At 43.2% G+C, this 576,716-nt stretch overlaps 8 protein-coding genes, 1 non-coding gene and 3 pseudogenes across 26 annotated transcripts in view; 7 read left to right on the plus strand and 5 right to left on the minus strand.

Moving 5' to 3' along the window:
* The first annotated feature begins 16,537 nt into the window (after positions 1-16,537).
* BID (BH3 interacting domain death agonist) lies at positions 16,538-54,581 on the plus strand. 4 transcript variants are annotated; one of them, XM_055315401.1, is made up of 7 exons: positions 16,542-16,675; positions 28,264-28,453; positions 43,696-43,771; positions 46,468-46,678; positions 49,651-49,790; positions 51,971-52,183; positions 53,155-54,581. In XM_055315401.1, the coding sequence occupies exons 3-7, from the start codon at positions 43,760-43,762 to the stop codon at positions 53,164-53,166; spliced, it is 588 nt and encodes a 195-aa protein (XP_055171376.1). In that variant the 5' UTR covers positions 16,542-16,675; positions 28,264-28,453; positions 43,696-43,759; the 3' UTR covers positions 53,167-54,581. The 4 variants fall into 4 exon arrangements, with proteins under 4 accessions (XP_055171375.1, XP_055171376.1, XP_055171377.1 ...); XM_055315400.1 differs by lacking the exon at positions 28,264-28,453 and having other exon boundaries at positions 16,538-16,675; XM_055315402.1 differs by lacking the exons at positions 16,542-16,675; positions 28,264-28,453 and adding an exon at positions 17,212-17,387.
* Positions 54,582-59,749: 5,168 nt separating this feature from the next.
* BCL2L13 (BCL2 like 13) lies at positions 59,750-145,736 on the minus strand. 8 transcript variants are annotated; one of them, XM_055315386.1, is made up of 7 exons: positions 145,600-145,736; positions 132,671-132,836; positions 112,863-112,952; positions 107,941-108,097; positions 103,754-103,847; positions 96,717-96,860; positions 59,750-62,116 (listed from the first exon to the last, which is right to left on the minus strand). In XM_055315386.1, exons 2-7 carry the CDS (start codon positions 132,786-132,788, stop codon positions 61,298-61,300), a joined length of 1,422 nt encoding a protein of 473 aa, XP_055171361.1. In that variant the 5' UTR covers positions 132,789-132,836; positions 145,600-145,736; the 3' UTR covers positions 59,750-61,297. The 8 variants fall into 8 exon arrangements, with proteins under 8 accessions (XP_055171361.1, XP_055171358.1, XP_055171359.1 ...); XM_055315383.1 differs by lacking the exon at positions 145,600-145,736 and adding an exon at positions 142,207-142,324; XM_055315384.1 differs by lacking the exon at positions 145,600-145,736 and adding an exon at positions 142,207-142,322 and having other exon boundaries at positions 103,754-103,823.
* On the plus strand, positions 119,574-119,749 carry LOC129503381 (40S ribosomal protein S29-like; annotated as a pseudogene).
* Positions 145,737-145,917: 181 nt separating the features above from the next.
* On the plus strand, positions 145,918-180,227 carry ATP6V1E1 (ATPase H+ transporting V1 subunit E1). Of its 2 annotated transcripts, XM_055315397.1 has the most exons (12): positions 145,918-145,935; positions 151,748-151,807; positions 153,530-153,703; positions 160,301-160,366; positions 165,841-165,950; positions 166,404-166,470; positions 172,039-172,128; positions 173,034-173,102; positions 175,357-175,451; positions 178,041-178,128; positions 178,363-178,463; positions 179,632-179,706. In XM_055315397.1, exons 1-11 carry the CDS (start codon positions 145,933-145,935, stop codon positions 178,420-178,422), a joined length of 882 nt encoding a protein of 293 aa, XP_055171372.1. In that variant the 5' UTR covers positions 145,918-145,932; the 3' UTR covers positions 178,423-178,463; positions 179,632-179,706. The 2 variants fall into 2 exon arrangements, with proteins under 2 accessions (XP_055171372.1, XP_055171371.1); XM_055315396.1 differs by lacking the exon at positions 178,363-178,463 and having other exon boundaries at positions 179,632-180,227.
* Positions 180,228-180,354: 127 nt separating this feature from the next.
* On the minus strand, positions 180,355-204,969 carry SLC25A18 (solute carrier family 25 member 18). 4 transcript variants are annotated; one of them, XM_055315394.1, is made up of 12 exons: positions 204,449-204,969; positions 197,987-198,144; positions 197,704-197,839; positions 191,847-191,971; positions 190,513-190,668; positions 190,239-190,294; positions 189,007-189,097; positions 185,955-186,073; positions 183,848-184,007; positions 182,921-183,075; positions 182,293-182,368; positions 180,355-181,888 (listed from the first exon to the last, which is right to left on the minus strand). In XM_055315394.1, exons 4-12 carry the CDS (start codon positions 191,864-191,866, stop codon positions 181,747-181,749), a joined length of 975 nt encoding a protein of 324 aa, XP_055171369.1. In that variant the 5' UTR covers positions 191,867-191,971; positions 197,704-197,839; positions 197,987-198,144; positions 204,449-204,969; the 3' UTR covers positions 180,355-181,746. The 4 variants fall into 4 exon arrangements, with proteins under 4 accessions (XP_055171369.1, XP_055171368.1, XP_055171367.1 ...); XM_055315393.1 differs by having other exon boundaries at positions 183,848-184,010; positions 197,987-198,118; positions 204,449-204,967; XM_055315392.1 differs by having other exon boundaries at positions 183,848-184,010; positions 204,449-204,967.
* Positions 204,970-207,644: 2,675 nt separating this feature from the next.
* On the minus strand, positions 207,645-377,202 carry LOC129503466 (chromatin remodeling regulator CECR2). 3 transcript variants are annotated; one of them, XM_055315568.1, is made up of 19 exons: positions 377,022-377,202; positions 273,793-273,887; positions 251,411-251,594; positions 250,077-250,216; positions 248,988-249,092; positions 246,535-246,584; positions 245,630-245,790; positions 241,295-241,378; positions 233,840-233,993; positions 229,216-229,345; positions 228,646-228,683; positions 228,466-228,557; positions 227,902-228,028; positions 225,385-225,773; positions 224,477-224,605; positions 223,598-224,279; positions 215,559-216,981; positions 213,465-213,576; positions 207,645-212,635 (listed from the first exon to the last, which is right to left on the minus strand). In XM_055315568.1, exons 1-19 carry the CDS (start codon positions 377,145-377,147, stop codon positions 212,630-212,632), a joined length of 4,227 nt encoding a protein of 1,408 aa, XP_055171543.1. In that variant the 5' UTR covers positions 377,148-377,202; the 3' UTR covers positions 207,645-212,629. The 3 variants fall into 3 exon arrangements, with proteins under 3 accessions (XP_055171543.1, XP_055171541.1, XP_055171542.1); XM_055315566.1 differs by having other exon boundaries at positions 223,433-224,279; XM_055315567.1 differs by lacking the exon at positions 241,295-241,378 and having other exon boundaries at positions 223,433-224,279.
* A 32,942-nt stretch (positions 377,203-410,144) lies between these two features.
* LOC129503519 (U2 spliceosomal RNA) lies at positions 410,145-410,331 on the minus strand. The gene has a single exon (XR_008663191.1). It is a non-coding gene; the product is annotated as a U2 spliceosomal RNA (small nuclear RNA).
* A 69,431-nt stretch (positions 410,332-479,762) lies between these two features.
* Positions 479,763-513,477, plus strand: ADA2 (adenosine deaminase 2). Of its 2 annotated transcripts, XM_055315342.1 has the most exons (10): positions 479,763-479,840; positions 482,815-483,144; positions 484,997-485,222; positions 486,819-487,029; positions 498,471-498,598; positions 500,501-500,591; positions 501,905-502,013; positions 505,829-505,986; positions 506,766-506,968; positions 507,208-508,672. In XM_055315342.1, exons 2-10 carry the CDS (start codon positions 482,823-482,825, stop codon positions 507,305-507,307), a joined length of 1,548 nt encoding a protein of 515 aa, XP_055171317.1. In that variant the 5' UTR covers positions 479,763-479,840; positions 482,815-482,822; the 3' UTR covers positions 507,308-508,672. The 2 variants fall into 2 exon arrangements, with proteins under 2 accessions (XP_055171317.1, XP_055171318.1); XM_055315343.1 differs by lacking the exons at positions 506,766-506,968; positions 507,208-508,672 and adding an exon at positions 513,422-513,477.
* A 130-nt stretch (positions 513,478-513,607) lies between these two features.
* Positions 513,608-514,108, plus strand: LOC129503362 (nucleoside diphosphate kinase A-like; annotated as a pseudogene).
* Positions 514,109-531,025: 16,917 nt separating this feature from the next.
* HDHD5 (haloacid dehalogenase like hydrolase domain containing 5) lies at positions 531,026-550,421 on the plus strand. Its single transcript, XM_055315513.1, has 8 exons — positions 531,026-531,227; positions 538,933-539,136; positions 540,295-540,407; positions 541,683-541,776; positions 543,095-543,128; positions 544,804-544,978; positions 549,186-549,374; positions 549,555-550,421. Exons 1-8 carry the CDS (start codon positions 531,216-531,218, stop codon positions 549,886-549,888), a joined length of 1,155 nt encoding a protein of 384 aa, XP_055171488.1. The 5' UTR covers positions 531,026-531,215; the 3' UTR covers positions 549,889-550,421.
* Positions 547,119-547,395, minus strand: LOC129503438 (protein PET100 homolog, mitochondrial-like; annotated as a pseudogene).
* A 24,084-nt stretch (positions 550,422-574,505) lies between the features above and the next one.
* Positions 574,506-576,716, plus strand: part of TMEM121B (transmembrane protein 121B) — a 3,668-nt gene continuing 1,457 nt past the window's right edge. Inside the window, exon 1 of the mRNA XM_055315555.1 lies at positions 574,506-576,716. This exon is cut by the window's right edge and continues 1,457 nt beyond it. Coding sequence (XP_055171530.1) covers positions 574,506-576,275 — 1,770 coding nt within the window. The 3' untranslated portion in view covers positions 576,276-576,716.

The following is a 576,716-nucleotide window of genomic DNA, read 5'->3' on the forward strand; positions in this document are numbered from 1 at the left end:
GGGTGGGGGAGAGCCAGGGCCTCTCCCAGAGGCATCTGGCAGCCTGGCCCCCATGCCCACCCTGCCTGGGGAGTATGCACATTCTGCCCCTATCTGGGCAGGAGTTGGAGAGCTGGGGCTCCCGGCTGGCACAGTGGGCAGCGTAAAACTCTTGATCTCCAAGTTGTAAGTTCAAGCCCCATGTTGGGTGTAGGGATTACTTATAAATAAAATCTTTAAAAAAAGAAAAAATAGAAGAGTTGGAAGCCAGTGAAGTGGCTTAGCGCTTAAGACAGGCGGAAGCAACAGAACAGTGTCGGCCCCCTCAGACCTCCTGCCCCAAGCGCCGTTCTTACTTCTTCCTGGAGAGGAATTCTCGAAAGACCTAGGGGAAGAACAGAGAGACACAAGCACTCTCCGTGGATTGGCCATGATAGCAGGAAGAAGGGACAGCTGCATGCTCCTGTCCAGCAGGCTAGTGGCCGAGAGAGACACTGACAAGCCCCCCTCCAGCTGAGCTAGGGACGGTGCCCTGAATCTGGCCACCAAGGAGTGCTCACACTAAACAGATGTGTTTTGGCCTTCACCTGCTGGGAACTGACCTTGGCTTTGAGAGCTAGGCCCCAAGTTCAGCCACACAGCAAACCTTGTCTGCAGTGCACCCTCTGAGCAGTGCTATGGATATGCTCAGTGCCATGGATTTGGATGGGTCCACTGTTTGGTTTTTTAAGATTTTTTTTTTATTACTATTCATTTGACACAGAGATACAGAGAAAGAGAGCACGAGCAGGGGAGAGGGAGAAGCAGACTCCCTGAGGAACAGAGAGCCTGATTCAGGGTTTGATCCCAGGACCCTGACATCATGACCTGAGCTGAAAGCAGAGGCTTAACCTGCAGAGCCACCCAGGCAGCCCTGGATAGGTCCACTGCTGAAACGTTTCCCATCCCTTTTTCCCTCCAAACCAATAGAGTGCCCCCCACCCCCTCCCTTTTCCCTTCTGCTCTTTCAAGGACCATCCCAGGTGTCTGACCCCCTTCTCTCCCCCACCTCCAGCCAAGAGAAGTTTCTTTATTGGAGGCCACTTGGCTGCATGAAATGAGTACTGGCTCAGCTTGGCCACTACCTGGCTGGCTGACCTTGGACATGGCTCCCCAAACCTGTTTTCTACCCTTGAAAGGAGAAAGTAACATTCACTCTCTGACCTGTAAAGTGGTTGTGGGGCTGAAAAGAGATCAGAGACGTTGAGTGCTCTGAGTCGTGGGGTCACTCTGCCTGTCTCTCCGTGGCTGCTGGGTCACACGGTCACACGCTAGTCACCAGAGCCACGCACAGGCAGAGGCTAAACCCAGACCCAGGAGGCAGAGGAGCAGCTCTTGCCCTTGCGCCTGTGACAGGAACAGGCAACTGCTGCTCAGGAAATCAGTGATGACACCCAAAGCTCAGTGCAGTGTCGTAGGAAAGGAAGTCACAGGGTTGGTTGGATGGAGGGAAATCCAACGGAAGAATAAAGAGCCAGAAACTTCATGTGATGTGAGGCAGGTGTCTCCTTGCCTTCATGATTCAAACCCAGGCCCGGCTCTGGTGTGTATGAAGCCATGAGTCACCACCCTCTCCTCAAGGAATGCAGAATTCTTTTTTTTTTTAATATTTTATTTATTCATGAGTGACACACAGAGAGAGAGAGGCAGAAGGAGAAGCAGGCTCCATGCAGGGAGCCGGACATGGGACTTAATCCCAGGACTCCAGGATCAGGCCCTGGGCTGAAGGTGGCACTAAACCGCTGAGCCACCTGGGCTGCCCAGGAACACAGAATTCCACATACAGCCACATGGCATCCTTAACCTGTGTGTCTCTAAGCAAAATTCCCCTCTGACAAACTGCCATGTAAAACATGCAACCCAGTCATGGCCAGGTCCCTGCCCCCGGGCCACCCCAGGATCCCCCACGCCTCACTGTGGCCTGGTACAATTTAGCCAACACCCAGTATTCCTGGATTTTCTAGCCCCTTGGGCCTAGGGAGGCAGCCCCTAGAAAGCCACTCTGCTAGAATTCCCTGAATGGAACTGACTCGATAGAAAGTTCCAAGGGAAAGGCTGCTGAAGTGATACTGGAAATCCCAGACTTTCTTAGCCCAGTGCAGACACTGAGTCAAAGCTGGACCAGAGCCCACATCTCCCAGCATCCCCCAGACCACACCTGCTCACACATACCAGGCAGGGCAGGAAAAACACCAGATGTCATCCAGCTCTGACAGCTCACTGTGTGTAGTCACAGGTATGAACATCAACTGTGGCCCATGGGCCCTGGGCCTGGAGACAGCCTTCTTTCCCCCTTGCCTCCAGCAGGTGTTTGGTTTCCTCTCCCTAGACCCTCCTGCCTTTCTTTTCTTTTTTTTTTTTAAGATTTTATTTATTCATTCATGAGAGACACAGAGAGGCAGAGACACAGGCAGAGGGAGAAGCAGGCTCCATGCAGGGAGCCCAATGTGGGACTCGATCCCGGGTCTCCAGGATCATGCCCTGCGCGGAAGGCAGCCGCTAAACCGCTGAGCCACCTGGGCCGCCCCCCCTCCTGCCTTTCAAACCCCCGTGTCTTTCCTGGCCCAGAGCCTAGACTCTGTGTTGGTGGGAAAGCTCTTGGATGCTTTCCTTCCCAGGCGTCTTGTCCTGGCTCCTGGCCCTGTGTACATACTTCCGAGGAGCGGGGAGTCATACCTCCATGTGAACCGCTGTTCCTGCCCCCTGCACTTCAGCTCCCCTTGGGCCTCTCACACTGGTCTCTCTAACAGCAGTGTAACCCAATGTTTGTTCCCGTGTGTTGGTCCAGGGCCCACCCAAGATGGGAAGCCCTTGGCCTGGCACTTCTTTGGGATCCCACAGTGGAGTCCTGAGTCGGCACAGAGTGGAAGCTCTGAGGTACTTACTCAGGTCTGAAGGGTTCTGAGGTATCAGGAGACAAGCCGTGGTGTTCTTCTACCCTCTGTTAGCCTGGCTGTTGGTTTTGAAAGCTTTGGACGGCTCATGTCCCCCCAGCCTCGACTCCTATTTCAGAGTGAGTGGTTAGGGATAACTAGATATGTGCATGCTACTCTGTGCAGGGCCAGGTCCCCATCTTCCCTGCCACACTAGAAGCTACACATTCATACCCCTTTCCCACTCTAGATCTCTGTTGTCACATTCTGTTCCTAAGGATGGAAAGAGCCTTGACTTCATGAATTTGGAGTCAGCTGGGTGCATCACAGCTGTTGGCTTTCATGAACATTGCAGACTTGTGGAAACTCTGAGCCTAAGATGGGCACATCTGGAGAGGTTGGGTGTGGGGGTGCTTGTGGGAAGTGGTCACCAGAAGGTAGAGCGTAAGCCCATCTGCCACCTGGAGCCCCCATCCCATGTGGGCTTATCTCTGGGGGAAGTCAGAGGCTTGGCCTCCTGCAGTTTGAAGGAACAAGATGCCATCAAAGCAGGAGCAAGAAACGACTTAGCCAACATACACATATACAATATACCAGGTACCTGGGACCAAATGCAACCGGGCAGCCACAGGCCTGTGCTCTCAGAGCTCAGTTGACAAGGCTCAGGGCACTGGCCTGCTACCTTCTTCATCCTTTCAGTCTCCCAGGGCCAGGCACCCATGGCCCCCTGAGAGCCCAGAGGCAATACTGAGCACACGGGAAATTAGAGGCACCTGGAGAAGTTCATTACAGATTCCGGGCCTGGGGGATGCAAGCAACTAAGGCACTGATAGGGAGGGGCCATGGAGGCAGCTGGGGATGTGACAAGGGAGGGAAGGGGGTAGGGGTATGAGTAGGCAGTCCCTCTCCTCGCCTTCCTTCCCCTTTGTGCCCCTTCAGGAGCCCCAGCTATCAAGCTCCTGCTCCCCGAACCACCTCCCTGCACCTTGGCCTTGATTCCCAGCCAATCACCTGCAGCTGCACAGAGATGCTCGGGAGCCTCTGCAAGGACACCAAGGAATAAGTGCAATGGCAACCGTTTACTGAGAACTCACTACTGTGCCAGACACCAGCCCAAGACTTTTCTATATCCCATATACTTAAAATACAGCTTTGAGGCAGGTATTTTCATTTTCCTTTATAGATAAAAAATAGGTAATTAGGAAGCTTGCTCTGGGGCCTGAGCTCAGGGAGAGCCACTAGCCAACTTTCTTGGGGTGGCCACTAGTCCCCCTGCTTTCAACCCGGGAATGCTAACACCTTCACACTTAGGTTTCTGTGTGTCCTGAGAGCTTTCCTTGCTCATTCTGACTTTATACCTGATCCCCTTCCTTTCCGTTACATAAGTAGGGATTAGGGCACCAAGCCGGTACCACTCACTGTGTGTAGAGGCAGTATTACCCCTTTTCTTGATGAGCCTCAGAGCAATCAGGTTATCTAGGGCTGCAGAGCTGGGGAGGAACAGAGCTGAGAGAACAAGCTGCAAAGGCTGCACTCTAAACCCCGGGGGGTAAAGGCCTGCTGACCTCCCTCCGGCCAGCCACCCTGGGTGGCCTGCCCTGACCCCTCCAGTCCACAGGGCCCCTCTTCCCTCCAAATGCCCCAGCGCCCCTGGTTCGAGGCACACGCTGCATCAACGCATCCACCTGTTCTGAGCGCTCACTGCTGAGCCCTGTGTCTGTGCAAAGTGTGCTACTGAGCTAAGCTGGTGGCCCCTTCCAACTCCCCAGCGTGGCCTCTCCCTTTCTTCTCCCCAGCACTCTCCTTCCTGACTTTCCGTCAAAACCTGTCCTCTAGGATGCCTCAGATACTCTCTTACATTTTTACAAAGAATAAAAATACATGGGGCGCCTGGCTGGCTCTGCGGGTAGAACATTCGACTCTTGATCTGGGGGTCATGAGTTCAAGGCCTCACACTGGGTGTAGAGATGACTTAAAAAGAAAATCTTTGGAGCACCTGGATGGCTCAGCCAGTTGAGAAGCCGACCGGTTTCAGCTCAGGTCACCATCTCAGGGTTGTAAATTGGGCTCCACACTCCGTTGGGGAGTCTGCTGAAGGATCCTCATTCTCCCTCTCCCTCTGCCCCTCCCCTACTCATGCTCTCTCTCAAATAAATAAGTCTTTACAAAATAATTTTAAAATCTTTAAAACAAAGAAGAAAAAAACAACACATGAATGTGAAAACAACCTTGAAAAAGAAGCATAGGGGGATTGCCTGAACTGTAGTATGACCTACTTTGAAGCCATAACAATGAAAACCATGTGGTATGCCTGGAAGGACAAGCAGACTGATGGTGCCCCAGAAGGAGCAATCAGAGGGACCATGGAAACTCAGGTCATGATTAAGGAGGCCCCATAAATCTACAGGAAAGATGAATTGTTTTACAAGTGGTGTTTGGAAAGAAACTTGGCTCACCCTATAGAGAAAATGAAAACAGTCTCCTTTGTAACACTACATATAAATGTGGACTTGAGGTGAATTAAAGACCAAAATTCACAAAAAAACCCTGCAAATTTATAGACTAGAAAAAATGTAGGAGAAATCTTTAACCTATAGAGAAAGGACTTCTTTCCCCCCAGTTTTGTTTTTTAAGATTTTATTCATCCATTCTTGAGAGACACAGAGAGAGAGAGAGAGAGAGAGAGAGAGACAGGCAGAGGGAGAAGCAGGCTCCCTGCAGGGAGCCCGATGCGGGACTCGATCTGTGACCCCCGGGGTCACGCACGCCCTGAGCCGAAGGCAGGTGCTCAACTGCTGAGCCTCCTAGGCGGCCCAGGTTTGTAGGTTTTGACTCCCTCGCGCCCATTATCATGGTACCAGCCACATAATTGGTCCCAAGAAACACTTGCCCACCATTTGGGAGAAATTTATGGGTAAAGATACCCTTTTCGTGCTATTCCTTTGTTCTCTACTCCTAGGTGACCTTCGGTGAAGGCCCCAGCTCTCTGTTAATGTTCCCAGTACTTTCTGTTCAACCTAGAAAGAGCCAGTGAGTTGTCTCCCACACAAACCAGCCATGCAGTGCAGGTTTTACTTCTAAGAGCTTGTTGTCTTTGAAGTGTGATTTGAGAGGCTAAGCGCTTCTCCCTCCCTTCACTGGTGCCCAAGATGTAACCGAGAGATTCATTCACCTGCACTCACTATGTCACGTTCCCGATACCCTTTTTAGAGGCTCTTCCCTGAGCAGCAAAGAACACTGCTACAGGAAATCGAAGGACTCCTCCAGGAAGCTTTGAGACCTTTGAGACCCAAGAATCTGCCTCCATGCCTGCCCTGCTTCAGCATCAGCTGCTTTTAGCACTGTGGCTTTCAAACATTTTATTTTTTTTAAAGATTTTATTTATTTATTTATTTATTTATTTATTTATTTATTTATTTATTTATTAATGAGAGACACAGAGAGAGAGGCAGCGACACAGGCAGAGGGAGAAGCAGGCTCCATGCAGGGAGCCTGATGTGGGACTGGATCCCAGCATTCTGGGATCACGTCCTGGGCCAAAGGCAGGCGCTCATCCACTGAGCCACCCAGGTGCCCCTTAAATTGGATTGTTTATGAGTGTTTGTTTTTTTGTGTTTTGGGGGGGTTTTGCTATTGAGTTGTATGAGTTCTTTATATATTTTGGATATTAACCCCTTATCAGGGATCCCTGGGTGGCGCAGCGGTTTGGCACCTGCCTTTGGCCCAGGGCGCGATCCTGGAGACCCGGGATCGAATCCCACGTCGGGCTCCCGGTGCATGGAGCCTGCTTCTCCCTCTGCCTATGTCTCTGCCTCTCTCTCTCTCTCTGTGTGTGACTATCATAAAAAATAATAAAAAAAAATAACCCCTTATCAGATATAAGATTTGCAATTATTCTCTCTCTGTAGGTCACCTTTTCATTTTGTTGATGATTTCCTTTGCTGTGCAGAAGATTTTCAGTGTGATGGAGTCCCACTTGCATGGTTTTGTTTGTTTGTTTTTTTTTGTTTTTTTTGTTTTTTTGCTTTTGTTGCCTTTATTTTTGGTGTCAGATACAAAAAGTCATTGCCAGGATCAACGTGAAGGAGCTTACTCTATATGTTTTCTTCCAGGAATTTTATGATATCAAGTCTTACATTCAAGTCTTTAAATCCACTTTTAGTCGACTTTTGTGCATGGGCTGATAGGGGTGTATTTTCATTCTCTTGCATGTGGAAATCCAGTTTTCCCTATACTTCATATTCCCTGCACTTTTTATTATCTTTTTCTCATTGAGTATTCTTGGCTCCTTTGTTGAAAATCAATTGATTACATGTGTGTGCATTTATTTCTGGGCTCACTATTCTATTCCACTGATGTATGTGTATTTATGCAAGTACCACATGGTTTTGATCACTAGAGATTTGTCATATAGTTTGAAATCAGAAAGCATGATAACTCTAGCTTTGCTCTTCTTTCTCAGGATTGCTTTGGCTATTCGGGGTCTTTTGTGGTTCCATACAAATTTTAGGATTGTTTTTTCTATTTCTACAAAAGATGCCATTTTTGATAGAGATTTTGATTGAGATTTGATAGAATTTTGATAGCAATTGCATTAAATTTGTAGATTGCTTTGGGTAGCATGGCCATTTTAACAAAACTGATTTTTCTAATCCATGACCATAGAATAACTTTCCATTTATTCGGAATGTGCTTTCTTTCAATGTTCTATAGTTTTCAGTATATAGATCTTCTACCTCCTTGGTTAAATTTATTTCTAAGTATTTTATCCAATATTTTTACATTCTCAAAATGTAAAAAATAAAACCACAAATTTATAAAATAGAATAAAGGAGAATATCTTTGTGAGCTGTGGAGAAAAGGCATTTTTGAGTTATGCTTCAAAAGCACAGACTATAAAAGGACGAAATGGATGAATCTGAGAAGTGTGCTTAATGCAGGATATGTGGACAGAGTTAACAGACCAAGAACAGATTGGAAGAAGATATTTATAATGTCTAAAACCAGTAAAGGGCCTAGCATCTAGAATATCTGAGGAACTCCTGCAAACTAATAAGAAAAGACCAAGGGACACCTGGTTGAGTGTCTGGCTTCGGCACAGGGCATGATCCCAGTCTGGGGATCGAGTCCCACGTTGGGCTCCCTGCAAGGAGCCTGCTTCTCCCTCTGCCTGTGTCTCTGCCTCTCTCTCTGGGTCTCTCATGAATAAATAAATAAATTCTTAAAAAGAAAAGAAAAGGAAAAGACCCATGGGGATATGTGGGCAAAGGCGCTAAACAGGTAAATTACCAAGGAGCATGACCAGACAATGGTGTGTGCTCCCGTGCTCTGATCACATTTGCTCTTTCTGGGCACACGCTCTGTATTTTCTGGCTTCTTCCTCTGTAGCGATGTTGACATCATGACACAGGCACTCTCATAGGGGATATGAGTGGGAAGGCTGTGTGGCCTCTGCTCTGAGCCAGTTAGGAGTGAGCTCTGCACTCTATGCCTCTGCATCTTTGCCACTACAAGTGAAGAATTTGTGACAGTAGGGACCCTAGATGGAAAGCCGCTTGGATCCTAGCATCACCTTTTTGCACCAAAGGTGTCTCAAGAATTTTTTCTTGGTTGTGGGCTCTGGACCTCACCCTACCAAACCTCACCTATATTCCAAAACTGCATCAGTGGGATACAGGCTCCTGTCCACTTCTCCTCTCACAGGCATTCTTTGCTCTGGAGCTCCCTACTGGGATGGCTGTGACCTTCTCAGATCTGCTCCAACGTCTGTCCAGTTCTTTCTCCCCTGTTTCCTTTTACAGGGCTCAGGCCTGCATTGTGATCTGAAGGTTTTCCCTGTCAAAGCTGGCTTCTTCCTCTCTCTCTCTCTCACAGACATTTTCTCCCTTGAAAAAAGTCTTGCTGCCCGGTTTTAGTGTCTGCTCACTAGAAGATACAAATTGATACTTCTATCCTGAACAAGGATGCTCAGACTCACTGCTTATCATGGAAATGGAAAAACAAAATAACAATGAGATATTATTTTGCATCTATTAGGCTGGCAAAATTAGCAACCTAGATCATGCTAGGTGTTGGTGAGGATGGAGGGATACAAGAGCAACAGACCCTGCTGGTGGGAATGCAGAGTGGGCGCTGCTGGGGAGAGTGACCTCTAGTACTTGGTCAAGTTACCCTTGCACCCACCCTCTGACCAGTAGTTCTGTTCCCAGGTAGCTCTCTAAAAAATACTCTCATCCATAGATACCTGGGTGGCTCAACTATTGAGCATCTGCCTTGGCCTCAGGGTGTGATCCTGGAGCCCCGGGGATTGAGTCCCACGTCGGGCTCCCTGCATGGAGCCTGCTTCTCCCTCTGCCTGTGTCTCTGCCTCTCTCTTTGTGTCTCTCATGAATAAATAAATAAAATATTAAAAAAATTTCATTTATGCTCATAGGGACCATAGTTGAGGATGTTCCTTTGAGTGTTATTTGTCATGGCAGCAAGTTGGAAGCAATCTGGAGTTTTCATATATGGGGGAGCAGATGGGCAAAGTGCAGGGGCGCACAGTGGAGCACGCTGTGGCACTTAGAAGTGACACACATAGCAACACAGAGGAATCCTGAAAATACAGTACTGAGTGAAGAAAAAAATAAAATGAGATCTCTCATAATATGTACAAAACAAGAATATACTTTTTTATGAGACTTTATACAAACAAATGTTTATGATACATATATCACAAAGGCTGCCTCTGAGAGGCAGGTGAAGGGGAAAGGGGAAAAAGAGAGAAGAAATAAATGAGAAACAAGACAGGAGATGGACTGATGATGACTGTGTACTAAGAATAAGGCAGCATGATTTATCCAGGGCAGTGCACTTGAGACTTTTAAAAAAGAAACATAAAAGAAAAATATTCTTTATAAATTTAAATTTAAATTCAACTTAATTAACATATACTGTATTAGTAGTTTCAGGGGTAGAATTTTTTTTTTCAGGGGTAGAATTTAATGATTCTTCAGGTGCATATAACACCAAGTGCTCATCCCATCCTCTCCTTAATGACTGTCACCCAATTACACCACCCTCCCACCCCCTACCCCTCCAGCAACCCTCAGTTTGTTTCCTAGAGTTCAGAGTCTCTTATGGTTTGTTTCCCTCTCAGCTTCCATCTTATTTTATTTTTCCTTCCCTTCCTCTATGTTTATCTGTTTTGTTTCTTAAATTCCACATATGAGTGAAATCACATGGTATTTGTTTTTCAAGCTTACATAGTTAGCATGTCATTAGCTAGAGATCTGCTTTTTTTTTTTAAGATTTTATTTATTTATTCATGAGAGACACAGAGAGAGAGAGAAAGAGAGAGGCAGAGACACAGGCAGAGACACAGGTAGAGGGAGAAGCAGGCTCTATGCAGGGAGCCCGACATGAGACTCAATCCCAAGACCCCAGGACCCCAGGCTCTGAGCCAAAGGCAAGCCACTCAACCACTGAGCCACCCAGGTGTCCCAAGTCTTCCTCTCTGATTCCACAGGAGTTGGGGGCAGATGTTATTTTGCTATTTGGTTCATCTTCCTCAAACCAATTTTCAACCCCAAGTTATCTTAACACAAGAACACCTTGAGGATCTGGATGTGATAGCCAGTAACTTCAATTTTCCAGACTCAGCTTTAAAAATGAAACAGTGTAAATGGGGCTCTGAACAGAGCTGTCAGCAAGCCACTCCCTACCAGGGTTGTGACCACACACAGGCTTGTGTGGGTATCTGAAGCTGGAGGGGCCCAGGGCTGGGCTCAGTTTTCTGGTGAGCCTGGATCTGGATGTATGATCTGGCCCAGGGCTAGAGCCTAGAAAGGTCAGGTCATAACAGGAATTAAGGGAGGCCCAATGCCACTCTGCCAGTTGATTGTCACCTAGTCTGTCAGAAATAGACAGTGAGGAGGGACTTAAGGAACACAGGCCTGAGAACGGTAAGCTTTGCCATTGACCTTGGAGCAAGATAATAACATAGTTTTGGATACAGGTGAGGTCTGGAGCCCAGAGCCAAGAAAGAATTCTTGAGATGTCTTTGGTGCAAAAAAGGTGGTTTTATTAAAGTCCAGGGACAGGACCTGTGGACAGGAAGAGCTGCTGCCCTGGGGTGATGAGTGGCTGATTATATACCTGGGAGTCAGGAGTAAGGAAAAAGGGAGATTTTCAAAAGAATTTCATATGCTAAAGAGGACCTACAAGGTATGAGAGGCTTTTTTTTAAAATTTTGTATTTATTTATTCATGAGAGACATAGATGAAGAGAGAGGCAGAGACACAGGCAGAGGGAGAAGCAGGCTCCACGCAGGGAGCCCGATGTGGGACTCGATCCCGGGTCTCTAGGATCACGGGCTGAAGGCGGCGCTAAACCACTGAGCCACCTGGGCTTCCCAATGTGAGAACCTTTGCCATTGTCAAATTAAGGTTGTTAATACCTATAGTGAGGTATCAAGACAGTTGGGAGCTTCCTGGAGGAACTTTACACTCCGCCTTCCCCCAAGTATCTGTCAATGGGTTGCATATTATAAGGACATTTAATTGTATCTCCATTTCCTTCTGGAAGTTAGGTCTTGGATAAGAATTCTTTTCCCTTGTAAATCACCAAGACATTTGTAAACCGAGGGAGCCTCCTGTCTTGTAGGGCTGTGATCTATATAAGTTGACCATTTGTTTTTCCTTCCCTTAGCTCTAGGGCAGCCAGGAGTGCCTGAGGAAGGTCCCAAGACCCCACCTGGGAGTGGTTGTGGGGTGTCAGCTGGCCTCCCGCTCCCTCATCAGTAAGACAGGTGTGATCCCTTCCCAGGACCAGAAGAGGAAGGTCACCTGGTAAGGAAACCAGGCAGTAAAAGAGAAAGAAACCCAGCCCCTTCTGCCTGGGTACAGGTAACTCATAGCTGAAGGAGGGTGTACGAGTTTGCTTAGGGCCACCGTGGCTAGGTACCGCGGGCCTGGGGGCTTGGACAGCGGAAACCGACTTTCTCATGATTCTGGAGGCCAGACATCTAAGAGCAAGGTAATGGCTGGGTTGGTTCTTTGGAGCCCTCCCTTGGCTTGTAGACGGCTGCCTGCTGTGTCCCGGGGTCTCCATGTGGTCCTTCCTCTGTGGTGTCTGCGTCCTAATTTCTTCCCTTAAGGATCTCAGTCATACTGATGGGGGAGCAGAAGGCCAGCTGAGGATGAGACACAAACTGACACCCTGCAACCTTCCCTGCCCCCCCATCCTGGGTGTGATGTGTGTGACACCCCAGGAGGCTCTCAACATCTACATGGAAATGCCTTGCTAGAGGGAAAAACTACCTTAACTCTACAATGGCCAGGCCTCCAGTATTCTGTGAATCTCTTTTGACATCTGAAAATCCTTTTGAAACTTGCCTTTTCCTTACTCCACCTCCCCACCCCCACCCCTACCCCCCCAAGTATATAATCAGTCTCCCCTTACCATCCTGGGGCAGCAGCTCTTCCTGCCCACCGTCTGTCGTACCCCCGCCCCCCCCCCGCCCCGGCTTTAAGAAAACCACCATTTTGCACCAGTCATCTCAAGGATTCTGTCGTGGTCGTGGGCTCCGGACCTCACCCCCCCTCAACCCTCACCTAGATTCCAAAACTGCATCAGTATTGGATTAGGGCCTACACCAGTGGCCTCGGTGAGCCCTACCTACCTTTTTATTTTTTTATTTTTATTTCTTAAAGATTGTATTTATTTATCCAGGAGATACACACACACACAGGCAGAGGAAGAAGCAGGCTCCATTCAGGAAGCCTGATGTGGGACTCGAACCGGATCCCAGGGTCACGCCCTGGGCCAAAGGCAGCCGCTCAATGCTAGGCCACCCGGGGGTCCCCACATCTACCTTTGTAAATAGAGTATATCTCCAAAACACTCACATTCTGAGGGACTGGGAGGTTAGAGCTTCAACCTACGAAATTGAGGAGGACACAGTGCAGCCAATAACAATGGCTTTCAGAAAGAGTCATATTCAAACAGCATTGCTTCAGGATGTCTTTGAAAACACCACCCTCTTTCTGGGGCAATAAAGGGAACTCAGAAGGGGGGCTGTTTTTTCACAGGAGGTGCTGGCAGCAGAAGCAGCAGTGAGAAGCCTCAGGGAAAATGAAACTGAGATCAATGCCCTTTCAGCCCAAACCTCACTGGGTGTTGTGTTGGGGGCTTTTTGTTTTGTTTTGTTTTAGATTTTATTTATTTATTTATTTATTTATTTATTTATTTGAGAGAAAAAGAGGGGGGGAGCGCATGCGCAGGAGGAGGGGGAGAGGGCTAGGAGGGGGAGGGAGAAGCAGGCTCCCCACAGGGCAGGAGGCTGGACTCAGAGGGGGCTCCATCCCTTGGGGCTCTATCCCAGAGGCAAGGAATTTATTTGGGTACTGCATGGCCTAGATCCCACCCTGCAGGACAAAGGCAGTGGCCCCCACAGTGTTCAGGGTGAGATCTGGGCTCCTCACCCAGCTGCTCCTAGCCTCCCCCTTTGGCCCCGCACCTGCCATACTCCAGCTACATCCGGCTCCCCCTGCGCAGGCTGGTCCACCTGCAGCAGAGGCTTCCCCAGGCCACAGTGCTCTTCCTCCTCTTGTCACATCTTCTCTCTTTTTTTGACCTTCAGGCATCAAATTACCCAGTTCATGAGCCCCCATCTCTCTCTTGCCCTCCTAATGCCCTGTTTAGTCTTTTGCACAGCACCTAACACCACCTGATGTTTTTCTCGTCAACAGTTATTCCATCCGTGGAGCACCTGTGACTACCAACAACCGTTTTCAGGACCAAGGCAAGAGCATGAATAAAACAAGTCCGTGGCCTCCTTGTGGAGATTATTTCCTAGCAAGGGGAGACAGTCCAACTCAAAGGAATAATTACATACTATGTCAGGTTGTGATAGGTGCTGTGGAGGAAATGCAGCACCAGGAAAAGCATGGGGGCTGAGGCAGAATAATAAGGGGAAGGCGGTCAGATTCAAGGTAAAAGAGCGTGCAGCTCATATAGAACTTTGTAGGCCATTGCAAAGGCCTTGGGAAACCACAGAGGATTTTAAAGAGTGGAGTGACACCATCTGACCTTTCATAAAAGAAGGAATAATATTGCAATAGCCTGCTGGGAGGCTATTGCAAGGACAGAGGGAAATGGTAGCAGGACCAGGGCACTGGGGGTGCAGGGGTGAGCCGAAGGGGGTTGGTGGAACTGCTGGCATGCTCGCACATTGCTGGTGGAAGTGCAAGATGGGACAGCCACTTTGAAAAACTGGCTGTTAGTAATAAAGTTGAACACTCCTCACCCTGTGACCCAGCAGTGCCACTCCTAGGTATTATCCTCAGTAGAAGTGAAAACAAGTAGACACAAAAAGATCTGTAAGAGGGCAGCCTGGGTGGCTCAGTGGTTTAGCGCCGCCTTCAGCCCGGGGTGCGATCCTGGAGACCCGGGATCAAGTCCCACGTTGGGCTTCCGGTGCATGGAGCCTGCTTCTCCCTCTGCCTGTGTCTCTGCCTCTCTCTGTGTCTCTCATGAATAAATAAATAAAATCTTTTTTAAAAAAAAGTTTTGTAAGAGAATGTTCGTAGCAGCGTCGCCGTGATCACCATGTTTGGGGATGCACGGAACGGTGAGCGGACGCGCGCCTTCTGGAGACAGGAACACGGGAGTGCTGCCCAGAGCCGAAGAACATTTCACAGCACAGGGGGCCATGCTTGTGAAGATGACCAGGGGCATGGAAAGAATGAAATCCTGTTTAGAGTCCTGTTTAGGGAGGGAGAGAAGTATGTCATCCATTATTCAAAGATTAGCAATCAGAAGCTGTGAGGGTAACAGGAGAGCTGAGTGGTGTTAGATAGAAGGATCACTAGTTATTTGCAATCAGTTAGAAATGAAACAACTCCTGATGAGGTTTGAGCCTGGGAATTGCTTCTTGGGGAGCATGATGGAGGCCTGGCTGGTCCACATACAGCACAAGAAACACATTTAATTAATAGTCCTAGAAATGTGCTCATGGTGCTAACGTATGAGTGCCAGAAGCGACAGAGCCTAGGTGGGCCAGCCTCCGCTGCCCACAGGAAGAGCACTGTCCTGGGTGCCGCACAGCTTATGCCTGCCCTGACTCCAGCAGTTACTGCAGCATCTTCCTTGGCAGGGAGACAATGTCCGGCTAGGACTACCCAGGTGTCATCTGTTCCTGATCTCAGGTATCCTACGCCCCCTTCATAGAGGTCAACATTGGAAGAAATATATTTGCTAGAATGAACCTGTTCTTGCTCAAAATTTCTATTGTCCCCTTTGACACCTCCTTCAGAGCCAAGTTAAACTGCATACAAAAAAAACAGAAATTTCATTTATGTATTTATTATTATTTTTAGAAATTTCATTTAAAATTAGGTGCAAGATAAGGTTGGCCACTCTTGAAGTGGAAATTGGTGTGCTCCATCCATTCTTTATAGAATTGTGAAATTAGGGCCGCCTGGGTAGCTCAGCAGTTTAGCGCCTTCCTTCAGCCCAGAGCATGGTCCTGGAGACCCCAGATTGAGTCCCACATTCGGCTCCCTGCATGGAGCCTGCTCCTCTGCCTGTGTCTCTGACCTCTCCTGCTTTGGCTGCTGGAAAAGAAACCTCAACCCCATTAAAAAATGTTACTTGCTACTTACATCTTAATCACTTGGGTATGCAGCTCTGATGAAGACATCAACTTGAAACAGCAGATAAAGCTGCCTAAATTTAACAAACCATTCCATTGTGTGATTTTCATTATTACAGTTTTTAGTTACAGTAAAAGTAAGGCTGCAGTCCTTTCAGAAAAAGAAAACAAAAAAAATGAAAAGTAAAAAATAAAATAAATCACTGTGATTTTTATTATTTTAATGTAACATTGTGATGATTCTTGGTTGTATTTCCTTCCAGTCTTTTTCTTTAAAATCGCTTCTAGGGACGCCTGGGTGGCTCAGCGGTTGGGCGTCTGCCTTCCACCCAGGGCGCGACCCTGGAGTCCGGGGATCGAGTCCCGCATCGGGCTCCCCGCAGGGAGCCTGCTTCTCCCTCTGCCTGTGTCTCTGCCCCTCTGTGTTTCTCATGAATAAACAAACAAACAAATAAATAAGTAAATAAAATCTCTAAAAACATAAAATCGCTTCTATTCAGTGGTCAAGTGTAGCCACTTCCACGGTCCCGTGTGTGTTCATGGTGTGCAGGAAGCTGACTTCGTGCTCGTGTCCCGCCTGCGCAGTCAGAGCGCTCCTCCGCGGCTGCTGGAAGGCTGCGGGGGGCTCCCGGCGCCGCCGCGCTGCCCCAGAGCGGAGCACGGGGAGCCCCGCCCGGCCGCCGCACCACCCTCCGCGACGGCTCCCTCCGCGGCCTGAGGGTGGGAGTCCACCGTATCAGCGGCGGAGGCGCCGGGCGGAGTCCGCGCCCGCAGTCCGCTCCCGGGGCGGGGTCCCGGCAGCCCGCGTTCCAGGTAGGCGGGGCGGGGCGAGGCCGGGGGCGGGGCGAGGCCGGCCTGGCGGGCGGGGGCGGGGCCGGAGCCGGGGGCGGGGCGAGGCGGGCCTGGCGGGCGGGGGCGGGGCCGGAGCCGGGGGCGGGGCCGGCCTGGCGGGCGGGGGCGGGGGGCCGGAGCCGGAGCCGGGGGCGGGGGCGGGGCGGGGCCGGCCTGGCGGGCGGGAAACAGAGGAAGTGGGCGAGCGGCGGCTGCGTCCTCGGCTCGCCCCGGGACTGTGCCCGCCTGGCCCCGCGCCCGGCTCGCCGCCCTGCACCCCGCCGCGGGTCTCGCCTGCCGCCGCGGCTGCTGGGTGGTGAGTAGCCGCCTGCGCTGGGCCGCAGGTTCCGGAGCCCCCGCCTGCCGCGCGGTGCTCGCCGCCGGCGGACCCCCCCTCCCGAAACGGTCGCCCGGGACTGGGCGGAGGCGCGGCGCCGGGTCCCGCCCGCCCGGAGCGCCCGAGCCCCCGCGGCCTCTCACCCGCCCGCCGCCCGCCGCCCGCCGCCCGCCGCCCGCCGGGGCCGCTCCTCGGGCCCTCGCGGCACAGACGCCGCCGGAAGGGCTCCCCCGCGCGGGCGGGCACACGGGGTCCCCGGCGGGCAGGATTCCCTCCCGCGTCCGCAGCGGCCGTCCCCTGGGGGCCGGAGAAGCGCCTGCCCCGGCGAGTCTTCGGAAGTGGCGGGGGCGGGGGCGGGGCGGGGGTGGGGGCGGGGGCGGCGCGGGGGTGGGGGCGGGGCGGCGCGGGGGCGGGGGCGGCGCGGGGCGGGGCGACGACCTCAGACCTCAGACGCCCCCCGCCTGCAGCCCGTGCCCTGGCGCCGCGACACCAGCGGCTGCCGGGCCGACCTCTGACAGGAGAAAACCGACGGGAAGGGACGAGTCCGAGGCACACACCTCACCTGTGCAGCGCCGGATCCGGAAACTACGCCCAGACGCAGACCTTGGCCTCCGGCTTGGGGCACCCTCCCCGCTTACCCCTGCCCCGGGTCCAGGAGCTCGTTACACGCTTCTACCGGCCGGTGGGAGAAGTCAGTCTGTTGAGTGACTTCCTGACCGCACCGCACCGCACCGCTGCCCACGGGACCCTGGGAGAGCCCTAACACCCTCCGTTAGCGAGCGGCTGGGCTGGCAGGGGTTTTGCTGGGGTGCTGCAGGGGCAGGGTGAGCTTGAGGAGCGCAGCTGAGGCTTCTGGGATCGCACGGACCTGGAAAGGGTCGAGGGGCAGGGCGGGAACCTGTGCCCCCACCTTTCCAGGCAACCCTCTGATTCCACTGCCAAGCCTGCAGATCTTCTCTGTGTACAGTACCTCGCTTGGTGGCACTTCAGCTGGTCTCTCTGTGGAAGACAGCTGGGGAAGCTGCCTGCCCAGGGATGCGGTTTGTGCACCTTCCATCTCCACCCATCTGAGGCGCATGGCAGGCTGAGTTGGGGAAGGCTCCCCTGGGCGGGCCTTGCTCTGTACCATCTTGAGACCTTGAACCAGGGCCCTGAGAGTCCACTGGGAGTCATCAGTGACTGTTCCTGGACGATAACCTGATTTTGTAGCTAGAAGGAAAGTGGAGAGGGAGGGACTTCTGGTTTTAAGAGTTTAGGTGGGCAGAGCTCTAGTCAAGCATTGTTGGGTAGAGGACCACTGTCAGCCTTTCATTGCTGCTGTGCATGTGTGTGATCTGTCCCTCCTGCCCGGGGAAGGAGGAGGTCCCGGGTCAGGCCTTGTGCAGCACTTCAGAGGCACGGTGCAGAGGCAGCCTTCTCATGGGCCAGAGTACTGAGGTGCCCAGTGGCCTTGTTATGCTGGACACAGGGCGGTGTGGTTCCAGAGGGGAAGGGTGCTGTCTTGTGGGAGTGGAGGCTCGCAATTGCCATTCATCGGGACGTGGGCCTTCGTAGTGTGTGCTGCAGAGAGCTTCAGGATCATGGGGTGGGTTGCTGCTAGTTCTGTCTGAAGAGGTTAGGCTATCTTAAGTGGACTCCGAAGGATGAATAGGATCTTGCCAATCGGTTAAGATGGGAAAGTGTACACAGGACAGTGCAGGAATGCTGGGGTCAGGGGTGCCTAGATGGGAAAGAGGTATCTCTAGGTGGGAAGGGGCACTGCATGCCCTGCTCTGAGGCCTTGCCTGGGGAAGTCCACAGCCTTAGCCAACCTGGGGAGACTGGTTGGAGGAACTGCAGGTTTCACTCATTGACAACTGAGACTGGCCTGCCAGGAGCTCCGAGGCCATACAGAGGAGCAGGACACTGGATGATGGAGTCTTCCAGGGGCAGGAGTCTTGGCTTGTAGCAGGGCAATGAGTCACATCAAGGTGTTCTCTTTTTCCGTAGTGCAAGGGACCGTGTGTTCCTTAGTGGTAGTACCTGGGATGCTAGCTCTGGATTCGCAGCTCCTGAGAAGACTCTAGAGTGTGGCCATTGGAAGTACTTTCTGCAGTTGTACTTTGGTGACCATGACCATTTGTCAGTCTGGGGCTAAGGAGGGCAGGGCCAGCCTGGATGCCCCCTGAGGCCAGCAACCCACTCTACTGGGCCTCCTTGTGTGTAGGATCCGATTAGCAGCATCTTGGCTGCCACACCCGGCTGGCCACACCCTGGGCCATACATATCCTTGCCCAGAGCCACTGACTGGTCTGAAAAAGACAGCTAATTGAGAATGGTGGTAACCTGCAGAGCTCACTGTGGGCCAGATGCCCACATAAGAACTCTATGTATAGTAGTTAGCTCATTTGGACATCACAGAAATCAGAAGCAAGGTTATCATCCCTGTTCTTCAGATGGGGAAACTGAGGTTTGGAGTGATTAAGTAACTTGCCCAGGGTCACAACTGATGGAGTCAGACCCCCAAGTCCCAGCTCTAAGTGTTATATTGCACTAGCTGGATCTCCAGGCTGCTCACTAGCCCATTTCCCAAATTCAGCCCATCTACCTCTGCACCTCGACACCGGTTAGACGTGAAGGGGTGAGGAGCAGAGAGGATGACTGTGGTCTTTCTGTGGACTCTCTCCTTCCCTTGCAGGCAGCTGGTGATGTGTGTGGGACTGGCTGAAGCTTCAGGGAGCAGTGCCCTGGACCCTCTGGGTGGGATTCTGGCTGGCAGGTTCCCCAGCCTCCCATCCCTGGGGCTCAATCCTTTCTGTGCCTTCCCCTCCTCTTCCCTTCCTGTCCGCAGAGGTCAAAATGGGGAAGTTTCAAATGAAAGACAAACTCAGTCTGGATGAACCATAAAACAACCATCGATTCTTGGTTGGCTTTGTGTCCAGGGCCCTGGAAGCCATGAACTTAGAAAATGAGGAAGTTTTTTTTTTTTAAGATTTATTTATTTATTCATTCATTCATTCATGAGAGACAGAGAGAGAGGCAGAGACGCAGGCAGAGGGAGAAGCAGGCTCCATTTAGGGAGCCCGACATGGGACTCGATCCCGGATCTCCAGGATCAAGCCCTGGGCCGAAGGTAGGTGCCAAACCGCTGAGCCACCCAGGGATCCCAGGAAGTGTTTTTTTTAAACTGCCCTCTCCTCTAGTAATCCTGTCCGGCTTGCTATTGGGTGTTGCAGGGGATGCCAGGAGGTGGGTTTTTATGACCCCCTCTGAGTTGTAGGCCAGGTTTGAAAGGGGACTGGTTGCTTTTAGGCACAACAGCTGGCTGGACCTGGACTGGACCGTGTGGCCTGGCCGAGTCCGGCCTAGCGGAAGGGTGTGGGCTGAACAGCAGTGGGGCTGCGCCGTCTGAAGAGAAGCCTTCTGGGTCCAGGGTGTCAGGAGCACTGTGGAGATCTGGGCTTCTGCCTGGGCTGAATAGGGTCCCCAAGCCCGCCCTTAGTCAGTTCCTGCCATGCTGACTCGTGGGGCAGGTCTGCATTCCTCTGCTGACATGCTTGACGAAGCGCCTTTTGTCACAGTGAGGAGAGTGAGTACGGTGGCCTGGGTGGAGGGCACGCCAGTCTTGAGAGCTCCAGATAGCGTAGTGGGGGGGTCTGAGCTTTTTTCTGAGGCCAGCAGTGATGTTGCTGTTTTTCTGTTCGTGGGCATCTGTGCATCTGTAGTTGGTTTAATTTGACCAATTGTCTCACTTTAATTCTCAGCCAAAGTGTGCAGTTGTGCAGATGTGAAACATCAGTGGTGAGGTGTTCCTCATGTGTATGCCCACATCTAGCCATGTGTTCGGGCAGTCCGGGCCTGGGCTGTGTCCCAGGGGCTCCCGCCTGGATCTCCATGCCCTTGTGTGCACCCCCTGCCCTCCATCCCTGCCAAACCACAGCGAAGGGTAAGAATCCCACGAGGCAGAGAGTGTCCCTTTTTGCACGTAGGAGCAGTGAGGTCCCATGGCAGGCTGAGCGCCAGCTGTGCTCCCCTATATCTGTCCCCCTTCAGAGAGTCCCTCTGTGCCCTGGGAGTGCTGCTGGGCCCCAGGGACTTAGGGGCTTTTCGGCGTCTCCATTTGTCTTTCCAGGGAGAGCCAGCTGGAGTCTAGGGGACTAGTGTTCAGTTAGGGCTTGGAGTACAGGAGCGGAGGAGGAGGTTGTCACTGTCGCTGGGGGTGAGGTGGGGCAGGGTCCGGTGTGGGGGTGACACCAGATCGCCTCGGGTGGGAGTAAGTGCCGAATTGCTCTGCGGGCCCTGTGAGCCTCAAGCAGGCTTGAGGCCTGCATGTGGGAGGAGGCCAGCCGCCGAGCCCAGCACCCACAGCCCCTCGGCATTAGCGTGGCTGTCGCGCTGGGAGGCGCTTGCACCAGCCAGCAGCTCCTTGGAGATCGACAGGAGGAGGCCATCTTTGGGGAATTCTGAGCTTTAATTTTTTTTTTTTAAGATTTTATTTATTTATCAGAGAGAGAGAGAGCAGGAGTAGGGGGAACAGCAGAGGCAGAGGGAGGAGCAGGCTCCCCACTGAGCAGGGAGCCCCACACGGGACTTGATCTCAGGACCCCCGGATCGTGACGTGAGCTAAAGGCAGCCACGTAATGGGCTGAGCCACCCGGGTGCCCATAGGTGCTAACTTCTGGTGAGGGAGGGCACTGTGTTTGGGACTGGCCTCCCACCTTCCGGGCCCAGCCACCTTGTATGTGTGGTAGCAGGGGTTGGTGGGGAGGGGACAGAGGACCAAGGCCGGGCCCAGCAGCCCCTGGGGACCCTAGCATCAAGGCAGGCCCTGCTATGGATGAGGAGGTAAAGGGCCCTTGACTGGAACCTCTTCAGAACTTTCCAGCAGATATTTCCTCACCCTGTCTTGGAGGGTGTAGGGTTGGCAGGCTGGCAGACCCCTGGACTGGGCAACAGCACAGCATTGAGGGGAATGCCTCTCTAGCCCACCATGCTTCCTTTGCCCCCACCCCGAGTTCCCACCATGAGACCAGATGGCCCCCAGGCGTTCATCACGTCTTGAAAGCTCCATTTCTCCCTGGGGTACCTCCTAGGATCCTTGGCAGTATCCTACCTCCCAGACTCTTTCCTGGCTGCCTGGGGGGCTAAGTACAGGGCCCTTGTTGGTCACAACATCTCATTGGGATGGTGCTTAACAGTGTGTAAAGTGATTGCACTGACTGCATTGACTGCATTTTCACACCCTGCACCCTTCCAAATGTAAGTTATTGCCCCTTTGCCTAGAGGAGGAAACAACCTGCTAGAACTCGGGAGGCTTGTGGCTTACCCACGGGAGCCCCTGATGTGCATACCTGTGGCCATCCTGTCCTCTTGCTCCATTCAGTTACCCCGCCGGCCAGCTCTGGCTCGGCCCCAGGGTGGCATGATCTGGGGTCTGACGGGGCCTTGGTAACAACTCTTTTCTTCTCCATGACTAAGCTCTAAGAGAAAGGCAGTTAGGGCTGTTGAGGGGAGAGGCTGTAGGACAGAGGCCAGCCTGGACATTTTGGAGCAGCCTCTGGGGGTGCCTATCTTGCTCCACCCATTGTGCACAGATCTTTCTGAGGCCCAGGGCCTAGGTGGGGGAGGGCAAGCAGGAGGCTCAAGGATGGAGGCCTCTGGTGTCCAGGATGGTGGGCTGTGACAGACCCGAGTAGAACAGTGGACCTGTGTGATGGAATGGTCTAAGTTACCTGGCAGAGAGCCTCCTGCCTTTTTATAACATCCTTCCTCAGGTTGCCTTTTGTTTTTTTAAAACCACTTTATTGAGATATTTCACATAACCTAAAATTCACCCGTTTATTTTTTTTTAAGATTTTATTTATTATTCATGAGAGACACAGAGAGAGGCAGATGTGGTACTCGATCCCAGGACCCCGGGACCACGCCCCGAGCCAAAGGCAGATGCTCAACTGCTAAGCCATCCAGGAGTCCCAAATTCACCACTTTATTTATTTATTATTTTTTAAAGATTTTATTTATTTATTCATGAGAGACAGAGAGAGAGAGAGAGAAACAGAGACACAGGTAGAGGGAGAAGCAGGCTCCCTGCGGGGAGCCTGATATGGGACTCAGTATCAGGACCCAGGATCACACCCTGAACCAAAGGCAGACGCTCAACCACTGAGCCACCCAGGCGTCCCATATTTCTACTTTTAAAAAAAATAATTCTGGGTGATGCTGCTATGAACATTCACGATACAAGTTCTTCTGTGGGCGTATGTTTTTATTTCTCTTAGATATGTGCCTAGGAGCAGAATTGCTAGGTCATTTGGTAACCATGTGGAATTGTTTGAGGAACTGCTAAACTTTCCCAGAGAAGCTGCTTCATTTTACATTCCCACCAGTGATGTGTGAGGGGGTCCAGTGTCTCCACATCCTTGCTAATGCTTGCTATTATCCATCTTTTTTAGTCTAGCCATCCCTGTGGCTTTATTGTGGTTTTGATTAGTATTTTTGTAATGGCTAATCATGTTGAGTGTTTTTTCATGTGCTTATTGGCTATTTGTGTGTCTTCTCTGGATCCCATTCAAATCTTTTGCCCAATTTTTAATTAGGTTGTTTTTTCTTTTCTTTCTTTCTTTCTTTCTTTCTTTCTTTCTTTCTTTCTTTCTTTCTTTCTTTCTTTCAAGATTTTACTTACTTATTTGAAAGAGAGAACGGGGTGTGCCTGGGTGGCTCAGTTGGTTAAGTATTTGCCTTTGGCTCAAGTCATGATCCTGGGGTGCTGGGATTGAGCCCCGTGTCAGGGTGTCAGGTTCCCTGTTCAGTAGGGAGACTGCTTTTCTCCCTCTGCCCCCTCCCGCCCCCACTCATGCAGTCTTTCTCTCGCTTTCTTTCTCTCTATCTCAAATAAATAAATAATCTTTAAAAAAAAGAGAGAGCACAAATGAGTTGGAGGAGGGGAGCAGAGGGAGAAGGAGAAGTAGACTAATCCAAGTGCTGGCATTGTCCAGAAAAATTTATCAAGTTTATTTATAATTGCTATAAAGTTGAACTGCTGAGATGTGTTCACTGAAACATTTTGACTTGCATTAATGCTTCGTGTCCCCACATTTAAAAATTCATATACAAATGAAAATGGAGAAACTGCCAGTACCCTATTTTTCCACTTGCAGTCATAAACTTAGGTACCTATTGACCCCAGGAAAAGAGAATTTTTTTTTTCAAATAATGAAATGTTTCCTATCATAGTGGATGGTTACAGACGTTCTCCACATATGCGGCGAGCTAGCTGCATGTCTTCTGCCAAATTGTGACACATTTAGCACGGATAGCAGACAGGTTGGCGTCTTTGAAGAGGCCCACCAGGTAGCCCTTGGCTGCTTCCTGCAGAGCACCAGTAGCTGCACTCTGGAAGCGCAGATGTTTTGAAGTCCTGAATAATTTCTCACACCAGATGCTGGAAAGGAGGTTTATGGGTCAGAAGTTCAGGGGACTTCTGATAACATCTGACCTCTCGGGGTGCCACGGTACCAGGCCTTAACAGGAGGCTTCTTCACCCCTCTAGTCGAGGGTGTACTCTTGTGAGCAGCTTTTGTAGCCAGTTGCTCCCTGGTGCTCTCCTACCGGTGGGTTTGCGCGCAGTCTGCTCTGTAAGAGAGGCCTGCTCACCTACCCCCGCCTTTTCCTTCAGCTGGAGTTCTGGGAGCTAGAGGCGGTGCTGGTGTTGACGAGTATCTGTGGTGCAGCAGGGAACACCTCCTTTTTTTCTTTTTTTTACGATTTTATTTTTATTTAATTTTTAAGATTTTATTTATTCATGAGAGACACAGAGAGAGAGAGAGAGGCAGGCTCCATGCAGGGCGCCTGACGTGGGACTCGATCCCGGGTCTCCAGGATCAGGCCCTGGGCTGAAGGTGGCACTAAACCACTGAGCCACCCGGGCTGCCCCGATTTTATTTTTCAGTAGTCTCTATACCTAACATGGGGCTTGAATTTTTATAACCCTGAGATCAAGAGTTGCATGCTCTACCAACTGAGCCAGCCAGGTGCCCTGAGAGTTAATTTTCAAGAAGTCCAGTTTATTTGATTTTTTTTCTTGTATCACTTTTTTTTGGCGTCATTTCTAAGAAATTGCCTCACCCAAATCATGAAGTTTTATTCCTGTGTTCTAAGAATTGTATAGTTTTAGTTCTTGCATTAATTCTATGATCTGTGTTGAGTTAATTTTTGTATATGACGTGAGGTAGGGGCTTGTGGATATCCCAGCCGGCCTGAACCATTTGTTGAAAAGACTACTTTTTACCTTCCCCCTTTGTCAAGGAGCTGTCAACCATAAACATTAGCCTGTATTTATGGACTGTCATTATTCTATTGATCTTATATTTCCATATGAATCATGGGAACCATCTGTAACTTTTTGCAAAGAAAGCCAGCTGGGAGTTGGAGAGGAATTGCGTTGAATCTGTAGGTCAATTTTGGGGAGTATCACCATCTTAACCATAATTCTCCCAGTTTGTAAGCATCACATGGCTTCTCATTTATTTATTTTTTTAAGATTTTATTTATTTATTCATTAGAGACAGAAAGAGGCAGAGACACAAGCAGGCTCCTCACAGGGAGCCCGATGTAGGATTCTGGGATCATGCCCTGAGCCAAGGGCAGACGCTCAACCTCCTGAGCCACCCAGGAGTCCCATGGCTTCTCATTTAGTTAGATCTTTACTTTCAACAGTATTTCTAGCTTTCAGTGTACAAATCTTATGCTACTTTTGTTACCTGTATTCCTAAGTGCTCTCTTTTTCTTGATGCTGTTATAAAGGTGATTATTTTAATTTCGTTTTTGGGTTGTTTATCGCTAGTGTAGAGAAGTACAAATAGATCTTAACAATACTTATGTCCTGCAACCTTGCTGAATTCACTTCCTAGTTCCAGTAGTTTTTTTTTTTATTGGATTCCTTGGGCTTTTCTGTATGTGAGATCATGTCAACTCAGTATGTTTTCAAGCTTCTCAGTTGATTCCAGTGTGGCCAGGGTTGAAGAGCCATGGGTTAGATCAGTGGTTCCCATGCCTTTGATAGGGAAGGGGGAGGGAACAGAGTCAGAGCACTTGAATTTCTAAGGACTTTTCCTCTGTGTTGTGGAGAAGAAGCTTAAGTAACCTACAACCTGGGATAATATTAAATTGAGTTAATGGATAATCGTTATTTACCTAGATAATTTTAAAATAAGGCAGAATCCTGAAACATTGATTATTGGGTATAATCTTAAGGTTTTTTTTTTTTTTTTTGAATGCTTTATCTTTGGCTAGTAATGGATGTGAGGAGGTATAAAAGGGGTGTGTGTGAGCAGGGGGGCGAGAGAAGTGGTGTTACACGCTGGGTTCAGGAGCTGCGCAAGTCTGCTAAAGCGCTCATGTGTGACAGCTCTCAACTGCTAGTTCTCTGGGGAGCACAAGTCAATTACTTTGGTTAAAAATGATACTTAATATGGATGCCAGAGAAAAAGTTTGTTTATATGCTTTTCTTTTTCAAGCAAAAGTGTTATTTTTTTTTCCCTCAAAATAGTATTTCTGAAACTTCTTGGTCTCTGGACTCTTTTACACATAAAAATTATCAAGGACCCCCAAAAGTTTTTGATTAAGTGAGTTTTATCCATTATATTTTCTGTGTTTGAAATAAAAACTGAGAAACCTATTTATTTATTTCTAAAGATTTTATTAGAGAGAGAGAGAGAGAAAGAGAGCCTGGGCAGGGGGCAGAGGGAGAGGGAGAGGGAGATGCAGACTCACTGTGAGCAGGGAGCCTGATGCTAGGCTGTCCCCAGGACCCTGGGGTCATGACCTGAGCTGAAGGCAGATGCTCAACCAGCTGAGCCACCCAGGCACCCCAGAACTGAGAAACTTTTAAAGTATTTGTTGATTCATTTGAAAAGGTCAATGCTCATTGCTTGTTAACATGAATTTTTATAAATACTATATTTTATAAAAACACCACTTTTTGTGACAACAGCACTGTTTCATGTTTCTGCAAATCTGTTAAATGACTGAATCTGAAAAGAAACTATGATATATGTCATAGCTTTGGCAAAGTTTGCTTATTTTGATGGTCTTGCTTTCTTGGTTTTTTTTTTTTTTTCTTTCTTGGTTTACTCACTGATGCCTTTCTGTCAAAATGAAACATTATTCTTTACTTTCGGTGTAATTCAACTGGATGGCAGAGATTCTATAAAACAATAATTTTTGATACTTTATTAAATTATTGCTTAAAGGGAAAAAAACCCATAAAGAACAAAGGCTCATCATTTATGAAAGAACTAAGGTTTTGGGGCGGCCCCGATGGCTTAGCGGTTTGGTGCCGCCTTCAGCCCAGGGTGTGATCCTGGAGGCCGGGGATCGAGTCCCACGTCGGGCTCCCTGCATGGAGCCTGCTTCTCCCTCTGCCTGTGTGTGTGTGAAGAATAAATAAAATCTTAAAAAAAAAAAAAAAAGAACTAAGGTTTTGTTAGTTTTATTAATAGAGAGCCAGCTCTGTTTCTCAGGAGCCCCATGATCCTATTTTAAATGCCTGGTGGCCTCTGAAAACACTTTTGATGTCGCCTTCCAAAAATTGGACCCTAAATGCAGAGATTTTTTTCAGAATATCTGTTATGCTAAAACAGCCATTGAGATTTCTCAGAGTGCCCCTGGAAAATCACAAAGGTCATTCACCTTATAAAAAGAGAAATGCTATAAAATTAATTAGATTTGTTTAAAGTGCCACTCTTGTGAGGGCTGCGTGAAAAGAATAGCTGTCAGATCAGAAGAGGTGCTCACTTGGGCTTTCCTTGGTTACGTTTGTGCAGATAAAATGTTAATGAATGAAAATATATTTCATAAAATGTTTGCTTTCTGGGAATGCCTTTCTGTCCATAATGTTTTTATTCTTAGGGGAAAGTGATGAAATCTGCTATGAAATAGTTACATATTATACCCCAAAAGAGAATTTGTCTGTCCTCCATTCTTTTTTTTTTTTTAAGATTTTATTTATTTATGCATGATGGACACACAGAGAGAGAGAGAGGCAGGGACACAGGCAGAGGGAGGAGCAGGCTCCATGTAGGTAGCCCCACGTGGGACTCATCCCAGGACTCCAGGATCACACCCCAGGCCAAAGGCAGGCGCTAAACCGCTGAGCCACCCAGGGATCCCCTCTCCTCCATTCTTATATTATCAGTTGGAGAAATTCATTAATCACAACCAGTAAGTGTCTGCCACCCGTAGATGATTGTGAGGCGGGCGGGGGTTGTGTATATGTGTGTTGTGTATCTCCAACAAAGGACAGAATCAGAGCCTTGTGAAAAAGGATGATGCCAGGTACCTTAAACTAGCAATACTTTAACACACAGGCTTTTGAGCTAATGTTGTTTTGGCTAACAACTTTCCTACTACACCAGTGGGCGGAGTCAGGATTTTCAGGGCATTTCTTCCTCTAGGTGAACTGCTGGCCTCAACCACTGCAGAACAGGATGTCTGTCGGATTACGACACACCAGTGCGGGGAACCTGTGCTGTGGTGACTTGCTAGGAATATTGTGAATGTTTTCATAACCATTTTTTTTCTTTCTAAAGATTTTCTTTGAGAGAGAGAGAGAAAGAGAGCACCAGCGCATGAGCAGGGGGAGGGGCAGAGGGAGAAGCAAGCCCCTCCTGTGAGCAAGAAGCCCAACAAGGGGCCCCATCCCAGGACCCAGGACCATGACCCAAGCCGAAGGCAGTCGCCTACCCGCTGAACCACCCGCCCCTCGTTTCCATTTTCTAGGTACAGGCAGAAACTCTCCTTCTTAAACTGTCTATAGTCTGTAACAGTTTAGTAGATTCTGCTTTGGGAAACTGAAATGAAAAAGTTTATTTTATTTTAATTAATTAATTAATTAATTAATTAATTAATTTATTTATTTATTTTTAAGATTTTATTTATTTATTCATGAGAGACCTAGAGAGAGAGGTAGAGACACAGGCAGAGGGAGAAGCAGGCTCCATGCAGGGAGCCTGACATGGGACTCGATCCTGGGACCCCAGGATCATGCCCTGGCCCGAAGGCAGGCGCTAAACCACTGAGCCACCCAGGGATCCCAAATTTTATTTTTATTTTTTTAAGATTTTTAAAATTTATTTACTTATGAGGGACAGAGAGATAGAGATAGAGAGACACAGGCAGAGGGAGAAGCAGGCTCCACGCAGGGAGCCCAACATGGGACCCGATCCCGGGTCTCTGGGATCATGCCCTAGGCTGAAGGCGGCACTAAACCGCTGAGCCACCAGGGCTGCCCCTGAAATGAAACATTTTAAAATGATACCTAGTTTTCTGCTGCCCTCCTGCTCCACCTCCCCCACCTGCCCCTACACCCTGCCCTGGAATTCCTGTGAAGTCTCCCAAAATTGTGTGCTGCTATTCGCATAGGTTCACTAAGAAGAATCTGTTCATTTATTTTATTTTTTTTAAAAGATTTCATTTATTCATTTGACAGAGACAGAGCACACAAGTAGAGGCAGGGGCAGAGGGAGAGGGAGAAGCACACTCCCCACTGAGCAGGGAGCCTGATGCAGGACTCGATCCCAGGACCCTGGGATCACAACCTGAGCTGAAGGCAGACGCTCAACCACTGAGCCACCCAGGCGCCCCAGAATCTGTCCGTTTAAAAAAATCTGTGGCAGGGTTCCTGGCGGGCTCAATCAGTACAGCATGCGACTCTTGGTCTCAGGGTTGTGAGTTCGAGCCCCACACTCGAACTCACACTCTACACCCAGGTGTAGAGATGACTTAAAAGTAAAATCTTTAGAAAAATTATAGTAAAACAGATACAATATAAAATTGACCATTTGAACCATTTTAAGTGTACAGTTCAGTGGGATTAATAAGAACTAATAATTTTCTAAAACAGGAATAATTCCTCATCTAAGTGGAACTGTGCAGTGTAGTGTACAACCATCACCAGCGCCCATGTCCAGAATTTTTTCATCTTTCCAGCTGAAATTCCGTACCCCTTGAACAGTGGCTCCCCATTTCCTCCCTCCCCCCCCCCCCGCCTCAGCCCTTGGCAACCACCAGTCTACTTTCTGCCTGAGAAGCTGACTACTCTAGGCACCTTATATACGTGAAATTATATAGTATCTCCCCGTTTGTAGCTGGCTTATTTTGCTTATTTCATGTAATGTCCTCAAGGTTCATACATGTTGTATCATGTGTCAGAATGTTCTTTCCTTTGGGAAAAAAAAAAGAATGTTCTTTCTTTTTGAAGCTGAATACTGTACCATCATATGGATAAAACCATGCTTTGTTTATCCATCCACCCATCTATGGACACTTGCTTAGCTTTTGTAAATCCTGCTGCTGTTCGTATCGGTGTACATATATCTGTTTGAATCCCTGCTTTCACTTCTTTTGTGTATATGCCCAGAAGCAGAGTAATAGAATATTGTATGAATTAAATCATATGGTAATTTTGTGTATGATTTGTTGAGTAACTGTTACCAAACTCAGACTTGTCTGTGCACCTGATACACAGTAATCCAATGTCTGAGGTTTTGAAGCAAAGGAAGGGCAATTATTATTATCAGAAGGGCACTCCAGAAAATCAGGGGATCATTCCCAAGGCTGTGTGGCACTATTGAGCCTAGGGATAGCATATATATTTGAGTGGAGGTTAAGGGGTTTCTTGAAACCTTAAGGGCATGGGTCTCAAAACAATCTGGAGGTGAGCAATCTTCTGAAGAGTGAGGCAGTATTTGGGACTTGGTACATCAAGACAGAGGTTAACATCTGGTCCCCATTAGGTTTCTACAATCCATGAGTAAACAGGGTGTAGGGATAAAAAGGTAAAGTTAATAACTGATCATGCATGAAACATAACTAGGGAACATAACAAAGTGGAGCTGAGTTAATAAAGCAATTAATACAACTATAGTTCTGCTTATGCTTTCAAAACAGGTCCAGGAACCAAGCGTTTGGCCTCAAAACTGCCATACTGTACTTTTTTTAAAACCAGGATATAATTGGACAAACTGATAAGCTTAACCAGGGCCTTACTTGGAATGTCATATTTCTGTATGATGCTCATGGAATCCGCTATGACAAACCACTTTTCACTCTATGGAGCCAGTGCCTTCAAAGCCCTTCCAGGAACCCTGCCTGGCCCCTGGCTTCTAGGGCCCTAGCTTACAGGGTGTTAGGAAGGTCACTTCCTGCCAGGCCAGGGAATTTAAGATACTTGGTGGGCCTGAATAAGAGAGGCAAGAGACTGAGTCTACACATGGACATAGCCAGACCGTATGTAATAGCAGAACCCACAACCTGCAGCAGCCTGCCCAGGAAACTAACCCCTCCTTACGTGGTAGCTAGTTCAGGAAGGCAGCCTGCTAGAAATCAGACGTCTGTCTCTGGTGACAATCCAGAAAGCTAAAAATAACTTCTCTAACAATTGGCCCCTAATGGCCCTCATTAATAACTGGTTTCCTACTGTTTGTCCTTGCTTCCAACTTAGGACCATCCAGAAAAGGCCAAATATGCACCCCTAACCAATCACTTTAGGGTCTGCTGCCAGCCTCCAGTTGGGGCACACCTGAAGCCCCCTCCTTTTCTTCCCTGTAAGTCTTTGCACTCCTCTGCCTGCCTTTGAGAGTCTGCCAAATGCAAGTGTCTGGATAAACAGCCTTTGTTCCCAGTCGGTTGGGCTTCCTTTCTTTCCACAGGGGGATTCAGTCACATTGAAAGGAACTGCCTGTGAAACCTGCTGCAGTTGCTGAGGCTTGGTTTCCTGCCCTCAGGATCACAAATCAGGTGTTTAAAAGTCCCACCCGAGGGCACCCCCGGTGGCCCAGCGGTTTAGCGCTGCCTTCAGCCTGGGGTGTGATCCTGGGGGCCGGGATTGAGTCCCGAGTCGGGCTCCCTGCATGGAGCCTGCTTCTCCCTCTGCCTGTGTCTTTGCCTCTCTCTCTCTCTGTGTCTCTCATGAATAAATAAAATCTTAAAAAAAAAAAAAAGTTCCGGGATCCCTGGGTGGCGCAGCGGTTTGGCGCCTGCCTTTGGCCCAGGGCATGATTCTGGAGACCCGGGATCGAATCCCACATCGGCTCCCGGTGCATGGAGCCTGCTTCTCCCTCTGCCTGTGTCTCTGCCTCTCTCTCTCTCTGTGTGACTATCATAAAAAAAAAAAAAAAAAAAAAAAAAAGTTCCTCCCGAGATTACTCACAAAAGTCTCGGTTAAAAGTTGATTTTGTGGCCTTAACAATTCAATATTTTGTGCTTTATATTTGTGTAAAAGAAACTTATGGAGGTTTAACTGGTCAGTGAACACTCTTGCTTCACTGATGTAAATTAAATTATCAGGCGTGTGGAATGAGACCAGCCCTTACTTATGTCAAAGAACAATCTTTGAGATTATTATTATAGGCAGGAGGACTGTCAGGAAAAATCATGACTTTGAAATGGGAAATAAAACCAACCTGAAGTTCTGACTAGTGCCCCCTTTTAGGTTTTCTTTGTTTTCTATTGTCTTTGAGTTATCCTATGTCTTTGTAAGTTGCAGAAAACTGATATAATGCAAATGGTTGTTCATAGAAATGCAAATGAACTGTCCAGTGGAATACCTTGTGGATATTTAGTTTTGGGTCCATTTGTAAATTAATTTCAGCTTTCCCACTGCCTGTGGCTGGATCGTTGATTCCTTTGAGTGGTTTTAACATTTTACTGTTTCCTCCATTAAATGGGTTAAATAAGCTTTTTTTTTATTTTAAAGATTTTATTTATTTATTCATAGAGACAGAGACACAGGCAGAGGAAGAAGCAGGCTCCATGCAGAGAGCCCGATGTGGAACTCGATCCAGGGTCTCCTGGATCACGCCCTGGGCTGCAGGCGGTGCTAAACCGCTGTGCCACTGGGGCTGCCCAAATAAACTCTTTAATATGTGTTCATTTAAGAAGGAAAAGAATAAGGAAATCAGCCTTTTTCAAACTCAGCATTTTTCTGAGGAGGACACCAAGGCCCAGAAAAGTGAACTCCCTTCCCTGCCCCTATCTTTTTCAGATAGCACTTTCTCTTCTGAATCTCCAGTCTGGATCAGAAAAAAAAGTATGTCCATTTTCGTAGATATACAGCTGACCTTTGAACAACATGGGTTTGAACTGTGCTGGTCCACTTAGATGTGGATTTTTTCCATACATAAATTTAGGCATTGATGAATACAGTGCAGTACTGTAAGCGTATCTTCCGGATTTTTTTTAAAGATTTTGTTTATTTATTCATGAGAGACACAGAGAGAGAGAGAGGTAGAGCGAGAAGCAGGCTCCATGCAGGGAGCCCAATGTGGGACTCGATCCCGGGTCTCCAGGATCAGGCCCTGGGCTGAAGGCAGCGCTAAACCGCTGAGCCACCCGAGCTGCCCCCTGCTTTTTTTTTTTTTTTTTAGGATTTTATTTATTTATTTGACAGAGCATGAGCAGGGGGAGCTGGAAAGGGAGAAGCAGGCTCTCCACTGAGCAGGGAGCCTGATTTGGGGCTCCATCCCAGGACCCTGGGATCATGACCTGAACTGAAGGCAGACGCCTGACAGACTTGAGCCACCCAGGTGCCCTCCTGATGATTTTCTTGATGACATTTCCTTTTTTCTAGCTTACTTTAATTTAAAATTTTTAAAATTTATTTTATTATTTTTTTAAAGATTTTATTTATTGATCGATGAGAGACACACAGAGAGAGGCAGAGGCAGAGACATAGGCAGAGGGAGAAGCAGGCTCTCTGCAAGGAGCCCGACGTGGAACTTGATCCCAGGACCCCAGGATCACAACCTGAGCCAAAGGCAGACTCTCAACAACTGAGCCACCCAGATGGCCCAATTTTAAAATTTTTTAAAAAGTTAGATTTAGGGCAGCCCCGGTGGCGCGGCGGTTTAGTGCTGCCTGCAGCCCTGGGTGTGATCTTGGAGACCCGGGATCGAGTTCCGCATCGGGCTCCCTGCATGGAGCCTGCTTCTCCTCTGCCTGTGTCTCTGCCTCTCTCTGTGTGTGTGTCTCTCATGGGTAAATAAATAAAATCTTTAAAAAATAAATTTTTTTAAAAGTTAGATTTAAAAATTGTTTTTTTTATTGGAGTTCGATTTGCCAACACATATAACACCCAGTGCTCATCCCATCAAGTGTCCCTCTCGGTGCCTGTCACCCAAGTCACCCCATCTCCCCTCCCACCTCCCCTTCCACTACCCCTTGTTCATTTCCCAGAGTTAGGAGTCTCTCATGTTCTGTCACCCTCTGATATTTCCCACTCAGTTCCCCTCCTCTCCCCTATAATCTCTTTCAGTATTTTTAATATTCCCTGAATGAATGAGACCATATAATGTTTGTCCTCCGATTTACTTACTTCACTCAGCATAATACTCTCCAGCTCCATCCACGTCGAAGGAAATGGTGGGTATTCAGCCTTTCTGATGGCTGAGTAATATCCCATTGTATATGTAGACCACATCTTTATCCATTCATCTGTCAATGTAAAGGTTAGATTTATTCATTTTAGAGAGAGTGACAATGGGGTAAGAAACAGAGGGAGAGGAGAGAGAGAATTCCAAGCAGGATCCACACTCAGTACGGAACCCGATGTGGGGCTAGATCTCACAACCCTGAGATCATGACCTGAGCTGAAATCAAGAGTTGGACACTTAACCGACTGAGCCACTCAGGTGCCCCTCTAGCTTACTTTTTTATAGGAATACAATATATCATACATATAATAGGCAAAGTATGTGTTAATCAACTGTTTATGTTACCAGTAAGGCTTCTGGTCAGCATTAGGCTATTAGTAGTTCAGTTTTGGGGGAGTTAAAAAGTTATATGTGGATTTTTGACTGCATAGGCATCAGTACCCCTAATCCCCACGGTGTTCAAGGGACAACTGTATATAGAAGACCTAGTTCTATCTATAAAAATGGATATAAATATATCTTATACATATATATTTAGCTATAAAAAGATACAGCTATAAAATATAAATAGATTTAGATCTAGTGAAAATAAAGGAAAACCTCACTCATGTAGAGTCAGGAGGCCAGCAGGGGGCACTCCAGGTGCAACCCTAGTAGGAAGAGAGGTATATGAAGGTCCATGCTTACTGTCCTGCCCCAGCAGGAGGGCGGATGAGAGGACAAGTGAACCCAGCCAGTGAGAGGCTGTCATAACTTAGACACAGAGAAGCCCCCAGTTTACTACAGTGGATTTTTTGTTTATAATGGCCCTTTCCCCTCCAAGCGTTCTTCTTGCAGAGGGCTTGTCTATGGTTTGCCTTAGCGGTTTAATTTTTTTAAGGTGAACATCTCACATGCACAGTTGACCTTAGAACAACATGGGGGTAGAGGTGCCAGCTCCCGCACTTCCAGCACTCCCCCATCAGAAACCTACATATAACTTTTGACTCCCCAGAAACTTAGCTGCTAATAGCCTACCATTGACTGGAAGCCTTCCTGATAACAGTTAGCTTGGGCATCTCTGTAGCTGTTGAGGTGTTCCCTGCTCTCATTGGGCAGCCTCAGGCCTTAGCCTCAATTCTGAAATTTGAGGAGAAGTGCTGTCTTTACAGGGATGTCATGAAGAACAGAGAGAAGGCTGCAAGCAGAGGTGACCCTGGCACTGTGGCTGGTGTATTTGGATGTCGTTGGTACATGGTGGTTGCTGGCATCCTGTGAGGAGTAATGATATTTGCCTTCCCTGCACCTCAGAGGCCTAGACTGATCAGGGTTGGGGAGAGAGGGTCTCCCAGGAATCAGCTGTGCAGAATGTCAAGTCCCAGGTTGCACCCATCACAGACACCTGAGACACCTGTCTCAGGGCTGGTGAAACCCTGGCTGTGAACATGCTAGGTAACTGGAAAGCCTTGTCCAGAGGGAAGGCAGTGGCTTACGGCTTCCCCTTCTCATCTACCTAGCCATTTTCCCACTGGATCTTAGAAGTGAGAGGACATCAGTTCTTGGCTACTTTGAGTTTTCCTTCTTACTGGCAACTCTGGATAGGAATTGGGGTTCAGGGGTGGAGTCATTGTTGACACAGAGTCTTTGAGGTTTTCAGTGGCTCTTCACTCCTGTATGCCGACAGCTGACAGGTGACTTACTGACTTTCTTCTTACGTAACAAAGCAATGAAGCCAGAGGTAAACCAGATGCAAGCAGATACTCTGCCCTGGAGGTTTTTGCATCCCCTGAGGCCCTGCTCAGATGAGTGTGGGACTGCAGCCCCCTTTCCTAAAGACCTCCATTGGGCCACACTTCCCCAGGGTACTATGGTAGTGACCCCAAGGACTGTGTGACCTGGGCACAGCCCAGCTAAGCCACAGTCACTGTTGGCTCTGATCACCATGAGGCCTGTGCACGCGCTGAATTTTTACATCTATTATCTCTGATTCTGGACTTAGTAGGAAAAACACCACATCGTGGTATTCATTGTAATCCTGTTTTTAATGGTGAAAAAATTGAAACTGTCAGTGTCAAGTAATAGGGCTTTAATTGTATTTTGGTGTATATGTACGGGAGAACAGGGTTTTCAATCTCAACACTGTTAACACATTGGGCTAGATAATTCTCTGTTCTGGGGCCTGCCCTGTTGCTCTGTAGGATGTTGAGCAGCAATCCCATTGGATGCCAGGAGCACACTCCCGAGATAAACCAAAAATGCCTCCAGACATTGCACATGTTCCTTGGGGAGTGAAGTCATCCCTGGATGAGGACAAACCACTGCAAAACAAAACATTTTTTTGAAAAATACCTATTGAAGCAGAAATGTGATCACAGTTCGAAAGTAGAAGACAGAGTCTACCTGAAGATGTAGGTGTATGCATTGTTAACCTTAAAATAAAACTGCCAGTTATTTTTACCAGCAAAAATAGGTCTAATCAGCAATAGCAAAAAATTGCAATTTGGGACAAGCTAGCCAAGCCAAAGCCATAGACAAGTCCCTAGAACAAAAGAGAGGAACACTCTTACAGAGGAAAGGAAGAAGTTGGGAGGGCTGTTATAAACAAAATTTCATTGGATTAGACTGGGAATTTGAAGGATAGTGGCTTTTCATTGGCTGAGCTGTGACCGGCTCTCATTGGCTGGTGGGTACGGGCCTGCCTTCTTCCCTGGGAGGTAGTCAGGGGTGTGTGGCAGCAAGGTGGGTCTGCCCTTTGCAGCTGACAGGTGGCAGGGTGTGGGCACTGGCCCCCTGCTGGCCTCCTAACTCCATTCTAACCAAGGTTTCCTTTTATTAATGTTCCCATTTTCCCCTTTTGATCAAGATCTCTTTTTGAAAGCATTGCTGATCAAGAGTCAGGTTTTCCACATGTAGTGGTTTTGTTCCTCAGTATGGAGAAGGACCTTCGCTGGTTGTCATGTCCTACTTGGGAGGGAAAGTGCATAGCAGTTGGAAACCACGTAAGGCTACATTTGGTAACTAGGAGGGTTAGGACGGAGACCTCTTTGGCATTTCCCACCTCTAGTCTCTATCAAATTGTGAGCATTGGAGATCATCTTGAAGCACTGAACCAGCATCATGCTATTGGATACGTTGTTTTTAGAGAGTCTTCTGGACAACAAATTACAAAACTTAAAATAATTATATTTTAATTTCTGTTTTGAGGAAGTAACATGAATTCCAAATTGTATGACAGTTCTAAGCCAGGACTCCACCTCTGAAAATAGCCAGCTGAAATATTTATTGGCACTCAATTCTGACATCTGGGAGAAAGGTTCTTTCTGCAGAACAGCAAAACTTAAGTGAGGTTTTAAAATAGTACTGTTATATCTCAAAACAACTGTTTGGGGCCAAATGTCTTATTGATAATCTAGCCTCTGAAGTTGCAAATTCAGAGACCTTTAATTTGGGTAAGAGTCCAGAGTCTGTTAATAGTATAGATGAGAGAAGGCTTTTGTGAATTGTGAATCTTCTTGACCCTCCAGAAAAAGTGAGTGAGAAATGAGTCACAGAATCATGATGAGGTTGTTTCCAAAAGGCCATAATCAAAAGAAGAGGTTCCCCATTTCGCAAGGGCTTGGGAAATGCAAACATGAGAAGACAGAGAAGCTGTAGTGAGATAAAGGCATACAAGCTTGCTCCAGACATCACGGAAAGCTGTCTCCTCCCTGTGTTGACTGCTTCAATTCCAGGAGACCTTTCCTTCAGGTCAGCAGATGGTGTGCAGGTCCAGCCATGGTCTGGTGCTTTCTTTAGATGTGTCTTGTGAATCCAGGCATCTTTCCCCTAGAGTTTGATGGCATAAGAGTTGGTTAGCAGTCTCTGATAAGGTCAAGTCTTTCTGGAGGTGTCTTTTCCAATAGATAAAATCTCCCTGTTGCAAGATGTGATGCTTAAGGCTGTCCTCTCCTGGGAGCTCAGTGTGAGAAGATCGCTCTACCAACTTTAATACAGGCATTTAGGCCTTTACAATTTTGAAGTATATCTCCTTTTATCAACTGTGGGTTAGAGGAGGCAGGGGCCAAGTGCACTGGATGTGCTGTGAGTATCTCAAAGGGTGATAGTCCATGATTACCCATAAGGTAGATCTGAGATTTGGGAGGACTGGTGGCAGTGCTTTCAGCCAGGGCATTTGGAAGATCTTGCCAGCTGAGTCCTAATACTACTGTTAGTGTATTTGACTAACCCTGAGGATTCAGGAAGGTATGGATAATGAAAGTGTAAAACCAGTCAAACAGCACAGACTTGTCAAAGCACTTGATCAGTAAAATAGGTTCCCTGTTCACTTAAGTTTGAGAAGGCTCCTCAGATAAGGATAATCCATCTTTCTTTCTTTCTTTCTTTCTTTCTTTCTTTCTTTCTTTCTTTCTTTCTTTCTTTCTCTTTCTTTCTTTCTTTCTTTCTTTCTTTCTTTTCTTTCTTTCTTTCTTTCTTTCTTTCTTTCTTTCTTTTTTCTTTTCTTTTCTTTTCTTTCTTTTCTTTTCTTTCTTTCAGATTTATTTTATTTATTTGAGAGAGAAAGAGCACAAGCAGACGGAGGCCTGACCTCACGACCCTGATGAGACCATGACCTGAGCCGAAACCAAGAATCAGACACTTAACTGGCTGAGCCCCCCAGGCGCCCCAAGGATAATCTTTTCTAACTGAATTTTAGCCACAGGAGAAGTGTTTGCCATTGTAAAAGGGAAAGCTTTGGTCACAAGCCGTGACTGGAACATTTATTTATATCCATGAGATGGGGAAACTATATAAAGTCCATTTGTCTGAACAGCTTTCCCTGGATTGTACTTGGGACAGATGGGACCAGGGCAGTGGGCAGTTTTCTGCGGCCTTTATTAGTGCTTCGCCGTCAGTACTGGTTCACGAATGTTGTCCTTTTGTCAGTAGACCAACGGTTTAATGAATGTACGGTGGTAAATAGCAGAAATTTTAGAATTTCTGGTAGGGCTGGATTGTTCTTTCATCCAAACTGGAGTTCTTTTTTTATCAAGCCATCTAATAATTATTACATTCACAATATTGTTTTTTCCTCTCTGGGTCAATTGGGTATCTGTGGTCAATTTTTTGAAATTTGCATTTGTGAGGATATCCTTGTGGAACACGACAGAGATTTGACTACTGGTTTCCTTGAGAGTATGGTTTTTGTTTTTGTTTTTTTGTGAAACTGTCAGCCAGGTGGTTTCCTTTGAATTCTATGGAGTGGAGTCTGGGAGTTGAGCCCAGGAACCTTAATAGCTGGAACAGCCAGTAAAAGCATGGCATCTAATAAATTGTGGACATAGGAGTCTTTTAAAATTGTATCTCCATTGGAGATAAGGACACTTCGTGGTTTTCATAATATTTCAAAGTCATGAGCTGCTCCAGAAGCCTATGGATAATTGCTGTAAATGTTTGCAGGTTTATACCCTTGGCTAAAGTGCAAGCTTCAGTAAGGGCGTGTAGCTCATCGTGCTGGGCTGACACGGCTGGGGGTAACAGTGCTGCTCAGTGACTTCAGGATTTGCAGTAACGCAGCCAGCATGGTATTTAGCATTTTCCTCTTTATCAACAGAGACACTGGGAATAGTGCATAGATCTGGAGTTCTTTTACTCCAGATCACTGGATCTTTTACTCTATGATCACTGCATAGATCAATTATGGTGAAGAAAAATCTGCTTTCAGTAGAAATGGATCTCAGTAGCATATGGGAGTTAGGGACAACAGAGTGCCGTGGGATACCAATGTTATTTATTGCTCTGAGGTCCTGGACAGACTTCCCTCCTTGGCCGCTGGGTTTTCTCACAGGTAAAACAGGGATATTCCCGGGTCTAGGCTTGAGGCTGGTAATCTTCAGTTACGGGCTTAATGCCTTGAAGTGCTCCGGTGTCCTTGTTTATATGGTGTTGATTAATGCTGAGCAAGGTTTTGAGGAATCTCTTTGAATCTTGATGAGAGGTACACTGTAGATTCTGCTAATTATCAACTGAAGATTTTGCTCATAAGGAGGAAAGTAACTGATTCGATAGATAGGAGTAAATATAAATAAATGATCAATGTCTCCAGACTCGGCTATAGCGCCATCGGAGAAGGAACATCTAATTTTTTAAAATTAAAAAAAAAGATGTCAAAGGATCATCTAATTTTTCTGGCTGGCTGTTTTGATTACTATTGCCAAATTTTAGAATTACTTACTCCTTTGGGGAGAAAGAAATTCCAGTCTGGTACTTTTCTAAAAAAATCGCAGCCCAGCAAGTGAAGAAGGGTGGAAGGAGAAAAGGTTGTGTATCTCTGAAAGGGTCCAGACAAAGGAAATAGGTTCAGAAACAGGAACCTGTGGAGGCTTATGAGAGACCCTGCCTGTCGGAAAAAGTGTTCCTGTACTCGGCGGTAGAGGCTGTGGGGTTGAGCACCGAGAGTAGAGCTCTCTTAGTGTGGACACAAGGATGTTAATTCCTGGTCCAGAGAGTGGTTTCTCCAAGCCAGTTAAGAGGGAGGATTGGGAAGAGCCCCTGTGGCTCCCTGGAGCCTCATTTTTGGGAAACAGGATCCCAGAAAGTCTGGCTTTGGGGCTAAAGCCCTTGGAGAGCTTGAGTTTGTAAGAGTCTTTTTTCTAGTGGCCTGACTCTTTGCAACAAGAGCAGAAATGATGTTTTGGGTTTGTTTAGAAACTGCATTTGCTGATGTTGCAAAGTGAGAATTTTAGCAGTCTTCCTTTGAGGTGACTGACCTGGATGTGAGCCAGTGGCTCTGGCAAATTAACTGAATCTGGAGCAGATGTAGTTTCCCATTCCATCTTAGTCCTTTTTAACTCAAAGAGAAAAACCAGCCCATTAACAAACAGAATTTTTTTTTTTAACCGAATTAAATGCTGCCCTGGTAGATTCACATCAAAAGAAGACCAGAACTTTCTTTAAAAACCTTGTAGAGTTGATTGTCATGGTTATGGACAGGTTCATCAGGCCTTCTGTGCAAGCCTAAATTTTGCTCCAGTCAACAGCTTAGGAGAAGCTACTGGAATTTCTCGTGAACATGTCCAATGAGTGTTTGTTTAGCACATTGCAAGTTAGGGCAAAACCACAGTAATTCACAAAGCAAAGGAGAGGACTGCTGGGGGAAGCTGGGAGGCTGCTGAAAGCAAAAAACCCATTTTTAAGGAGGAAAGCAGGAGTCTGAGTATATTGGCCTCTCACTGGTGACTCGTGCTAGCCTCTCGTTGGCTGCGTTGTTGCTGCACCAGAGGAAAGCCTTCCTTCTGCTGTGGTACTAGGTGGTAAAGTCGGGCCTTGCAGGCACTGTCTCTCCCTGTTGGGTCTGACATTCATGGGGAGTTGGTTGGCTCCTGCTGGCCTTGACTCCATTCTAACCAAGGTTTCCTTTTATTTTCACAGTATCAGAATCTGGAGAAAATCAATTAAATGTTTGTGTGAATTCTCCCCCCCCCCCAATTTTACAGAGATTTATTTGAGAGAGAGCGAGTGGGCATGGGCATGCATGGGGGCAGAGACGAAGGGAGAGAACCTTCCAGGGGACTCTGCTGCATGCAGAGCTGGCCACAGGGCTCCTTCTTTGGACCCTGAGATCGTGACCTGAGCAGAAACCAGGAGTGGGACACTTGACTGACTGAGCCACCTGGGTGCCCCACATGCGAATTATTTCTTGAGAGAATGAGGTGGAGGCCAGGGTTGTGTTCACTGCACCTCTGGATTGGCATCAAACAACGTATCGACATGGTTTGGCTTCATGGTTTGGCCTATTTTCCTGAGGGACGTTTCTGGTTTGTTCTTGTCCTGATTCTGATCATTGCTCCAGCTCTTGCCTCGTGCCCCATGGAGGGCCTGTAGACCACCCATAATGCAGTGTTCTTGCTGGTTCCCTGTCTGTCTAAATACCCGTGAATGAGTCCTTTGCTCTGGGCCCCCTTTCCCCTCACTCAGCCAGGAGCAGGGTGGGGGCTCTTCCAGATTCCCAGCATGAGGGTGGGGGTGCAGCCTCTAGCTTCGCATGACCTGACGGCTGACAGGAGCACCCGAGACAGAGAGATGGGCAGATCTGAGAGTAACTGTGTCCCAGAGATGTGCGTGGCTGCTTAGTGGCAGAAGGCCTGTCTTCCATTGGTGCTGGTCTTGTTCTAGCTTCCTTTTCACGTGCATGTGGGGGCCTCACCCTTGCTTCCTACAGAGGAGTGCCTTGTCTATTCTTGTTTTTTTTTTTTTTTTTTAAATCTCTTCTGTGTTTAAGAACCAAGATAAAATTGCCAGATTTGGCTATTTTTACCCTACAAAGTGTTTGTTTCATTTGGTTCAACCTAATATTGTGTGTAAACACACATACACAGGCAAATACATTTTAAGATAGGATTGTAGAAACCATTGTTCAGTCTGTTTTGGATATCTCTCTGTACTGATGCAAGCGTAGCTCTCATCCTTTTCATGTAATGTATGTTCCACTTCATGGGCATAATCTTTTTGACCTCAATCCCCAGTTGCCTTTTGTTGGTTAGTTGTTTATGATGGGTTATTTAGTTTGGAATACCTGCCATAAAGGAGCTTTAATCTTTTGTGTAATTGTCAAATATATAGTCTCTTTCCTTCTTTTTTCTTTCTCTCTTGGCCACCAAATGGTAAGAAAACATCTTGTTTTCAAAGCTTCTTTTTCTTTATATACATTTGATAAGAGCTCTTACTGTATGAACGCCATTGAAACCATGTGGCCTGGGGAGAGAACTGGCCTGTCTAGCTGTCTCTTACTCCCCAAACCTTATTCTCTCATCCCCTTAAGTCAGGATCAACACAGTGCACAGAGCACAGTGCACCTACTTCTCAGCAGAGTTGTGTGGAACAAAAGAGTTAATGTGAATGCTCTGAGGATAGTTGCGTGCTGAAGGAAGGGTTGTATAGTGCTTGTATTAGTGGTCGTAGTAATAAAATAGTCCTTGAAAACTTCTCGGTGTACTTTATTGGCTAACTTTCTTCTCCTTCTTCTTCCTCTCCTTCTTCTTCTTAAGATTATATTTATTTGAGAGAAAGCGCAGTGGAGGGTGGGAAAGGGCAGAGGGAAACCCAAGCAGACGTGGCATTGAGCCTGAGCCTACTTGGGACTCCATCTCACGACCCTGAGATCACAACCTGAGCCGAAACCAAGAGTCAGATGCTTAACCAACCATGCCACCCAGGCGCCCCAGCTAACTTTATTCTTGTAGGAAATGCACTAATATAAGTATTCGCTTCAAAATAATTCATAAGCTAGACTGCCCTGTTTGCCTCATCAGTGAGGTCTTGTGACCAGGAGCTGCAGGTGGGAGGGCTGAACTCTGAGGTTGAGGACTGACCCTTGGAGCAATCAGTGCCTTGGCAAGTGTCTATAATGAGGAAAACCCCAAAGTGTGCTCACTCAGTTGCTGCCAGGTTCCATGCAGAGAAGGGAGCAGCCTGGGTGAGTGTGGTTGGGCTGGGTGGGGTGTGGCTTGTCTGCCGTGGCTGGAGACTGCCTTTGAGCCCGGCCCAGGATGGCTCCCTTCTTTTCTGAAGGTTCTGGAGGGGTTATCTCTGCAGGGAACAGCTGCCTACCCTGTGTGTCTGTGTGTCCTTTTCCAGGCCGCTGACTTGGGACGTCCACAGAGCCAGAAGCAAGTCAGAGCCCTGCAAGGCTGCCTGTGCCATGGAGTCTAAGGTCAGCCCTTGGGCTTCTTCTGGAGGAATGCTTTGGGAGGGGAGTGAGGGTGACTGGGACCAGCTTGTCCTTTGTGTGTGTGCTGTCAGTGTGGACCCAGCTGACCCCTCCTGTGGCAGTGCTGCAGAGAGGAACCTCACATTCACAACTTACTGGAGCACAGTAAAGAAAAGAAAACAAAGACCTATCTTGTCTCCTTGGCTTCTTCCTTCCACCTTGTGCCTGGTCGTGCACTGGAAGGGCAAGGCAACTTTCTGATTCAGAACCATTTAGAAGCTTTAGAGTTCTTTGGGGCGATCACCCTGAGGTCTTATAGGTCACTGCCCTGGCTTCAACAGGATGATACCTAAATTGCCTTCTCTGTATTTACCTTTTAACTAGTTGGAAGAGAAAATTATAGCATATCATGTTAAAAGCTCTTTATTCATCTTCTTATAATAGAGTCTTTCTGCTTCCTTTCTTTGCCAACTTCTGTAGAGGCCTCCAACACTAGGGGCTCTTCTGTGTCCACACTGTGTGCATCAACCTTTTCTCACCGGCCATTGTGGGAGGTATCTGCAGAAAATCTAAGGATTTGGTGGTTAGTAAACTTGGCCCACAGTTTCTGAATCCCTAAACATAGCAACATCTGGCACCTGGAAGGTTCTTAATGTGTAGTTGAATATTCTCCTGAAGGGTGGGAACCATGTGGTTTTCAGCTTGGTGGCTAGAGGGCCTGAGACATGGTGGGCTCAGCAGAGATGGTAACTGCTTGGCCAAAAGACTTCAGCAGCTTCTCGTGTCCTAATGAAGGTCTGCTCTCTGTATCCAAACTTCCCTTCTGTTTGGTGCCGTTTAACCCTGCCCATTCTTGTCTTCTACATGTAATTATTAACATTTCCCTTAGTTTTTCTTGTAGAGCAAGTCTACTGCTATACTGTGGTTTATCATTCATTCATTCATTCATTCATTCTTTCAAGTAGGTTCCACACCCAGTGTGGAGCGCAACACTGAGCTTGAACTCATGACCCTGAGATCAAGATTTGAGCTGAGATCAAGAGTAGGACACTTAATGGACTGAGTCAGCCAGCCGCTTAGCCAATTGAGCCACCCAGTAGCCCCTTGATCATTTCTCTTAACATACTTTTTTCTGTGATTTAAAAGGATAAATAGCTGTTAAGTCCTTGCATCTTCTGAAACATCCAACTTTTATCACTAGAAGATCAAAAAGGGTCATAGTTGGGCACTTGGGTGGCACAGTCAGTTGAGCATCCAACTTAGCTCAAGTCGTAAGATCCAGCCTTGTGTTGGGCTCTGTGCTCAGCAGGGAGTCTCCTTGAGATTCTCTCCCTCTCCCTCTACCCCTCCTACTTGTGCTTCCTCTCTCACAAATAAATAAATCTTTTTTTTTCAAGGGTCACAATTTTATATTTGGTTTGTCACAAGCTCTGTCTGTCCTTGAAATTCAATACTATCAACTCCTGAGCCTACTTTCTGATACATAGTTTAGTCTGGTCTGTCCAGACTCATCTAACAGTGTCTGTCCAACTGGTACTGAACATTTGAGTGTGTGGTAATTTAGCCCACACCCCTACCCCAGCCCTCCTTTCTTCTCTTCTAGCCAGGACATCTTATTAAGGTAGAAATGAAAGATGTTCTTGAGTTTCTAAGCTGTCTTATGCCACCTGGCCTCACCATACAGGAATCATAAGTATTTGATACAGTAGAGTGTTTATGTGATATTTTCCCCCTTTTAAGAAATAATTCCGGAAAAGGAATGGCTGAATAACAATAACAATACATAAGCTCTGTGTTTTATGCATTTCATTTATTTAAAACAATTTGTCCTTTAAAAACCATCCTAAAAGTTTCCTGAAATTTTTTAATGAAAAATATTAAGGACTTAGAAGACAGAAATAAATGTGACCAGCACCTTCATCATCTTCTACTAAGCTGCTCTTACAGTTGAGTAGGTATGTTTTACATTTGTCTGGGCAGATCTCAGTATATCCCTAGTCTTGTGGATGATTCCCCCTTTCATTCTAGGTCTCTGATGGCTCCGCCCCTGGTACAAGTACTCACCTTTGTTTGCCAAGAACACTGTCCCAAATTCAGTCAGTACCCCAGAAATGTCCCTCCTGGCTCCAGAGTAGAGATGCTGAACTGAGTGGTGCTGGTGGATGGAGAGGTCGCGAGTGGAGATGGCCAGCCCCTCACGTTGGAGCAGGAGCCATCCTTCTATATTTGGACTGTAGTGAAAGGGCATATCCTCCTGAAGCAAACCAGCCTGCCCAAAGTCAGGTGTTATCTGTGGTCACTACTGCCCAGTATTTATGGGAAATCTAGTTGCACAATAGCATCTTGGCTGACAAAGGAGATTATGAAAAAGAGCTTCTGACTGCTGGATGCATAGGTGGTAGGGGGACTGAAGTTGCTGAAAAATACACGGGAGTTAGCAAAAGCATGTCGGTGTAAGGATGGCATCTAAATGATATTTGCCAACTTCCCTGAAGCAGCCTTTGGAACTTCCTCCTCCAAAAGCAAGGCATTGCAAATGTGGCATCTGCCTACTGGGTCCTCTTGTCTCCACAGGGTCATTCAGACATCTTGGGCCATGAGACTGTTTCAGGCCCAGCTGCCCCCAGCTCAGCTGCAGGCAGGGCCTCTGGCCCTGGACCAGGTTCCCTCACATTTCCCTGACTCCCTTTTTCTCTTAGGTGAGCAATGGCTCAGGCCCCCAGGATGAGCGTATCACCAATTTGCTAGTGTTTGGCTTCCTCCAAAACTGCTCCAACTATAACTTCCACGAAGAGTTGGAGCTGTTGGGCCGAGAACTGCCCGTGCCAGCTTACCTGAAGGAGGACCACGACGATGAGCTACAGACAGATGGCAACCGGTGCAGCTACTTCCTGGATGGTGGGGCGAGAGGTAGGCATGTGGTGCGGCCTCCTCTGCCCCAGATATGGGCTTTGCTGTCTCCAGGAACATCGAGGGAACCAAAGTCCTGGAGGGGACCTTCGGGCTCAGTCTCCGCTTCCCTGGGTTCAATCCACTGTGGATATTTGTGTCATACGGTGGTTTGGTCTGTACCTGAGGACTCCGGGGGAGCAGGCCCGCCCGAGTTTCCAGTCAGTTGAAATCCACTGTTTATGATGATTCTTTGTACAGTACCTTATGCTTTTACTTTCCTATGTATTGTGCTGTGATTATCTACAACACACCTAGGGTATTGAAGTGTTCTGAACCTAATTTCCAGGTGAGGACACTGAATGGGTAAATGACGAACCCCAGATCAAACAACTGCAGGGCACGGTCGAGCCAGAACTTGGAGCCAGGCCTCTCTTCTTGAGCTGGGCTCCGGTGTCCTCCCAGGATCAGTTCTCCCAGCATATCATGGTTTCCAAGATTGCCTCACCTTTTCTCACCCTCCTCCCTGTGCTACCCCTTCCAACTTCCCATTCTACTCCTCTTTGCCATTGGTGCAGCCTCCACAGATGGAGGCCATCCTGAGCCGAAGGCTGGTGAATCAGGACTGAGAAGCATGTGAGGATCAGCTCCCCCTAGATCTGGGCACATTGGAATTCCATGAGGAACACAGTCTTTGGGCCCGACTCCAGCTGTCTGAACCAGCATGTTCTAGGGTGGAAAACTCCCGAGTGTTTATGAACTATATGCCCTAGTTAAAATCACTGAGGATCTAGACGAAGCCCTCCCAGCCTAGCAGTGAGCTGAGTGCAGTCCTGCCTCCTGCCACCCAGAAATCTCCTGGCCTAGGAGATTGCTCTCCCCTCCAGTGGCCATAGGGGAGACCAACAGCTAATCTAGCCTTGGGACCTCCAACTCTATCCTAAATCGGATGGATGGGGATGTGGCAGGAGTTCCCTACCAGCCAGGGTGTGCCAAACATCTGTGCTTTAGAATCCAGCCATCGTATCTTCCGGGTGTTACTAAACTTGAGTGAGAGCAACTAGTCACCTTTGGGAAGAGTTAGAGAGGGGATGAGGGGGAGGAATGACTTGGCTGTTAGAAGCTGCAGGGGTAACTACAAGCAGAGGCTGCCCCCTGGGCTGTCCTTTGCTCTTCTACACTGTTATTTGCTCTTAGGCTGCAAAACCTGGCTTGACTCAAATGGCATTTGCAAAAGTGATTATGGAGCTATACGCTTAACCTCACCTGTGGTAGAAAAGTGGCATGTGGATTAAGTACCTGACAGGATTTGGCAGCAAAAGGCAAAATAGAGGCTGTGTACACCACAGTGTCGCTGGTGAATTCATTTCCTCATCTGGCCGCTGATTCAGTCTGCCAGGATTCCTGAAGTTGCTGGAACAGAGTGGAAAAGCTTAGATCGGTGAGGCGGAGTCAGGACAGTGGGAGCTGTGTGGGCAGCGTGCCTACGCCGAGGACTCAGGAAAACCTTGGTGGCTGTGACTGCAGTTGAGCTGGCCTGTGGAGGAAGGGGTGCATCTCAGCTCTTTGGAAACTGGGAAGAGGGAATGGCCACAGCTTAAGCAAACACTTGCAACTGGGAAAACTGGGGCCTGTTAAAGGTGCTGTGAATAAAGTTGGGTTCGGAAGGAATAGTGCAAGTTAAGGCCCAAAGTGCTCTGAGGCTCCATTGCAGCTTGTCCCTCCAGCAGGTGCGAGCCCATGAGGGAGTAGAGAAGTTACATCATAGCCAGACTCTGGGTCGTGGTTAGGACCGCAGTGGGGCAGGTGAAACACTGAGGGCACAGAATTTAAGGAGGCACTTGCTGCAGAGGCACAGCTGTACACCTGACCCCCTCAGAGCCTCCTCAACTCTCACAACCCAGTGCCTCACTTGCCCAGAGTGTATGGAGAATGAGGAAGGGCCTGGAGGGTGGTGAGAGGGCGGCTCGGAGGTTGCTGTAGTGATCCAGAGGAGAGCTGATGGGGAACCCACACCCAGGTGGTGGCACTGGTGACGTAGGACAAACAGTTGTGTCTGCACCTTGAGACAGTTGCTTGAGGATAACTGCAAGCACTGGGGACATTGAGATTTCTGTCCTGGGTAATTAAGAAGCCAGAGGGAAGGTGCAAACACAGAAGAAATACACAATTTAACGGGAGAAAAAACAACAGCTGACATTTATTGAGTGCTTACCAGGAGCTACATGCAGGATCCATTCATTAATTTGTGCAGTTGTTCTTGAGCACCTCCTGTGTGCCTTGCATTGTTTCCAGTGCCACGTATTTGACATTAAACAAAACATTTAAAAATCAGGAAGCTTACCTTCTGGCAAGGGAGTCAGACAAAGAACACAGGTAAGGCGAATGGCTTAGTCGCAAGTGTTGAGGAAGGAGGAGGGAGGGTGGGGGGGGGCAGTGCATGTAGGGGTGTTGGTCTCGGACAGAGTGGCACTCGAGTAGACCGAAACAAGTGAGAGGAGGAGCCGAGCTCTGGTGGACTGGCGGACGTGTGGCTCTAACCCGGTCTGACTGCAGAGGTGCCGCACTAACAGCTCCTGAGGCCCACACCTGTTCCATGATGGGGTCTAGAACTGGTGGCCCCGAGGGTTGCCATCAGGTTCATGCCACAGCCGCCCATAGTCCCGGGCGCCCTGGCATCACCGTTCATTTCACAGACTCATGTTGACCCTGTGTGCAGGGAGAGGCCTGCTCCCCCAGTCTTCTGCTCACTTAGACCCTTCCTGGCCCCAGCACTTTGCCCCTGCTCCCCTGAGCGGCAGGGCCCAAGTCCTCATGCTGCAGCTCTAGTAGAACGGAGCATGAGCCCACTGTGGAGAGCTGTGGAGACGAGCTGGCTCTGGTCCACAGCAGAAGCCCTTTCTTCTTCTGGCACGAGGTGGAGTGGGAGGAGGGCTCATGTGGGAGCGTTGTCTGAATCTGCTGTGTCTCTGTGCCCCTGTCTGAACGTTTAGATTCCGAAAGTCAAGAAGAAATCATCCAGGATATCGCCAGGCAGCTCGCCCAAATAGGGGACAGGATGGATCACAGCATCCACCCAGGACTGGTGAATAACCTGGCAATGCAGTTTATGAATGTGAACCTATCGGAAGAAGTAAGTGAGAAAGTCCACCACTGCCTTTTCTGGGTTAGTCAGGAAGTGCGAGAACTTTTTCAGTGGTCGGGTTTTTAAAATATTTTAATTACAGTGTAGTTAACATAGTCTTAATAAGTTCCAGGTGTACAATCTAGTGATTTAGTGGTTGTACACAGGACTCTGCTCATCACAGTAAGTCACCTAATCCCCGTCACCTGTTTCATCCCCACCACCCCCGACTCCCCTCTGGTAACCAGCAGTTTGTTCTCTGTAGTAAGAGTCTGTGTTTTGTGTTCTTTTTTTCCCCTTTGTTTATATGGCTTCTTAAATTCCACATGAGTGAAATCACATGGTATTTGTCTTTCTGTGGCTGGCTTATTTCGCTTAGCATAGAACCCTGTAGCTCCATGCATGTTGTTGGAAACGGCAAGGTTTCAAATGGCTGAGTGACACTCCATTGTATAGATAGACCATATCTTCTTTATCTGTTCATCACTTGGTGGACACACGGCTGTTTCCATAGTAGATAATGCTGCTATAAACATAGGGGTGCATATATCCCTTATATTCTTGAGGTAAATATCCAGTAGTGCAGTTACTAGGTTGTATGGTAGTTCTTCTTAAAATTTTTTGAGGAACCTCTATATTTTCCAGAGCAGCTGCATCACTTTGCATTCCCACCAGCAGTGCACAAAGGTTCCTTTTTCTCCACCTTGCCAACACCTGTTGTTTCCTGTTGCTGATTTTAGCCATTCTTACAGGTGTGAGATGATATCTCATTGTGGCTTTGATTTGCATTTTCCTGATGATGAGCATTTTTTCATGTGTCAGTTGGGCATCTGAACGTCTTTTTGGAGAAATGTCTATTCATGTCCTCTGCTCATTTTTTAATTGGATTGTTCGTTTTTTAGGGTTATGTAAGTTCTTTATATATTTTGGATACTGACCCTTTCTCAGGTATCTCATTTGCAAATATCTTCTCCCATTCCATAGGTTGTCTTTTAGTTTCCAGTTGTTAATTAAACCATCGAGTTCTGTCCTCTCTCTCTTCTCAGACAGATGTATGTCCAGTGTGGTGACTTAGTTCATGACTGCCTAAAAAGAATTGGAAATAGAATCATAGTATGGTTAATTGTCTTTCAGAAGAATTACTTAAAACTTGAGATTTAAGAAACCCAAACCTCAAGTCAGAGTCAAGATTTTGAGTATATAAAGCCTCCAAAAAGATTAACAATGTTATGACTCTTCCAGAAATAACTTATTCTTTCTTCAGTTTTAGAGAGTTGAATAAAAATGTGAGTAGAGAATGTCAAGTCACCCTCATGTGACAAAGAAAAGCGACATTTTATTTAGCCTGCTACTCTTAACTTCATGGTTATAATCAATATACAGATACTAACAGAGCTTCTACCCCTTGCTGGGCACCATAAGGGTACTCTGTCCTTCCTTTAGAAACTTAGTGGGACAGAGAGCTGCCCCCAGGCTGTCAAGTCTGAGTCTACAGGAGTTCAGAGGAGACAATGGTTCTATCCTTTTGACTACCTGCTGAAAATGCAAATGCCCCTCACCACATAGAAATATATTCATCCTCCAGGGTTCAGCCAGGTCAGCTTCCTGCCTGCTAGTAGGTGTATCCCTGCTCCAGGGATCACTCTCTGTCTGTTGTTCTCCAGTAGCTGTTGTAGATGTGGTCATGGTCTGCCTCAGGACGTCTCGCACAGTGTTAACTGAATTTTGCATCTGAGTTGAGGAGCTTGAAGGTCCTTCCAGGTCTGGTGGTCTATGGGGAGCTTCTCCCATGTAGGCAAGAAGGTGACATTTACCCCCTTCATCCCCCTCCCTGGAGCTGCGTCTAAGATATCTTGGGCAGTTAACTGTCCTTGACTTTAAGTACCTGAGAGGCAGGAAAGGACTCAGACTTCTTTGGTTCCATGTCTAATGTGAATACACATGCTCAATAAAGATGTGTTTGCTGAATTAGTGTTCAACGGTAGGGAGTGAGTGAGCTCAGTCTCCCCTTTCCACTGTTTCTCAAAATTAACTTTCTCATTCCCTCCTCCAACCTCCTCAACTGGTTAATAAGTTCTTCTGTGTGAAATGAAAGCATGCGTCTTTCTACTTAACAGTGGACGGCTGTTTTCCTTTCAGAGGACAGTAGCATAGTACAGTCCCATGTGACCCTGTTTTTACCCATGTAGGACAGAAGGAAGCATCTCGCTGCTGCGCTGGAGCAGGCCATGCAGACTTATCCTAAGGACATGGAAAAGGAGAAGACCATGCTGATGTTGGCCATGCTGTTGGCCAAAAAGGTGGCCGATCACACCCCATCCTTGCTCCGTGACGTCTTTCACACAACAGTGAACTTTATTAGCCAGAACCTGCTCACCTATGTGAGGAACTTAGTCAGAAATGTAAGAACCAGTGATGTCAGCTCCTTGGTGTCTCACTAAATCCTCTTGATCTCTGCCTCCTCCCTCTAAGGTCTGGAAACCAGCAGAACTCTCTGCTGCAGGGCTTCTTTCATCCTTTCTCCCTGTGCTTCTGGTGACCAAACCACAGGAAAGGCTATTAGGGACCCTCCTGCTCAGGTAGAAAGGCTAGGTTTTGTCTCTGTGGGAGACTTGTGTGGTAGAAAGTGATAATGAGCACCTAATGCCCTTTTGAGCTCCGTCAACATTATTTTTTTTCATCAACATTATTTTTAAGACATTACTATCAGAGCATACTTCGTACTATATGAATACAAATCTTGAATCAAGTATTAAATCAAGAAATGTTAGAAGAGGGTAAGCTTGAACAAGTTCCTGGACAGCTTTCATCAACAACCATGTAAGATAAGAGGGGAATAAATGGGCAAGATGTCAGTGTAATCTGCTTACCAAATACTGAAGGGATGAGGGGTGCCTGGGTGGCTCAGTTGGTTAAATGTCTGCCTTTGGCTCATGTCATGTTCCTAGGGTCCTGGGATCCAGCCCCGAGTTGGACTCCCTGCTCAGCAGAGGAGCCTGCTTTTCCATCTGCCCCTACTTATGTGCGCGCTTTCTTTTTTTTTTTTTTATTTTTTATTTATTTATTTTTTTTTATGTGCGCGCTTTCTCTCTCTCAAATAAATAAATAAATAAATAAATAAATAAATAAATAAATAAATAAATTCTTAAAAAATATATACGGAGGGGTGAAATAATCTTCATTTCCTCAGACCCACTAAGATGCTTCTTGTCACCATAAGTGACTCGATAGATGTGAATATCCAGATCTCAGCACCATGAAAGCCTATGTTTTTGTACAAACTCCAGCTTTACTTCTAGTGATTGTGGCACCAGAGTCCTTAAGGAGTGAATTAGACTGGTTAATTCTGACTATTTTTCTTTTCTTGCTGTAGGAGATGGATTGAGTGGACACCTCTGCAAAAGCACAACTGGTTAAAACTTGATATGGTGACGACAGTACACCTGCCTCCAGCGGAGATGGAGCCATGGCCACTTAAAGTTTTTAGAGAAAATAGGCATGAGATAATAGCTATTTATTTCTTACTATTTTAAAGATGTTGTTTAAAGCAGGTGATCCATTTAGAAATCTTTACATATAACATACTTGAATGAAAATGTCAGCTTGCACGTATCTGAATGAGTTTTATAACCATCTTCTAAATCCAAATCCACTACACATTGTGCCTTTAAGTTATTTCAGCTGTATGGGTCTTCACTTGAAAATTAAAGAACAGATTGTAAGGCAGAAGAAAAAAACAAAATATTTTTTTTGTTTAAAAAATACCCCAGCTTTACTGTTTATTAAAATGTAATCTTGGGGCAGGCCTTCCAGCAGGCAAGATTGTGTTTGAGGAGAGAGCAAGTGCTGGAGACAGATGCACATACCCTCACAGATGAAAATTTCCTCTCAAGATAGGGAACATCATAATACTAAGGAAGTAATAGTCTTCCCATTTAAAAACCAAACAGTACAAGAGGTTCTGGACTAAAGTTCTGTACTCAAACAATGGGAAAATCAGGCCTCAAAATGTCATTATTTTTTTTCAACTTGATTTCTTTTTTATTTGAGTCAAGAAGGGCCTTAGGCAATTCAAAGGTCTGGAAGTGATTTAAGGCTCCAAGTCAATTGCAGTTTCCAAAATCAGGTAACTCAATGCACCGTTTTTTTCCAAGAAGTCAGAACTTTGATAAAAATGTTAGACTGATGAACATACATCCCGTGGGAAAATACCTGTTAATAATCTTATATATTCATTTTCCTCCCATATCCCTCAACTGATCCTTGCCCAAGAAGCTACATCTGAAGAAAACAGGCTTCTAGGCATAAAAGGTAAAAGAACAGTTAGACTTAAAAATTCAACAGTTGAGGTGATTCCCTTTCTTAGAGACACAGAATGGGAGTAAAAACACAAGTCAGTCACTTAGGAAGCGCCCAAATAAACCAGAGAGAGCTTACACTTAGAAACAGTGCAACACTGGTCTGTTCCCGGCAGTAAGCATTTCCTAGGATTCTGTTAAAACTATGGTGGCGGATGCTGGATCCCTATCACACACGGTGCTGTTCCACTTTGCAGGAGCAGTTGCTCCTGTGAATATGAGTGTGAACAAGAGTAATTCGGTACTAGGAAATACTGTTTTGTTGTCAGAAATACTTTTCTGTTCCATGAGGGTTTAATCAGAAAGGAAAAATGACTGCATAGCTCAGCATTACATACATAACACCCTAGGGCTGTGTCTCAGCCTGAGCATCTGCAGTATGTTGAGAATACTAAAGGCTGGGAAGGCCACCATTTGGAAATAAATCTTCCAGTGACTCAACTGTTATGTTTCAGAGTGAAATTTTTTTTTGGAGGAGTCATAGTACAGTGGAAACAAATTGAATCACACAATCACACATACATACATAGTCATCCACACACGTATCAAAATGTTTAGATTCTCACTAGGGAGAGATGTTTTCTTCCAAAAGGAACAGTTGAAGTACAGATAGTCAACTCTAGTGGAAAGAAAAGGGCGCTAAACAAATCATCCCAGACTATCTCTTATAATACTTTTCACAGCATCCTCGCCTGCCATTGTTTTGCTTAAATTAACACAATAGACCACCATTTTAATGCAATTTATACACAAGTTTTGGTGTGAATTTTTTCCAGGCCAAGTTAGATCTTCCCAGCCATAAAGCAAAATGATCACCTCTTGTCCCCAAGCCAGCATTATGAAGAGTCCACTGTATCAAAAGCAAGTGTTCCAGTCTTGGGTAAATCCCAGCCACATATCCTGGAAGTTGGTGGATTTTACACTGGGAACATAATCCTTATGAATAGAATTGAAAAATTTTAATTCATTTTTAATTTAAGTACAGGATGTGCCTCATCCTATTTTTTTTTTAAATATTTGAACTAAGCGATGGAAACTCTTTAAAGAGAAACAGTTTTCTTCTCCAGGAGATGCTTGTCATATCTGAAAGTCAGGTAGACTATGCAGTCTCTTCAGGTCACATCATTCCTGATCTCACCACTCAAGGTCCAGCACTAACTGCAGAGATGCTCAGGGCTGCTGAAAGAGTTACAGCACCACAGCCTGCTTTCTTTTTCCCCCCAACAATTTCATTGTCGCCTGGGAACCTGAATATGGAGTGTCCTTTGGATGTTATGATCATGTTTTCTGAACCTGAAGGCAAAGCAAAAGAGTGTATTCTTAAGACCACAAGGTTATCTGAAATAGTCCTTCTGAAGTCAAGGGCATAAGATTACCGTATGAATAGAAAGAGGAGTCCATCAGTTATCTTCAAATCTCACTTTATTTTATCCCCCAAGGTGTTCTCTCCCAACATGCTTCTAACAGTACAATTCATAGATTTGAATTTGGTTTCTTTCCCCTGATGAAGAGTAGACTGGCCAAAAGGCAGATTAACAGGAGGGGAAAGGAGCCAAAATAGCCCACATAAATAAATTGACCAAATCAAGCTGTTATTGAGGAGAGCTAATGGAAATTCTTACAGAAAAAGGAAATACGTGCACGTAAGTGAAATGTTTATGTTAAGAAAATTACCATTTAATTCCAGTAATTTAGAGGAGAAGAGAGCATTAGAACCAATACTAAGTTGAACTCCGTCAAGGAACAAGGTAGGAAGAGGCACTTTTAATGTGAAGGAAAAGAGAAACGAAAGAGTAGGATAGCAGGGAAAACAAAGGTCTAGGAAAAAAATAATTCTATCTTTTCCTTTGGTGCTGGCCAAGGACCAAAGCTATGTCATACGATTGTCTCACTAGGAACCAGGAACCAAGTTATTCCAGACTCTGTAACAGGAAAGATTGTACTTCAACTTCCTTTTATTCCTGGAACAAACTTAGTAAAATGTTGAGACTTTTGTTCATAATAATACACTGATTAACCAATTTCTCCTAGGGGCGCAAAGAACGCACTGAGCAAGATTACTGTGAAGTCTCCCCTAAGAAGGTGAGGAGGGGGCAAGGATCACGTTAGGCCAGTTGCTACTTTTTTAACATATTACAAGGCCTTCCAAATATCCCTGAGAACGTTTCCAACCTGAGCTTACAGTTGGAGCAGCCGCCTGGCTAGAGCTATTGCAGTGTAAACATAAACGTGTGGAGGACCCCAATGGTTTTAATTCACAGGAACATGGCAGGCCAGGCAGAGGCTAACTAGTCTTGTGTAAATAAAGGGAAGACAGGATGGATTGATATTTTAGTGACATGACCATTTCCACTCTATGGAGCTGGATATATGAGATAACTAAGAAATAGTGGCTAAATTTTAAGAAATGGGTGTTCTATAGCCAAGGCTACTATGAACTACATTCCCCAGTATACTGAAGGTTTTTCACTGGAAAGTCCCCTCGTGTCAGCTTCTGAGCAAGATGTGCCTATGGTGGTGCCTGGCCAACTCTCCTAGGTCGGTGACCTCTTGGGTGCTGAGAGGCCAAACAACCCCTAGAGGCATCCCCCACCTACAACTCATGGCATAGGGGAAAAGGAAAATAAGAACAGATGACAGGAGAGAAAGTGTCAAGGTGTTGCCTTCAAATCATTCGGAGGTTCCTGTGTCAGACTGCTTCACCCTTGTCTATAAGCAAAAATACTTATCTGACACATTAACTGAAAGATGTGTACCAGCAGTAACTGCTAATTTTTTAGCCATAAGGCATCTCAATTCAATATTGAAGGGGAAAACATCTGGTATAATTAGAAGCTGAGAATAACCCTGGACATAATCTTCATTCTTGTTTCTGTAGAACATGCAAGACTAGTAACTTAAGACTAGACCACATGGAACCGTTGTAGAAATCAAGAAAAATCTCCCTTTCAGTTCGGTGAGCTTGGCTGCCCTCCTGCAGTATACAATTGGCACAACCAGTTATAGGGAGCCTACCAATCCTGCTTGGCAGGGTCACAAAAAATGGTAAAAACTGAAAAAAAAGCACTAGACTTGGAGTCAGAAAAAATTCCCGACCTTGCTTTGGCCTCTCCTGTGCTAGAAGACCTTTGAAAAGTCATTAAGCTCTGAGTAGGTTTCCTCACTCTGTAAACTGGGGATAAGGAATATGAATAAGAATTACAACCGTGATGGCATACAAGAACCGTCCCTGGCAAGCTACATGTTCAACTATGTACTTGTTAAGGTTATATAGTGACCCATACTTTATAAGGAAAAGGATACCCTCATAGAAAAAATATGCACCCTAAACTCAAATCAGTGCCACAGCTGAACCTCCTCAGTGATGAATGGTGTAACAGGAGGTTATCACTAATAGCAGATCTCATTCCTTCAGAGAAGAAACATTTTTCTGGTACTGTGTTGCTGATGCTTTAGATGACATTCAGTAGCACCCCCTTATCCTTGCTAGTGGATGTCTGAAACTGCAGATGATAACCCTATACTATATATGATTTTTCCTATTAGTATATCCCTGTGGTAAAGTTTAATTTATAAATTAGGTACAATAGAGATTAACAACAATAAAATAGAACAATTATACTGTAATGAGTCTCTCCCTCAGAATGTCCTCCTATACTAATAATACTCACCTTGTCATGACATGAGATAAGGTGGCTATGCAATGAAATGGAGGGAGGTGGAGGACCAGGCATTGTGACCAGGCATTAGGCTACTAATGACCTTTTGAGGGTACATCAGAAAGAGGAGCATCTGCTTCTGGACTGTGGTGGACCGCAGGTAACAACTGCAGGAGGCGACACTGCAGACAAGGGGCCTGCTGTCATGCTGGTGAGGAAACTGCTTCAGAGGCCAGAGCTGTTTCTATAAAGTAACCAAATAGTCTACAGGCTCTCTATGAAATACGATCACCACCTCAAGTTCTTTGAAAGATAAATCTGTAAAAATGACCTCAGAAATTAAAAGAAAAGACAAAATCTTACCTATAATACCTTTTATTTCTATGAAGCATCTCTTAAAATAATTTCAAAATTCTGTGGGCCGTGTCCATGTCATACCTTCAGGGAGAAATGTGTTCTCTAGCCAAGGGATCACTTTTGTATTATTATCGGAGGGAATTAGCACAAAGGCTGCAGATATTAATTTCCACAAGAAATGAATGGTAGCTATGGTTCAAAAGACCCTTCCTCTGGGCTCCCTGCTCACTCTCCCAGAACAATGAGGGGGAGCAGCTGCATCTAACAGAGGAGATGGTACAGAGACGCGGGCGAGGGGAGGTGTCGAAAATGCCTTTGCATGGTCCATGCATGAACCAGATGGCCAACTGTTGCTTTCTGATTCCTAGAAAGCTTTCTAGAAGACAGTGATGATCACCAGAGGCCCCTGTAAGGCACGCTGTAGATACTGATTTCTTGGGGCCTAGAGTGATTATTTTAACAGGATAAAAAAGCACTTTTTAATTTTAGGTATTTTTCTCAAGAAATCTTCACTGGCTTTTGGACAAGTTTTCAGAAGTCATTACATTCAATAAAGCAATTAATAAGTGTTCTAGAGGACTTACACAAACTTGTCCCCAATAGTTCAAAGAATGAGGAATGATAAACGGTATGTTCTTAATTCCACATTTGAGCTCCATAAGCAAGTTGGATTTATTCTGAATCTGCCTTTTACCTTAGATTCAGAAGTAATATAAGTTAGAAGGGGCGGAAGAAATGGTCTGCTGCCAGCCCCACCAAAAAGGAGGGGGGTGGGAGGTTGAGAAATAAATTTTAATAGCCAAAAGGAGGAGCTGCTGTAAGAAGCAGTCCTTATCAGGGTATTCCCTTCCATTGCCAGAGGCAGATGGTAAGGAAGTGGAGGAATGGGGACACTGACACATCCTATTACTCAGGAACTAACAATTCTCTCTAGAGAAAGCCAATAGAAAAGAATATTAACCATTACCCTGCGAGATCCAATTGGCCAGATCACTTTGGGTTCATGTTAAATAGATGGGAAGATAAACGGGCATGTGGCAACATCCTATTGTACTCTTTGGATCTTTCCTTTTGTGGAGAACACAGACCCAAATATCCTAAGCCACAGATCGCCTTTTAGTAGCTCTGAAATAAAACTGGTTTCTATTTGTACTTAAATGCATGTAGCTAATGGGTTTGAGGATCCAGAGATTACAAGTGAACACTGGAAGGAAAATAAAAGAAAAAAAAAATCAAGGTAACTCATCAGTTTTCTTTTACCTTACACAAACAGGAAAGTAGCAATTAGAACACAGAGTAACCCCAGTGTCAGAGCCAACTGTCAGAGACCAAGGAGGAAAACAATCTTTACTACATTAATCCCATTTCCCCCACCTCACCTCTAGCTATCCTAATCAAAGTGCACCAAAACCCTTTAAATATCACTCCCTAAGACACTAAAACTCAGAACATAAAGATACACTGCATGATGAAGCTGACCAAACACATTTTAGACCTTTCCTCGACCAACTTTTAAATAGTATTGCTTTAGGGAGAACATTTCATTTTTAAAAATAAATTGAAAAATAAAAATAAAAAAAAATAAAACATCAAGTTTTGGTGATCAGGATAGCAAAGTAATTTTATTACAAATTTCAGGATCTAAAAAGTAATTTGTTACATTTACTAAGATCTGAGATGACCTGTGTCAAGCATGTGTGTCCCACACAGTGACACACTGATCCTCAGGCATGAGAAGACACACTCCCACCCCCTCTTAGGGATGGGATCGGCCAGATGAAAGAAAGTTATTCTGATTCTCAACTAGCACTTACTGATTAGAGTTATTTTGGTTTATCACTCTGGCATTTGGACTGTAAAGAGTTCGGGAAGAAATCTTATTCCTGAACTCTGAAAGCCGCACTAGAATCTCGAGGGTAGTCTCAAGAAATTCAAGCTTCTCTTTTCCTACTTTTTATTTCAATGGTATTTGGAAGACTTTCTGTATTTAATAGGAGTTATGATTCAATTGGTCTGTAAGCCCAAGTATGAAAATCCTTATCACATGGCAAGAGACTGCAGAAAAGCTAGTTGACTAGTAAGAAGACTGAGGCCAGATTACAGATAGTGACCATCCAGCAACAGATGCTGCCAGCAAGTCACCATAAGCTCAGTAGCGTGGCCATTACACAAAAGGGCCAGAAGAGACCGCAACAGGCCATCTAAGTCATCCCCCTGCTTGACAATGAGACAAACCCCTGCTCCCTAGCAGTTACTTGCCCTTGCATTCACAGGCAGGGAACCCTAGGCCTTCTTTTCTATTTATGTTTTTAAAGATGACTGAAGGCAACATCTTTACAAGGTGGAGCTGTAGGAAGCATGAGGGACTTAGTGGACACAGAGAAAGCACTCTCCCACATGACTTTACAAAGAACCTGGGGGTGAAGAGGAGCAATCAGTACCTGAGAGGCAGATGAGACAGAAGGGGAGCACCCTCACACTACGGGCCTGAGAAGGTGGGCAAGAAAAAAAGAGCCACAGAGGAATGGCTGTGAAACACAGCATATTCATCAGGAAAGATGAAATCCCAAGGGCAGGAACAACTCAGTAGCTGAGGAGCCTGCAGCTAAGCCCTCTTGCCTGGGACTTTCTGTCCTAGGTTCTCCTAAGTTAACCCTTTCCCTTCTAAAGCTGGGGCTCTCCACAGGAACAATTTTGCCCCCAGGGGACATTTGGCAATGTCAGGAGACATTTCTGGTCGTCACAACTGAGGGCAGGGTGCTACTGCTATCTAGTGGGTAGAGGCCAGGGATGTTGCTGACCAACCTATAGTGCACAGGACAACCTCCTACAACAAAGAATTAATCATGATGTCATTAATGCCAAGGCTGAGAAACCCTGTTCTAGAAGGAGTACTTTACGTGCAGGATTCCGAATTTGGCATTAGCCAAGGCCCTTGGAACTTACAATCAGACAAACATGGATGCCCTCTACCTGAAGCCCTATCATGTGGATCAATGTACTGCCTTATTAAGCAGAAGCCCCCCATTATCCAAGATTGTTCCACAAATGTCCAAATCAGCTGTTGGTGATTCAAATTCAGTCAGTACAGCTAAAATCTTCCATTTTCCATCTTTTTTGTCTTCTTCTTTTGAAAAATCTGCTATTTCTTTCTTAGAGCCAGTGCTACTCCAACTGCCACTGCCAGGATGGCAATGGCAGCAGCCCCTCCAAACAGCAGTATAGACTTGCCCTCAAACAGTGGGATGGCCTTCTCTTCTCCAGCAGGGGAGGGGACTTCCCGAAGACCCTCTCTCCTCACATGTATCTCCTCTTCACTCAGCAGTGTTTCTGTGGGTTCCAGCATGGGGATCACTTCCTCTTCCAGCTGAACAGATTCAACCGTTGCTGCTTTTGTTTTCATCAAGTTCTCTTCTTCACCAAGTTCCACCAACAAAGTCGTAGCAGGGCTGACTTTCTCCACTGTCATCTCTTCTATGTCAGGCTCCCTCATCTCCAGAAAGGAAGTGGCAGTGATATGCGGAAGCAAGGGAGCTGGTGCTTCGGGGAGTGCCTCCCGCAGCTCCTTGGCTGGCAAGACAACAGATGCCACAGCAGCCTCCTCCACACCTTCAGGAATTTCTTCTTTCTCCACATGCACAATGTCAGAATTAGAAGAGTTGTTCTCACTTTTCTCTCCAGCCCCGTTGCTATCTAAGCTTTTGACTTCTTCAGGATCCATTGCAATCTGCTGCCAGGACTCAGGACCTAGGGACACAGGGAGGCTTTCTGTATGCCAACTCTGGCTGGCAGACAGTGAAACAGGTAAGCTCTCCGACTGCCAAGAAGTGGTCACAGTAGGAGACTCTGGGGGACTGACTTGTCCAGAGTTGTCACTGGGCAGGATATAAATGTCATTGCTATCCTCTGCAATGACTCCAGGATATTCTTCGTCCTCTGACTCAAGGTTAAAGACAGTGCCCTAGAAAAGGAAGAGGAGAGTCAATACAAAGAATAGAAACCACATTTAAAACAAATATAAATCTGAGGGTGCCTGGGTGGCTCAGTCAGTTGAGCATCTGACTCTTGGTTTCAGCTCAGGTAGTCATCACCGGGCTATGGGATCCAGCCCTGTGTCAGGCTCCAAGCTCGGCACAGAATCTGCTTGAGGTTCTCTCTCTCCCTCTCCCTCTGCCCCTCCTGCTTGCACACACTCTCTTTCTCTAAAATAAATAAATAAATAAATAATTTAAAAAATAACTAAAGTAAAATAAATATAAATCTGGAAAAAAAAAAATTCTCTCCTAGGGCAGCCCGAGTGGCTCAACGGTTTACTGCTGCCTTCGGCCCAGGGCGTGATCCTGGAGACCCGGGATCGAGTCCCACATTGGGCTCCCTGCATGGAGCCTGCTTCTCCCTCTGCCTGTGTCTGCCTCTCTCTCTGTGTGTCTCTCATGAATAAATAAATAGAATCTTTAAAAAAAAAAATTCTCTCCTAAACTGAAGTTCTAGGACTAAATACATTGTTTAAGCCTACCTAGTTTCTGGATTGAATGCATTTACTTGTAGACCACTGCAGAGGAAGAGTTTTTATCAATCCATTCCTCTAACCAGTTTCCTTGAAACTAAAACACCAAAATTTGATTTCTGTATTTAACTCAATGTATTTATATTTGATGCAATAATTAATGCAAAGCAGCAGGGAAAACAGAGGCTCTCAAGGAATTTATCACTTAGTAGGGCAATGCTATCCCACAGTTCAAGTACTAGTAAGGGTTCAGATGGGGAGAAGTGGACTTCTTTCAGTGAAGGTTGTAGCAGGCAAGCAGATGACAGAACTACTTGGAGAAACCAGCGTTTATACTAGGTTTCTGAAGGATGGGTCAGATTCCATGGGGAAAGCCATGCAGGAGACACAGCACCAGCAAAAGAACAGAAATATAAAAGAGGGAAAGAGTAACTCAGTTTAAGCAGTGCACAGTGTACATGAAGAATAGAAAGTTCAGTTGGGGAAAGGACCGACCCTGGAAAACCTGACAGAAAGCTAAGAAATATGGACTTTATTCAATAGGAAATGGTTAGTCCATGAAATCTTGCAGCTGCACAATGACAGTCACAGCTCCACTTTAAAATTACTTGAGGGACGCCTGAGTCGCTCAGTGGTTGAGCAGCTACCTTTGGCTCAAGTCATGATCCCTGGGGTCCTGGGATCGAGTCCCACATCAGGCTCCCTTCAAGCAGCCTGCTTCTCCCTCTGCCTATGTCTCTGCCTCTCTGTGTCTCTCATGATTAAATAAATAAAATCTTTAAAGAAATAAAAAATAAATAAAATAAAATTACTTGAGAGTAGTAGCCTGAGGGATGCCAGAAATGCAGGACTCTTCTTTCTTTACACCAAAGTAATAAAAATAAATAATGGCAGTCTTCATTTTCACATTTAGCAGTTTAGTTCAATAGGATCCAGCAGGTGTTTATTGCTTATTAGGTACCAAGTCAGGCACCAGCGTTTTATAACTTTATAACTTATAACGTTATAACTTCCTTATGGAAGAATGAGAGGAGACTCAATTTTTGTTCTTAAAAACTCACTGCCTAGATGTGAAGACTGACATATGAATAACTAATTAATTTCCATGTGATACAGAAAGCTTTAAGACAGATATACACACAGGACAGTATGGGACCCCAGAGGTTACAGTGTGATCAGGAAGGCAGGAAGAGGAGTGGCGCCTGGCTGGCTGGGTCAGTAGAGCATGTGACACTTGATCCTGAAGTCATGAGTTCAAGCCCCATACTGGGTGTGGAGCCTACTTTAGAAAAAGTATTTTCAAAAGGTGGGGGTGAGGGGCAGAACCTTGTAATGTTCACAGGGACCTACTGAAAGTTTTACAAAAAATCTGGATGACTTTCAGAAATGCTTCAGAGAATCTGAATAGGATTCTGTAAAGCAAATTAATTCCTATTTTCTTTTGTAATTATAGCTGCTATTTGTATGAAGTAGAATAACTATTCTTCAATCAAGACCAAAAACTTTGGGTTTTTTTTTTAAGATTTTTATTTATTTGTTCATGAGACACACACACACACACACACACACACACACACACACACACACACACACAGCGGCAGAGGCACAGGCAGAGGGAGAAGCAGGCTCCATGCAGGAGCCTGACGTGGGACTCGATCCCAGGTCTCCAGGATCACGCCCTGGGCTGCAGGCGGCGCTAAACTGCTGTGCCACCAGGGCTGCCCAAGACCAAAAACTTTCTGTACACATTAAGACTCTAATATAAATCAATAGTCCCTCTATCAACCCCACATACAAGGAAACCAGAAAAACAACTAAACAAATAACATGATCATAATGTCAACATTCTAACTGCCCCACATTCTACCTCAACCCTTCTTCAAGCTCCTAAAGAAGTCCCAGAGGTCATCAGGGATAGTCCATGAGTGAATATAAGCAGGCAACATAGTATAGTGATTAAAAATACAGTATTTGTAGGAAAAGAAAAACTGGTTTAAATCCTAGCTCCAGAGTAAATCTGAATGCTTTGCTTAACTATACAAACTTCAATTTCTTCATAAATGGAAGATGACTGGCAAGATTGTTATATAAAATTTAGATAGTTTTTATAGTGCTTAGCATAGCTCCTAGTACCTAATAAGCAATCAATAAATTATGCTGTGTTTTCATTATCACTGTTTTTGTTGCCATGGTTTTTTGGCTATTGTTTTTGGTGGTGTGGTGGTGGAACAAAGAGCTCTAAAATACCACAATACTCTAAAATACCACCTAGACTAAAAATATTTTTTTTCCTCTAAAGATTTTATTTATCTATCCATGAGAGACATACACACACAGAGAGAGAGAGAGGCAGAGACACAGACAGAGGGAGAAGCAGGTTCCATGCAGGGAGCCCGATGTGGGTCTCTCATGTTTTCAAAACAAAACAAAACAAAACAAAAAAGCTTGTTGCATCATGTATCACACTCGTCCCCCAATTCCGCTTTATGATAAAGCGCAAAGGTTTTAGAAAGTACATGATCTGGTCAATGCTTACCATCATATGACATAACTTTCAGCACTGGCTACTCTTTAGACTCTTGGTTCCTATCCTGCTAAACTTATTTCAGTTTTTCTGTTCCTTGAGTTCACCATTCTCTTCCTCACTTTCATGATTTCAAATATGCTGTGCCTGGATGGCTCAGCGGTTGAGCATCTGCCTTTGGCTCAGGGTGTGATCCTGGATTCCCGGGTTTGAGTCCCACATCAGGCTCCTTGCGTGGAGCCTGCTTCTCCCTCTGCCTGTGTCTCTGACTGTGTGTGTCTCTCATGAATAAATAAATACAATCTTTAAAAATAAAAAATAAATAAAAATTCTATTGTCTTTTTATTATTGAACTGTTAACACTTTTATCTTTTATTCTTAAACAAGACTACTACATATTTGGATATTAAAATAGATTGTTTAGGGGCAAGAATGCTTGTAAAAAGGGTTAGGCTAAAGGAAACAGGGGGTAAAGTACTAAAGTAACCAGTAGTCTATGCTAGCTAATAATCTTATTTTTAAATTTATTTTATTTTTAAAAATATTTTATTTATTTTGAGAAAGCATGAGAAAGCATGCACGTGCAAGAGCAAATGGGATGGGGAAGGGCAGAAGAAGAGGGAGAGAGAGAATCTTAAGCAGACTCCATGCCCAGTGTGCACAACGTGGGGCTTGATCTCACAACCCTAAGATCATGACCTGATCCGAAATCAAGAATTGGATGCTAGGGGATCCCTGGATGGCTCAGCAGTTTGGCCCCTGCCTTCGGCCCAGGGCGTGATCCTGGAGTCCCGGGATGGAGTCTCACATCGGGCTCCCTGCATGGAACCTGCTTCTCCCTCTGCTTGTGTCTCTGCCTTTCTCTCTCTGTCTCTCATGAATAAATAAATAAAATCTTAAAAAAAAAAAAAAGAAAAGAAAAGAAAAAAGAATCAGATGCTCAACTGACTGAGCCATCCAGGCGCCCCTTATTTATTTTTAAAACGATCTGCCATTAATACCATTCTTCATTGGATTCCTCTCCCAGGCTTCAACTTCGCCCAAGTGAGACCTTCACAGCTATAGTATTATGTGATTTCATCTCTTTTAAACTCTCTTATTTTCATCAGTTACAATGATAATGTAAAACCACTCAACAGTTCTGGGACTTGATCAATAACGCATGATAACAGAATCCCTTCACAAACAAACGCAGCACATAAAGACTGTATACCCATCAATAGAAGTCATTAGTTACAGACAGCTAGAAGATAATGCTTGTCCTACTGAAAAATACGAACTACAGATACCACTTCTACACCATTTCTCTATCTTACCCTTTGTAAGTTTTTATTTTAGCTAGCATCATCATCATCCTCTCCATTTAATAATGATGTACTAGGGGATCCCTGGGTGGCGCAGCGGTTTGGCGTCTGCCTTTGGCCCAGGGCGCGATCCTGGAGACCCGGGATTGAATCCCACGTCGGGCTCCCAGTGCATGGAGCCTGCTTCTCTCTCTGCCTATGTCTCTGCCTCTCTCTCTCTCTCTCTGTGACTATCATAAAATAAAAAATAAATAAAAATTAAAAAATTAAAAAAAAATAATGAAGTACTAAAAACATCTCAAAATATTTATTCTTACTGTATCTTAATATACCAAAATATGTTTTCCCTTCCTCTTAACATTTTCTGTTATTACTCTAATTATAAGCAATCATTATCTTTTACCAAAACTAATACAAAACACTCCTGTCTCCTTGATGTTATAATCCAATTTGGAGACAAAAGTTTCACTAGTCAGCTAAGTCAAAAACCTGGGGGTCCTACTTGATTTCTTCTATTCCTGACAGCAGTTTGCTTTTTTTTGTTGTTGTTGTTTTTTAAGATTTTATTCATTTATTCATGACAGAGAGAGAGAGAGAGAGGCAGAGACACAGGCAGAGGGAGAAGCAGGCTCCATGCAAGGAGCCCAAGGCAGGATTCCATCCCGGATTTCCGAGATCAGGCCCTGGGCTGAAGGCGGTGCCAAACGGCTGAGCTACTCCGGCTGACCATCAATTTGCTTCTTATTGCTGGGAACTGTGCTACTTGGATGCCAGTGATAAAACACAAATCCCTAATCCCCAAAGGGTTTAAAATATAGTTTAAAACCTAGTAAAGGAGGGGTGCCCAAGCTGGTGTGGTCAATGGAGCATGTGACTCTTGATTTTGGGGTTAAGTTCAAGCTCCACATTGGGCGTAGAGATTACTTAAAAATAGGATCTTTAGGGCAGCCCCGGTGGCGCAGCAGTTTAGCGCCGCCTGCAGCCCAGGGTGTGATCCTGGAGACCCGGGATCGAGTCCCACGTCAGGCTTCCTGCATGGAGCCTGCTTCTCCCTCTGCCTGTGTCTTTGCCTCTCTCTCTGTGTGTGTGTCTCTAAGAATAAATAAATCTTTTTTTTTTTTTTTAAAGAAAGGAGCTTTAAAAAATAAATAAATAATAAAACCTAGTGAAGGAGACAAATATGGAGTACTCTAGGAGCATGAAGAATAGAAACTTATTTGGGGACTCATGGAAAGCTTCTTAGAAGAGAGCAAAAGGGGTGCCTGGCTGGCTCATCAGTGGAGCATGCAACTCTTGATCTCAGGGCTGTGAGTTCAAGCCCCACGATGAGTGTAAAGATTACATAAAATAAAATAAATAGGGCAGCCCTGGTGGCTCAGCGGTTTAGTGCCGCCTTCAGCCTAGGGTGTGATACTGGAGACCCAGGATCGAGTCCCACATCAGGCTCCCTGCATGGAGCCTGCTTCTCCCTCTGCCTCTGCCTCTGCCTGTGTGTGTGTGTGTGTGTGTCTCATGATTAAATAAATAAAATCTTAAAAAAAGAGAGAGAACAAGAGAGTTGGATCTTAAAGAATAAGAATTAAAAGACCAAAGAGATGAGAAAGATGCTCCATGGAGCAGAAAAGCAAAAACAAAAGCATGACACCAAAAAATATCACAGTATATTCAGGCCAATACTAGCTCTTCAGTATTCCAAAGCATAAGATGAAGAGTAAAAAAAAAAAAAAAAAAAAAATGAAGTTTGGGTGCCTGGCTGGCTCAGCTAAAAGAGCAGCTACTCTTGATCTTGGCATCATGAGTTTGAGCCCCATGGATGTAGAGATTACTAGAAAAAAATTAAATAAATTTCCTGTGAAGTTGTATTTACCTCTTTGCCAGCACACAATTCCAATTAGTCATGCAAATCCTCTAACATTTCTTACAAAGAGACTTCTCTTTGCCACATAATTTATATACTCAAAGGTTTCTGTTTATTAAATCATCTCTTCAAGGAGTTCCATTTCCCCATTTGAAAACTAGAAAGAGGGCAGCCCGGGTGGCTCAGCAGTTTAGCGCCGCCTTCAGCCCTGGCCTGACCCTGGAGACCTGGGATGGAGTCCCACGTGGGGCTCCCTGCATGGACCCTGCTTCTGCCTCTGCTTCTGCCTCTGCCTCTCTGTGTGTCTCTCTCATGAATAAATAAATAAATTCTTAAAAAAATAAATAAAATTAAAATTAAAAAAATTCTTAAACTAGAAAGAAAGGCTCATATAAGGAATAATTTTACAAGTAGGGAAAAAAGATAGTAAAGTAGTAACAGTAATAGTATAAAGTAGCATGAGGTTCATAATTGTCCTTTATTGACTTGACTTTTAGTACATTTGTCTTATTTATCTGCTTTCTTAAAATCTCCAAATAAGAAACTAAATATGGCTCATCAGCCTCAATTCTCTACTCTCAAGCCCTGCAAAGTAGCTAAAAAAGAAGGGTAATGAGGCCTTGCTGAAGCTTAAATGTTAATGCATGGAAAACAAACTATCAATGTCTTTCTGAACGTAAAACAAGTATATGTTTCTACCTGATTAAAGGGGAATATTTTCCCCACACTCTTGCTGAGTTTGACAAAGATCTTGGTTTTACTGAAAAATGAGTTCAACTTTCCCTCACCCTCAGTATGCCAACTCTTAGACAACATCACTAACTTAGAAGAGATGATCAGAACAGAATAGATGAAGCTAAGGTAGCAGCATCCAGCCATTAGAGAAAGGCTCAGTTTAATTTTTATAAAATAGAGTAAGTAGTGCTACATTTGAAATCTATTTCTAATTATCCTACTCCTGGAGCGCCTAGGTGGCTCAGTTGGTTAAGTATCTGCCTTCAGCTCAGGTCATGATGCGGGGTCCTGGGATTGAGCCTCACTTCGGACTCCCTGCTTCTCCCTCCCCCTCTGCCCTTCCCCCTTGCTTGTGCTCACTTTGTCAAATGAATAAATAAAATCTTTTTTTTAACAAATAAAATCTTAAAAAAATACCAAAAAACCCATCTGACTCCTTCAGTCACATGGTATTTAGAATAATATATTATTTCTTCTTGGGCACATTAAATGTTTTCCCAGGAAACCAAATATAAATTTTTTTTTAAAAAGAGGTAAGGCCAATCTTTCCTTCCTTTTTAAAATTTATTTAAATTCAATTTAATTAACATATAGTATATTATTTATTTCACAGGTAGAATTTAGTGATTCATTAGATGCATATAATACCCAGTGCTGGGGATCCCCGGGTGGCTCAGCGGTTCAGCCTTCGACCCAGAGCATGATCCTGGAGTCCCGGGATGGAATCCCACATCGGGCTCCTTGTATGGAGCCTGTTTCTTCCTCTGCCTGTGTCTCTGCCTCTCTCTCTCTCTCTCTCTCTCTCTCATGAATTAAAAAAAAAAAAAAAAAAAAAAAACTTTACTACCCAGTGCTCATTACATCAAGTGCCCATCACCCAGTTACTCCATCCCCACCCCATTCCCTCCAGCAACTTTTTTTTTTTTTAAAGATTTAATTTATTTATTTCAGAGAGAGAGAGAACACAAGCGGGGGGGAGCAGCAGAGGAAGAGGGAGCAGACTCTCTGCTGAGCAGGGAGCCTGACTCGGGGCTTGATCCCAGGAGCCTGAGATCATGACCTGAGCCGAAGGCAGAAGGGGTTTCACTGACTGAGCCACCCAGGCAATCCCTCAGTTTGTGTTCTATAGTTAAGAGTATCTTATGGTTTGTCTCCCTCTCTGTTTTTGTCTTATTTTATTTTTCCCTCTCTTCCCCTAAGTTCACCTGTTGTTGTTTTTTTAAAGATTTTATTTATTTATTTATGCATGAGAGACACACACAGAGAGAGGCAGAGACATAGAGGGAGAAGCAGGCTCCATGCAGGGAGCCCGATGTGGGACTCGATCCCGGAACTCCAGGATCATACCCTGGGCCGAAAGCAGACGCTTAACCGCTGAGCCACTCAGGGATCCCAAGTTCATCTGTTTTATTTCTTAAGTTTCATATATGAGTGAAATCATATATTTGTCTTTCTCTAATTTATTCTGCTTAGCAAAATACCCTCTAGCTCCATCCATGTGGTTGTAAATGGTAAGATTTCATTCTTTTTCAAGGCTGAGTAATATCCCATTGTGTGTGCGCACACCCACACATATGTCCCACATCTTCTTATCTATTCATCTGTCAATGGACATCTGGGTTCTTTCCATATTTTGGTCATTGTGGATATTGCTGCTATAAACATTGGGGTGCATGTGCTCCTTTGGATCACTATGTTTGTATCCTTTGTATAAATATCTAGTAGGGGATTTATTGCTGGGTCATCTTTCTTTTCTTTTCTTTTTTTTAAGATTTTATTTATTTATTCATGAGAGACGCAGAGAGAGACAGAGACACAGGCAGAGAGAGAAGCAGGCTCCATGCAGGGAGCCCGACATGGGACTTGATCCCGGGATTCCAGGATCACGCCCTGAGCCAAAGGCAGACACTCAACCGGTGAGCCACCCAGGCGTCCCTCATCTTTCCTTTCTACTTCTACAGGCATTAGTCCAAATTTGTGTTAATCACAAAATAGGTGCCCCACATAAGAGGCAAGACTTACGCTTGGCAAGGTTGCTCACTGTTCCCTACCCTGTACTAAATCCCGAAGCCTTGTCTTTTCATTCATGTAGATAATGGTGCTAACATTTTGAGAAGCAGAAAACGTTTCACAAATATAACCAAAGATGTAAGACTTTCCCTTAAAAACCGTGCATTCATACAAAGCATACATACCATTTTAGGGGAAATTTTACATTCCCTGAAACTTATCCATGGTTCCCAGCTAGAGACTCCTCATCTGGCTCTATCTGGGTCTGGCTTAAATTCTAACCCCTCTGGACTGAACCCATTCCCCCTCTCTTATTTTCCCCTAATTCACAGCTCTGAGTCCAAGCTACACAAAATACTGTGATTATACATTTTGTACCATACTTCTAATTTTTTTCCCCAAGTATTAGTCATTCCCCAACTAGATTATAAACACTTCAAGGGAAGAAAACATGCTTTAAACTTCTTTGCTATCCCCCTTGTAATGCCTGAACAGTGATGCTCAGCAAGTGTTTGACTAACAAGAAAACGGGTCCCATCTTTGGATATAAAAGAAGCACTGAACATTGGCTATTTTGATTTTCTCAGGCACTTACAGGTACAGTTCTTTATTCATTTCTAGATTTCTTTTTTTTTTTTTTATTTTTTTAAAGTAATTTTTTTTTAATTTTTATTTATTTATGATAGTCACACAGAGAGAGAGAGAGGCAGAGACACAGGCAGAGGGAGAAGCAGGCTCCATGCACCAGGAGCCCGACGTGGGATTCGATCCTGGGTCTCCAGGATCGTGCCCTGGGCCAAAGGCAGGCGCTAAACCGCTGCGCCACCCAGGGATCCCCCATTTCTAGATTTCTAAGCATGACTGTACCTCAGTGTTTGTTGTCCAACATCACATACTGCTGGTGCTGAAGAGAATTCAAACTCCCCTTCTGATTCAAGTTACCATGTTCTAGCTACCCAGAATGCCCTCCTCCTCAATTTTGCCCTTCTGAATCCTTCTAATTACTTTTTTAAAAAATATTTTTATTTATTCATGAGAGACACACACAGAGAGAGAGGCAGAGACACAAGGCAGAGGGAGAAGCAGGTTCCATGCAGGGAGCCCGACATGGGACTCAATCCCGGGTCCCCAGGTCACGCCCTGAGCTGAAGGCAACAGTAAACCACTGAGCCACCCGGGCTGCCCTTTCTCATTTCTTTTAAACTCTTAAATGAGGGGATCCCTGGGTGGCTCAACAGTTTAGGCCTGGCCTTCGGCCCAGGGCGTGATCCTGGAGTCCTGGGATCGACTGTATGGAGCCTGCTTCTCCCTCTGCCTATGTCTCTGCTTGCACTCGCTCGCTCTCTCGCTCGCTCTCTCTCTCTCTCTCTGTGTCTCTCATGCATAAATAAACAAAACCTTAAAAAAAAAGCCTCTTAAATGATTTATCTGCTCTCTTTGTTCATAAAATATATAGTAAATTCTGTGTATGTCTTATATCACTAATTCTAAGTTCCTAGAGATTAAAGATATTTTTTTAAGATTTATTTATTTATTTATGATAGACATGGGGGGGGCAGAGACACAGGCACAGGGAGAAGCAGGAACTAAACCGCTGAGCCACCCGGGGATCCCCAAGATATGTTTTTATAATATCTTCATTGTACTTTATTTTTTCTCAGCCCCATGCTATATGCCTTAGATTCCCACACATATTATATTAATAGAATTATATATAATTAAAATATTAATATATTATATAATCAATTATTCTGTTAATTATATTAACAGATTAATATTAATTTGGAGGAACTTGGACAAGCTGATCCACTTCATGAATCTGGGGTCTTTTCCACTGAGAAAAGCTGTCATTTCTTTTTGTGTGTGTGAATGCTGCCTTGGAATCACAAAGATGGAAAAAGACATGTACCATAACCTGCTGTTCTAGACCTGCAGGCCTCTCTGAAGAGGAAACACATCTGTTAGCCAACTTTTTCTACTATACACAAAGAAAGTGGAGGTCTGAGCAGGAGCAAACAGGTTCAGGACTGCTTTTTTTTTTTTTTTTTTAATAACCAAGACTCAGTTAAGGATAAATCAGAAATGGCTCAAACACAAAAGATTTGGAACATAACAAATAAAGTCCTGCTATTCTGAGTCATTGCCACTCTAAATTACCTAGGGTGGATCCTACAATTCGTCCAACAAACGCTTAGCTGCTTTCACACTTAAAAAAAAAATTTATTCTATTTATTCATGAGAGACACACACAGAGAGAGGAAGAGACACAGGCAGAGGGAGAAGTAGGCTCCATGCAGGGAGCCCTTGTGGGACTTGATCCCAGATCTCCAGGATCACACCCTGGGCCGAAGGCGGTGCTAAACCACTGAGCCACCTGGGCTGCCCTCTTTCACACTTCTTAAAGATGAGACTATACTTCCTTCCCGAAGCATTTCCTGATTAAGCTCTACAACCATCATTTTCTTTCTTGGAATTCTACAACACCCACTTAAAAAATCTGTACTTCACTATGGCTTTCTTGATACTTATTTTGAACAATTAAATACTTGGCTTCTCTATGTTTACAGTTGTGTTTAACTAGTAAACATATAATCAGCAAACTAATAAAATTTAAGAATTTTAAGATTAAAATCTCTGTTTCAAGGCATCTATAATCTAGTTGGGGAGATTAGGTAACAGAGCAGCCCTCAAGCTTTGCTGTCCAATTAGATACACCTGTGAAAGTTTTAAGACTTCCTTATGCTGGAACACCTGGGTGGCTCAATCAGTTAAGCATTTGCCTTTGGCTCAGGTCATGATCCTAGGGTCCTGGAATCGAGCCCCACAGCGGGGTCTCTGGTGAGGAGCCTGCTTCTCCGTCTCCTGCGGCCTGGGGCTCCACCAGCTTGTGCTCTCTCTCTCTCTCTCATTCTCTGTCAAATAAGTAAATAAAATCTTAAAAAACAACAACAAAGACTTCTTATGCTAAAGTTACAACCCATAACAATCAAATTAGAATCTTTGAAGGTGGAACCCAGGTATTGTATCTTGCTAAAGATCGGTATAACAGCTGTAATCAATTTGGCTTCCTCACTATCCTACCCAAAGCCCAAACATACTCTAGCACAATGAAAAGGAAGAGGTAAAATAATTAAGACTACTGAGGGATGCCTGGATGGCTCAGTGGTTGAGCGTCTGCCTTAGGCTCAGGGTGTGGTCCTGGAGTCCCAGGATTGAGTCCCTCAAGGAGCTTGCTTCTCCCTCTGCCTAAATTTGTGCCTCTCTGTGTGTCTCTCGTGAACTACAAAAAAAAAAAAAAAAAAGACTACTGAGTGACTGTAAGGACATTCTGAGTTTGCTGATTCCTGATGAACCACCAATAACAGAGAATGACAGTAGGCCACAAGAATGAAAATAGCTACTCAGGGAACCATTTCTGTAACCTTGTTGAAAGAGTATACCTGGAAGTCCATGAGTAAGGAAGACCCAGTCACCAAAACCAGACCAATAATTAAATTAAAATTTCCTGTTGTATTTACCTACCTCTTTGCCAGAACACAATTCTAATTAGTCATGTAAATTCTCTAACACCTTCTTTTTTTTTAAAAGATTTTTTTAATTTTTATTTATTTATGATAGTCACACACAGAGAGAGAGAGAGGCAGAGACACAGGCAGAGGGAGAAGCAGGCTCCATGCACCGGGAGCCCGACGTGGGATTTGATCCAGGGTCTCCAGGATCACGCCCTGGGCCAAAGGCAGGCGCCAAACCGCTGCGCCACCCAGGGATCCCTCTAGCACCTTCTTACAAGGGACTTCTCTTTGCCACATCATTTATATACTCAAAAGTTTACCTGTTTATTAAATCATCTCTTCAAGGAGCTTCACTGTGAAAAGAGAAATAAAGGCTCATATAAAGGATAATTATACAAGGAGGGGGAAAAGGTAGTGAAGAGCAATGATAGCATAAAGCAGCATGAAGTACATAATTGTCCATTATTGACTCTACTTTAGCACCCTTGTTTTATTTGCTTTCTCAAAATCTCCAAATAAGAAACTAAATGTGGCTCAGCAACTTTATAATCTTTTATCTTCAAATCTTGCAAAGTAGGTAAAAAGAAGGGTAATGAGGTATTGCTTAAGATTATATCCATATATTTTTTCATTATTGAAACTCAACATTTAAAAATTGGATTCTTTTTGCTAAGCTGGAAAGAGTGTTTACAGAAGTATGCCATTGAATGAATCAATCACAGTCTATGACCCCAAGAAGCAAGTAAGACTACCTTATTTTCTCAAAGAAACTGCATTTGAGTTATGCGAAATAGTCAAAGAATATCAGTTACTCCAATATGACTAACTTAAAACTGTGTTAGCCTTCCATGAACATTTTCAAATTTTCTAAAAAAACTCAAAAAGCCACCCCCACCTTCCAACATTAAGAGATAAGGAAGGTAATCTCTCATGTTGTTTATTCTTAGTCTTAGAATCACATCTGCTTTCATTCTGTTCACACTCTACAAGTTCTGTAATCTGTTTCCATACAGATGCTAAGACGCACAGTACAGCTGGATTCACAGAGCTGCCTTACAATTACAGAGCTCTTCAAACAGAAGGGTTATCCAAGGGTCAGAGCAGTCTCAAGTGCTCACTGATAAGAATTCTTGACAAGTTACTTATCTGTACTTCTAAAAACAGAAACTCATAGCAAGAACTGATTAAAAAAGCAAAAACAAAAATTAAAGAATCATAAAAGGCAAAAATTTTAATCCTTAGAAAGGAATTCTTAGTTGCTTTTTCTTTAGGGATGTAAGCCAAAACAAATCAATGGAAATTTCAAAAATTCCATCGTGAAGAAATAAGGAAAAAAAAACAAGTAGAATTTAGGGTAAAATGACATTTTGCTTTTTTTTTTTTTTTTAAGAATTTACTTATTCATGAGAGACAGAGAGAGAGAGGGGCAGAGGCACAGGCAGAGGGAGAAGCAGACCCCATGCAGGGAGCCCAATCCCGGAACCCTGGGATCAGGCCCTGAGCCAAAGGCAGACGCTCTACTGCTGAGCCACCCAGGCATCCCAACATTTTGCTCTATTTTTAACAGCTTAAAGCTAACAAGAGTTAAGAACACTCTTTGTTCCCTTGATCAATGAGTTTGTCAAATTACAACTTTAGAATAATATACTCCCCAGAAGTCAATTCAGATGTAATTGCTTTTTTCCCTGTCATGGCCTTCCCCACCTTACAACTTCTTTCTTACTTGGAATGTGACACTTTAATGAAGATTCACCAAAATATTTGTGCTCTTATGTAAAAAGCATTAAAGAAAGAATAGATGACCACTTAGACTTTCACTCCTGGGACAATTCATATAAAGCAAAAATATAAAATTAGAGGCCTCTCTCTTAACAATTATTGTTATTAGTGAAGAGTAGGCTTTCACTAAAAGATAAAGAGATTTTCTGGATGATACTTTAGGTAAAATTTAGCACATTAGGGGGAGGAACATCTACGAGTAGTGTTAGAGCCAGTCTAGCAATCTAAAATCATTGTTAGCACAAAATATTTATATTGTTGGAAATATCTTTTTTTTTTTATTTACGATAGTCATACAGAGAGAGAGAGAGACAGAGAGAGAGAGGCAGAGACACAGGCAGAGGGAGAAGCAGGCTCCATGCACCGGGAGCCTGACGTGGGATTCGATCCCGGGTCTCCAGGATCGCACCCTGGGCCAAAGGCAGGCGCCAAACCGCTGCGCCACCCAGGGATCCCTAGAAATATTTTTTTAGTCTCACTGATAAACACAACGAGGGACACCTGGGTGGCTCAGTGGTTGAGCATCTGCCTTCAGCTCAGGGTGTAATCATGGTCAGGGGATCGAGTCCCATATCAGGCTCCCTGCAAGGAGCCTGCTTCTCCCTTTACTTCTCTGTGTCTCTCATGAATAAATAAATAAAATCTTAAAAAAAAAAAAAAAACACAAAGGAGTAACTTGAAGTCACTCCTTTGAAGGGTTCAAAAACATAAAACCAACTATCAGAGTTTAATATGCACAAAGAACCAGAGAGCTAGATCTTTCTTTGAAAACAAAAAGAAAACAGAGGAAGCCCAGAGAGATTAAGTAACTTGCCCCAACGTGTCTTAGCCTGAGAACTCCATGTTGGTAACAATGGATAAACCAAATGTGCACCAAGTGGCCTTCTCAGCATTTTACTGATATGAACCTAGTTAAATCTTATTATTATCGGTAATAAGCCGTATTATTATTATTTCCATTTTACAGATCAGGAAACAGAATCAACCAAAGAGGGCAACTGTTCAGTCACTGAACTGGATTTAAGCTCAGGCAGTTTACCTCCAGGGACCAGGCTTTTATCAACTATGTTACACTAACTCTTAGGTTGAAGTCTCCAGATTGCCATATAGAGGTTTTCCCCTGAGTTTACAGCAAGAAATAAATAGAAAAGGTTATTCTTGTTGTTTTCTTCAAGCAAGTACACGAAGACATGCATGAAGCCCTTCCAAATAAAAAGGGAGAGAGAGAGAGAGAAGAAACTGAAATATGGAGATAAGGGGAGTATCTTTAAATAAATGTAAGATAAAATACAAATGTACTTTGGTTTTGGTGGTAGAACAAAATAAAAACAGCTTGCAGATCATTAAAAGAACCTTTTCAAAAATGTGCAGTACTGCTCTATTCTGCTTGTATTGACTGCATTTTGCTTCCCAAAAAGGGGGTTCACATCAGTTACAATTATTCCACCACTTAAAGCAGTATTTTATCTTCAGGCTCATGGCTGCTGACAAACTGAGCTCCTTTCCAGCTGAAGATGCTTTGGCAGAACTCCAAAGACCATATTTATTCCCTGGTAAGCTCACCTTAGGGGACTCACCTCCCCTAAGATGTACCAACAAACCTTTATTATTTCTTCTCAGCCTTTATACGATATCTATCTCTCAAGTATTCATTTTAAAAAATAAAAACAGATAACTGCTCTTCTACATTCAGTCAAGCATATGCCTCTCAGATCACTATTAACCTAAAATGAGAAAATCCAAAGTAGGAAAGATATCCTACAGAATTTTCCACCAATTATGACAACCAAGACCCACAAAAAATATACTTTGGAATACAGTGCAGTGAATATTCACATTTGCATATAAAACATACAGGTTTCATGAAACAGTACTTAACCTCATTACACTAAAATTATTTCAGTTACAAAACCCACTTAGTGATTTTAGATCACAAACTATGTCACCTCCCAGAGTATAAAAATTCTGTTCTAACAAATTCTTACCTTAAAGTTCCCAAAAGATAACCTTCAAATATCCTTGATTATAAACAAAAACATTTTTTGTGGCTTTCTATTCTTAAAATATAAATGAGAAGTTTTAAGTCAGAGAAAAAAGACAAAAACTAATTTTACTCAAAGTACTTAAATATTAAACATTATGGTAGACATCAGATGACATTTTCACCAATAATCTTGTATGTAATTTAAAACTCAATGTTTCATAGTAAGTATTTAATGTAGTACATGACATAGGAGAAAATAAAATTTAAGCCTTACCACGGTACTTGTGCTGCCCTTTTCAGGAGTCAGATTTACTTCTAATGTAGCAACATAATCCCAGGAAGTGAAAGACAGTGAAAAGAGGAGGGAGGGAACCAGGATGAGTCAGGGAGAATCATAATAGGACAACTAGGCTGTGCCCTAAGTGCGCTGCAGGGCAATTAAAAGACTCAAAGCACAAAGGAATCTTCAGACTCAGGAAGAGGAAAAAAAAAAAACACACTCTTAAAGACATATCTGAAAACCTGACATTTAAATATTTTCACAAAACACTGTTCTATCATTATTTTTTGAGATGGCTATTCTTCCTGTTTTGTAATTGATAAAACTGAGGCTCAGAGAAGCTAAATGAATTCTCCCCAAAACACAAAGCTTATATTTGGTAGAGCTGAGGCCACAAATTGCCCTTGTGATTTCCAGTCCTTGCAAACTCACCACTCTGCGGCAGAGTAAAAAATAAGGTGAAAAGAGAAAATAGACAAAAGCCCTATCTTCTAATTCTAATTCTAATGCCAACATAAACAAAAATAAATTCAGTTTTAGCTCTGAAAATCAGCTAATTGCTAATTACAGTTAAGATGTGTGTTCCTAATTGAATTTATTTCTAATTGCACCTCAAATAATCACTCCTTTCATCTTCTGACTACACTTGAACATACCTACCTGACAGCACATAACATGCTACACATGATTATTTACATTTTACAATTATATCTCCTCAGCCAGTTCTGAGCTCAAGAGTAGGGCCTGAATTTTTTTTTTTAATATTTTATTTATTGGGACGCCTGGGTGGCTCAACGATTGGGTGTCTGCCTTCGGCTCAGGGTGTGATCCTGGAGTCCTGGGATTGAGTCCCACATCAGGCTCCCTGCATGGAGCCTGCTTCTCCCTCTGCCTGGGTCTCTGCCTCTCTTTCTGTGTCTCTCATGAATAAGTAAATAAAATCTTTCTTTTTTTTTTTTTAAGATTTTATTTATTTATTCATGAGAGACACAGAGAGAGGCAGAAACATAGGCAGAGGGAGAAGAGGCAGGCTCCATGCAAGGAGCCTGATATGGGACTCAATCTTGGGAATCCAGGATCAGGCCCTGAGCCGAAGACAGACACTCAACCACTGAGCCACCCAGGTGTCTCTAGGGCCTGGATTTTATTCAACTTTTGTATACTTAAAATCTAGAATGGTGCCTACCATAACATATGCAATCAAACAAGGTTTACTGCACAGTAAAAATTAATCTCTGAAGGGCTTAAACAGCATTACAGAAATTAATCTTCACAAACTCCTTATAAAATGGGCACTCAATGATTTCCTTAGAAACTAGAGTTTATAAATAATATGAAGAATATTCAAGAAAATGATTCATCTAAGGCCATACATTTAGACAGAAATAAACACCTCTAAGCCATTCTCCTCCTCGAGGAAAACCAAGAGAAAGAACATGAGTTGGTGATGTGTATGAGCACTGCTCCACAGAACAGGAGCCCCAGCCTCTATATTCCATATAGATATTTCAAAGGAATTATACAAATGTATTTCACCCTCACATGATGGTAAGTCTCAGTAATAAGAAATGATTAGAGACGACTGAGCATCTTTCACATCTAAGGTACAAAAATTGTAACCATAGGACTTATGAGCCTGAAGAATCATGTCCATGGATAAAGTAACTAAAAACAAAATGAGATAAATCCTTGTCAAGTGTCAGCTTTGAGGTCATTTTAACTTGTGGTTTGGGAAGCATGTAAGAAGCCTCCAAGTTGCCACTGCACCCTAACAACCACGAGTAAAGCTGAACAAACAGAAATCAGTAACTTCTCTTAGATCTGTAAGAGAAGTGAGGTCATTGGGTAAACTGCGGCCCCCGGGACCAGACTGACTGACAGGCAATACAGAGGATTACAACTTTACTAGAATACAAAATCAAAAGAGGCAACCACCCAGGAATCAGCACTCAGGTAGGAGAACCGGAAGTGATGGATCGCTGGAGTTTGGTAAGGACAAAACCGAGAGAGAAAACTTCGGAGGGACTTCTGGTTCTGATTCCACGTGTAAGGAGCTTGAAGTTGCCACTTCACCCTAACAAGTAAGAAGCTGAACTAACTGAAAAATCCACAACTATTTTAGAATCTGTAAGATAGGTGATGGCATGGGGCAAACTGCTGCCCTCAGGACTGAGAGACAGACAGGCAGACATGGGGAGTCACAGCTTATCAGTGTGGGGACGAGCGCTGAGGGAGGGAGACCTAAACCCAAGTGATGAACTATGGAGGCTCAGTATGGCCAATATGGAGTTTTTAACTCTAGGATACCCCATCATGAAAGACCCCTAAAATTTTGTGAGATTTACCTCCAGGAGCTCAACCCAGAGCTCTCAAAAAATACCAGAGGAAAAGCCCCTCGTGCTTCTGGAAAGGCGAGGAAAATAAACCATTCTGAAATACATCAGGGCACTCACTGTTTTTCTTAACAAGGACTGCCCTCCAGAGAAACTAATCAGAGCCTAACCAACACAGGGGTTGAGAAATACCCAGCTCAGCTTACACTAGCCATCTCACTCCACCTAACAGGAGAAGGAAAAACTGAGAAACACGTATGAAGTTCACAGTGCAGAGGCCATAGGCTCCGTAAAAAGAGTGACCTAATCATAGGGCTATACAATCTTCCTCTTTCCCCCAAGGCTTCTTCTTCTTTTAAAAGATTTTATTTTATTCATTTGCAAGAGAGAGAACACAAGCAGGGGAAGCAGCAGAGGGAGAAGCAGACTCCTCGCTGAGCATGGAACCCAACACAGGGCTCAATCCCAGGATCCTGGCAGATACTGAGCCAAAGGCAGATACTTAATTGACTGAGCCACCAGGGCACACCCCCTCCCAACATGGCTTCTTTATAGCAGCTCCTTTTACCCAGTACACCATGTCCAGCTATCAAGAAGAAATTACAAGGCATATCTAAAGGCAAAAAACACAGTTTGAAGAGATGGAGCAAAAGCATCAGAACCAGACATTGAAGATGTTGAAATTATCACACCAAGAATTTTTTTTTAAGATTTTATTTATTTATTCATGAGAGACACACAGAGAGAGGCAGAGACATAGACTGGGGAAGAAGCAGGCTTCCAGAAGGGAGCCTGATATGGGACTCGATCCCAGGACCCCGGGATCACGCCCAGAGCCAAAGGCAGATGTTCAACTGCTGAGCCACCCAGGCGTCCCTATCACACAAAGAATTTAAAGCAATTATGATTAATAAGCTAAGGACTCCTATGGGTAAAGTAGAGAGCAGGCTGGAATAGATGTGCAACGTAAGCAGAGAGATACAAATACTAAGAAAGAACCATGAGATCAAAAAGATCTATAACAGAAATGAAGAATACCTATGATGGACTTATTATTAGACTAGATATGGATAAGGGAAGAATCTCTGAGCTTGAGTAGATCTCAATAGAAACATCCAAAACTGGGCAGCCCGGTGGCTCAGCGATTTAGCGCCACCTTCAGCCCAGGGCGTGATCCTGGAGACCAGGGATCGAATCCCACGTCAGGCTCCCGGTGCATGGAGCATGCTTCTCCCTCTGCCTGTGTCTCTGCCTCTCTCTCTCTCCCCCTCTCTGTGTGTGTGTGTGTGTCTCTCACGAATAAATAAATAAAATTTTTAAAAAATTATAAAAGAAGCATCCAAAATTGAAAAGTAAAGACAACAAAAACAGGAAAAAAAGAACAGGCTATCCAAGGACTGCAGAACAACTACAGAAAGTGTAACATACACGTAATTGGAATACAGAAAGGAAAAGAAAGAAAGGAACACGAGAAATATTTAAAACAATAATGAATGAGAGCAGGGCACCTGGGTGGCTCAGTGGTTGAGCATCTGCCTTCAGCTCAGGTTGTGATCCTGGGTCCTGGGATCGACTCCCGCATTGAGCTCCCTGCATGGAGCCTGCTTCTCCCTCTGTCTGTCTGTCTCTCTCGCTCTCTCTCTCATGAATAAATAAATAAAATCTTAAAAAAAAATGACTGAGAGCTTCCTCAAATTAATGTCAGACACCAAACACAGTTTCAGGAAGCTCAGAGAACATCAAGTAGAATAAATGTGAAAAAAACAAAAAAAACAAAACCCTATACCTAGGCATATCATTTTCAAACTACAAAAAAAGTAGAGATAAAAAAAATCTTAAGCCAGAGTTAAAAGCATCTTACCAACTAAAGAACAAAGATAAGAATTATATTGAACTTTTCCTCAGAAACCATGCAAGCAAGAACAGAGTGAACTAAAATATTTAAAGTGTTGAGAAAAAAAATCCCCACCAATTTAGACTTCTGTGCATGTGAAATTATCCCTCAAAAATGAAGGACAAGCAAAAATCTCAGACAAGCAAAAACTGAGGAAATGTGTTATTAGTAGACTTGCCTTGCAAGCAATGTTAAAAGAGTCTCAGAGTCTCACTAGAGAAGGAAAACAGTATGTCAGAAACTTGGATCTCCATTAAGAAAGGAAGAGCATCAGAGGGATAAGTGAAAGTAAAATAAAAATGTTTATTTTTCTTATTCTTAATTGATACCTCATAACAGGTTGTTCAAAAAGATAATAGCAACTCAATTATGTATGCTTACATATATAGCATATATATGCACATACATACGCATGCTTATATAAGTGAAATAAGTGACAGCATTGACACAGAGATGAGAGAGAGGAATTAAGATTATTTTGTTATGATAAGGTACTCACATTACTCATGAAGCAGCACAGTGTTATTTGAAAGTGAACTTGGATTAGTTGTAAATGTATATTGCAAACTCTGGGGCAAGCACTAAAAAAAGTAAAAAGAAAAATGTAATGGATATGTTAAGAAAGGAAAGAATATGGAATCATATCACATGCTTAATTAAAACCACAAAAGGCAGAAAAAGAGTGGAAGAGTGGAAAACACTTTTAACGAATATGATAGATATTAATCCAATTATCAATAATCACTTTGGCCATCAATAATCTAAATGTACCAATTAAAAGACAGAACTTGTCAGACTGGATGAAAAAACAAGACCCAACAAGTGTTGTCTATAAGAAACTCTAAATATAAAGGGGTGCCTGGCTGGCTCAGTAGGTAGAGTATGCAACTCTTGATTTCAGGGTTTTAAGCTTGAGCACCACATTGGGTGGAGAGATTACTTAAAAAATAAAATCTTAAAAAAAAATGTGAGACTACCTCTATCTATTAATTTAAACCAAGCAGACTTCAGAGTAAGAAAAGTTATCAGGAACAAAGAGGCACATTCCATAATGATAAAGGGGTTAAACATCCAAAAAGACATAATAATCTTTAATGTGCATACAACTAACAACAGAGTGTTAAATTATAGGAGACAAAAACTGATAGAAATGCAAGGAGAAATGAATGAATCCACTATTATAACTAGAGACTTCAACACTCTTCCATTAGAAATGGATCCAACAGGCAGAAAGTCACTAATGACATAGTTAAATTCAACAATACCATCAATTAATTGGATACAACGGGCATCTATAAACTACCTCATCCAATAATAGCAGAATACACATTCCTCCCAAGCTCACATGGAATACTCACCGAGACCACATTCTGGGACATTCCAAAATACTTGGTTATTAAATTAAATAGTCTGAATAATATCTGGGTCAAATAATATCTGGGTCAATAATATCTCAAGAGAAATTTTAGAATATTTTGAACTAAATGAAAATGAAAACACAACTTACAGGCAGCCCCGGTGGCTCACCGGTTTAGTGCCGCCTTCAGCCCAGGGTGTGATCCTGGGGACCCGGGATCAAGTCCCACATCAGGCTCCCTGAATGGAGCCTGCTTCTCCCTCTGCCTGCATCTCTGTTTCTCTGTGTGTGTGTGTCTCTCATGAATAAATAAATAAAATTAAAAAAAAAAAAAAAGAAAACACAACTTACTAAACTTTGTATCAGGCAGTAAAAGCAATGCTTAGAGGGAAATTTATAGCATTAAGTATTAAATGCATATAGTAGAAAAGAAAGATCTTTTTTTTTTTTTTTTTAAGATTTTATTGGGCAGCCTGGGTGGCTCAGTGGTTTAGCGCTGCCTTCAGCTTGGGGTGTGATCCTGGAGACCCAGGATCGAGTCCCACGTCAGGCTCCCTGCATGGAGCCTGCTTCTCCCTCTGCCTGTGTCTCTGTCTGTCTCTCTCTCCTCTCTGTGTTTCTCATGAATAAATAAAGATTTTATGCAGGGAGCCCGACGTGGGACTCGATCCTGGGTCTCCAGGATCACACCCCAGGCTGAAGGTGGCACTACACCGGTGAGCCATCTGGGGTGCCCAAAAAAGAACGATCTAAAAACAATCATCTAAACTTCCAACTTAGGAAACTTGAAAAGGAAGAGGCAATAGAATCCAAAGTAAACAGAAGAAAAGAAAAATAACAGAAATCAATTAAATTGAATATAGGAAATCAACAGAGAAAATCAATAAGCCCAAAAGCTGATTTTTTGAGAAGATCAATAAATTCAATAGGAAAAAAGAGAAAACACAAATTATTAACATCAAAAATGAAAGATGGGACATCACTATAGATCCCATGGACTTTAAAAGGATAATAAAGGAATATTGTACTCCATAATCACAAATTTGAAAACCTAGATGAGATGGATCCATTCTATAAAAACATAATCTACCAAAACTCAGACAAGAAAAAATAGACAAACTGAATAAGCCTATATCTATTAAAGAAATTGAATCAATAATCAATAACCTTCTAAAATAGAAAGCACAGAAATGCCTGGGTGGCTCAGTATCTGACTCTTGATCTCAGCTCAAGGCTTGATCTCAGGGTCATGAGTTCAAGCCCCACAGAAAAACAAAGAAAAAAACAGAAAGTACAGAAAACACCAGGTTCAAGACATGTTCACAGGTGAATTACATCAAACTTAAGAAAGAAATTGTAGTAATTCTTTATAATCTCTTTCATTTGTTTTTTTTAAATATTTTATTTATTTATTCATGAGATACACACAGAGAGAGGCAGAGACATAGGCAGAGGGAGAAACAGGCTCCAGGCAGGGAGTCCAACATAGGACTCCATCTCGGGACTCCAGGATCATGCCCTGAGTCAAAGGCAGATGCTCAACTGCTGAGCCACTCAGGCGTCCCTGCTTTTCAACATTGTACTGCAAGTCCTAGCTAATGCAGTAAGACAAGGAAATAAAATGTATACAGACTGGGAAGGAATTGTTAAAAAAAAAAAAAAAAAAAAAAAAGACAGCAGGTCCCAAACAGATTCACCTGAGCTAAACTCATGTCACCAACCAAGACTTAATACTTAACCTAACTGCAATTTCAACCTCCTTTAAGAAGGAATGTGATCTTAACCAGTCAGTCTGGAATTTCCTAGTCAGTACTGGTAAGGTAATTAACCAACAGATTCCTTCCATTGCCCTAAAAAAAGGTGACCTAGCCTGAAATAATCCTTTCTTTTGTTTATGACTTCCTTGTCCCACCTCCTTTCTATCTTTAAAAACTTTTCTTTTTCTGCGGCTCTTTGGAGCTCCTTTCTATTTGCTAGATGGGATGCTGCATGATTCATGAATCACTGAATAAAGCCAATTAGATCATTAAATTTAATTTAATCTTTGAATTTTTGTTATTTTACAAAAGAAATAAAATTGTCTTGTTCACAAATGACACAATCATCTATGTAATGAAAATCCAAAAGAATCCACAAAAATAACCTAAAACTAATAAGCAATGATAGCAAGATTCCAGAATACAAGGTTAATATACAAAAGTCAATCGCTTTCCTATATATTAGCAATGAACAAGTGGAACTTGAAATTAAATATAACAAAATGGGTACAAGATTTACATGAGAGAAACTATAAAACTCCAATAAAAGAAATAAAAAACTGAATAGAGATATTCCATGTCATGGATATAAAGATTCAATATGGTTAAGATGTCAGTTCTTCCCAACTTCATCTATGATTCAATGCAATCCCAATTAAACTCTCAGCAAATATTGACAAACTAATTCTAAAGTTTATATGGAGGGACTCCTGGATGGCTCAGCGGTTGAGCATCTGCCTTCAGCTCAGGACATGCTCCCAAGGTTCCGGGATTGAGCCCCACGTTGGAGTCCTGAATGGAGCCTGCTTCTCCTCCCTCTGCCTATGTCTCTGCCTCTATGTCTCTCATGAATAAATAAATATTTTTTAAAATAAATAAATAAATAAAGTTTATATGGAGAAGCAAAAGACCAAGAATAACCAACACAATATGAAGAACAGAGTTGGAGCACTGACACCATCTAACTTCAAGACTTTATAAAGCTAGAGTAATCAAGACAGCATGGTATTGGTGAAAGAACAGACAAATAGATCAGTGGAACAGAATAGAGAGCCCAGAAACAGACCCACTTAAACACAGTCAACTGATTCTTGAGAAAGGAGCAAACAATGGATAAAAAAGTTTTTTCAAACAATGATGCTGGGACATTTGGACATGCACAAAAACTAATCTAGACACAGACCTTACACCCTTTACATAAATTAACAGATTTTTTTTTCAGATTTTTTTTTTTAAGATTTTATTTATTCATGAGAAACAGAGAGAGAGAGATAGAGGCAGAGACACAGGCAGAGGGAGAAGCAGGCTCCATGCAGGGAGCCCGATGTGGGACTCGATCCCGGGTCTCCAGGATCAGGCCCTGGGCTGAAGGCAGCGCTAAACCGCTGGGCCAGCCGGGCTGCCCTGGATCACAGATTTTTTTTTTTTAAGATTTATTTATTTATTTATTTATGATAGACATATATAGAGAGAGACAGAGAGAGAGAGGCAGAGACACAGGAGGAGAGAGAAGCAGGCTCCATGCCAGGAGCCCGACGTGGGACTCGATCCTGGGACTCCAGATCGCTCCCTGGGCCAAAGGCAGGCGCTAAACCGCTGAGCCACCTAGGGATCCCCTGGATCACAGATCTTAATGTAAAACACAAAACTATAAAACTCCCAGGAAATAATATAGGAGAAAACCTAGATGAGCTTGGCCTTGGTGATGACTTTTTAGATACAACACTAAAACACAGTCAATGAAATAAATGGCTCAGAAGCTGGACTTTATTAAGATTAAAAATGTCAGTCTATGACAATGTTGAAAGAATGTAAGCCACTGACTGGGAGAAAACAATTTCAAAAGACACATCTGAGGGGCACCTGGAGTGGCTCAGTCGGTTAAGCATCTGCCTTCAGCTAACCAGTCAGTTAAGCATCTGCCTTCAGCTAACGTTATGATCCCGGGATCCTAGGATCAAGCCTCACATTGGTCCCCCTGTTCAGTGTAGAGCCTGCTTCTCCCTCTCCCTCTTCTTGTCCCCTCTGCTCTCTCTCTCTGACTCAAATAAATAAAATCTTAAAAAAAAAAAAAGACACACCTGATAAAGATTATCCAAAATATACAAAGAACTATTTAATAAGAAATCAACCTGATTTTAAAAATGGGCCAAACACCTTAGCCAATACCTCACCAAAGATGTACAGGGACACCTGGGTGGCTCAGTGGTGGAGCCTCTGCCTTTGGCTCAGGGCATGATCCTGGGATTCTGGGATCGAGTCCCGCATCGGGCTCCCTGCATGGAGCCTGCTTCTCTCTCTGCCTGTGTCTCTGCCTCTCTCTCTGTGTCTCTCATGAATAAATAAAATCTTTTAAAAAAACAAAAACCTACAAATGGCAAATTAGCATATGAAAAGAAGCTCCACATCATATGTCATCAGAGAAATGCAAATTAAAACAATGATGTGAACTGGTGCAGCCACTCTTGTGAACTGGTGCAGCCACTCTGGAAAACTGTGTGGAGGTTCCTCAAAGAGTTAAAAAATAGACCTGCCCTATGACCCAGCAATTGCACTGTTGGGGATTTATCCCAAAGATACAGATGCAATGAAACGCCAGGACACCTGCACCCCGATGTTCATAGTAGCAATGTCCACAATAACCAAACTGTGGAAGGAGCCTCAGTGTCCATCGAAAGATGAATGGATAAAGAAGATGTGGTTTATGTATACAATGGAATATTACTCAGCCATTAGAAACGACAAATACCCACCATTTGCTTCAACGTGGATGGAACTGGAGTGTATTATGCTTAGTGAAATGAGTCAATGGGAGAAGGACAAACATTATATGTTCTCATTCATTTGGGGAATATAAATAATAGTGAAAGGGAATAGAAGGGAAGGGAGAAGAAATGTGTGGGAAATATCAGAAAGGGAGACAGAACATGAAGACTCCTAACTCTGGGAAATGAACTTGGCGTGGTGGAAGGGGAGGAGGGCAGGGGGTGTGGGGGTGAATGGGTGACGGGCACTGAGGGGGGCACTTGACGGGATGAGCACTGGGTGTTATTCTGTATGTTGGCAAATTGAGAACACCAATAAAAAATAAATTTATTATAAAAAAATAAAAAATAAAACAATGAGATACCACTACACATCTAGTAAAATGGCCAAAATCTAACACCAACAACACCAAATGCTGGTGAGGCTATGAAGGAAAAAGAATACTCATTCACTGCCAGTGAGAATGCAAAATGATACAGCTTGGTAGTTTCTTACAAAACTAAACATACTGGGACGCCTGTGTGGGCTCAGCAGTTTAGCACCTGCCTTGGGCCCAGGGCGTGATCCTGGAGACCTGGGATCAAGTCCCACATCGGGCTCCCTGCATGGAGCCTGCTTCTCCCTCTGCCTGTCTCTCTCTCTCTCTCTCTCTCTCTCCCCCCCCCCGTCTCTCATGAATAAATAAATAAAATCCTAAAAAAAAAAAAAAAACTAAAACTAAACATACTTTTACCAGACTGCACTCCTTGGTATTTACACAAAGAAGTTTAAAGCTCATGTCCACACAAAAACCTGCACACAGATGATTGTATCAGCTTTATTATAATCGTCAAAACTTGGAAGCAATGAGATCTCCCTTCAGCAGGTGAATGGGTAAATAAATGGTGATACATCGAGACAAAGGAGTGCTAAAAATCCAGGACTAAAAAGAGATGACCTATCACAAGCCATAAAATCAAGACATAAAAAGAGGAAATTAAGTGAAAGAAGCCAGTCTGAAAAGGCTATATATCACATGGTCCCAACTATATAACATTCTGGAAAAGGAAAAATGATGGAGACAATAAAAAAAATCAGTGGTTGTCAGAGGTAAGGTAGAAGAACGGTCAAATAAGTGGAACACAAGATTTCTATAAAAGTGAAACTACTCCGTATAATACTATAGTGGTGAATATAGGTCATCATAAATTTGTCCAAATTACAGAATATACACCAAGAGTAAACTGTAATTTAAACCATGGTCTTGGGGATCCCTGGGTGGCGCAGTGGTTTGGCGCCTGCCTTTGGCCCAGGGCACGATCCTGGAAACCTGGGATCGAGTCCCACGTCGGGCTCCCGGTGCATGGAGCCTGCTTCTCCCTCTGCCTGTGTCTCTGCCTCTCTCTCTCTCTCTCTGTGTGACTATCATAAATAAATAAAAATTAAAAAAAAGAAATTAAAAAAAAGATAAAATAAATAAAATAAAAATAAATAAATAAATAAACCATGGTCTTTGGGTAACAATGATGCATCCACAGAAGTTCATCAGTTGTAACAAATGTACCTACCACTCTGGTAGGAGATGCTGTTAATGGGGAAGGCTACGCATATGTGCAGGCAGGTAGTATATGAGAAATCTCTGTATCTTCCTTCGTTATTTCTAGGAAAATAAAACTGCTCTACAGTCTATTAAAAAAAAAATTCACACCAGTCACATTACTTATAAGCCTCAATAAAGTGCTCTTCTCAATCCAGTACAATGGAATAATCATCTCAAATATACTAAGACAAAAATGATAACTGAACATTTATAAATCATAGAAAAAACAAAACTATCTGCAGAAATCCAAAAGGCATTTATGCCAGCCATTTCTTTTTATAATTCAGAGAACAAAATATTATTTTCCTCTCTGCATCTGTATGCCCAGAGCCTTCATCCAACAGAGTATAGCTGCCATCACCTCCTCCTGCCTTTTGGTTTTCAAAACTAGTTCCAGTTTGACAGCTGAGCAGTTTGTTTTATCCTGACGTTGTGTTCAAGTGGCTGAAGACAAACACATTACCCATGGAAATCATACTTAGACTTTATACAACAGATATGCAACATCATGTAGCCAAATTTTAAGACCTGTCAACAATGTTTAACACAAAGTACCTTAAAGATGATTCATGTTGACACTTTGTATCAGAAGATATATTTTCACCAATTAGTCAAAAAAGCAATCTCTTGGTTTTAAACACATGAAAAACTGTGTACTTAGACCTAAAAATGTGAAATACAGATTGGGCATTCAAAGTTAGAGATTAAAAACACATTAAAATCTTAAAAATTGGGCAGCCCCAGTGGCTCAGCGGTTTAGCGTCACCTTCAGCCCAGGGCGTGATCCTGGAGACCCAGGATCAAGTCCCACATTGGGCTCCCTACATGGAGCCTGCTTCTTCCTCTGCCTGTGTCTCTGCTCCCCGCCCCTCCCTGAGTCTCTCATGAATAAATAAATAAAATCTTAAAAAAAATAAAATAAAATCTTAAAAATACTAACAAGCTAATTATTCCTATCATTGTTCTTCTCTTTAGCACATACATTTCAGTTGAATAAAACAGATTCTTTCTCTGTAACAAATTATAATAACCAACAAACTTAATATGTACTATATTATAATAAAACTGAAAATCAAGAAGGGAATGAATTACATTCCCTGTATTTTATTTACATTCCCTGTATTTTAATTCTTCCCTTGTTATAAAGCACCATGCAGGTGAGGAAGATTCCTGGGTGGAGCTACCATGAATAGCAACAGTGGCAATGAAAATGACAATGAGGAAAATCGGAGGCTGGTTCATGTACCTTCCTCACCCTCCATCTACAATGGAGACATGGAGGAGATTCTTTTGAATGCACAACATGAATCAGGACAGAGAAGTTCAAGGGGAAGTCCTTAGTGTGACAGTCCTTCCCCATAAAAAGATAGGCAGGTTATATGTTTAATGTAGAAATGCACAGCAGCACAGACCATAACTCTCAGTCACAAGTTAGAAAAGAAAAGAAAGAAGTTGATGCTTTAAAGGAAAGTATAGACTGCATGTCTGACTGGTCCAGCAGGCCTGAAACCATCCACCAGGGTTTCCACTTCAGTTTCCATTCTGTTTCTTGAATATGAGGAAAAAGGAAACCAGGTGGAAAGGAAATTTCTTTTCCCCCAAACACCATCAACAGATTATAATTTGGGCAACAATGCTATTGTCTACTTTTAGTGACACCAGATTTAGAACTGCATAATTCATGGTATAAATCTTACTTTTGCAATATAATACCACGTCTTTCTTAAAACAAAATCAGGGAGCATCTGGGTGGCTCAGTTGGTAAGGCATCTGACTCTTGATTTCAGTTCAGGCCATAATCTCCACATCATGGGATCCAGCCCTGCATCGGACTCTGAGCTCAGCACAGAGTCAGCTTGTGAATCTCTCCCTTTCCCTCTACCCCTCCTGCCGTGCACGTGCATGCTCGCTCTCTCTCTAATAAATAAATAAATCTTAAAAACAAAAAGAACATAAACAAAAAGAACAAGGGGCACCTGGGTGGCTCATTCAGTTAAGCCTCCAACTCTTGGGATGCCTGGGTGGCTAAGTGGTTCAGCATCTGCCTTTGACTCAGGGCATGATCCTAGGGTCCTGGGATCAAGTCCCAATTCCGGCTCCCTACCAGGAAGCCTGCTTCTCCCTCTACCTATGTCTCTGCCTCTTTCTGTGTGTCTCTCATGAATAAATAAATAAAATCTTATAAAAAAGAAAGCCTCCAACTCTTGATTTCAGTTCAAGCCCCATGGGGGCTTTATGCTGGGCGTAGAAGAGACTGCTTGGGATTCTCTCTCTCCCTCTCCCCCTGCCCCTTACCCGCTCTCCCTCTCAGTCTCTAAAAAAAAAAAAAGGATAATAAATAAATAAAATAAAGTTAAAAAAAATGAAATCATATTAGCAAATGATATAAAGGCTCTGTTACTTTGTTTTGTTTTTCAAGACAAAGGAAAGCTTCCCTAAGTTTGAATTTATAGTTATTAAAAAAAAAAAAAGAAAAGAGGAGTACTTTGCTAACTCAGTAGAGCATACAACTCTTGATGTTGGGGCCATAAGCTCAGGCCCACGTTGGGGCTAGAGCTTACTTAAAAATACAAAAACAAAAACAAAGGACACATGAACACACAAATATGCCAGGCTATAAAAAACTATTTTAAGCCAAAAACTAGAAAGAAATTAAGAAATAATAACCAAAGTTAAAAGGGAGATACAACTTCATACATTGTAAAGATTAAAAGAGAGAGAAAAAAAAAGATTAAAAGAGAGGTTTTTTGGTTTGTTTGTTTTGTTTTTTTTTTGTTTTTTTTTGTTTTTAAAGAAAGGCAGTCTGGGAGCACCTGGGTTAAGTATCTGCCTTTGGCTCAGGTAGTCCTGGGATCGAGCCCTGAGTCAGGCTCTCTGTTCAGTGGAGTCTGCTTCTCCCTCTGCCCTTCCCCTCAGCTCATGCTCTGTCTCTCAAATAAATAAATAAATCTTTTAAAAAAAAGAAAAAGAAGAAAGGCAGATTGCCACATGCAGCACCTCATCTGGATCTGTCTGGAGTCTTAGAAGCTTGACTACCCTATGTTCTTCTATAAATGGACCAACAGAGCCTGTCTTGAGGTTGTAGCAGGGAAGTAAAACTACTCCTAAACCTTTGATGGAAGAACAGTCCTCCTCTATCAGGGAAGGTTGTCCTCTTTGACCAAAGTTGTCCTCAAGAAGAATGCACATGGAGTGCTGAAGGAGAAAGGATACCTGCTGGCCAGCCAGATCAGTCAAATCAAACCTGGCAATCAGTAGGGTGACAGCTGTCATAGCCAGATCACCTTCATATCCAAAAGAGAGGATACTTTTGAGACACTTAGAAATCTGAATGCTAACAGGATATCTAAGGATATGAAATCATTTTTAATTTTTTTGATGTAATAATGGTAGTGTGATTAAAAATAAAGAAAACCGGGCAGCCTGGGTGGCTCAGCAGTTTAGCACCGCCTTCGGCCCAGAGCATGATCCTGGAGACCCAGGATCGAGTCCCGCATTGGGCTCCCTGCATGGAGCCTGCTTCTCCTTCTGCCTGTGTCTCTGTCTCTCTCTCTCCTTTCTGTATATTCTCATGAATAAATAAAATCTTAAAAAAAAATAAAAATAAGAATTAAAAAAAATAAAAATAATGAAAACCTTTATTTTTTAGTGATACATAACTGAAAAAAAATTTTTTTTTTTTTTTACTTTTAAGTAGGTTCCATGCCCAGTGTAGAGGCTGATGAGGGGCCTGGACCCCTAAACCTGAGATCAACAACACCCAGGCCAAGATCAAGAGTCAGATGCTAAAAAAAAAAAAAAAAAGGAGTAAGATGCTCAAGCAACTGAGCCACTGACACACTCCTGAATTTTTTTTTTTTAAGATTTTTATTTATTTATTCATGAGAGACACACAGAGAGAGAGGCAGAGACACAGGCAGAGGGAGAAGCAGGCTCGATGCAGGGAGCCCGACATGGGACTCAATCCTGGGACTCCAGAATCTCGCTCTGGTCCGAAGGCAGGTGTTAAACCACTGAGCCACCCAGGGATTCCCCTGAATTTTTTTTTTAAATTCCAGTATACTAAGTGTTATATTAGGTTTAATTCCAGTATAATGTTACATTAGTTTAAGGTGTACAATATAGCGACTCAATTTTATATGGTACTCAGTGTTCATAAATTTATTCTTAATCTTCTTTACTTATTTTGCTCATCCCTCCATTTACCTTCCCTACTTACTGAAATATTTTTAAATATTTTATTTATGTATTTGAGAGAGAGAGAGAGAGAGAAATAGCGAGAGAGGGACGCCTGGGTGGCTCAGCAGTTGAGTGTCTGCCTTCGGCTCAGGGTGTGATCCTGGGATCTAGTCCCCCATTGGTCTCCCTGCATGGAGCCTGCTTCTCCCTCTGCCTATATCTCTGCCTCTCTCTCTGCCTCTCTCTCTGGTCTCTCATGAATAAATAAATAAAATCTTAAAAAATAAAGAAAATAAATAAATAAATAGCGAGAGAGAGCACGAGCAGGGTGGGGCAGAGGGAAAGGGAGAAGGAGACTCTGCTGAGCACGGAGCCCAATGAGGGGCTCGATCTCAGGACCCTGGGATCATGACCCAAGCTGAGGGCAGATCCCCAACCAACTGAGCCACCTGGGCACCCCTATACTGAAATTTTTATACATAAAATTGTATGATACCTGAATTTTGCTTCAAAATAATATTAAAAAGAGACATTACTAGGGTGTGAATAAAGCATAACTGGCAATGAGTCAGTAACTGTTGGGGCTAAGTGATAAGTCATTATAACTTTAAAACATTTTTATAAATCTAAGCCTATTACGAAGTAATCTTATTTTGGGATCCCTGGGTGGCTCAGTGGTTTAGTACCTGTCTTTGGCCCAGGGTGTGATCCTGGAGACCCGGGATTGAGTCCCACATCGGGCTCCCTGCATGGAGCCTGCTTCTCCCTCTGCCTGTGTCTCTGCCTCTCTCTGTGTCTCTCATGAATAAATAAATAAAATCTTTAAAAAAAAAAAAAAGTAATCTTATTTTCATAAATGATTTTAAAAATTAAGAAGTCTGATAATATTAAGTATTAGAGAAGATGAAGAACAAAAATTTTTATTTTTATTTATTTATTTTTAAATATTTTATTTATTTGAGAGACAGAGTGAGTGAGAGAGAGAGTGCATGAGCAGAGGCAGAGGCAGAGGGAAAAACAGGCTCCCACTGAGCAGGGAGCTTGATATAGGGCTCGATCCTAGGACCCTAGGACCATAACCTGAGCTGAAGGCAGACATTTAATGGACTGAGCCACCCAGGCACCCCCCAAAATTTTTATATTTTTATATACTGCTGACAGAGTATAAGTTGGAAGACCACTTTGCAAAACACCTTGGCATTATCTTGTGAACTGAACACATCTATACCCTTGGACTCAGAAGTTCTACTCCCAAGTATATCACCAGAGAACAGCAATGTCTATAAGAGCAAAAAGGTGAAAATGTCTACTGATATGATTATAGAGAAATAAGTTGTTACATATTTACACAATCGAATACCAAACACCAACCAATATATCAACCCAGATCATGTATTTTCAATGCCGATCATTTTGAGAGGGAGAATAGTTTGGTGAGATAGGGGAAATCTTATAATCACTTGTGGCCCACCCTTCAAACAGCACCAGTTACGTACATAAATAGACTTCTATCTGCAGTATTAAAATTTCATGGGGGAGGAAGGAGATGATTAGGATAAAAATGTCTAAAAAGGATCCTAAAAAATAAACAGGATTCCTAAGGGAGTGATATAAAAAAAAATTTGAGAAACAATGACCAAGGAGAGTCTCAAGAATAAACAACATTGAGTGGAAAAAAAAAAAAGTTTAGAAGAATACACAGTATATTATTCACATAGAGCTCAAAACATATAAAATAATGTATTGTCTTGAGATACATATATATGTATGATTAAACTACAATAAAAAACCAAAACCCAAAACAGGAGTTATACTTGTGAAGTATGTAAGACCATGCTGAAATGTAGAAAGGGCATATGAAAAGATTCAAAAGTATTGGCTCTGTTCTTTTCTTCAACTGGAATGGCAAATATATAGGCATTCATTTTATTATTCCTTATCCTTTAATTATTTAAATATTTTTTGTTAGTACAAAATATTTCATAATTAGAACTTCTTAAAAGAACTATTTAAAAACACCTATCAATTTGCTGTAAGTAAAATCTTAATAGTGAAACCATATGAATAGTCTTGCCACTGATCATGCAATCAATGTTAGATAATATTAAATAATATTCATATTAAACCTATGTTGCTAAAAACAACCACAATGAGAAGCTTAACCTTTTTTTAAAGAAAAAAAAATATACATAACAGCTCATACCCAGCCACCTTGTTGAATGATGTACTCTGCTGCATAATCCTCTAGATATGTTACACCAAACTGTAGCAATGCACTCAGAGGCTCTTGACCACGTCTTGTCAACTCCAAAAGCATTTGTTGTAGCAAAACCAGAGGCACCAAAATCTTCAATGCAAAGATGAGAGAGTAAAACACAAACTGCAATTCTTATCATTCATTTTATGTGTTCAACTACTAGAAAATTATGACTTGGATGCAACATTATGGAATCTCATTTTTATTGTAATAAAGGAATAAAATACTGACCCTTAACTATAATGTCTGTGAATAATATATGTAGATTTTATATCATAGGGTGGGAGAAATAATTATTTTATGAAAATAATTGGCTCGTGTATATGAAACATGTATAGAAAATTCACTGAAGTTTTTTTTTTTTTTGAAGTGTTATTTATAATAGGGAAAGACTAGAAACAACTCACCAGGGACTGGTTAAACAAATTTTGGCAAAATATCATGTAGTTGTTAAAAAGAATTAGATTGTTTACTGCCCAATCACCAAGACTTATTTTCAGTGAGGAAAGTGACAGGACAGTGTATATAAAAATGGTAGTATTTGTGTTTAAAATACACATACACACACACACATTTGTATACTCATATAGTATCTCTGGAAAAATATACAAGATACTGGTAATAGTGGTAGCCTAAGAAGAGAACAAAGTAATTGGCAATTGGGTGGGAAAAAATTTTCAATGTATACTTTTTTGTACTTACTGCATTTTGTATCATGTGCTTTTACTATCTATTTGAAAATAAGAACTTTCAGGGACACCTGGGTGGTTCAGTAGTTGAGCATCTGCCTTTGGCTCAGGTTATGATGCCAGGGTCCTGGGATCGAGTCCTGCATCGGGCTCCCAGAAGGGAGTCTGCTTCTCCCTCTGCCTATGTCTCTCTCTCTCTCTGTGGCTCATGAAAATATATAAAATCTTAAAAAAAAAAAAAAAAAGAAAGAAAAGAAGAACTTTCAAAATTATCAGCTTTTATCTTATAAAACTTTTATATCTTTTATCTTATAAAAGTCACCAAAACCTAAATGGGGGGGGGGGTGGCGCCGGGGTGGCGCCTGGGTGGCTCAGTCGGTTAAGCATCTGCCTTCATCTCTGGTCATGATCTCAGGGTCCTGGGATCCAGCCCCAGGTTGGGCTTCCTGCTCAGCAGGGAGTCTGCTCCTCCCCTTGCTTGTGCTCTATCTTTCCCTCAAATAAGTAAATAAATAAAATATAAAAACAAAACAAAACCTAAGGAGGTATTATTATCATTCTTAATAACCTTGTGGCTCAATATTTAAAAACTGTCAAAATTTATGACAGGGACACCTGAGAGTCCTTTGCCTTCCAGAAACAACTGCACATTGAAAAGAACTAACCATCTGCATGCAATCTCTTTAGTCTAAAACATCAAGAGGTCTCCACATGCCTGGAAAAGGAAATGAAAACAATTCCAATTCCTTGTTACTGCCAAGGTAATAACTGAAGGATTACAAAATATTTGTGCAGGAGAGGACAAACAAAAAAGATAATGAGTTTAGAGTCTTACTAATATTATTGGCTTGTAAGTAAAAGCAGTCCTTAGGGAATCTGTATCAAAGTCTGAAAGAAAGAATGCAACAAACACGTATCTTCCATTTTTGATATTATAAAAGAACTCCAGTCCAAAACGTTCTCAAAAACAAACAAACAAACAAAAAAATGTTCTCAACACTAACAGAGGGGTCTAGGCCTATAGAGAATATATTAGGCTTTCTTCATAATTAGAAAACCTGTCATACTATTAAAAACCAAAAAATCAAAAAAAAAAATCAAAAACAAAAAACCCTACCCCCAAAACATATTGTTCATCTACCCTCAGTATTCTTTCCTAGCAGGGGAGTAAGGTACAGCTTGTTGGTCAGTCCCGCTGACTCATATCACAGTAATTTCAAAGGCTTAATTTCAAAACATTCTAATTTCCCATATTAATTTACTAATATGCAATATTTTAAAGTTATTCATGTTTAGCTCTATTACCTCTTAGGGAAATGAGTTGCAAACAGTTTTTTACTTGCTATCTAAAATAATACTTATTTTTATTTGTTCCAAATTTATCTCCTTCATGTATCAAGAAGTAGATGCCCGGGGCACCTGGGTGGCTCAGTGATTGAGCATCTGTTTTGCACTCAGGGCAAGTGATCCCAGTGTGTTTTTTTTTTTTTTTTTTTTTTGAAAAGATCCCAGTGTTCTGATATTGAGTCCCACATCAGCTGCCCCGTGGGGAGCCTGCTTCTCCCTGGGCCTCTCTTTGTGTCTGTCATGAATACATAAATAAAATCTAAAAAAAAAAAAAAAAAAAGTAGATGCCATAGTTTTACTATATAATCATCTAGAGATAAATCTGTAATCCTCTTTCACTACTGTCTTAGAGTCTTTAATCATATTCCATCTCATTCACTATTTTCTTAGGCTGAAATTTACTAATCTTTTACCCTGTTCTTCATATGGCAATTCCTTTACTGCTTTGATCATGTAAGTTACCCCTTCCCAGATCTTCTCCATCTCAATTGTTATCTTTCTTGAAATGTAGTAACCAGAGTGCAGAAATTTCATTTTACAGAACTAACAAATTCTAATTGTAATATTCTTGGTGATATGTGTTCTGTCTCTTTTACTTATTTGACATTTATCTTCAGGGACCTCTATGATGACATCCAGGCCCACTATCTTTTTTTTTTTTTAAGATTTTATTTATTTATTCACGATAGTCACACAGAGAGAGAGAGAGAGGCAGAGACACAGGGAGAGGGAGAAGCAGGCTCCATGCAGGGAGCCCGATGTGGGATTCAATCCCGGGTCTCCAGGATCGCGCCCCAGGCCAAAGGCAGGCGCCAAACCACTGCGCCACCCAGGGATCCCCTGGGCCCACTATCTTTTAAGTATAATTTAGACTGTCTATATAGTTAAACCCTTTGCCCTCTAATTTTTGTGATCACACATGAAACTTTGTAAGTTATTTCTAAAACTGATTCCATCAATTTGGCAGTGTACTGTCCACAAGAATTTATCACCTTACACCAGATATTTTTTTTGTACTCCCCCTGCGCCAGTACTAGAAAAAAAAAAAAGATGCTTAAAAAAAAAAAACCAAACAAGACAAAAAATTGGATCCCCAAGCATTCATTCCTAGAAGGTCCTCACTATTCATACTCCTAAGACTAAAAAGCAACCAGTCTTACTCTTTGAATTCCTCTCTGTAAGTCATTTCTTTACTGGATAATAGTAATCCCCACAACACATATAAATTACTTTTCTCTCCCACAACTTTTGTAAAGGAATGCTAAGTAATTTTGAGTAAGTATTCAAAAAGGAATACCTCCATTCATTGTCTCCCCATATTTACTATGTGGCACCTTCTTCCACTAAGTTAGTCTTAGCACTATTATCCTATTATTAAAGAATGTATGAACTTGCTTGGTACAAAAATAAAGAATATTAACTTATAGCTCCGAGGATCTCTTCTCCAGTAGAATAGATATCTATGATGACAAAATACATATTTTGATCTATCACTTTACTATTTAGTAACTGTTTTATAACTTAACAATTGTAGTAAATATCATATCCCACAAATTTTATCTTTATTCATTGATTGGGTTTGAATGTTTGAGCATTATTTACTTCAAAATAAAATTTAAGACACAACCAGGCATTATTTATCACCCAGTGCTATGCAACAAGAAATATGGAACATTACCAATTAAGTATTCTTGCCAAAAAGATCAAACTTGAATATGATTAGGCTTCTAGATCTACCTGCCAATGGAAAGAAAATATAGATACAGAGGAATATGACTGCAGTGATGCAGTCAATAAAATCCAGAAAGCAGGAAATTTTGGTACATATTTAAATTATTTTTCTAGGTATATACATTCCTACATTTAGACATGGACTTTTTTTTTGGACTTCTCTCTTTAAATTATTTTTCTAGGGATATACATTCCTACATTTAGACATGGACTTTTTTTTTGGACTTCTATGATAAGTAAGGATCATACTATTAATGTTTGTGACCAGCTTTTTTCAAAACCTCAGTTCTTTTGATTTGATTTGATTTGATTTGAGTATTCTAGGGGCACCTGGGTGGCACAGTGGTTGAGTGTCTGCTTTTGGCTCAGGTTGTGATCCTGGAGTCCTGGGATCGAGTCCCACATCAGGCTTCCTGAAGGGAGCCTGCTTCTCCTTCTGCCTATGTCTCTGCCTCTCTCCGTGTATCTCTCATGAATAAGTAAATAAAATATTTTTTTAAAAAGAGTATTCTACTAAGACACTTTCAGAATCCCTATACAGATAAACTGATACTCAGTTTATCCCTAATGTGGCATGCTCTGTGGACATTTTTTTTTCCTCTTCTCTCGGATGCGTGTTTCATTAGAGCCTTATTTACCTACCAGACAGTCATATTCTTTTCAGCCCTAGAGAACTTAGTAAGAGAGGAATATTGGATTCAGCAGAGCAAGTAATATTCTGAATGGCATGCCGCATTTATGTGAGGTAATTATTCAAGCCACAGCCTTGGCCCTTGGTTCAGATAAGGGACTAAAATGAAGCAAAGAATGGAAAAATCAGATGAGTGAAGAGAGATAATGAAATCTGGGGTTTATTCAGATTTTTTTTCCTTTAGGACGACCCTAGCTAGGATCGTGGGGAGGAGAACATACATAAAATAAGGGAAGAAGGCTAGTAATATTAGGTACCTAAACATGTTGTTTGATATCCTAAGAAATACATCATATCCAAGCTCATTTTTATTTATAAAATAAATATATTTCAATATCTAAATAAGGGTGTTTTTTTTTTATTCCAAGAAAGGAAATGAAACAATTTTATTTTTTTAAAGATTTTATTTATTTATTCATGAGAGACACACAGAGAGAGGCAGAGACATAGGCAGAGGGAGAAGCAGGCTCCATGCAGGGAGCCCCGTGGGGACTCGATCCCGGGACTCCAGGATCACATCCTAGGCCGAGGCAGGCTCAACTGCTGAGCCACCCAGGCGTCCCGAAACAAACTTTTTAAATAACTTATTTGCAGCTAAATAACACAGTAAAACCCCATAACGGTGACTACTTTGTTTTTTTTTTTTACCTGTCTAAAGAATTAGATTTATTTAAATGAAACGAAAATGTAGTTTAAGGCAGCAGCTTATTCTTTTTCTTACTTAAATATTTTATTTAAATTCAATTTGTCAATATATAGAATAGTGACTATTTTGGAACAAGTTCTCATCTGTTAAATCTAATGTAATAGCCACTGTTTACTGAGTGCTTACTATGGTGCCACACAATGTGCTAAATAAGCATTTAACCTATATTATGTCATTTAAATCTAGTTAAATATATGAAGTTAGAATTATTAGATCCATTTCACATATGTGAAAATGAAGATTTAGAGGGTCACCTGGCTGGCTCAGTTGGAAGGTTGTGCAACTTTTGATCTCAGGGTCATGAGTTAGAACCCCATGTTGGGTGTAGAGATTACTAAATAAACAAAACTTAAAAAAAAATTAAGATTCAGAGAGCTTAACAAACTGTCCAAAGATATGATTCTAGTCTGTGGCAAAGCTGATATTTGAAACAAGTGCAATTACAAAGCCTATGATGCTTATTATTAAGCTATAATGCTTCCAAAGCCTGTATTATATAGTGATTAAAAACAATATATGTCAATTAGGTACGTAAAGTCACATGGTCTATCTCATACTATTAACAGAATTCTAAGTAGAAGTCAAGCGGTGGTGGGATGGGTTAAATAGGTGATGGGGATTAAGGAGTGCACTTGTTATGATGAGTACTGAGTGATGTATGGAATTGTTGGATGAAATTAAAACTTAAATTCAGAGCAGAGGTGCCTATTTATAAAAATAATTCTGGGGTGCCTGGGTGGCTCAGTCAGTTAAGGGTCTGTCTTCAGCTCAGGTCATGATCCCAGGATCCTGGGATGGAGCCCCACGTCAGACTCCTTGCTCACAGGGAGTCTGCTTCTTCCTTTGCCTCTACAGGCTGTGCTCTCACAGGGAGTCTGCCTCTCCCTCTGCCTCTATGGGCTGTGCTCACCTTTTCTCTGTGCATCAAATAAGTAAATAAAATCTTTAAAAAAATAATAATTCTCCTGAATTTTCTCATCCCTAGCACAAGATCACTAAGAGCCACACTTCTTCCTCAAATTGAGCTGAGCCTTCCTGTACTGCATTCCCTTACACTTTCCACCTTTTCAAGTTGATAAGTGGATAATACAGTCTGAGATCACGGATAAACAGTATGATACAGTGGAAAAAAAACTAAAGCTGGAATCAGAAGACCTGAGTTCTCAGCTCTAGTGTTGGTTCCAACATTTCCTAGTCAGGAACATCTAGTGTTGGTTCCAACATTTCCTAGTCCAGGACAATTGACTTAACTTTTTTCTCACTTGATCTAACTAAATAACAAAACAAAAGCTATAAAATCCATTCTGTCTTCTGCAAAGGATGGTTGTAATGATCCAATGAGATGTGACATGAGATACCTTGTAAACTATAAAAGACAAATGGTATTCACTTATTTAAGAGAACCAGAACAACAACATAAAAAAAAAAAAAAAAAAGAGAGAGAGAGAAAAAAACAGAAGAAGCAGTCTCCCAAATGAAGCTCTTATTCTTTTTCACCCCAAGACATACACACAGGGTAGCAAACAACCATTTGGAGGTAAATGTCATGTCTAATACAGAGAAGTGAAGAAATGATGGAGAATTCAGAACAGAAAAGGAAGGAAGAATGGCATACTATGGGACACATATTTCTGGGCCATCCATAATCTCACATCATTAATCAAAAAACCACTTTAAAAAAACATCCACTTAACACAATTGGAGTTATGCATTAAATAATGAGCTCTAATAGTTTTTTCTTACATGATGTTAGCAATTTCTCCTGCACTTTAATCAACACACTAAAATCTTGTAAGAGAAAATATAATTTGGTTAATACCTTATTCCAGCCGCTGGCATGAACTGTGGTCTCCAGAGTACATTCCCGATATGCTTGATATGTCACTGGCCTGTAGAGATTTTTTTTTAAGAGTCTGGGTCACAAAGAAGGAAAATTCTAAATTTCCAGATGAATAAAAATACAGTAACTATTCTTTTTTTTTTTTACAGTAACTATTCTGTGTTGAACTTTTTTGCTAAAGTACCAAAGAATATTCAGTATATTGATTTGTATGAGATGTGGCTTTTAACATTTGGTATGCATTTACTTCAAGCACTCCCTATAGGCTGAGAGGCATGCTATCAGCTTGGGAAAGCAGTTAATAACATAACAATAATGAAAATAATGCTTTTAAAATAAACTTAAAGTATTTGAAACTTATCCAATAGGATTTCCATGTTGCAGATAAACACACACTTGGGTTATTAAAAAAGATTAGTTAACAAAAATGATCTCTTTATTAAAAGCACAATTTTAACTTTCTTAAAAGGCAAAAAATTTAAAACACTTAAAACTTAAAGAAACATGTCACCAAAAGACCTCTTAAACTGAAGATCTAAGGAGTTGGGCTAAAATAAGGCCAGTAAACGGAGCTCTATGTTTAACTTGGAGTCTTATGACATAAAATCCTGGAGGGCAGAGATAAGCTTTTCTGATTATTTCCAACTAAGTTCTAGTCACACCCAAAACTAAAAAACCACTGAGTGATGACAACAACACTCACTAATTTATTGAAGGATTTTGGGTACTACGTATAAGACTTGGTTTCATGTCTTAACAACAAATACTTAGTAGCATATGAAAGCATCAATAGCCTGAATATCAGATTTAATAAAACTTATCCCTCACTTTTGTGGGCAAACTCTTAACATATATGTAAAAAAGGGGGAGGAGTCTTGCTTTTATAGGATTTTAAAATCCATTCCAAAGGCATTTTCTGCTCTGACTTGGGTCTGTGATCTCTTCAGCCTATGAATATTTATTTAATATGGAGGATAGCTACCACTTATTGGTGGCCTATTGTTCAGTTTTATATTTTTATATATTTATACTTTATATCACATACTATCATTTTACACATTAGGAAATTGAAGCTCAGAAAAGCTAAGAGTTTGGGACGCCTAGGTGGCTCAGTGGTTGAGTGCCTGCCTTTGGCCCAGGGCATGATCCTGGAGTCCCGGGATCGAGTTCCACATCGGGCTCCCTGCATGGAGCCTGCTTCTCTCTCTGCCTATGTCTCTGCCTCTCTCTCTGTGTCTCTCATGAATAAATAAAAAAAAGAAAAGAAAAGCTAAGAAGCTATCCCAAATCTACATAGCTGGCAACCAGCAATGCAGGAATTCATAACCAACTAGATCTGGGTCCACAGGCCACACTACTCCTATTTTATTTTATTTTATTTTTTTTACTTCTCCTATTTTAAATTAGGATTCTGTAACATATCACAATAATGTCTCGATGCCACATGCGGCTAGTGATCATCTGAAATGTGGCTAGTGATATGCTGAAAGTAGACATACACACTAGATTTCTAAGACTTAGTAAGGAAAAAAGAATGCAAAATAGCTCATTAATATTTTCATACTGAGGACCTGTTAAAACTATAATATTCTGAATATATTGGGCCGAATAAAACATATTAAAAATTTTAACTTTTAATGTGGTTGTTAGAAGATTTTAAATTGCATATACATGACTTGTATTTCATCTCTTGCGTAGTGGTAGTCTACATACTTCAGGAACCAGTTCTGATGACACACATTATCCTTCTTTTACAGAAGTCAATGTAAAATCAATACCACAGTGATGCAGAAAGGAGGTAAGGTATGTGGGATGACCTTTTTTTATAAGATGTTATATACTAACTTCCTGATATTACATTACCATTAAAGTAAGCTTAGAATTTTTTAGAAGTCATGGGCTCAATAGGAGAAGGTAGTCATAAAACTTGAATTTCAGATACTACACAGTCTACCTATCCATATCCTCCCTCAGGTTTACTTGTGTCTATCAGTCCCTTCACTTCCTCTCCTGAAATGTGTGATGCTGCTGTGGGTCACAGTAGTCCTTACTGGTAGTTTGTCTATCAGGCTAAAGTACTTTAGCATCTTTCAGAATGAAACATGATTTGAATCATTATATGTACACACATACATGTACATAAAAGATCCAGCAGACTAACACATTCAAAGGAAATCTAATACACAGAAAAGCGTAGGAGAAAAATCAACCCTATCTAATGAGCTACCTGAACATAGCAAAGAAGAAAAAGGGGCAGGGGGAGCTTCTTCACACTGCTAGTGCTTGGCTATGAAGAGTTCAGGATTATTTTACCACTTAAACAAAACTGTTGGAAGGAGTAGGTGGTATTTTCCACCTTACAAACTATTCCTATCAACCTGTATAATACTTCTAGTTCACCATCAGTTACTTATTTCTAAGGTATTAGTGACAGAGCTTATTAACAACATTCAAATGTAGATTACTGTGAAAAAAATTTATTCATAGAGAAGCCTGACTGTGATATACAATCAGAGGTACCAATTTAAAAAATAATTTTGTCAGGAATGCCTGGCTGGCTTAGTCAGTGGAATACAGGACTCTTGATCTCAGGGTTAAAAGTTCAAGCTCTGCGCTGGGTATAGAAATTACTTAAAAATTAAACCTTTAAATAAATAAATAAAAAATTTAAAAAAGAAATAATTATCTCAGCATTGAGGGTCTAGGAGGAAAAAAACCACCAAGTAGTCACCCGACTATAGATTTTTAAATATAATTTACTTTTCAGTGAAAAGATATCAATTTTTCCTATAAATTACTAAAAGGATGCCCAAAAACACCTAATAACCTAAATGATACTGTTCTTCAGAGAGCTTATAATATCCCAGTAAAGTTAAAATTAATAGATGGGGAAATTCAGATATCAAATGAAATGGTTTGCTTAAAACCACAAATAGTTTGTACCAAAATTGGAAACAGAATATTTGGTTTCTACTTCTCAGTTATTTTACTTCCAGTCCCAATAGCTCTTACAAGTTTTTTTTCTTTTGGCAAAACAGTAGGTTTCTTCAAATCTTAATGGAACATCATTAAAATATATATATATATATATATATATATGAAAATATAGCTTTTCTGATGCAAGAAGCATGGCACCCACTCATCCTGTCCCTCACCATCTCGGGTCCCCTATGCTTCACAGAACACTAAAAACCACTGCTGTACATCCAAATTTCCTATTTAAGCTTTATTTTTAGACACTCGTAATCTCTTCAGATTCATTTAAACTTTCCTATGTATACAGTTAAGAAAGTCCAAATACGATTTTCATTTCAGTATCCTATACATAATTTGGATTTTTATATTTGCTAATGTCACCAGGACACATAGAAACAAACCAAATTCTCCTTAAACTCAAACTTCTTCCCTCTAACAAACGGTTACATATGATATGAAAGTAAGGAATTACCTGTACCTACACCAGTAATTTGGCATCTGACCCTTTAAAGTGAAGAAAACAGTCTTCATGCTGTTTTAGATGTCATTCTTCATTAAAACAAATTTTTTTCTAATTCATACCAATTCCTTAATGATTCTAAGTAAAGATTTAGAGGAAAAAAATTTTTATGATTTACATTAAATGACTTGGTTCTATTTTAATGTGCTTTCACTTCGAGCTTCTTGCCTTTAGCTTGAACAGTCAAAACCATAGTTAGTAGAGAAGGTCCCACTATACGAATGTGGCAGCAATTCCAGACAGATGTGCAATCACAAAGTTTAGCAACATGTGAGATACCTAAAATGCTGACATGATGTTAACTGCACATTGCAATGCATAAAACCATAACCATTATATTTATGTTGGCCCCTAGACAGAATGATAGTAAAAAGTGGTCAGAACAAGTGAAATAGCTCCTATTTACATTTACAAAGCAGTGAAAACAGCTGCTGAAACCAAAGAGTTCAACAAGTAAACAGAAATGATCAAATCCATGTCGGAACTGTTAAATCACCACTTTGATGTAAAAGCTGTCACTCAAATACAAACAAAAAGCAAAGAAAGAAAAAGTAAAGTGAGAAGTGACATCGTTCACCTAAAACAAAGCCTTAATCAGCCCAGTGCTGCAAGAGAAATCCAGAGACTACTTAAAGAATCATGCTCCCACTCAGCAATGGTAGTAACTCACTGGCTGAGGAGCATTTGCAATGCCTTTTGCAGAGGCTCTTTCAGTTCCTGTGATACTTTTTCTCCAAGATGAGCCAAGCAGTCTTCCACTGAGCTTTCTGGGTTGGCAGGGCTGAACACAGGAGAAGTATGACGGTCAAAGCCTGTGCTGGTGAAAGCTGAAGATAGGGTAAAAGAAAAACCTATTTTAATAAATAATATCAAGAATTGTGCTACAGGGACACTTGGCTGCCTCAGTTGGAAGAACATGGGATCTTGATCTCAGGGTCATGATTTCAAACCCCACACTGGGAGTATAGAGATTACCGGGGGAAAAAACTTAAAATTTTTGGGGAAAAAAGTTGTGCTATTAAAACTCAGGGGATCGGGATGCTTGAGTGGCTCAGTGGTTGAGCAGCTGCCCTTGATTCAGGGCATGATCCCAGTCTGGGGGTCAAATCCCACATCGGGTTCGCTGTGGGAAGCCTGCTTCTCCCTCAGCCTATATCTCTGTCTCTCTCTGTATCTCTCATGAATATATAAAATCTTTAGGAAAAAAAAGGTATTTAAAAAAAACTCAGGGGATTAAGACATCTACTATTATAACCAACATTTATAAGCCACTTAAAAAGGTAAGACATTCATTATGAGATATTAATCTTTCCTGGAACACAATGCTTAATAGGTCCTAGTTTAGAGATTTTTTTTTTTTTTAAAGAAAGATTTTTATGGAAAACCTTAGTTTTAGGAGAACGAAAAGACAAAACTGACATGCTAAAATATACAAGCCAAGGGGCGCCTGGGTCGCTCAGTCGATTAAGTATCCAACTCTTTTTTTTTTTTTTCTAAGAATCCAACTCTTGATTTTGGCTTAGGTTATGATCTCAGGGTCATGGGATAGAGCCTGTGGGTGTCAGGCTCCATGATCAATGTGGAATCTCTGTCTCCCTCTGCCCCTCCCCCCACTTACATGTGCTCTTGCTCTTGTTCTCTCTCTCACACAAATAAACTAAATCTTTGGACGCCTGGGTGCTAAGTGATTGAGGATATGCCTTTGGCTCAGGGCGTGATCCTTGGTCCAGGGATCAAGTCCCACATCGGGCTGCCCACAAGGAGCCTGCTTCTCCTTCTGCCTATGTCTCTGCCTCTCTCTGTGTGTCTCTCATGAATAAATAAATCTTTAAAAAAAATAATAAAATAAAAAATAAATTAAATCTTTAAAAAAAATACACAGGGACACATGGGTAGTTCAGCTGGTTGGGTGTCTGCCTTCAGTTCAGGTCATGATCCCAGGGTCCTGGGATCAAGCCCTGCAAGGGGCTCCCTGCTCAGTGAGGAGTCTACTTCTCCCTCCTCCTCTGCCCCTCCTCCCCACTTGTGCTCACTGCTGTCTCTCCCTCAAAAATATTTTTTAAAAAATACACAAGCAAGGGCTCAGTGGTTGAAGAACTACCTTCCGCTCAGGTCGTGATCCAGGGGTCCAGGGATCAAGTCCCACATCGGGCTTCCCACAGGGAGCCAGCTTCTCCCTCAGCCTGTGTCTCTGCCTCTCTCTCTGTATCTCTCATGAATAAATAAAATCTTTAAAAAAAAAAAAGAAATAAAAAATGATAAAAAAATAAAATACACAAGCCAATTTAGTATGTTACTACATACCAATTTCATGCAAGAATGATATATGGAAAGCAACTCTTGGCTCTATTATCCCACTCTTAGTATTTTTTTTTTTAAGATTTCATTTTTACCTTTATAGATATGGCACTTCTTCAACCAGATTCTAATCAGCTTATTCCATCTGACAGGATGAGTCAATTACTTTCATTCCCTTTTTTATTTTTATTTATTTATTTTTTTTAATTTACGATAGTCATACAGAGAGAGAGAGAGGCAGAGACACAGGCAGAGGGAGAAGCAGGCTCCATGCACCGGGAGCCCGACGTGGAATTCGATCCCAGGTCTCCAGGATCGCGCCCTGGGCCAAAGGCAGGCGCCAAACCACTGCGCCACCCAGGGTTCCCTCATTCCCTTTTTTTAAAAGCTTTTTATTAAGTTCCCCTCACCCCCCCTTGTGCTCTCTCTCAAATAAAATCTTAAACAAAAATAAAAGTTTTTCATTTTAATTCCAATATAGGTAACATAGTATTACATTAATTTTAGGTATACAACACATGATTCAACAATTCCATAATTCAATCCCTTTTTATCTTTTTTTTTAAAGATTTTATTTATTTGAGAGAGAGAGCAAGCAGGTACATGAGCAAGTGGAGGGACAAAGGAAGAGGGAGAAACAGACTCCTTGCTCAGCGGGGAGCCTGATGTGGGACTCAATCCCAGGACCCCAGGATCATGACCTGAGCTGAAGGCAGATGCTTAACTGAGCCACCCAAGCGCCCCTCTTTAAAATGAACTTTCAGGGATCCCTGGGTGACGCAGCGGTTTGGCGCCTGCCTTTGGCCCAGGGCGCGATCCTGGAGACCCGGGATCGAATCCCACGTCGGGCTCCCGGTGCATGGAGCCTGCTTCTCCCTCTGCCTGTGTCTCTGCCTCTCTCTCTCTATCTCTCGTGAATAAATAAATCTTTAAAATGAACTTTCAGGGACACCTGGGTGGCTCAGTGGTTGAGCATCTGCCTTTGGCCCAGGGCACGATCCTAGAGTCCTGGGATCGAGTCCCACATTGGGCTCCCTGCATGGAGCCTGCTTCTCTCCCTCTGCCTGTGTCTCTGCCTCTCTCTCTGTGTTTCTCATGAATAAATAAGTAAAATATTTTTTTAAAAAATGAACTTTCAAACTTAATATTCCTGTACATGGATAAAATTTAAAACTATGAAGGTGATACAAGTATACAAGTTGTCTATGAAAGAGGCAACCACAGCTTCTCTCCTCAGCTCAAACTACAGCTTCTCATCTGCTTCCTTACTCCATGTTATAGTGCCATACACTAACTGGGAGAAAAACAGGCAGAGTCATCATTGTTCCAAGGTACAAGTGAGATGTAGGGCACAGAATCCTAGTAAAGCAAGCAGCTAGCACCCACCCAAGAGTTACTAATAACGTCCATAATGTATTCACTGCATTAATCTAAAGTTTGCACCTAGAAGGCTACAAATTTTACTGAAGTGTGTATTTCTTTATAAAGTATTTTCCTCCAAGAAAGATGCAAATGGCTACAAAGTTCACAATAATTTTGTGAGCAAACTTGAGAGCATCCATTTTAATAATCAGTTTAAGATAATACGGGGGTTTAATAAGTGATTGCATGTGATGCTTTGTTGCTTTTTTTTCATTTCTGCCTTCTGCTCATTTTACTATGTATAAGCACTGTTATCAAAAGTGGACAAAGGTTGCGGTGACTGAGTGGCTCAGTCAGTTTAGTGTCTGCCTTTAGCTCAGGTCATGATCCTGAGGTTCAAAGACTGAGTCCCCCATTGGGCTCCTTGCTCAGGGAGGAGTCTGCTTCTCCTTCTCCCTCTGCCTCTGCTTGTACTTTCTCTCTCTCTCTGACAAATAAATAAAACCTTAAAAAAAGAAAAAAAAATATTCTCAGCATTATACATAACAGTCAAAAAGTAGAAACAACCTGAATGTCCATCAACTTTGTTTATCCATTTGAATGGATAAACAAAATATGGTATATTCACACTGGATTATTCTTTCACTGTAAAATGGAATCAAGTACTGACACATGTTACCACATGGATGATCCTTGAAAACACCATGCTGAGTGAAATAAGCCAACCAGCAAAGACCACACAGTGTATGATTCCACTTACATACATATCCATAAAGGCAAACACAGAGACAGAAAGTTAGATTAGTGGCTGCCATGAACAGGGATGAGGACAAGGGTGGTAAGAGCAGAAATGGGAAGTGACTGCTAACACGTACAGCATCTCTTCTTGGGATGTTAAAAATGTTCTAAATGTCGATTGTGGTGACGATTACACAATTCTGTGAATATACCAAAAACCACTCAAATGTATACTTTATTTTTTTTTATAGATTTTTGTTTTTATTTATTCATGAAAGACACACAGAGAGAGGCAGAGACACAGGCAGAGGGAGCAGCAGCTCCATGCAGGGAGCCCGATGTGGGACTCAATCCCAGGACTCCAGGATCACACCCTGAGCCAAAGGCAGACGCTCAACCACTGAGCCACCCAGGTGTCCCTCAACTGTACACTTTAAATGGGTAAATGTGCGAAATACATCTTGATATAAAGCTGTACAAGAAAAACATTGGGCAAGATATTCAATATAATTAATTATGGAAAGCAAAATAAGGAAAACCCAAATGCTCCCTGCAATTATAAGGGAATGATTGAATAAATATTCATTCAATATATGGAATTTCATGAAGCTAATAGAATGATAACTGTTTTTTTAAGTACTTATTTTATTATTGTTTTTTTTTTTAAGTAAGCTCTACACCCAACATGGGGCTTCAACTCACGACCCTGAGATCAAGAGTCAAATGCTCTACCAACTGAGTCAGCCAGGCACAGAGAATGATAACTGTGTTTAAGGTTTATGGTGTAATATTAAGTATAAAAGACATGCCTACAAAGTTCCATGTGTATTACTCTTACAGCTATCCATAGCATACATACATGCAAAAATGGAAGCACTTAGTTACAGTTCCCCTTTAATGTGAATATTAATTTTTAAAAATACCAATATAAATTAAACAACATGAAATGGAAACTACCTTAACATGATTGCTTAGTCTATTAACACCAGGAAAAGACCATCAGGTATAGTCTGGAAACATTTATAAACCTATCCTTCAGGAAAGAGAAAGGATACCTTGTGGTTGCACCCTTATAATCCTATACCAATAAAGCTACATAATGTTGAAAAAGCTCTACTGTAAATACCAAACCAACAGTAAACCACATCAAACTCTAAGTCTACTAATTAACCAGAAAAATAAGAATAAACAGACCTTCAGAAATTTCTTTGTCCAGGGATTCTAGCTCTTCTTCAATTTCGGTTTTAACTTTTAATAAGACTTCTTGATCCAGGGGTTGTGAAGCTATGAGGGAGAGAGAAGCCATTAGAATATGGGTAGCATTTTACCTATCTAAGTCAGAAAATGCAAATCAAAACTCATTACCAAGTCTACTGGGCTCGGAGATGTTTAAAGATGAGGAAGCTGAGATTGGGTAGGTTAGACCACCACGAGAGAGGAGCTATGAACTCAACTTAGGTCAGTCTGAATATAAAATCATTAATCCAGGGGCACCTGGGTGGCTCAGTTGGTTAAGTGTCTGTCTTCAGCTCAGGTCATGGAATCAAGATCCCAGGGTCCTGGGATCGAGCCTCCAGTCCAGCTCCCTGTTCAGCAGGGAGCCTATTTCTCCCTCTCTCTCTCTGCCCCTCTGCTTGTGCTTTCTCTGACTCTCAAATAAATAAATAAAATCTTTAAAAAACAAATCATTAACCAGTCCTCCTCATTTTCTGTTTGGGAAACTAGGAAGGAAATATCTGAAACGTTTTTGGTGTAATAATAGTAAAAGAACCCATGGGGACGCCTGGTTGGCTCAGTGGTTTGAGCATCTGCCTTTGGCTCAGGTCGTGATTTCAAAGTTCTGGGATCGAGTTCCATATCGAGCCCCCAGCAGGAAGCCTCCTTCTCTTCTCTCTGCCTGTGTCTCTGCCCCTCTCTACATCTCTCATAAACAAATAGAAAATCTTAAAAAAAAAAGAACCATAAGAAGTTGTCTCAGTGATAATGTCTTCGAAAATTGATATTCAAGGTCCCTTATCTACACAACTTCATGTAAACTGCAGCTCAAGAGGAGGCCTGTTATCCTCAAAAGACATATTCTCTAAATTAAGAGAACTATAAGAGCTGGCCACAAGCTATTATCATGTAGTAAAAAGGTCTTGGCCTGTGGCATAGAACAGAGAACAAAGGGGAAGAACTCTGAAGGAGAAAATGAGACAAGATGCTTTAAAATCTACTAATTTCTCCTGCCACCAATATTTGGAGCAGAACCTCAACATTTCATCTAAAACACTGAATCCAAATAGGACACCCCATACCTCTCACATTCAGAATATTTCCAGTGCTGTTTCAATTATTTATTATCACTGTTTTGTACCATTGACAAGTTTTTCTTTATTTTTTAAAGATTTTATTTATTTATTCATGAGAGACACACACAGAGAGAGAGAGAGAGAGAGAGAGAGGCAGAGACACGCAGAGGGAGGAAGCTGGCTCCACGCAGGGAGCCCGATGTAGTCCTCGATCCCAGGACTCCAAGATCACACCATGGGCAAAAGCAGATGCTCAACCACTGAGCGACCCAGGGATCCCTCATTGACAAGTTTTAGAAAGAGATGGATCTACCATTTACGTTTTCATTTTTTACAAGCCAATAAATGCTGAATTAAAAGATGACCGTATTAATTTAGACCAAAAAATTTGATTTTTTTTAAGGATTTTATTTTTAAATAATCTACATCCAACGCGGGGCTCAAATTCACAACCCCAAGATAGAGTCCCTGTTCTACTGACTGAGCCAGCCATGCTCCCCTAAACCAAGAAAGTTGGTCCCTCTGGCTTTAAAATAGCTTTGAAAAACAAAAGTTGAACGTTCCAACATTTCACAGATTTTCTGATTAGTTTTCAAATTTAAAGTTGATAATAAATAAATAAATAAAGTTGATAAAAATAATTTTCCTTTAGGTAATATAAAATACTTTCCTTCCAAAATAAAGCTTAAAATATTTTTTTGTAAAAAAAATAAAGTTCCTTAGGTATTTCTAGTTGAAGTATAATACAAAGGATCTCTTCAATGTCATTATTAATATATTCCCTTAATGACATTTCACTAATCATTTCTGCCTATTTCAATACCTTAGATGAAATTATGTACATAAAAACTTTAAAACATTACAAAAAACACAATCTATTATGCAAAGTTTGAAGATAATGTATCCTAGGAATAAGGTGATCTTCATAAATTTTCCTAAGCATAAAATCTATCTTTTTTTTTTTAAAGATTATAGTTATTGGGATCCCTGGGTGGCGCAGTGGTTTGGCGCCTGTCTTTGGCCCGGGGCGCGATCCTGGAGACCCGGGATCGAATCCCACGTCGGGCTCCCGGTGCATGGAGCCTGCTTCTCCCTCTGCCTGTGTCTCTGCCTCTCTCTCTCTCTCTCTCTCTCTGTGACTGTCATAAATAAATAAAAAATTTAAAAAAAAAAGATTATAGTTATTTATTCATGAGAGACACAGAGAGAAAGAGGCAGAGATGCAGGCAGAGGGAGAAGTGGGCTCCATGCAGGGAGCCCAATGCAAGACTCAATCCCTGGACCAGGGATCACGTCCTGAGCCAAAGGCAGACGCTCAACCATTAAGCCACCCAGGTGTCCCAAAAGTCTATCTTTAAAAGACAGGCTCCCCCTAATTTTTTTAATTGTGGTAAAATACATGTAATATAGATTTTCCATCTTAACTATTTTTAAGTGTGCACTTCAGCTGTACTACTTACATTCATAATGTTGTGCTACCATCATCGCCATCCATTTCTAGAACTTTCTTACGTCCTTTTTTAAGGATTTAATTAATTAATTAATTTGAGAGAGAGAATGAGCACAGGGGGTGGGACACAGGGAGAGGGAGAGAATCCTCAGGCAGACTCCCCACTAAACATGGAGCCTGACATAGGGCTCAATCCTAGGACCCTAAGATCATGACTTGAACCAAAATCAAGAGTCAGGTGCTTGCCAACTGAGCCACTCAGGCATTCCAAGAACTTTCTACATCTTGAAGAACTGAAACTCTAAACCCATTAAACAAGAAATCCCCATTTCTTCCTTCCCCTCCCCCACCCCGACCTAGCTCCTGGCAAACTCTATTCTATCTTCTTTCTCTCCAATTTGACTACTCTATGTACATTTTTAAAAAAGATTTTATATATTCATGAGAGATGCAGAGAGAGAGGCAGAGACACAGGCAGAGGGAGACCCAGGATCGAGTCCCATGTCAGGCTCCCTGCATGGAGCCTGCTTCTCCCTCTGCCTGTGTCTCTGCCTCTCTCTCTCTCTCTCTCTCTCTCTCTCTCTCTCTCTGTCTTTCATGAATGGATAAAATAAATTTTTTTAAAAAATAAATAAACAAATAAATAGATAAAATAATCTCTTTCACCCAAAAACGTAAGAATTTTGACCAATCATTGAATTACACTGAATGAAAGTGTTTTTAAGAGAAAACCTTCTTGGGCACCTGGGTGGCTCAGTGGTTGAGCATCTGCCTTTGGCTCAGGATGCAATACCGGGGTCCTGGGATCAAGTTCCAAATCAGGCTCCCTGCAGAGAGCCTACTTCTCCTTCTGCCTATATCTCTGCCTCTCTCTGGGTCTTTCATGAGTAAATAAATAAAATCTTAAAAAAAAAAAAAAAGCAGGTGGGGGGGAAGCGAGACGCCTGGGTGGCTCATCGGTTGGGCTCATCAGTTGGGCTCATCGGTCTTTGGCTCTGGGCATGATCCTGGGATCCAGGATTGAGTCCTACATCGGGCTCCTTGCAGGGAGCCTGCTTCTCCCTCTGCCTAAGTCTCTACCTCTCTTTCTCTCTGTGCCTCTCATGAATAAATAAAATCTTTAAAAAACATTTAAAATTTAAAATAAATAAATAAATAAACAAACAAATAAATAAATAAATAAATAGGAGGAAGCCCTTCTTTTACCTGCTGATAGTCCTTCAATCACACTTCCAAGACAACTCAGAGTAGGGTAAAAAGAGGAGGCTGAAAGTTTTGGTCAGCATTTTGAGTTCCATAAAAACATTTCAAACTTTGGGATTCCTGGGTGGCTCAGCGGTTTAGCACCTGCCTTTGGCCCAGGGTGTGATCCTGGAATCCCAGGATCCAGTCCCACATCAGGCTCCCTGCATGGAGCCTGCTCTGTCTCTGCCTCTCTCTTTCTGTGTGTCCCTCATGAATGAATAAATAAATAAAAATCTTTAAAAAAAAATTTCAAACTTAACATCTGCTGGTTTGTTTTTGACTTGCCCTTAATCAAAAATACAGGGGCACTTAAACATTTGAGACTCTTAATTAGAATACAATCTGTTGAATCTTTTTTAAAAAATATTTTATTTATTTATTCATGAGAGACACACAGAGAGAGGCAGAGACATAGGCAGAGGGAGAAGCAGGCTCCATGTGGGAAGCCTGATGTGGAACTCAATTCCAGGACCCCAGGATCATGCCCTGAGTCAAAGGCAGATGCTCAACCACTGAGCCACCCAGGCATCCCAAATCTTTTTTTTTTTTTAAGGTTTTATTTATTGATTCATGAGAGAGAGAAAGAGAGAGAGGCAGAGGGAGAAGCAGGCTCTATGCAGGGAGCCCGACGTGGGACTTGATCCCGGTCTCCAGGATCACGCCCTGGGCTGAAGGCGGCGTTAAACCGCTGGGGCACCCAGGGCTCCCCATCAAATCTTTTCTCTTATAATGATTTATTTATTTATTTACTTACTTACTTAGTTAAGGGGGAGGGGCGAAGGGAAAGGGAGAATCTCAAGCGACTCCCTGCTGAGCATAGAGCCCCACACAAGGCTCACTCCATCTCACAACCCTGAGATCATGACCTGAACTGAAATCAAGAGTCAGCTGCTTAATCAACTTAGCCACCCAGGTGCCCTGAATCTGTTTTTTAGTCTGACGTGAGAGATAATTCCTCCATTTCTCTGCATTCTAGATTTTATCCTCAGAAGCAAGCTGGATCATCAGAGAAGTACGTACATGTAATGTAGGTCCCCATACAATGTTAACTAATTGTTTTAACTGGGCTGCATTTTGATGTCATTTCTTTAGCTTTAATCCAGAATCATATTAAGAGACAATGTTTTGAAAGCTATTTATGGTGACGGAATTGTGATAGAGAATATTATAAAAGAGGAATGTTAAGAATAAGACCTCAACTATTATCCTCCATGCTTATTTTTGAGAGTTTTAGTCAATGCCTGAATCAATTTTAGATTTGGGAAGATTACAAAAAAAAAAAAAAAGAGTTGGGAAGATCTGTAAAATAAAGGCCATCCAGTTCCTCATTATATGAAGAACATGGGACTTAAAGAAGTTGAAATGACTTGCCCAGGCTCAAATAAATCCTATAAAAACAAAATTAGAAAGTAGATCTTCTCGGGGAATCTGGCTGGCTCAGTCCATTGACTCTTGATCTTATGAGTTGTGAGTCTGAGCCCCACACTGAGTGTAGAGATTACTTAAAAATCTTTAAGAAATTAGATCTTCTGGACACCTGGGTGGGCTCAGTGGTTGAGCATCTGCCTTTGGCTCAGGGTGTGATTCCTGGAGTCCTGGGATCGAGTCCCGCATCAGGCTTCCTGCAGGTAGCCTGCTTCTCCCTCTGCCTCTGTCTCTGCCTCTCTCTCTGTTTCTCTCAGGAATAAATAAATAAAATCTTAAAAAAAAAATTAGATCTTCTGAAAAGTAAAATTATTACTGAATTCTAAAACATGATAATCTTTTATATACAGTGAAAAATAATGAATACATGAATGTTTTATCTGCCATTGGTCTCTATTTGGAAAAATCTACATACCTAAAACATATGCATACCTACATACCCAATCACACCACCACCAATACTACCACCATGCCACAAAGTAAACAAAAATAATGTCTTGGTTACCATATGCCTTACCCGCCTGATTAAAGAAAAGCAGCTGATTAAAGGAGTGTCTATTCTCATGAGACTAATGTGATGCTGATTACACACGACAAGTTGTCATACTTGATAATAAGCCATGTGGAAAACCTAAACCAGAAAAAGTCTACTGCTGTCAGGACACAAAAGGCTATTTATTTAGCTAACCAATGACCTAGACAGATTCAGTGATTTCCATTTAATCAATGCCCCCACCCCAGACTTGCAAAAGCAAAAAGCTACGCAGTAGCACCACGCAGCATAAATCCCCCACTATAAACCCAGAGAAAAATATTTCAAAGATAAACAGACTTTAGCACACCAAATCCCATCCACTTCAGTGTCAAATCAAGAGTCAAGTGAGTCAGCAATCATCATATTCCAGCCCTGAAATACACACAGGGCTTTCAAAGTGAGTGTCAGATCAACAAGTTCAGAATAGTTCTATGGGCAGAGCAAAATACTTCCTACATCTATGGGTCTCCAAACTGAATGCACATTAAAATTACTGAGCAAATATATTAAAAATACAGATTCCCAAGCCCCATCATGAAGCATCTAGTTTAATAGGTAGGTCTAGAGTAGGGCTCCATGATTTTATTTTGGGGGGATTTTTTTTTAAGATTAAAAAAATTATTTTTAAGTAATCTCTATACCCAAACATGGGGCAGGACCGTACAAAGATCAAGTCGCATTCTCTACTGACTGAGATTGCCAGGTGCGCCCATGATCTTTTTTAAATAGCATTCAGGCAATTAGTCTTGACAAATACTGCTCTAGAAAACCCAAATAATTATAATCAAATTAAAAACACCTACTAAACAAAAAGACAATATGGTTCCATTATTTACTCAATAGCAAAAACAAGTACCCCAAATGATACCATAGTAGACAGATGTTTAAAGGTAAAAAAAAGGTAAAAAAAAAAAGGTAAAAAAATGAGGCCTTTTGCCTCATTGCATCTGAGACAGCAAAGCAAGATGGGTCACCAGCAGCTCTACTGGAGCCATCCCAGGAAATTCGGCCAGGGTTCTTCTTCTTGCCATATCTGCTCAAACCTGTGAGGTCTGATCTGGAAATCCGGCCTCAATATGTGCCCCAGTATTTCCAACAGTACACAAAGGATAGAGGCTTCACTAAGCTGGATTAAGTGAACTTCCTTGAATAGGTCATCTAAGAGACCTACTTTAACTGCAGAAATCTAACATCTGTACCTCATGCTAACTCATTGTTCATAAAAATACTTCAACTATGAATGTTTAAAAAACAAAAGTACAAAACAGCCAATCACAATGGTAGTTTTCAGGTTGCAGTGTTCCCACTCCCCAACATATCCTGCACAATGGAAGACAGATTTGAGACAGGACAGATTCGAAGGAGAAGAATGCAGGGAAATTTCATCATGCACCCACTCAAAATCTGGTTTCAGGATCAAATATCTGTTCCTGATAGAAAAGCTGAGAAAGAATGAAACAGTACATATCTCTAGAAATAATGAACCCTGAATCAAAATCTGGGATGGGGTTATGAGAATCTGTCTTAAAAAGTTGGTTTGAGATGGCACTATCCTCCAAACTGGGTCTACAGATTCAATCAATGCAACCCCTATCAAAATTCCAACTGTAGGGTATCTGGCTGGCTCAGGCCATGGTCTTGATCTTAGGGTCTTAAGTTCAAACCCCACTAAGGGTGAAGAGATTACTTAAAATAATTATCTTTAGGGCAGCCCCGGTGGTGCAGCGGTTTAGCGCCGACCTGCAGCCCGGGTGTGATCCTGGAGACCCGGGATCGAGTCCCACATCGGTCTCAGCTGCATGGAGCCTGCTTCTCCCTCTGCCTGTGTCTCTGCCTCTCTCTCTCTCTCTCTCTCTCTCTCTCTCTCTCTCTCTCTCTGTGTCTCTATGAATAAATAAATAAAATCTTTTTTAAAAAAAAAAGAATTATCTTTAAAAAAAATTCCAACTGCCCTTTTTCCAGAAATGGATAAGATAACCCTAAAATTCATATAGAATTGCAAGAGACACAAAATAAAGCAATTTTGAAAAAGAAGAACCAAGTAGGAGGACTCAAACTTTACAATTTCAAAACTTACTACAAATCTGTGATAATCGGGTGTCTGCGTGGCTCAGTCAGTTGAGTGTCTGCCTTTGGCTCCAGTCATGATGTCACTGGGATCGAGTCCCACATCAGGCTTCCTGCTCAGCGAAGGAGCCTGCTTCTCCCTCTTCCTCTGTCTCTCCCCCTTGCTCGTGCTCTCTCTCTCAAATAAATAAAATATTTAAAAACAAAAGCCATAATAATCAAGATTAATAAAAACAGGGGATCCCTGGGTGGCGCAGCGGTTTGGCGCCTGCCTTTGGCCCAGGGCACGATCCTGGAGTCCCGGGATCGAATCCCACGTCGGGCTCCCGGTGCATGGAGCCTGCTTCTCCCTCTGCCTATGTCTCTGCCTCTCTCTCTCTCTCTCTGTGTGACTATCATAAAATAAAAAATAAAATAAAATAAAATAAAATAAAATAAAATAAATAAAATAAAATAAAATAAAATAAAATAAAATAAAATAAAATAAAATAATAAAATAAATAAAATAAAATAAAATAAAATAAAATAAAATAAAATAAAATAAAATAAAATAAAAAATAAATAAAATAAAATAAATAAAATAAAATAAATAAAATTAAATAAAAAAATAAAATATTAAATAAAATAAAATAAAATAAGTGAAATGAAATAAAATAAAATAAAATAAAATAAAATTTAAAAACCTTAAAAAAAAGATAAAAGCAGACAGGCAGAACAATGGGATCTAATTGAGAGGCCAGAAATAAATCTGTATTTTTTTTTAAGATTTTATTTATTCATGAGAGACAGAGAGAGAGAGGCAGAGACATAGGCAGAGGGAGAAGCAGACTCCCTGCAGGGAACTTGATGCAGGACTCGATCCCAGGACCCCAGGATCACACCCTGGGCCGAAGGCAGACGCTCAACTGCTGAGCCACCCAGGTGTCCTAAATCCGTATATTTAAGGTCAATTGATTTTTGAGAAGGGAACCAAGACCATTCAATGGGAAAATGAAGAAATTTTTAGCTTAGCAAATGGTGTGGGAAAATTGGATATTCCCATGCAAATTAACACCCCTATATGCCTACTTCATAGTATATACAAAAATTAATTCAAAATGGCCAAAGATCTCAATTTTTTTAAAAAATTTTTAATAAGATTTTATTTATTTATTCATGAGAGATACAGAGAGAGAGGCAGAGACACAGGCCGAGAGAAGCAGGCTTCCTGCAGGGGTCCTGATGTGGGACTCGATCCCAGAACTCCAGGATCACCCCCTAAGCCAAAGGTAGATGCTCAACCTCTGAGCCATCCAGGCGTCCCAAGGATTTTTATTTTTTTAACATAAGCTCTACACCCAACAAAGGACTTGAACCCCCCAGTCCCAAGGTCAAGAGTTGCACACTCCACTGACCAAGCCAGCCAAGCACTCCTATTAAAGATGTAAATTTAAAAGCTAAAACTATAAAACTTTGAAAGAAACATAGGTGAAAATGAGCATGACTCTGGATTAAGTAATGGTTTCTTAGATATGACACCAAAAACATAAGAACTCCAAGAAAACACAGATAAATCAGGCTTCATAAAAATTAAAAACATCTGTATATCAAGTACACTATCAATACAAACTACAGAAGGGAAAAGAATACCTGAAATCGTGTATCTGATAAAAGTCTGGTATCTAAAATATATAAAGAATTCTTACAGCTCAACAGAAAGACAAATAACCCAATCAAAATAAAGAGCAAAGGATAAGAACAGACATTTTTCCAAAGATATATAAATGACCAATAAGCACTTGAAAAGGTGTTCAACATCATTAACCTTTAGGGAAATACAAAATAAAACCACAATGAAATACCATCACATACCTGCTAGACTAGCTATAATCAAAAACAGCAATGATAGCAAATTTGCCAAAGATACAGAGAAACTGGAACCCCCATACCTGGCTGGTGGAAATGCAAAATGATACAACCACTGTAGAAGACAGCTTGGTAGTTTGTTACAAAACTAAACATACTCTTACCATATAATCTAGCATATGAATTCTTGAGGTCAGGGTCATGAGTTCAAGCTCCATGTTGGGCACAGAGATTACTTTAAAAGAAAAGGAATGAAATCCTGATACATGCTACAGCATAGATGAACCCTAAAGACATTATGCTAAATGAAATAAGTCAGACCCAAAAGAACAAATATTGTTTGATTCCACTCAAATGAAGTGCCTAGAATAGTTAAATTCATAGAGACAGAAAGTAGAATAGTGGCTGCCTGGGGCTGGAGGGAAAAGAGGAACATGGGGAGTGACCATTTTATGGTTGAGTGAATAACAAACCAGGAGCACAGCTACATGTATTTGATAGTCACATTACTAACAGATGAACTTACTCTCCTTTATAACCTAAGAAAGAAATGTCTTATTAGTAAATCTGTATTAATTACTTCAGCATCAAGCTGCTCTATATTAATAAACGCAAAACTGTGCATAACAGAAGTTGTTTGACATCAAGTATGCAAGTGAGCAAGACTTCTACCAGTCAGAATATATAATCCAGAACAGGGACTATATTCAGCACAAACTAAAAATGTCTGGAAGAGTTAGCTAGTTTGGGAAAAGGTTAAACTATTTATGGAAAAGTCTATAGCCAGTACATAACTTAGGAAAAAATGAAAAACATGCAATGTAACAATAATCTTGTGTCATGAATCTCCCTTAACCTATCCTTTTCATGCTTCCTGCTTCAGGAACTTGAAACCAAACCCTGCCCATATTATACCAATGGATGCTACCAAAGGTCCTATTTAAAGACGGTATGAGAATAAGGTCTACATCACATTTTTAGATAACAAATAGCATAGGAAAGCAGCAAAGAAAGCAGTAAGAACCTTTTATTTTCTTTAAAAATTTTATTTATTTATTCATGAGAGACACAGAGAGAGGCAAAGACACAGGCAGAGGGAGATGCAGGCTCCATGAAGGGAGCCTGATGTGGGACTTGATCCCGGAACCCTGGGATCATGACCTGAGCCAAAGACTGATGCTCAAAACCACTGAGTCACCCAGGTGCCCATAGAACCTAGTTTTTTACCTCTAAGAAGTTAGGCTTTCTTTTTAAATGCCACAGCCTAGAAGGAACAAAAGTCACACCTCTCCTATTTCGTTGGCTAGAACTAGTCACATGGTACAGCCTAAATGCAATTTCCCCATGCTCCAGACAAGGAGATAAGAATTTGTTATTAGGGGATGCCTGGGTGGCTCAGTGGTTAAGTGTCTGCCTTTGGCTCAGACCGTGATCCTGGAGTCCTGGGATCAAGTCCCACATCAGGCTCCCTGCATGGGAGCTTGCTTCTCCCTCTGCCTATGTCTCTGCCTCTCTCTCTGTGTCTCTCATGAATAAATACATAAAATCTTAAAAAAAAAAAGAATTTGATATTAATGAACATTACTATAATCACTATGACAGGAGTCTACCATTCTAGAGCAACTCAGTATGAGGAATAAGGATGTTTAAAATATGACAGTAGGGGCATCTGGGTGGCTCAGTCATTTAAGTGTCCAACTCCTGATTTCAGCTCAGGTCATGATCTCAGGGTCGTGAAATTGAGCCTTGTGTCAGCTCCATGCTGGGCATGGAGCCTGCTTAAGAGTCTCTCTCTCTCCCTGTCCTCCTTAGCTTTCACGTTCTCTCTATATATAAAAAACAAAATAAAACAAAATACAAAATCGTAAAAGACATAAGATACAATGGGTAATGGGACCAGATCATAGAAACCAATGAAAGTTTTGTAAAGTAGCCTTGCTTAGGGAAGGGAATAAGCAATATAAGAGGCAACATCAGGAAGTTCAATATGCTGTAGCATGCAAACTGCATGATGGGGAAGATATAAAGCAAAGGAGAAAAATTAGGAGACACTTGCAATAATTTAGGCAGGACCTATAGGATAATGGGAGAATTGTCACAAAATCAGGACAGTTGGGAACAGCTGACAAAGAGAAAGGGCAGGAGGGGCTCCTGGCTGGCTCAGTCAGCAAAGCATGCGACTCTTGATCTCAGGGTTTGAGTTCAAGTCCCAAGTTGGGTGTAGAGATTATTAAAAAAAAGGAAAAAAAAAAGAAAGAAATAAAAAGGGTAGGAAGCAGAGAAAAGAGCTAAAGAATGACTTCTACATTTCAGACCTGGGTAGCAGGTGGTATTATGAACAAATTATTGTAAAAATAGGGGCTGGCTTAGAGGGGAAAATAAAAACTGGAATTCTAGACCTGGGTGTATAATATCACACTAGTCACTAATCACATGAAGCTTTTTAAATTTAAATAAAAATTCAATAAAATTAAAAATTCATGGATGCCTGGGTGGCTCAGTTGGTTGAGCATCTGCTTTTGGCTCAGGTCATGATCCCAGGGTTCTGGAGTCGAGTCCTGCATCAAGCTCCCAGCAGGGAACCTGCTTCTTCCTCTGCCTATGTCTCTGCCTCTCTCTGTGCCTCTCATGAATAAGTAAATAAAATCTTAAAAAAAAAAAAAAAAGACTGATGGAACACCCTAAATGTCCTACAGCAGACTACAGATACTTATTTATTTACTGACATGGACAGATGTTCAAATATGTTAATTTTTTAAATGTTACCAAATGTATCACCTCATTTTTACAAACCATAAATTCAAATTTATGTTTCTATATAAATAGAAAAAAGTTAACATTTCATAATTTTAAATTACTTGATTATAGAATTTTTCTTTTTTTTACATTTCTAAATACTATCACATATATTAAAAACATTAAAAAATTATTAAAGAACAAAGTGACAAGAAGACAGACTAACAGCATTTAGTTTTGTGCATAAATGGATTGCACTCCTTGATAATAAGAAGAAAAATAAAGTTCCCCACACTGATATTAGGTGTCAGCAAACTATAACCCTTAGGTCACAACTGCGTGATTTCTATGGCCCACAAGCCAAGAACGATTTTCATATTTTTTAAATGATTGAAAAAAAATAAAAAGATTAATATTTTGTGACATAAAAATTACAGGAAATTCAGTACCCATAAATAAAACATAACTGAGGGAGCCCTGGGTGGCGCAGCGGTTTAGCGCCTGCCTTTGGCCTAGGGTGTGATCCTGGAGACCCAGGATCGAGTCCCATGTCGGGCTCCCGGTGCATGGAGCCTGCTTCTCCCTCTGCCTGTGTCTCTGCCTCTCTCTCTCTCTGTGTGTGACTATCATAAATAAATTAAAAAAAAAAAAAAGTAAAAAAAAAAAAAGTAACTGAAATACAGCCACACTCACTCATTCATGTATTATGTATGGCTACTTTGTGCTACACTGACAGAAACGGGTTACAACAGAGTGTGTACGGTATCGTCACAGCTCCATCATCGCAGCTCCACTGTTGCGTAGTGCTGTGTACCACAGTGACACAATTACAACCACATGGCAATGCCACCCATATTGCCATACCACTATTTTTATTTGCCCATCATGTCAAATCAAGAAAAAAAAAGGTGGACTTTGTTCTTTTAAGGCAAAATGGAATATACATTAGTTATCAAATTAGATGGCAAAGTATTGTACTTATTAAGCAATGACATTAGAGCTATGCTAGAAGGACATAATATCCGGATATTACCAGACTCATCAGAGTATTCCCAAGTCACAGGAAGGCAAGTCAGAAAAAATAGAAAATTTAAAATGGAACTTTTCATCATAGAATTTCTTCATAAAAAAAAAAATGAAAATGAGGCTGCAACCAAAGTAAGTTTCTATGTGGTTCAGCTGTTAGTCAAGCAAGGAAAGTCATTTACTGATGTCAAGTTAATTAAACTCTGTTCAGCTAAAGCAGCTAAAGGTATGTGTCATAAAAAATAAGTTTAAGATTATTAGTCCTTTGGAAAAAAAAAGATTATTAGTCTTTTGGAAAGAACACCTGCTCAATGAGTTGAGGACAATGGGAACAACATCAATAGTCAATTGAACTACAAGGCAAACAATTCTGAGTGGTTTTCTTCGGCTCTTGATAAACTGACAGTTGTCTAAACTGCTCAGCTGCTGTTTATTCAAGAGTCCATATCAAGTTTGAAGTGACTAAATAATTGGCATGCCTAACACAATAATTATGGGTGAGAATATTTTTTTTAAAAATGAGAAAACAGGGACACCTGGGTGGCTCAGCAGTTGAGCGGCTGCCTTTGGCTCAGGGCGTGATCCCGGAGTCTTGGGATCGAGTCCCACGTCAGGCTCCCTACAGGGAGCCTGCTTCTCCCTCTGCTTGAGTCTCTGCCTCCCTCTCTCTCTCTCTCTGTGTGTGTGTGTGTGTGTGCCTCTCATGAATAAATAGATAAAATCTTTTAAAAAAATGTTTCTTAATAACGAAATCTAGGGATGCCTGGGTGGCTCAGTGGTTGAGCATCCGTCTGCCTTTGGCTCAGGTTGTGATCCTGGAGTCCAGGGATCAAGTCTCGCGTCGGGCTCCCTGCAGGGAGCCTGCTTCTTCCTCTGCCTATGTCTCTGCCCCTCTGTGTCTCTCATGAATAAATAAATAAAATCTGTAAAAATATATATACATAAAATAAATCTAAAATTACAAGGCCTACAGCTTGCTAACCCTGCCATGGACAATGTTCCTGGGAGTTAATGACTACATTCTCCTTATTGGGTTTCCAGGTAAAGAAGGCTGTCCTACCCAGGAGATACACTGACTCCTGGTTCCATACCCCAGAGCAAGTATTGTTCCCTGAAAATGGAATTCATGTCCCACAAATAACAATCAGTAACCTATCCTGAACTTTAGCAACCACAGCCAATGAGATGTCACAAGCCTATAGCACATCAGCAGATATGTCTAAATGCCCTTCGTGGGTTATATTGGGTAAAAGACTGACCGTGGACTACATTCTGGCAGAACAAGGAGGAGTATGTATGGTTGCCAACACCTCCTATTGAGTTAGAATACTTCTATTGATTAGGTAGAACAATTCCTACCTGCTAAGGAAAGGAAACTAAGGGGCAGCCCGGGTGGCTCAGCGGTTTAGCATCGCTTTCAGCCCAGGGCCTGATCCTGGAGGCCCGGGATCAAGTCCCACATTGGGCTTCTCCGCATGGAGCCTGATTCTCCCTCTGCCTGTGTCTCTGCCCTTCTTTCCCTGTGTGTCTCTCATGAATAAATAAATAAAATCTTTTAAAAATAAAAAAGAAAGGAAACTAAGTGGTTATCTGAAAATAACTACTAGTCCCCTCTGAGACTTACTCACTTGGCTAAATCTGAGATCCTGAGGTGGACGGCTGAGATCAAACACTGCACAATGGCTTCATCCTGAGAAATGGGATTCTGTTTATAATCGCCTTAATCAAGTGTTATACAAGACAAACTGAATGGCTCTCAATGAATGTCACTGCATCTCATTTTGAAGGGTAGACTGTTGCAAGCAATGGCCTGCAATGAATCTCAAGCCTCCCCATATGTCCTTGCTGGCTGTGATGAACTCTAGGCCTACCTGTCCTCTGACTCTAAGCCACTGTTATAACTAGTAATGAAGGCAGTTAGGATGTCAAAATGACCACAAAGTGACTGCTCACTCTTTCAAACAGGGTCACTGGTTTACTACAAAAGGTGCTAAGCCCTTAGTACTGGGATCCTCAGCTGTAGTACAGCCCACGACATAAAATGCCATCAAGTAGGCTCATCATATTACCCATGGTAGTTGGAGGTAGAGTGAACCAGTGCTATCATCTAACACTCCTGGTGTTTCCGAGGCTAGAGTAGTAACATATTATCTTGCTCTAATCCACTGAGTCTTGTTATGTGCAGTTTTGACATCTGTGGAGTTCTAGGAGGCTGAAGTATAAAAACTACATGTGTTTGAGGGGTGCCTGGGTGGCTCAGGTGGCTGAGCCTCCGACTCCTGGTTTTGGCTCAGGTTGTGCTCTCAGGGTCCTGGGATCAAGCCCCTAGTTGGGCTCCATGCTTAGCAAGAGTCTGCTTGTCCCTCTCCCTCTCCCTCTACCCCTCCCCACATTCACTTGTGCATATGTGTACTCAGTCTCTCTCTCAAATAAATGAATAAATAAAAACCACACATTTTTCATAAAATTAATTCCTGGAATCTTCCTCCCAAAGCAAAATACTGGCCCAAATACAATTCCTACCTCAGGTGTACTAACCATTTATGCATTAATTACTATCAGTACAACTACCTGGCTGGTTGGACTCCCTGTATGTCTATTATGGTATATGTCCACTGAGTCTAAATACCCAAGTCTTCAGTTGCAAGCGAGCGAGCAGAAGGCAGTTTGGTCGCAAGAGTGGAGCAATGCCTAAATCAAAGGAACTTGTTTCTTCAAGCTCTTCTGGCAGCGATTCTGACAGTGAGGTTAACAAAAAGTTAAAGAGGAAAAAGCAAGCTACGCCAGAGAAACCTGTGAAGAAGCAAAAGACTGGAGAAACTTCAAGAGCCCTGTCATCCTCTAAGCAGAGCAGCAGCAGCAGAGATGATAACATGTTTCAGATTGGGAAAATGAGGTACATCAGTGTTCGGGACTTTAAAGGGAAAGTCTTAATTGATACTCGAGAATATTGAATGGATCCAGAAGGTGAAAAGAAACCTGGAAGAAAAGGTATTTCTTTAAATCCTGAGCAATGGAGCCAGCTGAAGGGACAGATTTCTGACATTGATGATGCAGTAAGAAAACTAAAATCAGAGCCATATAAAATCTGTACTGTTCTAGTTGTTTTAATCTGTCTTTTTACATTGGCTTTTGTTTTCTAAACGTTGTTTTCCAAGCTATTGTATATTTGAATTGCAGAACAATTTGTAAGATGAATACTTTCTTTTATGTGCATTATTAAAAGTGTTCTGAGTGAAGCCAATTGTCAACTTGATTAAGGAGGATTGCTTTGTGCCCGCCACCTAGTGTAAAATAAAATCAAGCAATACAATCTTAAATAAATAAATAAATAAATAAATAAATAAATAAATAAATAAATAAATGCCCAAGTCTTAAAACAATGTAATCCAGCACTTTCAGAAGTTACAACGAGGGCACCTGGATGGCTCAGTGGTTGAGCATCTGCCTTTAGCTCAGTGCATGATCCTGGGGGTCCTGGAATCAAGTCCCGCATTGAGCTCCCTGTTCAGCAGGAAGTCTGCTTCTCCTCTCCCTCTGCCTGTTGCTCCCCCTGCTTGTGCTCTCTGTCAAATAAATAAAATCTTTAAAAAAAAATTAATGAAATAAATCATAAATGATTATAACTATGTAAAAACTATGTATATTGATAAAGATTAAAGAATAAGAAAGATGGGGTGCCTGCGTGGCTCAGTCAGTTGAGCATCTAGCCCTTGATTTTGACTCAAGTCATGATCCTGGGGTCATGGCCTCAAGCCCTGCATTTGGCTCCGCACTCATCAGAGTCTACTTCTCTCCCTCTGCCCTTCCCCCCACTCACACTCTTTCTCTCTAAAATACATGAATAATTCTTTTTTTGTTTTTAAAGATTTTATTCACTTATTCATGAGAGACACAGACAGAGAGGGGCAGAGACAGGCAGAGAGAGAAGCAGGCTCCACGCAGGGAACCTAACGTGGGACTCAAACCTGGGACCCCAGGATCATGTCCTGGGCCAAAAGCAGACACGCTCAACTGCTGAGCCACCCAGGCATTCCTAAATGAATAATTTAAAAAAAAAAAAAAAGGGTAAAATAGTTGCTCTCTGAGTTTGGTTATAAATTATAAATTAAATAACTGGTATCACATTTTCTTTTAGTAGTCTTTAAAAGTTATATTGATGTAATTTTATTAAAATAGTAACCTCCTTTGGGGTACTTAAAATATGATTCAGTATTTAAAGACAAAACACACCAGGAGGTGCCTGGTGGTTCAATTGGTTAAGTATCCAACTCTCAATTTCCACTCAGGTCATGATCTCAGGATCCCATCTTGGAGCTTGCTCAAGATTCTCTTTCCCTCTTCTTCTGCCCCTGCCCTCCCAACCCACACCGTATGCATGTGCTGTCTCTCAAAAAAAACCAAAAAACCAGAACACATCAGGTAGTCACATTTAAGAATTTATTTTTTTAATTAAAAAAAAAGTTGGGGGGGTGGACCTGGGTTTCTCAGTCGATTAAGCATCAGCCTTTGGCTTAGGTCCTGATCCCAGGGTCCTAGGATGAAACCCTGCAACAAGCTTCCTGCTCAGCAAGGAGTCTGCTTCTCTGTCTCCATCTCTTTCTCTCTGCTCTCTCTCTCTCTCTCTCAAATAAAGAAATCTTTTTAAAAAATAGGGAAAAAAGAAAAAAAATTTTTTTAGATTTAATATATTTATTTGACAGAGAGAGAGCACAAGCAGGCAGAGTGGCAGGCAGATGGAGGAGAAGCAGGCTCCCCAAGGAGCAGGGAGCCCAATGTGGGGCTCAATCCCAAGACTCTGGGATCATGACCTGAGCTGAAGGCAGATGCTTAACCGACTGAGCCATCCAAGTGCCCCACATTTAAGTATTTAAATTAGGAATATGAAGACATCTTTTGTCATCCCTACTGTTAGAATGGCTACTAGATTCCATCATTTATGAATTCTTAACTCTACCCTTTTTTGAACTAGAATGGAAGCAAATAGATTAGAACTACCTCCATAGCTGCAGTAGAAATCAATTGATAAGAATATTTATCATGGGAGGCACCTACATGGCTCAGCTGGTTAAGTGTCTGCCTTCAGCTCGGGTCATGATCCCCAGATCCTGGGACTGAGCCCCACATAGGGCTCCCTGCTCAGCAGAGGAGTCTGCTTCTCCCTCTTCCTATGCTCCCACTGTGTTCCCTCTCTCGCTCACTTTCTCTCTCAAATAAATAAAATCTTTTAAAAAACTTATGATGCTATTACATCTTAACAAATAAGATAAATTTAGACTCCAGTAACTGTTTTAACCTTCATTTGGTAAACTATTTACAGAAAAATATATACAACTTCACAATACAAAAAATTATGCTAAAAACTCTTAAGTCTATCAGATACAGGGTGTCTACATGGCTCAGTCAGTTAAGGTTGGACTCTTGATTTTGGCCCAGGTCATGATCTCAGGGTCATGGGATCAAGCCTCCTTTATCATACAGAGTCTACTTAAGATTCTCTCAGTCTCCCTCTGCCAACCCCCCACCAACTCATGCACATGTGTACGCATATACACCATATACACACTCTCTAATAAATAAATCTAGAAATTAAAATATTTTTTAAAAGTCTATCTGATAAATACATTGCTTAAATTTTAATATCCTTGAGAAAAGTCAATTCAAGAAACTTAACTTTTAAAATAATTATGTAATTCTAATCTATGTCTTGTTAAGTATAAAATTTTGTTTTAAAGATTTTATTTGAGAGAGAGACAAAAAGAGAGTATGCACGTGGGTGCACAAGCGGGTAGGAGGTGCAAAGGGAGAGAAGCAGACTCCTGAGGAGCAGGGAGCCAGATGCAGGACTCAATCCCAGGACCCAGAGATCATGACCTGAGCTGAAGGCAGATGCTTAACCAAATGAGCCACCCAGGTGCCCCTACTATGAAATATCTCTTTTATTTTTTTTTTTAAGATTTTATTAATTTATTCATGAGAGACCCAGAAACAGGCAGACACACAGGCAGATGGAGAGGCAGGCTTCCTGCGAGGAGTCTGATATGGGACTCATCCCAGGACCCCAGGATCACGACCTGAGCCAAAGACAGACACTTAACCACTGAGCCACCCAGGTATGAAATTTCTAAAGAAGGATAAAATTCTGTTTATCTACATGTACTTAGTACATTTTTACATGTACCAACAGCAATCATTTAAATCACCACACTCTTAAAAAGCATTATGTGTCTTTTCTGGGAATGGATTAGGGGGTGGGAATGGAAGGGATGAGGGGTTATTCTTTGATTTGACCTTATAACCACAAAGTATTTAGATATATGTATTTTTATACGTGAAGTAATTATTACCACTTAATACAACCACCATAAGCCAAAGACAATACCTTGGGGTGAGGAAAGATTCTCTTGTAGCTTCCCCTGAGAGAGGAGTCCCAAGTAGCTGAGAACAACATATTTTGTTTCATAGTGAAATCCTAGAGGCACAGTAGTAGAGGACGCCATTGAGTTGGCTGGCAGAGCTCCAGAAGGTCTACTTACAGATGTGCAAACCTAAAAAACATAAAGGTATCTTTTCAGTTTAAAGTTTGTTACATGGGCAGCCCGGGTGGCTCAGTGGTTTAGCAACGCCTTCAGCCCAGGGCCTGATCCTGGAGACCTGGGATGGAGTCCCACGTCAGGTTCCCTGCATAGATCCTGCTTCTCCCTCTGCCTGTGTCTGCCTTTCTCTCTGTGTCTCTCATAAATGAAATAAACATATTTCAGACTTTTCTTCCCAATAATCTTTAAAAATTGTAACTTTAGTTTACTTACAAGTGAGAATTTATCAATTCAGATTTCAGATCAAAAGCAAATTTCCCCTTCTATATCTCCCTAGTTTCTGTTTTCACGTATGTGGCAAAAACACTAGCTATGTCTGTAGCTCTCCTTCCACTCCAATATATGTTCTCTTATTTCTTTTATTGTTTTAAAGATTTCATTTACTTATTCATGAAAAAGAGAGGCAGAGGAAGAGGGAGAGGGAGAGGCAGGCTCCCCGTGGAGCAGGGAGCCTAATGCAGGGCTTAATCTCAGGACCCTGGAATCATGGTCTGAGCTGAAGGCAGATGCTTAACCAACTGAGCCACCCTGGTGTCCCCTCTTATTTCTTTTAAATAAAGCTTCCCAAGGGCACCTGACTGGCTCAGTTGGTAGAGCATGTGACTTGATCTCAGGGTTGTGAGTTCAAGCCCCATATTGAGTGTGGAAATTACTTTAAAAATCTTTAAAAAAAAAATAAAAAAACAAAGCCTCCTAAATTCTAGCTAGATCCACAGCTACACAACTGCAGACCACATTTCCCAGTTCCCTAGGAGCTTACTGTGCCATACGATTAGCCTGAATCAGGGGAATACAAACAGAAGTTATGTGTGCAATCTGTGGGTCTCTCCTTAGAGACTCTCTCCTTCTTCCTATGGTTTGGAATGTGAATGTGGCAGAAAATCGGTTCTGACATGCAAACAGGGACACAATGTTAGGGGATGGTAAAGGAACAAGAGAGAAGGAACTGGGTTCCTGAATGACCACGTGCAGCAGAGTGGCCCTGCCAGGCTGGGCCAACCACCTCGGGAATGCTATTGAAGGCACCTCATTCTTTTTTTTAAAAGATTTTATTTATTTATTCATGAGAGACACAGAGAGAGAGAGAGAGGCAGAAACACAGGCAGAGGGAAAAGCAGGTGCCCTGCAGGGAGCCCGATGTGGGACTCGATCCCAGGACCCCTGGGATCATGCCCTGGGCTGAAGACAGGCGCTCAACCGCTGAGCCACCCAGGCATCCCAAGGCACTTCATTCTGAAATCTCTTCATAACGCACCCTAACTTGTACCCTAATTAATACAACTACAGCTTCTACCTTTACACATGGACTTAGTAGCTATTTTACATACCAAGTACCTAAACAGTTGTTTCAAACGTATTGTTTCCAAATAACTGTTTTCTACTTAAACAATACTGCTTTAAGATCTCAAGAAATATCCAGTAAAAGAAAAAGAGGTTCAGATAACTAATAACATGAAAAAGAGGCAATGTTGGCAAAATTTAAGACCTATAAGCAAACTAAGAAAAATGTCTAAGTGATAAACAATGAAAAAATACATGCAGAATATAAAATACACAAAATAGTGGCTGTATATAAACAGATAAAGAGAAATAACAAAAATATGCTTCAAATGGTTAAATACTGTCCTTAAAAAAATGTATTTATGGGGACACCTGGGTGGCTCAGTGGTTGGGCGCCTGCCTTTGGTTCAGGGAGTGATCCCAGAGTTCCAGGATCAAGTCCCGCATCGGGTTTCCTGCCTGGAGCCTGCTTTTCCCTCTGCCCATGTCTCTGCCTCCCTCTCTCTGTGTCTCTCAAGAATAAATAAATTTTTAAAAATGTACTTATGGTTGCAATTATCAGTATTTATTTAGGCTATCAAAAGGAATCCTAGGTGCAGCCTGGGTGGCTCAGCAGTTTGGCACCTTTGGCCCAGGGTGTGAGCCTGGAAACCCGGGATTGAGTCCCTCGTCAGCCTCCCTGCATGGAGCCTGCTTCTCCCTCTGCCTCTCTCTCTCTCTCTCTCTCTCTGTGTGTGTGTGTGTCTCTCATGAATGAATAAAAATCTTAAAAAAAAAAAAAAAAAGGAATCCTAGCTCAACATTTAGAAGTCCCTATTGCTTTCTATCTTCAGGGAGGCTACCAAATTATATCAAAACAGTAGACCTCAGACTGCCCTGTTCAACTTTAAAAGTTTACTAACTTCAGAAAGTATTTCAAAATTATTAAAACATACTCCAAAGAAAGGGAAAAAGTGTCACAGCTTACATCACAGGAATGAAAGCCATACTCACTGTAATTACAGGATGTTTTATTCTGAAAAGCTCAAAATATTTGATACTTTTACACTGTTACCATCTAATAGTGAGAAGACAATTTTAAATTTACAGATAAGAAAAGGGATACCCACAGAGGTAAAATAAGTTTTCTGAGGCCTGTCAGGTACTAACTAGCTAGTTGCAGTGCTGTAATGAATCTTCCCTTTTTGTTTTGTTTTTAAAAATTTATTTTGCCTGCCTGCTTGCCATTTGAACCCAATTTCCTATGTAGGGAGCAACCAACATTGTGTCTGTCTTGATAGGAAACAAATCTCCAGCCCCCACTACAAAAGCTAAAATGAACTATACTTTTTCTTTCCCATTGTTTTGTTTTGTGGCATGTAGGGTATGTGATCTAGGTTCAGCCAAGTCAGAGACTGCTACTAGGATCTAGAATATGGAAGGACATTTAAACTAAAGATAATTCATGGAGAAGGCTGTGGTACTAGGTCAGCAGAGGCAGCAGGCATATTGGATAGCAGTGTTCTAACTCTTCTATTCTTTGGCCTGATCCTGGGCGACTCAGCAGCTGAGTCTCCCTTGGCTCCTGCCTGTTTCCCAAACCTAATTTTCCAGCTTTCCCATCCATTCTGTGAGCTACCCAATGCCCTTTTCCTGAGTTATTTTCCTGCTTAAATAAGCTAGAATGACTTTGTGTTATTGGCAACCAAGACCTAACTGGAACAAGGGCCACATTGGAACCTAATTTTCTTCAGACTTGTGAGGCAGTTCCCCAACAACTGTAATGCACTACTTTTATGTGAAGATTATGAAATTTATAGTTTAGAAAAATCTTCACGTTCTGCAAAATCCTCATATGGACCTAGTAATTACATCTACTGAAACAGAAGACAATGCCTTCTGATAACTGTGTGTTCATTCCACACACATTTCCTAAGATACAAGGTACTCTACAGACATTAGGCACAAAGACAGTAATTAAGATAAACCACCTGCCTTTCTGCAGTTTTTGACAAGTAAAGTAAAAATATGCAAATAAATCAAAATAAGGAAGTTCTGTACGTCAGGATCCACGGAATAAGACAAGGCAACTCAAAAGAAGCAGGAAAGTCTCCCTGGGAAAGGGAAAAGGTAGGGAAAGGCTTTATAAAGTAAAATCTGAGCCAATCTGGAATATGAGTTAGGTTTTCATTAACTGAAAACCAGTGTACCATCTCAGCGTAGGGGGATGGAGCAGGGATGAGTTTTAGATGTAAAGACCAGGAAAAAGCACAGAAGTGTTTTGAAACTGCCTCGAACATTAAAACTAAGGAATCTGAAACGGCTAAATCCTAAGATTTAAGGAGGATGAGGCTCAGCAGGTGTAAATAGCAATCAACATTTGGCATGCTTTGTATACTGTGAGATTCTAGGAAGCTTAGGTTTTATCCTATAAGCAAGGAATTATTTTAACCATTTCATGAATGAACCCCCTAAAACTGTATGTAGGGATCCCTGGGTGGCGCAGCGGTTTGGCGCCTGCCTTTGGCCCAGGGCGCGATCCTGGAGACCTGGGATCGAGTCCTGCGTCGGGCTCCTGGTGCATGGAGCCTGCTTCTCCCTCTACCTGTGTCTCTGCCTCTCTCTCAACTCTCTTTCATCTCTCTCTGTGTGACTATCATAAATTAAATAAATAAATAAATAAATAAATAAATAAATAAATAAATAAATAAAACTGTAAATTCTGTGTGCATGAGCATTTTTTTCTGGAGAGAAAAATCACTCCATTTCTTTCATTAGATTCTCAAATTAGATCATGATGTAAAACAGGCTAAAAACTACTGTAGAACACTAGTAGGAACGATTGAAAGGCTTTAAGCCAAAGAAGCATTATCAACTGATTATATTCTAGAAAAATCATCCTAGAGTTAGTATAGAAGATTAAGAATAGAGAGTGGAGGCAAGGACACAAGTTAGGGGGAATACTGGAAAAATCTAAAGAGATGTATGAAGGCATGAGTTAGAGCAAGAACACCAGAAATAAGGGGATGAACAGGAAAATTAAGAACTTCAAAGATTTGTTAACTAACTCAGTAAGAGAATACTCCAGGCAGCTGTTATGGGAAGTGGTGTTATTCCTATTTCTCAGAACAGATAATAAAGGAAGAATTGGTTTAGGAGAGGATAACAGGTTCACTTTGGGGCATACATAACTTAAAAATACCTAGGAGTTGTCCAAGTGAAGATGTACAGCAAGCAGTTAGACATAAAAGGCCTTATACTAAGAGGTCTGGACTGGAGATACAGAATTGTGCTCTGCATAGATACAAGTCAATGAAATTATCTAAGGAGATTGAATGGAGAGTTAGTGACCTCCAATGGGTAGGAAGTGTCAAAAGTGAGAAAGGGTATTACAGTTTGAAAAACCCATATTCAATAGATAGTTTCACATTGGAAAGGGGAACATTACCTACTGTTTTCAGATTACAAAGTATAAACAATAAAGCTCAGTAAATCTTCAATCTTTTTTTTTCTTCAATCTTCTCTGTATCAATGACTCAGTGCAGGGATGGGAGAGAAGAATAAATGCACCCATTACTCCCTACCTCAGAATAGAAGACAGAATTTTTTATGTATCAAAAAGAGACATGGTTTAAAAAAATATGTGGAGAAATACTGGCTTCATCTGAAAAAGAAACACCATTAGAATTCAGGGCAGGGCAGCCCCAGTGGCTTAGCGGTTTAGCGCCACCTTCAGCCGGGGGTGTGATCCTGGACACCCGGGATCGAGTCCCACATCATGCTCCCTGCATGGAGACCAGGGATAGAGTCCCACATCATGCTCCCTGCATGGAGACCAGGGATAGAGTCCCACGTCAGCCTCCCTGCTTCTCCCTCTGCCTGTGTCTCTGCCTCTTTCTCTCTCGTGAATAAATAAAATCTTAAAAAAAAATAATTCAGGGCAAACTAACATTTCTGGAGTGGTCAAAAGTTGAGAAGCTGGCAGAGGCAACCTTTAAGTCTGGACTGGAAGAGTCAGAAAGGAAGCAAGAAAACCAGGAAAAAGAATGTTCACAGAAGTCAGGGAGGCACTTCAATGATAAGGTAATGAAGAAATGTATGAAATATAACCACCAAAAAATTAAGTCTCAGGATAATGATCCCTAACAGGGCAGTTCCATTTGTTGGGCAGGGACAATGTCAGAAGACAGGGAGTTGAAGACTGAATGTGAAGTGAAAAGGGATAGAAAGTAGTTTTAGTCTATTCTTTCAAAGAAAGAGCCTGGTTGGATGGAAAGAAAAGAACAAAAGTCAGAGAGAGAGGTAAGTTTGAGAGTTCATTTGTTCTGTTGTTATGCACAGCAAAAGAGTCTTAAGCATGTTTACACTCAGGGGTAAGAAGCCAATGAGATATAAATACAGAAAGCAAGGAATAAATTATGAAGTGAAGTTCCAAAAGAGAGGGGAGAACAGAGCAAATCAGTAACAAAACTTCAACTTTACAAAGTCTCAGAATAAAGAATGAGCAGGAATGAAGAAGTACTCCCATTTTGAATGCTTTAAATAAAAAACTGATGTTCTCAAATTTGTTATATTCAAATTCCTGTACTTATAAAAAAATTTGTATCTGAAGACAATTTTAGTCATTCTCCGACCCACGTGCGATAGAAAAAGCATAATTCACTGAATTTCCAAATTTGGTTTTTAGCCTAGTGCTCTTCAAATTTTTTTACAAATCCCAATTGCCCAACCATAAATGCAATCTTAATCATGGATTTCATAATTTTCCATCCTCCACACTCACTTTACTACTTGCGGTAAAGTCCTCAGCTCTAACACGTATAACAGTACACATGCTGATATCCATACATCCATATATTTGATGCAGGATGATATTCAATCATTTTATCATTTCTCAAAGATTCACATTAATGGAGAAGATGATAATACAAATTCCAATCATTTAAGTTCAGTATAGTTTTTTTTTTTTTTTTAAGATTTTCATTTATTTATTCATGAGAGACACAGAGAGAGAGAGGCAAAGACACAGGCAGAGGAAGAAGCAGGCTCCTTGTAGGGAGCCTGATGCAGGACTCGATCCCGAGACTCCAGGATCATGCCCTGAGCCGAAGGCAGGTGCTAAACCACTGAGCCACCCAGGATTCCCAAGTTCAGTGTAGTTTTTAGGCTTTAAATGTGTATTGGACAATCTAAGTATAAATATATCAGACCTAAATATGACAGACTTACAGTATTAAATATCTAACTTCTAATTTAGCTTTAGCTTCCAGTTAGCTATAGAGAAACAAAGCAGCTCATTCAGGCCTGTGGTTAGGTGGCAGGGTAGACAGACACCAGGAACGCTATTACGCACCTACTGTGTTGGTATTATAGAACAAAGGGGGACCCCTGGGTGGCTCAGCGCTTTAGTGCCTGCCTTTGGCCCAGGGCATGATCCTGGAGTCCAGGGATTGAGCCCTGCATCAGGCTCCCTGCAAGGAGCCTGCTTCTCCCTCTGCCTGTGTCTCTGCTCTCTCTCTGTCTCATGAATAAATAAATAAAATCTTTAAAAAAAATTATAGAACAAAGGCATTGAGAATATGCAAAATATAAACTCACTGCACTACTACAGGGTCATGTACTCTAAGGGTTTTCTGAGAAGAGAGGGCATGCACTTCCTTTGCAACATTCTGTAGTGCAGTCAACAGACTTGCACAATGGGCCCTTGCGTTTTGAACAAATATAAATAAATTACATCTGCACGAGATCTCTATTTTGAAGCATTCTTCCACATGTTGTCATAGTAATCCTCTATGCTACAGGGAAAAGGTAAGTCTTAATTTTACTGATGGAGAATCAAGAACAATTTATTTGTACAAAATCATACCGCTAGTTAACAGTGTAATCACTTGGTTAGGTACGTTGTCTTCAGTTCTGAACTCAAGGCATATTTACTGCATACCAGGCAATGTGCTGGGTGAGAAGAATGCAGAGGTGAAAACACTTATAACAAGAGGAAGAAATGGTAGACAAACAAGGTGTTTTTTCAAAGGGACTACTGAAAGAAGCAAATTTGTCAATTTTAAGAATGGGGCAAGGAGGGGCACCTGGGCGGCTCAGTCCCTTAAGCATCTGCTTTTGGCTGAGGTCATGATCCCAGGGTCCTGAAATTGAGCCTCAGGGAGCCTGCTTCTCCTTCTCCCCCTTCCTGCTGCTCCCCTACCGTGCTGACAAATTTAAAAAAAAAAAATTAAAAATCTTTAAAAAGAATGGGGCAAGGGAAAAAAGGAAAAAGATCGGATGAAAGGTAAACATGATCTGAGATCACCACTCAGATCTCTCCCGGAAGCAGGTAAAATGCTCAGGTTCACACCACTATTGCCTCACCAACACAGAGTGCATTTCACCTGTAGGACATCTCAAGCTTCTTTTTAAATTATAAGAACATAGTTAATTTACTCTAAATCTTGTTTAGCAGACTCTTTTAGAATTCAAATTAGGTATAAGTGCTCTTGTATCCTGAAGTTTAAATATAGTTTTAAATATAAAAACTCCTGGGCAGCCCAGCTGGCTCAGTGGTTTAGCGCCACCTTCAGCCCAGGGCATGATCCTGGAGACTCCGGATCCAGTCTCACGTTGGGCTCCCTGCATGGAGCCTGCTTCTCCCTCTGCCTGTGTCTCTGCCTCTCTCTCTCCGTGTCCCTCATGAATAAATAAATAAAATATTTAAAAACAAACAAACAAAACTACTGGAGTGCCTGGCTAGCTCTGTCAGTGGAACATGCAACTCTTGATTTTGGTAGTCATGAGTTCAAACCTGGTGTTGGGCATAGAGCTTACTTAAAACTAATAAAAATTTAGAAAATAAATATAAAAACTAACTTTTGCACAAATCTAACAAGCCACTGACTATATCTGTTGTTACCAGCTGTTTCCTTCTCTGCCTTACACCTTTAGTTTGCTCCTCTATTAAGTTACAAGCAGGTGCCGGCCAAATGGACAGCAGGAGGAAGCTTGGAGTAACTTAATCCTATGTTTATACATTCATTTGGTGGTGTCTCCAAAACCAGGCAGAAATAAAACATCCTTCAGTAACAAATGTAACATTCACAACTTACAATAAATACTTTGCTTTATTTATTTTTAACCAGATTTCTATCATGAATACATCTGAATACATCATGAATACCAGTGCAAATTCCAGGATGCCCGCACTGATGGTACTACAGGAATTAAAGCCTATTTTATGAACTATAACCAGAAGGTAGGTAGCAACTATTAAACTCTACTTTAAATTCTTATGGAAAGCAAATCGGCAACATGAGAGTTTTTTTAGTTGTTTCCCAAACTCGTCTGATCATAATCACCTTGGATGCTTGTGGAAAATAGACATTTCTAGGACCCACTTCAGGCATACTATTTACAATACCATAGCTTTATTGTATTCCTTAACTCCATTGAGCCAAAACAGAAATACATTACAATTTAACATGTTTTAATTATTTCAAGAAGCTTTGTTTTTAGACCATTTCCATCCACTAAAATTATAATAAGACTCATATACTCCAGTAATAGAGTTGAACAGATCCATAATCCATTTACAAAAAGAAAAATAAAAAATCCACAGATAACTCAATCACAAATCAAAACTCTGGAATTTTATTTTATTTTTTAAAAGATTTGGGATCCCTGGGTGGCGCAGCGGTTTGGTGCCTGCCTTTGGCCCAGGGCGCGATCCTGGAGACCCGGGATCGAGTCCCACATCGGGCTCCCAGTGCGTGGAGCCTGCTTCTCCCTCCACCTGTGTCTCTGCCTCTCTCTCTCTCTCTGTGACTATCATAAGTAAATAAAAATTAAAAAAAAAAAAATTAAAAAAAAAAAAAGATTTTATTTATTTATTCATGACAGACAGAGAGAGAGAGAGAGGCAGAGACACAGGCAGAGGGAGAAGCAGGCTCCCTATCCCGGCTCTCCAGGACCACACCCGGGCTGAAGGCAGGGCCAAACCACTGGGCCATGGGGGCTGCAATTTTAAACATTAACAAAGTTTTTGGGTTACAAGATCTCTACTCTCAAGACTCACTGGTGGGATCCCTGGGTGGCGCAGCGGTTTGGCGCCTGCCTTTGGCCCAGGGCGCGATCCTGGAGACCCTGGATCGAATCCCACGTCGGGCTCCTGGTGCATGGAGCCTGCTTCTCTCTCTGCCGATCTCTCTCTCTCTCTCTCTCTCTCTCTCTGTGACTATCATAAATAAATAAATAAATAAAAAATTAAAGAAAAAAAGACTCACTGGTGGTTTAGTAGAGAGTTTGTTTCAAGTTCCACAAATTAACATTAAGTACAGTAACTTTCATTTTTAAAGATTCATACTTTATTAGCCCCTATAGAATTCTAGGACTTCCTCTAAAATAAGAGAAGTAAAATTAAATAATCCTAATAAAAGCTGTGAAATTTAAAAATTCACCTGACCAGGACACCTGGGTGGCTTAGCAGCTGAGCATCTGCCTTTGGCTCAGGGCGTGATCACGGGGTCCTGGGATCGAGCCCCACATCGGGCTCCTTTCATGAAGCCTGCTTCTCCCTCTGCCTGTGTCTCTGCCTCTCTATGTCTCGTGAATAAATAAAATCTTAAAAAAAAAAAAATTCACCCCACCCAGCTGAGAAATGCAACTGGGCAAAGGTGTCATTTTTAAAACTCAGCAGACACTAAATATTCTAGTGTAGACAGTCCCTTTCCTACTGAAACATGCTTAATTGAAATGCTCTAGTTCAATCTTGTTTTCAGAGCTGTCCCAAAATGTTTTCACTCAGCAGTTGGGATTCAAAGATAATGTACTTTATAGAGGAATGCTTCACTTTCCCCTTCTCCCCACAGGCCCAGTCTTTCACAATAATTAGGCTTCCCATGTATATGTAGATAGCTTTATAAAAGGGAGGCATAAAATTCAATTGCTCTGTTCCACTCCCAGGTATATGCCAGAGACATGAAAACACATGTCTACATAAAAACTTGCACATGAATAGTTATAGCAGCATAATATTTAACAGCCAAATAGTGAAAATAACTGCCCATCAGCTGATGAATAAAGAAAATTCATACATCCATACTATGGCATATTGTGGCTATAAAAAGGACAGATAGATGCTACAACATGGATGAACCCTGATAACATCATGCTGAGTAAAAGAGGCCAGTCACAAAAGACCACATATTGCATAATTCTGTTTGTATGAAATATCCAGAATTGGTCAGTCCATAGACAGAAAGTAAATCCGTGGTTGCCTAAGTAGGGGAGGTGAAGGAGACTGGGAATAAAAAATGACTAATGGGTACGGGGTTTTGTTTGAGGTTGATGAAAAGTGCGGCAGTGGTTGTACATTCTGTGAATATACTAAAACCAGTCCAAAAAAAAAAAAAAAAAAGCCATTGAATTGTGATATTGGTGAGTTGTAAGTTATGTCTCAAGGGGACGCCTGGGTGGCTCAATGGTTGAGCGCCCGCCTTTGGCCGAGGGCATGATCCTGGAGACCTGGGATCAAGTCCCACATCGGGCTTCCTGCATGGAGCCTGCTTCTCCCTCTGCCTGTGTCTCTGCCTCTCTCTCTCTGTGTGTCTCTCATGAATAAATAAATAAAATCTTAGAAAAAAAAAAAGTTATGTCTCAAGATGTTAAAAAAAACAGCGAGTCTGGTAACAGACCTCTCCCTTCAACGCTATAATATGTCTTAAGTAAGAATCTTGGTGATCATTTCTTTGGAATAAGACATGAATCAAAATGAAATTGAAAAATGATAAAAAGCAGGACAGCAAGATTGACTGTTTAAAATTTGTTTTCTATGTCTAAAATATTTCATAAGAGAGCAACCCAGGTGGCTCAGCGGTTTCGTGCGGCCTTCAGCCCAGGGCCTGATCCTAGAGACCCGGGATGGAGTCCCAGATGGGGCTCCTTGCATGGAGCCTGATTCTCCCTCTGCCTGTGTCTCTGCCTCTCTCTCTGTCTCTCTCTGTCTCTCATGGATAAAGAAATAAAATAATTTTTAAAAAATAAATAAAATATTTCATAAGACATAGATTTTTAAAACAATGATTATTGTTGCGTATTACTTATCCTAAAAGTTTCGTGTATGAGATATTTAGTAGTGATTAATTGATGTGCTAGAGAGCAACATCTTTACAAAACTGGCTGGACTCAACTTTACACATCCTTCAACTCAATTCAACTACTGAGGTACAAGCCTCCATAAGAAAATGCATCACTTAAAAAAAAACAAAACTGAAAGTTGTACCTGACCAAAGAATCTTCAAAACCCTTACTGGCCTATTATCAAATGGAGAGCATTTCATAACGGCTTAAATAGTTTCAATTGGCAGGTGCAAATGCGCACGGTACACTTACCCAACTATGTATATGAGGTATAAATAGTTTAGTACCTACAAAAACATGTGCTTGATTTTCTGGGAGATAAAAAAAGAAGGTACTAGAAGGGTGTGGCAACTCATCCAAGGTCACAACAGGTCAGGGCAGAGACCAGCATGCTGGTTCACACAAACCTCCAGAGGAAATCTTACCGACAATTTCGCAAAACGGCTTCGTTTGTTTAAAGCAAGAAAAGGGGGGCGGAGGTGGTCACCGTCCGTTCGGTTTAAGACTTCTAAAAAGACAGCGAGATCGCTATCTTAGATAGACAAATCCTGGTGCGGGGAGCGGCTAAGACCAAGGTCCAGGGACGAGGGTGTGAGCGACCGGCCAGATCCTTCCGATCTCCAACCCAAGTCAAACCTCAACTCGAAGACTCTAGGAGTCTTCCTTCTAGCTGGTTATGAAGGGAAAACTTGGAATCTCCCTGGAAGAGCAAGAGGGTAAATGCCAACGGAAGAAACGCCTTAGCGGGAACCGTACTTCCTCCAGGAATCCGAGGGCGGACTTCTCGGAGAAGTACGTCCTAGCGCCGACGGATGTCACAGCAGCAGAGAACGAAGGCTAACACCTTCCTGCCGCTGTGAGAAGGAACAGCGAGGCCCGCAGCGCTGACCGCCGGCCACGGCAAGAGTCGCGCGAGGCGGCCCCCTCCTCCCGGCGGCGCACGCTCCCCAGCCCGGCCGCGCACACGGGCACCGGCTCTCCACGTGAAGGTCTCGGCGGCGAAGAGCGGCGGTGCCGGGCCGAGGCCGGGCTCCCCCGCCCCGGCTCCCCCGCCTCCGGCAGCCCGCTGGGCCAGCGTCCGCGGCGGGGCCGCTCAGGTCCGGGTGCGAACGAGTGGACCCCTGCGGCTCTGAGGCCCCGGCACGGGAGCGCCGCCTCACACGCACTCTCTCCCTCAGCCACGGGCTCACGGACACTCACTCACGCGTCGTCGGAACCACCCGGGAGGCGGTGGTTCGGCGATCTCTGGACACCTTCCTGCCCAGTGGAAACCGCCTCAAGAGCGGGACGAGGACCCAACTCTGCCCGCCCGCGACCTCACTCCCCTCACCTGGCCCTGGCCCCTTGCCCCAGAAGAGATGGAGCGGGCGGCGGCGGCGGCGGCGGCGGCGGCGGCAGTCGTTTCCGACAGGGTCCCCCAGCGGCGGCAGCTGCTTCGACCCGCGGCCCTAATCTACCGCCGCCGCCATGTTGGAAGGTGAGGTCACCCCCGGCGTGCTTCCGTCACCGCCGGCGTCGGGGCGGGCCTGGAGCGTCGGAAGAGGGGCGGCTCTGCTCTCCTGAGCGGAAGCACGGGTCATAGAGGCCCGGAGGTCGCGTCGCGCAGACAGGACCCGGAAGAGCCGCCCTCCTAGCCCGCTCTTACCGCGAGTGGCTCAAATCTATGGTTCGAGGGGGGGCGGGGGCTGACGGTGGTTGATGGCTGGAGGAAGGGAGGTGGGCTCGTGAGGAGTGGAGCCTTGGGGCGAGGCGCCCGCGGTCTCCGCGAAAAGGAGCATTGCTGCCTCCGCGGCGTGTTCTTGTGGACGTATGGAGCAAACAAGTATTGAGGTTTAAGTGCGTGCGAGCGAACGGGTTGGAGAGGTGTCAGCGTTCAAGACAGCGGCTGAGTTCGCAGTCGGTTGTCGGGGAAGACGGCCCCTGAGATCTGGGGGAAGTTTCTAGCCGTCTGGGGTGGTGGGGCCCGGAGGCCTTCGTAGCAGGGCCCTGCCTGAGCACGGGAGCCCCGGCACGAGCGCGGCGAAGGACGTCCGGCGGCGCCAGGTGCTCGCACCGAGCAGGGTGCCTGGAAGGCTGTGCGCCGCGGGTGTGCGCCGGGGCCCGGGGTCCGTGGGGCGCCTGACGGCTCTCAGCCGTGCCCTGGGGGAGCCCCGCTGTCTGCGAGGTACGGAAGGGAGACCAGGACGTGCATCTGGTCGTTACATCTTTCATTAGTCTTTTTTTTTTTTTTAAGATTTTATTTATTTATTCCTGACAGACACACACAGAGAGAGAGGCAGAGACATAGGCAGAGGGAGAAGCAGGCTCCATGCACCGGGAGCCCGACGTGGGATTCGATCCCGGGTCTCCAGGATCGGGCCCTGGGCCAAAGGCAGGCGCCAAACCGCTGCGCCACCCAGGGATCCCATAACATTGACTTTTTCAAGCACATTCACACAATGGAAATTATTCGGCAATAAAACAAAAAGGAATTGCTGGCATTGTGAAAAATAATCAAGGAAACCTCATTTAAAATAGAATCACTGGAGGTACCTGGCTGGCACAGTTGGAAGAGCATGCAGCTCTTGATCTCAGGGTCATGAGTTCCAGCCCTGGGTTGAGCCTAGAAATTACAAAAAAAAAAAAAAAATATTTTTTTTAATAAAAAATAAGGGCAGCCTGGGTGGCTCAGCGGTTTAGCGCCGCCTTCAGCCCAGGGCCTGATCCTGGAGACCCGGGATCGAGTCCCACGTTGGGCTCCCTGCATGGAGCCTGCTTCTCCCTCTGCCTGTGTCTCTGCCTCTCTCATTAATAAATAAATAAAATCTTTAAAAAAAATAATAAATAAAACCGCCTTTAAGGATCACCTAGGTGGCTCAGTTGGTTAAGCGTCTTCCCTTGGCTCTGATCATGATCCTGGGCTTCATGATCCAGCCCTGCATGTGGCTCCCTGCTCACCCAGGAGCCTCCTTTTCCCTCTCCCTCGGCCTGCCTCTCCCCGTGCTTGTGCCGTCAAGTAAATGGAATCTTTAAAAAAGAAAAGCCAGAAGGGGGAGCTCTTATGTCCTATCAATCTGTCAATTGCTGATCCAATAATAAGACGTAGTGGAGGGCGGAGAGGCCTGGCTGGCTCAGTCCTTAGAGCCTGCAACTCTGTCTGGCGATTTTGAGGTCCATCCTCACATTGGGGATGGAGATGACAAGAATAAAATTTCTAGGGCAGCCCCGGTGGCCCAGCGGTTTAGCGCCGCCTTCAACCAAGGTGTGATCCTGGAGACTCGGGATCGAGGCCCACGTCGGGCTCCCTGCATGGAGCCTGCTTCTCTCTCTGCCTCTCTCTCTCTCTGTGTGTCTGTCCGGGGCTGTGTGTGTCTGTCCGGGGCTGCCCTAATAAATAAAGTATTTAAAAAAATAAAATGAAAAACAAAAATCAAAAGTAAAATAAAATTTCTAGGGCTGCCGGGGTGGCTCAGCGGTTTAGCGCCGCCTTCAGCCCAGGGCCTGATCCTGGAGACCCGAGATCTAGTCCCCACATCCGGCTCCCTGCATGGAGCCTGCTTCTCCCTCTGCCTGTGTCTGTCAGGAATAAATAAATAAAATATTTTAAAATGTAAAAAAAATATCTAAAAGACGATATTTTTAAAAATAAATTGAAAGTTATATTTAAAGGGGCTCGTGGGTGGCTCACTCAGTTAAGCATCTTCCTTCATCTCAGGTTATGGTCCCAGGATCCTAGGATCCCCCCTTTCCAAGTTAGACTCAGGAGGGAGTCTGCTTCTCCTCTGTCCCTCCCCATGCCCATGTTCTCTGTCTCAAATAAACAAATACAATCCTTAAAAAATACCAAAAAGCCTTTAAAATAAAATAAAATCTTTTTTAAATAAATTTTTTTAAAGATTTTATTTATTTATTTATGAGAGACACAGATGGGGGGGGGCAGAGACATAGGCAGAAGGAGAAGCAGGCTCCACACAGGGAGCTGATGCACAACTGGCTCCTGGGAGTCCAGGATCACACCCTGGGCCCAAGGCAGGCAGGTGCTAAACTGCTGAGCCACCCAGGCATCCCTAAAAATAAATTAAAAATAAAATTTAAAGGGGTGTCTGAATGGCTCGGTCGGTTAGACATCTGACCAGGGGCATGAGTTCAAGCCCCATGTTGAGCTCCACTCCAGATGTGGCACCTACTTAAAAAAAAAAAAAAGGTGGGACGCTTGGGTGGTTCAGTGGTTGAGTGTTTGCCTTTGGCTCAGGTCATGATGCCGGAGTCCTGGGATCAAGTCCCCCATCAGGCTCCCTACAGGGAGCTTGCTTCTCCCTCTGCCTTTGTCTCTGCTTCTCTCCGTGTCTCTTATGAATAAATAAATAAATAACTCTAAAATGATAAAAAGAGAGATTTAAAAACAAAATTTAAGAGGGCATCTACAGGGGTAACTGCATGTCTCAGTTGGTTAAGTGTCTGCCTTTGGCTCCAGTCATGATCTCAGGGTCCTGGAATGGAGCCCCACATAGGGGTTCCCTGTTCCACGGGGCACCTGCTTCTCCCTCTCCCTTGTCCTTCCCCCTGCTCTTGTGTTCTCTCTCAAAGAAACAAAATCTTTAAAAATAGTAATAATAAATAAAGGGGCACCTGCATGACCTAGTTGGTTAAAGCATCTGACTCTTGGTTTCGGCTGGGGTTATGGGATAGATCCTTGAGTCTGTTTCTGAGCTCAGTGCAGTCTCTGCTTGGAATTCTTTCCCCCTCTCTCTGCCCCTGCTCCCTGCACTCACATCCGTGCTCTCTCTGAAAATAAATAAATCTTTTAAAAAAATAAAAAATAAAATAATTTTTTTAAAAAAGGAAGAGAGGATACCTTGCAAGTCCATATTACCTTATTACGCCAGGAGGAGGATAGATTTTTCACTTCCTCCAGCAACAAACCAGCCAATGAGAAATTACACAACTTAGCTAACGAAAAGCCACTATACTTGGAACTCCCAGTTTACTCAATGGATTTCTTGTTTATAACGTCCCATTCCTCTATAATAGAGAGCAGTCCTCTCCTTTGTTCTCTTGAATGTCCTGAATTGCAATTCTCTGCTATTCTGAATAAACCCATCTTTACTAACAAAAAAATCCTGACACTTATTTTTAAGGTTAACATTACATGTGACAATATGGATTAATCTCAAAACATTGTGTTGAGTGAAAGAAGCCAGACACAAAAATGTACAAATTGTGTGATTCCGTTTATATGAATTTCAGGAATAGGTAAAATTAGTTAATGGTTATAGAAATCAGCACACTATTTTCCTCGAGGCAGAAAGTGTGGGATTAACTAGAAAGGAACTTTCTAGGATAATGGAAATAGTCTGTATCTTGATTGGGGTGGTAATCCCACATATATCAGAACTCATCTGATTGTACTTTGTAGACCTATGGAGATTTTTTGTTTTTGTTTAAGATTTTATTTATTTGAGAGAGATCCAGTGAGAGCACAAGCAGAGGTGGGGGAAGGGCAGAAGGAGAAGCAGACTCCTCTCTGAGCAGAGAGCTCTACGTAGAGCTCTGGGATCACGACCTGAGCTAAAGGCAGACGCCCAACTGACTAAGCCACCCAGGGGCCCTGGTCTATGCAGTTTATTGTTTTTGTTTTTGTTTTTTAAGTCACATGAAATAATTCTCCATGGTTATGTTACCAATTTGCTGTGTGATTAGGTTCATTTCTTTCAGAGTGCTTTCAGTTTTGCTTTTTTCCCTTTTTAATTTTATTTTTTGAATGCATACTCTAAGGATAGAACATAGGTCAATGAAACAAAATTGAAAGTCCAGAATGGGCAATTGATTTTCAACAGAGGTATCAGAAAACAATTCAGTGCAGAAAGGGTTGGTCTTTTCAACAAATGGTGTTAAATCATATAGTCCTTACACAGAAATTATTTTAATCACAGCCGTCTATGGGTTTTGGGTTTGTTTGTTTTGACAGATCTTCTACTGATGTCATTATAAAATCTAAACTCTTAAAAAAAATAATAAGTAGGGGCACCTGGGTGGTTCAGTTGGTTAAGTGTCTGCCTTGGCTCAGGTCATGGTCCCAGGAATCCAGTCCTAGTTGGACTCCCTACTTGGTGGGGAGTCTGCTTCTCCCTCTCCCTCTGCCTCTCCCCTGGCTTGTGCGTGTTCTCTCTCTCTCAAATAAATAAATAAGCAAATAAAATATTTTAAAAAGTAAAAATAGGGACGCCTGGGTGGCTCAGTGATTGAGCGTCTGCCTTTGGCTCAGGGCATGATCCTGGGGTCCTGGGATCAAGTACCCCATCAGGGTCCCTACAGGGAGCCTGCTTCTCCTTCTGCCTATGCCTCTGCCTCTCTCTCTGTGTCTCTCATGAATAAATAAATCTTTAAAAAAATAAAAATTAAAAATAGAATCTAAACTCTAGACTCTGGTTGTTTTATTCATTCTCATTCATCAGCTAGTTATTGAACTCCTACTATGTTCCAGGCAGTGTGCAGTGATATGGTCTCGTGAAACTGACATTTTCTTTCTTTTTTTAAAAAATATTTTATTTATTTATTTATTCGTGAGAGAGAGAGAGGCAGAGACACAGGCAGAGAGAGAAGCAGGCTCTGTGCAGGGAAGCCCAATGTTGGACTCGTTCCCCGGACTCCAGGATCACGCCATGGGCCAAAGGCAGGCGCTAAACCTCTGAGCCACCGAGGGATCCGCACCCCCCCCCCCGTTTTTTTTTTAAAAGGTTTTATTTATTTATTCATGAGAGACACAGGCAGAGGGAGGAGCAGGTTCCATGCAGGGAGCCCGATGTGGGACTCCATCCCAGGACTCCAGGATCACGCCTGAGCCGAAGGTAGACGTTCAGCCACTGAGCCACTCAGGCGTCCCAATGAAGCTGACATTTTCTTAGAAAACCAGACAAAAACCTAAAAACAAAAAGAAAAAAAAATTTAATTGTGACCTGTCCTGAAGTAAACAAGTAGTTGGAATAGAAAGGAAGGTGAAAGTGATGGGGAACAAGGGCAGCAGAGGACAAAGCACTGCAGAGATCCCACAAACGACTCCACCCCGACCCAGGGTGGGGTATGTGTGACATTCCTCAGGAAGCTTCCAATTGTCTTAATGTTAATGCCTTGTTAGAGGGAAAAGCAATCTTTAACTTGACAATGGCAAGGCCTCCAGTATCTTGTAAGTCCTCCTTAGCATATGAAAATCCTTTTGAAACCTCCCTTTCCCTTACTTCCCCAACTCTGCAGGTATATAATCAGCCCCACCTCCGTCTGTTGTGCTTTAATAAAACCACCATTTTGCACCAAAGACGTCTCAAGAATTCTTTCTTGGTCGTTGGCTCCGGACCTCACCTATATTCCAAAACTTCATCAAAAGGGTGCTTTTAAAAAGCTCTCTCTAAAGAGGTGATATTTTAAGTTGGGACCTGAAAGAATAAAAAGCTAAATGTTAAGTGGAGGAGAAGAATCCAGGCATAAAGCTTGATGTTTTCCAGGAACTGAAAAGTAAAGCTGATGAGGTGGTGAGCAAGGGAAGAGGAGCTGAGGTCAAACAAGTAAGCAAGGCCCGGGGTGCGCGGGGGTGGGGGTGGGGGTGGCGGTGGCGGTGGGGCAGCACTCGCACAGACCACGTGAGGTGTAGTATTCATAAGCAGAAGGAAGCCACGGAGGATTGTAAATTGGGGAATGGCTAGATGCCAGCGAGGTTTTAAACCACTCTTTCTGTTGTGTGGGAAATTGGTTGGAAATGGGTAGGAAGCACACGCACCTCAGTTTCACTGTTTTCTGGTATCATTTGTTTATTCTTTTTAAAATTAATTATTCAAGGGACCCTTGGTTGCCTCGGACAGTAGAGCATGTGACTCTTGGTCTTGGGGTTGTGAGTCCGAGCCCTGTATTGGGTGCAGAGATTACTTAAAATCTAAAAACAAAAAAACAAAAACCCACCCAATTCTTGAACAAAGACAGAGATGATTTAAGTTTTTTAAAATTTGCTTTTAGTAAAATAAAGCCAAGGCTTGACCCCCTCCTCCCCGAGATTGAGTCGGGCGTTTAAGTTCAAGCGTTAGTTTATTATGCTGATTCTTTTTTAAATTAATTTATTTATTCATGAGAGATAGAGAGGGAGAGGCAGAGACAGATACAGGCAGAGGGAGAAGCAGGATCCATGCAGGAAGCTGGATGTGGGACTCCATCCTAGGACCCCGGGATCACACCCTGGGCCAAAGGCACACGCTCAACCGCTGAGCCACCCAGGCATCCCTGAAATTACTTCAAAATAAAAAGTTGATATTAAAAAAATGTCTGTACCCTTTGACCTATAATCCTATTACTAGGAGCCCATCCTAAAAATAAAGAAGCTTTCAAAAGTTCTTTGCATTTGGGGAAAAAATGATATTTGAAGCAAACAAGTCTGGGGGAATTTTTACCCTAATTTTTTGAATAATTCCCTTTGAGGGAATTAGTGGCTAATCAGTACCCCTCAAAATTGTTCAGGTCATCAAATAGAAGATGGGATGCCAGGCCGGCTGAGTCAGAAGAGCAGAGTGGAGTTTAGCCCACCATTGGGTGTAATTACTTAAATAAATATTTTTTAAAAAAGGAAGGAAAGGTTGAGTAACTGTCACATGCAAGAAACTTAGCAGACATGACAATTAAATAAAATGCAGTATTCTGGTTGGGATTGTGGGATAGAAAGCGAGCATTAGGTTAAAACCAAGGAAATGTGAATAATTACGGAATTGAGTCAATACATCAATATTGTTTAATTAATTGGAACAATGTGCCATGCTAATATATATCAACAATATGGGAATCTGTGTGTCCAGGGAGAAAGATCTATGAAAACTCGGCTCTATCTGCTTGATTTTTTTTTTTTTGCAAATATAAAACTTCTAAAAATAAAACCTATTAATAAATAAAATACTCCTGAACTTGTTTTCATTAAGGCCAGGAAAGCAAAATAGTAGATTCTGACGTTGGAGTAAATAGTTAAACTTAAAAAAAAAAACAAAAAACGCAAGAGCTATCAGGCTAAGAAAATGCACACAATTCGGCTAATTTCAGACGCCAGAACTCCTGAGCCCTCCCTTGTACTGAGTAATAGGCTGTTGGGGAAACAGCTCAGGAGTCACGAGCCAGCGGCCGAAGCCACTAGAACCCGGCGGGAAGAGGCAGCCGCGCAGGCGCCCAGCCGGGGGGCGGGGCGGGGCGGGGCGGGACTTCCGGGGCCTGCTCTCTTCCCACTGGCTGAGGAAGCTCACGGGGCTGGGCCCTAGGTCGCCTGGAAGGAACCGGAAGCCAGAATCATAAACCAAAGGAAGCCGACACCTCCGCAGGGTTTTCTTTCCCTGCTATCTGCTGTCGCCTTCCCGGCCAAGCTCGAGCCAGCGGCCTTCCGGCCTAGCGCAGCTTTCGCCATGGCCCTCAGCGATGCCGACGTGCAGAAGCAGGTGAGGACCTGCGCTTGGGTCTGGCGAAGTCGCAGCGCGGGGCTGGGGGTGGCGGATGGAACCGGGCTCGGGGCCGCCCAGATGCCGTAGGAGGGTCCCCACCCCCGGGGTCCGGGGCCTGGTGGCCTGCCTGCCCGAGCGGGTTACCCCGCAGCTCCGGTGTCCTCAGCGGGGGCTGTGTGCGTCGCCTCCTTGGCTGTGCTGCCTCCTGGCTCCCCCAGGCGTTTCGTGTTTTCCTGGGGTCCTCGCTGTGCTCGTTAAAGCAGAGAATTGAAAAACACGGAATGAAATGCAAACCGAATGCAAGGATTGGAAACCTTTTTTTCACTTGCTTTTTAACCCTGAGAGAAAGGTTCACAGTACTACAAAGAGTGCTGACGGGGGAGAGTTGTTTCCAATGTTGTTTGGAGGTCATTTATTGAACTGTTAATCATCATTTTGGAAGAACCTCCTCTGTCATAATTAATTGTAATGGTTGGTCTCTCACTAGGTGTTTACGTTAATGTTTATTAGTAACAATGCAGAATTCCACTTAGGTTTATGAACACCAGCGCCAGTGTTTGGCACAAACTAAATAAGTCAGGGTTAATGGGAAAGATTCTGGAAGTAGTGAACGTCATTTTTGCAAGTGTATAATCAGTCTTGGGAAATTTTAGGTGTTTTCTAGTTTTGCTTTTTAATGTGCCATTGCTTCAACTTTGTAGGCATTAAGGAAGTTAGAATTCGAAGGGCTCTCAGTATAATATATCGTCGATAGGCTTGTAACTAACATGGAAGAAAGTGATTTCCATTTCCCCTGCTGGAGATACTCTGAAACCAGGGTCCTTGAATTTAGTAGTCCTGTTGCCAGTATATTTTTTTCCGAAGAGGAAGCTTAATGCCTGCAATTTAGTCTTTACATAGTTTAGAGAACTAGGTTTATTTCTTTTTGAAGTACGAGGAAAATCTGACTAAAGCCCACTCACTGGCTTATGAATCTTATTAAACAAGGAATAAAACTTTTTTCTTGGATATTTCCATATCCTAGAAAATGACTGCATTTTATTCTTAGTCTACTATGCACTAGGAATACTGGAATATTACTCAATCGGTGGCCTTGTGCTGATAATCACAAAGGGGAAATCGTGACAAAAATAGCACTGATGCAGAAGATTGAGAAATCTTATAATATTACAAAACAGTGGGTTTCTTACATTTATCACTGATGCTTCTGATTTTTACTCTAGGAAAAACCTGGTGCAGTGGAAAAATGCAGTGTCCTCCACATCTTCTAGCAGTCACAATGCTGATTCTTTTTCCACTTCCTCCTCCATCATCCCCCTCACACCTTTGTTTTAATAAATTGAAGAATAAAGCCTCCCCAGGAAACATCATAATAACAAAAATGGTGTATTTCATTGGAATCTAGACCAAAACCATTTTTCCTTTCAATAGAATTGAAAGATGGAGGAATCTGTGGTCTCTGCCCCTCCACACTACATGTAAGCTCCATAAGGCAGTGTGTTTTGTTCCCTGTATTCTTAGCAGTGAATAGACCAGGCACCGAGCACATAATAAGTGCTTGTAAATTGTGGATTCCCTGATTTCTTCCCCATTGTATGAAAATATTTCTATATATTTGCCATTTGGTCTGGGGAGTATAGTTATTTACTTCATCAAATTTTTGGAGGAATCTGACCTCAAAAACTTAAAGTCCAGTTGGGTTAGCAGGAAGAAGAACGGTATTTTTTTTTTTAAGGCCAGATTTTTCTGCCTTAGGGGTGGAGTTAAATGTCTTGAAGGGCTTGACTATTTTTCTTGTTGGAACTCTTGAAGAAAGAATATGGTCATGTTGGCTGTAAACAGGCTTCTCTGGCCTGGGTTAAAATGAGTGTGTTTTGCTCCAGGCTGTTCTGATCTAGTCAAATCCAGTAGTAGAGGGTCCAGCAGGAGTGATAAAAGCAGATAATGCAGGTTTGAATCAGCGTTCACCTCTATAGGCCTACTGTGCCTTGTAGCATTTATATAAACAACCTGTTTTGATTACTGTATTTAAACTATTTTTAGAATTCCAGCCTGAGTTCAGTAAGGCTTCAAACTGAATCTGTGGAGATACCATTCCTTACTATGAACACACACACAGATCTGTGGGGACTAATCCTTTTAGCAAGGTCACAGTGATTTGCTATACAGGGCACCTCTGGACTAGGTACTCCAAATATTTCAAGGCATGAGATTTATGAGTATTGTTATTACCTATGAAATAGGCTTTGATTATCATAATTATTTGGGTTACTCAAGCATAGGGTAGTTGCTGAGAATTTTGACAAAAAAATGGGACGCCTGGGTGGCTCAGCGGTTAAAGTGTCTGCCTTTGGCTCAGGGCGTGATCCTGGGGTCCAGGGATTGAGTCCCACATTGGGTTTCCTGCGTGGAGCCTTCTTCTCCCTCTGCCTGTGTCTCTGCCTCTCTCTCTCTTTCATGAATAAATAAATAAAATCTTAAAAAAAGAATTTTGACAAAAAAGTCCTCCCTTTTAAAACCATACTGTTTTTTCTTTAAGACTTTGATGCGTGAGGTTGTATTATTAATGCCCTTTTTATTTTTATTTTTTAAAATATTTGTTAGGGAGGGAGAGAGCATGCATGCATGTTCAAGGGAGAGGGAGAAGCAGGCTCTCTGCCGAGCAGATGAGGATTGCAGGATCATGGCCTAAGCTGAAGGCACTTTGCTAACTGAGCCACCCAGGCACCCCTATCAATGTCCTTTTAAAAAAATACATAAAACTCATACCAAAACTTACTCATTTTAACCATTTTTAATCATGAGAGACACAGAGAGAGAGAGGCAGAGACACAGGCAGAGGGAGAAGCAGGTCCCATGCAGGGAACCCGATGTGGGACTCGATCCCGGGTCCCCAGGATCATGCTCCGGGCTGAAGGCGGTACCAAACCGCGGAGCCACCCGGGCTGCCCCATTTTTTAAAGATTAATTTATTTATTTATGAGAGACAGGCAGAAGCACAGGCAGAGGGAGAAGCATATTGTTGAGCATATTCACATTATTGTAAAACAATTCCTAACTCTCTTTTGTACATCTGTACAGGAGATATATGATATCTTTGTGATACATGGAGAAGCTGGGAATTGTTTTCAGATTGTTTTTTTGTTGTTGTTGTTTGTTTTTTTTTGTTTTGTTTTGTTTTCAGATTGTTAAACCTTAAAAAGTTCTTGGGTATCTCAAGCTTAAAATACATACCAACAAGTTCTCATTCATTCACAAATGTTTATTAAACACCCACTATAGTGGGAGTTGTTCCATGTTCTGGGGCTATGGTGATGTAAAAGAGAAGATCTCAATATTCATGGAGCTTACCCTAAGTGGGAGAATTGATATACCGCAAGGAATTAGGGGCACCTGGGTTGCTCAGTCAGTTAAGCATCCGACTCTTGATTTTGGCTCAGGTTGTCATCTCAGGGTGGTAAGATACAGCCCTGCTTCCAGCTCCGAGCTCGGCATGGAGTTTACTTGAGATTCTCTCTCCCTCTGCCCCTCACCTTGCATGTGCACTCTTTTTCTCTCTCAAATAAATGAATAAAATCTTTAAAAAAATAAGCACAATGATTAATAACCTAGAGGTTGATATCTTTAAAATCATCTTTTTTTTTTTTTAATTCATCATTTCTTTCAGTTAGAGCTCCTATGAAATGAAACTACCAGTGAGTTTGATTTGAGCTGTATTACTTGTATATTCACTTGGGCATTTTATGTCTTCCATTAGAGACAGTATTTCATTTATGAGTCAGAAAAAAAGAAAACTTCATTTATGAGTCTAAAATTGGATTAATGGCCCTAAGCCCCATTCAGAAGACTTCGGTGGAGGGGCGCCTGGGTAGCTCATTCAGTTAGGCGGCTGCCTTTGGCTCAGGTAATGATCCCAGGGTCCTGGGATCAAGCCCTGCATTGGGCTCTCTGCTCAGCAGGGAGCATGCTTCTCCACTGCTTGAGCACTCTCTCTCTAAAATAAATAAGTAAGACAGACTTCAGTGGACTTTATCCTCTGATCTAAAGCCTTTTAACAGGAACGCCTGGGTGGCTCAGTGGTTGAGCGTCTGCCTTCGGCTCAGGTTGTGATCCCTGGGTCCTGGAATGGAGTCCTGCATCAGGCTTCCTGCATGGAGCCTGCTTCTCCCTCTGCCTGTGTCTCTGCCTCTCTCTGTGTGTCTCTCATGAATGAATAAATAAAATCTTAAAAAAAAAAAAAAAGCCTTTTAACAGGTACCACATCTTACAGTTTAGTTGTGGATAGGGACAAGTAAGCAAGGAGTTAGGAATATGCATTTAGGTAGAAGAGGTGCAGAGTGCGCATTAGTGAGAAGTTCAGAAAAGATTTTCCACAGGAGGTGACAGTTAAGCAAGCTGAATCCTGAGAAGTTAGCTAGGTGAAGGGAAAAGAGTGAGTATTCCAAGTGGAAAGCACAGCATATTTTTTTTTATTAAAGATTTATTTATTCATGAGAGACACAGAGAGGCAAAGACACAGGCAGAGGGATCACGCCCAGAGCCAAAGGCAGACCCTCAACCACTGAGCCATCCAGGCATAGCATATTTGAAATCATGAAAGTGAGGAAGAGAATGGTGAACTCAAGGAACAGAAAAACTGAAATAAGTTTAGCAGGACAGGAACCAAGAGTCTAGAGTAGCCAGTGCTGAAAGTTATGTCATATGATGGTAAGCATTGACCAGATCATGTACTTTCTAAAACCTTTGCGCTTTATCATAAAGCGGAATTGGGGGACGAGTGTGATACATGATGCAACAAGCTTTTTTGTTTGTTTTGTATTCATGAGAGATCCTTTTAAAGAAAGGCAGAGACATAGGCAGAGGGAGAGAGGGAGAAGCAGACTCCTCTCAGGGAGCCCGATGTGGTACTCGATCCCTGGACCCGGGATCACACTGTGAGCTGAAGAGCAGATACTCAACTGCTGAGCCACCCAGGTGTCCCTGAAACAGGCATTTTAAAATATATATATATTTTTTATTTATTTTTTCATGAAAAACCCATAGAGAGAGAGAGGCAGAGACACAGAGGGAGAAGCAGGCTCCATGCAGGGAGCCCGATATGGGACTCGATCCCAGGTCTCCAGGATCAGGCCCTGGGCTGAAGGTGGCACTAAACCGCTGAGCCACCCGGGCTGCCCAAAACAGGCATTTTTAAAGGATCTTTCTGGTTGTAGTGTAAAGTTGATTAGAGAGGAAATTACACTGAGGGCATGGAGACAAATTTGGAAGCTGTTGTAATAATTCATCTGAGAGATGGTGGTGGCAAAGACTAGGATGGTGGCTATAAAGATGGAGAGATGTGGACTAATTAAAGAACTATTCGAAGAGAGGATTGAGGGGCACCTGGGTGGCTTAGTCAGTTAAGCATCTGCCTTTGCTCAGGTCTTGATCCCAGGGTTATAGGATCGAGCCCTTCATGTCTCCTAGATCAAGAGGAAGCCTGTTTCTCCCTTTGCCTGCTGCTCCCGCTGCTCATGCTCATTCTAACTCTCTCTCTCTCTCTCTCAAATGAATCTTGGAAAAAAAAGAGTTGATAGGATTTGGTGGTTGACTGGATGTGAGGACTGAGGTATGAGAGTCAAAGTCAGATGTGGGTGTAATCCTCAAGACTGACTAGAAGGGGCATAGCGGGGAAGCCCCGGTGGCTCAGCGGTTTAGCGCCACCTTCAGTCCAGGGCATGATCCTGGAGACCCGGGATCCAGTCCCACGTCGGGCTCCCTGCATGGAACCTGCTTCTCCTTCTGCCTGTGTCTCTGTCTCTCTCTGTCTCTCATGAATAAATAAATAAAAATCTTTTTTAAAAAATGGGCAGAGGGGAGGAGAGTGAGTTCATTATTGAGTGTGTTGGATTTTTAGATTGTTGTGAGTAGGCTATCTTAAAAAAACAGTCAAGGAAGCAGAGAAGAAGAGGGTGGCCCTCTTCAAGGAGAACAAGGAAGTCATGGAAGCAAAGAGAGGAGATTGATTTTATACGAGTAATGTCAGTGAAGTAGTGGGGATAGAAGTCAGATTGAAGTACATTGAGAGTAGTAGGCAAGAAAGTTGAAAAAGTTTGGAGCACCTGGCTGGCTCAGTCAGAGTATGCGACTCTTGATCTTGGGGTTAGGAGCCTGAACTCCACGTTGGGTGTAGAGATGACTTAAAAATAAAAAGTAAAAATAAATCTTAACAGAAATATAGATCTTTTAAAAAGAAAGCTGAGAAATTAGAGACCTGTTTTATTACAGATGGAGAAGAGAAAAAAAAGAGGATGCTAACTGAAAGGTATATGAAGTAAAGGAGGATATATATCCAGTCTTCCCTGCCCCCTTGACTCCAAGTTCTTTGAGAGTAGGATAATGTTGGGTGATACTGAATATTGCATCTGATCCATTTGGTGGAGCAACTTCCAGGTTGTAAGATACCTGAAAGCAGAAATTATTTCATTTATCCTGTACACAATGCCTGGCACATAATATGCATTTAGTAAATGGTTGTTGAATGAATCAGAAAAGATCTATATATATTTTCTTGTTATATTCAAAAATGAAATAACCTTTTCTTCTTTCTTATAGATTAAGCATATGATGGCTTTTATTGAACAAGAAGCCAACGAGAAAGCAGAGGAAATAGATGCGAAGGTGAGATTCCATCTTCTAAGTTTAAAAAGTTATCAAAATTTCATGTTGTTTGGCTTTGATAACAGTAATTAGTAAAATTGCTTAATAGCACATTGCATAGTACTGCTAAGGATGTGTCTTATCTTTAATGTTAAAAATAAATTTTCCTTTCTAAACATTCTGATTGCCAATAAGTATCCTGAAATTTTATGGTAGAGAGTAGACAGGTAATGGATTAATTTTCTCATGGAATCTGGAATCCAGACATTCAGCATCTATGACTAATTATGATAGTTGGTTAGGGGAGAGTATAGTATTTTTATATTGCTATATATTTTTTTAAAAGTAAAGGCTATCAGATGAGAGTATGGAAGCAAGAACTTCATGTTTCCTTCAATGACTCCAAAAGCAAGAAAGGAGAGAGAGTTCATTTTTAAAAACCTGTGTTGACAGGGGCACCTGGGTGGCTCAGGTGGTTGAGTGTCTGCCTCTGGCCTGGGTCGTGATCTCAGGGTCCTGGGACCCGGCCCCATGTTGGCCTGCCTGCTCAGCAAGGGGTCTGCCTCTCCCTATTCCCACTGCTTGTGCCATCTATCTCTGTCAAGTGAATACGTATGATCTTAAAAATACATATAAAAAATAAGGGACGCTTGGGTGGCTCAGTGGTTGGGCGTTTTTGCCTTTGGCTCAGGGCGTGATCCTGGTCTGGGAGCCTGCTTTTCCCTCTCCCTGTATCTATCCGTGTCTCATGAATGAATAAATAAAATATTTTTTAATAAAATAATTTAATAAAAAAATTAAAACCCATGTTGACAGTACAGTTGTCCTCAGGATAGTGGCCTAGGAAGCAGGTGGTGCTCCAGGTGCCAGGGTGGGACAGAATGAGGTTGGTGTTGCAGGAGGTGCAGGAGAAAGGCCTCTGGCAGGTTCTGCAGGAAGAGTCACATTGTTTACAAGCTCCCCCCTCTGAATGGTATCCTGAAGGAAAGTCAGGGGCACAGTGGTCCTCCAGAGACAGGTTGCGGGCATTCTCGCAGTTCAGGCAGTTGCTGCTGCTGTCATGGAGATGAGGTGCACAGTGCTGGCTCGGACAACGACAGTCCGCAGGATTGTCACCGTGTCCCCAGACAGCTCTGAGAGCTCCAATGCAGCGTGCCCCCATTCACAGTGCTCCTGAGCTCTGATGTAAAGATTAAAAAATAAAACCTTAAAAATCTTTTAAGGAAGAGACTGTTTTGTCTATCACTAACACATAACAGCTGATAGAGTATTGTTTAATTTTTGTTTGATGAGGGCAGCCCGGGTGGCTCAGCAGTTTAGCGCTGCCATCAGCCCAGGGTGTGATCCTGGAGACTTGGGATCGAGTCCCGTGTCGGGCTCCGTGCATGGAGCCTGCTTCTCCCTCTGCCTGTGTCTCTGCCTCTCTCTCTCTCTCATGAATAAATAAAATCTTTAAAAAAAATTTGTTTTGTTTGATGATCATGATCAGTTTCTTTCTTTTTTTTTTTAATTTTTTTTTAAAGATTTTATTTATTCATAGAGACAGAGAGAGAGAGGGGCAGAGACACAGGCAGAGGGAGAAGCAGGCTCCATGCAGGGAGCCCGACGTGGGACTCGATTCCAGGTCTCCAGGATCAGGCCCTGGGCTGAAAGCGGTGCTAAACCCAGGCTGCCTTCATGTTCAGTTTCTTGTCTCACTAGTGCCTTTATTTCCCTCTGAGACAAATGTAGAAATTCTGTTTTATCTGATAAATGCATTCCTATTTCAAATAGTCTTACCTTGTATAACAGTCATCTTTATTTCCCATGCTAGGTATAGAAAAAAGCTGTTAGGCATTTCATTTATTTATGTATTTATATTTCTTTTTTTTAAAAATTTTTTAATTTTTTATTTATGATAGTCACAGAGAGAGAGAGAGAGGCAGAGACATAGGCAGAGGGAGAAGCAGGCTCCATGCACTGGGAGCCCGATGTGGGATTCGATCCTGGGTCTCCAGGATCGCGCCCTGGGCCAAAGGCAGGCGCCAAACCGCTGCGCCACCCAGGGATCCCTGTATTTATATTTCTTAATTAAGATTTTATTTGAGAGAGAGAGTGAGCACAAGCAGGGGGAGGTACAGAAGAAGAGGGACGAGCAGACTCCCAGGTGAGCAGGGAATCTGACTCGGATTTGATCCCAGAGATCATGACCTGAGCCCAAGTCAGTCAGATGCTTTTAGCAGCTGAGCCATCCATATGCCCCCAGGCATTTATTTTAGGATATGAAAGTTCAAGTACCTGTGCCAACCATTAAACATCCAAGTGGACCACTTTAGCTAACTTTTCCAAAATCATTTCATAATGCTTAAAAATCATAGACATCTTGGGATGCCTGGGTGGTTCAGAGTTGAGCATCTGCCTTTGGCTCAGGATGTGATCCTGGGGTCAGGTCCCCACATCGGGCTCCCCAGAGGGAGCCTGCCTAACAGCTCTTCCAGCAGTCAGTTGTCCAGATAGAACCATTCCTGTGATAGTGTTCCATTGCTGGAAGAGGAATGTCCTGTTGTCTTCTTCCAGTTGCCTCCATCACTGTTCTGGTGGTGCCTGATGCTGGTGCAAGTCAGAATGGTGCTTCCTTGAGTGTGCCGAGCGAGTTCACTTGGACCACTTAGTTCTAGCCAGGAGCAGACACAATGTCTTCTAGTTAGACGGTTTTTTCCTTCTCTTTGGGTATTTCCCTTTAATTCTGCTTTATATTCTGTAATATTCCACACTTTGATTCTATTTGATATCCAAGTATATTTGCCACCCCCCCAAAAAAAAAACTTAATTGTAAGCTAGTTTGTCCGTTAAAATGCTATTTTTAAAATGTAGATCAGTTACTATAAACTTTTCTATTAAATATATTCTAGGCCAGGGGTGCCTGGATGGCTGAGTCGGTTAAGTGTCTGGCTCAAGTCCTGATCCCAGGGCCTTGCATTGCATTGGGCTCCCTGCTCAGCAGGAAGTCGACCTCTCCCCTCTGCCCCTCCCTCTTGCTTGTGTGCATGTGTGCTCTCAAATAAATACAATCTTAGAAAGTATATATGTATTTATTCTAGGTTGTCATTCAAAGCCTTTCTATATTTGATTTATATTTAATAATAATTTTTCTTACTGAGTACCCAAAAATGTTGGAGGTTTTTTTTTGTTTTTTTTGTTTTTTGTTTTTTAATTTATTTATTTATGATAGTCACACAAAGAGAGAGAGAGGCAGAGACATAGGCAGAGGGAGAAGCAGGCTCCATGCACCGGGAGCCCGACGTGGGATTCGATCCCGGGTCTCCAGGATCACCACGCCCTGGGCCAAAGGCAGGCGCTAAACCGCTGCACCACCCAGGGATCCCGGAGGTTTAACCTTCATTTATATTTACATAAAGTAAAAGCCATCCTTACTGAATTCTGAGGAGGTTTAAGGATTTTTAACATGGTGACTAGGCAAGGGGCACTTTGGGCTAATACTCTAGGTTTTCTGTGTTCTGTGCGCATTTGGTGCTATCATTGAGAAAACAAGAGGTACAGAAGATGACTTTAACACAGTAACAGCTGGAACCATGACAGGCATGTTGTATATATGTACCGGTGGTCTTCGAGGGGTAGTATGAAGTGGTCTAGCAGGACTAATGCTTGCTAGCCTCTGCACACTGTACAATAACTGGGAGCACATGAAAGCCTCCTTGTTCCAACAGTCACTCTGAAGATTTTAACAGCTTATGAATGGAGGAGACGTTAGTAGTCATCCAGGTCAATTTATATGTCAGCCTAGAGTTATTTTCTCTTCCTACAATTAGTTTTAAAAATTGGAAATTGTGGGCAGCCCCGGTGGCGCAGCGGTTTAGCGCTGCCTGCAGCCCAGGGCGTGATCCTGGAGACTCTGGATCGAGTCCCACATCGGGCTCTCTGCATGGAGCCTGCTTCTCCCTCTGCCTGTGTCTCTGCCTCTCTCTCTGCGTTTCTATGAATAAAGAAATAAAATCTTTAAAAAAAAAATTCTCTGGTCCCTTAGATAGCATAATAGCCCTTTTAAAAAATAATAATAATAAAATAAAATAAAAATTGGAAATTGTGATGAAGATTCATAGATGGGGGCACCTGGCTGGCTCAGTTGGTAGAGCATATGACTCTTGATCTCAGGGTCATGAGTTCTAGCCCTGTGTTGGGCATAGAGCTTCTTTAAAAAAATAAATTTATGGATGGTTGACCAGGACCAGCACTCCTTCCAGCCATTGAATTAAAGCTAGAACTCTCTGGTAGCTGAGTAATGTGGTTCTCCACTACTCCCTGAACTGGAAAACTACCTACTCCCAGAATTCAGGTCATGATTGTCGTCATCTGATATCACCAGATTTATTTAATGATCTGAAACTGTAATGTTGCTTTGTACTCCAAGTGAAAGGTAAAAATAGAAAAAAAAATTTTTTTTAAGATTTTATTTATTTATTCATAGGCACAGAGAGAGAGGGGCAGAGAGACAGACAGAGGGAGAAGCAGGCTCCATGCAGGGAGCCCGATATGGGACTCGATCCCTCGTTCCTGGGTCTCCAGGATCATGCCCCAGGCTACAGGCGGCGCCAAACCGCTCCATCACCGGGGCTGCCCTAGAAAAAAAATTTACAAAAAACTGCTCAGTAATTTGCACTGATAAAACAGCTTACACGTATATAACTTATTTTAAAAGGGCTATTAGATTTATTTATTTGGCCTATGAGGAAAGTATTATTTATTTATTTATTTATTTATTTATTTATTTATTTATTTATTTATTTATTTATTTATTTTAAAGAGAGATGTGGTGGGAGAGGCACAGGGAGAAAGAGAGGGAATCTTAAGCAGGCTCCACGTTCAGCCTGGTGCCCAACATGGGGCTCGATCTCACAACCCTGAGATCAAGATCTGCGCTGAAATCAAGTCAGATGGCTTAATCACTGAGCTACCCAGGCACCAGAAAAATACTATTTTAATTCTTTTGTAAGGGAGGACTAAGACTGAAATTACTTGACCAAATTTTTTTAGGCAGTAACCCAAATCTTCTAAACTCAATTCTATAGTCCCTCTAGTAAGCAAGTGGATTAAATTTAGAATACATAATTTTTTTCACGTACTGAATCTTCTATCTGAATATTTCCTATATAACTTTGTGGATAGGTACTCTTATCTTTTTTATTTTTTATGATTTTTTATTTTAGGTAGGCTCCACACCCAACTCATGACCATGGGATCAAGAGCAGCACACTCTACCAGCTAAGCCAACCAAGTACCCCTGGTGCCATTATCCTTGGTCAAATTTTCGGTTTTCTGGTTCATCATTTATGATGAAAATCACTAGTTATCCCTTTTGAGTAAATCAGAAATGATTTTTGAAGATAAGTCATAATAAACTTATTGTTTTTGATATGGAATATGGTGCTGCTACCAGCTGTTTAAAATAAAACTCAAAATCTGGTGTAATGAATTAGTAATAATTAATTCATTGATAGGCAGAGGAAGAGTTCAACATTGAGAAAGGTCGTCTTGTGCAAACCCAAAGACTGAAGATTATGGAATACTATGAGAAGAAAGAAAAGCAGATTGAGCAGCAGAAGAAAATGTAAGTAGATCCTGGTCACAGTATTCACTAAGGAAGCTTTAAAAAGTCAGTGGGACAGAGCAGGTGCTTTGGAGTCAGGCAGCTATGGGTTCGAGTCTTACTTGGACCACTTAAATACTTGTCTGACCTGGGACAAGTTGCTTAATTTCTTTCTCTTCATTTGTGAAAATGGAAGTATCACAGGATTATTGAAAAAAAGGTAGAATAACTGATAATGAAAGTGCTTGCCACTTGGCAAGCACTCAGTAAATACTTTCTCTTTGAAAATAAGTTGGTAAAAAAAAAAAAGAAAATAAGTTGGTAGAAATTACTGAATGTATTTCATTCAGGTTCTCTGGGGTATATACAAAGAAATATCTGTACATACATAGGAAGTATATGTATTGTGTATTTCTTTCACTGCAGTTTTTTTTATAATGCTCCACTGTAACTATTTTTCCATATCTTTTGCAGTCAGATGTCTAATTTGATGAATCAAGCAAGGCTCAAAGTCCTCAGAGCAAGAGATGACCTTATTACAGTGAGTAATTATTCTCTATTATAAAATTGTTCATTCACTTGCCTGTTACAGAGAATTTACTAGTTAAGAAGTTGAATGAGTTTTAGAGATAAAACATTTCATCTGTGAAATCATTATACTAGGTATCATAATAAATACAAAGTGAAGGGCGCCTGAGTGGCTCAGTTGGTTGTGTCTGACTCTTGATTTCGGCTCAGGCCATGATCTCAGGGTTGTGAGATCCAGTGCCATGTTGGGCTCTGCTGGGCGTGGGGCCTGCTTGGGATTCTCTCTCTCTCTCTCTCCTCCTCTCTCCCTCCCTCTCCTCTTGCTCCCCCCACCACCCCAAGGGGAAAGAAAAGTCTGCTTTGCCATATTAGTTTGAGTAAATTATTATTTCTGAGCCTCAGTTTCCTCTTTGGTATCTATTAATTATGATACTTGGTTCAGAGGGCTGAGATGTTTTTTATATATATATATATATTTTTGAAATTATTTAAAAATCAAATTTATATTTGGGCTCCATGCTGGGTTTGGAGCCTACTCTAAAAACTACACGGGCAGCCCCGGTGGCTCAGCGGTTTAGCGCCACCTTCAGCCCAGAGCGTGATCCTTGAGACCCAGGATCCAGTCCCCATGTCGGGCTCCCATAGAGCCTGTTTCTTCCTCTGCCTGTGTTTCTCATGAATAAATAAATAAAATCTTTAAAAAAAGAAACCTGGAGTCAAAATGACAACTGTGACAGCTACTGGGTAGTTGCTGTTATTTGTACAATTCAAGAGTTAAGAGACCTGTAACTTAAATATCTTAGCAGCATTCCTCAAGATGAGTGCCAAGGGTTATAACACTTATTGTTAAGTGTTGTAATTTGACCAGTCAATAGGTTTTGTATCTGCCTTATCTGATTTTTTTTAAATTTTTTTTTTAAGATTTTATTTATTCATGAGACACAAAGAGAGAAAGGCAGAGACACAGGCAGAGAGAGGAGAAGCAGGCTCCCTGCAGGGACTCCAGGATCATGCCCTGAGCCAAAGGCAGACGCTCAACCACTGAGCCACCCAGGCGTCCCTGCCTTATCTATTTTTATGCTGCCCTTTTTTGGGGGGAATGAGATTTAATAATATTAAAAGCAGAAAAGATCATCTAATCATCATCTTAAAGGTCATCTAATACACTATGGAAACATAATGGGTGTAATCTCTACACCCAGTGTGGGGTGTGAGCTTCCAACCCTGAGATCAAGAGCCAGCCAGGTGCCCTTGATGTGATTTTTTTCACCTACTTAAGTTGTATTTTATTTTTCTAACTTTTTTAAAAATATTTTATTTATTCATGAGAAACACAAAGAGAGGCAGAGACACAGGCAGAAGGAGAAGCAGGCTCCCTATGGGGAACTCGATGTGGACTTGATCCTAGGATCCTGGGATGAGGTCCTGAGCCAAAGGCAGATGCTCAACCATTGAGCCACCCAAGCATCCCTAACTTTTTTTTTTTAATCAGATTTTTTTAAGATTTTATTTATTTATTCATGAGAAATGGAGAGAGGAGAGAGAGGCAGAGGGAGAAGCAGGCTCCGCACAGGGAGCCGGTCATGGGACTCAATCCCGGGTCTGTGGGATCATGCCCTGGGCTGAAGCAGTGCCAAACCGCTGAGCCACCCGGGCTACCCCTTAAATCAGATTTATACCCAGTGTGGGGCTTACGAGTCTCATGTTCTACCAACTGAGCCAGCCACATGCCCTATTCTTTTAACTTTTAAAAAATTTAATTTGAAATATTTATTGAATATATTCTTGTAAGCTGTTTTAAATCTTTTTAAAAATCCTTATAAATACAGGGGTGCTTGGATGGCTCAGTTAAATGTCTGTCTTTGGCTCAGTCATGATATTAGGGTCCTGGGATTGAGCCCCATATTGGGCTCTGCACTGGGCGTGGAGATTCTCTCCCTCTTGCCCCACCCCCAGACTCTCATTCTCCCCCTCTCAAAAAACCAAAATATAATTATCCAAATTATCCACCATTTTCTTTAGGAGATAGGTTAGGGGAATTGGATTACATTTTATAACTTAGAAATACAAAGCAGCAGTTCAGATCATAGCACACGTATCTCCCCCAAATTTCATAGACCTGTCAGTAGCCCAAGAGTTTATTTCCGGAATTGTCACAAACAAAATTCTCTTTCAATACTGGCATCATCTTTCAGTTTTCATTCTATTTTGATTTTATAATTTAGCTTAAGTATACTTTACCCCTAACATGGGGCTTGAACTCAACAACCCCAAGATCAAGAGTTGCATGCTCTACCAACTGAGCTGGCCAGGTGCCCCAAGAAGCATCATATTTAATAGATTGCTGAGGAAACATGAGGAAAAAGCAGTCATGTTGGAGGAGACTAAGAAGCCAAGGGAACAGAAAATTTGAACAAAATGATAATCTAATAGAGCATCTAATGTTTCCAAGAAGGGGGCAGCCCGGGTGGCTCAGTGGTTTAGCACCGCCTTTGGCTCAGGGCATGATCCTGGGGTCCTGGGATGGAGTCCCACATCGGGTTCCCTGCGTGGAGCCTGCTTCTCCCTCTGCCTGTGTCTCTGCCTCTCTCTTTCTTGGTGTCTCTCATGAATAAATAAAATCTTTTAAATAAATAAACAAATTCTTTTGCTGTTGTGGTTTAGTCTGCTTTGTGCAGAATGTTTTGAGAATGACTGTTGGTTATGGGGAAGATTTTGAGGCTCTACTTTCTCTTGAGCCCTCAGGGACTAGAAACATCTTAAAGCTAATCAGACTCAGTATAGTGGAAAGGGTAATAACCTTACAGTTTCTTTAGTAGATTCCTTTATTCGCAGTTATCATAGTAATGCCTCTGTCAGCTAAGTGCTTGAAAGGAAAAACTGGCTGAGGATCAGTAAGTGGAAATAAAGCCAACCTGATACAACCATTGAGATGATTGCACCATGGGAAAAATGTGAAAAAGAAAGTGATGATCTCCTAATAATTACATATTTAGAAGAAAAATAATGTCCTTTTGGACATTTTGTTAACTGTTTTGGTTTTTTTTTTTTTTAAGATTTTATTTATTCATGAGAGACAGAGAGGCAGAGACACAGGCAGAGAGAGAAGCAGGCTCCATGCAGGGAAGCCCAATGTGGGACTCAATCCCGGGACTCCAGAATCACGCCCTGGGCCGAAGGCAGGTGCTAAACTGCTGAACCACCCAGGGATCCCCATCTTTTTTACTTTTTATTAAAAGCTAATAAATAAATAGATAGATAGATAGATGATAGATAGATAGATAGATAGATAGATAGATAGATAGATAGATAGATAGATAGCTTTTTTTTTTTTAGGGCTGCCCCGGTGGCTCAGCAGTTTAGCGCCACCTTCAGTCCAGGGCAGGATCCTGGAGACCCGGGATCGAGTCCCATGTCAGTCTCCCTGTATGGAGCCTGCTTCTCCCTCTGCCTGTGTCTCTGCCTCTCTGTGTGTGTGTGTCTATCTCATGAATTTTTTATAAACTTTTTTTTTTAATTGGCTCTAAAGTGAGTACTTCTGATATTTAAAAATATCTTGGTATATTTTACTTAGTAGATGTCAAATAGATGTTTGCTTGAAATTAGATGCCTGAGTGAGTGTCAGAGTGCCTTCCCGTAGGCATGGGAGTGAGAGCTCACTACACGTGCTGTGTCCTGCACAGCAGTGATTCTCAGATGGGTGAGGATCAATGGTAACTCTAAGAACCAAATAAAGGGCTTTTCCATATTGAGGGCTATTTCTTTCCTCTCCACCCTTTCTCCCCAAACTCGAATTGGCATCTAGGTGAGCATGTGTCTCTCCTTCCTCCTTAAAGTACCAAAAACCATAGCTTTCCAAAGATCATCCTAAGTAGAATAGACCATGTAGAACAGTTTGAGTCAGAGACATTATCTCTGCCTTTTAAAAGACCTGACTCGGGCAGCCCAGGTGGCTCAGCGGTTTAGTGTCGCCTTCAGCCCAGGGCCTGATCCTGGAGACCCAGGATTGAGTTCCATGTCGGGCTCCCTGCATGGAGCCTGCTTCTCCCTCTGCCTGTGTCTCTGCCCCCACCCCATGTCTCTCATGAATAAATAAAATCTTTAAAAAAATAAAAGACCTGACTCCTCTTTTCACCAATAAGCCAATAAATGGTGAGTAATTTTCACTGTGTTCTCTCATCCATAAGCGATGTCCTGATAATCCTTTTTAATTTTTTGTTTTAGCTATTTTTACTATAGAAGTTTTTTTTTTTTTAAGATTTTATTTATTTATTCATGAGAGACACAGAGAGAGAGAGGCAGAGACACAGGCAGAGGGAGAAAGAAGCAGGCTCCACACAGGAAGTCCCAGGACTCCAGGGATCATGCCTTGAGCTGAAGAAAATTGAAATCATTGGTGGCTGGGGTTTGGGGTGAATAGGTGATGGGGATCAAGGGGAGCACTTTTGTGATGAGCACCAGGTGATGTAAGGAAGTGTTAGATCACTATATTGTGCCCCAAAACTAATATTATACTGTATGTTAACTAACTGGAATTTAAATAGAAGTTTTAGGGGTGTTTAGGTGGCACAGTCAGTTGAGTGTCTTATTCTTGGCCCCAGCTTCAGCCTCTGTGTTCAGTGTCAAATCTACTTATCCCTCTCCCTCTGCTCTTCCTTCTGTTCTCTTTTTCTCTAGAATAATAAAATCTTTAAAAACTTTAAAGAGGGGATCCCTGGGTGGCTCAGCGGTTTGGCGCCTGCCTTCAGCCCAGGGCATGATCCTGGAGTCCCGGGATCGAGTCCCATAATGGGCTCCCTGCATGGAGCCTGCTTCTCCCTCTGTCTGTGTGTCTGCCTCTCTCTCTCTCTCTCTCTGTCTCTCTGTCTCTCATGAATAAATAAATAAATCTTAAAAAAAAAAAAAAGAAACTTGAAAGAAAATTGAAATCATTGATAATCTAGCATTCCAGAGATAAACATTGTTGACACTTCATTCTTCATTCTCCATCCAGATGTTTTTTTCTTAAAAAAAAAAAAAAATTTATCTTGCACAGCGGTCTTTTTTTTTTTTTTGCACAGCAGTCTTTTTTTTTTTTTTTTTTTTTTTTATGATAGTCACACACAGAGAGAGAGAGGCAGAGGCACAGGCAGAGGGAGACGCAGGCTCCACGCACCAGGAGCCCGACGTGGGACTCGATCCCGGGTCTCCAGGATCGCGCCCTGGGCCAAAGGCAGGCACCAAACCGCTGCGCCACCCAGGGATCCCCTTGCACAGCAGTCTTAATAGCTTGCTTTTTATTTAAATCTATGTCATGAAAAAAAATAAATCTATGTCATGTAGCTCTTTCCATGTTAGTTAATTTTGTAGGTTTTTGGACTGATTGATATCCCTGGAAGCTGTGATGTTGCTTCCTGCTTCCTTGTATCAATGTAGAGTACTTAACACAGCATTTGGTATATGATGTATCTTGGAATGTGTGTTGAATGAAAACGGTGATGCAATGTGAAGCCATTGGGCATGGACCAGGACCATCCTCACAGTAGGTTCTAAGCCAATTACCCAGCTGTGTGGATAACTTTTTTCTTTATACCCTTTGTAGGACCTACTAAATGAAGCAAAACAGAGACTCAGCAAAGTGGTAAAAGATACAACCAGGTACCAAGTGCTGCTGGATGGACTGGTCCTCCAGGTAATTTATGGGTTTGACCTACTACGGGTAGCCACAGTTCTCACAAAATTGACAAGATGTGTTAGAGACCAGCTCTGTTTTGTTCCTATTTTTCATCTTCCTGCACTTTTATATAGGTCTCTTACTAGTCCTTTAGAACTTAGAAGTCAAATTTGCTTACATTCTCTCAGCCTTAAACTTGCCTAATTTGAGGAGCATCTGGCTGACTGAGTTGGTTAAGCATCTGACTCTTGATTTCTGCTCAGGTTGTGATCTCAGGGTTGTGAGACCAGCCATGTGTTGGGTTCTGTGCTGGGCAGGGAGTCTGCTCAAGATTCTCTCTCTCCTTCCCCTCTCATCTCACTCTAAAAACAAACAAATTCAAAGTCAAGTTGACTTCACCACTAAAATATTTGCTTTAGTTTTGGGGATTCAGACCAAAGACAATATACGTTTTAAATGTTTGCTGCTTGCTTGTGAATTCTTATATTACTTAGGTTAATTATAACATTTACTTGGTCTCCAATTCAGTTGATGTTAAGAGATTTCCATATAAATTTTTTTCTACCATTGGAGCACTGGGTATACTTATCTGTGATATCAAAAGCTTCTTTCCATGTTCTCATACTATGTATTCTTTTTCCAAACTACAGGAAAGAATTATAAAAATATTTTATTTTGGGGTAGCCTGGGTGGCTCAGCAGTTTAGCGCCATCTTCAGCCCAGGGTGTGATCCCGGAGACCCGGGATCAAGTCCCACGTCTGGCTCCCTGCATGGAGCCTGCTTCTCCCTCTGCCTATGTCTGTGCCTCTCCCTTGGTGTGTCTCTCATTAATAAATAATTAAAATCTTTAAAAAAAATTTATTCTGATGTTGAATTTTATAAATTGGGTTTCCTACTAATTGCATCTGATTGTGTCTTATAGGGTTTGTACCAATTGTTGGAGCCCCGAATGATTGTTCGTTGCAGGAAACAGGATTTCCCTCTGGTAAAGGTAAAGAGCTTAAAGAAGAAAACAGTTTTGTTTTCTTTTTTAAAAAAATATATTAAAACATTAGAGATGAAATGTGTGCTTTCATAGAGGATAGCTCAACCATGGAAATTAGAGGTATCTTGAACACATTACAGGTGGTAACTTAAGTGTACCTAAGCCTCTGATGTCTTTTCTTAAAGAGATCAGGTTGCACCTTCGGAGTTAGTACCCTCCTCCCTTTTTGGAAGCTCTGTCGTGCCATAATCTTCTGAAAATTCATCAATAAAAACAGCACTACTCGCTTGGAGCAAAGATGAGCAATACCATCTAAAAAAGACAAGCTACTCCCAGACTGGCAGGGCTTGGCTATAACCTAATGCATTCTGTAATCGGGGAAAGAAAGCGGGTACGAGAAAAAAGAATGTGGGTTTCGGCAGTGAAAACAAAACTGCAGGGGTTCCCTGGGTGGCTCAGCGATTTAACATCTGTCTTCGGCCCAGGGCATGATCCTGGGGTCCTGGGATCGAGTCCCATACTGGGCTGTGCAGGCTGGCTCCCTGCATGGAGCCGGCTTCTCCCTCTGCTTGTGTCTCTGCCTCTCTCTGTGTCTCTCATGAATAAATAAATAAATAAAATATTTGGGGGGGAAAAAAAAACAGAACTGCAGTCCCAGAGGCAAATACTGAGGTGTTAGTCCCTATCCTAAGAGAGAAGATGTCGGGTCTGGGAAATGGCCCCTGGCGCCATGGAAAGTCCTTAAAGGCTGTAGCATTAGGTGGGTGCTCTAGACCAAAGGGCCCTTGAATCAGAATGAACTCCCCTAGCTTTCATTCTGTATCATCGAATTGCCTTTAAAAAAAAAAAAACAAGCAGGAGGAGTGGCAGGGAGAGGGAGAAGCAGGTGCCCCTGCTGAAGAGGAAGCTAATGGGGAGGGAGGATCAAATTGCTCGTAAGGTTAGAATTCTTCCCTGCAGGGCCGGCTTGCTCAGTCAGAAGAGCATGTGACTCTTGATCTCATGGTTGTGAATTGGAGCCCCATTTGGGTGTAGAGAGTACTTAAATAAATAAAACTTGGTCATGATCTAGGGGTCATGGAATTGAGTCCTTCAGTGAGGAGCCTGCTTCTCCCTCTCCCTCCCTCTGCCTGCCATTCCCCCTGCTTATGCTCTCTCTCTCCCTCTGTCAAATAAAGAAAATCTTTATATTTTTTTTAAGATTTTATTTATTTATTCATAGAGACACAGAGAGAGAGAGGCAGAGAGGCAGACACACAGGCAGAGGGAGAAGTAGGCACCATGCAGGGCCTGATGTGGGACTCGATCCAGGGTCTCCAGGATCACGCCCTGGGCTGCAGGCAGCGCTAAACGACTGCGCCACCGGGGCTGCCCAAGAAAAATCTTTAAATAAATAAACAAAATTCTTCCATGCAGCCTGCTTTCAGGCAAGGATTGAGTACTTAGTCCCTTAGCAATTATATATCTTACTATAAATTAATATAATATGTAATGTAATCGCATTCTTACTATAATTTGTCTCCCAAGTAACTTGTCCCCTAAGAAAGAAAATATGCCAGCTGGAGAACACAGGTGCCCATTCTCCTCACTCTCCACTATAAATTAATAAATTGTGAGTCTCATTTATAACCCATGCCAGTAACCTAAATCTACATTTGTGCTGACTGTGTCATTTATGAAGCCACAAAGCAGAGCTGGACATACCAGAGAGCTCCCCAAGGTGATGAGCTCTCTATGTAGGCAGGTCTGAGTTGTCAACTAAAGTTCCTATTTACACATTTACTCATGCACAGTTATTTATTTAGATAGGACTTTCCACTAATTATGTTTTACCACACTAATTACAGTATAGCGTTTTGTTTTCCTAGTAGGGATATCCTGTGGTTCAGTCAGTTAAGCATCTGCCTTCAGCTCAGGTCATAATCTCAGGTCCTGGGATCAAGCTCTGCTCTGCAGGGAGTCTGCTTTCTCTCTGTCAAATAAAAAAAAATTTTTTTTTTAAGATTTTATTTATTTATTCATGAGAGACACAGAGAGAGAAAGGCAGAGGGAGAAGCAGGCTCCACGCAGGGAGCCTGACAGACTCAATCCCGGGACTCCAGGATCATGCCCTGGGCCAAAGGCGGTGCTATACTGCTGCGCCACCGGGGCTGCCCTGTCAAATAAAATCTTAAAAAAAAAAAAGTTGCTTGTACAGTTGGCTGATTTTATTTGGATACCTGTAGTTTTTGCTAAAACCTTTCATTTTCTGTTTTTCTAGGCTGCAGTGCAAAAAGCAATTCCTATGTATAAAATTGCCACCAAAAAAGATGTTGATGTCCAAATTGATCAGGAATCCTACCTGCCTGAGGAAATGTAAGGCATATTCCTGCTCTTACCATCTAAACTTCTTTCAATACAAGAATGGCCTTATTCTGGGTCTTGTGGGGGTTTTCTGAGTCACTCTTCTCCATAAGAGTACAAGTGTGGCTGTGTGCCACTTGTGACTCTTGCTGTTTTTCCTGGCAGTCCTGTGTTCTCCCTTGTTAACCAGCCAGACATACTTTGAAAGTCTGAAAAGAGCTAGCATCCTCTGGTCACTTAATTTATTCTGCAGGGGCAGCACTAGTTCTTTGCCCAGAATTCAAAGCTGGGTCTAGATCTCTGTGTTAGATGGTGAGGAAGATAATTGAGTTTCTTAGAAATAAGACAAGTAGTCACGTATGATAGTGATTACAATATAGACTAATAGAACCTAATAGTTAGGTTCCTTAGATACAGAATTGCGAATGTGAGTGGTACTTCTGCCGTGAGGAAATGACAGGACATTTCTTAAACATCCCTGATAAGCTCGGTGCAGCTGAGATAGGCAGTAGGCACTCTTGACAGGGTTAGAGCCAAGATCGCTTCTTCTGTCTGATGCTGCGTAGGCACACATGGACTAACCTTACAGAAAGTCCTTGGGTCATGCGATCCTAGTTGAAAGCACCAGACCTAGGTTTGAGTCTTGAGTTGGCTTTTAAAAGTTAGCTGTGGGACCTGGAGACTGAATTCCGTCATGTTTAAAATGGAATCAGCATTTTTTTTTTCCATGAAGTGAGGAAAGGAGATGAGATCATACATAAATGTGAAAATGCTTTTATACACTGAGAAGGTATATAAGCTAGTCTCTCTCTCTCTCTCTTTTTAAGATTTTATTTATTTATCCTTGAGATGCAGAGAGAGAGAGAGGCAGAGACACAGGCAGAGGGAGAAGCAGGCTCCCATAGGGAGCCCGACGTGGGACTCGATCCTGGGTGTCCAGGATCGCACCCTGGGCTGAAGGCGGTGCCAAACCACTGCACCACTGGGACTGCCCCCTCTCTCTCTCTATGTCTCTATGAATAAATAAAATCTTCAAAAAAAAAAAATGAGTTTCAGTCTTGAAACTTTTGGGGCCACGTGTTTTGAATGCCAGGGTTTAGAAAACCAGTAAAGTCCATAACACATGTGACATAATATCCTCAGCAGGGGGGCAGTCCCGGTGGCTCAGCGGTTTAGCGCCGCCTGCAGCCCAGGGTGTGATCCTGGAGACCCTGGATCGAGTCCCACGTCAGGCTCCCTGCATGGAGCCTGCTTCTCCCTGTGCATTCTCATGAAAAAATAAATAAAAACTTAAAAATAAAAAAATCCTCAGCAGGGCCTGAGGCTTCACCCCCCCCCCGCCACCTCCCCCCCCCCCCCACTCCCCATGGTGATCAAAGGTACTAATATTTCTGAATGGGAACATTCACGCTGCAAGGGATAAACGCATAAAGGTTCGTTAGTCACTTGCTGCCAGATGACTAGAGGTCAGTTTAGCTTTTAGAGATACACAAATTAACTTTTGTTCTGACAGCTTATTGAATTTCAGAATTGTAGATAAGGAGCTGTAGACTTCTTCCGGTGCTGATTTAAAGTAGAATTTTAAATGTTGTTCTATTCATTTAAGTCATCATTTTATTCAGTCTGTTTCAACCTGTTTACTTGTTTGTAAAATGGTGAGGATACCCACCAAGACTCCCATAGGGCTCCTGGGAATACAGAAGCCGTGATCAGCCCTGGGTTTTATGTGGAGCGAGCGCCTGGCACACAGGTGACATTCTCATACGTGGTGGTCTTCCTGCCCTTTCTCCCTCCGTGAGAACAGAGTGTTGTATCACAGACAGTGGGGTGAGGATTTCAGCAAAGAGCCAGCCACGTCCTTAAGAAGGATATAGTCTGTTTAGAGAAACCAAAAACATGAAACATGCCAGGGGGAGGGAGGATAGATTAAGAAAATAATATTAACATCATCATCCATTAAAGTTTTCCAGAGAAAATTTGTAAGACTTTTTCCCAGGCTTTGTCACATAGCCTGCTTATTTCAAGAAATATTTGATAAAATTCTCGTGGAGCAAAAGAATTTCATTCCCGGAGGCTCCCTGTAATAGAATTTGACTTATCTGCCTTAAGGCTCGAAGTGCTAGGAACTTCGGAACAGGAATGCCAGGAGTGAGGTATGCTGGGGCCAGGACTTCCTCAGGGCGAGTTTGGCAAGATTACAGCGGTACCTTTAATCAGCTACACAGTACAGTCGTGAATATGGCCTTATCAGTACCCCTGGTAATTGGCAGGATTCTTTAGGTAACATTCAGATGGGACTTGATTGATTTGCAAACTGGGACTTTTCATTTTGTTGGGGAGATACAGGTGCTATAACATAAAATCAGATTGGCACGTAGCAGTCACTGGGTAAATGATAATCATTGTCAACATGCATACCTTAAATCTTCAGAAGCTTTCTGAATTTGTTTGAAGCCTTTTGCATATGTTTTTGAACCCTGTAGTGTGTTTAGACCCTCCACACACCAAAATGGCTTTCTTCTCAGGGAAGAAGGTAAATGTACCATTTATCCGTCTTCCTCCACAATCTATAAAAATTGTTGTTTCCTGTGTTCTTTGTAGAGCTGGTGGAGTGGAGATCTATAATGGGGATCGTAAAATAAAGGTTTCCAATACTCTAGAAAGCCGGCTGGACCTCATAGCCCAGCAGGTGAGTATGGGAATACATCTCCTGTTACTTCAAAGTGGTGCAGAGAACATATGTCCATTTGCTGGTATTTGGGGTTTGGCACTCTACATCTTGTGGCGTTTTCTTGAGAAGAATGGGGAGTAGGCACGCAGTGGCCTTTATTGCAGTGCTACCGTAACTGGAGCCTGGACTTGGGGTCAAACGAGGGTTTTGTTTATTGAGGATTCTAATGTATACATTTTATTGCATGTGGAGGTGCTGACCAGAATTGTTTCTCCGGTAAGAATGATGAGAACTAAAGTATATATTGTTTAAAGGAATCTGCACAGGGCTGCTGGCTCTTCAGATATTTCCAGGTTTGTACAAATGAACTGTAGGAAACAACCCAGGAAAATTCAGGTGTCTCAAAATGCTGGGCCTCTTTCAGCAGTGGTAGGTTGCTGCTGGGGCAGCTGGCTTGTCTTATTAGAGTGAGACCTTCAGCCCTCAAGCTGTGTCCCCATTAGAGTGGCCACTACCTGCACATGAATAAAGCAAAAATAAGTAAAATTAAGAATTGAGTCCCATGGTTGCACTAGCTACATGTTGGATGCACAGTAACCACACGTGGCCAGTGGCCTCTCTATTGCACAGTACAGCCTTAGAAATTTGAAGTTAAATCATAAGGGTTTTTCAGTTGCCATAATGAACAAGTGCCTCAGCACAAATCTGTGTGTGTTTTGTCCTTGGTGCATAGTAGGCACTCAGTAACTGTTCAAAGAAAGAACATAGGTGATACTAAGGGATCATCTCTTCTCCCTACATTACAGTTTAACTAAAGCCTTGAACAATAATGGCTTTAGTTTGAGGTTTTTTTTTCTTCATCCCCTTTAAGCATTAGTCAGTCATAACCACAGATTAGCTACTGGTTAAGTTTATTGCCAGGGATTCTGTTACAGTTTTTTTTTTTTTTTTTTGGATTAGTAAAGGTACAGACTTGATGCCCTTAGCTTTATGATTTCCTTCCTGGCTACATAGGGGTCAGTGGCTTGCTACTTGTAATTAAGATACACAGTTTTGGGGCACCTGGGGGCTCAGTCGCTTAAGCATCTGACTGCTGATTTCCACTCAGGCCATAATGGCAGGGTTATGGGATCGAGTGCCACATTGGATGCCATGCTGAGTGGGAAGTCTGCTTGAGATTTTCTCTTCTCCCTCTGCCCCCTGCCCCACCCCGTGCGTACTCCCTCTTTCTCTCTCTAAAATAAATGAAATCTTTTTTTTTTTTTAAGAGATTTTATTTATTTATTCATGAGAGAGACACAGGCAGAGGGAGAAGCAGGCTCCATGCAGGGAGCCCGACGTGGGACTCGTTCCCAGGTCTCCAGGATCATACCCTGGACTGAAGGTGGCGTTAAACCGCCGAGCCACCTGGGCTGCCCTAAAATAAATAAAATCTTAAAAATAAATAAATAAAGACGTGCAGTGCTTTCCAAATTCTCCAGTTAACAACACTTACTCATTAAAAAACTTATTTCTTCACAGATGATGCCAGAAGTACGGGGAGCCTTATTTGGTGCAAATGCCAACAGGAAGTTTTTGGACTAAACCTTTGGGAGAGGTAGAGTTCATCCACTGCTCTCCTGCTGTGGTGTGGAAGTTTCTGACATTTGAAGAAATGAGATATCTGTGTGGCTTCCTCTTCCCTGTTCTCATAGTCTGTATTTGTCAGTGGATACTCTGTGTAGCTAATGCCCTTATCCTAATTGTTAACAATAGAGAAAGTTTCACTTCATATAATCAGGAAAGTTCCTTCTTAGCTTATCTAAAAGTAGCACCACTTTCTTCGGCTTGTGTAGTGTGAAGGTGAGGGTATCAGATGGTGGTCACAGGAGCTTCACCAAGTCTCTGCTCTTCCTCCAGTCTTCCAGTTCTTGAGCCTAGAGGGGATGTGTACGGTGATCTCTGACATGAAGTCTTTGCTCTTAGGCTTAAAGTGCATGGGGGCCGTACATTCCTCCCAGCAGTAGTCGCTTCACCGCTAACCTGTTTGGGCCTAGAAGTGTTCCTCATCTGTAAATGTGATTTAAAACCTAAGCCATGAATATGTCTTATTTATTAAAACAAAAGGTTTACGTGGATGTCATTGTGATTTATTATGCAAGGCACTGCAAGTCTCTTTGCGAGGGTGAAGTTCTTATGGAGGTATCTAGAAAAGCAGCATTTTCCTAATCCCTGTAGCCTTTGCTGGTTGACAGCTGTCACTGCTTGAAACCATTAGCCCTCTGTCCTCTGGCATTTCCTGCTCATTTTTACCAGACTCTTCTCCAGTAGTTGTCCACCCAGCCCAGGTGATCTTTTGCGCACACCACACACAGGTGTTCAGGATCATCTGTCCTCTGGAGGGTTTTTGACAGCTTTAGTGAAGAAATCATTTTAGTAGCTTCTATGACAGAGTCAGAAGAGCATCGAGGGCTCACTGGGGGAAGAAGGGCCACTGTGGTCAGGCCCAAACGCCTCCACAAAGGTCCTTCTCTTCATCTCCTTGCTCCTTAGTTCTTCCCCACTGAGTACTAAGAACCCGGGGCGGAGCAGAGTGGGAGTCCAACCCGGGTCTGTCTCTATAGCCTGCACTCTCACTTGGTCCTCTGGGTAGAGAAAATGGCTCTTGAGCCGCACCACCTCACAGACCTAATGCTAGAGCTGAGGTAGGGATGCAGGTGAATACCAGCTCCGGCACAGGCCTAGTTACTCAGGCCCAGGCCCTCACCTTGCCAGTGTCTCCACAGCAGCTTGGGGAGGAACGGGGACACGTGGGGACCGGGCTGCAGGGTGATGCCATGATGGAAACCCTGCAGAGTGGGAAGAGAGAGCACCCCTGTGGCCGTCCCGGTGGCTCCAAGCAGCCCTGCCAAGAGCCCATGGTGGGAACTGTGTCTGCCCGTTTTGACGTAGGTTGGTTCTGAGAGGGATGGGACAGTAGAGGGCAAACCATTCACTGCAGCCCGTCTGCTTCTCCCACTGATGACAAAGATGACATTTTAAAATCCATTTTATTTAAAACCGTGCTGCGTGGACGTTCTGTGTGAGCCATGCTGCAGTGGGAGGGGCGGGGCCGGGAGTGGCCTTGACTTGGCCCAGACCATCACTTAGACCCCCAGCAGCCATCCTCAATTTGAAAAGATTTGTTTGGCTTCAGACCAGGTACTGACTCAGGGCTTTCATGGTCCCCTTGAACTTCTGAGCCTCCTTTTCCCCAAAATCAGTGCAAGAACTAAGTATTTTACTCAGAATTAACAAAAAACTAAATCCTCAAACCACAAGTATGTAGAGTTTGAGTGTGAAGTAAAAATGTAAAATGTAGAACAGCCCTTCTATCTTTACTACGTGTTAAGGACCTACAGTTAATACAAACCACCCATGAACAATTTTTGTTGGTGACAAGCAGGTAGCTGGAGGCTTCTGAGGCTGTGGGCCCAAAGAAAATGAACGCGGATACCACGAAGGGCTGTGGGACCGGACCCAGCTCGCTTGTTAGGGTGAGAGTGTTTCTTCAGAGGCTGAGGTAGCACTACAAGGACAAAGTAGGAATGGGCCATCCTGCTCGACCCTCTGAGTAGAACAGGCTCTGGCAGCAAGGGGCCTGGGCTCCTGCCACCTCTACTCAAAACACTTTAAGATCCGCTCCCCAATACCAATGAAGTAGACCCCTTGGGCAATCCCGAAGAGAGGGGCGATGACGAGGGCCCGGCAGCCTGCTCCCTTCATGAAGGCAGATGGTCCCTCCTGAATCCAAAGTTTCCTGTGGAGAGAAGAGGCCTGTTACCCGATTGGCCAGAGCGCATGGTGAACGGTATTGTGATACGCTCCCCTCTGACATTTGCATGTCTCCCATGGAAGAGATGTCAGTTTGCACAGCAAGAGCACGCTCCCAGACATGAGAAGCCTTGTCCCATCCATCATATGTGCAGTTTGGTTACTAAGCAGCTGTGTCTAGGCCATGGGAAGTCAGGGGGTTCCAGCTGGACTCTGGGAGAAAGATGCTGTAGGGATGTGAAGGAAGAGAAGCTCCCAGTACATCCTGTTTCTGTTGAGAGGTGAGTGGAAGGAACGGATTTCAAGGAAATCCAGAGCTCAGTGTGGTGAGGTGGAGGGGACCAGGGGACTGTTCCACCTCAGCCTCCAAAGAGCTGCTGCGGTGCTCACCTGGCGCAGTTGGTGATCCCACTGTAGGTGTCCTCTCCTAGGCCTTTTTTCAGTGTTTGGATTCGAGTTTTCAAAACTAAAACAAGAGTTAAAAAAAGAGGTGAATGTTTCCAACATGAAGTTGTTGCCTGTTAGAGCCAGTATCCACAGAACCAAATCCCGAGGCGGGATCTGCTGCTGTGTGGCCGGTGATAGGTCTTCCTCTCTTTGGGCCTCATTCATAAAATGAATCAGAAATGAAAACAATCCTTCAGGTCACTCAGGCCGCAGAAGGGGCCGCTGGGTGTGATAGATGAGCTGGGTGCAGCACTAAAGGTAGGGCCTGCGGGCTCTGCTCAGGCCCCTCAACCACCACCTTTAGCCTCAGGGTTGAAACCCTCCAGTGGGGGAGGAAAAGCTAATGAGACCACCCAGAAGGGGAGGAGACTCATCAGGGGTAAGAGAGTGAGCAAGGGTCCCCTGGGCCCCTGTGTCTGGGGGACCCTTGGTGAGCCTCTGCCAGTGGCCACAGGTGGTGACCCACAAGGGTTTTGTGGTTGGAGCTTAGTATGTATCCCAGACAGCTGTCCGGTGACCTCATCTGTGACGTGAGTCGACCCTGGAAGCCCTCCATCTCCAATGCACTTACCATCCAGAGGCGTTACTGCAACAGCAGCTACAGAACCTGCAACACAGCCTGACATAAAGGAATGAGCAAAGGAAGCCTTCCCAGTCCTCTCGTTGAAACCAAGGTTGTTCAGATTTGCAAACAGTGGGAAGTAGATGATGGAGAAGGGAATGTCTCTGCAGGAGAGGAAGAGGGCACCCTGAGCCTGCTGCTGTGGGGCGCCCCCGCAAGGCCCCTAAGTGCCAGGGCCTGGCTGATGGTCACATAAGCCTGCATTTACTGCTCCTTCCCTGGCCCTGTGATGGTGTAGAGCGACAGGCGGCAGGCAGTGGCCTAAGGGGACTGCTGGGGCTGCCCCTGCCTCACTCCGCGCCCCCAGCACCTGCAGGGCCCCAGGTGCAGAGACTGGGGGCACACTGTGAGGACGGGTGGGCTAAGGTGGGAGCCAGCGGGTTGAGCCAGTGACTGGTGACAAGCTATATAAGCTAAGTGTTGGGAGCAGGGAGCGGGCAGGAAGGTGAAGTTCATTTATCTACTGACCAGGTGATGGGAGAAAACTAGCACCTGGCCTGGGACACTCCTGATCCACTTCAAGGATTTTGGCCAGATAGCAAAGTCAAACGAGGGGTCTCTGCGCTCATTCGTTCATAAATGGTCAAAGTCCTCTTTAGGCAGAGCATCCTTAAGGTACCTCTGGGTCACAGAACATCAGTGCTCCTCTGGTCTGGCTGCGGGAGGAGGGGCCTCCAGGTGGTCTCCCGGGTGCCCGTCCTCGCAGTTCTGCCCAGTTCTGGACCAGAGAGGAAGCACGGAGGTCATTTGCTCTCTGGGGTTTGAGTGTTGTAGGAAGGATGCGAGGACAGAAGGGGCAGCAGGGCCCCGCCCTCTGTGCCCTGTCCTCGTTCCCCAGGGCCCTTCCATGTCCCACGTTCAGGAGGAAAGCCTCACCTGAGGAGAGTGGCACCCAGACCCTTGTAGAGACCAGCCAGGCCCTGGGTGCAGAGTAGCTCCCAGGCAATAAGGGTGGCAGACGGGCGCTTGTGGGTGGAAGCCGAACCTGCAGTGTAGGGCCTGGAGGAGGAAGGTGCTGAGGCCGAGCCCTGACAAACTGCTGAAAGGGAGAGGACAGAGCCCATCACAACCCAGGCCCCAGCAGGCCTGCACAGCACTTCCCCGGGAGTGTGCCTCCCGCCTCCCAGCCCTGCGGCTCAGAGGGGACACTGACACCCCTCCTAGATTTCTGAGGATCGTCCTAATTTTATCTTTAAGTCATCTCTACACCTAACATGGGGCTCGAACTTAGGATCCCAAGATCCAGTTTTGCGTACTCCACCCACTGAGCCAGCCAGGTGCCCCAGATTGTCTTCATTTTAGAACATTTGTTTTTAGCTCTAAGGCGATGTTTTTAAGATTGGTGTATGGTGTATTGGTGTATTGGTATGTCATGGGGCACTTCCCAAGGCCCGTGCAGCCCCCATAATAGGGAACTAGAGCAACACCTGCTCCAGCCGCCAGTTTCTTATCCTCTTGTTAGAGCTGTGTTCTCCATCTGGCTTCCATGTCTAAACCACCTCTGAGCCTACTCACACAGCTTTGTCTGCTGGCACTTGGGGCATCGCAGTCCTACTTTTGCCTACTGAATAAAGTGTGCCTCCCGCCTCCCAGCCCATTTTGGGCAGCCGTTTATGTATTTTGTATTTTGTATCATTTTGTAGAATCTGAGTTTTCATTTTAGTTGAATAATTCAGAACCCATCACTTAATATGGTCAACACCTAAGAAATATTTCAAGCACAGCATTTCTGCTGTGGGTGAGTCCCATCAATGACCGCAGGATTCAATGCACGGAAATTGTGTGAATATAATTCTCATCACTTTGAGAAGCTTTGTCTAGACTCTAAGCCCTTGCTCAAAGGAAGTGATTTCATGTCCCCGTTTTCTGTGGTAGCCAGCAGGGCAATAGCTCACGCTGAGCAGCTGGTGATGGCAATAGCGTCCTAGCAACAGTGAGCTGGGTCGTTCACCAGTGAACGCTGTTCTCCCCATCACTTGCTCTAGATGGACGTCATTCATCCATTCACTCATAGCCCATCTTTCTCTTCTTTTTACATGATTTAAGAATACTAACACTAACCCGAGTCAAAAAACAAAATGTTTCAGAGCTTTTACTCTTTGTGTATCACAACACAGGGGCTTCCCAGGGCCCAAGCCTTATTCTTGCTGCAGTTTGATGTACTTCAGGTGATTCTGACCCAACCTAGAAAGCTGGTTGAGTTCTAACATGACGTGAGTGCAATCGTGGGCTGGAGGACCTGGCCAGGTGCCGCCTTAGGCACACCACACGTTGGCTTATTTAATGTAGGTACTGCAATTACCTCCAAAGAGAAGCCCCCATCCCACCTCATGGGGCTGGCCTCCCTTCTGCTAGGCTGCTCCCCGTGGTTCTTAATACATGCTTTGGTTCCTATAGCATTCTGTATTTGAGAGGACCAGGACCAGGATTTAGGAAAGGAACAAAAAATTCTCTTCCAGAAAACAGAAAGAACAGAAATGGTTCTCCTGTCCTTTATTATTCCTTCCCTCTACAGGCCAGCCTTCCAGAGCATATGGTATCCACTGAAGTGTTTGTGAGCAGGCTGTTGGCACCTCAAGCCTAAAGGTCACCATGATGTGATAGAGGTATTGGGGTGTTTTCTGTCCCTGTGGATCAAGTTTCTCATTTCTGCTATTTGTTCTAGAACTGGGAGTATTGAAATCTAGAATAGTAACCATAAAATAAAAAGACTTATAGGGGCATCAGGCTGGCTCAGTTGGAGTATGCAACTCTTGATCTCAGGGTTGTGAGTCTGAGCCCCACATTGGGTGTACAGATTAGTTTTGAAATTTTTCAAATCTTTTTTTTTTTTTAATTTTCAAATCTTAAAAAAAAAAAAAAGACTCTTACTGACTGGAAAGCTAACTAAATCACACAGTTTAGAAATGAGTGCAGAATATAGAGAAATGTATTGTGATCACAGCCCTTTGTTAATCCCATGTGAAGTCAGGATCGGCCTCACCCAAGCGCCCAGCATCCTGCAGCTGAATCTTGAGCATTTCCATGGGACAGGTAACCACCACCTGGCACATTCCAGCTCCACATCCGGCCAGCATCTCCATCTTCAGATTCCGCTGCAGCCTGTGGGACCATGAGTTAGGCTCCTTCAGTGACAGGCCAGCCCTGCCACCCTACCCTGGTCCACCCACCAAAGTCCCAAGGTGGTTAGGACCTCTTTTTTTTTTTTTTGGTTAGGACCTTCTGTGCATGGTGTTTAGCCTCATTCAGATTGGCTGTTGCTCACCCGGTGGGGTGAGTCATCACCTGGTGCTTAGACTCAGCCTCCTTAAAACATGAAACTGAATTTAAAGCAGGCTGCCAGGGAGGTAGCACCTTCATCAAGGTTGAAACTACCTATTGCAGGGATTGGATTGTCCCTGACCCCTTGAACAGTATCTCAAGGGCAACGGGGGGGGGGGGGGTGGTGGCACAGAACATTCTAGAAAGTGTGTGGGGTTGATTTCTAAAAACCCCACATATGGGCAGCCCGGGTGGCTTAGGGGTTTGGCGCCACCTTTGGCCCAAGGCCTGATCCTGGGGATCCGGGATCAAGTCCCATGTTGGGCTCCCTGCATGGGGCCTGCTTCTCCCTCTGCCTGTGTCTCTGCCTCTCTCTCTCTCTCTCTCTCTCTCTCATGAATAAATACATTTTAAAAAAAACCCACATAGAGACAGACACACAGAGTAAGGGAACAGAATTGGAAACCCAGAAATAGAGACACTCAACTAATAGGTGATGAGGGAGCTGAGAACACTGAGTGGACAAATGACAGTCTTCTCGATAAATTGTGCTGAGAAATCATTCACTTGGAAAAGAGTGAAAGTAGACCCCCGAGCTTAGACAACTCACAAAAATGAACTCAAATGGATTAGAGACTTAAATGTAAGGCCTGAAACCATAGAACTCCTAGAAGAAAACATGGGGGTAGCTCTTTAACATGGGTCACCTAAAGCACAAGAACATGAGCGAAGAGACAAGCGCGGCCACTTCAAACTGAAAAGCTCCTGCAGAGCAAAGGAAAGCACCAACAGAATGAAGTGGCAGCCTGTGTGGGGGGAGAGCCTTGTACATCACACGTCTGACAAGAGGTTGATACCCAATAGATACAGAACTCCTACAACTCAATAGTAAAAACAAAACTCACCACAAATAATCCAATTAAAAAACAGGTAAAGTACCAGAAAAGATATTTTCCAGTGAAGATATTCCAATGACCACAGATACGTGAAATATGCTCAATATCACCAACCATCAGGGAAATGCACATCCACACCACAGTGAGATAGCACCTCACACCTGTCAGAATGGCTGGTATTGGGACACCTGGGTGGCTCAGCAGTTGAGTGTCTGCCTTCGGCTCAGGACACGATCCCGGGAGATCCCGGAGTCCCAGGATCGAGTCTCGTATTGAGGTCCCCATGGGGAGCTTGCTTCTCCCTCTGCCTATGCCTTTGTCTCTCTCTCTCTCATGGACAAATAAGTAAATCTTTAAAAAAAAAAAAAAAAAAGAATGGCTGGTATCAAAATGACACAATAAGGCACCTCGGTGGTGCAGTCAGTTAAGCAGTGGACCCTTGGTTTCAGCTCAGGTCATGATGTCAAGGTCCTGCGTTCAAGCCCAGCACTGGGCATCATGCTCAGTGGGGAGTCCACTGGAGATTCTTTCTCTTTCTCTTATTCTCTTTGTCTCTCCGCACCACCCCACTGTCTCTCTCTCACAAATAAACACTTTTTTTTTTTTTTAAGGGTGATAAATGCTGGCAAGGCTGTCACGAAAGGGGAAGCCTGTGCACTGTTGGTGGAAAAGTAAATTGGTGAAGCCACTTGGGAAACAGTAGGGAGTTTCCTCAAAAAATTAAAAACAGAACTCCCCTACAATCCAGCAATTCCATTTACTGGGTGTGCATCCAAAGGAGATGGAATCGGTGAGCTATCTGCACCCCCACATTCACTACACCATTGTTCACAACAGCCAAAACTCGGAGACAGCCTGTGTGTTGATGGGCAGTTGGATGGATACAGAAAACGTGTATATACACCATACAATATTACTCGGCCATAAAGCAGAAGGAAATCCTGCCATTTGAGACATGGATGGACTTTGAGGGCATTATACTAAGAGAAATAAGTCAGAGAAAAACAAATAGTGATCTCACTGACATGCAGAATCCAGAAAAAATCAAAGTCACAGAAAAAGAGATGAGATTTGTGGTTATCAAGCCCTCCCTGGGACAGGAATTAGGGGAAGGTGCTCTGTAGGCACAAAGCTCCAGTTATAAGATAAGCACTGGGATGGAATGCAGCATGATGACAATGGGTCACACTGCTCTACACTACATTTGATAGTTGCCAAGAGAACAGATCCTAAAGGTTCTCATCTCAAGGAAAAAACAACTCTTCGGGTAACTGCATGAAGTGATGGATGTTAACTAAACTCGTCGTGGTAAATTGTGTATCAAGTCATTATACGATGCATAACTATACACTGTACGAGCTTACACAGTGTTGTACTGCAGGGATATCTCAATAAAAAATGAAAGAAACATGTTCATCAGCTAGTTGATGAATGTACGTCTAGTCTATAATGGTCTGTCTGTCACGTAGAACTTTCACATTATAGGGATCCCTGGGTGGCGCAGCGGTTTGGCGCCTGCCTTTGGCCCAGGGCGCGATCCTGGAGACCCGGGATCGAATCCCACGTCGGGCTCCCGGTGCTTGGAGCCTGCTTCTCCCTCTGCCTGTGTCTCTGCCTCTCTCTCTCTCTCTCTCTCTCTCTCTCTCTGTGACTATCATAAATGAATTTTAAAAAAAAGAATTTTTAAAAAAGAACTTTCACATTATAGCAGCTCATTCTCTCCTTTCACTTTCCACTTGCCAAAACGTACACTAACCTTCCACCATTTGTGTGCACATATTCATATACATACAGACAGGTAAATGGCACAGTCCTCCCCCTGTCCTGTCCCCCACAGTGTGTGGGATTTCCACCCCACGCCACCACCCCCGGACATACTCATCCTCCATTAGCAGCTGCCGAAAGAAATCATTGGCTGCCAGCTTGATAGCCTTCTCTGGAGTGACCAAGGTTAAGTTCACTGCAGCCCCTGGAAGGAGAAAACGAGGACGGGTTAAGGCCATCTCAAAGGTAACACTTCTTGGGTTACCTGGCTAGTGCACTCAGTGGAGCCTGTAACTCTTGATTTCAGGGTTGTGAGTTCGAGCCCCATGTTTGGTGTAGAGTTTACTTAAAGATAAATTACTTAAAATTCACAATTCTTTGAGTCTGCCACACATGTAGACAACCTATTCTCAGACCTAGCCAGGCAGGTTTCTGGGAGTAATTGGGGTCTAGTCGGGGAGGGATGTTGAGGAGGGCTCTTTGGCCTATTTTATAGAAATATGGAAGGCTTTTTCATCTTCCTACTTTCTCTCCTCCCTCCACATTTCCTCTTCTTTGGCCTGTGTTTCCTTTATGGGCTCATGGCTGCAGTTATTAGGAAGTTCTTTTTGTCCTTGTGCATCTTGCCCATCTCCCACAGTAAGTGAACAGTTCCCGAATCAGGCCCCAATAATCAGGTCTGAGGGGACGGGGGGCCAGTCTCCATTCCTCTGTGCTTTATTAGCCAGTCCCACTGGCAGTTTTTGAGCCACAGCAGTTTTTATTTCATTCTATTTCTCAGGGGCACTAGAATTTCAGCTCCTTCTTAACTGAAGGAACTTTGCACCCATTTTCAAGCCCTAATCATGGCTATTTATGCGCCCTGGACGGGGCCACTGCAGGGGGCTCAGATAGCACTGGCTAGTGTCAGGGAAGAGCCACCCAGTAACTCCCTGTAAGGAGCTCAAAACCCTTTCCATCTCTTCCCTGTCAGCCTCTTCCCCTTCTGCTTTCCGGGGCTGATACCCTGACAACCCTGAAGGGGCGTGGGGGGCGGGGCAGAAGACCACTTGCTTCCAGCATGACTCAGTGAGACAGTAACAGTACCAGAATGGAAACCGGGGCTTGATGCCGCCCCAAAACCTCACCATAACTGCCTCTGTCTCCACCAAGGAACAAGAGGGCTTGTGAAAAGCACATGTCGCTTTGGATCACCTGGTAGCCCAGGCCCCACCCCAGGAGCTCCCTGGGCAAAAGAAAATACCATTTCCCAATGTTCTATAAGCCAGGGTACCATGGGCTGTACCGTCTTTTCTCCTCTGGCCCAAGCAGGCCTCCCCCCCAGGACACATGATAAGCCCACCCACCTCGGTACATGCCCAAGAAGCCCTCTGCCCTGGCAGTTTTCATCAGGCAGTCTATCCTAGAAGCAGAGGGCAGAAAAGGAAGTCAGTGGTGAGCGGTGGCTGTTGCATCAGTCCCCCACCCCAACCTGGTGCCCTAACCCTGCTGGGCACACCCCACCCCACTCCACCCCACAATGTCCGCACTCCTAGATAGAGACTGGAAGGGATGAGGCCCCACATCCCTCCCCAGGGCCCCCCTCTCCCTATGCACCCCAGTCCCCTCCCCAGTACATACATTCCTTTGTAGATGTCTTTTCCATGCTGGTTCTGCAGCCGAGTCTTGGCCAAGTCGATGGGGAACACACAGGTCACCCCAACAAGCCCTGCCACACCTCCATTGATGAGTTTTGCTGTGACACTAGGCGGCGAGGAGGAGGAGGCCACAGAATGACTGAGGAATGAGAGACGCAGGGGTTTGGAGGGAGGCTGACTGCAGAAGGTGGCACCCAGCCAGGTGGGTGGGAGTGGGGAGGGGGGCAAGGAACAGGAAGAGCAGCCCCTCCTGGGGCTTCAGCTCCACAGTAGAGACCCCCACCGAAGGCAGCACCTCCTAAGGCCAGCCTGGGCCTCCCCCCCTCCCCCAGGACCAGTTACAGAGACAGGTGAGGGCCTGGGGGCAGGGGTGTTTGGCCTGGCCCCCAGGGGCATTGCACTCACCAGGGTTGAGACATCTTGTCCTAACTCTCCCCAGGGAATACATCCTCAGGCTAGGATGCCGAAAAGGCTTTTGGGAAGGAGGCCCAGAGTGCCAACTCTGTCCCCTGGGGCCCTGCCAGATGCAGGCAGTCCTCAGCTCTCCTCAGAGCTTCCACCAAGGGCCTGTTGTCTGGCAGGTCCCTACCTTCAGAGCCACGTGTGGACAAGTTCTCCACCAGGCTGCTATTTTATTTCAGGCTGAAGTTCAAGCAGGATAGAATTTGAATCCGGCTACGCTGTTCACTTAAACAAGTCACCCCTCTTCTCTGGCCCTTTGTTTTCCCCTCTGTAAAACTGGCCTCAAAGGATTTTGTGAGGATTAAAAGTCACTGCACGTGGTAAATGGTAGCTCTTATCTATAATAAGAGAACACACGTTTTTGTCAGTGAGGGCTTGTAGTCGTCACAAGGTCACCGGGCTAAAGTGCTGAGATGGTCTGATTCCAGCAAAAGTAAAATAAAGCCACGCTTTGCGTAACGTGAGCCCCTCGTCCTGGAGTATGGGAGACTGAAGACAGAAGATCAAGCCTCCTCAGTCTCCTTGGAACCCAGTGATATTTTCTTATCTTTTCAAGCCAGGGGCAGATTGTGAGCAAAATATTTGCAGGTAGATTACCTGGAAATAGTAAGAACAGATAATAGAGTCTCTGACACCTGAACAAACAAGCAACTTTGTGCAAACAGAGGTGTGACTGGAATTTTGTGACCTGAGAAGACGCAGTTCAAACAATTAGAAATTTTACATGTATGTTTTGTTTACTAGGGGAAACTGAGTCTGGCTTGCTTCTCACCTGGACTCAGGAGTCTGGACGAGCAGGCGACTGCTGCGCTGTCACCACAGACACCCGGCCCGGAGCGGCCCTGGCCAGTTTACCTCAAGTCCTGAGTGGACATTCTCAGCCGAGGCGGCTGCGGTTCCGGGACGCGGTGGCGCTGCTGTGTCCTGGGCTCAGCGGCGCAGAGGCGACAGGGCCCGCGGGGGGGTGGGGGATGTCACAGCTGTGAAACAAAGATTTTAAGAAAAGTTGCTATGGACTAGGAACCCCTGTCACGGGGTCCGGAACTGTGATAAAGCCCTCGAAATGTTCCGAGGTCACTTTTTGGCTCTTAAAATGTCTTTTCTAGACTTGCTATGATCTTGTACAAAGACTAGACTGCCTCAAGTCTCTGGACTTACTTACAATTGACACATAAGGAAAGCACCACGGAGTGTCAAAAAGTCAAAGCTATATTATTATTATTATTATTATTATTATTATCATTATCATCATCATCATCATCATCATCATCATCATCATCAACACAGCTTCTGGGGAGGAGTCCTGGTTGCCCGGGGCAGTGGCAGGAAGAGCTCTCCATGCCGGGAGCCCGACGTGGGACTCGATCCTAGGACTCCAGGATCGCGCCCTGGGCCAAAGGCCGGCGCCAAACCGCTGAGCCACCCAGGGATTCCCAGGATTCATTTAAAAAAAAACATATTTTTTATAGATTTTATTTATTCATAAGAGACGAGAGAGAGAGAGAGAGAGAAACAGACACCCAGGCAGAGGGAGAAGCAGGCTCCATGCAGGGAGCCTGACGTGGGACTCGATCTGGGGACCCCAGGATCACACCCTGGGCCAAAGGCAGGTGCTAAACCGCTGAGCCACCCAGGGATCCCGGGGAGAGTGGTTTAATTATGGATGTATGTTGAAGACAGGCCAACAGGATTGCCCGATGAGACACTCAAGGAGTAGTTGTTGGTCTGAGAAACTGAAAGAATGGTTTTATGGACCTGGGACATGTAAAACTTGGATCTGTTGGAGAAATAGGAAGCTGGTTTGCAGAGAAAGAAGCAGAAAACTGAAGCAAGCACATCTGGAAGAAAAACAGAAGATGGGGAAAGTCTGCTGTTGTTTAAAATCCCAGGTTCCAGTGACAGAACGGAATCTTTGGATTCCGTGACAGTCAACTGTCCTGTCAATCAACTGGGTCATTATTACTGAACTTGCTAGAATGTGTATCTGATACACCCACCCAAAGGGGCTTAATTATCCCCAAACTAGCAAAGGGACGGAGGATTTGCAAATTACAGAATCCCTAAAGCATGGATTCAGCAGAGAGAGAGCAGGGCCCAGGCTGGGGGGCTAGGGGCTTGTGCCATGCTACCAGTCATCTCTGGAGGCTCCAGCCCTGTCCTCCAAGAGCTGGAGCTTTAGGAAACTTGGGGTCAGGAAATTAAAATGTGCCCCCTGTTCTTTGAAACACTTATGGTTAGGAGAGAAAGATTCATTGTGATTCCAGGTGGCCACCTTAAAAATGAATAGGAAACAAATAAAATCCTTAAAAAAAAGAGGGGTTCCTAGGTGGCTCAGTGGGTGAGCATCTGCCTTTGGCCCAGGGTGTGATCCTGGAGTCCCGGGATGGAGTCCCGCATTGGGCTCCCTGCACGGAACCTGCTTCTCCCTCTGCCTGTGTCTCTGCCTCTCTGTGTCTCTCATGAATAAATAAATAAAATCCTTAAAAAAAAAAAAAAAGGAAACAACAGCACATGTATGAAACCCTGTCAGTCTGAAATCAGAGATTCAAACAATTGAGAATCTTGCAGCCATATTCCCTGCTTTTTCTAGAACTAAATTACTAGTTTAAAAATTGTGGTTCACTGGTTTTGGAACAGGGGTATTTAAGAGAAGCCGGAGAAATTAGGGACACCCCAGTCGCTGGGTCGTTAGCACTTGCATGAGGCAAGTGTGATAATGGGATGTGATAATCTCTCCAAACTTCAAGGGCATTCACCTGTTGCCATGTCATGTACTTGGCATTGCAGGTTTCCACCTTTACCCCCCACCCCAAGACTGGGCCAGGCCACTGGAAGTCCCAGGCCCAGCAGTTCCCTTGAACAGACTTAATATTCAAAGCCCATGCCGACCAGACAACATTTCTGGCACCAGTGAATGCATTAGCAACTGGAGTCAACAAAGAGGAAACTGACCATCAGCCAGTGAAGGTTTTAAAGGGGTTGTCACCATAAAATCCCACACTTGGCATCAGGGTCCAGATTTGCTGAATCCCTAAGTGACAGCCCAAGTGTCCGTCACTCTACAAATGCTCGTGGAGTGCCTACTGTGTGCCTGCGGTTCCAGGCAGCAGGGATAGAGTTGAGAGCAAAACCAAGGTCCCCATTTTCTCAGAGTCTAGGTTCTCCTGGCTCTAGCCCTGATAGAAGGCTTGCAGAGTGATACAGCACACCCTCCTCACCATGGTTCTTTCCATGTGGGACCTGAAGGGTCCCTGGCCAGGGAAATTCTTCCAGCAAGCCAGGCCCTGAGGCAGCCGTTTGCCTGGCCAAGGAGGTCCCTACTTTGCCAAAGAATTTAGTATACAAATGGACACTCACTAAATTATCTCTCTTTTTTTTTTAAGATTTTTATTTATTTATTTTGAGAGAGAGAACACAAGCAGTGGAGAGGCAGAGGGAGAAGCAGACTCCTCACCGAGTAGAGAGCCTGATGTGGGGCTCGATCCCAGGACCCCAGAATCATGACTCGAGCCGAAGGCAGATGCTTCACCAACTGAGCTACCCAGGCACCCCATATCTCTCCTTTTTTTAAAAGTTTATTTATTTTTTAGTGATCTCTATATTCAATGTAGGACTCGAAATCAGGACCCCAAGGTCAAGAGTTGTGGGCTCCTCTGACTGAGTCAACCGGGTGCCCCTAAATTATTTAGTCTTATCACTTAAGGAGTGTTCTAGGACTACTGAACAATAATATTTCTTTTTTTTTCTAAATAGAATTTAGAAAAATAGAGTATTTGGGAGTACTGTGGTAGTAATACTAATTCTTTAAGCACTGATACACAGAATTATGAGTATCTGCACCTGGAACTCTTTGGGACCAAGGAGGGTAAGGGCTGAATATATATAAAAAAGCAAAAACAGGGATCCCTGGGTGGCACAGCGGTTTGGCGCCTGCCTTTGGCCCAGGGCGCGATCCTGGAGACCTGGGATCGAATCCCACGTCGGGCTCCCGGTGCATGGAGCCTGCTTCTCCCTCTATGCCTATGTCTCTCTCTCTCTCTCTCTCTCTCTCTCTCTCTCTCTCTGTGACTGTCATAAATTAAAAAAAAAAAAAGCAAAAACAAAAAACCCCACAACTTTATCTGGATAACAGAGGCTCCCTGTCATTGCCTCTGGATGCAATATCTGGTCATGACATTGAGTTAGCACATTGGGAAGACAAATGCATTTATAACTTGGCATGTGATTATTGAACCATATTAGAAGAAACTTAGGGCTGCCTGGCTGACTCAGTCGGTAAAGCACTCAATTCTTGATCTTGGAGCTGTTGAGTTCAAGCCCTATGTTGGTGGTAGAGGTTACATTGAGAAAAATTTTTAAAAAGAAGGAAATTTGGATGTATAGGAAATGCTATGTGTTTGCATGTCCTCAGGCATCAAAGGGTGGTATGCAGTGGTACAACTGTTGGATCTCTTCACTATCCCATTTCCAGGAGCCACCCCTGTCTCCCTCACCACTCACCTGGTGGGGACTGCCATATTTTTTTTAACAAATATTTTATTTATTTATTTATTCATGAGAGACACAGAGAGAAGCAGAGACACAGGTTGAGGGAGAAGCAGGCTCCATGCGGGGAGCCTGACGTGAGACTGGAGGATCACGCCCTGAACCTAAGGCAGATGTTAAACCTCTGAGCCACCCAGGCATCCTTGGGAGAGAACTTTTTAAAGAAAAAAGAACCTGGACTTGGCGACTGTGGAGCTGGTGAGGCCTCAAACCTGAGGCGCTGAGGAACTGAAATTTTCGGAAAGGGAGCTGCCCAGAGGATGGAGAGACTCTGGGAAGTCAGGGGGGAGGTACCCCTTGCTTGGCAGGCAGGACACCATTTTGCCAGTGAGTGGACCAGGCTAGTTCTTGGACCCCTTAGATGGCTATTTCCAGAAGCATCTCTGCCCTGAGTGCATGTGTGTATGTGTGTGTATACACAAGGGGTGGTGTGTCCTGTTCCCCACCCTACTGCAAGCTCTGTTTTGCAAACAAGAAGCTGGCTAAGGATGATCTTGGGCAAAGAGCCAGGAGCAGACAGGTCCTGGTGGGGTCGGGAGGGAGTCCACCTGGCAGTGCCCAGCTGGCCCACCTACCCGTCTTGTCCAGATGCACTGTGCCTAATGGCAAAACTGTCACCCATCCTAGGAGAAAGCCAATTAACAGATGCTTGGGTAGTGATTGGTTTTGTTGTTGTTGTTGTTGTTGTTAATAATGAACCATTATTCTACTTCTTAAAGTATTGAAAGTACTAGAAAAAAATTAGAAAATTTGGAAAGCACAGAAAACGATTTCTTTTTAAAGATCTTACCTTTGAGTCCCATGACTCAAAGTCAAAGTCCCTCAAATGGGACTTACATTGAGTCCCATGTCGGGCTCCCTGCATGGAGCCTGCTTCTCCCTCTGCCTGTCTCTGCCTCTTTCTCTCTCTCTCTATGTGTGTCTCTCATGAATAAATAAATAAAATCTTTTTTTTTTAAATCTTATTTATTTGACAGAGAGAGAGAGTGCAAGTAGGCAGAGTGGCAGGCAGAGGGAGAAGCAGGCTCACCACTGAGCAGGGAGCCCAATGCGGGGCGATCCCAGGACTCCGGGATCATGATCTGAGCTGAAGGCAGACACTTAACCAACTGAGCCACCCAGGCACCCATAGTGATTCAATTTTATTGTATTTTACAAAAGCTATCCTAAGTCTCTTACAGGCAAACAAGCCGCTGCTGGATCGCATGGGCGTCACCTACAGTCTAGGGCACCTGACAGCCTCCTCACTCTGCCTCCCCTCAAATCCAAGCTTTACCAACATGGCCAAGTAAACAGAAGGGCAAGTCTGGGCCCAACTACCGGTCTGCCACTTTCCCATCTAAAGGGCATTGCTAACTTCCCACCACTCTTAGGACAGATTCCCAACCCTTTGCCCTGGCCTGAACCCGACTTTCCTACTTGACCGTGTCTCCCAAATCACTCCCTCACATACTCTCCCTGCCAGCCACTGGGAACTCTCACTTCCTGGAACACATCACAGTCTCTTGTGTCCGAGGCTTGCACATGCTGTCCTGTTGCCTAGGACACTCTTTCCTCATCTCTACCTGAAGAATTACAAATTGTTTTTTGGGCTTCCTCCCCTAAGCCCTTCTTAAGACTCTCAAATCTTGGCGATGAGTCCTCTTCTGTGATTCTACTTAATACCCAGATATAGCACATTCCGCCTTGTATTATAGTGGTTTGTTTGCTGGACTCCACCCCCAATCAGAAGAAGTTACTGGAAGAGGCAAGACAGTCCTAGGGTTTTACCCCTGGAGCCTGGTGCAGAGACATTCAAAAGAGATGTTGGAATCAATGAACCACGAGGGTGATTACCCCCTTTAACTTTGCTGTCAATCTTGTCATTCTCTTCAGCTGCCCTCATTTCTTCACACTGAGACACTCAGGGAAGAGGACCATTCTCTCTTCACCTTCTCTAATTAGCAGGGCAGGTGGGAGTTCTTCAGGGCTGAGCCCCCTTACACTAGCCGTGCCTGGGATATCCTATTATCAGGGAGTGGCCACTTCCTTCTGCCTACCTCCTTCCTACTGTGTGCAGCAAGTGAAATGAGACCCTTTCCCACTGGCTGCTTTGACCTCTTTCCCAACTGTTTGCTAGACGATCTTTCCTTACCAACTCTAAGCTTGATGCAGACAAGACACTTACCTGCTTTTAGTAAGGAACCTCCCGCCTTCTCTGGATGCCAAGACAGGCCAGATCACTGCTGAGTTGCAGGAAGGGTTGGTTTACAATCCTCTTTTGTTATGGGCCCTCTCTCTTCATGCCCACACAGCCCTTACACCTGGGGCAGGATGGGAGGGAAGGTGGTCACGAATCCATCCTCCTCTACGCCAGGTCCCCAGCCTCTCTCCCACCTCCCACACTGCAGACTGGATTTGAATGGAGCCTCCATGAGGCCACTGTGCAGCCTAGCCAAGCCCAGTCCTACCTCCTCAGGTGGCACGCAGGTGGCTGTTTACTTGGTTGTGGTATGACTGGGACAAAAATTCAAGCTGCCAAGGCGTTGTTCAAAGTAGCCTGAGGGCGAGGGTGACAGGACGTTCACCACCCACTCAGCGACCTGGAAGTCCAGGAGGAGGACAAACCCTGGAAAATCAATGCAATGCAAACATGTCTGCCAGACTTTTGGGGCCAGAAGGTAACATCTGCTTCTCAGATTCAGTCTCTTCCAGCTACAGGGATTGCCTGTTGCAGTGATTCTGTCTGTTGAGTGGGCTACCATGTGCTCTGCCATCGGGAGGCTGCAGTGTGGATGGGGCACACTCATGGCACTCACAGATGTTCTGGCAGAGCTGTGAGCTCACGGCTGCAGCAGAGGATCTCTTCCAGCTTATAGAGCTGGAAAGGGTTCAGGAAGTAGTCATGGGTTTTGGGCTTGAACACTGAGGGCAGAGGTAGAATTGAACTCCAGCTTCTCTTTAGTGGCTATTGTGTAATTTGGGGGAAGGGACGAGGCAGTAGCGGGGAGAATAAAGCTGGTAACATGTTGGGTCCCAAAGGTAGAGGACTTTTTTTCCCAGCCAAGAATTTGGAAGAGATGAATTAGCACAGGACAGACTTTGATGTCAGAGACCCAGGTTCAAATTCCAGCTTCCAAGTTAATAACTACCTCACTTTAGGCAAGTTATTTAAATGCCTTTCTTCATCAAACGGGGGATTGAGGGGTACCTGGGTGGCTCAGTGGTTAAGTTTCTGCCTTCGGCCCAGGATATGATCCTGGAGTCTTGGGATTGAGTCCCACATCAGGCTCCCTGCATGGAGCCTGCTTCTCCCTCTGCCTGTGTCTCTGCCCCCACCACCACCGTGTCTTTCATGAATAAATAGAATCTTAAAAAAACAATAACAAAAAAAGGGGGATTGAAATATCCACTTCATAGGACTGCCATGGGGCAGTAGAGCACAATGCCCGAGAATGGGATTTGATGTAAGCCCGCTTTTGAACTGGTTTGAATTCCAGTTTACTATTTACTAGCTGAGTGACCTTAAGCAAATTACTTCTCTGGGCCTGTGTCCTCATCTAGGAAATGAGACTCATACTTAGATGTAGAGCTTTCAGTACATTTAGTACATTCAGCATTTAGTGTCTGGCACATAATAAGTGTTCGCTATGTGAGAACCTATTCCTCTCCCTTTGGTGGGCAATGGAAAGCTGATCCAGGATGTGGAGGAGGGGCCCACAGGGCACAGTTCAGGTTTATGGCAACACCAAGTGGTTTGGACAGGCTGAGAGATCACAGTAAGCCAGGCAAGAAATAAAATGAGAACCTGCATGCAGGGGGATATGAGATTTCTGTGAAGAACCGATAGGGCTTGGCAGCCAGTTAAACATGCCAGGAACAAATATTGTCTGAAACATGGATCAGGGGATCCCTGGGTGGCTCAGGGGTTTGGCGCCTGCCTTCTGCCCAGGGCATGATCCTGGAGTCCCGGGATCGAGTCCCACGGCAGGCTCCCTGCATGGAGCCTGCTTCTCCCTCTGCCTGTGTCTCTGTCTGTGTGTCTCTCATGAATAAATAAATAAAATCTTTAAAAAAAATGAAACATGGATCAGCAGGAAAAGATGTATTATCACCCCAACTAGGAGCATCAGGAGTGGGTAAGTAAGGAGAGTAGAGGGAAGAAAGGTTTGGCTGGCTGTGGAGTTTCAAGTGGCAGTCACAAAACAGGAAGCAATGTGTACATGCTGCTGGGAATGTAAAATGGGGCAGTGGCTATGGAAATCGATATAGCAGTTCCTCAAATTGTTAAAAAAAAATAGAATTACCATATGATCCAGTAATTCCATTTTTGGGTATATACCCAGAACTGAAAGCAGTACCTAAAACACATATCTGCACACTCATGTCCATTGCAACATTATTCACAATAGCTAAAAAGTGAAACAATCCAAATGTCCTTTAATGGATGAATGGGTAAACAAAATGTGGTATATACACACAATAGAATGTTCTTTAGCCTCCAAAAGGAATAAAATTCTGCTACATGCCACAACATGGATGAACCTTGAAAACATGCTAAGTGAAATAAACCAGTCAAAGAAGTACAGATGTGTGATTCCACTTACCTGAGATACCTAGAATAGTTAAATTCATAGACTCAGAAAAGTGGTTATCAGGGGTTGGGGGAGAAAGGTGGTAGGGGAGTTAGTTTAATGGGTACAAAGCTTCACTATGAGATAAAAAACTTCTGGAGATGGATAGTAGTAACGGCTGCACGATGACATGAATGTACTTAATGCAACTGAAGTAACAGGTAGCAGAATTTTATTCCTTTTGGAGGCTAAAAAAATTCCATTCCCAAATAAATAAAATCTAAACAAAAAACAAAAAAACCCCACACCACCCCAAACTGAGTGGGGGCACCTGGGTGGCTCAGTTAAGCATCTGTCTTTGGCTGAGGTCATGATCCCAGGGTCCTGGGATCGAGCCCCACATCAGGTTCCCTGCTCGGTGGGGAGTCTGCTTCTCCTTCTCCGTCTCCCTCTGCTGTTCTCCCTGCTTGTGATCTTTCTCTAATACATAAATAAAATCTTTAAAAAAATGGTTAAAATGGTATGTATGTATTTTATCATGATAAAAAGGAAGAGAGAGATGAGCAATGAAGCTAGTATATTACATTTAAACATAAATGGATGACATTGGAGGGAAATGATGTGAAAAATAAGATGTAGGAAATAAAATTGAAAACCATTTTGGTAAAAATTTAAAACAGTGGCAAATAAAAATCATAGAACAATGGCCACAGGGCCACATGGCGTCCATGTCCAGCAGAAACTTTGGAAAGGGTAACCAGAGCATGGCAAAAAGTCTGAATTGAAGATGTAGGTCGACTGCATAGAGGGGCAACTGAAGTTGCAGGTGAAGATAACAATCACCTAGAGAAGGTACATGAAGAGGAGAGGAGAGGAGGGGAAAGGAGGCGAGCACACCTACGGGAATTGAGAGCAGGTAACCACGAGGGCTGGCCCTGTGAGCACCCGTGAGAACCAGTTCTAAGTCAGGATTGATCCAACTATCAGTCAGAGGCCAGGCAGAGGATGCAAGGGCTGTGAAAGGGGTCTGGCAGAGGCTCTGTGGAAGTCATGAGTTCTAGAAAGGTGGGGAAGAAGCCACATTGCAGTAGAGAAAAAAATGCTAAAGTTTGGATGGGGCCCCTAGATGGCTCAGTCAGAACACCATGCCACTCTTGATCTTGGGGTTGAGTTTGAGACCCATGTGCAAATATTATTAAAAATTAACTTAAGGGGTGCCTGGGTGGCTCAGTTAGTTAAGCCTTCAGCCTGGGTCATGATCCCGGGGTTCTGGGATGGAGCCTACACTGGGGCTCTGCTCAGCGGGGAGCCTGCTTCTCCTTCTCTTCTCCCTCTGCCTGTTGCTCTGCATACTTGTGCTCTCAAATAAATAAATTCTTAAAAAAAAAAAAACACCTTTAAAGTCTGGATGAAGAGAGATAAATATGTGATATTTAAATGAGGAAACTGGAACATTTACAGGTAGGGAAGAAAGGAGAGACTAATTGATACCATGTGATCAGCATGCACATAGGAGAGGCTGTAAATGCAAAGCACAAGGGAAAGTCACCTTTGGTGAGGGGACATTACTGGTAGGAAAGTAAAAAAAATGAAGGTCTGGAAAAGCACAAAGTTAGAGGACCATGCAAGGTGGCCTCCCTCTTTAAATAACAAGGTCAGGGGGCAGCCAGAGTGGCTCAGTGGTTTAGTGCTGCCTTTGGCCTAGGGCCTGATCCTGGAGACTCCAGATCGGGCTCCCTGCATCGAACCCGCTTCTCCCTCTGCCCGTTTCTCTGCCTTTCTGTGTCTCTCATGAATAAGTAAATAAAATCTTAAAAACAAAACAAAAAACAACAACAAAAACAAGGTCAGATCATTAGCGTTGGAATACAAGGATGGGTTTAAGACCTTACTGCTTTCATTTTTTTTTTTTAAAGATTTTATTTATTTGTTCATGGGAGACAGAGAGAGAGAGGCAGAGACACAGGCAGAGGGAAAAGCAGGCTCCATGCTGGAAGCCCGATGTGAGACTCGATCCCAGGACTCCAGAATCACACCCTGGTCCGAAGTCAGCGGCTAAGCCCCTGAGCCACCCAGGTATCCCCCCTTACTGCTTTAAAGAGCAATGAGCCTGTTAAGCAAGCAGAATCTCAGGACCCAGTTCAGACCCAGTGAACCAGGATCTGATCTTAACAAGATTCTCCAGCTGTTAAAGTCTGCAAGCCACTGGTTTTAGAGAGTGGTTTACAATGTTGACTGCAATAGAATTACCAGGAAAGCTTTGTAAATCCTGATGCTCAGGCTGTACCCCAGACCAATGAAAAAGTCTCTGGGGTAGTGTTAACGCATCTGATTTATTTTTATTTTTAAAGATTTTATTTATTCATTCATGAGAGAGAGAGAGAGAGAGAGAGAGAGAGAGAGAGAGGCAGAGACACAGGTAGAGGGAGAAGCAGGCTCCATGCAGGGAGCCCGATGTGGGACTCGATCCCAGGTCTCCAGGATCACGCCCTGGGCTGAAGGTGGCGCTAAACCGCTGGGCCACCAGGGCTGCCCCATCTGATTTTTTTTAAAGCCCAGGTGTCTTATTTTGTCTTGCTTCTTTTAAGATTTCTTTTTTTTAGTTTTCTTTCTTTTTTTAATTTTTTTTAAATTTATTTATTTATGATAGTCACAGAGAGAGAGAGAGAGGCAGAGACACAGGCAGAGGGAGAAGCAGGCTCCACGCACCGGGAGCCCGACGTGGGATTCGATCCCGGGTCTCCAGGATCGCGCCCTGGGCCAAAGGCAGGCGCCAAACCGCTGCGCCACCCAGGGATCCCTTCTTTTAAGATTTTAAGTAATCTCTACACCTTAGGGCTTGAACTCACAACTCAAGAGATCAAGAGTTGAATACTCCACTGACTGAGCCAGCTGGGTGCCCCAAAGCCCAGATTTTTAAATCCTAAATGAGCAGCTTACATTGGTAACCATTGGTTAGAGCACTGCAAAGCCAAACATAACTCACTAAAATTTGCTAAATAAGTCACAACAGCAGCTGTGGGAGAGGTCACAGGCAGTACACAGGATTTGCTGAACAGAAGGGAGGGTCTTTTTTTTTTTTTTAAGAGAGAGAGAGAGAGAGAGAGAGAGAGAGAGGCAGAGGGAGAATCAGGCTCCATGCAGGGAGCCCGATGTGGGACTCGATCCCAGGTCTCCAGGATCAGGCCCTGGGCCGAAGGCGGCACTAAACCGCTGAGCCACCCGGGCTGCCCAGAAGGGAGGGTCTTGATGTGACTGGATGGCCACAATGGTTGGTTAAGTTTGGACTGCTCTTCCCCAAACACCCAACACGCAGAAGATGGGAGAAGATACAGAAACTTGGAGTGAGGTCTGATGGAGGAGCATGGGAGAAGAGGCAAGGTGTCTCAGAGGGCAGGACTGGGATGGGGCAAGGTGGGCAGCAAGAGACTTTCTCAATTTTGCAGCCATTCTTGGTCTGCGATCCTCCCCCAGGCTTGGATTAGAGAAACATCCTTCACCTTTATCCATGTTAACCAGCAGAGTGTGGGATGAGTTTTAGTTTATAAGAATGCAAGGATGTGCATCCAGTTTGAACGAACAGCCTGCTCAGATGAGCTGTGGCCAACAGCATCTGTGTAAATGCCAGGGCCATTCCCATAGGTCAGTGTTCTCAAACTTCAGCTTGTATCACACCCACCAGGAAGGCTTATTACAACAGACTGCTGACACCCACATCGGTCTGCATCAGTAGGTCTGGCATCGGAGCCAGAATTTGCATTTCTAACAAATTCCCTGGTGATACTGGTGGTCCAGAGACTACACTCAGAACCAGCACAGTAGGTTATGTGACGACAAGAAGATAGTCAAGACTCAGACCATGGCCTCTCCCAAAGCACGCTCCAGTTTCTGCAGACCTAGGCTATCTCTAGTAAAACGTCCTCTCGGTACCACACAGGACAGGACGACTAGTGGTAGTTTGCTTTGTCTTCATCCCTAGAGTGTTGCCTAGTGGAAGCAGAACCAGGGGGAAAGGGGAAATAGGGACTCAAGCTGCATCAAGGATTCAGAAAAAAACAGGCAAAGAGATCACTGAATGGCAAGAGGCTGCAGACTGCAGGCCCAAATTGATGAGGGGCCAGGTCTGCACAGCCAGGTCTGTCCCAACCAAGGCTGACACACCCCACTTTCTTGCAGGGAGGGAATAAAAAAAATAGATTTCTACTACTTTACACATGTTCTTTCTAACACTTTAGTCAAATTTTTCTATATTGTTTTTCCTTACTATGAACTCTGAGCATTGGAAGCTATTTTTTCCTCTTTGCCATTATTAGTAATTAGGCAAAGTAACTAGGCAAACAGCTGGTATTTAATACTTACTCAGAACTTGAGTCCGAGTTAATCAGTCTTCATCTTTGTTCTTGGGGCACATACAGGCCAGGCTTCGCTTGGACATCTTTGCCTTCCTACTGCAGACTCAATTCCTCCCCAGAGCAAAAACCTTGAATCCAATCCAAGGAACTGACTCCACTGCTTTAAAAAATTCTATCTAGCGTTAGCTGGACAGAATAGAGCTACTCCTTGTCATTTGTTGTCCAGAACGGGGTTCAAATCCAAAACTGTAGAAGCAGGTAGTGCTTTTCCAAACCTGAAGACTTCTCAAGGGGATCTGAATTTCTATGCATGTCATGGAAGCGGAAAGGGGTTGGGATTCCAGCACATAATAGCCAAATCTGGGGGTTTTCCAGCTGCTTTCTTGGCTAGTACTTCACAGTCCATCTCACACTGAAGGTTTTGCTAAAACTGCCTAAGGAAACTAGGAGTGAGCACTGGCAGCAGAGAGGGGACTGGAACAGATGCACAATTGTTCATTAAAAAAACCCAGGGAAAAGCAGGAGGCCAGGGAAACAGATCCACAGGCTCATCTACAGAACACCCAATGAGGGAGGGGACACTCAAGAGCTCTGTCTCATTCCCAGTTGGCCTAGAATCTAGCTGCACACCCCCCCACCCCCCGGAGAAGGTCCAGTAGCTTTTCTTCCAAAAGCAACCCTTGTGTAACAATTTAATGACACAGGCCATTCACCTCTCCAGGAAGATTACAGGCTGAAGGTCGACCTCCAAGAGTCCAACCCTGGGTTATTTTCTCAGTTCTGTTAAAACCTCTCAGAGAATGTTGATTTTATGGCAAAACTGAATCCCTAGAAGAGCTACTTGTTTATAAAATTAAGATCCCTTTCCTTCCCCAATGACAGGAATTGGTTTAGAGACAGAAGACATTACTGTTTAATAAGAGAAGCACTTCGGATGTTTCCAAATGTCAAAGAGCAAAGTTCCACAGTCTTGAGACTAATCCTCGTTGACAGTTTGTGACTTCCTTCCTTTTCCCTAAATCTTACCCTGCCAGCTTTCTTTTCAAGCTCCAATTTGAAGCAAGCGGCTCACTGAGTAGGGGGATTGTTGTGTAAGCTGTTACCCATGGGGCTTAACAAGTGTTAATGTCAAATAATAGTTCCAAAAATAGAAGTGGATTAACACTGTCCACTGTACCAAGTTTTGGAACACAACCGATCTGTGGAAGATACTTTGTTTTGGTTCCAAGGAGATAAATCTGGGAACACCCTAAAGGGCACTCAGCTAAGAACTAAGTTCCTATAACAAAATTAGCTGAAATAGTAAAAAAAATTTGGTTTTTGTTTAGTGAGGAATTCATGTCACAATAGGAGTGGTTGCAGCTGGGAATCCAGAAGTCAGAAATCAATTTTTTCATGCATTTTAAGGATGTGATACTAGTATGCACTGGGAATAGAGCTGATGCGGACCATGCTGGTGTCACAACTGCCAGGAAAATCAAGGAAGCCAGGCCAGAGCAGAGTCCACCGGCCCTTGCCCCACCAGCCCAAAAGGAGACACTGAAACACCATCTTACCAGTATCCTGTCAAATCTGGGGTTTACTAATGATTTTAATTTAAAATTGATTCAAAAATTTTTTTATTTCAAATATTATATGGAAATGCAACTACTAAACTAGAACATGTGACTGACATTTTTTAGAAAAAATGTTTAAGATTTTATTTATTCATGAGAGAGAGAGAGGCAGAGACACAGGCAGAGGGAGAGAAGCAAGCTCCATGCAGGGAGCCTGACGTGGGACTCGATCCCGGGGGTCTCCAGTATCACATCCTGGGCTGAAGGTGGCGCTAAACCGCTGAGCCACTCGGGCTGCCCCAAAAAATGTTTCTTACAGAAGAATGATGAACCATAGTTTTAAAACAGCAAGATGGAAGTCTTGAGAACATATCAGTCAATAATAATATCAATAGGGACAATTTAGGGGTGCCTGGGTGGCTCAGTCAGTTAAGCATCCAACTAGTGATTTTGGCTCAAGTCATGATCTCATGGGTTGTGAGATTGAGCTTTGTGCTCAGGGGAGGTCTGGTGGTGATTCTTTCTCTCCCTATAATAAATCTTTAAAAAAGGGACAATCTAATACCACACAGTTGGGAGGTCAGGAGGGATCTGTCACTGCCCTAGAAACTGATAAACCTGAGTGAACACAGATCTGGAAATTAGTATTATTTGTGGTAGAATATTTTTACAGAATATTACAAGGCTGATTAAGGATAAAGCAGGCCAGAAATTTTGGTGTCTTAGAACTACAGCCAACTGATAAGATGGCTACTTTCTGCTTTTTTTTCTTCAAGTAAGCTCTACACCGGAGATGGAGCTCAAACTCCCCAACATCAGGAGACACATGAGACACATGTTCCCCAACTGAGCCAGCTGGGTGCCCCTAGTCTCCCTCTCTCCTTTAACAAAAGCCCTCCTAGGAAATGGAAATAAAAACTGAATAAATTGGCAGGTAGGTAGGAGATGCTTATCTAGTCTCATAGCTCTCACTTTTAAAGAAAATTTATTTATTTATTCATTCATTCATGAGAGACAGAGAGGGGGTGGCGCAGAGACACGGGCAGAGAGAGAAGCAGGCTCCATGCAGGGAGCCTGATGCAGAACTTGATCCCGGGACTCGAGGATCACCACCTGAGCTGAAGGCAGACACTCAACTGCTGAGCTACCCAGGTGTCCCTCATAGCTCCCACTTCTGGCCACTTGTAATGGATCCAGGCTACCACTGCCTGGTGTCCCCTCATTAAAAGCCAAATTCTTTACCTACTGGACCCCAAGTCCATCCTAGATTTTGGAAGGAGAGTAAAGTGGTGTATGGAGCCCAAGTGAGTTAAAGGTATGTACCAAGGGCTGGGAATATGTGGGTGGTATTGGGAGTGGGTGCAAGGAGGTGGGTGTTGGTAAGGCCAGCTGGGGAGTATTTTATCCCAGATGTTGTTTGGAAGTGCCAATCGGTTTTGGTACTGTTCTGAGGTTCTCCACAGGGCATGTACCCCCATCACCTGCACAGGGCACACTCCCCTGCCTGCCCCGACACCACCCACCCACCCTGATGAAGCCAGTTGAGCAGGACCAGCATTTTGTAAGTGGTGGTGCTGAGGCCTAGTTCAAACCTTTGTTCTGATGATAAAAGTGACACATGGACACACACAACTCACACATAGCAGAGACTTGCTATTTTAAGAATGTACTTTATACAAAATAACCAGTTCATATGGAAATAAATCTACAGACCTCTGAGGATCAAAAAGCTTTTTAAAAAGTTCTTTTAAAAAATTATCCAACACACAGTATCGAACTAACTATTGAGGTAAGTGTCGCTCTCAGTGAAACAGGGAATCAGCAGACCACGACAAAATATACACAATATAAAAATAAATAGCATTCCCCTTTCCAGTACTGGCCAGGAAAGTTCACACGGCTTTTGCAGCAGAAGCAAAGAATCCCTGACACTGTGTGGTGGAGACTGGCCTGGGCTCCCAGGAGAGTGAGGTACCTGAGTCCCAGCTAGGCAAACAGGGTCACACAAAGGATATTCAATGGGGTTCAGCATTTCAATAATTTACTCAATATCCACACCCCCTGTTCCCAACCCCATCCCACCCTTTTTCAAAACCCATGCAGGAAGTCAGTTGGTTATTAGCCATTTCTACATATCAAAGTTCAGTCAGTCCCCTGGTATACAGTGAGAAACATTGACTAGCTGGGGCGACAGCCCTCCTAGATTTCTGTTTCGCAAAGGCCTACAAAGCAGAGACAGACGAACACCTCACCTGGAGACAAAGCCTGTGTCACAGCTTCATGTGAGATGGGATGCAGAAATGGCCACTCAAGTTCTGTTAACTTAATTAACAGAATTAAAAGCAGGGCAAGGCTTGGTGTCCTAAGGTTCCAAATTATAGAGAGAGTCGAACCCACCAAGCCAGGAAAAGGGGTTTCTTCTTATGCAGCAAGTCTCAATCATATTCGTAGTTCCTAGACAGTGATGTGAGCCCAGGAATAAAAGCCTCTGCGTGCTCAACACAATGCCCGTATTCTCCCAGAAGTGGTGAACAGAAAGCTCTCAGCAGGAACACTGCATTCCAGAAACCCCCAAAGGAGAACTGTCCTGGACTCACACACACACACACACACACACACACACACACACACACGAGCTGACTTCCTCCATGGAGGTCGCTGCAGATTGAGCAGGGGTGAATGGGCGGACAGATAACCATAGGGGGAACAGCAACCATGCTAGAAAACTCTAAGCCTTTCATTTCTTTGAAAATAGTTGTTTTGAAAGTATGTCAGCATTCTGACACCATGTAACTGTCCTTGGGACTGCTGGGTTAAGACTTCCTGTGAAATTTCAGATTAGGTCTTAAGAGTAGTACAGTAGTATTTATAAATTTGAACTTCCATTAAAGAGAAAAAAAGGAAGAAAAATTCAACCAAGTCGTATGGGTCGGGAGCTTGTTTCTGACATCTGTGATGACAGCAACACTGGAATTTTGTGTGTTTTGGACAGCACTTAGCATTCTCTTTGACTCCAGTAGGAATCACCATAAATAAGAATACAGCAGACAAATGCCATGGGGGAATGACACCTGATGGTTAGTCATGAGAAGCACTTTCAAGGTCCGAGTGCCATGATGAATCGACACTGAAAACTAAGGTCTGAGTGAACTAAGGTGCGCACACACACTACAGGTCTTCAGGTTTTCAATAAACATAAAACTAAAGATGAGCATGAGTTTTGCCTTTTTGAGAGCAGTCTGACTTGGGCTCATGGAGAATAAAGAAACATGAATAAGAAGCTCACGTGCACTGCCAGAACGTATCCAACGTGATTAAGGAGGGGCAGAGTGGCTTTAATTTTATTTTTAGAAAGTGGGGTAGAAGAAGTTTTATGAAAAAGAATCTGCACATTTTGGCCTTACTTATTATTCTTCACATGCATCTACCACAATAAATTTCAGTCAACAGCTACTTTTTAAACAAACAGACTCTGAGGGGGAAAAAAAAACCCAAACCAGAAACCTTCCAAAAAGCTTTACTTTTTTCTGGGTCGTTGATGTCTCTTGGATCTTAGGGGAAAAAAAGATTCTAACTTAATAACGACTCTAACAAAGGCTAGCCACATCTGTTAAATCAAACAGGTGTGAGGGTTTCCTCATTACTCGTGGCTCCCAGCTAACCCTGCTGGGGACTCCTGAGAGCTGGCACATGGACAAGGTGGCAGTGACCCACCCTGTCAAAGTCCTTCTAGGCCGACAGCACATCATTTTTAGGACCTCCTCACACACTACTTGCTAGTTATAGTGATTTGCTAACCATCATCCCCTCATGGAGAAGATGGCAAATGCACGTGCATCTGCTTAAGACACTTCAGAAGTGCCAGAACAGAAAGACGGGAGAGAAGAAAAGGTGATGTTGGGGGGGTGGGTGGGAAGAGCAGATCCGTGGCTCACAGCAGCTCAACGTCACATGTGTTCCTGCAATCTTGTAGCTCCTGACGACTTTTAGCAGATCTGCACTTCAAAGACCAGTAAAAGCTCAGGATGTAACAGACAAGGGCTGAAGCGCGGATACCTGTAATGCATCACCCAACTCCCACATGGGATGCAACAAGGCTGCCACATTTGCTGCTGCCTTTGTTCCCAGAGTTATGGTAAGATACAGTAGTTCAACCCTTGATATTGTTCTTCCTTAATATTTCCTCACATCTCTACACCCTAAAGAAGGGAGGTTAAGGATAAAAGAATTTACAGATTTCTTCCTATATTGTTCACAGCTTCTGTCTAGCGACAGTAATGGACTAAGGGGCTGGGAGAGTGAGGAGAAAAGGTTACCTCGAGCAGAGTGGGACAGGTCAGCCCAACTATTGCTTATGGTCCACTCCTCCCCACGCCCCAGAGTCATTCAGCACAAAGCAAGGCCTCCAACCTCAGCACCAGGGGAACAGAACCTGTCGCTGCTGTGATCCTAGTTAGGCAGCAGCTAAAGGCCTCTCACTCAAACCAACTTTCATGGGAGAAGAGAAAGGCTGTCAGCAGCAGGATGCTCTGGGTCCAGACCAGCTCTAAACAGACCCGAGCCAGACGTAAAGACCAGTTGGTCTCTCCTCCCTGCTTCTATGCAGACACAAAACCAGAAGTAGTAATGCATCGGCCATGTTAACTCACATTAGCTCAAGAGCTGAACCATCAAATCTGTTCTTCCTGCAGGGACAGCGCTGACCCCTTCATTCTTCCAAACCAGATTATGCCAGTGATAGTTTCTAACAAGAATTCGGACCAAATGAGAACACAACCTCAAAACTCACTCCACCTAAAAAGCACACCGAATTTAAAACAAAAAAATTCACATTTTTGTGCATTTTATCTTAAAGGCTCCTGCCTGAGCCTTAAGCCACAATGCCAGGTCAATTAGCATTCCCTTATTTGTACGAATTTCCTTTACACCGGAGCTGGTGTCTTAGGTTCCATCTGTTTAACATGGATGTTTCTAATTTGTTTCTTTTCCTAATAGCAAGGCTTAGCAAACTTTAAACATGATAGTTCCACGTTTCATCAAGGACTGGAATTGGAGGGAAAGATTCTAATGGCCCCTCACAAGGCTGAATTTGTAAGAAACTAGGGCAGATTGCTATTATATGGAAGCTTTTCTACTATCCCAAAGGCATGCTTAATATATGCTATTCTTTACAAAAATCTGTAATCTCAAGGCATTTTTCCTTAGTTTTTTGTTTTCTTTGTGGGATATTAAAAACTTTAAAACATAGGAGTCCTAACTTTGGTGGTATCTCAGCTAAAATCAAATATAGAATGCTAAACAGGACAATCCAGTGTAATTCACTTCTAAAACTGTAACAAAGTAATTTAATACTGTAAAATTGTTTCCTATCATAGATATGACAAATGATTTCCAAGAACTCGTTCCTGAAAGCTATTTTAAATCACCATGACTTATTTTACTATGATTCACTTAAAATGAATTCAAACTATATATATTGAAATTCCTAAATTCAAACTGTAAATCTATAGAATACATTTTTCCTATTCAAAACTGTGCAATTTCTTTATTGATACTAACATATACAAACCTGAGTAGTCACTTCCACAAAATGTGATTCGTGCCAGAAAGCTTTGTGTGATGTCTACCAGTTCACAGTCCTGGCAGGTCTGTGAAGAGGACGATTCATTTTATATTCTAATAAGCAAAACACTAGTGATCCGAATTCCTGATACTGGTTTACACCTATCTGGTAGGGCTGATGGCAAATCAGGAAGGGCACTGCTCTCTGAAATCCAGGGATTGGGCCACTGGATGAGAGAGTAGCCTGCCTTCTAGGCTGATGCCTCTGGTAGGCTGTGTGAGAGCACTCTGCCTCCAAACTCAGAAACTCAACAATCAGGGGGCAGTGCAATGGCACCCTCTCGTGCTGCTTAGAAAGGAGGCCTTCAACTCACAAGGGACTGCTGGCCACTGAGGAAACAGTGACATTTTACAGGAGTAAACTTTTCCTACCCTCTTCTCCAGCTTCCAAAAGTATTCAGTGTGACATGATTGTAAACAGGTAAGGATCACTCTAGTGCTGCATGCCCACCACAGTTAGGACTTCCATTTCTTCCACATCCCCACCCACCCTTCCCACTTATTTACAATACATTCACCAACAACAACAAAAATTATTTTTAAAAGGCAACATGAAAATTCTGTAAACTGGACCCAGCTCCAAACACATTAATACTACGAGTAGTCCTTTCCCCAAATATATACCTGAGTTTAGCTGCTCATGAAAGTTTACAAGCACCACTCCATTCTTAAGTATGACCCCCCCCCCCCAAGGTTAAGATAATTTTCCCTGAACAACAGTCTCAGGACTTAGACAAGCCATCACTAATTTCAGTTCAATTTGTTCTCGACTATTGGCCATACGAGAGATCCCCAACCAAGGACCCCTGTAAATTGGTGTTAGTCTAAGAAGTATGCTTCCAAGGCTCTGGGAAAGGCTTCAGCTCTTGGATGGCAGGACGTGATGCACTGTGAAGGGGTGTGGCAGGCTAACAGGAACAGAGATGGGCAGGGATCATTTCCCTAAATTCTCCATGTTCCAGTCTTCATGTGCAGCTTTCTGTTTTCTTGGGGTTTATTTCGTCCTTGGACTAACTCTGAGAGAAGCAACAAAGACAATTTAAACAAAATTAACAACGGTGCTATTTATTTTTAATTAATTAATTAATTTTTAAGCTGTGCTGTTTAAAAAAATCAAATAAGCCAAAGTGCTGTACAGGTTCCTCTCCATCTGGGAAAATGGCTTGGTTTTGTTTCAGCTGTCACACTTAACTTCCAGAGAGTGGGCTCTGGCCCTCCTCACTCAGGAGCTGTAGGGACTCCCTGCACATTAGGGAACAATACTGATGCTCTTAATGATAATGACTTCACTGCGGTCAAGGAAGAGATGAAATGAGATACTGTGCATAGAGAACCATAGCACAGTGCCTCGCAGAAAAGCAGCACTTGAAGGTAGTTACTATTATTTAAAATCCTGACTGACTGGTCTCTCTCAGATGAAATAGGTGAAGAAGGGTAAAAAATACTAAAGCTATCACATCAAAATAAAAGTTAGTGGCCAGTTTGGAAAAAGGAGCCTTGAACAATCCCCAAACAGGCTGGTTACCAGACGAAAAGAAAATAGAAACATGAAGCTACTTCTGAGACTGTCTTCTCTCTCTCTCTCTCTCTCTCTCTCTTTTTAAAGATTCCCATGAGGCTGTCTTCTCTGGACTCTCCCCATTGTTGAATCAACTGCGAGCACAGGGCCTGGGTGGCTCTTTTTACTTGGTTGCCAGGAGGGCATGAAGTACTTTCTAGTTCAAGTTCCTATATTAACAGGACATCTTAAAAAATATATATTTTTCAGAATCACAATAAACTCATAATGAAGTATTTCCTGCCATCTGGAAGAATAACAGGAATTCTAATTTTGGTAATTTTTACCTGGTCAAGAGGAAGTGTTGGGGGCTTATGTGGTGTCAGCTCTTCCTGTGATGTTGCTGGTGTTGGGGTCTTTGGGAACGAGGACTGTGACTGGACTGGATGCATTTGCATTCTATAGCCACAAGAACGAACAGTTAAGAATTAATGAAGACATATTAATTAGAAAGGAAAGAGATACTTTAATCATGAAAATCTCAGGGCGATAGTGCCTTAATTATCTAGGTAATCAAACTTGGAATCAACACAGGGACAAAGTACTACAGGTGTGATGCAATCATGTGACACCGCCTAAACAGTGTTCTTGACAAGTGGACTCCAAACATAGGGAACAATGAGAAAAATCCAGAATCTGGGACATCTTACATGAGAACTAGCCTCAAATGTTTGAAAAACAAAACGATGACAGAATACATGTTGTAAATTAAGAGACTAAAGGACAGAGAAACCAAATATAAATACATTAACCTTAAGTGAATCCTGGATGGGAAAAAAACTCAAAATAAGAAACAAAGAAGCACAGCCATAAGAGACATTTTGGGGACAAATGGAGAAATTAAATAAGGGCTCTATATTAAACACTATTACTGTTATTTTCCTTCCATGGAATAACAGTTTCAGATTGTGCTCCAGGAGAATGACATAACTTGCTGCTGAAGTACATAGGGAAAAGAGGTCATGAAGTCTGCAACTTACTTCCCAATGGTTTGAAACAAAACATCAACCTAAGTAATGAAGCATAAAACAAATATGGCAGAACAGTAAATGGGGAAGAAGTTTTGGAGGTAAGGTCTCAGGCTGGCATTGAAGAGCAGCACATTTGTTTTTAAGTTGGATGGTACTGGCTTTATGATTAGGGGTTCATGACTTTGGTGTAAAACAACTTCATTTAACTGTTTTTATAGAGTATTAACTTGAAAATCTTCTGGATCACTGATCACCTCACGGAGCCTTAAAAACATCACTATTTGGGATCCCTGGGTGGCGCAGCGGTTTAGTGCCTGCCTTTGGCCCAGGGCGCGATCCTGGAGACCCGGGATCGAGTCCCACGTCGGGCTCCCGGTGCATGGAGCCTGCTTCTCCCTCTGCCTGTGTCTCTGCCTCTCTCTCTCTCTCTCATAAATAAATAAATAAATAAATAAATAAATGGATAAATAAATAAATAAATAAAATAAAAAACAAAACAAAAAAATATCACCATTTGCAAGAATTCTCATGCGGACTGAATATGATTTGTTTTAATTCTGGATAAACCTAGTTTCTTTATTCAGTGTTAGAGGAAGGAATGAAAGGCAAGGGATAAAACCTGAACATTACACATGATCTCCCATAACCTCAGGTTTGAAAGACCTATTTTACCTTGATCAGAGTATCTGAACTTAGCAGCAATGCTGATGCCTCTGCCTATGGCTCTTGAACTGTGGCTATCAAGTTTCCAGTGTCAAGACCTAACCATTCATTTATGTATATCTTTTTAAATTTTATTTTATTTTTAAAGATTTTTATTTATTTATTCATGAGAGACACAGAAAGAGAGAGAGACAGGCAGAGACATAGGTACAGGGAGAAGGAGGATCCATGCAGGGAGCCTGATGTGAGACTCGATCTTGGGACTCCAGGATCATACCCTGGGCCGAATTCGGCGCTAAACCGCCGAGACATCCAGGCGTCCCTGTATTTATCTTTTTTTTTTTTAATTTATGCATGCACATGAGAGAGCGAGTGAGAGTGAGCAAGCAAGAGCAGGGAGGAGAGGGAGAAGCAGGCTTCTTGCTGAGCAGGATGTGGGGCTCAATCCCAGGACCCTGAGATCATGACTTGAGTCAAAGGCAGATGCTTCACTGACTAAGCCACATAGGCACCCCAGCCAATTCACTTCCATGAGGGAATACAATGCCAAAGATAAAATCAGACTCAAAGGCTGAAACATTTCCAGTACGTCTCCAATTATCAATGATTCTCACACTTTCCTTGGAACTACACCACTAAAGGTTATCACCTTCGTTCCCTAAAGCCATTTTTCTTTCTAAAACTAACATGTATTCTATTCTCAGAAAAAAGAAACAAAACCCAAGAAACTACTGAATGCAATCTTACCCTGAAGGCCTATACATTTCCTGGAAAGGTCCCCTTATTCCACTTCCAGTGCCAATCTGTTCCATCATTACAGCTTGAAAGTGACCAAGGCCCTCCTCATGGCAGCGATAGATAGGGCCCTCCTGAGAAAGGCCATTGGGCTGGGCAGCCACTGGATGATGAGGTGGGTGAGGAGCCACAGGGGAAGAGTAAGGCCTAGGCTGGAAATGACTGGCTGGCCGCTGAGGTGTGTAAGGAGGCCCTGTCTGTAGCATCACACCATGGGGTTGGAAAGTAGATGAACCGAATCCCATTCCTGAACTCAGAGGTGGAGGAGGAGTTCCATAAAGATACTCGCTGGTTGACAATGAGCTCTGCCGCTTGGTAGCTGCATTATGGTTGTCCAGGTCTAAAAATTCTTTTGGACTCTCTGGCCTCTCCATCGATTCATCCAGCTTCTCTTCCTCTGGACCAGGATTCTGCCCATCAGTTGAGACTACTTTAGCAGCCACCATATCCATTTGGGTTGGGGAAGTTAAGGCAGCATTCAGTGTCTCACAGCCTTGCAGATTAGCCAAGGTACTCTTATCTGAGAAGAGGGGCCTTGGTGGGGGAGGTGGATTAGGTGGGAGCCCACTTGGGCTTCCTGGGGGATGAATATGTCTTTGCCAGTCAGAAAAGCCCTGTGGACACGGATAATAAGGAGTTCGCTGATAGTGATGGTAGGAAGGCTGAGGCGGTGACTGGTAGGAATACCTCATTCCTTGGTGGGGACGATACCGGGGAAAGACTCCAGAATGAGAGTTATTAGATTGAAAGCCCCTAGGGGGAAAATGCTGAGGATGGGATATTGGGGGTTTACTTCCCATCATAGGGCCCAAACCTTGCAGACCTGGACTGATGTGGTAATGTGTGGCTGAATTTGGGTATTCCAGGCCAGGCATGTATAAGGGAGAAAACTGGCTTACGGTGCCCCCCATCAAATTGGGGTCTGTGTTGGGAGGTGTAGCAGGGTTCTGTCCTGTACATGGCATGGTTTCCTGTAGCGTTTTGCCTCTGGGGCAGAGTGGTTTTTCTGAATCACTACCACCAAGGCCCTTCCCCTCTGATCCACAAGGGGATGCTTCAACAATTACTCCATTTTCAGCTAGAACCCCTCTATCTGCCAGAGTGGAGAGGTCTTGCATACATCCTTGAGTGGCTGGGCTGGTATAGTTGCTCTCTGGGGGCCAGGCATTCTTGCTCTTTGTTGCTTTACAGTTTTCTCCAGATTCTGAGGAGTCACTTTTGAGCTCTGGGCCCTCTGTTTCCCTTTCCTGTGGTGAGCTCTGCCTGGTACAGTCGGTCTGCAAGGGAGGTGTAGGGTGAGGTAGTTGTTTGAGGTACATTCCCTCTGAAGCACCAATGTTTGGTGGTTTCTCCTCAAGCCCAGGCAAGGGATCTGCTGTAGGAAAAACACAGAACCAAGTAATAATTCAGTAGCTGAAATTACACTACTGATGGGGATGACAGTGAAAAGAACATGAAAGCAATCAGATAAGGACAGGTGGGGTTGAGGTAGATATGTGGTCATTCAAGCTTCAGCTAAAAATTTTGAAGGTCTGTGAAAGGGATCATGATGTCGAGGCCCTTGTAAACTCCACCTTATAGACCAAGAGATAAGACCTAGCACCTCTACAGCTGACTCATAAAGTCTGCCAAAGAATGGAAATATCCCTGGCTCTCTCTTGCTGTGCTGTCACAGTCAGATTAGTAAATGAGTGGGAGATAATTCAAGTAGATGCAGGTCGTATATGGAGATACAATAAGAAAGACAAGTACAGGGATCCCTGGGTGGTGCAGCGGTTTAGCACCTGCCTTTGGCCCAGGGCACAATCCTGGAGACCCGGGATCAAATCCCACGTTGGGCTCCCAGTACATGGAGCCTGCTTCTCCCTCTGCCTATGTCTCTGCCTCTCTCTCTCTCTCTCTGTGACTATCATAAAAAAAAAAAAAAAAAGGACAAGTACATGATGGAAAAGTAAGAAAGCTAGATCCCTGACTTCTGCCCCTCAAACAATAAGTTCCACAGCAGCAAGGACTTTATTTTGTTTCCCACCACTGTTTGTACTTGCACAAAATAGGGAATAAAGATTTCTTGAATGAAAGAAAATATTTAACTTGTCTAGATGTCTTGAAAACAAGATGGCTACAGAATAAAACTCAAAAGCCACCTTTAACTATTATAGAAATTTACTACACCCAAATAAATTAATTTACCAGGCTCAAATGCTTAATTATAAACTCAGAATTCTTTATCTTGCTGTTCTGTCAAACCAGAAATATGGTATTATTACATCCTTTCAAGTAGAACAGAGTTGTTGCTCAGGTGTGAACAAAATACAATTCTGGGGGATGCCTGGGTGGCTCAGTGGTTGAGTGTCTGCCTTTGGTTCAGGGCGTGGTCCTGGGGTCCTGGGATGGAGTCCTGCATTGGACTCCCTGTGAGGAACCTGCTTCTCCCTCTGCCTGTGTCTCTGCCTCTCTCTCTGTATCTCTCATGAATAAATAAAATCTTTAAAAAAAAAAATTCTGGTAACAGATCTTAAAGACAAGATTAAGTATTCACAACAACTTTTAAAGACCTACTAAAATCTCAGTCAACTAATGAACTAATGCTGGCTTGAAAAATCAAAGGTGGGCAGCCCCGGTGGCTCAGCGGTTTAGTGCCACCTTCAGCCTGGGGTGTGATCCTGGAGACGCGGGATCGAGTCCCACGTCGGGTTCCCTGCATGGAGCCTACTTCTCTCTCTCTCTCTGCCATGAATAAATAAATAAAATCTTAAAAAAAAATCAAAGGTACAAGCTATACAATGAAATTTAAATCGACACTTTTCATTTTGTCAACATAAAACGCGGCAACTAACAAATAGCCTTATTCACATTTTCACCAGAGGGTTTATTCTGAAGCTTGAGTTCCAGACACCATTTAAAATCAGTATTAGACAATTGTGTTAGAGCTAGTGTTCACAAGTGGGCCTTCCCTTGAAAGAAACACTTTTAAAAAGTAAGTCTGAATTGGGGAATATGGCAGAGTAGGAGGATCCTAAGCTCATCTCGTCTCATGGTAACAACTAGGTAACTAGATAATACCAGTATCAGCAGAAAGCAACCTAAAGGCTGGCAGAACAGACTCTCCACAGCTAAATGTAGAGCAGTGGTCACATCCAGGAGGGTAGGAAGGACAGAGGCATTGTTGGGAGCCAAATGGATCCCCAGGCTGTCCACAGCAGGGAGGGATGCAGTGGGCATACAGATGGGAGAGGGGCAGATGCCCAAACCAGAAACCCCAGGCACAGGGAACCTGTGTGGGGAAGGTGAATTCCTGTTACATTTGGGTTTGAAAACCAGAGGGACCCAAGAATCTGGGGCTTATTGGTACCTGAAACTTTAAAAATCAGTGGGCTCAGCTCTGGGAAAGCCAGGAGACTATAGAGTCCCTGACCTTAAAAAGACAGCAGCCCTACTGAGATAGAGCATAGAAGCAACAGTGTGAAAAAGTATCTGGCTTTTATGGAAAGGAGATTCATTTACTCATAGTGTATACTGGAGGGGACGGAATCTTTGGAAGACCACTCAAAGAACAAAAGAGTGGGCAGGCACCATTTTCCTCCCTTGCTTCCTAGCCTAGATAGATGGACACCTGTGGGAACCAGCGCAGTGTTAACACTTGTCACAGAGCTAACAGTGTGCCCTGCCCTGGCATTCTCCTGCAGAAATACCCCTCCACCCAAGCCTGGGCAGAAGTTTCCTGGGCAGCTGCAGCTCTCTCCTCCAGCAGACTGGTGAGGAGCTTCCTTATGGGTCCTGTTCTACATTTTTCTGTTGACTTGGCCCCCTCAATATGCCCTTGGATGGAGCCCACCCAAAGAGATGCCAAGAGCCTGGGAAGGTGCAAGCAGCTAGGACAAGGACAAGCACTACTTCAAAGAGATTCCTGCCCTGCTTGGATACAGGAGAAGATAACCACACATACCAGTCTCACTGAGGCTCCCACAGTAGGCTGGGGGCAGACAAGCTGTTCGGACTGAAGGCCAACCCTACCAATGAAAGCTTCTCAGAGGACAACACCCAGAAAGTGTCCAGCAGTTTGGTTCTACTGCACCTCTGATAAATGCCTGGCCTGACTCAACTCAAGCCTGGGTGGCCCAAGACTGACCCACTAACAATGCAGGGACTAAACAGGCAACAGGCAAATAGAGCCACTGTAGACAACTGGATTGAAGGCAAATGTGTCTCAGTTGCAAGACTCAGCTACTCTACAGTATGGTGCACACAACACGCTGAAGCCAGTTATACATAAGAGAAATCCCATAAAACCATAAGCTCATTTTTCAGCAGAAACTTTGTAGGCCACAGGAAATGATATAATATATCCAAAGTGCTAAAAGAAAAAACACCAGTAGCCAAGAATATTCTATTCAGGAACGCTATCATTAACTAGAAGGAGAGTCTTCTCAGGCAAAGAAAAATTAAGGGAATTCATCACTACTAACCAGACCTATGAGAAATCTTAAAAGGGACTTTGAGTGGAAAGGAAAGATCATAAGCAGGAGTAAGAAAAGAAGGAAGCACAAAAGCAGGGAAGTTAAGTATATCTATAAAAGTCAGTTAAAGTGATTCACAAAACAAAAGGATATAAAGTACGACACCATTTGCCTAAAACCTGGTGGGTTGGCATGGTGGAAGTAAAGAATGGGTTCAAATTTAAGTGACAATCAACTTAACATAGACTGCTACATGCAAAAGATGGGGGATATATATATATATATATATATATATATATATATATATATATATATAATAGCAACCACACATCAAAAACCAGTAGTTGATATACAAAAAATACAGAGAAAGGAATCCAAGTGTATCACTACAGAAAGCCACCAAACCTGACAAAAGAGAGCCAAGAGAAGAAACAGAGAACCAAAAAAAAAAAAAAAAAAAAAAAAAAAAAAAAAAAAATCCATAAAACAAGTAACAAAATGGTAATACAAACTTATCTATAAATAATTCTCTGAAAAAAAATTACTCTGGATGTAAATGGACTAAATATTCCAATCAAAATATATGGTGCTAGAATGGATTAAAAAGAAAAAAAAAGGCTCATCTATAATGCTGCCTACAAGAGACTAATTTCAGACCAAAAAGACACATGCAGGGCAGCCTGGGTGGCTCAGCGGTTTAGCACTGCCTTCAGCCCAGGGTGTGATCCTGGAGACCCGGGATCGAGTCCCATGTCGGGCTCCCTGCATGGAGCCTGTTTCTCCCTCTGCCTGTGTCTCTGCCTCCCTCCCACCCTCTCTCTCTCTCTCTCTCTCTCTCTCTCTCTCTCTCTCTCTCTCGTGAATAAATAAATAAAATCTTAAAAAGATTTAAAAACACATTCAGATTTAAAGTGAAGGGACGGAGAAGCATTTAATTATGCAAATGGATGTCGAAAGAAACACAAGGTAGCAATACCTATTTCAGACAAAATAGAATGTAACAAAGACTGTAATAAGAGACAAAGAAGGACACTACATAATCAAAAGGCAAGATCCCATAAGAAGATATAACAATTGTAAATATTTATGCACTCAACACGGGAACACTGAAATACACAAAGCAGCCAATGACAAACATAAAGGAAATAATCAGTAAGAATACAATAATAATAGGGGACTTTCACACCCTACTTATATCAATGGCCAGAGCATCCAGACAAGAAAATCAACAAGGAAGAGAGAGAGAGGCAGAGAACCCTGGAGTTCTGGGATCGAGTTCCACATCGGGCTCTTGTGTGGAGCCTGCTTCTCCCAGCGCCTGTGTCTCTCTCTCTTGCTGTGCCTCTCATGAATAAATAAATAAAATCTTTAAAAACAAACAAAAAACAATTAAAAAGATTTTATTTTTAAGTGATCTCTACACCCAACATGGGACTTGAATTCACAACCCCAAGATAAAGAGTTGCATATTCTACTGATTGAGCCAGCCAGGCGCCCATTTACAGTTTCACCAAAAATAATAAAATACCTAGAGGTAAACTTAACAAAGGAGGCGAAAAAGGTCGATACTCTGAAAACTATAAAACACTGATAAAAAAAAAAATTAAAGACAAGATAATCAATGGAAAGATATGCCATTAAAAAAAAAAAAGGGGGAGGGCAGCCCAAGTGGCTTAGTGGTTTAGCACTGACTTCGGCCCAGTGCGTGATCCTGGAGATGCAGGATCGAGTCCCATGTCAGGCTCCCTGCAGGGAGCCTGCTTCTCCCTCTGCCTGTGTCTCTGCCTCTCTATGTCTCTCATGAATAGATAAATAAAATCTTAAAAAAAAAAAAAGGCAGAAGACATGAACAGACATTTCTTCAAAGAAGACATTTAAATAGTCAACAGACACATGAAAAGATGCTTATCATCAAGGAAATGCAAATCAAAACCACTATCACCTCACAGCCCACAGAATGGCTAAAATCAACAACACAAGAAACAAATGTTGGTGAGGACGTAGAAAAAAAAACACTGGGCACTGTTGGGAGGAAAGCAAACTGGTGTAGCCAATTCTAGAAAATCGTATGGAGGTTCCTCAAAAAATTAAAAATAGAATTACCATATGATCCATTAATTCCACTACTGGGTATTTGTCCAAAGAATAGGAAAACAATAATTTGAAAAGGTATATGCACCCTATGTTTACTACAGCACTAGAGTTTACTTAGCTATCTACAATAGCCAGGATATGGAAGCAACCCATGTGTCCACTGAAAGATGAATGGATAAAGAAGTAGTTATGAATAAACATTGGAATATTGACCATAAAAAATGAAATACTGCTATTTACAACAACATGGATGGAAGATATAATGCTAAGTGAAATAAATCAGGAGAAAAACAAATACCATATGGGGAATTTAAAAAACGAACAAAGAAAAAGGCCAACAGAAAAACGGACTCTTAATTATAGAGAACTGATGGTTACCAGAGAGGAGGTGGGTGGGGAAATGGGTGAAATAGGTGATGGGAATTAAGAGCACACTTATCATGAAGAGCATGGAGTAATGTAAGGAATTGTTGAATCACAATATTGTACACCTGAAACTAATATAACACTGTAGATAGTATTACATACAATTATAGTTGGGGCTGGATCCCACAACTCTGAGATCATGACCTGAGCTGAAATCAAGAGTCAGACACTTAAATGACTGGGCCACTCAGGTGCCCCTCTCCAGTCATATGTTGAAGAAAATAACATAAGACGGGGTGGACATCTATACTAGAAACAAGCACTAATTACACAAAGTATGCTTTTCATCTTCTAAATTTTCAGGTTAATCTCTTAAATGATATTTCTAAGAAATCCCTTCTAGATATGCTAGTGCTAACCACTCTTCATTCTGAGTAGCTATAGATATGTGTCCAAAGAATAGAAGGATGGAAATAATCAGGTTTTAAGTGCTGAAAACTTATTTCACAATGATAAAGTTTAAGACCGTCATTCTTCAAGGTAGTTTGAGGATGCGGTGGTTGAGAGCATGGGTGCTAGACTGAGTGGGTCTGGGTACAAATCTCAGCTCCACCACTTACTAGCAACGTGAAGCCAAGCAACCTAATGCTTTGTGCTTTGTGCTTTATAAACAAGAATAATAAATATAAACAAGAATAATAAAATAGCCACGTCTATAAGTCTCAAAAAGACTACACGGTACGTGTAACCATCTGTGTAACCATCACTACTACCTTTCAGATCTTTGGCCCAATCCAAGTGAGTAGTTCAAGAAGCTAGAAGTAAGTTTGACAGTCTTTGTAAAAAAGATTCCTTTTGAATTAAGAGTTTTCACGTTAGACATCAGACAAAAGTGTTGGTGTAAATTACCTCGGTCATTCTCAGGCTCTTGTGTTTCACTGTTCTCCTGTGTCCTCCCAGGGTTCCCCAAGGTAGGCTTAGGGGCTGACACACTTACTGATGCTGACTGAGCTACCTGTGGAAAAGGGCCAGGTAAATGGGGGGGTGTAGGCTGTCTGGGGTGGTAAGGCACACCTGGTGGGCAAACTCGGGAAGAAAGTTGCTGCATGGCAATCATCTCTGGGCTGTCCATCATGGAGTCCCCTCCTTGTACCCCTCGCAGAGCCTGGGAGGGTGCTCCAAAAAGAGAACTTGGCGTTGGGGCCAGAGGTGGCTGTAACCGATGTCCACCAGATTTACAGGGTGGTCGCATATACCCTGAAGAAGCAACTCCATGAGGTAGAAAGCTTGATTGTTCAGTCCACTGGTTTGGGGGGAGAGGAGGTCTCATCACTCGGGAATCCATCATATGACCAAGAGTACGAGGCTGGTGAGAGGGTCCTGGCCCCATGGGGGGCTTCTCATCTGTGCCCAAGGTTCCTGGATTTGTAGCACCATGGTTCCCATTCCAGACAGCAGTGTGTACTCGATTCAGGTACTTGTATGATCGGTACATGTGACTGGGAGGAATTTCTGAGCTTTCAGTAAAGTCTGGGGGTCGGGTTGGAGCCCCACCATGCCTAGGAGGAATAAATCCTGACTGGAATTGAGTTGGGGGATAAATATTTCCATCCTGACTGGGGCCACCCATTTGCCTAAGCTGTAAGGATCCAGGATGTGATCCCATGTTAGTAAGGTGTGTCAGCCCCCCACACATTTGCTTCTCTTCTGGTGTCCCTAGCCTGGGTCCTCGGTGGTTGTTAATTCCAACTGGAGGCTGGCAACAAGAAAAGAAAAAAAAGCAGAGTTCAATAGACCCATAAAATAAGGCATATCTTATAATGTGTTTAATCTATAGTAATAAACTCTATAGAATGAAAGATGATGAATTAACTTTAACCTGGTAGGAGACTGTATTTCTGAAGTTTATCTGTGAAACCTTTTGCATTTGCATATTGTGAGTAGGTTACTTACCTGCATGGCAAAAGCCTGATGCTGCTGTATAGGTTCTCCAGGGTGTGGTTCTGGGACCCTAGAGGAGACATATAAATTGGCAGGATCTGATCCTCGAAGAGGGCCAAATGTTCCTGGTACTGCTGGCTTCTGGAGGGTGTTGAGTAAAGGCAAGGGGAGACAAAAACAAAAACAATAAAAACCAAACAAACAAACAAACAAAAACCCAAAGAAAAGGGAAAGCACAGAATACGTCAGATAGAAAATAGGATGTTCCTACAGAATGCTAGGATATGGCCTTACCCAACACTGGGGCTAGTTCCAGGGCCCAAAGCAATCTCTTGCTGCAGGACAGAAAAACTGTGTTTCTTAATCTCTTTTTCATTATTGCCTCTTCCCCCAAATGCCTTTTTTCTTTTTAAGATTTTATTTATTTATTCATCAGAGAGAGAGAGAAAGAAAGGCAGAGACACACGCAGAGGGAGAAGCAAGTTCCATGCAGGGAGCCCGACATGGGACTCGATCCCGGGTCTCCAGGATCACACCCTGGGCTGCAGGCGGTGCAAAACCACTGAGCCACCAGGGCTGGCCCCCAATGCCTTTTAAGCCAATTTTTCTCCAACTGCCTCCCAACATGAAATTTTAATGCTGCAGATATGCTGTGTATTTTATGTGCTGTATGTATTTCTGTGCTTTGTACATGAAAAGAGTTTTATAGATCCCAATTTTTGCCCATCTTGAGAGTGCATCAGATTGATTAAAAGAAAGATTTAAAATTAGAGGAAGAATGAATAAAGGACAGAAGAGGGAAGAAGAAATCATTCATATATAGAAAAATTACTTTGGAAGATGAGCAATTAAAAAGGTTTCACTTTTCTTTGAATTATCAACTAGGAGAAACCACAATAGAATTTTAAGCTATTCCTTACCATCTGGTTTAAAAGGGGTGCCTGGTTGGGCATCCCACCATAATGTAGGGGACGAGAAAAGCCTCGGGCATTTGAAGTGCCCACCTCCCGAGGGAGTTGTGAGGAACCGCTGCTATGATTATCCCCAGAAGAAGAAACTCGCCGTGCAGGTGGCAATGACTTTCCTCCATTCTCCACTGGCTGTTGCTTCTTGCTGGGCCCTTCCAAATCCCTGGAGCGGGTCCAGACATGGCTTCCACTGCTTCGCCCAGCCCGGCTACGTCTTTTCTCTCGCTTTTCATCCTCTCTGATCCAGAATTCTTCATCTGTGTCTCCGTCATCACCAGGAAAATGCTTCATCATTGCCCGATGGAAACACCTCTCTAAATTATCAGACATCTTGGTATATTCTATGGGAAGATACAAGGATTAACTTCGAGGTACAGGTCTTAGAGGACATAAAAGACATTTCTCTTACCAACAAACAATACTAAAGATGCTATTTGGGTAAATTCTTAAGCTTAATTCAACTCGAGTGAATTATGTTGTGTGGCTATGGACACAAGATGAAGACACTGTTTTTGTCTTAAGAAGCTCTAGGACTATTACCTTAAACCAACACATTTAATTCTTTAAGGCTAAATCGAAGAATTATTAAATACAGTCACTGAAGCTAATTGTTTCTTAAAATTTTTATTCATTCATTCATTCATTTATTTTTTATTTATTTATGATAGTCACACACAGAGAGAGAGAGATAGAGGCAGAGACATAGGCAGAGGGAGAAGCAGGCTCCATGCACCGGGAGCCCAACGTGGGACTCGATCCCAGGTCTCCAGGATCGCGCCCTGGGCCAAAGGCAGGCGCTAAATCGCTGTGCCACCCAGGGATCCCTATTTATTTATTTTTAAAAATTATTCATGAGAGACACACAGAGAGAGGCAGAGACACAGGCAGGGGGAAAAGCAGGGTCCTTGCAAGGAGGCTGATGTGAGACTCGATCCCAGGACTGGGGTCACACCCTGAGCCAAAGGCAGACCCTCAACCGCTGAGCCTCTCAGGCATCCCAGTTCTGTTTATTTTTAAAGACTTATTTATTTAAGAGGGAGAGTGAAATTAGGGGGAGGGGTGGTTAGGAAAGGGAGAGAGACAATTTTTTTTTTTTAATATTTTATTTATTCATGAGACACACACAGATAGGGAAAGAGGCAGAGACACACAGGCAGAGAGAGAAGCGGGCTCCATGCAGGGATCCTGATGTGGGACTTGATCCCGGGTCTCCAGGATGAGCCCCTGGGCTGAAGGCAGCACTAAACCACTGAGCCACCTGGGCTGCCTGGAGAGAGAGAATCTTAAACAGTCACTCTGCTGAACACATGGCCAACGTGGGGCTTGATCTCATGACTCTGAGATTATGACCTGAAGAGAAACCGAGAGCCAGATGCTTAACTGACTGAGTCACCCAGGTGTCCCAAATCTCCTTAGTTTTGAAGCTAAAGCATTTGACCTACTGCATAAATGACTCCAAGTTTCTATACTCGGAGCCATACATTCTTTGTTATTGGAGATCTACTCAGTGGACTTCTGAAGAGGATTTAAGAATATAGGTTCAGGGTGATCCCTGGGTGGCTCAGCAGTTTAGCAGCGCCTGCCTTCGGCCCAGGGCGTGATCCTGGAGTCCAGGGATCAAGTCCCACATGTTGGGCTCCCTGCATGGAGTCTGCTTCTCCCTCTGCCTCTCTCTCTGTCTCTGTGTCTTTCATGAATAAATAAATAAAATCTTAAAAAAAAAAAAATACAGGTTCAGTCTTGGGGATCCCTGGGTGGCTCAGCGGTTTAGTGCCTGCCTTCAGCCCAGGGCATGATCCTGGAGTCCCAGGATAGAGTCCTGTATCGGGATCCCTGCGTGGAGCCTGCTTCTCTGTGTCTCTGCCTCTCTCTGTGTGTCTCTCATGAATAAATAAAGTCTTAAAGAAAAAAAAAAAGAATATATAGGGTCGATCTTGTCAACGGTTAGTGGTCTGTGTTAAGGAAGCACAGTACAAACTAAACCCAGACTGGTCTCTAAGATAATGAAAAACAACCTGAGACCAGATACATTCTTTTGTCATATAGGATAGGAGTGGTTCAGGCATATACTGTGTAAGTGGTTAGAATGGCCAACCCCACGGCTTTTTTTTTTTTTTTAATATTTTTTTTTTATTTATTTATGATAGTCACACAGAGAGAGAGAGAGGGGCAGAGACCCAGGCAGAGGGAGAAGCAGGCTCCATTGCAGGGAGCCCGATGTGGGATTTGATCCCCGGTCTCCAGGATCGCGCCCTGGGCCAAAGGCAGGCGCCAAACCACTGCGCCACCCAGGGATCCCCGAACCCCACGGCTTTAAATTACATTTTGATTATAGTCCCAATGAAAGGTCTGAATCATTTCTAAAAGAGATGCACTTCTATTTTTGTGTATTTCTAAAAAAGAAGGTATTCTGTTCTTGACTGAAATGGTGTAATAAATGTATCCTCAGCAAACTCCTTCCCCACTTACCACTACTTTCTCCATTATATTTTCGACAATTTCTGAACATAGTCTTCATGTCATTCACAAATTCCTCCTTGGTACAGTATAGACCTCCATTCAGTTTCTTCTCCATGCTTGAAATATCCATGGGGACCTAAAATAGGACACACTAAATTACAACATGCTGGAGAAAAAACATCTCATAGTCCTTATGAGGCAAAGGAATTATGTCATTATGAGATGCTCAGGAGCCTGGCATATAATCCAGCAACCTGATTCTCAAGAGCAACAGGTAAACTTTTAAAAAAATTTTTTAAAAATTTAAAAAGATTTTATTTATTTATTCATGAGAGACACACACACAGAGAGAGGCAGACACACAGGCTCCATGCAGGGAGCCTGACGTGGGACTCGATCCCGGGTCTCCCAGGATCACGCCCTGGGCTGAAGGCGGCACTAAACCGCTGAGCCACCTGGGCTGCCCGATTTTTTAAAAATTTTGCAATAGGTAAACTTAAAACAAAAACACAACAAAAAAATCAAGAAAGAAACAAATACCACAGTAGGTATAACTGCAAAGGTAGCCTATACCTTAATAATCTGGTAATAGTTTGGGGCATACGATTCATCCACAGGTTCTAAAAAGGGCCAGGAATCCTTGTGAGCCTTTACCACATCTAGAACTGAAAGCCAAAGAGAGCTTAAATTAACACACTCACACAGGAGTACTTCAGTCAGAAATAGTAGTAACAGTTGAGAATGGGAACTGACCTTTATACATGGCAGTGAAATCATCATCCAACTCAAAGCTGTGAATCACAAAATAAGAAATAGTAACTTTGACCACCTTCTTTCCTGATCTCTTAATTCAAGCACAGATACACAGCTAATTTATACCAAGGTTTGGATCAGTCAATAAACTGTTTTTAAGCTAAGTCTGTAACACTGATAATCTCTAGAAAATATTATGAAGGCGGAGGTTAGCAAGCCTAATAATAAGCACACAAAGGGAGTATCATAAAAAAAAAAACACAAAACCCAAAGGGATTATCATTTTTGTTATCTGTAAAATGATGGGGTGGACTTAGATGATCCACAACTTAATTTATGATTCTATAATGTTGGTTATTTAAGTGCACATTATTTCCTGGGTTTTATTTTAACCTAATGAATATTTTTGTAAGAATAATAATACAAAAAAGGCATACAGAAGAATGAGAAGCTCAGGAACACTGAATATTACCTATCACACAGGGTTGTTTTAAGAATTAAATAAGAAGAGTGCTTAACACAATGCCAGAATGTTTCTGGTTGCTACGGTTAGTATCATCAAATACTCACATGTCTTTAGTCTTTTTTTCTTCTCTCATTGGGGAATTAGGGTCCAGATGGGAAAGTTCTGGGGGGAGCTCCTTCCCTTGGGCTAGCAGCCATGCCCTTTCTTCTCTGAGCTTTCTTCTCTTTGCTCGCTCTGCAATGAACACAGCGCATTATGGCATGTGAGGTTAAGCACTCTTTAGAGGATTAGACTAGATGTTTGATAATCAATTTTGAGAGGAGAAACAAAGATCAGTTATTTTTGTTTCTTTTGGTAATTAGGATGATTCTATAGATCAAATGCACTATGAAAAGTATAAACATGTGGAACCCATTTTCTTTATGCATATTAAGCTAAAGGACTAGGGAGGGATGATGGTGGTAGGGCAGGTACTGGCATGGAGAGGGAGAGGAAGAGCAAGGCTGAAGAAAAACAGAAGAAAAAGGAAAAAATAGAAGACTGAATGATTAGCCTTCTTTGAATCCTTGAGGTCTTTCCAATCTTTCTCTCAGAAAAGCAACATCCCACTTCTAAGGACCAGACTCTCACTCAATCCAAACATATACAGGATTTTATATGCAGATGCTTATATGCATCTAAGCAATCAAGGTTTTGCATTTACAAAGGCATCCTAGCACACCAATTGTCTTTGCTCTTCAATCCACCCCCTCCACTGGCAGCTGGCCCCTACCAAGCCAGGGGTAGTAATAAATTTGGCTGGGAACAAGGGAAAGATGCCAGCTGGAATTGGCAAGGAGCTGAAAGACAGGGATGATTTTTTTCTGGCTCACAGCCATAGCCATGAGAAACACACTTGGCATTCCACTACTAGTCTGATGAGACACCAAGTGCCAGCAGGAAACCAGAAGGTCAGGAGTAAAGAAAAGAGGCAGGGAGATAAAGAAGACTGTCAGACAGAAAGACATACAAATGGAAGGGAAAAGCCAGGACACATCTTATATTTACTTCCTGGAGGGACAGACGTGGAGTCCATGAGTATGATATGACCCTGCTAAGTGTTTTCTCTGTCTAGTTCTATTTGACTTGTGCTTTTGTTCTTACGTTCTTCACTTATAAACGTAAATCTATATCTGCTTTAGTCAAAGGCCCTTTGCTATCAATGACTGTAATACTTTTTTTTTTAAATATGATTTCAAGATAAAAGAAAAGGGTAATTACTGGATATCAATGAACCTAAACAACTGGCAATCTTAACATTTTTGCTTTAGTAACTTTAATACGGTACTTCACAGCTTAATAATCCACGTTCTAGTTGGCTGCATTTTTTTGCATTTTATAAATAATAGTATAATGACAATTCTTTCGACATGCCTTCTTATGCACAAGTATGAGCTCTTTGGGATGCACATCTAGCAGTGGAATTGCCAGAGAATTGCTTTCCAAACAGGTATAGCTTTCTTTCAACAGCAATTTGAGTGATCTCACACTCACTTGGTATTAAAACAAGTATTTATGCCAAACTGGTAAGTACTGATAAGGAATTGTGATGTTTTCATTTGCATTTTCCTGACTGGAGTGATAATGAACATATTTTCATGTTACTGACAGTTTGGTGTCCTCTTGTGTGAATGTCCTGCTTACATAGTTGGCCCGTTTCCTTTGGGTTGCTGCATTTCTAATGGATTTACAGAAGTGCTGTAAATTATCTGGAAAATTAGTCTTTGTTAATTATGGGTTAAAATTCTACTTTGAGTCCTCTTTCCATTTTGCTTACAGTGTTTATGTCATATGTTAAGTTTTAAACAATTCATGTAGTCAAACATTAATCTCCCTTCCTTTGTAGTTTATGCCTTTTGTACTTAATATATATATTTTTAAAAGATTTTATTTATTTATTCATGAGAGACACAGAGAGAGAGGCAGGCAGAGACATAGGCAGAGGGAGAACCAGGCTCCATGCAGGGAGCCCGATGTGGGACTTGATCCTAGGTCTCCTGGATCACACCCTGGGCTGAAGGCCACCCAGGCGTCCCTACTTAATACATTCTCAGGTGGAGTCTGCTCAAGATTCTATCGACCTCTCCATCTGCCTCCCCCCACTCCGTTGCACTCACGCACTTTCTCGCTCCCTAAAATAAATAAAAATCCTAAAAAACCCCCAAAAATCCATTAGCCCCTCCCCCTTTTTACCTTTTTTCCAAGAATTCAGGAAAAGTTTATCGTTATAACTATTTTATAGCCTGTAAAAATTCTCTCCACATTTTCCCTAGGATAACTATCATTTGTGAGCTTGCTGGGTGCTAGGGACTACTTGTTTTTTATTTAATCCTTCTAATAAGGTCTGCACAGTCCTACCTGATGTGACAGACCCCTGGTTACCTCTATGAACTCATTTCCTGCGCATTTTCCCCTTGCTTTGCATTGGTGCATACTGGCCTTTCTCCCACATGTTCCCTCCTCAGTACCTGTGCGCCTGCTATTTCCTCTGCCTGTGATGCCCTTCCCCCATCAGATGTTCCATATGGCACTTTCATTCACTTCACTTCTCTAAATGTCACATATTCAAAGAAGGCTATCTTGACAAGTTTTTTTAAAAATTGTTTTTTAAGATTTATTTGACAGAGAGAGAGACAGAGTGCATGCGCACAAACGGGGAGTGGCAGGCAGAGGGAGAGTGGAAAAGCAGGCTCCCCTCCAAGTAGGGAGCAGGGAGCCAGATGTGGGGCTGGATCCAAGGACCACCACCTAAGTCGGAAGCAGCCAAGTGACTGACTGAGACACCCAGGTGCCCCCTGAGAGGTTTATTTAAATGCCATCTACATCACATCATTCTTTATCTCTAAACCTATTTTATTTTTCTTTAGATCTTTCACCACCATCTATGATTCTACAATATTCATTTATTCTGTCATCCCACCATTGGAAATAAACGCCATGAAAGGATTAACTTCTTTTGTTTAGTATCTATATTCCTAGAACAACACCTGGCGCAGAATGGGTGCTCAAAAATATCTGCTGACTTAAAGAAAAATCTAACACAGGTATTATTAATCTAATAGGTACAGAAACTAAGCCATAAAAATAAGTTTTGAACCTGTCTGTAAAAAACAGTAAGGTGAGACTAGTGTAGCAAATGAAAACATCACTGAAAATTACAGAATCTCTTCAAAATCTATAAAGAAATAAAAGCCATAGTTACTGTCTTGAATTTAAATCTACCATTGGAAATTGAAGCATCTTAGAAGTAGGATATACTACATATACTACATATCATCCCATAGGCTAGATTTGCAGATTATTTTTTTTAAAGATTTTATTTATTCATGAGAGACACAGAGGCAGAGACATAGGCAAAGGGAGAAGGAAGCTCTGTGCAAGGAGCCTGATGTGGGACTCGATCCCAGGATCACAGCCTGAGCCAAAAGCAGATGCTCAACCACTGAGCTACCCAGGTGCCCTTAGATTTGCAGATTAAATGCACTAAGGGTTTTATAATGAATAAGTGATCACAGTAGGAATGGGAGGGGAAAAAGCACATAATAAGGCCAGACTCCTTTAAATTTATAGCCAAAATTTATTTAAATACTGAAACACTACATTAAAAAGCCAAATCCTGGTTAAGTGGATTTAAAAAAAATTTTATTTTTTTTCCCTTTTTTTCTTCTTTTTTTTAAAAATTTTATTTATTTATGATAGTCACACAGAATGAGAGAGAGAGAGAGGCAGAGACATAGGCAGAGGGAGAATGAGAGAGAGAGAGAGGCAGAGACATAGGCAGAGACATGCACCGGGAGCCTGACGTGGGATTCGATCCCGGGTCTCCAGGATCGCGCCCTGGGCCAAAGACAGGCGCCAAACCGCTGCGCCACCCAGGGATCCCTAAAAAAAATTTTAAATTCAGCAAATTTACTTGAAAGAAATCTGTATTCAACTAACCCGAATGATCTTTGACCACAGGATTTATCAGGTTCAGCTTATAAATATAACTGCTATCTCATACATATAGGAACTATTATCATCTTTTGTAATAACTGGAAATCAAAGAAAAATCTCATTATACCAAGACCAAAACTTAGATCCAAGTCTGAGAAAAGGATCTGTCCTAATAAAATCAATTTGTACAATGAAATCTCTAACACTTTTCTTTAGCTTATTTCAATTATGCTTAAAATGATTTCTATGAAACTTGTCATTAATACCCTAATATTTTTTTCTATTTTACATGAAGGATGATGTACATCGAGGAGGGCAAGTGGTAAAGCTGAAAGGAACACCAAACATAACCAATACAAGTGCTGCAGAAGGAATGGACATGCAATGAGATCAGATCCAGATGAATAAACAAGAGTACAATTAAGATATTTAATAGAGGGATCCCTGGGTGGCGCAGCGGTTTGGCGCCTGCCTTTGGCCCAGGGCGCGATCCTGGAGACCCGGGATCGAATCCCACGTCGGGCTCCCAGTGCATGGAGCCTGCTTCTCCCTCTGCCTTTGTCTCTGCCTCTCTCTCTCTCTGTGACTATCATAAATGAATAAAAATTTAAAAAAAAATTAAAAAAAAAAAAGATATTTAATAGAAACTGCCGGAAGCAGCACAGACAAGGATAGAACCTGGTCTGGTTTGGTTTTGGCCAGAGGAGGGAGGGCTGTTACCCCCACCACATGTGCTGCGCAGAAGCCACATACCTTCCACTGCCTTGACTTTTTCCTCCAGCTCTCGCTTCCTCTCCTCCTTTAACATCTGCTCCTGCTCCTTCTTCTGCACTGCCAGAAGAATCTGACGTTCTTCTTCCTCCTCTTTGCGCTTCTGCTTTTCTATTCTGGTAAGCACAGGGGTCTCCTGCAAAAAGCCAAGTAAGTGTACAGAGTCAATACACAGTAACGTAAGAGCAGTTTTTTTGCCCTAAGATTCAATTTTTACTAATTTCAACTATTCAATAAATAACATTAGATAGGCAGGGGATTTATATCATAACCACAATTACATTTATTCTACAGATGACTTTATCATCTGTAGAATGACCATAAGGAGGTACAAAACTAACATTAAAAGATAATGGCAATTTGAAGTAAGGTAAAAAGTTTTGGTCCAAATGGTTTACATAATTTGTAGTCTTTGGGAGATAATCCTGTGAATATGTTGGACCAGAGAAGAGAAACTGCGGCCCTCCAGAGAAAAGAAACTGTGGACCTTCAGAGACACTATTCTTACAAATTTAATATTTGATACAAGTGACATCTTAGAAAGTACTCTCATCTAAACAATTTATTTTTATTTTTATTTTTTTTTTAAATTTATGATAGTCACAGAGAGAGAGAGAGGCAGAGACACAGGCAGAGGGAGAAGCAGGCTCCATGCACCGGAAGCCCGACGTGGGATTCGATCCCGGGTCCCCAGGATCGCACCCTGGGCCAAAGGCAGGCGCCAAACCGCTGCGCCACCCAGGGATCCCTCATCTAAACAATTTAAAAAGGATGAAAGAACATAGGGTCACAGTTTCAATGCACAGGACTTTGAAAACCTTAACATTTATATGTTACAAAGAAGATAAATGAATAAAATTGGGAGTTTGGTGGTAGGGGCCAAAATTTTGCCTTAAGATACAGAAAAGAGAAAGGCAGCTGCACAGAAATTCATAAAATTACTCAAACTGGCTAACATTTTCCCTTTTTAAAAAAATTTTCCATTGTTTTTATTTTTTATTTTATTATTTTTTAAAGATTTTATTTATTTATTCATGAGAGACACAGAGAGAGAGAGGCAGAGACGCAGGCAGAGGGAGAAGCAGGCTCCATGCAGGGACCCCAACGTGGGACTCGATCCTGGGTCTCCAGGATCATGCCCGGGGCTGAAGGCAGCCTAAACCACTGAGCCACCCGGGCTGCCCCAATTTTCCCTTGTTTTTAACACAAACAACATTAACATCAAGATTTCAGTTGGTCACTGGGAAAGTGATTGCCTAAGAAATCTAATAAAGGATAAAGGAAAATAGGACCATTACCATAATAATCCATTAGTTTATACTCTGCATATTTTCCAATGTAACTACTTTTTTTTTAAAGATTAATTTATTCATTAGAGACACAGAAAAAGAGAGGCAGAGACACAGAGGGAGAAGCAGGCTCCAAGCAGGGAGCCGGATGTGGGACTCAAACCAGGGACTCCAGGATCACCCCTGCATCACGCCCTGGGCCGAAAGGCCAAGTGCTCAACCGCTGAGCCACCCAGGTGTCCCCTCCAACACAACTAGTTCTGAGCCATTCTGTAGTGAAGACTGTGCTGAAATTGCTTTATTTTCCTTTCTTCCCTGGACTTTTGTGCTGATGTGAAAGCTAGAACTTTTATTTTTTATTTTATTTTTTTAAAGATTTTATTTATTTATTCGAGAGAGAGAGAAAGGCAGAGAGACAGGGAGGAGGGAGGGAGGGAGGGAGGGAGGGAGGGAGGGAGGGAGGGAGGAAGAGGGGCAGAGACAGGCAGAGGGAGAAGCAGGCTCCATGCAGGGAGCCTGACGTGGGACTCGATCCCAGGTCTCCCAGGATTACATCCTGGGCTGAAGGTGGCGCTAAACCGCTGAGCCACCGAGGCTGCCCAAAAGTTAGAACTTTTAAAAATTGTTATTGAAAAGGTATTAACTATTGCCTGCATAGAGAACATGTATAAGTTGCAGAGACAGAAAAATAAATCTGGTATCAACGAAGGGAGAATTCACGATACCCTAATAGTAAAGATAACATTAATTATCCCATTTTAGATAAACCTTAATCAGGAAGGTGAAACTTTTCTTCACACAGCTTTTTGGAAGGAAGAAGATCTAAGAATCTTTTGTATTGGTAAATTTTCAAAAGTCTTACACCGTGGAAATTACAGAAGTAGTCTTAAAAAGGAGAGAAGAGACAGATACAGACTGACAAGTAACAAGTCATTTGTAAGTCTTCACTAAACACTCAATCTGGTCCTGGAAACCAAGTTAAGGTTCTCACTGGATTCAGGATTTGGAAGTGGTCTTGTCTTGATAGTAGACCTTCCCAAAGTCACTTGACCTTTTGAATTCTATGAGGCTGAGTTTATTATTTTTTAAGATTTTATTTATTTCTTCATGAGAGACATAGGGAGAGAGGCAGAGACATAGGCAGAAGGAGAAGCAGGCTCCCTGGGGAGCTGGATGTGGGACTTGACCCCAGGACCCTAGGATCATGCCCTTAGCCAAAGGCAGATGCTCAACCACTGAGTGACCCAGGCGCCCCAAGCCTGAGTTTATTTATTTATTTTCCCCATCTCCAAGCCTGAGTTTAAAAGAGTTGGTTACTATAAAGTTAAAATCTGAAATAAGAAAGGAGATGAAAATTAAAAAAAACAATCCTCAAACATTCAAATAGAAGAAGCAAAAGCCATTATCATACAGCAGACACTGTAAAACTAAAGAAAATTCCTAAAATCTTTATCCTATAACCAGAGCAGGCAGTTTAGATATGCTAGATATTGTTTCTGAAATGGGGAGGCTATATATACATATATTAAGGAAAATTCTTCTGAAGAATATATCTCTAGCTATTGCCTCCTAACTGCTAGGTTAGCACCTTCTCTATTACACAAGCACCCTTCACCCACAAGTCCTTCATTATTCCAACTTTTTGGTGACAACTTTACCCAGCTCCCTCCCTCCCTCCCTCCCTCCCTCCCTCCCTCCCTCCCTCCCTGTCTCTCTGCCTTTCTCTCTCTCTCTCGAATAAATAAATAAAATCTTTAAAAAAATAAAATAAAAAATAAAAGTTCTAGCTTTCACATCAGCACAAAAGTCCAGGGAAGAAAGGAAATAAAGCAATTTCAGCACAGTCTTCACTACAGAATGGCATCCACAATGTTGTGGATGCACCACCTACACTAGGTTGCAAAACATTTTTAGCACCCCAAAAGAAAACATTGAACCCATTAACCAGCCGGTCCTTATTCCCTGCTCCTCTACCTCTTGGCAATCACCAACCTGCTCTTTGTGGATTTACTTGCCCTGGATATTTCACAGAAATGGAGTCAAACAGTATGTAGCCATTTAAGTTGCTTTTTTCCCCAATATGTTAATTTTTATGCTAAGCACGTAAGATAGGATGATTAACTTAAATTTGTAGCATCTTAAAAAAACTTAACAATAGCAAAAAACTAATCTGATTCAAAAAAATGGGCAGAGGACCTGAATAGACATTTTTCCAAAGACACACAGATGGCCAACAGGTACATGAAATGGTGCTCAACATTTCTAATCGTCAAGGAAATGGAAATCAAAACCATAGTGAGATGATATTGCTTCACACCTGTTAGACTGGCTATCATTAAAAAGACAAGAAATAACAAGTGCTGGCAAGGATGTGGACAAAGGAAAGCTTCATGCACTGTTGGTGGGAATGTAAATTGATGCGTGGTTCTCTTTCATCATGTGTTATAATTTCAGTGGTTCTTATCTGATGTGAATTCTCAACAATTATTATTTTATATAAATTGCATCATACACATCTGAAAAAAATCCATATTTTTGGATCCATTTTTGGATCCATTGCACACCAAGAATCTGCTTTAAAAGTTATTGTTCTCATTTTCAGAAGTACCTTACTCAAGTCAGTGTTAACGGAAGTACTACTAAAAGATAGGATACATTGCCTGGAGACACTCTTGGTAGGGTTTTAAACTTTAATAGTTTAAAGAACAAATACAACCAAATGAACAAAAAACAAAAACTGAACAGTTAAACAATTTTTACACTGTTTGACATTGCAATTCTTTTTTCCTTTAAAAGGAGTCCGTTGTAAACTGAGTGGTATTTAAATCCTTTATAGGTATGAAAGAGGCCTGCTAGAATCAAGGAGGGATTTTAAAGAGAAGATAATTAGAAACACTACTTTGAAATCCTCTAAAGTATTATAAATAGAATATGGTTGAAGCTGTGCTCAAGACTTTCCTTCCGTGCTCCATTCTCACCCAGGGCAGGTTACCAGACACCCTGGCACCCTTGCCAACTTTAGTAGCACACTTGAGACTATAACACCACCAAGAGCTCCTTAGCAAAAGCAATGTCCAGAGTCTCCTGACAAAAATAACCAATGCAGTCCTAATTCCAAAGTTCAGAAAGACTACCTCCCTTCGCTAATATTTTCCCCAGGAGTCACAATTAAAAGACTTTTTGAGGCAAAAAGATCAGACTCCTGGGTGACCAATATAGATAGATACACTGCCTATAAAGTCTTTAATGGCCTAAAGATTTTCTGCTGCTTAAACAGAAGCAGAAAAGTCATGGCACATCCAAGTTTTCTCCAGGATAATTGGGTATCACAACAGAAATCCAGGTTCTCTGCAATACCACACTTAGTTCTATTGAAAAATAAAAACAGCAGAAAAAAAGAGAAACCCTGCTAAGAATAACTAAAAACTTTCAGTGTCTGAGCTAAGTTTTGCTTAGAGCCACAAAAGAACCTTTTGGTCTGTATTCAAATTACTATGTAGCCTGAAATGTACACTATGGCATTTAGGACTCAGCCCAGGACAACTAACAGAAAATAGCAAAGAGAACTTTCAAGGAGGTGTTAACTGTCAAGGAATTGAAGAAAGTGGAGAGGACAAAACAAAACAAAAAGAACCAGAAAACCATCTGAGAACTATGGCTGGAGACCAATTACCAAAGGCCATTCCAAATCTAAAGACTGCTAAGGAAACGAGACTGGGGAGATTGCAACAAGTCACAGCAGAACTGTCAATCCAAAGGCCACTAAGTGTTGGGCAATGTATCTATTGCCAAGAACACATCTATGAACTAAAAAAGAGAAATAAAGGATAAATGCAAATGTATTTAAGTAGATACAAATTTATAAACTAATTTTTTTCCTTTTGTAGGCCTGGGTTAATGACAAGCTCTCTCTAATATAGGACCGTGTTGTCACTCCAATTTAGGAGTCATGAAAACAATTTAGGAGCACTAACAAAGCTCCATACTTTCCAAGACTACTGAACTATGTAATCAATGAAACATAATGCTAAATGAGGAGTTAGAAGGCTGAAAAGTACATAGAATAGGAGAGTGAGATTAGCAACAACAAAGAAAAACCTCTAGGAAAAGGAAGAGTGAGGAAACGGAGGTCTTGGGGGACGTCCTGGAGGACCCAGGGGAGTGAGCATGAGATGCCTTCTGGAAGCTTCACCCAAAGGGAAGAGGGAGCCGGAGAATTCACTAGCGAGACACTTCCACTGTGACCGTCTCCCCCTTCATCCTGGCTCCTTCCTTCAGTTCCCTCTCCTTTCTGACATTCAGCATCCAATATATCTATCATCACCTGCAATTTAGTTCTTTTGGCCTCATTCCATTACCACTTTGCCAATTTTTAAATCTCAGTAAATGGAAGGATCAATTTTGTCCCTTTCTAGAAGTGTGATGCTAATAAAGTCATTTACGCTAAAGGAGGTTACAAAATGAAAATACCCAAACACAGTTGGCTCCTGGATGCTGGAAAACCCTTTTATTTAATATATTAGTGTTGACCCAAATATTGTGCCTTCATTAGATCTCCACTCCCAACTGAGGCCTTACCCACCTCAAAGGATAGAGGAACATCCAACGTGGACTCCTAATATTTTCTTGCCCCACCAAAAGTTTGTGTCTTTAACTTGGGAGAAATGGGAGCAACTCTACTCCCTGGCAAGACTCTGCCTCGGAGGCACTTCATCTTACACCAGACTTACTTCATTCATGGACATCTTTCATGTCCATGCTATATCTCCAATTTTTTTTGTAAATATTTTATTTATTCATGAGACACACACAGAGAGAGGCAGAGGGAGAGAGGGAGAACCAGGCTCCCAGCAAGGAGCCCGATGTGGGACTCAATTCTGGACCCCAGGATCACGCCCTGAGCCAAAGGCAGATGTTCAACCGTTGAGCCACCCAGGTACCCCTACATCTCCCATTTTTAAAAAAGGACCCTGCCATGAGCTCTCTCTCCTCAATCCTGCTTCCTCTTTATTTTTTCATGATTTGTTTTCTTTCACCGTCTTATTTCTCAAAACCACAATAGGATAATCCACGAGAACTTTAATTCACTACTCATCCTCTTGCAACCTGACCCTCATGCCAACCATTCTCTAATGACCTTTCCTGCCACATGTCCACCTCCATCATCTCCTCCATTTCAGACCTGCAGTTACAATAGTAGGGATTCTACTGCTTTTTCCTGCTGGAAGTACACTGCTCACTGACTTCTTACTTTCCAGTTTTTCCTTAAAAAGTCATTTATCATGGTGTAACCAGAGAGGTACCTTGTTCAACCAAAGATCTAATGACACAACTCACTTATTACTGGCCTGCCTACTAAAGATGTAAGCCAGATAGTCAGGGGACTCCAAAATCTGATCGTTTCAGCATTTTCTTCCACTGCATATTACAACATATCTTATATGCCAGACACAAATTCAAATACACACTGTTCTTTGACCACATTATATATTATCCTGCCTCTATCCTTTATTTTTATTTTTTTAAAAAGACTTTATTTATTTATTCATGAGAGACACTCACAGAGAGAGAGAGCAAGAGAGGCGCAGAGACACAGGCAGAGGGAGAAGCAGGCTCCATACTGGGAGCCCGATGTGGGACTTGATCCTGGAACCCCAGGATCATGCCCTGGGCACAAGGCAGGCGCTAAACTGCTGAGCCACCCAGGGATCCCCTATACTTTATTTATGTTACTCTTCCACCACCACTGTCCACCACCAAAATCACCAAAATCTTAGTTATCCTGCAAGGTTCAGGAGAAATGTAGTTCTGCTTGTCCCAACACTTCTTTCTTTGCCCACCACTCATTTCTACCATCTTAGCATTCATGAACTTCTACTACATATAGATCTATTATAGTACTTATCTTTCTCATCCACATTAAATTTGGGAATGTTTATCATCCCAGGACATTACACAATTTCGTGTCATACTTTTTAATCCTTCCCTTTCGAAAAATGCACCTTACGTTTAAGAATGCTCCATAAAGGTCTGAGATTTAAAAATTGAGGCAAAGGTAAATTACCAAGTAGGAATAAAAAGAGTACCTGAAATAAAATGGAGCAATCCTTCTGACCACTGAAAACTCTCTACTCTCACACACACTCACCTCTTGCTTGATGGATTTGATGGACAGGTGGTCAGACATCCACCTAGGTTGCAACTCTGCTTTTGTGCGCTGTGGACGCTTTCCCTATAGTTAGAAGTGAGGAAAAGAAAGGAAAAAGACAGATTAGGGTGTTCTCAGCTACTGCTGCTGCTGCCAGGAGAAGAGTGGCCTTTAAGGCACACAGGTGATGAGAGCCAAAGGTATCCTTTGGACAGTCAGTAAAATTGACTCATCTCCACCAGGTAATAAGCCAGTTTCTTCTCTTAGAAAAATAAACCAAAACCCTTATAGACACCAAGGGTCTGTCAATCTTTATCACTGGCAGAAAACTCCCTTAACTATTTAGACATTAGAAAAAAGTTTTGTTTCAAATTATTAAGGGACAGCCCACCTTCTGCTGGAGGGAATGGCTCTGAAAGGGGGCATTTTGAGCAGCTGGAGGTAGAACTCCCTTTTATAAGGCAGTTCAGTGGCAGTAGTGAGAAGTGAGAGTAGCTGCCCAGGCTGAGAACCCAAGTAGCAAGACACAAGTGGGGAAAAGACTCAGTGACTAGAAATCAGAAAAAGCTTGCCTGAGAAGATGAGAGCCTTGAGAAAATTTAAGAGCTAGAAGGCAATCACTATAGGACGTTTCAAGGAAGGAGTTTTGGAAATGATCTAAGACCAGGCGATTATTTAAAGTCAGCGTAAGTTTCGGGCTTTTTGTGGAATAAGCCCCATAGCTCTACCACTGTAACCTATATGGAGGTGGTAAGCACAGGCTTTGTAGTGGAGTAATTCTGTGGCTTCAATACCAGTATCAGCATTATCCAAGGTTTGGTTTTGGCATCCCTTAATTCAAAGTCTTGAGACTTGAAGAATCAATGAGGTAAAGGCACAAAGGATAGGGGAAAAAAAAAAAAGAATGACAAAAGTGTGGTTTATAAAACATAAATATACTGCAAATCAATTGTGGTAGATTTAAAAAGAGAAGCTTTGAAAGCAGTTGTGTTAGAATGACTAGGCCCCAGGACAAACGTAATCCAATCATCAAAGTGTGTCATGACCCTTTTTGTCCACAATAGCTACCACAGCAGTTTCCTCAAATATGCCGATGAGCAGCTCCTTTATGAGCTTCAACCCAAGAGGAAGACCTCTTCACTTTAAATAAATGTGGAAATTTACCATGGAACTCACTCTCCAAGGAACTGTGCCAGTTTCCCATACTAGCAGCAATAGAGGCCAATACGAACTTGACCCCACCACACTCTGCCAACCAGATACAAGTTACTAATAGGGAATGCTGTAGTCTTGATACAGAAGATGAATTTGTTTTCCTACAACTTTATCCTCTTGTGTGAATTATTACTCTTTGTCAAGTTATTTGTTAAAGACCTAACGTTTGTAAGCCGTCTGAAAATTACTGCCTGTAACATCAGCAACAAATACTTTTACTAGCTTATATCCTCCTTCAAACGTCCCATAAAAGCTTAACTTGCATACAGTAAAAGCAGGCTTTCTGATTCTTTTATTATTTCATTGTTTAGGGGACTGTCACTATCTCCCAAGATTTATCTATTTGGATTCTCTTTGCACTTGCATTTCTTTTGGTGAGAAATGAGAATTTCATTTTCTGCTGAGGTTTCTAATCAATTATCTACATCATCATGGAAAGAATCAAGGATCTATGGGTAGCTAAGTACTGTACCAGGTACACTGACATGGTTTCTTTCGTTTATTTCCCATAAAAACTTCCGTGAAGTTAGAGCTTTCATTATACTAATAAAAATTTCATTTTACTAATAAAAAATTCAAATTCAGAGGGGCGCTTGGGTGTCTCAGTTAGATGAGCATCCAACTCTTGGTTAAGGCTCGGGTCATGATCTCAGGGTCGTGAGACAGCCCCAAGTTGGGCTCTCTGTTCAGTGTGCCTGTCCCTCTCCTTCTCCCTTTGCCCCTCCCCCGACACACACTCTCTAAAGTTAATATTTTTTTAAAAAAGATCTTATTTATTTATTCATGAGAAACACACACACAGAGAGAGAGAGAGGCAGAGGGAGAAGCAGGCTCCATGCAGGGAGCCTGATGTGGGACTCAATCCCAGGACTCCAGGTCATGCCCTGAGTCAAAAAAAATCTTAGGTTGAATACTGTAGTAAAAAAGCAAAGATTATAGATAGTAGCATCTGGCTGAGTCAGTTGGTAGAATACGTGACTCTTGATCTTGGGGTCATGAGTTCGAGCCCCATGTTGGGTGTAGATATTACTTAAAAAAAAAAAAAAAGGCAGGGCACCTAAGTGACTCAGTCAGTTAAGTGCCCAACTCTTGATCTCAGCTCAGGTCATGATCTCAGGGTCCTAGAATGGAGTTCTACAGCAGGCTCCATGCTCAGTGGAGAGTCTGCTTAGGATTCTTTCTCCCTCTCCCACTGCCCCCTCCCAACTCACACTCTCTCTTTCTCTAAAATATATAAATCATTGTTTTTAAAGGGGACAGAAATTATTTAAAAAATGTTTAAGCACATTAGGTATGTGTTGTACAGGTGATTTAATGTACAATCATTAGTTTTATGAATAAAGTAATACACAAGGTCATGTATATAAAGTTATAAAAACCATCTCTACAGGGACGCCGGGGTGGCTCAGTGGTTTAGTTTCTGCCTTCAGCCCAGGGCGTGATCCTGGTGTTCCAGGATGGGAGTCCCACATTGGACTCCCTGCATGGAGCCTGCTTCTCCCTCTGCCTGTGTCTCTGTCTCTCTCTCTGTGTCTCTCATGAATAGAGAAAATAAAATCTTAAAAAACAAACAACTCTGTCTATAAAAGTTGCTTTAAAGAAAATCAGATTATACGCTTTGATTCCTGGGAAAACTGGCATGATGGGTTGCAGATCACAAAAACAGAAGTATAATTATAGTATACAGAATTAAGTATGCTTTGGGGATCCCTGGGTGGCTCAGCAGTTTAGCACCTGTCTTTGGCCCAGTGTGTGATCCTGGAGTCCCGGGACTGAGTCCCACATCGGGCTCCCTGCATGGAGCCTGCTTCTTCCTCTGCCTCTCTGTCTCTCTCCTGAATAAATAAAATCTTAAAAAAAAAAAAAAAGTATGCTAGTGGGGAAATGCAGATTTTTTTGCTTATCCATGAAAATGTAATTCTTGAAGCACTATTTGTAAGATCCTACTATTAGAGAATGATGGCTTTCTACAATTATCCTTTCAAAGCATCAACCTACTTAAAAGTTATATCACTAGAAACACAACAAATTAATACATCTTGTTTTATTTTTCCCTGAAGGTACTGCAGCAATTAATTTATACTTTCTCTTCAGATTTCATTGGGAGGTGGTCAAATTTTCCTGTCTTCTACTAACATGTACCACAATCAAAAGCATTAAAATTACTGAAATGAAATAACCAAAGTAAATGATCAGTGAGCATCCACTATAGAAAAGTCATTACATTAGGTGTTGTGGGTTTCAAAAGGTAAGAATAGCGTGTAATCCAGCCCAGGTTGCTCAGCGCTTTAGCGCTGCCTTCAGCCCAGGGCGTGATCCTGGGGACCCAGGATAGAGTCCCACATCGGGCTCCCTGCATGGAGCCTGCTTCTCCCTCTGCCTGTGTCTCTGCCTCTCTCTTTCATGAATAAGTAAATAAAATCTTAAAAAAAAAAAAAAAGACCGGTGCCTAATCCAAAAAAGATTAAACAACTCAGAATGGAATTAAGTAATGAGAAAACATGTTAGCGAAGAAAATCCTAAAATTGGGAGATGTAGGGGACAGCTTATGGAGAGTAGCATTCAAATGAGTAGGGAAGTAAGGGGAAAGATGCATGTGTGAGGGTGCTTAGGTGTGAAAATACAGAATGTGGGTTTATTAAACTATCAGATGCTAAAGTTGGAGAAAGCAGCATTCATACACTGCTCACATGTGAAGCTGGGCGGAGCCAGCACTGGAGCTACAAAGACAAACACTCTCAGAGCTTGCTGCTTCATGGGAGAGAGGGTCTCCCACCACCAAAGCAGCATTTATATAGAAGTATGCACATGCTGATAGGACATATACCTGGGGGCTCATGGAACCTTTCCTGAGGAATGTTATGGGAGAAGAAAGCTGGTTCCAGACTGTGAAAAGCCATTATAAATACTGGGGAGTGGGAGGCACTGAGGACTTTGTGGGTAAGGAGAATATCCACAGTTAAGAAGAATAGGTGGCGTGCAGTCCCACTTTAACACTCCAGGTTAAAATGAGGGATTATACCACTTCCAAAAGACAGGGGAAATACACTCAAAAACTCTAATGAATCATCATGCAGCTTTATAGCTAATACAGAGGGGAAGAATCACCTATTCGCATACCTTCTGGGCAATCATGTTGCAGATCTCAGGCAGGAAGTCTTCACTGAGGAGCTTATAGAGCTGCCGTTCTCGAAGGGAGGTCCTCTCCCGAAAACTCTCAGTAACCTGTCTCCATTCTTCTTCTGTTTGGCACAGGAGCCACCAAGTGCCTTGACCTGGCCCTTGGGACCCATAGAATGAAAAGGATGCATTCATTAGATAGATCCCACTAGAATCTTTTTTCTTATTAATTCTCAATTTCATTTATATCCTGGGTCATGATGAAAACCAGGGAATCAAAAAAAAAAAAAAAAAGGATTTTAAAGTTCATAATGTATAATTTTGATTTTCCTGTTACTAACACCATTTACCCCTAAAAGTTAAGAATGTCTAATGGGAATACAAATATAACTATTGTGACTTTTGTAATTACAGATTTTAATAACCTAGAAACGCTTAAATATACTTACTTTTTATTAAAATGGTTTTGATTTGAGCTTCTGCAGAGTCTTCCTTGACTCATTTATGTTCATTTACTGTAAAGAGATACTACCACCCCTCCCAGTTTTATGCAATTTGGATCACAGAACTGAAATATAGGTTAGAAAACCAACAGATTTCCTTATACAGCATTTTACATTAAAAAAGACAGCTCTTTGAGAACTTGCTCATTCATTCAAATGTTTGGTGTCCATTCCACTGTGCCAGGTTAGAGGGCACAAGTGAAGATTTCCAGTTATCCATGAGATGGAGAGATGGGCAGAGGTGAATTGTGATGAAGAGAACTGAGGAAGGGCATGGAGGCCAGTGAGGCTATATTGCATTCATCTTAACAGCTCTACAGAACTCGGGAAAATGAGTTACCATCATAATATAAATCAATCATATTTACTTAGTCTTTTCTAAATTCCAACAAAAGTCATTACCATTTTTTGTCTGTGGCTCAGATGCCAAGGAGTTTTCTTCCTGCTTTTCACTGAAACACAGGGAAAGGAGACACCAATTAAAACAGATGTGTCTAAAATTGTTCTGTGCTCCCCTTACAAGTTAGACCCAATTAATGTAATATAAGGAGTGTGTACATTTGTAGAGGACAAAATTAAGGGGAAGAATAACTGAGTAACGGCACACCTTGATGTATGTGTGCTGGTATAGAGGGGAAAGACTGATATATACGAACCCTATGTAATAGTAACATCCTATATAACAGGAAAATATTAAGTTTTTTAAAACATTTTTTTTTTTTTTTGGGAAATCAAACAGAGGAGTTAAGTGTTAACAATTAAATCCCTCCTCCTCGCTCCAAACTAGGGAATCTAACGTCCTCCTCCCTGATCAGGGCTATACTGAAGGTAAGGCATATTCAATTTCATCTCCTATAAGGCAGAGATTAAGAACACAGGCTCAAATGTCAGACTGCCCCTATTAAGGCTTGCTTCTTACCATGTGGCCTTGGAAAATTAACTTTCCTGTAAAATGAGCTAAAAATAATGCCTACAATACAGGTATGTTGAAGATTAAATTGTAAAGTACAAATGTGTTCAGCACAATAGTGTGAAGTATCATTGTTCTTTGTAACCCTGAAACATGTAGGTCATTCTCTGTGGATATTTGTTTTCAATTACTGTTCCATAGAATGTCCTGTGAAAATGAAAATGTTCTGTAGTGTCACTGTCCAACATGGCAGCCATGAGCCACATGTGGCAAAGGTACCCGAAATGTGGCATGACTGAGGAACCAAATTTTAAATTTTATTTAATTAAAAAATATTTATCTATTTTTAAGATTCTATTTACTTATTCATGAGAGACACAGAGAGGCAGAGACACAGGCAGAGGGAGAAGCAGGCTCCATGCAGGGAGCCCAGTGTGGGACTCCATCCCAGCACTCTGGAATCACGCCCTGAGCCAAAGGCCGATGCCCAACCGCTGAGCCACCCAGGCATCCCTAATCAAAAAATATTTAAATACTGTACTGGATAAAGAGTTTTGAAGAATAAAATCACCAGTAGAGGGTAGTACAAGTCCACATACGCTTGTTAAAATGATTCCATATCCCAATGCTAAGGCATCCTAATTGTTAGTACTTAACAGGCAAATGGAGACCGTTATAAAACAGTTTTCTGAATCTATAAGAAACTGTAGATTGTCAATAAAATTCTGCAACAGGTGTCCTGTGTATTGAACATGATTATAGAGTGTTTCTCACAAAACTGATTTCTGGAAAGTTAAGTGGAACACTGATTCTTAGATTTAAAACAAACAAACAAATCCTGATTGATTGATTTATAATCTGATGGCTAGAAATCAATACTTAATAGTTAATCAGCAACAACAAGAAATCTGGCCTGCTTTATACATTTAGATTATTTAGTAGTTCTACAAGTTAGAAGGAAGAATCAGTCTGTTCTTTTACTAGAAATTTTAAGAATATAATCTAACTTCCATAGGTGTATAATGATAAATCTGATCCTTACAGAAAGTGTATTTACAGTTTGGGCCAGGTTTTCAAAATTCCTTTTTTTGCCTTTAAAGATAATTTAGTTATTCATGAGAGACACACACAGAGAGGCAGAGACATAGGCAGAGGGAGGAGAAGCAGGCTCCATGCAGATAGCCCAATGTGGACTTGATCCTGGGACTCTGGGATCTTGCGCTGAGCCAAAGGCAGACGCTTAACCTCTGAGCCACACAGGTGTCCCAGGTTTTTAAAATTCTTATATATTAAGATTAATGTGGTGGAATTTCCTAAAAGATCATTATGCATAAAATAAAATTTCCCAAATGTAACAGAAACTTTTTCCTTGCTAAAATTAAATATAAAGAGTATAAAAATGTTTAAAATCTTACCTGTTCCATATTGTAAGAAGTTGTATTCTAAACATACTAATGCATATTTGCTACTAAAATCTCCTTATAGGGAAAGAATTAACTCCTAAACTTGTATGTAATCCTGGTAAAATGCTGATTATTAGTCAGTGGTTAATTAGAATAACTTGGTCTATATTACTCTGAAAAAATGTGTGGTACAACCAATTTTAAAAGTTAATACATACTGAGCACTTCCAGTGGGTCATGCAGTTTTCAGTCTGTTACACTGTCATATTTATTATCTTGTTCAACCTAATCCTTATTTTTACTAGTATCCCTATTGTCCAATAAAAGAATAGGCTTAGAGAGGGTAGGTCATAGAGATAGGGCTTCACTGATTGCACATTAGCTCGTTTCAGGAGGATTTGGACCCAGGTTTCCATAATCTAAGTCCCATATTCTTCCCATGGCACAAGGGAGAATCAGGGATGAAAGGACAAGTGAAATTAAGGCCCCTTCTAATAAGCATGTGGGTTTATGACTGGCACAGACTAACACAGATATCTTACCTCACTATAATCTCCTCCTGAAGTTTCTTACGTTTTGGGGGTCTTCCTCTTCTTTTTCCTGTTTTCCCAGGAACAATGGAGACACTTTTTTGTCCTTCACTTTCCCTAAAAAATAGTATATTAAATCAAAATGTTCTGTAATAGAATTGATGTGTTACATATGCTTTTAAAACTATTAGCTACAGTTTTTCTAGTCATGAGTTCACCAAAAAAGGATTAAATGCAGTGGTCACTGGGAAAGAGCAGGATGACTCCCTATCTTCTCTCCTCTTTTATTAGAATGTGCAGCCAAACACCGACACTTTATAATATTAAAATCTGAGTATGAACTAACACTTCCCTAATAGTTAACAGTGCTCCCAGGAATAATGAAGTTTAAATAAAACAAGACAATAGTGTCATTCTGTGGTTCTTCCTCACCTAGGAAGCACTGAATAAGGGTCACATTTCAGGCATCCTTTAAGGCCTTCCTGGTCCTACACTGATGTAGCAGATCATTAATTCTAGTAGAAAAACGGAGTTCTCAACCCATTACAAAAGGACAACTGCCACTGGGAAGTGACTGTACTACTGGCATCTTGCTGTAGAGAGTGGCCTGTGTTATGGCAGTGAAACTCCACAGGCACCTCAAATCAAGAACCTCATCACAAACAGCAGTATCTTTCACCACTAATAGCAGAAGCTGTGTTATGACTTCCTTTTAATTTTTGTATGAAGTAACTCCTTGCCAACTCTTGACAGGCACATTGTTACATCTAATCCTTCATAAGAAAAAAAATGTGTGCTGCAGAATTCTGATGTATCCATTTTTTAGAAAGATTTTTAATTTACTCATTCATGAGAGACAGAGAGACAGAGAGAGAGAGAGAGAGAGAGAGAGAGAGAGAGAGGCAGAGACACAGGCAGAGGGAGAAGCAGGCTCCATGCAGGGAGCCCGATGTGGGACTGGATCCCGGGACTACAGGATCTCACGCCCTGGGCTGAAGGCAGGCGCTAAACTGCTGAGCCATCCAGGGATCCCCAAGACGTATTCCTTTTTTTTCACATTTTATACAGTAGCTATCACAGTGCTGGCCTCAAAGATTATACCTGCTCAACGTGAGTTCTCCATTGGATTTTCCTTGAACCGGGTCCTCCTTATACATTCGTGTTCCATAGAAATACCAATAGAGTGCTCCGGAACTGTCTTCGCCCAATGGTTCCACACGGAGACTGTCTGCATCCAGACCCTTGGGAGAAGAATAGGGAAAAGAGGTTTAGGGAAATAAGAAACAAAACAGGGGACAACTAAAACGAGGATTCAAAATTTACAGTCAGCTATACCTCATATTCTAAAATGCCTAAGCATCTTATGGAAAAACCAGGGCATATGAAACACAGAAAGAATGGGAAGCAGTACCTTCTTTGAAGTAGGATATGGAAATATTTCTAACATTTCCTATTCCTATCACTGCCCACATTTCACCAACAAAACAACAAAAAGGAATTTTTGTAAACATATATTTGGTTTGGACTTAAGTGTGCATCCACAAAAGAAAAGACAATCACAAGAGAGTAGAATCCAATCTTGTAAAAGCTTTGTCCCACATGAGCCTCTATTGTAAGTCCATCGTAACCTACAGTAACCTCTTATTATAACTGAGATCCAGCAATACAGCTTGCAATTTACCCCAGGGTCTGACCTATTTTGGCCTTCCCACTGCTATTCAAGAACTTGAGTTCTCAGCAAAGACTATGCTTAAATTGCACAATGATTTTATACCATGTCCAAGAGCAGGGCTGAACTGAGAAGTCATCAACACATTTAATCATTTCTGACTGAACAGGATTAGAAACTGACCTCCCTATGAGTGAAAAGCAATAATAGTCCATGCCCTCCCTCTGAGATAGACTTCTAAAACAGATAATAGTAGAATAAAAGGGGGAAGATATCTACATCTTCCTTCTCTAACATATGTTTTGTAACGTGTGTGTGTGTACATATGTATCATATGTACTTATGTACATATGTATCTAGTAGGGATGAACCTCACTCACATATCATTTAAAGTCTTTGTAGTTTTCAATAAATATTACCATCATGCTAAATCAAATTTCAGATCTTGGGAAATAAAATTCAGTGGCTAATTTAGTTGCCAATTTTGGCTGTTGACAGAATAAATAGGTGCCTCTGACTGTCCTTTGTCAGCTGGAACTCAGCCATATAAGGGAAGACAAAACCAAATTAGGAATTAAACCAAAATAATGCACAGTCATCTATCTAAATGTATGGTTTAGATTCCTTTGGCTACATTTTCATTGTCAATTAAGAGTCCCAAGACTAGTAACAAAAGCCAAACTCTGGCTTTTCCTAACATCTTCAAATTTTATATCCTGATTGCTGGCTTTTTGTACTCTAGGAAAAGGGCTTTCTAGTTAAGCACCTTGAGAAGATCAAATACATCATCTGCATCTAGCCGATAATCACAGAGGCGGTGCAGGATTTCCACACGTGTTCGAAGGGGCAGGTCTTGGAAACTGGCTTCTCTCAGAGGGTTGGGTTTCCCTTCTTCAAGCTCCCAGCGGTAGTTGATGATGTCCTCTAAGTAACTGTGGAATGTCTGAGGCCTACCAAATGGCCCCAAACACAAACATATATTAATATAAAATACAGAGGAGGAGTGGGAAAGGTGGAGAGAACTGATGGTTTGACAGCTGACAAATCTTAAATAGAAAGCAGGAAATAAAAAAGCAGTAATAGAAAGGATCTGAAAGCTCCTTACTGAAGCCTCATGTTGTTATAATACCTACCTGGACCGTATGTTGTGAAATTCCAAAAGATAAATATGTTAAGAGGGTTTCCTCACAGAATAGGTTACTTTACCTTAAGCCACCAACAGCATGTTCTGATGAATAGATAAAAGTTTATGAATGGATTGCATTTCAAAATTAGGTCCACAATTGAGATGGCAAACAAAAAAAAATGTTTGCCTAGCCTAATTAATTATGTTTCAGGTTAAGAAGGAAAGGCTGAAAAAAGCTGTCTCGATTATAAGCAGCTACTCCAATACACGCAACTATAATTTTATATCCTGTTACATAAACTCTAAGGCTTATTAAAAAATACTGTATTCTACATTTTGAAAAGTTTTCTATAGGAAACATTTGAGACAGTTTGATGTCAACTTAAATTTTTCTGATTAGTAGGACTAGCAATTCTACAACTTCATTTTGATTAGTACCCAAAAGTGCCTTGTATATAATATAATAAAGAGCTGTTTAGTTGTTAGATGGTTATTCTATCTTTCAACTATTAATTAATCTGGATACAATTTCACCTACTGTGTGATTTAATTTTTTTTCCCTCACTAAGCAAGGAGCTCTAAAGAAGCTATATATTATATATGTCAATGTAATTTTAAAACGAGGCATGAACCATGTTGACTGACAATCTGTGGTAGTTATAGTTGTAGAAAAGTCAGAGGAAATATTCATGAAAAAAAGTCAAAGGGCCTTAGGCAAATAAGAAATTAAACATTTTGCTTTTCAAAGAGAGAAAAAACTATTTCCTCACTATTGATACTCAACTGGGGAAAATGTGAACATGTGAGCTTATCAAAATGCAACATAATACCTCTGAATATCAAGGCTCTCACAAACGTGATCTAATTGTAGCATTCACATTCAAAGCATGAGCACTAGCATATGAATACCTGCCTGGAACCTTAGTGGGTTTGGACTAGCTTCTTCTCTCCATTGCCGGCGAAGCTGGTGCTACCTCCTTCAGGAAGGAGAGTTGGGCAAAAAGTAGTTCAAACAGGCAGTCAAAAGCATGTAGTGTGGCAATGGTGAACTTGAAAATAAAACGGGGGGGGGGGGGCAGCTCGGGTGGCTCAGCGGTTTGGCACCGCCTTCAGCCCAGGGTGTGAACCTGGAGACCCGGGATGGAGTCCCGCGTCAGGTACCCTGCATGGAGCCTGCTTCTCCCTCTGACTGTACCTGTGTCTCTCTGTGTCTCTCATGAATAAATAAATAAAATCTTAAAAAAAAAAAGAAAAAAGAAAAAGGTATTGCTCCCTATGAGGAAAAAAAAAAAAAAGAAAACAGAGTATGTTCTGAAAATTGTTTTTTAGTAGCAAGGAGTATGAAGAGGACAATCGCTCTTTGGTAATAAATCCCTTTACCACAGGCTTCCTAGAATTTCTGATGCGCATCAAAATGCCCCAAACAACAAGGCATGCTTTTCCGGCAGTAAAATATGGAAATCTATGATATTGAGATAATTTTTAGAATGGCAGTTTTGCTGGGAGATGTGGCAGTAAACAGGATGGGCCAGGCTAGGGACAGAGAAAGTTCTAGTTCCAGTGTGAGGCAAAGACAACCGGCATACCAGTCCTGCAAACACTGAATGTGTACAAACAGTGCTGTTCTTTGTGCCTACAATCTGTCTGAAAGCCTCTTCTTGTCTCAGAGAAGTGCATGTTTGAGATTCCTTTCCAATAGCACTATTATCTCACTCAGTTTAAATTACATTGCTTTTGCTAAAGATTTTCTTAAGACATCTCCATACCACCTTACCAAGAGATACATTAGGGCTTAGAATTCGAGATAATTCATTTTTCTTGCATAGCTATGTCCCTGACATTAAGCATTAGAAATTCAAATGGGGAAAAAAACTTCTAAGGGCATTTGAAATAAAAATTTTTGGCTGCAGGAAGCCAAAAATCAGGCTAACATCTTCTACTTGGTGGTTCTTAATCTTCTATATGACATAAAGCTCTTTAAGAATCTGATTAAGAAAAAAAAAAAAAAAAAAGAATCTGATTAAGAGGGATCCCTGGGTGGCGCAGCGGTTTGGCGCCTGCCTTTGGCCCAGGGCGCGATCCTGGAGACCTGGGATCGAATTCCACGTCGGGCTCCCGGTGCATGGAGCCTGCTTCTCCCTCTGCCTGTGTCTCTGCCTCTCTTTCTCTCTCTGTCTCTGTGACTATCATAAATAAATAAAAATTAAAAAAAAAATAACCTACATAACCTATTTAAAAAAAAAAAGAATCTGATTAAGACCATATACTCTCTCAGCCTGAAATAAGAACACACACAATTCTGTGTACACTTTCAGATTTTGCTACTCGAAGGAAGAGGAGTATAGGGGTACTATGCTGCTGACGACTGCTGGAACATTCCTGACATTCATCTATGCAACTCAGTGCAATTCTCTCTTAATGACTTAAACATCTCTCATCTTTCTGAAATTATTCTTAATTACAATGAAATGTCTCAATAGAATGTGGTTAACAGAAAGATCAAACTAACCAAAGGTTATGAACACACAACCCGTTTCACTTTGTTTCTTGTCTGAAAAAGTTCCAAATTCTCTTAAATATCACTCTTTTCCTTATTATAACTTGTGCATGAAAGAGAGAATATGTGATTATCACCTTTCCAGACTCCCAAAATTAGCTATTTCTTAAAACCCCAGCAATATGCTTCAGATAGTACATGCTTCTGCTGGTAAGGCCAATGTTAACAAGGCCGACCTCAGTAAAATACATTAACACGAGTCTCAGCTGCCTGGAGCAGGCAGAGCTCTTGAGGATACAACAAAGTTTAATATCTCCAGCCTACGTTAAATGATGCAGATGAAAGAAGATTCTTGGGTTCTTTGAGGCATTTGTTTGTTCTTGGAGACAGTCTACTTGCAGGGGAACAATTAAGATATGTCAACATGCATAGCACAATGGAGACCTAAATGAAGAAATTACATTCCTTCTACTGGCTACAACTGTTTGTAAAGCAGATGAAATACATGGAAACAGTTAAACCACATGAGTACATGAGCACTGAAATGAGAGAAAGGTTTGGGTTCCAAGTAAAGCACAAGTTAAAAAAAAAAAAAGCAACAAGTAAAAGGCTTTATAAAGACAAAGTGTTTATTTTTTTTTTAAAGATTTTATTTATCTATTCATGACAGATACACACACACAGAGGCAGAGACACAGGCAGAGGGAGAAGCAGGCTCCATGCAGGGAGGACATGGGACTCGATCCCAGGTCTCCAGGATCAGGCCCTAGGCTGAAGACGGGGCTAAACCGCTGAGTCACCAGGGCTGCCCCCAAAGTGTTTATTCTAGGTCAGAAAAAGACCCAGAACAAAAAAATTTTAATAGCATGATTTCTTTAGAGCCATATAGTGGCTCCTGTGCCCAACATATTGTAAAATCAATATAACAACCAGGACAACAATCAATATAACAACCAGGATACGTTAAAAATCAGGGTAATTTTAAGTTAAAGGAAAATAGGACTAAAATACAAAATATATCTTTTAGCAGAGAAACATGTATATAATATAGATTTTATAGATGTTCATGAATGTTTATTTTGGGTAACAGGAAAGTAACAAAAGTCAACTGGAAATCAATATGTAATCATCCTTAAAAAGATGAAATACTTTTTAAATGGAAGCCACATGGGACCCTAAATGCTACTGGCATAAAGTAGGAAAACTTTAGTGCCAGGTGTAAGATGTGAAAAAATACAAGAAGAATTCTGAATAGTTGGGGTGCCTAGGTGGCTCTGTCCACTGAGTGGTGGACTTTTAATTTCAGCTCAGGTCATGATCTCATGGTTGTGAAATTGAGCCCTGCATGAGGCTTGTGGAGTCTGTCGGAGATTCTCTCTCCCTCTCCCTCCAACCCTCTCCCCCACTCGTGCTCACATGTTCTCTCTTAAATAAATCTTAAAAAAAAAACAAAAAACAACCCTGAATAGCTTCTGATAATTTAAGGATGTATATACACTGCTAGCTCCAGAACCACTACAATACACATACACACAAAACCAACAGACGAAATGAAGTGAAGTACTAACAAAAACAACCCCAAAAGAAAGCACTTACAGGTCAAAAGAGGAACAAAATCAGAAGGAACAAGAAAAGATGCTCAACACCATCCATCAGTCATTTGAAAACATAAGCCAAACGAAATATCGCTTCACACCCACGAGTAGAATGAAAACTAAAAGATAATAACAAGACTAGGATGTGGAGAAATTGGAACCCCTATACACTGTCAGTGGGAATGTGAAATGGTATAGCCACTCTGGAAAGTTTGGCAAGTTACTGAAAAAGTTAAACACAGAATAACCACATGACTGAACCATTCCACTCCTAGGTATACACTTAAGAGAAATGAAAACATACATCCATACAAAAATGTATACACAAAGGTATATATATAGCATAATTTACAATAGCCAAAAAACCGAAACAGTGGAAATGTCCACGAACTGAAGGATAAATAAAACCTCTATCTAAACAAGAGAATATTTCTCAGCCATAAAAAGAAATGAAGTATTTGATTCATGCTACAACACAGATGAGTCTTGAACGCACACTAGGTAAGAAGCCAGACACAAAAAGGAAAATATTGTATGATTACCCTTATAACATATCTAAAACAGGAAAAAATATAGAAATAGATAGATCAGTGTTTGCCTAGGATTAGAGATTGGATGAAATGGTGATTGACTAACACAGGTATGAGCTATCTTTTGGGAATGATAAAAATGCTCTGGATAGTGGTGATGATTACACAGTTTTGTGACTATACGAAAAACTAATGAATTGTACATTTATACAAAAAAAAAAAAAAAAAACACCCACAACACTCAGAGGAACAAGTAGAAAACCAACCTTACCAAAAATTGCATTAGATGTAAATGGATTAAATATCCCAACTAAAAGGTAGAAATTACCAGACTGAGTAGAAAAAAAAAAAAAAAAAACCCAAGACCAACTATAGGATATCATCAATAGATACAACTTAAATATAAAAAGATAAACAGGACAGAAAATGATTAGGCAGAATAAGCATTAATAACAAAGTAGTTTGATGAAGACAAAAGGCCAATTCACCAGGAATATATAACAAAGCTACAGGCATGCATTAACAACAGAACCTCAGAATTCACAGAAAAAAACATGACAGAAGGGAGAAACAATCCACAAATATAGACAGATATTTTTAACATCTTTCTCATTAATTTAGCAAGTAGACAAAAGCAGTACCAAGAACACAGATCTCAAAATTACTATAACATGATCTAATTGACATTTACAGAATACTATACTCAAAAACTGCAGTATTTTCTTCTCAATTGCATATGAAATGTTCACTGTGCTAAACCATAACCTGGGACTTAAAATAAAAGCAAAGTTACAGCTAATTTAAATACCTGTACTGAAAGGGCAAAAAGTCTCAAAAACAATATTGTGACTGAAGAAAAAGAAGAGCAAGCTATAATGCCAAAGTAAATAGAAGGAACTAAAAATAAATCAATAAAATGGAAAACAAGCAAACAGGTCAAATAAAACATTGGTTCCTTAATAAATGTTTGAAAAGCTGATAAACTTTTGTTGTCTTGTGATGCAAGACACAGCCACCACGGGTTTGGCCAATTTATGAAAACTGAATATACAGCCTTAAAATAGAATGTGGACTTAAATACCCAGAAGCACCCCCCCCATTGTAAGATTTGTAACAAAAATTGATATGAATGGACTTAATAGTTCTAATGGAGTGGTGGACCCAAGAGCCATATCAGTGCTAGCAAAATGGCAGAATTCACAAAGCATCAAAGTTGTCCTGCAAAAGCTCTGGCACCTAATGATGTCTAAAGAAAGGATTTTTTTTTTTTTCAAGTTTTCATGTTTAGACTGCCTGAAGGACAGTGTTACAGCAATTAAACAAAGAGAGAAACAGTCTATGTTCTCATTCATTTGGGGAATATGAATAATAGTGAAAGGGAATATAAGGGAAGGGAGAAGAAATGTGTGGGAAATATCAGAAAGGGAGACAGAACATAAAGACTCCTAACTCTGGGAAACGAACTAGGGGTGGTGAAGGGGGAGGAGGGCGGGGGGTGGGGGTGAGTGGGTGACGGGCACTGAGGGGGACACTTGACTGGATGAGCACTGGGTGTTATTCTGTATGTTGGTAAATTGAACACCAATAAAAACTAATTTATTAAATAAATAAATAAATAAATAAATAAATAAATAAATAAATAAATAAATAAATAAAGAGAGAAACCACAGGCCCTTCCCCAGCCCCATTCGATTTAGGCAGTCATTTTCCACAGTAGTACATTTGCTAGATATCTTATAGACCTCAAAAGTACTGGAAAGGAAGCTCCCATTCAAAGGCAATTCATCTTAAGATACTGTAAACAATACTAATTTTTTGTCCATTTGAAATATATAAGTTGTGCTATAACAACAACAACAACAAAAAAGCAAAGTTGATAAACCTGCAGAATAAAGAGGGAGAGAGAAACAACAAATTAGAATATCAGGAATGAAAAGTGGAGATATCACTGCAAATCAAACAGACGTTAAAAGGATAGGAAATGGAATGCCTGGGTGGCTCAGTGGTTGAGTATCTGCCTTTGAGGCTCTGGGTGTGATCCTGGAGTCCAGGGATCAAGTCCCACATCAGGCTCCCTGCATGGAGCCTGCTTCTCACTCTGCCTGTGTCTCTCATGAATTAATAAATAAGATCTTAAAAAAAAAAAGGATAGTAGAATATTATGAACAGCATCATGGAAATAAATTTTAAAACTCAGATAAAATAGACAAATACCTTAAAAAATGCAAAATAACTTGTCAAAAAGGACTTAAGAAATAGAACACCTGAACAGCCTTCATGTATTAAAGACAGTGAATCAATAATAATCAAAAGCTGGAGGGAGGAGGGAGGAGGAGGAAGAGAAGGGAGGAGGAGAAGAAGATGATCATCTCATGGGTGGTGAGATACAGCCCTGCAGCAGGCTCCAAGCTTAGCAGGGTGTTTGCTTGAGATTCTCTCCCTCAGCTCCTTTCCTCCACTCTCACTCTCCAAAATAAGAAAGTAAAGCTTATAAAAACATGGTTAATGTACAAAAACCAATAGCATTTTATTTAGAACAAATAAACAGAAAATAAAAATTGGGGGGGGGGGCACTGGATGGCTCACAGTTGGTTAAGTGCCCAACTCTTGGTTTCCTCTAAGGTCATGATCTCATGGGTGGAGAGATGAGCCCCATGTTGGGCTCTGCACTGAGGACAGAGTATGCTTTAAGTTTCTTTCCCTTTGCACCTCCTCCCAACTCATGTGCCAGCACCTGCATGCTTTTACAATAAATAAATACATAAATAAATAACAATTTTTATGTAATTCCACTTACAGAATCATCAAAAATATAAACTACTTGGAAGCAAATGGAAAGTATTTTCACAGTGAAACCTAAAAAACATTACTGAAATTAAAGAAGATAAACAAATGGAGAAACCTATGTATCATGTTCAAGGACAGGGGAATTCGATGTTGCTAAAAATGTCTACTGGTCTCTAGCAAGATGCCTTTTTCCTCCCAAGAAATTAACGTGCTGTTTTAAAATTTATATGGAAATGCAAAAACTTAGAACAGTCAAAACAATGAAAAAACACCCCTGCCCAAAGTTAGAGAATTCACTAATTTCAAGAAAATCTGGTATTTGTGTAAATATAAGACATACAGATCATAGGAATATGGCAGAGTCCAGAAATGTGTTGAATATATATATGATACTTATAAGGGAAAAAAAAAGGAATATCAACTTTCTACTTCACACCCAATACAAATATTAACTCAAAATGCATCAAAAGGGCAGCCCTGGTGGCGCAGCAGTTTAGCGCCACTTGCAGCCCAGGGTGTGATCCTGAAGACCAGGGATTAAGCCCCAGGTCAGGCTCCCTGCATGGAGCCTACTTCTCCCTCTGCTTCTCTGTCTCTATTAATAAATAAAATCTTTGAAAAAGGGATCCCTGGGTGGCCCAGCGGTTTAGCGCCTGCCTTTGGCCCAGGGCGCGATCCTGGAGACCCAGGATCGAATCCCACGTCGGGCTCCCAGTGCGTGGAGCCTGCTTCTCCCTCTGCCTGTGTCTCTGCCTCTCTCTCTCTCTCTCTGTGACTATCATAAATAAATAAAAATTTTAAAAAAATCTTTGAAAAAAGAAAAAAGAATCATCATGCCAACTGCAAAAAGCTAAAATTAAAATACACTCTTAGAAGAAAAAATTCTTGATATAGGTAGGTCCTGATTTCTTAGGAAAGAAAAAGTATGAAACATACTAGAAAAAAACTGATAAATTAGACTTTAACAAAACAAAAACTTCCCATTTCTCAAAAATACACTGTAAAACAAATGGAAAGGCAAGCCAGGAGAAAATATTCATAACTCATTATATATCTAGCCATCAGGGAAGTGCAAATTAAAACCACAAAGAGCTACTACATTATACATGTTAGATTGAGTAAAATTAAAAACTGGTTAAAGTTAAAAACAACAAATGTTGTGGCACAACGGACTGTTCATGTTGTTAGTATGAATATAAACGTTTCGCAAATACTTAGATAATAGTCTGGCAGTTTCTTAACTATACTCTTATGACCCAGCAATTCCCAAGAAAAATGAAAATATATGCTCACAAAAATATCTGTATGCAAATGTTCATAGCTGATTTAGAGATCCAAACTGGAAGCAACATACAAGTCCATCAATTAGTGGACAGATAAACTGTGATATTTCTTCACTAGAATACAATTTAAGACTCGCTCTGCCCAAAAAAACAAACTACTGATTAAAACAGCAGTATCAATGAATACCACATGAACACAAAAGTACATACTGTATGACCCCATTCATATAAAATTCTGGAATAAGTTAAAATAAAACAATCTACAGTGACAAATATCAGAACAGTGATAGTGTGGGCTGCAATGTAGAGGGGTAGGATAGATTTAATGGCAAAGGGTACCTTCTGCAGGGATGGAAATGTCCTATTATCTTTAAGAAGATATCATGGTGTATTCATTTGTCCAAAAAAAAAAGTCTGTACACTTAAATTGTGTGAATTTTATTGTATCTAAATATCTTAATAAAGATGAGTTTAAACAAACTCATTTCACAGAAGTACTTTAAATACTGTAATTTCCAAAAAGATACATATTTCTATAGAGGGCAGATGGGACTCTCAAATCAAATACTAAATGTTTAAGAGTCTTTAGAGAAGCTATTATAGAATGTTAGGTACGTAATTTATACTGAGAAGTAAAATTTATGATTTTATGAGTTTCTACTTTGAGGGAAGCCACAAGAAAGGGAAAAAAGACCACACTGAAGCACAAATTAGTCTAGGTAACCAAATAAGCACTTTCCTAAAAGTGATAAAAGGGAAATAAATCATTTGGTGTTAAACATCATCACAATGAATATTTAATAGAGGATATTTTTATAGGGCTTACTTAAACCACTGCTCAAGACACCGTTTGATGCAATCCTATCTCCACTTTGACAGCTAAGAGCAAACCAGAAGTTCCTGATTTCCAATCCCATGCTCAATTAGGTTACTTGCCAATGAAGAAAAAAAAAAAGTGCTGCTGACAGAAACCAGCTGATGAGTCACTTTAAATGCCTACAGTATTCTTTTTTTTTTTTTTAATTTTATGATAGTCACACACAGAGAGAGAGAGAGAAAGAGGCAGAGACACAGGCAGAGGGAGAAGCAGGCTCCATGCACCGGGAGCCCGACGTGGGACTCGATCCCGGGTCTCCAGGATCGCGCCCTGGGCCAAAGGCAGGCGCCAAACCGCTGCGCCACCCAGGGATCCCTGCCTACAGTATTCTTATTGATACAGGCCTATAAAACCAATTGGCTAGAATTGCAATTCCAAGGAGAATAACACGAGGAAAAGTATGGAGTGTTTCGAAAGCCATATAAAGTATGTTACCAACACAAAGTCTGTTACTCTCCTTTTAAGTTTACATAGGGAGGGGGGTAAATCAGCAAAGAAACTGCAAAGACAAAACAAAGAACCCATCTGCCATCAAGTTTAAGAAAACAAAATTGGGGACACCTGTGTGGCTCAGTGGTTGAGCGTCTGCCTTCGGCTCAGGTCGTGATTCCGAGATCAGGGATCGAGTACCACAAACTGGGCTCCCTGCACGGAGCCTGCTTCTCCCTCAGCCTGTGTCCCTGCCTCTCTCTCATGAATAAGTAAATAAAATATTAAACAAAAACAAAACAGAAAATTAGCAGTTTCTTAGATTAATGGATCTTCAACGATGGTCAGCATCATCTGAAACTTGTATGCAAGTTCTTAGCCTCATCCCAACATACTGAATTAGTGGTAGGGCCAGCAAGCTGTCTTTTAACAAGTCCTCTGATCGATTCTAATACTCCCTGAGCATTGGGAATTACTACATTACATGTTATTATCATTTATGCTTATCCCTAAGCTATAGAGTCTCCCTCCCTCAGGTAGAATCACTTTCCTAAACTGTATTAATCATTGCCTTGATTTTTCTTTTTTAACCAAACTTATTTTTGAGAGAACTGTAAGAGAGTGCGAGAGAAGCAGATTCCCTGCCGAGCACAGAACCCAAGGTAGGGTTCAATCCCGGGACCCTGAGATGATGACCTCAGCCCAAACCAAGAGTTGGCTTAAAGGACTATGCCACCCAGGGGCCCTTCCTTTTCTTTATGTGTTTCCCAAATATATCTATCCTCATTTAGTTTTCCTTGTTTTACCTTTATAGAAACAAAATCACTGGTCCATATATTTATGAATTGCTTTGTTTGCTCAACATTTTTTTTCTGGCCTGATTCTGATCAATGGTTACGTGGATGTGTTGTGGATGTTTTGGCTGTGCTATGGCTGTGATATGGCCGACCCTCCACTGCTAGAGGCTTCTGCAGTTCCAAACCATGTGAGCTTTCCCAACATGGTTGCTTACTTCATAAAAGCAGTAAGAGTCTCTACAGCATCTGATAGTGAGATGGAGTCCCATGCAGTATAAAATAACAAGGGAAGTGACATCCTATCAGTGTTCCCAAATTCTATTGGTTAGGAGCATATCCTACCCACAGGCGGAGGAGGGGAAGGGATCATACAAAGGCATAGAGGATCCCACAGAATTCCAGCGACCCTCCTCGGAGTCCAACTGCTACATCCAGCACCCATTCAGAGGTAGTAGGCCTATCTTTGCGATTTCACATACCAAAGTTTGAGTTACCTGAGGTCCAAGCAGATGATCCCCTTTCTGACTTATCAACAGTAGCCTAATGCTACATTACTCATTTCATCATGTAGGCATTTTATCATCTCAAATCATCACTGTAAGAAAGGTGAGTAAAGACATTTTGAGAGAGCGCATGTGTTGTGTGTGCATATTCACACACAACAGTAGACTGTTATAATTGCTCTATTTTATTGTTACTGTTGAGTCTCTTACTCTGCTTAAAGGATTTATTTAAATTTGTTTTTACTGTGCCTAATTTGTTAAACTTTATCATAAGTACATAAAGAAAAAAATAACATATATATATATATATATAGAGAGAGAGAGAGAGAGAGCGCGCGCGTGCGTGCGCACGCTCAATAGGTTCAATACTGTTGAGTTTCAGGCATCTATGGGGGGGTCTTGGAACATATCCCCTGCAGATGATGGACATGACCATTCTTCCTTGGTAACACAATTAAAAAATTCCTGAAAAACTTTTGAACTGAGACTTTATTCTAAATGTCCCTCAGGCACAATAAATTTCTAAAAAATATAAATCAGGGGATCCCTGGGTGGCGCAGCGGTTTGGCGCCTGCCTTTGGCCCAGGGCGCGATCCTGGAGACCCGGGATCGAATCCCACGTCGGGCTTCCGGTGCATGGAGCCTGCTTCTCCCTCTGCCTGTGTCTCTGCCTCTCTCTCTCTCTGTGACTATCATGAATAAATAAAAATTAAAAAAAAAAATATAAATCATACCAGGCCAAACCAAAGACTTGAAACTGAATCCCACTGTGCTACCCTGAAAATGTTTAAACATCTGTGAGAGCAAACATCACAACAGTGTATGACAGAACGTGTAGAAATGAGAGTCCAGTAATTTAGATACAGTTTTGCTACTCTGTGTCTCCTCACAGGTTAAAACAAAATAAAAACTGTACTAAATGATTCTAAGTTCCTTTTACTTCTAAGACACTAATTCTGAATTGCAAATTAGTTTGAAATTTGAAAAACCTCTTAAAGGAAAGGTCTACAGATACAAGTCAGGTGGTTCATGATCCTGGCTGAGAAAATACCAACTTTTAACCAGTCTATAATTGAAACTTTACATTCTGTTCAATTACGAATGTAGGGGAAAAAATAGTAGCATGTCTATTTTTTTGTCGAAAGAAATCAGGTATTTTCATATCACATTACAGACACCATAAATATCTCAAAATAATCATTTAGAATCATGAATACTTAAGAAGATAGTAATCTTAAGATATAAAGTGGGCTGCTAGAGTAGGTTAATGAGTTAAAAAAACCACATTACTGTATCAAAAATTTGAGAGAGAGAGAGAATGTGTTCAAGTGGGGTGAAGAGCAGAGGGAGAAGCAGACCACTCGCTGAGTGGGGAGCACAATGTGGGTCTCAATCCTGGCACTCTGGGATCAGGACCTGAGCCCAAGGCAGACACTTAACTGACTGAGCCGCCCAGGTACTCCAAAATCCTCTTTAACGTTCTTTTAATTTGTTCATAGAAAAGAACTGTGGGTAAGAGCTGGAGATCTAGGATTACACTGCTAGGGATCAAATTTGTCCTCAATTAATTACCAGCTGTATAACCTTGGACAAGTTATTTAACCTTTCTGTGACTCAAATATCTCAACCTTAAAAGATGAGAAATGAATTTATTTTAGGTTAAATACGAGTTCTTGAAAAACATTTACAGCAGGGTCGAGGATAGTAAGGATAAACAGAAAAGTATAATTTTATAAGGAAGGGCACAAATCTCAGTTTGACAAGAACAAATAGGGATTCCATAAGCCAGTTTAAAGACTAGAGTGAGTTAATGGAAACTAGAATAGTAATCTTTAAGTTTTCTGAAAACGGGCTGGCAAACTGATTGTGTACTTTATTTATTTTTAAAGTTTTATTTATTTATTCATGAGAGACACAGAGAGAGGCAGAGACACAGAGGGAGAAGCAGGCTCCCTGTTGGGAGCCTGATGCAGGACTCAATTCCAGGACCTTGGGATCACGACCTGAGCCAAAGACAGATCTCAACCACTGAGTCACCCAGGTTTAAAGGTGCAAACCTGGGCAGCCTTGGTGGCTTAGCAGTTTAGCGCCGCCTTCGCCTTCGGCCCAGGGCGTGATCCTGGAGACTGGGGGATTGAGTCCCACATCGGGCTCCATGCACGGAGTCTGCTTCTCCCTCTGCCTGTGTCTCTGCCTCTCTCTCCTTCTGTGTTTCTCATGAATTAAAAAAAAAAAAAAAAAAAAAAGGTAACATTGGAAAGCTGCTGGAATCAATGTCTACCTTCCACTCAGCATGTGTAGAAACTATGAGAATGTTTCTACATTTACTGACATAATAAATTGATACTTATTAGCTCAAGACTGTTCTATGGCTTCTTACAAATTATTTCATTTACTCTTCATGATAACTTTAGTGGGTACTATTATCATTCTGAGGTGAGGCAAGTTAGGCACAAAGAAATCAAGTAACTGCCTTAGCTCCCCACAACAGGTAAATCTTGGAACCAAAAAAGTCAAGCATTCCTTTGTCCAAATTTCTCTTTCTATAGGATGAGATGAAAGTAAAACTTCAGAAAGTATGCATTGACTCTAAATGCTAGTGGATTCCACTTGTGGGACAAAATGACTATCACTTTGGTCAATTCCTTTCAATGGAAAAAGTAAAATCCATTGTAGTAGTCTTTCTTGTCTGGGTGCTCATCATACAGAGGTGTTCAGAATGTGAATAATCATTGAGCTGTATAACTACAGAATATACAATTTTCTTTGTATATATTACACATCAATAACAAGTTTTTAATTTTTAAAAAATATTTTATTTTATCATGAGAGACAGAGAGAGAGAGAGAGAGAGAGAGAGAGAGAGAGAGAGAAGCAGAGACATAGGCAGAGGGAGAAGCAGGCTCCATGCAAGGAGCCCGATGTGGGACTCGATCCTGAGACTCCAGCATTATGTCCTGAGCCGAAGGCAGGCACTAAACCATTGAGCCACCACCCAGGCATCCCAATAACAAGTTTTTAAAAGATTTTTTAAAATTTGAGAGAGAGAGAGAGAGAGCGCACAAGCAGGGGGGAGGGGAAGAGGAAGAGGGAGAAACAAACTCCCCACTGACCAGGGAGCTCATGTAAGGCTTGATCCCAGGATTCCAAGATCATGATCTGAGCCCAAGGTAGACATTTAACCAACTGAGCCACCCAGGTACCCCAACAATAACAAGTTTTTAAAAGGCAGAGGTCAGAGCCTCACTCCAGAACAGTTAATTCTAAATCTTGTGGCTGTTAGTTCCCAAATTTATTTGGCCATCCAGAAATATTTTTTATTTCACCTGTATTTAAAACAGACAAAAATTACCGATTATGTTTTCCATAATACTCCGCTATCTTACAGGTGTGTGTAGCAGAATGTGCTTTGAAAAATGCTGAAAATCTGGGGCACCTGGGTGGCTCAGTGTTTGTGCACCCGCCTTTGGTTCAGGTTGTGATCCTGGGGTCCTGGGATCAAGTCCAGCATCAGGCTCCCCATAGGGAGCCTGCTTCTCCCTCTCTATGTGTCATGAATGAATGAATGAATGAATAAAATCTTTTTTTTTTTTAATTTATTTATGATAGTCACAGAGAGAGAGAGAGAGAGAGGCAGAGACACAGGCAGAGAGAGAAGCAGGCTCCATGCACTGGGAGCCCGATGTGGGATTCAATCCCGGGTCTCCAGGATCGCGCCCTGGGCCAAAGGCAGGCGCCAAACCGCTGCGCCACCCAGGGATCCCGAATGAATAAAATCTTTAAAAACAAACAAACAAACAAACAAACAAAACTGCTTACCTACCTGCCCCAGCATTTAACAGCAGGTTCTGCTTTTTAAGGAAGAACTCCATCACTACTGGTAAGGCCTGTGCTGCCACACCCCACACCCAAGGATAGTCAATATTGAAAACACTGAGCTCCCTGGGCTCTTTTTCCTTCCATCCATCTGAGACTCTCATATCTTCCTTCAATAGCAGAAAAGTCAAAGAATTAGCTGCTGGCAAGAGGCAAGGGGAAATACTCCGTTCTCTCTTCTCCATTACAAGTATTTGAAACTTTATATTTGACTGAGGTCACTTTTTTTTTTTAAAGAAATTAATCCCTCACTTCACAAGGAATCATGTAGGAGTAACTGACACAAAGTTGTGATAAGGAGGAAATGTATTTATAAAAGCTGCTATGATTCAGCATTGTGGAAGGGGAGCATGCACTGTCCTCTGTACAGTCTACAAAGGTAAAAACTGTGAAGAGGACGTAGAAGGAACAGATGACAGAATGAAACTGGGTATCTGCATGTGATGAGAGCCAAAACAATTCTGATGAGAAAAATACATTCTGAAATATATAAATGCAATTTTTACCTCTAGGTATACTATGTGAAAAATAGACCTAGTTAGTACAGCTCATCCTGTACCTCATGTCTAGGAAGGGAATGGGGACTCCCACTCTATACTGTATTTGATTTTTTTAAAAAAACTTGAATTTTTGAAATTTTATTAAGTTTTTAATTTTAATTCAGCATAGTTAAAATACAGTGTCATATCAGTTTCAGTTTCCCATGTAAAATATAGTAATTCAATAATTGTAAACATTACTCAGTGCTTATCACAGTAAGTATACTCTTAGTCCCCTTTACCTATTCACCCACTGCTCACGTATCTCCCCAGTCTGGCAACCATCAGTTTGTTCTCTATAGTAAAGAGTGTTTCTTGGTTTATTTTCTCCGTTTTTTTTGTTTCTTTGTTTTGTTCCTCATAGTATCTGTCCTTCTCTGACTGAATTGTTTCATTTAGCATTACACCTTCTGACTTGATCCATGTCATTGCAAACAGCAATATTTCATTGTTTTGTTTTTCCATTGAGGCATTTTATTTGCATGTATATATTACATCCCTAGAAAAAAGAATCTCAGGATTTCCCCTCCTGTGTGTTTTTCTCTTGCTTCTTCATGGTCCATGATGCTAGCTGAGGTTGTCAAGACAATGAAACCAAACTGGCAGGATGGGAGCAGGTTACTCTGCCATATTTCTAGATCTTTCAGTTGTACATCAAATCTGGGGCTGATACTCCACACGTGTTTTACCTGCCTCTGACATCACAACAATTTACCCAGCTCTATAATCATTAATGATTTCAAATATGCCAATGTAACCATGCTTCATCATCACGATGAGAAACTGAACAATGATTTTGAATCATGTCCTAATAAGAACATGGATCTCCTTTGAGCATTGTTAATGCTCTTGAGAGCATTGCCAGGACATTCATGCACACCATTATGGTGGCATGGAATGATGACAGAAATAGAGAGTTCATTCTTTTTTTAATAGCTGATATTCCATTGTATTTATACACACATCTTTTTTATCCATTCACTTACTGATGGATACATGGGCTAATTCCAAAATATGGCTATTTAGTTAATGCTGCAATAAACACAGGGGTGTATATATCCTTTCCAATTAGTGTTTTTGCATTCTTTGGGTAAATACCCATTCTTTGGGTAGTTCTAATTTAAGCTTTGGGGAGCCTCCATAGTGTTTTCCACAGTGGCTGCACCAGTCTGCATTCCCAACAGTATAAGAGGGTTCCTTTTTTCCACATCCTCACCAACACTTGTTTCTTCAAAAATCTTCTTTATTATACTGCAAAAATTCCTTAATTTTATGGTAAGAAGAAAAAACACAAAAGGGACCAAGTTACAGGCCTAAAATCCAGATTTTATTATTCAATAAAGTTAATTTATTTTAATTTAATTTATTGAAATTTATCTTTCATTTTTTTTGTACTTTATCTTGCTATTATTCATCTTCTAACTAGGTACATGACCTGATAAACGGTCTAGGTATGTTTCCTTCCCTATAAAATGAGATCTTATTAATCTAGGAGATGACCTCATACCATCTCTTCTTTACTTCACAAGGGGAATGCAAAAAATGAAATGAACACAAGTGAAAATATAATGAACGATGGGAAAAGGTGGCATCTAAATAAAAAATATTCTGCAAAATATCTATTTCCAAACTAATTACTTTTATAGGAAACATTATCAAAGTATATACTTATTCTACAATTTATGGTAGAGACTAATGGTAAGTATGGGAGGAATAAAATTAAATGAGGAACAAGTTGGTTACAGTCATTTACTCCCATTTACAATAAATCAAAACCTCTCACTGATAATTCACACACACATATTTATGATTCTTATATTTTTATGTAAAATAGATATATTTTATATATGTATATATAATTCAAATATACACATAGGCTTATAGGATCCTTTAAAACTAAATATGATTACCCAAAATTCAATTAATTGGTTTTTGTCCACACACACACACACACACAAAAATCAAAGTAACCAAACAATTTATTAAATATTAATAACTAAATGTAATTAGATGCAAGCATACATCTTACCATTATTAGTTTTGTTCTGGAAAATATGGTCAATATGATAAAAGCATGTATAGCAGGCATCCTTTAGGAGGCCCAAAAATGACTTCTGCCTCCTGGTATTCACACCCTCATAAAATCACCTTTTCTTTTTTTTTCAAGATTTTATTTATTCATAAAGAAAGAGAGAGAGAGAGAGAGAAAGAGACCCAGGCAGATAGGGAGAAGCAGGCTCCATGCAGGGAGCCTGACATGGGACTGGATCCCAGGTCTCCAGGATCACGCCCTGGACCGAAGGCGGTGCTGAGCTGCTGAGCCACCCAGGCTGCCCATAAAAATCATGTTTTAAGAATGACAGACTGTCTATATCTTGTTTCTAATCAACATAATATGGCAAAAGGATTTCACTCCCATGATTATATCATGTAAGATTCTCTCCTGGCAGACAAGAGCTTTTTTCCTGCTGACCTTGAAGAAACAAACAGCTACGCAGTAAGAGGCTAAGTGGTAAAGAGATTGTCAGTTACCTGTGGGAGCTGACAGCAGTTCCCAGTCAACAGCTGGCAAGAAATAAGGGCCAAATAAGGGCCTCAGTCCTACAACTGCAAGGAGATGACTCTGCCGTCACCCTGAATGAAAGTGGATTGCTCCCCAGGTAAGCCTCTAGAATAGAACACAGCCTGGCTGATGCCCTGATTATAGCCCTGTAGGAAACTGAGCAGAAGATCCAGATGAGCCTCACATAGACTCATTTGGAGAACCTTGTTACGCAGCAACAGAAAACAAATACACGGATACTTGCCCCAGTCAAGGTCCTGGGTACCTTGATGGCAGTCTCTAAGCAATCCTATGTTAAACACACCCAGCTAAACTGAAGCCAGATTTTTTTTTCCCTAAAGATTTTATATTTATTTATTCAAGAGAGACACAGAGAGATGCAGAAACATAGGCAGAGTGAGAAGCAGGTTCCCTGCAGGGAGCCCAATGTGGGACTAAATCAGAGGACCTCAGGATCACAATCTGAGCCAAAGGCAGACACACTCAACCACTGAGCCACTCAGGTGTCCCTATATCCCCACATTTTTTTCTTTTTAAAGATTTTATTTATTTATTCATCACACACACACACACACACAGAGAGAGAGAGAAAAAGAGAAAGAGAGAGAGGCAGAGACATAGGCAGAGGGAGAAGGAGGCTCCATGTAGGGAGCCCCATGTGGGACTGGATTCTGGGACTCCAGGATTACGCCCTGGGCTGAAGGCAGGTGCTAAACCACTGAGCCACCCAGGGATCCCCTGCCCCTACATTTTTAACTTAGCCTACAAAGCCTATTAGAGGCTCCAATTTTTTTTGTGCTTATTGAATTCCCTTAGCTGAAATGTGTGCAGGAGATAGTCAAGTAAAAAAAAAAAAAAAAAAAAAAAGGTAAGGCAGGCCACATGAACACAACAGAGGATGAGAGACAAGCAGCTTCTGCAAGGGAGAGTAACTAGGAATGTGAAGTACTGAGGCAGACCAGACCCTGTTTGCCCTCCAGATGGTGGTTGTCTTCATAGGTAAACCATTAGATATTTTCTAAGTGTTATAAATTGGGATTTGAAAGGTGAAATCTCATTTTAGATATTGGCAACAAATTAGTATCTAACACCTAGGGACCAGGACCATGCCACTCAAATCATGTTTCTGAGCCATGTGGGATCTTCTACTCTATAATCTCTAGGCTCTACTCTAGGGTTCTCACTCCTTCTACCTGCAAATAGTTGGTGGTTTCATTCATTCATTCATTCACTCACTCACTCATTTATTATGCCTTATAAAATATGAGCACTGGCCTAAGTAAGCCCAAGTATGAAGGCTCAGTTCATGTGTCATTTACTCACAGGAGGTTATATGCTGTTGACATTCTGTATTTTTACTTTAGAACACTTATCACAGTGATTATATAATTTGTAATTACATAACTATTGCTGTAATTACTAGTGGACCTCCACTGCGTCAGAGTACTTACTATAAATACCACAAAGGCCCTGAGAATGTCTGTTCTACCACTACCTGCTGCCCAGCAAATAGTGAGTAATGTCCAGATGAAGGTTTAGGCAGATACCTTCATGCCATGAAGATTCAAGGCTAAAATGGAACAACCTTTGTGTTGGGCAGCCTGGCAAATTTACTTTAAAAATCTTAAAAGGGGGGATCCCTGGGTGGCGCAGCGGTTTGGCGCCTGCCTTTGGCCCAGGGCGCGATCCTGGAGACCCGGGATCGAATCCCACGTCGGGCTCCCGGTGCATGGAGCCTGCTTCTTCCTCTGCCTGTGTGTCTGCCTCTCTCTCTCTCTCTGTAGGACTATCGTAAATAAATAAATAAAAAATACTATAAAAAAAAAAAAAATCTTAAAAGGATGGGCAGCCCAGGTGGCTCAGCGGTTTAGTGCCACCTTCAGCACAGGATGTGATCCTAGAGACCGGGGATCAAGTCCCAAGTCAGGCTCCCTGCATGGAGCCTGCTTCTCCCTCTGCCTGTGTCTCTGCCTCTCTCTCTCTCTCTCTCGTAAATAATTAAAATCTTAAAAAACAAAAAAATCTTAAAAGGACATTTCTTCTGAGTAGTCACAGTTCCAGAAATTTCAACTAAGGAGATCATTCACTTGGTGTGCAAACTTTTATGTCCAAAGCTATGCATTGTAGCCTGTTTACAACAGTTAAAAGCTAGGCACAAATGTCTAGCTATCAAATTGATTTGACAATTATGTTTAAAGGAAAGCTTGTTTAAGAAAAATAAGTTATAATGAAAAGATGAAGATACAAAATGTAAAATTACATCACAGTAATAAAACTGTGCTTCAAAGCCATTGCCCTATAAAAGAATTGAAGAACTTAATTACCATATTCAAGTAGCAAAACAGTAGATGGATTCTTCACCTTTCATCTATTCTTTGTCTAATAAAACCATCTGGGTATTCTGGGGAAAAAGTCATTATATTAGCACAATCAGTCTGGGAGGAATAACTCTCCTTTGAGGGTTACCAACTTCCACCCTGAAGAAGATGGCGTTTCATCAATCTCTTACTCATCTCGTAATGACAAGTTTACTGCACATTAGTATTGGACCTAGTTTCCCAGCCCTAACAGATATCTAATAGTAAATTTAATAGAACAGAAGTATTTGAGATACCACCTTTACCTGTATGAAAAATATAATCCATAACACCCCAAACCCCTGCCTTGCATGGCACTGGAGGGCTGAGTACTGGAAAACCATTTTGTCTCAGCTTTCTAAGAGTGAGCTCTATATAGTTCCGCCCTATACAGAAATGTAGTAGCAGAGAAAATGGATGTCAAGTTAGGGTCAAAACAAGGAATGAGTCCTTATCAAAAAGATCCTTTATTTGTTGACACATAAAATTTTGCTCCAAATGTCTATACATCTCAAATGTATTGAAGAGCAGTTTACTTGGCAGTAATGGTGTGAGGGAGCCTAGAAGCTCCATATTAAAATTATGCTACTGGGCAGCTCTGGTGACTCAGCGGTTTAGCGCAGCCTTCAGCCCAGGGTGTGATCATGGAGACCCAGGATTGAGTTCCACATCGGGCTCCCTGCATGATGCCTGTTTCTCCCTCTGCCTTTGTCTCTGCCTCTCTCTGTGTCTCTCGTGAATAAATAAATTAAAATCTTTAAAAATAAATAAAATAAAATTATGCTACTGGTTATATGAACAACATAAGATACCCAGGTGGTAGAAATGTAGTAAAATCTAGCTTTGTTAGGTATTTTATTTTTTAAAGATTTTATTTATTTATTCACGAGAGACACACATGGGGTGGGGGGGTAGGGGTGGGCGGGGGGTGGGCAGAGACACAGGCAGAGGGAGAAGCAGCTCCATGAAGGGAGCCTGATGTGGGACTTGATCCGGGGTCTCCAGGATCATACCCTGGACCGAAGGCAGCACTAAACCGCTGAGCCACCTGGGCTGCCCCAGTTAGGCATTTTACAAATACTGCAAGAAGCTATATTTCTGTAAAAATCACAAAGAAGGGCATAAACTAAAAAGAAGAAAGTCTACACTTGATTATGTTAACTGGTGGATCCAAGAGTAAGGAAAATAGATTTGTCAGATTGAAATAAACTCAAGGATTATAATAAAACTGAACTGCAGAAGGAGTCAAACACAGAGCTGAGGAATCCATTTGTAAATACCACTGACTAACGATCAGTTCTAGTTTGTTACAGGAGATATGAAACATCACTGTACCTCGTCAATTAGTTCTTTCTACATAAAATATGTAGTAAAATCAGGATTACTCACGTGATATCCCTTCGTTGATAGCAGCCCTGAAGCAGGCAGGCGATCAGGTCACTGATAAACTCTACATCATCTCTGTGAAGAGCTGCTTCTAACTCCTATGGAGGAGAGAGAGAGATTAGAGAGATTTCTTAAAATCCACCTGTCCCTCCTTCCTACCACCCACACTATCAATATCACTCTCCAACCCGCTATAGGGTCAGTGTAGCCAAACTGCTTGCCTTTCCTCTCACAGTTACTGCTGGAAGAGCAAAGAGTTCAACTTTTGTTTTTCCATTGGGTTTATTTCTCCCATTGCTCCATTCCATTTTTCTGCATACCAGAAAAATCATACATATATCTCTTTTTGTAAGTCAATGGTAGCTGCATAATTATCAAAGAGCTTAACTTATATAAATATGCTATAATGCCTTCTACGTTAATGACAAGAAAGTCGCAAATATGTGATTAAAAAGTATTCTTCATCCCCCTAACAGTTTTAACAGGTAAATCAATTGCTTTATAGAATCACTATGTTTATTGAAGACAAGCACTGGTAAATGAGCAATGTAGTTATGAATTCTTATTTTGAGGAGGCTACACTTAAGTGACTAATGACAGGAGATTGCTAGAACTGAGCTGAATCTTACATCATCTAGAGAGAAGTGAGGTAATGTCTATGTTAATGGTTTAATCCTAGGTGAGATGTATTTGCTTTCCTTGGGACTCAAGCAGACAATGCCAAAGGTCTAGCATTCTGAACAAGACTAAATTGACAAGGAGCTGCTGGGACAAAGTGATGGTGAGAAATTTTAGGAGATCCTGTTTCTCCTTTCAAACTCCCAGAATATACCAGTATTTCCTAAGATGATGGAATTTGTTCTAAGTCCTCAGCTCTTGAGAAAAAAAGTTTGACAGCACTGTTTCAACCAGAATGCTTGCATTCTGCATGCAAGCTATTTATTTTCCAAGGTCTGCTCTGCTTTTACTAATCATCACCAGATCTATAAAACAGAAAAAAACCAAGCTTTGAAGGCTCTCGTATTAATGGTTCTGAAAGCATGAGGTGTGTGTGCATAAGAAACAATTTCTGACCTAAATACCAATTACACAGCAGTGCATACTTAACAGGGGATTCTGCTGCTACTATAAAAACATTATTGTTTTGCTAATAATTGTAATAAAATTATGTAAATTATTTTAATGGTTTCATTTATTTTTTTTTTTAATTCTCAAGTTTGTAAACACTCCCTCTAAAACCTTCATAATATAGAGGTGCCTTGGTGGCACAGTCCGTTAAGCGTCTAACTCTTGGTTTTGGCTTGGGTTGTGATCGCAGGGTTGTGAGACAGAGCCCTGTAGTGGGATCTGTGAACAAGGAGTCTACTTGAGATTCTCTCCCTCTCTCAAATAAATAAATCTTTTTTTTTTTTTTAAGTAAAATAAAACCTTCATAGGACAAAAAACTGCTCAGCAAACTAATGGACACAAATAAGCAAAATAGAAACTACCATGAGGTGGTTCACCAGAAAAGGTTCATCTAGCCTGTGCTGCCTTAAAACACAGGTGAATGAAACTCAAAATTCAAAGACTGCAAGGCTGAGGCTTGCAAATGTTTTGCTTGCCTTAATTATAAACCTGGGAATTATATCTATAGCAATGGTTCTTATTCTTCTATTAGCTTATTAATTACTGTTGGAAGAGTTCTCTTCTACATTCTAGTTACTGATCATCCAAAAAACAAGAAACTCTCCCAACCAGAGATAACTGGGATCTGAACTATAATTAGTCAGAATTCACTCATTCAACCAATATTTACTAGGCACTCACCCTGTGTAAGATAATATAGTACTTCCTAAGCACTGAGGAGCTTAGTGTAGTTTGGAGAGATGACTACAAAAACAGACAAACCAACTAATTAGCACTATTAGGTACACAAAAGGTGCTATGGGTGCAACGGGAATTGAGAAGAAAAGGACTACTTGTGGCTGTGGGAAGCCTAAAACACTGCATGAAGATGGTAGTACCTGCAGTGGGAAAATTGTGGCTGGGTGGCAATGGGGGGAGAAACAGAGCATGAGCAGGTGCAGATGACACGGGGAGCAAGGCCACCAAGAAGACAGCTGCTTCATTTCAACTATTCTGTAGATTATATGAGGGGAAGTAATGTGAGTTTAGATTGATCACTGGTACTGGATACTGAGCTAGTGAGTTTGGTGTTTCTTTGGAAAACAATGGAGACTCATTACAATTATTTTTATTGAGGAAAAGACACAGTGATACTTCTCTAGCTGCTGTGTATTTAAAAGGGATTCTAGTGGCAGAGGGTGCGAGGTGAGGTTAACCACAAGCAAGAGCCTGGGATAAAGATTCTGAAGGACTTAAATGAGAGAAATAGCAGCAACGGGGAAAAACACGAATTCAAGATCAGACAGAAATAAATGTGATTCAACAGCAAGGGAAGATTTGAATGGGTTCATATTTTATGTTTGGTCACTGGGCAAGACTCCAAAGCAAACTGCAATTATAACAGAAGCTGAACTCTTGAAACACAAAGTCCCAGGCCATCTCATTTGATAGAGAAGCCAGAATTACTGAATCGTAGGCTGGAAGGTATATTACAGATTATACTATTTCAACTCTCTCAACTGAAGGATAAATAAACTAGGCCCAGGAAGGTTAACTGGCATCTCCTGTTGTACTTAGCAAAACAGTGCCAGGACCAAGTGAAACCCCAACCACTCCATCCAGGGCTCTTCCCACAGAGTAAGCTGCTTCCTACTGGCCCATGTGCTCTATGCTAGAAAGCCTGATGGCTTTAACAGCTCTAATAACCCACTTCCACCACTCCCAACCAAGCCCTCAAATGTACCATTCTGCCTAAGCAGAAAGAAATCCCTCCTGCAAAGCCATACTGTAACAGGTCTTTAGATGAAAAACTTTTATCTATAAAATCTTCCTAGCTGAGTTCCACTTTGCTGGTTTCTCCAGCAACATCTTCAACACTGTATGGTCACAAATTGTTACACACTCCTGCTGAGGTTCTGTCCTCATCAGTGTAAATTAAAGAGTACCACGTGTTTCTTGATTAAAAGTGCTATAGTCAGATGCTTTTTAGTGTTTTTAAAGAAAAGCACCAAATTAAACTATGATAAAGTCCACATTTGAAGAGATAAGAACTGGGAGGGCTTTACTAAGTAAAGGCTAAACTAAGTAAAAGTTTGTCATAAATCTCTGTGGAGGTATGCCAGGATTCCTAGAAGCAGGATACATGTCGATCACTTTTATTCGATAGTAAATAATTTTTTTATTTATTTTTGAAGATTTTATTTATTTATTCATGAGACGGGGGGGGGGGGGGGAGCGCAGGCAGAGGGAGGAGAAGTGGGCTCCATCCTGGGACTCACGAATCACTCCCTAAGCCAAAGGCAGACACTCAATCGCTGAGCCACCCAGGCGTCCTAGTAGTAAATAATTTAAAACGGTAATTTTATAAAACAGTCACACTACAAAGCAAAATGTAAAATCTGCATTAATTTTTATGCTGAAACTCCAAAAAAAGAAAACAAAAGGGGAAAAAATGTCACTCCTAAAAGAGCAGTTAAAGCTCTATTATGAATTACCTTTCTTTTCTATGCACTTCCCCCACCCACAGGCATTCCCTTCTCCCTTAGGTGTGAATAGTTGATAAGAATATGTTTCCGTTTCTATCAGGATAACTCATTAGAGGAAAGTTCTAGCTGTCCATTTTATACCTCAATATTGTCTTCTGAAGAAGCAACAATAAAATATAGCAATATTTACCTGGTGGATGCACAGTGAAGCAGAGCATGTGAAAATTCATGGCACGTGTAGACAGTACCAAGTATTTTCTGCCAAATAGGGTAATTAGAGGACTGTAGACAGGACGGGTCTGTTCCTTGAGGGCCTTCACATTAAAGAGTGTGGATTTTACCTCCGTATACAATCAGGTCTGGAGAAGGAGAGTGAAATGATCACATCTCTATCTCAGAAAAATAGTTTTTTTTTTTTTTAAGATTTATTTATTTATGATAGACATAGAGAGAGGCAGGCAGAGACACAGGAGGAGGTAGAAGCAGGCTCCACGCAAGGAGCCCGACGCGGGACTCGATCCCGGGACTCCAGGATCGCACCCTGGGCCAAAGGCAGGCACTAAACCACTGAGCCACCCAGGGATCCCCCCCAGAAAAATAGTTTTGAGAAGAGAATGCAGAATGACTGGGAGGAGTACCAGGGGTAGGGACGACAGGGCAGTGTTAGCATCACCTGGAAGTTTGCTGGAAGCATAAGCACCTCAGGTGTACTGAAACCAGAATCTGCATTTTAAGAAGAGCCCCACCCCATGATTCATATGCATATATTGTCTGGGAGGTGCTATTCTGGAAGATACAAGGTCAGAGAATGAGGTAAATAAAAGCAGAGTAGTGGGAATAAAGAAAGGGAGAATTAGGGAACATGTGGAAGATGAATAAATGCTGGCTTAATGGACAAAAGGCAGAAACATAATTACCAAAAGAAATTGGACCTAAATGCTCTAGACCTAAATGCTCTAAAACATAAGAAACCTCAAAAGTGAATTTCTGACATAAGGATGGAATTAAATCCTTACATTGTAATCCCAAACATACTCAAATGATTAATTTCAAGAAGAACTAATGCCCCTTGTTTATCTAAAAACCTTAGCATTATTGTAGGATTAAAATCAAATCATGCAGATTTATGTGGTTATCAGTATCTACAGAATTTATAGTTCCTGCCTCAAGCTCTAAAACCTGTTGAAAGGGCTGAAGAATTAAATATAATTCAGATATCCAGGTAAACCGTTAAACAGTCTACTCTAAATAAAAGATTGGTCGTCCCTGGTGGGAAGAGTGAGTCATTTGGGCCTTACAGAAGAATGTCATTTCTGGCAATAAATCTATTTAGAATGTGAGGATATAACATGAAATTTCTGGTTACAGTGTTTTCCAAACAATATCAACTGCCAATATCCTTTTATTACTGCTCCCAGAGAGTCATCAAGTAGAATTACGGACAAATTAGAATGAAGCAAGGTATTCCAGGACGAAATAAAAACTGAGACCTACAAAGATTAAGAGTAGTGATATGGCCAAAAAGATACGATGTCCTTAAACCCACACTCCTACTTACATTAGGTTATTTATTTTCAAGTTAACTAACATCTTGTTAACCTGTGGCAGTTAGCAGAGATCAAAATTAGTAAGTCAATTTACAATTAGTAAACGTAAGAACAGCTTATCTTAAAATACATGTCCAATAGTTAAAATTATTTTTTTAATTTTTAAAAATTTTTATTTATTTATGATAGTCACAGAGACAGAGAGAGAGAGAGAGAGAGAGAGAGAGAGAGAGAGAGAGGCAGAGACACATGCAGAGGGAGAAGCAGGCTCCATGCACTGGGAGCCCGATGTGGGATTCGATCCCGGGTCTCCAGGATCACGCCCTGGGCCAAAGGCAGGCGCTAAACCGCTGTGCCACCCGGGGTTCCCTTTTTTTTTTTTAAACCAACAGTTAAAATTATTAATTTGGGGATCCCTGGGTGGCGCAGCGGTTTGGCGCCTACCTTTGGCCCAGGGCGCAATCCTGGAGACCCGGGATCGAATCCCACGTCAGGCTCCGGGTGCATGGAGCCTGCTTCTCCCTCTGCCTGTGTCTCTGCCTCTCTCTCTCTCTCTGTATGACTATCGTAAATAAATAAAAAATTAAAAAAAATTATTAATTTGTATAACACATCTCTATTTTCTTCAATAAATCAAGGGAAAATTTTTTTTAAAGATTTATTTATTTATTAGAGAGAGAGAGAGAGAGAGAGAGAGAGAGAGAGAGAGAAGCAGAGACACAGGAGGAGGAAGAAGCAGGCTCCATGCCAGGAGCCCGATGCAGGACTCAATCCCGGGACTCCAGGATTGCGCCCTGGGCCAAAGGCAAGCGCCAAACCGCTGAGCCACCCAGGGATCCCCAATCAAGGGAAATTTTTATTTCCTATTTGTATTTTTAAAAATTCTACTGGGAAGTAGAAGACTGAATGAGAGAGCAACATTGATACTGATGATGTTCTAACTCTGATGGATGCTATTTTCACAGATGGTATCACTTATAAATGAATAAAGCGAAACATTCATAGACAAATGATGATAGAATGTGTCATGAACTAAAACATGGATTAATAAAATCTGTGAATCTGAAATTTAAAAAAGAAAAAGAAGGAAAGACAAAATTGTTTCACTATATTTCCCGCCTGCCTCAGTAACTAGGCTTCCTTGGTGATTCAACCATAGTTTTCTTACTTAACATTATCAGCAGAAACTAGGGAGTAACATCCTTATCTTAATTTGAAAAAAGAATATTAAGTGCTCTTGTTCAATACTGAACTGTGATGGGCTGGCTAAAGGGCATTGGTAAAAAATTCTCCGCAGTGAACCTAGGTTTGCTTTTCTTAGCACAGCCATGATCTAATGAGTTAACAACTGGGGAAAGTGGTTACACAGAAAGGCAGAGTATCAGGGATGTTGGATCAGCTCTTCCAAGGAACAGAGCAGGCTTGAATTGCTCCTGAAATGACACAAGTATCGAGAGGAACTCTTGATATTTACAAATAAAATTCAACACCTCGCCCTTGCCTACCACCATTTTACTCACGGAATACAGTAAACTCAGAAATCAGTAAGAAAATGGGCTCAAAATATAAAATTGCTTTTCAAATGTACTTCTATATTGTGCTTCTTCATAAATCAGCAGCTATCTACATAACCCACCAAAAAATATGCAGGGTCATGGTGACTTGTAAGGTGACAAAGTTATCAGTGAAGTTTTCCCCTCTAGCTCAGCAGAACTGAAAATGCAGAATTGGTAAAGATTAAAATGAAGAATAGGTGATAAATCCCCTGGAGGGCAAAGCTTCTCCCACCTTTCTCCTTCCCCTTAGTTACAGTTAACACCAGCAGTTGGTACTACATGGATAAACCAAGGCACACTAATATAGGCCTCAGTTTTCACCCTATGGTGAAACAAAGATTAAGAATGCTATAGAAAGACAGCAAAGAAGATGGGTAACAGGAAAGCAATTTTAATCCTGCTGAACAGGAGAACTTGCTTATCAGTTAATTTTTCACTTTAGTGGGTATAGTAAAAAAGAAAAAGTTCTGGAGTTCTGTTTCACAACAGTGTGAATATACTTAACACTACTGAACTGTGCACTTAAAAATGGCTAAGATGACAAGTTTTATATTACGTTTCTTACCACAATTCAGAAAAAAATTGTCGCACTAAAAGGAACTACCACCAAGGATTTTGTAATGATTATTATGAGGCAATGCTTATAAAAGCCAGTGGAGCCTGGCACACCGTAAATATTCCACAACATGCTAATATTACAATTATTTCATCTTGATTACAATGAAAGTGTGTGTGTGTGGGGGGAAGCAAAGACTGAAGAGACAGAAAGTGGCCTTTTCAAAATTCAGGTTTCTTAAAAGAAATTAAAATCCTTTTAATACACAGCCTACCATGTTCATACGCCAATAAAAACCCAACAGTTCTCCAAGGAATTATTTGGAAACCCAGGTTATTCAAAGCTTTGCTACTTAGGCCTTCAAACCCAGAGCTTAGAGTCTTAGAAGCAAGGGAATAAATAAGGACTACCCTCCTAAAATACCCCTCCCCCCACACACACTTTCTCTCCTCCCCTTTTGTATTTCCTTTTCACTGTGGGCACTGAGCTGTGAGCACAGAAATCTGAACTTTGCCAAAATGCTCTGGGACTGAAGAGGAAGGGGTGGGGGAGCAGATAGCTCGGCCAATCATTTGGGAGAAGGGGGACCTGGTCCTATGGCTCCTCTGTAGCTTCAGAGAGTAGCTGGAGGGAGTAACAGGATTTGTCCTCTTTGCAGCTGGCGTCACAGTTCATTAGGGACAAGTCTGTTTAACATCCTTCCACCTCCTCTACCCTCAAGAACAGGCGGTAGCTGCTCAGAGAACTCAGGACTGAGTGAGGGCAACAGCTTCAAACCCTGATTGGCAATGAGAAAGAAATAGGGCCTTTAGCATAGGTGATGGAAAAACACTCGTTAACAATTCTTTACTTTAAAAAGTCCCACTTGGGGCAGCCCGGGTGGCTCACCAGTTAGCGCCGCCTTCAGCCAGGGGTGTGACCCCAGGATCCAGTCCCGTGTCAGGCTCCCCGCAGGGAGCCTGCTTCCCTCTCTGCCTCTCTGTGTGTGTGTGTCTCTCATGAATAAATAAATAAAATCTTTAAAAAAAAAAAAGTCCCACTTGCCTAATAAACTAAGATGATTTCTAGACTGGAGACAAATGACACAGAAAGAACATTACCAATTCCATTAATGTATAACAACCATTCACTTAATATCTTTTCTTAAATAACACTAAAGGTAGCTTTCTATTGTTTGACACACTTCTAATCTCCAGGAATTTTCTTTGATCTTTTACTAAGGAAGGTGGTAAAGACAGACAAACTTTCTTTTCTTTAACGTCCAAGTAAGAATCAGGACCACAGATTTGTACTACTGTTATTTGGGCACAGTAATTCCTTTGAGTTTACTTTAAGGAGGCAAAAAAGGCCTCAGGATAAAAGAATCATAGATACTGTTATTTGATTTTAGAAGGTTACAAATCCTCCTAATTTGCACAAGGACCAACTGCAATGTGGTGTCTCAGGAAAAGAGACTTCTGTATAGGACCCAGAATGGCACTTACACAAAGGAGATGCAAAGCAGGCCTTCCTGAAGGAGTCTCCCAGCTGCTTTCCAAGAGAGAATGCCTGGAGTGTGAGCGCAGAATACATGAAGAAGTCAGCACACGAGCCTCCAGAAGGCATCCCTGACTCTGGCAGCTGATGCTTTCTAACTTGGTATAAATTAATTTAATCCCAAAGGCCTGCCCCATGCCAATTTAGACTGTAAAGTATAAATCAGCTCGAGTGGGTATAATGGTGAGGGACCTGAAACTGGCTATTAAAACACTTTCAGTTGGCCAAGCGATTTATCCCAGGAGTCCCCAAAGGCCAGCAGGTCTGTATTGCTGCTTTGCTGCAACCATATCATTCCTCTCAACCATCCATGAAACAGCTGTGTCACTGACTATGCTGCTGGGTAACAGAAACAAAACCAAAATAGCTTCTCCCCACAAATGACTGCTACCCTAAAATATTAGGCAAACTGGAAAATACTAATTATACCAATAAATGGGTAAATCTAGAAAAGCATGATTTTCTGAAAAGGCATAAATCATCAAAGCTGGTTCTAGCATTAAAAAAAAAAAAAGGCTCAGGAAGTTTCATGGATATTCTCCCTTAAGAAAACGTCCATGATTATATAAACAATTCCTGAGCACTGAAAAAGTTGGAAAGCTCAGTATGTTCCGAGGCTAGAATACTGGACAGGAATAGCCATGCAAACAAGAAATCTGGAAAAGCAGGTTCTTGACAGACTATACACAACCTCAGATATCAGGTCAAGCAGTCTAGATTTCACTGCTTTCCACCCAGGAAATGTATAGCTCTAGGGTTCCACAGTGCATGGCCAGAATATATCAGTTTAAAATGGCACAGCTTCTAGAGAGTCAGGTTTACTTTTATTTTATTTATTTCTTTGTTTGTTTTCACTGTTTAAGTTGTTGTTGAGAAGATACTTTTAACTTAAACGTTTGCATGAATTTAAGACAGGGGATTTCATCAGAGAATTTATGTTTGGAGCTACTTAGGACTATCGTTCTATGTAAAATTATGCAATCCTCATTCTCTGTCATTAGAACTTACTACTGGATTAGTTTGGAATTATTATAGGTATTTCAGGGAAACCACTAAAGAACAGGAAATGCTTTTGAACAGGTGGCAGTAGGGAAAGAATAGTCAAACCTAGAAGGTTATCTAGATGTGGTCTGCAGGACACATTGTTAGGAAGAGAGATTAGAGGGTGAGATTTCTGATCTAGTCCAGGGGAGAATCGATGGGGCCAATACTAGAAGGATGACATGGGAAATACACAAGAGAAGGTGACAGGAGAGGATTTCAGAAGCAGAGTCGTTAAGATTTTGCAATTAATTGTATGTGGCTTAAAAAAGGACAAAAAAATTTTAGGTAACAAGTTCTAATCCTCCCCATCCCTGAAAAAATATTACCGTCTTTTAAATTGGTAAACAGAATTAAGGACAATAAAGGTTGAAAGGTGAATGGAAGATTGGGGCAGTGGGAAGAAATAACAAAGACTTGATGTTTGAAATAAGATCCTAGAAGGTTTAGAGTGGGAAATAATTTTGTAATGTCATAAATCCTATTGTTCCCATCTGATTGTGTCCTAGTCTATGTGAGAGTGGCAAAAACATACAGAGAAAAATGTCTAATGTGTGCAGGGAGGTAGGGGTCTCTCTCAATCAATTCAAGCAGTTCAACATATAATGGGCATGTGACAGTGGGATGTCACATAGTGGAAAGGCATCCCTAGCATCTGAAGACATACTGCATGCCAGGCTCTGTGTTACGTGCTGGGGATGCAAAAGGAGAGTAAGAACCTTACCTTCAAGTAGCATAAAACCTAGAAGTGGGGTGTTGTGGGGGACAGACAAAAAATAAATTCCATTTAGAGTAACAACTGGCACAGCAGAGTGGTGCGGAGATAAGTGAACAAAATGCTGCTCTGGCAATTAGTTAGCAAAGACTAGAAGATGAGCAGGATATAATCAGTTCACACAAGGGCAGTAGGAACAGTGGAGGTTCTCAGTAAAATGCAGGTTTCCTCGAAGAATGAAATGCTGGGGCAGCCCAGGTGGCTCAGTGGTTTAGCACCACCTTCAATCCAGGGCCTGATCCTGGAGACCCGGGATCAAGTCCCATGTCAGACTCCCTGCATGGAGCCTGCTTCTCCCTCTGCTGTGTCTGTGCCTCTCTCTCTCTCCTCTCTGTCTCTCATGAATAAATAAAAAAGAATGAAATACTAAAAATGAAAACATAATAGTGACCTGTGCCAAAATCCCTGGTACTGCAGAGTGCCTCCACAGAGCAAGTGGTCACAGAACATTCACAGAGAAAACGGAAAGAAATTAGCTATTGGGAACAACTTGTCTAAAAGATGACTGTGTGACTGAAGATTTTCGGAAATGCCTGAAATTCTATCAAGAAATCTGTAAAGGCAGGACAAAACTAGGAATGAGCGGGCTGTGACTGTAACTAAGAAAACAGTATTGAGGGATGCCTGGGTGGCTCAGCAGTTGAGCGTCTGTCTTTAGCTCACGGCATGTTCCTAGAGATCCGGGATCCAGTCCTGCAATGGGTCCCTGCATAAAGCCTGCTTCTCCCTCTGCCTGTCTCTCTCTCTCTCTCATGAATAAATAAAATCTTTTAAAAAAAGGAAAAGAGTATTGAAATCTTGTTGGAAAAAAAAGGAGGGGGGGAATGTTACAACCAAAAAGGGATATGCTATCTATAATGGGAAAGAGGTCTCAAGGTAAAGAATTAGGCAGTGTTTATCTAGCCTTATCCTGAGGGAGAGATACTGATGAAACTCGGTATCTGGGGCAGGAATATTTCATCAGGCCTGTAAGAAATTATCCCCTCAAGATGAATTCATTCTCTTTTGTTTCTCAGCTTCTTTATTAGCAACAGTGAGTACGTCTTGGTATTAGGAAGGTGGTGTGTGTTGAATGGCAGGTGTTAATATAATGACCATGGAACAATATCTACTGAATTTTAAATAAGCAAAATGCCATTCGGTGACTCTGGATCTACTGAAATTGTTAAGTTTTTGAGCCTACAAACTGAGAACCAGAACCAGTCAACTTGAAAGCACTCACAATGGAGCAAGACATAGATGAAATAGGAACGAGAGTGCACAGATGATGTTTAGAAAAGGAATACCTTAGAAGCGAAGTTGACAAATAGGTATGATTTTGGTGGGCTGAGGCAAAGATTTTTCAGCAAAATTCTTACAAAAGATTTATCTTGAATGTGAATACTTACTAAATTTTTTCTATTAAAAGACACTCCCTCGTTTTACTTTTGGGTAACAGCAATTTAGGGAAGAGAAAATCGCCTGAATCAACTTCAATCAATGCCAGTTTCGGATTCTTACAGATGTCATTTGATGGAATTTATCTAATTTTTTTATTTACCTTAAAAGGAGACAAAAAACCTTTACAACAACTCTAAAACTCTGGAGCCATGAACTCAACTCCAAGTGTTAAAGTGTAATTATAGAAATCAGTTTACATAGAGACCACATGTGTTTATGTTTAATGATCATGAATATATACCTACAGAACAACTGCAAAACCAAACTAACCTACTATTAACTGAGTAAGTAATTGTGACTTGGAATAATACTTTCAGAAAATCTATCAAAAACGGATTCAGAAACTTAAGACTGAAGGGAGGTTGAAAAATTATACTTTTCAGTTCTTCAAAAGTGGTGCTAATGATGATGAAATTCTTTCTAGAAATAAGAATGGAAAAAAATCAATTATTTCTAAATTTAAAAATCCAAATGTTTATAGAAAAATCCCTAAGATAGGGGCAGCCCAGTGGCTCGGTGGTTTAGCGCCGCCTTCAGTCCAGGGCCTGATCCTCGAGTCCTGGGATGGAGTCCCACGTTGAGCTCCCTGCATGAAGCCTGCTTCTCCCTCTGTGTCTCTGTCTCTCTCTCTCTGTGTGTATGTGTCTTTCATAAATAAATGGAATCTTAAAAAAAAAGAAAGAAAAATCCCTAACATAAATTTTCCAAATAGAACTTTGACTATTTCCCCTCTCTTATTAAAAGTTTCATACACTATGGTAAGTTAATATTCCCAAAGTTTTATTGATTCATCTCGTTGGAAAACGGGGTATTGCCTAAATTGAAACACCCATGGCTACTTATACATGTTAATACTACTATGAAAGTGACTGAACCTGGGACGCCTGGGTGGCTCAGTGGCTGAGCGTCTGCCTTTGGCTCAGGGCGTGATCCTGGGATCCAGAATCAAGTCCCACATCAGGCTCCCTGCATGGAGTCTGCCTCTCCCTCTGCCTGTGTCTCTGCTTCTCTCTCTGTGTGTCTCTCATTAGTAAATAAATAAAATCATAAGAAAGAAAAGAAAAGAAAGAAAGAAAGAGACTGAACCAGAATCATATCTCATGCCCTTCCCAACTGTAGCAAAGGGAATCACACCTTTTATACAGGAAAAGACAGTAAGAGTCTGGAAAGGAGAAAAGGAATGGAAAATAGTATTTTACAATGATGCTATTTCTTCTAAAACATAGCCTAACTAGTTCACTCTATTATTTATTCAACTTCTAAACAGATAAGAATTACTACCTATACCCTACCCTATTATCCACCCCCAACCAATACCCTATTAATACATATAACCAAATATTAAAATACAACCAAATATTAATACATATCCTTCTAGTTCTTTGGGCCCCAGTCTAGAAGGCATCTTTGTAACTTCCAGATCCAATCCCCATGTATGATGGATAAATAAATTGATGAAAATAGTATGATCCTCTGTGTCATCAGGTGTTTTAGTGATGTAGCATTATTTTTTTTAAAGATTTTATTTATTTATTCATGAGAGACATGGAGAGAGAGGCAGAGACCTACACAGAGGAAAAAGCAGGCTCCATGCAGGGAGCCCAATGTAGGACTTTATCCAGGACCTGGGGATCATGCACTGAGCCAAAGGAAGACGCTCAGGCTTCCCCTTCCCTATATATTTCCCTTTTCATCTGCCCTCCTCCTCCTCCACATAAGAATTGTTTTGTTTGTGATCAAGTTGAATAATAAAACAATCCAATGTTCTCCAATTAGGTTTTATCAATATCTATAGTGGGTAACGTCAACTTTATGGCGGGAAGGAGTTGAAAGGTTAACAAGAAAAAACTGCTAAGGGTCCTTGAGTATTAGAAGACTTTGGATTTCACTAAGGAATTTGATACAAACAATTTGGAGGATATAGGTAGATTATGGATACAAAAAGGAAAGGACAAAACCAAGAAATAGAAAAAAAAAACAAGAAATAGGATTACCACGTAGTTCTAACAAAAATATTAGAAACGTTGCAGAGTATTACAAAATGCTTATGGCATTTATATGGATAAGAGATTGGTATCTCTAGGACAGGCCAGGACATTAAAAAACAAAATAAGGGGATCCCTAGGTGGCTGAGCGGTTTGGCACCTCCCTTTGGTCCAGGGTGTGATCCTGGAGTCCCAGGATGAAGTCCCACAACGGGCTCCTTGCAAGGAGCCTGCTTCTCCCTCTGCCTGTGCCCCTGCCCACCGCCCCCGCCCCTCATGAATAAATGAAGAAAAATCTTTTTTTTTAAATATTTTATTTATTTATTCATAGACACAGAGAGAGAGGCAGAGACACAGGCAGAGGGAGAAGCAGGCTCCATGCAGGGAGCCCGATGTGGGACTCGATCCTGGGTCTCCGGGATCACACCCCAGGCTGCAGGCGGTGCCAAACCGCTGCGCCACCGGGGCTGCCCAATGAAGAAAAATCTTAAAAAAAAAAAAAAAAAAAAAAACTATCGGAAAGCACTGATTCATACACTGACAGGACTTTTTTATTCCTCAAAAGCATAATAAACCAAAAAAACATGTGGTGACTGCCAAAATTAACTGAAATTGGGCCATGGTAAAAAGGAATCAGAAAGATATTCTCTGTCAAACCTCTACTTTCACGTATAAGCAACAGAATTAACCAACTACAATATATTCACTTCTTTGACAACTTAAGAATTGGGAATTTTAAGGGTGGTGGCTCAGTTGGATAAGCACCTGACTCTTGATTTCAGCTCAAGTGGTAATCTCAGGGTTGTGAAATCGAGCCCAAAAATCTCTGCAAAATATTATCACCAATATTAGTGGTGCGAACAAATCTTTATTCTTAACATTCTACTGTAATCAAGTCACATCTAATGAATGGATTCTGAGCCCTCATCATTCTGGATCTAAAAGCAGCATTTAAATTAGTTGGGGTTATTGGGACGCTACAGCCCAATAACTGTGGCTCAGTGGGTGAGCATCTGCCTTGGGCTCAGGGTGTGATCCAGGGTCCTGGGAATTTAGTCCCGCATCCGGCTCCCTGCAAGGAGCCTGTTTTCTCCCCTCTGCCTATGTCTCTGTCTCTCGTGAATGAATAAATAAATATTTAAAATATAAATAAATTAGTTGGTTATTTCCTCTAGCTTAAAAGTTTTGTCTCTTGGCTTCAAAACACTCGCCTCACTGGTTTTCCTTTTCAATTTTCTTGGCTGATTTCCCCCCTTTCTTCTTGTACTCTGTATGTTGGTAAAAATGTCGTGGGGTTCAGTCTTTGAATCTATCTCTTCACTGTCCTTTTGGCCTACATTCACTGCCTTTATGAGCTCCTCCAGCCATGACTTTAAATACTATCCATTACACTAATCATGCTCTCTCATTTGTACCTCCATTCCTCTCTCCTCAGAATCCCAAGTTGGCTCATCCAATAGAGCCCCTGTACCTAATGTAGTGGTGACTGAGAGTCAAATGGGCATAATGAACTTAATATGATCAAAACTGAATTTTCAATTTTACCTCCTTAAACCTGCTTCTACTCTTACATTCCCAACCACAGTAAATGGAATCTTCTTCTAGATGTTCTAGCAGGGAATTCTGAGTTATCCTTGACTCTTCTCTTTTTCTTCCATTTCACATCCAAACCTTTAACAAATTTTGTTGATTCTGCCTTCAACTGAGATTTAGAAACTGCTCTCTCCTCACTGCCTTCTCCGCTACCCTCCATCTAAGCATCAACAATTTAGTAGCATACAAGCTCAACTATCAGCTTCTTTTCCTTATGTGTTCATACCAATAGCTTACTAAACTTGAGTCAGAACGTGTCACTCCTGTGCAAAAGCCTTCTTCAGAATAAAATCCAAAGTTTATACCACAGCCTTCACAACCTTCCCTGGTAATACCTTCCTGCTGATCCTCTATTATTTCTTACTGCTCTTGTCCTTGCTCACTCCCCTCAGCATACCAGCCTCTTACCTGTTCCTCATAGATCCTCAGAATGCTCTTGCCCTTTCTCGGACTTTAAGACTGCTACCCCTAGTATCTACATGGCTTGCCCTGTTACCCAGTTCCTGCACATCCTCCTCATTCTCTATTCCCTTTATTATACTTTATTTTCCTAATTCACTTATCACCTATCTATTATATATATTTATTTTCTTTCTTCCACTGCTACCATGCAAATCCTTTGAGGAACTTTGTGCCCACTTCCCCAAAACTGTACCCGCCCACTAACTCCACTACTGTGGAGTACTTAGAAATATTTTTTGAAATAAGTTAGCCAGTTTCCACAAGCCAAGATTCTAAACTTAAGGCCATGGTCCAGTAAAAGAAGCCCTAAATCCTAACTTTTATAAAGGATAATCAAAGATATGAATATTGAGAATAATATTATGAAAATAAAGGATCTGAAACGTTTTACATCTACTCTGGTTTGATCTGAAGTCATTTAACAATTACCTAGATTTGTGAAAACTATTACTCCAAAAATTAAATTTGTAAGTATTCACTAATAAAGCAAATACATTGTTGGTTTCAGGAAGAACTAACCACATCTATGGGTTTAAGACACAAGCTATAGAGAAGCACTTCTTGGTGTCTAAGCAGTGTTGGAAAGCCATAGATAATGAAATAAGAACTTGCTTTAAAGTATTCATAATTTCACATTTTCCTCTCAATCTCCACTACCACTGCTCTAATAACAGATTTTGCACTTCTCACCTAAACTTCCATATGGTCTTCCACTTCCAACATAGATTCATCTACCCTGTTGCCATATTAAATTTGCTCCAATTATTGTCATATCACTTATATAGAAGCCTCCAAGGACTCCCCACAATTCACCAAACTGGGCATACACTCAAACTCCTAAGCTTATCATTCAAAATCATTCTGAAAGGACCTCAGTATACCTTTTCAATATTCTCCCATTAAGCTAGAGATCTTGTAGAGAACTAGTTAAGTGCTTTAAAAACACTTTGTACTTACCAGATGTATCTAGAAATTACTTAAAAGCTGTATTAAGTACAGTCCTGTTTCAGGCATTTAAACACAAGGCCATTCATTCCTTAGTGCTAAATATTTGTTATTTTTCAGAAATGGTGGGTACTTCCCAATCTCTACTCCTGTCATTTGTGTGTGTGTGTGTTAGAGTAAATAAACATGCCCCTTTTGCTGCCACCCAATCCAATCACATGAGACAAACACAGCAAACATCTGGAAGGAAGGCTGCTTTTCTGCATTTTCTGGTGCACAGAGGCTTGACTGTGAGAAAGTCTGGCCTGAGTTATAAGTCCGCCTGAGTCCCTAAAAGATTTCTGCTAACTGGAGACTGCTAATTGCTTTCACCTGGACAAATTGGCCTACTGATCATGAAAGGCCCCAAACTCTCATACCCAGGAGTTTCAAGATAGAGAGGCTAAGTCTCTTAAAATATGGTAAGTTAAAATGAGAGCCCTAACCCAAAATACAAAGTATGGGACTATGGAAGGAAGTGGAGAGTAAAGTATCGGAAATCTGATTTATTTTTCTGCCTCAAGCACCTATCCGCTAGGAGTGCTTGAAAAAAGAAAGGGGATGGAAAAATACTGTCTCAACAGAGAATATTTAAAATACGAGCAAGGAAATTGTGTTTTTTCAAAAACGCAACATTGTTTTAGGGGATGGGTAAGAATCAAAACTAATGTTAGGAAGCTATCTGGCAAGGGAAGTTGCTTTGGAAGAAAAGAAAAGCCTTCCTCACTCATTCAGGATAAACAATTTTCTGTTTCTGTAGGTAAGTAACAAGGGGCACCAGCACAGAAACTCAGTCATTGCAACCACTGGTGCTTCTCTGATGCTGGGAATTAGGGAAGCAACTAACAAGTCTCAGAATGTGACCAGCGGAGACTAAACCTAACCTGTCAACCACATCCTGCTAGTTTCTGTGAAGATGAAACACTCCTAACCCCAGAAGAAACCTAGAAATGACAATGTCCTGGGCAGGAATATTTGGTGCAAACATGAGAGGCTTTTCCCCCCCAAAAACAAAGTTAGGGTTTGTGAGAGAAACCTGGAATGTGAAATAAAGGTGTAGCAATGTAGACAGTATTTAAAACAGTGGTTAAACAGTGATTCAACTATCAAGCCATAGGTTAAGGTACTAAAGAGTCATGGGCATAGGACTAGAGACAAGAGACGCTCCATAAAATCTAAGACCGTCTCTGTCCGGACTTGTCAACCTAAAGCTTTAAAGTTAAACGAAAAGGGGGCAAAAATTCACTGGGCAAGAAACTGAACCCCCAAATCAGAACACCTGATTGGGGAATGCATTAATCAAACATGAACAACCTTCACTCCCTTTCAAGGGTCCAAAAAGAAGGAGGACGAAACATCAGAGGAGACTCCAAGTTACAAGTGTAAACAGATCAGTGTCATAAATGAGGCGCTGAGGATACTAGACTGCCTTCTGTGCTGGAGGAAGAGGGAGTGTCTAAAAACATAAATGAATCTATAAATGCATGCTGACCTAAGTGACTTTGGAAATGAGTGGGATCTTTAAGATTAAAAGGCAAAAGACACTATACTCTAGCTGATAAAGCTGTTTCTCATGAGGAAATCGATTAAACAATTCTTACACTGCTTTATATGTATACTGGGATTGAACAATTAAATGAATGGCAAATGGTGGGAGCCAGGTTTCTCACTGTCAGGGAATTTACAGATAAGCAAGGGGAAGAGGCTAAAATGATCCCTGGAGCAAAGGCTTTAATCTTACTACAAGGATAGCTGCATACAGAAATATTTATACATATGTGTGTATACACAGGTTACTATGCCCACATATATCTCCTTGCTCTGTCAACTGAGAGGGCCCAGATCAAAAATAACTCAGTAGCAAAGGGCACGTCTAGCACTCAGATCTTGATTTCTAATACACTGTTCAACAATAGAAACTAGAGTTCCTTGAAGAAATGACAGATTTTAGAGCTGGGGTAGGAAATATACACAATGAGCCTGGCACATCTTCTAGTGTCTGAAAATAATGAAGTACTCTAAACCAAACCAAACCAAAACCACCCCAATGCCAAAGGAAAGAGCTTCCAATGGCCATATCCAGAGCAATCTGAATAGGAAATTACTGGATCATAAAAGTATAAAAACACATAAAGTATAAAACAAAGTATGGATTCAAACTGATATAAATTTTAAAAATAATAAATAAGCCAAATAAAAACCTATATTGCTAGGTAATAATCTGTGGTTTAATGGAGTGTAACATGGAGGAGGAACATTCCCTTCTTTCCTCACTTGACTATCTGAGAGGGCTGCACCAGAAGAGAAATGAGTAAGCAGAGTTAGGTGAAGGGTGAGAACACAGCTTATAGAAAGAACATCTAAGGAGTTCTTGGAAAGGTACGGGATACTGGCTTTATAGCATGCAGACTATCCCTATAGCGATAACCATCTAGTGTGAAAGAGAGAGCAAACTACACATGAACTGGGCCATGGACCTCCCTTGTATTAAACATGGAGATTATGAACACGTGGGGCCTAGTGGTAGAGGATTTTGTTTGGGGGTAAATCTGTTTCCCATTTGGTCTGTATTTCTGTATTTGAGCCCCCAGGTAAATAAAGCCTGAGAAACAATGGAATAGCACTAGCTAAGGTGTTATTAGCATAAATACAGGCGACCCTTCATAAAGTCAACTTAACAAATGTACATATTCTTCTCAGGTTATTAAAGTGTGAGGTGCTTCTCAAGAATTTGCTTCAAGAAAACGTTGCATTGGGCTGCGTATTGGAAAACCTACATGTGAGGTCAGGTTTCCTGCACTGAAGACTTTTGAAAAGTGTGGAAGATGCACATAGGACTTAAGTCACAAAAATTAAGAGTTTCAAAAGTCACAATCAAGAGGCAGCTATAGGAACGCCCCTCTATTGGATGCTGTTTAATTAAGCAGTTGTTTAATTAAGCCAATTAGAGGTTAACTTAAAAAAAGGAGGTGGAGACAGCTATATAAAAAAATTATACAATGAACACAGCTTGAACGTATCACCAAGCCCTGAGGCACCATCAAGAGACATTTAACTGGCAGGCACTCTGGCGGCTATAATTATTTTGATAGTATGTGGCTTTCATTTTTCTTTTCCCTAACTCTTCCTTTTTATTTTTTTTATTATTGTTTTTTTAAGATTTATTTATTCATTCATTCAGAGAGAGCGAAGAGAGAGGCAGAGACACAGGCAGGGGAGAAGCAGGCTCCATGCAGGGAGCCCGAGTGGGACTAGATCCCAGGTCTCCAGGATCACGCCCTGGGCTGAAGATGGTGCTAAACCGCTGAGCCACCCAGGCTGCCCAGCAAATTGAAATTATTTATTTATTTATTTATTTATTTATTTATTTATTTATTTATTTATCTATCTATCTATCTATCTATTTATTTATTTATTTATTTATTTTTTAGCAAATTGAATTTAAATAAAAAACAAAAAAACCCAAAAACTAAGTTCCGAAAACTGGATTAGGCAGGTAAAGAACAATACAAACCATAAACTCAAGAAATCTGTTCTTTAATAAAAGAATTTATACAAACTACTACATCTTTTAATCAGTGCTTTCAAAAGATATCTGATAATAATGGCCTTGTAGCTTTAATTCTGTGCATGATCAGGATGCATCTAAGCACTAATTAGGCTTTTCTTTTTTTTTAAAGCTTTTTATTCTGAAATAATTATAGACTTATAGAAAGTTGCAAAAAAAAAAAAAAAAAAAAAAAAACCTATACCCAGAGGTCCTTGTACTCTTCACCCTTCACCCAGTTTCTTCCAATGTTCCAATGGTAAAATCTTGCATAACTATATCATAAAAGCTGATCCGAACCAGGAAATCGACATTGGTACCATTTCACTCACTACATTCAGCTCATTGTTTTTGCATGTACTCATTTGTGTATACAAACCTACACACATACCACATAGTTTATGCCTTCTAATCACTGCACAGTATTCCAGAATACTAGTTTATTTAACCACGCTGAAGGACTTAAGTTACTTCCACATGGAGGACTATAGCAAAACTGCTACATATGTTGATATAAGGATTTTCTCTGGAATAAATGTCCAAGAGTGCAATAACAGGGTCACATGACAAATGGATGTTTAGATTTGTTCTTTGTTGTTGTTGTTTAAAGAAGTGTTTTTGGAGCACTCATGTGCAAAGCACTGTTCTAGGTGATGAGAAGAGAGGGAACAAAATCTCTGCCCTCATGGAACTCATGCTTCAGTGACTATGTCCTGGAAAAAAACAAGATGCAGATCAAAAAAAATTATGAAACTATAAAATCTTACAAATGAAATGGGATTACAAATGAATTGCCCAAATATCACACATAAGGAAAGAAAACTGGGCTAGATCCCAAGATCCAACTAATACAGAATGGGCTGGACAAAGCGAGTAAAATCAAACTAAAAATTTGTATTAATTATAAATTCTAATTAAATAACTTGATCAGATAGGGAGTAAATGGTATTAACAAGGATTAAAAACATAAACATGTATTATATGAACTGTTACATTACTCTTATGCCAGCACTGTGTTAGAAAAATTTTTGCTTATTTGTTTTTTATATGGAAGAGTGCCACTTACAATCTGCTTTCCATGTTGTGATAATAGCATGGACCTCAGATGTAGAAGATTAAATAGTTATCTATATCACAGTGATCTTTTTTTTAGTATTTATTGTAAGAGAAGAATTTCATTCAGCTCATATCCATACTGCTATTATAATAAATGGACTTCTACCCCAAGTTTAGGACAGAACAAGCTGGTTATCACTAGCCAAAGACAGTATCTGAAAGGTTGTCACAAGGCACCTGGGTGGCTCCGTGGTTGAGCATCTGCCTTTGGCTCAGGTTGTGATCCGAGGCTCCTTGGGATCGAGTCCCACATCGCACTCCCTGCATGGAGCCTGCTTCTCCCTCTGCCTGTGTCTCTGCCTCTCTCTATGTCTCTCATGAATAAATAAAATATTTAGGGGGATTCCTGGGTGGCTCAGCAGTTTGGCATCTGCCTTCTACTCAGGGCGTGATCTTGGAGTCCTGGGATCAAGTCCCATGTCGAGCTCCCTACATGGAGTCTGCTTCTGTCTCTGCCTCTCTCTCTCTCTCTCTGTCTCCCTCATGAATAAATAAAATCTTGAAAAAAAATAAAATAAATAAAATATTTAAAATATGTGTGTGTGTGTATAAATAAATAAAAGAAAGGTTGTCGCTTTGTTTTTAACATGGGACATTTCAAAAAACTTCCTAAGGAAAATAGAAATTTCAAAATTATACCTTTTGATGCACAAGTGCCTTATTTTCTGTATCAAAAAAAAGGAAATTTGTAGTTTTCACTGTGGAACAAGCAATTATTAACACAACAGTCTTTATTTATTATTTATTATTATTATTATTATTTAAAAAAACAACAGTCTTTAAAGGCTCCTTGCAGATCATAACTCAATCTGTACTTCTTTACTTTCAGGGTTTTTTTTTGTTTTAAAGATTTTATTTATTTATTCATAAGAGACACACAGAGAGAGGCATAGGCACAGGCAGAGGGAGAAGCAGGCTCCCTTGTAAGGAGCCCAATGTGGGACTCAATGGACTCAATCCTAGATCCTGGGATCAAGCCCTGAGCCAAAGGCAGACACTCAACCACTGAGCCACCCAGGCGTCCCTTTACTTTCAGTTTTAAGTAACAAAATATTAGGGTATTTAAAAAACACAATACTTTGAAAAAAGCAAATTGATTCCAACAAATTTAATATTCTATACTGCTGTCATACACCTCTCAGGAGAATGGCTGAGTAGAATTTGAAAAAGAAAAGAGGAACTAGAATGGTCAAATAAAGCATATTATAAAACCATAATAAAAGTGTGATAAAAAGGATTATATTGGCATGAGACAAAGTAGGAGAGAATGGAAAATGTAAAAGCAAAGTCAGCAATATGTAAGAATTTAGAATAAAAGTGGCATTTTTATCCATGGTAAACAGACAATTCAATGCAATGCAGTAACTGGTTAAGAATTTCAGGGGAGGGTTTGGATTTCTACCATGTATCATGGAGATTAAAGAGTTAAATACTTATATGCCAACCATGAAAATTACAAGAAAATATGGGTATCACATATATCCTGAGGTCATGGAGGAAAATGCAGTAAGATTACCAAGTGATACTAACAGTTCACTTGAATTAGTGATGATGAATTTAAGCAAGACCAGTTAAGTATGGTTATATATATTTTTTTTGTTGTCACATTCAGTTTTGCAGCAGGTCCAGACATATACAGAGTAAGAAGAGTTGGCTTTAATCAAGATTGGACAGAAGTGTTAGAGAAAGAAACAAAAAGAATTTTGGCATGCAGATTCTAACCTGCACCAGTTCCTCCCAAATTATCCCTGCCTCCTGGTAACTCAAGCCTTGTATCACACTCTCCTTAAATGTGAGCAGGATCTGTGACTGGCTCCTAACCAACAAAAGAAAGCAATGGTTACAAAAGGACACCTCCAAGACTACATTCCCATTGTTCTGTTGGTCTCCTTGAGAGATTCTCTCACTAGATGCCATGGATAAAGTAAGCAGCCTTGCTGGAAGGCTCATGAGGCAAGGAATTAAGGGGCAGCCTCCAGCCAGCAAAATAAAACAGACTTCGGGATGCCTGGTTGGTTTGGGTGGTAGCACATGCAACTCTTGACCTGGGGGTTATAAATTCAAGCCCCACACTGGGTACAGAGTTCACTTTAAAAAGGTGAAACATCAATGCATGTAAACCCTGGGGAGATGAAGATTGATGGAGGAAGCTAGTAATACAGCCAGAGAGAGAGGTTTTGCAGGTGTTGGTCAAGGGCAAGGTCTAGGTGTTTTTTCATTGTGTCAGACTTAGAAATTTTGCTTATGACTGATGATGGTGAGCTATGGAGGGCACTGTGTTTCAGGACTTAGAAGGATGTAAATCATTGTACTATTCCCTCACTGAGAAAGTTACTATGGAAAACAGCTGAACTAAAGGGTATACTTAGTGAGACAACTGGCTTCTATTCTGGTAAAAGCTCCTTGTCTTGCTCTAGATAGGGACCATGATTTGAGTAGCATTAGTCTAGGAAATGAGGGATGGCCTAGAAGTCTTAAAGTGACTGACATGAACATGAATAAAGGGTCAAATGGACCAGTTCAAATAAGCCAACTGAATAGACAGCAAGAGTTTTGAGGAAAGGATGGAAGCAGTCTTGCCCAGGAACATGGTAGAGTTTTGAGAATCCTCTCGTTTCCTCCTCCCACTGTAGTATGAAGACAGGAAAAAAAGGGAGAACTATTTAGCATCCTTGGCTCCCTAAATATCATCAGCACTCTCCAGTTATTGTTAAAACCAAACCATGTTCCCTTAAGGGCAGCAGTGCTATATGCTCTTGAGAATTATTGCTCTAGACCCTAAGAGGGTGGTTCAACTTTCTTCTGCATCTTTAAGGATATATACATAAGCACAAAAATTTATTTATTTATTTATTTTTTAATTTTTTTTTTTATTTATGAGGGGGCACACACACACACACACACACAGAGAGGCAGAGACACAAGCAGAGAGAAAAGCAGGCTTCTCACAGGTTGCCTGATGCAGGACTCGATCCCGGATCCCGGGATCACACCCTGAGCCAAAGGCAGATGCTCAATCGCCCAGCCACTCCAGCATCCTGAGCACAAAAATTTAAACATCAGTAGAAAAGATCACTTTTAGATACTATACAACTATAAATAACAAAGGAAAAGGATAATATAACTGACTTTATTAAAGATAAATGAGTAACATGAGGGCTACAGGTGACAATTTTCTTAAAACTTGCTATTTTCAGGTGCCTGGGAGGCTCAGCCTGTTATAGTGTCTGCCGTTGGCTCAGGTTATGATCCCAGGGTCCTGAAATCAAGCCCCATGTGGCTGAGCTACCTGCTCAGCAGGAGTCTGCTTCTCTCTATCCCTCTGCCCCTCCCCTTGCTCATGCACTCAAATAAATAAATTTTTTTAAAATGATGATTTCCAAAATTTAAAAACTAATCACAAATCATTCTGGACCAGCTATCCGGTGTTTAACACATTACCATAAAACTTAGTGACTTCAAATAACAAACATGTATCATCTCAGTTTTGGGGATCAGGAATTTGGAGGCAGGGATCCCTGGGTGGCGCAGCGGTTTGGCACCTGCCTTTGGCCCAGGGCGCAATCCTGGAGACCCGGGATCGAGTCCCACGTCAGGCTCCCGGTGCATGGAGCCTGCTTCTCCCTCTGCCTGTGTCTCTGCCCCTCAGGGTCCTTCATAAGCTTGTCATCAGGTGTTGGCTTGGGTTTCAGTCATTTGAATGACTGGCTGGTCTCTGCTCAGGGTCCTTCATAAGCTTGTCATCAGGTGTTGGCTTGGGTTTCAGTCATTTGAATGACTGGCTGGGGCTAGGGAATCCACATTCCCGAGATGGCTGGCAGGTTGATGTTGGGTTTTGGCTAAAGTCAGGTCCTCCTCACATGGATCCCTCTACAAAGCTGCTTGAGCATTCTTGTACCACATGATTATCACTCACAAAACATGATCCAAGAAACCAAAGAAAAAGTCATAATGTCCTTTATGTCCTAGCCTCAGAAGTTAACAAACTGCATTACTCTCCCTTCCACAGTATTTTATAGGTTAGGTAAGTGGTCCTGATTTAGAGAGGGACGGAACAAGGACCACTGGGGAACATCTTGGAGGTTGGCTACTTTTCTAAGCAGAAGCTATTAAAAGCCACTAATAATAGTAAGTTTGTCTCTCAAATCCAGCAGCAATCTCAAGTTTTCTGCCTCCCAGCTAAAATCACACCTTAGCCCTGCTCAGATGGTTGGGGGGTGAGGGAGGGGCAGAAAGCCTATTTTAAAATTTTTCGTGTAAATTGCCGGTATCAACACTTCTTTCTTAGTTGATAAAGGTAGCTCTAACCCCCCAACAAAAAGAATACAAAATTTACTAAGTATATTGCCTGTTGGACCATATTTTCAGCATTCTTATTCTTCTAACTAAAAAGAAGCTAGGAATTTCACTGAAATTCATATTTACCTAACAATAAGAAAAGAGAACAGAAGTTGGCCTTTCCTTAGAGTATAAATTTAAGTATAAACTTTCTATTTTTTCCTTTTGTAACATGTTGTTACAAAATATCAAATATATAGTGTTACAACTGATGACAGTATTAGCAAACTCATATTGTACTCTTAGTAGAGAACAATATGGAATATTGTGTTGAGCACAATGTGGAAACACTGTGTTAAACTCTATATCCATTACCGTAACTTGTCCACCTTAAAAATAAAGTAAAAGAAAAAAGAGATACCCTCCTGAGATCACAATGCCATTAAATAGCAAAGCCAGAAATTTACAAGCTTGATGCCTGGCACCTACATATGTGTACTTAATGCCAACCCTCTACTAGCCCAGATTAGAGATAGATCTCTTAGATAGGCTCAGCTTACACAATTCTGAGGATATAAAATTTCAGGTAGACCAAAAAACTCACCAAACTTTAGATTCATGATCAAGCAAACATTTCTAAAAACAAAATATAATTCTTATGCCAGTCATCTTGCTATTCTTTCTAGTAAAAAAGTAGAGTTAATGCAAACGTGGATAATACAGCAATGCCCAAATTTTATGGAACATTCTCCTAAATGGTACCAACTCTTTTTAAGATAAACTGGCAACATTTATTAAATTTTCAAATATATGTATCACTTTCATAAATATGTGCATATGTACTTTTTATAACCAGCATGAAAAGATGTAAATATGTACCACAGGCAAAATTACGGTATATCCATACAATGTACTGTATGGAAGTAGGGGGAAGATTTCTATATTTATTCACTGAATAAACATTTGTGTATACCCCATTTAATAATTAGGAAATTGACCTGGTGGCAAATGGTAAAGACTATTTTCATAAACCTTATAATTTTAGGATCCTTCAGAGAATAAGGTGTTTGTTCATAAAGCAATGAGAAAGGATAAGATCACTTAGGGAGGGAGTGAAATACAAGAAGAGCACTTATCACACCCTTGTAAATTCTTTTGTACAACTTCCTTAACAACCAAAGCCTAATAAACATCTCAAACTTAATGTCCCCCCAAAACAATATATAGCGTCCATACCACAAATATTCCTCTCCAAATCTTGCCCATCTTAGTAAAGGATACTTTTTATTGTTTCAGTCACTCAGGACACAATCTTTAAGTATCATCCTCAACTCTTCTCTCTCACATTCCACATCCAATCCAACGGGAAAACCTATTATCTCTACCTTTAGAAGATCAAACACTTAATTGATTCTTACTACCTCTAACCTACACCACCTAGTTTTCTTCTTCCTCTCCCTCTTAGGCCTGACATCTTTAAAACGGATCCTTTTAATGACTGCCATCACAGTCAGAATGATACTCAAACTTACATCAGGGCTTAGAATGATCTTAGAAAATTGTGGCCTTCCAATAATTTCAGGTCTTAACTCCCAACTATTTCCCCTTGACTTACATCAGGCTCACTGGACTCACTGTTAGTCTACTAACATGCCAAGCTTGCACCTGGCCTAATGGCCTTCATGCTTGTTTCCTCAACTCAAACCCTCCATTATCTCCAGACATTTGCATTACCAACTCTCCTTCTTTCAGAACTATTCAAAAGACAGGAACGGGGTGTCACACTGTTATATACATGTAGGGTAGGAACTCTATTTCATTGCTGTATTCTTACTATATATTTTTACGGAAATAATCAGGATAACATGAGAATAACTGAAAAAGTAAGTCTTGCTGAGATGACATTTAATCTGAGACCGAAAGAATGTGAAGCAGCCAGCATAAAAAGGATGAGAACGAACTTTTACGGTCAAGGAAGTGAACTGAGTCTTGTATGGGAGGAGTGGAGTAAGCCCAATGAAAGAAATGCAGTTTGATGAAAAAGGCAGAGGAGAAATTGTGTAGGGCCTTATAAAACTGAGGCAGAAAGTTTCTGTCTTCTTCGACAAGAAATGGGAAAGCTTTTAAGCAAATGACAGGAACTGAATGTGTTTTAAAATTAGTCAGGCTGGGACACCTGGGTGGCTTGGCGGTTGAGCATCTGCCTTTCTGGCTCAGGGCATGATCCTGCAGTCCTTAGATTGAGTCCCGCATCGGGCTCCCTACAGGGAGCCTGCTTCTTTCTCTGCTTCTCTGTGTCTCTCATGAATGAATAAATAAAATCTTTAATAAAATAAAATTACTCAGGCTGCTGGTGGTACACAGACTAGATGGCACAAAGAAAAGTAAGGAGATCACTTAGAACTACAATAATCCAGTTATGGTATGATGGTGGTTTGGACTAAAGTCATAGCAGGGCAAGGGATGAATAGAAGTAGACAGATTCTAGATTTTTTTTTTAAAAGATTTATTTGAGAGAGAGAGGGAGAGGGAGAAGCACTCAAGCTAACAGTGAGGAAGGGCAGAGGAGAGGGAGTAAGGGAGAGAGTCCCAAGCAGACTCCAGGTTAAGCATGGAGTCTGATGCAGGGCTTGATCTCATGATCCTGAAAATCGAGATTTGGATACTTAACTAACTTTGCCACCCAGGTGTCCCTGCCAGAATCAAGACTGACCTGGATAGCAAAATCAACAGAACTGCTATAGGTAGAGCAGTGTGAGGCAAAGGAAAAGCAGGAAGCTATAAAAAGATTCAGGATGTGGTATGGAAAAAATCTCAGTGAATAATGATATAATTTATTATAATGGATAAAACTGGATTAGAGTTTGGGGAAATCAAGCTGACAAAGTAATTTACTAGAAGGAAGGAAATGTATGCTTATAGGTGATAGTTATATATGTACCAAGTATTTTTGGCAAGATACATATGACCAGAGGTTAATTAGGTCTTTTTCATTGTATAAACTTCATACCATTTCAATGTCTTAAGAAAGAAATTCATTAATATATTTGTATTAAAAATTAATTTTTCAGCTTTACTGAGTTATAACTGACAGAACTTTAAGATATTTGAAGTGTACCATGTGATCTGATACACATAAACATTGTGACAGGATTTCCCCCACTGACTCAATGAATACACCCATCACGTATCTAGGGGTGAGAACATTTAAGCTCTACTGTTAGCAAATTTCAATTATACAATATAGGCTGTCACAACTATAGTCGCTGTGCTATACATTACATCCTCAGAATTTATCTTCTAACTAAAAGTTATACCCTTTTAACCCTCCCTAGCCTCCCCATCTCAGCAACTGCTTTTCTACTGTGTTTCTGGGACTTCAATTATATATATATATATATATATATATATATATATATATATATATAAAGATTCCACATATAAGTGGTAACATGCAGTTATTTGCATGTTAATAAGTTCTGGCTTATTTCACTTAGCATAATGCTCTCCAGGTTCATCTATGCTACTCCAAATGACAAGATTTTCTTCTTTTTAAAAGCTGAACTATATTCCTGTGTGTGTGCACGCGCGTGCACGTGCCAGGTTGGGGGGGATCCATTTTCCACCCAGGTGTCCCTCATTCTTTTCTTTATGCCAATACAGTTTCCCAAAATAATCTGTTGGAGAGACTATCCTATTTACTATTGTATATGCTAAGCTCCTTTGTTTAAAATAAATTAACTGGGACTCCTAGGTGGCTCAGCGGTTGATCCCTTGGTCCCAGAATCAAGTCCCACATCAGGCTCCCTGCATGGAGCCTGCTCTCCCTCTGCCTACATCTCTGTCTTTCTCTCTGTGTATGTCTCATGAATAAACAAAATCTTAAAAATAAAATACATTAACTATATGTGTGGGCTTATTTCTGGGCTCTCTATTCTGTTCCATTGATCTATGTGTCTATTTGTATGCCAATTCCATACTGTTTAGGCTACTATAGCTTTATAATAGTCTAAATATAGTTTGAAATCAAGAAGTATGATGCTTTTAGCTTTGTTCTTCTTTCTCAAGACCCCTTTGGATATTTGGGGTATTCTGAGGTTCCATACAACTTTTAGGGTTGTTTGTTCAATTCCTGTGAAAAATGCAACTGGTATTTTGACAGGGATTGTATGCAATCTATAGTTCTCTTTGGAGCATCTGGGTTGCTCAAGTTGGTTAAGCAGCTGCTCAGGTTGTGATCCCAGGGTGCTGTGATCAAGTTCCACATCGGGCTCCCTGATCAGCAGGGAATCTGCTTTCCCTCTCCTTCTTTCCCTCTCGTGTGCTTTTTGTCTCACTCTCACTCTCTTTCTCTCTCAAAGAAATAAAATCTCAAAAAAAGAAAAAAGATCTTGCTAAAAAAAAAAAAAATACACACACCCACACAGTTCTCTTTGGTTAATATGGACAGTTTAACAATACTAATTCTTCCAATCCATGGGCATGAATATCTTCCTATTTATTTGTGTCTTCTTCGGTTTCTTCTATCAGTGTCTTGTATTTTCATGATATAGATCTTCCACCTCCTTGGTTAAATTTATTCTGAAGTACCTTATTTTTTTTTTTTGATACTATTGTAAATGAGATTGTCTTCCTAACTTCTCTTCCTGATAGTTCGCTGTTAATATACAGAAATGCAACTGATTTTTGTATACTGATTTTGTTCCCTGAAACGTAACTGAATTCATTTATTATTTCTAACAGTTTTTTGGTGGAGTCTTTAGAATTTTCTATTATTTGGTATCATGTCATCTACATACAGAATCAATTTTAGTTCTTCCTTTCTGATTTGGATGTCTTTTCTTATCCTTGCCTAACTGCTCTGGCTAGAACTTCTACTATGTCGAATTTTTTTCAAAACTGAATTTAAATGTATACATATACTTTTAAAGATTGTATTTATTTGAGAGAGTGCACAAATGGGGGTGGGGGGGTAGGGGAGAAGCAAACTTCCCACGGATCAGGGAGCCTGACACAAAGCCTGATTCCAGGGCCCCAAGATCATGACCTGAGCTGAAGACAGTCACTTAACAACCAACAGAACCACCCAGGTGCCCCTAAATATTTTTTAAGCAAAAAATTTATACCATTCTTTTCCTACAAAGAATCTAAATTGCTTGCATATACATTTAAAACCTAAGACTATACAAATTCCATGTAAGAAAATAGTAAGAAATTCAGGCCACTAAGAGAGTAAATGTTCAAAGAATACGGTTTCATATTATTCTCATTCCTTAAAAGGGGATTGAGGTTTCTCACACAAATCCCTACATCTGAGGGTACCATCAGTTTATTCATGTTCATTTACCTTGCATGTGCTGAAGATGCAGTGCTGAGGCACAGTCCTTGTCTTCAAGGAACCCTGTCTAACAGCAATGTGTTTATGTGCACGCATAATTGAAATGAAGAACCACTGAAAACAGTGTGGCTCTAGATTGGTGTGACTGACACTGCAGGCAAGGAAAACTTACCAAGACCACTGCAACTGTACAGGTAAAAGATGCTTAGGTACTGAACAAGAAAAAGATCAAATGTTAGGAAGAAAGTACTGATTACTAACGAAATGTGTGAGACTATGAAAAATGAAGAACTAAGGAAAACCCCTAAAATTCCGTCATAATTAGAGGATGGTGGTGCCAGTTCAATTCAGGGGAAACAGGTAGAATGGTAGCTTTGAGAATTTCAGGGAAAATGAATTCACTGGTTAAACACGTTTGAGTCTGAGGTATCTGAAGAACAAACAGGTCTGAGGGCATCCATAAGGACTGTAAAGCACAAGGGATGAGTTTGTCTTCAAGCAATGGTCTTTTGCTATAGATTCAGAGATTTTACTTCCCTGGGCAGACAAAAAAATATATATTGACATTAAAATGGTAGGTCAAAGAAAAGGTATTCAAAAAGGAGAAAAGGCAGGCTGAAGCGGTGTTAGTAGAGGGGCATCTGGGAAGCTAGGATGGATGGAATTAAAGTTTTAGAATTCAAAATGAAAAACAATTTATTTGACATTGGGAGTCAACAGTCCTAGAAAAGAGATGACTCATGCTGGAGAGAGGAAGACAGCAATGGATGGGGGCAGAAAATCAACAATAGAGCCATTTAGTTCCAAAGTATAAATGTATTATTAATAACATTAGCTGTCCCTTATTGAAAACCTACTATGCACAATGAGATACCATCTCACACCAGTGAAAATGGGTAAAATTAACAAGACAGGAAACAATAACTGTTGGAGAGGATGTGAGAAAGGGGAACCCTCTTGTACTGTTGTCTGGAATGCAAACTGCTACAGGCACTCTGGAAAACAGGAGAGGTTCCTCAAGAAGTTGAAAATAGAGCTACCCTATGACACAGCAATTGCACTACTGGGGATGTACCCCAAAGATACAGATGTAGTGAAACACTGGGACACCTGCACCCCAGTGTTCACAGCAGCCATGTCCACAAAAGCCAAAATGTTGGAAGGAGCCACGATGTCCTTCAACAGATCAATGGATAAAGAGAGACACAGAGAGAGGGGCAGAGACAAGCAGAAGGTGAAATGGGCTCCCTGCAGGGAGTCCAACGCAGGACTAGATCCCAGGACCCTGGAGTAGCACCCTGGGCCAAAGGCAGATGCTCAACCACTGAGCCACCCAGGTGTCCCAGCAAATTAAAGTAAAATATTTAACTAATTTAATTTACATGTACATTTAATCCTCAGCAATACTATGAGGTAGGTAGCTTTATTAAACATTTTTACCATTGCAAATAAAAAAGACATTTGCCAGGACAAACCAAAGGTCACACCTCTAGCAAATAGAGAAGCTTACTGCTATCGGACAACAAAGTCACTTTTCATTACACCAATTCCTTAAATGCATCATACACAATTATATTAATTACATTAGTAAGAATTAAATGTTGGAAATTACATTAACTAGTTATATTATCTAACTTGATTTTTCATACTAGTACATCTCAAGTGCTTAATTATTTGCCAAAAGTAGTCATGTCTAACCAGTTTTTTTTTTTAAAAGATATTATTTATTCATGAGAGACACAGGCAGTGGGAGAAGCAGGCTCCACACAGGGAGCCTGACACGGGACTCGATACTGGGACTCCAGGATCACTCCCTGGGCCGAAGGCAGGCGCCACCTGGATCCACCCTGGAACCACCCAGGGATCCCCCTAACCAGTTTTTTTTTGTCATGAACATGTACTATCTCTTATTTGTCTTTTGACCTGATTACAGCAAAAGCGCAACTGACTGTGAACTGATTTGATATGAAAAGGAAGTTTCACCCAAAATATAGATGTATTGCACAGCCTACTCATTTCCTGGTCTTTGTTTTGTTTTTTAAATTTTATGTTATTTATTCATGAGAGACACACAGAGAGAGGCAGAGACAGGCAGGGAGAGAAGCAGGCTTACCACAAGGAACCTGATGCGGAACTCGATTCCTGGACCCTGGGATGATGACCTGGGCCAAAGGCAGATGCTCAATCACTGAGCCACCCAGGCATCCCCCATTTCCTGGTCTTGGAATGTCTATTTTTACACTCTTCCCCATGAAATAATTTGTAAGAATAGTTTAAATCAACTCCCTAAAATTAAAACTCTCAGAAAATAAGTTATCCAGAATGCTCTTCAAAGTGTTAGGATAGGGATCCCTGGATGGCGCAGCGGTTTAGCGCCTGCCTTTGATCCTGGAGACCCAGGATCGAATCCCACGTCGGGCTCCCGGTGCATGGAGTCTGCCCCCCTCTCTCTCTCTCTCTCTCTCTCTGACTATCATAAATAAAAATAAATAAATAAAAATAAAAAAAAGTGTCAGGATATAATTTTTCTTTTTTTTTTTTATTTATGATAGTCACATAGAATGAGAGAGAGAGAGAGAGAGAGAGAGAGAGAGAGAGAGAGAGAGAGAAGCAGGCTCCATGCACCGGGAGCCCGACGTGGGATTCGATCCCGTGTCGCCAGGATCGCGCCCTGGGCCAAAGGCAGGCGCTAAACCGCTGCGCCACCCAGGGATCCCCGGATATAATTTTTCTGATGATGGGTCTATGTTCCCTGTTTACACATGTGGCTAATTAAACACTTGAAATGTGGCTCCTGTGACTGAGGCACTAATGTTAAAACTGTATTTGGTTTTAAGTAATGTAAAATTACATAGCCACATTTGGCTAGTGGCTACTATTCTGAACCACGTAGCTCTAGAACAATGGTTCTCAACCTTGCCTGTGCAATAAAAACACAGAGGGGGAGCTTTCTAAAACCTAAATGCTTAGTCATTAGCCTATTTGTTTTTAAAGGTCTCCAAAAATGAGATTCAGGCAAAATACTTTTTTAAACGTGGCTAATTTTTAAATGCAGCCAAAGTAGAAAACCATTGCTCTAGAAGTTCTTCTCAAACTTGAGTGCACATAGAAATTACTGGGGCACTAAGTGCAGATTATGTGGTGTCTGGGAGTCTCAGTTGGTTAAGTGTCCCACTCCTGATTTCAGCTCAGCTCATGATCTCAGGGCTGTGAGCTTCCCTGCTTGGGATTCTGTCTCCCTCTCCCTCTATCCCTCCATTCTCCCTCCCTCTTTTTCTCTCTCTCTCTCAAAAAAAAAAATCACTTTCTGAACAACAAATTTTGACATTCTTATTCATTTAAGAGTACCTGAGTATATTTGTTGAATATTTCTTTTAGTGTATCATCCTCCTAGGAGGTATTGCTACTATCCTGACATTATTAGTACAGTAAATTCAAGTGCCTTCTTACTGGAAGTTTTCACTAACTCTAATTTTGTGGAGAAGAGTAACTTCTCTTTCTAGTTAAACTATTTCAGAGTAGTTCTAAGCACAGTTTAGAGGACATTATTATTATTTCTCATTTTATATAACTTCTCCTATCGGAAATCTTATGGTAGTAATAGTGGTAGTTCAAAGTTATTTTTATGTAGTCCTTACCAGCCTAACAGCCTAAAAGACTTGCTTGTTCATGTATCACCTGGTACATTAGATGCCAGCTAAGAAACTAGTACTACCTGTTTCAGCTAGCAACGATTTCACTGCCTGCAATAAACCATGGAAGTAAACTGAGGAGAAACCACAAACAGTGCCTAAGAGAATGATAAGAAAGCAATAGAGCGGACTCAGTTCCATGAGAAAGGACCTCTTCAGAGGCAGGGGTGCACTGTCAGACCCTATAAGAATAAACAACAGCAGAGTGTGTCTATGTGTGCTTATAAAAATCCAAGTACCCAGATGATTTTGAAACATAAAGGATTTGCCCAATCTTTTAGTAGATCATAAGAGAAGGTGAACTTCCTAAACCACCTTACCTTTAATCTCACTTTCTTTACATTAAGGCTTTTTGTTCTTTTATTCCACATTTCAACATGGTTTTCTTGTCTGAAACTTTGTGCCTCTATCAACTTTTATACATTTGCTTCTGTAGTCAGCGTGTCAGCCAAGAGCCTCTTGTTTTAGAGATTGCATACCTAAATAGCACCAGGGGAGAGCAGGAATGCTAAGGAAGTGAAGCAGGCTAGACTAGGAAGAACACTGGGAGAAGTGGGAAGTCAAGCAGTCACTAAAGAGAACAGAGGTGCAGAGAAGTACTAGGAAGAGCTGTGCCCCTGGGAGAAGACCTCCTTCACTGTGAAGCCAGGAAGTGGAGCTGCTGAAAAGTTACTTTACCTATGACTCTTCCCCTCTCTTCTGGATGAAAATCAGAAATAAGGAAACAGTTGCGACTGAATATGATCTTCTCTCCTCCCCACTGCCTTTCCACCATTTGGACTAAGGCTCTCAGGCAATCTTTATAAGATACCTGTTGGTTAAAGGGACCTTTTCTTTTTTCTTTTCTTTTTTCTTTCTTTCTTTCTCTTCCACGACTAATTTCAAAAATAATAAACCATTTAAAATAGGATCACAGGGGTCCCTGGATGGCTCAATCAGTAGAGCATGCAACTCTTGATCTTGGAGTTTTAAGTTTGAGCCCTATGCTGGGTGTAGAGATTACTTAAAAATAAAATCTTAAAAAATTACTAAACAGGATAACAATAGCTAGCAAGTTATAGCCAAGCATCATTTTAATAGGGAAATTACCCCGTGAAACACTAACAAATGGTAAAATTAAGCATGTAAAACTGACCAAAAAGCATGCCCATTCTAACATAATGCCCAAATTTCTCCCTGCTGTTTTTTCATGTATTACAGATATCAGGATTTGTAGAATGGCTACAGGGAGACTTTGTTTTGTTTAAAAAAAAAAAAAAAAAAAAAAAAAACCTAGATGAGCAGCCCGGAGGCTCAGCGGTTAAGCGCCAACTTCGGCCCAGGGTATGATCCTGGAGACCTGGGATCGAGTCCCACGTCAGGCTCCCTGCATGGAATGGAGCCTGCTTCTCCCTCGGCCTGTGTCTATACCCCTCTCTCTCTGTGTCTCTCAGGAATAAATAAAATCTCAAAAAAAAAAAAAAAAAGCCTTTAAAAAATAAATGAGAAAAAAAGGAATTTTTCAAATTAAAACATACACATACACACTTGAACAAAATACCAGCAAAATCCCATAAACAAGTATGATTCATTAACTCATTAAGCAAAAATGTTAATGATTCTATGGAATCATGTAAATCATTGTTATTATCTAGTAATTTTTTAAACACTGTTTCTACCTTCTATAAACAAATACACAAAAACATGACTATAGGGCAGTCTGGGTGGCTTAGCCGTTTAGTGTCGCCTTTGGCCCAGGGCATGATCCTGGAGACCGGGGATCAAGTCCCATGTCAGGCTCCTTGCATGGAGCTGGCTTCTCCCTCTGCCGTTTGTGTGTGTGTGTGTGTGTGTGTTTGTGTGTGTGTGTGTGTGTGTGTCCCTCCCTCTCTGCTTCTCATGCATAAGTAAAATCTTAAAAGGAAAAAAGAAAACATGACTATCCTATGCAAAGAATAATATGAGGGAATTATCACGATATTGAAATCTCTTACCTGAAGTTATACAATCAATACAGTACCAACTTAAGAATAGAAACAGATCAATGGAATGAATAGGTATGTATGTAGTATTTCAAATCAGTAGAAAAAGATTAGTAAATGGTCTGGCATAATTAGTTAATTGTCTGGAAAATGTTAGGTTCTATTTAACACCACGTATCAAAATAAAATTCCTATGGATTAAAGAAATTAATTAAAATCATAAGAACTAACAACACTGAAATGAGAAAGGTCTTTTTCTAAGCCTGCTGCTAAACTGTAAAATAAGTAAACTGTAAAAGTCAAATAACCAGTAAAAAACATTGTATGACAGGACAAATGGCTAATATATAGAGGAGCTTCAACCCAATATGAAAAAAATTCCATATGCAATAGAAAAGGGCCAAGGACAATCACAAAAAAGGTGCTAGGATAAATACTGCTGTTACTCATCATCATAAGTATTAATTTCAGAAAAAAAGTTGTTTTGCCTATTAAAATGGCAAAACAGTAGCTTCTATTATTGATAGTTTCCCCCACATTTCTGACATTAAGAAAATGTTACTTTTATGAACAAAAATTATTAACATGACTACTGAGGTAGACTATCTCAATATATTAAAAGGAACACTGGAGGTCTTATCACGAAAACTGGGGTTTAGCACCAAGTACTGCAGTGACTAAGCTTTGTGACTTTATTTTTCCTTTACATTTGTTTTTAATTTAAGTTCGATTTGCCAGAATATTGTATAATGCCCAGTGCTCATCCCATCAAGTGCCCTCCTCAGTGCTGGTCACCAGTTACCCCGTCCCTCCGCCCACCTCCCCTTCCACTACCCTTTGTCTGTTTCCCAGAGTTAGGAGTCTCTCCTGGTTTATCTCCCTCTCTAATTTTGTATGACTTTATTAAGTCACTTCTGACTGTCTAATAAATCTGTTTTTGTTCAAAGTCATATCATTTAATTACCAACTCTTTTTAGAATGCTCATTATAAAATAAAGACATTAATTTAAGCAAAATTTTATAGAAATATATGTCAGTGTGTGGCCTGTGGACCTGATTCATCTTACAAGGTTTATTACTTATTTATTAAAAATGCAAATTGAAAAAATTCAAATTGAAAGTCTCCTACTGGATATCTATCACGAGGTCCAGTGATTTGTACTTTTAACAAACTTGCGTCACCAGGGTTCACATGAACATCAAGGTACACAGCATTAAAGGGGGACCGAGTTCTGAAATTTTACACAGAACGCACTCAAGTAGAACATACTCTGTTCTGTTGTTTTTTTGTGTTTTTTTCCCCAACTGTCCTTCCCTCTTCCTTTAACTCCTGTGTACAGTTTTAAAGAGATCAGAGAGGGGATCCCTGGGTGGCTCAGCGGTTTGGCGCCTGCCTTTGGCCCAGGGCACGATCCTGGAGTTCTGGGATCGAGTCCTGAGTCGGGCTCCCGGTGTGGAGCCTGTTTCTCCCTCTGCCTGTGTCTCTGCCTCTCTCTGTCTCTCTCTCTCTCTCTTTCTTTCTCTGTGTCTATCATGAATAAATAAATAAATCTTTAAAGAGATCAGAGAAATCTGATTCTGGGTAGATGTTCACTGCAAATAAGGTCAACAGGCCTGCCAACCCCTGTCTGCAGAAAAATAGGTTTAGAGCATGTAAATTTTTCCTTTCCTTTTACTAGACAAAGTAAAACAGATGGCCTAGTGGGATATCCTTTGAGAATTTTTATATTATACTTAAAATATATTCTACAAAATTTTTACCTCAAGGTGAAATGTCAATCACACTTTTGTAGTTTTGTTTCCTAAAGCACTGTAACCAAACAGTTAACCATCATCTATCTTAATCTTGTTTCCATGTACAGTTCTTCAACCTAGAAACAGATCATCTATTATGACTGAAAAATAATCCATTCATAGAGCTGGGACTGAGGAATCTATCTGGCTTATCCTCTGGCAACATCCTCAAACACAAGAACATTCACTCATTCAGAAAAGAGGGGGTGGTCACAGAGTAAGACACAGGGACACCATTAAACCCTAGGGTGAATCTCCCTAGACAAATTTTCAAAAGATTTCATCAGGTTTCAGTAAATAATACATTTGCTAATACAAATAGTGGTAATTGGTTTAAAATAACTGTACTGCAGCACAAATATTTAATAAAAATAAAATAAAGTTCACTGGCTTTGTATAACAAGAGTATATCCAAGTACACTATCATACTTGTACCTATCATCATATTCCTCATTTTTTGTTAGCAGGAAATGTCTAAATCATCCAGCATCATCCCAGACTCTCAACAACAGCCAGTACTTGCTATCTCAAAAACAAAAACAAAACAAAAAACCAAAAACCAAAACAAAAAAGAAAACACAAAAAACCAAAAACCAAAAAAACCCCCCACCACCTTTCATATGTTTTAATAAAACCTGATTACCTGAGTAACTATGGAACCAGCAACATAGTTAGCAACAGAGATATTTCTTGGACATAGAGTTACTGAGTAAATGTGCCAGAAAACAAAGTGTACAATGATTATGTAATTGTCATTTTGGGTAGCATTATTTTTTTAAGGTTTACCCAAGATACAAACATAGTAGACAGTGGCCAAGAAGACAAGAAGTACATAAAAACCTACCCACTAAATCTTCTATCCTCAGAAATTAATGTCTGAGGAATTATACAGGCTACAGCTACCCTAAGCTTCTCAATCCCAGACTGAGAGGGGAAAGGTAGGGATGCTGAAGAGATATTACTCCATTCCTATTAAATCTGCTGACAGAAATAGCTGAAATAAAAATTTTCTTATTTTTCTTGCAGATCTGCTATATAACATTCCCATTCACCGATATCCAGGAAAGCTACATTCTATATAGTACCAAGTGCCAGGTGAATCACCAACAAAGAAGGTCAAAGGGATGAGGAGACAAAGATTATCAGCATGGTATATAATGCAAAGGATAAGGACAGATCCGATTCAATTAAAATGTCGGTTCCATCAATTGCTAGGTGTATAACCTAGAGTGTTCATTTCTCTAGAGCACTTTCAGTCTTTTACTTGGAAGTTTTTGTGCCCAAAAAACAGGGGGAAAGGAACACCTGGGCGGCTTCTGTGTTCAGCTCAGGGCGAAATCCTGGAGTCCTGGGATCAAGTTTCACATCAGGCTTCCTGCATGGAGCCTGCTTCTCCCTCTGCCTGTCTCTGCTTCTCTGTGTGTCTGTCATGAATAAATAAATAAAATATTAAAAAAAAAAAAACGGGGGGAAAAAGACTTCAATTTTTTTTTAGCCAAAGAGCAAACAGGACAAGTCATCAAAGACACAACAAAGGCAGGTGTATCTTATGACACCAAGTTTGGGAGCAAGCTACTGACAAACTGCTGAAGTTGTAAAACCTGAGGAACAGTGTCTGTTTTTCCTTTAAAAAAAAAATGCTAAGGGTTGCCTGGGGGGCTCAGCTGGTTGTGTCTGACTTCAGCTCAGGTCATAATCTCAGGTCCTGGGATTCAGCCCTGCACCTAGCTTGTATGTTCAGCAGGGAGCGTGCTTCTCCCTCTCCCTCTGTCCCTCTTCTCTCTCTCCCTCTGCCTCTCTTTAGCTCATGCTTTCTCTCTCTCAAATAAAATCTTTAAAAAAATAAGTTAAAAATTTAAAAATGAGGGGCACCTGTGTGGCTTAGTGACTGAGTGTCTGCTTTTGGCTCATGGCATGATCCGGGGTCCTGGGATCGAGCCCCCATCAGGCTCCTTGCAAGGAGCCTGCTTCTCTCTCTGGCTGTCTCTGCCTCTCTCTCTGTGTCGCTCATAAATAAATAAATGAAATCTTTAAAAAAGGGGGGGGGGGGGGAGCCCGGGTAGCTTAGTGGTTTAGCGCCACCTTCAGCCCAGGGCCTGATCTTGGACCCAGGATGGAGTCCCATGTCAGGCTCCCTGCATGGACCTGCTTCTCCCTTTGCCTGTGTCTCTGCCACCCCCCCCCTCATGAATAAATAAAATCTTTAAAAAGGTAAAAATGCTATAAATATATACATATATATACATACAAACACAGTTTACATAAATTTAAAAAGCACCATACTATTCATTCTGGGAACTTTTTCCTTTTTTCTCGATTTTCTATGTCAATAACTGATGTACCAATGTTACAAGTACAGATTCCTTCTGCTTTTCTCAATGCACATAAAATACATGATTTATAAATCAGGAGATAAACAAATAAATATGAGGATTAGCTTTATCTTAATAGATTAGCATTAATCTCTGCATATTGCTTTTCTCATTATCTTGTGCAAATCCCCCCATGTCAAGGGACATAACTCCAATTCATTCTTTTAAAGACTATCTAATATTCCATGGTGCGGAGATGACATATTCATCTACTCCCTGATGGATGGGCTCTTGTTTTGTTTTCTATTTTTTGCCACTTAGACACATGCAAAGTCCGTTTTCACTTGCATAGGCCCTTGGTGTTGTTTTGCATTTATGGGCTAAAATTCTAAGAGTGGCAACAAAGTTTTCCTCTAAACTTAAGAACAAGGCAAGGGGGCAGCCCGGTGGCTCAGCGGTTTAGGGCCGCCTTCGGTACAGGGCGTGACCCTGGAGACCCGGGATCGAGACCCACATCGGGCTCCCTGCATGGAGCCTGCTTCTCCCTCTGCCTGTGTCTCTGCCTCTCTCTCTCTCTCTCTCTCTCTCTCTCTCTCTCTCTCTCTCTGTATTCTCATGAATAAATAAATAAAATCTTAAAAAAAAAAAAGAACAAGGCAAGGATGCCTACTTCCACCACTTCTATTCAGCACAGTACTGAAGTTCTAGCCATAGCAACTAGACAAAAATAAATAAATAAATGTCATTCAAACTGTAAAGGAAGAAATAAAATTATTTGTTTACAGATGATATGATCTATGTAGAAAACTCTACAGACTGTATTTTTAAAAATTCAACAAAGCATTAGAACACAAAGTCAATATAAAATTCAGTTGCATTTCTATACACAATGATCAAAAAGAAATTATAAAAATAATTCCAGGGCAGCCCCTGTGGCGCAGCGGTTTAGTGCCGCCTGCAGCCTGGGGTGTGATCCTGGAGACCCGGGATCGAGTCCCACGTCGGGCTCCCTGCATGGGGCCTGCTTCTCCCTCTGCCTGTGTCTCTGCCTCTCTCTCTCTCTCTCTCTCTCTCTCTCTCTCTGTGTGTGTGTGTGTGTGTCTCTATGAATAAATAAAAATCTTTAAAAAAAATAATAATAATTCCAATTAAAATGGCATTAAAAGGGATAAAATATTTAGGATCTAACAATCAACAAAATGAAAGACTTCTACAATAAAAACTGCAAAACTGCTGAAAGAAATGAAAGAAGACATAAATGAAAACATAGCCCTTGTTTATGGACTGAAAGACTTAAGATGTCAATACTACCAAAAGCAATCCACAATCTGAATGTAATCCCTATCAAAAAATCCCCATTGGATCCGTGGGTGGCTAAATCAGTTAAGTGTCTGACTTTGGCTAAGATCATGATCTCAGGGGCTGAGAGCTGTGGGGCTCCGAGCTCAGCAGGGAGTATGCTGTCCTTCTCCCTCCTCCCACTTGTACTTTGTCTCTCTCAAATAAGTACATAAATATATATAAATAAATAAAATAATTTTTTAAATCCCCATGATTTTTTTCTGCAGAAAGAGAAAAACCCTAAATTAATCCTAAAAATTCTGAAGTTTATATGGAATCTCAGGAGATCCCAAAGACAGGTGAAAAAAAGCAAACCTGGAGGACTCATACTTCCTTACCTCAGAATTTACTACAAAGCACAGTTATCAAAACACTGTGGTAATAGCATAAAGGAAGACATATGATCATCTGAATAGATGCAGAAAAGGCATTTGACAAACTACAACATCCATTTATGATTTAAAAACTCTCAACAAAGTAGAATTAGAGGAACTATACCTCACCATAATAAGGCCATATATGAAAAACCCACAGCTAACATCATACCCTGATGAAAAACAGAACTTTTCCTCTAAGATCAGGAACAAGACAAGGATATCCACCACCCTTACCACTTTTATTCAATATAGTACTAGAAGTCCTAGCCCCAGCAGTCAAACAAGAAAGAGAAACAAAAAGAATTCAATCTGATAAGGAAGAAGTAAAACTTTTACTATTTGCAGATGATATTATGTGATATACAAAAAACAGGAGACTCCACCAAAAAAATAAGTAGCTTCAGTAGTCTCAAGATACAAAAATATAAAGAAATCTCCTGAATTTCTATACATTAACACTGAGTAGCAGAAAGAGAAATTAAGAAAAAACTCCCATTTACAATTACACCAAAAACAAAAGTACCTCAAAATAAACTTAAGCAAGGAGGTGAAAAACCCGTACCCTGAAAACTACAAAACATGTGATGATGGAAAATGAGAATGACACAAACAAATGGAAAGATAACCCATGCTGGAGAACCAGTATCGTTAAAATGTCCATAATCCACAGATTTAATACAATCCCTATCAAAATACCAATAACATTTTTCACAGAACCAGAACAAGTAATAATAACGTTTGTATGGAAACACAAAGAGCTGAATAGCCAAAGCAATCTTGAGAACAAAGAACAAAACTGGAGGTATCACAATCTCAGATTTCAAGATATACTACAAAGCTGTAATAACCAAAACAGTAAGATACTGGCTCAAAAGTATATACCCAGATCAATGGGACAGAAGAGAGAACCCACAAATAAATCCAGGATGACACGGTCAATTACTTGATGAAAAAAGGGCAAGAATACACAATGGGAAAAGGGCAGTCTCTGATGGGAAAACTAGACATCTAGCTACATGCAAAAAAGAATTAACTTAGACCACTTCTTACACCTTGCACAAAATAACCTCAAAACAGACTGAAGACCTAAATGTGAGATTTCTAACCATAAAAATGATCTTCTAGACAGGTCTCCTCAGGTAAGGGAAACAAAAACAAACTATAGAGACTATATCAAAATAAAAAGCTTTTGCAGAGCAAACCATCAACAAAACAAAAAAGCAACCTACTGAATGGGAGATGATACTTACAAATGACATATCCAATACAAATGACATATCCAATAAAAGGTTAATATCCAAAATACATAAAATGAGCTTATACAAATCAACACCAAAAAAAAAAAAAAAAACAAAACAAATAATCCATTTTAAAAAATGTGTAGAGGAGCTGAATAGACATTTTTCCAAAGATCTCCAAATAGTCAACAACAGACACATGACAAGATGCTCCACATCACTTATCATCAGGGAAATGCAAATCAAAACCACAGTAAGATGTCACCTCACACCCGTCAGAATGGCTAAAATAAAAAACACAAGAAAATAACAAGTGTTGGTGGGGATGCAAATTGGTGCACTGAGTTAAACAGTAGGGAGGTTCCTCAAAAAATTAAGAATAGAATTACTCATATGATTTAGTCATTCCATTACAGGATATCTACCTCAAAAAAAGAAAAACAGCAATTCGAGAATATTTATGCACCCTTATGTTTACTGCAGCATATTTACAACAGCCAAGATAAAGAAGTAACCTAAATGCCCATCCATAGTTGAATGTTTAAAGAAGATGTAGTATATATAAACACGAATGCTACTCAACCATAAAAAAGAAAGGACCAAGAGTGTATAATGCTAGGTGAAGCCAGAAATACCTTATGATTTTACTCTTATGGATTGTTTAAGAAACAAATGAACAAAGAAAAAAGATAACACCACCAAAAACAAACTCTGTTAAATACAGAGAACAAACTAGTGGTTGCCAAAGGAAAAGTGGGTGAGGGGATAGTAGAATAAAGGGGATTAAAAATACACTTACTGTGGTGAGCCAGAGTAATGCATAGACTTGGTGAATTATATTGTACACCTGAATCTAACACCGTATGTTAATGATTATACTTAAAAGAGAGAGACTGACCAATGGAATACAATTGAGAATCCAAAAATAAATCTTTGCACATTTCAGTCAAATAATTTTTGACAATGGGACCAAAAACACTTAATAGGAAAAGGTCAATTTTTTAAAAAAAATTTTATAGAGGAGAGAGAACACAAAGGGGGCGGGGGGGGGGGGGAGAGTCTAATGTGGACTATAAATCCCAGAACCGAAGCCAAATGCTTAACCAACTGAGCCACCCAGGCACCCCAGGGCAGTCTTTTCTACCAATGGTGCTGGGAAAACTGGATACCCACATGCAAAACAATGAACCCTTACACTCCACACCATATACAAAACTTAACTAAAAATGATCAGAGATCTAATAAATGTAAAACCTAAAAGTATAAAACTCTTAAGGGTAAACAGGGCAAAAATCTTCATAACAATGATTTCTTGCATAAGACAACAAAAGGTACAGGCAACAAAAGATAAAACAGACAACATAGACTTTGTGAAAACTTGGAAGTTTATACACATCAAAAGACACTGACAACAGAGTAAAAAAAAAAAAAAGGCAATTCACAAATGGGAAAATATTTATGAATCATGTATCTGATAAAGGGTAATATACAGAATATATAGAGAACTCCTGGGATGCCTGGGTCGCTCAGCAGTTGAGCGTCTGCCTACAGCCCAGGGCACGATCCTGGAGTGCCAGGATCGAGTTCCATGTCAGGCTCCCTGCATGGAGCCTGTTCTCCCTCTGCGCCTCTCTGTGTGTGTCTCTCATGAATAAATAAATAAAATCTTAAAGAGAGAGAGAGAGAGAGAGAGAGAGAGAGAGAGAACTACAACTCAACAAAAACCCAAAAACTTGTTTTAAAAATGGCAGAAGGGCAGCCCCGGTAGCGCAGCAGTTTGGCGCCGCCTGCAGCCTGGGGTGTGATCCTGGAGACCCAGGATCGAGTCCCACATCGGGCTCCCTGCGTGGAGCCTGCTTCTCCCTCTGTCTGTGTCTCTGCCCCCCTCTCTCTCTGTGTCTATGAATAAATAAAATCTTTAAAAAAATGGCAGAATAAAGGAGGGTGTGTGTTGTTGACTGGCTCAACTGGTAGAACATGTGACTCCGGATCTTGCGGTTGTGAGTTTGAGCCTCACTTTGGGCACAGAAATTACTTTAAAATAAAATTTCACAAATAAATAGGCAAAGGCTTGAATAGACATTTCTTCAAAACAGATACACAAATGGCCAATAAACACATAAAAAATTACCTAATAGCAGGAATCATGACAGAAATGCAAATCAAACTACAATGAGATTATCACCTCACAACCATTAGGATGACTACTGTTATAAAAGAAAGGAACACATTGGTAAAGATGTGAAGAAACTAGAACCCTTGCACATCACTGAAGGGAATAACAAATGAAAGACATACTGAGAAATACAATGTGGTGGGTCTTCAAAAAGTTAAAAATAGAATCACCATTATAAACAAGCAATTCCTTTTCTGGTTATACGCTCCAAAGAAGTGAGGGCAGGGTCTCAAATAGATGTTTGTACATCCATGTTTGTAGCAGCATTATTCACAACAGCTAAAATGAGGAAGCAAACCAAGCGGCCATCAACAGATGATAAGCAAAATGTGATATATACATAAAACCAAATTTTTTTCAGCCTTAAATGGGTATGCTACGACATGGATGAAACAGGAGATCATTGTGCTAAATGAAATAAGCCAGTCACAAAAAGACAAAAAGACTATGATTCCACTTATATGAGGTACTGAGAGTAGTCAAAATGTTGGAAAGTAGAATGGTAGTTGCCAGGACTGGGGGACTGGGGGGAAGGGACTGGGGTGGAAAGTTACCATTTAACAGGTATAGGAGTTCCAATTTTACAAGACAAAAAGAGTGTTCTTAGGATGGATATTATAATGATGATTATACAATATTATGAATATATTTAATACAAATGAAATAAAAACATAATGAAATACGACATACACACCCAATCTAGGCGCTGCATTTTTGGGACAAAAAAAAAAGTATAAAATTTATGTAGTTTTTAGTATTAATAGCTGTCAGATCATTTTTCAAAAAGGCAGTATCAATCTCATTTTCCATCAGCAATATATAAAGAGTACCCTTTAATCTTCCAATACAGTACTTCCTCCATATTTGAGGAGTTTGCATTTCAAGACCCCCAGTGGATTCCTGAAACCACAGAGTACCAAAACCTATATATACTTATATACAGGCCTATGATGATGTTTAATTTATAAACAAGGTAGAGTAAGCAACTGATAAAAACTAAAAAAGGAAAAATTTTAGCAATATACTATAGTAAATTATGTGAATGTGGTCTCTTGTTCTCTCTTAAAATATCTTACTGTGCTGAACTCAACCTTCCTGTGATGTGAGATGATAAAATGCCTACAAGATGACATGAAGAAAAGTGACTTACACAGGCACTGTGACACAGCATTATGCTACTACCACCTCCTTAAAAAAAAAAAAAATCTATCTATTTAGTTAAGTAATCTCTACACCCAATATGGGGCTTGAACTCAAGACCTTAAGATCAAGAGTTGCATGCTCTTCTGAGTCGGCCCAGCACCAACCTTCTAAAGTTAGAAGGATCATCTGCTTCCGGACATCTGATTTGACTGCATAACTGAAACCACAGAAGGTGAAAGTAAAGAAGGACTACTTTAGTAGTAGATATTACCAGTCTTCTAAGTTTTGCCAGCCAGAGGAGCATTTTAGACATCTGTTGGCCATTTAGATTTGTTCTTCTATGACTTGTCTTTTCATATCCTTTGCCCATTATTCCCTTGAGAGGTATGTGTATTAAAAGTATTGACTCCTTGTCATCTGCTTTGCCCATTTTTCTCTTAAACCTCGTGTTTGGTGACTTAATGTTATCTTTTGTTCTACAAATGTAATTTTTAAAAACTTTATGGGGGGGGCACCTAGGTGGCTTAGTAGTTGAGTATCTTTGTTTGGCTCAGGTCATGATCCTGAGGTCCTGCTTCTCCCTCTGCATCTCTGTGTCTCTCATGAATAAATAAATATATATATATATATATATATATATATATATATATATATTTTTTTTTTTTTTTTTTTTTTTTTAATGAGGGGGTAGTGCCTGGGTGGCTCAATCACCTAAAGTATCTGCCTTTGGCTCGGGTCATGATCCCAGTGTCCTGGGATCGAGCCCCATGTTGGGCTCTCTGCTCAGCAGGTATCCTGCGTCTCTCTCTCTCTCTCCTGCTCCCCTTGGTTGTGTACTCTCTTTCTCTCTCCAATAAATAAATAATCTTAAAAGAAGAAAATTTTTATGGGGCACTTGGGTGGTTCAGTCAGTTAAGCATCCACCTTTGACTGAGGTCATGATCTCTGGGTACTGAGATAGAGCTCCAGGTCAGGCTCCCTGTCTCAGCAGAGAATCTACTTCCCTCTCTCCTTCTACCTGTATCCCACCTTGTATGCTCTCTCCGTCATTATTAATTAATTAATTTTTAAAGTAAAAAAATTTTTTAAATCTATTTTTTTAATGATCAGGACACCTGAATAGCTTAGTCAGTTGAGCATCTAGCTCGTGGTTTTGGTTCAGGTCATGATCTCAGGGGTCCTAGAAGAGCCCTGCAGCAGGCTTGCTCAGTGGGGAGTCCGCTTGGAGATTCTCTTCCTCTGCCCCTCCCCCCCACAGGCTCCCACTTTCTCAAGTAAATGGATAAATCTTTTTTAAAAAGTTTTTAATGATATACTATTTGTCCTTTTATTGCTCAGAACTGAGGATGCCCAACTATGGTCTGCTCCTTATTATAAAGATTTACTGAAACACAGCCTTATCCAATTATTTATACAGTCCAGTAATTCTAACAAAAACTAGCTCTTTACAAAAACTCACCAACGCCTGCCTTAGAATGAGAAAAGAAAATGAAGTGCCTGACAGGTCTCCCTCCACAGAATATAAGCTCCAAGCGGATTTCTGTGTATTTTATTTATTGCTATATTCTGTCTAAAAGAGTATCTGGCAAACAGTACATATTAAATTTTCAGAATACAAGGTCTCCATGCTTTCATATTCTTAACTTGGAATACAGCTAAATATTAGTGATATTTGAGCAGTACTATTATATATGGAAAAACCTTTTTATCAGCAATGTAAAATTTTATGGTTTTACTGTGAAAATCAATGAGAAATAATACACTGCAGGTTCATAGCTGAAAAATACTCCAATAAGTATATATCCTAGGGGAAATCATGTGGGCTAACTTTGATGTTAAAGGTGACAGCACTCGGGGAATCCCTGGTTAGTGGTTAAGCGTCTGTCTGCCTTCGGCCCAGGATGCAATCCTGGAGTCCCAGGATCGAGTCCCACATCAGGCTCCCGGCATGGAGCTTGCTTCTCCCTCCGCCTGTGTCTCTGCCTCTCTCTTCTCTCTATGTCTCTCATGAATAGATAAATAAAATCTTTAAAAAAATAAAAATAAAAGTCACAGCACTCAAGACACTTTACTGTTCATTATAAACTGTTTTTCAGGTGACAAGTCTAATTAAGGTGACTCTATTTCCAACATAAAATACCTAAAGAGGAGGGGCAATATTTTCCCTACTAAACTCAATGATTAGTGACACTATAGAACTTTGGGTTCTAGGCTTGGCTTGTCTACAGTAAACAGGCTCATTATAGAATTCAAACTTTTTAACACATTTCATCGGGGGTATTTTTTCCTCATTATTTTGCTTCCAAAGGTAACTTTACAATGCATTGTGAGATTACTCCGTTTTACTCAACCTGGTAAAGGAAAGAAAAATATTTAAACCCAAAATATAACACATATTCCTCTCAACCTTCTGTTCACGTTAAAGTTTTTATAATAAAGCACTGAGAAGAAATATTCCACAATCTGATAAAATTCTCAGAAGCTTCATTACATTACAGTCTGACTACTATTACCTCACAAAATAAACAATGTCCTTTTAAACTCTTAAGTTACAGTAAGCAACATTCATCTTTCAAATTCAAGGTAACTGGTTACCATTCACACTATATCCATAGGCCTAATTATATTTTTCCTTTTACTTTTTTTAGGTATTTTCAATAACTTGCATAACTCCTACTAACAAGCAATAATTGTTAGCAAGCACCTTGCACTACAAGTTTGATAGAATTTAAAACCTTTTTATTCCTAATTGCTCAGATATTTCTATTGATAGTGAAATGTGACATCAGAAAAAAGGACACCTTGATAAATTACAGCATTTCCGTAAAGAAGTCTTATAAATATAGGAACTCCCATTTACTACATCTATCTCTAATCTCTAATAATCTGCCACTTGGAAACAGGCAGTGTAGTAACGAAAGAACAGAAAATGGACAAGAAATAACAAAGAAAAGGAGACTAAAAATCTATTTCCATATCTTCAATGATTCAGATAAAAGTAATGGGAAAAAAAAAAACCCTCTCAACATTACATCATGTCCAGAAAGTTTATGTATGTGATTACAGTTGCAATAAGCTGGAATTTAAAATAAAAGATTGAAGTAGCAGTAAGTAGATGAAAGGGGACCCCTTTAACACTTGCTCCTGTAGTCCAGCAACTCTCAGCAGTTGGCTGGAGACTAAGCTGGATGATCCTGTGGAGCTCCAACAAAGGGACGAAACAAACTCGAGTCCCCGGGCCCCCCTCCCGACAACGCGTGAAACAACTTGATAAATGATTGCTGTGTCAGGGGACGAAGAGATGGAGACGTCTGGGAGCAGAAGGGGGAATTTATCTAATTAGAAGGCCAAGGGAGGCAGGATGGCAGACAGGAACAAGACCACCTTATAACACAAACATTCAGCCCGAGAATCTTGAAGTAAATACCACAAACCCCAACAGAATCTCTAAGAATTGAAGTCACAAAGAGTATAAGAGACTGTTTACAATCTAATTCCTCGCAAGTCACTAGGATTGTGGAGGGATAGTTTTCACCTTCATAGAGCCCATTTTCTAGTCTCAAGGCCAAGCTTAAAAAAGCAATGCTTTCATGTTACTTCATTCATCTTGGGATGACATGAAATCCAAACTCCATCTCCCCCACTCCCAGTCTATGCCTAAAGGATGCAGATTCAGAAGCCAGAAGCCAAAGAGCCCAAAGTGTAGCTCCATCTAAGGAAACATTAATTATCCTAAAACAAAAACAGGAGGAGTTCACATCTGGGGCCCAAAACTTAAATTCTCCTCCTTCCCCTCCTCTAGAGTGTGTGCACAGCTATTTATACAACCTCTTCCTGACAGAGGACAGATACTGGTCCCACAGGACATCCCTGTTTGGGGAAAGCTCGGTGGTGACAAACTCAGTCAACAATGAGTAGGCATAGAAGGCATCTCAATTTGAGAAAAGGATTGTCAGAATCAGCAGCGATACAAATATAGGTTTTTCAAAATCAGTAACCCAAAGAGTAATTAACTCAAAAGGGACATTAATTATTCAAAAGGCACATAGCTTACACATCTGATGAAAGACCATTAAACAAGGTTACTAAAACACATGTCAAAGGTAGGAACAACAAACAGCATGTAAAGAATTCTTAATTGACTCAAGTCTTATTAAGCCACTCCAAATTTTTGTGTGATAAACTAGGAATAGGTAATGTTGCTATAATCAAAGTACTGTACATCACTGTATATAATGCTTTACCTAACAGCCTGAATTCAACTCTGACTGTAATTAAGTATAATTAAAATTAACAGCAAGTTATATTCTAAGAAAGTGAAGAAATTGGGGAATTCAACTTTTCTGATGCCCCTGTAAGATTTATAGTCTATGTCCCAAAACAGGTTATTTCAGGACATACAACATAGTAATTAATGGTCAGAGATACTGTATAATCTAAGGGGATAGGACAACCATGAGAAAATAATCATTTAAGTGGGGTAAGCTGGAGAGTCTTGCTCCTATTAGTTTAATTTTTCTTGAGGGTGGTGGTAAACGGAGACCCAGTAAGCCCATTCTAGGCTAAATGTATTTAGAGCCTGTCCAGAATTTTCACTGGATTAGACAAAAATGGATGTCCTGTGACCAATCCCACTTGCTAACTCCCCCTCAAACCTGCCTTTGTCAAGATACATAAGTCTAATCGAGGTCCTAAGACTTCCTAAATTTAGAGAAGAGGGGATGCCTGCACCATGAATCTCAATTTGTGATAAACTAATTCACAGAACTACACTTTTGAAGTTATACAATCCCTCTCCAAATTGTACCTTGCTTTACAATCTTGTTGCAGAGATCTAGGTCTTATAAATAAGTAAATCCTTGTTTTGGGCAATCTGTCTTAATCACAGAATTTGAAAAGATTTATGGGTTCAAATTCATCTGATATATGAGAATGCAAGCTGGTGGCATGCAAAAATGTTTCTTTTGGCCTGTAGTTCTGTTTTTATTTATTTGATCATGTAATGTTAAAAAAAAATCTGGGAGAGTTTACATAAAGTCTGGATACTTCTCTTGAAAAATGAAATCTGGTTCTGGGGACGCGTGGGTAGCTTAGTGGTTGAACGTCTGCCTTTGGCTCAGGATGTGATCCTGGTGTTCCAGGATGGGAGTCCCACATCGGGGTCCCTGCATGAAGCCTGCTTCTCCCTCTTGCCTGTGTCTCTGCCTCTCTCTGTGTGTCTGAGTAAATAAATAAAATCTTTAAGAAAGAAATCTGGTTCTGATTCACGGTTCTTCATGACAAGATTCAGCTGGAGCTAATAATGAGTGGGGCTGCCCTCCTTTACAACGGACAGGCACTCTCCTGTTCATCAACTGTACATCAGGCCCACTCCCTCACTGAACATCTGTCCGGCCCCACAGGTATCTGCGTTTTGACGTCCAGTTCTACAATTACAGTGAGTGGCAATTTAGTCTGTATTTGGGCAATGCCTCGTATGCCCAAATGCCTCGTCATTTCCAGGCTAAATATTCATGGTTCTTTTTTCCATCAGTTTCAGATAACGCTCTTCTCCTCTCCTCTTCAAGTTCCCCTTGACTTTGACACTATCCTTTCACCCTGCAGCATCTAGGATATAAGGAATATTCTCTGACTAGTTAAGAAAAGAGGACTAACATTCTCTTTGTTCTGAACAGGGATAGGTAAAGGATCCTATCACCCTAAATGGCTACAAAAGATGCTGATAAAGAAAAAATATATAAACAAACCATAAGCAAGCCAGAAAAGCAAGAAACACTAACAGTTCAGCCAGGAAAAAAAAGTTCTAATCCATGCTTAGGAAGTATTTATTTCTAGGCTGCTGGAATAGGTGAATGCTCACTAAACAAAGTTAGACCAGTATTTGTCCCTAAAAATTTTCTATTGCTAACATTTAATACAGGGTTCCATGCCCCCAGGCCAACCCTGCAACAAACAAACAAACAAACAAACAAAAAGGTCTTTAGGATCCCTGCCATCATAATTTCTAGGACCCAACCCCAAATCATATTACCTGGGGTAGAGCTTCAAAAGCTGTACTTTAAACAAGTAATCTAGTGGTTCCAAACATACTCAAGTCTGAAAAGTAAGTTCTAGTACAGCAGCCTAGAAAGGCTCAACTGACTGAGCCACCCAAGAGCCCCTTGATAATATTTTCCTAATCATCCCAAACCATAAAATTTTAATCTCATACTGTGTAGCAGTTTATGTATGTGGCTCTTTGGAGGGCCATAAACCACTGTAATAAGCTAAGTTTTTTTTTTCACTTTACACCCCCCAAAAAACAATTTTCAACCCCTTTAGGGAAATATCTTCCCCTTCAGAATGTATTTAATAGTGTCTGAAGATTAACAATAACAAAGTAAAGGGCCTGTGTAGCTCAGTGGGAGAAACATTTGACTTGGATGTCTGGGCTGATGCCAGGGTGGTGAGTTCAAGCTCCACACTGGCTGTAGAGATTACAAACAAACTTTTAAAAATTACAATGCAATTGCAAGGAGAGAATACCAGTCTAATGCTTAACCTCAGTGAATTTTAACTTCTCTGACCAAATCACCACGGGATTTGAATTGATATGTGTTACTGACAAAGTTTAAAATAACTTCATCAATTCCACATACAAACTTTCCCCAAATTGAGTAATATACTAGCAACATTCCTATTAGAATCTATTGACTACTACCAAAAGGCCTTCACACACATATGTACTTTAACCAGTAAGCAATAGCAGTAGTATGAGGTCAAAGAATTAACCCTCCAGTTTGCCAAGGACCTAAGTTCTCCACCCCAAAGTGAGTGTAGCACTTTGGCAATCAGAAGCACCAGGAAAAACACTACGTAGTGTGTGTCATGTTTACAGATACCACTATAGCATCCAACTGTCACCAAGACCAATATGTAAAAGTCTATGAAAGCTATAATTAAAAATATAGGTATAAACAAGGATAGGGACACACTGGGGCCGTCATATACTGCTGGTGGTAATATGAAATACATAGCCACTTTGGAAAAGTCTGGCAGTTCTTCAAGAGAAATGAAAACCTATGTTCACGCATAAACTTATATATGAATTATAAGGTAGGCAGCATTACTTGTAACAGCCAAAAGTGGAAGCAGCCTAAATGTCTATCAGCTGATGAATGGATACACAAAATGTGGTAAATCCATACAATGGAATACTAACTGGCAATCATGGAATGAAGTATTAAGACTTGTAAGACATGGATAAACCTTAAAAACATTATACACTAAGTGAAAGAAGTCAGTTACAAAAGGCTGTATTTTGAATGATTCCATTTACAGGAAATGTCCAGAACAGGCAAATCCAGAGACAGAGGTAGCTTCCTGGTTTCCACATAATGGGGTGGGGAAGAGAGAAGAGTAGAGAGTGATTACCAAAGGTATGGGTTCTTCTTAACAGGTGGCAAATGAATGTTCTAAAACTGATTGGGGTGCCTACTGGTTTGCAAAGCTCTGTGAATATACTAAAACCACTGAATTGTATCCTTTAAATGAGTGAATTGCATGGGTGTGAGTATCTCAATGAACTGTTACAGAGCAAGAGGAGCAGTGTGGAGGGTAGTCTTTGAAAAAAATACCAGGAAATGGGTTGTGGTTCTATCTGTGGTTGTTTTTCACACTGAAGTAATGCTCCAATGATACCATTCAAATGGATATGTGGTTTTTTAATGCTCATATTTTAATTTATTGAGCTCAAGTTGAGCTGTAGTATATAAAAAGCAAAGTACTGATGGCAGTTATTCAAAATCTATATACAAATAATTTCGTGCTGTTAGATATGAACAAATTCAAACAAAGGCTAAGATGTTTTAAAAGGTGTTCTAGACCATAAATATACCTGAGAACAGGAAACATGTCTGTATAATTTTGGTGTCAAGCACTATGCTTGTGTATGTAACACATACACTGTTTGTAATCTTCCCAACAACCTTGTAAGGTAAGTATTATAGTATCTTCATTTAAAATAGCTCAAAAAAAATAAAATAGCTCAAAACCAAATATCCTCAAAACCAAAAGAGTCAATTAGTTCAACTAATTTAAGCTTCAGTTTCCTGATCTATGAAAGAAATAACAATGCTATCTATATGAGAGTTGCTATAAAAACTGAAATAAGGGATCCCTGGGTGGCGCAGCGGTTTGGTGCCTGCCTTTGGCCCAGGGCGCGATCCTGGAGACCCGGGATCGAATCCCACGTCAGGCTCCCGGTGCATGGAGCCTGCTTCTCCCTCTGCCTGTGTCTCTGCCTCTCTCTCTCTCTCTCTCTGTGACTATCATAAATAAATAAAAATATTAAAAAAAAAACTGAAATAAGGTATATTAAGAGCCTGACATTAAATGGATCTACAATTCAAAAAGCTAGCAACATGTATATAAATGATCAGGGTTATGATCAATGCTCAAAGATCGATACTATCATATTCACCAGGGTTCTATTTAAGTTGCTGTAAGCACATAACTGTGGAACATTAACAATAAACTGTGTAAACAAAGGTCACTGTATTAGTCAAATAAACTAACAGAGGTAATGTGGCATATACTTAATGATGTTCATGATCATAATTCTCCTAAATAATTAAACAGTGGGTAGTCATGGTGTATTAACTACAACTTACACAAAGTAATTGTTTCCAGGGTCATTTGAGAGTCAAGCAGTGAGCTCTTTTTAAAACTAGCAAAAGACCTGCAGCCACAGCCCATAGGAATGATACAGGTTTGCTCTTTGCCTTCCCACTGGATGTTTTTGAAGAAGCTTTGGCTGGATGTAGAGAATCAAGTCAAGCTGCACAAAGTACAATTTAGGATTCGGGTGGAACACTTCTTTCTCCAGCACTAAAATCTGACAGGGCATCCTAGACTAGAGAGGAAGCTGGCAGGAGAGGATATCAATCACAGCCCAAGAGGCAGGAACACTGGGGTATGTGTTTGGGTGGGGACAGGGGAGAGAGTTAGAGATAATTGAGTGCGATAAAGTACAAAAGCTGATAGAATATAAACTAGCTGATATGACATCTTAGAGAATTAGGGGGGAAAATAAGTGTCACATAGAATGATGGCCAAAGGACATGTGGAAATAGCAGCAAGGAAATGGTGCAGGAAGGTAAGCTCCCTCCTGCAGACACACATCTGCAAATGTTTATCAGGAACCTGTGTTTACCATTTTGCTAAACAATTATAAGCACAGATTATGTGCATATATAATGCACAGGGACAGTAAGTTTGAAAAGTTTAATAGAACTAGTCTATGAAAGATAAAAATGCAGATAAAATGGCAAGAAACATAGCAGTAACTAGCAGTTGTCTGACATGAAGTAAAGAGCCAGAAATAATCTTTTAAAAGCTAGATAGCACAGAACCCATGACACCCAATCCTAAGTGTGGAGCTACTGAAGTGGGCAAAGACATACACAGTTCAACAGAATGAAATTAATCTTGGTTCTACACTGCAGTGCAGGCATTAGGATGTACAACTACAATTATATTTTAGAGGGACACCTGGGTGGCTCTGTGGTTGAGCAACTGCCTTGGGCTCAGGGCATGATCCCAGGGTCCTGGGATGGAGTCTGGCATTGGGCTCCCCACAGGGAGCCTGCTTCTCCCTCTATCTGGGTCTCTGCCTCTCTCATGAATAAATAAAATCTTTTAAAAGATTATATTTTAGAAGGCAGCCCGGGTAGCTCAATGGTTTAGCGCCACCTTCAGCCCAGGGTGTGATCCTGGAGACCCGGGATCGAGTCCCACGTTGGGCTCCCTACATGGAGTCTGCTGCTTCTCCCCTGCCTGTGTCTCTGCCTCTCTCTGTGTGTATCTCTCACGAATAAATGGATAAAATCTTTAAAAAAGAAAAAAAAAACTATATTTTAGATAAAATATATCCCCACACACTATATTGGGAAGGGCATAAAAGAATACATAGTGTATGATTCTATTTGTTTTCTGAGACAAATCTCATCTGTAGTGACAGAAATCAGATCAGTGATTGCATAGGGCAGGGTGTGTGTGTGGGTGGGAGGGTATATTTGTATATAGGAGCAGATAGGACTCAGGAGCATGAATGACTGGGGGAATGAATATGATCTGTATTTTGTTTGGGGTGGTGGTTACAAAGGTATATACTGTTGCTGAAACACAACTGTATTTTAAGTATAAATCTGTGTAATGTATGTATACTAAAAGTTGATTATGTTTTTAAAAGGCTGGAAAAGTATATTATCAAATTTTCTTCTGAAAATGCATAAATTAAAAGTTTAGGTCATAAAGTGATACAGTACTGAACTCTGCAATATACAGAAATCTCAGCTATCCCAAAGTTGTGCTTCCGTAGAAATTCCAGAGAGCCATAATTTTACCTTTCACCTAAACAAAGACTGTAGCAATAAAACTCTGGCATCTTAACATTTTTTTTCTTACTCTTTGTAAAACTTGAGCAGCAAATTAATCAATACTACTACTTTCACTAACTGTTATTCTGTTGTGAGAACACATGTGACAACAATGTCAATGTGACATATGTATTAAAAAACTAAAAAGATTCATACCTTTCATACTTGTAGGAAATTAATATGGAAATCATAAATGTGCACATTTGATAAACACTGGTATTTTATTTTTTTAAAAGGTACTTGAAACAATCTAAGAGTCCAAACCTTAGAAAAGTAATTGGGTAAGTCCACTGCTTTCACAGTATGACCATGATGTGAATCCAAGCGGCTCAGGTTTAGAGCACAAGACCTTAACTGTACTGGCTTTACTAAGTTTATCATTCAGAGCATTAATGGAGGGAGGACTTTATCAATATTTGAAAACCAAAGAAACAAACACAAAAAAAATGGTTAAGGAGGGGGATCCCTGGGTGGCTCAGCGGTTTAGCACCTGCCTTTGGCCCAGAACGTGATCTTGGAGTCCCAGGATTAAGTCCTGCATCGGGCTCCCTGCATGTAGCCTGCTTCTCCCTCTGCCTGTGTCTCTACCTTTCTCTCTATGTCTCTCATGAATAAATAAATAAAATCTTTAAAAAATGAGTAAGTAAAATCTTAAAAAAAAAATAAAATAAAATGTTATTTATTTGAAAGAGAGACGGCATGCACACAAGCAGGTGGAGGGTAGAGAGAGGGAGAAGCAGGCTCCCCGCTGAGCAGGGAGTCTGATTTTGGGGGTGAGGGGCCTCAATCTCAAGACCCCGGAACATGATCTGAGCTGAAGGCAGACACTTAACTAAGCCACCCAGGCTGCCCAACATACAAAATATGAAAGAAACTATGGGCTATGTCATATTGCCAGTGCTCTAATGAATTATATCCAAAATGCCAGCCATGTACCAATTCACATCTGAATTATTCTGTTAAATGATGGAAGTCTATTTGAAATATATGGCAGAAAGTAGTTTCCCTGATGTTCCTACTTGAGTAGGATACTGAATGAAAATGCTGAGCCAAAAAGGCAGGGTAAGATGCTGGATAAAGAAGGGAAGAAGAAAAACAATAAAGTTCGTAACTTGGACTAAAAGCCAAATAAATGTGTTAATACGATTCCAGGTAAAAGAAAATAATTCTCACTTACTCAAATACTTGGGTGCCTACTGCTAGCTACTCTGGATGCCAACACAAATGGCTTGTAAGTGAATGAAATCACCGTCTTAGACACATTTCCACCCTCCAAACAAGAAACAATAAAAAAAAAAAAAAAACATTTTAACACTGTGTATGGGCAACTTTTACTTTATAAACCTCACTTCAGGAACTCATCATTGGTTAGAAATAGGTGCCTTGGGACATCTGGGTGGCTCAGCGGTTTGGCACCAGCCTTTGGCCCAGGACATGATCCTGGAGTCCCAGGATCAAGTCCCATATCGGACTCCCTGCATGGAGCCCGCTTCTCCCTTTCCCTATGTCTCTGCATCGCTCTCTCCCATGCCTCTCATGAATAAAGAAATAAAATCTTTAAAAAAACAAACAAAAGAAATAGGTGCCTTAAAAATGGAAACACCCCCCACTAGGTATGTCAACTAAGAAAGGCAAAAGGTAAATTACATATAGACTCTGGCACACACTAGCTATAATCCACCCCAACAACTTTTCTCCCATCCTAGAAAGCTTGTGAAAAGAGGCCAAGGAAAACCTTGTGTCTACTCAACTTAATTTTTAGGTGTATCTTTGTCAATTAAGGTAATTCACATTTAGTACAAAGTACTTGCAATATACTTCAAAATTCTGTCATCATTGAGAACTCCGTCCTCCTAGAGATCTTGAGTGATTCTTGAATCCATCTTCCAAATGCATGTGAAATTAGGACTAGGTTTAAACCATACACTGGGGCAGCCCCAGTGGCCCAGCGGTTTAGCGCCGCCTTCAGCCCGGGGTGTGATCCTGGAGACGCGGAATCTGCATGGAGCCTGCTTCTCCCTCTGCCTCTCTCTCTCTCTCTTTCTTGCAAAAGAATAACTCATATCCTCTGCTAGGAGTATACAACTTACCCCCTTTCTCCTTCACACTCTAGCTCCCAAAGTCAAAACTATAAACTTGCTTGTTTTCCCACAAGAATAATTTTCTGATTCTGATCAGGAGTTTGCAGGAGTTCCACATCATCACAGATACCACTCATCTAAAACCAGCCTCAAAACTAACTATAAAGTCTGTAAAAGATCTAAGGCTCTGGAAAAGGTGTTTTCCAACATAGTCAAAGAAAAGGTTTGTATGCCCCAAGAGAGGGTGTGGAGACAGAGGTTATACAATCTCCACCTCTGAGCAGTTTTGAAGGCTGTGTACAGAGCTTCCTGAAGAAAATTGCAAAATGGTAATCACAAATCAAACTGGAGCCTATCTGCAAAAAGAGAACATCCCGTTCAAGACACAGAATGTAAGTGCACACCTAAGTAGACTGGCTATATCCATATTGCCATGAGACAGGGAGGCAGCACTGGATGATGTCTCCTAAGAAGGTGAATACATTTCCACCGTCACTTGCACCAAGAAGTCAATCAAGTGTTACTCATGAAGACACAACATACCACAAATGGAGACTCAAATCATTTTTGATCTTCATGAATAACTTCAAAGAGCTTTTAAAGGCATACTGAGGGACTCTCAGACACAATTTTTCCAGTCTCAGAAGTCCTAATTTACCTTTAGCAGAGCCTCCAGAAAAAAGGATTCTCCTGGGACACCTGGGTGGCTCAGTGGTTAAGCATCTGCCTTTGGCTCAGGGCGTGATCCCAGGGTCCTTGGGTCCTGGGATTGAGTGCCTTACTCGGCTCCCCGCAGGGAGCCTGCTTATCCCTCTCCCTATGTTTCTGCCTCTCTCTCCATGTCTCTCATGCATAAATAAAATCTTAAAAAAAAAAAAAGATTTCTCCTACCTTTTTTCTGACCCCATATAGGGGGTATAGTTATATATCCTTCCATCAGTTACTTCTGTTGAAGATCACACAAAATTGAAACTGCCCTCATTATCCTTCCACCAATGCAAAAATTCGTGAGTACTACAGAATTTTGAACTGGAAGCCAAAGGCTTCTTTATTACTAAGAATGAGAGCTAAGCCAAACCTGCTTTAGGCACACATGTGCATTACACACACACACAAAACAAAAGTAACTGAAGAGTGAATGTGAGGGATAGAAGATTCAATGATGACAAATGCCTATTACCTTATTTGAGGGAAGGTGACTGAATACACTGAAATTATACTTCTCCAGTTATAGCTAGTTATAATAAATAGGTAAGAATACCAGAATTGGGGGTGGCTCAATTAAGTGTCCAACTCTTGGATTTAGCTCAGGACATGATCTCATGGTTGTGAGACTGAGCCCCACTCAGGCTCCTTGCTCTGCATAGAATCTGCTGGAGATTCTTTCTCCCTCTCCCTCTGCCATCCCATTGCTCATACGCAAGTTCTCTATCTAAAATAAATCTAGGGCAGCCAGGGGGGCTGTTTAGCGACGCCTTCAGCCCAAGGCCTGATCCTGGAGACCAGGGATCAAGTCCCACATCAGGCTCCCTGCTTCTCCCTCTGCCTGTGTCCCTGCCCCCCCCCCATGAATAAATAAATAAATAAAATTTTAAATAAGTAAATAAAAATTAATTTAAAAAAAATAGAATACTGCAACTACAACCACAGTTCTAGATCATCATTTATTTGACATGCATAAGAAATGGGGCAAGTTATCAAAATATTAGCTATGACAACCAAAAACATCACTTAAAAAGAAAAACAAAAACACAACAGGTACATAACCTCGAGCACAGAAATTCCACTATAAATTTGATCCTAAGTCATACACACACAAACACACACACACACACACACACACACACAAGATTTCAGCACTGTTTAAAACTGGGAAAAAGCTAGATGCTCAACAATAGGGAGGTGATTAAATAAATGATGGCATAGCCACATCTGATTTTAATGACAGTATTACAAATCTGCATGTAAAATAAAAAGAAAAATAAAAGAAAAATAAAAAGAAATGGTCATTATTTTTATTTACCTATTTTTAAATTGAAGTATAGTTGACACAAAATGTTACATTAGTCAGGTGCACAACTCAGTAATTCAACAATTCTAGTTATGCTGTGCTTGCAAGTATAGCTATCACCTGGCACCCAAAGCTATTACAATACCACTGACTTCATTATATTTTACTTTTAAAAAGGACACAAAATGTTACATCACATAGTGCTGTATTTTAAAACTATGTGTCTGCATATATATAGAGAGAGACCTATGTAGGCTCCAAATAACTATCATTTTTCCTTTTTGCTCATCTCAATTTTCTTTTTTTTTTTTTTTAAGATTTTATTTATTCATGCAAGACAGAGAGAGAGAGATGCAGAGACACAGGCAGAGGGAGAAGCAGGCTCCACGCAGGGAGCCCAACGTGGGACTCAATCCCGGGTCTCAAGGATCACACCCTGGGCCAAAGGCGGCGCCAAACTGCTGAGCCACCCGGGCTGCCCTCATCTTAATTTTATAAAAATTTTTACAATTATCTTTTTTTACAAAAATGGTACTATTTTGAATTGTGACACTTACTTAAGTTTTCTTTTCGATAAAAATTTAGAATAGGAAACAAGGTACCAAAGATCTGGATTTTACTAAATGAAAAGAGAAGACTTCTCTCAGGACCTATGTGATCCAAGTCTTCAATTCTTTGTATCTTGTCTCTGTAGCAAGCATTTCCATGTCTATTCAACCTGACAATTACTTTCAACAAAACCTAGATTTTATAATCTAAGTCCATTACATCACATTCTTGTACTCAAGGGAGGCCCAGATGGATCTTTCATACTGGATTGGGCACCAGGAACTGATGGCCTCGTTCCAAAGTGCAAAGCCACCATCTGTAGCCTTATGTTAATCCTCTCCATCTCATGTGTCCTGTCCCTGATTCTTATTGTATACCCATTGCACAAGGAATCCAGATCTGCCTTCCAGGTGTCTCTTCTCATAAGGCAGGTAGAAAGAGAACATTTTTTAAATTTATATATGTATTTTTTTGTTGTTGAAGTTTGATTTGCCAACATATAGTTTAACACCCAGTGCTCATCCCATCAAGTATCCTCCTCAGTGCCTATCACCCTGTAAAAAGAGAATATTAAAATAAAGTAACCCTCAAAGCAATACCTTCACATTCTCTTAAACCAAAAATATTACTTTGTGCCTAGTGCCAAAAACTATGGAAAGTACTACAAGCGTATAATACAGAGAACCTCAAGAGTTCAACTGATAAAACAGAACTCATAAACACAAAACAATGAGAAAATGTTCAAGGCTCACCCTACTATTTAATGCTAGGCTTGGTGATCTTGGATCTAACACCAACTCAATCCATTACCTTATTGTATAACCTTGGGCAATGTCCTCATCTGTAAACTATGAGTCCAAACTTAATTATCTCTCACATTCTTTCCAGCTCTTACTTTCTGAAGCTCTAGAAACAATAGATCAGGAAAAGGAAAAACAAATGTTGGCTTCCAGAATGTGTTACGAATTACCTACGAGCAAACAAGGAAGATTTAAAAACCAAGTGAACCTGGAAAGGGAAGAAAGTCTCCAGTCAATAAGAAACCTATTCTCATTACATAATCACAAAGTAAACAAAACTACACTCTTCTCCCTTGCATTAGAGAAATCCTGCAGACTATTGTCAGTAAAGGGGAACAATAGCTTAGAAAAACATTTACATACTTACTCAATGTCTACTATATGTAAATAAGCTCTTTACTAGGCACAGTTATAATTACAAAAATGCATAATACAGTCCCTGCTTTTAGGAAAGTTTATTTCATTCATTCATTCCATGAATATTTACTGAGAACTTACTATATGCACAATTTCATGTCTTGGGGGATCGAGAGTGAATAGGATAGACCACATCCTTGTCCAAATGAACACTCAGTCTTAGGGGGGAAACAGTCAAGGAAGTATACAAAAACAACTGCAAAAAAAAGAAAATTGTAAAGAGCAATACGACAGAATGACAAGAGGAGATATAGGGGTAACTACTTTAAACCAGGGATCCCTGGGTGGCGCAGCGGTTTGGCGCCTGCCTTTGGCCCAGGGCGCGATCCTGGAGATCCGGGATCGAATCCCACGTCGAGCTCCCGGTGCATGGAGCCTGCTTCTCCCTCTGCCTGTGTCTCTGCCTCTCTCTCTCTCTCTCTGTGACTATCATAAATTAAAAAAAAAATTAAAAAAAAAAAACAGTGATCACAATCAACAGAATGTTAACAATTACCAAAGCTCAGTGACGGGAATTATTCTCTCTATAATGTTTACTTTAGAGCACCTGGGTGGCTCAGTTGGTGAGCATCTGCCTTTGGCTCAGATCATGATCCCAGGGTCCTGGGATCAAGTCCCAAATCAGGCTCCCTGCCTGGAGCCTGATTCTTCTTCCTCTGCCTGTGTCTCTCTCTATACCTCATGAATAAATAAATAAAATCTTTTTAAAATTTACTTTAAATTTCCAAAACAAGCCATAGATAGGTAAGATGACCATGGAAGGTTTCAGTGAGATGACATCTGAGCTAAGACTTGAACACTAGTAACAGGGCATGTTCTTGCATGCCTTCAGGATAGAGGAGACAGCTGCTGCAAGGCCCGAAGGAGATCAGAGCTTTTATGAGAAAAAAAAGCTGATGTGACTAGACCAAGTGCTAGAGAGAAACAGTTCAAGGCAAGGCTGTGAATGAAGAAAACTTTTTCAGGGAATTTACTAAGCAATGGTAAGGAATTTAGAATTTATTCTAAATGCATGAAGCTACTGGAGGATTTTAAGTAGGAATGAAAATACAAAATATATTTGATTTTTATTTTTCATATTGAAAAGCAATATAAGCTAGGTGCTAAATCAGGTAACCCAAAATATATTTGTTTAATAATTGGATGAATTTAAAAAATTTTTAAAGATTTTATTTATTTGACAGAGAAGAGAAAGTGAGCACAAGCGGGGGGAACCAGAGGGAGAGGAAGAGGCAGGCTCCTCATTGAGCATGGAACCCAATGTGGGGCTCAGGGATCATGACCTGAGCTTAAAACAGACACTTAACCAACTGAGCCACCCAGGTGCCCTGGATGAATTCAAATTTGAGGTGTCTTTATCTCCTTAATTACTTTGTTAAAACTGAAATTGAAATTGGTTTCTAATTCCAAGCACATTAATCCAGGACACTTAATTCAAGTACCTGAAAAAGATGGCTCAGAAGCATCCTGGGGGGACACCTAGGTGGCTCAGCAGTTGAGCGTCTGCCTTCGCTCAGGTTGTGATCCTGGGGTCCTGGGATGGAGTCCCACATCGGGTTCCTTGCTGGAAGCCTCTTCTCCCTCTATGTCTTTGTCTTTGTTTATGTGTCCTTATTCGCAGGGGCACCTGGGTGGTTTAATCAGTTAAGTATCTGCCTTTGTGACTCAGGTCATGATCCCAAGGTCCTGGGATTGAGCGAGCCCCAGCATTGGGTTCCTGGCTTGGTAGGACGCCTGCTTCTCCCTCTCCCTGCTACTCATCCTGCTTGTGCACAAGCTCACTCTCTCTCTCTGTCAAACAAACAAACAAATAAATAAATAAAATCTTTTAAAAGGAAAAAGAATGTCATTCTGGCTACTTTGACAGCTGTCACATAAAGAGATAAATTAAGGCTTAAGACAAATGAATGACTTGCCCAAATCACATAGATAAGAGGAAAAACAGGGAAGCTGGAAAATGAAGTCCAGTTCTTGATTTCTTGTCCAGTGTTCTTTCCAAAGCATCATAAAAAAAGCAAACATAAAAGTAACTTAGAACCTATAAAGACAGAAAACAAAGTAGTGGTGGTTGCCAGAGGCTGGGGGCAAGAGGAAATGAAAAGTGACCTTTTAATGGGTATAGAGTTTCCTTTTGCAGTGATAAAAACGTCTTGGAACTAGACAGAGATGAAAGATGAACAACATATTAAAATTACTAAATGCCATTTAGTTGTACATTTTAAAATGGTTATTGGGTTAATTTTACCTCACTATATAATGATTTATAAGTCACACGTATTTGGTTACTCAGATAACAAAAATATATTTTTCAGATATGTCTGCTCTTCATCCACAGTTCCTGAAAAGCTTCAGATCCAATAAGGTGGCATGGGTGTCTTGTTACTAATGAAGGTGACTTTTGGACCCCACCCAAGGGCAGGAACTCTCAGCCAGGAGGCAAAATCATCTGATGAAGAGATTGCAACTTTCAGCCCCACCCCAGCCCCCACCTCCAGGAAAGGGAAAGGGGCTCAGACTGAATCAAACAATGGCCAATCATGACCAAGCAATGAAGCTTCCATTTAAAATCCAAAAGGACTGGGTTCAGGGGTGCCTGGATGGCTTAATCATTTAAGGGGCAGACTCTTGATTTTGGCTCAGGTCATGACCTAGAGGTTGTGAGAGCTAGCGCCACATCAAGCCTGCTTGGGATTCTCTCTCCCCTTCCCCACTAGTGTGCACTCTCTAAAAAAATAAACAAAACAAAACAAAAAAAAAACGAAAATGACTGGGTTCAGAGCTTCCAGACTGGTGAACACCTGGAGATGTGGGGAACATGGCATGACTGGATAAAGTATAGAAGCTGTGTGCCTGTTTCCTTATACCTTGCCTTATGTATCTCTCCAACTTGGCAATGATCTGTATCCTTTAACATATCGTTTAATAAACCGGTCAATGTGTTACCCTGAGTTCTATGAGCTGCTCTAACACATGAACAGAACCTAAGGAGAGAAGATCCTGGGAACCTCTGGTGTACAGCCAGTTGGTAAGAAGTAGAGATAACAGCCTGGACTTGCAACCGGCATCTGAAGTCCAAGGTGGAAGTTGTTGGAAACTCCAACCCATAGCCAGGTCAGAGGCACAAGGTAACAGCCTGGGGCTCACAACTGGCATATGAAGCAGAATATGGGGAGGAGTCTTATAGGACTGAGCTCTTAACCTGTGATCTGATGCCATCTCCAGGTAGAGAGTGTCAGAATTGGGTTGAATTCTCAGACAACCCCTCTGCCACATTGGAATTAGATCTGGGAACTCAAAAATTGAGCTGGTGTCAGGAGAGGATACCTCCATTTTAAAAGTGAACTTGAAGAGACCAAATGTGATGACAAGATTGCATGTCATTAAAGCAGAGTTTTGTAGGTCCACGTTCTAATCAAAACTCAAAATAGGGGTGCCTGGGTGAACAGTTGGTTGGGTGTTCGACTTTTGGTTTCGGCTCAGGTCATGATCTCAGGGTCCTGGGATGGAGCCCCAGGTTGGACTCTGTGCTCAGCATGGAGTCTGACTGAGATTCTTTCCCTCTCCCTCTGCCCCTCTTGCTCATGCTGTCTCTCTGAAATATATTAATAAATAAATATTTTTTTTAAAAACCCTCAAAATAAAGTGAATTAGTTTAAGTCTGGCAATATTGGTATTTTGAGGTAGAGGATTATTTTGTTCTGGGGAGCTGTCCTACGCATTAAAGGATATTTGACAATATCACTGGCTTCTACCCATTGGATACCAGTGGCCTCCCTGCCAACTTGTGACAACTAAAAATGTCTTCAGATACTGCCTTAGTCCTCTGAGGGGTAAAGAACCCCTTGTTGGGAATCACTGTTAGACAACTGCTTAACTTTTTTGTATCTTAATTTCCCCAACCATCAATTGCACATCTGTAAAATGAGGTTGAAAGGTGTTATCTTATTCAAAGTCTCTTCCAATTTTGCAATTCTGGTCCATAGTTTTATTCATCATCTATTTATAATCCAATGCAGCAGACTTCTCTTTTACCAACCTTACTCTGTGTCTTACCAGACTGTTGCAAGCATATGATGAAATGACCAAGGAAATGTCTTTACACTGAAATCTCAAGGACAGTAAACCTGGCTTTGACGAGGATTCACCTCAAATTTCTATCCAAAAGAAGTACTGGTATAAAAGCTTTTCCCTTAAGAGCCAAGAACACTGTTAATAAATGAATGCTCAAGTTGTCAGAGGACTATAGTTTCTGAACCTACATTTTTGTCCATTTGTATTTGATATGCCTATTAAATAAATAAGTTACCTCTCCTGAACTTGACTGAAACATCTGCTTCTTCATCTTAACAGTTTTCAAAGATTTTAGGTTTCTCAATTTTCATAGAATACCCCAGGTTTATGGGCAATAAAGGGTTAATTTAATTGGTTCCATGTATGCTCAAAGAATTACAAGCAACTTCATTTAATTATTAAGTCGCCAACTGGGTAATCTCTATGGCTGATTAGTACTCTAATGAAATAATGTCTTCCAGTTCAAAGCTGTCATTCCAATCAGGAAATGGCTCTGCAGCTAAAAGATAGAGCTGACAGTATCTCCAAACACTCATGCCATGAATTTGGGGAAAGGGAAATGAACCCATTTTGTATTTCACCCTTTGTACTCAAAGATTTTAAAAGTTCCTGTATTGACATTATAAAGCACTCCAATCAAAAACAGCAGAATACACGTTCTTCTCAAGTGCACATAGAACATTTAATAAGAGAAACCAGATTCTGGGCCATTAAAACAAATCTCCATGAATTTAAAAAGGATGCTAGTCATATAAAGTTATCTTGTCTGACCAAACTGGAATTAAATCAGACATCAACAGAAAGTACTGGAAAAAAATCTCAAATATCTGAAAACTAAATAACATACTACTAAGTAACCCACAGATACAGGAGAAATCACAAGGGAAACAATGAAAACCAGAATGTTTTTCCCTAGAGTGAAGAATAAGACACGGTTGTCTGCTCTGGCCACTTCTGTTAGACATTTTATGGGAAGTTCTAGACAGTGCAATATGGCAAGAAAAAGAAATGAGGTATCCAGAACGGCAAAAAGAAGCAAAGTGTCCTATTCATGGGTAATAAGGATCACCTATGTAAAAAAAAAAAAGCTGCTAAAAGAGATGAGTTTGGAAAGATTACAGAATACTGGGAATGCCTGACTGGCTCAATTGCTGGAGTGTGCACCTAATGATCTTGGGTTTTTAAGTTCAAGCTCCATATTTGGTGGAAAGATTACTTGAAAATCTTTTTTAAAAAAAGGTTACAGAATATAAAACCAATATACAAAACTCAACCGTATTTTTATATACTAGCAAAGAACAAACAGAATTTTGAAAAATGTACAAAACCATAAAAATGTATGAAATGCTTCACAATAAACCTACCAAAAGACAAAAGGGACCTAAACAGTGAAAAATACTGTTTTTCTGTGAGAAATTAAAGAAAACCTAAACAAATGGAGAGAGATACATTTTCATGGGCCAGAAGATTATAAATACTACTACTGCATTCACTTTCCACAATTGATATATACATTCAACATAATCCCAATCAAAATCAAGGCAGGCTTTTTTAATAGAAACTGATAAACTAAAAAAAAAAAGAAAAAGAAAAGAAAGAAAAAGAAACTGATTAACTCTCAAATTTATATATAAATGCAAAAAATATAAAATAACCAAAACAAGGGATTCCTGGTGGCTCAGCAGTTGAGCGCCTGCCTTTGGCTCAGGGCATGATCCCGGGGTCCCGAGATTGAGTCCCAACATGGGGTCCCGCATTGATCTCCCCTTGCATGGAGCCTGCTTGCTTCTCTCTGTGTCTCTCACAAGTAAATAAAATCTTTGGGCATCCTGTGTGGCTCAGCAGTTTAGCACTGCTTTCAGCCCAGGGCATGATCCTGGAGACCCAGGATCAAATCCCACATCAGGCTCCCTGCATGGAGCGGCTTCTCCCTCTCCCTCTGCCTGTGTCTGTCTCTCTCTCTCTCTCTCTCTCAAATAAATAAATAAAATCTTTAAAAATAAAATAACCAAAACAACTGAAAATGAACAGCAGAGTAAAAATTACTAACATTAGTTAAGACTTACTACAAAGCTACTACAGTTATTATAGTTTATTACAAAGCTACAAACAGTAATAATAATAATAATATAAAAACCTCTCCCAAAACCAAAAATTTTAAGACTTTTAAAAAAAAATTTAAATATTTTATTTACTAGGGGGACAGGGGAGGAAAAGTGAGTGAGAGCAAAAGAGCAAGGGAAGGGAGAAGCAGACTCCCCGCTGAGCCAAAGGCAGATAGATATTTAACCTACTGAGCCATCCAGGCACCCCTAAACCCAGAAACTTTGATCAAAATCTCACACCATATGCAAAATATCGACTCGAAATGGTTCACAGACCTAAAAATAAAACCTAAAACAATAAAACTTCTAAAAGGAAATATACGAGAAAACCTTTGTGACTCTGAGTAAGGACGATGTCTTAGATATGATAATAAAAGCACAACTATAAAAGAATAAATTGATAAATTAGAATTCATCAAAACTTAAAATTCTTTTTTTTCAAAACTTAAAATTCTGAAAAGAAAACCTACAGGCGGAGAAAAAAATGTATATAAAAATCGTATTTCTGATGGACTTATATCCATAATATATAAGTAACTTAATAAACTATCCAGTTTTCTAAATGGGCAAGGGAGCTTAGAAATTCCACAAAAATATGTGAATAGCTATCAAATACATAAAAAGTTGCTGGACATCATTAGCATTAGAGAGATATAAATCAAAGCCACAATGAAATACAACTTCATACCTAAAATGACAGACAATGACAAGTACTGATGATAACGTGGAGACACTGGAACTCTTATATATTGCTGTTGAGATAAATTGGTACAGCCACTTTGGTAAACAAGTTTGGCAGTTTATTTAAAAAGTTAAACATAACTCCAATCCTACTCCTAAGTACATAACCCAAAGAAAATACATAACCACGCAAATACTTATTAGCAAATACAGCTATTATTCATAACAGCCAAAAAGTAGAAACAACCCAAATGCCCACCATCTGATAAAATGGATCCATACAATAGAATGCTGTTCAGCCAGAAAGTATTCAAAAAAACAATAAATGAAGACATGTTTAAACATAGGAGTCGACCTAAAAAAAAACTTCCCAATGGCAAAATCAAGAACAATTTTAGCAAGAAAAAAAAAAAAGTATTAGATTAAAACCCACAGACTAAATGGAATACCCATGAGTCTATACTGATGACAATAACAGACTAATAAGCAGAAATAATAACTAAATGTGATGTGGCATGCAGGATTTAAACCTGAAACAAAAAGACACTAGGGGAAAACTGCTGGTGTCTGAATAAAATTTGGTGTCCAAATAAAGTTTGTAGTTAATAATATTGTAATAAAATTAATAGCTTAGTCTTGACGAATGTGCCATGGCTGTATAAGATTAAACATTAGGGAAGCTGGGTAAAGGGTATACAGCAGGAGTCAGCAAGCTATAGACCATAGGCCAAATTCAATCTGCCAACTGTTTTTATAAATAAAAATGTTTTTAAAAATTTTATCTATTTATTTACTCATGAGACACACACACACACACACACACACACACACACACACAGAGGCAGAGACACAGGCAGAGAGAGAAGCAGGTTCCACACAGGGAGCCCAATGTGGGACTCCATCCCAGTACTCTAGGATCACGCCCTGGGCCGAAGGCAGACGCTCAACCGCTGAGCCACCCAGGCATCCCTATAAATAAAATTTTACCGGGGGATCCCTGGGTGGCTCAGCGGTTTAGCTCCTGCCTTGGGCCCAGGGTGTGATCCTGGAGTTCCAGGATCAAGTCCCACATCCGGCTCCCTGCATGGAGCCTGCTTCTCCCTCTGCCTGTGTCTCTGCCTCTCTTTCTGTGTCTCTCATGGATAAATAAATAAAATCTTTAAAAAAATGTTTTTTTTTTACTGGAACACAGCAATGCTCATTCATTTACTCAGTATCTATGGCTACATTGATGGAACTGAGTACTTCAAGAAAGATCACCTGGTTCACAAGCCTGAAATATTTTCTACCCAGTTCTTTACAGGAGAAGTTTGCTGACCCCCTAATTCACATGAACTCTCTGTATTGTCATTACAACTTTTCTGTAAATCTAAAATGATTCTAAAATTAAGTTTTCTAAGTTAAAAGTTCACCTACCATACAATCTAGCCATTCTACTTCTAAGTATTTACTCAAGAAAAATGAAAGCACTTATCCAAAGACCGGCACATAAATGTTCATTAATAGGTGAACTGGATAAGCAAATTATGGTACATCCACAAAATGGAACAATAATCAGCAATAAAAAGAAATGAACTATTGACACATTCTACAACATGAATGAATCAAATCTCAAACTAATTATGTGCGAGTGGATGTAGAGCAATCCCCCCAAAAAGTACATACTGCATGATTCCATTTATATCAAACTTTGGGAAATGCAAACTAATATACAGTGGCAGAAAACAGAGTGTTAACCTGGGAAAAGGGCAGTAGTAAAGATAAGTAAAGATTACAAAGGATTACAAGGAACTCTTGGGGATCATGGGTATGTTCACTCTTTTGATTGCAATGATGATGTACAAGTGTCTACATAGGTCAAAACTTATCAAATTGTACATATAGGTGTATATACATGCAGTTTATTGTATATCAATTATACATCCATCAATAAAGTTTTAAAAGAAAATTGATAAAATACTCTTCTAATCTTCCAATCTCAAGCAGTGGTATGGAGAAACAAACTAATCCATCAACAAAATCTCTTTAACTGCCAATTTCTGTAATCCACTCTTTCCTTCCTCCAGAATATATGTTGTTTAGAGAAGATGAGGGTCTTATTTTTTTTATAGATTTATTAGAAAGAGTACGCATATACACACACACGCACAATGGGGGGCAGAAGGAAGGGGGAGGAGAACCGTAAACAGGCTCCACGTCCAGTATGGAGCCCAACCTGGGGCTTGACTGATCCAGGATCTTGAGACCATGATCTGAGCCAAAAACCAAGAGTTGGATGCTTAACCAACTGAACCACCGAAGCAACCCCCCTCCCCCCCCCCCAGAAGAGGGTTTTAACTCCTAGCTCGTGATTAATAATCACAGGTAATTACACAGGTAATTACACAGATTATAATTACACAGGTAAGCTCGTTATTTACAGAACAAACTTCCTCTCCCTATCATCTGCCTTTAGAACAACCCTTTGCTATCTCTGGTCTTCCCAGATTTACTGTCTTTCTTATGCATCTAATCCCAGGAGAAAAGAAAATGGCAGCCAGTGCAGCAATCAGAATGTAGCTTTCTATCCTAGAGAATAAAAAAAAAGGAGTTGGGAGTTGGAACAGGCATATCTCCAAGACACTGCAGGTTTAATCCCAGGCTATCACAATAATGCATGTATCCCAATAAAGTGAGTCAAAGGAACTTTTTGATTTCCAGGTGCATAAAAAAGTTGTGTTTAGGGATCCCTGGGTGGCGCAGCGGTTTAGCGCCTGCCTTTGGCCCAGGGCGCGATCCTGGGGACCCAGGATCGAATCCCACGTCGGGCTCCTGGTGCATGGAGCCTGCTTCTCCCTCTGCCTATGTTTCTGCCTCTCTCTCTCTCTCTCTCTCTCTCTCTCTCTCTCTCTCTGTGTGTGTGTGTGTGTGTGATGACTATCATAAATAAATAAATAAATAAAATTTAAAAAAAAAGTTGTGTTTATGCTATACCCCAGTCTATTAAGTATACAATAATATCACATCTTAAAAAACAATGTACACAACATGATTTAAAAATATTTTATTAAAATAAATAAATAAATAATAATAAATAAATATTTTATTGGGACGCCTGGGTGGCTCAGTGGTTGAGCATCTGCTTTGGGCTCAGGTCGTGATCCTGCAGTCCCGGGATCGAGTCCCACATCGGGCTTCCTGCATGGAGCCTGCTTCTCCCCTGCCTGTGTCTCTGCCTCTCTCTCTGTATCTCTCACGAATAAATAAATAAAATATTAAAAAAAATAAAAAATAAAATAAATATTTTATTGCTATTTATTTTATTGCTTATTTTATGCTAACCATCATCTGAGATTTCAGCAAGTTATCTTTTTGCTGGTGGAGGGTATTGCCTCCATGTTGATCAGGCTGCTGATGAGGGTGGTGGCTGAAGGTTGAGGTGGCTGTGGCAATTCATTAGACAACAGTGAAGTATGCCAAACTGAATGACTCTTCCTTAACAAACTTATTTCTTTGTAGCTTGAGATGCTGTTTGATAGCATTTTACCCACAGAACTTCTTTCAAAAATAAATCCTGCTGCATTATCAACTAAGTTTATATTGTCATTTCAACAATCTTCACTGCATCTTCACCCGGAGTAGATCCCATCTTAAGAAACCACTTTCTTTACTCCTCTGTAAGAAGCAACTCCTTATCCATTCCAGTTTTATCATGAGATTGTAGCAATTCAATCATATCTTCAGGCTCTACTTCTAATTATAATTCTCCTGCTCTTTCCACCACATCTGCAGCTCTTCCTCCACTGAAGTCCTGAACACTCAAAGTCATCCATGCCAAGACTGGAAACTTCTTCCAAACTCCTGTTCAGGTTATTTAGACCTCTTCCCATAAAGCACAGATGTTCTTAAAGGCATCTAGAATGGTGAATCCTTTCCAGAAGGTTTTCAACTTACTTTGTCCAGATGCATGAAAGAAACCACTATTTATAGCAGCTGTAGCCTTATAAAATGTTATTTCTTAAATAAGACGACTTAAAAGTTGAAATGCTTCTCCAACCACAGGCTGCAGAATAGACCTTGTGTTACCAGGCAGGAAAAGGACACTCCATCAAAGCTCTTAACTCACTGAGCAGCCAATTTTGAAAGGTATCTTTTGTTTTTCTGAGCAGATCTCAACTGTGGGTTTAAAATATTTAAACCATATTGTAAACAGATGCGCTGTCATCCAGGCTTTGTTGTTCTAATTACAGAGCACAGGTAGAAGAGATTTAACATAGTTCTTAAGGGGCCTGGGACTTTCGGGATGGTAAATGAGCACTGGCTTCAAAACAAAGTCGACAGCTGCATTATTAGCCCCTAACAGGAGAGTCAGCCTGCCTTTCCTCAGAAGCTTCCTTTCCAGGCCTGATTGACTCCTCCTCTCCAGCTATGAAAGTCCTAGATGGCATCTTCTTCCAACAGAAGATGCGCTGAAAAGCTGTTATTCTCTTGTTAAGGTAGCCTCACTTATTAATAATCTCAGCTGGATAACATTCTGGATAACTTGCTGCAGCTTTTACATCAGCAATTGCTCCTCTACCTTGCATTTTTGTACTATGCAGGCAGCTTCTTTCCTTAAACTTCATAAACCAACCTGTGCTAGCTTCAAACTTTTCTGCAGCTTCCTCATCTCTCTCAGCCTTCACACAGAACTGAAAGGTTAGGGCACTGCCCAGGATTAGGCCTTGGCTCAAGGGAATGTTGTGGCTGTTTTGATCCTCTAGCCAGAGGACTGAAACAACTAAAATGTTCTCCATATCACCAACGGGATTGTTCTGCTTTCTTATTCACTGGAGTAGCACTTTTATTTTCCCTCAAAACATTTCCTTTGCATTTACAACTTGACTGTTTTGTACAAGAAATAGTTTTCAGTTTATCTTGGCTTTCAACATACCTTTCCTTACTAAGCTTAATCATTTCTAGCTTTTGTTTTAAAGTGAGAGATGTGGGACTCTTTCTTCCTTTCACTTGAAACCTTAAAGGCTGCTCTAGGGTTATTAATTGGCCTAACTTTAATATTGTTGTATCTTGGGACACCTGGGTGGCATAGTGGTTGAGCATCTGCCTCCGGCTCAGGGCGTGATCCTGGTCCAGGGATCAAGTCCCACATCAGGCTCCCTGCAAGGAGCCTGCTTCTTCCTCTATCTCTCTGCCTCCCTCTGTGTGTGTCTCATGAATAAATAAAATCTTTAAAAAAAAATTATATATATATAGTTGTATTTCATGGAATAGGAAGGCCTGGAGGTAGAGATGAGGAAACAACCAGTTGGTGATGCAGCAGAACCCACACATTTATCCATTAAGTTTGCCACCTTAGGGCAGCCCCGGTGGCTCAGCGGTTTAGCACCGCCTGCAGCCCAGGGCGTGATCCTGGAGACCCTGGATCGAGTCCCACGTCAGGCTCTCTGTATGATGCCTGCTTCTCTCTCTGCCTCTCTGTGTCTCTATGAATTAAAGAAAAAAAAAAAAGGTTTGTCACCTTAAGGGGCACCTGGCTGGCTTAGTCAGCTGGGCATCTGCCTTTAGCTTGGGTCATGGTCCCAGGGTCCTGGGATTGGGAACCATGTCAGGCTCCCTGTTCAGTGAGGAGTTTGCTTCTCTCTTCACCCTCTGCCTTTCTGCCCACTTGTGCACGCATGTGTGCACTCTCTCTCTCTCAAATAAATAATCTTAAAAAAAAATAAGTCTGCCATCTTCTACAGGCACAGTTCACAGAACCCCAAGACAATTACAGAAGCAACATCTAACATCACAGATCACCGTAACAAATAAACTAATGAAAGAGTTTGAAATATTGCAAGAATTACCAAAATATGACAAAAAGACACAAAGTGAGCAAACGATGCTGGAAAAATGGAGTGGCCTTACTTTACCACAAACCTTCAATTTGTAAGAAACACAGGATCTACAAAATGCAATAAAACAAGGTATGCCTGTAGTCTCTAGCTACTTTTACTTCATACAGCTCCCCAGGGCCCCATAAACGTCAATACCACTAAGTTACTTTCCATGTTACTGTCCATCAGACACTATTACTACTTACCTACTCCACCACACCTCAATAATGGTTACCTGTCCTAAAGTTCTCCACTTCCCACACCCCTTTCTTTACTTTTATTATATACAAACCCCTCTTCCTCAGTCACTCAACCTGAGTTTGACGTAAAAATTAAGGGTAACCCTAAGGATTACTTTGAAACTGCATTCAAGGGGAAAAGATCTGGATTTTTTTCATCTCCAAAGATAATAAATTTTTATAGAAAATTACGTAAATGAAACATCTGATACCCAAGTCACACTAAAATGTGTTTATTCTAGACATCATCCCTGAATGTACTATGAAATTGCAGACATTGTTAATGCCTTCTGGAAGTTTAAAGGAAAATGAGGAAGTTCATACAAACATGGAAACCGGGATCCCTGGGTGGCTCAGCAGTTTAGCACCTGCCTTCAGCCCAGGGTGTGATCCTGGAGACCGGGATCGAGTCCCACATTGGGCTCCCTGCATGAAGCCTGCTTCTCCCTCTGCCTGTGTCTCTCCCTCTCTGAGTCTATCATGAATAAAATCTTTAAAAACAAACAAACATGGAAACCAAATTTGAATTTTTTATTTTTATAAAATATTTTAGAACTTAATATAAAGTGTATCCAACTATGACATGTTAACTTGAGAATTACAATAAGCCTAATAATGAAAAAATAATTGCCACATGAGCATTAGCATGCCAGCATTAAATGCGGAGCCTCAAATTTAAAGACATGCTAAAAAATGTATTTCTTAAATTTTAAAATTTCTGAAGAAATGTTCTCTGAATTCAAACACTGGAAATTCAGAAAGGATGACTATATGAAAATTCATCTATTTTAGTAAAATCCACAATTTTCCACTCATGGTATACTCATTCACAAATATACTTATGTTGATCCTCCTACCTCAAATCACCATTTACCTCCACAATCCAAACCCTAAGCATCCTTCAGAAATACCTTGTCAGTGGAAGTCTGGGGTCTTAGAACCATAAAATGTTAGAGCTAAATGACAGCTTGCTTCAAATGAGAAAACGGAGTTTCATAGCAAGAAAGGGATCCACCAAGATCAGAAAGCTAAAACTGAGAGGCCCAGGATCCAAATCTGGTTTTCTACCTGGTGAGTCTTTTGATACACCTTTTAAATAGGCCTCCCTGTTTTCTGAACTTGACCAGCTCAGATTTCTGAGCACTGAGCCTCTCATACTTTCATGTGCACAGAAGTCACCTGGAAACTTTTGTTTAAATGAAGGGTCTGATTCTGCACAACAAGGATGAGGTCTGAGATTCTGCACTTTTAACAAGTTCCCAGATGCTGCTGAAGCTGCGAGTCGAAGGATCACAGATGGAGAACAGTCTGATAGCATTTGATTCCATCCTATCCGATTTAGGCTTTTTATTTACTACATTATTTATGACTCCCAAATCTGTATTAAATTTCCCAAAGCCCAACTTTTCTCATTAAAATATTGCTTGGTGACGCTTACTCAATTTTTGGTAAATAATGGCTAATTTGAGTACAACTTTTAGGTCAGCACTATATGGGCATTTCATGTTTTACAGCATTTAATTCTCACATTAACTCAATGAGTATGTACTTTCATCCCCTTTATAAAGATGAGAAAACTGGATATAAGAGCATTAAGTATCCTATAAAATATGCACGTAATGAGTCTAGCAACAGGAAACCCAGTTAGCTCCTACATTCTGTATTCTTAACCACATCACTTTCAATAAATGTTAACCATTCTCAATCAACGTTAACTGTTACTTTTCCCCAGCCAAGAACTCTCTCCTGAACTCCAGATCCCCATTCATAATACTTTCATGTCCCACCTAAACCTCAAACTAACATGTCTCACACTTACACTACCTTCACCCCAGACTCAATCTTCTTTCCATTTACCCCATTTCAATGAAGAGTAACAACATCTAGGCAGTCACCAAGCCAGGATCCTGGGACTCACAAAAGACCAGTGATTCTTCAATTTTGTCAGACCAAATGTTCCCTTCTTTATAATGTAAATTATGTAACACCCCCCTCTTTATTATCCTGATGTGAAATACATAGGTAATAAAACCTTCCTCCATCTGTAAATATAATCAATATACTACTCCAACTAAAAAAAATATATATATATATATATACTACTCCAACTGTAATCAAAGGGAGACATAAAATACGTAAATTTTTTTTCAAAATGTAAATGAGCATGACCTAACTAGAAGCAGTAATAGATTTTTTTAAGATTGTATTTATTTATTCATGAGAGATACAGAGAGAAGCAGAGACATTGGCAGAGGGAGAGGTAGCCTCCCTGTAGGGGAATCACATGCAACACTGGATCCCAGACCCCGGGATCACACGCTGAGCCAAAGGCAGATGCTCAACTGCTGAGCCACCCAGGTGTCCTTTTTTTTCCCCCTAAGTAAGCTCTACACTCAATGTGGGGCTCAAACTCATCATGATCTCAAGATCAAGAATCATATGCTCTACCACCTGAACCAGCCATCTTGCCCCAGATGTTTGTTCTTAAACACAGAACCTAAAAGTATAAATGCAGACTGACCCAGTGTTCTAGTATAAGCAACTGAAATATGGCGAGTGATCGACAAGATGATGCAGATATAGAATTTTCCAAAATGGTTGGGGGATCCCTGGGTGGCTCAGCGGTTTAGCACCTGCCTTTGGCTCAGAGCGTGATCCCAGAGTCCTGGGATGGAGTTCCACGTAGGGCTCCCTGCATGGAGCCTGCTTCTCCCCCTGCCTGTGTCTCTGCCCCTCCCTGTGTCTTCTCATGAATGAATAAAAAAGATCTTTAAATATATATATATAAATAATATATATATATAATGATGAAAGACATTTTTTGTGATACAAGGATGGGAGATCCAAATATTAGATTAAATATGGAAATATTATTAGATAATACTGTAAAACTAATATAAACTTTTTAAAAAACTAATATAAAATTATGAAACTTTTCCATTTTCTTTAGAAGCATTAATGGTATTATGGTTGTACAAAGGATGTTATTTTTATGTTGTTCTTAAGTAACGTACACTCAAGTATTTAAGAGTAAAATTGTCATGTGTGAAGGACAAAAATGTATGTTTATATACAACTGTGTATGTGTATATAAAGAGAAGATAAACTAATATAGTCAATGACTATACTTGTACTATGCTTTCAAATTTTCTGTAGGTTTGAAACCTTTAAGTAAAATAAAAACTAGTATAAAAAAAGATTCATATAATGAAATGATCAGTCTATGCAGTACCAAAGTAATTGATTAGTTCCTCTTCTCCACTTAACAAATTTTTAAAATATAATTTAGGCACACCCTAAACAGCTTTAGATCAAGTGTTCAATCTATACATTGCAAAAACCCTGAGTCACACAATGAAGTAAAGATAAAGCATTGTGAAGCCAGGGAAGCCCACAGCCTGCTACTCTCCATAGCAGGAGCTCTCTAAGGCTGCAAGGCCTCCGCTTGCTACTACTGATGGTCAGCTTCGAGCTTCTGCTTCTCTTCTATATTCTGTGCACGTGGTTACAAGGCGGCAGAACATAAACTACCTGGACAGTCGAAAGGCCTAGTCTTTTCATCCACTTCTGCCATTAACTAGCCAAATAAACTTGGCAAGTTACTTAATCCAAATTTGATTGGTCTCCATCACCTTAGATGAGAAATGATTACCAAAGTATTTTCTAGCTCTGAAAACTTTAAAAAAAAATTATTTATTTACTTATTTATTTGAGAGAGACACAAAGACAGAGAGAGCGAGCACGTGTGCCCAAGTAGGGGCAGAGGGAAAAGCAAGCTCCTCACTGAGCAGGGAGCCCGATATGGGACTCTATCCCAGGACCCTGAGACCATGACCTGAGCTGAAGGCAAGACACTTAACTGACTGACCCACCCAGTCGCCCCCAGTCTCTCTTAATTGAATTTTTTATTAATTACAGTTTCATATACAGGCCGAAGAAAGGAGAGAGACATTTGTGGTTTTATTTATTTATTTTAAAGATTTTCTTAAGTAATCTCTATACCCAACACAGGGCTCAAATCTACAACCCCAACATCAAGAGTCCCATGCTCCACTGACTAAGCCAACCAGATGCCCCCAGAGAGACAAGACTGTTGCAATCTTTGGTTAGACAAAGTTTTTTAAATTTATTTATTCATGAGAGACACACACATAGAGAGGCAGAAACACAGGCAGGGGGAGAAGCAGACTCCTTGCAGGGAGCCCGCTGCAGGACTTGATCCCTGGCCCTGGGATGAACCCTGAGCTGAAGGCAGACGCTCAACCTCTGAGCCACCCAGGCATCCCTAGACAAAGATTTCTTAAAACAATGCCAAAGGCATAATCCAAAAAGGAAAAACTGGACAAATAGGACTTCTCAAATTTAAAATTTTCTGTTCTTCAAAAAACACTTTTTTTTTCTTTTTTCAAAAAACACTCTTAAGAGAATGAAAACACAAGCCACAGACTGGGAGAAAATATTTGCTAAATTTCTATCTGATAAAGAACTTATAGGGATCCCTGAGTGGCGCAGCGGTTTAGCGCCTGCCTTTGGCCCAGGGCGCGATCCTGGAGACCTGGGATCGAATCCCACGTCGGGCTCCCGGTGCATGGAGCCTGCTTCTCCCTCTGCCTGTGTCTCTGCCTCTCTCTCTCTCTCTCTCTCTCTGTGACTATCATAAAGAAATAAAAATTAAAAAAAAAAAGAACTTATATTGCTAGAGGGGTTGGTGGATGGGCAAAATAGGTAAAAGGAATTAAGAAGTGTAAGTAACAAGGATGGAAAGTACAGCACAGCCCTTTCACAAAGATGGCACCGGCAGAAGGAAGCCCCTGCCCCTCCCAAAGCAAAGGCTTTGAAAGCTAAGAAAGCGGTGCTGAAAGGCGTGCACAGTCACAAAAAAAAGATCCGCATTCCGACGACCCAAGACCCTGCGTCTCCAAAGGCAGCCCAAATATCCTAGAAAGAGCGCCCCCAGGAGAAACAAGCTTGATCAATATGCCATCATCAAGTTCCCCTTAACTACTGAGTCAGCCATGAAGAAAACAGAAGACAACAACACACTTGTGTTCATTGTGGATGTCAAGGCCAATAAGCACCAGATCAAACAGGCTGTGAAGAAGCCCTATGACATTGATGTGGCCAAGGTCAACACCTTGATCAGGCCTGATGGAGAGAAGAAAGCATATGTTCGACTGGCTCCTGACTATGATGTTTTGGATGTTGCCAACAAAATTGGGATCATCTAAACTGAGTCCAGCCGGCTATAAATCTAAATATAAATTTTGGGATCCCCAGGTGGCTCAGCGGTTTGGAGCCTGCCTTCGGCCCAGGGTGTGATCCTGGAGTCCAGGGATCAAGTCCCACATCAGGCTCCTTGCATGGAGCCTGCTTCTACCTCTGCCTGTGTCTCTGCCTCTCTCTGTGTCCCTCATGAATAAATAAATAAAATCTTTTAAAAAATATATATATATATATATAAATTTTTTTACCATAAAAAAAAAGGTAAGTACAGCACAGTGAATGTACTCAAAATACTGTAATACGGTTTTATGGTGACTACACTTAATAGTGGGGAGCACTGAATAATGTACAAAGCTATCAAATCAGTATGTTGTGTACATAGTGTGAAGCTAATTTAATATTGTAGGCCAACTATGCTCCAATAATAAAAATAATTTTAAAAAAGAACATACTGAAAATACATGAAACACTATCAAAACTCACTATTAAGAGAATAACTCGATTTTTAAAATCTGCACAAGATTTTAAGAGATACTTGGCCAACTATTTGTGTGGCAAATAAGCAGATGAAAAGATACTCAGTATAATTAGTCATTAGCTAAATGTTAAAAAAAAGAAAATCAAACCACATTGAGGTATCATCACACCTATTAAGTTGGATTAAACAACACTGACAGTAACAAACACTGGATACAGAGGAACTGAAACACAGCACTGGTGAGCATACCAGAACTACAAAAGTGTTTTCAGAAGGTATACACTTACCATATGACTCAACAATCCTATTCCTAGGTATTCACATCTATATATGTGAATGCTTACGCAACTTTATTCATGATCACCAAAACTAGAATCAATTCAAACATTCTTCCACTGGAGAATGAATAAACTGGTTTATCTCCTCAAAATAGAATATTATTTGGCAATAAAAAGGAATGAAGTGCTGATAACATACAACAATGTGGATGGATCTCAAACACATCATGCCAAGTAAAAGACACCAGCTTCAACAGACTGTAGCATATCACTTATGTAACAGAGCCAAATTGTAGGGCTAGAAAACAAATATGTGATCGCCAAGGACTAGAGGAAAGAATTAATTATAAGGGAATATAAGGCAAATTTTGTCAGTGATGTGGCTGTTCTACACACAGATTGTGGTAGTGGTTATACAACTATGAAAAATCACAGAAATGTGCACAAATGTGGGTGGAGGAGGATTTTAATATACCTAAACTATACATCAATCAAAATAATAAAAAAAGACAATTTGTTTGGAAAATAATTTGTTTTTTTAATAAACTTAAATGTATACTTATATATGCTCCATCAATTCTATTGCTAAGTATTTACTCCAGAGAATTAAAAACCTGTCCACACAAAGTCATATATGTGAATATAGTGAGCACTTTTATTCACAATTGCCAAAACCTGGAAACAACCCAAATGTCCATCAGTAAGAAAATGGATAAACTGAGATTCAGCCACATGACAGAATATTATTTAAGCAATTTTAAAAATTAACCACTAAAAAAAAAATTAACCACTGATACACACAATTGGCTGTATCTTAAAATCATTATGCTGACTAAAAGAAGTTAGATATAAGAGAACACAAACTGTATGATTATATGAAATTCTAGAAAAGGCAAAATAATCTATAGTAACAGAAAGCAGGTCAGCAATTTTCTGACACCAGAGTAGAGGTGGGGGTCAATTGCCAAGGGCTGTGAGAAAAACTCTGGAGATAAAAATGTTCTGCATCTTGGGACTCCTAGGTGGTTGAGCATCTGCATTTGGCTCAGGCTGTGAGATTCAATCCTGGGATCGAGTCCCACATAGGGTTCCCGCACAGGGAGCCTGCTTCTCTCTGCCTATGTCTCTGCCTCTCTCATGAATAAATTAATAAAATCTCAAAAAGAAAAAAAAAAAAAGTTCTGCATCTTGATTGAAATGGTAGCCACTGCGTGGATGCATTTATCAAACCTCAAACTAGACACTTGTAGAGGATGCCCTTCATTGTATTTATAGTTCAATAAGATTTATTCAAAAAATTTGTAAATGACCAATCTGCATTTAAAACAATCCCATTCACAATAACATCAAAAAAACCCAAAATATTTCCAAATATTTTTGACGAAGAAGCACAGAATTTATATTTGGAAAATTACAAAATATTGGTCAAATAAATTAAATATATAAATAAAAGGGAAAGCACCTCATGTTCAAGGATTAGTAGACTTAATATTGTTAAAATAGGGGGATCCCTGGGTGGCTCAGTGGTTTGGCGCCTGCCTTTGGCCCAGGCGTAATGTTTGGCGCCTGCCTTTGGCCCAATGTAGAATGGGCACAACGACAGAGAGTTCAATGTAACACAATTAAGAGTTTAGAAATAAACCCACATACCCATGGTCAACTTATTCTCAACAAGGGTGCTAAGGCAACTCCACAGGGAAAGAACAGTCTTTTCAACACATTGTGCTGGGACAACTGGATAGCCATATGAGAAAGAACGAAGTGGGACCCTTAACCTCATATCACATATAAAAAGTAATACAAAAAAAAAAAAAAGTAATACAAAGTGGATCAAAGACCTAAATACTATATACTATAGATTATTAAAACTCTTGGAAGAAGCATAGAGGTAAATGTTCATGACCTTGGATTTGGCAAAGGATTCTTGGATATGACACCAATAGCATGAGCGATAAAAGAAAAAATAAATTTCAAGCTTTTGTTCTTCAATGGACATCGTCAAGAAAGTGAAAAGGCAACCCCCAGAATGGGAGAAAATATTTGCATCTCATAAAACTGATAAGGAACTTCTATTTAAGATATATAAAAATAAAAATTAATTTCTAAAAAAAATATATAAATTAGTTATTATAATTCTCAGGGCCCCTGGCTGACTCAGTCAGCAGAGTATTTAACTTTTGATCTTGGGTTCAGGAGTTCCAGCCCCATGTTAGTAGAGAAAGCTTACCTTTAAAAAAAAAAAAGAAAAGGGATCCCTGGGTGGCACAGCGGTTTAGCGCCTGCCTTTGGCCCAGGGCGCGATCCTGGAGACCCGGGATCGAGTCCCACGTCGGGCTCCCTGCATGGAGCCTGCTTCTCCCTCTGCCTGGGTGTCTACCTCTCTCTCTCATTAATAAATAAATAAAATCTTAAAAAAAATAAAAAATAAAAACACTAGTGAAAAGAAACAGTGACATCAGACCACATTCTATATGATTCCATTAATTATGGAAACTTAGAAATAGGGTAAATACAGAAACAGTTGATCAGTCGTTGCTTAAGCCTGGGGGAGGAAGATAGAAAGGTAGAAGTGGTGATAGCAAAGGGGGGGGGTTCTTTTTGAGGAAAAAAAATATATATATTCTAAAATTCACTGTGGCGATAGTTGTACTCATCTGTAAATATACTAAAAAACTTAATTTTACACCTTCAAATGGGTGAATTATGTGGTACTGAATTTTATAGCTTAATGAAGCTACTCAATTGTGCTCAGTGATCACTATAATCCACACAAGCTCAGCACATTGTTTTTTCTTTTTAAACAATTCTATTTTTTTTTTTTTTTTACAATTCTAATATAATTTGATTTTAAAATAAACATGGGAAGAGGCACCTACCTGGGTGGCTCAGTTGGTTAAGCCTTGGACTCTTGATTTTTCCTCAGATCATGATCTCAGTAATGTGAGATCCAGCCTAGCATCTGGCTCTGTGCTGGGTCTGTAGAGCCAGCTTAAGAGTCTCTCTCCCTTCTCCCTGTGCCTCTCCCCTTCCCCCACATGCGTTTTTTTTCTCTCTCTCTCTCTCTTTCGAAAGAAAAAGAAACGAAACGAAACGAAAAGAAAGAGAAAGAGAAAAAGAAAAAGAAGGAAGGAAGTCACAAAAACATCCTTAGTTCCTTTCTCCCAAATGATTCTCAGTTATATTATCATAATTCAAAATCTAAATTGACGGGATGCCTGGGTAGCTCAGTGGTTGGGCATCTGCCTTCTGCTCAGGGCGTGATCCTGGGATGCTGGGATCAGGTCCCACATTGGGCTCCCTTCGTGGAGCCTGCTTCTCCCTCTGCCTGTGTCTCTGCCCCTCTCTCTGTGGGTCTCTCATGAATAAATAAATACTTTTAAAAAAAAATAAAACTACTAATGGGTGAAATTCTGATGAGAATGTTTCCATAGTATTCCCCCACTAGATATGTAATTAAGGGAAAAACAGTAGCTCCACAGTGGTAAGACCTGGCAGATACCATCTTAAGCCAAGTGATCAAATTGGGACCAACTGGCATCACCATAACCCCTGAGATGATGCACAAAGGACACCGCACCACTTCTTTAGCATTCCTGCCAAAAAATACAGTACACCTTAACCTAATAATGAGGGTACTTTCAATGAACCCAAATTGAGCAACAGTCAATAAAATGTACTCTTCCCAAAAGGTCAAGGTCATGAAAGACAAGCTTAAAAAACATTCCAGATTAAAGGAGCCTAAAGAACAATAACTGAATGTAATGCATGATTTTAGATTAAAAACCTGAATCACAAAAAGAATTTCTAAAGCAATACTATATTAAAAATGTATAGTAATATATACATTATATATATTGATGTTATTGGGTAGGTTGGTAATATCTGATGTATTATCTACCAATCTTATTAACTTCCTAATTTTGATAACTGTACTATGGTTATGTGAGAGAGATAAAGGGGTATCAATGACTCTTGGAAAGTGAAGGAGGAAAATTATATAGCTAGAAATAGTGGATGGATGAATGGATGAATGGATAATGGACAGAGGAGGAATGGTGGGGAGAAGACATGATAATAAAGCAAATGGGGAACCTAGGTGAAGTGGCTCAGGAATTCTTTGTACAAGTCTTTTTTTTTTTTTTAAGATTTTATTTATTTATTCATGAGAGACAGAGACACAGGCAAAGGGAGAAGCAGGCTCCATGCAGGGAACCTGATGTGGAATTCGATCCCGGGACTCCAGGATCACGCCCTGGACCGAAGGCAGGTGCCAAACCACTGAGCCACCCAGAGATCCCCTCTCTGTACAAGTCTTACAGCTTTCCTATAAGTTCGACGTTATTTAAAAATTAATGTTTTAAAAGTGCCAGCCAGCTGTTACAGGAGAATGAGAAAATAACAAAAGTAATTCTTAACAGATAGTGACACACTGTGCACATATTTTGAGTATTAAGAGGAAAACTGATTTCTCTCACATCTAAAATGTCTTTTTCCTGAGGTACCTGGTAGGCTCAGAAGGTAGAATATGTGACTCTTGACCTCAGGGTTGTGAGTTCGAGGCCCATGGTGGGTATAGGGATTACTTAAAAAATTAATAAATAAAAATTTTAAGTGTCATTTTTCCAAACTCTATGCTCTTACATTTTTGCTTAAGACTCCTTTTTAATGCCATGATATTAACAAGAATTTATTTTCACCCACCTCCTAACAGGCCTCTAAAGAACCTGCTCTGACTACCAATTTTCCTCATCAACACTACCACTCATTTCCTTCACTAATAAAGGTCTTGGCATTTTACTGAAGTCAAACGTTCTGGGTTCAGGTCTGGCTTCTGCCACCTCCTGGTTATGTGACTGGGCAAATCACTTCACCTCTGTGTGCCTCCAATTCTTCATCTACAGGCTGAGATAAAAGGTGATGTCTACCTCATAGGGTAATTAAATAGAAAAATACCACTCAATAGCAAAAAAAAAAAAAAAAAAATTTAATAAAAGTGGGCAGAGGAGGTCAGTAGACATCTTTCCAAAGACACACAAATGGCCAAAAGATACATGAAAAGGTGCTCAAAATCACTATCACCAGGGAAATGTAAATCAAAACTACAATGTTACCTGATACCAGTTAGAATGGCTATCAACAAAAAAAACAAGAAACAAAGTTATTAGGGAAGATGTGAAAAAAAGAAAACACTTGTGCACTGCTGGTGGGAGTGTAAACTGGTGCAACCCCTATGTAAAACAGTAGGGCAGTTCCTCAAAAAATTAAAAATGGAACTACCTCATGAACCAGCAATTCCACTTCTGAATATATCCAAAGGAAAATGCATCCACTGCAGCAAGATTCACAACAGCCAAGGCAGGAAAGCAATCTAAGGATCCATCAATGAACGAATAAAGAAAATCTGATGAGAATATTATTCAGCAATTTAAAAAAAAGAAGGATCTTGCCATTTGCAAGAACATGGATAGACCATGAAGGCAGTATACTCCAAGAAATAAGAGAAAGACAAATAGTGTATGATCTCATTTATGTGTGGAATCTTTAAAAAAAGATAAAAACTCCCATCAACTCAGATACAAAGAACAGATTGGTGGTTGCAAGCGGCAGAGTAGGGGGTGGATAATATGGTGGCCAAAAAGACACAAATTTCCAGTATAGGGGCGCCTGGGTGGCTCAGTGGTTGAGCGTCGTCTGCCTTCAGCTCAGGTCGTGATCCCAGAGTCCCAGGGAGTCTCACATAGGGCTCCCTGCGGGGAGCCTGCTTCTCCCTCTGCTTGTGTCTCTGCCTCTCTCTCTGTCTCTCATGAATAAATAAAATCAAAAATAAATTTCCAGTTATAAAATAAGTTAGTCCTGGAGATGTTATATAGAGCATGGTAACTACAGTATACAATACTGTATATCTGAAAGTTGGTAAGAGAGTAGGTCTTTAAAAGTTCTCATCATGGGCAGCCCGGGTGGCTCAGCGGTTTAGCGCTGCCTTCAGCCCAGGGCGTGATCTTGGAGACCTGGGATTGAGTCCCAGGTCGGGCTCCCTGCATGGAGCCTGCTTCACCCTCTGCCTCTGCCTCTGCGTGTGTGTGTGTGTGTGTGTGTGTGTGTGTGTGTGTGTCTGTCTCATGGATAAATAAGTAAAATCCTTAAAAAAAAAAGTTCTCATCACAAGGGAAAAAAAAAACCTGTAACTATACGTGGTGATGGATATTAACTAGACTTATTGTGGTGATCACATGACAATATATGCAATAGCAGATCATTATGTTATATATCTGAAACTAACAATGTTATATGTCCATTATATCTCAATTTTAAAAAAGAATAAAAAAAATAAAATAAAAAAATAAAAAAGAATAGGTAAGCTGACGCATGAGAAACACTTAAAGCACTGCCTAGAGCACCCAGTGTGGGCACCACATTCATGTTCGCTTTTATCATAAAACAGACACAAAAAATGACTGAAGAAAACTCAAAACTTAAGCCTTCAAATGGAAAGTAATAACAAAAGTCTAATGATCACAAACACTAACTTTGGGGGACCTGGCTGGCTCAGTCAGAAGTTGCTTGTAACTCTTGCTCTCAGAGTCAGGAGTTCAAGCCTCACATTGGGTGTGGACATTATTAAGAGATTATTAAGATTTTTTTTTAAGAGAGGCAGAGACCTAGAAAGAGGGGAGAAGCAGGCTCCCCACAGGGAGCCCGAAGGGAGATTCGATCCCAGGACCTGGGGACCATGACCCAAGCCAAAGGTCAATGCTCAACCACTGAGCCAAGACATCCCTCAAAAAATTTTTAAATAAATCTCATCTTGGGAAAAAGTTTTTTTTTCTAAGATTTTATTTATTTGAGAGAGATTGAGAGTGAGCAAGTACACAAGTAGGGGCAGAAGCAGAGGGAGAGGGAGAAGCAGGCTCCCCACTGAGCAGGAAGCCTGACAAGGGGCTCCATCCCAGGACCCCAGGATCAGGAGCTGAGCCAAAGGCAGACACTTAATGGACTGAGCCACCGAGGCACCCCGGGAAAAAAATTTCTGTTCATGGTTGTTATGAACCATTAACTAAAAATAATTTCAATGCCCCACAAAGGACTGGTTAAATAAACCTTAGTGCCAATACTCTGAAGTTTACTTAAAAGTCATAATGCAGGAAATGAAAGGGCATTCTATATCATGTAATACTGTTAACTAAATAAAACAGGATACCGTGGAGTATGTAAAAGTATGATCCTACCTTTGTAAATATTTAATGTATGCACATAAAGAAAAGTAAGGAAGGTGTTATAGTCTCTTTTGGGTACAAGGAATGCAGACCCCCTAACAAGCTTGAGGGTTCCTGCAGGATATATACCAATAGACTGGAGCTGGAGCCCTCCTCTAATGCGGGGTCTCTGTCAGTTTCTGCTCCCTCATATCCATGATTTTGGCTTGCATCATGGCTTATCACGGTGCTAGTTTTAGCTTCTTTTCCACTCTAACTCGAAAATCCTTACATAGGTTACACTCTCAAGAACAGGGATTTGGCTGACCCGGTTCACCTTTTCCTGCAAGACATATTAGGTTACTATTAAGGATATAGATTTACTTGACCCAGGAGGAGGGAGAAGGGATAAGAAGCTGCTAGAACTGCCCAATAACCTCCAAATTTTTTTGGACAGCCAGCGGGGAGAGAAGACAAACAAAAAAACCCTTCTGTTGAAATGTAACTTTCACTGGACACGGGGCATGGCACATGTTATTAGGACTTATCATCAATATCCATCTTATTGGTAATAAGCAAATGCCCATAAAAGGATCACAGAGTTGCATTAAGTAGCAGTCTTACAGATCATTAAATACTTACCAACAGAGAGAAACTAAGAACTGAATTATTCCAAACATTCAACGGTTTAAGCAAGAGTAAATATAAAATTCGAAAGAAAAAGGATACATTCCCATGTATAGATTTTCATTTTAACGAAACAGGAAACTAAAATACAGAACTGACAATCTTAGGGTGGGGTAACTACCAACCCCTGTCCCAACCATCAGAGGGAGAAATAAAGAGGACTGATAGTATAAAACATGGGGTAGAATTTGGAAATAGGCTGGCTTTTCTTTAAAAACAAAAACTTTTCTTAAAAAAGGTACTGCAATTGACTCCCTTGGTACAACATTAAAATGTTAACCACGGAAGAACTAAGATTTCTTCTTGTGATGGTTATATGTTATTCTTGAAAAAAGTTTTAAATTTCCTTTTTTCCCACCATTCCCTTAAGCTTCCTAGAGCATTCTTTTCCTCTATCATTCCAGGAGAAAGCAGTTTTAGCCTCACTCTTCCTCTTCAAACAGGCTTCTCTGAAGTCATCTTTGACCCCTTCACATCACCAACTCAAAGGCTGTTTTCTACTGTAATTTTCTATACTTCTCTGCATCACTCCAGACCTTGGAGCTGCAGAACCATCCTGTCACCATGGGAAACACCACTGCCCAACTGCTAAACTACACTCTTCAGAGCTGCCACACCTGCCAGGAACCACATTCCTCCAGGTTCCACTACAGGCTTGTCCAAAGTCTTTAAAAGTTGCTGTTGGTATGGTGTTCTTTACTTGCAACCAAAAACATACGTAACTGATTTTGCTTTCTTTATGCATCCGACATTGGTGATCATCTAGTCCCACCTATTCAACAGCGCAAATGATCAAAGTCCTTTCCTACAACCTGCTACCTTCAGCATTTCACACTCGTTTCATTCCAATAGTTAAACTCTGTCTTCCTTCACTCTGTTCTATCCCAGCTTCCAACACCAGATTTATTCTCAAATTTAGTACACAGGACATTCTAAGTCTAAAATTTTGTCATTCTTGTCTAAAACTTCACACTGAAGTGTGAAGCACTGAAGGTGATGAAAATCTAGTGTTATGAAGACACAAGGATCCTCAATGTCAATTAGAACATTTTGCTCCCAATCCCGAATGTCCTGTAAAGAGGCCTCCTTTTATAACACGATGGAAAATGAGGGGAGAAAAGCCTTTCAGAAACAGAAACAATGTGGGGGGGGAAATAGTAAACACTTGTGTAGGATACTACACAAATCACTGAGTCTAAGCGTAGGGAAAAATCCAAAGTTAGATCCCTTAATTTCTTTTTTTAGACCCCTTAATTATGTCAACAGGTGAAAATTTTCTTTAAATCATCTTTCCCCCATTTAACAGTGTCTCCTGAACAAAGAACTTCAGGACACCAATTATAAAAATGGTCTCCCACACCTAAAAGAATATGCAAACACAACCTTTTGGGGAGACAGTGGAGACACAATGGGGAATGGGGGAAAGAAAAGATTTGCTAAAGAAGTAGATTTGTTAATTTAACACATTTTCTGTAAAGCAAATCAACTGTCCTTAGTGCCATTGTTGCTGAAACAATGAACACTCAAGGAAGGGGTGTTCATTAAAAAGAACTGGTCAGGTGAAAAAAACACTCCTGTAGCCAACTAGACTGCGTAACAGCATTCGCAATTGTAAAAACTTATGCCATTCTTGGGAATTATTAGTTGGACGTGATTTAAAGGTTCAACATTAAAAACATGAAGTGGTTAGTGTAATTGTGACCCTTTCCTCTATTTTCATTTATTTTTAGAGGTTATGGGCGGGGGGAGGGGCACAGAAGGATGCACACAGTCTGCTATGACAACCATTCACACATTTAATTCAGGTGGCCACATGCCTTGGTGACATACTGCCAAGTCAGGCAGTCAGTTACTGCAGCAAATCCACCCTTGGAAAAAAGTAGAACAACACTGCTCCTAAAAGTCTGGGCTAGAGAATCAGAGAGAAAAACTGACCATTACAGTGTGAAACTTATAAGAACACAACATCGCTTAAAGCAAATCAAATCGTCAAAGTCACATGAGATCAGAGACTTTAAACAGGAGAATCAAAGACTGCATTTCATGTGTTTTCACATAAGCCATATTCTATTTTAAAGGTGTGAATAAAGAAGAGCAAAAAGAGCACTTAACACAATTATTCTGAGGGGTCATTCGCCCTCCTGGAGAAAACTGCTTTTGGCTGCCAAAGTGACTGACTTCACCCCAACTTATTTATACAGATTCTGGAGATTAATACCCTGATTCAGACCAGAAATTCCACCTTCCTCCACCACAGCCCAAAACAAAACCTAGGACATCAGTAGACTAGCACAACAATGGAGTAGGAGAGGAAAAAAAAAAAAAAGTATGGTCAGGCTTTAGTTCCCAGCCAAGAGAAATAAAGAACAAAAAATAAGGTGCTGGATCTCTGCAGGGACCAAATACCATGGCAAAGATGGATGCTGAGAAGCCACAGATAATGGATACCATCTCCCTTGAAGTTCTGTAGTATCTCTTTTCAAAGAAGCTTACTGCTAAATCACCATCAAAATACAACTTCTCCAATCCTGGAGCCCCTGTGTGGCTCAGTCGGTTAAGCGTCTGCCTTCAGCTCAAGTCATGATCCCAGGAGCCTGGGATGAAGCCTTGCACTGGGCTCCCCTACTCAATGAGGAGCCTGCTTCTCTGTTTCCCTCTCCCTCTGCCTCTCCCCCTGGTTGTCCTTGGGCACGTGCTTTCTCTCTCTCAAATAAATAAAATCTTTTAAAAACAATTTCTTCTCCAAACCAAAATGAAAACCCACTTGATCCATAAACTATTTTGCCATACTTGCCTACAGGGAAAATCCAAAGAGAGAAATCATGAAGATACTTAGAGTGACCTCAAGAAAGGTTCTGTTATTAGTGTGTTCTAAGGTGAAAATTCTGATGGAATAATAGACTTTATATAGCAACATACCCCATACGTCTCAGATGGGCAAGCGTATGCATGCACGCACACCCCGCCCCCGCAACTTAGATCTCACTTAACTTTTGACCTGGTCATAACTAGTCTACCACTGCACAAAGCTCAGGAAATCTGTTAAGAAGAACCTGTGCCTGACAGGCAATGGCAGTGCAGAAGCCAGCCTGAGACTATCACACAACACCCCTCTTCCCCAACAGTGCCAGGCAGCCAGGCCTTGACTAAGGGAGACCTTTCTTTCAGGGACCCAGTTAGATCCAAGACACCTTCTAACTGCCCTCAAACCACTTCCACCCTTAAATGACTCCCCAGTATAGAAAAATATTAACATCTGCTTCCCAGTTTTCTAACACATGTAATTACTACTAACGTGCACATCTGAGAGCAACTTTAACTTCCTTCAATTTTTATAAACAAATACACTAAAGGTTTGCATTTAGGGGAAGAAAATTACTATAGAAGGAAAAACTCATCATCTTCACAGTGTACCTTTTATACAATGACCAACACTGGAAAGTCTTCCCCACTTATACCTTAAAGCAGTAAATCTCAGACACAGTGATCTCTGGACCCACCCCCTGAGGAGAAATTGGCCGATTTTATTTGTCACAACTGGGGATGCTACTGGCACACAGAGGGTAAACGCCAGAGATGCTTCCAGACAGCTTAAAATGCATGTGGCAGCTTTTCCACAAGACTTACCTAGTCTAAAATATCAATAGTGCTGAGGCTAAGAAACCCCACACCTTAAAGAAACCCACAGAATCCGGAACTCAATATTATTATTTAACAATTCATTAATCAGTTATAAAAAAAATCAGTTATAAGAATTACTGAAAAAACTTTTCCAAAGTTTCTCAATATAAATTAATATAGATTAGAGGATAATGTAAAGAATGTATAATAAAAGCATTCAAGGAACAGCATCTACTGAAACATGAAAATACAGAAGGACAACATGCTATCTATAAAGTTCACGAAACCAAATGAAAAGCAAGCCATTGGCCTGAAGCTATAACTGGATTTCATTCAACGTTCCAAGTATGAAGGATGTTAAATAAAAGTGGGGAGGGAAGTCTGGTGGCTCGGTGGTTGAGTGTCTGCCTTTGGCTCAGGGCGTCACCCGGGGTCCTGGGATTGAGTCCCACATCAGGCTCCCTGCAAGGAGCCTGCTTCTCCCTCTGCCTATGTCTCTGCCTCTCTCTGTGTCTCTCATGAATAAATAAATTCTTTTTTAAAAAATAAATTAATAAAAAATAAAAGTGAGGAAACAAAAGTAAAAGGAAAATAACATAATTCAGGACCTTCATCCTCCAGAATTTCTCACAGGCTCACAATACAAAATCTCAGCTCAGTCTGAGGACCTTGGAGGTCAATCATCAAGTACTAAAATCTACCTTCAAAGTAGCATGTCTGCAGACAAGATTTCCACAGAAAGACAAGTTCATATAATTCACAAACATGTCAAGCATGGATTTGCAGCTGTCGTGTGGTACAAAGTTAATCTGTAAAGCATGCCTAACACAGGTCACCACATTGATCCTAGTAAGTGAGGTCGATGATATCCTGAATCACTTACTAGTGCTATGCATGCTAAGAACCATTCCTAGAGCAACAGGACTTAAGAATCGTCTAGACTGGGCAGCCCCGGTGGGGCAGTTTAGCGCCGCCTGCAGCCCAGGGCGTGATCCTGGAGACCCTGGATCGAGTCCCACGTCAGGCTCTCTCTGCATGGGGCCTGCTTCTCCCTCTGCCTGTGTCTCTGCCTCTCTCTCTCTCTGTCTCTATGAATAAATAAATAAAATCTTTAAAAAAAAATCATCTAGTCTAAAAATTCCCATTTTATGTATGGGGCATCTGAAACCTAAAATCTGCCTAAGGTCATAACTCAAGTAAACGACAGAGGTGAGCCCACAATCCAGGCTCCTGACTTTCTGCTTGATTCCTTTTGAAAATACATTCAATCACATCAACTAGATCTAAAACCATATAGTTAGAACCTGTGTGGTTCTGTCCCCTAGGCTCTGTCCACACTGAATTTTTACCTAAACTTTGCACCTGCAGTTTTCCAGCATTCTGCTAATGCTCCTCATTCTTACTCGTAGCCAGAATCGAGCACTAAACCTCTCCTGATCAAAGGGCAGAGAGTCCATTTGTACCAACTGCTGCCAAGGTATATTTTAGGCTATCCTAACTTTGTTCCAGAAAATTAAGTATATGTGCTGCCGAAGAGAGCACTGTTCCAGAAAATTAAGGAACACTACACTGAACTTCCGTCATAAAGCAAGCCAGAGGATAACACAGGCTGTCCTTCGGAAATGAGAGGGTACTGCCCTTTCTACGACTGTAGTAGCTCCCAACTACCCCTTTGGAGCTTCACATGGTTGGCAAAAAAAAAAAAAAAAAAAAAGAAGCCTTCGCTTTCACAATGTTGGTTTAAAGGGGATCCAGAGCAGCCCGGGTGGCTCAGAGGTTTAGCGCCTACCTTCAACCCAGGGCGTGATCCTGGAGACCTGGGATCGAGTCCCATGTCGGGCTCCCTGCATGGAGCCTACTTCTCCCTCTGCCTATGTCTCTCTCTCTGTCTCTCGTGAATAAATAAATAAAATCTTAAATAAATAAATAAATAAATGGGATCCAGTATTCACTTTCAGAGAGTGAGAAAAAAAAATTTTAATATTTATTTATTCATGAGACACACAGAGGGAGAGAGGCAGAGACATAGGCAGAGGGAAAAACAGGCTCCACACAGGGAACCCAATGTGGGATTCGATCCAGGACCACAGGATCACGCCCTGAGCAGAAGGCAGACTCTTAACCGCTGAGCCACCCAGGCATCCCCAAGAGAGAGAAAATTTAAATTATTTCCACACCCAACATGGGGCTGAACTCACAACCCTGAGATCAAGAACCAGCCAGGTGCCCCTCACTTTTGGAAACAGATATACTCTGACAGAACATTCTTCTCTTTCAGAATTTCAAATTGCATATTGCATTTGCCCCCTCTGTAAGTCACGTCTGTTTCTGTCTCTGCTTTACCTCTCAGAGAAGGAACAGATCTTGAATCTTTACAAAATGTTTATCATCTGGTGTCTTACATTAAATAGAATAGTGTTGGGTTGCCTGGGTGGCTCAGTCGGTTAAGCATCTGCCTTCCTTCCACTCAGGTCAGGAAGCCAGGATCCTGGGATCAAGTCCTCCCTAATGCTCCCTGCTCAGCCAGGATCTCCCTTTCTCTCAACTCTTACCCTCTGCTCATTCTCTCTCTCTCTTTCATAAGTAAAATCTGGGGGATCCCTGGGTGGCTCAGCGGTTTGGCGCCTGCCTTCGGCCCGGGACATGATCCTGGAGTCCCGGGATCCAGTCCCACGTTGGGCTCCCTGCATGGAGCCTGCTTCTCCCTCCGCCTGTGTCTCTGCCTCTCTCTGTCTCTCATGAATAAATACATAAAATCTTTAAAAAAAAAAAAAAAAAAAGTAAAATCTTCACAAACTACTACTCATTTTTAAATCATTTTAAATCATTTATCTTCCTGCTCAAATGCCATCTTCTCAGTGAGACTATACCTAACCATCCTATTTTAAATTACAACCCAATCCCTCAATTGGCCCTCCCTATGCCTCCATGCTGCTTTGTTTCTTAATATCCTCTGACATACTACACTTAACAATTCATTTACTGTCTGTCTCCTTCCACTGAAAAGAGGGAGGTATTTTTGTGTTATGTTCACATCTGTACCTCCATTACCTAATACACTGTGCCTAGCACATAGTAGATGCTTAGTAAATACTTGCTGAAAGAAATGGAATCATGAACTTGACTCTCTGTACTTAGTTCAGCAGAAGTTTTAATAGATCTTCTGTATCCCACATTACTAAAAAATAAAAAAACTCAAGATCTGCACTATGGAATCTTGGTCATTACTTACAGGTCTAGCCCTTCATTTTAGATAATGAAATAGGAACAATGTGATATAGTAGCAACAGCATAGAATTTATCAAATAACCTAAGACCCAGGTGAGAAATCAACTCAGCCTCTCTCAATTTCCAATTTCCTCATCTATAAAATAAGGGTAACTCCTACCTCATAGAGTCGGTTACAGATAGCTAAGGATTAAATGAGATAACATTTGAGGACAACTGGCTGGCTCAGCAGGTAGAGCATGTGACTCTTGATCTCAGGGTCATGAGTTCAAGCCCCAGGTCAGGTGTAGAGCTAACTAACTAAATAAAAATCAACACACTCAGGGGTGCCTGGGTAGCTCAGCTGGTTAAGCTGCTGCCTGTGGCTCAGGTCATGATCTCAGGGTCCTGTGAGTGAGCCCTGTGTTGGGTTCCCTGCTTGGAGAAGAGTCTGCTTCTCCCTCTGCCTCTACCCTAGCCCCATCCACAGTTCATGTGCATGCTCCTGCATGCTCGCGCACACTCATACTCTCACCCTCTCTCAAATCAATGGATTGAATCTTAAAAAAATCTAGGCACCAGAGTGGCTCAGTTGGTTAAGCAGCTTCCTTCAGCTCAGGTCATGATCCCAGGATCCTGGCATCAAGCCCCTTGTGCTGTCACTCTCTCGCACGTGCTCTCAAATAAGTAAGTAAAATATTATTTTAAAAAATAAATTCAAGTTTCCCAACTCCTAGTCCAGTGTATCTTGTGTCATAAAACCAGGCTTCTGGTTCCCCTATTCAAGGTTAACTTATTCTTTCATCTAGTTCAGGGCTTTTTAACCTTTGTATGTTTGGGGACCTCTTTCACAAAAAAGTAACAGGCCCTCTCTTCCAGCAAAGTGCATATATGTACAGCAACACAAAATCTATAGCCCATCCATAGGCCCAGGCTTAAGAACTCCTGATATGACTGATGTGCTAATAAGTTACTCTCAGCAATTCTTATTTTCTTACTTTCATGCTTAATAATTTATGCCTTGGAGTGCCTGGCTGGCTCTGTCAGTAAAACACGCAACTCTTGATCTCAGGGATGCGAGTTCAAGTCCCATGTTGGGTGGAGAGATTACTTTAAAAACTAAAAATAAATAAAAATAATTTATGCCTTGGTGATCTTAAGGGATTGGATCCAAGGAGAAACACAAAGAGTAGAATCCAGGGATCTGAATTAAAGATACTGCCCCCAGATCATCATGCTCGTTAGATGAGAGTCTATCTACACACAACCATAACCAAGAAGGAGATCCAAGGCAAGTAAAGGATTCAGTAATCAACAGCAAGAAGCCCAGGGAAGAAAAGTAGACAGGACAATCAGATTACTTTTGCCATGCTGCTAAAACACAAACCATCCATCCAATTAATTCTACATGACCATTTTCAAAGAGCCATTTAGAGGCACCAGTCTCTCTTCTCTAGAGAGAAATATTCCCAAAATGTTTGTGATGAGATTTCTCACCAGAACCCCATCCCCATCATGATTAACTCCAGACCAGACTGTTCAAAATGATTCTATACTCCCTTCCCTTACTTTGATCAAGACACTACATTCACTGTAAGGAGCACCTGGTGGGGGGGGGGGGGGGGCAGGGATCAGCATTAATATCATTGGGGAGGTCAACTTACCACGTGTCATTTCTCAAATTGGGATAAAACTTAACCAGCCTAGAAAACTAAAATGTAAAACAAGACAAAACAAACAAACAAACAACAAAAAACACTTAACCAACCTAACTCACTGGAATGTTAAACAATTGTGAAATACTTGATTTAAATGAAATCATTCTGAAATAGTAAGAGAATCTTCCGACGCAAAGGAGGCAAGTTATGAACTTCTTTGGTAATCTCCCAGTTCAAAGTTAAGCACCTAGTAGAGTAGGCGTGCTTGATAACACTAACTACTGAATTCAGTGTCATTAACCTACTCTTGTCCAGGTATAGTTCAATCTCCTCATCTGAAAAATAAAAACACTTATACATTGTAAGCATATTTGGGAATTTCTAAGTATGTTAACAGTTAATAGCTTTCACCCCTGAGTAGAGGGATACAATGTTAACAGTTAACAGCTTTTATCTCTTAGTGGTGGAATTATGGGTGATTTTAATTCTCTTACCTACATTGTGCTACAATTTTCAAGGTTTATATAATGTCAATACGGTTTTTATTATTATTTTTTTTAATTTATGATAGTCAGAGAGAGAGAGACAGAGAGGCAGAGACACAGGCAGAGGGAGAAGCAGGCTCCATGCACCGGGAGCCCGACGTGGGATTCAATCCCGGGTCTCCAGGATCGCACCCTGGGCCAAAGGCAGGCGCCAAACCGCTGCGCCACCCAGGGATCCCCTCAATACGGTTTTTAAAACCAGATATTTTGAACTTAAAGGATTATCTACAGACTCACAGATTTTCTATCTGATAATTACAGAATCCCTAAAGAAATTCTGTACATTCAAGGTTGATTAACAGAGTAAAAAGGTTTTTTTATAAGCAAAAATAAAACTATCCATTTTTGGGGAACCAGTTCTGTAAGTGGGAGGTCTTGACCTCTTGCAGAATTGCAGCATGAATCTTCCCAGCCCTTCACCTATCTAAGAGATTACTGCACTCTAGATAAATACAAGCCAAGTCCTTGAGGATTCTGCTTCCTAAATTTTCTATAAATCCATGAATTCAGCTTGGTGGTCAAGGATAAAACAAGATATCTCCCCATAGCTGAAAACTGGTTTCCTAAAAAAGCTCGTTTATAACTTCTATCACTTGGTATTATTCATCATTTTTGCCTTTTAAAGTTGCAGCAAATTAAGACAGTAGGCCTTTCCAGTTGGCCTAACAAGTACAACTCAGCATCAGAATTGCTTTTTTGCTTGTTTAAGAAGGGTCTTCCATTGTTATCATACACTCTAACCAAGGGGTTGTTTCTCCTGTCAGGACAATAAACTGTTAGATTAAAAAATTAGCTAAGCCCCCCCCACCCCAAAAAAATCACTTATCTATACTTGAACTAAAAACTGATGTTTTTCAGGGGCGCCTGGCTGGCTCCGTCAGTGGACCATGGGACTCTTGATCTCCGGGCTTTAAGTCTGAGCCCCACCTTAGTGCAAGACCACATACATACATACATACATACATACATACATACATCTGATGTTTTCCATGAATTCCGCACTGTCAGGAGTCATATTTGTTAGAAGCCTAAAAAAGACTAATTTTAATTTCTGATAACTATTACAAACTTTAAGTTACAATTTGCATTGACCATCTCAAAACACACCTGCCATGAGAGGACCACACGTAACTGCATAAGTTAAAAAGTCACTATCATTTGTTACCTACCTACTGAACTTGTAATAAAAATAGTGTGGACATACAAATGTGCATATGGATTCCAAATATTTGTTCTCGTTGCATGTATTTCAAACAGCATGCAGTTTAAAAACAACAGGGTCACTTCCAAGAACCACTCCAATCAAAAGAAAGGACAGTCATCTCAAACAGCCCAAATTATTCACCTGTAACAATGATTTTTCCACTTCTATTTTTTTAATTTTTATTTATTTATGATAGTCAGAGAGAGAGAGAGAGAGAGAGGCAGAGACACAGGCAGAAGGAGAAGCAGGCTCCATGCACCGGGAGCCCGACGTGGGATTCGATCCAGGGTCTCCAGGATCGCGCCCTGGGCCAAAGGCAGGCGCCAAACCGCTGTGCCACCCAGGGATCCCTTTCCAGTTCTATTATACACACAAAATTGATCAGCTTACATCTCCTTTTTTTTTTTTTTTTAAGATTTTACGTATTTATTCATGAGAGCCACAGAGAGAGAGGGGCAGGGACATAGGCAGAGGGAGAAGCAGGCTCCTAGCTGGGAGCCCAATGTGGGACTCGATCCCAGCTTTCCGGGATCAGGCCCTGAGCCAAAGGCAGACGCTCAATCACTGAGCCACCCAGGCTTCCCGATCAATTTACATTTCCTTAAGGAATTATACCAGCTCATACTTAAAAACCACGAGTTTCTTTCTTAGAATGTAAGACAAGTCAGAGATTATGTATCTGCAACCATTTAAGGCAAAATTAGTCATTTCTATTTTTCCATCAACAAAATGGGAGTATATGGATTTTGGAAGATGAGTTTTTCCACAGTATTTTTAGAATGGGTCCTTAAGCTACCTCATTATCTTGCAAAGAAGAAAATGGGCCAAGGGGCAAGTTTACCAGCACCCAAGATGGCACAGTCACAAGCAACACCTCCCACAACAGCCACCATTTTGAGCAGCAGGACAAAGTCAAACTACTTGCGATTTTATAACAGCCAAAAGAAAACCCTACCGTCGGGGTAACTGTTAAGCATCTCTTGAATTCGAGCGTTCTCAAACCTGTCGTTTTTGGGGCCCCGTTTGTCCGCCAGTATAAACAGTTACCCTACTTATATTCTTAGTAAAGATCATGCTTGCAACAATCACGTTCAAACTTTGAAAGCAAACGCTATGATGTCATTTAAAATGCCCAAGTTATCACGTCTTCCTGACAACAGAAGCCTGCGGTCTCATCACGTCGTTTTAATCAGCTTCGGGAACTAAGAATCGCCAAAAGCCAGAGCATGGTCCTGGTTTATCAGCCTACATTCCGCCTCGTTCTCCGGGCGTACCTCTTTTGATCTTTTTATTTCCCCGAGATTATGGACCCCGCGAGCAGAGCAAGCCCCAACACTTCGTTCATACGAGCGGCGAACGGTATTTCCGCAGACACCACTTCGTCTAAAAATAAAGGTGAGGCAAAAACCCTGGGGGTACGCGGATCAAAATCACTCCGAAAATGGCAGAAAGTACGGTGGGTGGGGGTGGGGAGGCAACAACAACGATCTGCTCCCGCGAAGGAGTAATCCGCGTTGGGATCCCTGCAGCGGCGACCTCGCGGGCAGGACCCAGGAGCAAAGCGGGCCGACCGCCTCCGGTCACCTTTGTCCGCGGCAAAGGGTGGTCAGTCCGCCAGGGCGCACCGCCACGGGAGCGAGCGGCCCAACCCGCCAACCAACCCGAGGCTTCACACCCCCTTCCAGGAACAGAAATAAAAATAAACGCACGGAGGGCGCGTGCGGGTGCGGGCTGGCCGCCGCGCCGGCCCCGTGCGCACCCCCGCCCCGTGCGCACCCCCGCCCCGTGCGCACCCCCCGCGCCGCGCCGCGCCGCGCCGCGCCCCGCCCCGCCCCGCCGTGGGACCCCGGGCTCTCGTCCCGCGCTCACAAAGCCCGGGTCCGGGAGCACCTTCGGCCTGGCCAGAAGAGCCCGCCCGCCCGGAGGGATAATGGTGGCCGGAGCCACCGCGAGCCGCCGAGGGCGGCGCGCTCCAGCGGCAGAGGCGCAGCCGGGGATAACGGAGCGCTAAACTTTCCGCGCCGCCTCGGAGCCCCGCGGGACGGAGCGGAGCGCGCCCGAGCCCGAGCCCGGGCCCGGGCCCCTCGTCCGCCCGCCCCAAGGGAACCCGAGGCGGCCGAGCGGCCGAGCGGCCGAGAGCCCAAGTGCGGGCGCGCCTCTGCCGCCCCGCAGACCCCCGGCCGCCGCGCCGAGCGAACGCGGCCGCGCCCGTCCCCACCGGAGCAGCCGGCTCGCCCTCCAACGGCACCGGGCGGGGGGCGCGCGCAGCCCCCACACCCGGCCCCGGCCCCGGCCCCCGCCCCGGCCCCGGCCCGCGGCACAGGTCCCGGGAGGCCGGCCCGGCCGAACTCGTACAAAAGCGCACCCCCCGCCCGCTCCGCCTCGCCCCGGAGGGCGCCGCTGGGCACGGCCGCCACCAGCAGCGTCCCGCGGCCGGACGCCGGCGCTGGGCGGCCCCGCGCGCCTCGTGCCCCAGCTCCGCGCCCTTGCCCGGCTGCCGACGGCCCGCCGGAGCCCCGCGGCCGCTCACCTCGATCTCGAAGTCGGGCAGGCGGAAAGCGGTGCGGAAGAGCGAGCAGAAGTGCGCGATGGCCGGGACTTCCCACCAGGAGCGGAGCTCGCCCAGCCCGGCCGCGCCGCCCTCCTCCGGGCACATCTCCCTGGCGCGGCGGCGGCGGCGGCGGCGGCGGCGGCGGCCGCGACCCCCGAGAGCCCCGGCGGCCCCACGCTGCCCGCGCGCCTCGCCCGCTCGGACTCCCGCCGCGGCGCCGCGCCTCAGCTCCTCGGGCGGGGGCGGGGCGGGGCGGAGGCGGAGGCGGGGGCGGGGGCGGGGGCGGAGGAGGCTCGGCGGGCGCAGGAGCTGAGGGCGGGCGTCCCGGGCGGGGGCCGACTCACTGAGGCGGCGGCGGCGGCGGCGGCGGCGGCTGCGGCTGCCGGCGGGGCCCGCGCGCTCGCCCCATCCCGCCGCTGCGGCTGCGGCCGCCCCCAGCGCGGTACAATGTGATCGTCCCTCCGCGGGGGAAAACAGATGGGGCGGGGGCGGGGGCGGGGGCGGGGGCGGGGGCGGGGGCGGGGCGGGGGCCGCGCGCAGGCCGGGGGAGGGGCCGCCACGAGGAGGGGCGGGGCTGCCTCGCCACAACAACAACCCCCGCCCCGCGCCCCACCCCCAGCCCGGACAGCTGCACCGGGAGAGCGGGGGAGGGGACGGGAGGGCAGCGGGCACCCCGAGAGGCGAGGGGCGGGGCGCGAAGGGAGCGAGCCGCGCCCGCGGGCTGCCCCGGGGCCCCCCTCGCTGCGCGGGTGCTCGGGGCCGAGGCCTCCACTGACCGGAGCCACAGCGGACGGCGAGGGGCTTTCTCGCCCCCCGCTCCGCCCTAGTGGTCGCGTCCTTTTAAAGGGCCCGCCGGGCGGTGCTTGCGGCGGGGCAGACCCGGGGCCGCGCACGTGTGAGAGTTCGGGCGCCGGTGGTGCGGCGGTGGCGCCGGGAAGCCGAGGTCGTGCACCCCAGAAATAGGCGGCCGGGAGGGATAAAGTGATTTCCACGTGTTCTCGGACACTTTGATTCCATCCAGGAACGGTGTTCCAAGGAGCTCCGAAGTGGCTCTCTTCTCCCGGGGCGGGGGCGGGGGGCTGGTTGAGCTGGAGCCCAGTGGGACGGAGGCCCGAGTGCGGCGGGAAGGGTGCGGTAGGGGGAGGCACCAATCAGAGCCGAGCGCCAGAGCGACCCCCCAGAGAATGGACACGTGTGACCGCCCTAAGACGCCGGGCCGAGAGCCCCGCGACCGCGCGGCCGCGCGGGGGCTGCCTGCAGGAGTGCGCACAATGCCGTCGGCAGGATGGGGGAGGGGAGGCGGGGAGAGCGAGCAAGGTCCCCGGGGAGGGTGGATGCTGGCCCCGGCCCCGAGTGCGCCCTGGAACGGGGGTGCGGACGCGGGGGCTTCCGAAGGACTGAATTCTGCAGTGCGGTACGAGTCGGCCAAGTCCGAAGGGAGAAAAACACTTGAGACCGGCTGGAAGTGTGGGCAAACTACAGTGAACCCCCAGATTGTGGCGCTGGCCATTGCAAGGAGGTTTTTAGTCCTGGATTCATCTCCATCTCCGAGGGCCTTGGCCGGGCTCTGCATCCACCTCTCGGTCTGGAGACACCAGCCCTGACGCCTCCCTAAAGTACTCAGGTACTCACTGAAGCAGGCCCGGTTATCATCCTCTTCTACCTCGAGCAGGGTCTGCGCTAGGCTGTGGAGTGGGCTGGGCTGTCTGCAGGTTCTCCCTCAGCTCTCCCTCTCTTGATTCTGGTGCCTTTAATAACCTGTTGTGTTTCCATAAAGCAGCATTTAAAGGGGGGGGGGCCAACTCCTTAAATTTAATTGCATCTTTTATGAGTCAAAATACTTCTAACACTGGCTCCCCCACACACCTCCTGGCTTAGAAACGGCCCCAAAGTTAAAGTCCTGTTTCTTTATTACCTCGAACTTTTTAATGACTTAAAATTCATCCTCAAATTCTACTGTATGCTTTCTTTTCTTTTCCCTTTTTAATTTAGATTCAATTACATGTTTTCATCTTTGACAAAAATAAGTGTTTATCTAGATGCTCCCAAAGAGCAAAGGCTACAGTTTTGTGTGTTTATAAAGCTCTTCTGTGGATATTCTATTAATAGATGAGATGTGAAAGGGGACAGGAGCCACTCGAATTAATCACATAACCTGAATTAGATGTTTTCGGACTTTCTCCTCCCGTCTTTCCTCATTTCCTCACAGATCGGTTTGATTTTCCAGAACTTTTCCTTCTCTCTTTTTAAACATTACTGCTTTTCTTCATGTTCATTTCTAATCCATTATATCCTGACTGTTTTTTCCCCCAGTTCCCTTTTGCTGGGTCTCCATCTGTCTTCTCATTTTTGCCTGTATCTGTTACCATGTGATTTAACCTCTTTTATCTTGCCTCTCAATTGTCACTACCAGCCAGGGAGGGATAATAGTGCCCAGAATATCAACACCACCAGGAAGCAGAAAGGAGAGAAGTTGTGGTTACGGCCGAGTGTTGGAGTCCTGGTTACAACCCCCCTTGGTTGGAAGGCTACTCTATTGTCCTCTTCCCTCCCCCACACCACTGCCCTGGAAGTCCTGTTCATCAACAAAACTGTCCTGGATCTGGAGGTGCCCCCTGGTGGTGATTAGAGAGTCCTCTTTCTTTCTCTTTGAGCACCTTTTTCTTGCTCTTGCCTTACTTGCCCTGTTTTGCCATTTTTTCTTCTGAGGATCCCATCTCAGTGTTCATATGGACCAGCACTCCGGCTTTACATCTGCCTCTCCTTCCCTTCCTTTTCTTTAAGACCTCCTTCTCTAATTCTGGTTCAGTGCCTGGTTGCTCTCTCACTGCTCTCCAGCCACCCCAGCTCTCACCAACAGCCTGGAACCCATTTTGGCCCTGGAGCTAAGAAGTCTTACATGTCTCTGGTCCAGCCGAAAGGGTGGTCTGGGAGTTCCCCGAGTTCGGACAAGGGCCTCACGTTTGAGTCTTTGACTCTGCTCTGAACATTTGTCCCACTTGCCCCTGGGACTTCCCTACCTCGGAGTTATTCTCTGGACCGGCTTTTGGGCAGATCTCCTGGAGTCTAGATTACGACCTCTGTACCCATATGTTGGTCACTGGCCCTCCCTTATTTCTCTCTTTGTTTCAGAGTGGTATCTCACTCCAGGCTTTTTCCAGGTTGGCCCATTCTTTCACCCTCTAAACACTGTCTCATCTTCCTTAAAAAAATGCACACAGCTCATACTTTCCCTTTCTCTCTCTTGCCTCTTTTCCATTTGTGAGCTGTGCCAGTAACCTCAGATTCACCACAGCCTTCAGTTCCTTTTCCTCTCCTAATCAAATGTTTTCGATTTTAAAAACCCCACAATAATTAGTTTGGCTAATCTGTTTTGTTAATTCATTAATGCTGCAAAAAATATTTCTATTTCTCCTTGCAAATATGCATTAATTTCAGTTCCGATGGAATCTTTATAGATTCCTGGAGGATCATCTGGGAAACTAACCACCGTTGTATAACACTGCTTCTTTGGGAAATACATTGCAAATTCCAAATGATCAGCTAAAAACATTTATTTGAACCTTGGAAGGTATGTGAGAAATAAAAGTGTGGCTTCTCCCATAACCACTGCTAACTAGGACTATAATCCAAATGTTCCAGTGTCCTCTCTAATGATTACACTGTTTCTGTCTTCTACTTGAACTGCCTTTCTTTTCTTTTTGCCTAACCAACTTAACCTGGATTCTCCTTGTTTCAGTCCCAGAATCCAATTGGAGCAAGAGTAGAGTAAAACCTTACTTTGTCACTTTAGTTGCCTGTGTATAACTGAAGACCAGTTACCTCATAAATCCTTGCCACACCCTCACATACAACCTTCCTTTCTCATTACAGAGCTGCATTCCATAAAGTACCTATTCCCAAAGAGGGCTGTAAGCCAGGCAACTTTAAATTTTTAGAAGTTGTAGAAAGTAAATTAGGTTAGTAGTCAGGAAATAGGACTTGTCTGTTAGAACTAAGTCTCTTATTCTCTCTGTATTTCGTCTGTGAGACAAAGGGCTTAAGCTAAATGGTCTCTGTGTTCTGTGGCTTTGCCTTTAGAATAGAGCCACTATTTTAAAGTGGGTAGCTCCCACCCCATCCCCACCCCATCTATCCAATGACTTCTCCCAACAAACTGGTTCCCTTACCCACCTGAATTTGCTGCCACCCCCTCCTTTTTCTTTTTTTTTTTTTTTAAGATTTTATTTATTCATTCATGAGAGAGAGAGAGGCAGAGACACAGGCAGAGGGAGAAGCAGGCTCCATGCAGGGAACCTGATATGGGAGGACTTGATCCTGGGTCTCCAGAATCATGCCCTGGGCCAAGGCGGCGCTGCCCAACCTCCTTTTTCATCACACCTTTTTTTTTTTTTTTTAATTTATTTATGATAGTCACACAGAGAGAGAGAGGGAGAAGCAGGCTCCATGCACCAGGAGCCCGACGTGGAATTCGATCCCGGGTCTCCAGGATTGCACCCTGGGCCAAAGGCAGGCGCCAAACCGCTGTGCCACCCAGGGATCCCCTCATCACACCTTTTTAATCGTCTAGAAAGACTTAGAACTCAACCTCTTAGATCATGACCCACTCAAAACTCACTTTCTCCTAAAGCTTTCCCAAAACACCCTCACTTGGGTGTCTCTCCATGTACCCTTACACAAGAAATCACACTTTTTATGATTCACTTATCAAGTACTCCTTTGGGTGATCTACTATTTTTTTTTGAAGTGCTACTTAAATTAAAAGATTTATAATTAGAGCTATCTTCTCAACCACATTACACTTTTTGGCGGGGAGAGGAACTGTCCCTAATATCTCAGCAATCCAGTGATTCATTTGATTACATAATGACAATGCAAGAGATAGCATGACACCATAAGAAATTCAGAACTTCTTTAAATGCCGGTTGTGGATTCTTTTCCTTCCTTCTTTCCTCTGCCTTTCTGTTCTCTCTTCCTGGAACTCATTCACTCGGCATTAAAGATCAGGTTTTTATCAATACACATCTTCAGTCTAGATTCTCCCCTGAGTTACAGTGTCATTTCCCCAGATGCCAATCACATGCTTCTCATTACCTTAAACTCAACATGTGGTGAGGAAGGAAAATAACAATCATGACAGCTAACACAACACTGTTCTGTCCACCTCAAACACCCTTCCTGACTTCGTAATTCTTTTAATAAAACAACTATATTCCCAGACTCCTGGGTTCACTTTTTTTTTTCATGACCCTTTCCTTTTTCCTTTCCTCTTAGCTAATAATTACTGTCTTCTTGGTTCTTCCTTCACGATGTCTCTTGTATCCCTTTTCTTTTGATAGCCTCACTTTCCACCCTAAGCCAGGTCCTTTTCATCTTACTATATTAGATAGAAGCTTCCTGGTTTTCTTTTTTTTTTTTTTTTCCTGGTTTTCTTTCCTCTAGTTCCCCTCCACCTCTGACTTACTCTGTCTTGCCAGATACAGTAAAACAATACATCAGTTTGAAAAAGATTAATTTTAACAATAAATTGTTATATTTATTATAATTATTATGAGAAATAATAAATTATTTCTTAAAAAGAAAATATAAATAATTATATTTTCTTAAACACAATGTCTCCAAAATATTATAATTTCAACATATAATCGATACAAAAAATATCAATGAATGATTTTACATTTTTTTTATACCAAATCTTTGAAATCTGCCATGTGTTTTACACTTAAATGCACGTCTCAGGACTAGCCATATTTTAGTGCTCAATCTGCCACATGTGGCTAGCAGCTATTGTATTCGGCCTTATGGATCTACACTACTCACTCTGTCCCTCTAAATCATTGGTTCTTTCCTATCCAAACTCTGCTTCTCCATATAGATCTCAGGGAGCCATCCCTAACCACTCTAGCCTACTGCAACCTCTTCCAACTTCTCTCTTTCATGAATGCTTTGTTTCACCGAGTAAATCTCAGCTCTTCCACAGGGAACAGTCCATAGGGCTCCTTTATTGCTGTCCTCCACCTGCTCCCTTAGAGCAGTCTACAGATAATTGATCATAAATGAATGTTTGTGAAATAAGTGTTTATTACTAATAAGTTCATAGGAAACACTAGTTACCCTCTCTACATATATCTTTTTTTTTCATAAGTCTGTGACAGAACACAAATTATAATTTTTAAAGTGTCAACATACTTGCTATTATTATGTAATCTAGTTAACCACTTAATTTTAAGATTACTCTCAAGCCTTTCATATAAACTTAATTTTTTTTTAAGATTTTATTTATTTATTCATGAGAGAGACACACCGAGAGTCAGAGACACAGGCAAAGGAAGAAGCAGGCTCCATGCAGGAAGCCCGATGTGGGGCTTGATCCCAGGACCCCGGGATCATGACCTGAGCTGAAGGCAGATGTTCAACCACTGAGCCACCCAGGCAACCATAAACTTAATTTTCTACTTCCACTTCATTTCTCCAACTTCTAGTGATTTAATATTTGAGATTGATCTTCCCAGTCCTAATTTTTCCCTTTCACTGAATCAGGGCTTTGGTTTCTGCCTATTTTCATAACGTAATCAAGTTCATTTTGTGTGGCACCAAGCTAAGTACTGTACAAATGAAGCTGCCAGGTATATGTTCACAGTTTTTGCTGGAGGCTGGGAACCTCGCCCTGGGACATAGGGCACACATGGGCAGTAAATGAACAAAAGGCAAGTTATAAAGGGATTAAATAAAATTGCCCTTGATCATGTCAGTGATGCTACCATTGCTTATCTTTTTGCTTCCTTCCTCTCTTGACAGCCTTCCAGCTCTGTCCCAACTCTCCTTCCTAACTGCCATGGAACCTGTGGTTACCTTTATCCGCCTTGGAAAGCTCGTCTGTGTTGGATATCCTGTAAAGCAGGTTTCAGAAGTGAGGCATGGGGGGAGAGAGAGCCCAAAAAGATAGGCAACTGGTTGGGGAAGAAGATGACAGAAACAATAAGAGATAATTTATTGAGAGAGAAAGTTTACATTTAAAAAAAAAGCATACTGAGATAGGCAAAAGTCACTATAAGGATTCACTGTGAATAGAGCAACAGGTTCAGAACTTCTTTAGCTAAGCAGCAAGTATCATGAGATGTATGGAAGGGTTGAATCACTGTATTGTACACCTGGAACTAGTATTGCACTGTATCTTAACTAACTGGAATTTAAATAAAAACTGAAAGAAAAAAAAAGAAATTCTTCTGCTAACCATACTGTACTCTGTATAAATAAATGTCTCCTTACCACTCACGCACATTTCCAGCAATTTTTCTCAGCATTTCTGTAGTTAATTACTCTATCTAAAGCCTAGGTTGATGTGGAAACATGCTCAGAGTAACTTGGTTGTCCTTTCTACCTGTCCACACCTTTCCTCAGAGCTCCTTAGGATGGGGCCTCTCATTACCATAAACTGAGACTTGCAGCCTCTGTGTCCTTCCATCGCTCTGCTCCGCAATAAGAGCTCTGAGGCCACCTGAGACCAGGGCTATGTGAGCAGCTCTCTCTCTCTCTCTCTCTCTCTCTCTCTCTCTCTCTCTCTTTTTTTTTTTTTTTTTTACCTTAAGACTGGTAATTTGTTATTGCCATGAAACTGAGGTATCAGGCTTGAAACTCTCCTGACCCTGGTTGAGAGAGGCTGCTGGCATTCACAGTTTCAGCCCTGAACATGAAGGCTGTGGCTCTCTGGAGCATTGCTTCTGCTGCTCCGGCTGCAAGAAGCTCAGAACAGCCGGGGGCTAGCAAATACTATCTTAATGCCACATGCAGCCATAAAGGAAACAATTACAAATGTTAGCACTCAGTGGGTGAGAATAGAAAGGAGTTGAGGTGCCTTTCTACCATGGGCCCCCTTTTTGATTTCAGAACTCAGATTTTATTGCCTGCTAAAGAATTCTTCAATTCTGTTCTAGAAACTGAAACTAAGAATCAGCTCTCTTGCTGCCTGTGGTTGCTTAGTCCATGTGTATGCTGTTCTGTTCCAAAATTCCTCTCTGAATTCCTGGAGTGTCCATCCCTGGCCTATCTTATTGTGGCATCTCCCCTTGTTCTTGACACCAGGTCAAATAGCTTTGTAGCATCTCAATTCTTAGTGCCATTCAGAAGCTGGTGAATCTTAATGAGTTCTTTTCTTAATCTCTTTTCAAAGGGACTACAATCCTTAATTTCTTTAACTTTCTTTTTAATTATTTTAGCTCCTGTGTTATTCCTTTGGCCTCAAACCATCCCTACTCAGTTTAAAGGTCACATTATTTTGGTTGACAAAGTGCCCAGGGTTGTGTACAATCTGGCCTCACACTCCTTAGCTGGGCCAGAGTTGTCTCTCCAAATTGATTCATTCAATATAGAAATACACATTTAGGTAGAAAATTTGGGGAAAAAAAAAAAAAAAGAAAGAAAGAAAATTTGGTCTCTGGCCTTAAGGAGGTTCTAATGCAGTTGATAGGATTATTCATATTGTATACACTGTTAGTATACCATATAATATTAAAGTCATAAAGAGGTATAAGAAATAATGTAGTGCATTTGGCTCCTTTTAGGAAGGAGTTCAGAGAAGAAAATATTTAGTGTGAGATGGAGTATTTGGAGGAGGAGGAAGATGGATTTTGAACTGAAACACAAGTGAAAAAAAAAAAGAAAGAAACACAAGTGACTATCTTCATTTAGAGCTTAAGATCTTGAGTGAAATTCTATTGAATTCAAAACCACCTAAAAAAAACAATTAAGTTAGAAAATTTTTAACTTGAAGTGATATTTAGTGGAGAAAGCTGTATAGTATAAAGGTAAGAGCAGTGTTTTAGGATTCAAAAGACCTGGATTCTGGCTATAACTTTAGTACCTGGCATCTATGTGAGCCTGGGTATCACACTGCATTTTCTCAAATAATAAATAATAATAGCACACACTCCATTTACCTCCATGATTGATATGTGAACCAAAGGAGATAATTACTTAAACTATAAACAGCCATATACATATAAAAATTCACTGTTTTATTTTTAAACCTACTTAATTCAAAAGTGCTATATTTCCTTAAAAACATGAACTTTTTCACTTTATCTGGACAGGTCCTGAGCAAGTTCTTTTCTCTGATGATTTATGTTCCACATCCATAGATTTAAGACAGAGGTGAGAAGGACTATAAAATATATATTTAACATTTGAACAAATATAATCTTTTTGAAAATAGGAGCTATGGGGACACCTGGGTGGCTCAGCAGTTTAGCGCCTGCCTTCGGCTGGGGGCGTGATCCTGGAGTCTTGGGATAGAGTCTCATGTCGGGCTCCCTGAATGGAGCCTGCTTCTCCCTCTGCCTGTGTCTCTGCCTTTCTGTGTCTCTCATGAATAAATAAATAAAATCTTAAAAAAAAAATAGGAACTATGTATTCTCTGGGATCTCTCATTAGGTACCAAGTATCTATTTTATTATTTCATTGGTTTTATTGATTTGATTGCTAAGTATCAATTAAGCTGTAAAGTTGGGCTTAGAAAATGAAATGGGCTGAGAGGTGTCCCATAATAGCAGTGAAGTCTCCCTCTGGTAGAGTATGCCTTAACCTATTAGCTTAATTCATACAGCATTTTTTGAGTACCTATCAGCTTTAATAGGAAAATGGAAAAAAAGACAAAAGAAAAAAAAAGTGGAAATAGGGGCACCTGGATGGCTCAGTGGTTAAGCATGTGACTCGTGATCTCTGGGTTCTGAGTTCAAGCCCCATGTTGGGTGTAGAGATTAACTAAATAAAAAAAAAAAAAAACTTAAAAAAAATAAAAGCAGAACATGGAAATTAACTTTCCTTGCTTATTATCTTTATTTTTGAACTTAGAATAAAAAGCAAACATTTTTTTATAGTCTAGACTAACTTTTGATAACTATGGTAAACACTGAAGAGCAGACTATTACTCTGTTAAAGCTAATTTCATTCTTTAATAATAATTTTTTAAAAAGCCAAACAAAACCCAAACTTTCTACTTTTCATGAATAAAACTGAAATTAACATTGTTTTCTAATTTGATTTCTCTAGGCACTCATTTAATAAGTATTTATTGAGCAGCTACAATGTTCTAAGGATTGTTTTAAGAGTTGAGGACCTAGAAGTCCCTGCGAACTTCAAATCTATTATGTTTATGGAATCATTTTTAAAGTTAATCAAGCCTCCTTCACAACCGCCTCCCTCATTCAACAACTGAAACAGAGCCTTTATGGTTGTTGCCTGTGTATAGTTGAAAATGTAAAAGGGGAGACCTGTTGGCAAACAAGGAAAACTATGGGAGCACCTTGTGATAACTGCAGTTGTTGTTAAATGACTCAGTTATGATTAAGCTGTTGGATTTATTATTTTTTTAAAGATTTTATTTATTTATTGATGAGAGACACAGATAGAGAGAGAGACAGAGACACAGGCAGAGGCAGAAGTAGGCTCCATGCAGGGAGCCGGATGCAGGACTCGATCCTGGGACTCCAGGATCATGACCTGGGCTGAAGGCAGGCACCAAACCGCTGAGCCACCCAGGGATCCCAAGCTGTTGGATTTAACTATGCCAAAGAGCAAGACATTCTTGGTAATACATAGTGCACAAGTTGGCTTTAATTCTGTCCTATGCCACTAAAACATTAGCCAATACAATGGCCTCAAAAAACATTCTGATCTAATGGTATGTCCCTGCCAGACCACACCACAGGAGTTAGCAAGTTTCTTAGTTAACATAGAAAAGACAAATCTCTAGGTACAATATTTAATGCTAAGCCTGGGAACTCGGAAAAGTTCCCAGCTCTCAGCCTTGGCCTTTAGAGCACTTGCAATGTGCCCATTGGAAACCCAGCTTCCAACCAAGCTTTTAACTAAAGGCTGGATGATAAGCTGTGATAAATAGTTTGATATCATCAATCCATTTGCAGGGGAACAAGTGTCTGTGCCTCAAAACCCATAACACATGGCCAAGTCATACTGCTTGTTGGCAATTCTCCCTGAGGCCAAGATAGAGGTGAAAGAACCATCCATGGCTAATTAGGGGGTGCTGGTGGGATGGTTGGTGATGGTCAGCAGTGGCGGAAGAGTGAAAAATCATATAACAAATGAAAAAGCATTATTATCACTCTAAGTTGGGACTGAAACCCAGTGGCTGGGCATGTGAAAAAGGCCTGCACAACAACTGAGCATTTCTTGCCCTTTCTTGGGGAAGAGCAGGATGTGGGCCTGGTATCTCCATGTCTCCCATTCTATTTCCTTTCTGCACAAGAGTCCTTTAATTCTAACAAATAGAAAGGAACCTTGTACCAATTGTTCACTTGAAGCTGCACTGAGATCTGGGCATTGGTGTAAATGAGCTTCAGACTGCAGGTTACAGAAACTTAAGCATTGAGGGAGATCTGCTCTTTGTCGTGCTCTCTGTAGGTAACCATAGGAGCTATAAACAGAATACTCTAGGATACCAGATGACTTTCATCCCCATTGGCTTTCTGATTCAGTTGACTCTATTTGAGATAAAAGGATGATTCCCAACTGCTAGAAAGTCTGTCAACCCAAATGGGATATGAAATGTCCAGCTGTGTCCTTTCAGGTCTTCCCATCTCATCTGAAATAAAGACTCTGCCTGGGCCATTAATGAGGAGCCAAGGAGAATAGAATTAGACAAGCTGGATATAGATGTAAAGAGCACAAATGAGATTCTAGATATGCTTATGCATGATAAGGACAGGCTTTGAAAACAATAAAGTGGAAGAAAAAATAGAATTAAGGTGTTGGTGAGAGATTATGGCAACATGGAACCCTGGAGGGAGGGAACTTGAGTTAGAAGTGCATGGTAGCTTCATGGTCCAGACATGCCTTATAGACCCTCTGGGATAGCCCACCACCCACCTGGGCATGCTGACAGCCTTCATCTGATCATTTCCCACCTATAGGGATGAGGAGAGGATCACTGCATCATCAGCCAGACAGTTCTGGTTTTTATCAATTCTTATCACTCAAAGAAGTGAAATCTACCTCTCTGTAGATTTTATTTATTTATTTTTATTTTTTTTCTCTCTGTAGATTTTAGTCAATAATTCTTAATTCAGGAGCAAGATAAAAATACATTACTCTCTAGTCTACGTAAGAGAAGGCTCTAGCCATTGCCACTCTAAGATTTCTCTTCTCTCCAAGTAAATACTCCCAGTTCATGGAGTCAGTATTTATTTATTCATTTATTTAGAGGAGGACTCAAATCTAGATTGTTCATTATTGTATTCCTAGCACCCAGAGCAGTGCTCTAGTATAGTAAAGTAAACCCAAACCAAAACAAAAACGAAATCATTTACTGAGGGCCTTTTCCTTGCCATGCATGGTGTTTGGCTCTGTATTCAGATTTATGAAGTTCAATAAACTAGGGTCTCTGCACTTTGGCAGATAATCTAGAGAGGAAGGCAGACAAATAAATCAAGTGTTACAGTTTTCAGTGTAGGCCCAATGTGGTATGGAGCACACACCAAATATATCCAAACTAAAATGGAACACCAGAGAATTCTTCCTGGACAAGGAGATAACTTGGGTGAAGCTTGAAGGATGGAGTGCCAGCTGGATAGAGGAGCGGAAGCAGAGAGATACAGTGGTGTGAAATAGCCAACGGGCTCAGCTGGATTGAAGTGAAGCGTTTTGGTTGGTTGTGGTAGGAGGACAGAGGTGAAACCTGGGTCTTTCATGCTAAGTTCAGAGTTGAAGCCTTATGCTAAAGCATTTGGAGAAGCTATTGAAAGATCTTAAGGAAGAGACTGACATAAACTGATTTTTATATTTATTTTTTAAAGATTTTATTTATTTATTCATTTATTCACAAGAGAGAGAGGCAGAAACATAGGCAGAGGGAGAAGCAGACTCCACGCAGGGAGCCCGACATGGGACTCAATCCCGGGTCTCCAGGATCAGGCCCTGGGCTAAAGGCAGCACTAAACTGCTGAGCCACCTGGGCTGCCCAATAAATAAAATCTTTAAAAAAAGAAAAAGTCAAAGCTGATTTTTTTTCCCCTTAAGAACTAAAGTGTCCTGTGATTTAAAAAAAAACAAAAAAACAAAAAAAAATTTTTGTTCCATTTTAGAATGAATATATGATGGTATGGGGCACCTGGGTGGCTCAGTCAGTTAAGCATCTGCCTCTAGCAGGTCATGATCTCAGAGTCCTGGAATTGAGCCCAGCATCAGGTTCCCTGCTCAATGGGGAGCCTGCTTCTCCCTCTCCCTCTGCTTTTCTGTCCTGCTTCTGCTCCCTTTCTCTCAAATAAATAAATAAAATCTTTTCAAAAAGTGAAAAATAAAAAGTAACTGTAATCATAAAGGAAATATTATTGGTCTCTTTTTACGTTGTATAACAACTGACGTCCCCTGACATTCTTTGTGCATTTCTCAAGTATTTTGTTATAATTATGTGTTAACTTTAATAAGGAAAAAGATAGTAAACTTAAATTCTAATAGAAAAAGAAGAAATACATACTAATTAGGAGAATTTACAAATACAGTAAACAAGGGGGACCTGGTTGGCTTAGTCAGAGGAGTGTGCAACTCTTGATCTCAAGAGTAAGCTGAAGCCCAATGTTGGGTGTAGAGATTACTTAGGAAATAAATAAAACTATATATACATTTTGAAGTATATACAATAAAATTAATAATGCCTAAAATGTGCTAAACATTATAAAACTTAAGAAATAAAAAAAAAAGCACCCTACAGAAAAAGAAAATAACTGCCTGTGAAACCATTACCCACAGACTGCTGTTCACATTTTTCTATTCATCCTTCTAGGCTTGTTTCTTGTGTATAACCTTTATAATCAGGAGGGAAAACATCTCTCTCCACTCCAACTGCCCCTTCCCTGTCCCACTCTCACTGTCCTGCCTGCTGCTCACCTCTTTTCCATGGATACCTATAATTGTTTCCTTGTCCCCAGGGTCTTCTTTCCAGGCCACTCACTGTTTTCCAAGTATCTGGGCTTGTGACTTCCCTCCTTTTTTTTTTTTTTAAAGATTTTATTTATTTATTCATCAGAGACACAGAGAGAGGAGAAGCAGGCTCCATGAAGGAGCCCGATGTGGGACTGGATCCCGGAACTCTGGGACCACGTCCTGAGCCAAACGCAGACGCCCAACCACTGAGCCACCAGGCGTCCTGTGACTTCCCTGCTTTAAAAGATTTTCTGGGACCCCTGGCTGGCTCAGTCAGAAAAGCATATGAGACTTGTCCCAACCAACTTACCTAGATAACTTTCAATCATCCTGAAAACCTATGAATTTGGCCTCAGTTTTTTTTTTTTAATTTTTATTTATTTATGATAGTCACAGAGAGAGAGAGGGAGAGAGGCAGAGACATAGGCAGAGGGAGAAGCTGGCTCCATGCACCGGGAGCCCGATGTGGGATTCGATCCTGGGTCTCCAGGATCACGCCCTGGGCCAAAGGCAGGCGCTAAACCGCTGCGCCACCCAGGGATCCCTGACCTCAGATTTAAAGAGAGAACAGCTGGAACCCTACAGAGAGAAGAGTTCACACTTCTAACAAGTACAACTTGTTTTTAGCTACTCTGCACTGAGCAAAATGACTAGAAAGAAGAACTCACCACAAAAGAAAGAATCAGAAATTGTACTCTCTCCCACAGAGTTACAGAATTTGGATTACAATTCGATGTCAGAAAGCCAGTTCAGAAGCACAATTATAAAGCTACTGGTGGCTTTGGAAAAAAGCATAAAGGATTCAAGAGACTTCATGACTGCAGAATTTAGATCTAATCGGGCTGAAAATAAAAATCAATTAAATGAGATACAATCCAAACTGGAAGTCCTAACAACGAGGGTTAATGAGGTAGAAGAATGAGTGAGTGACATAAAAGACAAGTTGATAGCAAGGAAGGAAGCTGAGGAAAAGGAGAAAAACAAAAGATCATGAGGAAAGGTTGAGGGAAATAAATGACAGCCTCAGAAGGAAAAAATCTATGTTTAATTGGGGTTCCAGAGGGCGCCGAAAGGGACAGAGGACCAGAAAGTGTATTTGAATAAATCATAGCTGAGAGCTTCCCTAACTTGGGGAGGGAAACAGGCATTCAGATCCAGGAGAGAGAGAGATAACCCCCCTAAAATCAATAAAAACTGTTCAACACCCTGACATTTAATAGTGAAACTTGCAAATTCCAAAGATAAAGAGTAGATCCTTAAAGGAGCAAGAGACAAGAGATCCCTAACTTATATGGGGAGAAATATTAGATTAACAGGCAGCCCCAGTGGGGCAGCGGTTTGGTGCTGCCTGCAGCCCGGAGTGTGATCCTGGAGATCTGGGATCGAGTCCCACGTCGGGCTCCCTGCATGGAGCCTGCTTCTCCTTCTGCCTGTGTCTCTGCTTCTCTCTCTCTCTCTCTCTCTCTCTCTCTCTCTGTGTGTGTGTGTGTCTCAATAAATAAATAAAATCTTTTTAAAAATATTATATTAACAGCAGACCTCTCCACAGAGACCTGGCAGGCCAGAAATGGCTGGCACGATATATTCAGGGTCCTAAAAGAGAAGGACCTGCAGCCAAGAATACTCTATCCAGCAAGGCTCTCATTCAGAATAGAAGGAGAGATAAAGAGCTTCCAAGATCGGTAGAAACTGAAAGAATATGTGACCACCAAACCAGCTCTGCAAGAAATATTAAGGGGGACTCTGTAAAAGAAAGAGGAAGTCCACCAAAGAAACAATCTACAAAAACAGGGACTGAATAGGTATTATGATGACACTGAATTCATATCTTTCAATAGTTACTCTGAACATGAATGGGCTAAATGATCCCATCAAAAGGCAAAGGATAAAAAAGCAAGACCCATCTATTTGCTGTCTACAAGAGACTCATTTTAGACCTAAGGACACCTACAGCCTGAAAATAAAAGGTTGGAGAACCATTTATCATTCAAATGGTCCTCAAAAGAAAGCAAGGGTAGCCATCCTTATATCAGATAAATTAAAGTTTATCCCAGAGACTATAGTAAGAGATGAAGATGGACACTATATCATACTTAAAGGATCTATCCAACAAGAGGACTTACAATCATTAATATTTATGCCCCTACTGTGCGAGCTGCCAAGTATATCAATCAATTAATAACCAAAGATAAGACATACTTAGATAATAATACATTATACTGGGAGACTTCAACATGGCACTTTCTGTAAACGACAGATTTTCAAAGAACAACATCTCCAAAGGAACAAGAGCTTTAAATGATACACTGGACCAGATGGATTTCACAGATATTTACAGAATTTTACATCCAAACACAGCTGAATACACATTCTTCTCAAGTGCACATGGAACTTTCTCCAGAATAGACCACATACTGGGTCACAAATCAGGTCTCAACCATACCAAAAGATTGGGATGGTTGCATATTTTCAGACCATAATTCTTTGAAACTAGAACTAAATCACAAGAAGAAATTTGGAAGGAATTCAAACATGTGGTGGTTAAAGACCATCCTGCTAAAAGAGGAAAGGGTCAACCAGGAAATTAGAGAAGAATGAAATAGATTCATGGAAACTAATGAGAATGAAGATACAACCGTTCAAAAGGACTGCAAAAGCAGTCCTGAGAGAGAAATACATCGCAATACAAGCATCCCTCAAAAAACTGGAAAGAGGGCATCCCAGGTGGCTCAGTGGCTTAGTGCTGCCTTCAGCCCAGGGCATGATCCTGGAGACCCAGGATGGAGTCCCACGTCAGGCTCCCTGCATGGAGCCTGCTTCTCCCTCTGCCTGTGTCTCTGCCTCTCTCTCTGTATCTCTCATGAATAAATAAATAAAATCTTAAAAAAAAAAAACTGGAAAGTACTCAAATACACAAGCTAACCTTGCACCTAAAGGAACTGGAGAAAGAACAGCAAATAAAACCTACACCCATCAGAAGAAGAGAGTTAATAAAGATTCGAGCAGAACTCAATGAAATAGAGACCAGAAGAACTGGGGAACAGATCAACAAAACCAGGAGTTGGTTCTTGAATTATTAAGATAGATAAACCATTAGTCAGTCTTATTAAAAACAAAAGAGAAAAGACTCAAATTAATAAAATCACAACTGACAAAGGAGAGATCACCACCAATACCAAGGAAATACAAACGATTTTAAAAACTTATTATGAACAGCTCTACGCCAATAAATTAGGGAATCTAGAAGAAATGGACGCATTTCTGGAAAACCACAAACTACCAAAACTGGAACAGGAAGAAATAGAAAACCTGAACAGGCCAATAACAGGGAGGAAATTGAAGTAGTCATCAAAAACCTCCCAAGACACAAAAGTCTAGGGCCAGATGGCTTCCCAGGGGAATTCTATCAAACATTTATAGAAGAAACAATACCTATTCTACTAAAGCTGTTCCAAAAGATAGAGATGGAGTACTTCCAAACTCGTTCTATGAGGCCAGCATCACCTTAATTCCAAAACCACACAAAGACCCCACCAAAAAGGAGAATTATAGACCAATATCCCTGATGAACATGGATGCAAAAATTCTCAACAAGATACTAGCCAATAGGATCCACAGTACATTAACAAGATTATTCACCATGATCAAGTGGGATTTATCCCCGAGATGCAAGGCTGGTTCAACACTCGTAAAGCAATCACTGTGATAGATCATATCAACAAGAGAAAAAACAAGAACCATATGATCCTCTCAATAGATGCAGAGAAAGCATTTGACAAAATACAGCATCCATTCCTGATCAAAACTCCTGAGAGTATAGGGATAGAGGGAACATTCCTCAGCATCTTAAAAGCCATCTATGAGGGCAGCCCCGGTGGCGCAGCGGTTTGGTGCCGCCTGCAGCCTGGAGTGTGATCCTGGAGACCCGGGATCGAGTCCCACATCGGGCTCCCTGTATGGAGCCTGCTTCTCCCTCTGCCTGTGTCTCTGCCTCTCTCTCTGTGTCTATGAATAAATAAATGAAATATTTTTTTTAAAAAAGCCATCTATGAAAACCCCACAGCAAATATCATTCTCAATGGGGAAACAGTGGGAGCCTTTCCCCTAAGATCGGGAACATGACAGGGATGTCCACTCTCACCACTTCTTTTCAACATAGTACTAGAAGTCCTAGCCTCAGCAATCAGGCAACAAAAAGAAATAAAAGGCATTCAAATTGGCAAAGAAGAAGTCACATTCTCCCTCCTTGCAGATGACATGATACTCTACATAGAAAATCCAAAAGACTCCACCCCAAGATTGCTAGAACTCATACAGCAATTTGGCAGTGTGGCAGGATACAAAATCAATGCCCAGAAGTCAGTGGCATTTCTATACACTAACAATGAGACTGAAGAAAGAGAAATTAAGGAGTCAATCCCATTTACAATTGCACCCAAAAGCATAAGATACCTAGGAATAAACCTAACCAAATAAGTTATACCCTAAAAACTACAGAACACTTCTGGAAGAAATTGAGGAAGACACAAAGAGATGGAAAAATATTCCATGCTCACGGATTGGAAGAATTAATATTGTGGAAATGTCAATTCTACCCAGGGCAATTTACACATTTAATGCAATCCCTATCAAAATACCATGGACTTTATTCAGAGAGTTGGAACAAATCATCTTAAGATTTGTGTGGAATCAGAAAAGACCCCGAATAGCCAGGAGAATATTGAAAACCATAGCTGGGGGCATCACAATGCCAGATTTCAGGTTGTACTACAAAGCTGTGGTCATCAAGACAGTGTGGTCCTGGCACAAAAACAGACACATAGATCAATGGAACAGAATAGAGAATCCAGATTTGGGCCCTCAACTCTATGGTCAATTAATATTCGACAAAGCAGGAAAGACTATCCACTGGAAAAAGGACAGTCTCTTCAATAAATGGTGCTGGGAAAATTGGACAGCCACGTGCAGAAGAATGAAACTAGACCATTCTCTTACACCATACACAAAGTTAAACTCAAAATGGATGAAACATCTAAATGTGAGACAAGAATCCATCAAAATCCTAGAAGATAACACAGGCAACACGCTTTTTGAACTTGGCTGCAGCAACTTCTTGCAGGATACATCTGTGAAGGCAAGGGAAACAAAAGCAAAAATGAACTATTGGGACTTCATCAAGATAAAAAGCTTCTGTACAGCAAAAGAAACAGTCAACAAAACTAAAAAGACAACCTACAGAATGGGAGAAGATATTTGAAAATGACGTATCAGATAAAGGGCTAGTTTCCAAGATCTATAAAGAACTTATTAAACTCAACAGCAAAGAAACAAACAATCCAATCATGAAATGGGCAGAAGACATGAAGAGAAATCTCACAAAGGAAGACATAGACATGGCCAACATGCACATGAGAAAATGCTCTGCATCACTTGCCATCAGGGAAATATAAATCAAAACCACAATGAGATTCCACCTCATACCAGTGAGAATGGGGAAAATTAACAAGGCAGGAAACAACAAATGTTGGGGAGGATGCGGAGAAAAGGGAACCCTCTTACACTGTTGGTGGGAATGTGAACTGGTGCAGCCACTCTGGAAAACTGTGTGGAGGTTCCTCAAAGAGTTAAAAATAGACCTGCCCTACGACCCAGCAATTGCACTGCTGGGGATTTACCCCAAAGATACAGATGCAATGAAACGCCGGGACACCTGCACCCCGATGTTTATAGCAGCAATGTCCACAGTAGCCAAACCGTGGAAGGAGCCTCGGTGTCCATCGAAAGATGAATGGATAAAGAAGATGTGGTCTATGTATACAATGGAATATTCCTCAGCCATTAGAAACGACAAATACCCACCATTTGCTTCGACGTGGATGGAACTGGAGGGTATTATGCTGAGTGAAAAATAAGTCAATCGGAGAAGGACAAACATTATATGGTCTCATTCATTTAGGGAATATAAAAAATAGTGAAAGGGAATAAAGGGGAAAGGAGAGTAAATGAGTGGGAAATATCAGTGAGGGAGACAGAACATGAGACTCCTAACTCTGGGAAATGAACAAGGGGTAGTGGAAGGGGAGGTGGGTATGGGGTTGGGGTGACTGGGTGATGGGCACTGAGGGGGGCGCTTGACGGGATGAGCACTGGGTGATATGGGGTGATATGCTATATGTTGGCAAATTGAATTCCAATTTAAAAAAAAAGAAAAGAAAAGAATATGCCTCTTGATCTCCCGGTTGTGAGTTTGAGCCCCATGTTGGGTGCAAAGATTATTTAAATAAATAAAACTTAAAAAAAAATGTTTCCTTACTCTCCATTGACTGCAGGAGAAAATCCAAACTCTTTAGTCTGGCATGCAAGCTGATGCAACCTTCCTGTCTAGACTCTCACCTTCTCCAAGAATCCTCCTTTTTTCCACTGTCCCTTAGCAATACACACTTGGCTGCCTCTGTGTGTCTGCTGACCCTGATTCCTGGAATCCTCTTCTTTCTCAATACTTGGTGAGACTCATCTCAAGAGTCTTCCTCCAAGATTTGGTGTTGACCCCCACCCCCACACCTCTGCAATACTTAGCCTTTGTGCACACCTCTAGCAGGTTCTCATTTTATTGTATGGTTGTCATGTGTGCATATTCATCCTCACTGAATCATAGTGTATCCCAAATGTATGTCATCATCTGCGTATCTCTAGCACCTAGATGGTGCTTGATGCATGGTATCTTTGCCTAAGTGTGCGTCTTTCACTTAGCTAATCAACTAGTATTTTCAAAGTGTCTACTATGTACTCATCATGTGCAAGGCACATGTGGAGCTGTCAAAAGACTTTAAAATTTTGAATTTTAATACCACAAAGATTTTTTTTGAGTGCTAATTGTTTGCTGTGGAAACATCAAAGAAGTAAAACACACAGTTTCCAACCTCAAAAGATACTTTTAATCTTTGTAGGGAGATACAACTTTGGTCCATGAAACAAATCCAAATAATACAAGCAAGTTCTATTAGATGTAGAGACAAGTGGAAGAAACCTACCCAAGTGTCATGGAAATGGCACTAAACTAAGATTGGGGTTCTTGGTTGTTTCCCCCCATCTATCATTTACTAGCTGTATAACCCTGGATGGGTCACTTCACTATCTCCTTGAATCTGTTTTCTCATTTGGTAAAATATATGTTTTGATTTTTTTTTTTATGACTAAGTTTCCTTCTAACTCTGATTCTGTAATTAAGTGCTATGAGACGACTGGAAAGGGAGCATTAACCATGATTTAGGGTTGTTAGAAGGAAGTTCATGGTGAAGGTGAAATCGAAGCTGAACTTGAGTGAGATTTTGGACAGCCAGAGAAGAGGCAGAAAGGCATTTAAGATATGGGGAACAACATAAACAAAGAGACAGGCAGAGACAGGATTGAGCAAGCATGCTTGTAGGATAGACTAGACCAGGCTCTCTGGTGGAGAATGATTATTAGAGAGGGTTGAGAAACAGCCTGGGTAGGTTGCCTAGGGCCAGGAAGGACTTAAGAGAGCACAGGAACCAGTGAAGCTATTTTGGGATACTTGAAAAAGGCAGGACAGAGGTAATAGGGATCAAAATTAGCTTTGCAGCAGTGAGAAAAGCAATGGTTGAAGAGAAATTTCAAAGATAAAATCAGAAAGCTGGTGAGGCTATCCAGTCTGAAGGAAAGGGATGAGTCAAAGTCACATCTCACATTTTAAACCAGAGAAAGTGAATACACCAGGCTCTAACTCAGGCACCAACACCTCTAGAGAGAGGCTAGAATGCCCAGCAGCCTATACTGTCTGCCCCCTCTGGTGACTTTAGAGTTGAGGGCTGCTCTAGATCTTCTACACACCAAATTTCTGGGGACTTTGCTAAGAACAACTCAGACCCAGTTTTTCTTTTTTAATAAAGATTTTTAGGGATGCCTGGGTGGCTCAGCGTTGGGCATCTGCCTTTGGCTCAAGGCCGGATCCCAGTCGGGGGATGGAGTCCCGCACCAGGCTCCCTGCATGGAGCCTGCTTCTCTCTGTGCCTGTGTATCTGCCTCTCTGTGTCTCTCATAAATAAATAAATAAAATCCTTAAAAAAAAAAAAAGGGCAGGCCCCGTGGCCCAGCAGTTTAGCACCACCTTCGGCCTGGGGTGTGATCCTGGAGACTGAGAATCAAGTCGCAGGTCAGGCTCCCTACATGGAGCCTGCTTCTTTCTCCCTCTGCTTGTGTGTCTGCCTCTCTCTCTCTCTCTCTCTCTCTCTCTCTCTCTCTGTCATGAATAAATAAATAAATAAATAAATAAATAAATAAATAAATAAATCTAAAAAAAAAAGATTTTTAGTGTGTCTGAAAGTCCTTTGAATCTATCATATGTTCTGAAATTTCCAAATTTCATCTTAATGACAAACTACAGGAGTGTCTGGCTGGCTTAATACATAGAGCATGTAACTCTTTTTCTTTCTTTCTTTCTTTTTTTTTAAGATTTTATTTATTTATTCATGAGAGACACAGAGACGCAGAGACACAGGCACAGAGAGAAGCAGGCTCCATGCAGGGAGCCTGATGTGGGACTCTATCCCAGGACTTCAGGACCACGTCTTGAGTGGAAGGCAGACACGCAACCGCTGAGCCACCCAGGCATCTCATGGGTATAACTCTTGATCTTGGGGTCATGAGTGCAAGCTCCACATTGTGCATAGAGTCTACTTTAAAAAAGAAAAAAAAGGGGTGCCTGGGTGGCCCAGTGAGTTAAGCATCTGATGTCGGCTCTGGTCATGATCTTGTGGCCCTGGGTTGAGCGCGGAATCTGGCTCCTTACTCATTCAGGAGTCCATGTCTCCCTTGGTCCTTCCCCGACTTGTGCATGTGCATGTGTGCATGCATTTGTGTGTTCTCTCTCTCAATTAAAGAAATAAAATCTTTAAAAAAAAGAAAAAGAAAAAGAAACTATGATGTCCTCCAGTCCCTTAAGAAATTAAAAGTTAGGGATCCCTGGGTGGTGCAGCGGTTTGGCGCCTGTCTTTGGCCCGGGGCGCGATCCTGGAGACCCGGGATCGAATCCCACATCGGGCTCCCGGTGCATGGAGCCTGCTTCTCCCTCTGCTTGTGTCTCTGCCTCTCTCTCTCTCTCTCTCTCTCTGTGACTATCATAAGTAAATAAAAAAAAAAATTAAAAAAAAAAGAAATTAAAAGTTATATTAAATCAGTATCAAAATTTAAAGATTGGGAAGAATGTGAACATTAATTTTGTATATGGGACGCCTGGGCGGCCTAGCAGTTGAGCATCTCCCTTTGGCCCGGGATATGATCCTGGAGTCCTGGGATCAAGTCCCGAGTCGGGCTCCCTGAAGGGAGCCTGCTTTTCCCTCTGTGTCTCTGCCTCACTCTCTGTCTCTGTCATGAGTAAATAAATAACATCTTTAAACAAATAAAATAAAATATGCTGAAGGAAGATATTGTATTGTTTTTAAATACTTATTAATATGTATTCATTCTTTAATACTTATTTGTCAAAAATTGTTCTATGATACTGTAAGCTATGAAAAGAAAGATAAAGTTCCCTATTTTTAGGAAACTTCCAGTCTAGGGGAGGAGAAGAAAGGTAAGCAAACAATTATACTGTAATTTTATTGGTCCTGATCAGGAATGAGCAGTGGCAGGCAGCCATCAGCATTCTGAGCCTGAAGGTGCAGGAGGTAGTGACAGCATTAATGAAGCCCCAGAGAGGTACCACAGCAGGGAAAGAGCAGAGTAAGAAAAAAACCTTCCCATCTCTCCCTGTGCCCACCTTCTGGTCCTTGGTGGTGCCTCTAAGGGGTGGGAGCCCAAGTGATAAGGTCTTCAGAGGTCAGCCTGTTGGGTCACTTAGCAGGATAGAGAAGAGTCAGAGGATGAATGGCAGGGGGAAGTTGTTAAGAGAATAACCAGCCCAATAACGTGCTAGTCTGTAATAGAGGCATAAAGAATTAGAAATCATGAGAGGCAGGACTGAGACCCCACCAGCAAGGGACTGGGTAGCCAAGACCTCCAACTTAAGCCCAAAGCAGGAAACAAGGTCTTTGTGAGCAGAGACACAAGTTGCTGTGATGGTGTATCTGTGACAACTAGGTTCAGGAGGAAAGTTGGCCACAGGTAACAACAGCAAGAACAATTACTTAAACGATATAAGATGTATTTCCCAAAAAGGAAGCTAGTCCAAAGGAAGATAGGTACAGAGGCTTTACAATCATCAGGGACTCAAGTTCTTTCTATGGACTCTGCCATCCTCAACACAGTTTCTGTCTCATGATTCCCACAGCTATCCCTCTGTGTTCCAGTCAGCAGAAAGAAAGGCTGAAAATGGTCATGCTCCTTCCTTTTAAGGACACTTTCAGGATGTTGCACACACCACATTGGCTTACATCCTATTGGCCAGAAATTAATCATGGGACCACAACCAGCCGCAAGGAGGACTGGAGATAACCTCTCTATTCTGAGTATTCCTTCCTCCAGCTAAAAATCAGAGGTTTCATTGAAGGGAAGAAGGAGAGAATAAATGTTGGGAGACAATTTGTAATCTCTGCGGAAGGAAGGGATAGAAGCATAGTGATTCCTAACAGATGCCTTGCCTGAATGGTAAATGTTTTTGTTTTTTTAAAGATTTTATTTATTTATTCATGAGAGACAGAGAATGAGAGGCAGAGACACAGGCAGAGGGAGAAGCAGGCTCCATGCAGGGAGCCCGATGCAGGACTCCATCCTGGGACCCCGGGACCACACCCTGAGCCGAAGGCAGGCGCTAAACCGCAGAGCCACCCAAGGATCCCTGTTTTTGTTTTTAAGATTTTATTTATTTATTCATGAGAGACACAGAGAGAGGCAGAGACACAGGCAGAGGGAGAAGCAGGCTCCATGCAGAGCCCGATGTAGGACTCATTCTCTGGACTCCAGGATCATGCCCTGGGCCGAAGGGAGGCGCTCAACCACTGAGCCACCCAGGCTGCCCATATTTATTCATTTGAGAGAGAGAGAGGGAGCATGGGTGTGCGCACACACACACACACACACACACACACACACACACACACACACGCTTGCAAGAGTGGGGGGAGGGGCAGAGGCACAAGCAGACTGCTTAGCTTAGCAGGGCCCCGGGATCATGACCTAAGCCAAAGACAGACACCTAAGCGACTGAACCACCCTGTTGCCCCCTGGAAGATGTACGTAATAAAAACAGAAAATTAATTTTCTGTTCACAAGGCAACAAGATATGGTAGGAAAGTTGGAGAATTGGGAATTAGAATGCTAAGTTCTAGTTCCCCATTCGTTATTCACTAAGCAAGAGACCTTAAGCAAATCAGTTCACTTTCCGAATCTTGGTTTCTTCATGTGCAAAATGACACAGTTGGACTATATTCCTTTTAAAGGCTTCCCCTTCTATAGATGTCAGAAAGTTGTTTTCTGTCTAAGTTGGTACTAAGATGAGCAGAGGCTGGGGCGCCTGGGTGGCTCAGTTGGTTAAGTGTCTGCCTTCAGCTCTGGTCATGATCCTGTGGGCCTGGGATCAAGCTCCACATTGGGCTCCCTGCTCAGCTGGGAGTCTGCCTCTCCCTCTGCCACACCCCCTGCTTGTGCTCTTTCTCTCTCTTTCTGTGACAAATAAATAAATAAAAATCTTTTAAAAAATGATTAGCAGAGGCTGAAAAATAAAAGTGTAGTTAGGGTAGGATGAAGGATCTTAATGGTTGCTCTCCTAATTTTAATTAATTTAGATGATACATGTTCAGATTTTTTTCTTGGTTATTTGCTCTTCAAATATTCTAGAAACAGGGCAGCCCCAGTGGCTCAGTGGTTGGCTCTGCCTTCAGCCCAGGGTGTGATTCTGGGGACCTGGGATCGAGTCCCACGTCGGGCTCCCTGCGTGGAGCCTGCTTCTCCCTCTGCCTGTGTCTCTGCCTCTCTCTCTCTCTCTGTGTGTGTCTCTCATAAATGAATAAATAAAATCTTTTAAAAAATATTCTAGAAAGAGTCCATTCATAATATTTCGGGAACTTATACATTCAAATGAAAATATATCTGTATGTTTTGTCAAAATATTACTCAAAGGAACATTTTGAAAATCATACTGAATTTTTAAGATATTACACTGATACCTTAACAAAAGACCCCTCTTTAAAATGATTGACAAAAATGAAAGAATAGAATTTGTAAGAGCATCTGTTGGATATTATTTTCTTTTCAAATTGGACTCCTTCTATACACTCAGAGCAGATCTGAGGCAAACTCTCAAAGTAGGTAAGTATATTTCTGACACATCCCACTGTTCTACTTTCTTTTAAACACTCTTTATCCTCCAAGCCCTCAATATCCTCAATTTGTTCTATTTCCACCCTGGGTGAGAGGGACACTATATTACAAGGCAATTCATACTATAATAGTAGCAACTTCTTGTATTATCCCTTCATTTCCATTTTAAAAGTGTAGCTCCTTGAAAGGACAACGCCTTACCCTCAAAATGAGTTTCTATTCTATAGTGAATAGAATTTCAGGCTTCTTGTCACTCATCAGTATCTGAGAATTGTTTGTGTTTGTGGAGGGAAGGGACAGTATCCCTCAAATCCCACTATTCTGGTCACCATCTGCTGTCCATCAGAAACCCAGCATTTTGGAGATTTTTGGCCTAGTTCTAGGAATAGCCTTGCTATTTTAGACTGAATGGTATTTATTAGAATATAGCAAGCTTTTTGTACATATACTTTGCATATTACTATTTTTGTATTTCAGTTATATCTGAAAGTGTGAAATAGGTAATCAAAATGAAACAACAGACCATAAAGGATCAATCCTCTTTTCTGAAGGAGCAAAGCAAAATTACATGGTTTTAGACAAATCTAAGGATAGATTACTTTACGTTAGTAAATTTCTAATATGTAGAGAATTAAACACCCACCCACCTGCACACACGCAGAATTCATAAACTGAGAATATGAAGTGTGTCAAAAAGAGCACCTGGGTGGCTCAGTCAATCAAACATTTGACTCAGTTTTGGCTTAAGTCATGATCTCAGGGTGGTGAGACAGAGATCCACATCCTATTCTGTGCTCAGTGGGGAGGCTGCTTGAGATTCTCACTCTCTCTCACTCTCCCTCTGCCTCTCCCCCCCCCAAATAAATAATAAGTCTTTAAGAAAAAGAAGTATGTCAAAGGAAGTTAGACTTGATGTTCTAATGAAAAACTATTGAAATTGAGCTTCCCTGTTGCATAAAACCAAGTCAGGAAAATGCTAGAAACTGAAGGGAGGTACTTAAAAGTGGGGCACACATCATTGGTGAGGAAAAGAAAGAAGGATATAGTCATGAATATATGGCTTTCCTAGACCAGCTCTATGTAAGCATGTTATAGAGGATATAAAGGCATGGCTGGGAGACCAGCTGCTTAGGACAACCAACCAGAGCTCACACACGAGACTTTGTGGTCGATAAACTTAGGAACTGGGCACAGGGAAGAAAGAGGTGCTCTTTCTCTTCCCTACAATGTACAGGAGACTCCCTTTTTCTTCTCACTCTACTCCACATTCTTCACTAAAGCCAGATGCAAAAGGAAAGCCTAAATTTTCAGTTCAGCTGATTTTCTGTTCCTACAGGACTTGAGACCACAGGCTGAAACCTGACTTTCTGGTTCCCTGAGAACAACCATCAAGCAGGAGAGAACATATGGTAGTAAACTTTAGGAATTTACCTCTGCCAAGATTAGAATGGAACTGAAATTATGTCAAGAATTTGGGGATATCCTCCAGTGAGTAAACGGTTAGGTCCATCAGGCCTAAAGCAATTTGATTCAGTTCAGTTCAATTCAATTAATTCTTCTCAAAAAACATAAGCACCTATTATGTGCTAGGAACTGTATTAATTTAAAGGAACACAGGGGTATAACAGTTATGGGCAATGTCCTCAAAGAGCTTGGAAAAATCAGTTGAAAACAGATACATAATTTTTTTTAAAGATTCTTATTTATTTATTCATAAGAGAGAGAGAGAGAGAGAGAGAGAGGAAGAGACACAGGCAGAGGGAGAAGCAGGCTCCATGCAGGGAGCCCCATGGGGACCCGGGACTCCAAGATCACGCCCTGGCCTGAAGGCAGGTACTCAACAGCTGAGCCACCCAGACATCCCCAGATACATAATTGAAATGAACTACAGAGGATTCTCAGTAGTAAGGCAAGTAGAAGATATATGCTGCACCAAGAAATGAGTTTAGTAAGCAATAATAAAGGCATTTCACTAAGTGCACTACTTGGAAATAATGGGGTATTCTCATCCCAGAGTGGCTTTGTGGTTAGTGACATGATAGAGAAACAAATAACTTCATATGTCCCTGATTTGAATTCATAGACCACCATCTGAATTCCTCGAAGTCACTCAGACTCCTACACCAGATAGCCTGGAAACAAATGTCTTCCAGGTGATCTAGACTGTGGCTGTGGACTAGAAATACTTTATTAAAGAATAGGCTCTGAACTGGACAAACTCTTTGAGTTGCAGCAGGCCTTCCATCCAGGATTGTAGTTGATGGCAGGTAAGGGCTGGTTCATACTGGAGAGATATGCTGGGGTCCCATAGAGTGTATAGGCTCTGAAGCAGCTTGCCTGGGTTGAAACTCAGTTTTACCACTTACCTACCTGCTGTGTAAGCAGAGCAAGTCACTTGACCCCTCTGTGCTTCCAATTCCTCAAGACCCACGATGAATGTCTCAAGTACCTTAAGGCCCATGATGAAAGGGGAGGAAAGAACTTTTTAAATGCCTCCTATGTGCTGCATATATGAAGGGTATTATGTTCCTTTATACATAAGAAGAAATTAAGGCTCAAAGAGGTTAAATAATTTTTTCAAGAATACACAATCAGCAGAATGGGCAAAACTAGAGCAGAAAGATGAATGGTTTCCTCAGGCGGGTAGAGTGGTGAGGGGAGAAATTTGGGGAAAAGGAGAATGACTGCTAATGGGTATGAGATTTCTTGTAGGGATGATGAAAATGTTCTATAATTGATTACAGCAATTGTTACATAACACTGTGAATATAATAAAACCATTTAAAAAAAACCATTTAGGGGATCCCTGGGTGGCGCCTGCCTTTGGTCCAGGGTGCGATCCTGGAGACCCGGGATCGAATCCCACATCGGGCTCCCGGTGCATGGAGCCTGCTTCTCCCTCTGCCTATGTCTCTGCCTCTCTCTCTCTCTCTCTCTCTCTCTCTCTCTCTCTCTGTGACTATCATAAATAAATTAAAAAAATTAAAAAAAATTAAATTAAATTAAATTAAAAAACCATTTAATTGTACAGTTTAAATACATGATTTGTATGGTATGTAAATTAAGTCTCAATAAAGTGATTTAAAAAAAAAAGAGTGCACAGCCAAGAAGCATCAGTGTCTGATTCAGACTTGGGCCAGGAGGATGACTTTAAGGCCAGCTCTTTTTATCACGTCACACCATCTCTCACACAGAACCTGGTGCATCCTTCTCGCATAGGACACTATGTACACACACACAAAATCCAGGGATGGGAGGTAAGGGACTGTCCTTAGATGCCTAAGGACATTGGTGGCTCAGTGGTTGAGCATCTGCCTTTGGCTCAGGTCAAGATCCTGGAGACCCGGGATCGAATCCCACGTCGGGCTCCCGGTGCGTGGAGCCTGCTTCTCCCTCTGCCTGTGTCTCTGCCTCTCTCTCTCTCTCTCTGTGACTATCATAAATAAATAAAATAAAAAAATATATTTAAAAAAATAAAAAATCCTGGGGTCCTGGAATCGAGTCCAGCAACGGGCTCCCTGGGTGGAGCCTATTTCTCCCTCTGCCTATGTCTCTGCCTCTCTCTGTGTCTCTCATGAATAAATAAAATCTTAAAAAAAAAAAAGATACCTAAGGAGATGAAAGGAATGAATCATTAGTTCCCTTCTTGCTTCTCTGGTTTTTCTTAGAAACACCCAGAATATTGGGCCCCATGCCAATCTCGTCTCTGGAAGGGGGATCAACCTACAGGCTATAAAGGCAGGTTCCCTGAGGGGCCCTGGAAAACAGGCAATAGGCACATGAGTTACCTATTGTAAGCTCAGGACCTGTATGCTGTCTGTTCACTCTGTTATTTTTGAGTTTCCCTTGTTTATTTTCCTTTTAGTTCCCCTAAATTTTTAGGAAAGTTCCTTTGGCAAATTCCCACTAGACCCATACCACGTTAGGGAAAGGAAACAAGAGGCCTTGGTGTTTTTCCACCCTTGGAGCAGAGGGGAAAAGGGAGGAGGCTGGCTCCCACCGTCTCAAGTCTTTGCAGACAACCCAGGCAACCAGGGTCAGTGCACCTGGATCTAGCCGCTCAGGTGTCCCAATGAAGAGCAGAGTTCAGCGATCCCTAGGTGGCTCAGCTGTTTAGCGCCGCCTTCAGCCCAGGGTGTGATCCTGGAGTCCCAGGATCGAGTCCCACGTAGGGCTCCCGGGCATAGAGCCTGCCTTTCTCTCTGCCTATGTCTCTGCCTCTCTCTCTATGTCTATCATAAATAAATAAATCTTAAAAAAAAAAAAAAGAGCAGAGTTCAAGTGCACTGGGGACGCTTCCATGACCTCACCACCGTGCCTGCTCCGCGAAGAGTGGGGAGAGCCTCAGGTTGTTCCCTCAGTGACATGGGCAGCACAGCAGAATAGAATGGTCGTCATCATTGTTGCATTGGCAAATTCACTTCCTTAGCACAGGAGAATGAAGTAGAGTCCAGTTTTATGTATTTGATTTAAAAAGATGGAATTTGGAAGTTAGTATTTTGTGAAACCCAGAACTAACAATACCAGTTCTTTAAATTCTATACATTTAGTAATTATTTTGTTTTTAACCTTAAAAAAAAAACAGCTTACAAAAGACATGTTCTTCAGAGTTGTGTAGGAGTCATTCATATATTAAACATTTGAAAAAAAGAGATGCTAAAATCTAATGGACTGTTACACAGTTAATTGCTTTGATGAAAATAATCAGGACAGCCTGGGTGGCTCAGCAGTTTAGCACCGCCTTCAGCCCAGGGCGTGGTTGTGGAGACCCTGGATCCAGTCCTGCTTAGGGCTCCCTGTATGGAGCCTGCTTCTCCCTCTCCCTCTGCCTGTGTCTCTGCCTCTCTCTCTCTTTCTGTGTCTTTCATGAATAAATAAATAAAATCTTTAAAAAAAAAGAAAGAAAGAAAGAAAGAAGAAAGAAAGAAAGAAAGAAAGAAAGATAATCACTGCTTAAAAATTCTTTACACTTCTATTTTCCAAAAGTTTCACAAATAAACAGAACTTTTACAATAAGGAAATATTATTTGTAAGTGTAAAAATTAAAAGAATAGCTCCAGTTTTTCAATTTTCTACTTTTCTAAGTTTTTTTAGATAAGCATGTGTTGGGGATCCCCTGGTGGCTCCGTGGTGTGGTGCCTACTTTTGGCCCAGGGCATGACCCTGGAGTCCTGGGATCAAGTCCCATGTCGGGCTTCCTGCATGGAGCCTGCTTCTCCCCCTGCCAGTGTCTCTGCCTCTCTCTTTGTTTCTCTCATGAATAAATAAATAAAATCTTTTTTAAAAAAAGATAAGCATGTGTTTTTCTTATAATAAGATATTTTATTTTGTTTTGTTTTTTTCCTAAAGATTTTATTTATTTATTCATGAGAGGCACAGACAGCGAGAGAGAGGCAGAGACACAGGCAGAGGGAGATGCAGGTTCCATGCAGGGAGTCCGATGTGGGACTCGATCCCAGATCCTGGGATCATGCCCTGAGTCGCAGGCAGATGCCGAATCGCTGAGCTACCCAGGCATCCCTCTAGAACCTTTTTTTATAGTTGCTGTTGTTGTGTTTTTTATAAACACAATAATATGTGTTTTTTATTTATCTACTTTAGAGAGAGATCATGCCTGCAAAGAGTACTAGTGGGGTGGGGCAGAGGAAGAGGGAGAAAATCCTCAAGCAGGCTCCCTGCTGAGCACTAAGCCTGACATGGGGCTCCGTTCCAGGACCCTGATATCATGACCTGAGACAAAAATCAAGTCAGATATTTAACCAACTGAGCCACCCAGGCACCCCTATGGTTATATTATTTTTTATACTTTGGTCTCTAGTCCTTTTCAAATTAGCCTTTGTGAATGGTGTGAGGTAGGGGGTCAGATTCATTTTTTCTCCTAATTGTTCCAGCACCCTTTGTTAAAAATAATATCCTAATTGAATTGCTTTGGCACCTTCATTGAAAATCAAATAACCGCATATATGTGGGTCTAGTTTTGAGTTTTCTTTTTCTGTTTTTGTTACATTTGATTATCCTTCTGTCTAGGCCCCATTTTTAACTGAATTTTATAGCTGGTCAGTTCAACATAATCTCTCTGGGCCTCAGTTCCTCATTTATACAATGAACTATTGTAGTTGTCTAATTTGTGAGGCCTCTTATATCTATAAAATCCTATAGTTCTTGGTTCTTAGCACCGCACTGTTCTATTTGTGCCAATCGTTTTTTGTATTGATTCTATAGCTTGCTGGTTTTGAAAGAAGTTTAGGAATGTAAAGATCTGCATGAATTCCCTTTCTTTCCCATAACTCTGGTGTCTCATTTCTGCCTCAAAATTTCAGAAAAGTGATTTGCGTTACTTAATGTTGACTAGAACTAGTAACAGAACCTGCTGTGTCTGCTGGTTTCTCTGGTAGAAATATCTTATAAATGAAGACACCTACCAAAAGTTAGGACCGGGGAGCCCAGGTGACTCAGCGGTTTGGCGCCGCTTGCAGCCCAGGGCGTGATCCTGGAGACCTGGGATTGAGTCTCACATCAGGCTCCTGCATGGAGCCTGCTTCTCCCTCCTCCTGTGTCTCTGCCTCTCTCTCACTCTATGTCTATAATAAATAAATAAATATTTAAAAAAAGGAAAAAAAAGTTAGGACCAGCTATGACAATTGGGTATTCTATAAATAATGTAACTGCATACTTTATCTTGCAAATGAGGGCACTTTTGATATTGACAGGCAGAATAATAATAATATAATCTTATACATACATATTATAACATATAATTAATATATAATAAAATATAATTAATATAATAAATATGAAGTTACTATAATGAAATATATAATAATTAATATACAACATAATTATTCCTGTATAATTATAAGATTGTATTATTATTATTATTATTTTGTCTCTGAGGGGGCCACCATTCCTTAAAGTACTATAATACCTGGTTGATGTGTTTAGTGGACAGAACAAGCTCCTTTTCCATCTCCGTTCTCCAAAAATCCATTTAATATGTCCATGGATAGAGGATGTATCAGATATTAAAGTGATAGGAACAGATACTACACTTGATCTAAGCCAAAGGCTGAGAAGTGATGAAATGGGTAATTATTAATAACTGTGCCAGAACAACAGGTGTAAACCAAGAGTGCCCTGGAATGTATAGTAGCCCTGTCAATAAATCTCTTAGAACTCAAAGTCATTCATTCAATAGCCATTTTTCAGATGCCTAAGTGTCATGGTCTGTATTAGGTACTGGAGAGTCTAAGACAGATAAACTGAAATTCCTGCCCTGAAGAGCTTTCTGTATAGCTAGGGAAGCAGATAAAAAAAAATCAGGCAATTATTGTGAAGTGTTAAGTTCCATGACAGAGTACTGAGGGGGACACTTGACGGGATGAGCACTGGGTGTTATTCTGTATGTTGGTAAATTGAACACCAATAAAAAATAAATTTAAAAAAAAAAAGTTCCATGACAGATATCAGCCCAGGGAAGGAAAGACACCTGAGCTAAGTATGTATGTATGTATTTATTTACTTAGATTTTATTTATTTATGAGAGACACAGAGAGAGGCAGAGATGTAGGCAGAGGGAGAAGCAGACTTCCTGCAGGGAGCCTGATGTGGGACTCCATCACAGGACCCTGGTATCGTGACCTGAGCCGAAGGCAGTTGCTCAACCGCTGAACCACTCAGGTGCCCCAGTTTTTATTTTATTTTTTAAATATTTATTTATTTATTTGAGGGGGGAGGTGCAAAAGAGGGAGAGAATCTTTAAGCAGACTTTCCGCTGATCACAGAGCCCACATCAAGGGCTTGATCTCCTGACCCTGAGATCATGACCTGATCCAAAACCAAGAGTTGGATGCTTAACTGACTGAGCCACCCAGGGGTCCCTTGAGCTACGTTTTTAAACAACAAAGTGTTACCAAAGGGTTTGCTGAAGGTGGCAGAGGGTATGTTGTTGAAGGCTTTCAGGTACCAGCTAAGTAATTGGGACAATGAAATAACAGTATTAATAGCAAGTTAGATTTGCATAGCCTTTTAGAGAATTGTCAAAAATTGGGTTGCTTGCCCAGAAGAAAATAGAGAAGCAACAGTGTCAGCATAGCCAGAGGAAATGAGAATAACAATCCATAAAAGAGATGAGCACTCAGCTCCTCATGCAATTTCCATGGAGGCCAATCAACAGCTGCTCCCAAGGGCCCTGTTCTCCACCCACTTCTCTTTCTGCATTCCCCCTGGATGACCTCATCCACTCCCAAAGTTTCAAAGGATAGTTCCTTGTTGATGCTCCTAAATGGGTATGCTAGTCCTGGGCTTTCTGCTGAACTGCAGGTCTGAATATTCCCTGCTCATTGACTCAAATTTAACTTATGTACTAACATTTCCCTCCCTCCTCAAATCTGCTCTCTTCTCTGGTGTTCTATATTTTACAGAATGACCTCTCTGTCTACTCTGTTTTTTTTTTTTTTTTAAACAGGAGAAAATCAAATTTATTTATTTGTTTTTTAAGTTTTTATTTTTATTTATTTTTTGTTTTTTGTTTTTTAAGTTTTTAATTCCAGTACAGTTAACATGCAGTGTATTTCGGGTGTACAATATAGTGAATCAGAATCCTATACATTACTCAGTGTTCATCAAAATAAGTGTACTGTTAATCCCCTCTACCGGGATGCCTGAGTGGCTCAAGGGTTGAGCGTCTGCCTTTGGCTCAGGTTGTCATCCTGGGGTCCTGGGATCGAGTCCCACATGGGGCTGCCCACAGGGAGCCTGCTTCTACCTCTGCCTCTCTCTGTGTGTCTCTCATGGGTAAGTAAAAAAAAATTTTAAGAGATTTTTTTTAAAAATTTTATTTATTTATGATAGTCACAGAGAGAGAGAGGCAGAGACACAGGCAGAGGGAGAAGCAGGCTCCATGCACCGGGAGCCCGATGTGGGATTCGATCTCAGATCTCCAGGATTGCGCCCTGGGCCAAAGGCAGGCGTCAAACCGCTGCACCACCCAGGGATCCCTAAATCTTTAAAAAAAAATCCCTTCTTCCTATTTCACCTGTCCCCCCACCCACCTTCCCTCTGGTAACCACCAGTTTGTTCTCTATATGTAAGAGTCTGTTTCTTGATTTGTCTCTTTTTATCCTTTGTTCATCTGTTTTATTTTTTTTAATTCCACATATGAGTGAAATCATATGTCATAGTATTTGTCTTTGACTTATTTCACTTAGCGTTATACTTTCTAGCTCCATCTATGCTGTTGCAAAGGTTTCATTTTTTTTTTAAGATTTTATTTATTTATTCATGAGAAACACAGAGAGAGAGGCAGAGACACAAGCAGAGGGAGAAGCAGGCTCCTCGAAGGGAACCCAATGTGGGACTTGACACTGGATCCCGGGATCACACCCTCAGCCAAAGGGGCTCAACCATTGAGCCACCCAGGCATCCTGTCTCAGTGCTCTTCAAGCCCTATTTAAATTCTCTTGATTGTAAGATCCCCTTCCCCACCTTTATTTAGCCTCAGCCAAAGAGGAGAACTGAAGCTTTCATTAAATTACTCTGGCCCTTTATTAAAGGCTTGCTTGAGAGACAGTTGGGATTTGGCTTGCATTCTTTTCCAGCCACCTGAATGGCAGGTTGAATGGGCTTAATGGATCTAAGACGATGACAGGGAAGGCCAGTGACTAATGCATTTAGCCACCTTATTTCCAGAACAATCACCTGAGTGAAAACCTTCTTGTCATCCTTGATCAACCTTGTTAAAGGGAGTTAGGCTGGTATCAGTCCAGTGCAGAATATGTGCTTGTACATACATGATATTGAGAAATCAGAGCCTCGTTTTACAATATCCCTCCCAGGTTTTGCTTCATGGTAATGATTCTCATTCTCCATGATCTGTCATCAACACTGGCACTTTTGATTACCTTCTCCCTGAAACTCCAATATCCTTTAATTTCAGTGACCTAACCCTGTATCATTACTTCAAAGGCAAAACAAAGTTAAGAACTCTACTCTCACCACGGGGAGCCTGGCTGGCTCAGTCAGGAGAGTATGCAACTCTTGATCATGGCATCTGGAATTCAAGCCCCATGTTTGGTATAGAGATTACTTAAAAAAAAAATTTTTTTTTTAAATTAAAGAAGACATGTGGAGTCAAACTGCTGGGGTTTGACTCTGGGCTCTGTGACTTGCTGAGTGGGCTCAGGCAAAGCTCTCTGACTCAGAGAGCTTAAGCGATAGTACTTACATCATCAAGTTATTTTGAGAATTAAATGAGTGAATAAATTTTAAACACTTAGAATAGTACCTAGAAGATGATAGGCACTTAATTCATTGTCATTGCTTTATATTTGAAATCTCTCTGTTGCCTTCTTTGGCTCCTCTTCCAGTTCACTAAATGTGACTCAAAATTTGTCTATTTACCTTTTCTCCTCTACATAATTTCTCTCTCTCTGTCTCTCTTTCTCTCTCTCCTTTTTAGGTATGTAATCCTTCCTGTGGAAGGCATTGTATGGGAAGAACTGTGGACTCCACACTGGTTCTGATTTTTCTCCTGAGCTCCAGCCATACTTTCAGTGCCTACCAGATACCGACTTGGTTGTCTCGATAGCACCAAAATCAACACTCCCAGATCTTGACTCATCGTCTCAGGGAAACATATTCTTTGATGTCTTCCAAGACTTCCATGTCCATCCAAGTAGTTAATGAGCCCTTTATAATCTTTTATCTATATCCCTTCCATTTCTAATGCAATCCCCCAATTTCAGCCTATCTGACCTCATACTTTTCCAATTGCTTTAGGTTTCTTTTACCTGCACATCACCATCAATTAATCACAGATTGTACAAAAAATGTCCCAAGATTCTTCTTTTCAGGAAAACTCAGGACCTCTCTCTTATCTAATATATAAAATCCAAATCCATAACTCAGCATTTAAGGTTTTCCTGGCTCTGGCTCCTAACCGTCTCCCCTTTCTCCCCGTATACTTCTACACACACCCATGTTCTAGACACCTTGACTTCCTCAGCCTCTGTATCTTTACTCACATCACTCAGCCTAAGATGGCTCTCCACCCAACTTTGGCTATTGAAATCCTAAATCCTACTTATCCTTCAAAACCTTATGTACATACTACTTCTTCAAGGAGGCCTTTCCTGACTACTCAGTTCCCTTAAGCTCTGTCAGACTTTCCACTATTTTTATTACACTTATCACATGCTGTCCTATAATTATTTACTTCCATGGCTTGACTCCCCAGATAGATTGCAAACATTCTGTGGGTAGAGATCCTATTCTGCATATATCTGTGCATCAGACTTGCCTGGTTCAATACCTTTCATATAGTAGATTTTTTTTTAAGATTTTATTTTTGAGTAATCTCTACACCCAATATGGGGCTTGAACTCACAAACTCAAGATCAAGAGCTGCACATTCCACCAACTGAGCCAGCCAGGCATCCCCATATATAGATTCTTTTTTTTTTTTTTTTCATGAGAGACACAGAGAGAGTGGCAGAGACATAGAGAGAGAAGCAGACTCCCTGCATGGAGCCCGATGTGGGACTCAATCCCCAGACCCCGGATCATGCCCTGAGCCAAAGATAGATGCTCAACTGCTCAGCCCCCCCCCCGGGGGGGGCATATAGTAGACTCTTAATGTGAATGGATGGATAAAATCATAAGTCTATTTGTATCTGTGTATAATTTTTCCAAAAGATTTCGTGGTAACAACTGCTGCCATCAAGTCATAATCTAAACCAGAAAATACATTTGGCAAATAATTAAATTTCCTTGGCTCATTAAATCTTGTAATTTGGGAAGTGGCTTCAGTGATGTGGTCATTTTTCTGATAAGCCCCAAACCCAGACCATCAGTTCATGAAAAGTCAACATGTGGAAATGTTTATCAGCCACTAAATGCCAGAACAGAGTGGTTTTGGTGCTGCCAACAAGCAATCATTTGATCATTTAATTCTTTATATATGGGCCTGGAAGCTCATATAGGAATCGTGAGAAATATAAAAACAGTATAAGATGTTACTATTTCATGGAGACTTTTGATCTGATTATGAGACAAAATCAGCATACTTGAAATAATTTAAAAATAAATAAGGCTAATGTGCATAGTATTGGATATAAGTGTCACAGGAATTTAGAGAAAGGAAAGATAAAAATAATACTACTTACCATGAGTGCATAATATTTGACAATCTATTATCTTTTATTCCATATAATTTCCCCCAAATCTTATGAGCTAAGCATTAGTATTCTCATTTTACAAATGCAAAAACCAAGATATTAGGTAATTTGCCCAAGGTCTAGAAATATAGCTAGAAAATATTATCATTTACCAGCTGGATTTCAAATCTATGTATCAGTGCTTCCATCTGGACTTCCAAAGCCCATTTCTGAAATTACAAATTATTTGTCTACACAAAACCTCAGTAGTTTTTTTTTTTTTAAGATTTTATTTATTCATTCATGAGACAGAGAGAGAGAGAGAGAGAGAGAGAGAGAGAGAGAGCGGGGCAGAGACGCAGGCAGAGGGAGAAGCAGGCTCCATGCAGGGAGCTCCATGTGGGACTTCATCCCAGAACTCCAGAATCACGCCCTGAGCCGAAGGCAGACCTCAACCGCTGAGCCACCCAAACATCCCAAAACTCAGTAGTTCTTAAGTAGTTCCCAGCTTCTATATATATGGCATTTAAAGCCTGACACAATGTGTCTACAGTAACTTATCCTTCCAGCCTGATGGCCAATTACTCCTCCCCTTGCACTCTGGAAATGGGACATCTCATACTCTGCCTCTTTTTAGAAATCCCATGGTTTAGGACTTTGTGTCTTAGTTGTAAAAGCTTCAGATGCCTGGTTGGCTCAGTCAGTAGAGCATGTGACTCTTCATCTAAGGATTGTGAGTTTGAACCCCACATTGGGTATAAAAAAATGAAAAAATGTCTTTAAAAGGTAGAGTTTATTACAAGAATTTGAAGAAATCTCACAAACCTCACAGCCAAAATCTGGTCAAGCTTCAAATGGATTTGGAACCTGGACCTGTAAAATGCTGGTCCTCCCTGTAGCCCCTGGTCCCATCTTCTCTTCTCTAAATATTTATTTTCTTCTTTCTCTTCTCCTGCAGGGTGGGCACATGGTAGAGGATCGCTGCTCCACATTTCCAAGTTCAACATCTTCAGTTGCAAGGGTAGGGACTTACCAACACCGATGATCCTTGACTTCAATTCACAAATAGGAAGACTGAATGGTAGCTTGGGTCAAATGTCATCCATGGCTTGGGAAACTAGGGTCTCATCAATACAAACATGGCTGTTGCAACCCTTCCCTATGCGGGGGACACATGCTGGTTAGGAGGAGCATTTCTTTTCCTTTTTTTTTTTTAGGAGGAGCATTTCTTGAAAAAAGGCAACTAAAACTTAATTGCACCCAACAGATGTACTACATTCTGCCTTCCTACCTCACCCTAGAAAAATCCTGACCCTCCCTCCAATCCCAGATCAAAGGCCATTCAAAAAATATTTTTTTCCTTAGAAATACCCATGTAGGGGATCCCTGGGTGGCTCAGCCGTTTGGTGCCTGCCTTTGGCCCAGGGCGCGATCCTGGAGTCCCGGGATCGAGTCCCACGTTGGGCTCCCGGCATGGAGCCTGCTTCTCCCTCCTCCTGTGTCTCTGCCTCTCTCTCTCTCTCTCTCTCTCTCCTCTGTCTATCATAAATAAATAAATAAATAAATAAATAAATAAATAAATAAATATTTTTAAAAAAATACCCATGTAAAATATATGCTGTGTGTTTTGCCTAGCTGTATGACCTCTCCTATTGCACAGTTCTTTGCACGTAACAAATGCTCAATAAATGCCATTGAAGTGAGTTAAGCAAAGGCAGTAAAAGTGTTTAGGGCAAGCGGTGTTTGGTCTGGGCATTAAAGTCGGGACATGATTCTCATCAATGTGGGAAGGGTCACCATAGCTGAGGGAAATAATGAGCCAGAGCTCAGGAGTATGAGAGCAGAAAAGAGGCCACTCTGAGTGGAGAGTGGTGTGGGCCCTGGGATCATCAGGGAGGGGAAGTAAGGCCCGTGAGGAGCCTTGACAGGTGGGTGTGCAGAGGAATTATACTTCATGCCACAGGCAACTGAGAGGCAGTACAGGAACAGAGAATGGCTTGCTGAAAGCAGAGAGTGGCAGAGGAACATCAGCCTGGTGCACACAGCAGAGCAAGAAGCAGCCAGTGTGGAGAAGGAAAGAGAAAGACGAAGGAGAAGGGTGCAGAACCAACACAAGTTTGGAAGACTGTGTCTGGGACTAGGCCATAAGCTGGTAAGGACCATGGCTAAAGGAACAGGAAGGAAAGATCTAAAAGAGATTTTCAAGAAACAAACTGTAGAATGAGGTCTGTCATATTTGCTGCCACTCTCACAGATCTCATTTCTATACATCAACAGCACTGTAAGGTACTCTCTCCCTGAGTTTAAGTGACAAGACTATAATCACAGAGATAATGAGTAGAAGAGCCTAGATTTGAAACCATTCCTGTCTGAGTCTAAAGCAGCCACTCCTTCCACCATGCCACACTGCCTGGTTATACTTACAGCATTTTCTTAGAACTGGTGATGTAAGCCAGCATGTCTGAGCACAGGGGATCTATGTCAAGCTCCTGAAACCTTACCTCTACCAGTCTCCAGAAAATGATCAGGCTAGGTCTGCAAGGACAAGATGGAGGCAATTATGTAAACTGCCTCACCTTTCGGGGCCTTGAATCCTTCATCCATGAGAGGGGCAAAAATGTGGGATGTCACTTCTAAGCTCAGACTACAAGCCTAGTCCACATCCTTACTAAACCTAATGAGCAATCCTGAGCCAGAATCACCACCTAAGCCACATCTGGATTCCTAACCCTAAGAAACTGGGGGAAAAAATATTTATTCTATGCTGCTACATTTTGGGCAATTTGTTACTCAGCAATAGATAGCTGATATATCCTGTGAGCTGACAAGATTCACAAGGACCTGGTCTGATGACAAGGGCTATGGTTTTGGTCTGTCAGCCCACTTTCTCCTAAATGGTATCACATGGTAGAAGAAAGAGGCCCAGGGTGGACCCAGGACTCAAACCAGGCAGTCTGACCCCAGAGGAAAAGGCAAGGGTGGTTAATGCTAGTGAACCGCCAGAGCCATGTCCTTTTGGCTGACTGCAGAGGAAAGAAGCTAGGAAGGATATCCTTAAGAAACCATTCTGGGTTCTTTTCATCAGCAATGATGAGGGCTCCTTCTTCTGGAAGACTTCACAAGCTACTGATATTCTTTCCAGCATTAGTTTCTGGAACAGCACAGAGAAAGCTTTAGAAAAGCACCCGCTTCACTCTGTGAAGTTTTCTGATATGTTTTCCAGATTAACAAAGACAAGTTATCTCAAGTCAGCTTCCTAGGCCATGTGAGTTGGTGGTTCCTTTGCTATTTAAGGGAACTCTATTTTTTTCTTAAGATTTTATTTATTGGGGGCAGCCCAGGTGGCTCAGCAGTTTAGTGCCACCTTCAGCCTAGGGTGTGATCCTGGAGACTCGGGATTGAGTCCCATGTCGGGCTCCCTGCATGGAGCCTGCTTCTCCCTCTGCCTGTGTCTCTGCCTCTCTCTCTGTGTCTCTCATGAATAAATAAATAAAATCTTAAAAAAAATAAATAATAAATAAATAATAAAAAAATAAAAAGATTTTATTTATTGGGATGCCTGGGTGGCTCAGCGGTTTAGCTCTGCTTTTGGCTCAGGGGGTGATCCTGAAGTTTAGGAATCGAGTCCTGCATCAGGCTCCCTGTATGGGGCCTGCTTCTCCCTCTGCCTGTGTCTCTACCTCTCTCTCTGTGTCTCTCATGAATGAATAAATACAATAAATCTTTTTTTTTGAAAAAAAAAAAAAGATTGTATTTATTTAAGAGAAAGAGCACAAATAGGGAGGAGAGGGAGAAGGAGACTCTCCACTGTGTAGGGAGCCCAATGCAGGGCTCCATCCCAAGGACCCTGAGACCATGCATGACCTGAGCTAAAGGCAGACTCTTAACCGACAGAGACACCCAAATTCCCCTAAATAAAATCTTTAAAAAATAAAAAAAATAAATAAAACAACTTAAAATACAAACAAATAAAATACCTACTGGGTCAGATATTTCTTGATCATGTTTATTTCCTTTCCTTACACATTAGAGTGTTCACAGAAAAAATTAAGAGTAACTACTCACCCCTTCTTTTTTTTTTTACTCACCCCTTCTTAATACACAAATCACCCTGTCCTTTCTAATGAAAACTTGGAGCTTCCTAATAAGAGACCTCATAGGTTAAAGTGTCCAAAATTATTAATCAGAGGCAGAAACCAGTAAATTATTAGATATTGTCTTGTTTTTCTTCCAGACATTTGGCCTTTGAAGATGATATCAGAGTGTTATCTGAACAACTAAAAAAAAAAAAAAGAAAGAAAGATGGAAAGAATAAGAAAAGAAAAAGCTATTAACCAGGTTCCAGACAAGTAATCAAATAGTAGGAACAAGCAAGAGATCAGCCAGTCGGGGAGAGCAGATTTACATCAGAGTAAAGGGGAATTTGCTCTCCACTTTATGCTCCCTAGCTATTTCTAGTCGCTCCAGGTAGCATCTAGTGCTCACCTGCAGGGTGCTTTGGGAGCACAGGTAAGCCATGCACTTGAAGGCTAGGGTTCAGGCAGGCCCCGGAAAAGCCTCCCAGTCACCAAGGTGCGCTGGTGCCTCTCAGGTGACTCAGAGCTCTCCTTTAAGCTGAACTTAACAAATATAAAAATCAATTTAATCATAAAAATTGTGAAGCTCAGCTTATATCGACTTAGAGTTTTACCTGGGATCTAACGTACAGCATGGTGACTATAGTTAATAAGACCAAGTTAATAATGACTCACCAATGATTGTTCTGCAGGTCAGAAAAAGGATTCTAGTTCCCCTATTACAGGTGAGTTTTCCTGGTGAAGTTATTCTGTCTTCTAGCCACAATGGCCTGAGCACTTCAACAGATTTTATCTTCCTTTTTGATTTTTTTTTTTTAATGTAGGCTCCAGGTCCAGTGTGGACCCCAATGTGGGGCTTAAACTCACAACCCCAAGATCAAGACCTGAGCTGAGATCAAGAGTCAGATATTTAGGGGTGCCTGGGAGACTCCCTTGGTTAAGTGTCTACCTTCAGCTCAGGTCGTGATCCCCCATGGTCCTGGGATTGAGTCCTGCATTGGGCTCCCTGCAGGGAACCTGTGTCTCCCTCTGCCCCTGCCCCAGCTCATGTTCTCCCTCAGCTCATGCTCTCCCTCACTGGCACTCTCTCTCTCTCAAATAAATAAATGAATATCTTTAAAAAATTTAAAAAGTCAGATGCTTAACCGACAGAGCTGCCCAGATACCACTTAACCTTGCTTTTTGAACCCTCAGTTACTAAGACTCAAAGTCACCTTTATCCAAGCTAGAAAATGGGTAAGATTCCTTCTGCGTGATTTTTAATTTGTTAGGATGAAAGCAAAGAGGAGTAAAGAGAACTGAAAATAGAGAGGATCTGGTTCAGGTAAACAGTACCCCCAGACTAAGTTATTGACCCCACAACAAGTTATTGTGAAGTGCTTGGCCACCACTGCACAGTGGCAGTCCATGTAACGCTCTGGTCTATAGAACGCAGAGCAAGAGTTATGGGAAATGACCTTGTCTTAGTCTGTTCAGGCTGCCCTAACAAATAGATCACAGACTGGGTGGCTTATAAACAACAAAAAAATGTATGTCTCACAGTTCTAGAGACTACGAAGTCCCAGGTCAAGGTGCCAGTGGATTCAGTATCTGTTGAGAGTCCACTTCCCCGGTCGCCTTCTCCCTGTGTCCTCACTTGGCAGGAAGGGAGAGAACTCTCTAGGGGCATCAGGCCCTTTCATGAGGGCTCCACCCTCATGACCAAATTACTCCTGCAAGGCCCCACCTCCTGATACCATTGCATCCGAGGTTAGGATTTCAATATAGACATTTTGGTGGACTTACATTCAGTTTGTAACAGACTCCATCTTTAAAATCATACAAAGTTCTCCCTACTTAATTTCAATAGACAAAATCATGTGCTAGTGCAAGGCAAGCACCACAGAGGCTATAAAGATGAAAAGACACAGTCCTTGCCCTCCAGGACAAGGGAAATCCAGTCCACTTACAGAGATAGCCTTGTCAGCAACATTCTAAAAACAAAGAGGACAAAAGTGGGAACCAAGCAGAGAAAAAAAATCAACGTGCCAAAGAAGCCCAGAGGAAGAGAGGGTTCAGTCACTCCTAGGAAAGGCATGTGCCAGGGCCTCAAAGAATAAGTAGGATCTGGATAGGCAGAAGCAGCCAGGGATCCGCAGAAGCAAAACCACAGAGGCATAACATGCCAGAGGAGCCTGGGAGACTCCAGGAATTGGCAAATGCCTTTTCAATACCCCCATCTGCTTGTAATACCAAGATAATTAGAACAGTTGACTGCCATAGCCATTCCCAAGTAACTGAAGATGTCTTTGTTCTGCCCTGACTTGAGAGGATAGGAGCTGGAAATGGGCAAAAACAGAGAAGCCAAGCTTTCGTGTGAACACAGAAGTCATAGGTGGATCATGACATCAAGCAGACATACAACTTATAGAGAGACTCACCAGTTAAAGTTTCTCCATGTCAAAGCTGAATGAGACTAGGGGCACCTGGGTGGCTCTGTTGGTTAAGTGTTTGCCTTCAGCTCAGGTGGTGGTCTCAGGGTCCTGGGACTGAGCCCCAAGTCCAGCTCCTTGCTCAATGGAGAATCTACTTGTCCCTCTCACTCTCCTTCTCCCCCTACCCTTTCCCCTGCTTGGGCTCTCAAATAAATAAATTAATATCTTTTTTTTAAATTTTTTTTAAATTTTATTTATTTATTCATGATAGTCACAGAGAGAGAGACAGAGAAGCAGAGACACAGACAGAGGGAGAAGCAGGCTCCATGCAGAGAGCCCGACGTGGGATTCGATCCCGGGTCTCCAGGATCGTGCCCAGGGCCAAAGGCAGGCGCCAAACCGCTGCGCCACCCAGGGATCCCAATAAATTAATATCTTAAAGGAAACAAAAAGGTAAATGAGCCTGAAGAGGTAACCTGACCAGCAGATGATGAGATATCCCTCATCTTTTCCCTAGGCTTCAAAGAAGTTCCTTAAACCAGTGCTTCCCAGATTTTTCCATCACAGTGTACCTACTTGCCAAGCCTTATCTGCCCTGCCTCTTATGATAAGGAACTACGTGTCCCAGGCTCCCTTGCCCTCTAGCCAATGGGAGGCACCATGGAAACCTGGAGAGTGAGAAGAAGGAAGAAGCCAGAGTGTTCCTCCTCCTACAAAAGCCCAATGCCCCACAAAGACAGAGTCTCCCACATGACTCCATTGCTAGCTGGATGTCTCACTTCATGGTCCCAGCATCCTTCCCCAGGAGGCTCCCCCTTCTCCCGGCCAAACACCAGCCATCATGCCAACTCTGGGAGCCTGGGAACATCACCCAGTCCCCATGCCCTTCTAACACTAGCAGGGGCCATGGTTTCTGCACATTTCTCAATTGACTCATTATCCCTTGTTTGACTCCTTGGTTCTTACAATGCTCGTGAAACCAGCTTCTTGCACTGGAGTGCCCTTTTTCCTGATTGGATGCAGATTGATAAAGCAGAGAGGTCTGCTGCAGAGGGGCAATTTCTGTGCTATATCATGGTTTGCTTAAAAAGCCATGTAAATTTTGTTTATATCTCAGAATCTGTTTATTTTAATATGAAAATAATGTTTCCCAGAAATTGCACCATGAATTTGAAGCTCCAGAAAGATGTCTAACATTTGTTCTGTGGCACTATTTTCCAACCCCTTAGCGTATTGATAGGGAGCTCCCGGATCATCCCTGGCCATCTGTGTTATTCTCCTTAAGCTACCACAACAAAATTCCACAGACTGGGGACTTAAATAATAGAAATTCATTTTCTCACCATTCCGTAGCTTAAAAGTCCAAGATCAAGGTGCCAGTAGGGTCAGTTCCTATGATACCCTTCTTCTTGGCTTGTGGATGACCACCTTCTCTCTGTGTCTTCCCATGGCATTTTCAGTGAGCGCATGTTTCCCAGTGTCTTTTCCTCCTCTTACAAGGACACAAGTCCTATTGGCTTAGGGCCCCACTCTTATGACTTTATTTGACCTTAATTACTTCCTTAAAGGCCCTATCTCCAAATACTGTCACACTGGGACTTAGGGCTTCAACACGTGAATTTTGAAATATTCATGCCACCTTGTAACCTTGTAACCTTTTGGCAGAACTGCAAAGAATTCATCTCCATTATGAAGATGATTATTCCAACATTTCACAATTCCAGTACCCAGAGCCATTGTCTCCCCAAGGCCACTACTAAAAATGAAATTGCTGCCTAGGAGCCTTAGAATATCACCTCTAGTGTTCTCCTATTAGCCATTAGCAAATTACCACGCCAAAAGAGTCACCCTGGGAAGAGAAAGGTTCAAGGGTGTAGGAGCAGGGAGGATGGGAGTGAGCGTGGAGCTGTTTGAGCAACAGCCAGCTGTTTGAGGCTAGGTTGAGCTGGGGATGGGAGAGTGAAATATTCTTTTCTCTTTTTTCTTCTCCAAATTTTTTTCTCTTATTTTTCTCCTCAGTCAACTCTTGCTATGGGGCAAGTCCCACGTCTGCTTGCTCTGGGCACATGGTCATTGCTACACACCTGGCTGGGTCCATCTCTTTCCACCCAGCAAATAGTTATGGGCTGAGAGAGTACTTCAGTGCAGGGACAGCTGACTGGGGTCCACAGTACAATGAACCGGAACATAGTCTTATGGAGGAACTCAGCTCTCTCCTAGTAGGGCTGTTTGCAGGTGGGTGGGGAGGGGTGGGGGTTAGCGGTCATTTAATTCAGAAGTTCAGAAAGTCAAGGCATTCCCATTCTTTTGTATTTTTTTTAAAGAAGTTGCATCAAGTAAAATATGTGGATTTCACGTTTTAGCCAAAAAATAAAAAGGGAAAGGAACTACCATTGATGAAGCCTGAACACGATACTAGGTGCCTTAATTATTTAATAATCCCCATAATGTTAGGAGATATTACCTCCCCACCTGCCAGCTGAAGACACTGAGTTCCCGGAAGGTAAGAAGCAAGTGGGGAGAGAGCCAGGACATGCGGGCAGTCTGACGTACAACCCATGCTCTTACTTACTTACACTGTGACACAAACCCAAATCTGAATCCACACACTACTTCTGTTTGCTGACTGGGCATAAAGAGGTTTAGTACCATCACCAAGGATTCTCAGCTGGTTAATGGTAGCACATAAACTGGAAAAAAAGAATCAGTTCTTATTATTCCCAACTTGCCATCAAACTCTAAAATGCAGCTCATCTCCCTTATGATTGAAACCACTTTTGGGATCCCTGGGTGGCTCAGTGGTTGAGCACCTCCCTTCAGCCCAGGGTGTGATCCTGGAGTCCTGGGATGGAGTCCCATATTGGGCTCCCTGCATGGAGTCTGCTTCTCCCTCTGCCTTTGTCTCTCCCTCTCCCTCTGTGTCTCTCATGAATACAGAAAATCTTAAAAAAAAAAAGCCATTTATTCTGTATCTTTACTTTTTTTTCTTTTTTTGCAAAACTGCAGTTAAAGTTTTACCATCAGGCTTCTTTGGTTGTAAGCAACAGAAATGGATTCTGGCTAAGGTGAGGGGAAAAGGAAGGGGAGAAGGCAGGGGTGTTGGAAGGACAGCTTGCAGAATCAAAGGAAGAGGGCAGCCTGGGTGGCTCAGCGGTTTAATGCCGTCTGCATGGGATCCCTGGGTGGCGCAGCAATTTAGCGCCTGCCTTTGGCCCAGGGCGCAATCCTGGAGACCTGGGATCGAATCCCACGTCGGGCTCCTGGTGCATGGAGCCTGCTTCTCCCTCTGCCTATGTCTCTGCCTCTGTGTGTGTGTGTGTGTGTGTGTGTGTGACTATCATAAATAAATAAAAATTTTAAAAAAAATGCCATCTGCAGCCCAGGGCATGATCCTGGAGTCCCAGGATCAAGTCCCACGTCAGCTCCCTGCATGGAGTCTGCTTCTCCCTCTGCCTGTGTCTCTGCCTCTTTCTCTCTGTGTCTCTCATGAATGAATAAACAAAATCTTAAAAAAAAAAAAAAGAAGAATCAAAGGAAGAATTAAATTACCAGGCTCTGGAAGGACAGGAACTTGTGTGTATTTTAGGCTCTGGTTGCAACTTACCTTCAGCCCCTGTGTTTCTGCTCGATATTTAAATTTCAAGGAGAGAACACCTGATTGGCTTGGGATGGGTTAAACGCCCTTCTGCTTGGAAGGGCCTCTGAGACTGACAGCCCCTCTGAAGTGAGAGGAAATGGGGGTAGTGGAGTGGGACTATTCCTCTAAAAAAGGATGCTGGGCAAATAAAAAGAAAATCCCAGGGGTGCAGTATTGTGAGTAAATACAGTGGGAACGAAGAGAGGGTGGCCAGCCAAGGAGACCAGAGGAGGCCTGAAAACAAGCTCACAGCTGCAAGTTGTTTGTAACTGAACTTGCGAAGCATGGAACAAACAGCTTCAGCATTTTGTGGGGACTCTGTGGGCCCCAAGAAGAGAGGCAGTAACTATCTTTGCTTCTATCCTAGGGGAGAAGTTTGGTTCAGTGATTGCTGGTGGAGATTGGACAGCTTAAGGCCATGGCTTTGCCTCTGGCTGCAAACAAGGATCAAGGTGACCATGGAATGGGGTAAAGACAAGGCCAATGTTCCCCTTGGTCATGAGTGGCTCAGAGCAAACATGCATCTGCTGGGCTCACCTCTGATTTCTCCAGCCTCTGACTGGCACCAGAGGTATGGGGGTGACCCAGAAGCCCCTGTTATGTTCACCTTAAAACTTAGAGATACTGAAACTGTGCTGTCAATTGAGCAGCTGGGAGCCACTTGCAACTTGGCTAGAACAAATCGAGATATGCTGTAGGGGTAAAGTACAGAAAAAAGAGCTTGAAATACCTATTAACAATTTTAAAATATTTACTATATGTTGAAATGATAACATTCTGGATATATCGAATTTAAGAAAACATTAAAATTAATTTCACCTGATTATTTTCTTAGCATGGCTAGTTGAAAACTTCAAATTGCGTATGTGAGGGTGCCTGGCTGGCTCCGTTGGCAGAGTGTGTGACTCTTGATCTCGGGGTGGTGGATTTCAAGCCCCACATTGAAAAATAAAATATTTAAAAGAAAAATAAATAAATAAACTGCGTATGTGGTTCACATTCTATTTCGACTCAACAGCCCAGCTCTCTAATATTCATGCTTGGCTTCATAATGCAGGTTTGGTTTTTATTAATCTCTGTAGACTCCTTGCCTTGCACAGAGCAGGTGCTCAATAAATTTTTGTTGGACAAATTAATAAATTATTAAATATATTCAAAGCAGTGTTTATGCCATATGTAGAGTTCTTTGCTGGACAGATAATGAGAATGAAAAACTCATACAATCAGTACTTATCTTTTTTTTTTTCAGTACTTATCTTTTGATCATTCAATGCTAGTATGAGGGTTAAACCCTTCTCTGAGTATCAAGGCTAGAGGCTGGCGGACTCTGTGCCCCTTGCTTTCATCCCCCTGTGGCCCTTTTTTATTGTCTTTTTGAACTCTCTCTGCATCGACCAAAAGACAATCCCGTCAAGGTTTAGAGGCTTCGCTGAAATGTGTGTTGTGTGGCAAATAAAGATTTTTATGGAAATGAAAAGTCTCCATAAATGAGGCTGTTGAATTATCAAGATAGATGGGGTTGTTTCCAAATCACTCTGAGGCCTGGAGAGACTGATTCCATGAACAGCCCAAGGACACATGGCTGTCCTTGGTAGGGGTAGAACTAAACTCTCAGACTCTTATCTGAGATCATCTTCAATTTCACAGAGGAGATCGGGGTTGTCTGGCAGGAGCCCCCTTGGCCATCCTCCCTGCAACATGCGTGATATCTGTGTCCTCTCTTTCCTGCCTCACTCAGAGAAAGAAGGGATATCCTTACTCTTTTCCAAAGCTCATCTTGCCACCTGTGCCCCATGCCCAACCCTTCCCTCCCATTTAGGGGCTTGTTTCTACTCTCCACCACAGCTTTCCTATCAAGATGCCACAACCTCCCTGCCCTGCAAACCATTACTCTTCCCTAGCCCTGTGATCCTGCCCCTCCCACCCTCTCCTCACCCTCTGTGATCAGAGTCCACCCCTCCTCTGCATATCCTAACTTCATCCTCTGCTGATATGACCCTTAAGGCTCCAATTTCACCTTGTCCTCTCTCCCGACCCTGATCTCCAACTTCCTATTAGTCATTTCTGCTTGGATATGCCACAGGGACCCAAAGTTCAACGTGCCTAAACCAAACTCATAGAATTCTCCCCCTGACCTACTGCCTTTCATAGAGCCCTGTTTCATTTGCTCACAGATGCTAGATGACAGCCTCTTCTCTTTCATCTTCCCATTTAGCTGTCCTCCTTCAGTCCCTTTTCTGCTGGCGGCTTTGACTTTCTTTTGCCTCTTCCAGAATCCATTTACCTATCGCACACTTGGTACACTGAGTGCTAGGTGTTGTGCGAGGCTCTGGGGCTGCCACAGTGAACCAGACAGACGAGTTCCCTGCCCTCGCAGGTGCGTTGTGCCTGAATAGAGGTCACAGATGAGTCAGCAGGCAACTGTAATCCACAGCAAGTGCTTTGTTAGGGGGTGCCCAGAGCACTGTGAAAACTGAGTAGAAGTATCTAACCTTCTGTGGCTAGTGAAGGCAATAGGAAGACAGTAAGTTAGAACTGTAGGAATTATCCAGGGAAAGCAGAATTTAATAGTGTTACCAGCATAAGTGAAGGAGGAGAGCCAAACAAACAAACAAACAAACCAGCAGGACACAATGGTGAACTAAGGGTGCTCACTAGGATCCAAGCTTAAGGTCCAGGTGGGGAGTACATCTGAAGAAAAGCTGGCCAGATCACATCAAGCTTGTTGGGTGAGTTAAAGAGTTTGGAATTCATTCCAAGAACAATCCTGAACATTCCAAGAGTTGGGGGCAAGGGGAGGGGCTTAACAGGATTTGTGTGTGAACAGGGCCACTCTGGTCTCTCCTTCTTGTGGCAAACAGCCAGGAGGGAGGCCAGAGCAGACAGCAGCTCCTGCTGGAGACTGCAGCCCTAATCTAGGGAGGAGGCAATGGTAAATGGTGGCTGTAACTAGGGCAAGCAGCACACATTCATTCATTCCTAACCTTGATTGACTTTCTTGAGCACATGCTAGGTTGCAGGCACTGGAGGAGATGCCAAGATGACACAGTCTTTCTGTACTGAGGAAGCTCATTGTCTGGTAAGAGAAATGATTATTTGTCAACTAAATAAAGGATTACAATGCAGTGTGATAGGTGCTATGACAGAGGTGAGGACAAATGACTACAGGAGTCAGAGCTGGGTGGCTAGGAGGGCTTCTAGGGGTGGCTTCCCCCTGAGAGCCACAGTTCTTTCCCTCCAAAGGGAATCTCTGCCTCCCAACCCTGGAAGAGGATGTTCTTACTTCACTCAGAAAGGAAATATGGGGACACCTGGGTGGCTTAGCGGTTGAGCACCTGCCTTCAGCCCAGGACGTAGTGATCCTGGGGTCCCGGGATCGAGTTCCACATTGGGCTCCCTGCATGGAGCCAGCTTCTCCCTCTGCCTGTGTCTCTGCCTCTCTCTCTCTCTCAGGTGTCCCAAACTGTGACTCTTGATCTCAGGGTCATGAATTGAGGCCCCACATTGGAAGTAGTGTTTATTTAATTAAAACAAAATTTTTCAGGGTGGTTCACCCACATTTTCTACCTTTGTCTACCTTTGGCTCTGATCATGATTTTGGGGTCCTGGGATTGAGCCCCATGTAGGGCTCCTTGCTCAGCTGGGAGTCTGCTTCTCCCTCTGCCTTTGTCTCCCTCCACCTCCTGCTCTTGCTCTATCTCTTGAATAAATAAATAACATTGTTAGAAAAATTTTTTTAATGAGGATAATATTTATTTATTCATATTTTTAAAATTATTTATTTATTTATTCATGAGAGACACACACAGAGAGAGACAGAGACACAGGCAGAGGGAGAAGCAGGCCCCATACAGGGAGCCCGATCCCGGACTCCAGGATCACGCCCCAAGCCAAAAGCAGGCGCCCAACCGCTGAGCCACCCAGGCATCCCAATGAGGATAATTTTTAAATTTTATTATTTCATTGGACTCTTATAAAAATCTTTTGTAGCTGGAAAATAAGCCTTCCCGTTTTCTTCTTGCAGACAGTAGCCAAGGAAGAGGAGGGCTTTTGGTTAAGAATTTATTGCTGTCTCAGTGGGAAAAATTAGAGAGGGAGACAAACCCTGAAAGACTCCTAACTCTGGGAAATGAAGAAAGGGCTGTGGAAGGGGAGGTGGCGGTGAGGGGGGGAGAACGGGGTAATGGGTGACGGGCACTGAGGAGGGCACTTGATGGGATGAACAGTGGGTGTTATGCTGTATGTTGGCAAATCGAACTTCAATAAAAACAAGCAAAGAAAAATAAAATAATAAGTTCTCTTTAAAAAAAAGAATTTAAAAAATAAATAAGAATTAAGAAAAAGAATTTATTGTAGTCTTATACAAGAGCCATAGTCTTCAGGGCCTTTTTTTTTTTTTTTTTTTTTTTTTGTACATCTAAGGGAGGTGTATCTGGGACGTGTGGCCCAGCCCAGGGCCTGTGTCTTGTTACCAGATGGTCTGAGAAGGAGAGGGCAAGGGGGTGTGTGGGCGAGGAAGCACAGGAAGTACACACTGCCTGGCATGGTAACAAGACCGGGCTGGCTCTGAGGAGAGCTGCCTCCTGACATTTCGGCTACACTCTCTCTACGAAGGGTTTCTCCTCAAGCCGCATGCGAGCACATGTTTGATGCATCAGTTGCCTTGCTGGCAATAGGGGAGAGTGCCCGGACTCACATTGACAGCAAGACTGGGAGGAGCCCAGACTCAGACTGACACCCACCTGGGACCTCACTGGGAGATTTAGAGCCTGGAATGAGCAGAGCAGGATTTGCAGGGTTAAGTCACTGATCATCCAGGGTAGTAGAGGGAAGGGGTGTTCCTCCCTGGGATGGGATCAAGCCTCAGGCAGGGGTGGGGTTTTGTATGAGGTGGGATGGGGGAGGGGGTGGTGGAACACACAGGTATTTTGGCAAAAAGGAGTAAGGATGGGATTGGGGGCCAGGCAAGATGGCAGGGCGGGGGCGGGGGCTTGTATTTGGGGGATGCATAGGAGGCGGATTTCTGATTGTGAATTGAGAACTTTGGCCCAGGACGTGATCCCAGAATGCTGGGATCCAGTCCCACGTCGGGCTCCCTGGATGGAGCCTGCTTCTCCCTCTGCCTGTGTCGCTGCCTCTCTCTCTGTGTCTCTCATTAATAAATAAATAAATAAATAAATAAATAAATAAATAAATAAATAAAATCTTTAAAAAAAATAAAATGTTTGAAAGCCACAGTGCTAAAAGCAGCTGATGCTGAAGCAGGGCAGGCATGGAGGCAGATTCTTGGGTCTCAAAGGTCTCAAAGCTTCCTGGAGGAGTCCTTCGATTTCCTGTAGCAGTGTTCTTTGCTGCTCAGGGAAGAGCCTCTAAAAAGGGTATCGGGAACGTGACATAGTGAGTGCAGGTGAATGAATCTCTCGGTTACATCTTGGGCACCAGTGAAGGGAGGGAGAAGCGCTTAGCCTCTCAAATCACACTTCAAAGACAACAAGCTCTTAGAAGTAAAACCTGCACTGCATGGCTGGTTTGTGTGGGAGACAACTCACTGGCTCTTTCTAGGTTGAACAGAAAGTACTGGGAACATTAACAGAGAGCTGGGGCCTTCACCGAAGGTCACCTAGGAGTAGAGAACAAAGGAATAGCACGAAAAGGGTATCTTTACCCATAAATTTCTCCCAAATGGTGGGCAAGTGTTTCTTGGGACCAATTATGTGGCTGGTACCATGATAATGGGCGCGAGGGAGTCAAAACCTACAAACCTGGGCCGCCTAGGAGGCTCAGCAGTTGAGCACCTGCCTTCGGCTCAGGGCGTGCGTGACCCCGGGGGTCACAGATCGAGTCCCGCATCGGGCTCCCTGCAGGGAGCCTACTTCTCCCTCTGCCTGTGTCTCTCTCTCTCTCTGTAGATCTCTCATGAATAAGTAAAATCTTTTAAAAAATTAAAACAGGGGATCCCTGGGTGGCTCAGTGGTTAAGGCCTGCCTTTGGCCCAGGATGTGATCCTGGAGTCCTGGGATCGAGTCCCATGTCGGGCTCCAGTATTGAGCCTGCTTCTCCCTCTGCCTCTCTATGTCTATCATGAATAAATAAGTAAGATCTCTTAAAAAAAAAAATTAAAACAAACAAACCCTGAGTGTTCAAGGCGTTTAAGATGGCACACACATGTACACACGATGGACGCACACTCACACAAGCAGGGAAAGGGACCCTCCGAGAGGTGGCCCCCTGTTAGGAGGAAGGCGTAAGGGCTGGGACGGGGCAGGTCTGCGGCGCCACGGACAAGCACGCACACTGTCTGAGGGCTTTCCACCTGACGACGTTCCATCTGGTTGTAGTTAGTGAGCGTCGGTTAGGTGTCCACCTCCAGCATCTGTGATACGGTGAGGACACTCTGGGAAAACTTACCAGTTTAGTGATAGCAGCAAAGAGGGGAATGAAATGAGTGTATTTACCTGGGAAATTCCATGATTTATGAGATATCAAGGAAGCAGTGTCTCCCAGTAATGTTAGGAGCCTGGGAGTGCAGACTTCTAGTTTTCGTGACTGGCTCTGTCCTTGACATATAGTGTGACCTTAGGACCTTCTTCCTGCCTCATTCCCTTCATTTCCTGCTACTTCCCTGGCAGCTCAGGGAGCCTCTCCTTTGGGCGGACCTGCTCCCCGCCTCCCTCGACAGAGGCTGTGTCCAGGGCTCTGCCTTCACCCACACTGCCCTCCCCCTCCACACACACACTGTGAGGTGTCCTCTCTCCCCCTGGAAGTGAGGCTGTTTCTCGAAAGCCAAGGAGGAGGACACTGTGGGTACTCACCCATCATATACCCTGTGTTGGGAGCTATTTTTTTTATTTTATTTTTCTGGACATGTGCCACTGCCAGCATCACAGCATGTTTTACCCACATTGGACCACAGCTGTCCAGAAGCTAGAGGAAACTTCTCTTCTGGCCTGAACCCACAACCCACACAATGTCCTGTGCAATAAATACCAATCAGAATATTAATGAAATTTATTGTCCATTTTGTAAAGTGGTGACCACAGTTGCCTACCAAGCAGTTTTAGATCATTAGGGAGAAAAGAGTCATATAAACATAAATTATTAACTTACAAAACATTTCCTTTGAACAAAACCTGTGAATATTTTCCCTCTTGTGGTTTTCTGATTCACATGAATAAGCTTTACTATAATTTACACATAGCCTCGAATATAATACACTCAGAAAGTTTCGAGCAACCATAGCACCTAAACCTGACGTTAGGATTTTGTTTCCAAAATGAAAAAATTTTTTTTCTGATTAAAGTAGCTTCTATTGGTTTGGATCAAAGTTAGTAGAAGTTTTCCTAGAAAAGAAACAGGGGAATCCTGAGTGGCTCAGTGGCCCGGGATGTGATCCTGGAGTCTTGAGATCGAGTCTCTGTCGGGCTTCCTGTATGGAGCCTGCTTCTCCTCTGTCTGTGTCTCTGCCTCTCTCTATATATACGTGTCTCTCATGAATAAATAAATAAGATCTTAAAAAAAAAAAAAAAGAAAAGAAACACAGTTTTTTTGTATTCTGGAACCTGTTTTGAGTGCTGGTTTTTACATGATACAAATGGTATACTTCATATTTTCTCTACTATATTTTTCTAACATGGTTTCAGGGAATAATTTATACACTGTACATATTCTGTTCTTTGGTGTTAAAAAGTGCCATTTATCGAGCTCAAAGTATGTGCCTTGCACTTCACATTTATTGGACCATTGATCTGTCCCAATAATCCAGGGAGAGAGGTTTCTTTTTTTTTTTTTTTAAGGCAAGTGCCAAACTGCTGAGCCACCCAGGGATCCCCCGGGGAGGGAGGTTTCTTGATGATATGTTTGTGTCCCATGTGAATTCTTATCAAAAGGCCCCACTTACCAAAAGGCTCTTTACCAGGTGAGTAAGATGACCACCAGGTGAATGTCAGGGAGCTTTCTTCTCCATTACCCCAGGGCTTATACTTTGGGCTCAGGAGCAAAAGGTCATGGTATCAGGAAAATGAAGATCATGTATGGATGATCTCAATAACATGAACTTCTTACCAAGGCAGACCTGACCCCCACCTCTGCTGTGAGCTCAATTTGCAGTAGACCAACACTTTGTTATGGTGCTAGTCACTGGGGAGACCAGCCAGCTATCTGATGACAACTTTATTACATTGGACCCCTTCTGTCATCAAATGGTTGCCTCTATTTTGTCCTTATCAGAATAAACTCTTATCCTAGGTTGTGTTTGCTTTCCTTGATTCTGCTGACATAAAAATTGTGAAGTTAGGGGTGCCTGGCTGGCTCAGTTGGTAGAGCATGCAATTCTTTTTTTTTTTTTTTTTTTTTTTTTTTTGAGCATGCAATTCTTGATCTCAGGGCTGTAAGTTCAAGTCCCACATTGAGTGTAGAGATTACTTAAAATCTTAAAAAGAATTGTGAAGATAATGAATGCCTTAACCATCTCCAAGGTGTCCCACAAACATTGTTTTACAGTGAAAGATAAAAGTAATACACTGGAAAAAAAAAGAAGAAAAAAGAAAAAAAAAAGTAATACAGTGCTGTCATAAGATTCAGTAGTCTTATCATGTACTCCATTGTCAGGAAGTCATAAAACAGTGGTGTGCATGGACTACCAGAGACATATAGCACTTTCAGAGATTGGTGTGTTATATTGCAGGATGTAACTTATGCTCTGAATCAATGACCAGCACAAGGATTGGTCCCTTCTATAGCCAAAATACACAGAGCTGAGGCACCTGGCTGGCTCAGTTGGTACAAAATGTGACTCTTGATCTCAGGGTCATGGGTTCAAGCCTCACATTGCTTGTAGAGATTACTTTTTTAAAAAACGCAAAATATATGGAGATAAGAACCAGGAAATGAAAGTGGGCAAAATTATACCCAGTGACCCATTCACAATTTTTTTTGCTTCCTATCCCCACGTATGTGTTCTTTGCTGGTTTAGGGGTTTTAGCAACCATGGAAAGAAACCTTCCACAGGAGATATATTTAAATATAAGCTAATAGAGCTTCCTGATGTTTTTGTCTCTTTGTGTCATTAAACAAACAGGAAGAAGGGGGAGTTGGAGTGTTGACTGGGTCATTGATCCTTCCTTCCTTCAAGGGAAGTAGGATTGCTGCTAGACAATATAGATAGGGAGGAGGATGTCTTCCACCTCTTAGGAAGTATTAAGTAGGAAGAGAGCTAGCTACATGTGGATATTGGGTTAGGTTGGGATAGGACTTAGGTCATGCTTTGGTTGTCCACTTCCAAACCTCTATCCTACCCATGAGTCTTTCCAGTGAAGGAGTCCTGGTGGAATAAAGGATCCTGCTTCCCACCATGGAAGGCTGAACCAGCATTCCCTCTTCCCATAGGGAACATCATCTATTTTAGCCCAATTCTTTGAATCTGGGGGGACTGCCATAAAGATAAATAAATGGTTACTGATAATTCATAGAAATGGAGCCAAGTGTCCCCTAGAGACTTTCTGGGGTTATCAGCCAGACTGTTTCTGAAGTGGGTCTTGGCTAGGGTTCATGTGTGTATGAATAGATTTGGGTTTTGCCCATTTTCCTGGAGATCACCTTTCAGTTAATTCCTTCTCTTCTTGAGTTATCTATAGTTGGTTCTGTTGTCTTCAGTCAACAGCATTGATGGGTACAGAGGGGAAACAAGCACAAACATGAATCTACCTTTTGTGTCATGATTCAGGCTACACATGCTTTTTTTCTTCCTTCTAGCACTGTTTTTCTTTAGTTCACTTTTGAACAGATAGGGGATGGAGGGGCACCTGGCTGGCTCAGTGGTTGAGCAGCTGACTTTGACTCAGGGTGTGATCCCGGGGGCCTGGGATCGAGTCCCACATCAGGCTCCCCGCAGGGAACCTGCTTCTCCCTCTGCCTGTGTTTCTGCCTCTCTCTGTGTGTGTCTCTCATGAATAAATAAAATCTTTAAAAAAAGAGAGAGAGAGAGAGAGCAGAGAAGAAGCAAAACCTCAAGGGATGATAAAACATATCAATAACAAGATATTTAACATGTCTAGTTACATCTTTCACTCAGACTGAGCTATAGATCCTAAACACCTCAAAACCATAGCAGAAACAACAAACAGAGAGAAAGGAAGGAACTGTAGGCTAAGAGCTGAATTTATCTTACCTCACTGGAAAATGGAGCAAGGCTTTGGTTTTTTTATTCCACATGAAAGGAGCTTGGGGGTTGCCACTTCATCCTAGCAATAGTCTGAAAAGCTAAACAGACTGAAAAAAATCAACATATTTTCTTGGATCTGTAAAAGAGGAGGACACAGGGCAAACTGCTGCCCCCAAGATTGGAAAGACAGACAAACAAATACAGGAAGTCATGGCTTCCCAGAGCAGAGACGCAAAGCAGAAACTGGAATCCAGTGCTGGGGTATGAAAACCTGAAGTATAATTGACGAATTGCTGGAGGTTCATGTGGACAAGTCTGAGAGTTAAAAACTCCAGGGGACCTAGTAATGAGGGTTCCCTGACAATGTTATGAGACTTGCCTCCCAGAACTCTTCCAGATTCCCATAGTAAGGAAAGAAAATCCCCTTGCGCTTCCAGAAGGGGTGGAGATGAAAGGAACCATTTTGAAATAGCCAGAACATTCTGTTCTTCTTAAGGAGGACCACTATCAGGGGAAACTAGTTAATCTAAACCTAACCTGCTGTGGTGTTACTAGAGTCTAACTGACCTGGAGAGAGGAAATAAAGCTTTAGCCTCCTCTAGCCGTTCTATCCCACTCACGAGGGGATAGGCGTCGCAAGGAGAATCTTGTGAAGGTCACAGTGTAGGCACAGGCTGATTGAAAGTCTGACCTAATCATAGGATTATAGGTTGCTTCCTCTCCCTCCATGCCCCACCAACTCATGGCTACAGGCCTATTTACAGCAGTTCCTTTTGCCCACTATTTGTCCGGCTATCAAGAAAAAAATTACAAGACGTACCCCAAAGCAAAAAACACAATTTGAAAAGCAAGCATCAGAACCAGATATGGCAGGGATGTTGGAATACTCAGATTAGGATTTTTTTTTTAAGATTTTATTTATTCATGAAAGACACAGGAAGAGAGCCAGAGACATAGGCAGAGGGAGAAGCAGGCTCCCTGTAGGGAGCCTGATGTGGGACTTGATCCCTGAACTCCAGGATCATGCCCTGGGCCGAAGGTAGATACTTAACTGCTGAGCCATCCAGGCGTCCCCCAACTTTTTTTTAAGAAGATTCCTTTGAAGAAAGTTTTTTGCTTTTATCCTTCTCCTGCACCCTGTGTTCTCCTTCCTGTCACCTTTTTCTTTTTTAAGATCTTATTTTTGGGGTGCCTGGGTGAGGGAGCTCACCTGGTTAAACAACTACCTTCTGCTCAGATCATGATCTCAAAGCCCATATCAGGCTCTCAGCTGAGCAGGGAGTCTGCTTCTCCCTCTGCTCCTCTCCACTGCTCATGCAGTGTTCTCTCTCTCTCTCAAATAAATAAATAAAACATTTTTTAAAAGAAAATATTATTTTTAGGTAATCTCTACACTCAACATGGGACTCTGTTGTACCCAAGATTGCGAATCCGAGAAATCACCGAGAAGCCGACACCGATGCAAACACACGAGGGTTTATTTACAAGCTCGAGCTTGGGTCCAAGTATACCCGACACAGCGGAGCAGGGACTTGGACCCCAAAGTGGGTTACAGCTGGGTTTTTTATAGGCTGGTCTAGGGGATTTCCAGAAGGGATGGAAGAATTAGGCTGGTCTAGGGGATTTTCTACCATGGGCGTGGTGGGCTCTGTTGTCTTTCTGATATGGGATTACCTGCTGAGGACATTGAGGACATTCTGCAGTTCTTCCCATAAAGTTCAGCTCTTATTCACAGGGGCCTAAGATGGCTGGACTTGTGCTAATGCTAAACTTTAGGTGGGATGGCCTTAATTTTTCTCAGCCTCCACAGCTCCAACTCATGACCCCAAGATCAAGAGGTGCACGTGACACCGACTGAGCCAGCCAGGCACCCCCTCCTTTCCATCATCTTAATCTCTTTTCTCTCCATTTGCACTGTCATCATGCATGTACTCTTCTCCTTCCTTCTCCATCTCCTCTCCAATAGCAAGATCCTGGCTTCTCTGGCTAATAGATTTTGATAATATTCACCACAAGTGCGCATTATATTGGTAAACATTTGTGAGTGTATATTTCCTGAACAAGTGCTATTTGGGGAGAAGTGAGCAGTTTGCCTTTTTCCAAACAATGTGCCTCTTTTCAGAACCATGCAAAGACTGCTGGAGGAAGAGCTGCCTTCCCATCCTTTCCCCAGAATTAGGATAATTCTAGATTGTAACCACTGTGTGTATAGAAGAAAAAAGTCATGCAATGATAAACAGGGTTTAGAAATGCTGGTGTCACTCTTGCTTTGAAGGTTTCCTTGGAGCTATGATCAAAGCTCAAATGTAGGCACAGGGAGGATGGACAATGACAGAGGAAAGGGAGGGGAAGGAGAAGGCAAAAGGGAGGCCCAGGAGATGCAGGAAGAAGAAAAAGAGTGGGGCACCTGGGTGGTGCAGTTGGTTAAGCCTCTGACTCTTGATTTTGGCTCAAGTCCTAATCTCAGGGTCCTGGGATCAAGCCCTGAGATGGCCTATGCTTACTGGGGAGTCTGCTTGAGATTCTCTCTCTTTCCCTTTGCCCCTCTCCCCACTCATGCTCACACTCTACCTCTAAAATAAGTAAATACAATCTTTAAAGAAAAAAAAAGAAAGAAAGAAAGAAAGAAAGAAAGAAAGAAAGAAAGAAAGAAAGAAAGAAAAGGGAAAACTTCTCTAGCAGAACCCCCAAAGGAGAAAGAAGCATTTAAAGTAACTGGTTTCTGGGGTAACTGGTTGTCTCAGTGAGTAGAGCCTGTGACTCTAGATCTCCTGGTTGTGAGTTCAAGCCTCACCTTGGGTATAGAAATTACTTTAAAAAAAAAAATCTTGTAACACCTGGGTGGTTTAGTCAGTCAAGTGTCTGTTTTCAGCTGAAGTCATGATTCCAGGGTCCTGGAACCAAGCCCTGCATTGGGGCAGGGGTGTACCCTGCTCAGTGGGGAGTCTGCTTCTCTTTCTTCCTCTTCCTATCCCCCCACTCTTGCTGTCTTTCTCTCAAATAAATGGGTAAAATATCTTAAAAAATAAAAAATCTTAAAAAATGATCTGTCATGATAATAATGGCTTACATTATAGATTATAATTTATAAGCTGTTTTCTTTTTTTTAATAAGCTGTTTTCAATTACACATTCTTATCTAATCACACATTTCCCTCAAGGTTGGTATTATTATCATCATTTTATAGTTTAGGACGCTGAGGCTTACATTTGGAGGCCTTGAGACTCATCTAAGCTCTCCTAACTCTTAACTGGTCGATGATTTTATTCTGTCCATCACATGGCACTGCCTCTTCAGGGTGTACATATTGTGCCAGAGACATTTTTCACCTTAGAGGAAAAGAAGAACCATTGAGGAAGAACCTTGGAGAGAAACAAAAGGGAAAAAGGTATCTGTCCTCAAGCCCAGGGTGTCTGAAGGGAAATGTTTGCTCCTCTGGGTGATGCTCACAAAGGGGACTTCTGTATGGATGGTCCCTGGTTGGTCTTCTAACTTTGGGTTTCTTTCCTTGTCCTGAAGATCTGTGAGACCAGATAAACCCTAGACTTTGTTCTTCACAAGTGAGAAATATGAACAGAATTTTTTGAAAGTTTACTGAAACTTTCCCGTAACAGAAAAAATCCAGTGCTTTTTAATATAGTTCTTAATTTATTTCATAATTCATGTATGTTTAAACTTGATCTTCCCCATATCTGTGAGTATTTCTCACACAATTCAACAAAGAAAGGGACGTGGGACTCAATTTGGGGACCTGGGATCATGACCTGAGCCAAGGCAGATATCCAACTGCTGGGCCACCCAGGAGCCCCAATAAAATCTTTTTTTAAAAGATTCATTTATTGGGCAGCCCCAGTGGCCCAGCGGTTTAGTGCCACCTTCCGCCCAGGGCATGATCCTGGAGACCCGGGATCAAGTCCCCTGTCGGGCTCCCTACATGGAGTCTGCTTCTCCCTCTGCCTGTGTCTCTGCCTCTGTGTGTGTCTGTGTCTCATGAATAAATAAATAAATAAATAAATAAATAAATAAATAAATAAATAAAATCTTTTAAAAAATTCACTTATTTATTTGAGAGCGAGAGAGAATGTGTGCACACACATGAGTGGGGGGAGGGGTAGAGGGAGAGAGAGGGAGAGAGAGAACCTTAAGCAGATTCCCCACTGAGCATGGAGCCTAAGGCAGGGCTTGACCCCACAAAACCAAGATTATGACTTTGAGACCATGACCGGAGCTGAAACCAAGAGTCAGTTGCTCAACAAACTGAGCCACCCAGGTGCCTCTGATTTTATCCCTCAGTGCATGCTTCTTTTCTTTTTAAGTAATCTCTACACTCAGTGTGGGGCTTGAACTCACAACCCTGAGATCAAGAGTCACATGTTCTTCCAGGTAGGCCAGCCAGGCACCCCAGTAGAGCTCCCGTGTTTTATTTTAAAGCAATTTTTACAAATATGGTGTCTCAGTTATGTCTCGCCACAACCCTGGGAGGTAGTGCTTATGTTCCCCATTACACAGGTGAGAAAACCAAGGCTCAGAGGAATAGTCACTTGCCCAAAGACACACAGCTAGTAAGTCATTGAACTAGGGCCTGAGACCAATCCTTAGATCTCCAAATCCAGGAGAATTCAGCTCACATTTAGAAGGGCAGGGTGCCTGGGTGGCTCAGGCATTCGAGCATCTACCTTTGGCTCAGGTCACGATCTCTAGGTCCTGGGATAGGACAAGAAGTCTGCTTCTCCCTCTCTCTCTCTGCCCTTCCCCCCTCAAATAAATAAAATCTTAAAAAAAAAAAAAGGCACCTCAATGGATAGGCTAAGGGAGGTGAGAGGCAGAGAATATTTGCTTTGCTTTAGGGATGTTTTCACTAAATCCCATTCTCAAGGCTGATAGCTCAAAGTATCCTATAGCTCAGAGGGATAAAGATGGGAAGAATATGCCATTTCAGAAACGCTTCAGATTGGGTCACCCAGGTAGCTCAGTCAGTTGAACGTCTGCCTTGGCTCAGCTCATGATCCCAAGGGTCCTTGGATCGAGCCCCACCAAGCCTGGAATTGGGCTCCCTGCTCAACGGGGAGTCTGCTGCTCCCTCTACCTCTCCCTCCCCTTACTCATGCATGCTCTCTCTCTCTCTCAAAATAAAGTCTTAAAAAAAAAAACCTTCAGGGGATCCCTGGGTGGCGCAGCGGTTTAGCGCCTGCCTTTGGCCCAGGGCGGGATCCTGGAGACCCGGGATCGAATCCCACGTCGGGCTCCCGGTGCATGGAGCCTGCTTCTCCCTCTGCCTATGTCTCCGCCCCTCTCTCTCTCTGTGACTATCATAAATAAATAAAAATTAAAAAAAACAAAAACCTTCAAATCTATTTTTGTTTTACTTATTCAAAAGGCATGCCCCATGTTTTAAATTCATATTTTCCCAAAAGATATTTTAAATCCAATTCAATATTAGTAATCAAATCTTTTTAAATTGATAAAAATCTCTGGTTATTGATTTATTTTCTAAAACAAAATAAAGGATGAGCACTGGGTGTTATTCTGTATGTTGGCAAATTGAACACCAATAAAAAATAAATTTATTATAAAAAAATAAAACAAAACAAAATAAGAGCTCTAATTGTCAGTTCAGGAAAACAACTGAAATCACATAAGTGTTTCCTAAAACTATTGAAGGAGAATATTAAATATTCTCTAATTGCTATTTTCAAATAGAAAATAAATGTTTTGAGGGGTGGCTGGCCAGCTCAGTTGGTAGAGCATGAGACTCTCGGGGTGTGAATTCAAGACCCACGCTGGGTGTAGAGATTACTTAAATAAAAAACATAAGAAGGGATGCCCGGGTGGCTCAGCGGTTTATTGCCGCCTTCAGCCCAGGGTGTGATCCTGGAGACCCGGGATCGAGTCCCACATCAGGCTCCCTGCATGGAGCCTGCTTCTCCCTCTGCCTGTGTCTCTGCCTCCCTCTCTCTGTGTCTCTCATGATAAATAAATAAATAAATAAATAAATAAATAAATAAATAAATAACTTAAAGAAATCAAAATGTGTTGAAATGAGGCGAGTGACTTCCATCCTTGAACCAGCCCCAAGCACCGGAACAATGCTAACTGATCAGGACTTCTCTGATTTGTACTTCTGTAAGGAGGCAAGAGGGAGGAATGTCAAGGTCTTTGAAATTACAAAAGCTGCTACACACAGTTCTGCTGTGTGTTTTTGCAAAACGATACATCTTTGAACAAAATGCTGGGATTTAAGTCACCATGCAAACAGCACTTTAACAGAAATTCTTATTTTGAGGCTGGATATCAGTGCACAGTTACACATCAACTCTAAGAAAGTGGTTTTTTGTGTATTCTGGTATTGTTTTTGTTCGTGGGTGTATTTAAATATCCTTTATTTGGGTTGATGGCAGCCAGAGGGGTTCTGAAATTCCCACTTGCTAGTGAGATAAACATTAGTTATCGTCACTCCAGTCATCTAGATGGTGTGACAGATCCAGTGAAGGGCAGACCTTGCTGGAGTTCAGCCTTACACTGGGGGGATTCGTTGTGTCAAGGATATTTTAATTGGCTGTCTGCATTGTGTGGACTCATTAAATAATTGCCAAGCTTTTCCTTCATTTTGTGCTACACCAACCTGGTGACCAGAGACGGCGTTAGGGAGAGAGATGCTGGGAGCAGGGGCTGAGGGATAAGAGGCCACCCGGGGTGGGGGGGGTAGGGTGGGAAACAGATGCCGCCCCCCCGCCCCCGGTGGGAGAAAAGAAGGGCAGCAGAGGGGTTCAGGTTGGAGGGGGCACTGGACACTCCCTCGGAATTCAGGGTTCCGAGCAGACAGGGAGGAAGTGTAAATGGACAAATGAGATCAGGACAGGCGGAGAAAAGCTTCAATAGAGGCAGATAGTCACAGTGAGCTGCCCGCCAGGAGCAAGGGAGAAGAGACTAGAGGGGTTGCGGGAAGGGATGACTCAAGTCCAAAGGGCTCTGGGGAAATGAGAAGGACTGCGGGGAGGGGCCCACTTTACTCCTGCAATGGGAATGAGACACAAAAGCTGGAAATGCTGAGCCTGGTCCATCAGAGACCAAATGAGGGCAATGACTGGTCACCACCTTATACCGGGGTTAGGACACTAACGATGAGAACTGAGGACCGGAGCAGCTCGGCTGGGCAAACAGGCCAAGGTCTTTTTAGTGTGAGGCTGCCTGGCCCTGAAGCAAATGGGCCCTGATTCCAAAGATAGCACCTAACTAAAGGAACAATAAGGGGCAGCCCCAGTGGCTCAGCGGTTTAGCGCCTGCCTTCCGCCCAGGGCCTGATCCTGGAGACCTGGGATCAAGTCCTGCATCGGGCTCCCTGCATGGAGCCTGCTTCTCCCTCTGCCTGTGTCTCTGCCCCTCTCTCTGTCTGTGTCTCTCATGAATTAATAAAATCTTTAACAATAACAACAACAAAACAATAGAGGTGGATATGATACAGTATTTATCGATTGATCCATTGAGGGGCACTCAGGTTGTTTCCATATCTTGGCTATCATCAATAACATAGCAATAAACATCGGCGTACATAAAAGTAAATAAATAAGGAACAAGTCGTACACCCAGACTAAGTCATACTGGGCAGCAGCTAGCAACAAGAGATAAGGGCATATATTGAAAGTTAAATCACAAACCAAGAGTATGATTCCCGCTGACATGCACGTACATCCAAGTGGGGCAGTAGGCCTCTTGACTGACTCCAGATACTTTTATTGTTTACTTGGAAAGAAAGAAGGCGTGGAAAGTTGTGGTAAAGATGACATGGAAGGAGAGACAGTAGACACAGGAGTCTCCCTACATTTGAGAGATTGTCCATAAGAAGGGAGAGAATGAAGGTATCTGGAACTGTCTGTGGGAATTGAGATTAATCTCAAGTGGAGTACCCTGCCTCAGCTGGGAATGGATGGAGCACTGCTCTGAGAAGGCCCATCTTTTTGTGCAGTGGGTAGAAACTAGAAATAACATGTTGCCACTGATAATAACACTATTTTGGGTCTTGCTTGGGGATCTCACAACACTTTTAAGGAGCACATCCGTTATCCTTGGGATATAGGCCAATAGCATCGTCCACAGAGAACCAAGGGCTGCTGGTCTAGCCACACGATGAATCATTTTATGGCCCAGAATTGGAACTCTGACTTAGAGCCGGCCTGGGTTCTGGAACATGCTGCCTCCTATTGTTTTAGAACTTCAGCTCCATAGCTAGCTGCAGGTCGAGCCAGGTGGACCCGACCTCTGCTCACCTCATTGTCACTTCTCAGAGATGCCTTCCCTTAACACCCCCCCACCCCCACCGGCTTGTGCTATCTACATTGGGGTTCGCGAACTTTAAGGTTTACCCCTCCACCAGACTGCAAGCACACTGGAGGAGGGGCCTGCCTCATCCTATTTGTTTACTGCCATGTCCTTAACACTGGTATTTCGAGAATCACTTCACTGTGGTTCCCTCTAGCTCCAACCTGGCATTTGAAACTCCCTGTTAAGTAGGTGGGGTTGCCAGGAAGGTGCTGGAACATATCCCTGCATTTCCTAGGTAGGTCAGCTGGTGACCGCTTGAACCCACAGCCCCTGTGGTATGTGTGATTGGCCTGGCATTGAGCTGTTGGGTGAGACAAGTGCCAGAACCCACACCCAAGACTCCAGGTGCTCTGCTGCAAGCCTGGTGCTTAGAGGTGGTGCAGGGGCAGACCCAGAGGGGAGGGAGGAACACAGGTGACTGTATCCATCAGCCACGTGGCCTTGCCAGGCTCCAGGGAGCCAGGGAACAAACTTGGGGTGTTGCCAAGGAGGGTGAGTGTCACCCTTCCTCCCGCTCCCCCACCAACAGCAGCCCCTGCCCTGTGGGAATGACTCGCTGAAAATCCCTCTCCAGGGCCCAGGAGAGTTTTCAGCTTTTCCCTGTTCCCTTGGAGGAGGGTCTACCTAACTGCAGCTGGGGCCTGCAGCTGGGGCTTGTGGCTCCAGAGCTCCACCAGGTCCTCCCACCCCCTAAATAAGGGGAACAATGGCAGGGAGCAGATGTTTGCCTCCAAGCAGCTCAGGGTGGAGGCAGCAGCTCCCACTCCCGCCTCTGTGTAGGAGTCAGCCAGAGGAAGGTGATGCCTCCCAGTGGGTGGAAAGGGGGGGGTTGGGCAGGGTAAGTGGAAGGAAAGAGCTCGAAGGCCTGGATGGTGCCCCAGATGGTGCTCACGGGGGGGGGGGGGGGGGGGGTGTTCCTGTGTGCCAGAGCTGGGCGTCCTGGTTCTGTGTTCCAGCAGCTCCCCCACCCCCAGTTACATGTCACAGCACCCTTGTGAACCGAGACTTTCCAGCCTTGCCCAGTACACAGGCCAGCCGACGCCTTCCTTGGCATGAGGCCCCACCTGCGTGGGCCTTGCCTCCCGGGCGAGCCTGGATGACTCACTGATGCTCCAGCGCTGAGGGCCTCCTGTATGGCAGCCCTGTATGCCTGGCCACAGAGCAGTTCTGCCTGAGACCATCCCTAGCACCCTTGTTTTCTTTAATTTTTTTTAAAGATTTTATTTATTCATGAGAGACACAGAGAGAGGCAGAAACACAGGCAGAGGGAGAAGCAGGCCCCATGCAGGAAGCCGATGTGGGACTCGATCCTGGGTCTCCAGGATCACGCCCTGAGCTGAAGGCAGCCAGGCGTCCCTAGCATCCTTGTTTTCTTTATCTTGACTTCACTTATCTCAGGTCACAAGTAGAGAGTGACAAGGCCAGAGACCCTCTCTTGGGTTTGGTGTGCCTCTGACAGCCCCGCCAGGAGCCTCCTTTGATTTTATGGATTTCGAGTGAGAACCACTGTACCAGCCAAGGAAGGCCATCAGTCATGGACCCCTGGAACCAGTGGATGCCCCAAACCAATGATAGGAGTTTGGGGAGGCAGGGGTGTGGCTCCTTTGGTGGATCAAAAGCAGAGGAAGAAAGATTTCCTTGGGGACCTGGGAGAAGCCAGGTTGCTAGTTGTTGTCCATGGCAAATAGACCACTGCCCTCCTCTGGATAGAATCAGAGGTACCCCATCCTCCTCGACACCCCCCCACACCATCCCTACTCTGGAGCATTTTTATTTTTTCTTGGTAGAATGGGAAGCACCTTTCAAGCTTATTTGTGGACCTTCCAATCACAGCACCATTGGGCATCCGAGACCCAAGAATCACTTTTGTGTTTTTCCAGGAGAGGGAAATGAGATCACTTGTCAAGAAATGTACATTTTCTCAGAAGACCTTGATGCCACGGAAGCAGCAAGGCACAAAACCATAAATGACGGATGGCTGAAGCACATGGACTCAGAGCTTAAGGTCAGTGGGGGTGTGTTCCACAGGACTAGAGAGTGACCCCAGACAGACTCCCTCTTGAATGACATTTTGATTCTAAGCCTTCAAAATCCCCTCTTGGAGAATGATGATCTGCCCCACTGGTACTGAGGTTCGGGTCACCCTCCTCACTGCAGGTTGGTGGTGTTCTGAGATTTCCAGGCCATGCAGCAGCCTTAGACTTACCAGGTCCTGTAACCCATGATCTGCCCTGCCATTGACTCGCTATTACCCAGCCTCTCTGAGCCTCGGGGTCACTAATGTGTGCCCAGAAGCCACAACAGATTATTTATTTATTTTTTAAAAATATTTTATTTATCCATTCATGATAGACATAGAGAGAGAGAGGCAGAGACACAGGCAGAGGGAGAAGCAGGCTCCATGCACGGGGAGCCCGACGTGGGACTTGATCCCGGGTCTCCAGGATCGTGTCCCTGGCCAAAGGCAGGCGCCAAACCGCTGCGCCACCCAGGGATCCCCATACAACAGATAATTTGGTAACTAAGTGAAATCATGTAAATATGAACGGCTCCAATAGATCCTAGGAGCTCTAATATCACTTCCCCTTCTCTTCAGTTTCCCGTAAAGGAAAGCGGGTGGTGGGGCGTCAATAACTTCGGAGTCCTCCCTGGCTCCCTGGCTCAAGGCAAAGCCCCTGACCACGGTCCTGACGTTGGCAACACCAGCTCCTTCTTCCTGAACGTTTGCCTGGTTCTGCCACGAGGCTGGAGTAGACAGTTTCAACCTCCCAGGAACTCCGCAGTACGCTCTGTCTGTGCAGGTCAGGAAACTGAGGCTCAGAATGATGGAACAGTTGGTCCAAGTTCACAGAACGACAGAGGATAGCAAGGCTGGGCTTGAAGCCGTCAATCCCACGTGTTAACTCCTAGACCATGTCACCTGCCGTTCACCCCCCGCTGCAGCAGGAAGGCCCCCTCATTCCCGCGCTCGACTCCAGAAAAACCTTGGCCTTATCTTCTCAGGGAGGCCTAGCGGACCACCCAAACGACCACCAAAATGGTTTAGGGTAAAGATCAGGACCTGGCCTGAAAAACAGGAGGCAGCGCCGGGCTCTGTCTGGCTGGGATGGTCAGGGCCTGGGCTGAAAGACTGTACGTGGTTATGGTGGGGGCGGGGGCGGGGGCAGGGCCTGGGCAGGTGGGGGTGGGGCGTGCGCGCGGAGATGGGCGGTCGGGGCGGGCAGGCACTTCCAAGCTTTCAGATCCGGGGCTGTTCCGGTAAACAAGCGCAACCCTCAGCTCCCTGGGGGCCCAGGAGCAAATGCGCGCATCGCTGCCTCTTTGCCAGCGGCTGTTTGCAGGAGGACGCGGCCCTGCCGTCTCCACAGCGCTCCTCCGGGCTTTCCCCGCCCGGCTGCAGCCTCAGGAAGAACCTCTCCTCCAGCCTCGCCTCCTGCGGAGAGGGTCCTCCCCGGGAGCGTTTCCTGACCTAATTAAGCCGGGTAATGAGTAGCTAAGAGGAAGGGCATAAAAGCCCCAGGCGGCTTAGGGCTGGGACACTTTATGACGGGGGCATCTGCAGCTGGTGACACTCTTAGGAAAGTTATTTCTCATAATCCTGGGACGTGGCACACTGTTGCCACAGCAGAGCGAGCCCTGAGGTAAGGACGGGGAGTTGTGTCACCTAGGGGGACCGGCCACAGGGTCCTGAGAGGCACTGCCTGGTGGGGTGGTGCTGTGTGTCAGGGAAAGGGCTGATCCCGGCCTCCGCCCCAGTGCTCCTGGCTCAGCCTCAGGCTGGGGTGACCTTGGTGACCGTGTGTGACTCCCTGGGGCCTGGGTTTTATGTTTCATTTGAATGATAGGACTGTGCACTGTGGGCAGTTTCCTAGCCTGGTGTCCGGCTCTGAGGGAGGAAATCTGAGCCAGACGTTGATCCCCACTCCCCTTCGGCCCTCTTTTAAGGTGCTCAAAATTGCATCCTGGAAAATACCGAGTGTCCCAGAAGCCCTGGCCTGGAGGACCAGGAAGACTGACAGCAGCTGGCCTTTCTGGGTCCCTCAAAGGCCAGAAGTTGACTGTTTCTACCCCCAGCCTCTGCCCCAAGAACTTGAGACCCACCCCAACGCCTCACGCACAGCCTACTACCAATTCACCTTCTGCTCTTGCACTGTGTCTGTTTTGTTCATTTGTTTAAATCATTTCACATTCACTCTTGAGTTGGCCACCCCCCACCCCACCCCCACCCCTGCTGCTGTGTGTTCCGGGAGCAGCACCGAGTCAGGGCCTGGGCTCTGGAGTGGGTTCCATCACTAAAGCCCCTGAGTGAGCTTGCTTGCAACAACATGTGACCTCTCAGCCATCATTCTCCCACGTGTAAAATGAGGGCCTTGGTGCTGCGTTGCCTCCAATATGCTTTGAGCCCACAATCTTCACCCCGTGAGCGGTTGGAAACATAATGTGTGATGGGGGAACACAGGGCTAGCTGAGGACAAGGTACGAGCCTAGAGCAGCACATTGACAAGTCCTTGAAAGAGGCAGAGGGACTCTCCGGACTCAGCTGCCTCGATGTTCATGTTTTGCTAAGGGCAGAAGACAATCCTAGCCTGACTCCTATGACCCTGAGAGTCTACTTTAACATATAAAAATTCCTTCAGAAATTTCCTTTATGTCCAAACCCCTAAGATACGTGTTGGCAATCATCCTCTCAAGCACATGGCCCACCGACATACATCTGAAGGGTCTCATGACTCAGGTTTTATTAGACGGTAATAAGTGACCTTTTCCCAATGAAAGCCAGCCCCCTCAAGGTCCTGAAACCTTGCTTCCAAAATTCCTTAGAGAGGAGGCTATCCTGAAACCCCTCCCAACTCCCAGGTATATAATCTGCCACAGGCCCCAGGGCAGCAGTCCTTCCTGCTCACGGGTCCTGTCCCCTGTGCTTTAATAAAACCACCATTTTGCACCAAAGACGTCTCAAGAATTCTTTCTTGGTCGTTGGCTCTGGACCTCACCTATATTCCAAAACTTCATCAATGTACATTTTCACACGGATGGGCAACTTGCTCCTGTTACCAGCAGGGAAGAGCTATACCCCATAAATGTTCCTGATGATGGAAGGGCCCAGTCTCCCACACCCCACAGTCACTATTTTGATATATTCTAATTTTTTGTTCTTTTTTTTTTTAATTTAAAATAGACTCCATGCGCAGTGTGGGGCTCGAACTTACAACCCGAGATCAAGAGTTGCACACTGTACCAACCGAGCCAGCAGGGCGCCCCTTGATCCTTTCCAATTTTCTAAAGAAGACTTGTTTCAGGCCACGTCCCGTTTGCTCCATTGTATTCTTGGTGGCCAGAGCCCAGGGCCTGGGGCCACAGGGAGTTTACATAGTCTCTTCTTTCTGTCATCTCTCTTCCCTCTCTCCCCTCTGCTGCTCTCATAATTCATCTACCCTCTTGGCCTGCTTCTCTTTCTTTTTAACCCAGTTTTATTGAGATAAAATTGACATGTAATAGTGTATGAGTTTGATATACAACATAATGCTTTGCTATAGGTATACATTGCAAAATGCTTCTCCTTCTAAGTGAGAATAGTCAGATCACAAATAACCTGGTTTTCCCCATCTTTCCCTCTTGCTATAATGGAAGGAGACTTGGTGGCCAGATGCCTGACCAGGGAGGGCGGGCCTGAGCTGCACCCCTCTCCCTGAGAGGACGGCCAGGGCTCTCAGAATTCCAAGAGGGAGTCCCTGGACTTCAGAAGACGGGAGAGCAAGCCTGGAAGCTTCCACCCCATGACCTGCCCACCCTCCACTGGGTGGCCACGCCCAGAAGCCTCTGGCATCCTCCAGCCCTGCAGCAGCTGGGCAGTCCCTGGGAGCCAACTCCCTCTGAATGTGTAATCCTGGCTTAAAAGAGAAAGGGGGAAAGATCCTGTGATTTCCCAGGACACAGACAACTGAAACCTGATACTCTTGTCAAGGGAGTCCTTTCACTGAGAGGAGAAAGGGAGAGAGAGGAAGAAAGAGCAGGAAGAAGGAAGGAAGATGTGGGAGAGGCCAGCAGGCAGCACAGCATAGCTGATGTGTGAGGACTCCGTGTGCCACCTGCCCTGGTCCTCGGCCTGACACTGACCCTTGAGGGGAGCCAAAAGAAAAAGTCTACCCTGTGTGAGAGCTGCGGTGGCAGTGGCTTCTGCGGGCCTGCCATCCTGTCTGCTCCTCGGGAGCCTCTGTTCCTCCTCTGGACAATTGGCAATTCCTCCTCACCTTCCCTGCCTTTTGTGTGAAGGGGTCAAATAATGCAGTGGATAAAAATGCACAAAGGCTTCAGTACAGACCAATAACAGTACAGGCAGTTCTTTCCTTCCTTCATCCAGCAAATACTCATCAATTAGCTGGACGAGTGAAAGAAATGCTATTCCATATGGTCAAATGAGTGGTCAGGGAGGAAAATGGTTCCAGCCCGACTTGGAAGAGACCCAAGTCCTCACCCTTGTCAGCTACAAAGAATTGCGGGTTTATTAAGCTAAATCACAGAAATTTGGGGAAGTTATTCTGTGACCAGCTCTGTTGTAAGTGCAGTTTGGGAGGCACCCACTTTGTATATGGCAAAGCATCTGTACATGAGGCCTTGTGTGCTGTCTAGCTGGGACAGCAAGCCTTCCAGCCCAAACAAGTGGGGAACAATATACAAAGAGGTCCAGTATGGGCTTCTGGGAAGGCCAAATGTGTGGGGCCTGTGGACGGTCCCATAAGCTGGTTCTTTTGTATCTTACAAAGAAGGCTTCTTGTAGGTAAAATATTCCTGATGTCACTCTGAGCTGGCAGTGTTTCCTGAGCTTCCATGGTGTGCCAGGCCCTGATGATGCCAATGTGAACGCAGCACACTCACCACCCTGGTGGAGCTCACCTACAACGATTGACTCCAATTTCATCCATGCACTTTTGCATTTTATAGTTCATTCATTCTTTTATGTGCCACCCATGCTTAAAAAGGAATTAAGGCAGTTTATAAGCAAGGGCAGCATACCATAAAACCCATACCAGATTGATGGGTGAGGTCCAAGCTGTAAAGGAAGCTGGAGCAAGAGAATCATGACACCAAAAAACCTAGGTTCAGGGAAGGGTGGAATTGAGCCTAAATAGCTCTGATCAGACACCTGGGTGGCTCAGTGGTTGAGTGTCTGCCTTTGGCTCAGGTCATGATCCTGGGGTCCTGCGAGCGAGTCCCCCATTGGGCTCTTTGCGAGGAGCCTGCTTCTCCTCTGCCTGTATCTCTGCCTCTCTCTATGTCTCTCATGAATAAATAAATAAAATCTTTAAAAAAATAAAAATCAGCTCTAAGCAGCCTGGTGCTGGTGTCAAGGGAAATGGTGTACCTGATAAAAAGGAAGTGTAGCTTGTTGCAGCTCCCTTCTTTGGGGAACTAACATTCAGGCTCACTTACCACCACTGACCCATGCACACTCGGCCGTGATCGGGTACATGTAGTTCTGCAGAAGCATAGAGCATTTGACACCTTTGCACATGTGTTCTCCCATCTGGAATGTTTGGCCTCCTTAACCTGAGTGAAGACCACTGGCTGTGCCTCAAGACCCGGCACAGACATTACTTCCTCTGCTCAGTGTCCTGTGTTCAGGACCACATGCCTTCCCTGGGTCTGAGGTCCTCCTACTCTGCTCTGTCACAGCCGCTGCAGGGCACTGTAGCTAGTCCTCTTTTCTCTCCCTACCATCTGGTGAGCTTCTCCAGAGCAGGAGCATCTCCAGGTTGCCAAGGTGCAGGTGCCTGGTGCAGAGTAGCCAACAATTATTTGCTATCAACATTTTTTTTTTTTGCACTTAATTACAATGTCAAGCACCGTGCTAATTTTCTTGCATGTATTTAACTCTTACAATTACCCTGTCACATAGGTGCTATTATTGGGTCCATTTTTCAGATGAAGAAACAGATTAAGTGACTCTCCTGTGGGTGCATAGTGTAGAGCCAGTCTTCTAACTCAGGCTGGTCTGACTTCGAAGCCATTGGAGAGTATGAAGCATTTTACATTCATGGCCTTTTGTTAGAATTATTTTTATCTTTAATTAGATTGTGAAGGAAAGAGGGAAAGTCTTCTCTCTCCCACAGTGGCTAGCACAGTGCTTTCTGTATAGTAGGAACCTGTGAAAGCTTTTCTGGCAGCGACAGTTTGTAACAAAGACAAGTGGAGAATTACCCTGCTGGTGTGTGGTGCAGTAGGATGGAACTTTACATCGTCCTAATTAGCCAGTTGATTTAATCCTATTTGTGGTGCTCGCAGGCCTTAGTACTTACAGCTGGAAGGGACCTTAGCACTCATCAACTCTAACTCCCACATTTCACAGCCAACGAAACAGTTGCTGAGATGAAATGGCTCGTCTAAAAGCAGACATCTCATTGGTTACAAAGCAAGCGCAAGAGCAGAGCTGACTCCCGCAGTCCCAGTCATTCTCCAGTCTGATTCACAAATTCACCCCCATTATTCAAATAAGGTGAGGCCCAAATCCCGCAGTGGGACATTTACTCCAAGACAGCGCCCCTAGCGGGAGGGTCGGGTCAGCGGCTGGCACCTGCCGGGCCTCTCGCCAGCCCATGCAGTGGCCGCCAGGGCTTCCCCTGCCCCGCCCGCCACATTTGTTAGTGGCCGCTCATTGCCTTCTCCATGACTTCGTCTTCATGCTCAGGTTGTGAGAGCCTCTCTTGCTTGAAAGGAAGGTATCGGCGAGCATCGATCCTTCTGACATGTACTGGCCCCCCTTCTCTGAGCACAGCCTTGGCACAGACTCCCACAAGGATGGTTCTCCATCAGGGCCTATTTGGCCCCCAGAGGACATTTGGCAGTGTCTGGAGACATTTGATGATCATAACTGGGGGGACGGGTGCCACTGGCATCTAGTGGGTAGAGGCCAGGGATGCTGCTGAAAATCCTTCATTGCACAGGACAAGCCTCCACAACAAAAAATTATATGGCCCCAAATGTCAGTAGGGGCGAGGCTACGAAGCCCTGCTCCCCAAGGAGGGAAAATCTGTCCATGGACTTACTCCTGGAGAAGTTTCACCTGCCTCCTCCCACCCCATGCAGTGGATCTACATGGACCTCTTCAGAGTCCCTTGATTTGGGACCTGCCATTTCCACCATTTCCACTGTCCACTTTCCATTCGGTGTTTCCATTTTCTCTCCCACAGAACATATATATATATATATATAAATTTTATCAAGCATCAACTGGGGCCTCAGCAGAATGCTTGGTGTTTTAGGTGGGTTTCTTTTTTTTTTTTTTAATTCTTTATTTATTTATGTATGATAGTCACAGAGAGAGAGAGAGGCAGAGAGAGAAGCAGGCTCCATGTACCGGGAGCCCGATGCGGGATTCGATCCCGGGTCTCCAGGATCGCGCCCTGGGCCAAAGGCAGGCGCCAAACCTCTGCGCCACCCAGGGATCCCGGTGGGTTTCTTTAACTTTGCCTTGTCACCTCACTTCACCTGAAAAATATGGAGTAATTAAATTTGTGAGGTATATTATTTCTGTTTTACTGATGAGACAACAGGCTGAGAGGGGTTATGTGACTTGTCCAAGGTCACACCGCCATTCACTGTTTCAAAACCAGGTCCCAACTCTCCAGCCTCATCCTCCTGCTATGTTCCACAAAACAGCATTGGGCTGTGCAGACAAATCTGAAACACTCGGTACAAATGGAAGCCAGGTTTTTTTCTCCTGAGAAATATCTGCTTCCTGCTTGTCCATAAAACAGTAAAGAGAGACCTCTGAGGTATATGTCAAGTATACTTCAATTACAATTTTTTACTTTTTTAAAAGACTTTATTTATTTATTCATGAGAGACACAGAGAGAGGCAGAGACACAGGCAGAGGGAGAAACAGGCTCCCTGTGGGGAGCCCGATGCAGGACTCGATCCCCGGACCTGGGCCAAAGGCATATGCTCAACTGCTGAGCCATCCAGGTGCCCCCATAATTTTTTAAAAGAGCTCTGAAGAAGTAGGAAAGCTTGGAGGAGAAGACAAGCTGGTACACTCTCTTCCCAGTTTCAGTGGCTTAAGCTTCTGAGGACCCAGGTGAGCCAGCAGTAACCCAAATTTAAACTCTAAATTGCCAAGGAGTCCTCTGGGGGCGTTCTCACTAGCCTGCTCCCAGCACCACCCAGCTCCCTTCCCTTGGAGGAGGCGCCCTGGGGTTCCTCTCCGGTCTCCCCCACCCACTGAGGTCTTCAGTAATGCCTGCCATCGGCACTGGGGACTTATTAAAACAGCACCAACTCAGAGCTTCTGACTACCAAACCTAGAGTCTGTTGTGACAACCTTTATTTTGGTGATAAGAATAAATGTGTGTGTGCCCCTGCGTGTGTGTGTGTGTGTGTGTGTGTGTGTGTGTGAGAGAGAGAGAGAGAGAGAGAGAGAGACAGAGAGAGACAGAGAAAGAGAAAGAGAAAGAGAGAGCACGAAGGCAGGCTACTGGAAAGGTGGCCTTTATTCAGGTTTAAAATGGACCTCGGCCTCCTGGCCTCTGTGAGCGGCTTCAGGCTGCCCTCCAACCCAAGGATCTGCCTCCCTTGAAGTCTAGAATGGAGCTGGGCCCTTCCTGGGTCTGCTCAGATTAACCCCTACCTTCTAACTTTCCTGTGCCTGGCAGAGGGGCTCTGGGCCAAGTGGCCAGACATTCACTGGCTCCAGGGCTGTGGATGCCATAAACCCATTTTCCTTGGGGACCCTGAGCTCCACGAATTTACTTTCAGAAAGCACAACTGTTTTGTTTGAAATGGCTCCGGGAGGAGGGAGAGCCCAGGTCTCTGTACACATGTTCCTCATTTGCCATTGGTGGGGAGCAAGGGGCGAGGGGGGCCAGGGAGGCGGGTGCTGGGGGTATGCTGGGGAGGAGGCCACAGGAGGGGAGAGTGGGCTGCAGCTGCTGCTGCTGGGAAGTTTGGCTTGGGGAGGAATGGAGGGAGAGAATGCTAGGAAGAAGGGGTGGGGCTGTGGACAGGGGCTGCATCAGGAGGGAGGAGGGAGCAGGTGGTCACTTGTTTATCCGCTCAGCTGTTTTGTGTCCGGAAGCCTGAGAGAGACACAGAGGCAGCTGGGAGGAGAGAAAGAACCCGGCCAGGGGTCCTCTTGGTCCTCCTGCCTTAGCCACAGGTTCTGAAACCGAAGCAGAACCACCGGAGAGTGATTCATGGGGGCAGAGCCTGCCCTCTCCCTGCTCAGAAGGGTTTCTCTGGGGCCCAGATGCCAGTTTCTGCTGTGCAAACAGGCTGGCAGTGCCCTCCTGGCCTTGGCGCTGTGGTCATGGTCACAGCGGGGCGGCATTCCTGCTGGGTGACTCCCGGCACGAACCCTGGAAATATCCCCGGGCCTCAGTGTGCCGTGCTCCCGCGTGTGATTTGGCACAGCCCTCAGGGCCAGACCGGCTTGCTCATAGCCTTAGTATCAGCCTGACCCTGGCGGAAACGGGATAGCGGATTCCCACCCCTGCTCTGGTCTCCCTTCACCGATTTCAAGGCAGCCAGGTTGGGATTTCCCTCCTCACTGGCTCAAGACCACATTGGGTCCCCTTCTTGCCTCAGTGGTCCTCTCATTTACATGCTAAATCTTTGGGCAGCCAAGCTGGGCTGCGACTTCATCTGCCCTGACATCTTTTGATCAGGTGAATAAACACGCCGCCTCTCTGGGCACCTGAGGATCCAGAGAAATTTGCTTTAATGACACTGTGCGGTTCAGGAGCTTGCCTGTTCCCGCCCCCTTGGCTCTTTCTCCACCTTATTATTTTCCTGTTGTTTGTTTGTTTGTTTAAATGAGAACATCTACTGGAACTTCCGTAGAGGACTCCCTCTCCCTCCTCCCCTGCAGGCGAGTCTGATGCTGGAGGACTTTTTCTGCCCCACCCCCACGCCTTGGTGCACAAAGCCAGGGCATCTGGTTGACAAAGGGTGTGCTTCTCTGGTACTGAGCCTGGTGGTCGGGGACAGTGCAGGAAGCGCAGATGCCTTTTGCACGCGTCTCCGATGCAGTGGCCACCAGCTCCTTTAAGGAGCCCAAAACAACCACCTTGTGAGCCCACAAGTCCCAGCTTGCTGCTCTCTGAGCGCGAGGCCCCTCGGAACTGTATGCCTGCAGGGTGAAGGATGGCAAGGGCCCGTGGGAGGGTTGACTGGTTTGGGAAAGAACAGTGAGACTCTCCTGGGAGAGGCTGGCAGAGTGGGACGGGCTGGAGCTGGAGCGTGGAGTCAGCTTCTAGTCTAGTTAGTACCTGCTTTGCTACTAAGCGAGTTAGGTGGTCCAGGGCCAGACTCTTCCCGGCTCTGGGCCTGGCTGTGTAAGGATTGGAGCCTCTGATCTCAGAGTCCTTTTGGACTTAGCAAATGCTCTTGCTTTTAGAATGCTATTTATTTGCCTATAGCCCATTTCCTTCTCCAGAGGCCAGGTAACCCAATAAAGTGGCCTGTTAATGGTGGTTGGTGACACAGCCACCAGCTCCAATGACTGCTTGCTTTCCGGAGCGTGGAACCCAGATGCTCCGTCTGCAGCCCCCATTAAAACTTTCATCATGGGCAGCCCAGGTGGCTCGGCAATTTAGCACCCCCTTCAGCCTGGGGCCTTATCATGGAGCCTGGGCTCCCTGCATGGAGCCTGCTTCTTCCTCTGCCTATGTCTCTGCCTCGCTCTTGCGCTCTCTCTCTCTCTCTCTCTCTCTCTCTCTCTCTCTCTCTCTCTTTGTGTGTCTCTCATGAATAAATAAATACACTCTTAAAAAGATAATAATAATAATTAATTAAAAATAAATGCTTTGTCAAGTGTATTTGCAGTCATAGCAATAATAGTATCAGGACGCCCCAGGGGGTGGGGTGGGGCGCTAAGTGGTTGAGCATCTGGCTTTGGCTCAGGTCCGTGATCCCGGGGTCCTGGGTCCTGGGATGAGTCCCGCATTGGACTCCCCACATGGAGCCTGCTTCTCCCTCTGCCTGTGTCTGCCTCTCTGTGTCTTTTGTGAATAAATAAAATCTTTTAAAAATAGTATTACTAGCTATTGTTTACTAAGTGCCTACTATAGTTTACATATATTATCTTATTGGGTTCTTTTATGAGAGAGGTGCTATTAAAATCTCCATTTTAGGTGAGGAAATTTTCACTCAAAGATCAGTAAGTTTTTGGTGGAGGAAATCTTTAACTCCCAGGCCAGCAGCAGCATTTTTTTAAAGATTTTATTTATTCATGAGAGACACAGAGAGAGGCAGAGACACAGGCAGAGGGAGAAGCAGGCTCCCTGCAGGGAGCCCAATGTGGGACTTGATCCTAGGACCCTGAGATCACAACCTGAGCCAAAGGCAGATGCTCAACAACTGAGTCACCCAGGTGTCCCCAGCACCAGCATTTTAGGGAAATTTCAAGCTGTCTTGGCTGTCCTGGCTGATTCTCTATTTCTAGGAGGTATTTGCCTCAGCATCTGTGATGCAAATGCCCAAACACCCAGATCCCATTGGTCCCCACTCCAGCCTTTTGCAACATGTTGTGAGGAACCCCAGCAGCACAAATTTGGCTGCTGAGCTTCTTGGGATCTGGCTTTTGAGGTTTTAAGTCCCTCCATCCTCTGTGCTGCTGGTCACTGGTCAGGCTTGATGACCCTCTGCCTCAGAGGGATGTCAGTATAGGGCTTTCTGGTCGGTACAGGGAGCTGGCTTCTTGGGTCCACTTTGTTATTGCTTGTTTCAGTCAAATTGAAAATGTTTTGGAATATCTGTTGTATGCAAAATCCTACATTAATGGGGGTTTTCGTGGGGGACAGACAGCCAGGCGTGGTTCTTCTCCTTAAGGAGCTTATCATCTCCAAAAATATTCTTCAAAAAAAAAAATAGTCTTCAAATCTGTATTTTTGTCCCACTTTCCATATTAGCTATGTGATCATTTTCTCAAGTTCTGTAGAATTGTTCACTGGCATTTTATGGAATATACGGTAAGTCTGTTAATTGACTTGGGGAATGTCAACCTCATTTTTGATCTTTATAGTCAGGACTGACTTTCTACTCTGGCAAATGGTTGTAACTTCAGGGCTCAGTTTTGTTGCCCATTGCCTTAGTATGCTATTTATTTTATCCAGCTTTAATGAGATAAAATTGACTCATGACATTGTGTAAGCTTAAAGTGTACAGTGTGTTGACTGATACATTCATATTATACTGTGCTGTTAACTCTGTTCCTTTTCTCACCAGGAGAGATGCCCAGGAGTGGCTTCCGTGGTTCTGTATAGGGTCTAGCTCTTTCCCAGGGGCCGCCTTTATGGGAGACACATTTACCTTCACTCCAAGTCACCAACTAGGAACCTGCCTGGTTGTCCAGCCCCAGAACCAGCTCCTCCTGATCTGGTTCTAGGGGCCTCAGCAGTCTCCAAGCTCTTTCAAGCCTCAGCGTCCAGGCTGAAACACTGGGGAGCCCGACAGTTGGGCAGAACACCAAGGGAGGGGACCAGGTGGGCAGAACTTGGACAACAGAGGCCCCAGTGTCAGGTCTCCATCCTATGGTCATCTTCATTTAGTTTATAGACTTTGTGTTGTAAAAGGCTTTCCCCCACATTATCTAAAAGATTTTATTTATTTGAGAGAAAGAGAGCATGAGTGTGGCAAGGGGTGTGGGAAGAGCAGAGGCAGAGGGAGAAGCAGACTCCCCACTGAACGTGGAGCCCAATGTGGGGCTCGATTCTAGGACCCCAGGATCACAACCTGAGCCCAAATCAAGAGTCAGATGCTCAACCACTGAGCCACCCAGGTGTCCTGTCTCTGAATCATTTTAAAGTAAGTTAAAAACTGACTTTTCTCCTTCAAATATACCTCCAGAAAGTAAGGATACTCTCCTATACAGTCACATAAGTGTGATGTATCACACTTAACAAAATGAAAATAATTATCTATTTAATCTAATATCAAGGCCATATTCAAGTTTCCCCATTTGCCCCCAAATATCTTTTGCAGTTGTTTTTTCAAACCAGGACACAAAGATCATGCATTGCATTTTGTTGTTATTTCTCTCAAATCTATTTTAATCCAGAACAATCGATTCACCTTTTATAGCACTGTTGATTCTTGAAGAAATAGGTACTGACCTGTTTATCTCATATACTATTTCAGACCATGAATTTGTCTAATTATTTCCCTATTGTGTTATTTAATTTGTTCCTTTATCTGTATATTTCCTATAAGCTGAAAGTTAGATCTAAAAGGTTTGGTTAGTAAGGCACCAGGGTGGCTCAGTTGGTTAAGTATCTACCTTAGGCTTAGGTCATGATCTCAGGGTCCTGGGATCCAGCCCTGCATTGGGCTCCCTGCTCAGTGCGGAGCCTGCTTCTTCCTGTCCTCCCTGCTCATGTTCTCTCTCAATCTGTCTTTCTCGCTCTCAAATAAATAAATAAATAAATAAATAAATAAATAAATAAAATCTTAAAAAATAAAAAAATTGGGGCAGCCCGGGTGGCTCAGCAGTTTGGTGCTGCCTTCACTCTGGGGTATGATCCTGGGGACCTGGGATCGAGTCCCACGTTAGGCTCCCTGCATGGAGCCTGCTTCTCCCTCTGCCTGTGTCTGTGCCTTTCTCTCTCTGTGTCATGAATAAATAAATAAAATCTTGAAAAAAAATTTTTTTAAATAAAAGGTTTGGTTAGATTCTGATAAAAACTTCTTGGCAAAAACATCTTAGGTACTGCCTCTGGTTTTATCTTAATTGTGGAAGCTGTCATCAGGAGGTGATTTCCAGGGTAGAGGATAGGCAAGAAAGAGGCAGAATGTGGGGTAAAGGGAGTCTGGGCCTTCCCTCAGGTGGCTACTATAACAAATCTCAGAATGGGTGCCATGGCAGAAGGGTCCACTTTGATTAGGAGCTTGAGAGGCAGGCTCAGGCTCAGGACTCTTGTGCACAAGTCCCACTGCCAGAAAGCAGTTGTTCAGAGCCGTGACAGTGGCTCAAGGCTCTTCCCAGGAGTTTGCGTTACTACTACTCGGGCCCCTTCTTGTGGCTCTGAGTGGCTGAGGTGAAGCATAATGTAAGGAGAAAGGGCAGACTTTGGAGGCAGAGTGAGTACTGCAATTTTTCAACTTTTTGGTCTTAGGCAAGTCACTTGAACTCCTAGAGCTTTGGTTTCTTCCTCTGTGATATGGGCCCCTTAATGATCTTGCTTATCAGAGTAGTTTTAGGGATTAGCACTCTGAGGAGGGATACCTGGCACATGGTGGGTGCTCAGTAGACAGAAGCTACCATCAGTGAATACAGCTTTGGGCACAGCCATGGGCCCGTGGCCAGGAATGGGGCTGCCCCCTTAGCATCCCAACAATAGGGTACTGAATACTATTCCCCCAGGTGTTGGGGTGGAGTGAGGCTTGAAGCAGCTGTAGCCCTTCCTGACATAAGGGACTATTAATTCTCTAATTAAAACAAGCCAGTGGGTGGAGGCTGGTAGCAAACAAAGCCATTTCATAGGTCTTCAGAGTTGGCTACGAGTATGTGGTGTACCGGGTAACCCTCTTTGCCTGCTTGTTAATTTAATCCAGGACTGCTGGTTGGAAGTACATCTGCTGTGGCGAAGTCTGTGCATTTGTCCTTTGTTCCCTTGGTTAACCTCAGAATCTTCTGTAATACAGTTTTCAGGTCTTATCATTTGCACATAAAATCTGGAGTTAAGATGAAGAAAAACTCAACCTCTTGAGATTTATTTATTTATTATTTATTATTTATTTATTTATTTATTTTTAAAGATTTTATTTATTTATTCATGAAAGACAGAGAGAGAGAGAGGCAGAGACACACATCACACAGAGGGAGAAGTAGGCTCCATGTAGGGAGCCCGATGTGGGACTTGATCCCGGGACTCCAGGATCATGCCCTGCGCATAAGGCAGGTGCTAAAACACTGAGCCACCCAGGGATTCCCCCCTCTTGAGATTTAAAAACTATACCAACATAGGGGTGCCTGGGTGGCTCAGCTGGTTAAGTGCCCAACTCCGGATTTTGGTTCAGGTCACAATTTCCGGGTTGTGGAATTGAGCCCCATGTCAGCTGCACACTCAGCACAGCGTCTGCTTGAGATTCTTTCCCTCTGCCCCTCCTGCTGCATGGGCATACTTTCTCAAATAAATAAATAAATCTTTATTTTTTAAAAAAATATTTTATTTATGGGACTCCTGAGTGGCTCAGCGTTTGGGCGTCTGTCTTGGGCTCAGGGCATGGTCCTGGAATTCCGGGATGAGTCCTGCATCAGGCTCCCTGCATGGAGCCTGCTTCTCCCTCTGCCTGTCTCTGCCTCTCTCTCTGTGTCACTCATGAATAAATAAATAATATCTTTTGAAAAATATTTTATTTATTTATTTGAGAGAGAGAGAGAGAGAGAGCATAAGCAGGGGGAGCAGCAGGCAGAAGGAGAGGAAGAAGCAGACTCTCCACTGAGCAGAGAGCCTGACATGGGGCTCAATCCCAGGATCCCAGGATCATAACCTGAGCTGGAGGTAGATACTTAACTGAGTCACCCAGGCGCCCCCATAAATAAATCTTTAAAAACAAAAAGCAAAACAAAACAAAAAACTAATACCAATATAAACTGGTTAGATATAGCTTTCTACATGAGAAACCCACCCCAAAATATGATTAATGAATTGAGCAAATGAATGGAAAGCAGGGAAATATCCCAGTTGGCAACAGGACTTATGATTAGAATGTTATACATTAGTCGGGACGCTTTTGGTTTCAAATAACAGAACGCATAAGTAGAAGTGGCTGTAACGGTGAGGGTGTATCTTATCTCACGTAACTGGAAGTCCGGAAGGAGATGTCTGGATGATCTGGCCACTCAACAACATCAAGGCTCTGTTTCAGCTTCTCTGTGATTATCTTGGCTCTGTCCTCATGATCACAAGGTGGCTGCTATAGCACCAAGCGTTACATACCGTTGTGACAATAAACAAAGATGGCAAAAGAGGGAAATCTGCTCCCAGAATCCCTCAGCCAATGTCAATATCCCCTTATGTCTCTGATTAGAGAGACTTAGGAGTCATATGCCCACTCCTAAGTCAATCACTGTCAAAGAAGCTGGAATCTCCAGCATGGGTCAGGCCAGTCATATTTCATTCCCTTAGGCTGGGTCCACCTGAAAATATTGCCACTCTAAATAAAATAGTGAAGAACAAAGAAGGAATTGGGTAGACAACCATCAGTGTCTACTTTAGTAACTAAAGAAAGTCATCCTCAGATTGGCTCTGTCAAGAGCTCCCTGGGAAGTGTATCTGCATCAAGTCCAGCAAATTTAAGCCAAAAACCAAGATTGAGAAATGCCATCTTTATATGTGGGAAGAGGTAGATTCCAAAGAGATAGCAAGAAAAGAAACAAACCCTGGGCTTTCTTTTGCCACCTCAGGTACAAACCCTAATTATGAAGTTTCAAAATAAGACACATGGCTTTGTTTTCAGAGGAGGTTGCTCAAGTAAAAAGAGCAGCTCCTTTTTGGTGAAAACCAAAAATGATCTTTGTAAACAACAAAACAGCCACAACGGCTCTGCCAACTGCCAAGAGTTGTACAGCCAGGTGCCTGGGGGCATAGGGCAAATATTTGGGGCCATGGTCTCGGGCTCCCTCCTGGGCCCCCTCAACTGATTTCATGAGGAACTGGCAAGTACACATTTGTTTGAAAGAAGCAGCTTCTAGTTTTGGCTTGTATAAAGGAGGGTCCAATTTTGCTTGATCTCCTGAATTTTTGAGAGGGTAAAATTTAAGATTTTTACCTGAAATTGTCTCATTTTAGAAAACTAACAAAAAAAAATTTCAAATGTTTTAAATCTGGTGGACCAAGGGCAGCCCGGGTGGCTCAGCAGTTTAGCACCTTCAGCCCAGGGTGCGATCCAGAGACCTGGGATCGAGTCCCACATTGGGCTCCGTGCATGGAGCCTGCTTCTCCCTCTGCCTGGGTCTCTGCCAATCTCTCTCTTTCTTAATCTCTCTCTCTCTCTCTGTCTCTCATGAATAAATAAATAAAATCTTTAAAAAAAATCTGGTGGACCAAGCATAACATCTGTGGGTTATGTTTCGACCTGCAAGTAAGTGGGCATAAAAGATATTATCGAGGTCATGGAAATGTTCTCAAATGTGTTGAAGATAATGCTTGTACAGTTTTAACTTGGTAAATTTACTAAAAATCATTCAATTGTACAGCTGAAATTGATGAATTATGTAAAATACGCCTTAAGAAAGAATAAAAAGATTTTTAACCTCGGACTGTAGGCCTGCTGCCTATGGACTGGAATATTTATTCCTAAACCCTGCTTTTGGCTTTGTAAAAGCACCAACCCTGCTGATAGCTGAGGACTGACAACACCAATTTGTGAGGAAGGGAGTAAGGCCTTATAGTGACTATGTGGGCTGTGGAGTCACTGGAGTCCAAGTCTACCTTCTCTGGTTACTGGCCATGTGACCTTAGACAAGTTAATTCTCTGTGCTAGCTACTGTCTTGAGACTGAGTTTTCTCATCTCTACAATGGACTGGTAATCTTAATACCTAAAAGATTAAATAAAATAGTGTGATACGGGGCAGCCCCGATGGCCCAGCAGTTTGGCACTGCCTTTTAGCCCAGGGTATGATCCTGGAGACCCGGGATCAAGTCCCACGTCGGGCTCCCTGCATGGAGCCTGCTTCTCCTTCTGCCTGTGTCTCTGCCTCTCTCTCTCTCTCTCTCTCTCTCTCTCTGTGTGTGTGTGTGTGTGTGTGTGTCTGTCATGAATAAATAAATAAAATCTTTAAAATTTTTTTTTAAGAAATAGTGTGATACATGTGAAACATCTGGCATAATGGAAGTCTTCAAGTACCAATATGAGATGAGGATTTCTTGCCACAGAGCATACCTACCCATTCTGAGCCTGGCCTGTGGTCTCTCCTTGTGCTTCATGAGAGATGGGTTATACTCGAGGCTACTTCCGCTGTGTGCAGTGGGTTGGAAAGACCATTGCTAACGCTCCCCAGTCCCTGGAAGGAGGACTCTGCCCCACGCCTCAGAGGTTCACACAGCTCACAAATTTGCAACCCACATTTTCAGCATAAAGAGATTAGATTTGGGACTTCCCAGGACTTCTAGGAAGCCGTGTGCATGTACCGTGGGAGAGAGAGCCTCTAAAGTAGTGTTCCTAGAGAAGTGCAGGTGTAGGCTTCTTTTCCTTGGGAATCCGGGGAGGGCTGATTTCCATCTTTCTGTCCCTGTAGTTGGAGCCAGATTCACTCTGGCTTAATCCCGATGAACGGGTTGTGTCCTCTGGCAGTCACACACCTGAGTGGGAGCGTAGCAGAAGGCCAGTGAGGGTGCTGTGAGCCTCCACCGTGGGCCTGCAGGCAGGTTTCCCCGCCAGGCTCCCTCCTGCAGTGGCCTGGGGCGGGCTCTGGGCTTCCAGGGCGGCGAGGGAGCCTGCACTTGTGTCCTTTGTCTGATCTGGCCCTGCTGATGGCCACTCCACCCCAACAATGTTCTTTCCAAAGGGGCCACGGGACACTCCCTTTCTCAATGCAAGTGAGTTCTAATCTACTTGGTTTAGACGGTTTTCAGGGAGGTTCCCGACGTCTCACCCAAAAGTAAGGCGCTTGGGCCATGGCCAGGCCCCCAGGGGCAGCCGGGAGGACCCCCCACCCCGACTCCTTGCACCTCCACCAGGCAGTGACTGCCTCGAGAGTCCATCAGGCAACACCCATGTTGCAGCAAGAGCCTCGTCCGTCAGCTCCTAGGGCCTTACCTTCACATTGCTTGGCCCAGAGGGACACTTAGCTGGCAGTCCCTAGATGAAGTAGCGATTTTTTTTTTTTCACTAACAAAGGACAAGAATGACATCTCTGATATTTTGCAGAGGGTGCTTAGATCTGAACGTGCTCTGCTGGGACGCTCGGGTGGCTCAGTGGTTGAGCGTCTGCCTTTGGCTCAAGGCGTGACCCTGGGGTCCTGGGATCAAGTCCTGCATTGGGCTCCCCGCATGGAGCCTGCTTCTTCCTTGTCCTGTGTCTCTGCCTCTCTTTCTGTGTCTCTCATGAATAAATAAATAAAATCTTTAAAAAAAAAAAAGAACTTGCTCTGCTGATTCTAACAGTTTTGCTATCTCCTCACTATCTCTTCCTTCAGGGGCAAAGATGGATTGGTGTTAGTATTTCTTACTCAATAGTACTCTGGGATGAATTGCATCCCCCCGAAATTCACACGTTGATGAGGATACGGCCTTTATTTATTTTTTAAAAGATTAAAAAAAATTTATTCATGAGAGACACACAGAGTGAGACAGGGACACAGGCAGAGGGAGAAGTAGGCTCCATGCAGGGAGCCCGACGTGGGATTTGATCCCAGGATCCCAAATCAGGCCCTGGGCTGAAGACAGCCCTAAACCACTGAGCCACCTGGGCTGCCCAGGATAGGGCCTTTAAAGAAGTTAAAATTAGGCTACTAGAGTGGGCCTTATCCTAGTCTGATGCGTGTCCATTTTTTTTTAAGGTTTATTTATTTATTTGAGAAAGAGAGAAAGAGAATGACAGGAGGGGCAGTGGGAGAGCGAGGGAGACTCTCAAGCAGACGCCCTGCTGAGCACAGGGCCCAACATGGGCTCAACCCCACCACCTGAGACAGTGACCCAAGCCAAAACCAAGAGTCAGAAGTTTAAGCAACTGCACCACACAGGCTCCCCTGGTGTTCTTCTAAGAAGAGGAGATTTGACACCAGGGGTGTACACACGCACACAGAGGTAAGGCCCCGTGAGGACACAGAGAGAGGAAGCCACCTGCAAGCCAAGGAAAGAACCTCTGAAGAAACCAGATGCACTGACACTTTGATCTCGGACATGCAACCTCCAGAATTGTGAGGAAATAAATTTTTCCTGTTCAAGCCCCTGGGGCCATGGCACTTGGTTGTTTTGTTATGGCCGTCCCAGCAAAGCTAGAGAAGTAGAGAAGTTGAGCGCCCCCAAAAGGGAAGTATCTTCTGTCACAGACTAAGCACCCAGGCTTTCTGGAAATCCCCCACAGTTATGTATCACATGCGTGGGAGTTCCCAAAGGGGCCCTACGTTCCCACTGTGTCTTGGTCTTACTCTTTCTATACTCCCTACATGCACAAATATAGGGTCCCTGTCTCCATCAAGAATTCTTCCCTTGCCCCCCAAAAAGAATTCTTTCCCTGATCCTGGCCTGTCCAAGCTCTTTTCCAGTCTCTCACATTCTGCCCTGCTTCCTGTAAGCACCCCTGTGACAGGTGTCACCTCACATTATAAGGAAGAACAAGGCGCAAGCCATATGTGGTTGAGAACATTGTCCCAGGGCTTGGTTCTCTTTGCTTGGTTCCATGCATGGGCGGTCTGTTTTAAGTTGTTGTGGCCAGCAAGATAGGTAGCCTTAGGGGCAGGCCGAGGTGAGGTCCTAGGCACCAGCCAGGAAGCTGCACGTCGGGGTGGGCATATGGAGATGTGAATCTAAACAATTCATGGGAAAAGACAGGGGAGACATAAATGTGCAGAAGACCAAAAGGTAACTAATGAGTGGAGCCCTGGTAGGGCCATTTGGACACCTGCCTGTTTGTTGAAGAGATCCAACAAGCGGCCTAGGGCCCAGGGGCCTGGGTAGGCAGGCTCCCTCTGCAGCTCAGCCCACAGAGGCCTGTCAGACGATTCCCCCCTTTGCGCCTACAGGTGCCTAGAAAAGCTGCTTTCTCACCTGAATCCCTGTTTCCCAGGTCTGCCGTGGATGATTCTTTGCCAACTTTTGCCCAACCAGAGGGTGTGAGCTAAGTACACTAGAACTCCTTTCAAGTTTTATTTTTTTATTTTAAAATATTTAATTTATTTATTCATGAGAGACACAGACCGAAAGAGAAGCAGGCTCCAGGCAGGGAGCCCAATGTGGGGCTCCATCCCAGGTCTCCAGGATCATGCCCTGGGCTGAAGGTGGAGCTAAACCGCTGAGCCACCCGGGCTGCCCTCCTTTCAAGTCTTAAAAAACGCTTTGCAGTTAATATTTGCAGGCACTTCTTGGTTTACTTGTATTCTGGAATAGTGTTTTCTAGTAGGTCCTGAACTTACATAGAACAGCACTTTTGAGGATGGTGTAGATGGTACATGGCGCAGTGCCACCCACAGCGTGTTATCGGGGCAGTATCACCCAGACGCTCTGTGGAAGGGCATCCTGCCCCTTCCCCTTATCACCGCCAGGTTTGCCTGACCTCGCCAGGTATACTAGTGCTATGTTCGTGCTTGTCCAACACTGAAAACTTCCTGTTGGTCAGGCCTTGGGACTTAGTGGCCACTTGGAAGTCGGCTGGATAAATTTAGGAGCCTCTCTACCTTCTGGAATGCCTCTACTCTTTCCCCCATCAACTCTGCCACTCATGTCAGGCACTTACAGGACGATGGTGTTACAGAGGCGAGGGCACTTGACAGTCCTCAACCTTAAGGGTGCGTCCGAATCTGGGGGGCTGGTTAAGCCGCAGGTACCTGGGCACCACCCCCGGGGTTTCTGTCTGTAGGTCTGGGGAGAGTCTGAGGGTTCACATTTCTGCTTAGTTTATTATTCTAACTAGCTTATTCTGATGACTGTGGCTCAGGGCTAGGACAAAGGACTAGGATATCTCTTCGAGTGTGTGTAGCATTTGATTTTTCCCTGCTTGCCTGAACACTCTCTTGAGAATGTGAGGGAGCCTGGATCAGGGTCCTGAACAGGACTTGACAAAATAGAACCAACAGTGGCTCTTTGGACCTAGTTTGTCCTACAATGTAGTTGGGCCTGAGCCTGATTTTTCATGAGCCTCTTCTTGACTCATGCTCTAAATTTCGCTGTGGGAGGGGAGATTACAAAGAAGGAAGAGATTTTCCAAACACCCATTAAGAAACATTATTTTTTAAAATATTGAATGGTCCATTCGTTTTTGTTGCTGATGCAACAAATTCCCACATACATAGCAACTAAGAGAGCACAAATTTATTTTCTCACAATTCTGTAGGTCAGAAGTCCAGGAGGGCTAAGCTGAGTCCTCTGTGTAAAGCCTCCCAAGACCCCAAATCCAAGTGTTGGCAAGTCTGTTCCTCGCTGGAGGCTCAGGGGAATAGCTGGCTTCTAAACATGTTCACACTGGATACCTCACTGGCTCAGTGCGTGCAGTGTGAGACTCTGGGTCTCAAGGTTGTGAGGGCAAGCTTCACGATGGGTGTAGAGATTACTTAAAAATAGTGCCTATAAAAAAAGAAGGGGGGCTGCTCAGCTAGTGATCTCAGGGTCATGAGATAGAGCCTTGCATCAGGCTCGGGGCTCAGCACATAGTTTGTTTGAGATTCTCTCTCCCCCTGCCCCTCTTGCTTGTGCTCTCTCTCTCAAATAAATAAATAAATCTAAAAAGAAAAAAGCAGGAAATTACAATTCAGGTCCTAAGTTAGTCCCTCTGACCTGGATGGTGTTCAAGCTCTGACTCAAAGCAGTTGCTTCTTTCAAGGCTTTGGGTGGCCTCTGGCTTCTTGGGCAGCATCTCCCTCCTTCATCTGTTCTCTGAGTTGTCTTCAGTTGTCTGAAGAGGCTTTGTAAGCTGATCCATCTTCACCGAAAATAGCAAACTCAGCTTACTGCAGGGCTGGGGTGCTCAAGGCATATACCGTCTGCCTCTTGTTTTAAGCCACTTTTCTACCCACTCCATGCCCTTGTCTCCACTCCTCTCCATTATCCCCTGGAGAGGCCTCAACTTCCAGCCCCAGTGTTGGATACAAAGGACTGAAGTATCCTGAAGCACTCCTCAGGGGCGGCTCACCAGCAATGAGCCCCTCCGCCACCCCAAAACTTGAGAATCACCACTGCAAACGGTTCCTAGGGGGAAGTCACTGCAGGTTCAGATTCAGACAGTCATCTATGAGGGAAAGGAGCATTGCTCTGGAAGCCAGCTTCAAGGGCTGTGAAAAAGCAGACTAAGAAACAAAGACAGGGACAGGGCCGCAGAGAAGATCAGAAAAGGACAAGCAGTGAGATGGATGCAAATCTACTTTAATCCACTGGAATGGATTTCTTTGTAATCTCTCAGTGCCCCAGATGGGTAAGGGCTTCTGGATGGAAGGTAACATGCACCATTACCTCTCTACATCCCATGATAGTCTTTCCTGACTTTGCTTTGCTGCTACTCAGCTCCATCCTTCTTCCAGCTCCTTCAATTTTCCACCTCAGGACCTTTGCTCTACTCTTGGCCTGCAACGCTTCTTCCTCTGGCTAATTTCTATCCATTGTTCAGATTTATTTGAAATGACCTTCCTAGTGGGAAACTGTCTTGTACCCCCTGCTCTGGGTTAGGCCTCCCTTCTCTGCTGTTCTTGTCCTTCCATACCCTAACTGGAATTATTTTCAGACTTAACTGATCATTTCTTCACTTTGTCTTTCTATGGACGGCAAACTTCATGAGTGCGGGGACCATACCCATTACACTGCCTGGCATACAGCTAACATACATAAATATACAAATATACATAAATATAATAACATACAGTAAATACATGGTTGAATGAATGAGAAGGAAAACAGAAACAAATAATTCATCATTCCTTTGTCGGTGATCACTTAATAAATGCCAGGTACTGGAAATATCAAAATGAAATTCAACAGAACCGTCCACAATCAGGAAACCCCCAGCTGAGCACATTCTTGGAAAGAAGAGTCAGATGTGAGCAGGAGCAGGAAAAGTGAGTGAGGAGAGAAGGTCCAGGCCACGGAGGCAGAGCACTTTACATTTGCTTTGAGTTCCCGCCTTTGGTTTTTGGGCAGTCCGTTCCTGGCCTACTTTTGTCCCCAGATAACCACAAGAAGTAAAAGTCTTCTTGGTCACCCTTAGTGACTGACCCCAGGAATCTGGTCTCCTTCTCCATGCTGGCTTGCCCTCAGAATTTCTTATCAACTTTCCCTGGTTCTTGCATCACCTTGTTCTCCCCAGCCCTGGTGGGGTTTTTATTATGCACTGGAGCCCACCCAGGTGGCGCCTTCCCTCCAGCTTGCTTCAGCTCATCACCCTGACAAAAACTGCATTTAAAGATTCATTATTTCATTTGCATATAAAAGGTAATCCTTTCTGCCCCTGGGCAATTTGTTTTTTGTATCCCATCTCTTTTTTTTTTTTTTTTTTTTGTATCCCATCTTTAAAAATATTTAAGAGCCCTGTATTTGCATTTTAACACAGACTCTGCAGGTTCCATGTTTAGAGGTGGAGTCATCCCAAATCTCTCCATTTGCGTTTGGAGGTAAAGAACTCTTGCCTAGGAAGTAACTGCCATGGAGCAATTCCAGCTGCAAACTGACGTTCCTAGGTAGTTGGTTGTAGTGAGGGTGGCACAGGGGCACACACAGAAGCCCCAAGCCTGGGTCTGGAGCCCAAGGTACTGAGCTTGCCCTAACCACCAGCACGACTGAGAGGCTGTGGAAGAGTATGAGGGGGTCTTTGGTCAGTCTTGAAAAAAAGTTCTGAAGGTGGGGGTATTCTAAGCCCGATTTGGGGAACGTTTTGAAGACTGAAATGGCCCTCTTCGCCGTTTTGACCCATCTCCTCCACTTGAACTGGTGTCCAGGGTAATTCGCTCTCAGCTCAGAATTTCTGGTGTGTCACTGTCCACAGACTGCGTTCCTCCAGTGGACCCCAGTCTTTCCCCATGAAACAGGGCCTCCCCACCATCAGTTGGCAAAGGCTCAGCGGACAGTGCTCTCACTGATTTTACCTGGTCCCACCTCTGGGTAGCTGCAGAACTGACTGGATGGGTCAGCTATTGAAATCTCAGGGCCTCTGTGTCCACATCTTCTCCAGTAGGGATGATAATAGGTCCTCTGGAGATTTGGAAGATGGAAGGAGGTAAAGGGCAGAGCACAAAAGAGGCAGCCAGGGAGCATGGTTCCTCTTTCTCCATGTGCCCTTCTCTCTGTGCCTCTGTCTCTCTCTGTGTCTCCTTGCGCAGGTGACTCCGTGACCTCCCTGAATAGTCACAGAAGGGGAGGCTCTGGATGGAGCTTTGGGGAAGAAAAATCTTAAAAAAAAAAAAAAAAGATTTATTTATTTATTCATGAGAGACACAGAGAGAGGCAGAGACACAGGCAGAGGGAGTAGCAGGCTCCACGCAGAGAGCCCTACGTGGGACTCGATCCTGGATCCTGGGATCATGCCTTGAGCCAAAGGCAGACGCTCAACCACTGAGCCACCCAGGCATCCTGAAGATGTATATTAGACAATCATGGAAATATATAGAAATGAAATTATAAGTTGAGGTACATACTGCGGAAGAAAAGAAGAGGATAGTATGAAGAGTGTACCAGAGGAACTGGATTTAGATTGCAGAGTGTTCCCTGGGAGTTTCCCTGAGGGAAAGCATTTACTGTGGGGCCTGCAGGGCGGGCAGGAGTTGGCTTGGTAGAGGAAGGGAAAGCCCATTCAGGTAAAAGGAGCCACCTTGAAAACTCTTCAAAGAATAAGGCTTCACCACAAGTGAAATGCTACAGGTAGGTGGGTCAGTGGGCAAAAGGGAGCAGGTGGGGCAAGAGAGTGGAGAGATAGGTGCAGGATCAGATAAAACATGGCCTAGCAGGTCAAGAAAATGAGTTTGAGGTCTACTATTAGTGTACTGGGTAGATTTCGAAAGGTTTTCAGCAGGAAGGGACAGAGGAACATGCTAAGATTTTGTGAGTTTAGATCCGAAGAATAAATAGAAAGGGACAATAGTGGAAGCTACTGGAGTAGAACAGGTGAAAGATGCTGGGACCTCGTGCTGGGGACGGTGGAGACGGGAGACGAGCGTGACGGGTGCTGGGCAGGGTCTGGTGAAAGCTTGGTGTGGGAGAGGTGGATGCCTTCAGCCAGCTCCTCATCTACAGGGAGAATCAAATTTCTGACAGAAGCAATTAAGTGGATGGAGGTGCCACGTAATGAGGAGGGTAAAGCTAGAAGAGGATCAGGTTTCATGGGGAGATGAGGTAAAAAAGCCAGTATGAGCGAAGTTGAGTTTGAGATACCAGAGTTTGCTCAGTTACTCTGTCATGACATCAAGAGAGACATGAGCCTAAGGGCTTCTCTCTATACGGTTTCCTTGGCCAGTGTTTGCATCCCAACAAGAAGGACGATAAAAACAAATATTTGCTGAGCACCTACCATATGCCAGCATTCTATTACTGAGATTCAGCAAGGAGCCAGGTAACATGGAAGGAAGAAGAAGCTCTGGGGATGTGGTTGGTGCACAGCATGGCGACTCTAGTTAACAATACTGTCTCACATACTCGAAAGTTGGTAAGAGGTAAATCTTTAAAAAATAAAGAAAAAAAGAAAAAATGGGTGCCTGGGTGGCTCAGTGGTGGAGCATCTGTCTGCAGCTCAGGGTGTGATCCTGGAGTCCCGGGATTGAGTCCCACATCGGGCTCCCTGCAGGGAGCCTGTTTCTCCCTCTGCCTGTCTCTGTCTCTCTCTGTGTGTCTCATGAATAAGTAAATAAAATCTTAAAAAAAAAAAAAAAGTAAATCTTGGGCATTCTTACCACACGCACACTCAATGGTAACTGCACGAGATGATAGATGTGTTAACTAACCTGATTATAGCAAGTACTTCACAATACACACACATATCAAGTCATCATGCTGTACAAATTAAACTTACAAATGTTACTTGCCAGTTATCTCTGAATACAGCTGGAAAAAGCAAGTACATTTAGAAAAAGAGGGATCCCTGGGTGGCGCAGCGGTTTGGTGCCTGCCTTTGGCCCGGGGCACAATCCTGGAGACCCGGGATCAAATCCCACATCGGGCTCCCGGTGCATGGAGCCTGCTTCTCCCTCTGCCTGAGTCTCTGCCTCTCTCTCTCTGTGTGTGTGACTATCATAAATAAATAAAAGTTAAAAAAAAAATAAAAAAAATTCTACTGAGACAAAACTTGAAAATTAGAAAACTTCTTTTAAAAAAAAAAAAAGAAAGAAAAAGATACCATGGTTGCCAGCACAGGCTGGTGGAGAACATGGTCCTTGAAGTCTGTCTGCCTGGCATAAACTATTTCATTGAGTCTGGTCTGTGCCTTGGAAGCTGTTATATGGACAGGTTGTCCACCTCTCACAGCTGTCCCGAGAACCACATGAAACAGTGCAGGTAACACATCTGAGCATAGTGTCTGGCACACAGTAAGTGCTAAATAAATGTTCACGAGTTTTGAACTTCTGTGTCCTAAATGTTGAGATCTCATGAATGGAGACTCTAGACACTGAGCAAATGATTTCAAGAGCCATGAACTGTTGGATTACTCAGTCTTCACTGCTCAGAATTTGCCTCTTAGAGTCTTTTTTTTTTAAAGGTTTTATTTATTTATTCATGAGAGACACACACACAGAGAGAGGCAGAGACACAGGCAGAGGGAGAAGCTGGCTCCCTGCAGGGAGCCCGATGCAGGACTCGATTCCCAGACTCCAGGATCATGCCCTGGGCCGAAGGCAGGCACCAAACCCCTGAGCCACCCAGGGATCCCCCTGCCTCTTAGAGTCTTGACATGGCTCATCCGCAGTTCTCCAGTCTTTGGTGAGTGACGATCTGCTGAGCTCTGCTGGGCGTAACGCCCGTGGTTTGTGTGTGACACCACTCATCTCTCCACTCCACAAGGTCACCTGACCAGCAGGCGCAGAGGCAGGGGAAAACAGGAAGGAGGTGGTCTGACTGGTGCCATGCACTCAAGCCCAGGTTCAGGAGTCAGAATGCTCCACAGGGCTGACCCCTACCCCCCAGGCATGTTGTGTTCTCCAAAGGCAGTGCTCTGAGCTGAACCATTTAGGGTCTTCCTCTGTATCCCTAAGAACTGTTAATACTGCTCCTCTTGATTCGTTCTGTGTTCGCCATGACCTGCAGGCTTACTGCTGTGGAAGACTTAGGTCTCTCTCCGTTCTCCCCCTTGCTTCTATCACTACACCCACATTTTTTTATGTCCTATCATCCCAATATATTAATAGGATCCTGTCTGCTCTATGTTTGGTGCTGTATTCGTGATCTCGTGTCGACATGGCTGAGCTGTCTAGCCATGTCTAGCCACTATGATGACTTTCCCTTGTCACCACAATTTATATTTCATAGAATTAGTAATTGTGTTTTGTTTTAGTTTTCCATTTTTAAAAAGATTTATTTATTTATTTATTTATTTATTTATTTATTTATTCATTCATTCATGAGAGACACAGAGAGCGAGGCAGAGATGCAGGCAGAGGGAGAGGCAGGCTCCATGTAGGGAGCCCAGTGTGGGACTCCATCCTGGGACCCCAGGATCACGTCCTGTGCAGAAGGTAGATGCTCAACTGCTGAGCCACCCAGGCATCCCTTGTTTTAGTTTTCTGCCTTTTCCCCTTATTCATCCTCAAATTCTCTTTTCCGAAACTCCTAATAAAACCAAACATCTTAGGCTTTCTACGAATTTCGTCTTGCCAAAATGCTTTCCCAGAGGCTCTTTTCACCAGCTCCAGCTGCTCTGAGACTGGCTGGCCCTGGGTGCACAGACAGGTTCTGGCTTGGTCTCTTCCATCACGAATTTGGGAACTTCCTGTGTGCCTTTCTTGTGTTGGATCCTCTGTTTTCTGGATCCCCTGAATTCCTTTTTTCTGGTTCACCCTCTTGTCTTAGATACCTTGGAGGTCTTTCCTTCGTCCTGGGATTCTGCACTCTCCCTGCGATGGCCTTGGTGTGGTTCATTTTCAGTCATCTGGTGGGCCTCCCAAGTACCCTTTCAATCTAGACATGTATGTCTTTCCATTCTAATGTATTTTCTTGGATTATTTCTTTGGTTTCTCTCCATTCTGTTTTCTCTTTCTGGAAAATGATGTTTTCTTACCTTTGATTTTTTTTGGCTGTTTATCCTTTTTAAAAAAAACTCTTTTCCCTTCAATTTTTCTTTTCTTTTCTTTTTTTTTTTAAAAGATTTTATTTATTTATTCATAGAGACACAGAGAGAGAGGCAGAGACACAGGCAGAGGGAGGAGCAGGCATCATACAGAGAGCCCGACACGGGACTCGATCCAGGGTCTTCAGGATCACGCCCTGGGCTGCAGGCGGTGCTAAACCGCTGCACCACAGGGGCTGCCCCAATTTTTCTTTTCATTGTCTTTTTGTCCTACCTTCTGGAAGACATTAATTTTATCATTCAACTTTTCTGTAGGTTTTCATTTTTACTCTCCATTATTTGTGCCAAGTTAGTTTTCACTCTTTGGCTATCTCTTCTTTATAATATCCTGTTCTTGTTTCATGGATACAATACCTTCTTTTACCTCTCTGACACTAATAATATTAGATGGGGTTTTCCTCTGTCTCCTATTCTGTTTCTTCCAAGATGCCTTTTGCTCTGTCATAAAATAACATGCCTCAAACATAGGGGCTCCTTGATATCTGCTTATATTTAAGAGTGGGGTAATGAGAGGATGCTACAAGCCCTGTGTATATGGGGGAGTGGTGGTTGCAGGCCATACCTTCTGGTATAAAGTAATCTGGTAAATCTTTGTCAGTATCTTTAGGGCCATTCTCAGGGGCTGGTGAGAGCCCTGGGGAAGTCTTTTCCCTTTTCTTCATCAGGTGGTTGCTGATGTCTGGGAGACTAGTAGGGGAAAATTTTTGTTAGGTGTGCAAAATTTCAATAGTATCTTCATTTTTAGTAGGGTATGCCATCCTTAGCTAGGCCAGAAACTGTTTTACTCTTCCCTCCAAGCAAATCTGCAGTACTCTGCTAAAGAGAGTATGATAAGATGTCTGTGGCTCTAGGGATTTAGTCTTTGTGTTTAAATGGTCTAGTTTGGGGGCACCTGACTGGCTCAGTCAGTGGGACTTATCAGTCTTGATCTAGGGATCAAGGGCTCAAGCTCCACATTAGGTGTAGAGATTACTTTAAAAAAAAACACAAAAAATCGTTTTTTAAGGTTTTATTTATTTATTTGACAGAGAGAGAGAGAGAGCACAAGGGGGGGGGAGTGGCAGAGAGAGAGGGAGAGAGGGAGAGAAAAGTAGACTCCCCACTGAGCAAGGACCCCAATGTGGGACTCAATCCCAGAACCCTGCCTGACCTGAGCTGAAGGTGGATGCTGAATGGACTGAGTCACCCAGGTGCCCCTCCAAAAATAAAATCTTAAGGGGTGCCTGGTTGGTGCAGTTGGTTAAGCATCTGACTTTTAATTTCTGTTCAGGTCATGATTTGGGGGTTATAAGATCAAGTCCCGTGTGGTGTTCCATGCTGAATGTGGAATCTGTTTAAGATTCTCTCTCTCTCTTCTCTTCCCTTGCTTGTGCTCTCCCTCTCCCTCTCAGGAAAAAAAGAAAGAAAGAAATATCTTCATGTGTATCATTTAACACACACACACAAACTTACTTGGTAAAAAACTTAGTAAGAACATGTTATTCTTCCCTTCTGCAGATAAGGGCATTAAGCTCATAGATGTTACTAATTTTTTCAAAATCACACAGCAATTACTTGAAAGAGCTAATTTTTTGCTTCCTGAAAATCTTTGGCTATTAAAAGCATAAGTTCCCAGTATCTAGAAAAATCATATTATGCCTGATAATATCTGTTCCTGTGTCCCACCTTTATGATTGGGCTCTCCTCCAGGGATCTGCCTTTCTGTCTTTTTTTTTTTTTTTTTTTTTTAAGAATTTATTTATTTATTCATGAGACACACAGAGAGAGGCAGAGACACAGGCAGAGGAAGAAGCAGGCTCCATGCAGGGAACCTGACATGGGACTCTATCCCCAGGTCTCCAGGATCACGCCCTGGGCTGAAGGTGGCGCTAAACCGCTGGGCCACTGAGGCTGCCCAGTATTTCACTTTTTAAACTCTGGGGTCAGAGAACCTTATTTGTCTTCTATCGAAGTGGTATATCTAGTACTTCAAACCTTCAACCGTAGGTAACTTTCCTATACTTTGCTGTAGGTTACATATAGCAATGGCATAAAATTCATGGCATTAATGGGAGATAGCAATGTTTTAATGAAAATACCTCTCAAATTTTTGTGTAGCCATACACTGCCTTTAATTCTGAAAACCTCTCCTGTCTCCAGTTTTGGGGTCATATCCTGCCTGTCTTTTCAGACTTCATTCCATTTTAGTTAAGCTTTGTAATCACTAAAAAGACACTTTGGTTCCCTTTTCCTGCCCTGTTGATTTTTCAGATTCTGAACACAAGGCCAGTTCTGCTTCTGACCGTTGTCTTCAACAAAGCGTGACAAGCAGAGCTCTGTTCCACATTTTATGGTCTCTGTGCTTGGCAGACTATTGTTCCAAAACAGCCTTACCAGGTTACACCGTGGCTTGCTGTCGTCAGATGCCACACCTTTTCTGCTAGACACTAGTGCTTAGGGCAGCACCCTCAAGGAGGCCGATGGCCCCAGAGGGCCAAGCGGTTTGCAGGTCTTGCTGGTCAGTCTCCTGGGTTTGACCCTACTTCGGTTCATTGTCTCTGATCCTGTGTCCTGGTGTGCTCCCAGCCACTTTACTCTCTGGTTCTCAACGTCTGGGCCCTCCACTCCCCTGGCCCAAGTAGCTGCCTGATGCAGAACTCCAGCCTCAAGACCTCCAGCCCTCCCCGGCTTTCGGTACTTCCTGGCTAGGTCAGGAGCAGGTGTCCATCCTTTGACATGTGAACATTAGTTCTCACTTTTAACCAAAGCTTTTGGAAAGAAAAGCCTTATCTTTGGCTCTAATCTGGTATCTTAAAAAAATCCTCTAATGATTTATGTTCAAAATTGGTGATTTTTCCCTTCTTACCCTTCTGTCAGTCAATTTTGTCTTTAGTACTTGTATGTTTCCTCTGATTTCACTGACTTGTAGAAAAATTAATCTTGACCTTGTGAGGAGGGAAATTCTAGTTTCTCTGTATTTTCACTTTTGGATTTTTCCTTGTTTATGAAACAGATGATCTTTTTACTTTTTGGAGAAGATGATGACAAGGGGCCTCATGGTTCTAGAAGTTTAGGAACTGCAGAAGCAGAAGTGCTGGAGGGTTTGTGGGTATCTCCGAGGCAGAAGGCCTTGAGAGAGGGCTGGGAAAGAGAGAGGCACAGGGCAGGTCTATGGGGAAGGCGTGTGTCACATAAGTGACTGGTACCGTCTCATATTCTTTTTTTTTTTTTTAAGATTTTATTTATTTATTCATGAGAGATGCAGAGAGAGAGGCAGAGACACAGGCAGAGGGAAAAGCAGGCTCCATGCAGGGAGCCCGATGTGGGACTCAATCCCGGGCCTCCAGGATCACGCCCTGGGCTGAAGGGCGCCCAGGGCGCTAAACTGCTGAGCCGCCCAGGGTGCCCATGGCTACTATTTCTCGAGAACTTACTAGGCACTTTGCAAACGTGCTCATCGTGGACCTGTGTAGTCATTGCTTTATGACCTCCATCTTCAGATTAGGAAACTGAAGTATCAAAAGTTTAAATACCATAGCTAAATACCACGGCCAAGGCCTGGGGAACCTGGGTGGCTCCGGTGGGTGGGCAGCTGCCTTTGGCTTGGATCATGATCCTGAGGTCCTGGGATCAAGTTCTGAGTCAGGCTTCCTGCTCAGGGGGCAGCCTGCTTCTCCTGTTCTCCCCTTGCTCATGCTCTCTGTCTCTAATAAATAAATAAATTCTTTATTAAAAAAAAGTGGCCAAGGGATCCCTGGGTGGCGCAGCGGTTTGGCGCCTGCCTTTGGCCCAGGGCACGATCCTGGAGACCCGGGATCGAATCCCACGTCGGGCTCCCGGTGCATGGAGCCTGCCTCTCCCTCTGCCTATGTCTCTGCCTCTCTCTCTCTATCATAAATAAATAAAAATTAAAAAAAAAAAAAGTGGCCAAAACCACACAGCTGTGAATGGCCTGGCCCAGATATGAAGGTAGGCCAGACTCCAGCTTCTGGATATCAGGGCTCGAGTCCATTCCACTCTTCCTCTGGACCCTTTATGCTGCTTGCTTTCTTTCCTGTCCTCCCTACCCACATCACTCCTGCTTTACATCTCCCTACTTCCTCAACTAACCTAGATTTTCCCCATAACACATTTACCTTCTCTCTCTTTTTTAAGATTTTATTTATTTATTCATGAGAGACATAGAGAGAGAGAGAAAGAGAAAGAGAGAGAGAGAGGCAGAGACACAGGCAGAGGGAGAGGTAGGATCCGTGCAGGGAGCCCGACGTGAGACTCGATCCTGGGTTCCCAGGATCATACCCCAGGCTGAAGGCGGCGCTAAACTGCTGAGCTGCCCGGGCTGCCCCATTTACTGTCTCTTATATCTACCTTTTCACCCTCTGTCTAGAGGGTTGCCCCACGAATCACATTTGGAGGAGGGGTGTCTTCCCAAAGTGTGTAAGGAGACTTTGGACTGTTTTTGTGGTGCTTATTGTTTAAAACTATGCTCTAGACCCTACAAAGACACCTCAGACACAAACATACATATCCTCCCCCCAAAGCTATTAAGCCTGCACATGCACATGAACTCACACAAACACGCCTATATCTGCCTCACAAACACATAGCCCCACACACGTACACACATGCACACACACAGAGATGTACATGACTTCCACACAAATGCACACGAACACATGCAAACACACACATAGATCACCCACAAGTTCACACACGCACACACAGGTGTAAGTCCATATTCCCAAGCTTACTTGCTGCCTTGGCTCTGCTGGACTCTGTCCTCCTGGCTAGCGTGTTTCTCAGGCCTCCAAAGAGAGACCAAGAGGAAGTGAAACCTGCCCTGACAGGAAGTGAAAACAGGATGGTGAGCTCTTCTGGTGCCTCTGACACAGCTGTTGGGGGCACTCAGCAAACAGTGCGCAGTTTTTGGAGCTGCTCTGAGGTAACGGGGGTCCCCTGGGGTGGGGGTCTAGCCATGGGGTAGCGAGGACGCCAGGCCCCTGGGCTTTGCTTACCTGGTGGCAGCCCTCCCTGCCCCCGCCCGCAGCAGCCAGTCCCTTCTAGGGGAGGAAGAACGTCGCCTGGCTGCAGGGCAGGCTTTTGAAAATGGCTGTGGGCCCCAGGACGTTCTCTCAGAGTCACAGATGTACACGGTCTGTTTCCTTGTTCTTACTCTGGGAACAAATGATCGAGTTTTCATGCACCATCTTTTAAAAGTAAAAGGAAATTAATGAGAGAGATGGAGTAAGTATGGTGGTGATTGTCATAGGGATTGTTTTTCCTGATGCTCAGCCAGCTGGGCTGGGACCTGTCAGGCAGGGAAAAGCCCCTAGATGCTGGGCCACACAACTACTTCTGGGGTCTGTGGAGAGGACAGAGGTGGAGATGGTAGAGCACAGTGGCCTCTGCTCTGTGTAGCAAAAAGGGAGGGGAAAATAATAATAATAAATAATAATAAAATAATAAAAAAATTAAAAGGGAGGGCAAGGGGACCGGGGCCATTGTTTGCAGGATACAGCATGGGGTGGACAGGATGGTGACATAAATGTCGCTCTCCTCTTGCCCTCGATGTCTCAGCCGTTGCAAACACTGTAGTCCAAAGAGAGATTTGAAGCCTTCGTCCAACTCTCTGATTAGAAGAGTACAGCCCCTACCATAGCTGTGGTACCAGAGCAAATAGTATCCAGTTCCTTCTGAAAACTCCCTCTTGGGAGTTTGATGGACCTTACTTAGGATAATTGAATGTTGGCCTTGGAAACAATCTGTAATGTATTTCAATGATTAGCAAGCTTTTCATCTTTTTCATATCCCTGCAGCTCTATTTACTTAATATCTTTCTTTCTTTTTTTTTTTTTTTTTTGAAAAAAAGATTTTATTTATTTATTCGTCAGAGAGAGAGAGCATGCACAAGCAAGGGAAGTGTCAGGCAGAGGGAGAGGGAGAAGCAGGCTTCCTGCTGAGGATCATGACAGGAGCTGAGAGCAGACACTTAACTGACTAAGCCACCAGGCACCCCTACTTAATATCTTTCTTTAAATGAACTTGTTTTTAAATTTTTTTATTCATCCTAAACAGTGATATCTTGTATTACTGATGATACATGTGTCATACTTTGAGGGCCACTGATTTAGTGGAATTCACCTTTCCACAGGTGAGAAAACTGAGACCTCTAGACATTAAGCAGTTTGCCCAAGGTCTCACAGTTAAAGACATACTAATTTGGGACTGATCCTGAGGTCTTCCAATTTATAGCTTTGATTCTTTCCAGGATACTGTATTATATTTTCAAGTATGCAGAAATAATTCCTTTTTTAAAAAAAAAAATTTAAGTAATCTCTACACCCAGCATGGGGCTCAAACTCACAACCCCGAGATCGACTCGCATGCTCCTCTGACTAAGTCATCCAGGCACCCCATAATTCTTAAATGAAATTCAAATAAATGACCCAGGTAAAGTCCTAACACAGAGCTAGGCATGAGGAGACCCTATACAAGCAAATTTCTTTCCTTCTGTCTTAAATCCTTGCTCTTGCCAACCTGGACTAGCTGCTTTCTAGAAGCTATTAGTATTGCTTAGAGTTAATGTTCTGAAATATCAAGATAATATTATCTTGGTGTGGCCATTGAGCAATTGGACTATGCTAGGAGCTAAACAAACCTCATCAACCCAGAGTTGCAGGTCTTCCATTCTGGCCCAGTTTCTTGTATTATTTGTTTACTTTTTTCTTCTATTTTTTCTTTTTCCTTCTGATATGTCTGTTATTTGGGTATTGGACTTCCTGAGCCAATAATCATCTCATTTGTTTCTCTCTTATTTTGTCCGAATTTCTAAAAGATTATCTTCAATTCCATCTTGTAATATTGCTAGTAAATTTTTTAAATATCAGCTTTTGTATTTTTAAAACTTTTTAAAAAAGATTTTATTTATTTATTCATGAGAGACACAGAGAGAGAGGCTGAGACACAGGCAGAGGGAGAAGCAGGCTCCCTGTAGGGACCCTGATGGGGTACTTGATCCCAGGACCCTAGGATCATGCCCTGAGCCAAAGGCAGATGCTCAACCACTGAGCCACCCAGGCATCCCGGGAAGAGAGGATCTTAGGCAGATTGCATGGTGAGCACAGAGCCCAACTGGAGCCAAAACCAAGAGTCAGACATTCAACTGACTATGCCACCCAGGCACCCTTCAGAACTTTTGTATTTTCAATTTCTAAAAGCTCTTTCTCATTCCATTATTTTTAAAATTTTAAAATTTTTAAATTTTATTTATTTATTTATTTATTTATTTATTTATTTTAGAAAATCAGTTTTTTTTTAAGATTTTATTTATTTATTTATTCATGAAAGACACACACACAGAGAGGCAGAGACACAGGCAGAGGGAGAAGCAGGCTCCATGCAGGGAGTCTGATGTGGGACTCGATCCCAGGTCTCCAGGATCAGGCCCTGGGCCAAAGACAGGCCCCAAACCGCTGAGCCACCCAGGGTTTCCCTAATTTTTAAATTTAAAAAACATGTTTATGTAATCTCTACAACCAATGCAGAACTTGAACTGACAACCCCAAGACCAAGAGTTGCATGCTCCACTCACTGAACCAGCCAGCTATAATATAAAAAATTATAGGGGTGCCTGGGTCGCTCATTTGGTTGGGAGTCTGCCTTCTGCTAAAGTCATGATCTCAGGGTCCTGGGAAAGGTCCATGTCAGCCTTCCTGCTCAGCAGGGAACCTGCTTCTCCCTTTCCCTCTGCTCCTTCCCCCTACTCATGGGTACTCTCTCTCCCAAATAAATAAATAAAATATGGTAATCTGAGAACAGAGTAGGAGAAGGAAAATCAGAGTTTGACATTGAAATTGTAGATTTCCAGTGACCCTTTAGATATGTTGTTTCCAAGTCTGTGCAATTTCCTCTTCCAGGCATCCCAATGTCTGTGGGTGGCCCATTAGGGCGGCCAGCCCTGCTCTCTCTGCTTCTGATGGTGGCAACATCTGTTTCCTGCTCAACCATGTCCATAGATGAAGCACGAACCCAGCTATTGATGCGAGAGAGGATGATGCAGCTGGGGGGGCAGTTGGTGCTGACCCAACAGGAAGAGCTGGCCAACGAGAGGCTCATGGCCCTCAAGAAGGCTGAGGTGGCACAGGCCATGAAGACCCACCAGTTCCCCCCAAGCATGCACTTTTTCCAGGCCAAGAATCTCATTGAGAAAAGTGAGGTGTTTAACATACTGAAGAAGATGCCAAAAGGTGGAGTTTTGGAGAGGGTGGTGTGGGGTGCTAGGAAGATAGGGGGAGCTAAACTGGCAACCAGCGTTGTTATTGTTCTAAATGGAGCAGTGAGGAGCCTGTGGCTGCCTCAGTCCTCAGAGCGTGGGACTCTTGATCTTGGGGTCATGAGTTCAAGCACCATGTTGCATGTGGGGCCTACATAAAAAAAATAATAATAATAAAACTAAAAATAAATGAATGGAGCAGCGAGAACCCGACTTGGCTACTCTGCATCTTTGTTCTTGCTTGGCACGCTAGAGAGGAGGTGGTCCAGAGTGGCTGCTGGTTTATCCTGGAAACCTAAAGCCCTGCTTCCAAGGGACTCTGCCTCAGAGATGGTAGGGTGTGGGTGCTGGGCATTACTGTCTTCACAGACAAAGCTGATGTGTCCACCCCTAAGGGAGTACTGGAGCCCATAGGACCTATTCTCCTTTCATGTCTTTTCTTGCATCTGACTCTTCTACCATTTTGGGGGGCTCAGGTACCAAACAGGGTATGGTATGAACGAGCATCCTGGATAAACACATTTCTAGTAGGGTTTGTCTATAGTATATGTACATTTCTATGAATAGTAAAATAATTACAATCCTGCACCCACAAATAACGGTTTGCAGGGACGCCTGCAAACGTGGCTTAGTTGGTAATGTCTGCCTTGGGTTCAGGTCGTGATCTCAGGGTCCTGGGGTGGAGCCCAGCATTAGGCTTCCTGCTCAGTGAGGAGTCTGCTTCTCCCTTGCCTTCTGCTCTTCCCCCTGGCTTGTGCCCTCTCTCAGATAAATAAATAAAATCTTAAAAACCAAAACAAACACAAATAGTAGTTTGCAGCTTATAGGGACTTTTTTTTTAAGATTTATTTATTTATTTTAGAGAGAGAGAGAGAATGTGAGTGTAGTGAATTGAAGGGCGGACAGTGGGAGAGAATCCCAAGCAGACTCCCCACTGAGCACAGAGCCCATATGTGGGGCTCCATCTCAGGACCTCATGAGATCACAACCTAAGCTAAAACCAAGAGTTGGACACTTAACAAATGAGCCACCTGAGTGCCCCAAGGACTTTTCTATACCTCTTTATTTTAATGCTATAAATAAGTAGAGATTTAGAAAAGAAACACAAATTGGTGAAATAATATCCCCACTTGATGGAGAACATAAGGTTTAGCGAGGGTGACATGCCAAAGCTCACACAGCTGGGACCCCTAAGTGGCCAGTGTCAAGGCCAGGTGCTAAGACAGAGCAAGAAGAGCAGAGGGACAGTGGATAGTGTGCCTTGAGGAGTTCTGCAGTCAAAATAGGTGTCAGGTCTGAAAGAAGCATGGGCATTAGGGAATCCTGATGGCCGGAAGCTGCCTAGATGAGACCAGAAGCAGGGAATGCAAAGCCGGTATGTGGGGCACTGGGGAGCAGGCTGAGAGGATCTGGACCAGGTCGAGGGAGGGGCTGAGGCTCCTTCCTGTTACATCCCTTTATGGGGATGTTGGGTGGTGAGATGGAGCCCAGCTTGAACCCCAGTCTAATGATTCCAAGCCTGATGCTCCCCCACCTCATCAGGTTGCCTCTCTTGAATGAGGTCTAGTGAGGGAAGCTCCCTTCCTAAAGTGGAGCAGAAAAGGCTGTAGCCATCCCAGGGAGACAAAGGTATCTCTAGGCTTAGAAGCTCCTTGCACTGGAGTGGAGAAGGTGCATTATGAATGTTTCCAAGGAACTCCACCAGACAGACATCCTGTGCTTCTCACTGCTTGCCCATCTATACTGTCCTCAGGAGCCCTAGGCCCTGGAATCTGGACTTCACCTCTTTTGCCTCATCCCCACCCCTGACTTTCTTCCCTTTCCAGGGGCTGCCTTACACATCCATGACTTCAGCATCCTGAGCATGAACTGGCTGGTGAAAAATGTCACTTACAGGCCCCACTGCCATTTCTGTATCACCCCAAGGGGGGCGCTGAAGTTCAAATTTGCTTATCCAGCACCCCCAACCCCTACGCCAGCAGAGTGCTCAGAGTGGGTTTTGCTGGAGAAATATCGAAAGGAGCTGCAGAATGTCACTGAGTTTGACAACAGGTGAGTGTGGTTCAGAAAGAATAAATCATGTGCTCATTATAGGTAGTGGATGGAAGCGTGTGCGTCTTCCTCGCTACAGACCCATAGATGCAAATCTGGTGTTTTCTTTAAACTTTACAGGATACTTTTTTTTTTTTTTTAAAGATTTTTATTTATTCATGAGAGACACACACACACAGAGACGCAGAGACACAGGCAGAGGGAGAAGCAGGCTCCATGCAGGGAGTCTGATGTGGGACTCGATCCCAGGTCTCCAGGATCAGGCCCTGGGCTGAAGGCGGCGCTAAACCACTGAGCCACCTGCTGCCCTTTACAGGATACACTGCTTCATAAAAGCATTCAAATAGTAAGTTCCTGGCTCATTTAAATCCAATTTGATCTGCAAGAGGTATTAACAGTACTACTATTGTTGCATCAAATGAGATTTGTCCAGATGCTTAATACCAGAAAGATGAAAAGTTCCCAGCTCCTGGAATAATGACAGTGCATTGGTGGGTAAAACACCTTGAAATCATGATAGAGTGACTTCCTAACACACTTGTAGAGTAATATTATAAGTAATAAACTATTTTAATCACAGAACCATCTACGGAGTGCCTTCACAAGGTTACTTCCCTTTATGAATAAGAAACGTGAAGCTCTGTACATGGCTAATCGGGGCAAGGCCTGGGTCCTGTGGTGCCCGGTCCAGAGTTATTTCCATCCTACCTACTGTATTAGCCTGCTGGGGCTGCCATCACAGCATTCTACAGATCGGGTGGCTTAAACACTAGAAATTGTTTTGCTCACCGGTCTGGAAGCTAAAAATCCAAGGTGAAGACACTGGCAAGCTTGGTCTCTCCCGAGGCCTCTGTCCTTGGCTTGCAGACTGTGTCCTCCCATAGCCTTCCGTGTGTGTGCACTCCTGGTGTGTGTGCACTCCTGGTGTCCCTGACACCAGTCCCATTCTGTGTGGGCCCCACCCTTATGACCTCATTTAACCTTAAATACCACCAGAAAGGCCTTTTCTTCAAATACGGTCACATTGAGGGTGAAGATTTCAATGTATGGATTTTTTTTTATTTTCTTTTTTTAAGATTTTATTTATTTATTCATGAGAGAGATAGAGAAAGAAAGAGAGGCAGAGACACAGGCAGAGGGAGAAGCAGGCTCCATGCAGGGAGCCTGACGTGGGACTCGATCCAGGGTCTCCAGGATCACACCCTGGGCCAAAGGCAGGCGCCAAACCGCAGGGCCACCCAGGCATCCCATTAATGTATGGATTTTAGGGGGATACAATTCAGTGCATAACACCCCCTAAAGAGAACTTGGTCCGACAGTGGGGACGAGTTGGCTAAGCATGTGGAGAGGGGCAGGAGAGCCTGGTCGGTGGGAGCATCCCACCTTGAGCTGGGTCCTGAGAGGCACACGGCGGATCTCAGGGAGGGGGCCCCCATCAGAGAGCTCCGTGCTTCCCCTGGCCTCTCATCACTGCTCCTACAAGGCCTTTGGGTTTGCTTCTGGCAGGAGAGGCAAGGTGGGCAGGAATCCTGCAGGTACCTGGAGGCTGTGGCTTGAAACACACTTCCTCAAATTTTCCCTTTGTGTCCTGGACAGACTGCTGAAGAATTTCACTCTGATGACTGAGAACCCTGAGGTGGCTTACCCAAACCAAGCTATTGTCTGGTCCAAGTTTCAAAGCATCTTCTTCACAATTTCTGGCCTTGTCTACTATGCGCCAGTGTTTAGAGACTATGTCTTCCAGGCCCTGGAGGAGTTCTACCAGGACAATGTGCTCTACCTGGAGCTCAGAGCCATGCTGTTCCCGGTGAGTCCACCCCTCTCCTCTGCTCTGGCTCGACTTTCAGATCTTACCCTGTAGGTCTTCACTGGCTCCCCATCCTACTGCTATAGGATTGGATGCTGGTTCTATCCTGAATGGGAAATGTGTCTTTCCAGGGCCCCCATGAGCAAGGAAACCTTGCTCTGTACTGTCTGGCCCCTATGATACTGTGAACATCCCCCCTGCCCTTTACCCCCTTCTCTCGTGACCCCCACTTCTTACCTTCTCCCAGATACACATTATTGCCTGCTGGCTGCTTGGGGTTCCCTGGCCTTGAACTCTGAGCAGTGTCTCATGCCTGGACCTTCCTTGACCTGTCTCCTTTCATAACAAAATTTAGTTTCGGGGATCCTTGGGTGGCTCAGCCTGTCTTCGGCCTAGGGCATGATCCTGGAGACCTGGGATTGAGTCCCACGTCGGGCTCCCTGTGAGGAACCTGCTTCTCCCTCTGCCTGTGTCTCTGCTTCTCTCTCTCTCTCTCTCTCTGTATCTCTCATGAATAAATAAATAAAATCTTAAAAAAAAAATTTAGTTTCTCAGAGTCCCTCAGGACTATGCTCTTGGTCCTAGGACAGCTGATGGGTTTGGCAAATGGATCACCCTGGTAGCACTGGGGAGAATGGACTGCAATGAGAAGGTTGCCCAGTGAGAGAGGTGGGGACGGAGGCTGGGAGAGCAGGGGAATAGCAGGTGTGAGATGACAAAGCTAGGAGACAGAAGCAACGAGGAGATGTGCAGTGTGCTGGAGGAGGACTCCAGAGGTCTTACGGACCAACCATGTGGGGGTGAAGACTTTGGATGGCATTTGGCTTGAGTTGATTGACTTGAGTTGACTTGAGTTGGGTAGTGACCTTGATGGAGATAGGGGATGTAAGAAGAGGAGCAGGATGGGAAGGAGAATAGAAAGTTTGGTTTTGAACCTGTAGAGTTGGAGGTGTCTAGGAGACAACCCTATGAAGATGTCCAGGAAGTGGCTGCATACATGACTTTGGAACCCACAGGAGAGTTCTAGCCTGGAAACAGATGTTTGACATTTGTCTGTGGAAAGGTAATCCTTAAAACTGTCAGAGGGAGGAGGTTCCCACCAAGGCCATCAGTTGAAAAGAGGAGCAGGCCAAGAAGGGGACCCTGGAAACAGAAATAAGATGGAAAGTTCATGAAACAGGCTGAGAAGGAGTGTTATCAAAGCAGGAGAGAACTAAGATGGCCTCCATTTTAGATGATGCCTTGTTAGGAGAGCAGCCCAGGTGATCAGATGTTCCTGGCCCCTTCCTTTGGGATGTCTGTTGGACAGAACTTCCCTAAGGACTATTTGTGGGAGGGACTTGGGTGCTGTGGGAGTGGGCAGGATTTCTGAATGTTTCATTTGGTGGGTTCACAGAAAGTTTGAGCTGCTTGAAGATTTTAAGTGGCTTGGGGTACGTGACCTTTATGTAGAGCTCTCCCGGATATTGTATCCTAACCAGTCTGCTCATTCATTGAAATATTTATTGAGCATACAAACGCCTTGGTGACTGACCTTTAAGTTTGTGGTAAGGTCTACAGGCTGGCATTATTTTGGCTTTGTTACCATATTCCATGGTCTTTACAGGCTCAGAAATTTTATTGTTTGTACACTTAGAAGTGATAGTGCTCCAGAGGACTGAAACACATTGACCAAATTCATAAGAGACAGAAGTATAAAAAAGAAAGTCAGAATGCTGGTTTCCAGAGAAAACTATCGATTAGACCAGACACTTAAGCATCTTGATTGGGAAGTTCTCCTGAGAGAACTTCAAGATTTGAAGGCAAATCTTAGACTTTCCTGAAGCCAGGTTATAGCCAGAAGGATGTTGGTGAGCCAGAGCCCAATAATAAGCCTGTCACTAAGCTCTGAGAATCTAAGGGGGTCCATAACAGTGTTCTTAATCTTTGGAAAATCTGATGAAAATTATTATCCTTTTCCCAGGGTGGGTAAAATGCTAGAATAAATTGACTTTATTGAAAACATTGTTTCCACATGTATCCATTACTTATCTATGAAACATAGCAATGTACAGAGATTCTGATATTTGTGCATTCTAAAAAAATTTTTTTAAATGTTTTATTCATTTATTCATGAGAGAAACAGAGAGAGAGAGAAATTGAGAGAGCACGATCAAGTGGAGCAGCAGAGGGAGGGGGAAGCAGACTCTCCACTGCTCCGGGAGCCTAATGTGGGGCTCCATTCAGGACCCTGGGACCATGACTTGAGCTGAAGGCAGACGCCCAACCGACTGAGCCTCCCAGGCACTCCCCAAATTTTTATTCATTTATTTTTTTTAGATTTTATTTATTCATGAGAGACACACACAGAGAGAGAGGCAGAGACACAGGCAGAGGGAGAATCAGGCTCCGTGCAGGGAGCCCAATGTGGAACTCAATCCCGGGACTCCAGGATCACACCCTGAGCCGAAGGCAGGTGCTCAACCACTGAGCCACCCAGGCGTCCCAATTTTTAAATTCTTGTTGGGATCCCTGAACTGATTTTATTACCCCCAGTTTGATCTAAAGTGCTCAAGGACCCTGTAATGAAGGATACACCTGTCCCAAGAACCAGTAATTCCAGTTTGTGGATCAGGGCTCCCCTTTCCTTCATAAAGCTCCCTCCAGGCCAATTCTCAGGACTGACCCACCTTTCCCCTTAGATATGTTAATCCCCACCTGAGGTTAGTTTAAGGCCCGGCCCTGGGGGTTCCTGAAGAGGTGGCTCCCAGATAAGGGTGCCTATCTGCCCTGGGGTCTGACGTTTGTGTGGTTGTGAAAGCTCTGAGTATAGTTCCCGGGAAGTGGGAGTGAGGGTGACCTCTGTGCCCACCGTAGAGCTTTCAGCAGTTTTGTGAGCAGAATAAATAAGACCTGGACACAAATGATCCTTTTACAGGAAGAGAGGGTCCATCCACCTATTAAGAGAAGACTTTCAAAAAGAGATGAGCTGGCAGTGGGCCTGGCCTATGTGAGGTATAAAAAATTTCACTTCCCAGAACAATTTATTCCCCTGTTTCAGCCTGTTTATTCTCCAAGTCTGGGCTCCAGCCCCTCTAAGTCTGTCCTCCTCTCTGGGTCCCACAGAAGCTGGTTTGTGCGTCAGACAACCCCTCCCTCACCCCTCCCCCACCCCCGCCCGAGTGCACATCTCTCGTCTTTGTCTCCTGGTGATGCAGATTTCCAGCACCAGGCATTTGTTGCCTCCTGATTTTTGTCAGATCGTGAGGTATTTCAGACGGACACGACACCTTCCGTTGCCAAGGGGCACCAATAGTGATAATCATGCTTGGTGGTGGTGGCCCTCAAACGTGGCTGCTGTATGAATAATCTGGAGGTGCTCTTTAAAATTCAGGTTTAAACCCCCACCTCCCAGAATTCTAGTTCTGTGCTCTTGGGGAGGGCCAGGAAGCCGCAAAATCAACTAGCTTTCCCCCTCCTCTCACTGATTCTAATGCAGATGGTCTCACCCAGACCACACTGGCAGCCAGGGCCTTCTTTGCCTTGACCTTTACAAAGCTCTCGGGCTGCACGGCAAGCTTGCGCCGTACAGGCACGGAAACTGAGGCGTAGAAGGGTCCAAGGGCTCGATCAAGATCACCCAGGTGGTAAGGAGTGATGGATAGAGGCCAGGTTGCTGGATTTTATGGGCATTGAAGCAGCATGCCCACATCAGGAGGAGCTCCCGGAGGGGGCATCGGGCTTCGAGTCTCCTCCTTCTCTAGGGGCAGAGAGCCCCTAGGATAGGCCGCTCGCCCCTGCTCAGGGCTCGCTCCCCGTTGGGCCTTCCCCGCGGCCTCCTGGGCGCGGGGCACGGGGCACGGGGGAGGTAGCGCATCCTCGCGGCAGGGCCCCGGGCGCCTGAGGGGCGGAGCGGAGAGGAAGGGGGGATCGCGGAGGCTTTGGCTGCTTTGAGGGCGGTGACTCTCCTCTTGAGCCGGTGGGGAAGCATTTAGGGGAAGATGCTGAGAACTGGAGGGAGAGCAGTTGTTTCCCGCTTCCTCCCTCCTCTTTTCCTGCGGGGCTATTTCCTCCTTGCCCCGCCGTGGAGTGGGCTCCGGGATTTAGCTCCGAGCCCCTGCCTTGCTCCTAACCTCTCCTCCACTCTGCTCACCCCCCGCCATCCTAGAAGGTGGAAGGCTGCTGGGATTTGGGATTCTGGAGAGGCTGAGGGGGATGGGATTTGACCATTTGTTCTGCTCTGACCCTGGAACAAAGGCCTCTTGCAACGGAGAGTCTCTGCCTTACTGCCCCCCATTAGCCAGAGTAGGGGGAGCCATCCGCACATTAACAACTAAAAACCGCCTGCACGGGAATTCTTTTGCTGAGCCGCACAGCCTCCTCCTTCTTGCTTGTGGGGCTAATTCAGGGCCTGGGATGATGTTGATGGACTATCCTGGCTGCTCAGCCTCCTATTGTGTTACTAATGCTTGATAACAAAGGCTACTTGCCTTTAGCAACAGTTGCTAGGCGGGTCTTATCTCCTGGGCTCCAGTCCCTTCCCCCACAGTCGCAATCTGAGGCCCAGACTGGGTCCTGGCCAGTTTTCAGACGAGCTCTTGTAAGACCCCAGAGGATTATCCACAGGAGATTGGCCTGCTGGCACTAACTGACAGGGGGTCTTAGGAAAGAGACAGGGTGGTGCACTCGAGATGGTCGTGCCCAGACGTTTTCTTGGATGCTGCCACTTGTGTAACAAACGCTACCGTTGCTTGGCCTACCCACTCCCTACCACCACGGGTTTTCCTGGATTCTTGGCAGATCCTCCATTGAAAATTCCACCTGGCTTGTTGCTGAAGTCTCTTGTTACTGGTGTAACTCTGCAAGAACACAGACAATCGAGGTTGGGATAACTCTCTTAGCTGCTCCCCATCATAATAGCATTTATCCTGCTATGCAGTAATCATGCTGTTTACTTGACTGTCAAGTCCACAAAAATGGTAGATCTTAACCCTAGCTGGACATTGTACATTAGAAGCACCCGGGGAGATTCAAACAAACAAACAAATAATGGATTGTGTTCTACCCCAGACATTCTGATTTAATTAGTCTAGGGTGAGACCCAGGCATTTCTGTCTCCTCAGGTGATTCTAATGTGCAGCCAGAGCTGGGACACTGGGACCGGAGTCACTAGAAGACGGAGCTGCTCTGATGACAGGAGACACCCTGGGTCAGCAAGATTCTGAACGTCCTGTTGGGAAGTAGGACTGAGTTTCTTAGCCTTTCTCAGCCTTGTAATCTCCATCTGTAAAATAAGAACTACCTGGTAGTGTAGTTTTGAAGATTAAATGAGATTGTGATATAAAGCTCTTGTCAGGGATCCCTGGGTGGTGTAGCGGTTTGGCGCCTGCCTTTGGCCCAGGGCGTGATCCTGGAGACCTGGGATCGAAGCCCACGTCGGGCTCCGGGTACATGGAGCCTGCTTCTCCCTCTGCCTATGTCTCTGCCTCTCTCTCTCTCTCTCTGTGTGTGACTATCATAAATAAGTAAAAATTAAAGAAAAAAGAAAAGAAAGCTCTTGTCATATACCAGGCACATAATAGAAGCTCATTTAGTGCATGCTAAATGCATGGTGCTCTAGTGGTGAAAACTAGTTATATTGATTTCTGTAAATAGCCAACTTCATAGTTTCACAATTAAACCATAATTTAAAATGGAGATAATCTATATATATATTTTTTAAATTTTTATTTATTTATTTTTTTTTTTATTTTTTTTTTTTTATTTATTTATGATAGGCACACAGTGAGAGAGAGAGGCAGAGACACAGGCAGAGGGAGAAACAGGCTCCATGCACCGGGAGCCCGACGTGGGATTCGATCCCGGGTCTCCAGGATCGCGCCCTGGGCCAAAGGCAGGCGCCAAACCGCTGCGCCACCCAGGGATCCCTAAATTTTTATTTATTTATGATAGTCACATCAGAGAGAGAGAGGGGGGCAGAGACACAGGCAGAGGGAGAAGCAGGCTCCATGTACCGGGAGCCCGACGTGGGATTCGATCCTGGGTCCCCAGGATCGCGCCCTGGGCCAAAGGCAGGCGCTAAACCGCTGCGCTACCCAGGGATCCCGGAGATAGTCTATATTGAATCCAATGTGTTTTCAACTCAAAAGGGCTTATTACATGGATATAGCAGCTTTTGTATCACATAGTCTTAGAGAAACCTCCTACTTGTACTTACTGATTGCTAAATTCTAGGATATTAACTCATCGTCCTAGGATAACTGCAGATTTTGAGTTGTTTTTCTACATCTAGTGGTAATAATAAGAGTGGTAATAGGGACGGCCCAGATGGCTCAGCGGTTTAGTGCTGCCTTCAGCCCAGGACCTGATCTTGGAGACCCAGGATCAAGTCCCATGTCAGGCTCCCTGCATGGAGCCTGCTTCTCCCTCTGCCTGTGTCTCTGCCTCTCTCTCTGTGTCTCTCATTAATAAATAAATAAAATCTTAAAAAAAATAAGATTGGTAATATTATTAGTAGTTATCATTTTTTTAAGTTTTTAAAGATTTTATTTATTTGTTTGTTTGTTTGTTTATTTATTTATTTATTACAGAGAGAGAGAGAGAGAGAACGAGCTTGAGTACAAGCCAGGTGAGAGGCAGATGGAGGAGACTCCCGCTGGGCAGAGAGCTGGATACTGGACTCTGCGGAACTCCATCCTGGAACCCTGGGAACATGACCTGAGCCAAAGGCAGATGCCTAACTGATTGAGCCACCCAGGGGACCTTAAGTTTTAATTTTTAAAAGTAATCTCTGCACTCAATGGGGGCTTGAACTCATAACCCCGAGATCAAGAGTTGCAGGCTCTTCTGGCTGAGTCAGCCAGGTGCCCCAATAGTTATAATTTCTGAGTGCTTTCCAATTTTTTCTTTTTCTTTTTCTTTTTTTTTTTTTTAAAGGTTTTTTATTTATTTATTTACGATAGTCACAGAGAGAGAGAGAGAGAGAGGCAGAGACACAGGCAGAGGGAGAAGCAGGCTCCATGCACCGGGAGCCCGACGTGGGATTCGATCCCGGGTCTCCAGGATCGCGCCCTGGGCCAAAGGCAGGCGCCAAACCGCTGCGCCACCCAGGGATCCCTCTTTTCTTTTTTTTTTTTTTGCTTTCCAAATATTAACTCATTTGTTCCTTGCATTGACCCTGTGCTGTGAGGTATGATTGCCTGGGACAGAACATATCTCCACCGGGAGCCTGACCCAGAAGGCTGTCCAGAACCGTCTAGCCAACTGAGAACTTTACTTGAATGCCTGGCTTCCTAGCAAGTTTCTGACCTATAGTGGAGTGGCTGTAAGGCTGTGAGGCGTTGCAGGTCTCCCCCTGAAACAAGTCTCTTGTTCCTTGAAATCGGGGTGCTTGTGCACATTCAGATCCTGCCCTAGGTGCTTCCATAAAGCCTGCAGTTTCTTGGCCAGAGGCCAGAAGCCCAGGAGTACAAGATATGGGCAGCCCCTCTGGTGATTTACTGAGGTACCAAAAGACTAGGGCTCTGGCATCTGCAGCCCCAGGGGCCAGATTCCTTCTTCGCAACCTTCCATGCTATGGGAACTGGCAGTGGGATTGGAACCCTGCAAGGCAGGGGTCCCAGATTCTCCTTCAATAAGTACTGGAATGACAGAATTGATGGCTTGTTAGTGCGGCCATATGCAAGCCCCCATCAGGCTTCTGGTTGTGTCATTTGCATATCTGCACAGACTTGTTTAATATGCCAAGGATCTTCTTTTAGGCAGAATTGTCAGTTGTTGATTTTTTTTTAAGGTTCTTTTTGTTCCCCTTCAGTTCTGCTAGCACTACTCTATTGGCTACCCCTCTGATATCCATCTATTCATCCCTTCTTTAAAACTGCTGCCTGGGGCTTAGTAATGAAGAGTAAACTCTTCTCTAGTTAATGCCTATTTGTGGAGCTCCTGCACTAGGGCTATAGGAGGAGGTGGTGGGAAGATCCAAAGGACCTGGATCCTGCCGACAGTGGTCTACAATCCAGTTGGTGTGTCTGGGCAGGGGACTCAGTAATGACATAGCAGTCAAAGCATGGGGAAGAATTCTGGTCTTCCCTTCTGCAAATCACCTAGAAAATGCCAAGAAAACTTCAAGTACCAGTTCTGGGTTGGTTTAATGCAACTGTTCTCAAATTTTTACACTCAAAAATTTTGGAGGATCCTAAAGAGCTTTTGTTTGTATGGATTATATCTATGATATCCTGTATAACCTAGCTTGTATTAGAAACTAAAACTGAGAAGATTTCAAAACTCAAGGCTATGCAAGCACACAATCCATTATTTGTCAGGGCAATATTGTCACAAGCGATGCAACTTCTGAAATATTCTGTACCCTTATGCGAGGAGAATGAAAAAGACAAATAAGATCTTAAACTTTTCATGAAAAGAGTTTCTTTTTTTTTTTTTTTTTATGATAGTCACAGAGAGAGAGAGAGAGAGAGAGAGAGAGAGAGAGAGAGAGGCAGAGACACAGGCAGAGGGAGAAGCAGGCTCCATGCACCAGGAGCCCGACGTGGGATTCTATCCCGGGTCTCCAGGATGGTGCCCTGGGCCAAAGGCAGGCGCCAAACCGCCGCGCCACCCAGGGATCCCTGAAGAGAGTTTCTGATTTTGCAGACTGCCTGGAAAAGTAGGGGACCCACAGGGGTTCCCTGGCCACACTTGGAGGACTGCTGGGGTACAGCGTATAGGTTCTGTAGGCATCAAAGATGTGAAGATTCTAGCGGAGCACCTGGAAGTCTGTAAGCCTTGATCAGTGGCAGGAAGAGTTCTTTTAAAAATCCTTGGTAAAGTAGGAGAGGATGACAGCAAACTTTTCTTTACCCTCTTAAGGTTCTTGTTTTGGGGCCTGCAAATCAAACTGACAAAAGCTTCGTTAACAGGAGAAAAGGCGGACAAATCGCATTTGATGTTATTATTTAATTTTTAAGTGCTTGGAAGCCTTTGTGTAGAAAAAAGTGAAGCCCTCCAAAAATGGATAGATCAAGTGCTTATACACTATTTTAACCAGTGTTGATAAATTGTGGAGAAACAGCGATATAGAGGAAAAGGGGTTTGGGTTTCTGGGGTAGTAAATTGTGGTAAGGGAGCTATGTGGGGGAAGCTCACACAAGATAAGGGCTACATTACACCCATCTCCATGCTGACCTTGTGTCTCCAGTGATAAGCCTTGTTCTCCTGGTGCGGGGAGATGGGAGAGGGAGCATCTCCATGAGAGTTAATACCTTGCTTTTAGGCAGATAGGGGGAAGTCACAGAGCTCTGTCTATGTTTGTGCTTGATTGCCTTCTACTCATAATAATCCTTATGCAAAAGTAGCATATTTTAGGGTGGCATGTTCTAATCTCCTTCAGTAAAAATAATAATAGTAGCAGGCTATACTAGATACTGAGTTAGCAATACTAAGGATTCTCTCCTCTGGAAAGTACTGACAGCTTTAACTTTCAGTAAGCCTGAGCATGTCCACTCCTAGGCTAAGCAGTTAGGGAAGATCCACCTGCTGAGAGTGAGCCCAGTTGAGGGGCTGAGGCAACCTTGTGTGGGACTGCATGAGACGTCAGGCTTCACTGGGCAGCAGCAGAGGAAACCAAAGAGCCAAGGCCAATGAGGCCAAGAGAGGGGGTTGGAAACAGCTGTTCATTCACTCCACTTCCCCCAACCTGGGTTGTAGGACAGGACCCTTGGAGGTGAAAGGGCAAAAAGGCTGCTCTGTTGGCCTGGGGAGAAGAGGGTGCTGGGAAGGCTGCCCTGGAACAAAAGGCAGCACCTCCAGGGCACAGCTGGGAGGGAAAGGGCAGGAGCCCTGGGCTGGCAAGAGTGAACAAGTGATTGGCTGGCAATGAGAAAAGGTTCTTGGAGACCACTGTGTCCTGGGATGCCGGGATACAAGAGCTGACCCCAGTCAGGAGAAAGGATTTCTCTACTTTAGGTGATGAGAGAGCTCATGACTTACATTCTGCCTCTGCCCTTCAGCCTCTGCTCCCTGAATCCCAGCAGCTCTGGCTCTGTGTGGAACCATTGCTCCCCATGCCAGGATTAGCAATGCTTTAGCCAGAGGGGCCAGTGCAGAGCTGGCCCAGCTTCAATGCCATTTCCCTCAAAAAGCTTTTCGGGGATCCCTGGGTGGCTCAGTGGTTTAGTGCCTGCCTTCAGCCCAGGGCGTGATCCTGGGGTCCTGGGATCGAGTCCCACATCAGGCTCCCTGCATGGAGCCTGCTTCTCTCTCTACTTGTGTCTCTGCCTCTGTGTGTGTGTGTGTCTCTCACGAATAAATAAATAAAATCTTAAAAAAAAAAGAAGTTTTTCTGACCCTATCCCCTTTTTTCTCTGAGGTCCCATAAACCTCTATTTAGCACTTAATTCTTCTGGCTTTGTACCACAAAAATGAATCGAGCCTGTCTTTGGGAACTCCTTAAGGGCAGGCGTCTTGTCTTACTAGCATTGGCTACCCTTCCAGAGCTTAGCCTGTTTTCTTGCACAAGGCAGTTTTTTTTGTTTGTTTGTTTTGTTTTTAAGATTTTATTTATTCATGAGAGAGACAGAGAGAGACGGAGACACAGGCAGAGGGAGAAGCAGGCTCCCTGTGGGGAGCACAATGTGGGGCTCGATCCCAGGACCCCAGGGTCATGACCTGAGTTGAAGGCAGATGCTCAACCACTGAGCCACCCAGGGGCCTCACACCATAGGGTTTTCTTTTTGTTTGTTTGTTTGTTTGTTTGTTTGTTTTCACACCATAGGTTTTTAACTGAGAGTCATAGAAATAACTTCTGCATATTATTTCTTTGCATCTTCCTTTGCCTCACAATCTCTTTGGAAACTCCCATATCCTGTCCTGACCCTGAACTGCCACTTTGGCTGGGCTGAGAGCTGACCAAGTGGCTGAGAGCTGACCCCGTGATGGGGGAGGAGACGGGAGCTGCAGAGGATGCTGCAGGGGATACTACAGGGGATGTACCCACTCTTTTCCGGTCTCTCACCGAGGACACTTGTTCATTCTTGTTGCCTTACCCACAGTCCCTTGCTGGCTCTTCGCACTCTGCCCCTAACCATGTCCACTTCAGGGGACATACCACCTAGAGGTGGTAAGGTGAGGAGATGAAGTGGGTCCTTGGACTCCTCTTTTTGGCTGTTTCCTATCCCCAGCTGACCTGTTCTGCATTCATTACACAAATGCCTATTGGGCGCCCACCATGTGCCAGGCACTGCTTTAGGTGCAAGGACCCAGTAATGAATGAATCAGTCAGGCAGACACCCAGCTTTTGGGTGTTCAAGAGCATTCTCCCACATAGGATTAGGACTTCTGATATCAGAGGCTGTTGAAGGCTCTGGACAAGGAAATTGTAAAGTCCGATCTGGCCTTAGATATTTTTGGCCATGAGAATGAAGTTCGCTCACCTCCAATGTCTGATCATGACCATGCTTCCTTCTCAGGTGTATGAACTGAATGGGACCGTCCATAGCCGAGAGTGGTCAGTGAGGACTTATAGAGAAGTGGCTTATATGTTTGCGAAAAAACATCCTGGGTTCATTGGAATCAAACTCATTTATACGGATCACAGGTGAGAGAGAACATAGCTGAAGCTGCGGATTTGGGAGAATGGGGTGCAGGCAGAGCCCCTAGACTGGGAAGGGAGGGGAGGAGAAAGGGAGGCTGGGAGGCTAGGGGGCTGGTGTCAGAGACCTACCCCTGCTGCCAAAGAGCCATGGGCTTGGCAGATATGTTTGTGCACGTGTGCAAACACCTAGCTCTAAAGTCATTTCCAGTTTGAATCTACCCCTGTAGGCTGAAATGAAGAACTTTGGCAATTTTCCAGATAATTCTAGGTTCTGACCCCATGTTGGCCTGGATGACTCAGTTATGGATATGTTTTTGCTTATATGTTCAGATAACTGGCTCATTTCTTTGTTTCAACTTGCCTTTGGGGTTCTGCCTAATGTTAGCCATGTGCTGTGGATGGCTGTGGATGGCTTTGTGCAAGGCCTTGACTGATGACCCAGCCCTGAGGGACAGCTACCTCAGAGTCTGTGTGTGGACGCCCAGCAGGAGCATGGATGTGGGACTTGGTGGTGTGAACAAGGGCCCACTCTTTCCCCAAGCAAGCGCAGAAAGCTTCATCGCTTAACTTCCCTTCTGATTTTACCAAGGCAGGCTCTCTCCTCCTGTCAAAGGATGGCCAGTCTAAGGCCTGTGATACACAGGGCTGGGGATGTGGAGCAATCACATGGGGATCAACACTGAGTCAGGGCTTGGGGAAGGGCAGCTCCTCTATTTGCTCAGCCAACTCTAGAGGCTGGGCTCTTGGAGAGCAGTCAGACACCTCCTGCCCCATCCCTGCTGAGGCCCTCTACTCCTTGTGAGGGCTTGGGGCTTGCTGAGTAGAGGCCTACACCTGTGTGCTAGTCAGCCAGGAGGGGGCTTGCAAGCTGGGCCCCCTGGGTCCCCTCAGAGGCTCCCTGGGGGTCAATAGCAAGAGGATGTGAGGACTGGGCAGCAGGTGGTAAATGCTCCTGTGTTCCCTTAGAGCTCTGAAGGAGAGGGAATGAGCAGGGAGTAGGGGAATCTAAGCCCCACAGAACTGAGGTAACAAGTGAGTCAGCTGCTGTGCAGAGATCTTTGTTCTGTCACAGAGTTGTACCAGGCTTTTCCCTTTGGTGCTTCTGTTGTGCTGCTTGCCTCGTCCCTATTCTGGACTTGAGCAGAGGGAGTGTGGAGAGAAGACAGACATTTTGGTTTTGTGATTTCTGTAGTGCCCAGGGCTTTGCTGATTTAATTGGAGGCAGAGGACTTATAGGTGCCAGGTCCAGCTGACCTGACAGGGACTTGGGTGATCTGTTGCATTTCAGGCTCTGCAGGGCACCCACTTCGGGAAACCGTCCTCTCAGGGATGCAGGGCAACTTTTGAACGAGGCCTCTTTGCTTCATCCAAATGTAGATAAATGAAACTTATCCCATGAATCTCTCTTCCTCATTTTGCTTTTCAGACACTATGGGTTCCTCTGTAGCCAGCCAGAGTCCTGGATAGGGTTCGGTTTGGGTGATGTATTTCTTTCTTTCTTTTTTTTTTAAGAGACAAATATTCGGATTGGTTTATTTATTTATTCATGAGAGATACAGAGAGAGAAGCAGAGACACAGGCAGAGGGAGAAGCAGGCTCCATGTAGGGAGCCTGACGTGGGACTCGATCCCCGGTCTCCAGGATCACACCCCGGGCCAAAGGCGGCGCTAAACCGCTGAGCCACCCGGGCTGCCCATGGGTGATGTGTTTCTCAGATGTAGCCACTGGTAGGGATCCCAGTAGCCCGGGCAGCACAGGGTCATGTGGGCAGTGGGGCGAGGGTGTGGGAAGTGGTTGCTGTGTACCCTGGACCAGCTCAGCCCCAGGCACTAGTGGAGCCACTTGGGGGTGCCCAGCAGTGCCAATGTCAAATCATGCTGTTGCCCCCGCTTCTGTCTCTCGCAGATTTAAAAATGTGTCCTTCATCATGAAATCCGTGCAAACAGCCATGGCGCTTCGAACCATGTTCCCCAGGATGGTGGCAGGGTTTGACCTGGTAATGGACTGTGCATGACGAAGCTGAGAACGGGGCCCAGGAGCTGCTCTTCCTGCAGGCCTTGGCAGCTCCCACCAAACCCTTTGTAGAGGCACAGGCCTGGCCAGAGCTTAGCACTGACCTTCTCTGGGGGCCAGCAGGATGAAGACAGCTCCAAGAAGAAGGGGAGCAGAAAGGGCCAGGAGGCTGAAAGGGGGAGTTCCAGAATAAGGAAGGAATTCGAGGAGCTTGGGCAGTAATGGTGGGCTTAGTCCCATTCCCCTGCCATCCGCCCTCTTTCTACCTACCTACAGGGGGCTCTTTAAACTGTGGCACATGGAGGGGGGCTGCTGCAGGGGGTCTGGAAGCAGAGATGGGGATAGCCCTGGGCAAAACTGTCAAGGATCCCTAGAGTTGTCCCTTGCCCCTCCATCCCATTTGCTTCCTCAGCTACTTCCGAAGCTGCGCATCCATAGGTGGTGCCCTGACCCTCCACCAAATCAAAGCCATAACCAAGCTCTGACAGCCAGGGCACACTTCCCAGGTGATAACCCATCAATCTCATGAAGGAAGCTAAATTAGTTGGAGCTAACTGGCTCAAAGGCCGTCCTGACTCCCTCTTACAGAAACTACTTTTTACCTGAGCCTGTGCTTAAGCTCTTGTTTTCATACCATCCACAGTGCATAAGAGTGGATTTTATTTTCTTCTTTTTTTTTTTTTTTTTAAGATTTTATTTATTTATCTGACACAGAGAGAGAGCACAGGGAGGGGTGAAGGACAGAGGGAGAGAGAGAAGCAGATTCCCTGGTGAGCAGGGAGCCCCATGTAGGACTTGATCCCAGGACCCTGGGATCATGACCTGAGCTGAAGGCAAACATTTAAATGACTGAGCCACCCAGTTGCCCCATAGGAATGGACAAAGGAGGCTGACTAAGCACCTCTAGTATAGAGCTTCCAGATCAGTCCCTAGAAGGACTGTAATGGACAAGTCCTGGAAGGAATTTGGGGTTGGAAGGGGGATAGTAGTTGTTCAAAGGGATCTACTTGCAAGTTCCAACTCATTAAGTCTGCACTCCATTCTACTACATTGAATGTCCGTATTTGGCTTACTATAAAAATGTGTCATTGTCCCCTTCCCCAACAAATTAAAATAGGCATTCTGAAGGAAATACACTTTTTATCCTAAGGTACTCTACTCATGGCACATATCTACAAATCCCGGGGTGTGTGGGGGGTATGTGTCGTTTAATTTGCAAAGCATAATTTTGTTGTAGTTACAGCTGAGGCATGGACCAAGCAGATGGCTCCATATCCCCTCTTCTCTGTCCTGCAGGTGGGGCATGAAGACACTGGCTACTCCTTGTTTGACTACAAGGAGGCTTTGATGATTCCCACCTTGCATGGTGTTAAACTGCCTTACTTTTTCCATGCTGGAGAGACAGGTGAGCCATATGGAGACAAGCAAAACAGAGGAGATGATAGATAGGAGGGGTTCCTCATCATCACTCGAGAGATCTGATAGGATCCTGGGGCAGTATTGATATTGTTGAGAGTCGTTTTATTGTATTTGTCCATTTTGTATGCATTATTTCACTTAATACTGATGGCAAGCCCCTGGAGAAGGAATAACAATATCTGGCACGTTAAATATATTATTACTGGGGATCCCTGGGTGGCTCAGCAGTTTAGTGCCTGCCTTTGGCTCAGGGCGCGATCCTGGAATCCCGGGATCGAGTCCCGCGTGGGGCTCCCAGCATGGAGCCTGCTTCTCCCTCTGCCTGTGTCTCTGCCTCTCTCTCTCTCTATGTCTATCATGAACAAATAAATAAATAAATCTTTAAAATATATATATATATATATATATATATATATATATATATATATATATATATATTATTACTAATTCTCACTCCAGTTCTGCTGGGAAGGTGTTTTTACCTCCATTTTATTTTATTTTATTTTGAAGATATATTTATTTATTTGAGGGAAGATAGAGGAGGGGCCGAGGGAGAGGGAGAATCTCAGACTCCCCATTGAACACTGAGCCAGACACCAGGCTTGATCTCAGGACCCTGAAATCATGACCTGAGCTGAAGTCAAGAGTTGGACTTTTAACCGACTGAGCCACCCAGGTGCCCCCCTCCTCGTTTTATTGCCCAAGTCTCCAAATAGAGTGGTTGGTCCAAGGGTAAGGAGCTAGTTATTAGTGGAGCTTGAGTTTGAGCCCTTTCTGATGTCTATTTTATAATGAGTGAATTGTGCCTAGGAGATTAATTCACCTGTCTTAAGTCATACATGGGTTAGGTGGCAGAAGATGGACTAGGACCAGGCCTGCTCTAGCAACTAGGAAGCTTTGTCCACACTCATCAGTGCTGAAGGGGTGACCCCACCCAGCTCAAGCAGGCCCCACTGCTATTGTTTCTGAAATGCCATTGGCTTAGCCACCCCTTTGTTTCCCAAAGCTCACTTCATAGGCTCGTGGGTCATCTCTCAGACCTTCCCATATCCCAGTCCTTAAAATGTGTAAACCCTAAGCAAAAGGAATCCCAGATCATGGCTGTAATTTCAGGTCAAAATGAAGATGTTGGGTGCTTAGATCAGGAGGAAAGCTTATTGCTGCATCCCACCTGGCGTCCCTGAGTACCTGAGGCACCTGTCATCCTTAGAAGACCAAAGAGAAGGACACCTGGGTGGCTCAGCAGTTGAGCCTTGCATTTGGCTCAGGGCATGATCCTGGAGTCCCGGGATCAAGTCCCACATTGGGTTCCCTGCATGGAGCCTGCTTCTTCCTCTGCCTGTGTCTCTGGCTCTCTGTGTCTCTCATGAATAAATAAATAAAATCTTAAACAAAAAAAAAAAAAAAGAAGAAGAAGAAGAAGACGACCAAGAAGATAAGTGGAGAGCATTGGGGGGCTTGAATTTCACAACCAGGTTGAAATCTTGCCTTATCACACCATCTCTCAGATGAAGGGTCTGTGTACATTAATCTCCTTTTTCCTGACATTTCAACTCAATTTAGATCAAAGCTGTTCTACAGGTTTGAAGAATTGTTTGTGGGGGTTAGGGTAAGGGGGTAGGGGTAGGGGTTACTAACCTTGAAGAGCTTGTGGTCTGGTTGGGAAAATCGTACTTAGCTGTGTGAAATCATCTCAACAGTATGAAACAGCATAATAGGATCTAACCACATTCTAAGATGCATGGCCCTAGGAGAAGATTTTGCCAGGAGCTGAGTATTTAATACCCAAGAGTAATGTTCTTATTTTTTAAAAGGAAGAAATCTTTGAAATTTTTAGATAGGAAACCAGTGAAAATCCACCCTAACCATGAAAAACATGCCCTAACCAACAGTGGGAATTGTTGGGTTTTATTCCTAACAGAAAAGTGAATTTTCATATTTTACCTGTAGATTGATAAGGATGCTTTTGGCTGCCAGGAATGGAATACATTTAATAGGTTTTGCAACAAGGTCATCTCTTATTTATTTTTAAAATTTTATTTATCCATTTGAGAGAGAGAGCATGAGCAGGGATGGGAGGCAGAGGGAGAGGGAGCTCAGCTTCCGCTGAGCAGTAAGTTCAACATGGGACTTCATCCCAGGACTCTGAGATCATAACCTGAGCTGAAGGCAGACACTTAACCAACTATGCCCTAAAGTCATTTATTTTACTTAGTAAGTGACCTCTGCTGTTTTCAGCAAATCCAGGGTTTCACCTTACTTGATTGTCATATAGTCAAATTACATTCAGGCATAACTATTCCAGTGAAGCAAAAGATAAGATATTTCCCCCAGGACATCTCCTTTTATCAGAGAGGAAGCCCAAGAGCTCTCCACCAATAACCTTCCAGGCCAGCATTAAGACTATCCTAAAAGAAAAAAAAAAAAAAAAAAAAAAAAAGACTATCCTAGCTGCAAGGGAAGCTGGGAGAGTCAAGACCTGTTATTTTCATGCTCCAAAGCAAGTCCTGCCTACAAGGGAGATACAGTGGGATGGCTGATGAACTAGGTAGCCAACAGTATCTGCCACCTCTTTGTGCTGGTCACTGATCTTGCAATTGATACTGTTGAAAATATAAGTTGAGGGGCAGCCCCAGTGGCGCAGCGGTTTACACGTTGAGCGCCGCCTGAGGCCGGGGGCCTCATCCTGGAGACCCGGGATCGAGTCCCACATTGGGCTCCCTGCATGGAGCCTGCTTCTCCCTCTGCCTGTGTCTCTGCCTCTCTCTCCTTTCTCTCTCCTCTCTCTCTCTGTCTCTCATGAATAAATAAATAAAATGTTAAAAAAAAAAAGAAAATATAAGTTGAGTAAGTATACATAAGTACTAATATTGACAGTTTGTAACATACTGTTGTAAAGATAAACAAAATTCCCAGAAAATAGCTCTGGAAACAAAAAATGGAAAGACTATAGACTGTGGAGTCATATAGACCGAGATTTGTTTGTTTGTTTGTTTGTTTTTGAAGATTTTATTTATTTATTCATGATATATATAGAGAGAGGCAGAGAAACAGGCAGAGAGAGAAGCAGGCTCCATGCCGAGAGCCCGATGCGGGACTCGATCTGGGGCCTCCAGGATCGCGCCCCAGCCCAAACGCATGCGCTAAACCACTGAACCACCCAGGGATCCCCTAGACCAAGATTAGAAACCCAGTTCTACTACTTAACCAAATATGCTCCTTCAGTTTATAAAGTCTGTATAAGTTTCACCTTCCTCATGTGTTATATACATACATAAAGGCTTGTCATAGGGATCCCTGGGTGGCGCAGCGGTTTGGCGCCTGCCTTTGGCCCAGGGCTCTATCCTGGAAACCCGGGATCGAATCCCACATCAGGCTCCCGGTGCATGGAGCCTGCTTCTCCCTCTGCCTATGTCTCTGCCTCTCTCTCTGTGACTATTATAAATAAATAAAAATTTAAAAAAAGGCTTGTCATACCTCTCATTAGCATTGTTATAAGGAAAGTGTGTGTGTGTGTGTGAATGTTCTTTTTATTTTTCTTTTTTTTAAGATTTTATTTATTCATGAGCGACACAGAGAGAGTGAGAGGCAGAGGCACAGGCAGAGGGAGAAGCAGGCTCCATGCAGGGAACCTGATGTGGGACTTGATAATCATGCCCTGAGCCAAAGGCAGGTGCTAAACCACTGAGCCACCCAGGGATCCCCTAATGTTCTTTTTCTTGCTTGGGAGTCTGGAGCCTTTATCTGAGGATGGTCTACAGTTCAGATCCATCTGATTGAAGACTATCTCTTTTTCCCCAGATTGGCTGGGTACTTCCATAGATAGAAACCTTCTGGATGCTCTAATACTGAACTCTACCAGGATTGGCCATGGATTTGCTTTGACCAAACACCCAGCAGTCTGGGCTGACTCCCGGAAGAAGAACATTCCCATAGAAGTCTGTCCCATCTCCAATCAGGTAAGCGTGATCCATGTGACCAACCCAGTACAATCTTTCCCTCCAGGGGATCCCTGGGAGGCTCAGCGGTTGAGCATCTGCCTTCAACCCAGGGCGTCACCCTGGAGTCCTGGGATCAAGTCCCACATCGGGCTTCCTGCATGGAGCCTGCTTCTCCCTCTGCCTGAGTCTCTGCCTCTCTCTGTGTGTCTCTCATGAATAAATAAGATCTTAAAAAAAGAGAGAGAGAACAATCTTTCCCTCCAGTCTCAATCTCTGTTCTGTTTCCCATACTTTTTCCTGTATAATTTCTTGCTCCTTAACTCACTTGTTTTCTATATTCTTCCACTGTCTCACTCTTGTTAGTAAGTTATTTAAGAATGGCCCTTTGCCTAACCCATTCATGACATTGAGGCAGGAATGAGGGTCCCAATGGGGTGGAATTTTGGGCAAAGCCATAGACAAAGCTAAAGGAACAGTGAGAAGGCCAGTGAAGTGGGAGGGGCCATAGGATACCGCTCCTTCCACAGTTGCTTGGGGTTCTTTGTGCACCAGCCTCTCTTGTTGTGTTTAGGAGAGCTTCTCTGAGCCAGACCAAGAAGAGACCAAATGTTTGTGGTGGTGAAGAAACTTGGAAGAGCATGAGGACTGGCTCTATTCTTTGTGTTGTACCCAGAAGTTATTCCAATGTTCAGTGGTGATAAGGATAAGGAGCTGGTTATGCTACATGGTCTTACCTCACATGACAACTCTTTTTATTGGTCAAAGTTTGTCTTCCTCATTTGCCTATTATTGGGCAGGTTCTGAAACTGGTGTCTGACTTGCGAAATCACCCTGCTGCTGTCCTGATGGCCACTGGGTATCCCATGGTGATCAGCTCTGATGACCCAGCTATTTTTGGTGCCAAAGGCTTATCCTATGATTTCTATGAGGCCTTCATGGGCATTGGGGGAATGGAGGCTGATCTGAGGACACTCAAACAGCTGGCCATGAACTCCATCAAGTGAGTATCCTGTGTACTTCCCAGATCTCCACTCCCTTTTCCACTCTACAATTTGCATTTATCTCTCTTAGAGTTTTAGGGTAGAAGCCTGGAAGATTTCTGTGGGTTTTCTTTACATCCTCTCTCTTTCATTATTGTTCTTGGGCTGAGGAAAAATATGCTCTGCAAGCATCTGAGATCCCCTCACTGTTCCCTAACCCTTTCTCCTGGGGCTGACCTAGGTGCCTTTTCTCCTACAGGTTCAGCACCTTGTTGGATATTGATAAAAAGGCTGCCATGAAAACCTGGGAGGAGAGATGGGATAAGTTTGTAGCCGACCTGGCCAGGTGGCCAAAGTGAGAAGATAGCCATTTATTACCGTATTCCTCTGCTTCCCTCTGCAAGCTGTTTTCACCTTCGGTCAGTCAGTCTTGAACCCACTCCAGTATGGTTTCTATCTCCATTTCTTTATCAAAACTGCCTCATGAAGGTCATGGCCTCCACATTGCTTGACTCTCAGAAACACAAACAGTCTACCAAACTCCTCTTTTTGAAATATTATTTTCTCTCAACCTCAGGCCATCAATTTTCTTGGTTTCCTCCTTTCTCTCTGGCCATTCCTTCCAGGGTCCCTTTTCCAGAGGGTCTTCTCTATCAGATCTCTGTGTTGGAATTCTTCAGGGCTCAGTTTTGCTGCTTTTTGCTTTTCTGTTCACATCTCTGCTTCTCTCCTCTACTTTTCTCTCTATTCAATAGTCTTTTTCTAGGTAGTCTCATCCATTCCTTTGCTTTTAAATATCATTTATTTGCTGATGATCCCCAGTTTATTCACTTGGATGGTTCACAGGAATCTCAGAAACCTATGTGCAATTCTGAACTTTCAATCTCTTTCCTTTCAATCTTTTCCTGGTCTTTCTCATCTTGGTAAATGGCACTTCCATCCCATCCCACCGAGTAGAATTTCTCAGCAAAATTCTTGATACTGCTTTCTTCCCTGTTCCCTACATCAAAATGTACCTTGAATTCTGCACACCTCTCTATCTGTATTGCTGTTGGCTGAGTTCAAGCCGCTATCACTTCTTTGTCTAAGTTATAATAGCCTCTTAGTTGATCTCTCCTTTCTTCTCTTTGCCTACTTCATTACATTTTTCACAGAGCAATGACTTTTTAAAAATTAATTCATTTTACTCCATTGTTTACTACTCAATGCACTTAGAAAAGCTCAAATGTTTCAACAGGGCATATAGCATCCTCTGTAACCTGGATTCCTTCCAGCAGCATCCCACCCTAGGCTCCCCTAGAGCACCAGATTCTGGCCACATTGGTCCTTTGTCCCTCAAATATCTCAAACTCTATGCTGCATCAGAGTCTTTTCTCATTCTCATTGCCTGGGAGCGTCTGTCTTTCCACTTTTGTCTAACTGACTCCTGTTCACCCTTCAGGCTTCACTTTTAATGTCCCTGTGTCAGAAAAGTTTCCTAGACCCCTAACCTGTTAATATCTCTCATGGCACCTTGCTTTTTTTCTTCAAGGAAGGAAATACCATAATAATATGGTATTATATTACCATAATTTGTAATTACGTATTTATTTCTGTGTTTATAGTCTTCACTTCCACCAGACTGTAAGCTCCCTGTGGGCAAGTACTGATGATTGTGAACCCAGAGCCTTGCTCCATGCCCCAAACCTAGTCAGTACTCAATAAAGGATATGTTGAACGAATGGCTATAACCTGTATGTTTTGAGCTGGTTGCTGATGCAGGAGAGAACAGAGCAGAGTCTCCCCCAAAGAAAAGACCTCCCGTGATCAAATTCTGGCTCCTGACCTGGTTTTCAGGAGAAGTAAGGCAAGAAGCCAGCCCTGTCTTCACTTGACTAAAGGAAGTGTAGGAGGATCAAAGAATTCGTTAGAACTCCTCTGAGGATTCAAGTGTCTGCTCATTCATCACCCATCACCTGCACCTGAGCTCAAAGGCCATAGCCAACCCTCTCTCCATTAGTAGTTTATCACTATTTGGTTCATGACACTGGAAAAACTCTTGGTGATTAGAGGTCCTCAACCACAGGCTGGTACCCAGATGGAACAAGATGACCTTTCAGCTCCTGTCCAATTCTGACAGTCTTTGATTTATTGCCTCAACCAACCCCAGTAGATAGTATATAGGTCCCAACTCTGCCAACTTATGTTTAATAAATGGTGAAAATGGAACTGAGCAGAATGGACTTCTGTAGCAAGTTGTCATGATTATAGGCATCTTCCAGGAGTGTAAGGGCTCTGGCCTGGACTTTGTGTGATCTCTGATTTGGCAAATTAAACCAGCTGCTAGTCTTGTCTGCATGCCTTGTTCATAGGCTGAGTCCTAGCAGAGAACTAGAAACATCAACAGAATCAGATGCTAAGATATGACTATCTGGGAAACAGGCTGTAGCCATCTTGGAACTAAGTAATATTTCTGCCAGGAGTGGAGTCGTTAAAACTGATTTCACTTATTTCTCCTGTAGGACTTCCCGAAGGTACCCTGACATATGTTTTTTTGGAAAAACTTATGTGTTAATTGAATTTTTATAAATGAAATCATGCTGCACCTGGGGGCTTGCTATTTATTTCAAGGAAATCTGAAGCAAAGCCTTCTGTAAAACATTTTTGTAATTCGAATTGTGTAGTCTATATTTATTTCTTGGAGTAAGATTAAATGCTTTTTCCCTCTTTGTCAGGTAAATTGTCTGATCTGGAAAAACCTAATAGCCTGAGACACCAAGAGTCCTTGACTTGCCAGTCTTATTTTACAAGTCCCCATTATTTGGCCCATGATGAATTCCCTGGTCCAGCCCCCTCCTTCTGGATCCTGGAGCTTTTTTTTTTTTTTTTTTTTTTGGATCCTGGAGCTTTTTGTCAGCTGGCACAGCTCCCAGGGAAGGGCAGGGAGACTTCTCAAAATTCAAACCAACGGAATGTTGTTGGAGATGCAAATCATCCTGTTTCTCAGCAGGTGAGAATTTGGGATCCAGCCTTAGGAAAAACCATGGAACATTTTTCTTATGATCTGAAATAATGTGAAACCTTCAGAAAAGTTGCAAGACTAGTACAAAGTACTCTAATGTTAGACTCTTTGTCTAGGTTCTCCAATTATTGACATTTTATGACTTGCAGTATCATCCTTTGTATATGTATCTGCATCTTTCTTTTTTTTAAGATTTTATTTATTTATTCATAGAGACAGAGAGAGAGAGAGGCAGAGACACAGGCAGAGGGAGAAGCAGGCTCCATGCAGGGAGCCTGATGTGGGACTCGATCCGAGTCTCCAGGATCACGCTGCAGGTGGTGCTAAACCCGGGCTGCCCTCTGTATCTCTTTCAATGTCTGCATGATAGATCCTATTTTTTTTTTTAACCATTCAAGACTTAAGATGCAGCCATTATGCCCCATTACTCCTAAATGCTCTAGTATACATTTACTAAAGACAGTGCTATTCTTCTGTGTAACCATCCAAATCAGGAAATTAACATTGATAAAACATCTGGCCCTGGCCCTTCCAGGCATATTTCTTTTCTGGCCCCAGAACCTAACCCAGATCACATGTTATATTTAGTTACACTCTCTGTTGCTTCTTTTACTCCGGAACAGTTCCCAGGCTTTCCTTGTCTTTTGTGACCCTGACATTTTTGAAGAGTCCAGACCAGTTATTTGGAAGAATATCCCTCATTTCAGGTCCATGTACTGTTGCCTTGTGAAGAGATTCCAGGTTATACATTTTCAGGGGAATGCCTCAGGAGTGATGCTTTGTCCTTCCCAGTGCCTCACATCAGGAGCCACATGGCTCAGGGCCTGGTGAAGGCAGCCTGCACCAGCAAACAACAAACAATTGTAAAAATTTCAGCCTGCTGTTAAACCAATGGTGGTTTGAAACTGGTCTTTGTGGGAACTTTTTTCTAAATTTTTTTTTTTAGGGACGCCTGGGTGGCTCAGCGCTTGGGCGTCTGCCTTTGGCCCGGGGCTTGATCCTGGAGACCCAGGATCAAGTCCCGCATCGGGCTCTCTGCATGGAGCCTGCTTCTCCCTCTGCCTGTGTCTCTGCCTGCCTCTCTCTGTGTCTCTCATAAATAAAATCTTAAAAAAAAAATTTTTTTTTTTAGTGTAAGCTCTCGGTTCCAAGTGGCACTCAAACTCACAACCCTGAGATCAAGAATTGCATGCTCTACCAACTGCACTAGCTAGGCAGCTGAGACATCATGGGAGTTTTTACACTACAGAAATCAGCAAATATCACAAATTTGTAGCACCCCCCCCACCTGCACTGTTCCAGCCAGTTTTTTTTTTTTAAGATTTTATTTATTTATTCATGAGACACAGAGAGAGGAGAGAGAGAGAGAGAGAGGCAGAGACACAGGCAGAGGGAGAAAGAGGCTCCATGCTGGGAGCCTGATGTGGGACTCCATCCTGAAACTCCAGGATCACGCCCTGGGCCGGAGGCAGGCACCAAACCGCTGAGTCACTAGGGCTGCCCCCAGCCAGTTGTTAAACATTTATCAGCATACCAATGTATCTGCAATGTCAATCTGACCCATTATGATGATGTTCACGTTAATGACTTTGTCGAGGAAATGTCTGCCAGGATTTGGAACTGTAAAATTTTCCACTTTGTGACTATAAATAAATATTTAATGAGGAAACACTTTATGTAAAAATCTTATTCCTCATCAAATCTTTAACCCATTAGTTTTTGTAGCCACTGAAGATTATTGCTTGAATCTACTATTATTATAATCATTATTGTTCTATTTATTTACTTGAGAGAGAGAAGGAAGCAAGGGAGAGCAAGAGCCAGGGAGAGGGAGAAGCAAGCTCCCTGCTCACTGAACAGGGAGCCCATGGAGGGCTCGATCTTAGGACCCTGGATCATGACCCCTGCTGAGGGCAGATGCTTGACCAACTGAGCCACCTAGGTACCATCAATCATTACTATTCTAGTTACTTATTGATGTGTAACAAATTATCCTGAAACTTAATGGTTTAAGAAATAACATAATTTTATTGTGTCCCATAGGTTTTGTAGGCCAGGGATTTGGGAAGGGATCAGGTAGGCAATTCTAGTTTGGTCTCTCTCTTGAGGTTACGGTTAAAATGGTGGTGGAGCTGGAGCAGTCAGGAGCTGGCCAGGTATCTCCTTGTCTCTATACAATCTCAGGGCTCAGCGTAGGTCCTCACAATGGCCAGTGTGAACTTCCTTGCAATATGGTGGCCAAAGTAAGTGTTCAGGTAATAAAGCAGAAATGCTGTTGTCTTTTCTAATTTGATCTTGGAAGTCACATGGTATCACTTCTGCCAACCTCAGTTGGTCATCTCTCTGTTCTAAGCCCTCCCACTTTCAAGAGAAGGGGAGAGAGACCCCACTTTTCAATGGAAAACTCAAAGTCACATGTAAGAAGAACATGTAGGATTAGAGATCCTGGTAAAAAATATTTTAGGGGGGTGCCTCGGTGGCTCAGCCGCTTAAGCATCAGCCTTTGGCTCAGGTCATGATCTCAGGGTCCTGGGATCAAGTACTGTGTGGAGCTCCCTTCTCAGTGGGAAGCCTGCTTCTTCCTCTCCATCAGACTGCTGCTCCCCCTGCTTGTGCTCACTCTCTCTGTCAAATAAATAGAATCTTAAGGGAAAAAAAAGAAACAAAAAAGAAAACAAAAACATCTAAAAAAAACATTTTAGAAGATAAAATCACCGGGACGCCTGGGTGGCTCAACAGTTAAGCACCTGCCTTTGGCTCAAGGGGTGATCCTGGAGACCCGGGATCGAGTCCCACATCAGATTCCCTGCATGGAGCCTGCTTCTCCCTCTGCCTTGTGTCTCTGTCTCTCTCTCTCTCTCTCTCTGGGTCTCTATGAATAAATAAATAAATAAAATATTAAAAAAAAAAGATAGGATGCTGCCTGATTCTGTGAATCACTGAATAAAGCCAATTAGATATTTTCATAGCCACTCAACTGAATTTTTGTTTGTTACTGGCATATAATAAGACACACAAAAAAATATTTATACATATACATGTGTATTTATTTCCAAATTTATCTGTGGGTATTACTCTTTTTTTTTTAAAAAAAAGATTTATTTATTTATTTATTCAGAGAGAGCAAGAGAGAGGTAGAGACACAGGCAGAGGGTGAAGCAGGCTCCACGCAGGAAGCCCGACGTGGGACTCAATCCCGGATCTCCAGGATCACACCCCAGGCTGCAGGCGGCGCTAAACTGCTGCGCCACCAGGGCTGCCCTATGGGTATTACTCTTAATTGCAGGGTCGGGAATTCAAGCCCCATGTTGGGCCTAGAGTTTACTTCAAAAAAGCAAGCAAACAAACATGAGTTTGCACTCATATCTCCAATTCTGTTCAATACCATGGATTTATTCCAGCCTCAGGCCTTGTCATGTCTAACCCTGTTATTATTCATGAAGTGAGAAACCTGGCCCCCACCATTCTCCAGGTATCTCCATAGTTACTGATTCCCTGTGTGTGTAGTCCATCTTCACCCCCACCCCCACCTCAGCTGGTCCTGCAGGTCCCTCTGGTCCCAGAGGCCTCAAGGGAAGGAAGGGGAACCAACAAACAAGAGGGAAGGAAAGAACAGAAAAAGATTTGGGGGCGGCGCCAGAAGGAGTTGTGGCGGTAGCAGCTGGAAAGGACCATGGCCAACAGTGAACAGCTTCATTGCCATCAAGCCTGATGGAGTCTAGCACAACTTCGTGGGAGAGATTATAAGCGTTTCAAGCAAAAGGGATTCTGCTTCATTGCTATGAAATTAATCCAGGCTTCTGAAGACCTTCTCAAGGAGCACTATATTGACTTGAAGGACCGTCCATTCTTTGCCGGCCTGGTGAAGTACATGCAATCAGGGCCTGTGGTTGCCATGGTGTGGGAGGGCCTGAATGTGGTAAAGACAGGCCGAGTGATGCTTGGGGAGACCAACCCTGTGGACTCCAAACCTGGGACCATCCGTGGGGATTTCTGCATCCAAGTTGACAGGAACATTATCCATGGCAGTAATTTTGTGGAGAGTGCGGAGAAGGAGATTGGCTTGTGGATCCAGCCTGAAGAGCTGGTGGATTACAAGAGCTGTGCTAAGAACTGGATTTATGGAAAAAAAAAAAAAAAAAAAGAACTGGATTTATGAATGACAAGTGATGAGGGAGCAGACCTCAGTGTTTTGTCCATTCCATTCCCTCTCCCTCCCATGAGCAAGGGGCCAGGCTCTTGCAAATCCAGTTATTTTTGAGAACTTCCTTATAACCTGGAGGGGACCTCTTGGAGCTGGGAGTGCTCCCTGTACAGTGGGCCACCATCAGATTAAAATGTTTCATCAAAAAAAAAAAAAGATTTGGAAGGAGAAAAACTCATGGACTCTTCAGAGTTTGAAAAACTCATAGACTATTCAGAGTTTGAAGAGATCTCTAAATAGAAAGTGATTGGGCAGCCCCGGTGGCCCAGCAGTTTAGCTCCTGCCTTCAGCCCAGGACATGATCCTGAGGCCCCAGGATTGAGTCCCACATCGGACTCCCTGCATGGAGCCTGCTTCTCCCCCTGCCTGTGTCTCTGCCTCTTTCTCTCTCTTTCTCTCTGTGTCTCTCATGAATAAATAAATAAAATCTTTTAAATAAATAAATAAATAAGACGGGATTCCCTGTGGTGTCACTGAAGCCCCTTCCAAGTACCTGCAGGTACCTCTTCTTTTTTTTTTTTTTTTTTTTTAAGACCAATTGTACTCGTGATTTAAAATTCTTTTCTCTTGGGCAGCCCGGATGGCTCAGCAGTTTAGTGCTGTCTTCCGCCCAGGATGTAATCCTGGAGACCCGGGGTCAAGTCCCACATCAAGCTCCCTGCATGGAGCCTGCTTCTCCCTCTGCCTGTGTCTCTGCCTCTCTCTCTCTCTCTCTCTCTCTCTGTGTGTGTGTCTCTTATGAATGAATAAAATAAAATCTTTAAAAAAAAGACTTAAAAATTATTTTTCTCTAAGAAGGTCTTTCAAATATGTATAAGCCTCAGAGTCCCACAGAATCTGGATCTGGATCTTGCTCTGGGTCAGCTCCTCATTTGGAATGAGGAAAACAAGGAGAAGATATATCGGGTTGAGAAGACTAGCAAAACTGAGATAAACGTTATAGGGTCTCAGCATGGAAGGGATCCTGAAAGCTATCTAAACCATCACCACTTCTGGAACAGCTGCCCAAATAATCATTAAGAGCTACCTGCTTACTTTTTAAAGCTCATCAGAATAGGATTCTGTAATCTGCCTCAGCCACCCTGTCCAGAATCCCAGAACATCCCTCTTCCCAAGACCAGGATATTGAGTGACTGATTGGATTCCTTGCTTCTCACAAGAACTATCACTGGAGGATTGGATGTATATATATAACTGTATCTATAGGCCAACATTAAGTTATAGTGCTAGATTATTTTTTTAAGATTTTTATTTATTCACAAGAGACACGGGGGGGGGGGTGCAGAGACACAGGCAGAGGGAGAAGCAGGCTTCATGCAGGGAGCCTGATGTGGGACTTGATCCCAGGTCTCCAGGATCACGCCCTGGGCTGCCCAGAGTGCTAGATTATATATATTATTTTCACATGCATACTATGTTCTTTATATAGCAGTTACCCTGTAAGTAACTTTCTTGGTCCTTTCTTTGTCCAGGAAGGGTGTAAATAAAGGTATGGGGGCTGGCAGGGCTGTTGGGGTCTGGGAGTGTGGTGGGTCCAGGGAGCGCTTTTCGACTGACTTTGCCAGAGAAACATCCATATAGCAGTCTGCCTACATGTCATGGTGCCGCCAGGGCAGAATCGCCAAGTTTCATTTTGTCCCAGCCTTTAGCAAAAGCTTCCTCCTTCAGGGTGGCCTGGGTCTAGTCTTCCAAAAGGACTTTGCCTGGGGACTGGCCAGAGACCAAATGTGAGGGGGGTGAGGTCTGTCCTGGGCCGGCCGGACCTTCCTGGGGCTAAGCCCCTTGCGAGCCGGGAGGGTGGAAGCCTGGTGTTTGGATTCCTAGAATATTGGAGCTGGGAGAGGCCAGAAGATGATCTTATCTAACTGAGGACCCAGCTAAGGCCCAGAGCGGGCAAACAACCCCGTCCAGGTCACGCAGTGGGTAACTAGGTTTCCAGGCTCCTGCTGCAACTCTTGTGTGAAGCAAGTGTCAGGGGCAGGTCTCCTTGGGCTGCGGTGAGCCTGGAGCAGAGGGTGGAGCTGGGGCAGCCGCAGCCCCTAAGGAGCCCCTCACGCCCTCGGCCTGGGGACAGACCCGCCCGCCCTCCTGGGAGCCGCGACCCCCGCCCCCGGGACAAGCCGACCCTGCCGCGACCCGGGCCCTGCTCCCCAAGCCCGGAACCCGCTGGGCTTCTGTCCCCTCGAGGGGCTCAGGGCCTTCCGTTTGTCCGGGTCGCCGGGCAGGGCGCGGGCCCGCAAGCCCGCCCGCCTCCCCGCCGTCCCCGGCCTGCACACAGCTGTGGCCGCCCAGGCCCCACGGCTGCCATTTAGGGGGAGACGGCCCCAGACCCGAGCGCGTGGGCCGCAAATGGCGACCGCAGCGGCGCGAGCCGGCGGGAAGGAGCGCCCCGCGGGCGCCCGGCCTCCACCTGCGGCGGGCGGCGGACTGCGGGCGGACTGCGGGCGGGCGGGCGGGCGGCGGACTGCGGGGGGGCGGACTGCGGACGGGCGGGCGGGCGGCGGACTGCGGGGGGGCGGACTGCGGGCGGGCGGGCGGCGGACTGCGGGCGGACTGCGGGCGGGCGGGCGGCGGACTGCGGGGGGGCGGACTGCGGGCGGGCGGGCGGGCGGCGGACTGCGGGCGGACTGCGGGCGGGCGGGCGGCGGACTGCGGGGGGGCGGACTGCGGGGGGGCGGCGGGCGGCGGACTGCGGGGGGGCGGACTGCGGGGGGGCGGACTGCGGGGGGGCGGCGGGCGGCGGACTGCGGGGGGGCGGACTGCGGGCGGGCGGCGGACTGTGGGGCGGCGGACTGTGGGGGGGCGGACTGCGGGCGGCGGACTGCGGGCGGGCGGGCGGGCGGCGGACTGCGGGCGGACTGCGGGCGGGCGGGCGGCGGACTGCGGGGGGGCGGACTGCGGGGGGGCGGCGGGCGGCGGACTGCGGGGGGGCGGACTGCGGGCGGGCGGGCGGGCGGGCGGCGGACTGCGGGGGGGCGGACTGCGGGGGGGCGGCGGGCGGCGGACTGCGGGGGGGCGGACTGCGGGCGGGCGGGCGGCGGACTGCGGGGGGGCGGACTGCGGGGGGGCGGCGGGCGGCGGACTGCGGGGGGGGCGGACTGCGGGCGGGCGGGCGGCGGACTGCGGGGGGGCGGCCTGCGGGCGGGCGGTGGGCGGCGGACTGCGGGGGGGGCGGACTGCGGGGGGGCGGCGGGCGGCGGACTGCGGGGGGGCGGACTGCGGGCGGGCGGGCGGCGGACTGCGGGGGGGCGGACTGCGGGGGGGCGGACTGCGGGCGGGCGGCGGGCGGCGGACTGCGGGGGGGCGGACTGCGGGGGGGCGGCGGGCGGCGGACTGCGGGGGGGCGGACTGCGGGCGGGCGGACTGCGGGCGGGCAGCGGGCGGGCGGGCGGCGGGCGGGCGGCGGGCGGACTGCGGGCGGGCGGACTGCGCGGGGGCGGGCGGCGGGCGGACTGCGCGGGGGCGGGCGGACTGCGCGGGGGCGGGCGGACTGCGGGCGGGCGGCGGACTGCGGCGCGCTGCTGACCCCTGGCGGCCGGCCGCGGGCCTCGCGCTGCGGGTCGCGGGGCTCCGGTGCCTCCGAGCGGCCGGCGGAGGGACGGGTGCTCGGCAGCAGCACTGCGAGGCGGGGAAGGTGCGGGCGCGAGCAAACCCGTACACTTCGGCCAGGACAGACGAAGCAAGAGCCACCCGCGCCGCCACCCCGACCGGGCGCCTGGCTGGAGGCAGGGGAGTCCGGAACCCGTGACGGGGGCTCTGAGTTTGGCCCCATGTCGGGGGTAGAGAGGCCCTGAATCAAACCTGACAAAATCCGCCCTCGGCCTTCTGACCCCAGAGTAACTCCCGGCAGGCGGAGAGCAGAGCGCTGGCCCAGGCCGTCGGCCCGAGCCCTGGGTCGCCGCTCTTCCCCTCTCGAGGGACTCTGCGGACCCACGGGGAGCCTGCTCCCGGCCTCGGAACTCTAAGGCCTCATTTCTTATCCTCGAGGCGCTGGGCTGTGGGTGTGCTCGGCGACCCTTGTAGCACCCTGTCCTCCCCTGCTCTCCAGCTTAGCACCGCGGGCAGAAACCAAGGCCTATAGGAAGGCCGTAGAGCGGCAGCCCCGGTGGCGCAGCGGCTGGGCGACGCCTGCAGCCCGGGGTGTGATCCTGGGGCCCGGGGTCGAGTCCCGCGTCGGGCTCCCTGCGTGGAGCCTGCTTCTGCCTGTGTCTCTGCCTCTCTCTCTCTCTCTCTCTCTCTCTCTGTCTATGAATAAATAAATAAAAATCTTAAAAAAAAAAAAAGGAAGGCAGTAGAAACAGTGGATAAAGGGGAAAGATGTATCATTTTTCGGAAAATCAGACCCTGAGTTAATGCTGGACGGAAGCCCGTGGTGAGGGCGAGCTGGGAGATGGGACCGCGCGGTGTCTTCTCTTCCGCTCTATTTCAGGAGTGATCGGCAGGCTCATGTTATCCCATGGCTATGCTACCCTGTCATCCTTTGGGGCTGGATCCTGAAATCATGACCCCGGCCGATCATGAATAAATAATATTCATTACCATTTATCTCATGAATAAATAAACAAAATCTTTAAAAAAAAAAAGTATAACTAGGCAAGAACTTTGCCATAGTATTACTCTCAGTGGAATGGACTGGATGCTAACTAAATTTTTGGTTTGTTTTTTGTTTTTTTTTTCTTTGTAAAGATTTTATTTATTTATTCATGAAAGACAGAGACAGAGAGAGAGAGAGAGAGAGGCAGAGACACAGGCAGAGGGAGAAGCAGGCTCCATGTAGGAAGCCCAATGTGGGACTCCATCCTGGGTCTCCAGGATCACGCCCGGGGCCAAAGGCAGGTGCTAAACCGCTGAGCCACCCAGGGATCCCTTACTAACTTTTTGAATTAATTATATTTCCAGAAAACCCATAAGCCATATATATTTGGAATTAAAAATAAGGTGCAGGCGGTTGAGCAACTCTTGGATTCAGGTAGGAGGGTGTGATCTCAGGGTCATGGGATCAGGCCCTGCATTAGGCTCTGTGCTCAGCTTGGAGTCGGCTTACCCTCTGTCCCTCCCCACCACATTCGTATGTGTGCCCACATGCTCTTTTTCTTTCTCAAATAAATAAACCTAAAAAACAGAAATACAATGAATTTCTGTATGTTGATTTTGTATTCTGTGACTTACAGAATTAATTTATCAGTTCTAGTAATTCTTTGGTGGAGTTTTTAGTGTTTTCTATATATAGTATCATATCATCTGTATATAGTGAAAGTTTTACTTTTTCCTTACCAGTTTGGATGCCTTTTATTTCTTTTTGTTGTCTGATTGCTGTGGCTAGGACTTCCAGTACTATGTTGAATGAAAGTGGTGAGGGATATCCTTGTATTGCTCCTGATCTTAGGGGAAAAACTCAGTTTTTCACCACTGAGAACGATGTTCACTGTGGGTTTTTCACATGTGGCCTTTATGTAGTATGTTGAGGTATGGTCCCTCTAAACCTACTTTGTTGAGGGTTTTTTTTTTTTTAATCAGCAGAAAGTTTTTATTTTTTTTTATTTTTTTAAATATTTTATTTTATTATTCATGAGAGAGAGAGAGAGAGAGAGAGAGAGAGAGAGAGGCAGAGACACAGGCAGAGGGAGAAGCAGGCTCCATGCAGGGAGCCTGACATGGGACTCGATCCCAGGACACCAGGATCATGCCCTGGGCTGAAGGCAGACGCTTAAACCACTGAGCCACCCAGGCTGCCCCTGTTGAGAGTTTTTATCATGAATGGATGTTGTACTTTGTCAAATGCTTTTTCTGCATCTCTTGAAATGATCATGGTTTTTAGCCATTCTCTTATTGATGTGATGTATCACATTGATGGATTTGTGAACATTGAACCATCCTTGCATCAAAGGATAAATTCCACTCAGTTGTGGTGATCTTTTTAATTTATTATTGGATTCAATTTGCTAGTATTTTGTTGAGGAGTTTTGCATCTATATTCATCAGGGATATTCATCAGATCTATATTCATCTGTCCTTCCTTCCTTCCTTCCTTCCTTCCTTCCTTCCTTCCTTCCTTCCTTCCTTATAGTGTCTTTATCTGATTTTGGTATCAGGATAATTAATGCTGCTCATAGAATGAATTTGGAAGCTATCTTCCGCTTCTATTTTCTAGAATAATTTGAGAAGTCTAGCAAATACCTTTATAACCATTACTTTAAATTCTATATCAGCCATATTACTTATACGTTTCATTTAGCTTTCTTGCCATGATTTTGTCTTGTCCTTTCCTTTGGGACATAGTCCTGTGTTTCCTCATTTTATCTAACTCTCTGTGTCTGTTTGTATGTGTTAGGAAAGTCAGCTACATCTTCCGCTCTTGGAAGTAGTGGCCATGTGGAGAAGAGGTCTTGTAGTGCCCTGTGGTGCAGTGTCCCCTGTTCACTAGAGCCCAGTGCTTCAGGGGTGTCTGCTGTGTGCGTTATGTGCACCTCGAGCAGTGGCTGGTTTGTCACATCCACAATGGTTCTCTTTGCCTGTTGTGAACAGGTGTTGTTAGTTAGTGGGTCAGTCTGGGGCCACCAGGGGCTTGAGTTGCATCAGACCAGGCACTTGTCAGAGCTGCAGGTGCTCTCCGTGTCTTGTCCTCTGAGAAGCTTGCCTTGTGGGCATGGCCTGCCGTCAGACCAGATGTTTGCCCCTAGCCCACTGCCGGGCTGCGGTCAAACGTGTGTGTGGTTTTCTTCTCCTCTGCTGTGGGTAGTGGTCATTTTGGAGTGGGGCTGGCCTTTCAGGGCTGCTTGCATGCTGCCATACTTGTGGTGCAGCTTTGGATGGACTCCTGCCAAGTATGTGTTGGAGGGGACAGTTTTGTAGGACAATGTGGGAACAGGGCATGCTGCCAGCCAGGTCCTAGCCAGTCAGCTGCTGGAGGGGACCTACAGCTGCTAAGGAAAGCTCCTGCCTCAGCTAGGTTGGAGGGGGTGAGTCTGCAGAAGGGCATGGGGGTGGGGCACACAGTGCTTGCTAGGTTAGAGAATGTTGTTGGCATTGTGCTGGTTCCCACAGGTGTCCATGTGTCTAGGCAGAGGCTGGGGAAGGAAATGGTGCCTGTCCACTCTTTGTTCTTGGAGAGATCTCCCAAGGATCCCTGCCCCTCCAGCACACACTCTGAGGTTAGTAAATATATTTTTCCATAAACTCCAGGCATTTTTCAAACTGCTGCTTCTGTGCTGCATCTCAGTGGGGCTGTTTGTTGTGCTGTATCTTAATGGCAAGGATTCTACCCTCCTGGCTCTCCCAGAGCCAACCCCACTGATTATGACAGTTCAGATGTTAAACCCCCCTAACTGTTGGGACCCTCTGGTTTTCAAAGCCAAATGTTATGGAGATTCACCTTCCTCATGCAGGTCTCCTGTGCCTGGGATGCTTGGCCTGGGGACTGCTTCTCTCCCTTCTGTGCCTGCAGATGGTCCCCGGGTCCGCTTAGCTGACCATGTCTCTACCCTCCTTACCTTCTTTGATGTGGCTTCTTCTCTGCATTTAGCTGTGAGGAGTATATGCTGCCAGGCTTTGGGTTGTTTTCTGGGTTATTTATGCTGATATGGATGCTATCTAGTTCTGTCCATGGAAGAAAGTGAGCCCAGGGATATTCTTTAACATGTTTCTCTGGCCTGCATATTACCTGTAAATTGATCATTGGAATTAGAGTCTTTTTTTTTTTTAAGTAATCTCTACACCCAAGGTGGGGACCCGAGATCGAGAGTCACATGTGCTACTGACGGAGCCAGCCAGGGACCCCAGAATTAGAATCTTGATAAGATTTACGTGTGATTCTTCCCATGGGACTGTTTCATTCCTACCTCCTACCAATGAGGAGCAACCAGTCTGGACAGTCCATGACCTGTGCAGGGCTGGAGATGCAGTGGCAGTAACCAGATGGAGATCATACTGAGTCAGGGCTTGGGGAGGGGCAGCTCCTGCATTGGGTAAACTTACTCAAGAGTCTGGGCTCTTTGAGGGCAGTTGGACTCCTCCCCACCACATCCGCCCTGAGTCCCCTCCACTCCTTGTGAGGGCTTGGGGCTTGCCCAGTAGAGGCCTGCACCTGTGTGCTAGTCAGCCAGGAGAGAGCTTGCAGGCTGGGCCCCCCTGGATCCCCTCAGAGGCTCCCTGGGGGGTCGGTAGCAGGAGAGTGTGAGGGCTGGGCAGCAAGTGGTAAATGCTCCCCTTAGGGCTCTGTAAGAGAAGGAATGGACAAGGAGCCTTATTTGGAGAATCCTGGCACGGCCCTGACACAGAAGTACAGTGCAGCTTGGGGACCCAGATCTGAGGAGCTGAAAGGCCTAAGAGGGGCTGGTGTGAGTGCAGTGGTTTCACAATTAATTGATCACAGCCAGTTACAGATTTCTTTGTTCCTTCTTCACTCCCACTGCTTCACTTGAATTGGCCAAAGTGGCGGGGAGGGGCAGGGCAAGCCCAGGAAGGGCAGGTAGCAGGGAGTCAGGGGAAGGGCCACAGTCTTTGAGCAGGGAGGTAGATCCCTGGGGCTGCTAGGAACTCAGCCCAGGGACTCATTTGGACATCACATGCTTCCAAGATGTTTGGACTCTCTCTTCTCTTGTTTTCTTCCTTTTTCTTCACTCCTCTCTGTTTGGTTTTCAGCATTTCCTTACCAGTCTTCTCTTCTTTTTCTCTTCTCTTCCTCTCCAGCTTCCCCTTTCACTCACCTCCCCCTCCAACTCCCATTCAGAAATCCACCTGCATTTTTGGACACTTTGCATAGAGCACAGGTGTGGTGGGGAGGACCAGGCCAGGTGTGCCAGGCTGAGCCACCAGCTCATTGCCTGAGTTTTAAGGAGCCCTCTCCTCATTGCCTGGTCTTGGAGCTCCATATTCAGGACAGCTTAACCATCACACATGCCCTGGCTCACCTGGCCTCCCAGGCTGCAGTTCCCTGGAGCAGGTGGTGAGGGAGTGGGAGAGAGGGTGGACACAGGACAGGGACAAGAGCATCTGGCAAAGGCACACTGCAGTGGCAGTTCTGGGAGAAGGAGAATCTGAGCAGGAGCATTGAGCTGTGAGTAGAACTCATCAGTGTGGCCAGATGGCTCCGTGTGTTCTTCATTTTCTTCTATGGCTGGGACAAGATGTCAGAAAGTCACCCTTCCACCCCTGCAGCCAGGGGTAAGGAAGGCAAAGATCTGGGGATGCAGGTGGGAGGTGGGGTCAATGACACTGTACTTTAGACTGGGAGGTTTTAAAGTTTTTCTGTAAATGTTATCTGGCTACAAATTAGAGTCACATAATCTGAATGAGACTGGGTCATTATTTTTCTGGCCAGGACTGCCACCCCCAGCCACAGCACAGGGCCCAGGGAAGCTCAGACAGGTCCTGGAAAGTGCCTTCTCTTCCAGAGCTCAGCCGTACTAAAGGTCTGTCACCCTCACCCCAGGATTAACACAGCCACACCTGCTGTCTGATGGGTTCCAAGCAGGGAAGACTGATGGGCTAGAGAACTTGAAGGAATGAAACTGAGCAGGAGCCTGTGGGGTGCTGATGTTTCAAGCCCCTGGGTCCCTCTTTGGACCTTTACTTTGCTCCTGTCATTGTGTCCTAGTGTCTATGTCTGTGTGTGTGTGTGTGTGTGTGTGTGTGTCCTAGTGTCTTGAGTGCTGAATTGCTCCAACTTCCCATGTCCCTGTTGTCCAGGTCTTGAGTCAGAGCTCTAATTGTGGTGCAAAAGATGTCATTCTTTGCTTCTAGAGGTCTGGAGGGGCCGGGAGCTGGCCTAGGCCGCTGGAGCCACTCTACTGCACAGGTGGCCAGTAATTCTGCTAATTGCCAGGGTTTGGGAAGGCAAATAGGGGTTGCTAGTCTGGAGCAAGTGGGAACACAGGCTCTAAGGATAAGTCCATAAATGCTCCTTGATTTCCTGCTTAAATCTTACTCCACTGAAAAATAGACATGGGACAGACAGAATAAATATCAGATTCATTACTGTCAACAGCTTGTTGGGACAGGACACAGCAGATGTTGGAGAGGATGTGGAGAAAGGGGAACCCTCTTGCACTGTTGGTGGGAATGTGCACTGGTGCAGCCACTCTGGAAGACAGTGTGGAGGTTCCTCAAGAAGTTAAAAATAGAACTACCCTAAAAATAGCAATTCCACTACTAGGTATTTACCCAAAGGATACAAAAATACAGATTCAAAGGTGTACATGTACCCTTATGTTTATAGCAGCATTATCAACCATAGCCAAACTATGGAGAGAGCCCAGATGTCCATCAACTGATGAATGGATAAAGAAGACGTGGTCTATATATATAATGGAATATGTATGACTCAACCACTAAAAGAATGCAATCTTGCCATTTGCAGCAACATAAATGGAGGTAGAGTGTTTCATGTCAAGTGAAATAAGTCAATTGGAGAAAGACAAATACCATATGATTTCACTCATATGTGGAAATTAGGAAATGAACAGATGAACAGGTAGGAAGGGAAAAAAGAGAGAAAGAGAGAGGGAGGGGCAAACCATAAGAGACTCTTACTGATAGAGAACAAACCAAGGATTGATGGAGGGAGGTGGGTGGGGGATGGGGTAATGGGGGATGGGTGAGCACTTGTTATGATGAGCACTGGGTGTTATGTGTAAGGGATGAATCACTAAATTCTGCTCCTGAAGCTAATAATACACTATATGTTAACTCACTAGAATTTACTTTTTATTTTTTAAAAGATTTTATTTATTTATTTATGAGAGAGAGAGAGAGAGAGAGAGAGAGAGAGAGAGAGAGAGATGCAGAGACATAGGCAGAGGGAGAAGCAGGCTCCATGCAGGGAGCCCGATGTGGGACTCGATCCCTGGTCTCCAGGATCACGCCCTGGGGTGAAGGCGGCGCTAAACCACTGAGCCACTGGGCTGCCCAACTCACTAGAATTTAAATAAAAATTTGGAAGAAAAAAAAGCTTGTAGAACATGGCTCTTTTGGGAGACAAAATGGGCTTACTAGCCCTCTACCCTTGAAACACATGAATCCAGAAGTCATTGGCACAGGTGTAAAAGGCAGCCTTCCTCACTACAGGGGCAGACTGGAACAGCAGGTCCCATTGATGGGCTGGTTCCCTAAAGGGAGAAAGGACAGAGCCACATGTGCCTCCTTCTTTCTTACAAGCCTACTCATCAAGTAAATCAAGTGTTCTGTGTCTGAGGTGGAGAGAAGCTAGTAGCGTTGTTAATAGAAGTTGTATTTTCAGGGGTGCCTGGGTTGCTCAGTTAGTTAAGCATCTGACTCTTGATTTCAGCTCAGCTCAGTGTTGTGACATCAAGCTCCACTTTGGGGTTCAGGCTGGGTATGGAGCCTCAAGATTCTCGCTTTCCTAATCTCCATCTGCTCCTCCCCCCCTACCTCCTTTTCTGAGGAAGAAAAAAAAAAGTTGTATTTTCAGGGAAACATGAGAAGGGAATAAGTATCACTCCCCAACAGAGATGAATTGTAACCTATTCTCAAAATTCTCCCTCAGCAAGACTAGGTGAGGCCTCGGGAAAGCTCTGTATGTGTCCCTTTACTGACCACTGCCCAGGTCCACCCACCTCCCTGCTGTCTGCTCCCCATCCTCCACTGGCTTTCTTCCAGCCACAGCACTCCCACCCTTCCTCTGGGGACCCATTAATTCTCCGGGTTTTTTTCTTTTGTTGGTCTCCTAGTGTGAGACATAAAATGCCAGTTTCCTTTATTACATTTTTATGTGGAAAAGGAAACCCCCGTTTTATAACCAGGCACAAAGCTGAATTTCCCAAACTTCTTTGCCCCTAGGTGTGGCCATGTGGTTAAGTTTTGGCCAGTGAGGTATATGCAGATGTTGTGTACAGGGACACCTGGGAGACATTGGGAGTTCAGTTCCAGATGACTGAAACAAAGGGAATATTACAATAAAGCAAGTCAAATATATTTTTTGGTTTCCAGTGCATTTAAAGTTATGTTTATAGTATAGTCTACTAAGAGTAATAGCATCATGTCTAAAAAACTCAATATATCTTAGTTAAAAAATACTATATTGCTAAAAATGTTCACCATCATCTGAGCGTTGAACAAGTCATAACCACTGATCACAGATCACTGTAACAAATATAATAATGAAAAATTTTGAAATATTTCAAGAATTAACAAAATGTGGACAGCCCTGGTGACTCAGCGGTTTAGCGCCGCCTTCAGGCTAGGGTGTGATCCTGGAGACCCAGGATCGAGTCCCACGTTGGGCTCCCTGCATGGAGTAGCTTCTCCCTCTGCCTGTGTCTCTGCCTCTCTCTCTCTCTGTGTCTCTCATGAATAAATAAATAAAATCTTAAAAAAAAAGAATTACCAAAATGTGATATGGAGATATGAAGTGAGCAAATGTTGGAAAAGTGTCACTGAGAGACTTGCTCAATGCAGGGTCACCACCGAACTTCAATTTGGAAAAAAAATGCATTATTCATGAAGTGCAACAGAACGAGGTATGTCTGCATAAAACTTCTGGGAATTGTATCTATAGGGAGATGGAATATCCTTTTTGGTCTTTTTTCATGATGCCTGGAATGTGAACACAATGTCCAAGCCTGAGAAGTGGAAGCTGTGTCATGAAGAGAGCAAAGGAGCAAAATGGGAGCCTGGATACTTAATAAGTTGGTGGAGTCAAAAAAAAAAAAAAAAAAGTTGGTGGAGTCACAACACCAAGCCTTATTGTTCTTTCCTAACTTTGTGTATATGAAAGAAACAAATTCATATCTTATCTAAGCCACTAGTCTTTGGAGGTTTCTGTTATAGTCAATCTTAGTCCTAACACAAAGTATGTATATAGGTAGGGATGAGCAGGCTTATGCACACAGGTGCACATACAAACATGTGAGCAAGTTTATAGTGATAGTAGGAGCATGGACATTCATTCATTTGCCTATTAATATTTTTCTTTATATTTTAAAAAGATTTTATTTATTTATTCATAGAGACACACACACAGAGAGAGAGAGAGAGAGGCAGAGACACAGAGGGAGAAGCAGGCTCTATGCAGGTAGCCCGACATGGGACTCGATCCTGGGTCTCCAGGACTACACCCCGGGCTGCAGGTGGCACTAAACTGCTGTGCCACTGGGGCTGCCCTTTTCCTTTATTTTTTATTTTTTATTTTTTAATTTAAAAAAATTTTTTTTTTTTTTATATTTATGGTAGTCACAGAGAGATATATAGAGAGAGGCAGAGACATAGGCAGAGGGAGAAGCAGGCTCCATGCACCGGGAGCCTGACGTGGGATTCGATCCCGGGTCTCCAGGATCGCGCCCTGGGCCAAAGGCAAGCGCCAAACCGCTGCGCCACCCAGGGATCCCTCTTTATTTTTTAAAAAAGATTTTATTTATTTATTTGAGAGAGAGAACATGAGCAGGGGGAGGGGCAGATGGAGAGGGAGAAACAGACTCCCTACAAAGCAGGGAGGCCAATGCGGGACTTGATCCCAGGACTCCAGGATCATCATTCTAGCTGAAGGCAGACCCCAACCAAATGAGCCATCCAGACACCCCTGCCTACTTATACTAATTGAGCACCCATCAAGTGCAAGTCACCAGGATAGGACCAATAAGGAAGATGAAGACAGATCAGAGAGGATTTTTCTAGTTATAGATGGTTCTTAATCTTTTCTGGCTTAAGAAGCCCTAGAGAATCTTTTTTTTTTTCTTTAAGATTTTATTTATTTATGAGAGACACATACAGAGAGAGAGGCAGAGACACTCTGCCAAGGGAGAAGCAGGCTCCATGCTGGGAGCCTGATGTGGGACTCAATCCCAGGTCTCCAGGATCAGGCCCTGGGCTAAAGGTGGTGCTAAACCGCTGAGCCACCTGGGCTGCCCAGTCCTAGAGAATCTAAGGAAAACTTTTCCATATTTAAACACACACGTTGGGCAGCCCGGGTGGCCCAGTGGTTTAGCGCCGCCTTCAGCTCAGGGTGTGATTCTGGAGACCCTGGATCGAGTCCCACATCAAGCTCCCTGCATGGAGCCTGCTTCTCCCTCTGCCTGTGTCTCTGCCTCTCTGTCTCTCATGAATACATGAATAATAATAAAAAAAACCACACATGCACACACACAAAAATACACATACACATATGTCCATGCACACATAATATTAATTACAGTGGCCAGATTGGAACCTCCTACATACTCCTATTTGGTCACCTTTCCTGAAACAATTCAGCCCACTTCTGATTCCTGCTAGGGATGGGCTGCTGTTTTATGGAGTTTAGCCCACAGCTGGGGAAGATTGAAGCAAGGCAGATCCAGATATGGAACACACTGACCGAAGTTGAGAACCTACGGAGATGGAGTAGCCATGATGATGATACAATTCTGATCATTAAGTGTATTAGTCAGATAATTTATTGCTTATAACAACAAACATTTATTATCTCCTGGCTTTTGAGGGTTAAGAAATTGAAGAGTGACTTGGCTTGGCAGTTTTGTCTTTGGGTTGGTTGCTCATGGGGTTTTGGCCAAAGTGTCTATGGGGGCTAGTGGATTTGCCTGCAAGATGGTTCTCTCATATGGCTGCAGGTATTTAGCCTGTGGGCCTCTCCAGAGGCCTATGTTGAGTGTCCTAACAACATGGTATTTGACTTCCTCAGATTGAGTGACCCAGACAAGGGCCAGGTGGAAGCCACAATATCTTTTATGGCCGAGCCTTGGAAATCACAGTGTCACTTCTGCTTTATTTTACTTATTAAAAGTGAGTTACTGGGGCACGTGGTGGCTCAGTCAGTTGAGCGTCCGACTCTTAATCTCAGGTCTTCGTTTCAGGGGTGAGTTCAGGCCCTGTGGTGGCTCTATGCTAGGTGCAGAGCCTCCTAAAAAAAAAGTGAGTTGGGGCAGCTCTGGTGGCTTAGCGGTTTAGAGCCACCGTCAGTCCAGGGCCTGATCCTGGAGACCCAGAGTCCCCTGTCGGGCTCCCTGCATGGAGCCTGCTTCTCCCTCTGCCTCTTTCTCTCTCTGTGTCTCTAAAAAATAAATAAAATCTTAAACAAAAAAGTGAGTTATTAAGTCCAGCTAGACTCAGTAGAAATGGAAAAACTCCACCTTTTTAGAAGAGGACTGTCAGATAAATTGTGGATATATTTTAAAATCACTACACCAAGAAATCTTCTACCTATTAAAGCAATTTCTAGGTAGTTTGATAACAGGAGGTGATTGAGAACATTTCAATCTTGGAAAGAAAGCCATTTCTCCTGGCAGGGTTTATGTGTTGGGCTACTGTAGGTTGGTTAATGTGAATCACTCTGCCAGATCCTGCTCAGTCGCAGGTGGACTGACAAAATTAAGATCTTGGCTTCACTGTTGAGGATCTAAGGGTATTGCTAACCTTCTAGTTGGCAGAGTCTCCGTCCATTTTCGACCGCAGCCTCGCTTCCTCTCACCTAGTGCTAAGTATATTGTAGGTTCAGCCGTTTTTAGTACAACTATATCGAGGGGACAGGTCAAAGGATCTGAGGGGAGGGGCCTCTTAAACATTTCAAATGGTGGAACAACTGTGCTCAAAAGCAAAGATGCGTGCTGAATCAGTTATCTGACCCTCTTTTGGGACAATTATTTTCTACCTTGTATTACAATCCTGCCGCAACCTCCCTCCTAAGTGAGTTCGCAGGCTTATGTGTGTGTACAGTCTCCCCAGGAGTTAGCACAGAGCTGGGCAGGGAGGAGGGTCATATCGAGTATTCACTGAAAGTCTATGCACGAAGGGCTCCTCGATATCCTCCGAGGATTCCTGCACTGACTGGGGTCCAGGGCACTTCAACATCAAAAGAGGCTTTGCTCCTCGGCCGCCCCCGCCCCTTGCAAGTAAGTATTAGTTCCGTCCGCACAGTTTCTCTCTCCCCCCCCCCCCCCCCGACAGCGCCGCGGGGAGGGAGCGGAGACTTCGGTCAGAAACGCACGTCCCGGGATCCCTGGGGGGCGCAGCGGTTTGGCGCCTGCCTTTGGCCCAGGGCGCGATCCTGGAGACCCGGGATCAAATCCCACATCGGGCTCCCGGTGCGTGGAGCCTGCTTCTCCCTCTGCCTGAGTCTCTGCCTCTCTCTCTCTCTCTCTCTCTCTGTGACTATCATGAATAAATAAAAAATTAAAAAAAAAAAAAAGAAAAAAAGAAACGCACGTCCCGGGAAGTCCGCAGGTGCCTGGGCTGTGCACACGGCCCCACTCGCCTCCCGTCTCCGCGTACGAAGACGAGGGACCTTGGGACCTTGCCAGCAGCTCTCCCCTCCAGCAGGAGCCCCACCCTCGGCCCGCGGGGCACGAACCTTCTGCACCCTGCTGGGTCCCGGCCGCAGGCCCCTGCCCCGGTCTCCCCCACGCCCTGCTCCACTAAGGTTCCGGTCAGACGCAGCCTCGCCGGCCCCGCGCCCCTCCGGACTCCGGGTCACGGACGTGGGACTACAACCCCCAGAGGCCTCGGGCGCCGCCCGGCCCGAGCGCTCTCCGGCCGCTGATTGGCTGTGCGCTCGGGGCGGGGCCGCCGACCGGCCGGCGCGGTCTGCACGTGCGCGCGACGGGCGGCTGCATGGCTGTGCTCCGCGGCCTCGGGGCGGCCCGCGCGGCGCCGGGGCTGTGGCGGCGGGCGGCGCGGGCGCGGGCGTCGGCGGGGCTGGGGGGCCGCCGCCCCGGGAGAGGCCACGCGGTGGACGCCGCGCAGGTGAGGACTGCCAAGTTCCGGCCGGGCCCGCCTTCGGGCTGGGGGTGGGCCCGGCCGGGGGAGGGAGGGGCCGCGGGCCTCGGTGCCGGGGGTCCCTGCCCCGCGCGTCCCTCCCCCCCGCAGTCGGCGGCGGGCCGTGGGGCCGTGGGGCCGTGGGGCCCTGCGCCCCTGCGGCCCTGCGGCCCTGCGCCCCTGCGGCCCTGCGCCCCTGCGCCCCTGCGCCCGGGGGAGGCGTTACTCCAGCCGGGCCGCGAGCACCACGCGCGCAGGGCGCTCCGGGACCGAGTGGTGGCCGCGCTCCGCCGGCCGTGCGCCGAGTGCTCGGCGGGTTCCGTGCCCATTCCCCGCTCGGGTTGTGAGCCCGCGCTGCTTCATGATTCTCCGGGTGAGAGCCTCTCGGTCTTCACTCCAGCTGCATTTGAAAGAAATTTGGGAAGTGGCGATGGACCCCCCCCCCCCCCCCGGGAGCCCGGAGACGAATGTGGGTTTCGTGCGGGCTCTTCACTCTGGCCCCGTTTGCTCGCGGGCCAGCCCATGCTGAGCACCTGCTGCCTGCAAGATCTGAGGGGCGAGGAACAGACCTGCGGAGCGTCCCTGATTCGTGCAGGTGCCTCAGTGATGATGATTCTCTCGACAGCTTTGGACGTAAATGTAACCCTGCAGCAAGGAAGCTGAGGCTTGGAGTCAGGTTTTTAAGTACTTTTCTTAGTGAGGCCAAACAGCTGGCGGACTCTGAGCCAGTGGGCAGATCTGTCACCCTCACTTTCCCCCTGGGCCATTGGCTTTTTTTTTTTTTTTAAAGGATAACTTCCTTTTCTAAAACCACAATTTCTGTATGTAATGATGATTTTTTAAAAGATTTCATTTATTTATTCATGACAGAGAGAGAGAGAGAGAGAGAGAGAGAGAGAGAGAGGGGCAGAGACACAGGCAGAGGGAGAAGCAGGCCCCATGCAGGAAGCCGGTTGTGGGACTGGATCCGGGGTCTCCAGGATCACGCCCTGGGCTGAAGGCAGGCGCTAAACCGCTGCGCCACCGGGGCTGCCCTGTAATGATACTTTTTAAAAAGAAGATTTTATTTATTCATGAGACAGTCAGAGAAGCAGAGACACAGGCAGAGAGAGAAATAGGATCCCTGAAGGGAACCTGATGCGGAACTTCTTCCGGGACTCTGGGATCATGACCTGAGCTGAAGGCAGATGGTCAACCATCTGAGCCACCCAGGCATCCCAATAATGATAATATTGTACATTTTAAAAAAAGATTTATTTATTCATGAGAGACCCACAGAGAGGCAGAGACATAGGCAGAGGGAGAAGCAGACTTCTCGCAGGGAGCCCAATGTGGGACTCCATCCAGGATCCTGGGATCACACGCTGAGCTGAAGGCAGATGGTAATTTTTATAGTGCTTTCACAGTGACCCCTCGATAATTTTAAATAACTACTTATTTCTAAAAACACATAGTACTTACTTTGTGCCAGACACTTCACAATTATTATTTTGTACAATTTTCATAACAACTCTGTGAGATAAGTACTGTTATTCCATTTTCACAGTGAAGGAACTGAAGCAAGGAGAGGTTAAGCACCTTGCCCATGGGCATAGAGCTGGTCAGAGGTAGAATCTGGAATCCAGAGCGCTCTGGAGCTAGCTAGAGTCCTGGCTCTCACTGTTATTATTTTGCAACAGCTAAGATTCAAAGAAGTTAGGTGACTTGACCAGTGTTGCAGAGCCAGAAGTGACCACACTGGAAGCATAGAATGAGAATATGTTGTTAGAAGGACTTATGCTGTCATTTATAACTATTGTATTGATTGCATCATCTTTGCAAGGTCCTGAGCTATTTCCAAGTGACTTTCTTTTTGTTTGTTTGTTTGTTTTCCAAGTGACTTTCTGATAGAGTAGAAAAAAAGGGAAGAAAGGGAAGAAAGGGATGTAGCATAGCACATTTTGGAGTACTAACTTTATTTTTAAGATTTTATTTATTCATGAGAGAGAGAGAGAGAGAGAGAGAGAGAGAGAGAGAGAGAGAGGCAGGCAGGCAGAGACACAGGCAGAGGGAAAAGCACGCTCCATGCAGGGAGCCTGATGTGGGACTTGATCTCGGGACTCCAGGATCATGTCCTGGGCCGAAGGCAGGCACCAAACTGCTGAGCCACCAGGCATCCCAAGATATTTTATTTTTTAAAACTGTATAAGTTAAAAAAAAAAACTATATAAGTTTTCAAAAATAAAAAAAAACAGAATAATATATGAACCCAATTTCAGTAGTTATTGACATTTTGCCACATTTGCTTTGCTGTCTTCTTCCCCTCCCTTTTATTCCCAGCTATAAGATTTTAAAATGAATGGCAGATTTCTTGTCACTTAATCCCTAAATTCTTCTGTGGGTACCTCTAAGAAAATGACATTTTAAGCATAACTAAATGCTGTTATCATACCTAACAATATTAGTAATTTCTGAATATAACTTAAAATCCTGTCATTTATTTATTTTTTTAAAGATTTATTTATTCTGAGAGAGAGAGAGAGAGAGGCAGAGACACACAGGCAGAGGGAGAAGCAGGATCCTTGCAGGGAGCCCAATGCAGGACCTAATCCCGGATCCTAGGATCACGCCCTAAGCCGAAGGCAGACGCCCAACCGCTGAACCACCCAGCCATCCCAAAATCCTGTCCTTAAAATCTCCCTGATTGTCTCAAAATTATGGGCAGATAAGTTTTACATGTAAGCTTTCATTTTTTTTAAAATTTTTATTTATTTATGATAGTCACACACACACACAGAGAGGGAGAGAGAGAGGCAGAGACATAGGCAGGGGGAGAAGCAGGCTCCATGCACCGGGAACCCGACGTGGGATTCAATCCTGGGTCTCCAGGATCACACCCCGGGCCAAAGGCAGGCAACCCCCTGTGCCACCCAGGGATCCCACATGTAAGCTTTCAGTAGCAAGTCCATACACTACAAGAAAAAAGTCAGGTCGTGCTCTAGAACAACATAGTCCTTACCTCCAGGGACCTGTCTTCTAAGAGTCACTAACTGTTTGCCTTTGGGAATGGATTTGGTGGTCAGGTAATGCCGCAGGGGAAAGTTCTCTTATTTGGCTGAACCCTTCATTCATCCTTTGAGTCCTTCAAACATTAAGTCAACCTTTTGTTAAGTACCTGTGAGACCGTAAGGGCTGCACTAGGGGTGGGAGTTTAAGGGAAGATCACACCCCTCCTCCCTCTGGTCCTGGGCAGCGATTCTCTTTGAGAAGAATAAAATGATGACATCAGAAAAGAGCCATAGATTCTTTCCCCAGGAAAAATGGAAATTGAGTTTTCAGGGTTTTTTTGGCCACTCTAATACCTATCCATGGGCCCCCGGTTAGGACCCCCATTCTAGCAGGCTTTGTTGAGGAAGAGGGGGGTCCTCCAGGGATCCTTGTGGGCCATCTGGTGCATGAGCACACCGAATACATAGAGAAACGCAATCTCACATGGCTGGGGGCTGGTGGGAGGTGGAACAGTGTGCTCCAACACAGACACCTCAGTACTTCTTGTGTCCCTTCTTTACTCTCAGATGCTGCCGTGGGGGTCATGGAGTGAGCTCCGACTTTGTCACAAGCTGAGTTTAAGGCCGACTCTGGGTGAAGCGCTTGTGAACTTGGTCACCTTTGAGTTTGGTTTCTTATTCATCCAGTCACATTGCCCAGTGAATCCATATTGAGCATTATGTACAAACCAGGCCCCCTTTGCTAGGTATTGTCAATTGGAGATAATGACACCCACCCCCAGAGAATTGGTACAAGGATTAAGTTAGCATACCTTTGTCATTTGTCCAGCTCAGAGCTCCGTATGGCTACGCCTCTGGAGTACGACCAGCAACAGTCTCTGGAGCCAAGAGTTTAGGTATTTCCCTCGTGGCATGTGAGATTTGACAAGTGTCTGCTGGAGGTCAGAATTTCTTTCCTGCTTATTTGAGTTGCTTGCCCTTCTAGTTTTCCAGGGTCCCTTTTCACCTCTGACTTGGCACTGAAACTGCCTTTGTTGAAGGCTGGAAGGTCTCACGCATAGGCCAGCATGAAGGAGCTGAAAGACAGCCTCCTTGGGTGGTCTTCCCTGCTCAGGGGAGGGGAGATGGGGGTTATTACTTGATAGGCACTTCATTTCCTAGTTTTCTTGTTCTGGAAACTTATCCCTCGGAAACTTATACCTCGGCTTCCTTGATCCCACACCCTTTGGATTTTCCTCCTCACGCTGTTGCTCCTCACTCTTTTGCTGGTGACTCTTAGGTGGCCCTTCCTTAAATGGTGACATTCTTCCTGGTTCTCTGCAAGTCTTGCTTCAGCTCTCACTCTGCTTGTGCTTCTCAGGCTCTTCTCTCCCTTCCCAAGTTTCAGCTGCTTTCTAAGCAGAGAGTTTCTGGATTTTCCTTTCCAGGACCTCCTTCTATTCAGTGCCAATATCTTCACTTGCATGTGTGACAGTTCCAAAGTGAGATGTATCTTCTGCTGTCCCCGACCTCCCAGCTGCCCCTCCAGAGTGTCTTGGGCCAGTGAGTAATACCAGCATCCACTCTCCCAGGGTCTCAAAAGTATCTCAAAAGTATGGGAGTCCCTGTGGCCCCTCTCTCCCTCAGCCCTGCATCCTATTGCTACCAGGTCCTGGCTGTTCTGCTTCCGAGTTCTTTTTTTATTTTTTTAAATTGTATTTATTTATTTATGAGAGACACAGAGAGAGAGGCAGAGACACAGGCAGAGGGAGAAGCAGGCTCCATTCAGGGAGCCAGACGTGGGACTCCATCCCGGGTCTCCACGATCACATCCTGGGCTGCAGGCGGCGCTAAACCTCTGTGCCACCAGGGCTGCCCTTGTTTTTTTGTTTTTTAATTTTATTTATTCATTTATGAGCGACACACACACAGAGAGGGGGGGGGGGCAGAGACACAGGCAGAGGGAGAAGCAGGCTCCATGCATGGAGCCCGAAGTGGGACTCAATCCCGGGTCTCCAGGATCACGAGCTGGGCTGAAGGCGGCACTAAACCGCTGAGCCACCCAGGCTGCCCTGCTTCTGAGTTTAACCTGTTCGCTCCCTTCCTACAGTTCTTATTGCCACTACCTCATTAAAGCCACCATCATCTCTGTCTTAGATTGTAGCCAGTCCCAACTGGTCTGATTTCTTCGGTTCACTCAGTCTTCACTTTGCAGCCAAGATTTTCTTGCGGTGCTGGTCTGATATGAGGCCACTTGTTTTGGACTCCTTAAATCGGCCTACGAGACCTAGTCTGGGTAGTCTTCACCATCGCTATGGGTTTAGGTACCCCTCATGCAGGCTCTCAGGTGCCTTACTTTCCCTCATGTCCTGATGTAGCACTCAGTGCATACTGTGCTGTGACTGGTGGTTGAGTTGTCTTCCCTATTGAACCGTGTAGGCAGTCTGCCTGCTTGTCTAGTCTGGTGCTAAATGTCTAAATAGATATTTATTAAATAAAGCATGTATTTAACTATTTTGCCTCGCTCAAAATTCTCTTCTAAGAAACTACCTTTGTTTAATCCTGGTTATTTACTCAGAGCTTAAGGACTCAGAATTGATTTGCACTTGTGAAAATGCTGCAGTTTTCATGGGTTTGAGTGTTTCCTGGACTGGTTGCTTTTTCTTTGACCCTAGCTGAAAAATGCAGAGCCTGGAGCACTTGTTCCTCACAGACAGAGCCCTATTTGTAGAGTAGGTGTGTGCAATAGCAATGGTTTGGCTTAGTAGGTACCAACAACAGGAAAATAGCAAACAGGTTCAGTTGGATTTTTTTTGACATTTGGAAAACATCTTATATGTTAATAATAAATGGAATGAATTTTTATTTGTATTTATTTTTTAAACTTTTTTTCTTAAAAGATTTATTCATTTATTTGAGGAAGGATGGAGGAAGTGGGAGGAGGGATTGGGGGAGAGGAAGGGGAGAGCAGAGAGAATTTCCAGCAGACTCTGCAGAGTGTGGAGCCCATTGTGGGGCTGATCCCAGGACCCTGAGGTAAGACCCACACAGAAACTGAAAGCCAGACGCTTATCTGGTTGAGCCACCTAGGTGCCTCTAAAATTTTTTCCTAATTTTTATTGATTAATCTCTTCCCCCAACTTGGGGCTTGAACTCACTACCTTAAGATCAAGAGTTACTTGCTCTATTGACCAAGCTAGCCAGGTGCCCCTGGGATTAATTTTTTTTTTTTTAAATAAAAAGGATGGTGTTGGGGCAGCCCCGGTGGCTCAGCGGTTTAGCACCACCTTCAGCCCAGGGTGTGATCCTGGAGACCTGGAATCGATTCCCACATTGGGCTCCCTGCATGGAGCCTGCTTCTCCCTCTGCCTGTGCCTTTGCCTCTCTCTCTGTCTCATGATTAAATAAATAAATCTTAAAAAAAATAAAAAATAAAAAGGATGGTTTTAAAGGGGTGCCTGGGTGGCTCAGTCAGTTAAGCATCTGCCTTCAGTTCAGGTTATGGTCTCAGGGTCCCGGGATAGAGCCCCGAGTTGAACTCCACACTCATCAGTAGAGAGTCCACTTCTCCCAACCACCCCTCTCCCCCTCTGGCTAGTGTGCATGCTCTTAAGTAAGTAAGTAAATAAATAAATACGGCTTTTTTTTTTTTTTTTTTAAAGAACAGTGTTTAGAGCACCTGGCTGGCTTAGTGGAGCATGCAGCTCTTGATCTCAAGGTTGTAAGCTTTAGCCCCATGTTGGGGGGAGAGAGTACTAAAAAAAAATAATAAAACTTAAAAAAACAAAAGACAATGGTCAACTTTAGAAGTCCCAAGAAATGCAGATTGAGAGGAGATACCATTTTTTTGAATTTAAATCTTTACATTAAAAGATGTTTGCTAATTAAACTCTTCGATGCAAGTGAAAATCAACATAGGCAAGGATAAAGTGAGTTACCAGTGGCCATGTAAGCTAATACATGTTTTTGGAGAACAATTTGTCAATAGGTGTTATATTATTAAAATGTTTACACTCTCTTGTTACTCCTGATTTTAAGACTAGCTTAAGGGAAAAAGCAGTAAGCATGAAGAAGTTCCTTATAGCATTATTTGTAGTAACAAAAATGTAGGGCAACGTAAGTGTCCAAAGGAGGGGAAATATAATATTAGTGGAATATTCACTCAGAATTATGTAGTTAGAAATGATGTTTAGAAGATAGAGCTATGTGGGCAGCCTGGGTGGCTTAGCGGTTTAGTGCTGCTTTCAGCCCAGGGCCTGATCCTGGAGACTTGGGATCAAGTCCCCTGTTGGGCTCCCTGCATGGAGCCTGCTTCTCCCTCTGCCTGTGTCTCTGCCTCTCTCTCTGTGTCCCTCATAAATAAATAAAATCTTAAAAAAAAGAAGATAGAGCTATGTATATTGATATGGAAAGATAACTAAGAGATACCAAGTATAATGCCATTTGTATTAGTTAATATAAGAAATTATGACTATACAGTTCTGGAGATATATAAGAGGAAACAGCACTGGGTAGAAGGAGGCAAGACATTTAAAAATTTTTTTATATCATCTGTAGCAGTTGAGGTTTTTTTAAAACTCCGTATGTTATAGTAAAACAAAATTGTAAAAGATGATTATGAAGGCTGTTGTAAAGATAAAAATATTTGAATGTCAAACAACAAGCTGCAAAATTGGACATGTAGTTGTCTATGTGACAAAAGAATAGAAAAAGAAGAGATAAGATCAGTAATGTTAAAGTCCTAGGATATTTTTGAATTTCTCTATTTTCCAGTTAGAAGTTCTTTTATATAATGTGAAGATAGTTTTTTTTTTTAAGATTTTATTTATTTACTTGGAGAGTCAGAGCATGAGCAGAGGGGAGAGGCAGAGAGAGCGAGCTTGGGATCATGACCTGATTTGAAGGCAGATGCTTAACTGACTGAGCCACCCAGGCACCCAATGTGAAAATAGTTTCAACCAAATAGTTATATGCTTAAAAATCATGAAGAGGGACTAATTATTATAGATGGATTTGCCCTATCAGAAATTGCATGTCCTCATGTGAGGGTCTTTTCCTTCTTCCCTTTTGCCTCTGGACTCAGGCTGTAGTGATTCTCTTCCTTCTGTGCAGAGCCCACCCACTTTCGGATTCTTGTTGGACATCGATGGAGTGCTGGTGCGGGGTCACAGAGTGATTCCCGCTGCTCTGGAAGCCTTCCGCAGGTTGGTGAACTCTCGTGGGCAGCTGCGGGTGCCCGTGGTCTTTGTCACAAATGCTGGGAACATCTTACAACACAGCAAAGCCCAGGAGCTGTCAGCCCTACTGGGATTTGAGGTAAGAGGCACTGGAGACATGGAAGCCCAAGGAGCTGGTTGCCAGTGGAACCCCCATTCCAACTCTGATTAAGCTGCCTTTCCTGGGTTGGGGTACAGTGTCAATAAGCTCTAGGGCATTGCCAGATGGGTCAGTATTAGAAGATAACTTGAAGTTCAACCCTAGCCTCATGGGTAGAGCCTTACAGCAAGGGCATTTTTTATATATTAATTCACATTGAGCACAAAAATTCTGCCCATGGATTTGGCAGTTTCAGTCTGCTGTCTTTGTATCCATTTCTTTCTGGGCATCAGTGTTGTCTCTTGGATTATCAGCCATTGGAAAGCGAGGGTCACATTTTTCTAAATCTCTATATGCCAGGTGGGACTCTGAGGTAATCGCCTTTGTTTCTCATAATGAAGAGGTACATATCTGAGTGAGCATTGTCCCCCGGAAGCAGTCCCTCTTCATCCACTTGCAGTTCCACGTGGCATATCCACGTTGACACATCCTTTGTTCAGAGTGGGTTGAGTTCTTCAAGAGTCCTTCAGAACCAAGAGAGTAAAGTGGCTGATTGACTGGATAACACTGCCTGGGGTTGAATGCAGAACAAAGGAGTACAACTGGCTCCCTTCTGTGGTTTCCTGGAGAGAGTTCCGAAAACATTTTGAGTATTGGCTGCATCGTTGGAGTTAGTACTATAAATGTTATAAAAGCTAAGTCTTAAAAAATAAAAAAATAAAAAAAAATAAAAGCTAAGTCTTTGAGTAGAATTGAAACCAGGAAAAAAAAAAAAAAAAAAAAAAAAAAGAAAGAAAGAAACCAGAAAGTCAGAGGCCGAGTTCTGTGACTGACAAAGAATGTCAGTCTTTGATGACATTTACATTACATTGTAAACCTTGAGGTCTCCAGATGGAGGAACCAAGCAGGACTGGATTGGCAAGTGGTCAGATCCCACCACCAACGGCACTTCCTGGTTTGGTTTTTGTGGCAAGAGCCAAATTAGCTTCTTATACCTGTTTGGGTAGTGTCTAGAAGTGCTGGGTGTCAAAAAGGGCTCCGCCCCTTTTATCTGGGCAGTTTTTTCCCTTCCTAGGTGAAAGAAGCCATCATGTCCCCATTACTTTCCTTTTACTACTCTGTCCTCTGCTCTCCTCTGTGTTTTGGCTGTCCCCACAGGTGGAGCCGGACCAAGTCATCCTCTCTCACAGCCCCATGAAGCTCTTCTCGCAGTATCACAGCAAGCGAATGCTGGTGTCTGGGCAGGGGCCTGTGGTGGAGAATGCCCGAGTGTATCCTTTTGGTGCTTGTTCTGGCTAGTGAGGAAGGCTCAGGACTGGAGTTCTCCTCCCATGGCTGAGGGGGAAACCAGAGTGGGGTGTTTCTGGCTGCATAGTATGGGGGCTCAAAGGATACGTAGTGGGCTCTTTGGAGAGGGAGGATGGCTCCCAGATGTGGCGGGCCCTGGTACCACAGTTTGCAAAAAGCCAGCCCACAGAACCTACTGGGGAGCTTAAAATACATATTCTTAGTTCACTGCTGATAAAAATCAGCAGTCTGTATGTTACAAGAGAAAAGTAGGTGATTCTCTAATTAGGTTTGAGAACCACTACTCCAGCACTGTTCCTCAGGGTGCTCAGTCAACTTATCAGCTAATATTAATTATTTACAGTGAACCTTTTGGGTATGTGCACACTCAAGAGGCAAGAAGAGTTGGTCCCTGTTCTCAAGCAGCTTTTTCATTTGCTCATTTGGGAGACCTGTGTTGAGCACTTCTTGTATACCAGCCCCATGCTTCATGCTCTTCAAGGACAAGAGGGACTGAGAACAGCCCATGGGACTCTGTCTTCATCAAAGGGTTTATATTGGAGGAGGCAGGAATAACATACCCACAAAGGTTAAAGGAGTATTTAAAATGGCATATGATTGGAGTGCCTGAGTGGCACAGTTGGTTGAGTGTCCCAAGTCTTGATTTCAGCTCAGGTTGGGATCTCAGAGTTGTGAGATTGAGGCCTTGAGTCAGGCTCCATACTGGATACAGAATCTGTTTAAGATTCTTTCTCTCTGTTCCTCTACGCCCCGCCTCTACTCCCTCTCTAAGAAAAAGAAAAGATTCCCAAGCCTTGACCCAGCAGTGATTTGCATTAAAAAAAAAAAAAAAAGATGCCATGTGATTGAAAGCTTGAGAGCACAGTCTGAGAGTCCCAGGTGTTGGGAAGGGACCACCTGGGGAGCGGGGAGCGGCTATCATGGTGGCTTTGTGAAGGGGTGTGGCTCTGCCACAGGAGATACTTAGGTTTTCTGTGCAGGGAAGGAGCTAAGGAGGCTGGAGAGAGAAGGAAAGGGTAGGATCCCTGAGGCAGGAGACTGGATTGGGATAGGGTGGGGAATAAGAGAATAGGAGGAGCGGTGCCTCAGAAGGGGAGCCTCAGAAGTAAAGGCGAGGGGCCAGTGAGTTTACTTAGGCAGGGGGTGCACTAGTTTGGTTGGGACTGTGTTGGTTCTCCTCCCCTTACAGGCATCTTGCCTCAGAACTGTCCAGCTTTGCTTCCCTGACCTAGCTGTAGATTGGGCTTCGAGAATGTGGTTACTGTGGATGAGCTGCGGATGGCCTTTCCTGTGCTTGACATGGTTGATCTCCAGCGGCGGCCGAAGTCCACGGTAATAAGGAATGTGCTCTTGGGTGTCTCACGTTTAGTTTTGTCCTCTTGTTCTCCACATGGGTTCCTCTTACCAACCTTTGCAACCTCTCCCACTGAGAACTACATCTTGTTCACCATAGAGAGGCACATCTGACCAAGGATTTTGTTCCCCAGATATACAAGGATGGCCCAGGAGAGCAACAGGCTCCTAAGGGCTTTCCTTTCTGCATTGTTTGTAATTAGCTGAGAATCCTTTTCAAAGCCCTGGCATCTCCAGTGAGGAGTTTTCTATTTTACCAGCTGGACTTCTGACTGTTGCTTGGGAGAATCATTAACCTTTGTGGAATTAATCATTGTTGCTCCTTTATTCTGAAGCTTGCTATGGAGAGCTGTCCTTATGAGAAATAGCTTATTCGTAAAAGTAACTGGCAATTCTGAGTATGCCCATGTTCCTTTTTAGGTTGGCTCATAATTGAACCACTGGTTGAATTTCTTAGTCATGGGCCTCTGATTGATCCTTTAGAGTATGACTGCCTGGCTCTTGATGGCTCTTGGCTGCCCTTCCTCGTGTGAACTCTCTGTCACATGGCCTGCAGTTTAAATCAGGTCACTATCAGGATGTGGGGAAATGCAGTTATAAACAGACAAACTTTTATTTGTTTATGTAGCCTTAGTCCTCCTTCCTCTAGAGCTTTTGGATTGAATGGAGCACTTCATCTCCTTTCAAAGCTTCTTCCTAGGACCATGCAAATCATGTGGGGAACCAGAATGTCAGACTTGGAACAGATCTTAGAGTATCTCAGAGACTGAGCCTCACACAGGGGAAGTGATCTACCCCAGATCACACAGCTTGTTAGTGGTAGAGCCAAGATTAATAGTTTAGGGAAGGAATGGACTCTGGGAGAGTGGTAAAGGCTCTTGCCTCTTCGTCTCATATTAAGAGAAATGGTCCATCATGCCCTGATGGCCTCCCCTGTCTCCATAGGCTCTCCTTCCTCTTAGCCGCCTGACTCTAGACTCTTGCTTGGCCTATATCTCACCTCCTGTCTCCTCTGGAGAGGGGCTACTGACCAGCCCTTCCTCCTGGCTGACCTCCATATGTGGGTTCCCTCAGTGTGTTCCATGAAAGCCCTGCTTATTCTCTCTTCACTTTTGTTTGTGAATTTTCTTCCTCAGTCCTATCTGGCTTCTCTTTGGCTTGGGCTAGACCATGGGGGGTGGTCTTTGATCTTTCTAGTATGTCTTTTTTCCTGCTACCCCTTGAAACTGGCTATGTGGTTGTCTGGTAGTGGACAATGACCGTGGCATTGATGGGCCTTTTCTTTGTTTCTTGACAGCCCCTTCCAAGGAATGACTTCCCTGCCATTGAAGGTAATGAGGGCCTCTGCTGGTGCAGATGCGGCTCTGGGCGGTCCTTCTTTCAGCCTTCCAGGTTGTTCTCGTGCAGCTGTTTGCCTGTAAACTGGCAGGGTGGCTGTGGGTGTTGGATATCAGGTCACCGGGGTTCTAGTCTCAGATCTACCACTCAGTACCTCTAAGATAATTGTTTTTAATTTTTCCTTCCCCCCATATCACTTGCCTTATTATTCCAGGAAAATTGTAAGTGTAGAAAACTGTAGCATGGAAAGGCTCCCAGAGGTAACATAGACCAGTATTTCTCAGCTCCATTCAACCCAGTTCCCCCTTGTGTAACAAAACTATTGTAATGTCCCCTTAACTGCCCTGCAATGAAATTCACAGATAATACACCTTTTGTGTATACATGTATTAAAAATTAACTAGTTCAATGTAAAGCCCTAATTGTAATAGGAGAAATAAAAGGAAAACTTTTTAGTAAGGTAATGTGTATTTCAATATGTAAACGATTATTCAGGAAAACATAATGTAGTAAAATGGTTATACCAAACATGGAATCACCATGTTACAGCTACAAATGCAGACTGATGTAAGTATGTTTATAGGTGTGTTTTATTGGTGACTCAGAAATTAGGGGCTGCATTGTCATTGGTGAAGTGATTTTCCAAAATAGGTAGCATTGGTAAAATCTTGAAAAGATAAAGTGCAGTCTTCTCTTGACTTACGTACATGATAGTTGCATTTTTAGAAAAATTGGTATTTATTAAAACTCTACTTTGTGTTTACATGTAGAATGAAATTAGAGTTTAGGCTCAAATAATTATAAACAGGTTATTCACCCATATGAATGTCAGATGGGGCAGTCAGATGTTAATAGAGGGGGCAGTTTCTGATTGTTCCAGACCATCCTGAGCATCTAGCATTCCTGGTCCCCTCCTACCATCCTTGCCACTGTCAGTCATCATGACAAGATACATCCTCCAGTTTCTAGGACACCTCCCTAGGGGGCAGTGTTCCCTCATTGAGACCTCATTGAGACCTCATTGGTTTGGTTTAGTCACTGGTCTTGTAGCTGATGCTGGCAGCTACCATGTATTGAGTGTTATGTGTCCATCATGAGTTAAGTGCTGTATTATATCTCATTTTTACCCTGAACAGTCGTAGGTGTCCTTATGATGTAGTTGAGCTGAGGTTAGGGAAGGTAAGTAGCTTGCCCACAGTCACAGAGGAAAACGGACAGTCAGGTTTGGAATCCAGGTCTTTGTCATTCCAGATTCCCCTCTCCTAGCTGTTAGGTGCACTGGCCCCTGGTGCTCTGAGAAGTAGCTGAGGAAGGTGAGCCCTTTGCCAGGAATTTGTGGGTGAGATGGTCAGGAGAACATGAGTCGGCAGGAGGACGCAGGCCAGTGACTTGGCTGCTGGTTTTCTTTGTTTCAACCTCTTCTGTGAAGCATAAATAAAAATGGAATCCCTTAGGAAGTGCCTTACCAGGTCCTGGGCTCTGTTTACCTCAAGTGAATGAGTGAGTGGATCTTTGAAGGCTGGTTCTGGGAACTGTACCCTTGCATGGGTGTGTTCTGTGGGGGACAAACTTATGGTTGGGTGGCACCAGCTGGTATCAGCTTGCTTCATGAGGGTCTTTCTCCTGCCTGCCCTGTAACCCTCACCTCCATGCTTTTGCTCTATAAAGGGGTGCTCCTCCTTGGGGAGCCAGTCCGCTGGGAGACAAGCCTGCAGCTGATCATAGATGTCCTTCTCAGCAATGGGAACCCTGGGACTGGTCTGGCAACGGCTCCCTATCCCCATCTCCCTGTCCTGGCCAGCAACATGGATCTCCTTTGGATGGCTGAAGCCAAGATGCCCAGGTAAGGACACAGGGTCTCTGGTCTTTTTTTTTTTTTTTTTTTAATTTTATTTTATTTTTATTTTTATTTTTTTAAATTTTTATTTATTTATGATAGTCACACACACACACACAGAGAGAGGCAGAGACACAGGCAGAGGGGAGAAGCAGGCTCCATGCACTGGGAGCCCAACGTGGGTTTTGGTCCCGGGTCTCCAGGATCGCGCCCTGGGTCAAAGGCAGGTGCCAAACCGCTGCGCCACCCAGGGATCCCAGGGTCTCCGGTCTTGACCGTGGTGGCCACTTTCAGCTGCTGCCTGGGCAATCCTCCTGACACTTTCTTACCATCATTCTGGTACTCTGGGCCATCAGACCCCTGCCTGGGTTGGCCCTATATTTGCCACAGAGACTTGGCCTTTGGGAGGATTTTCAAGGGGTCACTTTGCATACTAATTAGTAAGTGAAAAGTATAGCTTACTGATCACTGAAGATATGTCGAAATGATCTTTAACACCTGACTTTTGCCCTCCAGAATCTTTTGTTGTTGTTGTTTAAAATTTTATTTATTTGGGGGGATCCCTGGGTGGCGCAGCGGTTTGGTGCCTGCCTTTGGCCCAGGGCGCAATCCTGGAGACCCGGGATCGAGTCCCACGTCGGGCTCCCGGTGCATGGAGCCTGCTTCTCCCTCTGCCTGTGTCTCTGCCTCTCTCTCCCTCTCTGTGTGACTATCATAAATAAATAAAAAATTAAAAAAAAATTTTATTTATTTATAGCATGAACAGGAGGGGCGGAGGGAGAGGGAGAGAGACACTCTATGCTGAGCCCAGAGTACAATGTGGGGCTCGATCCCATGACCCCAAGATCATGACCTGAGCTGAAACCAAGAGTCAGATACTCAACCAGCTGAGCCACCCAGGTGCCCCTGCCCTTCATAATCTTAACGGAACATTTTTTTTTTAGACGTTTAATTTTTTTAAAGTAATCTCTGCCCCCATTGGGGGCTCAAACTCAGAGCCCTGAGATCAGGTGTTGCATGCTCCATTGGCTGAGCCTGCTGGGTGACGCCAGAACATGATATTTTTTTGTCTGTGGAACCCAAATGATGGATGACTTCTGAGGCCAAGCAGTACAGCTGCTCCTCTTTGCCTTCTCCTTGTAGCACTAGTTCCTTCCCATTTTGTCTCTTCCTGCCCTTAATATGTAGGAGTAGGGGAGCAGTAATTGTTCTGACAGTTATGTGGGCTGGAGAACTGAGACCCAGTGGGTAAGTGACTTTCTCATAGGCACATGGATAGTGAACAGGCCCCCATGCCCTGCTCAGCTGTGTAGACCTCCTCTGTGTGTCTGACCCTAAGCACAGTCTAGGCAGCTCTTTTCCTAGCTCTCGAGGGCCTTGCTGGAAGGGCAGCTGTGGCTGCTGTGTACTATTTGGCTGCTCTTATCTGCGGGGCCAAAGTCCAGAGTTTTCTTTCCCTGCTACTGATTCCCAGTGGACTGTGTAAATGATCCATCAACAGAGGGCAGCAGGCCCAATGCTGCCTCAAGTCACATGACTCAGTAACTCCAAAGAGATGGTGTTATGGTGTTCTCTTGTTACTTTATTTTTTTTAAGTCCATAATTATTATTATTTATAAATTTATTTTTTATTGGTGTTCAATTTGCCAACATATAGAATAACACCCAGTGCTCATCCCATCAAGTGCCCACCTCAGTGCCCGTCACCCAGTCACCCAACCCCCATCCACCTCCCTTTCTACCACCCCTAGTTAGTTCGTTTCCCAGGTTTAGGAGTCTCTCGTGTTCTGTCTCCCTTTCTAATATTTCCCACTCATTTTTTCTCCTTTCCCCTTTATTCCCTTTCACTATCTTTTATATTCCCCAAATGAATGAGACCATATAATGTTTGTCCTTCTCCGATTGACTTATTTCACTCAGCATAATACCCTCCAGTTCCATCCATGTCAAAGCAAATGGTGGGTATTTGTCATTTCTAATGGCTGAGTAATATTCCATTGTATACATAAACCACATCTTTATCCATTCATCTTTCGAGGGACACTGAGGCTCCTTCCACAGTTTGGCTATTGTGGACATGGCTGCTATAAACATTGGGGTGCAGGTGTCCTGGCGTTTCACTGCATCTGTATCTTTTTTTTTTTTTTTTAAGAGACTGTGTATATGTTATTTCCTGGGTGAAGGGGCTAGGACTCAGGAGCTCTGCTGGGCAGCGCGAAGGAGCTTCTCCTCCCGCTGCTTCCGTATCCTCTCTTTGAATTCTTCTAGCTCCCGACGTTGGTCCTCCTTCTCAGGTGGCCACAGCTCCCTCTTGCGCTGTATGACATAGTCCTCAAACCACTCGGCCTGATTGGCAATCCAGAACATAGCGACAGGGAAATGAGGTAGAGTGTCATCCAAAACACCTCCAGCTTCACCTCCATCTCGCTTCTCCTCCTGCATCTGTATCTTTGGGGTAAATCCCCAGCAGTGCAATTGCTGGGTCATAGGGCAGATCTATTTTTAACTCTTTGAGGAACCTCCACAGAGTTTTCCAGAGTGGCTGCACCAGTTCACATTCCCACCAACAGTGCAAGAGGGTTCCCCTTTCTCCGCATCCTCTTCAACATTTGTGGTTTCCTGCCTTGTTAATTTTCCCCATTCTCACTGGTGTGAGGTGGTATCTCATTGTGGTTTTGATTTGTATTTCCCTGATGGCAAGTGATGCGGAGCATTTTCTCATGTGCTTGTTGGTTCTCATGTGCTATGTCTTCCTCTGTGAGATTTCTGTTCATGTCTTTTGCCCATTTCATGAGTGGATTGTTTGTTTCTTTGCTGTTGAGTTTAATAAGTTCTTTATAGATCTTGGATACTAGCCCTTTATCTGATAGGTCATTTGCAAATATCTTTTCCAACTCTGTAGGTTGTCTTTGAGTTTTGTTGGCTGTTTCTTTTGCTCTCTTGTTACTTTAAAGGGTATATTTCTGGGCAGTCCAGGTGGCTCAGCAGTTTAGCCGCCTTCAGCCCAGGGTGTGATCCTGGAGACCCGGGATCAGGTCCCACGTCGGGCTCCCTGCAGGGAGCCTGCTTCTCCCTTTGCCTGTGTCTCTGCCTCTCTCTCTCTCTGTGTGCCTCTCATGAATAAATAAATACAAATCTTAAAAGAAAAAAAAAGGTACATTTCTGCAGTTGGAGGTCAGATATTTTTTTCCGAACTGTTCTTCCTACAGTTTGGGTGTGCTGACACTAAGGGGGAGTTTGTTTATGTAGGCTGGAATGGAACAGCAAGGCACAAATTTCAATTTATAAATCAGATTTGAGATTAACTTTCATTCACTCATTTAAGAATTGAAAATAGAAAAAAAAGAATTGAAAATAGAATTTGTTATATAAAAAAGTGATACAGAAATGTAACCATAATGTGTTGGACAGTATCAATTAGGATTTGGTTTAGAAGCCTGGGATGAAAACTCAAAAGGAAAGTATCTTAAACAAGGTAGAAATTTCTTTCTTTTTCATGTAAAAGAAGCATGGGGGTAGGCTGTCCAGGGCTCTGTGGATGTCACACCTGTCTGAGACACAGACTCCTCCTGTCTTCCTGCTGTGCACGTCTTAGCCCTTCACAGCATAGTCCCAAAGGGCTGCCTGAGCTCCAGCTGCCAGACCAACATTCCAGGCAGCAGAGAGGAGGGTGGGGATGGAAAAGAGTACTCGCTCCCTGATTTTACACGTTCTAGAAGTTTAGCCTGGTGAGGCTGCACACCTAGCTACAGTGGAAGGGAGTACTTGTTTGTACACCTGGTTGCCATATGGTGAGCTAAAAACTGGCACTGAGAAAGAAGGGGAGAAGGGCAGCCAATAGTCTGCCACACATTTAAAGTGGAATTTAAACTTAGATTTGTGGAGTCTGACCACCTGGGTTGTGATCCTAGATCTACCACCTTTGGCAAGTTACATAATGTCTGTATGCCTCAGTTTGCTCACTTGTAAATGAGAATGATGACAGCTCTCATGGGGTTGTCTTCTGAGAGTTAAATGTGATGTGCTATCTATAGTGCTCAACAAGTGTTAGCAGATAACAAGAGGTCATAAAAGTAAGGTAATAAGTGTAATTCTTACTAGACATAATTATCTGTCACCAGATAAAGGCTGCTGGAGTGAAAGGTTGGTGTATAGGGTCCTGCTTGGAACTGGGGAGGGGAGTCCTGAACCGCTGAGGTCTCTTCTCTGGCAGGTTTGGCCATGGCACCTTTCTGCTGTGCCTGGAAACCATTTACCGGAAAGTGACAGGCAAAGAACTGAGATATGAGGGCCTGATGGGCAAACCGAGTGTCCTCACGTATCAGTATGCAGAGGACCTCATCCGGCAGCAGGCAGAGAGGCGGGGCTGGGTGGCCCCCATCCAGAAGCTCTATGCTATCGGGTAAGTGCTATTCCATCTCATCGTTTTTGGACTCCCCTGCCCTTCCTCCCTCCATCCTCATCCACTGTTCCCCTGTATCGGATATATGCTAGCCCCACAACTATCCTCTGCTCTCTCTGCCTGGTGACACTGAATTGGGTCTTGTTCTCTTTCTTTTTCCGGTATGGCTGTCTCTGCCAGCGACAACCCTATGTCTGATGTCTACGGTGCCAACCTGTTCCACAAGTACCTGCAGATGGTGAAGCGTGATGGGGCCGAAGAGCGAGGGGCTGGTGGCTTGTGGAAGCCGCGGCCCTCAGCAACCCAGAGCTGTGCCTCTATCCTGGTGTGCACTGGTGTGTACAGTCCCAAGGGCCCAGAAGCCACTAGGCCTGCTCAGGATGCAGAGGAGGCTCCGTTCCACGGCCACCGGGACTTCAGCTTCAGTCCAGGGCTCATGGAAGCATCCCACATCGTGAATGATGTGAATGAGGCTATACAGCTGGTTTTCCACAAGGAGGGTTGGGCTTTGTAGTGGGGGCTGTCCGTCGGAGACAGGGGCAGGCGGGATGAGCTCCAGGGGAGTCCTGTTGACTAGCTTCTGGCCTGGGTCACTGGGTGTCAGGTCAGGGTTGCTTCCGTGACACTCTGTGGCCCCACAATGGATATTACTGGTGCCTTGGAAGAAGACACTGGCTTTTTCTCCTGCTGGGCAGTTGCCCCAGAATTGTACCCGGGTAACGTTTTGGGTAGAACAGCCAGGATTTTCTGGCCCTGTTCCTGTCTGCTTCTCCTGGCAGTCTGACCTCAGGCCAGTCGCTTTACCTCTGTGCCTCGGTTTCTTTTTTCATTTCAGTAGGGACTTCTGAAAAAAGGGGAAGTGGAGTGAAATAACGTGGAAATTTCTGCAGAGCCTGGCCTGCACTGAAGGCACCACTGCATGCCATGCCAGCAGTGTGTCACTAACACTAAAATACTGCTTTTTACTGTATTTTAGCTTATTGCCCAGAGACTTTTAGGCTTATTTTTTAAACTAAAATAATCATAATAAATATTCATTATGCTGTCTATCGTGAAGCGCTTCTGGAATGTACTAAAATGTCCTGTGGGGGCTGGATAGTGGGTGAGCAATGTGGGTGACCCCAAAGCAAAGACATTGGTGCCATTTTGCTCCATAAAGTGCTGATTGATAACTCCTTTCCTACCTCGGCTCTCCTTCCCACCACCAAACCACCGCTGGCCTGTGAAGCCCGAGTCTGTCTAGGAATTAGTTATGCCCAGGCTTTGGCATGTACTTGACAACTCTGATGTAGAAAAGAAAGGATCTTGTATATGGTTTGTTCTGAAAGAAGGAGCTTTTTTCCTTTAGTGATCCTGGAAAGTATGTTTCTTCTCTTTTTCCCTCTAGGGGCAGTCTAGTCACGCTTTTCTGTGATCTGTGTTGCCCATGACCCCATGTTTACCAGATCCCCTGGTCCTTGCCCTCCTGTTACTCTAGCAGTCATTTGCCTGAGACACAAGCTGGTGACTCCCTCCTCTCTTCTCAAAATACTGTTACTCGACGGTATCTGACTGCCTTCCTGACCTCTTTGGATGCCTGGTAGTCATTTAGAAGGGAGAGAACATAGGAGATTGGGAAGGAGTGGCCACTGAAACAGGAGGGGAATTGTGAGTGGGTGTTTGGGAAACTGAGTGAACATGTTTCACAAAGGAGGGAGTGATGAGCTATGCTTACTCCATAAGTATCAGCTTGGCTGTGTCCAAAGCCAAATGTAGCCCAACCCTACTGCTAGCACCCTGAGCAGCCTGGCCCCCGCTGAAGCTCCCCCCCCCCCACAGTAGACAGTAGCACTGAAGACAGTAGACTGAAGGCTTGGGCTCATCCTTGTCTTCTCCAGTCAGTCCATCAGCATATCCTGCAGCTTTGCCTTCAGAATGTACAGAGCATGAGCACTTTCCAGCCTTCAATGTTTCCCTGCTCCAGGCAGCTGGCTTCTCTGGCTCACATTGTTGTCCAGTCTGAACCTCCCTGTCTTATCTCCTCCTCCCTCTCTGAGGCTCTCTGCTCAGTGGCCCAGAAGCCAGATCCCAAGTTGGACTTCTTCTCTGATCAAAACTCTTCTGTGACTTCTTGTCTTACCCAGAGGAAGAACGCACATTCCTTTCTGCAGCACAGATGCCTCTACATCCTGTTCTCTCATTTACCCCTGTCGTACCAGTCCCCCTGACTCCCTTGCCAGTCCGGCATACCCATCCTTGTCCCAGGACCTCTGGACTTGCAGTTCCTTCTACCCTACTTTCACTGTCCACATTATGGTTCACTCCTTTCCTTTCCCCCTCCCCACATGACTTTTTTTTTTAAGATTTTATTTATTTATTCATAAGAGACATAGAGAGAGGCAGAGACATAGGCAGAGAGAGAAGCAGGGTCCACACAAGGAGCCTGATGTGGGACTCGATTCCAGGATCCTGGGATCATGACCTGAGCTACCCAGGTGCCCCCCTCATCACTTCTTAAATGTCTCATGTATACGTCATCTCAAAGAGACTCCCTCAGCTTCCTATAACAAGTAGTACTCTATCCCTCTTAACTGCTTAATTTTTTCTATAGTCCTTATCACCTCATGGTCTATATTTACTTTTTTATTCTGTGTCTTCTATTAAAATACAAGCTCCATGGACTTTGTCCGTGTTGATTCACTCATGTGTCCTCCATATGCCTGGCACTTAGTAGGTTCTCAGACCCCCTGAAGCCCTCCCATAGTGTCCTTGAAACAAACATGATTTTTTTTTCTTTTCCCTTGGACATTATGGCAAAAGTGAAAAGACTATGGGTCTTGGAGTCAGGCAGACCTAGAATCAAATCCTAGCTGTCACTCACTAGCTATGTGGCTTTGGGTAATTTCCTTCACTTCTCCAAGCTTCCATTTTCTCATCTGTAAAATTGGCACTGGCAATGTGTATTTCATAAAAGAGCTATTTTAAGTACAGTACTGTATCATTTAAGATTTTGTTCAGCAGCTTGTTAAAGAAATCTAACTACAGTGGCTTGAATAAATAGGTGGTTATTTCTCTAACCAATAGGAAGTTCAGAGAAGGCATTTCAGGTTGGGGAAACAGCTCAAGGCTGTCATCAAGGAGCCAAGTGCTTGGCCTACCATCCTTACTGTGTGTGTGTCTAGTTGCAAGATGACATCATTACACCCTTTGTCTCTCATCCACATTCCAAGGAGGAAGGAGGACAAGGTGAAGACAAAGCAAGTGGAGCTGAATTCCTTCATTTATTTATTTTTTAAAAAATTTATTTATTTGAGGGACACAGCACAGAGTTGCAGGAGTCTGGGAGAGAGAAGCAGACTCCCCACTGAACAGGGAGCCCGACATGGGGCTTAATCCCAGGACCCTGGGATCATGACCTGAGCCAAAACCAGATGCTTTAACCAACCAAGCCACCCAGGCACTTTGAGCTGGATTCCTTTAAAAGAACTTTTCCAGACTTTGGTTCTGTCTGATTGACTACAGGTGGATCAGTCAGGTGGCAGTAGCTACAAGGAGGCAGGGACAGGATGCAGTATTGCTCAAAAACAATCAGGGTCTGTTTATAAGGAAGAATGGATGGTGGATAGGCAACTAGTAGTACAACTCTAGCACTTGAGACCTTACAAGGCATTTAACTGTATTTCTGCCAAGTGCTTTGAGGAAATGGGTAAGCCCTGGCCTCCGAAGCACCTTGTCTAACAGTCATCTGAGCTGCTGGGCTGGGTAACAGTCTTGCTAGCTTATATTTGTGCATCACTTAACCTTTTCCAAAGCATTTTAAGTTAGATGTCATTCATCCTTCTTTGTTGGAGCTTCCCAAAGCCTCTAATGGAGAATTCTTATCTCATTTTTATAAATGAAGGCACTGAGGCAGAGACTATTCATTCTTTCATTTCCAAAATATTTATGGAAGATCTGCTGGGTGCCATAGCAATGACCAGTCACTGGCAATGATACCTGCCCTCATAGAGTTCACCCTTCACTGAGGATGTGTCCAAAGTCAGTTAACAAGTGGAAGGGCTGAGTTTGCAGTTCAGTCTCCTGACTAAGCCCAGTGGTTTCCCTGAGACATGCACCATACTCTTCCTCACCCTTAGCACGCTGCCCTTTTCCAGGCAGGTAAAAAGCACTGCTTTTTATCCTGGAGCAGCTACTGTTGTATGTACGGCCCATGTGAGTTCTCCTTGGGCCAAATAGGTCAAGCTTACCAAATGGAATGACAGGTGAGTGCAGAAATGAGTTGGAAAATAAAGCCACTTAATGACTATGTGGGGAGGAATCTTGCCAGAGTCAAGATTACTTCACTGCACATTAAAATAACAGAGTGCCAACATCTCTGTGCCTGTCTGTCTCTGGCTTTTCCCTTTGGTTGCCTGTCATTCTGGCTCTGTGGCCATTTCCCTCTTGTGTTTGGGTTTCCTAAAGATACCACAAGCTATTCCAGACTGGGTGCTGAAGAGCAAGGGCATGCAACGGTACCTAAGCACATGTATGTCAGAGGGCAGGGCCAGCCGCTCAGCTCCAGTGCATCTTGTCCTTTAGGGGCGTTGTCTAGACTGTGGAACCAGAACTCACAACCAACTGCTTCATTTGCTCAGTCCCAAACTGAATGAAAATGTTGCCTTTTTGTGTTTTCATAGAGCCAAGTGAACACAAAAAGGACTTTCTAAGTCAATCTGAACAGCAAGTAGGCCCATGTTTTTAATAAAATTATTAGCATGGTACAGAACTATTCCATGGGGTGTTCACATTGAACAGAGAATTACCTTGGGTCTCCTCAGTCATCACCTAGGAGCCAGAACATAGGGGCACTTCCTTGTGTTCCCTTTGGTGGCAGCAGCTCCTGGCCTCCTGAGGACACCTCTAGGCTGCCAGAAGCAGGTGCATCTAGCAAGTTGGTAATCAGGACTCCCAGCAGAGCTAGGGTTGCCATAGCAACCGGATGCTGCCTTGAGGGTGGAATTTTAAAATATCTCAGCTATAATAGTGTTCCCCCCGCCCCCCCCCCCCCAGTCACTGTCACTTCCCCAGTGCTGCATGGTGCTGCTGAGGCTGGGGCCATCTTGGGACGCCTGTTTCTCTGCCTGGGGCTTTTGGCAGCTTCAGGGGTTGGAGGTGGGAGGATTGTCTCAGGGTGTGAACTGCTGGGAAGCTGACAGCTTTAGCTTTTGCTTCCAGGTTCCTCTAGCTCTTGGTTCCAAAAGCCTTCTGTCATTTTCTATTTTTTGGGAGGTTTAGAAAAGGGGTCTAGCTTGAAACTCTCCCCACCTCCTCCCACTCTGATTTGAGCATTCTGGCATACACTCCTACCAGATCGGCCTTAGCATTTCTGTGGACCTCTCTTTGGAGAGGGGAGGGGCGTGTCTCTTCTTGTCTTCTTGTCTTCCTCTTGTAACTTCATTTATTTACTTAGAAAATGATTGTTGAGCACCTACCTACTAAGCCCAGAGATAAGAAGTGAGAAACTGCCCTGGTCTTGAAGGAACTCACTGTTTTGACACTGGACTTGGACCCTATCCAACTCAAAACATTTTTATAAACTTGTTAAGACAGTGTTCTGTTGGCAGAAGGATACAAACCAATGGAACAATGGATGAATCGATAAAATGTGTATGTTTATATACACACATATAATGTATACATATATACAATGGAATATTCAGCTATTAAAAAGAAGGAAATCTTGGATTTACAGCAACATGGATGGGCCTTGAGGGCATGATGCTAAGTGAAATGAGTTATTGAAAGATAAATACTGTATGATCTCACTTATATGTGGAGTCTAAACAAAAACGAAAAAAAAAACCACTCTGGGGCTCACAGATTGGTGGTTGTCAGATGGGGGTTGGGGTGGACAAAATGGGTGAAGAGGCCAAGAAGTACAAGATTCTACTTATAAAATTAGTAAGTTGTGGGGATGTAATGTACAACATGGTGCCTGTATTTAATACTGTATTAAAGGGCACTTGGGTGATGCAGTTGGTTGGGTGGCCCACTCTTTGTTCCGTCTCTGGTCATAATCTCAGGGTTGTGGGGCACCTGGGTGGCTCAGTCATTAAACATCTGCCTAGGGTTCAAGTCATGATCCCATGATGGGGGTCCTAGGATGGAGCCCCATATCGAGCTCCCTGCTCAGCAGGGAACCTGCTTCTCCCCCCTCCTGCTGTTGCCCCCACTTGTGCTCTCTGGTTCTCTCTGTCAAATAAGGAAAATCTTAGAAAAAATTAATCTCAAGGTAGTGAGATTGAATCCCACATTGGGCTCTGTGTTCAGTGTGGTGTCTGCTTGGGATTTTCTCCCTCTCCTTCTGCCCCCCCTCCCCACTCATGCTCTTTCTCTCTAAAAATAAATCTTTTTTTAAATATTTATTTATGAGAGAGAGAGAGAGAGAGGCAGAGACACAGGGAGAGGGAGAAGCAGGCTCCATGCACCGGGAGCCTGACGTGGGATTTGATCCCGGGTCTCCAGGATCGCGCCCTGGGCCAAAGGCAGGCGCTAAACCGCTGCGCCACCCAGGGATCCCTAAAAATAAATCCTAAAAAAAAATACTGTATTACATATTTGAAAATTGCTAAGAGTACTTAAAAGTTCTTTACAAGACAAAAATGTTTTGTTAACTATGGAGATGGATGTTAACTAGACTTATTGTGGTGATCACTTTGTAATATATACAAATACCAAATCATTATGTTGTACACCTCAAGCTAATATAATGTTATATGTAAATTACCCCTCATTTAAAAAAAAGATTATTTTTTTTAAGTACTCTCCACATCCAATGTGGGGCTTGAACATACAACCTTGAGATCAAGAGTTGCATACTCCACCAACTGAGCCAGCCAGGTACCCTAATTATACCTCAATTAAAAAAATATATGTTATATGTAAATCATACCTCAATTTCTTTAAAAAGTGTAAAACCAATGGAACAATGGATAAATTTTAACCTTTAAATTGTACTGTATGCTGGGATGCCTGGATGGCTCAGCGATTGAGCATCTGACTTCAGCTCAGGGTGTGATCCCTGGACTGGGGATTGAGTCCCATATTGGGCTCCCTGTGGGGAGCCTGCTTCTCCTTCTGTCTGTGTCTCTGCCTCTCTCTCTCTCTCTGTGTCTCTCATGAATAAATAAATAAAATCTTTAAAAAAATGGTACTTTATGCCTCCTTGCTGTATGATCATACAGCATCATAAACTATTTGCTCAGATTAGTAATCTCACTCAAATTACTTATTTAATGTCTACTTTTCCTCCTAGACTGGAAACTCTATTAAAGTTTGCAGAAAGGACTATGTTTCAAGGCACTTAGAATGCAGGAACTAATATTCAGTTTAACAATTGCAATAAAGCATGGTAAAGATATATAGAAGCATGTGTTGAATGTTAAGAGGTCAAAGGTATATTTTCAGTCAAGCTAGAACTCTGAATATAGTAAAATCAGATGAAATTTATGGTCCATTAAATGGAAAAATTAGTAATTGTAAAAAAGTGGTACTTCTATATCCTTAAAGATTTTAAACTCAACACATAAATGCACATTCATTCACGAATCTTTTCATATAGTTAATGCTATATATATTTGACATGGGTCCTACTGAATTTGGATCTTCTTGCATAAGCCATGCCTATAATGATCCATCATGTATCATTTCCACTATGGTTTCTAAAAAAAGAAATACATATATGAAATATATGAAACTATATTATAATATGGTTTAACTAAATTAATGTTGGGATTCCTGGCTGGCTTAGTCAGTAGAGCATATGACTTTTGATCTCGGGGTTGTGAGTTTGAGCCTCATGTTGGGTATAGAGGTTACTTAAAAATAATATCTTAAAAGACTGTTTATTGCTCATTTGATAGTCTGATGTGAGTTGGGTGGCTATTCTTGGCCTTTCTCCTCCAAGTAGTGACTCAGGGAACCAGGCACCTTCCATTTTGATGCTGTAGTCTTCAACATATGATTTGCAAGGTCTCTGTGGAAGAGGGAAAGAGAATGGATGGATGACTGTGAAGGGATTTATGGCCAGAGCGGGAAGTGGTACACATCACTTCTGTCCACATCCATTGGCCAGGCACATGGTTCCAGTGCAACTACAAAGAGGATGGGAAATGTTATCTTCCTTTGTGCCTAGAAAAAGGAAATGAGATTATTTAGCATCTACCCTGTCTTTGTTGCCATATTACTATTTACTGAAGATTCTGTTTTGCTAAATTTTTGTTTAAATTAATAAATATTGGAAGTTGTTTACTGAATTGATTATAAATGCTTTTCTCCTTTAATCTGTTAATGTGGTAAGTTATGGTAATACATTTTGTTTTCATCTTTTCATCTTCTTTGCATTCTCGTGATAAAACCTAATTGGTTATGTAGCATGTTGCTGTCTGCTATTAGCAAGCGTTTGTTCAGGAGCTCTCTATTTTCATAAATGAGATTGGTCTTTATAACTGTTTCCTACTGTCTTTGTTCAGTTTTGATACTGATTACAGTAGCCTCATAAAATGAATAGTGGTCCATTCTATCTTTTCCTATTTTTTGTAGCAGCTTGTTTAGAATAGGATTATCAGTTTCTTGAGTATTGGTGGAACACACAGATAATTATCTGGACCTGGGAAATTTTGTGGGGAATGCTTTTAATTACTGATTCATTTTCTTTAATAATTAAATATGTACTCAGATTTTGCCACCTCTGACAGTTTAGGAAGGTCATATTTTTCTAGGGCATTTATGACTTTTCTCTAAGTCTTCAAATACATTGTTATAGCATTGTTCATAATATTCTTATTAAAAATCTCCATTATTTCTATACTTAGGTCTCCTTTTTCATTCCTAATATTGTTTTATTTATACTCTCTCCCCTTTTCCTTAATATATCATGCCAGATATTTGTGTATGTAAATGTCAATTTTAATTATTTCTGTTTTTAATATTTTCTTTATGTTTTTGTTGCATTTATTCTGTTCTTTCTCCCACTTACTTGGATGCTTAGCTTACTAATTTTTAATCTTCCTGCTTTTGTAACAAACACTTAAGGCTATAAGTTTTTGCTCTAAGTCTTTGGCTGTATCACATTCATTTTGACAGTATTTTCATAATCATTTAGTTCTAAATATTTTCTATTTTTACATGAGTTATTGGGAAGTATGTTTTAAAATATTCCAAATGGGGGCACATGGGTGGCTCAGTCACTGAAGCATCTGCCTTTGGCTCAAGTCATGATCTCAGGGTCCTGGGATGGAGCCCTGTGTGTCAGGCTCCCTGCTCAGTGGGGAATCTGCTTCTCCCTCTCCCTCTGCCTCTCCCCACTGTTTGTGCTCTCTCTCAAATAAGTAAATAAAATCTCTAAAAATAAACAAAACCTCCTAAATACCTGTTTTAAAAAATAATAAAATATTCCAAATGTATGGGGAGTGGTTGATTATCTTCCTGTTTTTTTTTTTTTTTTTAGATTTTACTTATTTGTTCATGAGAGGCACACACACACACACACACACACAGAGAGAGAGAGAGAGAGAGAGAGAGAAGCAGAGACAGGCAGAAGGAGAAGCAGGCTCCATGCAGGGAGCCCGACACGGGACTCGATCCCAGGTCTCCAGGATCATGCCCTGGACTGAATGCGGTGCTAAACTGCTGAGCCACCCGGGCTGCCCCCGCATTTTATTTTTAATAATAAAGCCAAAAGCTTTCTTTTAGTTAATATTTGCCTGGTTTATTTACATAAATGTACTAAAAGCACACATATATATATTTCTAGCCTTTTACCTTTTTTTAAGGATTTTATTTACTTGAGAGAGAAAGAGAATGAGCAGGGTGGGGATGGAGGGGCAGAGGGAGAGGGAAAAGCAGACTCTTCTGAGCAAGGAGACCAACATAGGGCTCCATCCCAGGACCCTGAGATCATGATCTGAGCCCAAGGCAGAAGTTTAACCAACTGAACCACCCAGATAGATACTGCATCAATCTTTTACTTTCAATTTTTGTCTTTATGTTTTAGGGCTATTCCTTGTAAAAAGCATATAGCTGGAAATTAAAAAAAATCTGTTATTTAATGGGACATTTATTGTGCTTACTAATATATTTAGCTGTATTTTTTAAAGGGCTTATTTGTTTTAGAGAGAGAGAGCAAGCAAGCACGAGTCGGGGGAGTGGCAGGGGGAAAATCTCAAGAAGACTCCTCACCAGTTGCAGAGCTCAATTCCATGACCCAGAGATCATGACCTGAGTTGAAAACAAGAGTCAGACACCCAACCAACTGAGCCACCCAGATGCTCCTAGCTATATTTTTAAAAATCATAGTTGCATTTTGGCTTCTCTTTTTCTGATGAAAAGTCTGCTGTCAATCTAACTTGTTCTTTGTAAGTAAGTTGTTTTTACTGTCTGGTTTCTCTTAAGATCATTTCCTTGTTTAGATGTTTTGTAGTTTCACTTCAAAGCATCTAAGAGCATGTTTATCTTCATTCATCCTGTTTAGGATTCATTGCAATTTCTAAATCTCTGGAATGGAGAAGTTCTTTCACCAGTTTTGGAAAATTTTCAGCTAAAATTTTCTTTCTTTCTTTCTTTCTTTCTTTCTTTCTTTCTTTCTTTCTTTCTTTCTTTCTCTTTCTTTTCCTTTTCTTTCTTTTCTTCTTCTTTCTTTTTTTCTAAGATTTCCAAAAAAATTTTTTAAATTAATTTATTTATGATAGTCACAGAGAGAGAGAGAGAGAGAGAGAGAGAGGGAGAGAGAGAGAGAGGGAGGGAGGCAGAGACACAGGCAGAGGGAGAAACAGGCTCCATGCACCGGGAGCCTGACGTGGGATTCGATCCCGGGTCTCCAGGATCGCGCCCTGGGCCAAAGGCAGGCGCTAAACCGCTGCGCCACCCAGGGATCCCTCACCATATCTTTTGATCTCTCTTTTATATGTTCTACTTTCTAGCTCTCTACTGCATTCTAGATAATTTCTTCAGATTTATTATTAAATTTACTAGCTTTCTTCAGTTGTTCAGATCTTCCGGAATGTCATATAGCTTTCTTCAGTTGTATCTAATTTTTTGCTTAATTCATCTATTAAATTCTTTTCAGTGACTATATATTTGAAATCTGAGGTTCTGATTTTTAAAGAAAATTTCTTGTATTAAGTGATTTTTTTATGTGTAACATTTAACCCCTTTTATTTTAATTTATTATTATTTTTTTTTAGTTATTTTCTTAGTGGTCCCTCTAGGGCTTATACTATCTTAGTTTATGAGGATCTACTTCAGATTTTTACTAATTTAACTCTGGTGGGATATAGAAACTATACTTCTATTTCTTTTTATTCCCTTCTCTTTTAGTGCTACTACTGTTATACATTAGTTCTATCTATATATGTTACAAATCCAACAACACTTCATTATAATTATTACTTCATGTAATTTTATGTCTTTATTTATTGAAAGAGAGCATGAGTTGGGGGATGGGGAGCAGTAGAGGAAGGGAGAGAGAGAATCTCAAGCAGGCTCCATGCTTAACATGGAGCCTGACCCAGGACTCAATTCCAGGACCCTGGGATCATGACCTGAGATGAAATCAAGAGTCTGATATTTAACCAATTGAGTCACCCAGATATCCTTAATTTTATGTCTTCTAAAGAAAGAGTAGAAGGAAGAGAATGTATATATTTATAGTTTGTCATTTCTGAGAATTCAGGTTATCTGATGTGATACTTTAATTTTTTTAAAATTTTTTTAAAAATTTATTTATGATAGGCACACAGTGAGAGAGAGAGGCAGAGACACAGGAAGAGGGAGAAGTAGGCTCCATGCACCGGGAGCCCGACGTGGGATTCGATCCCCGGTCTCCAGGATCGCGCCCTGGGCCAAAGGCAGGTGCCAAACCGCTGCGCCACCCAGGGATCCCGTCTGATACTTTATTTATTTATTTTTTTAATTTTATTTTTTTTATTTTTTTAATTTTTTTTATATATAAATTAATTTTTATTGGTGTTCAATTTACCAACATACAGAATAACACCCAGTGCTCATCCCGTCAAGTGTCCCCCTCAGTGCCCGTCACCCATTCACCCCCACCCCCCGCCCTCCTCCCCCTCCACCACCCCTAGTTCATTTCCCAGAGTTAGAAGTCTTTATGTTTTGTCTCCCTTTCTGATATTTCTCACACATTTCTTCTCCCTTCCCTTATATTCCCTTTCACTATTATTCATATTCCCCAAATGAATGAGAACATACACTGTTTGTCCTTCTCCGGTTACTGTGGCCAAGTTCAAAAAGGGTGTTGCCTGAGTTCTCCTCTGGGATTTTGATGGAATCTTGTCTCACATTTAGATCTTTCATCTATTTTGAGTTTATCTTTGTGTATGGTGCAAGAGAGTGGTCCAGTTTCATTCTTCTGCATGTGGATGTCCAATTTTCCCAGCACCATTTATTGAAGAGACTGTCTTTCTTCCAGTGGATCGTCTTTCCTCCTTTATCGTATATTAGTTGACCATAAAGTTCAGGGTCCACTTCTGGGTTCTCTATTCTGTTCCATTGATCTATATGTCTGTTTTTGTGCCAGTACCACACTGTCTTGATGAACACAGCTTTGTAGTACAACCTGAAATCTGGCATTGTGATGCCCCCAGATATGGTTTTCTTTTTTAAAATTCCCCTGGCTGTTCGGGGTCTTTTCTGATTCCACACAAATCTTAAAATAACTTGTTCTAAGTCTCTGAAGAAAGTCCATGGTATTTTGATAGGGATTGCATTATACGTGTAAATTGCCCTGGGTAAAATTGACATTTTCACAATATTAATTCTGCCAATCCATGAGCGTGGAATATTTTTCCATCTCTTTGTGTCTTCCTCAATTTCTTTCAGAAGTGTTCTATAGTTTTTAGGATATATTTTGAGAACCATTTGAATGGTAAATGGTTCTCCAACCTTTTATTTTCAGGTTGTAGGTGTCTTTCTGTCTAAAATGAGTCTCTTGTAGACAGCAAATAGATGGGTCCTGTTTTTTTTATCCAGTCTGAAACCCTGCGCCTTTTGATGGGGTCATTAAGCCCATTCACGTTCAGTTACTATTGACAGATATGAGTTTAGTGTCATCATGATATCTATTTAGTCCTTGGTTTTGTGGATTGTTCCACTGAACTTCTTCTTAAAGGGGAATTTTAAGAGTCCCCCTTAAAATTTCTTGCAGAGCTGGTTTGGAGGTCACATATTCTTTCAGTTCCTGCCTGTCTTGGAAGCTCTTTATCTCTCCTTCCATTTTGAATGAGAGCCTTGCTGGATAAAGTATTCTTGGTTGCATGTTCTTCTCATTTAGGACCCTGAATATATCGTGCCAGCCCTTTCTGGCCTGCCACGTCTCTGTGGAGAGGTCTGCTGTTACCCTAATATTCCTCCCCATGAAAGTCAGGGACTTCTTGTCTCTTGCTGCTTTAAGGATCTTCTCTTTATCTTTGGAATTTGCAAGCTTCACTATTAGATGTCGAGGTGTTGAACGGTTTTTATTGATTTTAGGGGGGGATCTCTCTATTTCCTGGATCTGAATGCCTGTTTCCCTTCCCAGATTGGGAAAGTTTTCAGCTAGGATTTGTTCAAATACATATTCTGGCCCTCTGTCCCTTTCGGCGCCCTCGGGAACCCCAATTAAGCGTAGGTTTTTCTTCCTTAGGTTGTCATTAATCTCCCTTAATCTGTCTTCATGGTCTCTTAATTGATTGTCTCTTTTTTCCTCAGTTTCCCTCTTTGCCATTAACTTGTCTTCTATGTCACTCACTCGTTCTTCCACCTCTTTAACCCTCGTCGTTAGGACTTCTAGTTTGGATTGCATCTCATTCAATTGATTTTTAATTTCTGCCTGATTGGATCTAAATTCTGCAGTCATGAAGTCTCGTGAGTCCTTAATGCTTTTTTCTAGAGCCACCAGTAGCTGTAGAATAGTGCTTCTGAATTGGCTTTCTGACATTAAAGTGTAATCCAGATTTTGTAACTCTGTGGGAGAGAGGGCTGTTTCTGATTCTTTCTTTTGAGGTGAGGTTTTCCTTCTAGTCATTTTGCTCAGTGCAGAGTGGCCAAAAACAAGTTGTGTTGGAACACGGGGGAGTATCACTGGTCCGTCCAGCTGGTCTTCTGGGGGAGGGGCCTGCTGTGCTGATTTTCAGGTGTTAGCACTTGGGGGAGCTGCTCTGCCCCTGCCTGCTGCAGGGCTCAGCGGGGGTTGTTTACCCCGTGAGGCCCCAGGAGGAACAGCCGCAGTTGCTATGGCAACTCTGGAGCCTGGATTCAGCCTCCGCAGGAACTACGGGGCTCGGGGCTCTCGGTTCTCCGTCCGCAGGGCCTGGAGGCTCCGGGGCGGGGCCGCTGATCTGCTCAGCTCGGGGCAGGAGTGTCCTTGCTGTCCTGGGCCCTCCCGGCCTCTGCCTGTCCCGGGGGAGGCCGGATCCTGGGCTGTGTCCCGGCGCCCTGTGCTCCGGGGCCTGCGCTGGTGGATTCGCGCTCCCGCCCCGCAGCCCCCTCCGTGGAGCCGCTCCCGAGCCCCTCCGAGCTGCTCCGGTGGGTCCCGCCGTGCGCGCTGCAGCCCTTAGGGAGCTCGGAGCACTCTCCCGGGGCGCAGGTGTCTGTTAGTGTCCCCGGGAGCCCGAGGGCATCCCCGCCCTCCTGGGTCCTGCTCCAACTCCCTGCGAGCCCCTTTCCGCCCGGGAAGGTTGGTGCAGCTCCTGCTCCTCCGGGACGGGGCTCTCCCGTCCTGGGGACACTCGCCCCGGCCTCAGCCCGGCTCCTCGCGGGGCCCCTCCCCCTCGGAGGCCTTTTGTTTCTTTATTTCTTTTTCCCCGTCTTCCTACCTTGATAGAAGCGCGGACTCTTCTCACTGTAGTGTTCCAGCTGGTCTCTCTTTACATCTCAGGCCGAATTCGTAGATTTTCAGGATGGTTTGAAGGTTATCTAGGTAATTTGGTGGGGACAGGTGACTCGGGGACCCTGGTCTTCCGCCATCTTGCCCCTCCCACTCCCGTCTGATACTTTAATACAGCTTTGCTGCCACCCACCTCCTTTGGGTTGTTATTGTCAAATATATTTCTATGTGTTAAAAGCCCAATAATAGAATTATAATTATATGCAGTGTGTGTGTGTGTGTGTGTGTGTGTGTGTGTGTGTGTGTGTTAACATAATCTCTATGCCCAGCTCGGTGCTTGAACTCACAACTATGAGATCAAGAGTTGCATGTTCTACCAACTGAACCAGCCAAGCACCCCTGCAGTTGTGTTTTTTAAAAGACAATTTTAATAGCAGTTTTAAGTTATCAAAATTGAGAGGATAGTACAGAGATATTCCATATACTCTGTTCCCAGAAATGCATAGCCTCCCTCATTATCAACATCACTTACTGGAGTGGCACATTTTTTAGTTAGCATAGGATGAACCTATATTGATACATCAGAATCACCCAAAGTCCACATTTACCCTAAGGTACAGTCTTGGTGGTATATATCCTGTAGGTTTGGACAAATGTATAATGACATGCATCCATCATTATAGTATCATGCAGAGTATTTTGACTGCCCTAAAAATCCTCCTGTGTTCCACCTATCCCTCTCTCTCTCCTAACACACAGCAACCCCTGATCTTTTTATATTCTCCATATTTTTGCCTTTCCAGAATGTCATATAGTTGGAATCAGGGAGTATTTAGGCTTCTGAGGTTGGCATTTTTAAACTTAGTAATATGTATTGAAGGTTCTTCCATGCCTTTAAAAAATATATTTATTTATTCATGAGAGACACACACACAGAGAGGCAGAGACACAGGCAGAGGGAGAACAGGCTCCATGAAGGGAGCCCGATGCGGGATTTGATCCCAGGACTCCAGAATCACACCCTGGCCCGAAGGCAGGCACTAAATAGCTGAGCCACCCAGGGATCCCGTCATTGCTTTTATTTATTTATTTATATTTATATCTATTATTTATTTATTTATTTATTTATTTATTTATTTATTTATTTATTTATTTATTTATTTATTCTACCATTGCTTTTTAAATGAGTTGGAAGGAAAAAGAAATGTGCAATTATATTACCTTTTATAATTACCTACATGAGAACCTTTACTGCAATTGGTTTATACATAATTTAGAAGAAAGGAGTATAAATACACAATTACATTATTTTTTATAATTACCTACATACTGACCTTTACTGGAACTCTGTTTTTGTTGTGTATGGATTTGAATTATTGTTTTCAGCCTGAAGAGCATCCTTTGGTATAACATTTAAAAATAAGTTAGCTGTGCTAGCAACATTTCTCAGATCTTGTTTGTCTAGGAATGGCTTTATTTCAGCTTCACTTTTGAAAGATAGTTTTGCTGGGTATAAGAATTTTGCTTCACTTAAAAAAAAGATTTATTTATTTATTTGAGAGAGAAAGCACATGCAAATAGGGGGATGGACAGAAGGAGAGAGAGAGAATCCTAAGCAGACCCTCTGTTGAGTATAAAGCCCAATGTGGGGCTTTATCCCATGACCCATGAGATCACAACCTGAGCCAAAAACCAAGAGTTGCTGTTTAGTGGACTGTGCTACCCCATGCCTCTTGTCTTACTTTTTTTTTAAGATTTCATTTATTTATTCATGACACACACACACAGAGGGAGAGAGAGAGAGAGAGAGAGAGAGAGGCAGAGGGAGAAGCAGGCTCCATGCAGGGACCCCCACATGGGACTTGATCCTGGGACTCCAGGATCATGCCTTGAGCCAAAAGCAGAGTTTAACTGCTGAACCATCCAGGCATCCCACTTTTTTTTCCTTTTAATATTTTATTTTTATTTATTTGACAGTGAGAGCACAAGCAAGGGGAGAGGCAGGCAGAAGGAGAAGGAGAAGCAGGCTCCCTGGAGCCTGATGTGGGGCTTGATCCCAGGGCCCTGGGATCATGACGTGAGCTGAAGGCAGATGCTTAACTGACTGAGCCACCCAGGCACCCGTTGTTTTACTTTTTCTTTCAGCACTTTGTATACGTCATCTTATTGCCACTGGCCTTTACTTTTTTTTTTCTTATAGTAGGCTCCATGCCTGATGTGGGGCTTGAACTCAGGACCCTGAGATTAAGAGTTGCATGCTCCACTGACTGAGCCAGCCAGGCAACCCCCCAGCCTTTAATCTTTCTGACGAGAAGTTAATTGTTTATCTTACTGGGATTTCCTTGTTATATGATGTAGTTCTTTTCTTGATGTTTTCAAGATTTCCTTTTTGTCTTTTTATTTTATTTTTATTTATTTATGATAGAGAGAGAGAGAGAGAGAGGCAGAGACACAGGCTGAGGGAGAAGCAGGCTCCAGGCACCGGGAGCCCGACGTGGGATTCAATCCTGGGTCTCCAGGATAGCGCCCTGGGCCAAAGGCAGGCGCTAAACCGCTGCGCCACCCAGGGATCCCTGTCTTTTGATTTTAACATTTTGACTATGATGTGTTTGGATCTCTGCATTTATCCTACTTGGAGTTTGTTGAGCTAATTGGATGTGTGGTTTAATAGTTTGTTTTTTTTTTTTAAATAAATTATTTATTTATTTATTTATTTATTTATTTATTTATTTATTTATGATAGTCACAGAGAGAGAGAGAGAGACAGAGACACAGGCAGAGGGAGAAGCAGGCTCCATGCACCGGGAGCCTGACGTGGGATTCGATCCCGGGTCTCCAGGATCACACCCTGGGCCAAAGGCAGGCGCTAAACCGCTGCGCCACCCAGGAATCCCTGTGGTTTAATAGTTTTAATTAAATTTGGGAAGTTTTCAAGAAATGATCTCTTTGAATATTTTTTTCCTGCTTTTTTATTTCTCTCCTCTCCTTCAGGTACTCTCATTATTGTGTGTTGATATGATTAATGGTATCCCATATCTCTCTGAGATTCTGTTCATTTTTTTCTTCATTCTTTTTTCTCTCTGTTCCTCAGAGTGTTTAATCTCCTTGAATGTATCTTTAAATTTACTGAGTCTTTCTTCTGCCAACTCAAATGTACTGCTGAATCCATCTAATGAATTTTTTCATTTTAGTTATTGAACTTTTCAACTCCAGCGTTTCCATTTGGTATTATTATTATTATTTCTAACTCTTCATATTCTCTACTTGATGAGACATTATCCTCATACTTTCCTATAATTCTGTAAGCATGGTTTCCTTTAGTTCTTTGAACATATTTATAGTAGCTGCTTTACAGTATTTGTCTCCTAAATCCAATGTCTGGCCCCTCAATGGCAGTTTTTGTTGTCTCACTTTCTTTCCCTTTGTATGAGTTATATTTTCCTATTTTCTTTGTATGTTTTATAATGGTTTAAAACTGGAAATTTAAGATAATATAACTTCTGCAAATTGACCATGATCTCTCACTCCTACCTTAAGACTTTTTGTCATTGACATCATGAATATCATGGATGTTTATGGCTGGACAAATTCAGTGAAATCTATTTTCCTTGTAGTGCGAAGCCTCTGACATCTCTTCAGTAGCCTTGGATGTGCACCCAGGATCCCTATCATCCTGGGGTGGCTGCAGTTTTAGCTGGGTTCTCACTGTCTTTTTCCCTGAATGGCCTCTACCGCTATTACACCCAGCTGTTAATCTTCACTAATTGATAGCATATTGTTCTGTTATTTTTGTCAATGCTTCACTTCTGATCCACTAGAGTTGGGCCCCTTTGCAGGGATAATTCTTGAGACCAGTTTTTTTTTAAAGATTTTATTTATTCATGAGAGACACAGAAGGAGAGAGAGGCAGAGACATAGGCAGAGGGAGAAGCAGGCTCCATGCAGGGAGCCCGACGTGGGACTCGATCCCGGGTCTCCAGGATCAGGCCCTGGCCTGAACGTTGTGCTAAACTGCTGAGCCACCTGGGCTGCCCAGGAACAGAATTTCTACACAGGAAGCAGTGGGGAGGGTATTAAAAATCCATTCCTAGGGAGAAACTATTATACTAGACTGGGAAATGGGGAGCTCCTTCATGGCTGTATTCACTGCAAGTAGTTTCTACCACACTCAGCTGGTGGAGAGAAAGGAGCAAATTGTGGCTTAAATGCCATAGACTCTTTTTTTTTTTTAATGCCATAGACTCTTGCTATTCTTACTGAGGTTTAGTATACTTTCTTGAATAAATGTTTTTCCATTTTCTGGATGCCATAGACAATTTTCAGAAATTTTAAATGTTTTTTTTTTTTTTATATATATAGTTTCCACCAGCTATGGTTGTTTCACCGGGGAAAAAATTCACAGAGATCCACACACTGCCATTCTTGGATGTACTTCTCCCTGCCTTATTCTTTTCTTTTGATATACCATTCTTTTTTTTTTTAAGAATTTATTTATTTGGGAGAGAGAGAGAACAAGCAGGGGGATAGGGAAAGGGAGAGGGAGAAGTAGATTCCTCGCTGAACAGGGTGGGGCTCAATCCCAGGCTCCTGGGATCATGACCTGAGCCAAAGGCAGTTGCTTAACTGACTGTGCCACCCAGGTGCCCCTATACTATTCTATTTATTTTTTTTATAGCATTATACTCTTTTTTAATGTTTTTAATCATTGTAAACCTATTGGTGGTATGGCTTTCATCATTTGAAGTTCTTGGTGGGGGGAGAGGGTCAAATCTTGCTGTATGTTTCATCTGCTGGCTTTCATTCATGTTGGGGTATTTCCTTATGTGTTTTGTAATTTGGGATTATGAGCTCACTTTTACTCGTGTTTTATCTATGGGACTTCTTTAGGCCTGGGTTGAAGGTATGGTGCCTTAGAACTATTTACTATATAGTTGCTGTATATTTGCTAATATATTTACTATATTTGCTTTTGGTAGGCATCCATAGTTATTACTCACCTACAGCCAATATTTATGTTAATTTTTCAGCATGAGATCATTCAAATTTCAAATCTTTTTTTTTTTAAGATTTTATTTATTTATTCATGAGAGACACAGAAAGAGAGAGAGGCAGAGACACAGGCCGAGGGAGAAGCAGGCTCCATGCAGGGAACCCAATGCGGGGCTCGATCCCAGGTCTTTAGGATCACACCCCGGGCCGAAGGCAGCGCCAAACTGCTGAGCCACCCAGGCTGCCCTCAAATTTCAAATCTATATGTGGTATAGGACCATGGTAATGAATTCCCAGGAGAAGTCTTTATTTCACTTCCAACTTAGGCCTATGTTCATTCATTTACTTGTAGTCTCCCTGTTTGGATGGTAGATTTGTTTTTCTAATCCATCCCTTCATTGAGGTTTCTGGTTTTATGTAGGAAGGTCAGCTCTGCCTTCTTGCCTCATTTGGGTTGAATGCCAGATTCCTTGTCTCTGTTTGGCTATTAAATCCAGGTCTCCATCTGTGTGGTCCAATAGAACTTGCCACAGTGATTGAATTGTTTTATATCTGCTGTCCCATATGATAGCCACTATCCACACAAGGGCTTTGAGTACATGAAAAGTTGCTAGTGAGACTGAGGAGCTGAATTTTAAGTTACAATTTATTTCAATTAATATTAACTTAAATAAATTTAAATTATATTGCTGTTTATGGCTTATTTTGATCATATTAGACAACATTCCTTATTGAGGTAAAATGCATATGCGAAGGCATGCACAGCATCATTTACTTCACTTACCATTGTGGTTTTCAGTTTCCTCTTTATTTATGGCCCCAAGAATTTATCTTACTCTCTCTACTGGGCATTTAAAAGGACATTCAATTTTATCTTGTGGGTTTTTTTTTTTTTTTTGTGGGCTGGAGAGGTTTTATATTATTTAGTTTACAGTATTGCCAGAAGTGGAACATAGTCTGTTTTCATTTTCTCTTCCCTCTAATCCATCATCTTTACTGGAAAGCAACTTTTCCAAGATGCAAATCTGTTGTTGTTACATATCTGCTTTCAAGAGTTCCCTGTTCTCTCAGAATACAGCCTGAGTTCAGTGTGGCATATGAGGTCCTCTGTAACCTGACCCCTGCCTGTTTCCTCAGCCTTACCTTTCATTGCATCTTTGTGTTCTTCATATTCAGGCAGTGTCAAAGCCTTGTACTTCCTTAAAAGTGTCCACTATTTCATACCTTAGGTACTCTGCTCATCTTGCTCCTTCTACCTGGAATATTCTCCTAACCCCATCCCACCTCCTATCTGCTAACCAGCATCTGCTCATTTTTACAACAGCTCTCACATCTCCACCTCTCTGAAGGCTTTACTGACTCCTGTTTTGTACCTCTTCTGGACCCTGTATAGCATTCGGTCACTTCGTTGCGGCCCCTCCCAGGGTGGACTCCTAGAAGAAGACTTGCTTTGTTTTAGTCTCTGGAACCCCAACACCTAGCCCAGGGACTGATGCATGGAGGTGCTGATGTCGGGACTTTTTTATCCAAGAGGGTAGTGGCATCTCTGTGAGACATCCATGGGGCAGTTCAAGCCACATTCTTGCTCCAGATTAGAGGAGCTCTGAAGTGGGGAAGGGGTAATGTCTTCTTCAGAGAGCTCTAAAAGTAGTTTGAGGCCTCAAGTTCCTAATAAGCCCAAGCTTCACAGACCCATCCTACTTCAGTTCCAGTTTTCTGCTAGCTTTCCTTTCATTTTTTGAGAGTCAGTATTGTGACTGTGTAGTTGAGAACCAGAGGGCCCTGCTTGTGTCTTTTCACCAACCACCTGTGAGGCTCCCCACATCCCTCTAACAGTTCTCTTTGGACCTTTTCTTTACTCTTGCTGTGAAGGTGAGAGGGCCCAGTCAGAGTGGGCAGATCAGGAAAGAGTAGGGCCTTGGGTCAATATGTGGATGGGCTGGCCCTGCCTCACTGAGCTGAGCTGGCTCAGTGCTGAGCCGGCTAGGAATATCTTTCCCTTACTCCTAGTCTGTCCACTGCTGTTCCAGGGAGGCAGGGAGCCCTTGGCCTTTCTGTTCCAGGAGAATAAGAATATTAAGTCTCCAAATGAAACTTGCTCAGTGTCCAGTGTTTAGCAGGTTCTTAAGGAAATATATATTGGATTGAAACCTGATTAGTTTGTCTCAGTCTCCCAGGCTGTTTATGAGCTGTTGCTATCCTGAGAGCACTGGGCTGAGAGAAGTCTAGATCTAACACTAACTCTGCCCTTAACTAGCTTGGTGACTTGGAGTAAGTTGCTTAACCTCTCTGCCTCCCGGTTTCCAGGTTGTTATGTGTAAGGTATCTAGCACAGACCCCCAGTGCTTATGAGGTGCTTGGCGACTGTGTCTTCCCTTTTCTACATCCTTGTGGGATGTGTGCTCTCAGTTTATGTATGAGAAAGTCTTCCTTCCTCTTCTTGTCATGTCTTTGTCAAGCCCTTTCCAGGCTGAAGCAAAGGCTGTGTGTGTGTGTGTATACACAGAAGATGAGAAAAAACCTAGTGCCAAGAGGAGATCCCTCCAATACCCAGGCCACCAAATTGTTCTTTTGTGTCCTCTGATTTTTCATTCTTATTATGGGGTCATTTATCCAGGGTCTCTGCTCTGAAAAAACTGGGCTCTTACAGAAAGTTAATCTAACTTATTTATAGTACATTCCCCAGAAATACAAAAGATAACTTCAAAGGCTGTTATAATTCACGTTCTGGGGGAGAAACCTGTCCTGGCACACCTGTGAGGGGAGGGGCTGGGCCTGCCAGATAAGAGCAGGAGGCGAGTACCTCTGAGTGGTGAGTGGGTCAGAGGAGCTCGCAGGTGTGGGGCATGGGGACAGATCTGTTAGTATTCTCTCAGGAACCCAGTTCTTTGCCTTCATCAGCTGCTTCTGCTCCTTCAAGTGCTTCATTAACTTGAGCAGAAGTCTTGGGTCAGCTTTCAAGTTAGTTGTTGGCTGGTGTTTTCCCTGGAGGAGAGCTGGGAGACTGGCTATAATCACTTCCATTAGCAGTTGGCAGCTCCCCAATCTGCTTTTTAACCTGGACTGTCTCAGCCCTGACATCTGCTGTTACCTGCTGTGGTGCTCACACATGAGTGCAGGCTGCATCCGCTGTTTGTTCCCCACCTTACCCCACGTGGGTGGGCCTTGGCACCAGCTGCCATGGCAGAATCTCTCACACTGTGCAGTCTGTGAAGACCCGCTCCAAGTACCACTGTCCTAATGAGAGCAGCTTTGCTCCCTGGCACTTACTGGAGTGCAAAGCTGTTGGGGACAGACCTCTGAGTGTGGCCTCAGGAAGGAATGCAGCCCAGAAAACCATCATTAGTGCCTTGAGTAAATGTGTCCTAGGAGGCTAAGACAAGAGCTAAGTGGGATGATGATAATACCAGCTGCCTGTAGCTGAGTACATACTCTGTGCCAGACACTAGGCTAAACACTTTGAACTCATGACCTCTCTTAATATAACAGCCTGTTAAGGTAGATATTGGTCCCTTTTTGCAGTTGGATAATGTGAGGCTCAGGGAGGGGAAATAACCCCTAGTTCAAAATCACACGAACTAACTGGCAGAGCCGAGACCACCGTCTCCAGAGCTCATGTTCTTGCCACCAAATATCTCTGGCATGACTGGACATAGAACTTTTTAAAGGTTGTGTATGCCAGAGGCAGGTGGAAATTGTGCACGTTGGTGGTTCTAAGGCCTATATTTACCACGAATTAGTTGTAGAGACTGACCTGCAAGAGACTGGAGAAACTGACTCTTATTCACCAAGCTGATTGAGGGGCCAGGCACAGGGCAAGCAGCCACCATGGTGCCAGTGGGTCCTCCTCCCTGGCACTGCGTGGTGTCACCTAGGAAGGTGAGCCCTGGTGGCACAAGTTTGAACAGCACTGAAATCAAGGCAAGGAACTTGCAGCCTGAGTATATGGAGAAGGAGGGAGGAGGAGGAAGGGGCAGACAGGCTTCCTGCCTTGCTTTGATGTGTCTGGGATGTTTGCATTATATGTTAGCCTCAGATATTTTTTATGTTTGAGCCCCAAATGCTCTTGTCATTGTTTCCTCCCCTAAACTTCTAAAGCCATAACTCTACTTGCTGCCTTCCTGAGTTATTGATGGGTATCCAGCCCCAGTCATGGAATAAATCTGAGGGTGTGAGTCAGAAGGAGCTCTGAGTTTGTCGGTGCAGAGCCTGTCCACAGTGGCAGGTTGTAACATTCACCAGCACCCTCTTGGAGCCTTGGTTTTATCAAGGTACTTGAGCACTAAATGTCCCTTCATTTTCCTCTCTCCTAGATACATCTTTATTATTCCTAATTCCCACTTCAAAGACCTCTGAGAATACGAGAGAACCCACTTGGCTGGGGCCGAATGAATAATTCTTTTACCTGTGCTCTCTCCTCAAGTAGTTATATTCAAAGAACTGCTCGGTTCACTGGAAACTGGGACCTCCCTAGGGCGTCTACCGCTGAACCCCCCTCGCAGGGCACACGGGTAGATTGAAATTCATGTCTGGGCTGCTGTTCCGGGGCTTTTGAATCAGTGTGGCCCCATCCCTCCATTGGTTTGTAAGTGCCTGAGGGAGAGGCGGGCTGCCCCAGGGGAAAGGGCACTGGGCAGGGTGCCTGCAGGGTGCCTGCAGAACAAGTTGTGCTGACCAGGGGCAGAGGCCTGAACCTGTCGTCGTGCCTGCGGCTCAGAGGCACGATCTGAGGCCATCGGGTTGCTAAGGCTTCAGCGGTTCAGCCGCGGGAGCGCTGAGCCACCTCCCTGGGCATCCTCTGCTCGGTGAGGTCCTCCCGGCGCCAACCCGCCCACCTCCCGCCTCTCGGCTCCTCCCAGCCCGTCTCGCCTCCTCGAGGCCCCCCTCGGGCTCCCACCCCTACGCTCAGGCCTCAGCTGCCCTTTCCCCCTTTTGTTCCTGCTGATCCAGGGAGAGCCAGGCTTTCTCCTCCTCTGGTCTCTGCTCCTCCTCCCCCCCGAATCCAGTCCTGGTTTCCCCGCCGCCAGCCTCCCTTTCCTCCCCGCCCCCGCCCCCGCCCCCGCCGCGCCCGCTGTCACCGCGGTGGGTTCGGCCGCGCGCCTACCCGCCGCCAGCCACGGGGCTCGGCTCGCCCAGTCCCGCGGCTCCAGTCCGGGTCTCGCTGCTGCCCACCCCGGTACGAGCCCCAGCCGCCGGGGCGGAGGCAGCGCTGGCCCCGGCTCCCCTCGGCCGCCTCGCCAGCCCGGGGTCGGCGGGGAGGGAGCAGCCGGGCCGCCCCCCGAGCCCCTCCGAGGACAATGCACGCGGCGCTCGGCAACCCGCGCTCGGTCTCGTCCTCGTCCGGCCCGTGCCCCCCGCCCCCCGCCGCGGCCCGGCTGCAGCCCCTCTTCCTCCGGGGGGGCGCCTCCCGCGGCCGGAGAGGCTCGGGCGACAGCAGCACCAGCACCAGCACCAGCCGCGGGGGAGGCGGCGGCAGGCGCGGCGGGGGCGGCGGCGGCTCCCCCGGCAGCAGCACCGGCGCGGAGAGAGAGGACGACGACGACAGCATCAGCATCAGCAAGCCGCTCGTGCCCGCCGCCGCCGCGCTCCCGGGACCCCCGGCCCAGGGGGCCGCCCCGGCCGCCGACCCCGCACCCGCCGCCTTCTCCTCCGCCGCCGCTTCCTCCTCCGCCTCCACGCCCACCTCCTCCTGCAGCATGACCGCGGCGGACTTCGGCGGCGGCGCCGCGGCGGGGGCCGTCGGGGGTCCTGGGGGTCCCGGGGGCCGCGCGGCCGGGGGCGGGGGCGGGGGCGGGGGCGGCCCCGGGGCGGGCGGCGGCGCGTCCTGCTGCTCGTGTTGCTGCTGCTGCTGCTGCGGCCGCCCGGGCCGCTCGGGCCGCAGGGGTGGGCGCCGAGGCTGCGCCCCCCGCCCCGGGTGCCGCTGGGGCTACCAGGCGCTGTCCGTGGTGCTGCTGCTGGCCCAGGGCGGCCTGCTGGACCTGTACCTCATCGCCGTCACCGACCTGTACTGGTGCTCCTGGATCGCCACGGACCTGGTGGTGGTGGCGGGCTGGGCCATCTTCTTCGCCAAGAACAGCCGGGGCCGTCGGGGCGGCGCGGCGGGCGGCGCGCACACCCACTACCAGCACCACCACCACGCGGCGCCGCCCCTGCACCTGCCCGCCGCCGCCGCCGGGGCGCCAGCCGGGGCCAAGGCGCGCGGCGGCCGCGGGGGCGCAGGCGGCCCGGGGGGCGGCCCGGGGGCTGCCGGGGCGGCGGGCGAGTTCGCCTTCGCCTACCTGGCCTGGCTCATCTACTCCATCGCCTTCACGCCCAAGGTGGTGCTGATCCTGGGCACGTCCATCCTGGACCTCATCGAGCTGCGCGCGCCCCTGGGCACCACCGGCTTCCGACTCACCATGGCGCTGTCGGTGCCTCTGCTCTACAGCCTGGTGCGGGCCATCAGCGAGGCGGGCGCCCCCCCCGGCTCCGCGGGACCCCTGCTCCTGCAGCCGCAGCAGCACCGAGCCGCCGGCTGCTTCCTGGGCACGTGCCTGGACCTGCTCGACAGCTTCACGCTGGTGGAGCTGACGCTGGAAGGCCGCGTGCTGCTGCCTGCGCACCTGCGCTACCTGCTCATCGCCGTCTACTTCCTCACCCTCGCCTCGCCGGTGCTCTGGCTCTACGAGCTCAACGCCGCGGCGGCCGCGCCGTCCTGGGGCCCGGCTCCGGGGCCGGGCAGCTGTGGCCGCCTGCTGCGCCTGCTGGGCGGCTGCCTGGTGGACGTGCCGCTGCTGGCGCTGCGCTGCCTCCTGGTGGTGAGCTACCAGCAGCCGCTCTCCGTCTTCATGCTCAAGAACCTCTTTTTCCTCGCCTGCCGAGGCCTGGAAGCCCTCGAGGGCTGTTGGGACCCGGGGAGTCGGGCGTCCCCCAGCCGGGGAAGAGGGGGCTACGGAGCTCCGCCCTCTGCCCCGCCGCCGCCGCCACTGCCCGCGCAAGGAGGCTCCCAGCTAGGCCACTGCATCTCGGAGAACGAGGGGGGCGCCCACGGCTATGTCAATACCCTGGCTGTGACGTCCCAGAATTGAGGAGGCCTGAGGGACAGGGGCTTGCTTTGCGCCTTGTCCTTTGACCGTCTCTCACCCGGATTCCATCAGGCTCTATTTGGAAGACGGAACCGTTGGTTGGGCTAAGGGCTGCTGTGTCCTGCAGCCTTCTGGTCAACAGCTTGGAGGGAGATGAGCAGCTAATGGTGACGGAGGAAGAGCCACTTACTGCTCTGTTCTCCCTTCTCCTGCCCTACCCTCATCCAGCCTCAGGGGTCCGGGTACTTCTGCTTCTTGCTTTTCCCACCGCCATCCTAAGTCTTGTACATTGTGGGGGAAAACGGAGGACACGGGGTGCCCAGACAGGGGTGCTGGGCCTTAAGCCTTTCCCCTCGCTTGGAAGTGCCAGCTTCTTATAGGCTGTGGCCTTGTGCTCGTTGTCCCACGCCTTGAAACTGATCCAGAATCCACTGTTCCCCTGGT

The sequence above is a fragment of the Nyctereutes procyonoides genome, unplaced genomic scaffold (genome assembly GCF_905146905.1).
Source record: "Nyctereutes procyonoides isolate TBG_1078 unplaced genomic scaffold, NYPRO_anot_genome, whole genome shotgun sequence".
In the NCBI taxonomy this organism is placed as follows: Eukaryota; Metazoa; Chordata; class Mammalia; order Carnivora; family Canidae; genus Nyctereutes; species Nyctereutes procyonoides.

Coding starts and splice junctions, on each gene's coding strand:
- BID (XM_055315400.1), top strand. Junction 46,679..49,650: donor CCTGGATGGTGGGGCGAGAG/GTAGGCATGTGG, acceptor CTGAACGTTTAG/ATTCCGAAAGTCAAGAAGAA. Junction 49,791..51,970: donor ATGTGAACCTATCGGAAGAA/GTAAGTGAGAAA, acceptor TTACCCATGTAG/GACAGAAGGAAGCATCTCGC.
- BCL2L13 (XM_055315383.1), bottom strand. CDS start 142,308: ATGCACCAGGAGCCCGACGTGGGATTCGATCCAGGGTCTCCAGGATCG. Junction 132,837..142,206: donor GCCACCCAGGGATCCCACCA/GTGAGTCTTGAG, acceptor TATGTTTTTTAG/GTTTGCACATCTGTAAGTAG. Junction 108,098..112,862: donor GGACAAAGAAATTTCTGAAG/GTCTGTTTATTC, acceptor CCCTATCTTCAG/CTTTCACCAGCACAGGCTTT.
- ATP6V1E1 (XM_055315396.1), top strand. Junction 151,808..153,529: donor GAGGAGCTGAGGTCAAACAA/GTAAGCAAGGCC, acceptor GCTGGGCCCTAG/GTCGCCTGGAAGGAACCGGA. Junction 172,129..173,033: donor TGGATGGACTGGTCCTCCAG/GTAATTTATGGG, acceptor TGTGTCTTATAG/GGTTTGTACCAATTGTTGGA.
- SLC25A18 (XM_055315393.1), bottom strand. CDS start 191,866: ATGTCCACTCAGGACTTGAG. Junction 190,295..190,512: donor AAAGACATCTACAAAGGAAT/GTATGTACTGGG, acceptor CTCTGCTTCTAG/GATAGACTGCCTGATGAAAA. Junction 184,011..185,954: donor GCAGGATGCTGGGCGCTTGG/GTGAGGCCGATC, acceptor TCTCCCTTTCAG/CAGTTTGTCAGGGCTCGGCC.
- LOC129503466 (XM_055315566.1), bottom strand. CDS start 377,147: ATGTGCCCGGAGGAGGGCGGCGCGGCCGGGCTGGGCGAGCTCCGCTCC. Junction 273,888..377,021: donor TGCCCGACTTCGAGATCGAG/GTGAGCGGCCGC, acceptor TCTCCTCCATAG/GAGTTAGAAGCAGCTCTTCA. Junction 213,577..215,558: donor GAAATGTATAGGCCTTCAGG/GTAAGATTGCAT, acceptor TTGTGGCTATAG/AATGCAAATGCATCCAGTCC.
- ADA2 (XM_055315342.1), top strand. CDS start 482,823: ATGTCTGTGGGTGGCCCATTAGGGCGGCCAGCCCTGCTCTCTCTGCTT. Junction 487,030..498,470: donor TCAGAGCCATGCTGTTCCCG/GTGAGTCCACCC, acceptor CTTCCTTCTCAG/GTGTATGAACTGAATGGGAC. Junction 506,969..507,207: donor CTGGCCATGAACTCCATCAA/GTGAGTATCCTG, acceptor TTTCTCCTACAG/GTTCAGCACCTTGTTGGATA.
- HDHD5 (XM_055315513.1), top strand. Junction 540,408..541,682: donor GTGGTGGAGAATGCCCGAGT/GTATCCTTTTGG, acceptor ACCTAGCTGTAG/ATTGGGCTTCGAGAATGTGG. Junction 543,129..544,803: donor TGACTTCCCTGCCATTGAAG/GTAATGAGGGCC, acceptor TGCTCTATAAAG/GGGTGCTCCTCCTTGGGGAG.